This window comes from Schistocerca cancellata, chromosome 8 (genome assembly GCF_023864275.1).
Source record: "Schistocerca cancellata isolate TAMUIC-IGC-003103 chromosome 8, iqSchCanc2.1, whole genome shotgun sequence".
Lineage (NCBI taxonomy): Eukaryota > Metazoa > Arthropoda > Insecta > Orthoptera > Acrididae > Schistocerca > Schistocerca cancellata.
This window is the reverse complement of record NC_064633.1, coordinates 228,714,824-229,291,539: the sequence shown is the minus strand read 5'-3', so window position 1 is coordinate 229,291,539 and position 576,716 is coordinate 228,714,824. Positions and strand designations below refer to the sequence as shown.

The following is a 576,716-nucleotide window of genomic DNA, read 5'->3' as shown; positions in this document are numbered from 1 at the left end:
GCGAGGTCGACGTGTCAGTTCTGAGTCTACCAAAGAAGCGAGCAAAGAAAAAATCATTAAGTTCTCCTGAGAAGCACATGGTGCTTAATGTGTATAAAACGGAACTGTTACATCCAGAGCAGTCGATGAGTGACATTGTTTCGAAAACAGCTGCAGCTACCGGTGTTCGACATTCTTCAATGTATCGTGTGATGAGTGAGTACAAGGCCACACACTCTTTAAAGTCTCCCAAGAAAGGAAAATTACGACAGAAACTTTCTGAAAGTGTTGATGACTTCGATAGAAATGCGATACGAAGGAAAGTACACGATTTTTTTTTTAGTGAGGAATTGCCAAGAATTGACAAAGTGCTTACAGTCGTGAATGTAGATGCAGATCTGGGCAATTTTCGGAGAACTACATTTTATAAGTTATTGAGAGAAATTAATTTCAAATATGTCCGGCGTGGGCGCGATAGCATGCTTATAGACAGGGATGACATGATTTTATGGAGGCGGCGTTATCTTCGAACCATTAAACGGTTGAGAGATGAAGGCAGACCCATTTACTATTTGGACGACACGTGGGTGAGCGCAGGACATACCCGAAGTTACGTCTGGGTAGATGACATTATAAATTCCTCAAAACAAGCGTTTCTGTCCGCATTATCCACCGGAAGCAAGGGCCCATCAGGTAAAGGGAAACGTCTGATTATCGCACACATTGGCAGCAAAGCAGGGTTCGTTGAAGTATGTGTGTGGACTTTCGAATCCAAGAAAAGTGGAGATTATCACGAGGAGATGTGCGCCGAAACCTTCGAGAAGTGGTTTCAAGATGTTCTTCCTCGGCTTCAGGTAAAATGCGGTTATTGTTCTTGATAATGCGCCGTACCATTTTCGGAGAAAAGAAAAAGTTCCCAGTGCGAATTGCAATAACCACGAAATATCAGAGTGGCTAATATCTAAACCCATCGATTTCGAAGACGGTATGTTGAAGAAAGAACTTTTAGATATAGTTAAAAATCACAGAACAGCGTACAACGAATATGCAATAGATGAAATGGCGAAGAATGCAGGGAAAACTGTTCTCAGAATTCCTCCGTACCACTGTGAATTAAACGCCATCGAGTTAGTGTGGACATAATCAAAGGCTATGTTGCAGCGAAAAACAAAACATGCAAAATGCCGGAAGTTAAAGTACTGCTAGAAGAAGCAGTAAGAACAGTGACTGCAGAGAATTGAAGCAAGTGCGTCCTCCATGTCGTAGAAAAAGTGGAAACTCAAACGTGGAAATTAGACTGCATTATAGAGGAGAGAGAGGAGCGGTTTGTTATAAACCTCAATGAAAACAGTTCGACAGAGTGAACCTTGTTTCGTCCTTTATCATTATTATTACTGGTATTGTTATTAAAATTAACAATTAATTGTGTTTGAATGGAGCGTTTTGTTAGCAACCTGAATGACAACAAAACTGCTTCGACATAATGAACTCAGTTTAACATTATTTTTAAATTTATTTCGTACATTGTTGCTTAGGTTTCTCACGGTCTGCTGTGACAGCTCGGCAGCCAGCCGAACGCCGCCAGCTGCAAAGCGTGCGCCAAGGATTTTCCACACCCCTACGTATCACGTGAACACCGAATGCTTTCTGTGGAAACGAGGGTAGTCGCTCACGTGACACTGTATATGTTTCGTCCCAGCTCTCGGTGAATAGACTATAGTAAGAGCAGAGGCTGTGTTGGTTGGGTGTCTTCGGAGACTTAATAAACGATAATTGAGAACCATCCTTGGGCTGGGTTGTAGCATATGATCACCCCTGCCCATACCCATGTTCAAATGTGTCGTCACCGCTGAAATCTTTTTCACACAGCAACTGGTCTATTTAGCGTTGACTGTGCTTGCCCTTTAATCTGCCAATGATATTACCATGTACAGTGTCATCTCAACGTAATCATTGTGTCGCAGTGCTTCCCTATAACTGCAATACTGGGTCTTAAATTTGCACAACATGTAGTCAGTACCTTTCCACTTACAGTATGGGGCAGACACACAGAAAGTTATGCTATTGCCGTATCATTTACGTTACGTGTTTCCGAATTGTCCTGTCGCATTTTACCCAACACAGATGCTGTCGTGGCATTTTTTCGCGAATTCAGAATGAAATTTTCACTCTGCAGCGGAGTGTGCGCTGATATAAAACTTCCTGGCTGATGAAAACTGTGTGCCAGACCGAGACTCGAACTCGTGAATTTGTAAGATCACTCAACTAATGAACATGACTGTAGGAAAATGTCCGTTAGAATTTGAAACAGGCGCAGTGTTCCAACTATTACAGTTACTGTTGAGGCACATATCATACTTTCATATAGATATATCAGCAAGCGTAATTCATGTTCAGATATAACTATAACTGACGAAACACTAATTTGAGTCTGATATTTTAAGATTGTAAAATAAAGAACAACCGCATTCGGTCACAAGCATGATTTTATTTCAATGCACGATGCATTTCGAGCCATTGAGGCTCATCTTCAGATGCTTTGACGATCTGCATCATTTTTTTCCCCAATTTTAGGATAATTCTGGTCCTGGAAAAATTACTTCGGTCAAAGTGGCACAATGTAAAGATACAAAAATTTAGTTGTGTAATAATCTGATAACATACAACCACATTTGACATATTCACAAATATTTGTTTTATAAATGATTTCCACGTATAATTACCGGTTTCTATCATCTATTTTTCTCCCTTCATACTATTACCAAACATAACCTAAATTTAGAGCAAAAACAAATCGATGTAGACTGTCAAAGCACCTAAAGAGGAGCCCCCATGGTTCGAAATATGTCGTGCATTGAAATAAAATCACGATTACAGTTGAAGAAAATAAATAGCGACAGCCGTAATTTTATTATTTATTTTATTTTACTACCAGTTTCGGTGTGTCATTGGCACCATCTTCAGGCTCCTATACACGTGGCTAGATAAGTCATCCAAACGTTCACGCTACTATAGGTATCACTAACATCAAATGGCTTCTGTAGATTTTTGAAGTTTCTCTGTAGACGTGGACTCTCCACACCTCTAACAACAACGACGAGTTTCTCACTTGTTTCTCCTGAGGTAATGATTTGCCATTTGATAATGGATTCAAGTAAACACGCTATCTCAGCTTCCACCTAACCGCCATGCAGAGATGAGATACAGAACTGTATCTAATTGACTTCAAAGGACACCAGAGAGCGCACCTCCCGCCTATAGAACGTATAAACGACACGCTGCATGTGTTAAAACTGGCGTCGTTGTTGCCTCTTAATGCTCTTCATGATCTGTATACGCGTGGCAGCTGCCTGCAAGAGCTATGTGTGGCTATCGAGAATTGCGTTCAAAAACTCCCAGCCCAACGACACAAAACGTGCTATTTACTGGGATACCTTTGTCTTCGTTAATAATATACTCTGAAAATCTAATTTCAATGTATTTCTTAAGGACAAAGGTCCAATAAAGAGAATCAGCGACGACCATCTTTATCCAGTCAAATTTCGTTCCAAATCCCACGCTCCGGCGGAGTTCTTGAGTTGTTGTAACCTTGTGTGACGACTATGTTGCCGACATCATCCTAGAAAATGTGGGTAATAAGCATCTCTTACGTTGTTCCTGAGTAACAGCTATCAAAAAACTAGAATAAAAGTTTTTACGTAAAAACAGTCTAGGGTCGCATGTACGTTATTAAAATTTAAAATTTATTAAACAGGTAATCGGTTTCGACCGTTGTGCGATCATCATCAGACCATTGAAACTGCATGATGTCGGCTGAAGGTAGCGGCGAGGAGCAGCCCGCTGTGTAGCGATGACAAAAACCGCTTACTGTCGCTACAAAGCGGGCTGCTCCTCACCGTTCTCTCTACCCTACTTCATGGACTTTTACAGGTCAGATGATGACCGCAGCACGGTCGAAACCGTTAAATTTTAAATTTTAACAACTTAAATGCGGTCCTAGACTGCTTCTAAATAAAAAAATTTATTTTAATGCAAATAAAGTTGATAAAATTATACAAGCCGTACTTCCTAAGCCTCAAGCTCTAAGAGAGCCGAAGTGTGCATTTATCTTCGGGCTGGACGAGGCACAAACTTAACACGGAATTTCTACAGGGTCTACTCTAGCGCAAGAAAGGAACACTACATATCTAAATTAATCATCTGGTGCTTCCGCTGAAGGAACAAACATCGATACTCGGTGGGTGTGCTACTCAAAACATCCATTCTGTTCCAACATAGACTTCAGTTCCTAAATCTTTTGTGTTAGATTATCAGTGTTAGAGAAGACAAACGATCTTACTACACATATTTCAATGATCACAGTGCGTTGGAACGGCAGATGACAGTTCGTCGCGTCCAGATTCAGATCAGTAAGTGTGCCTTTGCGATAGGGGCTATGTCCCAAGTATTTATTTTTAAACGAATATACACCTGATATAATATATGAACTAGTAAATCAATTATGTATATTAAGAAAGATTTCCATTACTTTGAAGTTTTATAGTAAACTTAATGCTAGGATGAAGAGGTCTGCATTGTTCCAAGAGAAGATTAAAACATTCGAACCATATGGGTAGATCATCTACACAAAAAGGAGGTTGGTTAAGAGCGGCTATCTTCAGGGGTCTGTATTCAAAATCTTCTATTAACAAGTTTGCAACTAGCTACTCCGTTCGCCCCGAATTACCCTCTTGTGCCAATCTCTTTATCTCAGAGTAACACTTACCCAACGTCCTCAATTATTCCTTGTATATACACTCTAAGACAGAAAAACCATGCACCAGGGAGGAATCATCCGAATGGGACGGAAACCGGTATATGTGATTTACATACACAGACAAACAAATTATTACAATTTCAGAAAATCGGATGATTCATTAAAGGGAAAGAGTTTCAAAAGCTGAGCAAGTCAATAACCCATTGGTCCACCCCTGGCCCTTATGTAAGCAGTTATTCGGCTTGGCATTGATGTCTGGATGTCCTCCTGAAGGATATCGTGCCGAATTCTGTCCAATTGGCGCGTTAGATTGTCAAAATCCCGAGCTGATTTGAGGACGATACCCATAATCCGCCATACCTTCTCAACTGGTGAAAGATCCGGCGACCTTGCTGGCCAAGGTAGTGTTTGGAAAGCACGAAGACAAGCAGTAGAAAATCTCGTCGTATACCGGCGAGCATTACCTTGCTAAAATGTAAGCCCAAGAATGGCTTACCATGAAAGGCAGCAAAACGTGGCGTAGTATATTGTCGATGGGCCGCTCTGCTGTAAGTACGCCGCGGAGGTAAACCAAAGGAGTCCAGCTATAAAAAGAAATGGCAACCAGACTATCACTCCTGGTTGTCAGGCTGTATGGTGGGCGACCGTCAGGTTGATACCCTGTCTGTGGTGTCTCCAGAAAAGTCTTCGGCGTGGAATCTCATCGACAGGATCAGAATTGTCTTCCCTGATGAGTCCCGCTTCGAAATGAGCTCCGACGATCAGCGAAGACGTGTCTGGCGACGTTCTGGACAGCGGTGAGATACGAATCTATCGCCTGTCATACGGGCCATCAACCAGGAGTTATGGTCTGGGGTGCCATTTCTTCTCATGGGAGGACGCCTTCAAATGGTTCAAATGGCTCTAAGCACTATGGGACTTAACATCTGAGGTCATCAGTCCCCTAGACTTGGAACTATTTAAACCTAACTAACCTAAGGACTTCACACATATCCATGCCCGAGACAGGATTCGAACCTGCGACCGTAGCAGCAGCGCGGTTACGGACTCAAGCGCCTAGAACCGCGTGGTCACAGAGGCCGGCAGGACGCCTTCGGTTGGCATCCGCGGCACCCTTATAGCGACATTCTACCCTCCGTTTTGTTGACCTCCATGCTAAGTCATCCTGGACTTGCATTTCACCAAGATAATGCCCACTCCCACACGACGAGAGTTTCTACTGCTTGTCTTCGTGCTTGCTAAACTCTATCTTCGCCAGAAAGGCAAGGTCGCCGGATCTCTCCCCAACTGAGAACGTTTGGAGCATTGTGGAGCGGGTCCTCCAACCAGCTCAGGCTTTTGACGACCTGACGTGTCAATTGTACAGAATTTGGCACGACATCCCGCAGGAGGGCATCCAACAAATCAATCAATGCCAAACCAAATACCTGCTTGCACGCAGGGCATAGGTGGACCAACGCTAAATTTGTGAAGCTCCTTCACATGAATAAGTTATCCGATTTTTCTGAAATTGTAATCACTTATTTGTCTGAACATTCAAATTGCAACTACCGATTTCTGTCCCATTCGGATAATTTCTTCGTGGTGCGTCGGTTCTATTTTGTCTTATGTTTTATTCCAAACTCCGCCTTTCCCTACAGTTTTCACCCTCTACAGGTCCCTCAAGAACAAGGAATTTAATTCCTGATGTCTTAACACATCTCCTATCATGCTGTCTTTTCCTCTTGTCAGTGGTTTCCACACCTAATTTCCTTTTTGATTCTGCAGATAACGTCCTTACTCCTTGCCTTAACAGTCCACTTAATATTCATTATCCTTCTATAGCACCACAGCTAAAGGCTTCGATTCTATTTTTTCCGGGTTTGCCACAGTCTAAGATTCACTTACACTCTGCTTCACAAGAATATTGTCAAAAATTTCTTCTTAAGCTAGGATGTACGTTTGATCTAGAAGACTTCTTTTAGCGAGGATTGCTCTCTCTCCCCATGCTAATCTGCTTCTCATATTCTTATTGGCCCGTCCATCACCTTTACTTAGCAAAGGCAAGTCGCAAGTCACTCCCGATTGTATACCAATTGGACTATCATATACAAGCGCTACCCCCTCTTCCCCCCCCCCCCCTCCCGAACCATGGACCTTGCCGTTGGTGGAGGGGCTTGCGTGCCTCAGCGATACAGATAACCGTACCATAGGATAGGTGCAACCACAACGGAAGGGTATCTGTTGAGAGGCCAGAAGAGGGCCTGAAGAGGGGCAGCAGCATTTTCAGTAGTTGCAGGGGCAACAGCCTTGAAGCACTAATCAAAACGGCCTTGCTGTGCTGGTACTGCGAACGGCTGAAAATAAGGGGAAACTACAGCCGTAATTTTTTCCCCAGCGCATGCAGCTTTACTGTATGGTTAAATGATGATGGCATCCTCTTGGGTAAAATATTCTGGAGGTAAAATAGTCCCCCATTTGGATCTCCGGGCGGGGACTACTCAGGAGGGCGTCGTTATCAGGAGAAAGAAAACTGGCGTTCTATGGATCGGAGCGTAAATGTCAGATCCCTTCACCTGGCAGGTAGGTAAGAAAATTTAAAAAGGGAAATGGATAGGTTAAAGTTAGATATAGTGGGAATTAGCGAAGTTCGATGGCAGGAGGAACAAGACTTTTGCTCAGGTGAATACAGGGTTATAAATACAAAATCAAATAGGAGTAATGCAGGAGTAGGTTTAATAATGAATAAAAAAATAGGAGTGCGGGTAAGCTACTACAAACAGCATAGTGAACGCATTATTGTGGCCAAGATAGACACGAAGTTCACGCCTACTACAGTAGTGCAAGTTTATATGCCAACTAACTCCGCACATGACGAAGAGAGTGATGAAATGTATGATGAGATAAAAGAAATTATTCAGATAGTGAAGGGGGACGAAAATTTAATAGTTATGGGTGACTAGAATTCGATAGTAGGAGAAGGGATGGAAGGAAACATAGCAGGTGAATATGGATTGGGGCTAAGAAATGAAAGGGGAAGCCGCCTGGTAGAAATTTGCACAGAGCATAACTTAATCATAGCTAACACTTGGTTCAAGAATCATGAAAGAAGGTTGTATACATGGAAGAACCCTGGAGATACTAAAAGGTTTCAGATAGATTATATAATGGGAAGACATAGATTCAGCAAACAAATTTTAAATTGTAAGGCATTTCCAGGGGCAGATGTGGACTCAGACCACAATATACGGGTTACGAACTGAAGATTAAAACTGAAGAAACTGCAAAAAGGTGGGAATTTGAGGAGATGGGACATGGATAATCAGAAACAACCAAAGGTTGTAGAGAGTTTCAGGGAGAGCATTAGGGAACGACTGACAATAATGGGGGAAAGAAATACAGTAGAAGAAGAATGGGTAGCTTTGAGAGATGAAATAGTGAAGGCAGCAGAGGAACAAGTAGGTAAAAAGACGAGGGCTAATAGAAATTCTTGCGTAACAGAAGAGATATTGAATTTAACTGATGAACTAATGAAAGGATGATGATGTTCAGATGTGTGTGAAATCTGATGGGACTTAACTGCTAAGGTCATCAGTCCCTAAGCTTACACACTACTTAACCTAAATTATCCTAAGGACAAACACACACACCCATGCCCGAGGGAGGACTCGAACCTCCGCCGGGACTAGCCGCACAGTCCATGACTGCAGCGCCTCAGACCGCTCGGCTAATCCCACGCGGCAACTGATGAAAGGAGAAAATACAAAAATGCAGTAAATGAAGCAGGCAAAAAGCAATACAAACGCCTCAAAAATGAGATCGACAGAAAGTGCAAAATGGCTAAGCAGGGATGGCTAGAGGGCAAATGTAAGGATGTAGAGGCGCATGTCACTAGGGGTAAGATAGATACTGCCTACAAGAAAATTAAAGAGATGTTGTTGTTGTGGTCTTCAGTCCTGAGGCTGGTTTGATGCAGCTCTCCATGATACTCTATCCTCTTCATCTCCCAGTACCTACTGCAGCCTACATCCTTCTGAATCTGCTTAGTGTATTCATCTCTTGGTCTCCCTCTACGATTTTTACCCTCCACGCTGCCCTCCAATACTAAATTGGTGATCCCTTGATGCCTCAGAACATGTCCTACCAACCGATCTCTTTTTCTAGTCAAGTTGTGCCACAAATTTCTCTTCTCCCCAATCCTATTCAATACCTCCTCATTGGTTATGTGATCTACCCATCTAATCTTCAGCATCATAAAGAGATATTTGGAGAAAAGAGAACCACTTGTATGGATATCAAGAGCTCAGATGGAAAACCAGTTCTAAGCAAAGAAGGGAAAGCAGAACGATGGAAGGAGTATATAGAGGGACTATACAAGGGCAATGTTCTTGAGGACAGTATTATGGAAATGGAAGAGAATGTAGATGAAGATGAAATAGGAGATATGATACTGCGTGAAGAGTTTGACAGAGCACTGAAAGTCTTAAGTCGAAACAAGGCCCTGGGAGTAGACAACATTCCATTAGATCTACTGACAGCCTTGGGAGAGCCAGGCCTAACAAAGCTCTACTATCTAGTGAGCAAGATGCATGAGACAGGCGAAATACCCTCAGACTTCAAAAATAATATAATAATTCCAATCCCATAGAAACCAGGTGTTGACAGATGTGAAAGTTACCGAATTATCAGTTTAAAAAGCCACGGCTGCAAATTACTAACACGAATTCCTTACAGACGAATGGAAAAACTGGTAGAAGCCGACCTTGGGGAAGATCAGTTTGGATTCCGTAGAAATGTTGGAACACGTGAGGCAATACTGACCCTATGACTTATCTTAGAAGATAGATTAAGGAAAGGCAAACCTACGTTTCTAGCATTTGTAGACTTAGAGAAAGCTTTTGACAATGTTGACTGGAATACTCTCTTTCAAATTGTGAAGGTGGCAAGGGTAAAATACAGGGAGCGAAAGGCTGTTTACAATTTGTACAGAAACCAGATGGCAGTTATAAGAGTCGAGGGGCGTGAAAGGGAAGCAGTGGTTGGGAATGGAGTGAGACAGGGTTGTAGCCTCTCCCCGATACTATTTAATCTGTATATTGAGCAAGCAGTAATGGAAAAAAAAAGAAAATTCGGAGTAGGAATTCAAATCCACGGAGAAGAAATAAAAACGTTGAGGTTCGCCGATGACATTGTAATTCTGTCAGAGACAGCAAAGGACCTGGAAGAGCAGTTGAACGGAATGGACAGTGTCTTGAAAGGAGGATATAAGATGAACATCAACAAAAGCAAAACGAGGATAATGGAATGTAGTCAAATTAAGTCGGGTGATGCTGAGGGAATTAGATTAGGAAATGAGTCACTTAAAGTAGTAAAGGAGTTTTGCTATTTAGGGAGTAAAATAACCGATGATGGTCGAAGTAGAGAGGATATAAAATGTAGACTGGCAATGGCAAGGAAAGCGTTTCTGAAGAAGAGAAATTTGTTAACATCGACTACATATTTAAGTGTCAGGAAGCCGTTTCTAAAAGTATTTGTATGGAGTGTAGCCATGTATGGAAGTGAAACGTAGACGATAAATAGTTTAGACAAGAAGAGAATAGAAGCTTTTGAAAGGTGGTGCTACACAAGAATGCTGAAGACTAGCTGGGTAGATCACATAGCTAATGAGATAGTATTGAACAGAATTGAAGGGAAGAGAAATTTGTGGGACAACTTGACTAGAAGAAGGGATCGGTTGGTAGGGCATATTCTGAGGCATCAAGGTACCACCAATTTATTATTGGAGGTCAGCGTGGAGGGTAAAAGTCGTAGAGGGAGACCAAGAGATGAATACACGAAGCAAATTCAGAAGGATGTAGGTTGCAGTAGGTACTGGGAGATGAAGAAGCTTGCACAGCATAGAGTAGCATGGAGAGCTGCATCAAGCCAGACTCTGGACTGAGGACCACAACAACAACAATACAACCGCTCTTTCGGCAAAAGGACTGGAAAGTCGCACAACTCACACTGATGTTCAAGAAATGAAACAGGAGTAATCCGCTGTATACAGAGCCATATAACTGTCGTCGATGTGCAGAAGGATTTTGGAACCTGTTCGAACATTACGAATTATCTCGAAGAAAACGGTCTATTGACAGACAGTCAGCACGAATACAGGAAATACTGTTCTTCTGAAATACAAGAGGGCTTTTATGGTTCAGATGGCTCTGAGCACTATGGGACTTAACTTCTGAGGTCATCAGTCCCCTAGAACTTAGAACTACTTAAACCTAACTAACCTAAGGACATCACACACATCCATGTCAGAGGCAGGATTCGAACGTGCGACCGTAGCGGTCGCGCGGTTCCAGACTGTAGCGCCTACAACCGCTCGGCCAAGAGGGCTTTTATTCACACTAAGTAATGGCTGATATCGACAGGGGATCTCAGACAGATCCCATATTTCTAGATTTGCAGAAAGCTTTTGACACTGTTCCTCGCAAGTGGTTTCTAATCAGATTGCGTGCCTGTTGAGTATCGTCGCAGTTATGCATCATGAGTCGTTATTTCCCGTCAGAAGAGTCGCAGTTCATAGCAACAGACGAAACGTGATCGAGTAAAATAGAAATAATATGTGGTTTTCCTCAAGGACCTGTTGTAGACCTTCTGCTGTCCTAATCTATACAAACGATTTAGTAGACAATCTGAGTAGCCCTCTATGATTGATTGCAGATTATGTGGTCCTGTGACGTGTAGTTAACTCATGAGAAGTTCAAAAGAAATTGAAAAATAATTTAGGAAAGATATCCATGTGGTGGGAAAAGTGGCGGTTTACTCTAAACAATAAACAGTGTGAAATCATCCACATGAATACTAAAAGGAAACCGTTAAACTGCGGTTGCACGATAAATAACACAAATTTAAAGGCTGTCAGTTCAACTATATATGTAGGGATTAGAATTACGAAAATTTTAAGTTTGAACGGTCACACAGAAAATGTTATGGAAAAGATGAACTAAGGCCGCGCGGGGTAGCCGAGCGGCCTCAGGCGCCTTGTCACGGTCCGCGCGGCTCCACCCGTCGAAGGTTCGAGTCCGCCCTTGAGCATGGGTGTGTGTGTTGTCCTTAGGGTAAGTTAGCTGAAGTTAGATTAAGTAGTGAGTAAGCTTAGGGGCCGATGACCTCAGCAGTTTGGTCCCATAAGACCTTACCACAAATTTCCAATTTCCAGATGAACCAAGGACTGCCTTCTGATGTCATGACACTTAAAAGATGCAACAAATGTGCGAAAGAGACTGATATAAGTTCATAGGCATCCACAGTCAGTGCCATTTTGAACAAACTAGTTTTGGGTATTAGGCTGCGTCATTATAAAAAAATTTTCTTCGAGTTGTCAAGGCTGTACGCCGGTTGGTTAGGAAGGAGCTGAAATTTGTGATGTCTGAAGATGGGTGTAATCCCGAAACGCGTAACATGTTCTAATAAAAGAGTCAATTGAACATCTCGTGACTTTATTGCGATTGTACAGCACTGGTTGCCAATTATTAACATAAAAATGATCGCAGGCCTCAGACGGGATTTTATGTCCTGTATATCACCTGCCCAGTCAAATTACATTAGTCATGTTTCAGTCAGATTGCATTTGTTAATAAATTACATGTGTCAGAACTTTGCCTATGTTAGGGCATCACTTTTCCTATTCGGTGCATGTTGGTATTACTTGCACTGGTAAACCGGTTTATCGTGAGGATAGTTTAGACGCCAAAGGCGACGGCGCATTTATTGCAGTACAGAATTCGATAACATCAACAGAGGTTGTCATGGATTCCGAATGTGAATTAATCTGGGTGAACTTAAGCATCGAAGGCAGGTCAAAAGAGTAATCGGATGCTTTTATAGAGCGCCTGCCTCAAGGGCTGTAGGGGTAGAGCGATTCAGAGAGAAGCTGCAAAATTTCGCGAGTTAATTTCCTGATAATGTTATTGTAATAGGGGATGACTACAACTTGCCAAGTATAGAATAGCAGACTCATGCGATCAAACCTGGTGCTAAAGACGAGAGTCGTGTGACATTAATGTGAATGTCTTGTCCGAAAATTACTCCGAACAGATAAAGTTAACGTCTTCGACATCCTAGCAGCAAACAGACAAGAACTTTTCGAAGCAGATGACGTAGAGGATGGTATCAATGACCACAAGAGAGTGAAAGCATATATGACAAGGGATATTACAAGGAACGTTAAGAAAGGCAGGAAAATATTTTTGCTTAGAAGCAATGGCAGGATAGAATTTGCTGAGTATCTGAATTGTCATCATGAAATATTCAGTGTTGAGGACAAAATGTAGATCACAAATATAAAAAATTCGAAAACATCGTTCAGTACGCCTTAGACAAGATGTTCCAAGCAAGTTCTTAAGGGATGGGAAAGACCTCGTCATTTAATGACGGTGTTAGAATACTGCTGCGTAAACAAAGAGAACATCACAACTTCAAGAGCAGCAAAACCTAGCTGAAAAACAAAAGCTAAAAGAAGCGATAAATAGGGTAAGGAGAGCAATGAAAGAAGTCTTCAGTGACTTTGTAAGTGCAATATTACCGACCTCTCTGACTAGAAACGCTAAGAAGTCTTATTTGAAGTCCCTAAGCGGATCGAGGTTGTCTGTTCAGTCACTCAGATAGCGTAGCGGTATCGAAACGGAAGATGACAGATAAAAGGCCGAAATACTGAATTCGGTTTTCCGATATTGTTCCACCGCGGTCGCTCCTTTGAATCATCGTACGAACATCGAAATGGCAGACATTTCGATAGCTCATCGCGGGATAGAAAAGAAAGGACAATCCCTTAGAAGGGGAAAGGTGTTAGGACCAGATGAGATGCCTCTAAGATTCTACAGAGATTACGCGAAATATCTTCTTCCCCTATTGGCAGCACTTTATTGTAGGTCACTACACAGCAACGAAGGGTACCTAGCGACTGGAAAAAGGCGCAGGACATTACCGTTTTCAAGAAGGGTCGTAGGACAGATGTATATAATTTTTGGCCTATATCGATGACGTCAGCCTGTTTTAGAGTTATAGAACATGTTTTATTCTGAAGTACGATGACGTTGTGGAGGATGAAAATCTCCTCCGTAAAAATCAACATGGATTCCGCAGCCAGTTCGCTCTGTTCCTTCAGGGATCGAAAGTGCTATAGACATCAGTGCTTAGGTTGATGCCGTGTTCCTAGACTTCAGGAAGGCATTTGGCACCGCGCCTCTTAGTGAAAAAAATGCGAACTTACCGCTTCCTCACAGATAGAACCCAACACGTCGCTCTTAACAAAAAGATAAAAAAATCGCCACATGTAAAGGTAATTCCAGAAGTACCCCACGGAAGTGTAGTAGGACCGTTACTGTTTACAGTATATACTGATCAGCCAGAACATTGTGACCAACTACCTAATAGCCGGTATGTCCACATCTGGCACGGATAACAACGACGATGCGCCGTTGCATGGAAGCAGTGAGGCCTTGCTAGTTCGCCGGAGGGAGTTGGCACCACATCTGTACACTCATCTCACCTAATTTCCGTACATTCCGGAGAGGGGGCCGATGAGCTCTGACGCCACGTTCAATCACATCCCAGATATGTTCCATCGGATTCAGATCTGGCGAGCTGGAGGGCCAGCGGATTAATTGGAATTCGTCTCTGTGTTCCTCGAACCTCTCCATTACACCCCCCGCCTTGTGACACGGCGCATTATCTTGTTGAAAAATGTCACTACTGTCAGGAAACATGTCGTCATCAAGGTCTGTACGTGATATGCAACAAGTGTACGATACTCCTTGTCCGTCATGATGCCTAGCACGAGCTCCACAGAACCCATGGATGTCCATGTGACTGTTCCCCGGAGCACAGTGGAATCGCCGCCTGACTGACTCCGTCACACAGCACAGATGTCAAGGAGCTGTTTCCCTTCAAATGACGGATTCGTGCTCCTCCATTGGCATGATGAAGATGGTATCGGAATTCATCAGACCGCGCAACGCTCTGGCAGTGCGCCAACGTCCAGTGCCAATGGTCACGTGCCCTTTTCAGTCGTAGTTGACGCTGTCGTGGTATTAACGTTGGCACGTGCATTAGTCGTCGACTGCGGAGGCCCATCGTTAGGAGTGTTCGGTGTACCGTGTGTTGAGACACATTTGTACTCTGTCCAGCTTTTAAATCTGATGTCAGTTCCGTCACAGATCGCTGCCTGTCCTGTTTTAGCAGTACGCGCAGCCTAAGGCTAAAGTATCAGCAATGAGAAGTGGCTGCCTAAACCCACGACGTCTGGACGTGGTTTCACTTCGGTTTGGTTGAAGACACCATAGCAATTCTCGAACATCCGACAAGTCGTGCAGTTTCCGAAATACCATCCTCCGGGCCATCATAATCTGCCCTCGGTCAAACTCAGACAGATCGTGCGACTTCCCCATCCTACACATGGAAAGCACTCTCACTGATATTATATGCACCGTTCTTGCGTCTAACTAGCAGTCGCCTCTTGCCAGGCGACGTTGCTATCGCCTGGACGAGTTTATATCGATAGTAGGTCGGTGGTCATAAATGGTCTGGCTGATGAGTGTATGTAAAACATCTAGTAGAAAATGTCGCTCTGGAAGTCTATTTGCACATGATGTGGTTGTCTGAAAGATGACAACAACGTCAGAAAACTGCAGCGATTTGCAAAATGCGTCTGCAGAGAACTGCCGAATGGTCCAGGGATTAGCAGTTGCCCCTGAACGTGAATAAATGTAATAGAACGCGCATACATGGGAAAATAAATCCACTGCCATACAAGCACGCTATTGATGACAAATTGCTGGAAGTGTATATGATGTAAAATATATGAGAGTAACCACCACGATCTTTATTGGAATGACAACATTCAACCAATTATAGCAAAACCAGATGCTAGGCAGATTCATAGGAGGTATCTTAAGGAAATGTAGCTCATCCACGAAATAAGTCGATTATAATTCACTTGTTCGACCAATTCCTGAGTATTGATCGTCATTCTGGGATCCTTACCATGTTGGACTAATAGAAGTAGAAAAGATCCAACGAAGACCACTGCATTTTGTGACAGAATAGTTTAGGGGGTGTGAGAGCGATACAGATATGCTCAATGAAATTCAATTGCAGACGCTACAAGTGAGGCGTTGTGCGTCAAGGAGTTCTTTTCTATTAAAATTCCGAGAGAATACTTTCCGGGAAGAGTTAGGTAACATGTTACTTAGAGGAAACGAACTGTCTTGGTTGCAGGACGGTCAACGCCGAGGTTATCAGCGTACAGAGTTGTAATTATTATTTATTTACCAATGTAACTTGAAGTGCACTCACGTTTACATATTATTTATTATCCACAGAGTTGCTTTGTACTTTCGAGATTACAGGTCGCCCACTACTGATAGCACTTCGCCCACGTATTCTTTCATAGACAAATTTTTTGATACTTAAGAAGTGTTTCTACATTTCTTTTTCTAAGGAGGATATTACGATCCTTGTGCATCTCACTTAATTTTTTTAGGCCTCTAATAACTAACACTCCAATTTTATTTCAGTTTTAAGCTTTTTAATTTTTACGTGTTCTAGTATTTGTACTACCAGTTACCTTTCACATCCATTCTTGACATTACCAGTTAAGGGTCTATAATGCGTTTTCACCTCTCAGCACTGCAGCGCGCAATTTTATTTATTACTTTCTGTCTTGCTACTTAGGCGCACTATCTGTAAATAGATTTCCCACAATTTTCAAAAGATTAGTTTCATATCAGTTTTATATACGACCTGTAATACCTTCCACGGTTTGTTATTTAACCCTTGCCTATATTTGGCAGTTAAGTAATACTTCGCAACTCAAAGCTCACTGACGCCATGTGCTGTGAGTTAAGGACAGCGGGCGGACGCGTCTGTGTGGCAACTACACCCCCACCATGTTTGCAAGACGACAGATCCATGTAGACCTGATCCTCTTTTGTATTCTTCGCTCCACGTTTATGCGTCAACAAGTTAATCTGTTGTTTTATTTCTCCTTTTTTTTTGCGGTGTGTAATACATACTTTTATGACAAAGTTGGTCATCGGGTATTAACCGTTCGGCTACGTTCCGTTATTTTTATTTACAGGACACAGGGCAACGTTTCCGAATACCTGAGGAGGGTAGTTATTGCTGGGACGTTTTTTATGATCAGTATCCCATGTGCTTAACACCATATAACATCCTTAAGTGCCGGCCGTTGTGGCCAAGCGGTTCTAGGCGCTTCAGTCCGGAACCGCGCGACTGCTACGGTCGCAGGTTCGAATCCTGCCTCGGGCATGGATGTGTATGATGTCCTTAGGTTAGTTAGGCTTAAGTAGTTCTAAGTTCTAGGGGACTGATGACCTCAGATGTTAAGTCCCATAATGCTCAGAGCCATTTGCCATTTTATCCTTAAGTTTTGTTACAATTTCTTGCCAATAACTCAAAATTTGCAAAATTGAGTCATGCCATTTCTAACAAAATTTTTTGCGTAGGCCAATCTGAAGACGCCTGAATCTGCCGAGACACGTTCTGGTAAATAAATAATAATTGCAACCCTACAACCAGGACTGTTTGTGTCTTCATCTTATATTACTGGTTGCTGCACCATCCTCATTACCAGTTGGAAAAAGTTTTAAACTTATTGCTTCTTCCCACATATGTCTCGCGAAATTAGAGCTGATACAGAATTTTACCGACAGTCATTTTTTCCCACGTGCCAATCGCGAATGGTACAGGGAAGGGGGGATCAGATAGTGGAACCAGATGTACCCTCCAACACACACAGTCAGCTGGATTGAGGAGTATTGACACAGATGTAGATTTCAAATATGGGAGAATGCTTAAAATTTCAGCTGTTCTTCATCGTTACTGAAGTCAGAATTACTGTCTCGCCATGATGTAATCCTCCAACTAAGGAAAAGATTCTGTTGTGTTTGCCACGAGGAAGGACAGAAGTTCTGTCGGCGTTAATAGTCGTCCTTCCACAGCACAGTCCTTGAAAGCCATTGCAGACCTGGTTGCCGAGATGACTTCCGACAGAATATCGTGGAAGAGTCAACAAGTCGGCCGGCCAAGGTTGCCACGATCTCAAACGCCGGCTCGGCCGGACTTGCCTCGGCGCGGCGCGGCGCAACGGTCCCGGATCACGTGCCAGTCCGCGAGCCCAATGGAAGACAAATGCGAGGTGTCGGAGGTTAAGCATTAGCATGCCGTCTGCATAGCGGATGAGCCGCTGTCTGCCTTCCCGAAGCGGACACCGATTGTGGGCCGCCGCTCCCACTGTATGCAAATCTGCTGCGCCTTCTTTCCAGAATTCCGCTCAGACCAAACTGCGACGGCAAGAAGCGCTTCTCCAGGCGGATTCCCTCCGGCTGTTGAGAGAATTTATCTCTTAACACAATGCCTCGTTGTCCTAAAGTGCATGTTTCTGCTTCGATTCGCTACGAATGCTGCCGAGCGAGGTGCTGAAGCGGTTAAGGCAATGTATTCGTATTTCGCAGGAGAACCAGCCATACAGTTGTAGGTTTTCCCCCGTTCTCCCAAACCATTACTCAAATCCAGGGCCGTTTTCCTTGCATTTCATGCACGAACGAACTTGTGCTCTATCTCCAGTCACCCCCGTGACGACCATCCGTAGGCCACTTTCATCCTCGAAAAAAAAAGGCGAACTAGCTCACACCCACACAGGAAAAAAAGGTCTTTCATCATATATCAACATTCTTAAACGGCTAAAACGCTCACCAGGTTTCGTTTGTTGGTTTCTATGTAATAGTTTCCCAGGACAAAAATTAGTTTCTCAACATGTCACATAATTATGGACTAAATTTAAAAATTTTGAATATTGCTATAATCTACTCTTACGATCTATGACCTTACTGAGACGCCCTGCTAATCCCACAGGACAGGACAGATAGTATAAATTGTGAAAAGGGGCCAAAACAAGGGCTCTCAGTTACACTCGAACATACAACTTTATTATTTGATTAGACATTATAAGATCGCAAAAAAAAAAAAATTAAAAAAAAAAAAAACCAGCTTCAATACTTGGTACTCAATTAGCAGCTGAAAAGCCACTTCAATTTAAAAACGGATGAAGGCCAATAACTTAAAACGCAAGTATAATCAGAAATTGAACATTGCAAGCCTTAGCCTATCTTAAAACAGTTCTTTAGTTAGGCTGAAGTAAACAAGTTAAATTCAAATCAGCTGAAAGCCTAACACTTAAAACTCCATAACATTAATTTTATTTTAAAATACCGAAGGCCTTATGTGAAACAGTTCTTTAATTTAGGCTGAAGGCCTTAAGAGCAAAAGAACTCAAACTCAAAATCGGCTGTAGGCCAAGACTTAAAATTCAACAACATTAAAAATTTTAAACTAACGAAGGGCTTACGTGAAACAGTACATTAAACTAGGCTGAAGGCCTTAAGAGGAAAACAACGCTAATTTAAAAAAAAGGCTAGAAGCCATACAACTACAAACAACAAGAACAAAAAATAGTAGGGCAGTACACCTAAGGGCGCTCAGATGTTCGAGGGTGTGCCTGTTATTCAATCACTAATGCTCGCTTAGGTGAGACAGGCAGTCGGGACAACCATTCACGATCCCACGACAACCCAACCGACCGACAGTCAACGGACCCACCGACAACATAACTTCCACTTCACACGACCAAGGCACAACAGGGAGTTCAACGGAACAACGTAGAAAATATTGGTGCCCACAACCAATCATACATAGAACTGTAAACTACACACCGTGCTGGACAGCAACAACACCACGAGGAAACTACACTGCCTGAAATTTACGCCAACGCCCAGGGCAGGTAACCGGAATGTTAACTGCCACAATGCAGAAGATTCCACTGGTGCAATTAAGTTCAAATAACCAAATACAGTGAAACTCCACCGGAAGGTGTGTAGAATTTTCCAACTTGAAAACCACATTGTTGCTAGTGGGAATATCCCAACACCTGACAACGAACTCCAAACAACACAATGTGAACAGTCTTGACTTGCTGGTAGGTTAAATCAAAACTCATCCTTTCGTGTCCAGGGTCGGTGAGCCACGGACCTTGTAGCAACCTTGTAGCAATATGAACAGCGCCACACTCTCCGACAACACGTAGAGACCGCCAGTGGGCCCGGCCGAACAACGCCCCGCAAAGAATTCCTTGCTGCTCCATGCCAATCGACCGACTCCTCAGACCCAGTACGCCGACAACATTTAAAATAACTTGTCAATCAAAATCACACAAAATACACACAGTTTCACGAACACGTGCACGAAGAACCAGATTATGCTAACTGCAGTGACTGTACAATAACAGGGACGAATCACGAGTCGGCACACACAGCCAACCCATAAGCGATCGCCGGCCAAATATACGTCGTCCGGCAAGACGACAGACCGACGACCAACCAAAGTCGTTGCCACTCCAATCATGTGTGTCGGCAGCCGTCAGGCGAGTCGTACCGCACTGCTGCCGTGCCCCGACTGAACTTGTGTGTGCCGCATTCCAACTCAAACACTGCCAGGTACGAACTAACTGCTGGTACGTTCCAACAGACTGGTCGAAACACGACGACCGGGAAGTAACAGCAGTCCAGCAAAGATAATACGGCAGGGCTTACATCGATAAGCGCTGCTACTGACGCTCACAGACAGGCAAAGCAGCAACTCAGTGACATAAGTAATTGAAACTAACATAACGAAGTGGCAGTACAGCAAAAACAGGATGTTAAATAAGAGACAGCACAAACATGAGCCACGCACGGCTCACTTACGATAACGGTTTAACACAATTAGTTCAACAGTTACACTTCGCAACACACTTAAAGGAGAGTTTTTCAAAATTCCGTAATTATTTCCCATTACGACGTATAAATTTGCAATTTGTCTCAATGGTGGCTACAACATTCCTCTGTAAAGGTGAAAAAGTGCGGCACCCTGCAACATCACCACTCGGCGACGCTTGAGACATCAAGACCAGAACTCAGAATTTCATATGAGGTGAAAGCTATGTTAATGATGTCACCTTCTCAACAAATTTCTCCACTATTCTGCTATAAGCCACCGTGGACGTGTCACACCATGGGATGATCGTCACACACTCTCTTATCAACATTTCACCTCTTCTTTTGGTGCCTCTGTGATGGAGATTGGAACGGTGACGCCCAGAGGTGAAACCACGCCATTTTCTTGTGTGTGGCCGCGGAAAACATTTAAGGCACGCCTCAGCTCGGAATCGACGCGAAAAAGCCTCGGCGAGCGGTTTAAAGGGCGTCAGTGAAACCACCTCTTCCACTGGGCTACTGATAACCACACGTTTTGCGGTCGAAAACGACAGTTGGCAACACGTTCTCAACTATCTTCGGCACTGCTGCCACCCCACAGACGCTTCAACCCTTCCCTAAGGACACTGTGGACCAGTAACCCTGATGAACATGATCGTTACGCTTTGGAATGCAGTTTGACTGCAGTTTTTGATCTGGTGTACAATGTGGAACCACTAAGGACCGTTCAGAACTATTCGACGCAAACTGAGCGTCATCAGAAGTAGCAAAGGGTGCTTATGCTTCTTCGGGCCTCCTGTTTTTCACTGTACTGCGGCGTGATCACACGGGGATGTGACATTCACATATGCATTAAACAGTAAACGGTCCCCCTAATACCCCTCAGTTCCTCAACACTGTTAGTGCCACCTGCTCACATTTTTTGAGCACTTTCAAGATGTACCTGTTCAGAAAAAACCTGTGCCGTAGGTCCTTGGCTCCTGCAGGTAGGCAACCACTTGACACTTTATCTGTCTTGCACACCTACTGCAGGCTGCAACGACACTTGTCAAGGGTTTTCTCTGTAAAGGTACAGTTTTAAAGTGCTCAACAGACGTGATCAGGTGCCACTGACAGTGTAGCCGAAATGTGGGTCTCTGTAGGACCCTTCACCTTCTTATTCCAGCATGTCTCAATGTCGCACCCATCTGTGATCACGCCTAACGAGAGCAAAACACAGAAGGGCTGAAAAAGCATACGTACCGTTTGCTGATTTCAATCGCATTCGAATTTCGTAGAAAGGTTTTTAATGGCCCCTAGTTGTCCCAAAACGTACAACATAGCAAAAAATTACAGTCACACAGCATTCCAAAGGGACACGATCACCTTCAGTGGGGCTACTGGCCTACGATGTGCTTAGAGAAGGGTTTAAGCATCAGTGGCGTGTCAGGAGTGTCACAGACGGTCGAGAATGTCCTGTTGCTCATCGTACTGGGAACTGTCATTTTGTACCGCAAATGTGTGGGTATCAATACCTCAAGATGAGAGGTGGTTTCATTGACGCCCTGTAAGCCACTCGCTGAGGCTTTTCCGTTTCGATTCCTAGCGGCGACGTGTCTGAAATGTTTTCTTCAGCCACATACAAGAAAACTGCGTGATTTCAACTCTGGGGGTCGCGGAGGCATCATAAGAAGGGTTGAAATGTAAGAGGATGTGCAATGACCTTCCTACCGTGTGACATGTACAGGATAGCGTAGAGAAAAGAGTAGTGAAAATAAGTGCCAATGCGACATCATTAACCCAGCTTTCACTCCACATGAAATTCTGAGCTCTGGCCACTTTTTCGCCTGTGTTGACACTGCTGTTTGGAGCTTCACTGAGCCCGAGGGTGACGTCGCACGGCGCCACGCTTTTGAACAATTACAGAGGAAGGTTGGTGGCACCTTTGAGCCCAAATTTAGAAGTTATACATCGCAATGGGAAATAACTGCGGGGTTTCGAAAAAGTATTCCTTAATTGCGCTGCCCAGTGTAGAAACTGTGTATATCAGTTGTCTTGAGGCAGTGAAACTCACGGCGCTCAAATTACCCAGACTATATTCATCCAGTATTTGAGAATTAGAGGAACCAACAACATTTACACATAATTTCAAAAATTTAGATATTTTTTCTCTGTTATCTCGGCACTCTCATTCGCACACACACACACACACACACACACACACACACACAGATATATATATATATATATATATATATATATATATATATATATATATATATATATATTGAAAAAGTTTGTCGTTTACTACATTTGCGCCGGCCGTATAGTAAAACATGAGCATTATTCAGGCGATAAACTCACTGGACAGATAACTGATCACGCCAGTGCAGACACACAGAGACGAATCTGTAAGCCTTTACAGACCGCGAAGGGATCGAGTCATGTGCTCAACCGCGTGCGTACTGCCTCTACGTGATCATAAGTAAGTAATGATCAGACATGTACATTCCAAGCGGACATTGAGGGTAAACATGGGTAAATGTAAGGACGTGACAGAGTGGCAAAACTTAGATTTTTTTTTTAGTTTCGCTGTGGAATGTTCAACGCGTGTGCAAGCAGTGGTGCAAAAGACGTAGCCACGAAACTCGGCGTCAGAATTGTGGTCAGAAGAAGATTCTGATTGAGAGGGGTCGGAGACACTTTTCACGGTTTGTGAATCAAAATCGTGTCCAAACCCGGCAGTAATTGCTGCAGCAGTCTTACCGGGTTCGGCCACTGCAGATTTGCTGTGCTGCCCCAGACGAATGTAGCATTGATGTTTCCGTGTGCGCGTTGCTATCGGCCTGCCGGTCTCCCCGATGCATGCTTCTCCAAACTGATATTCGAATTTGAACACATTTGCAGTGTTTGAAGCATCTATAATATCTGTAGTTAAAATCTTCTGGGTTATTAGGTAGCGTATATTTCTACTAAAATGATCGACGTTTTGACCCTTCTGCTGGGACCTTCCTCAGGATCTTCTGGTGTCCACTACCGCTAGAACGCTGTCAGAGACGAGGGGAGTTTTCTCTCTATCGGGCTGGAGAAATGATAGTATTGGATAAAACTCATGTAGCTACCATTGTTGGGCCATAGTCATAGGGTAATATTCACGCTCTGATGCAGAAAAAGAGGCGTTGTTGGCTAATCTCCTGTGGATACCATTGGCGGCCCATCGTTATTGGATAGACGACGGAAAACGGATGCACCTGATTGCCTCCACAGCGCAGGCGTCTATCAAGTCACATGTGTCTGCGGCAAAGTGTGTACAGGCGAAATGGGAAGAACTGTTGAGGAACGCATTAAAGAACACGAAAGGCACATGCGGCTGTGACAAAGCGCTAAATCGGCAGTAGTCAGATATACGTACAGTGTTTAACAATCATTTACTGATCATTGCTGGTGAATTAAATAAAAATTTATTTTCCACAGGGAATCATGTAACTCAAATGGCTCTGAGCACCATGGGACTTAACTTCTGAGGTCATCAGTCCCCTAGAACTTAGAACTACTTAAACCTAACTAACCTAAGGACATCACACACGTCCATGCCCGAGGCAGGATTCGAACCTGTGACCGTAGCGGTCATATAACTCTCTTGTTGTCTGAAATACTCCTCTGTGATATAGACAAGGGGGAGATTGAGTCAATAATTAATTCACTGAAGACTAAGGACTCTCTTGGAATTTTTCCTTTAGGAATGGTCAGTTTCCTGAACGATTTAAGTACTCAGTAGTAAAGCCGCTTTATAAAAAGGGAGAAAGGGATAACATAGACAATTTTAGACCTATTTCTATGCCATCAGTGTTTGCTAACGTTATTGAAAAGGCTTTAAGTGTAAGGATAATTGATCATTTTAGATCAAACGATTTCCTATCAAATGTACAGTTCGGATTTAGAAGTCGTTTAACAACTGAAAATGCTATAGTCTCTTTTCTGTGTGCGGTACTGAGATTAAACAAAAGGTTTCGAACGCTAGGCATATTTTTTGATCTAACTAAGGCGTTTGATTGTGTTGATCACAAAATATTGCTCCAGAAGTTGGACCATTATGGAATATGGGGAGTAGCTCACAATAGGTTCACCTCTTACATTAGCAAGAGATGGCAAAAGCACATTATTCACAGCGTTTGAATGGCTGTGATGTGGGGTCTGAGTGGGGTACAGTCAACTGGGGGGTGCCCCATGGATCAGTGTTGGGGCCACCACTGTTTCTTATTTATACACTATTGGCCATTAAAATTGCTACACCAAGAAGAATTGCAGATGATAAACGGGTATTCATTGGACAAAGGTATTACACTAGAACTGACATGTGATTACATTTTCACGCAATTTGGATGCATACATCCTGAGAAATCAGTACCCAAATCAACCACCTATGGCCGTAATAACGGCCTTGATACGCCTGAGCATTGAGTCAAACAGAGCTTGGATGGCGTGTACGGGTACGGCTCCCCACGCAGCTTCAACACGATACCACAGTTCATCAAGAGTCGTGATTGGCGTATTGTGACGAGCCAGTTGCTCGGCCACCATTGACCAGACGTTTTCAATTGGTGAGAGATCTGGAGAATGTGCTGGCCAGGGCAGCAGTTGAACATTTTCTGTATCCAGAAAGGCCCGTACAGGACATGCAACATGCGGTCGTGCATTATCCTGCTGAAATGTAGGGTTTCGCAAGGATCGAATGAAGGGTAGAGCCAAGGGTCGTAACACATCTGAAATGTAACGTCCACTGTTCAAAGTGCCATCAGTGTGAACAAGAGGTGACCGAGACGTGTAACCAATGGCACCCCATACCATCACGCCGTGTGATACGCCAGTATGGCGATGACAAATACACGCTTCCAATGTGCGTTCACTGCGATGCCGCCAAACACAGATGCGACCATCATGACGCTGTAAACAGAACCTGGATTCATCCGAAAAAATGACGTTTTGCCATTCGTGCACCCAGGTTCGTCGTTGAGTAAACCATCGCAAGCGCTCCTGTCTGTAATGCAGCGTCAAGGGTAACCGCAGCCATGGTCTCCGAGCTGATAGTCCATGCTGCTGCAAACGTCGTCGAACTGTTCGTGCAGATGGTTGTTGTCTTGCAAACGTCCCCATCTGTTGACTCAGGGATCGAGACGTGGCTACACGATCCGTTACAAATGGTTCAAATGGCTCTGAGCACGATGGGACTCAACTGCTGTGGTCATCAGTCCCCTAGAACTTAGAACTACGTAAACCTAACTAACGTAAGGACATCACACACACCCATGCCCGAGACAGGATTCGAACCTGCGACCGTAGCAGCAGCGCGTCTCCGGACTGGAGCGCCTAGAACCGCACGGCCACCGCGGCCGGCGATCCGTTACAGCCATGCGGATAAGATACCTGTCATCTCGACTGCTAGTGATTGAGGCCGTTGGGATCCAGCACGGTATTGCCCTCCTGAACCCACCGATTCCATATTCTGCTAACAGTCATTGGATCTCGGCCAACGCAAGCAGCAGTGTCGCGATACGATAAACCGCAATCGCGATAGGCTACAATCCGACCTTTATCAAAGTCGGAAACGTGATGGTACGCATTTATCCTCCTCACACGAGGCATCACAACAACGTTTCACCAGGCAACGCCGGTCAACTGCTGTTTGTGTATGAGAAATCGGTTGGAAACTTTCCTCATGTCAGCACGTTGTAGGAGTCGCCACCGGCCCCAACCTTGTGTGAATGCTCTGAAAAGCTAATCATTTGCACATCACAGCATCTTCTTCCCGTTGGTTAAATTCGCGTCTGTCGCACGTCATCTTCGTGGTGTAGCAATTTTAATGGCCAGTAGTGTATAAGTGATATGTCCTCTAGTATTAGGGGTAACTCTAAAATATGTCTGTTTGCTGATGACACTAGCCTGCTAGTAAAGGATGTTGTGTGCAACATTGACTCGGTTTCAAACAGTGCAGTTTATAACATAAGTACATGGGTTGTAGAAAATAAACTAACGGATTTCTAAAACGATGTTTTTGGCTCGGAAATGGGCGGTTGGCAATAAGTGAGGTAATTTCACGAACTTCCTGTCGACCCCTGTGTAGGAGTCTGGGTATTTTTACACTGGCCTCTCAATAAATATATATATATATATATATATATATATATATATATATATATATATATATATATATATATTCCTTACTGTCATTTCTTGTTAACAAAACTAGCTTATTCCCAAGAAAAGTAGCTTTGACTCAGTTGAGACTCGACAGAAATCAAACCTGCTTTCGAATCGGACTTCACTAACGTTTCTGCAGAAATGTGTGCAATACACTGCTGCATCCATTTTCAGTAAGCTACGACTAGAATTCAAAAATCTGAGCAGTAATCCTCGCACTTTCAAATCGAAACTGAAGTGTTTCGTCTTGTATCACTCCTGCTATTCTGTCGAGAAGTCTCTTGGAAAATTAAGCTGATTCTTGTTGTATTGTTGACTGCGTTTACTTCTAACTTATGGCTTGACTTTTTTTTGTTCATAAACACTTTATTTTTATCTGTTATTACTTTCATGTTGTACTTTCGTGTACTGACACCTTCCATGATCTTGGAGATTTGCTCATCAATTTGGTCCTACGGAACTTGACGTGTAAATAAAATAAATAAGTGCAGTATTTGTCATAATGCGGAAACGGATGATTTATCTGACGTCCAAACGGGCATGGCCACTGGCTTTCGGGCCAAGGGTCGAAGCATTTATGAAATGGCTGTTTGTAAAATGTTCGCGTGCTTCCGTGGTTAAAATATACCGTGCATGGCAAAATGACGCATTCCAAACCAAGTGATGAGGCAACTGTGGTGTACCACGGAACAATCGATGACACGGGTAAACGACGGCTGAGGAGTTGTGTACGGACGAATAGATGTCCAATTGTGGAGCAACTGACCGCCAAGATGAGCCAAGGGACTATCAGCAGTGCCTCCTCGCGAACGCTCAGCGAAAGTTTTTGCGTATGGTCCTCTGCAGTGGGCGCCTGGTTCATGCACCCATGATCGCCGACGAAGACAGAAATTTGCGCGCCATTAGCGCATCTAGACGTCCACGGACTTAGCTTTTCAGATGAATCACTCCAACATAAAAGCAAACTCCATGCTACAATCGTCGTAAGGATCCAGGACGGAAGAGGTAGCATTATAATCTGGGCAATGTTTTCGTGGCATTCCCTGGGTGATCTCATTATTCTGAAAGGCACAGTGGATCAACTGATACATCTACCCTTGGGGACCATGTCCGTCCCTACATGCAGTTTTTTTTTTCCTTGGCACGATCGCATCTACCAGCAGGCAATGCAATGTGTCACACAGACCGCTGTGTACGCGAGTGGTTTGAAGAGCATCAGGATAGATTTACCGTACTCCCCTGCCCACCAAAATCCCAGAATTTGAACTCAACCAAGACTCTACGGGACAACATCTATCGGGCTGCACACGCCATTGGTCCTCAGCCTACCGAGCGAGGTGGCGCAGTGGTTAGCACGCTGGACTCGCGTTCGGGAGGACGACGGTTCCATCCCACTTCCGGCCATCCTGATTTAGGTTTTCCGTGATTTCCCTAAATCTCTTCGGCAAATGCCGGGATGGTTCCTTTGAAAAGGGCGCGGCCGACTTCCTTCCCTAATCCGATGAGACCGATGACCTCGCTGTTTGGTCTCCCGCAAAACAACCCAACCCAACTCCTCAACCTAGCGCAACTGGCCACGACATTGTAGTCGGCATGGCTCCACACCCCTGTCGGTACCTTCCAGAACATGATTGACTTTTCCTGTACGTCTCGCAGCGGTTCGCGCAGCAAAAGGTGCTTAATCTGGCTTTTGACAGGTGGTCGCATTGACGTGTGTGGACATTGTGTGACACACAATCAGCTGATTGCGCCCATTGCGTTACCGCACCGCCTTACAAAGATTATCTAAGTTTCTAGAAAGGAGCTTCCAGCATTACTGGGATAGGTTCTTTTGGCTAAATAGATGGATATGATCTTGTAGCACGAGGGGTTCCTCAGATGCTGATCGTCAAGTGACACATGTTCACTCCTAAACGTTGCGGAAGATGGACTGTCACACACAGTCACATTTATTGGCCGCCTGTGTCTCCGTACCTCATCTCTTTAGATTTTTGCTTGTTGAGAATGTTCGGAAGATGACGTTTACAAAGAAAAAGGAAACATGGGAGATGACCATTAGGATTATGAATAACGCTGCCCTAATAAAAGAACAGCAACGACCTAGGAATAATTTCACATTGTGCTGTCAGAGAATTCGAAACTGCATTGAAGTCACTGGCGGAACCTATGAAAACAAAATTCGAAAAAATCATTAGCTATTTCTTAACACCATCTATAAGTATGCTTAGGTTACATTATAACAGTTGTACTTTCGTAACCAATAAAAATTGGACAAGTGTTTTATGGAATGCTTTATTGGAATTGGTCTTTTATATCACCTCCTGTAGCACCATGCATATGGGTCTCACGCTTCTCCATTCGGGGATATTGTGTGCTAGATTCTACTAGTATCTCGATGCGCAAAATTGAAGTCTATCGAGACATTTGATGTTTTACGTATTTTAATGGTGATTCAATACTGAGTTGAACATGTTGCTACACTCTATGACAAAAAAAGGAAACAACGCACTGCGAAGGCTCTAGATACCGGCTCCCAGGTTGATGCCATATTTCTAGATTTTCGAGAGGCGTTCGACTCAGTTCTGCAATGTTGCTTGCTCCAAAAAGTGCGCGTTTACGGTCTATCCGATGACATGTGCGGTTGGCTAGAAAGTTTTCTAACAGACAGGCAGCAGTATGTCATCCTGAATGAGGTGACTTCAACAGAAACAAGCGTAACTTCAGGTGTGCCCCAGGCCATTGTAGTAGGTCCGCTGATTTTTACGATTTACATAAACGATCTGGTTGATGATACTGACAGCGGCATTAGACTGTTCGCCGATGATGCTGTAGCCTACAGGAAAGTAGTATCACACGAAAGTCGTGAACTAATCAGTGAGCATTTGCAGAAAATAAATGCGTGGTGTAATGACTGACAGTTATCTCTCAATATTAGTAAGTGTAACCTACTGCGTATTACAAGGCGAAAATCCCCATTAATGTACGAGTACAAAATAAATGCCCAGTCTTTGGAAGCCCTTAAATCCGTCAAGTATCTGGGAGTGACTGTTCGAAATGTTCTCAAATGGAATGATCAGTTTACACAAGTAACGGGCAAGGCGAACTCTAGATTACATTAGCTCGTCCAGTCTTAGAGTTTTGTTCATTTGTATGGGACCGTTACCAGTTGGGTCTGATTCAAGAGACTGAGAAGGTCCAAAGAAGAGCGGCAAGATTCGTGACTGATACATTTAGCCATCGCGAGAACGTTATAAATCTCACAGAAAGTTTGAAGTGGGATACACTTGCAGATGGACGACGCGGTAAACGGAAGGGGCTGCTCACTAAATTCCGAAATCCGATCTTCACCGAGGATGTAGAGCATATATTATTACCACCAACATTCAAAGATAAGGGAAATTAGAGCTCGTACTGAGGCGTTCAGACAGTCGTTTTACCCTCGCGCGATCCGCGAGTGGAACAGAGGGAGGGAAATGTGACTTTGGCGCGAATTGTGCCCTCCGCCGTACGCCGATTGGTGGCTAGCGGAGTATATATGTAGATGTAGATGAAGAAATTATCCGCAGTGAGCGAAAATAGTAGATGTGATGTTCATTTACAAACGATCAAATTATTAAATTTTCAGAAAAATTGTATGACGCATTCAAGAGAAAGAGCCTCATAAATTGAGCAAGTCAACAACGCGTTGGTTTACCTCTGACGCTTATGCAAGCGGGTTCGGCTTAACATTGATTGATAGACTTGTTGGGTGCCCTCCTAAGGGCTATCGTTCAAACTCTGTCGAATTGGCACGTTATATCGTGAAAATCCGTACCATAATGCTCGAAACGTTCTCAACTGGGGAGGTATCGGCGACTTATCTGGCCAAGGCAGCGTTTTGCAAGCAAGAAGAGAAGCAGCAAAAATTTTCGCCGTGTGCGGGAGGGCATTGTTTTGCTGAAATGTAAGCTCAGAATGGCATACCATAAAGCTCGGGATTCTGATGATCTATCGCGCCACTTGGACAGAAATTGGCACTATATCTCACAGGAGGACGTCCATCACCTCCACCAGTCAATGCCAAACCGAAGAACTGCTCGCATCAGGGTCAGAGGTAGAACGACTCGTTATTGAGTTGTCCAATCTGTTAGGCTCTTTCTCTTGAATAAATCATCCATTTTTTCTGAAATTGTTATCATTCGTTTGTCTGTAAATGTGCACCACATCTACCGATTTCCTTCCCATTCGGAAAATAACATCGCAGTGAATCGTTCATTTGCCTTAAGAATGTGTTTTATGCTATGTTTATGATGGATGTTTTGAAAATAGCCGTGTGGTGAAAACTATTAGTGGTTTTTATTTATAGATTTACTTAACCTGTTAAGATTAAGACCGTCAGAAAACCTAACCCGGTATTCTACACATTTTCCATAACATTCATTGCTATAACCGTGTTTTAAGTAACATCTAATACGTAACTGGCTAATCGTTACGAAATACTGGACTAAGGTAGTCAAGAATAAAGCAGCTTAGTTTTAAGTGGAAATGGTTTTATTTATTAAATATTTGAATCATTTTTCTATAATACATACCTTGTAAGCTGCATTTTGTGAGTTAAATTCTGAGAGCATGTGACGATGTCTGCACAATATTGCCTTGTTTGAATTGCTCTCACAGAATGTGAAAGTTTTCAGCCGCGAAATTTTGTTAAAGGCTATATGACTATATATGGAAAATAAATGTACTGGGGGAACATGTGAATGAACTTTGATGATCAAATGTGCTATCACCAAGTTCATGATATGACTTTTGAAAGGTGTAAATGCCTTGTCTCCTATAAAAGATTATGAGCAATGAGCATACATGACTCGGATTCCTATCTTAACATTTTTTCATAGAAAGACTGAACTTACTGGAACTTACGGCAATAAACACTGAATGGAGCAAGACATGTCTGTGGCTGCTACGAAGTTCTTGATATATCTTACCTTCAAATACCGGAAAGAGCTACAATTAATCATGCTGCTGAAAAATATATGCTGACTGTTAAAGCAGCTCGTATTAGTAAACACGTTTGCTGAAGGCAAACAATCGTATCAGGACTTCTGTAACAGTTAGTTGCAAAGTACAAGATCCCGTGGCAAGTTACATAGAACTGTTATGTTTCAACTATCAGTTCAACAGTGACAAGGACCTGTAAATAATTAAATAAAATAAATAAAATTCTAGGAGATCTTATTGAAATTTATGTTTTTAGTTGAACTAACTTGTTCAGCTCAAAACACAACTCATAGTACAAGGAAGAATAAGATTTTTCGTACATGAGCCGCGTGGAGTACTACGGCATCGCATAATAAAGAATCGACCCACAAATATTTCAAGGATCCTACGAAAATATCGGCAGTTGGTCCTTGCACGTCAGTGTTTGGTAGCAACACGTTCCAAAAGAGTAGTGCGCGAAAATGTTATTTTCACGGAGTCATATCTCGGGTTCTGCAGATCACAGAGATAAGGGGTCAACATTACGTACTGCCTCAGGCAGCTTGAGCAAATCGGTTGGTTCTTTTGCAGTAGGGGTGGTCAAGGATGGACGTTAGGCGATTTATAAAAGCGCCATTTGTTCATGGGCGGTTCCTGAGAAAACTTCGAAAAACCATGATTTTTGGTTTCGAAAAATGCCAGTTGTGTGGATGGTCACTTCTATAATTCCTACTCACAGCATATCGTCGAAATTTTGGCCATATGTTCTTAAGAAGTTAGAAAGGTTTTTCAAAATCAGGTTCAAAGTTACAGTACTTATGCAGAAAACTGCAAAAAACTGGTTTTTAGCAGTTTAATATGTACATTCTTTAGACTCTCTTGTAGAAGCGCCTTTTCCCTTTCTCGAAAATCTGTATCTGTTATCAAGGTACACCCGGAAAACGATATTTTTCACTATCAAAAGTACCTTTTGGGTTGACGGCCACTTCTGTAATCTCTGTTCATAGCAAATATCGAAATTTTTACAACGTGTGTTTAAGACGTTGTTCTTGGAGGAGCTTGAAACACTGTTTTTCGATATTACTATCCGTCCCAGAGATCCAGCAATTCAAACCTATTGTACTTATGAACTCAAAGTATGCACGTAATATCCAGTCTGAGGCGTGAATGTAGTTTTAACTGACGTAGTGAACGCATGGCAAGGGTTACAGGGTCATCGCAAGGGTTTTAGGGTCATCGTAAGAGTTCTGAGGTTGCCAAACTATGTTTTTAGTCAGCATTATTTCACCAATAAAACTCTATGACGCACTGTCTGTATAAAAGACACTGCACGGCTGTTCAATATGCCCAGAGTGGTAATGTACTGATAAAAAATGCGCTAACAGGGATGCAAACATGCCCAAAATGAATTTAAAATTAAGAAAAAAATAATGTTAAAATGGAAAAACTGCAAATTCAGTAAACAAATTCTAATAACATTTTTACTGTTACAAGAAACAAATCATAAGCCGGGCCCTTTTGATCAATTGCGATTGATGAGCAAAATACCCATAAAAATCTAAAGCAAACGATTTTGTGTTGATCTTATATTCTACGTGATTATTTGTTGTTTGTATGTGTCGAAGTATATAAATAAACTGACAAAACTTTATTGACCTACAGAATTCCTTTCATATAAGCAGCAAAGCCTGTTGCAACAGGGGAAAGAAGGGAACCAGCTGTAAAGGGCAAATATGTTCCTCTTTAATAGCATCTGACAGAAGAGTGGGAAAATAAGCTGCCTCAATCCTCATACAGCTTCCTCACCAAAAATGTTGGCATGCGAACATATTCGCGCTTTGTGCTGAAAGAGAGTAGCAGAGAGACATTGACGGTGGAAGAGAGTGGACAAACTGCCAGTGGGAGAGAAAGAATGAGGAGACAGTGAGGGTGAAAGAGAAAGGGGGGAAGGGTAGGAAGAGAGAGAGGGAGAGAGAGAGGGAGAGAGAGAGAGAGAGAGATGTACTGAAAGAGAAAACGAGGTGGATGGAGACGATAGCAGTGGGAGCCAAAGAAAGGGAATATATTTATGGTCAGTGAGAGAAAGTGTCAACAAAAGAGAAACAGAGTTGGGTAGAGATAGAACCAGTGAGAGCGAAAGAGAATAAACAGTGGAAATGAAAAATAGAGATGAGTACAGACCTTACGTACGCTTGTGGGGGTCCAGACACTCACATAGCAGCGAACTTTAATACGTAAATATAGGAGAGGACGTAATTTGGACCGCAATTTGAAACCCATAGGTATAGAGGGAAATATAAATTGGCCTGCCGGAATTTCTGAGCTGTCAGGTTATGGTGAAGCCTGTGGCAGTGGGAAATACAGAAAAAATGGAGATGGGGTGAAAGAGGAGACAGTGGCAGTGGGATTATTGTAAATCAATGGGATAAAAAGGAGACAGTTTGAGAAAGACATATACAGGGCGTTGAGAAACAGTCTGAAAACTTGTAAGGGTGTTTCAGGGAAGCCTGTGCTGAGAAATAACAGTTAAGAAAAAAATTCGATTCGTTGCGCCGATTCCCTGTTAATTAGCGTTGACGTTAGTCAGTGAAGCCGTTGAGCATGCAAATTCAAGCGGCTCTCTAGAGACGATGTCACCAAAAGTGTTCTTCGTTTGGTTTCCTAAAGCCGAACAAGAGAAGGATACAAAAATTGGTAGTGGGACGGTAGTAAGGTTCCAACTAGGGCCAAAGGCTGAGCAGTCCCGTTCGCTACCATCTATGCTATGAGAACAACTGACACCAATTGTATCTGGCGAGCTGCTTAAATTTGCGCGCGCAACGACCTGATTAACTCGGAAACGGCGCAACATACCGAATTTTTTCTTAACACTTATTTCTCTGCACAGGCTACCGTGCAACATCCTTACAAGTTTTTCAGACTGTTTCTAACCACACTGTATAGACTGTAGCAATGAATAGGAGAGGTTGAGAACGAAGGCTTAGCTACAGAGAGAGACTGGGCAAAACAATTTATAATGTTCGATGCTAAAAGAGTCCACCGCTCATGGTCTCGCGGTAGCGTTCCCGCTTCCCGAGCACGGGATCCTGGGTTCGATTCCCGCCGGGGTCAGGGTTTTTCACCTAACCCCAGATGACTGTGTTGTTATGTCTTCGTCATCGTCATTCATCCTCATTACGGTCGGAGGAAGGCAACGGCAAACCACCTCCATTAGGAACTTGCCTAGTACGGGGATGCGGGTTTCCCGCATCGTTCCCCTACGCTCTGTCAAGAATCATGGGACTTCATTGCCATTTTCCATACTAAAACAGAGCGAATATGGTCGCCAAAAGTTTTGATGATGAATGCCGAATGACTGAGACAGGTGATTCCTCAGTTTACTGTCAGGTTCTCTTAAAGAGAAATATATTCGCTTTTATCCGCTGGTCGTTACATGAATGAGAATGAGGTTTATTTAGTTCACCTGTGATTCGGATGTAATATTGAGAAACCGATTTTAGTCCTACCTGAATGGATAATGAGTATCTCAGATTTACGAATCATGTTAAATCCTAAATTCATAATGACTCGTTACAGACCTTAAATCCTTGCACTGAATTAGTATGCTAATCTCTTCGAATTTATTTATATTTTCTTGCCGCTATTAAATTGACTGTCGAAACATAAAAATTCTACGTAGCTTGCTATGGGATTTTGTACTCTCATCTGTGTCTTCCACTGTCCGATTCGAACGTTGTCAAAGCGTCATCGGCACATGGTCGCACTTAGATCTGACTAACCGAGACACTGTTCGTCAAAGAACGTCGCCCAGACTACCTAATGGTTCAAATGGCTCTGAGCACTATGGGACTTAACATCTGAAGTCATCAGTCCCCTAGAACTTAGAACTACTTAAACCTAACTAACCTAAGGACATCACACACATCCATGCCCGAGCCAGGATTCGAACCTGAGACTGAAGCGCCTAGAATCGCTCGGCCACACCGGTCGGCCCCAGACTACCCTTTACAATTGCCCAAATACTTTCCTCACATCAGACATCTATTACTGGGCACGGAATATGTTAACAGTGTGCTCTCGAATTATCGAATGTGGAAAATAACAAATGCTGGGAGCTAACACTTGTGACGAGCAACTTTCAAAATTTACTTTGCTGCGTAATCTTTGCGAGACCCTATTGAAGAAATATTCCTTAATTAGCTTAAATTTTGGTCATTTATGTGGAATTTTTGCGATTTGTCCATGAGCTGATTTTGGATACGCGTGACTTCCTGTGAACAAATAAGTGTGTGTTTGAGCATGTGGGTGATTATTGGAGGGGAAGGAAACGGAGAAAGTGACGAATGTTTTTAAAATGGAATTCAACTATTAACGTAAAATATGTTTTTGCTGTTAGTTATCTAGCTGCGTAGCGGCAGGTCGCTAGCTCCAAGAGTTTTCCCGAAGATGCTAAAAGAAATGCGAAAATAATGCGTAGCAGTCTTATGTAACAGAGACCTTAAAGATGACGAGAAATGCCTCAGTATTTGAGCTGTCAGCAAAGATGACACTGATGACATTGGCAGAGAAACAAAAGCAAATACGTGAGAGATCTGATAACGGCCAACGAGCGCTAATTTGAGAACGCAGTCGGCTCCATTGGCGCCGGTCAACGTGATTAATTTACGCCAACTGCTGAAGTCTTGGACGAGCGCCGCCACTTGCACAACAGAGAACACGAATCTTTCATACGCGCCCTGACATCTCGCGAGAGTCCTTGCCAAGTCTTGCTGGTAAGTTAGCCCTGAAGGACAGAAGCAGTATCAGAGTCTTGCACTACAAGACTAATAACAGTGATCAGAACAGTACAGTGGCCAAAAATAACTAAATGGTAGGATCACGTGTTCCGACACTTGGTGAGCACGGTGTTTGTTTCCAAAATATATCTTATTAAGTTGTTTTACCTTCCTCCATACTCTACATACGTACATTTGGTATCATCAACTCCCTATAGGGCCTAACATTAGGTTTCTTGGCCGACTTGAGCCCAAAATCATATTTCAAAAGACGCTGGGAGCAATTACACAACTTACGAGGGCGTGCTGAAAAGCAATGCTTCCGAATTTTTTAAATCTGTTCTCGGTTTTGGTTGAGGTATTACATGTCATGCGTAATACTCGGTCGATTTTCCCACTTCGCTGATGCAACCCTCTACAACTACATCTACATCTACATGATTACTCTGCAATTCACATTTAAGTGCTTGGCAGAGGGTTCATCGAACCACAATCATGCTATCTCTCTACCATTCCACTCCCGAACAGGGTGCGGGAAAAACGAACACCTAAACCTGCCGCTAGAGGGCATCGAATTGTAGCGTCATTTACGGCGGTGAACTGGAAATGGCAGTATAAACAGGTGAGGGGCTAAATTATGACTAGTAGCTCTTTTCTTTTCAATTCTATCGTCAGCTTGGCTATTTGATTAAGGTAACCTCTCTTTTCGTCTATCGCTTACAACTTCATTTATTAATTGTCTATGACTGCAAAACCTAAAATGGCTCCTCAGTAATTTCACCACAAACAAACGGCATAATACAATTTGCTAGTACGACCATTTATAAGGCGCTCATGGAGGCCACGTGGCAGATCTTCTGTTTACTACAACCACACATTGTCAGCAGCGACCCTCGTGATCAAGGACCTCAGTTCAAGGTGGCCTCTCGATGTGATAGCCTCATACTGTTTCTTATCAAAGCATTTTTGACATGTTTTTCCTGTATGATGCGAGAGTAAGCTAATTACTTGTAACGTATAAATAGACGCAGACAGTTTAGAATAAAAAGAAACTGAACATAACAGCCAAAACATTACTCCCAGATTTCTTCATTAGTGCTTTATTTGACGGGTCGTGCAATGAACGAAAAAAAAAAGAATAGAGAGACTGTGTACATCTCACTTGAATCCGTAACTCATGTTTCATTGCTTTTTATGTGCACATAACTAAACAGAACGTAGCCTCGACATTTTGGACATCATGTAACGAAGTACTGTCTCAAAATGTCTGCACAAATATTCATTGAGAAGAATGGCAACTTGCTTAAATGTTCAGAAATGTAAAATTGTAGACTTTCGGAAAGGCAAAGAAGTACGATCCTGTGACTACAATATCAATGAGTAACAACTGGTATCAAGCAACTCCTACGAATACCTGATCGTAATAATTTGTGCCGATATGAAATGTAATTATCACATAGGCTCAGTCGTAGGTAAAGCAGTTGGTAAACTTTGGTTCGTTGGTATGATAGTGGGAAAATGCAATCAATCTGCAAGATATAGTGAGTATCAAAAAAGAGTCAACCGATTTGGCACGTCTATATTTCTGAAAGTAATTAACATATACAATGAATTTTGTTTTTTGGTGAGCAATATGCCCCCCCCCCCCTTGAGATACACGGAGTATGTCAATGAGGTATTGAAATTGTTCCCATACTGCAGCGAGCATGTCTTGAGTTACAGCTTCCATAGCTGCTCAGTTCCTTCATTGTTGTTAGTAACGGAGGCACATAAACAGAGTCTTTTATAAACCCCCACAAGAAATAATCACATACACTCAAATCCGGTGATCTTGGAGGCCAGTAATGTAAGGTTGAATCATTTGGTCGAGTGCCACCGTCTATCTTTCAGTAGTGCTTTGATTTAAATATTCCTGCACTCCCAGATGACAATGTGGCGGTACCCCATCCTGTTGGTAAATGAAGTCGTTCGAATTATTCTCCAACTGTGGGAAAAGAAAGTTCTCAAGCATATCTAGATATGTGCTTCCTGTAACACTGTTCTCGGCAAAGAAAAATGGACCATACACCTTTTCATGTGAAACTGCACAAAACACATTAAATTTTGGAGAGTCATGTGGTTGTTCCGTACCCCATACTCAGACATTATGACGGTTCATCTTTCCATTTAAAAGGAAAGTTGCCTCATCACTAAACACTGAACACTAAGCATCCTCCATCTTGCCAATAACAAAATTACAGAACTTCACACGTTGTTGTTTGTCATATTCACGACGAGCTTGCAGTAGCTAAATTTTGTATGGTTTCATGTGTAAACGTCGACGCAACACACGCCAGACGGACATAGGAGGCATGTTGAGCTGTCGAGCTGCACGGCAAACAACCTGATTCTCGAAATTGTTCATGCCATCGTCTAATGCTCTGTGCTGTAGAAGGATCCACACCATACCTAGTACGAAAATCACGCTGAACGTTTATTACTGACCTGCACTGCACAAAACGTAGAACACAAAATGCTTTCTGTTGTGCCGAAACCATTTTTACTAGAACTGAAGTGGGCGCACACTGCTGCTACCTAGCGGGAACCATGTAAAACTCGAGGGTTTGCTCTTTCCAACAGTACGTCGTTCACGCACATATCTCAAATAACATAATAGTTATGATTTTTTAAAATCTGTTGATTCTTTTTGGTGCACTCTGTAGTCTACTGCTTGTAAAACACTTATGCGAGTTGTCCTACAATATTGCTGATGTATATGATTACCGTTCCAAACAGCATTAACAGGCGATAGTGAAAGTCTACAACAATGCCAGCACAAATGGTCGCAGGTTTGTTTCATTCATGGAAGAGTAACATACGACGCTGAAAACCCTAAACTGGCTTGAAGATAGACGCCAGCTTTTCCGCGATAAACTGGTTACAGAGTTTCAAGAGACAGTATGAAGTGAGTAATATCTAGAGTGGATAGGCAAAATAATGTGAACAGTGGTAGTAATGGGATGCCTATGTTTGACGGTCAACAACGCAGTTAAAACACGTATCGCGCTGGACTGTGCATGTTCAATAAGGACTAGGCATCAGTGCAGGTTGTTAAGAATAGTGCAGTATTTGCATTCAGAGGCAGAGGACGACGTGTAATGTAAGACCTAACAGAGTCCCAAAGATAGCAGATTGTAGGGAACCGAATAGTTGGAGCATCAGAAATTAAGGCAGCCAGTTTATTGAATGTTTCAAGAGCAACTGTTTCAAACAGTCATGACAGCCTACACAAAACACGGAAAGAAATCATCGTGTAAACGTAATAGGGGGCGCAAATCAAAACAAAATGAAAGATCGTCGTACGCTAACACGAACAGTGTCAAAAACAACACAAAACTACGACGGCTACAGTGACTGCAGAGCCCAATACCCATCTTCAAGACCACGTACCTATCGACACTATCCGCCGAGAACTCCATAAACGGAATATTCATGGGCGAGCTGCTATACCGAAACCATTAGCGAAGATAACCAACTCAAAAAAGCGTAAAATATGGTGTCAGGGGCATAAATCCTGAACGGCTGACCAGTGGAAGCACGTCACATGGTCCGACGAGTCTATGTTTTCCTTATTTCCAACATTGGTTTACGTCTAGAGAACGCCAAAAGAAGCCTACAACCCTGATTGCCTGATTCCAACGGTTAAGCATGAAGGTGGAAATGTGATGGTGTGGGCAGCCATATCATGGTATTCTGCTGGTCCCATCTTTACTCTCAAAGGCCAGCCAACGACTATGTGAACATTTTAGGTGATCAGGTGCACCCCATGATTCAAATGTTGTTCCCCAACAATGATGCCATAATGCAGGACGATAATGCACCCATAAAAACAGCCAGGACAGTACAATCGTGGTATGAGGAGCCAGCACAGCCCCAAGACTTGAACGTTATCGAACCCTTGTGGGCGGTATTGGAGCGAAGACTCCAGAGTAGATTTCCGCCTCCCTCGTCACTACAGGAGTTAGATGAGGTTCTGATCGAAGAGTGGCATAACATTCCACTGGAGACTCTACAACCATTATATGCCAGTATTCAAAGAAGAATCGTAGCTGTATTACGGGCAAATGGGGGGTCCAACCCCTTATTAATAAACCATTCCTAAGTAAGTACAGTTGTTCACATTATTTTGCATATCCCCTGTATATATGAAAGAAAATGTCCTCATTGACTGAGTGACTCATCATCGCCCAATCGAAACCGCTAAGGATAGAAACTTGAAATTTGAAGAATGTGTTTATCTTACACTGTTGGCATCATCTAAGAAGGAGTTTTTCAAAATTCCACCCCAAAGGCAGTGAAATAGGAGATGAAACATTTTTTGAAAGTATGTCTCTATTAAGACAACTTTGAAGGTAGAACTACATAAAATTGTATTTGGTTTCTCGGTCAGAAATTTAAAAAAATGAGTGTTTCAGAGTTTTTGGAAATTCATCTCCTAATGGTGTGAAATTGTGGGTGAAAGATTTTTTTAAAAATAAATTATTATTAATAAGCTATTACGGTATTTTTAAAACTACATTATGAAAATTGGTTTTAGACTTCTCGGTTAGAAATAAAAATACGTGTTCCGATTTTTTTTTTGCAAATTAAGCCCCTAAGGGGGCCCCCAAGTGGAGGATGAAAAGATTTATGAAAATATTTCATTATGGGAGCAACTTTAAAGCTAAATTTGTGAAAATTTATATTTGGTTTCTAGGCTGCCGCGCGGGATTGGCCGAGCGGTTTAAGGCGCTTCAGTCATGGACTGTGCGGCTGGTCCCGGCGGAGGTTCGAGTCCTCCCTCGGGCATGGGTGTGTGTGTTTGTCCTTAGGATAATTTAGGTTAAGTAGTGTGTAAGCTTAGGGACTGATGGCCTTAGCAGTTAAGTCCCATAAGATTTCAGACACATATGAACATTTTTCTTTGTTTCTAGGTTAGAAATAAACAAACATATGTTAGGGGTTGGAAGTTTCTACAGAAGTTTCAACACAAGAATTCAAAAGGTAGGATTAACCAAAACCTCCGATTCCAGCTACCAGAATCACTCAGAAGTATATTAAAAAAAAAACCATGCTTCTGTGGATTTAGTTAGCGTGAAAAGTATAGGTGTTGCAATTTGTGTATTAAATCAAATAAATCTATTTAACATTCGCCACGACATATGGATGATCTTTAATATATCAATTTTGTAGTAGGCATAATATATGTTTATAAATTTTTGTTGTTGTAATTACTATGCAAACTAATCATTACTGACGACAAAATGTATACCACGTTTAAATGCGATTACATGTAGAGGAATATCTGTTTGAAATGAGAGAATTGTGTACCGGGTGTAGGATTGGTGCTAATAACTATTAAATCTTAATACCCGGTCTGCAGCTTAGTTAGCGTAGAATAGGTAAACTGTTTGGACAATAGATTTACTCATGAGTAATGGGCATAACAACAATGAAGCGCGATTGAAGAAAAACAAAAAAGATTTGTGTAGACCATACGGCATACAGTCTACGCGAGGGAAGCAGTAGGCGCTAAGCTAGTCTACTAATATACTACAACTCTCTAAATATCCCTCGCGTAGGGATCGTGGAGACGATATCAGACAAACTACTGCGTCCATAGAAGCATATAAACAATGATTCTTTCCGCACTTCATATGCAGATGGAACGGGAAGAAACTGTACATGGTACGTTAGGAAGCTCTCTCTGCCATGCACTTCGCGGTGGACTCCAAAATATGTATGTGGGTATATCTAACTAGTAGTCATAACATCTGTGCCCTTACAACTGAAGATAAGACGCTGAAATTGTATGTGGGTTGCAAATCCTCGTCTAGTGCTCACGTTTTCGATTTTACATGGTTCCCCGGGCGTGTTACAATACCATTGCAGAAGAAGGCAGCGACAGTTTTCTTCCTTGTCCAGCCGAACTAGTGACGGCGATCGTACGAGGATCATAGGGAAATTAACTAAAACAACGCAGTAAATAGTATGATTTGCAGAATCTTAAGTTCATTTCTAAACATGACCTTCACTGATCTCAGAGCATTTGAGTAGTAACATTCCATATTTTCGCCAAAAAATAATTCTTTTCTACAGCTTTGCATAATAATCTTCTAACGTATAACGATATAGTTTTGCCTAATTATCTTTCACGATCGGGAGACAGGAAAAAAGGTTTCTGGAACCAAATGTGGCTAATAGGTTGGGAAGAGATAAACTGTTTATTACAATAAGAGTCCAATTACAAATTCTATTTGGTATCCTCGTGAAGAGAAAAATTATAGAATTCGTTTAGGTGCGTAACGTATGGACCAACGGATTCAGGGTTCGATTCTCGACGGCTGGGGTGTGTGTCATAGTTTGTTCGTGATTTAGAATGAGTTTCAAAAAATGTTTTTTCATCGGGCTCTCTGTTAGGTCGTTCAAAAGAAGGGGGAAGGAGGGGGGGAGGATAAGATTGACACCTCCACCTCCTTCGGACTTTTTTCCAATATACAGGACATTTTCATTGCAGGTTTACCACGCTCAAATTTAATGTACCACTTCCTACTCCCCAACAAATAAAACTCGCTATCGTCCCCCATTTCCTGCGAGGACCGCAGGGTGACACAGGTTGTGGAGGTTATCGTACACTGTCCGGCGGAATGCGGTCGGTTCCTATGGTCGTGATCTGCCGTGCAGTACGTCGCAGTAGACCTTGCCAGTTTCACCCGGAATGTCGACCAGTTGCAATTTTAGAAAAGTTTTGTCGTCGAGTAATATTTCTCATAGTTCAGGGTCTTCTTGCTGCGCAACTTCTAGCTCTGTCATGTTCAATAGTTATCAGACACCAGATGCTCTGGATAAGCAGTCGGCCACCACGTTGGTCAATCCGGAAATGTGTCGCAAGTCCGTAGTGCATTGGCTTATAAACTCGAGTCGAGGGTACTGACGTGGTGAGCACTTGTCACCTTTCTTACTGAATGCGTATACCAACGGTTTGCGATCGGTATAAACTGCGAAATCCCGTGCCCTGACCTGTGGTCTGAAGTTCTTGATCTATTAGTAGATGGCCAACAGCTCCCTATCATACGTGCTCCAGCGCTGCTGTGAAGGCGTCAATTTATGTGAAAAAAATGCCAGCGGCTGCCATCCACCGTCTACCCATCGTTGTAAAGCCGAGCCGATGGCAAACTGACTGGCGTCAACCACTAAGGCGAGCGGAGCATCAAGTTTTGGGTGAGGGAGTAGGGTGGTAGTGGTGCAGAACTAGAGCACGATTGCGGTGGGCCAGAAATTCAACTGCAGGCTGGCTAAGAACGCATTTCGCAGTGTTTAAAACTACGCCATACTTCTCCAGTCGTCTAAAAACGTCACGTAGGTGACTGTGGTGCTGTTGTCTGGTTTCCGAATAGACCAAAACGTCGTCCAGGTATGCGAAGCAGAAAGGTAGCCCACGCAAGATGGAATTTATAAACCGTTGCCAGGTCTGTGTAGCATTCCGCAACCCAGATGTCATAAACTTCGGCTCGAACAATCCGTAGGGTGTAATTATAGCCGTCTTGGGAATGCCCTCTGGAGCGACCGGGATCTGCATGTAGGCTTTCGCACAATCAATGACGCTTAATGTTGTTGAGCCATGAAGAGCGTGATTGTAGTCACGTAATAATGGCACTGGGTAGCGGTCGGGAATAGTCCTGGCATCCAACGCTCGATTACCCCCGCATGGACGCTAGGCTCCACCTTTTTTTAGGTACTAGTGTAATGCTGATGTCTACGGACTGGATGATGGGCGAATAATTCTCTCCTTCAATATAAGATCAAACTCTGCCTTTGCTATTGCGAGGTGTCAGGGCGCTAATCTTCGTGGGCGACATGTCACAGGTGGTCCAACGATAGTTTTGCTGTAGTGGTTAGTATCGTGCAACTCCTGTTGTGGCGGTCCCGGTAGTGTAGCTGAGGCCGGAAAATCTTGCAGAACTGCGCGGTGCTCTTCATCTGCTAGTTGCACTAACACTGGAAGGAACAGTAGCGCGGTGATATCCGGCGGTTGCCAGACCAGTAAGGCTGCCCGCAAGGCAGGCGTTAGATACATCAGACAAAATTTTGAAAGATGCGAAGAAGTCAGCACCTATTACTGCCTCAGCGACATCCGCTACTGTGAAATTCCATGTAAATTGTCTACACAGGCCTAGATTCACATCCTCACGCCGTGTACCGTAAGTTGACTGGCGTGCGTGGCCTGCATCAGTGGAGTAACTTCGTCGGTAAATTACTCAAATCAGATCCAGTATCAATCTTCCTGAGGTGTTGTAATAGCCGGTGGCGCCTACTGAAGGTCGCCGTTCCCATTTGGGAATGTGCATGGGCTTTTACACTTTTCCGCCTGCTCGCCGTATCTGCGGTGGTACCAGCAAACTGTGGAGCCAAAGTCTGATGCGGGATGCGAAGTCGATCGACTCCTTGAACGTCGTCGGCTACGCCCTCTACGGCGGCTCGTATTACCGCGTGAAAGCAAATCTGTCATCTGTGCACTTAGGAGATCCACCTTGGCGGCCAGGGCATCGTAATCGGCATACGACACCGTAGGGGTTATGGACGTAACACTGGAAGGAACAGTTACTCTACTGACCTGCGAGCACGGCGTAATGGCATCTTGAATCCAGTCAGCAAGATTTTTCAAATCTACATCTACATTTATACTCCGCAAGCCACCCTAAGGCTTGTGGCGGAGGGCACTTTACGTGCCACTGTCATTACCTCCCTTTTTTGTTCCAGTTGCGTATGGTTCGCGGGAAGAACGACTGACGGAAAGCCTCCGCGCGCACTCGAATCTCTCTCATTTTACATTCGTGATCTCCTCGGGAGGTATAAGTAAGGGGAAGCAATATATTCGATACCTCATCCGGAAACGCACCCTCTCGAAAACTGAACAGCAAGCTACACCGCGATGCAGAGCGCCTCTATTGCAGAGTCTGCCACTCGAGTTTGCTAAACATCTCCGTAACGCTATCACGCTTACCAAATAACCCTGTGACGAGACGCGCCGTTCTTCTTTGGATCTTCTCCATCTCCTCTGTCAACCCGACCTGGTACGGATCCCACACTGATGAGCAATACTCAAGTATAGGTCGAACGAGTGTTTTGTAAGCCACCTCCTTTGTTGATGGACTAAATTTTCTAAGGACTTCCCAATGAATCTCAACCTGGCACCCGCCTTACCAACAATTAATTTTATATGATCATTCCTCTTCAAATCGTTCCGCACGCATACTCCCAGATATTTTACAGAAGTAACTGCTACAGAAGAATGCTGAAGATTAGATGGGTAGATCACATAACTAATGAGGAAGTATTGTATAGGATTGGGGAGAAGAGAAGTTTGTGGCACAACTTGACTCGAAGAAGGGATCGGTTGGTAGGACATGTGTTGAGGCATCAAGGGATCACAAATTTAGTATTGGAGGGCAGCGTGGAGGGTAAAAATCGAAGAGGGAGGCCAAGAGATGAATACATTAAGCAGATTCAGAAGGATGTTGGTTGCAGTAGATACTGGGAGATGAAGAAGCTTCCACAGGATAGAGTAGCATGGAGAGCTGCATCAAACCAGTCTCAGGACTGAAGACCACAACAACAACAACAACTGCTACCAGTGTTTGTTCCGCTATCATATAATCATACAATAAAGGATCCTTCTTTGTATGTCTTAGCAATACATTACATTTGTCTATGTTAAGGGTCAGTTGCCACTCCCTGCACCAAGTGCCTATCCGCTGCAGATGTTCCTGCATTTCGCTGCAATTTTTCTAATGCTGAAACTTATCTGTATACTACATCAACATCCGCGAAAAGCCTCATGGAACTTCCGACACTATCTACTAGTTCATTTATATATATTGTGAAAAGCAATGGTCCCATAACACTCACCTGTGGCACGTCAGAGGTTACTTTAACGTCTGAAGACGTCTCTCCATTGAGAACAACGTGCTGTGTTCTGTTTGCTAAAAACTCTTCAATCCAGCCACACAGCTGGTCTGATATTCCGTAGGCTCTTACTGTGTTTATCAGGCGACAGTGCGGAAAAGTATCGAACGCCTTCCCGAAGTCAAGGAAAATGGCATCTACCTGGGAGCCCGTATCTAACATTTTCTGGGTCTCATGAACAAACAAAGCGAGTTGGGTCTCACACGATGTCTGTTTCCGGAACCCATGTTGATTCCTACAGAGTAGATTCTGGGTTTCTAGAAATGACATGATACGCGAGCAAAAAACATATTCTAAAATTCCAGTGACATGTTCGACTGCGTAGCAATGATGGCTTTTACCTGGGCCGGCAATCGGTTGGTCCAAATCGTGCGCAGGAGGTTGTCAGGAACGTTACTGATGTCCACTTTGTTGCGAAGATGGCGACAGTATTTTGAGGGTTTTCTGTCGCCCATTTCTTCTTGAGCCAATACCTGGCGAATGCGACCTTCCTGTGAAACCGCTATACGACGTATGAGCTCTGCTTTTAATCTGTCGTAGGCGTTTTCCGTCGGAGGAGCTGTTATTATGTCCTGGACCTCTGTGGCATATCGCTGGTCGAGCTAGCTTACGACCAAAGAAAATTTTGTGTTTTCGGCGGTTATTCCGGCGTAGGAAAAGCTGGCCTCCACTTGAGCAAACCACAATACGGGATTTTGGGGGCCAAAAGGGCGGGATGTGCACTGCCAGGCGTGATGCAGTAGCGGTTCCATCGATTTTTGCTAATTCCGTAAGGCAAAAATCACATCGGGGTCACCACTGAGGGGAGGTATAACTATGTGAGAAAGTCCCGCACTTCAACGTCCGTACAATCAAAGACGAGATGGAACTTCCATCAGATTTATTAACTCTCCAAATTCGCAACTGAGTACAATCGTTACAAGAGTCACAGAACATCTACAAAAAACAAAAAGTAAAACTCGGTAGTTGCTCTGCTATTCTACGAGCAAATGTGGTGCGTCTCTGCAGGCGAATCACCGCGCCCCTAGTGACGAAAACTCTCAGCTTAAGGACGGCATTCCACGGCCTTCATTTCACAATCGTGCGCGAACTTCACGCGAGTGACTATGGCACTCGCCGACTGCGGTGTCAGTGTACAGTAGTAGCTACAAGCCTCTTGGTAATCTCGTAATAATTGCATGAATAACAGTCTCATTGACCTGGTGAATATGTAACGAGGCTAGTTCAGTACGACTTCGGATATCTTGAGAAATTACTGTGACGCATCTGATGCAACGCCACTGGTAGGAGGCAGACCACTACTGCGGAACGTAATTTTATCGGAAATAGTGCTGTCCAAAAACTTATTGCCAGAAGTCGTCATGATCTTCAGAAATTTGTGGATAAATTCAAGAACGAGGAGACCCAAAAGAAGAGGCCACGGAACGGTCGACGAAACTCTGGGTTCTTCAGTACAGTTCCTTCTTTTTTTAGTATTATATGAACTGTACTCGGAAAACTTTTATGTCAAGATGGGAAGAACTAAAAACTAGGAGACAAAGAGACACATCCATAATTTGAGACGGAAGAGAAATGTTGTGCTGCGTTTGAAAAGATAGCCATTAGAGAAATGCCAAAACTGACTGTAGTCAATGCGCCCAAGGTCGGAGAAGGCAATTCCCGTGAATAATGTTCATAAGATGTAGAGGGACTAACCTTAAGTGCTGCAAAGTGGGCTATTTGATGTTATATGTTATGATCCTAATATCAGTGCCAGTGAGATGAATAGAGTTTGCTCACCATTCCGAATAGTTTCTTTGTTCCTACGAAAGGATTACATATCGGAATCGCAACGGCTCACTCACATCTCAATTCGCACCCTGTGATGGCCAGTTTCCTTTATTTCGAATTCTTGTCGACATTGTAGGTTGAAAGGCGGAATGGTACCTAGATTTTACTTAAGTCTAGTTTCCATTACCGAGTGCAACGTCAGAACTACCTCTCTGGTTTCTTCATGTTTCCTACAGCAAAAGGATTGGGGGGGGGGGGAGGATATAATAAGTGGCTCACGGAATAGCATCTGGGTTTTTGAGAGACTTACTGCCACTTTGTTGTACGGTAGCCCACTTCACCTTGATGCATGTGTATGGTTTAAACATAATGGAGTCCTCCCTCGTGTGATCGTGTAGCGTCTCTTGCTTGCGAAGCCTTGAATTAGACGACGTGATGGAATTACTTACAGTTTTATCTGGTTCCATAGGATCACTCCTAGTACACAAATCACTGTTCTTTATCGTTTCAGATTTCCGAAACATTACTCTACAAGTTTCGCTGCTGAACAGATGATAACGCTCCTAAAAGTCACTGATAAACGTTAACTTTTCCTGTCTTTGCAATGGACGTGAACAATAATTATAATTTAAGTTAACTTGGAATTGCTTCTGAATACATCCTTCTTGGGACACTTTATTTTTCTCAAATGCGAGTGAACCTGTAACATATTTAAATGAATCCCGTACAGCGAATAATACGGAAATAAGACAAGCTGTTGGTTCAACGATTAAGAAGTTCTACATCAAATGATTATTGAATCCCTTAACATAAAGTGTAAGGAATAGCAGAAGCTAATGCATTCTCTCTTCTTCTGCCACTCTTTCGCTAGACGTAGGATCCGTTCCGGTCTCACCATCTCATCCTCGGTCTTCCCACACCTCTGTTGCCACTGTCATAGCCCATTGCTATTTTAGAAAGTCTTTGTAGTGACTTATGACGTACATGTTCTCTCGATTTTTCTTTGTATTGGAGTGTCTTCTGGGTTATTGGTTGCATCCCTAATTCTTCTTGTGTTACTTAGTTTCTAATTTTGTCTTCTTTAGTGCACTCAACATTTCACAGCTCTCAGAAATTCCATTTCTAATACTTCTAGTTATCGTAATTCTTTTTTCTCAGCATCCAGCTTTCCGCCCCACATAATAAAGTGGAAACAGTTACGACTTTCTAAAATTTTAGCTGTGTCTCTTTCCTTGATTTACCCTTAAGTGTTCTCCCTATTATGCCACATATACGCTGGTAAGTTTTAGTTTTTTTTCTGTGCTACGTTACTGCCTAAATATTTACTTAAAATTTGCTACATATTCTATCTGTTTATTATTGGGGACTTTTTCTGTTCGTACTGGGAGAATAGGTAGGTTTTAGTTTTATTCATAGGAACAGTCATATCTTACAAGGGAACCTCCCCATCGCACTCCCCTCAGATTTGGTTACACGTTGGCACAGTGGATAGGCCTTGAAAAACTGAACACAGATCAATTGAGAAAACAGGAAGAAGTTGTGTGGAACTATGAAAAAAATAAGCAAAATATACAACCGAGTAGTCCATGCGCAAAATAGGCATTAAGGTGGCATGTGCTGAGGAGCGCCGTGGTCCCGTGGTTAGCGTGAGTAGCTACGGAACGAGAAGTCTTTCGTTCAAGCCTTCCCTCGAGTCAAAAATTTAATTTTCATCCAATTATTATCTGTCCGTCCGTCCGTCCGATGCGAGATAACTGCGCCGTAGTATGGGGATGCTACACCTAAACAAACATCGAAACACAGTTTTTTGGGAGTGATTATCACATCCACAAGAAAACCTAAATCGGGCAAGGTATAAGAATCTTTTTACCCATTCGCCAAGTGCACAAGTTAGGTGGGTAGACAACATATTCCTGTCATGTGACGCACATGTCGTCACCAGTGTCGTATAGAATATATCAGACGTGTTTTCCTGTCGAGCAATCGGTTGACCTATGACCTTGCGATCAAATGTTTTCGGTTCCCATTGGAGAGGCACGCCCTTCCGTCTACTAATCGCACGGTTTTGCGGTGCGGTCGCAAAACAAAGACACTAAACTTATTACAGTGAACAGACGTCAATGAACGAACGGACAGATCATAACTTTGCGAAAATAAAGTAAGTAAACTTTCCGCTCGAGGGAAGTCTTGAACCAAGGACCTCTCGTTCCGCAGCTGCTCACGCTAACCACGGGACCACGGCGCTCCTGAGCTCATACTATCCTTGATGTTGCCTATCTGCGTATGGACTACTCAGTTTGTATATTTTGCTTATTTTTTCATAGTTCCACACAACTTCTTCCTGTTTTCTCGATTGACCTGTGTTCAGTTTTTCAAGGGCTATCCACTGTCCAACTTATAACTAAATCTGAGGGGGGTGCGATGGGGAGGTTCCATTGTTAGCTTGCACTTATCTTATATAATGTATATAGAGCCATTTATAATTTATCTTCGCTCTCTTATATGATAACATTCACATTCGCGAATAACATAGTGTTAATATGCTTATCCTGCCCGATGATGTTCTGTCTCTTTCCCATTCTCTGATCATGGCGCTGATATAGATACAGAATAATGCTGGGACAAGCTCCACACTTGTTTTTCTCCTTGATTTGTTTGTATTTCAGGTGTTTTCTCTTTAGCTGTGTCAATTCTAGTCCTGGTGTTATTTTTTTGCCTTGGATAAGACGTTTAGGGATTCCTCTTTTTTCCATTATTGCCCGTAGCTTCTCGCAGTGAATTCTGTCAAATGTTTTTTCTTAATCGTCTAATGCGAAGTGAGCGCCGGATTAAATTCTTGTCTCTTTTGATCTTTCTGTTTCAGTGTATGACCTTGCCTTTTGAAAACCTGCTTGGTAGTCCATTAAAATTGCATCTGAGACACTTCGCAGCCATTCATTTATTATCTTTGTTGTGCATTTTTAAGAAAAATTTAGAATACTTATACCTCTATAGTCGGATGTATTACTTCTTTCACCTTTCTTATATACTGAAATGATCGTCGCTATTTTCCATTCCTCTATGAGTTCGTATCTTGCGCAGCACATGTAAAAGGGATTTCTAAAAGAATTCCTCTGTGTATAATCAATTCTGTATTTATTCGGTCTAGTTCTGGTGATTTTCGGCTTTTCATTCTTTTTTTTAGGTTACACACCTCACTTAGTAAAAAAAAGGAACATTTATGGGATCACTCTTCTGTCTGTATGTCTGGCTATTAAGAACACTTTTTCTCGGGAACGGGCAGGTGTATCAAGTTCAATTTATGCCACATACAAAGGTTCATAATTTCTTGGCGCTGCAAACAAATAAACCGTTAAAGTCAATACAATCAAAAGTTACAGTCATTTATGTAATATATTTTTACATTCACAAACTCATCAAAACGTGTGGGGTTCTTCCTATTAACCTAGAATCATAAAATTTCGAAAAACGCCACGTCTTACAGTAAAAGTAAGGGAAACAAATCCGGAAATTGCTTATTTGTTATTATATGTCACGAAAATTTTTTGTCATTTATCTGACTTAAAACTAAAATATTCTCGAAATCCTTGGAATTCCCAGGACCGATATTTTGCCAGTATCGCTATCGATAACTGGCAAAAATCGTCGAGGTTTTTTGTTCCTGGGATGAATTTACTGTCTATATACATAAAAAGTTTGTACACAACCCTCGGAAGGCGAGTCCAACTCGCACTTCGCCAATTTCATTTTAAACCGTCTTCTGTTGCATCAGTTCTATATGATCTATTTCTTGCAGATGTTCTTTATTATCTGTTTCTTTGATGTCTGAGTTGTACCACAGTTCTTTATAATATGTAATCCAGACAGATCATTGTATTACATTTAGATTTACGGTATTTCTTCTTCTTTGTTCAGGGGTTTCATTAATTTGTGTGCTATTTCTTATCTCCCAGGGGAATCATGTTCAACCTTAGTAATAAACGCATCCCACCATGTAGTATGTACTGATCTTACTATTGCTTTCGCTTCATTAATTTTACGATGGTATTGGTCTTCCCATAATCTCTTCTGTAAGTATTCATTACATCCTTTCTGTTTATCGTTTGTGGCTTTTTGTATCTGTACGACCAAAATTTTGAAACCGCTCCTCTGGTTTGTCGTATGTCTTCTACCTAGCACTTTACCTGCGGTATGTTTACACCGTTTTTAATATTACACCATTCTTCGTTTATGTCTTCACTAGAAAGTATTTCAGTGAGCTGTCGTTTGAGTCTGTTCTGATACAGACTTCTATAGCTGTCTTCTGGCAACAGATGTACTTCAAATCTTTTGTTTAAATTGTTCTCACCTTTATTTCTATGTTTTATTGACTTCTTTTTCCATCTTGACCACAGCCGGAATTTTTATTGTGCCATGTAGTGGTCTATATTTATTGCACATACTTGAGTTTCTATTATCCTTGGAATTAACTGAAACTAATGCACTGATGTGTTCCAGAATTAGTTGAAGTGGGAGCGGACAACACGACCCAGAGCGAAAGAAAAAGTTGAATATTCTTCGCCAGGACTGACTTAGTCTATAGCTTCTCAGGTTCCATCCATGAAAATGAATCGCAACGAAATTACCAACGTTTGATCAGCCTTCAGAACGAAGAAATATCAGCGAAATCGTATCATTTAGTTCCTATGCACCATATCAGCGATCTCACCGTTCAGAGTGACCTTGGGATGTCGAGCACGCAGACAATACCGAGGATGTCACTGAGACGAAGACCAGAGGCGGATCGTCGACAGCGATAGATGATGAGAGTAAACATGAAGAGGATTACGAAGGGCCAGTGACTAGTTCAGGGACCAAAATGGCGTACTGGCGGTAGTACTTATTTTTCCCCACGAGGAAGAGAGCTCAAGGACAGCCTTGGAGATTCTAACAGCAGAGAGATGCGATTAGATCCACATGTAACACACAAGTCTCAGCCTCGTTACGTCAAGATCTTTATACTGCGCTGACATCTGAAGTAGAAAAGGGAGACAAGGGTTTAATGGCCCTGAGCACTATGGGACTTAACATGTGTGGTCGTCAGTCCCTAGAAATTAGAACTACTTAAACCTAACTAACCTAAGGACATTACACACATCCATGCCCGAGTCAGGATTCGAACCTGCGACCGCAGCGGTTACGCGGTTCCAGACTGAAGCGCCTAGAACCGCACGGCCACACCGGCCGGCTAAGGGTTTAATGTTGCGCCGACGAAGAGGTCGTAGGAGGACGAGGAACGATGAGGAAGGAATGGCGATTTGTTCTCAGAATACCAGTTTAGTGTAATAACCACTGCGCCACGCCACGCAGTGTGAGAGAAACGGAGAACTCTGCGCAGACGGAAAAAGGAGCCGCATCTAGAACGTTTCGAGGTCGCCATTACTCACCGCCCTACAGAAGAAATACAGGTTTATTAGGAACGATGACCCGTGGGAGAGCAACACATGACAAAACTATTCCGGTCAGTGTTCAAGATATACTATGTGATCAAAAGTACCAGGACACCTGGCTGAAAATAACTTACAAGTTAGTGGCGCCCTCCATCGATAATGCTGGAATTCAATATAGTGTTGGCCCACCGTTAGCCTTGACGACAGCTTCCACTCATACGTTCAGTCAGGTGCTGGAAGGTTTCTTGGGTAATGGCAGCCTATTCTTCACGAAGTGCTGCACTGAGGAAAGGTATCGATGTCGGTAGGTGAGGCCTGGCACGAATTCGGCGATCCAAAACATCCCAGCCGGCCGCGGTGGTCTAGCGGTTCAGGCGCTCAGTCCGGAACCACGCGACTGCTACGGTCGCAGGTTCGAATCCTGCCTCGGGCATGGATATGTGTGATGTCCTTAGGTTAGTTAGGTTTAAGTAGTTTTAAGTTCTAGGGGACTGATGACCACAGATGTTAAGTCCCATAGTGCTCAGAACCATTTTTGAACCAAAACATCCCAAAGGTGTTCTATAGGATTCCGGTCACGATACTGTGCAGGACAGTTCACTACAGGAACGTTATTGTCGTGTAACCACACCGCCATAGGTCCTGCATTATCAACAGGTACTCGATCGCTCTGAAAGATGCAATCGCTATCCCCGAATCGCTCTTCAACAGTGGGAAACAAGAAGGTGTTTAAAACATTAATGTAGGCCTGTGCTGTGATAGTGCCACTCATAACAATAAGGGTGCAAGCACACTCCACGAAAAACACGACCACACCACAACACCATCGCCTCCGCTGGCTAATGTTGTTCACCGGGCATTCGCCTTATCCACACCCTGCCATCGGATCGCCACATTGTGTACCGTGATTCGTCACTCCACACAATGTTTTTCCACTGTTCAATAGTCCAATGTTCACGCTCCTTACACCGACCGAGGCGTCGTTTGGCATTTTCCGGCGTGACGTGTGGCTCGTGAGCCACTCGGCATGAAATAGAAGTTTTCTCACCTTCCACCTAACTGTTATTGTACTTGCAGTGGATCCTGATGCAACTTGGAATTCCTGCGTGATGGACTGGATACATGTCTGCCTATTACACATTACGACCGTCTTCAACTGTCGGCGGTCTCTGTCAGTCAACAGGCGAGGTCGGCCTATACGCTTTCTTGTGCTGTACGTGTCCCTTCACGTTTGCACTTCACTACCACATCGGAAGCAATAGATCTAGGGAGGTTTAGGAGTTTGGAAACCTGCCGTACAGACGTATGACACAAGTGAACAAGTGACACCCACTCACCTGACCACGTTCGAAATCCGTGAGTTCTGCGGAGCGCCCGATTCTGCTCTCCCACGCTGTCTAACGACTACTAAGATCGCTGATCCGGAGTACCTGGCAGTAGGTGGCATCAAAATGCACCTAATAAGAACAACGTATGTTTCTGGGGGTGTCCGGATCCTTTTGATCACATAGTGTACCAGGCGTTACAGTTAATGTGCGGCTACTGACAGAGATACAGTGTGGGCTGTAATTATCGCACTGCAGCGAAACATGCTAGATATTCAGACGTATTAATGTGGAACCGATTTACACTGAAAAAAAAAGGTCCAATTTTGACCACCAAGTGCAAATCTGGCCCTGTGATTGTGCGAAACACTGTAGAAATGTTTCCATAGGTAATGGATTAGGAACGGTACGTGGGCAGAGAAGGTCAAATAAGGGAGGAAGGCATAATGTTGATTTTATTGTCAACCGCCACTTACACAGTTCGTTCTATATGAGTGCAGGAGACGTCGACGAGATGCTGTTCAGCGCCAGTTTTGCACCTGGTGGCCAGAATTGGAACTAATTCTTTTTCAGCATTAACAGCTTCCGCATTAACGCATTAACACATCTACCAAGTTTCGTTGCCGTACGGCAATTACAGCCCACACTGGACCTCCATGAGTACTGCACTTTAATTATAACTACCCAGTAAACAAGACAGGCGAAATACCGATAGACTTCAAATTGTAGGATTTGAGGTCCCCCAGATATGGAAAACATCTGGCGAACCTCACATCCTACAATTTTAACTGCAAACACGGTCAACACAAGGTGTTGCAAATCCAAATGATGGATAGACTTCAAGAAGAACGGAATTCCAATTCCAAAGAAAACTGGCTCTGACATGTGTGAATATTACCGCACTATTGGTTTAGTAAATCATAGTTTCAAAATACTGGCACGAATTATTTACAGCAGAATGGAAAGAGTGGTGGATACCGACCTCGGTGGGGATCAGTTTCGATTCCGGAGACTTGCAGGAACATGCGGGACTATACTGATCCTACGGTTTATCTTAGTAATTGTGTTGAAGAAAGGCAAATCTTCGTTTATGTTATTTATAAATTTGGAAAAAGCATTTGACATTGTTGGTTGACTATACTTTGGCGACTCCTTTTTCTAAATAATTGAAATAACCATTGCAACATGAAATCTAAGTTTATCTTCCCGTTTCTTTCTTTTTTTATTTTTTTACCGTTTCTGATTGATTCTCCATTTCAGAGAAGCGCTCACACCCTACGACCTCAGTTATTTGTGGGATACACTCCAATCTCTGTCATCCTCCGCAATTTGTAACCTCTGCAGTTCCCTCTAGTACCATGGATGTTCCCCACTCATGCCCTAACACATGTCCTATCGTTCTGACCCTTTTTATTGTCGCTGTTTTCCGTAGGTTCCTTTCCTCGTAGATTCTGCGGAGACCCTCCTCATTCCCTATCTTATCAATGCACCTGATTTTCAGCATTCTTCTGTAACACCACATCTGAAACGCTTCGGTACTCCTCTTTTCTGGTTTTCCACCTGATCATGATTTACTGCCATACAATGCTGAGTTCCAAACGAACGTTCTCAGAAATTTCCTCCTCAAACTAAGTCTCATGCTTCATACCTGTAGACTTCGTCTGGACAGGAACACCTTCTTCGCCTGTGCTAGTCTGCTTTTGATGCCCTCCTTGCTTCGCCCATCACGGATTATTTCGCTTCCGAGATAGAAGAATTCCTTAATTTCGTCTACTTTGTGACCACCAATTTTGATGTTAAGTTGCACGCTGATGTCATTTCTGTTACATCTCAACTGTCTTTTTCCGGTTTACTCTCAATCCGTTCTCTGTACGCATATGACTGTTCAATACATTCAACATATCCTGTAATTCTTCTTTATTTTCACTGAGAATAGCAAACTCATCAGCAAATCTTATCACTGAGCTCGCATCACCCTGAATCTTAATCCTGTTACTGAACCTTTCTTTTAATTCCGTCGTTGCTTCTTCAATATATAGAATGAACAATAGTGGCGAAAGGCTGCTTCCATGTCTTACTCCTTTTTTAATCCGAGCTCTTCGTTCTTGAGTTTGAAGTCTTATTGCCCCTTTTGGTTCTTGTAGATATTGCATATCACCCGTCCTTCCCTGTAACTTACTCCAATTTTTCACAGAATTTCGAACATCGTGCACGAGATCACACTGCCGAACACTTTTTCTCCTAGTCTTTTTCTCAAATGCTATGGTCGTATCTTGATTTTTCTCCAATCTTGCTTCCATTATCAATCGCAAAGTTAGAACTGCATCTCTGGTGCCTGTACCATTCCTAAAGCCAACCTGACGGTCATCTAACAGAACCTCAGTTTTCTTTTCCATTCTCTGTATAGTAGTCTGGTGAACCACTTGGATCTATGAGATGTTACGCTGTTTGTGCGATAGTCTCACACCTGTCTGTCGTTGCTGTCTTCGAAATTGTTTGGATGACCTTTTCTTTCGGAAGTCTGACGCTATGTCGCCAGTCTCATAGATTTTACTCACTGACTTGAGTAACTGATTCATTCCCACTTCCCCCTATGATTTTAGAAATTCCCTTCTCCTTTATTCGATCTCAAGTCTTCCTGAGATCTTTTATATTATGACTGTTACTGGATCCCCTATGTCTTCCATATGGACTTCAATTTCTTATTCCATCTCGTATCGGACAAGTCCTCCTCTCATAAAGGCCTTTAATGTACCCTTTCCACCATTCTGCTCTTTCCTCTGCACTTACGAGTGGAATTCCCATTGCATCCTTAATATTACCACTCTTTATTTCGCCGATTGTTGTTTTGACTTTTCTATATTCTGAGTCAGTTCTCCCGACGATCAAATATTTTGGAATTTCCTCATATTTTTCCTACAGCCCTTTCGCCTTGATTGTCATTCACTTCCTATTTATTTAATTCCTAATTGATTTATTTTACTGTATTCCTGCCATTCGTCGAACATTTTTGTACTCCCTTCTTTCGTCGATCAGTTCAAGTACACCTTCTGTTACCCAAGGTACATTCGCAGTTACCTTCTTTGTACCTATGCTCGTCTCTCCAACATCTGCGATAGCTCTCATTCATTCAACATTCACTCCTCTTACTCTGACCTGCCTACTACGGTTTTCTTGTCGCAATACCCAAATCCTTAGCGAACTTCGAATCCTTCTCAATATTCTTCAGTACTTCAGTATCCCACTTCCTTCCACACTGATTGTTCCGGACGATTCTCTTGTACTTCAGTATATTCATCGTTACTAAATTGTGGTGTGAGTCTATATCGGCACCCTTGTATGCATTACAATATCTAATTTCGAAATTTATTTCTGAACACGACGCAGTCCAGCAAAAACATCCCGCGTCTCTGGATCTTTTCCACATACCTCCTCCTCTTATGATTCTTGAACAGAGCATCCGCTATTACCATTTGAAATTTATGGAAGAAATCAATTAATCTTTCTCCTCGCTCACTCTTCTTGCCTAGACCATATTCTTCCTTAACCCTTTCTTCTATTCCTTTCCCTACGATAGCGTTCCGATCTCGCAGTCATAGACTGCGCAGCTGGTCCCGGAGGAGGTTCGAGTCCTCCCTCGGGCATGGGTGCGTGTGTTTGTCCTTAGGATAATTTAGGTTAAGTAGTGTGTAAGCTTAGGGACTGATGACCTCAGCAGTTAAGTCCCATAAGATTTCACACACATTTTAACATTTTTTTTCCGATCTCGCTCCGTTCGACGCCTTGAGCGCGCTGCAGCTAGTCCTGAAGTTGTGGAATCACGGCGTCAACAGTAGCACTGGACTTTAGTCGACGAACTCGCACCTAGTCCATGTCAACTGCCGGTCGCCCTGGGCCGCATTAAACCAGCGCTATCACACATCAGACTTTTCATTCTGGAATACACTTACGTCCATGAAATCTTTCCTGTCACAAGGGCTTCCCCTACGCGAGTTATTTATCACCTCTTAACGCGGACTCACCCCAGGATCCATTTTTGGGCGTTTTTGCTAACAGGACATCACATAATGAGACGACACGTTAAATATCGGTCCAATATTGCTAAATATCTAGGGAGAATTTTTTTCCAACCCGCCAGCAGTTGGAACTCCCTGATGAGCGGCGTTGAGAGGTGAACCTGTATTCTCATGACCATTGAAGGCTCGGCGTTCGCTTTCCGAAGGCATGTCCCCAACCGGCGTCCTTCCGCCACCAGAAGCATCTTTGAGTTTCTTTTCCTGTTTCCTATGTTAAATAAATGAGTTTTCTGTTCTTATTTTTACCCTGTATAACTGAAAAAGACGCACACAAAATTATTTCCTTAGCGTTCTGTATTCTGTAGTTTCTAGTCAATGGGTAAAAGTCAATTTTAGAGTAAGCGTTGTTTCATGTAAGAAATATGATTATTATGTTCATATATATAAATTTGTTTTGTTATCAGCATTCGTAACTGAAATATTGTATTTTGTAACGCTGGAAAACCGTTCTTTTAAAATTAATAGAAAATTTAAAAAATAATTAAAAAGCTAGGCGTAGCCTTAAGAGAACAAAAAATATTGTTAAGGCTATACAAACTTTTAAAAAAATGTTAAGGCGACCGCTCGCGGTAAGCGGAAAGACCGGGTTCGAATCCCGTTCCGATACAAATCTTCGCCTTCGTCGTTCCATTATACAACTGATGGTTGTGCATATTCGCAACTGCGAATACATTGCATGTACTTCACGTATTTTTTTGATTAACGCTAAAAGACGCTACCCCTAGACCATGGATTCCACTACTAGGGACATAAATTAAAGATACTCTAGAAACACTAATGTATCAGCACAAAAATCATGACTGGAGCCCTAGAATACTCATCTGATCACCACAATAACGTTTCGCCGCTATAGTCGTGGCTAATCTCCAAAAAATACTAAGCGATAAAATATGGAATGTTTTAATTACACACAGCAGTTAATAAGAGAACTGCATACCCTGAAAACTGACTGAAAATAAAATCATCTGCCTTTCACATCATTTAGTTTTTAAAGGAAGCGACGAGTTGGTGAGAACAACAAATGCTACATTCTTTAACGTACATTGCAGGCTCTGCACCTCATTGTAAATAAGTCCTAAAAAATTTAAATCAATTAATTATACTAGCAGTAGCTCTAACGTGACAAAACCATAAACATATCAGTACAGAATGGGCGCTAAACTACCACTGACGAATACAAAGTCCGAATACAGAGTCCAAATAAACTCTTCTTTTATTGTGTCTGTGCTAGGTTGCCGCCTCTTAGGTGACTGTTCCAGGCCTACCCCACTTTCGGATGCATCAGGGTACTGCGTTCCAAGGAACACAACGCCTGTTGCCGACGCTGAAATAATTTTCATGAAATATATTTTTTCCAGAAATGTTAATAAAGAAATATTCCCTACTTGCCACATTCCTCCCATTATTCAGCAACAATTTGGAATTAATAGTTTTCCTCTTGAAATTAATATTTTAACGGGAAGTTACAAAACTGGGTGTAACTATTTGAAATTCTGTAGGCAGCAGGTATAAAAAAACAGGGAGTGAAAGGTTATTTACGTCGTGTTCAGAAACTAGACTGTAGTTCCAAGTGTCAAACGACATGAAAGGGAAGCAGTGGTTGAGAAGAACGTGGTAGAAAATTGTAGCCTATCCCCAGTATCATTCAATCTGTTCGTTGAACAGGGAGTAAAGGACACCAAGAAGAAATTTGGAAAGGGAATTAAAGATCAGGAAGAAGAAAATTAACTTAGAGATTTGTAGATCACATTGTAATTCTCTCAGAGACGGCAAAGGAAGTGAAAGAGCAGTTGAACGAAATTGGCAGTGTCTTATTTTTACTAGTTGCGCAGCAAATTAAATGACGATCACTGAAGCAGAGAGGATATTAACTGCAAACTGGAAATATCAAGTAAAGCATTTCTAACATGAATTTAAGCGTCGGATAGTCGTTTCTGGAGGCATTTGTCGGGAGTATAGCCTTGTCCGGAAATGAAACGTTCAGACAAGAAGAGAAATTTGGCGTCACAGAAGAATGCTGAAGATTAGATGGGCAGATCGAATAACTGTTGAGGAGATATTGAATCGAATTAGGGAAAAAGAAAATTTGTGTAACAACTTGACTAAAGGAATATCTATATATATGTGTGTGTGTGTGTGTGTGTGTGTGTGTGAGAGAGAGAGAGAGAGAGGGAGAGAGAGAGAGAGAGAGAGAGTAAATGGAGAGGAATAAATTATCAGGAACACTTCAACATGAATGCAATAACCTGGTACAAATGAATCTAAGTTACTGTATTTATTGAAAGAAGAGTGTAGCACAATACAGATTAGCGTGCAATGCTGCATAAAAGCAGTCTTCGGACATTTTAAGAATTTCGTTGAAGTAGTAGTTACACTGGTGTATGGAATAAGGGAACCAATCAACTTACTTTCACTAGAACTAAATATCAGCTTTCATTACAGAAACCGACTCTGCTTTTCTTTAAAACAAAACATTCTTCTCAATATCTTGGACCAAAGTGACTGCAGTATTCTGGCATCTGTGGCCCCATAATTTTAGCACGAATTTGAACAGTAAAGTGATGACTGAAAAGTAGGCAAAGTTTTTTGTTATTGTTATGGTGATATTTATTTGCCACCTTAGTGGTTTATTTGACCTACGTTCATTCCTTCCGGGTGGGGAATTTGTCACCTCAACAAATTTCTTTCTTAAAATCTAAGTAAAAACACAACACTAACAACAACAAAAACGGACCTTTAAAACAATGTGCTCAGACCTGTTTCATCAATGAAACTGGAAAGTATCTATTTTTTGCAAAAACTAGTGGAACACATTCGATGACTTTCTCAGAAAAACTTGCATAGCGCTCTCATGAGTCTTAAAATACATCTGATCATATTTTTTACCGAGTTGTTCGCGCGGATCCACGTCTTTTTAAGACACCGGTACAGATACACTCTAGGATTTTTATAATTTATAATATAACTATCAGTATTTGGATTGATGTGCATTTTGTGTATTTGGATATGATATGCATTTTGTGCCACAGTATCATTGTGTTCACTTAGAGAACAGTTCTGATTCTTTTTTAAATCAAGTAGGAAATAATTTTCACAAAATGCTTGGTTTCTTTGTTTCCAACAAAACTAATTTGTTGCTGTGTTTTTGTAGTGTCAGTATTTCTTTCTAAATATATCAGTGTTACAGCAACTTACGAATAGTAATGCTCTTGTCTTCGTTGTAAATTGTATTGTATTGGGTCTACGAGTAATTATTCTTTCTTTTTGGGAGAAATGATCGGCAGTTGATATATCTCACCTCGTTAGCATCCGCGCATGATCTTTCACACGTAATCCTGTGAAATCAGATGGTTATTTGGGACACATTGTACCCTTGGGAGTAGGTATTAGATGAGAGTTAACCATTTCCTTGAATCAGAACTTTATCACATTTTGAACAGCTTGACGGACATGAGGAATCTTTACATACGCGATCCACACCATATTCTCAAGCTATAACGTGCAAACAAGTCTTTGTTGCCAACCTGTGTGGCTTGCACGACAAGTGCTCTAACTTTCTGTCCATGGCGTGAAATTTCTTACATTTATAATGACTCCTGTTTCGGAACTTTTCGCTGTCCGTTCATAATTCTGGTGGGTATAAATATCGCAAAACAGGGAAGTGCAATGAGACTCAGGACTCCCTATCTAATACGAAAAATATTTCTAGTATGTCGAGTCCTCCATAAACGATAATCAATAACACGCAGACAAACTTCATAATTGTTTAGAAGTTAGTCTTCAGCTAATATTGAAGGTTGCTCTTTGACATGTTATCAGAGTCGGGCATCAAAAGTAAAATCTGTTACGTATCCCTCCCCGAGGTCAGACAGGGTTGTTTAAGGAGTGAGTAACTTTCTAGTATGTCGAGTCCTCCATAAACGATAATCAATAACACGCAGACAAACTTCATAATTGTTTAGAAGTTAGTCTGCAGCTAATATTGAAGGTTGCTCTTTGACATGTTATCAGAGTCGGGCATCAAAAGTAAAATCTGTTACGTATCCCTCACCGAGGTCAGACAGGGTTGTTTAAGGAGTGAGTAACTTGCCAGCAGAGGTTAAACCAGACCTCCTTCAGCAGGCGCCCAAGAGAGGAAACGAACTATTCGACATCGAGCAATTATGCAAAAATTCTGTAAAACCCTCCGAAGTGCTTTGTTCACGTTCGATAAACATAAAATGCTGCGGAAGTAAATTGGCTATGATTGAAGTACGAAACGTAGTTGATTAATTGGATGATAATATTTGTAGAGTCTATTTGCAAGGACCATACTGTAGAAACAATACGCTCCTTCATTTTTATACGGATACATTAACTATTATGGACCACGACGACGCGATAACTGCCATTCTCACTACAAGTAGGAAGAGATACGGTCTTCGTGACAAGCACATGTTCACAATAAAAGTGAAGGACGCGCAGACAAAATGGGCTATATTAAGGATATACATGTAGTATTCTCATCCTGTAGGACCTTTTGTAGTTAAGCTAAGGGCAGTAGCTCTCTACGGACGGGTGCGTGGCTTGCGTATCTGCTTGTGACAACAGATGTGAAAGCAAAATGCTCTCTGTGGCAGAGTAGGCAAACTGACGAACGAGGCGAGATGCTAGAGGATGTAAGACAGGAACCGGATATAATTTTTTTTTTTTTGAATCTAGAGGGCCATCTGAATACTTTCTTGGGGCGAAATGCTATTGCCACTAATACAGATTTCACTTTAGCAAATCGGATGACAGCAGCTAATATTAGTAGCTTGCAACTGCTCTAATACCACTGATAATAATGGAACTGTCATCAAAAGGGAAAGTGACAACAATAGAGGGAGACATGGAGAGGAAAGTATCATGATGATGATTGGGATGGCTTAATTTTCTACACTGCAGCATTTTCAGTACATCGTTTCCGTTACAAGCAGAGTTAGACTTGTATGCCCAGTTACTAACTTAACTCTTGCAAATAGCAGAGGACATTTATATTCCAAAGAAAAAGATAAGTAATAAGTTTGCGATCCCGTGGAGCCCAGAACTTTCCATGTTGAGTCGAAGGGTACGATCAAGAAGAGCTTGTCAATGCGTAAGGCTTCATGAATACAGCACAATGGAGATGCGCTACAAGAATTTTACCTCACAAAGGTAGACAGGGAGAAGTGTCTTCGAAATCAGCTGAAATTTGATTTACAGTATGGGGAAGACTGTATGAGGTGTTGACTGAAAAGTGTAAGGGACCTACTGTCACATCCACGATTCGTAGGGAGGATGGCGCTATGATGGCTCGCTGGAGGGAGTCAGCAGAATTACTGTTAGCCGTCCCACTTCCTGGCGATAACACAAACACAGATACTGAAATACATGCACAACTACCAAGCTAATTAGATAGCGAATATGCCATTCAGATGTTGGTGTTACCTTTTGTCCAGGAAGAGGATGCTGTAGCAATTTTCTAGCTCAAAACTGGGAAGACACCAGGTCCGGATGGCGTCTACTCTGAGATCGAGCGGATAATGAGTCAACTAATAATGCCTTATTAGACAGAATTAATAAACGAGGCTCTGTAAATGGGTAGGATTCAGGTGATCTGGAAAACATCTAGAGCATTAGTAATAAAAACGGAAAGGATAAAGAACGCCATCACCGAAAAACGACATACCTATTTCAGAATGAGATTTTCACTCTGCAGCGGAGTGTGCGCTGATATGAAACTTCCTGGCAGATTAAAACTGTGTGCCCGACCGAGACTCGAACTCGGGACCTTTGCCTTTCGCGGGCAAGTGCTCTACCATCTGAGCTACTGAAGCACGACTCACGCTCGGTCTCACAGATATTGGCAGAAGTAAAGCTGTGAGACCGGGCGTGAGTCGTGCTTCGGTAGCTCAGATGGTAGAGCACTTGCCCGCGAAAGGCAAAGGTCCCGAGTTCGAGTCTCAGTCGGGCACACAGTTTTAATCTGCCAGGAAGTTTGACATACCTATTTGTTTATTAAACGTATTGGCTCATGTTCAGGAGCGTCTGCTTTGTGAGCGTTTGCAGGTGTACATGGAACTCCTGAATCTGAAACAGTACCGAAATGAATACAGAAAAGGGACGTTTGTAAATGATGCGTTTCAAGGAGATCTTCTAACTGTAGGTAACTCGACTTAGAAATAGGTAATTTCACTCGTGATTGTCATCGCAGGCGCGTCTGACACTGGTGGCCTGTGATGTTCGCACCCATGCAATATCTCATGGCCATCAAATATGTATATAGTTTTGTCGATTGCTGTACTGGACGTAATGTTCAATGGCTTGTGCCGCAGGGCAAGATAATCAAAACAATTGCGAAGGACGGTTCCCAAGGCTCTATAAGTGGTTCATTGTTGTGGAATTTGATATTGAACCAGTGGTATCGTCCAAAGATTGTGGCGCCACACCATAATTGGCAACATGCTTTGACAGCCCAGACATTAGCGATGTCTCGCTGCAATTCTCAGCGACGAATGGAAGAGACTAAGGAAGACATACCCTCTCTCTCTCAGCCCAGCAGCGCCCTCGCACGGAGGTCGGTACAGAGGTGAGCCTGGAAGTGCTCTGCCCCAGTTCGTGACCTCAGCTGAAGTAGTTAACATCCTCGAGCAGGATAAGTATTATTCACAGTCTCAGATGGACTTGTACTTTTGTAAACGTAGAGCATTGTACTTCAAGAGAACAGTTTGTTATTTAGTGCATCAAGTGGTGCTTTAATAGTCAGTGCCAGTTGTAAATTATCAAACACTCCTGTGCAAAAGATTGTATCAAGTTACGTAATTTCTTTTTATCACTCATGTAATATAGTCAACAAATATTTCTTCTGAAACTTCCTGTCAGATTAAAACTGTGTGCCGGACCGAGACTCGAACTCGGGACCTTTGCCTTTCGCGGGCAAGTGCTCTACCAACTGAGCTACCCAAGCACGACTCACGCCCCGTCGTCACAGCTTTACTTCTGCCAGTACCTCGACTCCTACCTTCCAAACTTAACAGAAGCTCTCCTGCGAACCTTGCAGAACCAGCACTCCTGAAAGAAAGGATATTGCGGTGACATGGCTTAGCCACAGCCTGGAAGGTAAGAGACGAGGTACTGGCAGAAGTAATGCTGTGCTTGGGTGGCTCAGTTGGTAGAGCACTTGCCCGCGAAAGGCAAAGGTTCCGAGTTCGAGTCTCGGTCCGCCACACAGTTTTAATCTGCCAGGAAGTTTCATATCAGCGCACACTCCGCTGCAGAGTGAAAATCTCATTCTGGAAATATTTCTTCTGTTGTAGTTCCGATGAGTCATCCTCCAGGGCAGTTGAACAACCCACAGACGACATTAGTTATAATCTGGTCATAACAGAAGGCTTATTACATCATACAGGGCAGATACTATTGAAGGTGGTGTGCATGTGCGGAAGCCATTCTAATAGTTGTGTCTGAGGACTCCACGGCGACGCCTGAGGAAAAAACGAATGGTGTATTTGTTTAGATGCAGCGGTGGAGCACGGCCAGCAAACTGGCGATACCTGTCCATAAAACGAAATACATTCTTCTCAAGGGAAGACTTTCTCTCACCAGAAATCCTTCCCTAAGACTGGACGTAATCTCTACAAAATGCAGCACCGTTTACAGTTGTCTACACATTCTTCTAGACCAAAAAAGGAACTGTTTAGAACATGTATAAAGGCACGAAATATGTATACGCCGCTTTGGGATAACGTAATGCGACGTCTAGAGATGCGAATGTAGTACCTGGCAAAAGCATGCGTCAGTACCTTCCTCTAAAAATTCAAAGCTGTTCTCTCAGCAGGCAAGACGATGCCCGCCGTCTATTTCTACGTTCGAAGTCCCATACTCATCAAATTGCTCGAGCACGGAATAACCATTAACAACGACGAGTACAATGAGACACTCCGTAGTCTACGCAAGTCCACCAAGAGCAGACAGGCAGGGCTGCTCACGGAGGGAGTGATTCTGCTACACGATAACGCACATCCACAAGCGTCTGTGAAACACAATCACTTTATAAACACGTGTTTCAGCTGCATTACTCACTCAGTGGCTCTTTACCGTCTGAAATATTCTTCTCCGAGAGTTGATTTCTTATCCTTGACGGTTCTAGGCGCTTCAGTCCGGAACCGCGCGACTGCTACGGTTGCAGGTTCGAATCCTGCCTCGGGCGTGGATGTGTGTGATGTCCTTAGGTTAGTTAGGTTTAATTAGTTCTAAGTTCTAGGGTACTGACGCTCTCAGATGTTAAGTCCCATAGTGCTCAGAGCCTTATCCTCGAATAGTCAGGACACTCCGCGCCTTCTGTGTAAATTTCACCCTTAAGTCTTGACACACATACTGTACACAACATTTCGCCAAATGTCTCCAGCCATCCCACTAAACAAAAAAAAAAAAATACTGAATATCAGATCCAGATGTCGTGGAAACAACAGGCTTTTTTCCTCACACCGGAAACATGTTTCAGCGCCACACTGGGTAATTTATGCAGTTCTTCATTTTTCTACAATGTTGAGTTCTGTTGGGACTCAAAATAAATTTCTATATATTGGTAGCTTCTAGTTTCAAAATATCCGTTTTCATCTGCATTCTCATCTGTTGTGAAGATTTACACACCACCATAATGCATATTTATGAGGTATTTCTCGCAAGTTATAGTTTTTCACATCGCTCCTGTTCAGCAAAAGTGTGTATTATGCTTCTATGTGTACCTACACAAGAGGTGAGAATGCGTATGAGAAAGGATATTTCGAAACTATGACACACATCTCTATACAGCAACGTAAAGAGAGTCCAACAAAACTCAACAACGTAGAAAAATTAAGAAGTGAATAAAGAACCTAGTGAGAATGGCATGCAGGTGCTGAAACATCTTTGGGTTCATAAAAAAAGTAATTGTTATTTTCACAACAGATGGACCCGAAATACAATAAAGTCTTCAACCTGGGCTATCGCTGGCTTCAAAACGAGATAATGAATAACACTACTGGACATGCTCTGGATGATACAGGCGCATGTACATGCAGACTCAGTGCGATAAAACAAATGTGTGTTTTAAGTTGAAATGAAGTATCACAGATAAATGAATGAGCCCGGATAGCATACATTTACAGGAGCCTTCATAATGGGCATTCCACTACAGACTTTCGCCAGATCATTAGTGGAATGAAGTATGATTTCGAGGTCTGTCTGTCTGTTCGCCTGTACGACTGTTACAAACCCTTTTTCTCAGAAAAGGATAGGGGTATGTAGTTGGAATCCAAGTCGCAAACTAAGGTCTACAGTTATTTGGCGGTGTAAAAAATGTAAGCTTCTAAGTCACTGCAGTCAAAAGATACAGCCATTTACGTCACATATATTGACACTAGCAGTCTCACGCATCAATACTTCTCGTTGACTTACAATCATGAAATTTGGCTAGAAGTAAGGTTGCACAGTACAAGAAAAGGAAACAATCCGAAAATTGTTAATTTTTAATTATAACACACGAAAAATACATTTTTTGTTATTTGTTACCTGTATGTCTGTCCTGTTAAGATCAATTTTACTCAGGAATTGGTGGACGTATCAAATTCACATTTCTGTCACGTACTAAGGTCTACGGCTCCTTGGCGGTTTAAAAAATTTAATCTTCTAAGTCAATGGCAATGAAAAGATGCAGTCATTTTTATCAAACATTTTGATACTTGAAAACTCACCCATCAAAACATTTGGGTACTATCCGCCGACGTAGAATCATGGAAATTGGAAAGAAAAAAGGTTTTACAGTACAACTAAAGGAAAAAATTTCAAAAATCGTCAATTTGTTATTATACCATGCAAAGGATCTGGAAGAGCAGCTGAACGGAATGGGCAGTGTCTTGAAAGAAGGATAGAAGATGAACATAAACAAAAGCAAAACGAGGCTAATGTAATGTAGTCGAATTAAATCGGGTGATGCTGAGGGCATTGGATTAGGAAATGAGACGCTTAAAGTAGTAAAGGAGTTTTGCAATTTGTGGAGCAAAATAACTGATGATGGTCGAAGTAAAGAGGATATAAAATGTAGACTGGCAATGGCAAGGAAAGCGTTTCTGAAGAAGAGAAATTTGTTAAGATCGAGTATAGATTTAAGTGTCAGGAAGTCGTTTCTGAAAGTATTTGTATGGAGTGTAGCCCTGTATGGAAGTGAAACGTGGACGATAAATAGTTTAGACAAAAAGAGCATAGAAGCTTTCGAAATGTGGTGCTATAGAAGAATGCTGAAGATTAGATGGGTAGAACACATAACTAATGAGGAGGTACTGAGTAGAATTGGGGAGAAGAGAAATTTGTGGTACACCTTGACTAGAAGAAGCCGGCTAGTGTCGCCGAGCGGTTCTAGGCGCTTCAGTCTAGAACAGCGCGACCGCTACGGCCTCGGGCATGGATGTGTGTGATGTCTTTAGGTTAGTTAGGTTTCAGTAGTTCTAAGTTCTAGGGGACTGATGACCTCAGATGTTAAGTCCCATAGTGCTCAGAGCCATTTGAACCAAGCCAATTTGACTAGAAGAAGGGGTCGGTTGGTGGGACACATTCTGAGGCATCAAGGGATCACCAATTTAGTACTGGAAGGCAGCGCAGAGGGTAAAAATCGTAGAGGGAGAACAAGAGATGAATACATTAAACAGATTCAGAAGGATGCGGGCTGCAGTAGGTACTGGGAGATAAAGAAGCTTGCACATTATAGATGGAGAGCTGCATCAAACCAGTCCGGGACTGAAGACCACAACAACAACAACCATGCGAAAACAATTTTTTGGCATGCGTTATAAGACGGTCTCTGTTAAGCCCCCTTTTTCTTAGGAATCCCTAGACGTATATCTTGTTTGTATCGATATCGATAACAGTCAAAATTCGTCGTGATTCTGGATTCGTCGGATGGATTAATCATCTATGTACATAATTAAGTTTGTATGGAACCCACTTATCCGAATTTTTTTTCATGATAAGTTGAGATTTAATGGGAATATTGTCCTCTAGTTAGTGAATTTTTAGTCGTAGTTTACTGAACAGAAGCAATCATTATTCTGAACTGCCCCTTATACTTAGTAGTCTCTAATGCGATTCCCTTACCTCAAGTATTGTGAAACTTTTATCGTTGCTTTGCTTTGAGGCCACTTTGCGCATCTCTTGCGTAGCTGAGGATCCTAACGTTACGATCACACGCAGTATAATGCTATACGAGGAATGCTCTATTGCGGACTCACCACTTACTACCAAACATAAATTTGTTTGAAGATTTTTGTTGTTTCTCTCGTCATGAACGCCTTCTGCAAGTTTTTTGTACTTGATATTTATCATGCATAATATTTAGCAATGTGTAACCTATTTTCCACAACAGTGTAAATGTCACGTGACTTCAGTTATCTTTTGTTGTACCACATCCAGAACGTATGCCCTTTCAAACTACGCAGCGAACGGTTAGCTGAAGCGATAATTTTAGTTCCGCTTGGAGATCAAAATTTTCCCGCGATTCTCCGTGTCTAATTAGTGATGCTATTTGTAGCGCGCGCGCGGCGCCCGGTGTCAGTCAGCACATTTTATAGTTCCCCGTCTCACTGTGACCCGAATCGCACCCGTCAATTATCCTCTTTCGTGAAACTGATACACAAGGCTGCCTGCCTTGAGTTCACTGCCATCTGCACGGCGCCTGAGTGTCGAAATTTGGGAAAGGGTAAGGGTCGCCAGTTACGAACAAAGGCTTCTCTCGACTTCAAGCTGCGCTCTAAGCGCGCGAGAAATACTCAACAGTGGTAGAAAGTCCACTGGTGGTTTCCGTCCTAATTGTGGCAACACTCCTTCCTAATGACCCTCCACATTTTTTATGATCGTCCTTCCTACTTGGTTGATGCAGCCAGCCACAAATTCTTCTCTTTTGCCATCGTCTCCATCTCAAAGTAGCACTTGCGCTCAATGTCCTCAATTATTTGCTGGATGCTTTCCAGTCTCTGTCTTCCCTAAACCTTTTACCCTCCACAGCTCCTTAAAGTACCATGAATGTTATTCCTTCACGCCTCAACACATGTGGCATGTCCTATCATCCTGACCCTTCTTCGTGCCAACGCTTTTCACATCTTTCTGTCCTTACCGATTCTGTGACGAACCTTCTAACCTGTTATTTTATCAGTCCACCTAATCTTCAATCTTCTTTCACAGTAGCACGTTTCAGATGCTTCGATTGTCTTTTTTTTTTTTTTTTTCAACTTTCACATAGACAACGCTTCACCTCCATACAACGTTAAGTGTCAGAAATTTCTTCCTCAAACAAAAGCCGATGTTAGATACTAACAGACTTCTGTTATGGTAGTGAATCATGAAATGTAACATCGGAAGTGAATCGGAGCCATAGAGCTGTGGTGCCGTAGAGGGATATTGGAAAATATGAGGACTTTTGGCACCATGGCTCCGATTTTCTTCCGATGAGGAGGTTTTCAACAGAATCGGAGACTGTCGAGAAGAATGGACAGGATGATAGGACATTTGTTCAGACTTCAGGGAATAATTTCTGTGGTACTGTGGAAGGTAAAAATTGTCGGAGATTGGATATGTACAAAAATGATTCAGGATGCAGGATGAAAAAGTTGTTGCTTTAGAGGAGTTCGTAATAGGCTACATCAGACCATTTTTTTTTAACTTTTTGTTATGGAATCCTCTCGTTGCCTGTGCAACTCTACCTTTAACGTGTTTGCTTCGATCGTTGTATGTTATTTTACAAATTAGCAAAATTCTGTCACGTCGTCTACTTCGTGGTCCCCAATTTTAATGCTAAGTTTATCGTAGCTCATCTGCAGAAACCAGCACTGTTTTAGGAAACAGCGGGCATGGGAGACACAGCTTTGTGCATGATATACAACAGGCTCTAGATACCGGCTCCCAGGTTGATGCCATATTTCTCGACTTTCGAAAGGCGTTCGACTCAGTTCTGCACTATCGCTTGCTCCAAGAAGGGCGCACTTACGGTCTATCCGATGAATATGCGCTTGGACAGAAAATTTCCTAACAGACAGGGAGCAATATGTTGTCCTGAACGGGGTGACTTCAACAGAAACAAACGTTACTTCAGGGCAGCGTAATAGGTCCGCTGTTTTTTACGATTTACACAAACGATCTGGTTGATGCAACTTCCTGGCAGATTAAAACTATGTAGCGGACGCAGACTCGAACTCGGGACCTTTGCAGGAGAACTTCTGTGAAGTTTGGAAGGTAGGAGACGAGGGACTGGCGCCGGCCGGAGTGGCCTTGCGGTTCTAGGCGATACAGTCTGGAGCCGAGCGACCGCTACGGTCGCAGGTTCGAATCCTGCCTCGGGCATGGATGTGTGTGATGTCCTTAGCTTAGTTAGGTTTAATTAGTTCTAAGTTCTAGTTCTAGTTCTAGTTTAAGTGTCAGGAAGTCGTTTCTGAAAGTATTTGTATGGAGTGTAGCCATGTATGGAAGTGAAACATGGACGATAACTACACTCCTGGAAATGGAAAAAAGAACACATTGACACCGGTGTGTCAGACCCACCATACTTGCTCCGGACACTGCGAGAGGGCTGTACAAGCAATGATCACACGCACGGCACAGCGGACACACCAGGAACCGCGGTGTTGGCCGTCGAATGGCGCTAGCTGCGCAGCATTTGTGCACCGCCGCCGTCAGTGTCAGCCAGTTTGCCGTGGCATACGGAGCTCCATCGCAGTCTTTAACACTGGTAGCATGCCGCGACAGCGTGGACGTGAACCGTATGTGCAGTTGACGGACTTTGAGCGAGGGCGTATAGTGGGCTTGCGGGAGGCCGGGTGGACGTACCGCCGAATTGCTCAACACGTGGGGCGTGAGGTCTCCACAGTACATCGATGTTGTTGCCAGTGGTCGGCGGAAGGTGCACGTGCCCGTCGACCTGGGACCGGACCGCAGCGACGCACGGATGCACGCCAAGACCGTAGGATCCTACGCAGTGCCGTAGGGGACCGCACCGCCACTTCCCAGCAAATTAGGGACACTGTTGCTCCTGGGGTATCGGCGAGGACCATTCGCAACCGTCTCCATGAAGCTGGGCTACGGTCCCGCACACCGTTAGGCCGTCTTCCGCTCACGCCCCAACATCGTGCAGCCCGCCTCCAGTGGTGTCGCGACAGGCGTGAATGGAGGGACGAATGGAGACGTGTCGTCTTCAGCGATGAGAGTCGCTTCTGCCTTGGTGCCAATGATGGTCGTATGCGTGTTTGGCGCCGTGCAGGTGAGCGCCACAATCAGGAATGCATACGACCGAGGCACACAGGGCCAACACCCGGCATCATGGTGTGGGGAGCGATCTCCTACACTGGCCGTACACCACTGGTGATCGTCGAGGGGACACTGAATAGTGCACGGTACATCCAAACCGTCATCGAACCCATCGTTCTACCATTCCTAGACCGGCAAGGGAACTTGCTATTCCAACAGGACAATGCACGTCCGCATGTATCCCGTGCCACCCAACGTGCTCTAGAAGTTGTAAGTCAACTACCCTGGCCAGCAAGATCTCCGGATCTGTCCCCCATTGAGCATGTTTGGGACTGGATGAAGCGTCGTCTCACGCGGTCTGCACGTCCAGCACGAACGCTGGTCCAACTGAGGCGCCAGGTGGAAATGGCATGGCAAGCCGTTCCACAGGACTACATCCAGCATCTCTACGATCGTCTCCATGGGAGATAGCAGCCTGCATTGCTGCGAAAGGTGGATATACACTGTACTAGTGCCGACATTGTGCATGCTCTGTTGCCTGTGTCTATGTGCCTGTGGTTCTGTCAGTGTGATCATGTGATGTATCTGACACCAGGAATGTGTCAATAAAGTTTCCCCTTCCTGGGACAATGAATTCACGGTGTTCTTATTTCAATTTCCAGGAGTGTAGTTTGGACAAGAAGAGAATAGAAGCTTTCGAAATGTGGTGCTACAGAAGAATGCTGAAGATAAGGTGGGTAGATCACGTAACTAATGAGGAGGTATTGAATAGGATTGGGGAGAAGAGAAGTTTGTGGCACAACTTGACTAGAAGAAGGGATCGGTTGGTAGGACATGTTTTGAGGCATCAAGGAATCACAAATTTAGCATTGGAGGGCAGTGTGGAGGGTAAAAATCGTAGAGGGAGACCAAGAGATGAATACACTAAGCAGATTCAGAAGGATGTAGGTTGCAGTAGATACTGGGAGATGAAGAAGCTTGCACAGGATAGAGTAGCATGGAAAGCTGCATCAAACCAGTCTCAGGACTGAAGACCACAACAACAACAAGTTCTAGGCGACTGATGACCTCAGAAGTTAAGTCGCATAGTGCTCAGAACCATTTGAACCATTTTTTTGAGGTACTGGCGGAAGTTTTTGTGAGGACGGGTCGTGAGTCGTGCTTGGGTAGCTCACTTGCTAGAGCACTTGCCTGCGAAAGGCAACGGTCCCGAGTTCCAGTCTCGGTCCGGCACACAGTTTTAATCTGCCAGGAAGTTTCAAAATCAGCGCACACTCCACTGCAGAGTGAAAATTTCATTCTGGATCTGGTTGATGGTATTGACGAGGGCATTAGACTTTCTCCCGATGATGCTGTAGTCTACAGGAAAGTATTATCACACGAAAGTTATGAACAAATTTGCTGAAAATAAATGCGTGGTGTAATGGTTCAAATGGCTCTGAGCACTATGGGACTTAACATCTGTGGTCATCAGTCCCCTACAACTTAGAACTATTTAAACCTAACTAACCTAAGGACATCACATACATCCATGCCCGAGGCAGGATTCGAACCTGCGACCGTAGCAGTCGCGCGGTTCCGGACTGAGCGCCTAGAACCGCTAGACTACTGCGGCCGGTGTGGTGTAATGACTGGCACTTATCTCTCAATATTAGTAAGTGTAACCTACTGCGTATAACTAGGTGAACATCGCCATTAATGTACGAGTACATCCGTCAAGTAGCTGGGTGTGACTGTTCGAAATGATGCCAAATGGAATGATCAGATTACACAAGTAACGAGTGGGGCGAACTCTAGCTTGCGGTTTATTGGTAGAATCCTGAAGCGATGCAGTCCTTCAACAAAGGAAATAGCTTACAATACGTTAGTTCGTCCAGTCTTGGAGTATTGTTCGTCTGTATGGGACCCTTACCAGTTCGGTCTGATTCAAGAGATTGAGAAGGTCCAAAGAAGAGCGGCAAGATTCGTGACTGGTACATTTAGCCATCGCGAGAGCGTTATAAATCTCATAGAAAGTTTGTAGTGGGACACACTTGCAGATAGACGGCGCGCTAAACGGAAGAGGCTGCTTACTAAATTCCGAAACCCGATCTTTACCGAGGATGTAGAGCATATATTATTACCACCAACTTTCAAATCGCGTAGTGATCACCAGTCAAAGATAAGGGAAATTAGAGATCGTACTGAGACATTCAGATAGTCGTTTTTACCTCGCACGATCCGTGAGTGAAACAGAGGGGAGGAAATATGACTTTGGCGCTAATTGAGCCCTCCACCACACACCGCTGGTGGCTAGCGGAGTATAGGTGTAGATGTAGATGTTAACCTCATTTCTGCCACTTCTGATTACTTTCGTCTTTCTTCTGTGTACTCAATCTTTAATTTATGCCTATTCGACTGTTTAATCCATTCGACAATTCTGCCTCATTTTTAATGAGCCAGCCGGAGTGTCTGTGCGGTTCTAGGCGCTAAAGTCTGGAGCCGAGCGACCACTACGGTCGTAGGTTCGAGTCCTGGCTCGGGCATGGATGTGTGTGATGTCCTGAGGTTAGTTATGTTTAATTAGTTCTAAGTTCTAGGCGACTGATGACCTCAGAAGTTAAGTCGCATAGTGCTCAGAGCCATTTGAACCATTTTTAATGAGGATACCAATGTCAGTCTCGAATCTGTCATTTTTCTCTGAGTTTTAATCCCATCCCTGAAACTTTCTTCTATGTCATTGCTTCTTCGGTGAAGAGAGTGAACAGTAGGGGCGAAAGCCTACCTCCTAATACTCTTTCTATTCCGAGAACTTCGCGCTTCATCTTCCATTCATATTTTGCCCTCTTTGCTCTTGCAAATATTTTAAGCAAATAAAGGCTTCAATGCTTCGCAACTGGTAAATATGTATGGGAACTGGATGTACATCGTAATCTCTTTCTCCCTCCTCACTCCGTGTAGCACCTCCTGCCTCATCTTCCTCCTCATCTCCTCCTCCCACTCCCTCTCTCTCCATCGTTCCCCTCTTTGTGCCCTCCATTTCCTCCCCCTACATTCTGACCAAATTCTCTTCCCCCGTCTCCCTCTCTGAGTGTGAACCTTCTTCATGGATGTTTCAATCGAAACCTTGAATGATAACTGAAGTCGCCTAACGTGAATGGGTAAATGTTGGCATCTTTGGTATACGGGGTATGAGAGAGAGATTTCTCCGGGTGCTGGATCTGTAAGGAAAGTAGCTTCAATGACAGTATTTCGCTTGGCTTTAATCTGCGAGCAGACAGGTTTACAGACTTTCGGACGATTCAGATTCCGTAATAGTATACTAATCATAAGCCGATAAGCCATAAATACAATTTTCCTGTTTTCTGTTAAAACAGACTAAAGGAGGGAAACAAAACAGCAAATTGTTGCGTATAGACATTTTGTTTAGAATTGTGTATAATAAGAAAGAATATACATGGATGAAACAGTTTGTCTAATCGTTTAAATGCCCTGCTATCGTAGTTAATATTGACTGTGGGAAAGAAAATGAAACTGCACATTTTCAGACTTTAACATAGCACAGCATTTTCTTTCTCGCATTTAAAAATAAAACCTGTACGGTACATTATTGTTTAAAAATATGTACCCATGTCATTCTGAATGTTCAGGCCGCTATTAGACTGTCATATTTGTCAAAGTTAATATGTCAAATACACTCCTGGAAATTGAAATAAGAACACCGTGAATTCATTGTCCTAGGAAGGGGAAACTTTATTGACACATTCCTGGGGTCAGATACATCACATGATCACACTGACAGAACCACAGGCACATAGACACAGGCAACAGAGCATGCACAATGTCGGCACTAGTACAGTGTATATCCACCTTTCGCAGCAATGCAGGCTGCTATTCTCCCATGGAGACGATCGTAGAGATGCTGGATGTAGTCCTGTGGAACGGCTTGCCATGCCATTTCCACCTGGCGCCTCAGTTGGACCAGCGTTCGTGCTGGACGTGCAGACCGCGTGAGACGACGCTTCATCCAGTCCCAAACATGCTCAATGGGGGACAGATCCGGAGATCTTGCTGGCCAGGGTAGTTGACTTACACCTTCTAGAGCACGTTGGGTGGCACGGGATACATGCGGACGTGCATTGTCCTGTTGGAACAGCAAGTTCCCTTGCCGGTCTAGGAATGGTAGAACGATGGGTTCGATGACGGTTTGGATGTACCGTGCACTATTCAGTGTCCCCTCGACGATCACCAGTGGTGTACGGCCAGTGTAGGAGATCGCTCCCCACACCATGATGCCGGGTGTTGGCCCTGTGTGCCTCGGTCGTATGCAGTCCTGATTGTGGCGCTCACCTGCACGGCGCCAAACACGCATACGACCATCATTGGCACCAAGGCAGAAGCGACTCTCATCGCTGAAGACGACACGTCTCCATTCGTCCCTCCATTCACGCCTGTCGCGACACCACTGGAGGCGGGCTGCACGATGTTGGGGCGTGAGCGGAAGACGGCCTAACGGTGTGCGGGACCGTAGCCCAGCTTCATGGAGACGGTTGCGAATGGTCCTCGCCGATACCCCAGGAGCAACAGTGTCCCTAATTTGCTGGGAAGTGGCGGTGCGGTCCCCTACGGCACTGCGTAGGATCCTACGGTCTTGGCGTGCATCCGTGGGTCGCTGCGGTCCGGTCCCAGGTCGACGGGCACGTGCACCTTCCGCCGACCACTGGCGACAACATCGATGTACTGTGGAGACCTCACGCCCCACGTGTTGAGCAATTCGGCGGTACGTCCACCCGGCCTCCCGCATGCCCACTATACGCCCTCGCTCAAAGTCCGTCAACTGCACATACGGTTCACGTCCACGCTGTCGCGGCATGCTACCAGTGTTAAAGACTGCGATGGAGCTCCGTATGCCACGGCAAACTGGCTGACACTGACGGCGGCGGTGCACGAATGCTGCGCAGCTAGCGCCATTCGACGGCCAACACCGCGGTTCCTGGTGTGTCCGCTGTGCCGTGCGTGTGATCATTGCTTGTACAGCCCTCTCGCAGTGTCCGGAGCAAGTATGGTGGGTCTGACACACCGGTGTCAATGTGTTCTTTTTTCCATTTCCAGGAGTGTATTTCTGTCAAAGAAAACTGATGGTGTAATAGGAAACATTTTTGTTTTAATTTGTGGTAACGTTCTATGGGACCAAACTGCTGAGTTCATCGGTCCCTGAACTCTGTCAAATCTCGACTGTCGTCAAATAAATATGATCAAATCTAGGCCCTCGCCGTAGATTTCATCATAAAAATCTTTCGTCTTTTGTTCGGTGCAAAGTGAAATGAAACCGCTAGCAGCGCTGGCGTCGCTACAGCTATTTGACGTCTAGTGTTTGGAACATTGCTTCAAAGCTGGTGTGTTCCTTCGACTCTTTTTTTTTTAAATAAAAAAATGGTTCAAATAGCTTTGAGCACTATGGGACTTAACATCTATGGTCATCAGTCCCCTAGAACTTAGAACTACTTAAACCTTCTAACCTAAAGACATCACACAACACCCAGTCATCACGAGGCAGAGAAAATCCCTGACCCCGCCGGGAATCGAACCCGGGAACCCGGGCGCGGGAAGCGAGAACGCTACCGCACGACCACGAGCTGTGGACGTTTTAAATAAACTTGCGTCGACTATGGGAGGGGCACATCGCATGATATTAATTGTGTGTTAATGGGCAGGTGGAATATGCTACAGGTGACATATGTCCAGAATCACAGATACTGCCATCCACCTCTACATCTGGAATCATCCAGGTAGATTTTCAGCAAGCCGGAATAGAGGATGTAGTCACACACTAAAATAAAAAAATTCTTTCTTAGCTTTTGCTTTCTACTTTGCCTATTTTTGAACTCTGGATGCCAGAAGTTAAAAAGCGCTTCATCTGTTTCGTACTTTTTGTTAATTTTGTAGTTGTTTGAACACTGATTCCATTAATTAAATTATTTAAAAAATAGTTCTTATTGTCCTTATAGTGTATTTAACATTTACTTACCCTTACCTATCCCTCTTCACAGCTTTATACATTGCTTCACACGGTTCTGAAAGTATTTTGGTTAATGTGTAATATTATATCCGAGTGTTGTGTACTGTAAACTAGAGTAGCTCTCTCCTTTATCAAGAAATCCCAGTATCACAGTTTGCCTGTCTTCTGCATGTACAGCATTTCTCAAGAGAATATTCTGTTTTGTAATATGAGAAGCCACTTTACTGAGCAAATACTGAAACACACACTTATCCATTCGTAAGTAATTTATATATATAAAACTTGACGTCCTCTACTTGCAGCTCTCGTAACAAAGTTTGCTGAATTATCTCCGCGTAATACCTACGGCTTCATCCAAGTATGTTTCCTTTCTTACCGCCGCTTTTCTTCCAAATACACACACAATGTAGTTGGGGTACTAGTAATTGCAGCGCATAATAACACGTTGTAATCCACCATATTGAAATTTGACGAAAAGTGTGTCTACAGTGTAATGCCACTTTTTAGCGCCACGTCAGAGATCTTTGTCAAAGAAATTTGACGAATATTTGATCATATTTCTTTGTCAAAGAAATATGATAGTGTAATATCGGCCTTATTAGAGTATTGCGCAAAAATTTGAAGTAAATCGGCCAAGAACTTTTCGAGATTTTTGGTAACAGTGTTAAACAATTTCTTCCTATATGCGTTATATAGATTATACCCCTTTCGTTTCCGTAAAACGTAACGTCAAATTCGATTTAAAAATAAACACTAAATTATTTTTAAAATTTACAAAAAGTGTCATACATACGTTTTTCACGTCTTATGATGTATTTACAATGCAATGACAGCAAGAAAATGGCCTTAGATCTGAATGAATTGAGTGGATTGACTTCCAAATAAATTCACCTACTTTACGTTATCTACATAATGCTCACCGTAATGGTAACTCATTAGCCTTGCAATGTCGTTTACATCTATCGACTTGACTGAATGAAGACATCAAGTCATGCTCCGTTCATTAGCTGCCGTATGTTTAGAAGCAAACGATAGGCCAATCACGTACCACCTTTGGACTGATTTAAAAACAGTTGACGAATGCTAGTTGGGATTATAGCGTACATATACGCTTTGTCTTCTGCCTTTTTGACGCACATTTTATTTGGCAGATATTGGTTGGTCTGAGAATGGGCATGCCGGCCGGAGTGGCCGTGCGGTTCTAGGCGCTACAGTCTGGTGCCGAGCGACCGCTACGGTCGCAGGTTCGAATCCTGCCTCGGGCATGGATGTGTGTGATGTTTTTAACTTAGTTAGGTTTAATTAGTTCTAAGTTCTAGGCGACTGATGACCTCAGAAGTTAAGTCGCATAGTGCTCAGAGCCATTTGAGAATGGGCGTAGCCAGGAAACGGTCACGACTAAATAAACATGTATTTTAGTTGCGTCTCTGGTTGTCTGTTTTTGCATCAGAATAATCCTTTCATTAAATGTTGTTTACTAAGAAATACATAATACTTTTTATTGAATTAATGACCCGTCTTATATTTTCGAAGAAAAATAATTATTCAAGTTTTTTTTAATTTTCATTTTGCCCCCTGGTCAAAACCATGTTGCCCCACTACTGGTGTAACCTCCCCACAGAAAAATTAATGAATAATTAATGTGATTCTTATTTAGTGTAACCTCTCTACAGAAATTCTTTTTCATTTAACCTCCACACAAAATACTTTTCTCATTTAATGAAAGCTCGAAACAGAAAAATTCCTAAACCTCGTAATAAAAAATAAATTCAGTAACCTGGCAAAATTTGGACGACAGCAGTGCTGCGTCATGGCCCTGTAAGATCATTCTGAAGAAAAAAGGCAAAAATTCTTACCTCAATAAAAACGGCGAATATATCTGCTCTTACCTAAAAATTTTTCGGCACTGCTCTGTGCAGTGCTGGCCTATACGTTTGTTACTTATGAAAGGAAGCAAATGATTTTTCTTTTGCAACAATCGGAATCATCATGCATTAAAAAAATATTAAATTCCTTAAATTGAAATGAATGCTTGTTATTATTAGGACATTTTCAAAAGATTTACATGTAAGTTTACATAATATTACTAGATATACTCGAGGCTGCTTTTTTACCTTATACAATAATACTCAGGCTCCGGCATCGCTGCACCGCGACCGGCCCAGCCAACATGATACACCAAACAGGACTGACAAGTGCAGACAGGTGACTGCTCGCTAGCAACAACTTACTGCTACGACTACACAGTTCGTACTGCAGTCAACACTGCTCTTTGGTCTCAGATTCTCTTATAGCTTACATATCTCAGGTAGCGCATACTTCTTACATAACCCTCCACTGGGGGGGGGGGGGGGGGGGCAAAAATTTGGCAGCGATGGTGAGTCAATTGGACTTGCCATGAGCAACAAATTTTCTAAAATCTACTTAATTAACTAATTTGACAGTCACAGAGTATATAAATATATATAAGTACAGAACTTAAAATGAAATAGAGTGCACAGGCACTGAGTACAGAACATATCAAGCAATGACAAAATGTATACGCAATGAGTACAAATCATACTAACAAATGACATAAAGTGCATACGCACTGTAGTACAGAACATATCAAGCAATGACAAAATGTATATCCATTGAGTACAAAACATATTAAAAAATGACATAAAGTGCACACGCACTGTAGTATTTTTTTTTTTTTACCATTTTACAAGAACTAGGATAGGAAAGGGAAGGATTGCATCATGGTTGTAGCACAGTAGGTTGCACGTGGCTGCACTGAAAGTCCATATCTTTCTACAGAAGCATAACACCAAGTGAGACAATCTGAAGTTCTCTTCCCTGAAGAATTAATCAGTGTAGCCAAGACACTGAAATGTCTCATTAATATTCAATGTTATCATTTTGGTAGTACATTAGGTACACCAAACAGTGGGACCATAATAACATCTCCATCGCTCAAGGTGGTGGACAGCATGTTGTGTCAACACCACGTTCTTGTAAGGTACACCAACGTAGAATTAGTGCAAAAACCAAATATAGTGCTCCATGATCATGAGGATAGACAGGACAAACGGATATTGCAGTAATTCCTGGTAATCAGGTCAGAAGGTGAAGGACGTTCTTACACCAGTCATCATTGAGAATTACTCTAGTCTATCAACCGATTTGACTAATTGTGGGCACTCATCGCCTAGTTACTGAACACTTCTGTACTATGTATGAAGTATTACAGAATATTGTTCGTAAATCATCCGATTACAGTGAACATTGGCACTCATTGGCCAGTTACAAACCATCAGAAGTCATCATTCAAATCAGGAGCTAATGAATGGCATAGTATTAACATGATTCACCTAGTTATAGTAATCATTCGCACTCATTGGCCAGTTACGAACCATCAGAAGTCGCCATTCAAAACAGGAGCTAATGAATGGCATAGTATTAACATAATTCACCTAGTTATAGTAATCATTGGCACTCATTGGCCAGTGACTAAACGTATAGCAAGTATTGAATATTACAAATCATTTTTCACCATTCAAGTGACATATGACATATTTAAAATAATTATTGGCACTCATTGGCCAGTTACAAAGTATTCTTATACTTTTATAAAACCTTATTCAGTATTATTCAGAAGTTATCATTCAAAATGAGAGTTAATTATTGGCATAGCATTTATAGAGTATAACAAAAATATTATTTACAGAAATTATTGGCATAGTATTTATGCATTATTACAAAGCATCAATCAGTATTACTCAGAACTGATCATTCCAGTGACATAGGACATATTGAAAATGTAACATACTGTAACTATTATTCAAGGTCTGTGACTAGAAAACATTTCTCAGAATTCTCTTAAACTGGTAGCATTATTTGGGACCGGTAATACATTTTTTTTTGTGCTAGCAATGCATTGCGTTGGGATCGATAATTAATTGTTGGGGCATAAAAATATTTGTTTTTGACTTATTGCTGCAAATAAAGATTATTAACGTCATTGGTCATGAGTCAGCTGTAGCAAGGTTATGAAACAAGTACAGTATATGTGATCACATTCATGAATGACACACACAAATGGGTAAAAAAAATGCAAGTACTACAACAGGTTTAATGATTAACTGCTTATAGCATATTAATTTCGTGAATAGCTTCTCTGAGAAAAAATACAAAATGGATTATTAAGCTGAAAGAAGAAACGCATATTATGCTGAAAAGTAGTGAACTTCGAATTAACAGGTAATGAAATGTGTATTCAATATATATGTACTCTAGCTGTCCTTTCCAAAACCTTCAGTCATTATACCATGCGACATAAGACATACTGTCAAAACGAACTGCAACAAATACTTAAATAACTACATAGCATTTCTTAACTAACAGTAAATATATAAAGTTCATCATTATTCTCATCTGCAAAAAAAAAAAAAAAAAAAAAAAAAAAAAAAAAAAAAAAAAAAAAAAAAAAAACCTTAAAAGTGGTGCGTTTAGAGGCCATATAAAATTTATCACTATCATCACCTGTAAACAAAAACTTCATTATTCATATCACCATAACTTCATTACTATCATCACCTGCAAAGAAAAACTTCATTATTCATGTTACCATATTCTTCATCACTATTCATCATCATTCGTTATCATCTGCAAAAGACACTTCATTATTCATATTACCATTTACTTCATACAACTCTTCATAGTATAGAGTTCCTTATTTCTAGCATATTTCATCACTAAAACTAAGACGTGTAGTGCTGTCTGACAGCCTGCATCAATCGCCCCGTATTCTGAAAGAAAAAATTAGTTAAGACTGCTATCATACGATGTGTACAGTATATTCATGTTAATGTTTGTTAATTCTGATCCATTTACTCTTCGTGACGAGGTATTACATCTTCTTTCCTTCATTCCGAAGGTGAAATTCCCATTTCATAGTAATCCACTGTGGTTTGTTTAATTTATTTCTTTTACACGTTATTGCTTTCTGAAAATGATGAACAATGATTAATGTCTTGCATTTAAATCATACACTCATTAAATAAAAACTGGTTTCTAGTGATATAATTAAGCATACAGCATAACATGACAGAGAACGTAATATGTCAAAAACACAGACAGTGTGCAGGTGCAAAAATGTACACAGAGTATCATAATGTAGTAGCAAAAAAAAAAAAAAGTTAAATAGTCACGATGTTGAGATATCATAAGGCAAAAATGTCAAAGTCAACTGGTGTTTGTTATATCTTAAAGATTTCATAGTGCATACAAAGAAACAGGAAAACAATCATACATACATAAAAAATGGAAAATGTGCACGGTCTGATATATAACGACAAGAAATGACTTTCTTTGTGTTCAGCTTGTATGTTGTGTAGTTGATAGAGGCGAGAGTTGAAGACTTTAATGGAGAGAGAATTTGATAAAATTAATATGTCACTAGATAGAATTGCATAATTGTTCATAAAATATGTAAGTTTATCTGGAAAAATGTGCACGGTCTTATGTGTAACGACAAGAAAAGCGACCTGCTAACCTTACCTTGCTGGGCACTTGCCAAGAAAAAATATGATAATCATCAGTAAGTGTTCATATAAATATAATTGTATAAGTGGTCATATAAAAATCAAGAAATGGCATTACAGTGTGATAAATTATAAAGTATGTTCATTCAATAAAGGGTTTAATATTGGAGACATGGTGATTGCCTTTACTTTTTCTGGTTCTCAGAGTTTCGACGTGTACTACATTGGGGTGAGGAAGGCTGCGAATTCTATATGGACCTGCGTATAGAAGCTCAAATTTACTACATCTACTCTTTCCTCTGTTAGATAAATAGTGTGTATGCACTAATATCTTCTGTCCAATGTCAAAGTCACGGCGTATACAAACCTGTTTTTTTGCTGTCTTCTCCGGCGCTCTGCGGCACGTTTGATGTTGTTCAGCGCAATGTCAATTATTTCATGGTATCGTAGTCGACGAGATGTAGGAAAGGATACTAATTCTGTAATTTTGTTAGGTGGTTCAACATTTTTCAGTATAACAGTCGGAGATAGCATAGTAGATTCATTTGGTATCGAGTTAATTACATCCTGGAATGAGAGTATTTGTGTGTCCCAATCAATATGTCTTTTATGGCAGTATTTTACACAGTTTACCAATTTCTTTCATTAATCGTTCACAAGGGTTCGAAGAAGCATGATACTTGGATATATAGATCGGAGAACTGTTTCTTGTTCGTAACATACGTGTCCATATAGCAGATCGAAATTGTGGTCCATTGTCGGAAATTAATTTCAATACGTGCCCTACATGAAATAGAAAATGTTTTACAAATGCTTTCGAAACAGTTTTAGCAGTAGCTTTGCGTAACGGAGTGAAGGTAACAAATTTTGAAGTGAGTTCAACAGCGACAAAGATGTAGCAAAAACCTGTATTAGTTTTGGGAATCGGACCAAAAATGTCTAATAAATAGCAGTACCATGAAATTTCTGTAGAAGTTCTTCTAGTGTCTGTGGGCGATCTGTTTCATTAATAATAATGTCATTAACGTGACGCGAATCAAGTACGAGGCGAAGTGAACCATCCTTTTTCTTAACAATATGGAGTGGGTTTATGTACAGACTAACTGCCGGTTCAATAATTCCTTGGTCAAGCATAGCTTGCAATTCTTTCTTAACTTGTTCTCTGTGAATACACGGAATGGATAATGTTTGGCTTTAAATGTGTCGTGCTGTTTAACTTGAAATTCATACATAAAAACCGACATAGTACCCGGGACGTTGTCAAAAACTGGAGCTTGCTGTAAAAGAATTTTGCGTAGTTGTGTGCGTTCGTCGTCTGTATTTGCACTGCTCTGTTTAACTTTATCAGAAATCATTTGTATAACGTCATAGTCGGCTTCGTCTGGAGTATTATAGTTGTGTACGTACGTATCTGTGAACAATGTGAAATGACAGTCTATGTTACGCGATGCGGAAATGACCTCTGTACGGTTAATTGTTTGTTCTTCTGCAGATAAAGAGTGCTGAAATTCTAAAGCCAGTTGTACATTTTCATCCTTTAACATTAAATAGGAGTTTTGAAAGTCAATAACTGCGTCGTGTTGTACCAGAAAATTCGTACCTAAAATAACGTCTGTTGTCAATAAGGGAACAATCCAAAAATTTGAGTGAAATGTATGACCTGCAATACAAAATGATAAATGTGTCTGTAATTTTACATCCACTCCTTTACCAGATACTGCTCCTTTTACTTTAGTTTTGCCTAATGGTAACGTAGGATAGGTATTCTCTTTGTTACATTTGTTGAAAGTTTCCTCATTTATAACTGACATAGGTGATCCAGAATCGATTACTGCTGAAAATTTAGATGATCCAATCTTTACTTCAATGACAGGGAGTGAAATGGTTTTTTGAATAACTGGTTTTTCCTGCCAAAGAGTGTCTCGGATGTCGTCAAAAGTAATAACATTTTCGTGAACAAGATTCTGCGTATCTGAAGTATTGCTGGCGTTGCTGGAAGATGCAACCTGTACTGTATCTAGTCAAATTCTATCTGACGTGCTATTATTTTCGGGAGGATGCTGTGGCATTTACACTATTTGTGCTGTTCTGCTATTTCTTCCTGACGTATTACGTTCGGGATGATATCTACTGTCTGGTTCATTCATGATAATATGTTGTTGCGGATGATTCTGCTGCTGGTAAGACCGACTGTTATAAAACGTACGCTGAAAATTGTGCTCATTACTTTTACGTCTGTCATGATAGTCTTTGCTATATGGCGCGTTGCCATAGGAATTAAAATGATGTGTTTTCTGTACGTAGTTATTTCCTTGTTGCGGTGCGCTGCTTTTTGGTGGAGCCGACGCTATACGTGTAGGCGGCGAAACATTAAAGCTTGGTTGACCTGGCAGACTACATTGTTGGTTAGCTATGCTAACCGGCTGGCTTTGATGCTGTTGCGGGGAAAACCCTCTATTGTTACCAAAATTCGTTCGCTGTTGCTGATAATTTTACACATACTGATGATTAAAATTTTATTTGTTATTAAAATTACACTGGTATTTCTTGTCATCTCGGAAGTGTCTAATGAAAACTGTCACTTTCAGGTAAAACTCGTCATATCAGGTTATCTTTACTCATTCCTAATTATAGATAGGTCGATAGTTGAAGCGCTGTTTTGATAGATATAAAGGATAGTAGAAGAGAAGGCAGCAGTGCGGAAAACTAAAGATGAAATAGCACTACTACGGCTCGGGGCCCTGTGCACGCTACGGCACATATTCATCGAAGTGTAATTAATCCCCTGAGGTGTATTACGCGCTACAAATAAATGTTAGTTTCTGCGTTACAGGCAATGCCGGTGAAAATTCAAAAGCAAATTGTCGTATCCAATCCAGTTCTAGTTTCTGCGTTGCAGCCCAAGCTGATGAAAATACAAAAGCAAATTGTCGTATCCTGTCCAAAGCGTGAATCTGTGTTCTGTCATTATTAAGTACCTTAAAATTTTTTATGGATAAAAATTGCTTATGATCAACGTTATCGTCTCTGAACGTGTGAACAGGTTCAGGATTGCGTGAGAATCTATTTATCTGTGTCCTTTCGGATTCTAAGTTGCGTGGTCTCTGTAAATTTCTTAAGTTATACTGGCTGTGTGAGTGTGACAAATGTTCGGAATGTGGCGTATGCTGTGACGTGTTAGAGACTGAAACATTTTTTCATTTCTGTTACTTTAATACGTTCGTCAATTTGGCTGATTTGTTGCTCAAATTTCTTATCGACTTCCGTATCCAGAGTGCGTGAAACTTCTGCTGACACTAATTTAAACTTGTCGCGTATCTGTGTTGCGTTTTCTGAACATTGTTCAGTGACTGCATTAATTTCATCTCTAAATGCTTCTGTTGTGACTGCATGTGTATTATTTAATTCTTGTGCAACAGTTCTAATTTCTTCATACTGTTCCTAGCACAAGCCTCAATTTCCTCACGTAATTGTTCTTTAGTATCACGACGTTGCACGGTAACGGCTGTAATCTGTTCACTAAGTTGTTTGTTCTGTTCATTAAGGTTGTCGTGTTTTTCGTTCGACTGTCTGAAACTTTCATTAACTTGTTTGCACGATTCAATAAGTTGTTTATAATTATTGTCTAGTTTTTCATTAAGTTGTTTGAAATGGTTGTCGGATTTTTCATTACGTTGTTTGTACGATTCATTAATTCGTTTGAGATTTTCATTAAGTTGTTTGTGCTCATTGTCTAGTTTTTCATTGAGTTGTAGCAATAATGCCATAACCTGATCCCAGTCAAAATTACCTACTCTATTCTCTGTGCTGTTTAATGGTGTATCTGCTTTTGTCGCGTTTTGTGTAACCATTTGGTCATTCTGTCATTCTCGAAAAGGTTTGCCAATCGTGTGTGCACTGTGGGTCACTACTTCGGAATCAAGTAAATCTGATGTACTTTGAGTACATTGTTCACCTTCGTTAGAAACATTTATCTGTTCACAATTCAAATTTTGCAAACCGGGTGTGTCAAACTGAGCAGCGTTCATTGAAATGGAACGTGCCGCGTCATCAATTGTTACATTTACTCTGTACATAATTGCATTTGTTCGCTCATCATTAGCATTAAAATCATTATTAGTGGTCGGTACGCACTGATTGTCCGTAAATGGAGAATTATCATTATTATTACACAGAGTGTCGCAAGTATTATCGGTCAAATTATTCGAGTCGGCTATTTCACTCATTACACATCGCGATGTACTGTTAACAGTTTTTCGCGGCATTTTCCACAAATCGAAATTAAGCACAAAATGAAACAAAGACAAAGCAAAAATGGAACAAACACAATTACAACAAAGAGCAACAAATTGCCGATGATCTTGAAAGAAAGAGTGACAAATTAGTAAATGCGTTGCGCCAGATGCAAACTACATTTAAGTAAATAAGAGCAGATATATGACTACTTCTCAGAGATTCACAAAGAAATACGATCCTGGCCGGTTGTCGCCAAGTGTAACCTCCCCACAGAAAATAATAATATAAATATTATTTGGTTAATTATTCTAATTTAAGTGTAACGTCCCCACAAAATTCATTCCTTTCACATTTGTAACCTCCCTACAGAAATTCATTCACATTTAACCTGCACACAAGATTTGTTTCCCATTTAATGTAAAGTTCGAAACAGAAAAATTCCTAAACCTCGTAATAAAAAATAAATTCAGTAACCTGGTAGTGGACGACAGCAGCGCTGCGTCATGGCCCTGTAAGATCATTCTGAATAAAAAAAGGAAAAATTCTTACCTCAATAAAAACGGCGAATATATCTGCTCTTACCTAAAATTTTTTTTGGCACAGCTCTGTGCAATGCTGGCCTATACATTTGTTATATATGAAAGGAAATAAATGATTTTTCTCTTGCAACAATTGGAATGATCATGCATAAAAAAATTAAATTCTTTAAATTGAAATGAATACTTGTTATTATTAGGACATTTTTAAAAGATTTACATGTGAGTTTACATAATATTACTAGATATGCGCGAGGCTGCTTTTTTACCTTATACAATAATACTCAGGCTCCGGCATCGCTGCACCGCGACCGGCCCAGCCAACATGATACACCAAACAGGACTGAGAAGCGCAGACAGGTGACTGCTCGCTAGCAGCAACTTACTGCTACTACTACACAGTTCGTACTGCAGTCAACACTGCTCTTTGGTCTCAGATTCTCTTATAGCTTACATATCTGAGGTAGCGCATACTTCTTACACTGGGGCAAGATAACACGTTTTCATTTACTTTTCAAGTTGGCAAATGTTTTTGATTGAATTAAAATAAAAGCTTTTTGAGTTGGGTACAATACAGTAAAAAGCCTTTGTGTTAATACATGCAGAAAATAACGGACCATCTCCAAAAAGGAATTTAGTAAATGCGATTAACCGCTAACATAGTCAACTTGGTCCACTCACTCCTGTACGAACAGGACTGATATTAAACCAGGAAAAGTATTTCGTAAGTATCAGATGGCGTTACACAACTAGTCGAAAATAACACATGTAGGAAAAGCCAACATTAAAGAAGAACTGTTAGCAGAACTGTTCCCAGATACACTCTATACGAGTCACATCCCGAGATCGCGCTGTGTTGTCTATATGGACGAAATCGTCATCTGCCAGAAATTCACACACCAAAAAGCTGGTTGGGACAGGCGTTGTCACGAAGCGGAATCTGTGTCACCTGCACCTCTGGAAATTCACACGTGTGCTTGCAGTACCACAAGCCCAGCCATTATCAGGATTGTTTCTACCAACAGTATTTGTAGATACCAAAATCCGCCTTTCCAACAATCCTAGTCATCACTTCGCACCACGATCACACCACACCATAACTCAGGGGCGGGCAGGAATTCTGCACGTGTGCGGAGCACGGTGCACATGCACGTGTGCAGTTAACAGGTGTTCTGCGTGCACACAGGGGCAAGCTGGCCACCCGCTTCTCACCCCTCCCCTCCATACCGTCTCACCGCTTCTTGCCCTGTAATGCGTTTTGTTTCCTGGCCTGCTTTATTAAATGAAGGAATAAGGTTAGTAGGAGTCTTTGAAAGTAATCATGGTTTGAAAGAGTACTTATTACCTACGATACGTTTTGTTTAATTATCACAGGTGGAGTTTACAATACGTTTAATGTCTGGAACAAAATTTCTACATACAGACAAACTCAAACAGTTACGTAAATTTTCATTACTGATGTTTGCTCTTAACCGAGACTTATTAATTTTCATAACAGAAAAAAATCTCTCACAAAAGTATGTCGAGCACTGTAGATCTATTAATTCCATTAGCAAACTGAGATGAATGTCATCTACAGAAACCAGATTCTCTCGAGAACTATTCAAAACCTTGGGATAAGTAAGATATATCCCCAAATCGCTTGAAAAATTCCACTTTTATTGCACTAAGAACGGCAGCATACTGAAATTTATTGTAATGGCGTTCAATATTAAACTTCCGCTCACCAGCGAGAATACTGTCACATATTATACATTTCCAATTTTCACGTTTTTCCACAGAGAACAAATTATTCTCCCATTCCTTTTTAAAAGATAGCAGATCTCCAATTCTCCGTTTCCTTGATTCACTCTGAATTTCCGGTTATTGAAATACAACGTTCACTACGTAGTGGTCGCTTCGCTTCAACGTCCGCAGCTTAGCCTGGTACTACACTGCCGCAAGCTGCAGGCTGTCGGCACTGCCCCGTTCGACGCCTGCACGCGAGCAGCACACGTGCAGCGCTGTGTGCTCATGAGCCGCGTGCAGCGTTTGCCCGCCCCTGCCATAACTGTTACTCTGCACAATATTTTAGTGACGCTTCGATTACAATGTCGCTTCCAGATAAGAATAATCGAGTTAATTGGGAAAGAATTCACATGTAAAGAGTACAATCAAAGATATTTGTGGGGTCATCTTCACGTGTTTTATTCTGCAATAAGCGGTTCTGTCTCTGCACAACCATGACCGGAACACAGGCTGGCATACGAATGGCATACAGGGCTCTATGGTATCGGCTCTATGCTGCGGGAAGCGGAGGTCAGGGGTTCGAAAATGGAAGACTGGTAGAAATGCGGTCTTTGTTAAGTTACAGCGGACAACGAGACGAATCTTCTGGTACACAAATAAGTTTTAACATTTATAGCTACCGAATTATGACACCGAATTCGTTTCGTAACGGAGCACTGTGGTTTTTTCTGTGGTTTTGGGAAGACCCACACGTGTTATTTATGTGACAGTCAGTCCGTTCGTGACACGGTTTTTGTTTAGCAACACTGATTTGAGACATACTGAAATTGTGGTAGATGGCAGTCGATCGTCTGTTTTAGTTTTTGTTGCTAAATGAAAAATACACGTAGTATCGACAGTTTACGACTTATCGTATTCATTGGCCATACAATTAAAAACAAACTAAATTCGAAACGTGAAGAAAAACCAGGTGTTTGCGCATCTAAAGGAGATGATGATGAAAAGCATTTAAAAAATAATTACGATGGCGTGCTGAAAATTAATGTGTTGGGTTGTTTGGGGGAAGAGACCACACAGCGAGGTCATCGGTCTCATCGGATTAGGGAAGGATGGGGAAGGAAGTCGACCGTGCCCTTTCAAAGGAACCATCTCGGCATTTGCCTGGAGCGATTTAGGGAAATCACGGGAAACCTAAATCAGGATGGCCGGAAGCGGGATTGAACTGTCGCCCTCCCGAGAAAATTAATGCCTCTGAATTAAATAGAACAAACATTATTAACATTCTACATATTTATTCTTCACATCTACATATTTATTTCTTAACAAAGTCAACTTGACGAAGAGCTCATTTTTCCCAACGAGAGATCAGTTTGTTGATATCGTCACTGTAGAGTATTTGACTTGTTGATGGAGCCATAGCCTTATCTCTGCTTTCACGGTTTCATCTCTTTCAAAGGGAAGTCCTATGAGGTGTTCTGTAAGTTTTGGAAACAGATGAAAATCGGATTGGGCCAAGTCGGGACTGTGTGGGGGACGATCGATGGCAGTGGACCGAAGGCGTCGGATTGTTTGCAGATGCAGCGCTCAAGTGTGGTCTGTCATTGTCATGCTGAAGGCAAGGGTGCTTCATGTGTGGACGAGTCCTCCGAATTCGTGCTTTCAGTTTTCTTACGCTCTCGCATTACTTCATAGAGTTTATGGTTTTGCTTTTAGGGATAAATTCCAAATGCACCACACTTTTAACATTCCAGAACACTCTGAGCATTACTTTGCCTGCTCATGGTACGGTCTTGAGCTTTTTTAGCGACGGTGATCCTTCGTGGCGGAACTCTATTGATGCGCTCTTGTTGTGGTGTGTGCGGTAGCGTTCTCGCTTCCCACGCCCGGGTTCGATTCCCGGTGGGGTCAGGGATTTTCTCTGCCTCGTGATGACTGGGCGTTGTGTGATGTCCTTAGGTTAGTTAGGTTTAAGTAGTTCTAGGGGACTGATGACCATAGCTGTTAAGTCCCATAGTGCTCAGAGCCATTTGAACCATTTGTTGTGGGGTGAAAATGGTGAATGCAGATTTCATCATCTGTCACAATGTTGTTGTTGTACCCATCAACCTCACGGTCAAAACACTTTCATTCTTCCATGGATTTCAATTGGAGGCACGTTTTCTGCTCTTAGAAACTCGATTACAACATGTCGTTTCTCACGCAACGATATAGTTACTTCACATCCCGCCATGTTACACACTACAATTCGAAGCCCTGTAGCGGGAGAAGTTGCAACTTGAGTCAGCGAAGTGGGAAATTCGACCGAATAATATGCATGACATGTAATCCTGAAGTGCTACTGAGAACAGTCGCTGCGCGGGGGAAGCCGCTTGGTCTTAGGCGTCTTGTCACGGTCCGCGCGGCTTCCTCCGTCGGAGGTTCGAGTCCTCCCTCGGGCATGGGTGTGTGTGTTGTCCTTAGTGCAAGTTAGTTTAAGGTAGATTAAGTAGTGCGTAAGCTTAGGGATCGATGGCCACAGCAGTTTGGTCCCATAAGACCTTACCGTGTGTGTGTTGTCCTTAGTGCAAGTTAGTTTAAGGTAGATTAAGTAGTGCGTAAGCTTAGGGATCGATGGCCACAGCAGTTTGGTCCCATAAGACCTTACCGTGTGTGTGTTGTCCTTAGTGCAAGTTAGTTTAAGGTAGATTAAGTAGTGCGTAAGCTTAGGGATCGATGGCCACAGCAGTTTGGTCCCATAAGACCTTACCACAAATTTCCAATTTCCATTGAGAACAGTCTAAAACATTCGGAGGCACTACTTTCCAGCATGCCCTCGTATTATACACACAAGACTGGCGATTTTGTCGACCTGCATCCGAGTTTTTACATTCATGGTGTCCTGTAAGCATGACAATAAACAATAAACATTCGATATGTCGCACAGTAGACACCAAACGGATGATGCAGTAAAGGTAGTTTTTATTCACACGGTGTAGTGTTACTGCTGCGTTATTTTCGTGCAGTTGGCACGAGGCCCAAGAGAAAGATCGTGGCGGTATGTCTTTTGGTAGCAAGTAACTATTTCAAATGCGTTTAATAATTTTGACTGCAAGTATAAATGTATGCATGCTCTCGATAGCACACTACACATTTATCATATATAGTGGGTATCTTTTCAGTTACGTATCGATTTCCATTAGGCCCTGCATGGAAGCGAGCGTTCGCGAAGTATGGAGGACAAGCAGACCAGTGTGACGTCACAGGTCCGTTGCGGGGCCCATATTTCTCGTGGGGCCCGTACTCCTCGAGGGCCTCCAGCTAGTAATTGCCACGCCAGTGTAACGACTATTTCACGTCTTTCATTGAATATGATATTTTGGAGCAAATATCTTGTTGGCGATTTATCTGGGTCTAAATATGCATGCCCTCGTATTATACACACAAGACTGGCGATTTTGTCGACCTGCATCCGACGTTTTACATTCATGGTGTCCCTGTAAGCATGACAATAAACAATAAACATTCGATATGTCGCACAGTAGACACCAAACGGATGATGCAGTAAAGGTAGTTTTTATTCACACGGTGTAGTGTTACTGCTACGTTATTTTCGTGCAGTTGGCACGAGGCCCAAGAGAAAGACAGATCGTGGCGGTATGTCATTTGGTAGCAAGTAACTATTTCAAATGCGTTTAATAATTTTTGACTGCAAGTATAAATGTATGCATGCTCTCGATAGCACACTACACATTTATCATATATAGTGGGGATCTTTTCAGTTACGTATCGATTTCCATTAGGCCCTGCATGGAGGCGAGCGTTCGCGAAGTATGGAGGACAAGCAGACCAGTGTGACGTCACAGGTCCGTTGCGGGGCCCATATTTCTCGTGGGGCCCGTACTCCTCGAGGGCCTCCAGCTAGTAATTGCCACGCCAGTGTAACGACTATTTCACGTCTTTCATTGAATATGATGAGATATTTTGGAGCAAATATCTTGTTGGCGATTTATCTGGGTCTAAATATGCAACCAGTCGCTTTTTTGGATTTTAGATACGATTTATTGTACCACAAGCTAGTTTTCGAACCAATGGACGCTCATGATAAGATGGAGGTCTTACAGGAACATTATTTGGTGGACCAAGTGTAACTACAAGCTGTGATGATAGGGCTGGCGAAAATAACTGCAAATGGTGGGTGTTCAGGCTTTTGACAGTTGGTCACTTAATGTGAAACTACACTGTGATACGAATTTCATAGTTTGGTAGCAGTCATTGCACTGTTTAGTATCTATCTCTCACTCTCTTCCTTCATTTACAACTGCAGGTTTTATGACAATGTAGCCTCTCTTTTCAATCTCGTAATGCCTGTGCTCAGTACAATGGCTAGTTGTGATTGGAAGAACTTTCCTGATAACGTTATTACATTTCTGGTGTTTTTGTGATTGAGGAACATTTTGTGACTAAAAGATTAATGATTTTGTAAAAAAGTATACTTATCATACCTTCAAGTTGGTAATCAAGATAAGACGTAGGCGCTTCATAACTTATGGTTCCTGTGTGTTGAGGATCTCAGAAAACTGAAATAAAAACCCATTAAGTTTGGTATTCCACTAGTAAGAAGAAAGCCAAGAAGCCATTTAATTGACTTTACCTTTTTAGTATTATTGTTACTAGTTGTGGTCTTCAGTCCAGAGACTGATTTGATGCAGCTCTCCATGCTACTCTATCCTGTCCAAGCTTCTTCACCTCCCAGTGCCTAATGCAACCTACATCCTTCTGAATCTGTTTAGTGTATTCATCTCTTGGTCTCCCTCTTCGATTTTTACCCTCCACGCTGCCCTCCAATACTAAATTGGTGATCCCTTGATGCCTCAGAATATGTCCTACCAAGCGATTATTTCTCTTCTCCCCAATTCCGTTCAATACCTCCTCATTAGCTGTGTAGTCTACCCATGTAATCTTCAGCATTCTTCTGTAGCACCACATTTCTCTTCTTGTCCAAACTATTTATCGTCCACGTTTCACTTCCATACATGGCTACACTCCATACAAATACTTTCAGAAACGACTTCCTGACACTTAAATCTATATTCGATGTTAACAAATTTCTCTTCTTCAGAAATGCTTTCCTTGCCATTGCCAGTCTACATTTTTTATCCTCTCTACTTCGACCATCATCAGTTATTTTGCTCCCCAAATAGCAAAACTCCTTTACTACTTTAAGTGTCTCATTTCCTAATCTAATTCCCTCAGCATCACCCGACTTAATTCGACTACATTCCGTTATCCTTGTTTTGCTTTTGTTATGTTCATCTTATACCCTCCTTTCAACACGCTGTCCATTCCGTTCAGCTGCTCTTCCAGGTCCTTTGCTTTCTCTGACAGAATTACAACGCTATCGGCGAATCTCAAAGCTTTTATTTCTTCTCCATGGATTTTAATTCCTACTCCGAATTTTTAGTTACTAATTACAAGTCGAAAGATTAAAAAGTAAAAATCCATACAGATTCTGGTTGTATGTAAAGTATGATAACGGTAAGACACCGTCAATGCCTTCTCCGCGCGATGGCAATGGAAATACTATCGATGATAGTGCTGTTAAAAAAAAGAGTTGCAGAACAGAGCCTTCCGAAATTCCTTCATCAAAGAAGACGAAGTAAATATTCCACAATTCGAATCAACAACAGCTGCGAAAATGAGTAACTTAGATGTAGGTATCCTCGGAGTTGTGAAGCAACTTAAATCACTAAATAAACGCAAGTCTTCTGGTCCAGACTGTATACCAATTAGATTTATTTCAGAATATACTTAACAATCATACAAAACCGCTCCCTCGACGAAAGATCCGTACCCAAAGACTGGAAAACTGCACAGATCACGCCAGTATTCATGAAAGGCAAGAAAAGGAATCCACTAAATTACATGCCCATATCATTAATGTCGATACGAAACAAGATTTTGGAACGTATATTATATTCGAACATTATCAATTACCTCGAAGTGAACGGTCTCTTAACACACAGTCAATTCGGATTTAGAAAACATCGTTCTTGTGAAACACAACTAACTCATTACTCTCACGAAGTGTTGAGTGCTATCAATAAAGGATTTCAAAATGATTCCGAATTTCTAGCTTTCCAGGAGGCTTTCGACAGCGTACCTCACAACCGGCTTGTAATAAAATTGCGTGCTTAGGACTATCGTCTCAGTTATGCGACTGGTTTCGTGATTTCCTGACAGAGAGGTCACAGTTCGTAGTATTTGACGGAAACTCATCGTGCAAAACAAAAGTGATTTCTGGCGTTCCCCGGGGTGGTATCATAGACTATAACTGCTATTAGTTATCTATATAAACAATTTAGGGGACAATATGAACGGCAGTCTTAGGCTGTTGTAGATGACTCTGTCGTTTACCGCCTAGTAATATCATCAGACTATCAAAACAAATTGTAAAATGATTTAGAAAACATATATGTATGGTGCTAAAATTGACAGTTGTCCCTAAATAATGAAAAATGTGGGGTCATCCACATGAGTGCTAAAAGGAAACCGTTAAACTTCGGTTACACGATAAATCAATAATTCTAAAGGCTGTAAATTCAACTAAATACCTATGGATTAAAGTTACAAACAATTCAAATTGGAAGGAACAAATGGAAAATGTAGTGGAGAAGGCGAACCAAAGATTGCGTTTTATTGGCAGATCACTTAGAAGGTGCAACACATCTACTAAAGGGACTGCCTACACTACGCTTCTCCGTCCTTTTTTGAAGTACTGCTGCTCGGTGTGGGATCCTTACCAGATAGGGTTAACGGAGTGCACCGAGAAAGTTCAAAGAAGGGCAGAACATATTGTGTTATCGAAAAATAGGGGAGAGAGTAACGCTGAGATGATGCAGGATTTAGAGTGGTAATCATTAAAACAAAGGCTTTTTCTTTGCGGCGGGATCTCCTCAAGAAATTTCAATCACTAACGTTCTCCTCTGGATGGAAAAAAATATTTTTTTGACGCCAGCCTACATAGGGAGAAACGATCATCATAATAAAGCAAGGGAAATCAGAGCTCTCACGGAAAGATATAGATGTTCGTTTTTTCAGCGCGCCTTTCGAGAGTGGAATAATAGTGAATTATTGTGAAGATGGTTCGATGATTCCTCTGCCAGGCACTTAAGTGTGATTTGCAGAGTATCCATGTAGATGTAGATGCAGATGTAATGAGGTACTCTCACCTTCTGTCTGACTTTCGGGGTCGAGGTACAGATCTTCGTGTTCATACAGCACCAAAAGTTTTTGATGACTTTGAACATAGCTGCTAAGGTTCAGTGACCGTGTCAGAATTACATTGTAACAAATAAGCCCTCGGACACAAATATTAAGTGAAAATTGACCTGGTTTCGACGCTACTATGAGCGTCGTCTTCAGAATTAGACAAACTGTACTAAAACATTAGGTATATAGTACATTAATAAAATTAAAGTTTGTACTGATTCGAATAGATGCAGTACTTACAAGTCACATATTAAAAAAGATCTAAGCCGGAAAGGCGACATCATGAACACTTGTGAGATGGCGAGCCGCCAAGGGCTGCTCGTACTGTGAACAAGGGTCCCCCCTTCCATTCCGCTCAAGTAACGACGGATCCTCTTTCCTGAACGGTCGTTCAGGAAAAGCAAAATGATCTGCACACTACTTTTTTCTGTGGCGTAAATTAAACAGGAAGTCTGTTAGGAAACACCGATGATCCCGAAGGCATGAAATGCCTTACAATACGGGCTTATTTTTTTGTTAACTCTAGAAGGTATTCAACGTGCAGTGTTGTTTTTTTTTTCCTCCAGAATAACTTTATAACGTGTAGCAACAATCGTCAAGGTCAACATTTCGAACACTTGGTACATCAGCCGTGATAAACACACGAACTGTACGTAAGTTACATGTCTGTTCACATTTAGTACAATAGGGTGGACTTTTCTGGAACCTCTTCTCCTCATGGCAGGACAACGGTTTGCGGCACTGCGCTATTATCTTGATACTATTTGATGAAATCCCACACATATTATGTCGCTGAAGTTCTCTTAGAAAGTTCTTTGAAATTTCACAGGAAAAAGTATATAGAGCCACTAAAAAAATGAAGGTGTCGTAATTCGGCGACTATAAACGATAAAAAGTACTTGTGAACGTCAGGAAATTCACGATATTGCCCGCTATAACTTACTGAAAGCCGCACCTCGATATATTTATTCATTCTGGATATATTTTGGATGACCGGTCACAGATGCCTTACCCAGTGTATACGGTGGCCCTGGAGGAACGGTCAGTATTCAGGGATACGGCAGGGACGACCATTTGAAGCAAAATACTTCTTATGGACAAACGCCCTTTTCCCGATGGTTTCCGAGACAAAACACATGTAATGTACTTGTTATTTTCTGCGTTATTCAACACATTGTCAGGTTTACACATGTACAACATATTTTTAACACATTCGCCTCTAAGCATTGTCGTACACCTCACATTACAGCTGTTTTACAATTCACAAAGAATTTTTGAATATCCCCCCATCAGCTTCAGTGCATTTGTGCAGTCTTCGTGGAACACGTTGTGTTGTTTGTATGAGTGCCAATACACGTTCTCTGCTTAGGGTATCAGCGTCCATGATATGATGAGACTGTTCGTTTGTAAACCTAGACTTTATCCAACCCTATTAACAAATATCTAATGGTGTAAAGTTTGGCGATCGTGGTATCCAACTAACTGTGCTACCACAACCAAACCAGCGATTAGGGTTACTATAGTTGATATGTCCACTGATACGTCTGGTAGAATGTAGTTCGAGTGGCCAATGGAACGTCCTCAAGATGTTCCAAAAAATGCAAGTAATTCTGTTGTATCATTCACATTCCTAACATGGATGGATTTACACTCCTGGAAATTGAAATAAGAACACCGTGAATTCATTGTCCCAGGAAGGGGAAACTTTATTGACACATTCCTGGGGTCAGATACATCACATGATCACACTGACAGAACCACAGGCACATAGACACAGGCAACAGAGCATGCACAATGTCGGCACTAGTACAGTGTATATCCACCTTTCGCAGCAATGCAGGCTGCTATTCTCCCATGGAGACGATCGTAGAGATGCTGGATGTAGTCCTGTGGAACGGCTTGCCATGCCATTTCCACCTGGCGCCTCAGTTGGACCAGCGTTCGTGCTGGACGTGCAAACCGCGTGAGACGACGCTTCATCCAGTCCCAAACATGCTCAATGGGGGACAGATCCGGAGATCTTGCTGGCCAGGGTAATTGACTTACACCTTCTAGAGCACGTTGGGTGGCACGGGATACATGCGGACGTGCATTGTCCTGTTGGAACAGCAAGTTCCCTTGCCGGTCTAGGAATGGTAGAACGATGGGTTCGATGACGGTTTGGATGTACCGTGCACTATTCAGTGTCCCCTCGACGATGACCAGTGGTGTACGGCCAGTGTAGGAGATCGCTCCCCACACCATGATGCCGGGTGTTGGTCCTGTGTGCCTCGGTCGTATGCAGTCCTGATTGTGGCGCTCACCTGCACGGCGCCAAACACGCATACGACCATCATTGGCACCAAGGCAGAAGCGACTCTCATCGCTGAACACGACACGTCTCCATTCGTCCCTCCATTCACGCCTGTCGCGACACCACTGGAGGCGGGCTGCACGATGTTGGGGCGTGAGCGGAAGACGGCCTAACGGTGTGCGGGACCGTAGGCCAGCTTCATGGAGACGGTTGCGAATGGTCCTCGCCGATACCCCAGGAGCAACAGTGTCCCTAATTTGCTGGGAAGTGGCGGTGTGGTCCCCTACGGCACTGCGTAGGATCCTACGGTCTTGGCGTGCATCCGTGCGTCGCTGCGGTCCGGTCCCAGGTCGACTGGCACGTGCACCTTCCGCCGACCACTGGCGACAACATCGATGTACTGTGGAGACCTCACGCCCCACGTGTTGAACAATTCGGCGGTACGTCCACCCGGCCTCCCGCATGCCCACTATACGCCCTCGCTCAAAGTCCGTCAACTGCACATACGGTTCACGTCCACGCTGTCGCGGCATGCTACCAGTGTTAAAGACTGCGATGGAGCTCCGTATGCCACGGCAAACTGGCTGACACTGACGGCGGCGGTGCACAAACGCTGCGCAGCTAGCGCCATTCGACGGCCAACACCGCGGTTCCTGGTGTGTCCGCTGTGCCGTGCGTGTGATCATTGCTTGTACAGCCCTCTCGCAGTGTCCGGAGCAAGTATGGTGGGTCTGACACACCGGTGTCAATGTGTTCTTTTTTCCATTTCCAGGAGTGTATTAATATATTACCGATCATAACGCACCAAACATCTGACGAGTGCAGAAAGTGGCCGTGCACTGATAGTAGGACTAGGCTACACCATTTCGCAACAATGTGTTGCTGTCCCTGCAAAGGTTGTTGAACTACACCATCAGAAGAAAAATGGGAAGTTGGAAGAATACCTGTTGCACGCAACGTGCTGGAAACTGGTGAACACTCTAGGATCAGGAATTCGCTTATCGGAAAGGTCCGACGCATACTGAAGTTAAGTCCCATAGTGCTCAGAGCCATTTGAACCATTCACAATGGATACAACAGACGAAAAAGTGGATATCGTTTACGAGGAATGTCGCCATACTATCGGAGCAACGTTGAGGTTGTGTACTGAAGTGTGTCCAGATCGTGCCAAGCACGTACTGTCTGTCTTTGCAACCATTATGAAAGAAGTTCAGGGGGCTAATTTAATGTCAGAAAGACGTCCCGCCCAAAGAGGTTGAACTAGAACAAACTGTTAAAGAGGTTGGGTGGGTAAGACCCATACGTGCGCTCCTAGTCCAAAAACAAATGTACATGACCTGTGTTCTATCTCGGTGGAATTCCCACGCCTATATGTTATTCAAAATACTATTCACGAGAGCATTGTATGTGGAATGTGACTGAAATTTGATCCTATTCTCGTAATACTAATAAAAAGGTCTTCATCGTTACTAAAATAATAAATAATTATTGTCAACGACATAATTTAATATTTTGTAAAAAAATTGTATCTCAGTCAATAGCCATGCAAAAAGATGATGAAAATCTTAATCTTTTGTTTTCTATGATTTTGTAGAAAAATCCTGCTTCTTCTTGTTCGAACTATTGTACTCACGTGATGTGACTGATGTGTCGTAAGACAGAGGTCTGTAAAAAACGATACTAAAATATTGTTATGTTGTTAACCGATATTTGAAATAAGAGTTTGTGTGTTATTGAAATGAATCTTCTTTGTTTGGAGTTTTATTTCATTGTAATTCTCGTCCTATATAAATGTTAAGTTTCCTGCTCAGCTACCAAAGAGCGCAGCAATTAGCGCTATTGATCTACAGCGCAGTTTATTGGTAAATGGTGGATAGTAGTGTGTCTTGTAACATTGAGAAATATTTTCAAATGTTAATGCATATAGTGAGGGTGAGAAAAGATTTAATATATATTATTTAATACGAATAGTCTGGAGCAAAATGGATAAGTGATTGTCTTTATGTTACCCGCCATGTTAGTGAAATATTGCACAAAGAGTTTTAAATTGATTTTCTATACAGACTTAAATGTTGTTGGTCATAACTGCAAAAATGACTGTGTACTAGTGGCCGAAGACCCACTCTGAGGTAATAAATTCCAGTTACACTGTGAATACATCGGACTATGAATGCAAGCAACAACTTGAGTGATATAAATTCTTATCTGCTGATGTATGAAGCCTGGTAATTTCGTAACAACTTTTATGAAATATTTTGACAGGAAAATACATTAGTGTCGTGTACGTACGGTATTGCGTGATAAAACTGTTCATTTTGCTTAAAGAAAAGTGTTGCCACCTCGAGATAACAGTAGCGTCAATTTAGATAAACGATCTGCAACTAGCAAAGAGTCTTTTAAACACCTGCACTGAAATTACTAAAAATCACTAATCTTGTTTAGTTCAGATTACGTGTCATACATTTGGCTTGTTTGTTGGTTATAAATAATTGCTTTTGAACTTAGTGACATTTATGCTGCTTGAGAGACAACATTGCTACACGTTGCAAGGTGAAGATTTCTTTAACAAATTAACGTTCATTAGCCGGGAAAAGCAGTGATTAAATAAAACCTCATGTTAAATTAATAATAAGTCACTAATTTAATTGTAATATTGCTGAACGTGTACAACGCAACACACGCACAACTACACCACACGTCACATCGGACACCTTTCGAAACAGGGAATATGCCCATATGAAATTTTGTGCTTCGAATGAACTTTCCTGTCGTATGCCTGAATATCGACCATTCCTCTTGGTCGACCCCGTATTTTGTTCAATTAGACCGAAAACCAATTTAAATGGCCGGCCAGAGTGGCCGAGCGGTTCTAGGCGCTACAGTCTGGAACCGCGCGACCGCTACGGTCGCAGGTTCGAATCCTGCCTCGGGCATGGATGTGTGTGATGTCCTTAGGTTGGTTAGGTTTAAATAGTTCTAGGGGACTGATGTCCTCAGAAGCTAAGACCCATAGCGCTCAGAGCCACTTGAACCAATTTAAATGTTTGGTGCAGTGATTCACAACAAAAGCACATTGTACCTCACAGAATGTCGATTCTACTCGTATGTACATCAACTTTACAACATGTTCACTGAAGTGAGGTGACCTGAGAAGTAACTCTGCAAAAAACATTGAACACATTATCGGGATAAAAGTTGAATGGAATGCATTTGACCCAGAGAACACTGGAATTACCATTTATCTAAGCAACTTATATGAAATGCTTTTCGGTCTATGTTTTAATATATACTACATCTACATACATAGTCCGCAAACCGCCGTATGGTGCGTGGCACAGGGTATCATGTATCACTACTAGTCATTTCCTTTGCTGTTGCAAAAAAACGACAGTCTATATGCCTCTGTAGAAGCCCTAATCTCTCTAATTTTATCTTCATGGTCCTTACGCGAAACGTGCGTGGGTGGCAGTAAAATCGTTCTGCACTCAGCGTCATATGTCAGTTTTCTAAATTTTCTCAATAGTACTCCTTCCCTGCAGTGATTCGCATTTGAGTTCCCAAAGCATCTCCGTAATACTTGTTTGTTGTTCGAACTTACCGGTAATACATCTAACAGTCCACCTCTGAATTGCTTCGATGTCTTCCTTTAATCCAAGCTGGTACGAAACCCAAACACTCGAACAGTACTCCACAATGGATCGCACTAGTGTCCTATACTCCGTCTCCTTTACATATGAACCATACTTCCCCAAAAACTCTCCCAATAGGCCAAAGTCGTCCATTCGCCTTCTTTACTACAATCCTTACATGCTCTTTTCACTTCATATTGCTTTGAAACGTTAAGCCTAGCTATTTAATCGATGTGATTGTGTCAGGCAGCACACTACTAATCTGTACTCGAACATTATAGACTTGCTTTTCTTACCCATCTGCAGTAATTTGTATTTCTCTACATTTAGAGCCTGCTGCCATTCATCATACTAACTAGAGATTTTCTCTACTGCAGTCTATAAAAATTTGTGGTGCTGATAAGTTGCTACGGGACCAAATTGCTGAGGTCATTGGTCCCTAGGCTTACACACACTTAATCTAACTTAAACTAACTTACGCTAAGGATAACACACACACACACACACACACACACCCATGCCCGAGGGAGGACTCGAACCTCCGACGGGGGAAGCCACGCAATCCGTGGCAAGGCGCCTCACACCGCGCGGGTACCCTGAGCGGCTGTGTTCTATATCCGACACCTTTCGCAAACGGTAATATCGTGGCATGAAATACTTCAAATGAGCGTTCCTGTTGTATCCCTGAATGTTGACCTTTCCTCAAAAATGGTTCAAATGGCTCTGAGCACTATGGAACTTAACATCTGAGGTCATCAGTCCCCTAGAACTTAGAACTACTTAAACCTAACTAACCTAAGGACGTCACACACATCCATGCCCGAGGCAGGATTCGAACCTGCGACCGTAGCGGTCGCGCGGTTCCAGACTGTAGCGCCTAGAAGCGCTTGGCCACTCCGGCCGGCGACCTTTCCTCCTCTGACACACTGTATACTGTTGAATTAGATCGAAGACCAATTTAAATGTTTGTTACAATGTAAAACATATTGTCTGGGACCCAAGGCGTCCGATTCGAGGTATTTTGATCCCCTACTTCGATTAAGACAGCTCAATTATTTCGAAAGGCTATTTCTAAAAGTTTGTCTCCTAACATAGATTTGGTGCAATTAGCTCATGGAGGCAGACTCCCTCAAAAGCTGCGAATGAACAGAAATTCTGACTCTCAATAAATTTTCTCAACGTTAGGCATTAGCTCTAATTACATAGATTTGGTGAAATTAGCACAAGGTAAACTGTTTTATAATCCGGGAAACAGCAGCTCCTCATGGTACATCATTCCACGAAAAGTTGCAAATAAAAGGTAGTTCTACACGTAGGCTTCCTCAGCTATTGTCACATTCAATAAATTTTTTCCTGAATTTGTGACCGCATTGTCAATGTATTGAAAAGGTAGTTCTTATTGTCAGTAAATTTGATCAACCTTAGATGTAAACTCTAAATAGGAAACCAAAAAGAAAGCTCGAGTCATAAGATGTCAACTGTTCGAGTAGAATATTTGATACGAAATGAAACAGAAAATTTCTAACAATCTTGTATTGTAATCGAAATTTCAGCCCACGCTACAACAGTACCAACTTTAAATACATGAAAAATTATGTTAGATAGTCGAAGAGATATTGCTCAGAAGTGATCGGTCAGGTATCCATAAAGTACTTGCTAACGACACTTGAATACTGACAACAGTGACTTCATGAAAACTGTATCAGGACTTCTGAATTAAGACCTCTTCCAGACTTCCCTCATCGTGCTTCGTTTCCATGTTTTCGTACATACCTGGTAAACATTCTGCTCAGCTATCTACTGGCCACTAAATGTTTCGAAAACTATTCACAGACTGCAAATCCCGAAGCTGTTGATGTGCTCCTTCTTGTATTTTCTGTTGCATCAAATGCAAAATTATGGAGCGCTGATCACTCACAGAAGGAATTTAATTTGGGGCTCAGTAATGCAATGCTGTCCTCAATAGTTATTTTGCAGCCCTAGAACTATCTTTCACGTTTGTTTCGTCATTTTGTGTCGTATTTCCTGCCGTGGCCTTCGAATTTTATGTAGGCGGACGGTGTTTTGTTCTGATGTAAGACATTCTGCTGGTACGTAGTAATCTTACTAATGTCAAACTGTTATTGGGATAAATAGTGATTTCCAGGAAATTATATTTCCATACACTTCTATTTTCAGCGTCTGTATCATATCTCCGACTGTTTTCATGCTGGTCGACCCGTTGACCAAAAGCTGTAAATCCCAAGGCGGGATGTTAGGTCGGCTGGGTCAGAAGCACGAAGAACACACGTCTGTCACACGCAGACTCCGATCGTAAACAGGAAACTGGTAAACAGCTGATTTACGTAACAGACACTAGCACATGATTTTTGGTTCCAAGTGGCTCCAGACGAAAAGAATGTAAAATAGTTGTTGCTATAAAGTAAATCTTTTTTTCAATAGTAACGCCTCCCAAAAAGTTGATACTGTATTGATATTAAACGTACGAAGAAATACGATTTTCGTTATTTCTGATAAGCTTCAACGGTTTTTAAAGGAGCATATGGTTAATGCAAGGTGTCCCAAACTTCCATTGGCGTTTGAACTAAGTATGATTCTGAAGCTGCTTGATATAAACGCTTTGTGGTATTCTAAGTTATACCACTTGAAGACTTACTTATTCACGTGAAACAGTGCGTAGTTTTGCGATTAATTATGAACACGTTTTATGCAAAAGAATTATGACGTTTTGGGAGAACGAAAATTTCCTTCATGGATTCCGCAAACAGAGACTTTGAGAAACTCAGCTCGTTGTGTCCCTCCATGAGATCCACGACGTTGTAGACAACGGCGTTCAGGTTGATGCCGTGTCCGTTGACTTCAGGAAGGCATTTGGCATCATCCCACACTACCGGTTACTGAAAAAAGAAAGAGCTTACTGAAAAAGTACGAGCTACCGAGTATCGATCCAAGACTTCCTTGCGGATGGAACTCAACATGGGGCCATAAACACATCAAGATCGAGTGATGTAAAGGTAATATGGATAGTATCCCAAGTAAGTGTGACAGGACTGTTACTATTTACATTGTATATAAATGACTAGTACAAAGTTTCACGACCCCTTTAAGATTGTTCGCACATGATGCTGTTGTCTATAGGAAAGTAGAAACGCCGGAGGACGGCATCGATTTGCAGAATGACCTCCAGGGAATTGATGAACTGTGCAGACCCTGGCACTTGACTCTCAATGTGAATTAATTCAACAAACAAGCGATAGGCAAAATAATGTGAACACAGGTACTTATTTGGGAATGCTTTATTAATAAGGGATTGGACCCTCATTTGCCCGTAGTACAGCTGCGATTCTTCTGAATACTGGAATGTAATGAACGTATAGTCTCCAGTGGACTGTTATGCCACTCTTCGATCACAACCTCTTCTAACTCCTGTAGCGGCGAGGGAGGCGGAAATCTGCTCCGGAGTCTGCACTCCAATACCGCCCACAAGGATTCGATAATGTCCCAGTCCGAGGACTGTGCTGGGCAGGGAAGACGCTGCAGTTCAGTTGCATACTCCTCATGCCACATTTGTACTGTCCTAGCCGTGTGAATGAGTGCATTGTCGTCCTGGCATCATTGTTGGGGAACAACATTTGAATCGTGGGGTGCACCTGATCACCTAAATTGTTCACATAATCGTTGGCTGTAACACGGCTTTTGAGAGTAATGATGGGACCAGTAGAATACCATGATATGGCTGCCAACACCATCACACTTCCACCTCCATGCTTAACCGTTGGATCAGGCAATCAGGATTGTAGGCTTCTTTTGGCGTTCTCCAGACGTAAACCAGGCCCGATGTTGGAAATAACGAAAACGTTGACTCGTCGGACCATATGACGTGTTTACACTGATCAGCCGTCCAGGATTTAAGCTCCTGACACCATTTTTTACGCTTCTTTGCTTTGCGTTGGCTGTCGACGCTAATGGTTTCGATATAGCAGCTCGTCCATGAATATTCGCTTTATGGAGTTCCCAGCGGAAAAGTGTCGTTAGATAGTCACTTTAGCCGCTGTATTTTTGTGTTACTTTGACACAATTCGTGTTAGTGTACGAAGATCTCTATCATTTAATTTTTATTTGCGCCCACTGTTACGTTTACACGATGATGTCTTCCCATGTTTTGTGTAGGCTGTCATGACTGTTGAAACAGTTCCTCTAGAAACAGCCAATAATTTGGGTGTCTTGGTTACTGGGGCTCCAGCAAATCGGGCCCACGCAATCTGCCCTGTTCAGAACTCTGTTAGGTCTTTCATTGCACGTCGATCTCGGCCTCTGAATGAAAATACGAAGTGTGCACTTCTCGTAAACAACCTGCACTGACGCGGTTAGTCCGTACTGAACACGCAGAGCACAGCACGACACGTGCCTCACTTCACTGTTGACCGTCAAACACGACCATCCCATTGCTACGACTATTCACATTATTGTGCCTATCCCCTCTATTGCGCATACATAGGAAAAGAAAATCACTACTGCACTACTACACCATTGTTATTAACTGCTGGAAACAGTATGTACCGTAAAATATCTGGGATTAACTGTCCAGAGCGACCTTAAAATTGGAACGATTACATAAAAGAAATAGCAGAAAAGCAGATGCCAGACTCAGGTTCATAGGAAGAATCGTTAAGGCAATGTAACTCCTCCAGGAAGTGGCTTATGAGGCGCTTGTTCGACCGATGTAGGGTGCTTACCACGTAGGGCTGATAGAAGAGACAGAGAATATTCATCGAAGAGCGGCGCATTTCGTCACGGGATCTTTTTGTCCGCCGGAGAACGTTACAGAGGTGCTCAATAAAATCCAGTCGCAGTCGTTACAAGAGAGAGACGTTGCGCATCAAAGAGCTGTTTACTGTTAAGAGAACACTTTCCGGGAAGAGTCGGATAAGATATTTCTTCCTCCCACATACATCTCACGGAATGACCACGACGAGAAATTTCTAGAAGTTATGGCAAATACAGAGGCGTAAGGACAGTTATTCTTCCATACGCCTTTCGCGAGTATGGAGGTTTAATGTTATACTTAAACTCGTGTTCGTAAGTTCCAAGTTGGTCCCCGAGAAACGTGTAAAACATATTTTCATACCGAAATGTGTAAATCTCGTAGGGCAACAGAAATGTGTGAAAATTTAATTTTGAACTGTAGTATGTGGATCACACGCTACGCGATGCGAAATCCAGACCAGCCGCTGCATCACACAATTCGTCTGCGAGAAAGCAATCCGTTTCCAAAGAAATTTACATATTCATCTCACTGCAAAACAAATGACTCAGATTAAAACGTTAGCCTTGAATACACCTAATCTTTATCTGTAGTCTTGCAAGCAGTCACTGTACCAGAACTGTTGCCGGCCGCTGTGGCCGAGAGGTTCTAGGCACTTCAGTCCGGAACCGCGCTGCTGCTACGGTCGCAGGTTCGAATCCAGTCTCGGGCTTGTATATCTGTGATGTCCTTAGGTTAGTTAGGTTTAAGTAGTTCTAAGTCTAGGGGACTGATGACCTCAGATGTAAAGTCCCATAGTGCTCAGAGCCATTTGAACCATTTGAACCAGAACTGTTATTGTAACTACACAGAAAATGAACATATAAATTAACGCATCTGACTTTCTGATAAAACTGTTTGAAAATTCACAAGATAGCACTTTACTGAGATCTTCTACTGATGTTAAGCCTCTGAATTGACACGGTATTATTTTCACAAATACACTCTGACAATCACTGTGCCTTACGGTGATCGTGAACTTTGACGGTAATTAAATTTATTGGCCTACCTGTGCGCACCTGCTCACCAACCTGTACTATTAGGATAATGCAAAAATCGAATTTCATTTTCTGTACTTGCGATGTGCAATGCAAGACGGTATCTTGCCAATTTTCATAAAATGCTTCTCAGTTCACAACTCGCGACGTGTAATGCGAGCATGTAAAAAGAATTGTGAAAATGAAAAATGAGGAAGTAAACTTAACGATTGATAAATGAGAAAAAAATCTCTAAATATAACTACGATTCGTTAAACTATGGCAACAGTACACCTTCTCATAAAGTTCTCACACCTAGACAAATTAGCAAAAATATTTCTTAGTAACTCTCTTGTGTACAGTTGCCTTCCTTGACACTTGTTTCAAGTGTCCGACAAGTCCATATGCTTCAGTATAAAATTTCTACAGCAAACTTTAATCATACACAACAATAAGAAACTATACAGTTAAAAATATTAACAAAAACTGAATTATCTTAAAAGCTGACTTTTATCATTCTTCCATTGATATACTCTCATCTATATTACAGGCCAAAGAAAATTTTTTTTAAAAACCCTTTTTTGCTTTGATAGCTGATCTTATAGATTTTTATGAGCTGTATCCAAATCTATCCTTGGTTTTTTTGTATCACTCATAGTTTTTGAGCAATATGCTTTTCATTATATAGTATAAAATTCTATGCTACACGGTAAACGGGGAAGTTAATGAAACGCTTTGTTACAACATAAGCATGGTTTGTACTAGCTACTTAAAACAATGATATGTATTAATAGAGTTTTCACTTGTCAGCTGGAATTGGTTTTTATTTTCTTTCTATTTTTTCTTTAAAGCTTCTTGTGTAGCTTTTTCTACGATGAGTCTCTTGCTGAATTTCTCGGTGAAGTGACCAACAGTAGTCCGCCATCATGTTGGTGGTCCAGCGGCCTTGGTAGCGTTTTCCTATCACTTTAATGTCCTGGTGAAAACGCTCTCCTTGCTCTTCACTAACATCTCCCATATTATCCGGAAAGTAATCAAGGTGACTGTTCAAAAAGTGACTTTCAGGCTCATTAAACATCCTAAAGTCTTAAACTTCTTTAACATTGTAGCTATAACAGAAACATATTCTGGGTCTTTTTAATGTCTTAAGAACTTTGTAACGCCTTGCTTGAATGATACCCATGCTTCTTGCTCATTTAAGGTCATTGCGGGTTCAAATTTAACATCAAACATCAATTTTCTAAAGTCAGGTCCGACAAATACGCCTTCTTTTAGTTTAGCTTCTGAAAGGTGAGGAAACTTTTGCAGAGATACATGGTCCATCTTTAGGCAATGCCTTTACAAACTGTTTCATTAGGCCTAACTTTATATGTAGAAGTGGCAGGAGTATGTTTTTTGTATCTACAAGGTTTTTGCGTAGAATGTTCTTCTCACCAGGTTTTAAAGACTTCCTCACTTCTTTCTGCACCAGTGTTGATCCCTAGCCCTACTGTCCCATCCACACAAGAAACATGGAAATTTGGTAAAGCCACCTTGCTGACCAAGGAGCATGCATGTTACTTTTTTAGTCGCCACATATCATCCAACCATGAGCAGAGTAGCCTATTTTATTTAACACTATTTCTAGGTTTTCATAGCTTTCTTTCATATGTACAGAATATCGAACAGATATAGATGCATACATATTACCATTGTGTAATAAAAGAGCCTTTAAACTAGTTTTGGATGAATCAATAAACAGTTTCCAGTCTTCCTTTTTGTATTCAATACCAAACTCATTCATCAGGCCTGCAATGTCTGAGCAGTACACTAAATCACCTTCTTGTTGAAAAAACTTGGAAAATTGCTGCTCTCTCTTTCTATACATGTATATGCTGGTTCCAACTGCCAATAAGCTCTTTTATTTTTTAATCTAGAGCCAAGCAATTCAGCTTTTTCTTTCGTTAAGCCCAAATCCCTAACCAAATAGTTAATCTCGGTCTGAGTAAACAATTTGGGCTTTAGACTTTTTGTGTTGTAGTGGAATTCATCATCATTTGGTTCATCTAAATCATATTGTACATCAGAAAATTTAAATTATCTGGTGGTCCAGATTTAAGTCATCTGGACACCATGTCCTAGTGGTCAGATGGCAGACAGAAGGTTAGAGTAGCTTATTACCTTCTTGTTCTTCGAATTATGACCAGTAATATCAACACTGCATAAGTAGCAATCATCGGAATAATTTCTTGGCTTTTTTCTACTTTTTGTACCATTTTCTCATATCTTCAACACACACATAACTTACCTCATGCGGTGCCCAAGATTTATCTTGATCACCAAATTTAGATCCAAAGTATGATACATAAACCTTTTTCACAAAGTCTGTAATGTTTCTTTTGTGTTTGTAATCACAAATTCACCACAAATATAACAAAAACTGTCAGTAGAGTTTTTACAACCACGATTAGACATTGCACTGAGCACATGTACAGGAAATGGGAAAGTGAGGTTAGGTTGACAGTAAAAAAAACACCATCTGTTAACACAAAAATAGAGTCGACCTTTTTTTGCCAGCAAATGTTTTTCAGCACTGCTACCAATGTCATCTATATTCCTTACACCTCCTTTTTACGTTATTTAAACTACACTACTCGCCATTAAAATTGCTAACCCAAGAAGAAATGCAGATAATGGGTATTCATTGGACAAATATATTATACTAGAAATGACATGTGATTACATTTTCACGCTGTTTGGGTGCACAGATCTTGAGAAATCAGTACCCAGAACAACCACATCTGGCCGTAACAACGGCCTTGATACGCCTGGGCATTGAGTCAAACAGAGCTTGGGTGGCGTGTACAGGTACAGCTGCCCATGCAGTTACCACAGTTTAGCAAGAGTATTGTGAAGAGCCAGTTGCTCGGCCACCATTGACCAGACGTTTTCAATTGGTGAGAGATCTGCAGAATGTGCTGCCCGGGGCAGCAGTCGAACATTTTCTGTATCCAGAAATGCCCGTTCAGGACGTGCAACATGCGTCGTGCATTATCCTGCTGAAATGTAGGGTTTCACAGGGATCGAATGAAGGGTAGAGCCACGGGTCGTAACACATCTGAAATCTAACGTCCATTGTTGAAAGTGCCGTCAATGCGAACAAGAGATGACCGAGTCGTGTAACCAATGGCACCCCATACCATCACGCCGGATGATACGCCAGTATGGCGATGACGAATACACGCTTCCAATGTGCGTTCACCGCGATGCCGCCAAACACGGATGCGACCATCATGATGCTGTAAACAGAACCTTGATTCATCCGAAAAAATGACGTTTAGCCATTCGTGCACCCAGGTTCGTCGTTGAGTGCACCATCGCAGGCGCTACTGTCTGTGATGCAGCGTCAGGGGTAACCGCAGCCATGGTTTTCGAGCTGATAGTCCATGCTGCTGGAAACGTCGTCGAACTGTTCGTGCAGATGGTTGTTGTCTTGCAAACGTCCCCATCTGTTCACTCAGGGATCGAGACGTGGCTGCACGACCCGTTGCAGCCATGCGGATAAGATGCCTGTCATCTCGACTGCTCGTGATACGAGGCCGTTGGGATCCAGCACGGCGTTTCGTATTACCCTCGTGAACCCACCGATTCCATATTCTGCTAACAGTCATTGGATCTCGACCAACGCGAGCAGCAATGTCGCGATACGATAAACCGCAATTGCGATAGGCTACAATCCGAACTTTATGAAAGTCGGAAACGTGATGGTACGCATTTCTCCTCCTTACACGAGGCATCACAACAACGTTTCACCAGGCAACGCCGGTCAACTTCTGTTTGTGTATGAGAAATTGATTGGAAGCTTTCCTCATGTCAGCGCGTTGTAGGTGTCGCCACCGGCGCCAACCTAGTGTGAATGCTCTGAAAAGCTAATCATTTGCATACCACAGCATCTTCTTCCTGTCGGTTAAATTTTACGTCTGTAGCACGCCATCTTCGTGGTGTAGCAATTTTAATGGGCAGTAGTGTATATAAAACCGTTGAATTCTTTAAAAAATCGCTTAATTTAATAAATTTAAGTGTAAAATGTGAAGAAATGGTGGGTGATACAGTTTTTTAAGTATCATATTTGGATTTCCCACCCTAAAAAACATAAGAATAAGGTATTTTCAGCAAAAAAGGTTTTCCATCGTTAGCCTGTGTATCTTTCCTCGAAGCATGTTATTACAAAATACTTTTTAAATAACGCTGCCTCCACAACACGCCTCTCCAGCTTCGATGCTTTACAAACGAAGTCATTGCCTGACTGTCCACCACACATAGACACTGCTACTCACTGACGTACTCCGCCCAACATCTCTGGTCTCAAACACAGTCTTACAAAGAAGTTGAGTACCTTTATCAAATTCGCAACTTCATTTACATTTATGGGCAAAAGTTCTTGAAAATCATCGTGGCAAATTGGACAACCCGCATCTAAGTTGAACATGGAAAGGGAGATCAGTTGGTGGTACCAGAATTGTCCACCACCACACGCCGTAAGGTATCTTGCGGAGTGTGATCTAGAAGTAATTTCAAAACACAGATATTGTCATGGTATCATACATTTACCCACATATTTCACTGACTGAGCACTAACATTCTTGAGTAGTGGGTACTTAATTTATCTTCCACCAACGTGTAGCTAGATCCAATCTACGTTGTTGTTAGGCACACACAATGATTGCTGCTCCTCTAAGGAATATCCATCTTCGTAAAATTGGATGCTTATATTGTACAGCATCTATGCAGAGGTGTTCCGTCAAACTGGGAAAATTATGGTTGGCTGGTCATTTTCTGTTTGGGTAAATACTTCGGTGACTGCAGTTCCAGTGAAATAGCAGTAAGAATTATGTCTTATATAAAAATAAATAGATTTATCATCTTGTAATACACTGAAGGAAAAAAATCGCAACACCAAGGAGATGTTGTGCGACATAAGCGAAAGTTGGTAGGCGTGTTTCTACATCCCAAAGATGATGTCTATTCAAATTTCTCGCCAGTCGCATAATACTGGCGCTCAGTGAATCTGAACGAGGATGTGCGATGCGACAAAAAGACTTGGCAGAAATGTAGCCACTGTACGTGACTGATGGCAACGATGATCACGAGAATGGACAGTCGCAAGAAGACCGATCTCCGGACGGCCACGTGACACTACCAAGAGGGAAGACCATCGTGTTCGGATTATGGCTCTGGCGCATACTACTGCAACTGAAGCAGCAATTTGAGCAGCAGGCGGCACCAGAATGACACAACGAACTGTTACAAAGCTACACTCCTGGAAATTGAAATAAGAACACCGTGAATTCATTGTCCCAGGAAGGGGGAACTTTATTGACACATTCCTGGGGTCAGATACATCACATGATCACACTGACAGAACCACAGGCACATAGACACAGGCAACAGAGCATGCACAATGTCGGCACTAGTACAGTGTATATCCACCTTTCGCAGCAATGCAGGCTGCTGTTCTCCCATGGAGACGATCGTAGAGATGCTGGATGTAGTCCTGTGGAACGGCTTGCCATGCCATTTCCACCTGGCGCCTCAGTTGGACCAGCGTTCGTGCTGGACGTGCAGACCGCGTGAGACGACGCTTCATCCAGTCCCAAACATGCTCAATGGGGGACAGATCCGGAGATCTTGCTGGCCAGGGTAGTTGACTTACACCTTCTACAGCACGTTGGGTGGCACGGGATACATGCGGACGTGCATTGTCCTGTTGGAACAGCAAGTTCCCTTGCCGGTCTAGGAATGGTAGAACGATGGGTTCGATGACGGTTTGGATGTACCGTGCACTATTCAGTGTCCCCTCGACGATCACCAGTGGTGTACGGCCAGTGTAGGAGATCGCTCCCCACACCATGATGCCGGGTGTTGGCCCTGTGTGCCTCGGTCGTATGCAGTCCTGATTGTGGCGCTCACCTGCACGGCGCCAAACACGCATACGGCCATCATTGGCACCAAGGCAGAAGCGACTCTCATCGCTGAAGACGACACGTCTCCATTCGTCCCTCCATTCACGCCTGTCGCGACACCACTGGAGGCGGGCTGCACGATGTTGGGGCGTGAGCGGAAGACGGCCTAACGGTGTGCGGGACCGTAGCCCAGCTTCATGGAGACGATTGCGAATGGTCCTCGCCGATACTCCAGGAGCAACAGTGTCCCTAATTTGCTGGGAATTGGCGGTGCGGTCCCCTACGGCACTGCGTAGGATCCTACGGTCTTGGTGTGCATCCGTGCGTCGTTGCGGTCCGGTCCCAGGTCGACGGGCACGTGCACCTTCCGCCGACCACTGGCGACAACATCGATGTACTGTGGAGACCTCACGCCCTACGTGTTGAGCAATTCGGCGGTACGTCCACCCGGCCTCCCGCATGCCCACTATACGCCCTCGCTCAAAGTCCGTCAACTGCACATACGGTTCACGTCCACGCTGTCGCGGCATGCTACCAGTGTTAAAGACTGCGATGGAGCTCCGTATGCCACGGCAAACTGGCTGACACTGACGGCGGCGGTGCACAAATGCTGCGCAGCTAGCGCCATTCGACGGTCAACACCGCGGTTCCTGGTGTGTCCGCTGTGCCGTGCGTGTGATCATTGCTTGTACAGCCCTCCCGCAGTGTCCGGAGCAAGTATGGTGGGTCTGACACACCGGTGTCAATGTGTTCTTTTTTCCATTTCCAGGAGTGTATTACGTCATGGCCAACTCCGAGCCGGACGCCCTGCAGCGTACATTCCACTGCCCCACACCACCGCCGTTGGGGATTTCAGTGGTGTCAAGTGATAGCTCTCTGGGAGACAGGATGGATATCTCTTGTGGTTTCTTTGAAACTTGGTTCTGCCTCGGTGCCAGCTGTGGCTGTGTGTTAGTTAAAAAGAGGTTAGTTGAGGACCTGCAACCAACCTGTCTGTGTACTAGACACGCGGGATCTGGTGTGCGATTTTGTACCACAGCAGGAGTACCCTGATTGCAAATCTGTACGCCAGTCTGGTGATTTGACCTGTTGTGTTGCCATTTATAAACAGCATTCCAGGGGGTGTTTTCAACAGGGTAACGCGCGCCCTCAAAGCGCTGTTGTAACGCAACTTGGTCTACAGAGTATAGAGATGTTGCCTTGGCCTACTCGACCACCAGATCTGTCTCCAATCGAGCGCAGAAAGGACATCATCGGACGGTCAACTGCAGCGTCATCCACAAACAATTTTAGCTGTCCCTGTATACAAAGAACAAATGTGACAAGCATGGAACTCAAGTGCAACAGGGATGGAACTCCATCCCACACACTGACATCCGTCATCTGTACAGCACGATGCATGTCAGTCTTCATGCGTGCATTCAACGTTCTGGCGGCTACACCGGTTATTAACGTACCAGCATTTCACTTTTGGAATAGGTTATCTCGCACTTACCTTAACATGTGATCTTGCAATGTAAGTAACTTAAATATGTTACCTAGACAGATGACCCGAATATTGACACTGATTTCCAAAAAAACATGACATTCTGTAGGTGCCAGTGTGTATTGGGATAAACGTAGCCGACCGGGGTGGCCGAGCGGTTCTAGGCGCTACAGTCTGGACGACCGCTACGGTCGCAGGTTCGAATCCTGCCTCGGGCATGGATGTGTGTGATGTCCTTAGGTGAGTTAGGGTTAAGAAGTTCTAAGTTCTAGGGGACTGATGACCTCAGAAGTTACGTCCCATAGCGCTCAGAGCCATTTGAACCATTTTGGATAAACGTACACAGGAATCCAAAGGGTCGCATTTCTGTTCATGATAAGAATGATTTGATCTTATATGAATAAATGCCTATCCACTTATGCTGAATCTTATGGAAATGTTCATTTTCTTTACACTATCATCGTGTTGTTCGACAAAATGACATGTAAAAGCTGTGTCAGAAAAACAACTTGAATACTGAAGGCAGCTTCTTGACATACAGTTGATTACACAATTTAGAAAATATACACTTTGCCATTGACTGTGAAATTGTTGCTGGAAGAGTGCTGAAGATCTAAACTCAGAATATTACACCACACACTTCGATTTTTTATGACGTCACGCAGTACAATAATATATCAATATCATGAACGTTAAATAAAGACGTTTAAGGACTGAAGGACTGAGTATCGACTGTTGCTTCGGATTTTTTATTGATTCAAACGACAAAATATTTTTGGGACACCGACAGATTGTTGCACCAAAAGCCTGTTGCTTTGGAAGTTTCGTATGTTACATTCCTGGGAATTCGTAATAGAAACATTTCATTTAAGTGTAAGCAAGGAAGAGATGTACAAATTATGTAATTTAACAAGTCCAAAATATTCGTACACTTACTAATGATTGTGGCGACAATACGAAAATATTAAATTTATCTCTTACTAAATCCCTAGACATGCAAGATCAGCTTAGTGTTACTTTTTGGATTCTACAATGGTCGCACAAACAGCTAGAAAGCTATACGACAGGACAACTAAGATAGATGAACTCCAGTGTCCAATTACTAGATTGTTTGCGAACTTTTCTTTCTCATTACATTAAATGAGGCAAACGTGTAAAATCTGTAGTACGGAAGACCAAAGGATCGCTCAGATTTGTTGGAAGGGTTCTGGGACAGTTCCGAGCATCAGTAAAGAAAACAGCATGAAGGCGCCAGTCTGACAAATTCTACAGTACCGGTCCGGGTTTAGAAGCCGTTATTAAGTAGTTATAACGGCACACGTCATATGAATCCGAATAAGCGTACTGGTACCGTAACAGGTCGGCGCAGCTCAAGGAAAAGTTTGACAGAGTAGCACAGATGACGTAAAAGGAGTTTTGCTAAGAGGGCGACGTCGTTCTCTGTTAGCCTTCCAGAGTAAATTTGAGGACACGATACTTAGGGATGAATGTGGAATAATTCTGCTAAGTCCATATTATCTTTTGTGTAATTATTAGTGCCGAGACGTCTACGAATGGAGCCATTTTTTAAGTCGCTCTGTAAGCCAAAGGAAACCGCTAACACAGGTATGAAGTATCCTCTTCTATCCACTGCCCAGTGGCTTGTGGGATGTGTTCGTAAATGTATTCGTGTGGATTGTAGTTCAAATGCTTTTACAATTCTCCTTAATTACGATTTCTATTCGCCCCAAGCAGAAGCCGGAGTGGTTTAATAGGCATGGAAATCACAGCTTTCTTCAGAAAGTGGGTTAGTAAGCGTGATAAATTTCTACGAAATAACCGAGTATATTTTGTTGGTTGGTACTCCCCTACATCAGTGTGATTCATGTAACAGTTTCATCCCAACTTCTAGATGCAGTGCATACACTGATCAGCCAGAAAATTATGACCAACTACATAATAGCCTGTACGTCCACCGCTGGCACGGATAACAGCGGCGACGCGTCGAGGCATGATAGCAATGAGGCCTTGATAGGTCGCTGGAGGGAGTTAGCACCACATCTGCACACACAAGTCACCTAATTCCCGTAAATTGTGCGAAGGGGTGGCGATGATCTCTGACGCCATGTTCAATTACATCCCAGATGTGTTCCATCGGATTCAGATCTGGCAGGTAAGGGGCCAGCACAGTAAGTGGAACTCGCCACTCCATCACACTCCTGGCCTTGTGATATGACGCATTATCTTGCTGAAAAACGCCACTGTCATTGGGAAACATGATCGTGGTAAAGTGGTGTAGGAGGTCTGCAACCAGTGTACCATACTCCTTGGCCGTCATAGTGACTTGACGATCTGGACCCATGGATGCAAATTTGAATGTTCCCCAGAGCGGCGCACTACAGGCGTCAAGGATCTGTTCCCTTGGAAGACGACGGATTCGCGCAGTCCCATTGGCATGATGAAGAAGGTATCGGGATTCATCAGACCTTGCAACGCTCCGCCACTGAGCCAACGTCCAGTGCCGATGGTAACATGTATACTGCAGGCGTAGTTGCCGATGTGGTGGTGTTAACATTGACATATGCATGAGTCGTCGGCTACGGAGGCCCATCTTTAGGAGCATTCGGTGCATTGTGTGATCAGACATACGTGTCCTCTGCTCAGCTCTAAAGTCCGATGTTAGTTCCGCGACAGTCCGCCACCTGTCCTGTTTTACCAGTCTGCCCAGCCTGTCTGTAATGAGGGGTAGCCGCCCAACCCCACGACGTCTGGACGTGGTTCCACCATGGTTTCCCCACGTTTTGAAGACCTCAAACACCCGACAAGTCGCACTGTTTCCGAAAAACTAGTGCCGAACCTCCGGCCATCTGTCCAACTCAGATAGAGCACGCGCACACTCTATTCTACGCACGGACAGCACGCTCACTGATACTACATGCACCATGCATGTTTCTGTCTCATAGTCATTCCTCGCCAGGTGACGATGCTATCACCTGGACGGGTTAATATCGATAGCAGGTAGCAGGTTGGTGGTTATAATGTTCCGGCTGATCAGTGTAGTATTTTATTAGTGCCTTTCTTAATCGATCGACATTAAATTACCATTGAAATGCATGAATACCAGTCTCATACTAAGTTAAAAAGTTTTAATAATAGTTGCTCTCTCATACTAAACTAAAAATTTTTAATAATAATTAGTCCTATGAAACTCGTAAATTGCAATAGGATAAAGGTCGTATTGAAAAGGCAGCAACCGAGCAAATTTGTTATGACGAATATTTTTATTTAAACCATTATCAACATTGAGCATTTTCTGCTGAAATTCAGATGGTTTATGGTGTTCACATAATTTTCTTTTCAGGTGGTGCATACTTTGTCCAGGGATCTCATTAGGACAACTTGGATCAGGAAGTGTGCACCCTATGCTTAGATCACTATATAACCTACCGAATATGAGCAGGAAGTGCTCTAGACCTACAATGGTTTAAATAAAGAAAGAATTTTATTTGAAAAGTGGCCCCTGACATAGATACATGCTTAAGTGTTGGAAGTTAATGCGGATGGGGGAGGGGAGAGGGCTTCGCGTAAGCATTGAAGACCGTTTATTACCGGTATAATAAATAAACAAGATTGTTTGAGCACTGAAGCTTTTGCACTTTCCGGAACCCCGACTGATACACTATTGGGAATTCCAATTGCTACACCACGAAGATGACTTGCTAAAGACGCAAAATTTAACCGACAGGAAGAAGATGCTGTGATATGCAAATGATTAGCTTTTCAGAGCATTCACACAAGATTGGCGCTGGTGGCGACACCTGCAAGGTGCTGAGATGAGGAAAGTTTCCAACCGATTTCTCATACACAAACAGCAGTTGACCAGCGTTGCCTGGTTAAACGTTGTTGTGATGCCTCGTGTAAGGAGGAGAAATGCGTACCACCACGTTTCCGACTTTGATTAAGGTCGGATTGTAGCCTATCGCGATTGCGGTTTATCGTATCGCGACATTGCTGCTCGCGTTGGTCGAGATCCAATGACTGTTAGCAGAATATGGAATCGGTGGGTTTAGGAAGGTAATACGGAACGCCGTGCTGGATCCCAACGACCTCGTATCACTAGCAGTCGAGATGACAGGCATCTTATCTGCATAGCTGTAACGGATCGTACAGCCACGTCTCGATCCCTGAGTCAACAGATGAGGACGTTTGCAAGACAAGAACCATCTGCACGAACAGTTCGACGACGTTTCCAGCAGCATGGACTATCAGCTGGGAGACCATGGCTGCGGTTACCTCTGACGCTGCATCACAGACAGTAGCACCTGCGGTGGTGTACTCAACGACGAACCTGGGTTCACGAATGGCAAATCGTCATTTTTTCGGATGAATCCAGGTTCTGTTTACAGCATCATCATGGTCGCATCGGTGTTTGGCGACATCGCGGTGAACGAACATTGGAAGCGTGTATACGTCATCGCCATACTGGCGTATCACCCGGCGTGATGGTATGGGGTGCCATTGGTTACACGTCTCGGTCACCTCTTGTTGGCATTCACGGCACTTTCAACAGTGGACGTTACATTTCAGATTTGTTACGATCCGTGGCTCTACCCTTCATTCGATCCCTGTGAAATCCTACATTTCAGCAGGATAATGCACGACCGCATGTTGCAGGTCCTGTACGGGCCTTTCTGGATACAGTAAATGTTCGAGTGCTGCCCTGGCCAGCACATTCTCCAGATCTCTCAGCAATTGAAAACGTCTGGTCAATGGTGGCCGAGCAACTGGCTCGTCACAATACGCCAGTCACTACTCTTGATGAACTGTGGTATCGTGCTGAAGCTGCATGGGCAGCTGTACCTGTACACGCCATCTAAGCTCTTTTTGACTCAATGTCCAGGCGTATCAATGCCGTTATTACGGCCAGAGGTGGTTGTTCTGGGTACTGATTTCTCAGGATCTATGCACCCAAATTGCGTGAAAATATAATAACGTGTCATTTTTAATATAATATATTTGTCCAATGAACACCCGTTTATCATCTGCATTTCTTCTTGGTGTAGCAATTTTAATAGCCAGTGGTGTGTTTCATATCAGGAAATCACTGACAAACTTCGTAGTTTCGTAAATGAAAATATTAGCGATAATGGTGTTGAAAGATAGTTATTTCGTATGAAGGGGTGTATATCCTGAACTTCTGCGTAAGAAGACGCAATATATAAATGGTTCTAAGCTCTATGGGACTTAACATCTGAGATCGTCAGTCCCCTAGACTTAGAATTACTTAAACCTAACTAACCTAAGGACATCACACACATCCATGCCCGAGGCAGAATTCGAACCTGCGACCGTAGCAGCATCGCGGTTCCGGACTGAAGCGACTAGAACCGCTCGGTCACAGTGGCCGGCTGCAATACACAGTATTTGATGAAACGTATTCGGACATCTATGAGTAGACATAAATTTGGGGTGGGTCACCCTTCGCCTTTAGCACTGCTTGAACTCTGTTGAGAGATGTCAGCCTGTTCTTCCTCAGGAGTTGAAATCAGAGTTGGTAGTGATGTTGGACATTGGAGTCTGGAGAGAGGTCGACGTTCTGACTCATTCACTGGTTTCAGTTTTCGATTTTCAGCAGGCCAGTGCATTCCAGGAATATTACTGTCCAAAACTCACTGCTTCACAGATGCTGTTTATGTCATACAGAAACAAACAGTCATGCTCTCCAACTGTTCCGTCCGTCGCTCGTGGTCTAGTGGCTAGCGTTGCTGTCTCTGGATCACGGGGTCCCTGGTTCGATTCCTCACCGGGTTGGGTATTTTCTCTGCCTGAGGACTGGGTATTTGTGTTGTTCTCATCATTTCATTATCACCATTCGTGACAGGGGAGTAAAAATTTGAATTGTGTAAAAATTGGGACTTCGTACGGGTGCTGATGACCATGCAGTTGAGCGCCCAGCAGCCAAATATCATCCAATTGTTCCTCTAATTTACGCAGTACACAATGCTATAAAATGTGTTCATATCCTTCCGCATTTGCCGTTTTCTTAGGCGCAATAAAGGGACCACACCCTAACCTCGAAAGACATCGCCCGAATCCTAACGCCACCTGCGCCGTATTTAAATGTCAGCGCTGCAGATGATAACAGCTGCCGTTCCCCGGCATCCACCTAACTCAGTACCTACATTGGACTCCACAATGCACTACAAATCACTCTTTTACTCGTATATTCACTGTACAGTGATGTCACTCTTTACATCATCTCGGGAGTCTCGTATCACTGAGTACAGAAATGTGTGGGTTATGAGGAGCTGCTCGACCAACTTCCTACGCTCAGTCATAGTGCTAACTGGACTTCTGGGGCCACTTTGGAACTCACGAGTGATTGTTTCTACTGGTTTCATACGATCTTTTACAACCAACCTGCGCAATGATCGACGGTTCTTGCCCATCATTACACGAAGTGTTCCTGCTCTTCGTTTCCACATTACTATCATATCACCAAGAGTCGACCGGGGCAGCTTTAGAATGTTTAAATGTTCCTGATGGCTTTGTTACCCAGGTGACATCCAATGACTAGACGTCCGTAGTCACTGAGGTCTCCTGACTGAACCATTCTGCTTCTGGTTGACAACACTACACCCTGCAGTACTGCTCTGTGTTACACTGAAACGCCAAAGAAACAGGTTTCAGGCACGCGTATTCACATACAGAGATATTTAAACAGAATACGACGATGAGGTCGACAATGCCTATATAAGACAGCGCGTCTGTTGCAGTTGTTAGATCGGTTACTGCTGCTACAACGGCGGGTTATCGAGATTTGAGTTTGAACGAGGTGTTGTAGTCGGAGCATGAGGAATAGGACAAGCATTTTCGAGGTAGCGATGAAGTGGAGATTTTCCCGTGCTACTATTTTACGAGTGTACTGTGAGTGCCGAAACGATCTGTGGCCTTTGATTAATAATCAAAACTTCTTCGATGACGGGTTCGAATCCCACTGCTGCTTAAATTTTGATTAATAATCAGCATTTGAGGCCGAAGACTTGCGGCATAAGAAGTCACCCTCATTCTGCCAACGGCCTTGGCAAAGATGGCGGAGGAGCGGACAGAGGTTCAGGGCACTCTCTTGTCCTAGAGTGGGAAACTGCCCCTAAAGGTGGAAGAATCGGTAATGATCAAGGCATGAGGATGCAGAAGGAAATGAAAATCAATGCATTAAAGACACGTAACGTATATCCACACGACATGTGGCCTGTAATTGAAGAAGTGTCATGATGGTCTCCCCATTGGCAAAAGAATCCATAATAGTCCCCCATTCGGATCTCCGGGAGAGGACTGCCGAGGGGTAGGTTCCCATGAGACAAAAGACTGAATAATTAGCCGAAGGATAACGTTCTACGAGTCGGGGCGCGTAATGCCAGAAGCGTGAACGTGGTCGGGAAACTAGAGAATCTGAAAAGGGAAATGCAGAGGTTCAATCTAGATGTAGGCGGGGTCAGTGAAGTCCATACTGGATGAGAAGTTGTGGTTGTGAATGTCAATGTTAAAAAATATATCGGCTCAACCACCTGTTTATAGTGTAAAACACTAAGATTGACGCATTTCGTAAGTCAAGCTTCCATCATCAGAATAATAAAAAGTAAAAGAACCTGTTAAAACTCGCTAAAATGGAACATGCACCAGGCACAATAAATTTGATAATAAAATTAAAACAAAGTGGCTACTTCCCTTGATGCAGCCGTGTCTTCTAAGGTGCATCTCCATATAGTCGTCAAAAATATAAAAAACTCTAAAATGGCGTCACCTATGATGTTCAACATCTAACCACATGGCTCTCTCCTCTATCGTCGTAAACCGCCCGTGCGTCTTCGTTGATACCACACGCCACGTAGCCAAACACGACACTGAAATGCGAGTGAGCTCACGCGCAAGTAAACAAGGAAGTCATAGAGATGTCTATACAAACAGGTAACGTATACATGTTCCAAGGACCTCATGAAATGAAGGTATCCTGCCAATTGCTAAAAATGTAGTTTCTAAAAGAAGTCAGTGAAATGTTTGAAAAAGTTATTTGTATCACCAGTTAGCTGTTCATTCAGTGTGTTCTGATTATTCACGCTATGTATCGTAATTTCCAGCTGTTCTAGTACATCCAGCTTTTTGCCTTTGTCCTGTCTATGTAAAATAACGAGATCATGATCCATTCCCAACATGGGGTGTCCCGTTTCCCAAATATGCGTGGGTACAGCTGACTTTTCGTAATTATTAAGCCGGAAAGAATCGCTATGTTCTTTGTAACGTACTTTAAAGAACCTACCAGTTTGGCCTACATAGCTTCCCTTGCACGTGTTACACTGAATTTTATAGACCCCAGCTCTCTCACATTTATCGCTTTCCTGCTGTAAATTATTTCTTAGTTTAAATCGCAGCGTATTATTGGTCTGAAAAGCGGTACCAACTTTGAAAGGTTTGAAAATGTTAGCAACTTTTTGCGAAATTTCACCAAAGTATGGTATTGTGACTCTCGTAATATTATTTGCGGTATTCTTCCTTGCATTTGCGCGCTGTTTCTGTCGTATTAATTTATTGACAACGTTTTGGTGATATCTGTTAGCTCTGGCTAGTTGTTTCACGATGTTCAGCTGTCATTCTGTCTTCTTCATTCATAGGGACTGTAAAGGCTCTATATATCAAAGATCTAAAAGCAGCAGGTTTATGGCTATTAGGATGGCAGGAATTATTTTGTATTAATACATCAGTTGTGGTTGGTTTCCTAAATATTTTAAAAACATGCCTACTATTTCGTTTCCTAATACTTAGGTCTAGAAATCGTAGTTCACCATTTTTCTTTTCTTCCACAGTGAATTCAATTTTACCGTGTAACTCGTTAAATTTATTTACTATTTCTGCAACTTCTTTTTTCTTGTCCATCAATAAGAAGCAGCGTATCATCTACATAGCGTTTGTAATATACAACTTTATCCACGGGATGTTGACGGTTAACGAGGAGTCTTTTTTCCAAATGATCTATAAAGATGTCTGCTATGGTTCCAGATATACTGGAATCCATAGCCAGTCCATCTTTTTGCATATAAAATTTATTGTTAAACGAAAAATAATTATATTTCAGAACGACTTGTAACAGTTCGATGAATTCGACTATTTCTTGCTGAGACAGTGTTTTGTACTGAAGCAAATTTTCTTTGATGACCTTAACGGCCTCACTTACAGGCACATTGGCATAAAGGTTTTTAATGTCTAGAGATACTAGGCGGGCCTTGTCAGCGATAGGCTTATCCTTAATTTCATTTATCAAAGCTGAATTATTAGTGATTGAAAACTTATCCTCGAACACGAAAGATTCTTTTAAAATTTTATCGAGCATTTTAGTAATTTTGCATAAAGGACTGTTTCTAGATTTCACAATTACTCTAGCAGGACAATTTTCCTTATGTACCTTAAACTGGGATCTAAGTCGTGGAGCTTTCGGATTCATGACGGAGCAGTGTATTTTTTCGTTTTCTGTGAAGAGGAAGAAAGTCCTCTTCAATAGCTTTTTTAACTCGGCTTGTACCTTTGTGTTAAATCCATACCGATTTCTGTAATATCGTTTTCCGAAAAGAACTGCAATGTTTTATTAATGTACTGCTCTTCACTAACAATAACAATAGAATTTGATTTGTCCGCTTTGGTAACGATTGCGTTATTTGAAACAAGATTTACGTTAATAGAAGTAACAGTTTTGTAATCTTTACTATGACTGTAAGCTTTATTCGAATTTAGTATCTTGCCTGCTTTTTATTTTTACGGATTCGTTCTGTAGCCCCTCGTCTCTTTCGGCTTTAACATTGTCCCATGTCGCACTGGATACCGCATTCGCCGCTTCTAAGTGGGCCCTAAGTATTCGTAAAAATAAAAAGCAGGCAAGATACTAAATTAGAGAGATTACGACAACAGTAATTTTTTTCATCGGTGGTCGTATGACAGTTGAGAGGTAATATACTGAAAAAAACCACGTGTATTTGCATGAAACTTCAATTCATGTTTTCCAGGTCTGTATGACAAATACCATCCTGCACCGTGTGATGTCGAGAGTACATCCGACGAATAATTGTGTATTACTCTTGTAGTCTGTCACACTGTGACGTACTACATTATGATTGTGAATAACGTCATTCGTATCACTTTTTTTTACGTGGTTTGACTTGGGCTTTCCAGGACTGTTCCTCGTCCTAGAAAATTTAATAACAAGTAGTAAATAATCTTATAAAATATGGAATTCACTGCAACTTCATGAAAATTCACATGGTTTTTTTCCCATTACATTACCTCTCAAATGTCTTATAAATTAAATAATGTGGCCAGCGGTGAAAAGATATAAATTTCAAAAAGTAAGTAGTAGCAGGATTCTCCCCGTCGCTTCATTCACGACCGTGTTGCAAAGCGCGCACGCTATTCGCTTGGCCACGATGGCTTCTTACTAACAGTACCTTCGCACAGATACATCAGGTGTATAACAGAGGCGTAAAACTTCTCTTGCGATTTTCTCGGAACAGCCAGAGTAGTCCATCTTACTACTTGCACATTATGTTGTTTCAATGGCCAACTGAAGGCGTACAAAGCTTGAAGTAAATCCTTGATCCCAACGTCGTGGCCTCCCCTTGTAAGTCATCTTGTATCATTCTACAGTCATTCATCTTCGACGCGTTTCGTACACCACAACATCATCAGCAAACAACCGTAGATTGATGCTCATCCTGTCCGACAGATAGTTTGTGTGTATTGGAAATAATAACAGTCCCATCACACTTCCCTGTGGCACTCCTGACGACCCCCTTATCTCTGATGGACAGACTCCGTCGAGAACAACATTGTGGGTTCTATTACTTAAGAAGTCTTCAAGCCACTCACATATCTGGGAACCTAAACCGTACGCTCGTACCTTCGTTAACAATCTGCATTGACCTATAAGCCCCTTCTAAGGCAGCAATTACAATATTCTAAGACGGAAGGAAGAAACGCCCCGTTCAGGATGACAGCATTTGAGATGAACTACAACAGGCAATTCGACAATGACGAGGTAGGAAATAGACCGTGTCCTTTTCAATGGCTCGCCTAACCGATTAAAAAAGAAAAACAAAATTCTCAAACGTGAGTGGCCAGAGCCACATTTGAACTCTAGCCTTCCCTAACGTGAATCCACTTCCTGACGTGCAAGACTGGCCAGGCGCTTCCACCTGAAAGCTACAGGCGCTCTTCAGACGATGAGATTATGGGTACCAACTGACGCTAGTCTTAACTCATGTTCTTTTTATTTCTTACACGTACATAAACAGATACACACGATAGCGTAGTTCAGTGTAGCTTACTTTTCAACAGAAAATAGTTTCTGCTCAAACCTATACGCTTTCATTCAAAGACTTCTTTTACTTGTATTTAATGTCAGTCAAAATTCTTTGCCGTATTTCTCTTGCTCTCAATGCTTCAAATTTTTTAATTCCACTGTAATTGATCATGTGTTCACTGAGAATCGTCTTGTAGAGTGCTTTTTATTACCGAAGACTGTGAAAGACTAAGCGCACGCGCGCGGCGAGAGAGAAAGAGACATCTTAGAAAAAATATACGAGTCGCTGAAGTCACTTTCTGTAGACAAGTTCTTGGGGGTAGTACCATGGTGATGTCATAGGTATGAAAAGTAACTACGAAAATTGCACAAGTAATCTGATCCGATTCTAATTAAATCACCTGAAACAGTAAATTTCAATACAAACTCATCATAAAAATAATGACTGGATCTCATACTTAAGGCTCAGCACTTTTTACGTATGTCGAGTCAAGTGTTCGTAAGTTTTTATATGCTACTCTGAAGAGACCTATGGCCGCTTTTTTGAAAGAATCAGCGGGTAAGGAAGCCCACGAAAAACCTTTAATCATAAGGACCGGGCGAGAATCTGAATCCAGTTTCTTCTGGATACTAGTCCATTTTCTCAAACCACTGCATGATTTTGCTCGCGTACTTTGCTCCTCACTATATGACAGTTTATTTCGTAAGGTATTTTGCAGCGTATCCTACGGAAATTGTTTAAATTTCGCAGTGTCCAAATTAATTACGTACATTGCGAAAGTAATTCTCACATGTGAAAGTCCGTGAGCCTGTAGGCTTATCGCCAGACTTATGAACATTCCACCCTGACCCATTTAACCTTACCTCTCGAGCCTTGAATCTGTTGACAAACAGGGACACATCACATTGGCAAACGCGCGAGTTATTTTTGCAGCCTCTGTGAGGACGGGCGCGATTACAGTCCAGATCTCGACAGCACGTTAGTGACTTGTCAGTGGTAAACAAATGAAACAAGGCGTTCTATCTATAGCGATGAAACGTCTTTCTAGTTAAGAAAGTCCCACATTGTTCGGTTCGTGCAGGTGTTCTTCCATTGTCTTCGTCAGACATGCAGCTGATATGCTGCACACCACGAACTAGTATCCCTGACGTATGGATGTAAATAATGCTTGCTTGTATAAGGTAGGTTAATGTTTGTTACTGATGAATGCAAAGGATAAAGGAAGGTTCAAAATGGTTCAAATGGCTCTGAGCACTATGGGACTTAACATCTGAGGTCATCAGTCCCGTAGAACTTAGAACTACTTAAACCTAACTAACCTAAGGACATCACACACATCCATGCCCGAGGCAGGATTCGAACCTGCGACCGTAGCAATCGTGCGGTTCAGGACTGAAGCGCCTAGAACCGCTCGGCCATCGCGACCGGCAAAAAGGAAGGAGAAATAGATAGTAACGACCTGTTGACGACAAGGTCTTAAGCGTTAGCACAAGCTAGGAATGACGTAGGACAGCTGTCGTTCCCTTTCAGAGGAACCACCCAGCGTACGCCTGAGTAATTCCTGGAAATCAGGGAAAGCCAAAAATCTGGATGACTGGACGAGGATTCGAACTACAGTGGCCTCTTTGCTCGGTATGGGTGACTGCGCCAGTGAAAGCAAGGAGAGGGCAGAACCCGGTGTCAGCTACAGAAACTACTCCTTCCGATATTTTAGAAAGGACAATTAGCGCCCGGCAAGTTTTTAAATGTATTTATTCACTGCGATCGCGGTTTGACAGTTCAAATGTCACGTCTTGTGTAAGCAAGATGGAAATTACGTGCGCGAACGACACGGCTTCGAAAGCGATTATTACATAAAATGTCACTTTCTTTTCTAGATGGTATTTCAAAAATGGAAGTCACAATTTCACGTAGTTCCTTTGTATTCCCCATATCTCGAGAACAATAAAAAATCATTACATGTGTCTGTAAATCCTTGGTTCCCAAGTTATGACCTTCAGTAAAGTGATATTACTTTGCGCCAGTTACACCGAAGCAAGACTTCTCGATATTCGTAGTGACATCATGGGTTCGAAGGATGGTGAGCAAAATTCTCAGTACTTGATTATGCCCACCCAAGAGTTTTCAGCAATTAAGATGTCATCCACGTACCATGACACTTGCTGGCCCAACGACTTGTGTAATACACTGTCTAGCCCACGAGTAAATGCGGCGGAGGGCAGGTTAAACCCTAAAAAAAGTGAATTAGATTCTTCATTATACCGCCTAACTTCGGCGAAAAAACAGACACGTTGGAGCTCAAAATTTCGCACAATTCTCTTTTCGTTCATCCCGGCATCTCTAATCATTTCTGCCTTCTTCTGGATTTTCCGTTTGTTTTCGTCTTCCATTGTGGTCTGAATAATTGAAGGGCGCTCAACTCTATTTTCGTTATGTCTTCCTTATTCAGTCTTCCACTCTTCTGAGTCTTACATACTTTTAAGCAGTTCGCGAGATTTGTTCGTGGGGCACCTGTTCGTCAGATCGTATATTTATCGGGTTGTCTTTCTGTAAGATGAATTCTCCATCCCCTCAGACAAGAACTGTCTGATTCTCTCCTGAAAAGACCAGCAACATTGCTAAATTTTGACGCAACCAAAAAGTTCCACTCCATCTTGTTTTCCTGGCACCAAAACTCAAGCCGAACTATCTGGCGCATCTCCCTGCTCTTCCCTGCTAGTGCTCCCTGAACTTACTTTTTTGTGGGCTTAGGTTGGCCATTTGTTATCTGCCACTCATCTCTAAAAAATATATTTTGAAATTGCTGACTGTTGACTTTCACTATCTAATACAGCGTCCAGCCCCGCTCCTATCAATGCAGTAACGATTGGGTGCAGATTTTGGTGTGGTCTCATTCTTTTTCTTCTAATAAAACTTCTCTTACGTCTTTGTATTCTATAATGTTTATTCAACTTGTTCCGAGGTCTTAAATGGGGTCCTCTGTGAAGATCCTCGTCGTTGATGTGATGATGGGCCAGCAACTGGATTCGATAGAGGATCAGGGGATCGGACCTCAACTAGCTGGACTACTTGTGATGACATTGTTGTTTTACCTGCAAGTGAGCAGGATCATTCGCCCCTTTTCACAAATTCCATTTCTTCTAGCAAGCCCTTTTTAGGCTTCGATGTGTTTGCCACAAAGTCTGGCAAGAATCTGCTGATAGCAGACAATTTCTGATAGCAAACACAAATGAGTCTGGAAGGACTGTGTGGAATGTCCAAGAAATGATTTTTCTTTAACATGTCCCCTAGGAATTTCACTAGGCTCCATACTCCAGATCCCTCCAGGTCACGACCACTATGCTATTTCCCACTTTTGCTCTCTCCTGTCTGGCCTTTGACCAACTGTTCCCTTGGAAATATCTGAACTCCTTATAGGACGTACACTGCAGTGCAACCAGACGCATCCTTGCTTGAAGAACGCTGCATATAAACTCTAAACGGTGCATCAGTGAACAAAAAAGCGGGAAACAACGGTCAATTTTCTCCAACCAAGCCTTAGGATGCAATGTTTCCGGCATCCTTGAACATTTGAAACTTGTGTACTGATAGGTAATATAGGCAAATTGTTCCATATCAGCTGATATCGTTTGCCTGTTGGTACCCATTTATTAGCCTATACCACTTGTCAGTGAAGTTGAAGATCCTGACCTCTCATTTCTTAATTCCTGGACATTGTATCCGATCCCACACGCACTGACTCTGCTGAGTGGTGTGAAATTATTTGTTCTGACGATGACTCCAATCCAGACCAACACTTTCACTACTTTCGTCTCAAGCCCATCATAATCCCTTTCTAAGTGCTCAAACTTTCTCTGTTGCTGTTGGCCCAAGCTGTCTTGTTGCTCGTTGAACCCAAGAAGTGCTTACACTTCCAGTGCTTCTTCTACCTGTGTGTTCTTTATTTCTTCCCGAATAATATTGCAGTTGGTAATTGTAAGCCGATCTGTGGGTTGACAGAGATGTTGTTTGATTTCTTCAGCTGTTTAATTAATTCTGTCTTTGATCATGTTAACACATATTTCAACCTCTCCGATGTGGTATCCTTGTTCATCTTGCCGATGCTCGACGTTCTTAACCTGTTGTTTTAGTATCAGAATTTGCTACAACTTCGTCGCCGTTTCATTAATCAACATTACCAGTTTCACCAGGTCCTCAGTGTTTTCTTCATTTCCGCCTGTGGTTTTTTCCCGTGCTTCAGACATGTCTTGCCTCGTTTCTTTCTTTGCTGAATCTTCTTTCCCTTCGGTTAGTAGATCCAGCTCTTACGCGCCCTGATACATTTTTTTTCTTTTTTTTAGGAATTAAAGCATCCCAATCTGTGCATTCTGTGTTTCAGAGAGTGCCGGTGAGGATGGTATAGGCGAACTCAGTTGAGCGTTTCCTGAAGAGGTACTATGCATTTCTACAAAGAAAAAACAAATGCTCAAATGTGTGTGAAATCTTATGGGACTTAACTGCTAAGGTCATCAGTCCCTAAGCTTACACACTACTTAACCTAAATTATCCTAAGGACAAACACACACACCCATGCCCGAGGGAGGATTCGAACCTCCGCCGGGACGAGCCGCACAGTCCATGACTGCAGCGCCTTAGACCGATCGGCTAACCCCACGCGGGGCATTTCTACATTATCTTCTACTTGCAGCTGTGAGTCGTCGTGATTGCCCCTACAGGATGTGATTCTATCGTGTCCGCTTGTTCATTAACATTCCCTCTCACTCCTTGTAATTCCAAATTACGTGTTGGGTCCATGTCAGTTTCTTTATCGCCTCGATCCACCTACTTTGTGGGAACATCGCCCACTCTGCGGTTACTGCCATTTCCTTCCTATCGTGTCTTCCATTTCGTCCCTATCGTGTTCTGCCTCAATATTTCCCAACCGATTATTTTCTTCTAGAGCTCCTTCTGACATGGCCTAACACCTAGTTCACATCCGACACTGGTTAGCTACGAATGTACGAAATTCTCGACGCAGCTGTTCTACTTTGATGCACGACATAAATTCCACCTACTCCAGATACAACACCTAAAAGAAACCTGTCAAAAATATGACACTGGAACAATGCTAATTAGACGATTAACCTCCCCCCTATCTTTCCTAGTATCCACATAGTGTTAACTATTCTTTTGACTCCAGTCTCCTTATTATCTTACATGTGAAGGACAAACCCACGATCAAAATTGTCTTTGATGCAACCATCACGAGGGGGAGGGGGAGGTGAGGAGGGGGGAATAAAGAGAAGATAAATGAACAGACATTAGTTTTCAGCATAAACTTCTTAAGGTTGGCAACATGTACGTAAACAAACCAGACAGGAAGAGACATAATATTAACACACAGTAGTTACCACTTTAAATCACAGTTTTCCGTAAAACATCTACAACTAGTGACAGCAATTAGCGCGAAGAATATGAAAATTGCGAAGAACAATGTTCGTAGCTTGAAAATGTGTTTATGTTTGGTTAGTGAAGTTATAGTTCCAGCTTCAGCATGTGACAAGGTGACAGGAAATGTAGACGTCTGCCAGAAACTCGAATAACTGCACGTAATCATTTATTTACGTAAAAAACTAGACCTGAACTGTTTTATAATCCACAAATATCGCATATCGAAACAAAACTGTGCCACTCTAGATTACACAGAAGATGTCTTAAAGTAGACGCCGGAACGCGTGTAGAACAAATAAAATACACTGCAGCAAGAAAAAAGGCGGTTTTTATTTAGAAATTTAACTAGATTAGTTGTTGATGAATTAGGCAGTTCAGAACACCAAACAGTAATAATTAAACAGCTACAAAACAGAAGTACGTCGAAAATAACTAAGAGCAAGAAAGCTATACAGAAAGAATTGTTTCGGTATTTGCTTCAAATTGTGAATAAAGCGGAATCTGATGAGGACTTCGAAATTATTAACAAAACAGTACGACCCCTGGCACCAGTGATTGAGCCCAAAAATCCTCGACGATTTTAACAAAAAAATTAAGTCTGGACCTCAAAGAAGTTTTGTGTCAACGAAAAAACCACGGAAGAGAACATCTGTGCCGACTACGAAGCCCACTGCCACTGAACAGAAAGGCATTACAACCAAACTGTTGATTAAGAAACACGATGAGGAAGGGACAGATGTGTATGTTTCTTAGTGTTCCCTTACCAACGCAGGCTACAGACTTTCGAGACGGCGGTAAGCGAAAAGCTGTTCGTCCTGCAGCAAGTACATACGGTTTTCGAAAACTTCACTATTGTACCTAAGTTTCTAGCACAGATTAATGACGCTGTACGATATATTCAGTGTTGTGTTTGCTGCTGATTGCCAATACCGATCTAGTTCAAATAAAGTAATTATTCATTGTCCCATGCGTTATGTCGCGATTTTTTTGCGGTCTGATTGCTTTTCATCGCTTCTGTAAATTCCTTAATTTTCATCGGGGCGCTGCCATCACCAAGCGAGGGGGCGCAGTGGTTAGCACACTGGACTCGCATTCTGGAGGAAAATGCCGGGATGGTTCCTTTGAAAGGGCAAAGCCGACTCCCTTCCCCATCATTCCTTAATCAGATGTGACCGATGACCTCGCTGTTTGGTCCCTTCCCCCAAATCAAACAACCAATCATCGGGTCGATTCTCTGGGAAGTGGTGGTGGAATGTATTTGTTGCTATAATGTTCTGTTAGCTGAACAGACTGTATGAAAGAAATTTAAAGAATATCTTACACTACTGGCCATTAAAACTGCTACACCACGAAGATGACGTGCTACAGATGTGAAATTTAACCGACAGGAAGAAGATGCTGTGATATGCAAATTCACACAAGGTTGGCGCCGGTGGTGATACCTACACCGTGCTGACATGAGGAAAGTTTCCAACCGATTTCTCATACACAAACAGCAGTTGACCGACGTTGCCTGGTGAAACGTTGTTGTGATACCTCGTGTAAGAAGGATGAATGCGTACCATCACGTTTCCGACTTCGATAGCGGTCGGATTGTAGCCTATCGCGATTGCGGTTTATAGTATCGCGACATTGCTGCTCGCGTTGGTCGAGATCCAATGACTGTTAGCAGAGCCGGCCGGAGTGGCCGTGCGGTTCTAGGCGCTACAGCCTGGAACCGCGTGACCGCTACGGTCGCACGTTCGAGTCCTGCCTCGGGCATGGATGTGTGTGATGTCCTTAGGTTAGTTAGGTTTAAGTAGTTCTGAGGTCTAGGGGACTGATGATCTCAGAAGTTGAGTCCCATAGTGCTCAGAGCCATTTGAGATATTTTTAAACTTTAGCAGAATATGGAATCGGTGGGTTCAGGAGGGTAATTTGGAACGCCGCGCTGGATCCCAACGGCCTCGTATCACTAGCAGTCGAGATGACAGGCATCATATCCGCATGGCTGTAACGGATCGTGCAGCCACGTCTAGATCCCTGAGTCAACAGATGGGGACGTTTGCAAGACAACAACCATCTGCACGAATAGTTCGACGAATTTTGCAGCAGCATCGACTATCAGCTCGGAGTCCATGGCTGCCGTTACCCTTGACGCTGCATCACAGACAGGAGCGCTTACGGTGGTGTACTCAACGATGAACCCTGGTGCACGAATGGCAAAACGTCATTTTTTCGGATGAATCCAGTTTCTGTTTACAGCATCGTGATGGTGTCATCCGTGTTTGGCGACATCGCGGTGAACGCACATTTGAAGCGTGTAATCGTCATCGCCATACTGGCGCATCACCCGGCGTGATGGTATGGGGTGCTATGGGTTACTCGTCTCGGTCATCTCTTGTTGGCATTGACGGCACTTTGAATAGTGGACGTTACATTTCAGATGTGTTACGACTCGTGGCTCTACCCTTCATTCGAACCCTGCGAAACGCTACATTTCAGCAGGATATTGCACGACCGCATGTTGCAGGTCCTGTACGGGCCTTCTGCATACAGAAAATGTTCGGCTGCTGCCCTGGCCAGCACATTCTCCAGATCTCTCACCAACTGAAAGCGTCTGGGCAATGGTGGCCGAGCAACTGGCTCGTCACAGTACGCCAGTCACTACTCTTGATGAAGTGTGGTATCGTGTTGAAGTTGCATGGACAGCTGTACCTGTACACGCCATCCAAACCCTGTTTGACTCAATGCCCAGGCGTATCAAGGCCGTTATTACGGCCAGGGGTGGTTGTTCTGGGTACTGATTTCTCAGGATCTATCCACCCAAACTGCGTGAAAATGTAATCATATGTCAGTTCTAGTGTAATATATTTGTCCAATGCATACCCGTTCATCATCTGCATTTCTTCTTGGTGTAGCAATTTTAATCGCCAGTAGTGCATTTAACTTGAAAAGGAAGTGATAGTACACAGAATTATACGCTATATTGACAATGTTGCTATTAACATTCATAATTTTCAGAGACATGCAGGTCGGAAGAATAGACGGCTTATGTGTGCTAACGTTATTTGTGAATAACGCGTTTTCAACAGTATGTACTCCATTGTGATGATGATATAAGAGATTCACAAAGTTCGTTTCTGTTGAGCGTACTACAATAAATTTATTGGTAACACAAAAAACTTTTGCGAATTATCTGTGATTTGATACATTTAACCACTGCAGAATCGACCATGAAGACGTTCGTTTGAGTGGCTTCTCCTTGTTGAGACATAAAAAAAAAAAATTTTAATATAACTAAATATTTTCTAAAAAATTTTCGTCCCCAATTTCATCCTCAAAGGGGTTGAACAAAAACAGTGAAACACATACTTTTTTAATTTCTAACAGAGAAGTCAAATACAAATTTTCGTAGCTTTAGCTTTGAAAATGTTTTCATAATGATTTAAGTCCATAAAACGTTTCATCCGCTATTTCACTGCCTCAGGGAACACTGAAACATATAATTTTTTTCATTTCTAAACGAGAAGTCAAATACGGCTTTTCGTTGACGTGACTTTGAAGTGCTTTAGTTCAATAACGATTTATTTCCAAAAAACTTTCACCTTTTATATTACTCCCTTAATGGTTGAATTTCGAAAAAACTGAAACGTGTATCTTCTGTTTCTGACAGAAACCCAACACCAGTTTTCGTAGTTTTATCTTTAAAATTGACTTAATAGCGATATATTTTTAGAAAATATTTCATACCCTATTTCACCCCCTAATGAGTGGAATTTCGAATAATTCGTTCTTAAACGATGCCTACAGTTGTACGCACTCTCCAGATTTCAAGCTTGTATCCTTAGCAGTTTCGGCTGGGCAATGATGAGTTGATGAATCAGTCTGGCGTTGTTTCACCCCCTTACGGGTTGAATTTCCAAATAGACTGAAACAAGCCCTATTTTTTATGTGTAACGGAGAAGTCAAAGACCAGTTTTCATAGATGTAGTTTCAAAAATATTTTAGTAGTTCTTCAATAATGATTAAATTTTTAAAAAAAATTCACTCACTGTTTCACCGTCACAGGGGCTAAATTTCCAAAAATACTGAAACGCATATTTATTTATTTCTGACGGAGAGACCAAATACCAATTTTCGTAGGTTTGGCTTCAAAATTACCATAATAGCGGCACATTTTCGTAAAATGTCTTCTTAAACGACACTTGAGTCAGTGAGTCGGGACACTGCTTTTTATATATAGAGGTTAGGAAATGATGGATTCGAAACATGCGTCATTTGTAAACATTGATAGCTAGACTATGTATCATTGCATTTCAACGTCTACTACAAAACGATCCTTCTTTTTTCTCTCTGGGGACTTATCACTTGAAATCGAGTCACTCAGAGTTTAACATCGTTAACAGGCTTGTAATAGAATGTTACATAAAATCATTCAAGTGTACCGGGTTTACAACCGAGAACCGGAGTGGAGCGCTGCTGAGCAGAGTGCGTCTGTCCTGCGGGTAATTTGAGTGCATCGCCATGTACCGCTCAGCCGAGCGCTCCCGAGAGAACCCGAGGACGGTCGAAGCTACTCCTCATTTGACTGCCCAGGGACACAAGTGCAGCCTACCTCTGCTTCTGGGGCCGGGGAAGCTGTCTAGTGCCTCTCGGCACGGCTCCTAGAGCTCGAAAAATATTGTCCCTATGGCTTTCACCATCAGGCTCACAGGACGTCCGTTGGTTCATTGGCTTGCCGAGACGTCTAATTTCCCAGCCTAGTATTACAAGTAGACCCAGTTCACATTTAATCGGAATTATGTTATGAGAGGGATATTACGACCTCATCAGTAGTCTATGCCGAATCAACTGTCGCATGAGTGAAAGATCATAATTTGAGAACGGCTAGACCAATTTGGCAGATTGTGTGTGTGTGTGTGTTCGCAATTGTCAGGACCAGGTTAATATGAAAGAAAATTTCTGCAGAGTCCACCGGAAAAGTAGGAGATTTTAATGGTATTTTTGTGTGAATATCTAAATGAAAGAAATATGACAGTGGGTTTGACAATTCTGCTGTCACATGTTTTCATAATAAAAACAAATTCCTCATTGAATACTGATATTTTGCTAAAAAGAATACAATTGCAATCGATATTTCAGTATGTTATCGATGGTGATCATATCTTTGGCGTGTTGCGAAGACTGAATTGATGTCAATTCGTGGTAATTTGGTGTGTTACAAGCATTCAATTAATTTCAGTCCGTGGTTGATTTCTTCGGAAAAACGTCACTAGTGAGACTTAAAAAAATAAGTCGGCGCACTCGCAATGGGGGCCAACTACATGACCGTCTAGTCCAGTGTTTCCCAACCTTTCTGAGACTATTACCCCTCAGTGCCATCAAGTATTTAGTTTTTGCGAGTGTTATATTAAATCACGAACTAACGAGTGAATGAGTTAGTTGGTATTGCTTATTTCTAACAACCTTTTTATATAGAATGATAAAGCTATTCTCTGTGCATCACAAGTGCTACCTACAACCCCTACCCAGAAAAGAAAGCTAACTATCCATATTAAGGGTAGATACGTGATACGAAACATTCTTTCTCTGCACTTCTCTCCCTAGCGATACTTGTTTCACTCGCACCCTGCACCACCATTTAATAGAAACCAAGCTAAAATATGTGCACTACACTTACTGTCTGTAATCACTTGACTGCTGGAATCCTTACTTCTGAAATGCTAGAACTTGGAAGACTTCAGGCTGCCAATGCTTTGTATCTTACCACAACCGATAATAACAATAATAATAATAGTCCTGTGTGGACGCTACAGTAGGTAGCAGCCATTGAATCACTATTTTCGTTGTGCTGTCAATTAGTTCGTTTATTACTGCGAAGCGAGTAATGAAATAATTTATGGTGTATATACCTACAACTCGTAGAGGACATTTTCCTGAGATATTTAAACATAAGTGATAAGTATGTCTCAATTTAGGCCCGCCCGGTTGGCCGTGCGGTCTAACGCACAGCTTTCCGCCCGGAAAGCTGTGCGTTAGACCGTACGGCCAACCGGGCGGGAAGGTCCCCGGCACGAATCCGCCCGGCGGATTTGTGTCGAGGTCCGGTGAACCGGCCAGTCTGTGGATGGTTTTTAGGCGGTTTTCCATCTGCCTCGACGAATACGGGGCTGGTTCTCCTTATTCCCCCTCAGTTACACTATGTCGGCGATTGCTACGCAAACAAGTTTTCCACGTACGCGTACACCACCAACACCTTACCACGTAAACGTAGGGGTTACACTCGTCTTGTGTGAGACGTTCCCCGGGGGGTCCACCGGGGGCCGAACCCTGGGTTCGGTGTGGGGCGGCGGAGGGGTGAAGTGGACAGCCGTAGTCGTCGTGGGGTTGTGGACCACTGCGGCTGCGGCGAGGACGGAGCCTCTCCGTCGTTTCTAGACCCCCGGTTAACATACAATACAATACAATGTCTCAATTTTGCAGTCATAGATACATGGTCGAAAGTTCAAAGGATGTGTGTAACGGATGGACTATGTAGGGAAGATGTTCATACATTCGTTTCACGAACTGTAGTCTCCACCACAGGTCTCACCCGTTAATCCTAAGAATTGAAATTTTAGAAAAAAGTAATTACTGGTATCACATGTAATCAGTATTACAATCCACGAAATCTTTTAAAAATTATGTAGTTTCGTCACGGAACACAATGGACCCTTTTCATTTTACCTCTCACAAAATTACATTTTACCTCTCAAAGGATAATTACCCCCAGATTGGGAACCACTGTTGTTGTCAATGTGACAGGCGAAGAGCGTAAACTGCGTTTTCATGCAGGTCGCGTTACAATTATACAATACATACTTTCTGTTAAACCGGCTGCAACATTGTAAGCTGTGGTGTGAAAATGTGTGGTTTTGTTTTTCGCAGTCATTTGTATCAGAGAATTGAATAAAACTCTGTTAAGTATGGACCTCTAACACAATAGGTTCCTCCTGAGAATGAGTGGCGTCTCTTTGTCTCCGCTAAGACTGCATTGGCAGGGGTCGGTATCACGGCCCAAACTGAGTGAGGTGGCGCAGTGGTTAGCACACTGGACTCGCATTCGGGAGGACGACGGTTCAATCCCGTCTCCGGCCATCCTGATTTAGGTTTTCCGTGATTTCCCTAAATCGTTTCAAGCAAATGCCGGGATGGTTCCTTTGAAAGGGCACGGCCGATTTCCTTCCCAATCCTTCCCTAACCCGAGCTTGCGATCCGTCTCTAATGACCTCGTTGTCAACGGGACGTTAAACAATAACCACCACCACCACCATCACGGCCCAAATCGATGTCTTACGACACGATACAGACTTCTATCTTGTGTAGCATTTAGTCAGGGTCCCTACTATAGAATATGCTTCTATAAACCACTGTCGATCATATACAGCCACTTCAATAGCACGTAAAACATCAAATTCCCGCCATATATTGAGCTCAGGACATGTAGATAAAATCTATAGGGGCAGACAGAGATCAGAATACATCCAAAAATCAACTGAGAACTTAAAATTAATACTGCGCGCTGGACCGGGATGAGAACCTGGCAGCTTCCCCTTTCGCGTGCAAGTGCTCTACCGAATGAACTATCCAAACACGACTCGTGACCCGCCCGACGGCATTACATCCACCTTAGGGAAAATTCATTTCTGGAAACAATCCCCGACACTATGGATAAGCCATGTCTCCGCAGTATCCTTTATTCCAGAAGTTTTAGTCCCGAAAAATGTGCGGGAGAGCTTCGGTGAAGTTTGGAAGGTAGGAGGTGAAATTGCCAAGCAAAGTCTGCTCGCCAAAATTATGAAGTGTCCCATCGTGACGGTGCGTGAGTTTCTGAAGCAGAAGTCAAAAAATGAGAGAACGCAATCACTGCGAGTAATATTGTACAAAGGGTGTTCGATAAGTAATGCAACACTTTTTTCTCGGCCTGTTATGTTTGAAAAAATGGCAAATTGTTGTGGGACATCGTGAAATATTCCCGCTTCAGATCCTACAATTTCATGAAGTTTCGATAGGTGGCGGCGCTATACGTGCCCTCCGAAACAGTGCCTGTGACGGAGGTCCGTTCCAAGCTGAGAGCTGTTACTGAGTTTCTTTTGGTGGAAAACCAGAGCACCGCAGATATTCGTATGCGCTTGCAGAATGTTTGCGGAGTCACGTATTATGTTCGAGTACAATGACTTCTCTGGAGACTAGAAATCTACTCTCTAGGAATCAGCATGGGTTTCGAAAAAGACGATCGTGTGAAACCCAGCTCGCGCTATTCGTCCACGAGACTCAGAGGGCCATAGACACGGGTTCCCAGGTAGATGCCGTGTTTCTTGACTTCCGCAAGGCGTTCGATACAGTTCCCCACAGTCGTTTAATGAACAAAGTAAGAGCATATGGACTATCAGGCCAACTGTGTCATTGGATTGAAGAGTTCCTAGATAACAGAACGCAGAATGTCATTCTCAATGGAGAGAAGTCTTCCGAAGTAAGAATGATTTCAGGTGTGCCGCAGGGAAGTGTCATAGGACCGTTGCCATTGACAATATACATAGATGACCTTGTGGATAACATCGGAAGTTCACTGAGGCTTTTTGCGGATGATGCTGTGGTATACTGAGAGGTTGTAACAATGGAAAATTGTATTGAAATGCAGGAGAATCTGCAACGAATTGACGCATGGTGCAGGGAATGGCAATTGAATCTCAATGTAGACAAGTGTAATGTGCTGCGAATACATATAGAGAAAGATTCTTTATCATTTAGCTACAATATAGCAGGTCAGCAACTGGAAGCAGTTAATTCCATAAATTATCTGGGAGTAGGCATTAGGAGTGATTTAAAATGGAATGACCATATAAAATTAATCGTCGGTAAAGCAGATGCCAGACTGAGATTCATTCGAAGAATCCTAAGGAAATAGAGTCCGAAAACAAAGGAAGTAGGTTACAGTACAATTGTTCGCCCACTACTTGAATACTGGTCACCGGTGTGGGATCCGTACCAGATACGGTTGATAGAATAAATAGAGAAGATCCAACTGAGAGCAGCGCGCTTCGTTACAGGATCATTTAGTAATCGCGAAAGCGTTACGGAGATGATAAACTCTAGTGGAAGGCTCTGCAGGAGAGACGCTCAGTAGCTCGGTACGGGCTTTTGTTGAAGTTTCGAGAACATACCTTCACGCGAGGAGTCAAGCAGTATATTGCTCCGTCCTACGGATATTTCGCGAAGAGACCATAATGATAAAATCAGAGATATTAGAACTCACACAGAGGCATACCGACAATCTTTCTTTCCACGAACAATACGAGACTGTAATAGAAGAGAGAACCGATAGAGGTACTCAAGGTACCATCCGCTACAAACCGTCAGGTGCGAAGTGTGGATGTAGATGTAGATGTAGACATGACCTTAAACGAAACTACAGTGAATCCCCGGGCGAGGCCCTGACATCATCCCAACAAGGTTGTGGAAATCTTTCCGATCTCTCACGTGCCGACCGGCCCCACACTGCTGTGACTGCTGCAGTGTTGGAACTTGCGGACACACTTATTCGAGGTGACCGGTGGATCAGAATCACATACCTCACCGCTCAACTAGACGTCACTGTTAGTAGTGCTGACACTCTCGTCCACCAGTTGGGTACTCAAAGGTGTGTGCACCCTGGGTTCCTCACCTGCTAACAGAAGACCGTAAAGAACAACGAAGGGCCATCTGTGAGGAATTGCTTGCGCCTTAAGCGGCCGATCGTGACAGTGTTTGTAGAACATGGTCACAGGCGATGAAACACGGGTCAATCGCTTCCAGTCAGAAACAAAACGGAAATCCATGCAGTTGCGCCACAGCGCCACTCCTCAGGAGAAAAAATTCAAAGACGCGCCCTCAGCCGGTCTTCTGGGACTCTGAAGCGATTTTCTACTTGATGTCTTCCCTCATGGTGCAACTACACTGAAGTGCCAAAGAAACTGGTATAGGCACGGATATTCAAATACAGAGAGATGTAAACAGGCAGAATACGGCACTGCGGTCGTCAAAGCCTGTATTAGACAAATGTCCGGCGCAGTTGCTAGATCGGTTAATGCTGCTACAATGGCCCGGTTATCAAGATATAAGTGAATCTCAATGTGTGTTATGGTCGGCGCACAAGCGACGGGACACAACACCTCCGAGGTAGTGATGAAGTGGGGATTTTCCGTACAAGCATTTCAGGAATGTACCGTGAATTTCCGGAAGCGTGCGAACTATTCAACGAAACGTCATCGATACAGGCCTTCGGAGCCGAAGGCCCACTTGTGTACCGTTGATGACTGCACGACACAAAACTTCACGCCCCGCCTAGGCCCGTCAACACCGACATGGGGCTATTGATGACTGAAAACATATTGCTTGGTCGGATCAGTCTCGTTTCAAATTGTATAGAGCGGAAGGAGTATGGAGACAACCTTATGAATCCATGGACCCTGCATGTCAGCCAGAGGATGTTCAAGCTTCAGGAGACTCTGCAACGGGCGTGTGCAGTTGGAGTGATATGGGACCTCTGATACGTCTAGATATGACTTTGAAAGGTAACACGTACGTAAACATCCTGTCTGATCACATGCATCCATTCACGTACATTATGCATTCCGGCGGACTTGGACAATTCCAGCAAGACAACGCGACACACCAGACGTCCAGAATTTCTAGAGCTGCAGGAACACCCTTCTGAGCTTAAAAATTTCCACTGGCCACCAAACTCATCAGACATGATCATTATTGACCATATCTGGGATGCCTTGCAACGTGCTGTTCAGTAGAGATCTACACCCCACTCGTTATGGATTTACGAACAGGCCTGCTGGATTCATAGTGTCAATTCTCTCCAGCACTACTTCAGACATTAGTCGAGTCCATGCCACGTCGTGTTGCTGCACGTCTGAGTAGTCGCGGGGCCGTACACGATGTTAGGCAGGTGTACCAATTTCCTTGGCTCTTCATTGTACCAACTCAGAAGTGTAATATTCAACTCTCAGGAAATTAAAGAACCAGAGTGTTCCTCACCACAAAAATGCAAACGAAGTTCTCCTTCTCCATGACAACGCGTGACCTCACACAAGTCTGCATACCCAAGAGGAGCTCACAGCAACTGGACTGTTCATCATAATTGACCTTACAGCCGAAATCTCGCACCTTCCGATTACCACCTGTTTTGCCCACTTAAGGATGCACTCCGCAAGAAGCAATACGTGGGTAATGTGGACGATATTCATGCAGCAAGACGTTGGCTCTGACGTGAACCATTAGAGTGGTACCATGCGGGCATACAAGCCCTCCCCGTAACGTAGCGTACGGCCATCGTGTTGAACGGAGATTATGTCGAAAAATAGAGTATTGTAGCCAGAAGGAGCGCCGGTGTTGTCTCAGCTCAGAGGGCCTGGCAGTCGTTCGACCGACCTTTGGACTGCATCGGTCGCTGTTGCTGCTGCTGTCGGACAACAGCGGAACGTGTAGTGCCAACCTCTGTACCCCTGTGTGGTATATACAGGTTGCGTAGCCACAGGAGGAGAGGTACTGCCAGAAGTAAAGCTTTGAGTGCGGATGGTGAGTCGTGCTCGGATAGCTCAGTCGGCAGAGCACTTGTCCGCCAAGGGCGAAGATCCGAGGTTGGAGTTCAGGTCGGGCGCACAGTTTTAATCTGTCAGGAAGTTTCAAGTCAGCGCACATTCCACTGTAGACTGAAACTTCACTCAGGAAATTGAAGATAGAGGGTGCAAGCACTACTCTGAGAAGAAAAGACTGGCACAGGACAGCAGTTCGTGGCGGATCGCATGAAACCGATGAGTATACTGATGATCGAAGAAATAAAGGAACGATTTAGGAGGGCCATATACGACGAGGGACGCTCTTTGCGTGGAGTCTCCGAGGAGAACCAATGTCGCAAGATTGCCTTCGTCGCGAACACAGGGAGCCAGCACCACTCAATCACCTCTTCGCGGATGATTTTGACAGCAGCCGTTACAATTCTGACGTGTTAAGCCAGATCGCTGTGCCCTGTTTTCGAAGTCTCCGCGACTCTTTATCTTTCAAGCAATTTGCCTGTGCTGTCGTGACTATCTCGATATCGAAGATATTCGACAGTTCCCCTGGCTATCACGTTCTGCAGATCGCTCACCCATGGAAACATTTGATCATGGGTCCTCGAGAGGAAGGCATCTCACCACTCTACAACCACTACACCGGAAAAAATCTGGTATAGAGCTGAAGTAACGTGGTGTGGCTGCCCGTATTTGTCATCTGCACTCAGTTCGATTCGATGGCCAGCCGGGTTAGCGCCATTCTTGCTGCAGAATGATAACTCCGCGAGCTGAGTAAAGCATACTGTATATCCACAAATCATTTACAAATTTAATTGTTTCTGCTGTACTGTACATGCACAGTTGGTAAAACTTCGTTGTTTGGTATCCTTTCTGGCTTTGAAATTTTACAAAGGGCACTCAAAAAGTTTTGCAGAGTCGTCTCGATTTTTTTTATTTTTTGCAGGAGGAGAATGAAATTTTTTGTGAACATACTTGGAACATTTAGCTATATATTGATCCTACTCAATGTAGCTTCCATCAGCTGTGACGCATCTGGCCCAACGTTCTTTCCATAAGGTAAAAGCACTTTGGTAAAATTCTGGGGATTGACTTTACACCATCGCTTGACACAGGAAATAAGGTTATTGATTGGTGACTCCATGGAGTGCTGTGTGCACACCGACCATATATGTGAAATTAAAAGGAAGCTCAGCGTTGGCCGTAATATTGATGGTTTATTGATAGCAAAATCGATTTTCAATCACATAGTGATCATCTTCAGTGCTGTGGTGTACACATTAAACTTATGGGCACTGGTATCAAGTTATTATCAGTGACCAAAGCTGAGAAACGATCACAATAACTGAAACAATTTTCTAACCCATTTTCCTGATTTTCTCCTGCGTCATAAGGGCTTTATGGTGTTTGATATTGACATGGTGTAGTTATTGTGATCGTTTCTAAGCTTTGGTTACTGATAATAACTTGATACCAATGCCTATGAGTTTAATTTGTATACCACAGCACTGAAGATGATCACTATGTGATTGAAAATCGATTTTGCTATCAATAAACCATCAATATTACGACCAACGCTAACATTCCTTTTAATTAAAGAAATCAGGTGTTTCTCACTATCAAATGTTCTACCGCGCAGGTGGGCCTTCAGACGACAATAGAGGTAAAAATCAGATGGAGGCAAGTCCGGACTGTAGGGAGGATGAGGAACAATTTTCTAACCCATTTTCCTGATTTTCTCCTGCGTCATAAGGGCTTAATGGGGTTTGGCATTGTCATGGTGTAGTCCTACGAGCTGACCCTTAAGCTGTGGTCTGTGGGTCTTGATGGCACGTCACAGCTTGTCCAATGACAAACAGTAACGGTCCCGGTCAATTCTGGAGCCAGGTTCCAAACAGTCAATGAAAATGACACTACATTGATCCCAGAAGAAGGAGCCCATCACCTTTCCATCTGCTTTACGTGAAAGTCTTGGTTTCTTCTTCCGAAGGGAACTCGGATGACGCCATTCCATGGATTGGGTTTAGTTCTCAGGTTCGGACAAAACACCCATGTTTCATCCTGAGTGATGACGCCTTCAAAACACTGTTTCCACTCTTCAGTAAAAGTCTTCATGAGACCCTCCCACACGTTTTTCCTCAACGTTTTCATTTCCCTTGTCAATAATATAGGCACCCAACGTGCACAGATTTATCTGTAGCCTAGTGACTGTACCAGTGATACCACACTACCCAATGACAAACGATTCACTTCAGAAAGCTGTCGTGTCGTCACAAATGTGTCATTTTGGATGATTTGATGAATGGTCTCCTTATTCACATCACTCACTGCTGTCGATGGTCTACCGCATCGTGGATTTCCCAGTAGAGAGAAATCACCTTCTTTAAACCTCTGCAACCACCGCTGGATACTGCTGCCATCCACTGCGTCCTGCCCATAAACAGGGAGCAATTTCCTGTAAATAGATGTGGCAGAGTCATCGCCAGTCTTGAAGAGGAATTCCATCACCGACCGTTGTCGCAACCTGACATCTACCTCACGGTCCCTTATGGCTCACCTGTAAACAAAAGAAAATATTTTTATACATCAACTTATAGCTAAATGTTCCAGGTATGTGTGGTGTCACCGCCAGACACCACACTTGCTGGGTGGTAGCCTTTAAATCGGCCGCGGTCCGTAGTATACGTCGGACCCGCGTGTCGCCACTATCAGTGATTGCAGACCGAGCGCCGCCACACGGCAGGTCTAGAAAGACGTACTAGCACTCGCCCCAGTTGTACAGCCGACTTTGCTAGCGATGGTTCACTGACAAATTACGCTCTCATTTGCCGAGACGATAGTTAGCATAACCTTCAGCTTCGTCATTTGCTACGACCTAGCAAGGCGCCATTACCAGTTACTATTGATGCTGTAAAACATGTACCGTCAAGAGCGATGTTCACCTATTATGGATTAAAGTTAAGTATTCTACCAGTTACCTCCTTTTTTCTGAAGTCTAAAATCCGTGTCCTGTTCCAGACCTCACGCCAGCCTGCGTGAGCTTAAACGCGTGCCTTTCGGCTTCCTCATAGTGGATTGGCTGTCTTGCCAATCCACAACAGTATGTTCACAAAAAATTTCATTCTCGTCCTGCAAAAAAAAAAAAAAAAAAAAAAAAAAATGGAGAGAAATGTGAAAAACTTTTTGAACGCCCTTTGTAAGAGCCAGCAGTGTGTACACACTTTCTGATCGAAAGTTGCCGGACATGCCTATGTAATGCGGAATTTATCACTATATGTCACGGACCGGCCAGTTTAAAAGGAGGTGGGGAGTATTTGTTTGTCAGTAGAAATACAGTAACAGCGGAATGGTTCCGTCAGAAGAGCTCAGTGATTTCGAACGTGGACTAGTCGTTGGATGTCACCAGAGTAACACATGTTTCAGAGACATTTCAACCTTCCTAAGGCTAGCCAAATCGACTTTGGTAATTAATTGTGAAGTAGAAACACGGAGGAACAACCATACGTAAACCAAGAGCTGGAAAATCTGTTGTACTGACGGACAGGAACCGTAAATCATAGAGGCGGGTGGCTGTAAAAAATAGCATGAAATCAGCGACAGGATTCACTTGTGAGTTTTTAAATGCTACCAGCAGTCTCGCTAGCACGCAGACTCTGCGTAGGAATGGGATACAGTGGTCGAGCAGCTCCTCATAAGAGATGCATTTCTGTAGTCAGTGGTTAGTGACGCTAGAGGAAGTGTGAAGCGCGACGCCATTGGACGATGAGTGAATGGAAACGAATGATTTGGAGTGATGAATCTCGCTATACCCCGTGACGATCCGAGGGAAGTATGCAGGTTCGGTGAACGTTTGGGGAACGTTACCTTGCGTGGAGAATGTTTGGGGAACGTTACCTTGCGTCACGTGTAGTACTTGTACTGAAGTGTGGGGGAGGTGGTGTTTTCCGTGGTTAGGGTGCGGTTTCCTGATTGCGGATAGGAAAACGGTTAATGCGAACGGATATGAACACATTTCATTGCACTGTGTACTGCGAACAGTACAGAACTAGTTGTCTGTGAGACAATAAAAAATGTCGTGTGACGAGGGCCTCGCATCGGGTAGACTGTTCGCCAGGTGCAAATCTTTCGATTTGACGCCACTTCGGCGACTTGCGCGTCAATGGGGATGAAACGATGATGATTAGAACAACACAACACCCAGTCCCTGAGCTGAGAAAATCTCCGACCCAGCCGGGAATCGAACCCGGACCCTTAGGATTGACAGTCTGTCGCGCTGATCACTCAGCTTCCGGGGGCGGACTGTGAGACAATAACATTCCTGAAATGGACTGATACGCCCAGAGCGTCACGACCTGACGCCAATCTAACACCTACAGGATGAGTTTGAACGTCGGCTTCGCTCCAGACCCCAGTGTCCAAAATCATTACCTAATTTGGTTGCGGCTCTTGAGGAAGAATGAGCTGCCATTCCACCTCAGACATTCAGACACGCCATTGAAAGTATCCCCGGCAGAGTTCACCCCTTCATGAAGGCGAAAGGTGAACACACCCCACATTAATGTCCACTAATGTGTGTCCAGATACTTTTTATACGGTAGTGTATGCAGATACCATCGACTTACATGAAAGCGATATCATCTGATACAGAAGCTTCTACATTTCATATTATGATGTTAAATATACTCTTCTTCCGAAAAAAACTGTAAAAGTTTAACCAATTTTTCCTGAACGGCCTCGCCGCAGTGTTAACATCCGTTCCCGTCAGATTACCGAAGTTAAGCGCTGTCGGGCTTGGCTAGCATTTGGCTGGGTCTCCATCTGGGTCTACCGAACGCTGTTGACAAACGGAGTGTACTCAGCCCTTATGAGGCCAATTGAGGAGATAGTTTATCTAGAAGTAGTGGCACCGGTCACGAAAACTGACGACTGCCATGAAAGCAGTGGGGTGACCACACACCCCTCCTTATCCGCATCCGGTGACGCCTAAGGCCTGAGGATGACACGTCGGCCAGTCGGTACCGTTGGCTCTGTTGTTTTTTGTCTTCTGTATGCTATGAACGTTGGTGTGTAGAATATATGAGTCTGGCGATATACCATCTGACTTTCGGAAAAGCATCATCCACACAATTCCGAAGACGGCAAGAGCTGACAAGTGCGAGAATTATCGCACAATCAGCTTAACAGCTCATGCATCGAAGCTGCTTACAAGAATAATATACAGAAGAATGGAAAAGAAAATTGAGAATGCGCTAGGTGACGATCAGTTTGGCTTTAGGAAAAGTAAAGGGACGAGAGAGGCAATTCTGACGTTACGGCTAATAATGGAAGCAAGGCTAAAGAAAAATCAAGACACTTTCATAGGATTTGTCGACCTGGAAAAAGCGTTCGACAATATAAAATGGTGCAAGCTGTTCGAGATTCTGAAAAAAAGTAGGAGTAAGCTATAGGGAGAGACGGGTCATATACAATATGTACAACAACCAAGAGGGAATAATAAGAGTGGACGACCAAGAACGAAGTGCTCGTATTAAGAAGGGTGTAAGACAAGGCTGTAGCCTTTCGCCCCTACTCTTCAATCTGTACATCGAGGAAGCAATGATGGAAATAAAAGAAAGGTTCAGGACTGGAGTTAAAATAGAAGGTGAAAGGATACCAATGATACGATTCGCTGATGACATTGCTATCCTGAGTGAAAGTGAAGAATTTAATGATCTGCTGAACGGAATGAACAGTCTAATGAGTACACAGTATGGTTTGAGAGTAAATCGGAGAAAGACGAAGGTAATGAGAAGTAGTAGAAATGAGAATAGCGAGAAACTTAACATCAGGATTGATGGTCACGAATGAAGTTAAGGAATTCTGCTACCTAGGCAGTAAAATAACCAATGACGGACGGAGCAAGGACATCAAAAGCTGACTCGCTATGGCAAAAAAGGCATTTCTGGCCAAGAGAAGTCTACTAATATCAAATACCGGCCTTAATTTGAGGAATAAATTTCTGAGGATGTACGTCTGGAGTACAGCATTGTATGGTAGTGAAACATGGACTGGGGGAAAACCGAACAGAAGAGAATCGAAGCATTTGAGATGTGGTGCTATAGACGAATGTTGAAAATTAGGTCGACTGATAAGGTAAGGAATGAGGAGGTTCTACGCAGAATCGGAGAGGAAAGGAATATGTGGAAAACACTGATAAGGAGAAGGGACAGGATGATAGGACATCTGCTAAGACATGAGGGAATGACTTCCATGGTACAAGAGGGAGCTGTAGAGGGCAAAAACTGTAGAGGAAGACAGAGATTGGAATACGTCAAGCAAATAATTGAGGACGTAGGTTGCAAGTGCTACTCTGAGATGAAGAGATTAGCACGGAAAAGGAATTCGTGGCGGGCCGCATCAAACCAGTCAGTAGACTGATGACCAAAAAAAATGCTATGAACTGAACTCACTTTAACGGGGTTTGGGGGACTGTCTTCAAGGACATAGCCAAAGGAGGGGGGGGGGGGGTTCCAGAGGGTCCGGACCCCTTATCACCTAAACGAAGTTGACACGACGTAGTTGTCTTGTAATGAAATTCAAATATATATTTTGATTTCGATCATACGTCAACAAGGCCGTCGATAGCTTTAAATTGTCGATCTATCAGCTATTGTCAATCCATACTTCAGCCAAGTTCAACTAGTGCAAATTATTGGCTCTACTAGGGCTCAGTTGTTGTTTTATTAATAAGTTCAGTTCTTATTCGCAGTAGAATTTAATGTAAGTGCTGTCGTTTATTGCTTTTATTCTGTGTGATGTGATGTTTTCTCATTACAGGTAAGTTTGTAACATGAACGAACAGGAAAACCAATTTTGATTCGTCCACTAGCGCTAGGGTGAGTTAAAAATGCTTTCGTGCTACTACAATAGCCTAATTACCTATTTGTAGCAGTTTAATGTTAGCATCGAAGTCATTATTTGGAGACTGGTGAAACTTTGGAGTCGCATTATTCCAGTATTTGATAAGGCAGATGATCGCTAAAGATAACTACAAATAGCATAAACTAAAACCAATACATAAAAATATATTGGATTTGCCCGTGTCTCCCAAAAATCGCGTTGATCAATAAAAAAATCACCCAAACGTCGATGGTTGCATTTCTTTAAAATGTTTGCTTACATTATGCCGTTAGTGGCCCAAATGAGAAAATATCGCCCAATCCGGTCACCCGGGCAGTAATCAGTGATGTAAACCAGTGCCGATACGGAATGGCGACACGGGGTTTGTGGAGAGCGGAAAGACTATGTGCTGACATCACATTTTATAGTTCGTTTCTAAACGATTTTTTCAGCGAGACGCTTGAATTCGGCCGAGCCGACTGCGCTCTGCATCCCCGCCCTCATTCTCCCCTCCCCTTCCGTTTATAATCTGTTCGCTCTCTTGTAAGACTATAATAACTGAGGCATTATCAGACGTTCTGTGATTATCTTCAAACTGTAATGTTTTTAAGTTGTAGAAACAATTATAGAACAAATAAGTTTTTCGTTACCTTTGTAACAGTACTTATTTTGACGCGGGGAACAGCTATTCATTTCTAGGGCAGACAGTATTTAACTCTAATGGCTGTTTGCGTAAGATTTCGACAATATTCGTAGTTCCGCAATATTTGCATCTGAAGACAGCTAGCGATCGTCATTTTGTACTATGCATCTGTACAAAAGGATGGCTCGCTTATGGAACAGCGATATATCATGTATTCAGATTCGTACAATTACGAGTGGAAGTCGCGAAGTTAATTATAGTCTCGGAAAAAATCGAGGTGCGTTCATGAAACTTGGTGAGCGTGTTAGAGCTTCTCGTTCTATTCATCCTTAAATGTATCACTTCTTTTTTTAGCGATGGCTTGCCGAAGACCTGAGTGAAGAACTCTACTTTTTACCTGTTCAGCACTTCGTAAATCATCTCGCCGTCACATGGGAAACTCCTGCCAAGCAATTGCTTCTGCATCCGAGGGGACAGGGAGGACAAAGAATCTGGGTGTGTCAAGATAACTCGGCAAATTCTGGGAACTGTCTTTTATTTGTATTTTAAGAGAGTGCACAAAACCACAAGACTAAAAAAGGAACGTTATAATAAACAGCAATGAACAAAGATTAATGCGCGCACTTTATTTTGTTTACTTCGACCTTGAAAAGCTCAACGGCGTGCCATGTTGGAAGAATGCAGGATGGGGTAGGGGAGAGCGTGAGACAAAATTATACAGCCAAAATTAGCAACTTATGTGGGAGCGTCCTGTGCAGGAACAGTGGGGGTGTGGTCGTGGACCACCTTCTGCAATCTCGTAAGGAGATTTTGGTAATACGCTACTGCTTTTAGAGTAGATGATCTACTGTGAAATATCTCATTCGTAATATCCTTGCAACAGTCAGTCCAGCCGTCACAATTCTCACGTGTTTGTAAATAAACTTCAGATAAGGCACGATGAATGTTGTACGTCACACAGGAGTTTATTAGCATCAGAGACTGTATAACCATATTATCTTGGATAAATGCAAACTCATTTGTGTGGTCGCATACATTACAAGTCTAGTTGAAATCAATGGCTGAATCAGTGTTAAGATCCTAAAACTGAAGCTCCTATATGTGTATTCGATTTTGTTTTATAAATAAATTTGGTTGCTATGGTTTGAAATTGAATGTTGAAATAATAATTTAAAAATACGTTCTTGATCACTTAAGGAAACTGAAGAACTTTAATGAGATGTAAGATACTTTAATAAAATTTGAGACTAAATTGAGGCATCTGAAATGCTTTGATGTGCTGAAGGAATTGTGACTTGGCTTCAGATAAGACGGAAATTTAAATATAACACTGTAGTAGGAGAAAGACAGATATTTTCCAAAGAGGTTTGAACCGTTTAACATTATAAGTTATTCAACCAAATATTCTTCCGCTCTGCCTTATATTAGAAGACTGAGCTGTGTTCTGTTAGCGGAAACGCAATACATCACATTAGAATTTTAATTCGCTTGGTGATAAAGGTAAGTTATCTTATTGCCGAACAAAAAAATATTTATAAGAAAAGTTCATCTTGCTTAATTTCATGGACCAGATACTATTTGTATGAAGGCCTCCCAAAAGCAAATTATGTACATAAAATTAAAAACAAATAAATTTGTTTTCAGAATGAAATAATAAAAATATGAGACTTTTTAAAATCCTCTTTACCCAAATCGGATTCCTCCCCCCCCCCCCCCCCCCCCCCCCGCTCCAATGACTAAATCCTGGCTAATTCCTTGTTGTCATTGTTAATTTATTTCTTAAATCCTTATTTGTTTCTAAAGTTTCCAGAAGTTTCATACTTCTGCTGTTCTTCGCTGCATGAAAAATTCATAATGTACATCAAATGAATGGTTTTTATTAGCGAATATATGGCGAAGGTTGAATCTGTCTTGTAGTTTCCAGATTTAAACACACAGCATCGCGATTGCACCGTTCGACCAGAAAAGGATAAGTTGGCTTGAAAACTCGGAAGCTAGTAACAACATTTAGCCTCCGTCGCTTTAAACATCCAGATTTATTATTGCTTTTGATATTTTCTCCTAATTCATGGAAAGCAGTGATGAACCGCATTTGCATCGAGCTATTATCGTTAGCAATTTCACAGCCGAAAGCGGCTGCATGTGAGTGACGACCAGGTATTACCCGGAGCTATTATGCATGAGGGTGCGAGGTCAACTGCGTGGGCAGAAGGCGCCTGCGCGCAGCGACACAAATCGGAGCTGAAGCATAATTAAGGGCCAGGTAGACGGATGCTGGCTCGCGTTATTAACGCCCTGCCGCCCCCGCGCCTCTGTGTCTCGTTTTTAATTATGCACAGGTGTCTGCTCGCACCAAATACAGAACACCGCTAGTGCGCAAACAGGGTACCTCCTGAAGCGAAAATGTCAGTAATCCAGTCCGTAGCATAGGACTAATTCGAGAATACGTCCTATATTTCCGCAGCAACCATTATCTCTTAAGCATGGACGGGGATGTACATCATTTGATCCGTCATCATCTGTGAATGATGGTGTAGTATAGTGTGCACCACATTATGTTATTACAGTGACGATTCAGGAAATTACTGCTTTTTATTCGTTTTGTCATCACTTTCCTCCTACCGGGGGCGCGTCGGCTGTAATAGAGTGGATGTTCTTCAACCACACAGATGTGTTTAGTACAAGGTAGTATAAAACATCATCTGTCTACACATTCATACACTGAAGTGCCAAAGAAACTGATATTGGCGCGCGTATTCAAATACAGAGATATGTAAGATCGACACGCCTATATAAGACAACAGGTGTCTGGCGCAGTTGTTAGATCGGTTACTGCTCCTACAATGGCAGGTTATCAAGATTTAACTGATAAGAACGGGACCAACGACGGCTGAAGCGCAACCCTTCGGAAAATTGCTGCAAATTTCAATGTTGGGCCATCAACAAGTGTCATCGTGCGAACCATTCAACGAAACATCATCGATATGGGCTTTACGCCTCCCCTGGCCCGTCAACACTGACATTGGACTGTTGATTACTGGTAACGTGTTGCCTGGTCGGACGAGTCTCGTTTCAAATTGTATCGAGCGGATGGACGTGTACGGGTATGGAGACAACCTCATGAATCTGTGGACCCTGCATGTCTGTAGGGAACTGCTCAAGCTGGTGGAAGCTCTGTAATGGTGTGAGACATTTGCAATTGGAGTGATGTAGGATACCTGATACGTCTAAATACGCCTCTGATAGGTGACACATACGTAAGCATCATGTCTGGTCACCTGCATCCATTCATGTCCATTGTGCATTCCGACGGACTTGGGCAATTCCAGCAGGACAATGCGACACCCTCCATGTCTAGAATTGCTACAGACTGCCTCCAGGAACACTCTTCTGAGTTTAAACACTTCCGCTGGCCACCTAACTCCCCAGACATGAACATCATTGAGCATGTCTGGGATACCCTGCAAGGTGCTGTTCAGAAAACCCCCTCGTACTCTTATGTATTTACGGACAGCTCTGCAGTATTCATGATGTCAGTTCTCTCCAGCACTACTTCAGACATTTGTCGAGTCCATGCCACGTCTTTTTTCGGCATTTCCACGTGCTCGCGCACGGCTTTCATGATACTAGGCAGGTGTACCAGTTTCTTTGGCTCTTCAGTGTAGAAATCACTGTATGTCTGTATGTATATATGCATGTATGCTCCATATCTCTTCTTAAAACACTGGAACAGTTTCAAGCAAAATTGCTACAGGTATCTGTTACTACTGCCACCAAAGACACGCTGAAGGAACTACCTAGCTCCCATAGGAGTGATAGTGGGAGAGGGAGGGGGTTAAAAGGGGTGAAATAAAACATAACTAAGGAGCGCCTGGAGCAATTTCAAGCAAATTTTGTATATACAGGACTCACTATTTACTTAAAAATACTGTTGGCGTAACATATCCCTAACCCTCTGGGAATGGGGGCGAGGGTGTGAAGTCCAGATACGTAGAAATATTCGATAATGAGCGATATTGGTATCGATTCCATAACTTTCGGCGTAGGTAGTATCGTTGGTGACAGTTCCAATGAGCTTTCATCCTAGAGGTAGGGAGGGGTACAAAGACACCGATATCAGCGTATCTCAATCACTATGGATGGGGGTGAAAATGAAAAGGGGTGACGTAAAAGCAAAACTAAGGAATTTCTCAATAAATTCCAACTAAAAGTGGTGGGTATATGACGTTATTTGTATTATTTGTATAATTGTTCGTATAAAAATAGTATGGGAGTAAGACAACCGCCGGCCGGAGTGGCAGAGCGGTTCTACGCGCTCCAGTCTGGAACCGCGAGACCGCTACGGTCGCAGGTTCGAATACTGCTTAGGGCATGGATGTGTGTGATGTCCTTAGGTTAGTTAGGTTTAAGTAGTTCTAAGTTCTAGGGGACTGATGACCACAGCAGTTAAGTCCCATAGTGCTCAGAGCCATTTGCACCAATTTTTGAGTAAGACAACCCTACTATCACTAAGTGTGGGGTTGGGAATTAGAAGGTGTGACATTTAAAAATGACGGAAGACGATAATCCTGTATTGGTCCTCTATTTGGTTGACTTGGAGTTTATTTGTTACAGTAATAAAACCTGCCTTATGCGTGTCTAAAGCAGATCGCGCATTACGTCAGTGCACTGAAAATTCTCTACGTAATAGTATACGTTTCTTCTTAATCTAATAATGCAATATAGAGATACTACTGTATAGAATAAAGCTCAACAGGAAGTATATATGTAAAGGAAACATAAGTAAGTGGAAGAAAATAAAAAGTGAGTAATGAAATAAAAACGCAAGAAAAAAATTATATTACTTGTTATGTAAACTTCTCTAGCTTCCATCACTTTGCGGCTACTTCGATACATCTTCCAGTTTTGCCTTTGTTGAGTGGGAAAATAGCCCACACTTCAGTCGCTTGTTCAACTCCTAAAATTTTGTAATAACAATAAATTGCGTAATTGTTTAGCAAGTCGCCAAAATGTCGAAGCAGCACAATTATTTGTTAATTACGATTTCAGTTATTACTGATTGGTTTGGAATGCTTTAATAGTAGGAAATGCACTCTGCCTCTTATTTCTGTTTTGGTTGATTCCTTCAGAGAAGGAGACAGCAACCAGCACCTACTAATAATGACATAAAATACAGAAAAAGCGCCGGCCGGAGTGGCCGAGCGGTTTTAGGCGCTTCAGTCTGGAACCGCGCGACCGCTACGGTCGCAGGTTCGAATCCTGCCTCGGGCATGGATGTGTGTGATGTCCTTAGCTTAGTTAGGTTTAAGTAGTTCTAAGTTCTAGGGGACTGATGACCTCAGAAGTTAAGTCCCATAGTGCTCAGAGCCATTTGAACCATTGGCACCATACAGAAACAGCGCCGTAACCGATTCCGAACCGACAGGTTCATCTTCAGGCGGCTCTTCACGTTAATATGGACATTTGTTGAAGTTAACATAAGTTTTGGCTCTTTATTCCCCCTTGTGGTGATAGATTCTTGGGATAGTAGTGCATTACAGAAAAAAATCAGAAGTTAGAAACGACCTGTTTAAAAGTAACTATCTTTATTAACGATCGAACCCAGTGTAAACAAATCTTCAAGAGATTCACGGTCTCGAAATGTCTGTTTTCGACGAAACAGTCTTTCTTGCCCTGTACGGCAACCACATCACGAGAATGAACACAGCAGTAAACCAGTAATTTTTACAGTGTGTTTCGAGGCCAAAGATCATGCCACACGGCTGAATACCACAGATGCATTTAACGTCCTCTCTGGAGTTAGAAACTAGCGGATAATCTGACGGTTTCTTCAGTATACAGGCGACACAACAATTATAGATGAAATATGTGTAGAAGTATGTGTGAAATGTGTAAAATATTCACGAAATGTATACGTGTGTGAAATGTATGTGGCATGCGTTCACGTGGTTAGTCACAGGCAAAATATTTAAAAATTGCAGATGCTTAAACCTTCGGTTAGGTTGACTTGTCTGATGGTGTTAATGGCGATGATTTGTTTTCGATGACAATGTTGATTCTGGTGTTGATATGGGCATAATGAAGGCAATTGCTAAGGCTTGACGAACAGTTGCAGATAGAATAGTGGTGAAGATTGTAGGTTGAGATGTCGCTTTAAGGACAATCAGCTTTGTAATGGAGGGCTGTGTGAGAGTCCTAACAGTGTTGTAGATAAGACATGTCCAGGGATTGTGTATCTGGGATTGGGAGCAGGAATGTTCAGTGTGGTTTCTACAATGATGAGTGGGGATTCAATGGTTGATCATGGTGATTCAAAAAAGATTTGGACAAGGAATATGAGGACAAATTTACTGAAAATTCAAAGGACTTTCTCGTATTTGGATGCCAAAGTTGGAATTGAATTACGACTCCATCACGTCGATGGTGACCTCTGTCAACCTCTGTCAACAGCAGCCTGAGTCAGCGAAGGTGGCGGGCCGCTTAGTAGGGTTGCTGGTAGGTATCTGAATGGTGCAGCTACTGTGCTCTCTTGTTCATTACCCAATGCGTGTCGAATCAAGGTGTCAACAATGCAGCCAAAACGGCGTTTCGTTTTTGCAGTTCAGCTGGTGCAGTTCAGTCACATCTGTGTGGAGTGCATAAGATGTGTATAGATCTCGCACTGCATCATTGGCCTCTAAATGGCCTGATGTCATGCATGGTATGTGAATTTTTTGTCGGGGAGGGGGGGGAGACGAGGGGGATGAGGTTTGTGAAAGACTACCACTATGTGCCTCCCATTCCAACAACTTCGGGTGAACTGCTGTGACTCTGCATAGCCACAGCACCAAATGTTGCAATTCCAGACGTGTTCGCAGAAGTGTAGGACGAGTTTTTGTCTGGATGTTTGTTGTGCATGTGTGCGTACGTGGAAGAGACATTGAACATTTGTGAAAGGTAAATGAAAACTTCAATCCTAAAAGTAATTGTAAAATGTAGCCCAAGGTAGTATGTGTATGAATATATAGGATGCATTTATTTATTGCTTGTTTTCTCTGACCAGTTTAGAGCCTTTAAGTCCTTCCTTATATCTGTCCAGGAACAACACATACAAAAAATATTAGAAAAAAATCACGATAATAATAATTTGAATTATTAATAAAAATAATAATTGGAAAAAATAACAATAATAATAACACTAATAACAATAATAAAATAATGGAGTCATTAAGAAGCTTACTGATTAGTTCAGCACTTTTGAAGCTTTGTTTGGTATTAGAAGAAGACTGAACCGACAGAGACAATGGCTGCTGGGAAGAGAGAGAATTTCGATAGAGAACACTGTAGACAAGGGTGTGTGTGTGTGGGGGGGGGGGGGGGGTGAAGGGATGATTAGAATGAGCCGCAGAAGATAGAGCTACTGTGGTAAGAAGTTGGGCCATTAGCTTTCTTTTGAAGTTTGAAAGGATTTTAATTTCCCTACTATTATGAGAAAGATAGTTCCAAAGACGGGTTCCTGATACAGAAAATGATTTAGAGGAAATGGCAGTGTTGTGTAGTTGTACATAGAGATTTTACTTCATTGAGGACGAGTATTTCCACGTTATTGCTCTGATAGTAGTGTAAGGGTTGACGGTAAATAGAAAGGGAAGCAGTGATTGAGAAGACGAGACAGCAGACATATAGTATGATACTATCGGCATGTAGCCATGACAATTGTTCATACGTTGGAATGATATGGTAGAAATAGCGTAAATCACAAATGTATCGCACATAAGCATTCGTGAGCTTTCATACGAACAGGATCAGCATGTTCAAGGATGGGCAGTATTAGTGACTCCACGAGTATCTTTTTAAGCTCGAGAAGAAATACTTTTTTATATTTCTATAGTAAATGAAGTGATGGCGACACTTTAATTCAGACTGCCGCTGTGTGTTCAGTCCAGTCTAACTGATGATCCAGAATTATCTTCAGATTCTTTGCAGGGGAAGAAATAAGTATTTCTCTGCTGTTTCGAATTGAGGGTGGAAGAGATTCTCTGAACTCAGGAATAATAGTCTTTTGTGAACGACGAAGATTGCTTGCGCCTTGGAAGGTTTAATTTTTCAGACATATGTTCTGCACCAATTCTGATAAAGAAAATCAGCACTTACGTTCTAGATGGTTGTCCACAGAATCGTTGGGCTGTAAAGTCGGATTCTTCTTTTAAAAATAAAAATTTTGAAGTGCTGTGCGTAAGCCATTCACTCTGATTTTCTTTCTTCACTCGCTTAGAAAATATATTGTGAAATAGGATGAACCTTTTTTAATTATTCTATACTTCAGCCTCAACATACCACTCCAGTTGGGAACTCGAAGGTACGGTTGGACTAATTACAGTGGTTACAGACGCATCTATGCAGTTCTACTTCCTGCGCTTCATCTCCAGATGGAATAGGAAGAAACCCTAATATATGTTATTGAATTAATTCATTTTGAGAGTACTGAAGGCGAAACCTCTTTTACTTGCTAAACAAACATTCAACCGCCTAGGTCGCATAAAATATTTCTTTTATTTAAGACAACCGGTTTTAACAGGTTCTGCTGTCATCTTCAGGTCTTAAAAATCTTGTAAAACGTGTTCATTTTACGTTGAAATCTCATGCGACGTTATCAAGTGGATAAAAATCAGCACATTATAAAATGTTTGTCATAAGTAGAATGTTTAAAAACATAAAGTATGTTGTGCAAAAGGGCCATTTCCATACGCCCATATGTGTTTTGCGATATAACAAGCATATATATATATATATATATATATATATATATATATATATATATATATATATATATATCTCTTTTCAGATATTTTAGTTGGGACAAACCTTTCATAATGTGCTCATTTTTATCCACTTGACAGCTCTGGGTGACGTTTCAACTTAAAATGAACACGTTTTACAATAAACTGAAGATCCCAGCAAAGTCCGTCGAAATCGGTTGCCTTAAACAAAGAAATATTTTATGCGATCGAGGCTGTTGAATGTTTTTCAACTAATACGTGTTATAGTGTAATAAGGAATGCACTTCACTGTAGTTTACAGAGTATATTTACATTTGTAAAGGTAACAAGGATGAGTGGGGGCCAAAGATTAGAGACAATAAATTTACGCATTGGGAAAGATTAGAAATATGTATGTGACGAATTGACGGTTAAAGAATATTTTGTGGGTATGCTTTGGGATGAGTTTATGCTAACGGTATAATTTTTTATTTCGAATGATAAGGTTTTGAGATTTAAAAATTTAGGATTATGGTGGAACTGTAACACAGTGACGTTCTCGAGACTCTCCACATGTCGTAGCATGTTCATGTCTATCCGCGCATGGTCTTCAACGAAGAGAGAGACACTAATTAATAATCCGTCCATATAAATGCAAATAGTGAACTCTTTTCTAATGAATTCGTTTTACAACTGTCTTATTTATTCCAAGCTTCCTTAACCAAAAATTTCAAAGTAAGCCGTTAACCATGAGCTGACCGTAGTAAACAATTTCCTGAAGTGATGAACACAAATTCAAAACGGAATTTCGGTTGCAGTCATTTTGAGAAGAGTTAATAACTTGTTCAAGATGGCAGCAACCGTTCATTACAGTCAAAAATTCAAACGGCTCTTCCTTCTTCCTCATGAAGGTGCAGGGATAGAATGATGGCCGTTTTTAGACTGTTGGAGCGGAGGGCAGAAAGGTCGGTACCATTCAGTTCACAGGACTTGAGGCACACTTAACGTCGTTTTGGCGTCACAAGCTGCATCGAAGACCGCAGGAAATGCTATCAAAAATGGTTCAAATGGCTCTGAGCACTATGGGACTTAACTTCTGCGGTCATCAGTCTCCTAGAACTGAGAGCTACTTAAACCTAACTAACCTAAGGACATCACACACATCCATACCCGAGGCAGGATTCGAACCTGCGACCGTAGCGGTCGCGCGGTTCCAGACTGTAGCGCCTAGAACCTCTCGGCCACTACGGCCGACAGGAAATGCTATCGCCTTTCGTTAGCGTTCGATGTGAGGTACTTGGGAGACTCCATTTTGTATTTCGTAGTAGATAGCTTTCGAATCGCAACTTGCATTCATCAAAGTATGCTGTTTGAAGCGAACGGCACGTTGACACTTTATAAAGAACACGTCATTATTGACACAATTTGTTACAATAGAACGTCACATAACTGCGTATCAGTGGCTAAAGCCTTCATAAAATTTAAATTTTAGCACAAAGTCTGAAGTTCTGCGTCGTGGTGTAATGGTTGTTGGCGTGGATTTGTAAATGTAAAGTAATTGGTTAACTTCCTGCCATTTCTGCTTTTTCTTTTCGCCTTCGCATTTCTACTAGATTCTGGCACTTGTTTATTATTTTTTAAACAAGGCATGTTAACTTTGCTGTATTGAATTTTATATATTTATTGCGACCGATTTCGTTTTTCAACCATCATCCAAGGAAACGCAAAAACGACTTTAACATTTCATATGGCATGCTACAGACTAATGCCATATTGCAGGGCATGTTACACTGAAGCGCCAAAGAAACTGGTTTAGGCAAGCATATTCAAAAACAGAGGTACATATACAGGCAGAATACGGCTCTGCGATCGGCAACGCCTGTATAAGACAAGTGTCTGACGCAGTTGTTAGGTTAGTGCTGCTACAATGACAGGTTATCAAGATTTAAGTAAGTTTGAACGTGGTGTTTTAGTCGGCGCACGAGCGATAGGACACAGCATTTCCGAGGTAGCAATGAATGGGAATTTTCCTGTACGACCATTTCACGAGTGTACCGTGAATATCAAAAATCCGGTAAAACATCAAATCTTTGACATCGGCACGGCCAGTGAAAGATCCTGCAAGCACAGGACCTATGACGTCTGAAGAGAATCGTTCAACGTGACACAAGTGCAACCCTTCCGCAAACTGCTGCAGATTTCAGTGCTGGACCATCAAAAAGTGTCAGCGTGCGAACCATTCAGCGCAACATGACAGGTATGGGCTTTCGGAGCTGAAGACCCACTCGTGTACCCTTGACGGTTGCACGACACAAAGCTTAACGCCTCGCCTAGGCCCGTCAACACTTACATTGGACTGTTGACTGGAAACATTTTGCCTGGTCAGACGAGTCTCGTTTCAAGTTGTATCGAGCGGATGGACGTGTACGGGTATGGAGACAACCTCATGAATCTATAGACCCTGCACTTCAGCAGGGGCTGTTCAAGCTGGTGGAGGCTCTGTAATGGTGTGGGGCGTGTGCAGTTGGAGTGATATGGGAACCCTGGTAAGTCTCGATAGGACTCTGACAAGTTACACGTACCTAAACATCCTGTCTGATCACCTCCATCCATTCATGTCCATCGTGCATTCTAACGGTCAATTCAAGAAGGACCTTGCGACCCCCCCCCCCCCACCCCTCCCCCCCTCCATGTCCAGAATTGCTACAGCGTGGCCCCAGCAACACTATTCTGAATGTAAACGCTTTCGCTGCCCACCAACCTAAATAAAAATGGTTCAAATGGCTCTGAGCATTAGGGGACTTAACATCTGAGGTCCCCTAGAACTTAAAACTACTTAAACCTAACTAACCTAAGGACATCACACACATCCATGCCCGAGGCAGGATTGGAACCTGCGACCGTAGCGGCCGCACGGTTCCAGACTGAAGCGCCTAGAACCGCTCGGCCACAGCGGTCGGCGCCCACCAAACTCTCCAGACTTACTGAGCATACCTGGGATACCTTGCAACATGTTATTCAGAAAAGACCTCCACCGATTTGTGGACATCCCTGCAGGATTCATAGTGTCAATTACCTCAAGTACTACTTCAGACATTAGTCGAGTCCATGGCACGTCATGTTGCGGTACTTCTGTGTGCTCGCGGGGAGGGACTATACTACGTAAGGCAAGCATACCAGTTCTGGTTTCTTTGGCTCTTCAGTGTATGACGTATGACACACACCAACAAGTACCAGTGAAATTTTGTGAGTCACAGTACGGAAATGACTGACACATTTCCAAAAAAATAAAAAATAAAAAGATAACTTGGTCTCAGCCATCTATAAAGTACAAAAGATAATTTACAAACTAGTTCATTTGGGACATTTATTTTCCAGATGAGAACTTCGGTTAAAGCATATCTTTAGTCACCAATATGATGTTTTTCCGCCATTTTTACAAGTAACTCTACCAATTCCGACACGTTTTCGAGAGATCTTTAATGTGCTGATGTTTTGAAATAGTATTCATTCATAGAACATAAGTCAAATAAGCTGCTGCTTTAATTCGTCTTCTAAAATGGCTGTCCACCCTTTCTAATTGTATACCAGCTCGGGTAGCAAATTTAATAGTATCTAAAAGTAAACCTATATTGTTGAGACACCATTATGAACACTGCTGATTACTTACGTTTTTCGATTGAATGCAGGCTGACTTCAGCTTGTTTTTTCCTTGAAAAACAGCAAATCGTCTCATTTTCGGGGTTGATGGCATCTTATGAAAAAGAAGTTACGCTTTTTCGGGACCTATAGGAATTAATTCTTGCAAACACTCAATTTTTCCCTTATGCACAGCCCGGTCCACATGAATACAAAGCTTCACACATTTGTAAACAACGTAACGTAGCCTGCATAAAGTAAAAGCGTAACCCCAAATTTTCTCTAATTGAGGCGAATGTTATTGTTTTGAACGTCTTCCTCGCTTCGTGTGTTATGAACCGAACGATCAGTGAAGCCGACGGACAGCTCTTTCCCACTTCGATACGTCATGTGACGTGGAAAGTCATCGCGTGTATCTCAAGTCTCGTGAACGGTTACCCTCAAAAGACATGGTTAGTTCCTTATGTCCTTGGGCACTTCCCTACTTGGAAACTTAGCTTACTGGAATGCATTCACTCCAAGGCTACAAAAAGCCCAGAGAACAGCTGTCTCAGACTGTTCTGTTTACCTTCCATCCGAGCAGACGACTGCCGACATTAACGCGAACCCTCTTTACTCTTAACACTTGTCACACGTATGATAGTCATAGTGGGGTCTATTCCTTACTTTGAGCAGATCCTCGTAACGTAACTTACGTGCAGCTGTCACCATTATTACTCGTCGTGCGTAAGTACCTCACACTTCGGTCGAAACCGTCATCGCGACGGACGCGGTAACAAGTAGCCGCAACTACCCCCTTTGTCACCTCAGTCGTTATATCGTCGCTTTAGTATTCTCTCTATAGCGTGATAGGATTTCCTTAAGCATTCTTTCAAAGTACATTGGTCAGCAGTAGGGTTGGGCTTGGGTAATAAATACACTCCTGGAAATGGAAAAAAGAACACATTGACACCGGTGTGTCAGACCCACCATACTTGCTCCGGACACTGCGAGAGGGCTGTACAAGCAATGATCACACGCACGGCACAGTGGACACACCAGGAACCGCGGTGTTGGCTGTCGAATGGCGCTAGCTGCGCAGCATTTGTGCACCGCCGCCGTCAGTGTCAGCCAGTTTGCCGTGGCATACGGAGCTCCATCGCAGTCTTTAACACTGGTAGCATGCCGCGACAGTGTGGACGTGAACCGTATGTGCAGTTGACGGACTTTGAGCGAGGGCGTATAGTGGGCATGCGGGAGGCCGGGTGGACGTACCGCCGAATTGCTCAACACGTGAGGCGTGAGGTCTCCACAGTACATCGATGTTGTCGCCAGTGGTCGGCGGAAGGTGCACGTGCCCGTCGACCTGGGACCAGACCGCAGCGAAGCAACGGATGCACGCCAAGACCGTAGGATCCTACGCAGTGCCGTAGGGGACCGCACCGCCACTTCCCAGCAAATTAGGGACACTGTTGCTCCTGGGGTATCGGCGAGGACCATTCGCAACCGTCTCCATGAAGCTGGGCTGCGGTCCCGCACACCGTTAGGCCGTCTTCCGCTCACGCCCCAACATCGTGCAGCCCGCCTCCAGTGGTGTCGCGACAGGCGTGAATGGAGGGACGAATGGAGACGTGTCGTCTTCAGCGATGAGAGTCGCTTCTGCCTTGGTGCCAATGATGGTCGTATGCGTGTTTGGCGCCGTGCAGGTGAGCGCCACAATCAGGACTGCATATGACCGAGGCACACAGGGCCAACACCCGGCATCATGGTGTGGGGAGCGATCTCCTACACTGGCCGTACACCACTGGTGATCGTTGAGGGGACACTGAATAGTTCACGGTACATCCAAACCGTCATCGAACCCATCGTTCTACCATTCCTAGACCGGCAAGGGAACTTCCTGTTCCAACAGGACAATTCACGTCCGCATGTATCCCGTGCCACCCAACGTGCTCTAGAAGGTGTAAGTCAACTACCCTGGCCAGCAAGATCTCCGGATCTGTCCCCCATTGAGCATGTTTGGGACTGGATGAAGCGTCGGCTCACGCGGTCTGCACGTCCAGCACGAACGCTGGTCCAACTGAGGCGCCAGGTGGAAATGGCATGGCAAGCCGTTCCACAGGACTACATCCTGCATCTCTACGATCGTCTCCATGGGAGAATAGCAGCCTGCATTGCTGCGAAAGGTGGATATACACTGTACTAGTGCCGACATTGTGCATGCTCTGTTGCCTGTGTCTATGTGCCTGTGGTTCTGTCAGTGTGATCATGTGATGTATCTGACCCCAGGAATGTGTCAATAAAGTTTCCCCTTCCTGGGATAATGAATTCACGGTGTTCTTATTTCAATTTCCAGGAGTGTATTATTGAGTCCTATTACGTCGATTATACACGGTCCGGTCATATTAAAGTGACCACCGCCTATGTTCGACGTCAACATGCAGTGACCACTCACAGATGGCACGTGGCAGCACTAGCAGTGGAGGGTATGTATACCTGCAGTAACAAAAGTCATGGGATAGCGATATGCACATATACGGATGGCGGTAGTATCGCATGCACAAGATATTAAAGGGCAATGGATTGGCGGAGCTGTCATATGAACTCAGGTGAGTCATGTGAAGAGGTTTCTGATGTGATTACGGCCGGACGACGGGAATTAACCGACTTTGAACACGGAACGGTAGCTAGACCTAGACGCGAGGGACATTACGTTTGAGAAATCGTTAGAGAATACACAGCGTCAAGAGTGTGCCGAAAGTACCCACCTTCAGGCATTACTTCTCACCACGGACAGAGCAGTGGACGACGGCCTACATATATCTACATCTACACCTACATCCATACTCTGAAAGCCACCTGACGGTGTGTGGCGGAGGGTACCTTGAGTACCTCTATCGGTTCTCCCTTCTATTCCAGTCTCGTATTGTTCGTGGAAAGAAAGATTGTCGGTATGCCTCTGTGTGGCTCTAATCTGAGTTTATCCTCATGGTCTCTTCGCGAGATATACGTAGGAGGGAGCAATATACTGCTTGACTGCTCGGTGAAGGTATGTTCTCGAAACTTCAACAAAAGCCCGTACCGAGCTACTGAGCGTCTCTCTTGCAGAGTCTTCCACTGGAGTTTATCTGTCATCGCCGTAACGCTTTCGCGATTACTAAATGATCCTGTAAAGAAGCGCGCTGCTCTCCGTTGGATCGTCTCTATCTCTTCTATCAATCCTATCTGGTACGGATCCCACACTGCTGAGCAGTATTCAAGCAGTGGGCGAACAAGCGTACTGTAACCTACTTCCTTTGTTTTCGGATTGCATTTCCTTAGGATTCTTCCAATGAATCTCAGTCTGGCATCTGCTTTACCGACGATCAACTTTATATGATCATTCCATTTTAAATCACTCCTAATGCGTACTCCCAGATAATTTATGGAATTAACTGCTTCCAGTTGCTGACTTGCTACATTGTAGCTAAATGATAAAGAATCTTTCTCTATATGTATTCGCAGCACATTACACTTGTCTTCATTGGGATTCAATTGTCATTCCCTGCACCTTGCGTCAATTCGTTGCAGATACTCCTGCATTTCAGAACAATTTTCCATTGTTACACCCTCTCGATATACTACAGCATCATCTACAAAAAGCCTCAGTGAACTTCCGATGTCATCCACAAGGTCATTTATGTATATTGTGAATAGCAACGGTCCTACGACACTCCCCTGCGGCACACCTGAAACCGCTCTTACTTCGGAAGACTTCACTCGATTGAGAATGACATGCTGCGTTCTGTTATCTAGGAACTGTTCAATCTAATCACACAATTGGTCTGATAGTCCATATGTTCTTACTTTGTTCATTAAACGACTGTGGGGAACTGTTTCAAACGCCTTGCAGAAGTCAAGAAACACGGCATCTACCTGGGAACCCGTGTCTATAGCTCTCTGTGTCTCGTGGACGAATAGCGCGAGCTGGGTTTCACAGGACCGTCTTTTTCGAAACTCATGCTGATTCCTACTGAGTAGATTTCTAGTCTCCAGAAAAGTCATTATACTCGAACACAATACGTGTTCCAAAATTCTACAATGATCGACGTTAGAGATATATGTCTATAGTTCTACACATCTGTTCGACGTCCCTTCTTGAAAACGGGGATGACCTGTGCCCTTTTCCAATCCTTTGGAAAGTTACGCTCTTCTAGAGACTTACGGTATACCGCTGCAAGAAGGGGGGCAAGTTCCTTCGCGAACTCTGTGTAAAATCGAAGCCGGCCGCTGTGACCGAGCGATTCTAGGCGCTTCAGTGCGGAACCGCGCTGCCGCTACAGTCGCAGGTTCGAATCCTGCCTCGGGCATGGGGGTGTGTCTTGTCCTTAGGTTCGTTAGGTTTAAGTAGTTCTAAGTATAGGGGACTGATGAACTCTGACGTTAAGTCCCATAGTGCTTAGAGCCATTTGAACCATTTGCAAAATCGAACTGCTATCGCATCAGGTCCAGCGGCCTTTCCTCTTTTGAGCGATTTTAATTGTTTTTCTATTCCTCTGTCATCTATTTCAATATCTACCATTTTGTCATCTGTGTGACAATCTAGAGAAGAACTGCAGTGCAGTCTTCCTCTGTGAAACGGCTTTGGAAAAAGACATTTAATATTTCGTCCTTTAGTCTGTCAACTTCTGTTTCAGTACCATTTTGGTCACAGAGTGTCCTGACATTTTGTTTTGATCCACCTACCGGTTTGACACAAGACCAAAATTTCTTAGAATTTTCTGCCATGTCAGTACATAGAATTTTACTTTCGAATTTGTTGAACGCCTCTCGCATAGCCCTCGTCAGACTACATTTCGTTTCGTGTAATATAACTACCGAGAACAGCGGCAAGTGCGTAGAGTTGTCAGTGCTAACAGACAAGTGACGCTGTGTGAAATAACCTATCCGTTAGGTTAGTGTGGCGAAGTTTGGAGTTTATGAACTATAGAAGCAGAGGACAGTTCCGAGTCCCTTCGCTGACAGTACGATATCACTTGCAGTGTCTCTCCTGGGCACGTGACCATATCGGTTGGACAGTATACGATTCGAAAATCGTGGTCTGGTCAAAAAAAAAAAAAAAAAAAAATTGTTCAAATGGCTCTGAGCACTGTGCGACTTAACTTCTGAGGTCATCAGTCGCGTAGAACTTAGAACTAATTAAACGTAGCTAACCTAAAGACATCACACACATCCACACCCGAGGCAGGATTCGAACCTGCGACCGTAGCGGTCGCTCGGCTCCAGACTGTAGCGCCCAGAACCGCACGGCCGTGGTCTGGTCAGCCGAGTGCCGATTTCAGTTGGCAAGAGCTGACTGTAGGGTTCGAGATTGGCGCAGACCCCACGAAGCCATCGACCCAAGTTCAACGAGGCAATGTGTAAGCCGGTGGGAGCTCTGTAATGGTGTGGGTTGTGTTTATATGAAATGGACTGGGACGTGGTTATGTTCGGCTATTTGGGGGCCGTTAGCAGCTATTCATGGACTTCATGTTCCCAAACAACGATGGAATTTTTATGGATGGCAATGCGCTGTATTACTGGGCTGCTATTGTTCGCAGTTGGTTTAAAGAACATTATGGACAACTCGAGCGAATGATTTGCCCACCCAGATCGCCCTACATGAATGCCATAAAAATTTATGGGACTTAATCGGGAGGTCAGCTCGTGCACATAATTCCGCACATTATGACGTATATATAGGCTGTATGGCTCAATATTTGTGCAGGGGGCTGACAACGGCTTGTTGAGTCCATACTATGTCGAGGTGCTGCACTACCCAGGGCTAAAGAAGGTCCGTCACGATGTTAGGAAGTATCCCATGACTTTTGTCATCTCAGTGTAAAGTGTGTCTGGTTATCACGGAATACAGTGCACTCGTTGTCGTAATTTGAAAATGGAGCTAATTATCTGACAGCCAAAAAGGGTATGATCATTGGCTTTCAGGACAAGGGTGAAAGAAAATACGGTTCAAACGGCTCTGGGCACTATGGGACTCAACATCTTAGGTCATAAGTCCCCTAGAACTTAGAACTACTTAAACCTAACTATCCTAAGGACATCACACACACCCATGCCCGAGGCAGGATTCAAAACTGCGACCGTAGCAGTCCCGCGGTTTCGGACTGCAGCGCCAGAACCGCACGGCCACCCAAGGGTGAAAGAATTTTCGAAATGGCTAACAGTGTAAAATGTTCGCGTGGTTAAAATTTACCGCTTATGGCAAAACGGACGCTATCCAGAACCGACGCTGAGGCCTGCGGTGCATCACGGGTAGTAGATGCAAAGATGTGTATGCGTGAATAGACGTACAACTGTTGAGCAACTGACCGTCCAGATAAACCAAGGGGCAACCAAACGTTGCTGCGCATGGGCCTCCCCAGCAGGCGCCTAGTTCATACACCCATCCTGACTGCTGTTAAGTCTGGAATTCGCACGCCAGTACCGCAACTGGATGTCCTTTGACTGGCGAGAGGTGGCTGTTTCAGATGAATCACGTTTTATGCTCCATCGGACAGATGGCCATTAGCGTGTACGGCATGAAACGTCTAAAAGCAAACACTATTCAAAATTCGTCGGAGCGCTGTGGTATGGGGAGTATTTTCGTGGCATTCTGTTGTGTACATAGTTCCGCGTAGTCAGCGCGTTCACAACTTTCCCACTGGAGCGCGCCCCGCTAAGCACAACAGCGCAGGCGCAGCGCTCGTCTGTCTCCGCACTACGGGATGGCGCTGCCATAAAGACGGACCAAATTCTGCTTCCGCCGATCCGCGTATTAATATGTAAGGCAGCCAGTGAGACTGCTGCTAACGTAGAACCTTTTCTCCTCGCGGATTACACTCGCACAGTGATACATGAACGCGCGAGGTATTATAATGAGTGTACAGACCTCCAATTAATCAGTCTGTACCAGTCTGCATTAGTCTATAGTCAAGTTTCAGTATGCGCCTAATAAGATTATCATATTCCTGTACATAGCCATGAAGAGAAATGTATAGACACTTTGTCAAGTATCAGAGACATGTGAGAATAAGATTAATGTACCAAGACCAAAGAAACTTCAGATTGTCAATTGTAAACAGCATCCAGAATCAAGTTACGTAATGTCTATACTTCTTATTATTTTAATAAATATGTGTGAAAATCAATCAAGTTCTGTTTAAAATTGGTCACCGTCAATCTGCTACTCTAAGCGAGCAAGTGGCATTTTTATCGTCTGACCTAACGGCAGAAGACAAACACGCCACGATAACACCACGAGACATATTGCTGACACTCGCCTACTTCGCTAGAGCGACAAGTCAAATAATCTGATGGTGTGTGTACCGAAGGTCTTACAGTACGCACACCACACATTCCCAGCATGATTTCGTCATTCCGGAAGGCATAATAGATCAACACAAGAATGCGTCAATCCTTCGGGATCATGCCGTCTCTATATGCGGTTCCTTTTCCTCAGCACAATGGCGTCTTCCAACAGGACAGTGCAACATGTCACTCAGTTATCAGTGTACGTACGTCGTTCGAAGAGCACCAGGATGAATTTGCAGTACTCCCCTGGCCACCAAACTCCTCAAACTTAAACGCAATCAATAATCTTTGGGCCCACCCCGAGGGGGCTATTCGTTCCATGGATCCTCAACCGAGAAACATAGCGCAGCTGGCCACAGCACGGAAGTCAGCATGGCCCCACATCTCTGTCGATAATTATCAGAACCTCATTGACTCTCTTCCTATACGTCTCGCACTGCAAAAGGAGGTTTCGAGGTTTTTGACAGGTGGTGACGTTCATGTGACTGGACATTTTTTTTTTCTTTATTGTAATTTTTATCACCGTACACAAGGCGGGCTGTCAGCAGCTGAGTACGCCCCTCTTCAGCCTTGAGATTTACAATAAGTAATAAATAGAGAGGACACAGAGAATACAATCAAAAAACGTGGGCAAAACAATGTAGACACCAAAAAACACGGAGCCGTTCACGCCTGACGAGAAAACATCACTGACACTAGTGGACACGGCGCACAAAACAGGGATGATGGCGATGGTACACGTGAACAGTGGCGGCGTTTCGGCGAACAAACACTAAACACAAACGAAGGCACACACACGAGACACTAATGGCGATGACCTCCGGCGCGCGAATGTTCACTCAGCGTGTGCGAGTCCGGGGACCTGCCAAGAGAGGAGGAGGAGAAAGGGGAGTGGGAGAGGGAGAGGGGAGAGCAGAGATGCCATGGGCAGGGGAGAGTGGGGGAGGGAGGAAGGGGGAGGGGAAGCCCAGGGGAAGAGGGGTGGAGGACGGGGGACGGGGGAAAAAGGAAAGAGAAGGGAGGGAGGGTGCCTAAAGGAAAGGAAACAGGGAGTGGGGGGGGAGGATCAAAGTTGATAGGAGGGGTAAATGGAAGGGAGGAGGACATCATCAGGGAGGGGGAGCTGGCGGAAGCCACCTTGGGAGAGGGTAAGGAGGGTGGAGAGATGGAGACCGGGTGGGACATGGGAATACAGGCGCGGCAGCGGGCGGGGGTGTGAGAGGATCGGGGAGACGAGCGGGTGAGGAGGATCGAGTTTACGGGAGGTGTACAGGATCCGTATCCTTTCAAGGAAAAGGAGAAGGTGGGGGAAGGGGATGAGATCGTAGCGGATCCGCGTGGGGGAGGGGAGACGGATGCGATAGGCGAGACGGAGAGCATGGCGTTCAAGGATTAGGAGGGATTTGTAAAAGGTAGGGGGGGCGGAGATCCAAGCCGGATGGGCATGACAAAGGATAGGGCGGATGAGGGATTTATAGGTGTGGAGGATGGTGGAGGGGTCCAGACCCCACGTACGGCCGGAGAGGAGCTTGAGGAGACTGAGGCGGGAGCGTGCCTTGGCTTGGATTGTCCGGAGATGGGGAGTCCAGGAGAGGCGACGGTCGAGGGTGACGCCAAGCTACTTAAGGGTGGGAGTGAGGGCGATAGGACGGCCATAGATGGTGAGATAGAAATCAAGGAGGCGGAAGGAAGGGGTGGTTTTGCCTACAATGACCGCCTGGGTTTTGGAGGGATGTGACTGGACATAATATCTTAATGTCTTTATCAATGTAGTCCGTGTTTTTCTGTATTGAGAAAACGACAGTGAATGCTGCTCCAGCTTATGATTGCGATCTCTTTTCATCAGAATATACACTACTGGCCATTAAAATTCCTACACCATGAAGACGACGTGCTACAGACGCGAAATGTAACCGACAGGAAGAAGATGCTGTGATATGCAAATTATTAGCTTTTCAGAGCATTCACAGAAGGTTGGCGCCGGTGGCGACACCTACAACGTGCTGTCATGAGGAAAGTTTCCAACCGATTTCTCATACACAAACAGCAGTTGACCGGCGTTGTCTGGTGAAACGTTGTTGTGATGCCTCGTGGAAGGAGGAGAAATGCGTACCATCACATTTCCGACTTTGATAAAGGTCGGATTGTAGCCTATCGCGAATGCGGTTTATCGTATCGCGACATTGCTGCTCGCGTTGGTCGAGATCCAATGACTCTTAGCAGAATATTGAATCGGTGGGTTCAGGAGGGTAATACGGAACGCCGTGCAGGATCCCTCGTATCACTAGCAGTCGAGATGACAGGCATCTTATCCGCATGGCTGTAACGGATCGTGCAGCCATGTCTCGATCCCTGAGTCAACAGATGGGGATGTTTGCAAGACAACAACCATATTCACGAACAGTTCCATGCAGCAGCATGGACTATCAGCTCGGAGAGCATGCCTGCGGTTACCCTTGACGCTGCATCACAGGCAGGAGCGCCTGCGATGGTGTACTCAACGACGAACCTGGGTGTACGAATGGCAAAACGTCATTTTTCGGATGAATCCAGAATCTGTTTACAGCATCATGATGGTCGCATCCGTGTTTGGCGACATCGCGGTGAACGCACATTGGAAGCGCGTATTCGTCATCGCCATACTGGCGTATCACCCGGCGTGATGGTAGGGGGTGCCATTGGTTACACGTCTCGGTCACCTCTTCTTCGCATTGACGGCACTTTGAACAGTGGACGTTACATTTCAGATGTGTTACGACCCGTGGCTCTACCCTTCATTCGATCCCTGCGAAACCCTACATTTCAGCAGGATAATGCACGACCGCATGTTGCAGGTCCTGTACGGGCCTTTCTGGATACAGAAAATGTTCGACTGCTGCCCTGGCCAGCACATTCTCCAGATCTCTCACCAATTTAAAACGTCTGGACAATGGTGGCCAAGCAACTGGCTCGTCACAATACGCCAGTCACTACTCTTGATGAACTGTGGTATCGTCTTAAAGCTGCATGGCCAACTGTACCTGTACACGCCATCCAAGCTCTGTTTGACTCAATGCCCAGGCGTATCAAGTCCGTTATTACGGCCAGAGGTGGTTGATCTGGGTACTGATTTCTCAGGACCTATGCACCCAAATGGCGTGAAAATGTAATAACATGTTAGTTCTAGTATAATATATTTGTCCAATGAATACCCGTTTATCATCTGCATTTTTTCTTGGTGTAGCAATTTTAATGGCCAGTAGTGTATCTCGCTGTGTATCACTAATCTGGTTACTTTCTCTAAACTAGAATTGGATCCCACATTCATCTTCCTCAGTCTCTTAATTAATCAGGGACTCCCTCTAAGCATGAACGAAGTCAATGCCTTCCACGGTTGGGACTGTGCAGGAAGTTAACTTAAATCCAAGAGGCTTGTTAATTTTACTTCCTCTATGAGCCGAGGCAAGATCTTCAGAGACTGCTCCCTGAGGTGTGGATGTTACAAGTATGGGGGGGGGGGGGGGGGTTTGAACAGAATATGTCGAAGGGTTGTGCAAGATGATCAGTGTTTTTTTGTGCTTACATTTTTTGGGTGCATGTGAGTCATTCGTAGGAATGTTTTGCGAGAGGTTTTTGTGAGAATGATATCTTGTAAGCCAGATGCGATTTTTAGAAGCTGATGCTAATGTCACTACAGGCAAAAAAATGAAATGGTCATGTGGTATTGATGGCCGGGTGCAAGTCTTATTTCAGGTGACGCCACATTGGGCGACATGCGCGTCGCTTATGACGAAGTTATGCTAAGGACAGCACAACATCCACTTGACGAACGAAGAAAATTTCTAACCCGTCGGGGAATCGAACCGGCGCCCGCTCCATGGTAGGCAAGCACATTACCACTTTTTTTACACTCATTTTGTTCGTCATCGTTCGTTGCATTTGTTCGGTGCGGACGTCCCATGAGACCTGTTCAAGTTCGTCGTTGATCCAGTCACTCAGTTTTTATTACTAAGGGAAACTAACACTCTGACCGAACATGCTAAGCTACCGCGTCGGCAGCTCAGCTAAGCAACCGGACGTTGATACAGGTAAATCTGATGCTTGATGTCTGATATAGTTGACGCTTTTCTTTTTTTCCGTCATAGGTTTCTCAATGTGTAGATTGAAAAGTAGGTGTGAAAGACTGCACCCCTGTTTTACACTGCTTTGTTCGCACACTTCTTTCTTGGTCTTCCAGTCTTGTTGTTCCCTCCTAGTTCTTTTACATGTTGTATATTATCCCTTATATTTTCCTAAGAATTTCATCATCTTGCACCATTTTACACTACAGAACACTTTTTCTATGTCAACATGTGGCGTGGCGGATTTGTTTATGATTACTGGTTGTATGGTATGTATGCCGTCTTTGTCACGCGAGCCTGGCAACTAATTTTGTGGTCAGCCAGAAAGCGATGGAGAACATACTGACCTTAGTTTCCAGTCTGCACAGCTACATTTTGGTCTAGCCCGCTGAAAGAAATGTTGCTATTCCCTTTCTATTTAGCGGGATCAGGACTATGGTTATAAACGAAGGTATAAAGTTCTAGTTCAAACATATATTGAGTAAAGTATCTCGCGTACACTACTATGAAAGTCACTAGGTTCAATTGACAGTAAATCCTTCTATCTTAAACAACACTATTATCACTTCAGAGGCGACTAAATACTCAGTACAAAAGTGGAAATAATATTCACCACTTGCCAAGCGGATTTGTAATTATCACGGACAACACACTAACAGTTACTTGGCGAAATCTAAGCAATCCAGGACGGTGTATAGTCCTCGCGAGTTCACTATGCGTTATTACAGAAAATACGAGTTTTGTCACAGCCCGTCTCTGACGTCATCCGAGGCAGAGCGTAATCCAACGTTTAACAGACGCGGATGTTACAGTAGCTGAGTGCGAAGTGAATCTTTTTCCTGCCTCTCGGGCTGTATTTATACACTCCTGGAAACGGAAAAAAGAACACATTGACACCGGTGTGTCAGACCCACCATACTTGCTCCGGACACTGCGAGAGGGCTGTACAAGCAATGATCACACGCACGGCACAGCGGACACACCAGGAACCGCGGTGTTGGCCGTCGAATGGCGCTAGCTGCGCAGCATTTGTGCACCGCCGCCGTCAGTGTCAGCCAGTTTGCCGTGCCATACGGAGCTCCATCGCAGTCTTTAACACTGGTAGCATGCCGCGACAGCGTGGACGTGAACCGTATGTGCAGTTGACGGACTTTGAGCGAGGGCGTATAGTGGGCATGCGGGAGGCCGGGTGGACGTACCGCCGAATTGCTCAACACGTGGGGCGTGAGGTCTCCACAGTACATCGATGTTGTCGCCAGTGGTCGGCGGAAGGTGCACGTGCCCGTCGACCTGGGACCGGACCGCAGCGACGCACGGATGCACGCCAAGACCGTAGGATCCTACGCAGTGCCGTAGGGAACCGCACCGCCACTTCCCAGCAAATTAGGAACACTGTTGCTCCTGGGGTATCGGCGAGGACCATTCGCAACCGTCTCCATGAAGCTGGGCTACGGTCCCGCACACCGTTAGGCCGTCTTCCGCTCACGCCCCAACATCGTGCAGCCCGCCTCCAGTGGTGTCGCGACAGGCGCGAATGGAGGGACGAATGGAGACGTGTCGTCTTCAGCGATGAGAGTCGCTTCTGCCTTGGTGCCAATGATGGTCGTATGCGTGTTTGGCGCCGTGCAGGTGAGCGCCACAATCAGGACTGCATACGACCGAAGCACACAGGGCCAACACCCGGCATCATGGTGTGGGGAGCGATCTCCTACACTCGCCGTACACCACTGGTGATCGTCGAGGGGACACTGAATAGTGCACGGTACATCCAAACCGTCATCGAACCCATCGTTCTACCATTCCTAGACAGGCAAGCGAACTTGCTGTTCCAACAGGACAATGCACGTCCGCATGTATCCCGTGCCACCCAACGTGCTCTAGAAGGTGTAAGTCAACTACCCTGGCCAGCAAGATCTCCGGATCTGTCCCCCATTGAGCATGTTGGGAGTGGATGAAGCGTCGTCTCATGCGGTCTGCACGTCCAGCACGAACGCTGGTCCAACTGTGGCGCCAGGTGGAAATGGCATGGCAAGCCGTTCCACAGGACTACATCCAGCATCTCTACGATCGTCTCCATGGGAGAATAGCAGCCTGCATTGCTGCGAAAGGTGGATATACACTGTACTAGTGCCGACATTGTGCATGCTCTGTTGCCTGTGTCTATGTGCCTGTGGTTCTGTCAGTGTGATCATGTGATGTATCTGACCCCAGGAATGTGTCAATAAAGTTTCCCCTTCCTGGGACAATGAATTCACGGTGTTCTTATTTCAATTTCCAGGAGTGTATATGTGCCGTAGCGGACGGCCGAGGTAACATCTGTTGTCATCTGCCTTATACAGGGTGAGTCACCTAACGTTACCGCTGGATGTATTTCGTAAACCACATCAAATACTGACGAACCGATTCCACAGACCGAACGTGAGGAGAGGGGCTAGTGTAATTGTTTAATACAAACCATACAAAAATGCACGGAAGTATGTTTTTTAACACAAACCTACGTTTTTTTAAATGGAACCCCGTTAGTTTTGTTAGCACATCTGAACATACATGTATAAACAAATACGCAATCAGTGCCGTTTGTTGCATTGTAAAATGTTAATTACATCCGGAGATATTGTAACCTAAAGTTGACGCTTGAGTACCACTCCTCCGCTGTTCGATCGTGTGTATCGGAGAGCATTGCAACATACGTTGCGTTTCTGCAGAATGATCTGCCAACGTTGCTCGAAAATGTCCCACCGGAAACGCGTCGACGTATGTGGTATCAGCATGATGGTGCACCTGCACATTCCGCAATTAACACTAGGCTGACCCTTGACAGGATGTTCGACGGGCGTTTCATAGGACGTGGAGGACGCATAAATTGGCCAGCCCGTTCTCCTGATCTTACACCTCTGGACTTCTTTCTGTGGGGTACGTTAAAGGAGAATGTGTAACGTGATGTGCCTACAACCCCAGAGGATATGAAACAACGTATTGTGGCAGCCTGTGGCGACATTACACCAGATGTACTGCGGCGTGTACGACATTCATTACGCCAGAGATTGCAATTGTGTGCAGCAAATGATGGCCACCACATTGAACATCTATTGGGCTGACATGTCGGGACACACTCTATTCCACTGCGTAAGTGAAAGCGGAAACCTCGTGTGTACGTGTACCTCACCCCTCATGGTAATGTACATGTGCGTCAGAGAGAAAGACCAATAAAAAGGTGTTAGCATGTGGACGTAATGTGCTGTTCCAGTCTCTTCTGTACCTAAGGTCCATTACCGTTCCCTTTGGATCCCTACGTAATTCGGTGCTCTCCGATACACACGATCGAACAGCGGAGGAGTGGTACTCAAGCGTCAACTTTAGGTTACAATATCTCCGGATGTAATTAACATTTTACAATGCAACAAACGGTACTGATTGCGTATTTGCTTATATGTTCAGATGTGCTAACAAAACTAACGGGGTTCCATTTAAAAAAACGTAGGTTTGTGTTAAAAAACATACTTCCGTGCATTTTTGTATGGTTTGTATTAAACAATTACACTAGCCCCTCTCCTCACGTTCGGTCTGTGGAATCGGTTCGTCAGTATTTGATGTGGTTTACGAAATATATCCAGCGGAAACGTTAGGAGACTCACCCTGTATATACGGCAGCAGCCTCTTAACGACCGCTTTCTCGGACACATACTCTTTACTAACAAAGTTATGAATTAATTTAGAATTTTCTTTATTTTTACATGTATTTCGGTAAGTTGTTTGAAAGCACAAAAAAAGTTTCAGCTCGCTTGAGTAAAAACTTTGCCTTCTAGAATTTGTAAAGTTTGAGTCGCTTGTGAGCTCTGCAACATCCATGTACTAATTTACATTTACATGACAAACCCTATTTTCAGGGCTATATTTTAATTTGGACAAATGGATCTATGCAGATATTTTAAAAACGACGATGATACATCAGTCCATACTAATGTAAAATTGCCACCTTCTGAAGAAGTCAAATTTAAATTTGTTGAAACCTAGGTAAAGATTTCTTTATCCATTGCAACTGGTCGGCTGTTTATAATTTTACTACGTAGAACCGTTACTGTTGTGCAGCTATGTTTAAAATACTGACTTGGCGGTACTAGCAGTGAACTGTGGTAAGTCGCGGCACATTCGCTCGCCTCTGCATATCACGCACGATACAGCGCTTGTTTCGCTTCAGACATATCCACTGAATGCGTCTTGATTTTTCTTCGGTCTTGCTTCCATTAACAAGTGCAATGTCAGAACTGTATCTCTGATGCATTTACCTTTCCTAAAGCAAAACTGATAGTTGTGTGACAGATCCTCGATTTCCTTGTCCACTCTTCTGTGTATTATGCTTGACACCAGTTTGGATGCATGGGCGATTTAGCTGATGCCGAGATACCTGCTCTTGCATCATTAGAAATGTGCGGATGGTATTTTTCCGTCAAATCTCCAGTCTCATAGATTCTAGTCGTTTGGTCGCCACTTGCCCCATTGATGGTAGAAATTCCAATGGGGAATGTTGCCTACTGCATCTGACTTATTTCCAGAGCCCTTTCTGACTCTGATAAAGTCCTCCACCTCAGAGACGCCTTCAGTGTACTTTTCCACCTACCTGCTCTCACCTCTGCATTTAACAATGGAATTCCCGTTGTACTCTTAATGTTACCATCCTTACTTTTAATTTCACTGAACACCTGACTTTTCTGTATGCTCAGTCACTCCTCCCCACCATCATTTACTTTTCGATTTCTTCGCAGCAGCTGAATACCTGTACACGATAGGAATCTTTGCTAGTATTCCGTTTCTGAATTTTCATGGAGATAGAGTGAACCTTGGGCCCTCCATTCTGCTATTAGAGCCAAACAATATTAGATGACGAGGAACTGAATTGACTAAATACCCGCATGTGTGTATGATTTTTTTCTATTTTCCATTTTCTGTATTTATTTGAGATAGTTTGATTTTCACATCCCACATCACCATGATTCCCGAATTCCGCTATTTCGTATCTGTACATCCGGTCGTCGTCTCGTACGGCACACTATACCGAGCGAAATGATCACCTATTCATATGGAAAATTTCTTTCAGTCGCTGATTTAATTGTTTCTATTCTCAATTGGGTCTTGATTGTGTAAATACCTCCCCTAGGCCGATGCACATTATTGACATTACTGAAAGCTGTCTGGTAGTTGGAATAAGGATACATGGCAAGGCCACTATTGTTGGTTTTCTGCATGTGGATATACACAAATAAACTGAGTACTTCTTGTTTTGTTTCCCTAACATAGCTTCCAATTTCCAAAAGCCTGACTGTGGTAGCTTGTGTGTGCTCATTTGTTTTGCCAATTTATTTGATTCAAGTGTTCATTTACAGAAGCAGTTACGAAAGTTTAACTCTAGAGTACAGGTGTTTACCGAATGATGTTTCCTGTGAACCCCATCAATGTATAATGATAATGCTTAGAGAGATGGCCGGCCATTGTGGCCGAGCGGTTCTAGGCACTTCAGTCTGGAACCGCGCGACCGCTACGGTCGCAGGTTCGAATCCTGCCTCGGACATGGATGTGTGTGATGTCCTTAAGTTAATTAGGTTTAAGTAGTTCTAAGTTCTAGGTGATTGATGACCTCAGATGTTAAGTCCCATAGTGCTCAGAGTCATTTGAACCATTTGAACCTTAGAGAGATGGATTGTCTTTCTAAATTAATATTTTGATTTTTGAACCTCAAGTTATGCAATAGTACTCCCAAATTGCGCCTCCTCAGTCGATAATCCATTTCATAAGATGGTCAGATGCACTGATGTACACAACGCTTAATGGATTCCTGAAATTAAGAGAGAGAGTAAATGATAATGAAGCAAATTAGTATATGCATAAGCAGATGCTGTCGGTACACCTGCCTTCTCTTCCCTCACATGGCTGTCGTGAAATAAATCCTTTCCATCCTTCAATTAATCGGCGAGTTCAATTGTTCGAAACTATATTAATTTTGATGGGCACGCTGGGCTGGAATCTGACTTAGACACTCACATAAAAAATCGCAGATGATCCAGGTCAGGATACAGTCTCCTGATAACTGGTATTTACGGTCTAACTCCAAACGAAGATGTTTAATCGAAAGAACAAGCAAAGCTTTTTAAACAACCCCCCCCCCCTTTCAAGTGCTGAACACCCCTACACAGTAACTGCTTTTGACAATGGATAGTAAGTAGATATTCCGGTCGGTCCATAAAGAAATTGTGGCAATATTACTGCAACTGTGGCTACAAGACTATATGGTTTGTACTTATATGGATATGGTGTCTGTTCTTTCGGCCATAATCTTCTTCTTCTGCATATGCACACATATTCCCCGAACTCTTACGGGACTTGGTAAGAATGTCTTCCACGAGTAATGAGTGTGTTGGCGTGGGACACTACGAATGTAGTGTGTGGTGGACATACAAGGTGAGAATGTGGGTCTCGCGGGAGGCACGCCGGCACGGCTGCTCAGCGTGTTCGGTCAGAGGGCTGCGAGCTCTCTGTAACAAAAAAAACTAAGTCAAGGAATCAACTATCAACTTGAACGGATGTCTTGTGACGTCCGCCCAGACCAAACGCAACGAACTACATCGAAGAAGTAGAAAAAAAATTGAATAGAGCGTCTGCCATGTAAGCAGGAGATCCCGCGTTCGAGGCCCGGTTGGGGCAAGCATTTTCACCTGTCCCCGTTGGTATATATCAACGCCCGTCAGCAGCTGAAGTTATTAATATAATTCTATTTTAGTTATATGATTTGTTGTGTTTCGCACGAATCAAAGTTTATGTTCCAGTATTATTATTGTTCTTCGTGCTTAACGTTAGACAATGATCAATTTTTGTTTACAGTTCTGGCGGTTATGGTATTATGAGCCCCTTTGGTAATAGAAACATAAGCCCACGATGTAAAGGGACTGAAGTTGCAATAACTACACAATTTTGTTTCAGTTTCGTTTAAAATATGCGTCGGAAAAGGTTTACGCCTAGAATAAAAGATAAGGAGATAAGAAAGTTATATTGACAGGTAGTATCAGAGACAAGAATGGGCTCAAATGACGCAGACAGTTTGTTTTGTGCCCCTACAAAGCTTTTTCTGTCTTGATTTGCCTCTCGATAAATAATTTTAACTATAGAAATGGTCTTCGTGAAGTTTTCTACAATCTCATAATTATTTTTGATTTAATAAAAGCATCCTTCTTTTAGTTTTTAGACGCATTTTTCAAATTTATCCCTTGGGAATAGTACTGCAAAAACAATATCTTTCTAGCAGATTTTGTAAAATGAATGTATTTTTTGCCTCACGAATATATCTCAAAAGTTGCATGAGAACTAAGTAAAAGACGTGTTTTCAAATAGACAGATCCGAAATTGAAACAGTAAAATACAAAATGGGGTCAATATAGGTGTTTAGCCTATTCCTATGTTAGTATAGTATCTTTGTTGATTAAGTTCTATCTTTTACTAATCGGTAAGCATGAGACAGTACGTTCACCAATATGTTCCAAAACGCCGCGCATAAATAGGAGATTTTCCGGTGCTCATATCATAGGTTCTGTTGGAGATAACTAGGTAGGATCAAATGTTTTGGATAGTCCTTGAGCCAGGGGCAATTTGTATACCCAGCAGAAGGACCCTCTTAGTGTCACTAGCCTACAGCACAGGGTCAAAATATGAATATTACACACTTCCTCCTGCTTTGGAAAATGGTGCAAATCTGTTGTTTTTTTTAGCATCTGACGTTGTCTACGGTGGACTTGATGGGACTTATGGAGGAACCATTAGTCCATGGGCCGTTCCTCGGAAAAAAATTAGAAAAAAAGGTTTTTTACTATATTTTCGCCGTCATCAGCGACCAAAACCCAGCCGAGGATTCCAGGATGGCTATACACAGCAAATTGCTGAAAATACCTCGATCTCGAACAACCTTGAAAAATTTCTTGATATTTCACCCTTCTCGTACACGTAAAATATGCACGTAAAAATTAATTTGATTGACTGCTGACGGATATACCAGTGATAAACCTGTGATTTAATTAAACTGACGGATATAACTGTGAATGAATGAATGAATGCATTTGAGTCGGCCGGAGTGGCCGAGCGGTTAAAGGCGCTACAGTCTGGAACCGCACGACCGCTACGGTCGCAGGTTCGAATCCTGCCTCTGGCATGGATGTGTGTGATGTCCTTAGGTTAGTTAGGTTTAAGTAGTTCTAAGTTCTAGGGGACTGATGACCACAGCAGTCATAGTGCTCAGAGCCAATGAATGCATTTGCGTAAATTCATGGTGGCTACTGAGAAAACCCCCAAAAAAGTGATTTTCACCATATTTTCGCAATGAGCAGCGGACAAATCCCCGGCTGCAGATTCCAAGACGGTTATACACAGCAAATGGCTGTAATTTTTACGATGTATACTTAAGATCTCGATCTCTAACAGTCTTGAAAATTTTCTTGACTTCTTTATCCGTTTCCAAGACAAAGAAGTTCAAAGTTACACTACTTGTATAAGTAAAACAGCACGTAAAAATTATTAAATAAAGTTATTGATGGTTGATGATGACGGACATACCCATGACATCCCCTCATTTAAATTAAGGGGTATATCCGTCACGAACGAATGGATGATGCATTTGCATAAATTCAGTGTTTGTCAAAATTGTATTACCTGTAGACTTAAAAATTGTTGAAAACCTGATTTTTTGGTACCAAATCCCAGCCGTTGATTCTAAGACAACTATGCACAGCAAGTTTTCTAGATACCTTTATCTGTTTCCGAGATACATAGGTTCAAAGTTACTCTTCTTGTGCACATAAAATAAGCAAGTAAGATGCGGTGAAAAGCGTAAACGTAGTTCATAAAGTGACGTAACAGGAAGAAATGTGATGTAAAATGTCCCTGTTATCTTCAGAAGGGTTCTGGGTACTGCACGTTGTGGTACTGAAGCACATGCAGAATTTTTATGAGGTATATAATTAGTTTTGCGTTATTTCAGTTTTACATAAGTAAACTATCAAAATTTTACTATTCCATCAAGTTCTTCTCGTATGAGTGACATGCCCTGCTGTGTCAGGGAAAAGAAGGGAACCAACGGGAAAATGCTCCCATCGGAGCACAAAAAAGGCACATATGCTCCTCTTTATTAAAATATTCGGACTGAAGTACCAGCTGCATCATTATACCTTTTTGACCCCCTTTAAAATTTTTCGCAAAAATGTTCGCATGCGAACACATTCGCGCTTTTGTATGCAGAGAATAGAGACAGTGGCAGCAGGAAAGAGACGGGGAAGTAATAAGTACTGGAAGGTAGTAGGAGTATACAGTGAGAGAACAGTTCTAGGAAAAGGGTGAAGGAGACGGTTCCAATAGCAGAGGAATAAAGAGAAGGCAGAGTGGAAGTGGGTGAGAGTCGGTGATAATGAGAGACAGAGTCTATGACAACGACAACGAGGAAGAGAGAAATAGTGACAGTGGGAAGAATTGCAGCAGTTGTAAAGTATAAATGAGATAGTAGCAGCAAGACAGACAAAGGGGAAGACAGTGCCAGTGAGAGGTGACAATAGTAGTAAGACAGAAGGAAGGTGACTGCAGTTGTGAGACAGGAGACAGTGTCAGTTGGAGTGTCACGAAGAGATAATGGCAATGAGTTGGGCCGAATGACTGAGTGAGAATGGGCAACTGGGAGTGGATGGGCGTGAGAGACTTAAAGCGATGGACTAGTGTGAGTCAGCGAGTTACAGTCAGGGCAGCATGTGGCAGTGGGGGACGAATTGCATGTTAAAAAGAACGCGAATATGTTTGCATACCAATATTTTTGCGAAAGTTTTTAAAGGTGCTGGGGAAGGTGAGGAACGTGGAATGAGGCAGCTGATACCCCACTTTTCAGTCAGAGTCTTTTAATAAAGAGATGCGTATTAGCTATTTTTTGTTCTCTGGTAGCAGGATTTTTACGCTGGTATCGATATTTGCATAAAAGGCATCTGACTTGTAATTATGAGCTAACTAGCTGATCCCGGCGGTGTTACCGTCGGTTAACAATTATTTATAAAGAAATGTCAATGCCGAAACTCACTATCGAAGCGTATGCGCTATCATATTTCTTGGATGTATTGAGGAGAGAGCCATTTATGGCCCAACAAACTGCGCGACTTGAAAAAAAAGAAAAATAAATTTGAGATGGTAGGAGAAGATGACAGAATACAGGTCGCTCACAACTCAGCTTCCACAATCCAAGTTCTCAGTATCAATTATTCTAAACTAGAAGCCAACCAAATCGACAAACAAATTATAAAGCATTCATATAAAAACAGAAAAGCCAAGTCAGTGTCTAAGAATCCCGATAATAACAGAAATCAATACATTTCCAAAACATTCTACGTGCTCCGAAATATTTTCGTGCGCATACGCTACATTTTTACGAAGTTGAGTGACGATTTTCTCCTATAGGAGTAATTCTGCTGTCCTAGTTTTATTTACATACTTATTTTATCTGCAAAACAGCTAAAAACTAATCTCTACGTTAAACTTAATTCATCCATTTGATAGTTAACTTCAATGGAAGACGCATTACACATCCCAAGGGAACAGTAGTCACGTTGACCATTATACGGAGGGTGATTTTTTCTTGAATAAAAGGTAGCCTCTGCGTTAATGTTGGATATGGGCTATCTCCAAAATTCATCCAAATCCGACCAGCCGATTCGGCGTGAAGGAGTAACAAATATACTAACTCGACGAAGAAAGAAAATAAGTAATTTCCAGCTCGGTGCAGCGTAAATTTTACAATATTTGTACGTGCAACAACGCCGTCTGTCCTCTCGTGAGTGCCTGTTACCAGCTGATGCGTTCGCATATCATAATCTAATCCAGCCTCACTAAAGGCCTATCAAATTTTGTATGTAAAGGCACGACGTCTCTCTGTCGTACAGTACATAAATCACACCGCCGTCGTGAGTCTTTAAGCATCTTGGAAGCTGTAAGATACGCCTGACGTTCAGCAGCTAAAATGCAATAGGCTTGTATGGAAGTATGGATTAAACACTTTGAGAATTGTATTCATTACGATAAATAGTATTATGTAGGACGTACACTGAAGAGGCAAAGAAACTGGTACGCTTGCGTAAGATCGTCTAGGGTCCCGCGAGCACGCAGAAATGCCACAAAATGACGTAGCATGAACTCGATTAATGTCTAAAGTAGTGCTGGAGGAAAGTGACGCCATGGATCTTGCAGGGCTGTCCATAAAACCGTAAGAATACGAGGGGGTGGAAATCTCTCCCGAACAGCACGTTGCAGTACATCCCAAATGCTCAATAATGTTCATATAAGGGGAGTCTGGTGGCCAGCGGAAGTGTTTAACCTCAAAAGAGTGTTCCTGGAGCCACTCTGTAGCAATTCTGGACTTGTGGGCTGTCGCATTGTCCTGCTGGAATTGCGCAAGTCCTTCGGAATGCACAATGGACATGAATGGATGCAGGTGATCAGACAGGGTACTTACGTACGTGTCACCTATCAGAGTGGTATCTAGACGTATCAGAAGTCACTCCAACTGCATACGCCCCACCTCATTACAGTACCTCCACCAACATGAAGAATCCCCTGCTGACATGTAGGGCCCATAGATTCATGAGGTTGTCTCCATACCCGTACATGTCCATCCGCTCTATACAATTTGAAACGAGACTCGTCCGACCAGGCAACATGTTTCCAGTCGTCAACAGTCTAATGTCAGCGTTGACGGGCGCAGACGAGGCGTAAAGCTTTGTGTCTTGCAGTCATCAGGGGTACACGAGTGGGCCTTCGGATCCAAAAGCCCATATCGACGATGTTTCGTTGAATGATTTGCACGCTGCCATTTGTTGATGGTCCAGCAACGCAATCTGCGGAAGGGTTGCACGTTTGTCACGTTGAACGATTCTCTTCAGTCGTCATTCGTCCCGTTCTTGCAGGATCTTTTTCCTACCGCAACGATGTCGGAGACTTGATGTTTTACCTATTTTCTGAAATTCACGGTACATTCGTGAAACGGTGGTACAGGAAAATCCAGTACGTCACCGCTACCTCGGAGATGATTTGTCCCATCGCTTGTGTGCCGACTTCAACATCACGTTTAAACTCAGTTCTTTACTGTAGCAGCAGTAGCCGATCTAACAACTGTGCAAGATACTTGTTTCATATAGGCGTAGCCGACCTCTGCGCTGTATTCTGCCTGTTTACATATCACTGTATTTGAATACGCATGCCTATACCAATTTCTTTGGCGCTTCAGTGTATTAATCAAATAACATTTCGCGTTATATTCTGCGAATCAATTAATATCTTGTACTACATAGTTTTAAAGTTAGCCTAGATATTAATTCAGAGAATAAGCTAATTCCATTCCAAATTCCTTCCAAATCTGTCCATCTATTTCAGTGTGAATGAGTGACAAACATACTCACACACAAAATTTCACATTTACGACACGTACGGGGTACAGGTATTGATGTCCTGTCCAGTGTGGTTCAAATGGCTCTGAGCACTATGGGACTTAACATCTGAGGTCATCAGTCCCTTAGAACTTAGAACTACTTAAACCTAACTAACCTAAGGACACCACACACATCCATGCCCAAGGCAGGATACGAACCTGCGACCGTAGCAGTCTCGCGGTTCCGGACTGTAGCGCCTAGATCCGCACGGCCACCGCGGCCGGCTGTCCAGTGTGTTTCGGACGTGTAACAGTGATGCTGTTCTAACAGTTTACAAGGCTCTTGGGTTTGGATGAAGTGTGCTACAATGTTATTGACATTTTTTGAATTATTTCGTGATGCCTTCCGCTTCGATTCTCTTTATTTCATGTATGTTTGTATAATTTCGGCCTTAGGCCATTTTCAGGTATCTAAAACGGAAGCATTGTACAATAAATACATTAGTGACACTTGTGATTTTTACATAGCGGAAACCCTCTCTAATTTACTTTAACAACACTAAATACATGGCATAATATACTACTAAATAATCATTCATAAAATACTTGAAAATGGCCTAAGAGGGAAATGATACAATCGTACACGAAATAAAGAGAGTGGCAGCTGCAGGTATCATGAAATAATTCAAGAAATGTCAGCTGCAGATCCTATCGCATTGAAAAATATTGACATATTTTATCTAGTAAACAATATTTAAATTCCACGTACTGAGTTTTGTTGTCCATTTCTTGTTTCTTGCCTCATATAGGCGAGTTGGAATGCCATATATGCATAGACAAATTCCAGTAACTGTAAACTTCTTTTTAATATATTATTTGGTTTTATAATAATGTACAGTTTTTGTCCCTGATAATTTTACTAATGTTTGTTAATGTATGTATCCAGGTGCTTGGTGTCGATTAGTATCAATAGAAACTAGCAGTGATGCTAACAAAATTTCGTAGCATCCGACGGTGGTGTAACATGCTTTTCGATAATACAAATACTGATTTCTAGAGTTTCTTCTTTTGCTCTCTGGGTCTAATAAAAAATATTCTCTGAATGAGTTTCCGCTAAATTCGCTGCGTTCTTTTTCATTTTCTTGTGACTGTACGTGGAGTAAATTTTCCGTGTCTCATAATGCATTAAATTTAGCACTTTAATTTCGTTGACGATGGAGCTATTCGTGCTGTTTGCTAATCCTTCATGTCATGCTACGAAACAGAAATGTGGAACACGCAAAAAAATCGCGCCGCACGACAGCTGTGCGGAAGTCCAGAATGACACAAGGCTTTTTGCTGAGCGTCTATTATGTGTCCAAACTAAACATAGGATGATGAATTATTCTCCTGACGGCAAACGAGGACACATCTGCTTCAGGAGGCGCGATGTGACCTTACTTTTTTAGACACAGTAACGGCCTAAGCATGTCACCACCGTGAAGGCGTTATCTTACAGGCATTAAGTAGGTGAGGAACTTTAAATTTCGTTCTTAGAAGCGGACGTCTTGATTAAATAATAAATCTCTCATCTCGGACTACAGTTACTTTTCTCTGTGGATGTCGAACTTAATAGTGTTAATTTGTGACGCTCTAGTTTGAGAGACTGGAAGGTGAGCTAAACCCGGAAGTAGCGTATACGCGAAGGAACCTTGATGTACGCCGGCCAGCCTATCTGTGAGTTCTGACCAATTTCACACTCGTGAAAGCATGTTCAGTTTCTTTCTCGAATTTCGCTTTACAAGCAGATGCAACACGATGAGACGCAGAAAGACGTTTTCACGATTCATAGAGCTCCTACCGTCAGGTAACTGATGATCTCTGCTTTCGTGAAGAGTATACAGATGTTCAAATGGCTCTAAGAAAATGTTCAAATGTGTGTGACATCTTATGGGACTTAACTGCTATGGTCATCAGTCCCTAAGCTTACACACTACTTAACCTAAACTATCCTAAGGACAAACACACACACCCATGCCCGAGGGAGGTTTCCAACATCCGCTGGGACCAACCGCACAGTCCATGACTGCAGCGCGGCTCTAAGCACTATGGAACTTAACATCTGAGGTCATCGGTCCCCTAAGACTTAGAACTACTTAAACCTAACTAACCTAAGGACATCACACACATCCATGCCCGAGGCAGGATTCGAACCTGCGACCATAGCAGCAGCGCGGTTCCGGACTGAAGAGTCTAGAAGCGCTCGGCCACATCGGCCGGCGCGAAGAGCATACGCAGACAGAAATAACATAACTGTGTAATTGTAAATGCATGTTATTGGCAGATTTTGCCTCTGTGGGATAACCACATGAGAAAAGAAGGCGTTCATTGCATGCATTTGTGTGTGTGTGTGTGTGTGTGTGTGTGTGTGTGTGTGTATGTGTGTGCAGAGAAAGTTAACAATTTATGACATGACAACCGCATCAAACTTACTACTACAAATTGCGCTTTATGTTGTTGTTGTTATTGTTGTTGTGGTCTTCAGTCCTGAGACTGGTTTGATGCAGCTCTCCATGCTACTCTATCCTGTGCAAGCTTCTTCATATCCCAGTACCTTCTGCAACCTACATCCTTCTAAATCTGCTTAGCGTATTCACCTCTTGGTCTCCCTCTACGATTTTTACCCTCCACGCTGCCCTCCAATACTAAATTGATGATCCCTTGATGCCTCAGAACATGTCCTACCAAGCGATCCCTTCTTCTAGTCAGAGTTGTGCCACAAACTCCTCTTCTCCCCAGTTCTATTCAATACCTCCTCATTAGTTATGTGGTCCATCCACCTAATCTTCAGCATTATTCTGTGGCAACTCATTTCAAAACCTTCTATTCTCTTCTTGTCTAAACTACTTATCGTCCACGTTTCACTTCCATACATGGCTACACTCCATACAAATACTTTCAGAAACGACTTCCTGACACTTAAATCTATAATCGATGTTAACAAATTTCTCTTCTTCAGAAACGCTTTCGTTGCCGTTGCCAGTCTACATTTTGTATCCTCTCTACTTCGACCATCATCAGTTATTTTGCTCCCCAAATAGCAAAACTCCTTTACTACTTTAAGTGGCTCATTTCCTAATCTAATTCCCTCAGCATCACCACACCATACTTAATTCGACTACATTCCATTATCCTCGTTTTGCTTTTGTTGATGTTCATCTTATATCCTCCTTATATCCTCCGTCAGCTGCTCTTCCAGGTCCTTTGCTGTCTCTGACAGAATTACAAAGTCATCGGCGAACCTCAGAGTTTTAATTTCTTCTCAATGGATTTTAATTCCTCCTCCGAATTTTTCTTTTGTTTCCTTTACTTCTTGCTCAATATACAGATTGAATAACATTGGGGATAGGGTACAACCTTGTCTCACTCCCTTCCCAACCACTGCTTCCCTTTCATGCCCCTCCACTCTTATAACTTACATCTGGTTTCTGTACAAATTGTAAATAGCCTTTCGCTCCCTGTAATTTACCCCTGCCACCTTCAGAATTTGAAAGAGAGTATTCCAGTCAAAATTGTCAAAAGCTTTCTCTAAGTCTAAAAATGCTAGAAACATAGGTTTGCCCTTCCTTAATCTATCTTATAAGGTAAGTCGTAGTGTGAGTATTGCCTCACGTGTTCCAACATTTCTACGGAATCCAAACTGATCTTCCCCGAGGTGGGCCTCTACCAGTTTTTCTATTCGGCTGCAAAGAATTCGTGTTCACATTTTGCAGCCGTGGCTTATTAAACTGATAGTTCGGTAATTTTCACATCTGTCAACTCCTGCTTTCTTTGGGATTGGAATTATTATATTCTTTTTAAGTCTGAGGGCATTTCGCCTGTCTTATACATCTTGCTCACCAGATGGTAGAGTTTCGTCAGGGCTGGCTCTCCCAAGGCTAACCGTAGTTCTCATGGAATGCTGTCTACTCCCTGGGCCTTGGTTCGACTTAGGTCTTTCAGTACTCTGTCAAACTCTTCACGCAGTATCATATCTCCCATTTCATCTTCATCTACATCCTCTTCCATTTCCATAACATTGTCCTCAAGTACATCGCCCTTGTATAGATGCTCTATATACTCCTTCCACCTTTCTGCTTTCCCTTCTTTGCTTAGAATTGCGTTTCCATCTGAGCTCTTGATATTCATGCAAGTGGCTCTCTTTTTTCCAAAGATCTCTTTAATTTTCCTGTGGGCAGTATCTATCTTACCCCTAGTGAGATAAGCCTTTACATCCTTACATTTGTCCTATAGCCATCCCTGCTTAGCCATTTTGCACTTCCTGTCGATCTCATTTTTGAGACGTTTGTATTCCTTTTTGCCTACTTCATTTATTGCATTTTTATATTTTCTGTTTTCATCAATTAAATTCAATATTTCTTCTGTTACCCAAGGATTTCTATCAGCCCGCGTCTTTTTTCCTACTTGATTCTTTGCTGCCTTCTCTGCTTCATCCCTCAAAGCTACCCATTCTTCTTCTACTGTATTTCTTTCACATATTCTTGTTAATCGTTCCCTAATGCTCTCCCTGAAACTCTCTACAACCTCTGGTTCTGTCAGTTTATCCAGGTCCCATCTCTTTAAATTCCCACCTTTTTGCAGTTTCTTTAGTTTGAATCTACAGTTCATAGCCAATAGATTGTGGTCAGAGTCCACATCTGCTATTGGAAGTGTTTTACAATTTAAAACCTGGTTCCTAAATCTCTGTCTGATCATTATATAATATATCTGAAACCTGTCAGTATCTCCAGGCTTCTTCTATGTATACAACTTTCTTTTATGATTCTTGAACCAAGTGTTAGCTATGATTAAGTTATGCTCTGTGCATAATTCTACTGGGTGGCTTCCTCTTTCATTCCGCACCCCCATTCCATATTCACCTACTACGTTTCCTTCTCTCCCTTTTCCTACTATCGAATTCCAGTCACCCATGACTATTAAATGTTCGTCTCCCTTCACTACCTGAATAATTTCTTTTATCTCATCATACATTTCATCAATCTCTTTATCATCTGCGGAGCTTGTCGCCATATTAACTTGTACTACTGTGGTAGGCGTGGGTTTCGTATCTATCTTGGCCACAATTATGTGTTCACTATGCTGTTTGTAGTAGCTTACCCGCATTCCTATTTTTTTTGTTCATTATTAAACCTACTCCTGCATTACCCCTATTTGATTTTGTATTTATAACCCCGTATTCACCTGACCAGAAGTCTTGTTCCTCCTTCCACCGAACTTCGCTAATTCCAAAGAGATCTACAAATCAAGGAGATCTACAAATCACATTATCATTTGTTGATGGGAGTTTTGCATAACTTGCCCCCAATTCTGCTGATGGCTGGAGCGTTGCTAGAACTCCGCTGCAGGCCCCCGTGGCCGAGCGGTTCTAGGCGCTGCAGTCGGGAGCCAGGCGGCTGCTACGGTCGCAGGTTCGAATCCTGCCTCGGGCGTGGCTGTGTATGATGTCCTTAAATTAGTTAGTTTTACGTAGTTCTAAGTCTAGGTGACTGATGACCTCAGATGTTAAGTCCCATAGTGCTTCGAGCTATTTGAACCAATATAACTCCGCAGTTTCTATTCACTGGCGCTGCCCTGGCGCAGTGTTTGATTATTCCTGTTATCTGCCGGTTTGGGGAAAGTATTCATTCCATTGACAAATATGGGTATGCTCACAGCAAGGTATGAAGAAAAATCGTAATTTTTTTCAGTTTTCATCACTTACACAAAATCAATTTATCATGGTCATACATACCTAACAACACGTTAATAACGCCCTTATTTCCCATGAGGCCTCATGAACTTGTGGACCTTGCCGTGTTGGGGTGCACTGCGTGCCTTAGCGACACAGATGGCAGAGGCAAACACAGTGGTGTGCTATCTGTGGAGAGGCCAGACTACCCATGGTTCCTAAAGAGGAGCAGCAACCTTTTCAGTAGTAGCGGGGGCAACAGTCTGCTGAGTGACTGATCTGGTCGTTAGCTAACATGGTATCACTGCTCTCATACTGCGAACGGCTGAAAGCAAAGGGAAACTACAGCCATTATTTTCATTAAAAACATACAGCTGTAATTTCTGGTTAAATGATAAAGATATTCTCGAGGGTAAAATATTCCGGGGGTAAAACTGTGCCCCCAACTAATCTTCAGGAGAGGACTACTCAGTAGGATGCATATATACAGACTGAAGCGACGAATGACAATTTTTACCATGGCCGGGATTCAAACCCAGGTCTCCTGCTTACTAGGCAGATGCGCTAACCACTACGCCACCCTGGCACAGTGGCTTTGCACAACTACCCCTAACTACCCTAGCACGCCTACCTCCTCAATCCAAATTCCCATTTACTCCTTAGCCCTTCTGGAATTCCCCATAAACTCAAACAGCATTGCAGAGGCCCTCCATCTGTATTGGAATAGCACCTCAGCATCGAACGAAACGGGGGTTCCAGTCTGAAATTCAGACATAGGTACTTTAATAAAATTAACTCTATGGGTCATCTACATCGACATCTACATCTACATTTATACTCCACAAGCCACCCAACGGTGTGTGGCGGAGGGCACTTTACGTGCCACTGTCATTATCTCCCTTTCCTGTTCCAGTCGCGTATGGTTCGCGGGAAGAACGACTGTCTGAAAGCCTCTGTGCGCGCTCTAATCTCTCTAATTTTACATTCGTGATCTCCTCGGGAGGTATAAATAGGGGGAAGCAATATATTCGACACCTCATCCAGAAACGCACCCACTCGAAACCTGGACAGCAAGCTACACCGCGATGCAGAGCGCCTCTCTTGCAGAGTCTGCCACTTGGGTTTCCTAAACATCTCCGTAACGCTATCACGGTTACCAAATAACCCTGTGACGAAACGCGCCGCTCTTCTTTGGATCTTCTCTATCTCCTCCGTCAACCCGATCTGGTACGGATCCCACACTGATGAGCAATACTCAAGTATAGGTCGAACGAGTGTTTTGTAAGCCACCTCCTTTGTTGATGGACTACATTTTCTAAGGACTCTCCCAATGAATCTCAACCTGGTACCCGCCTTACCAACAATTAATTTTATATGATCATTCCACTTCAAATCGTTCCGCACGCATACTCCCAGATATTTTACAGAAGTAACTGCTACCAGTGTTTTTTCCGCTATCATATAATCATACAATAAAGGATCCTTCTTTCTATGTATTCGCAATACATTACATTTGTCTATGTTAAGGGTCAGTTGCCACTCCCTGCACCAAGTGCCTATCCGCTGCAGATCTTCCTGCATTTCGCTACAATTTTCTAATGCTGCAACTTCTCCGTATACTACAGCATCAACCGCGAAAATCCGCATGGAACTTCCGACACTATCTACTAGGTCATTTATATATATTGTGAAAAGCAATGGTCCCATAACACTCCCCTGTGGCACGCCAGAGGTTACTTTAATGTCTGTAGACGTCTCTCCGTTGATAACAACATGCTGTGTTCTGTTTGCTAAAACCTCTTCAATCCAGCCACACAGCTGGTCTGATATTCCGTAGGCTCTTACTTTGTTTATCAGGCGACAGTGCGGAACTGTATCGAACGCCTTCCGGAAGTCAAGAAAAATAGCATCTACCTGGGAGCCTGTATCTAATATTTTCTGGGTCTCAGGAACAAATAAAGCGAGTTGGGTTTCACACTATCGCTGTTTCCGGAATCCATGTTGATTCCTACATAGTAGATTCTGAATTTCCAAAAACGACATGATACTCGAGCAAAACACATGTTCTAAAATTCTACAACAGATCGACGTCAGAGATATAGGTCTATAGTTTTGCGCATCTGCTCGACGACCCTTCTTGAAGACTGGGACTACCTGTGCTCTTTCCCAATCATTTGGAACCTTCTGTTCCTCTAGAGACTTGCGGTACACGGCTGTTAGAAGGGGGTCCAGAGACGATTTCAAGTCTCAAACATCTACGATGTGTATATGCAGACTGAATTTGGGTTGAGGATGGAGGCATGCTAGGGTAATCGGTACAGTTAATTCAGAGCCACTGTGCTAGGGTGGCGCAGTGGTTACCACATCCATCTAGTGAACAGGAGACGTGGGTTCGAATGCTGGCCTGTAATTATACATAATAGATGTCTGAGACTTTAGAAGTTCTCTGCAGCCACACAGTTTCATTTGATTCAGTGGTATATCACTATTAGGAAAAGCAAAACTGACATTCTACGGGTCGAGGTTGGAATTTTAGGTCCCTTAATCGGGTAAGTTTGTTACGGAATTTGCAAAGGGAAAGTGATAGGCTGAAGTTAGATACAGCTAGAGTCTGCTAAGCGTGGTGGTAGGAAGATCAGGCAACAAACACTAAATAAGATAGGAGTAAAGCGGGAGTGTCTCTAGTAATGAATAAGGAAACAGGAACGCTAGTAAGCTGCTACGAACAGTGAACGAAGTCAGCACCCACTAAATTAGTTCAAGTTTATTTGCCATCTGCAAATGATGAAGAGAGAGAAAATGGACAGGAAGAAAGGATTGAAAGAGAACGACGCCTGGTAGAATTTTGCGCAGAGTATGACACATAGTTTAAGAATAAGAATGTTCTATAAACGGAAGAGAACTGGGTTTTAGATTGATTATGTAATGATAAGACTACGAGGCCAGATCTTAACTTTTAAGACATTTCCAGGGACATATGTAGATTCTGGCCATAATTTTAATGATAATTAATTGCAGATTAAAGCTGAAGAAACTGCAGAAAGGGAGGAAATTAAGGAGATGAGACTTGCAAAATAGAAAAAAAACAGAGTTTATTCAGAGTTTCAGAGGGAGCGTTAGGCAGCGATCGACTTACCAGGGAAGGGGAACACAAGAGAAATGAGACACTGAGACAGTGAAGTCAGTACCGGATCAAATAGGTAAAAACTCAAGACCCAGTGGAAATCCATGGATAAAACGAGAGATACTGGATTTAACCGACGAAAGAAGAAAATGTACAAATGCAGTAAATGAGACAGTCGAAAGGGAATAGAGACATATAAAACATGAGATAAACAGAAATTGGAACATTGTGGAGCAGTAATGGCTAGAGGGCACATGCAAGATTGTAGAATCATGTATAAATAGGGAAAAGATAGATGACAACTACAGAAAAATTAAAAAGACCTATACATAAAACAGAAGCTCCTGTATGAATATCAAAAGCTCAGACGGAAAATCATCTACATCTACATATATATTCCGCAAGCGCGTGCGTGGCGGAGGGGATCCTATGCCACTGTTGGTCATTTCCTTTCCCGTTGCGCTCGCAAATAGAGCAAGGGCAAAACTACTGTCTGTTTGCCTCCGTATGAGCAATAATTTCTCTCATATTATCTTCATGGTCTTTACGTGAGGCCGAGCGGTTTTAGGCGCTTCAGTCCGGAACCGCGCTGCTGCTACGGTCGCAGGTTCGATTCCTGCCTCGGGAATGGATGTGTGTGATGTCCTTAGGTTAGACAGGTTTAAGTAGTTCTAAGTCTAGGGGACTGATGACCTCAGATGTTAAGTCCCGTAGTGCTTAGAGCCATTTGAACCATTTTTGTCTTTACGCGAAATGTATGTTGGCGGCAACAGAATCTTTCTGCAATAAACTTCAAATAACGGTTTTCTAAATTTTCTCAATAGTATTCCTCGAAAGAACGTCACCTTCCCTCCAGGGATTCCCATTTGAATCTCCGAAGCATCTCCGTCATATTTCCCCTTTTTTCGAACCTACCTTAAAAAGTCTAGCAGCTCACAACTGAATTGCCTCGATGTCTGCCTTTAATCTGACATGGTACTGATCCCAAACATTCGAGCAGTGCTCAAGAATAGATCATACCAACGTGCTATATGTGGTACACACTCGTTCCATTTTATATCGCTTTGCAACGTTCCGCCCAGGTATACAAGCGACATGGCTGTGTCAAGAAGGATACTATTTTTGGTCATACGAACATTACTGGTTTATTTTTCCTACTCATCCGCAGTAACTTACATATTTCTACATTTAGAGCTAGCTGCCATTCATCGAACGAACTAGAAATTTTATTTAAGTCATCTTGTATCCTGCTACAGTCATCCAACTTCAACACCTTCCCGTAAACCACAGCATCATCAGCAAACAATCGCAGATTGGTATCTACACACTCGGCTAGATCATTTACGTACATAGAAAACAGTAGCTGTCCTGTCTCACTTACTTGGAAAACTATTGATGATACCCTTGTCTCTGATGAACAGTCGCTTTCGAGGACAACATACTTGCATCTGTTACTTAATAAATTTTCGACCGACTCACATAGCTGTCAGCCGGTGTGGCCGAGCGGTCCTAGGCGCTTCAGTCTGGAACTGCAAGACCGTTACGGTCGCAGGTTCGAATCCTGCCTCGGGCATGGATGTGTGTGATGTCCTTAGATTAGTTAGGTTTAAGTAGCTCTAAGTTCTAGGGGACTGATGACCTCAGGAGTTAAGTCCCATAGTGCTGAGAGCCATTTTTTGACTCACATAACTGGGAACCTATTCCAAATGATCGTACCTTCGTTAAGAGTGTGCAGTGGGACATAGTGTCAATACTTTCCAGAAATCTACAAACATGAAACCTGCCTGTTGCCCTTAATCCACAGTTCGCAGTATATCACGCAAAAAGAGGGTAAGCTGAGTTTCGTATGAGCGATGCTTTCTATCCGTAGATATAAGCTTCTCGGTCTACAGGAAATTTATTATATTCGAACTCACAATATGTTCAGGGATTCTATAGCAAACCGATGTTAGGGATATTGGTCTGTAATTTTGGGCGTCCGTTCTTTTAGCCTTCTTACATACAGGAGTCACTTGCGCTTTTTTCCAGTCGCTTGGGACTTCGCGCTAGCTACGGAGCCAGTGCTGTAGAGTGCTATTTGTAAAACTGAATTGGGATTCCATCCGGACCTGGCGACTTATTGGTTTCGCCAGGGATGCTTATTACTCTGCGCTCCATGCAAAGAGTCTGTTCCATGGTCTGGCGACGGTGTGTTTGCACGGTTCTTCTGCGTGAACTATTTATTAAAAGTGAAATTTGGAACTTCGGCTTTCGTTTTGCTGTCTTCATCTGCCACACCAGACTGGTCAACGACAGGTTGGATGGAGCCTTATACCCGCTTACCGATTTACATAGAATCAGTACTAAACAAACGTGGGGAAAACTCAAAGGTGGAAGGAATATGTAAAAGGGCATTACAAGAGAACTGAACCTAAAGACAAAAAAATGGTTGAAATGGCTCTGAGCACTATGGGACTTAACTTCTGAGGTCATCAGTCCCCTAGGACTTAGAACTACTTAAACCTAACTAACCTAAGGACATCACACACATCCATACCCGTGGCAGGATTCGAACCTGCGACCGTAGCGGTCGTGAGGTTCCAGACTGTAGCGCCTAGAACCGCTCGGCCACCCCGTCCGGCGAACCTAAAGACAGTATTATACAAACGGAAGAGGGAGTAGATGAAGATGAGATGGGATATGTGACGATGAGAGAAGAATTTGACAGCACTGAAACACCACAGTAGAACAAAAGGCACTGGATTGTGCGACTTTCCCAAAAAATAACTGAGGTTTTTGGGCGTGCTAGCCATGACAAAATTGCACAACCTGGTGTGAAAGATAGACGAGACAGGGGAAATACTCCCATACTTCAAGAAAACATAATAATTCCAGTTTCAAAGAAGGATCCAAAACGCCGGAAAAATTTCATGACATGGGGCAGTTGCTATGCGAACATCATAAGTGACTTCTCTGATTTGAATTCAGCGATCGTTCATAATCATTTATTTCACCTTTTCCACGTTTCATTTGACTGATGATGTCCTGGTACGTCCAGAGCGTTCGTAATCTTTAACGTCTTCGAAACTTCTATTCCTGTTGGTTGATTTTCTTTCGTTTTATTCATTAATATTTAAGAACAGTCGCGATGGGATGAAAACTCGTAAACCCTTGTTTTGTTCTATCAGATTCACATAGCGAAATGTCAGCCCTGGCGGCTTGCCGTGCTATATCGATATCGATACGCTCTTATATTTGGCTCCAAGATGTTGCTTAGCGAGCGCAACTCCCTCTGGCTTGGCCTGGAGGGTCGGCTTATCGGGCCTGCAAGGGCAGTATGACAGTTAGTATGATGATGGGAGTATCAGTGCAGCAACCAAGCGGAAAGGAGGCCTTTTGTCGCCATCTGCCTGTCTCTGGGGAAGGATATGCAGGAGTCATGTTTGCCTGTGTTCGGCTTCGAGTGCCAGGGATCCTCAGGAGTGGATTTCTAAAACCCGTCGAGCTGTCAGAGGCATGTTTACCGGAATTTCTTGATTCTTCAGTTCTGTTTACTGGCACTGAAGTCCGCGCCCTCATGGAACTCGAAGGCTGAATTGTATGAGCAAGAATTTGTGTTAAAAAGGTGTGTTAAATACTTTAATACTTTAATTAGACCTTTGTATATTGCATCTTATTCAAAGATCGATCTTTGAATTTCAAGTGTCCGTGGCGCCTTTAATTTGGGTTAGTGTCCGCCTCTATAAGGAAGCTTGTTGTGAAGTTCGTTGGCATTGTAGTGTTTGTGCCTATTAAAGTGTTTCTACCTGCTTGTTATTAACTCTCGCCTTCTTGAGGCAAATAATTTTCAGCTAACATTAGATTTGGCGCCAGGTATTGGTCGATGTTTAATGTTATCACAGATTGTCTATTCCTAGTGTGAAAGTCGATTACCGAGTTGCGCGAATGTTATCAGGGTCGTGTTAAGAAACGTGTGAATTATATGTAATTTGAACATTTTGGATAAATGCTGTGCTCAATTTGTATTTGTCCTCTGGCGGAACATTACCGTTTTCCTGGACTTGGCTCAAAATGGCTCTGAGTACTATGGGACTTAACATCTGAGGTCATCAGTCCCCTAGAACTTAGAACTACTTAAACCTAGCTAACCTAAGGACATCACACACATCCATGCCCGAGGCAGGATTCGAACCTGCGACCGTAGCGGTCGCGCGGTTCCAGACTGAAGCGTCTAGAACCGCTCGGCCACGACGGCCGGCAGGACGTGGCTCAACTGTGCCTTATTCATTGACGCTATTGTATTGCTTATTCCGCTTCAGGTGATGTATATCGTACATTTACTTTATTTAAGTGGTTTATGTGGAAATTTTAGTTTGTTTTAGGACACATTGCCCGTTCTGAGCTTGGCCTGGACTGTGTACGTGCCCAGGAGCAGTAGAATTTGAGGCTACTGGGACTGGCTCAGTCATTCGTTCCAGCAGGATTTGGTGTAAGCATTTAATTCTGAAATTTCCTTAAGCCAACTGTACGTAGGTCTTAAATTTTCTGCGAATTTCTTAGAAGACTGTTAAATTTCGAGTATTGCTGCTCAAGAAATTGCATTAACTATTGGAAACGTAATCATTATTTATTATAATCTTGGCCTTGACTTGTGCTTGCACTTATGGAATTTATTTTTGATGCAGCGAGTGTTGTTAAGACTGCTTGTGCTCTGACGTCGCTGCTATTTACCGACCCTTGTCAGGCCCACTCATTCTGGGCGCAGTCGTCTCTCACAGCCGCCTGTTTATGTGATTTTGTGCACAAGCCTTGGGCAGCGAAGGCTCGCGCCGTCCGTCATCTGCATGTAATTTCTCCCAAGCCCAGCCCTGGCCTTCAGTGCTTCCGTTTAAAGCTAAGATCAAATATTAGAATAATTCTGAGACAATCCAGTCGTTAATTAAAAGAGGCTCCCTTTTTATAAAGTTATTGCAGATAGTTGAGATCTCAACGGTTATTCTTATTCAATGTAAATTTTAATTATCTCAATGCTATTGTGGAACCCTGTAAGCATTGCTAACATGACTGTTTTATGCGGTTTTAAATCTTTTGTTCTCCTTCTGTGGTCGCTTTGCATTTTGGTAATTTTTTGGCAATGGCCTATTATGAAGCCCGTTCAGTGTTATTAAATTTTTTTATTGGTGTCTTCTGCTTATGAAGTTTGCGTCATTACTCTTTTATCTTATGGTCTGGCAAGCAGCTAGTACGGGCGAGTTATAATTCACATTTTCTGCCATCACTGATTATTGTTTAATATTTAAATTAATTGTTGTTTAATAAAATTATTAATTGGGTTTAATGTAATTCAGTCTCTTCAAAACAAATTTGTATGTTGTACCGATGAATGAACTGTGCCAGATCCCCACTGGTCTAGCCTTTCCTCGTTTTCCTTCCTGGCCAGATTAAGAGGTCGTATGTTCACATTTCATAATATTTGTTCCTGAGACAATGCTGAACTTTATTCATTTTTTGCAGAAAATTTAATATACACTGCTGAGGCAATGCAACGCCCTCAAGGACTGCGCTCAGTGGCACGAGGGAATAATATGTGCATAGTGAGGGGTTGTTGTGTTAGTGATTCATTTGTCACGATCATGGCAATCAGATGTCTCTCAGGAGACATGCCAGTGCACCCTCTGCTTTTACTCTGCAGCGAGTGACTGGATTGAGTTTAGAGGTGAACAGTGTAGCATTCATTCTAGCGTACAACAATGTCCCAGCGACGAATACACTCTCCTGCTGAACGACTTCAGCCATTTGGAAGGGGTCGCGCTGTGCGCCTGATAGAAGCTGGATGGACGTGTAGACAGATTGTTGTACATGTTGTCACAGCGTATCCGTGGTGTGTCATTGCTTTCAACAGCGTTCAGAAGAACCCTCTCACACCTGTAGACCAGGTTCTGGAGTCCACTTAGTACAGACGCACGTCAAGATCGACGCATTGTGTGAGCAGCGGTGGCTGACGAAACTTCATCCACGGACCAAATCTGGGAACATGTTGCACGTGCTTTGTCATCAGGAACCAAAAATGGCTCTGAGCACTATGGGACTTAACAGCTGTGGTCATCAGTCCCCTAGAACTTAGAACTACTTAAACCTAACTAACCTAAGGACAGAACACACATCCATGCCAGAGGCAGGATTCGAACCAGCGACCGTAGCACTCGCGCGGTTCCGGACTGCGCGCCTAGAACCGCGAGACCACCGCGGCCGGCATCAGGAACCATTGGGAACCGTCTGCTTGCAGCAGAATTAAGAATATATGACTCCGGACAGGTTACGAACGATACCACTGAAAGGTCTCTGTTGGATTCCTTTCATGTTAATTTCTTAAATCTGTTGTCATTTACGGCATAAATTCCTCTTCTAAATTTACTGTGGCGTTTCTGATTATCTGGGAGGAGACTGAGTAGTGGAACGTGTTACTTTTACACATAAACAAAAACGATCTGTCACACTGCTACACTTTAAAACACAGTTTATATGTAATTCATGTCACACAGTCTCATACGGAACCTACATCCGCTTTCTTTTATATACTGTATATGATAAGATACTGTCAAACCCCTTCCCTTCTGTGTGAGATGATGAATGAGCAAATGTATTTCTAGTTGCATGCCTCAGGGTAGCAGACAAGCCTGTCTGCTAGAGAACAGTAGGACCAACCTCGGAACAGGTAGCTACGCTTTCTAAAAGCAAAGAGGTTTCTATCCTTAGTATGGTCCTGTCTGTCCTTTGTCATGTTGGTATAGGAAGCTGCCTCTCTGGCCACTTCCGTTTGTATTTGTGAGCCACCCCTCAGGAAGGGATCACGTCAGTCTGTCCGTGGCAAGCGTCTGAAGTGGTAAGATCTCCGGCTAAGTGCGTGTCTGCTAAGTCCGTAGGACAATGGATTTCTTAAGGTTAGCCTAACTGAATATTTAATCACCTTTATTTCAGGTTTAGCTCTAAAATATATAATGTTATCTTAAATTGCAGCGCAGTGTAATTCTCGTGTGAAGTTCAGAATATATTCCGGTAGTTGCTTTGTCACTACTTTGTGAGTAAAGTGGAACCACGTGTTGATCAGTAACTGTAACAAAGTTCATCAATCTTAAATGCGAATGTGCGTGAGATTATAACGTCTCGTCTTGACAAAATTTTTCAATACAGCAACTTTTCTTTATGTTCAACCCACGTGGGGTGTACTTTGTGAAACCAGTACCACGTGCTTATACAATTGTTTGACCCATCAGGTTAATAGTAAGACGATAGTAACCAGTTAGAGGTTTTTCTTTTGTAAATTGCTTTTCGATCTAATTTATTTTAATTATCAAAATTATTGTGGAGTTACACTCTTTGTGTAAACCAAGTTGACCACGTGAAGCACGTGGTGTAATCATCAAAGTAGCCCTCAGCTATTCTTTTCGGGAAGATTTCACAAAGAGTTAATATGAATTTAGTATACCAGCGTGTGGTAATTACATGACGGACAGGATTGTTCTACGAACGTAACTTCTTTGGGTGAAAATTGAATCGGTTGGTAGTGGTTAATTATCTCTTGCATATGTTTCAACGTTCTTTGTGAGTTGTTTTATGAATGCAGTGTTGTATGCAGTCTCCCAATCTTGGCTCCATATTTGATGTGTTCCGTAAGATTACAATCTCACATATTCACAATCCTAAATAAGGCACCAGTTAATTTATGAATCAAATTTAATATGCTGAAATTTCAATGATCAATGTTAAAATAAATTTCCAAATACAAACTGATTTATTTCTTTTTATTTAAATTCTCTTCTTTTATATATTTTTCACCGGTTGTCGTATGACTATCAAAAGATTATAATTAATGTTAGTCTGGTTGAGAATTTGGTAAGCTAGACTGGATACCTGGTGAAACAGTTGCGCAGTAATGCAAGGTTAACTTCCCCAGACAGCTCACAGCTTTTAAACTGCTTTTATTGCCTATCAGCACCGCTTTCATAGCAAAATATAAGCAACAACGTTATACATGGCGACCCTGTTCTGTGATTCCGCTAGACTCTGGAATCTCTGAAACGTTAGATTGCGAGCGTTGTATAATCTTAATTTTTTTCCCTGCAGCGCTCAAACAACTTCTGCGTTGTTTCTGAGCAGACTTTCCAAAGATTCACGGCGTTGTTGAGCGGCGTTGTGTTGTTTGTCTTGTTTCATTTTCTATATTTGTGTGTTTTATATGTATGCGTTTTTTTTCTCACTTGTAAATTGCACTGACTTCGATCAAAGATATAAATTTGATGTGCATGTGAAAAAGTGCGTACTAAGTTGGGTACCTTTCGTGTGACTGTCGTAATTTTTGCGGGATACATTTATTCTGATTAGTGTGTTGCATACCTGGCCTAAATTGAACTAATGCAGACTCGTAACCAAGCTAAAAGTAGGCGGTCCAACAACTTGAGCAACATGGACCACGAACAGGCTCACATCAGAGCCAGAAATTAGTTTGCCTCCAACTAACCAAATTGATTTGGCAGAACTCATGAAAGCCTTATTTCAACAAAATAAAGAAAACGCAGAGAAATCTGAAAAATCGATCCGCGAGCTAGGCGAACAAATTGACGAAAAATTAATCCAGCAGACAAATAAAGTTGACAAGTCGATGCAGAGAGTGTCCGATGATATCTCACAAAGAATAAACCATCTGGCAAGTGAAATAAAAAGTGATATTATGAAAGAATTAGGCCGTACATTTGAACAAATCGATGATCGTCTGCAAGCCTTAGAACAGGGCAAGCGGAGTCACGATGCGGAATCCAAAGAGAGCGAAGAACAGCTACTTAGGAATTTCCAAGCGCTGAGAGAAGAATGCCAAAGAGAACACCAGCAGGTACTCTCGAGGGTCCAGGAGGCGGAAACGCAATGTCCAGCGTCCATTAGCAACACAGTAGCGGACAACAGTCAAGCGATTCACGCTCTCGAACAGCAAGTAGAACAATTGAAGCAGACTGGGGCGGAGGACAACAGACAAATACATGATAAGATTGCGGCATTAGCAGACATCGTTGGCACGATGAAGGTGACGGAAAGCGAGAACAATACTACACCGGTAGCGGTCGCAGAGACCGAAGAAGTGCGTTCGCTTCTTAGATTTCAGAAGGGACAGTTCGAAGTGAACAGGCGGCACAAAGATCTAACAGGCGAATTACAAGAACGCGTGGCGCATCTGGAATACCGCATGGCGTGTGATTCCGAACTCGCCAATAGCACTAAAAATAGTCGTACGAACAGTGCAGAGAGGGACTCCGGCCACGAGGGAGATTTTGACGAAAGGGAAGAATGTATTTTGAGGGGGAGACATGAGAAAAATAGAAACATTCAAGGGCCTCGCCGGGAGGAAACGCGGGGATTTGCTTTTCAAACATTTCCTTACGGTGAGAAAGTTTGAGATATTTCGAAATTCGCAAAAAGGAATACATCCACGAGCATGGCTCGAGCAATTTGAGTTTTGTCTTCCCCCCGACTGGGCAAGTTCACATAAGATAGAACATATGTGTGTCTATTTGGAAGGCGAACCGGCGATTCGCATGAGGTCGGCAGCGCGTCACTGCAACTCTACTCGGGAGTTTCGACAAGCCGTACTGTCCGCCTATTGGTCGGAAGCGGCACAAGATAGGGTCAAGCATGGCATAATTATGCTGCCGAATTTGAACCAGTCTGGTTTCGGCAGCCCAGCACGCCTATTCGACCACATGTTGCAGGCAAATCAATTTCTATACGACCCATACGGGCCTGCGGAACTCATTAGGATATGCATCACCAAATTGCCGATGCACTTGCGCCACGTCATTCTTGCGGGACGATGCAAAGAGGACGTGGAAACGTTTAAGACACTTCTCCAAGAGTTGGAATACAATACAGGAGAATGCCCGCCTAATCAGGCACAAAGTTATTACGGGGCACAGCAGTGCGATCGCAGTCGTGGCCGTAGTACTAATCAACGGCGTGACTGGTCGTCGCGAAGCGAACGGAACAATAATCGGGACCGGCCGTATAGAAATTGGGGTAACAGTCGCGAACAAAGGTGGAACAACGGAAATGATCGTGGACGTGGACAAGATCGTGAACGCTACAGGTACGGCAACCAGAATCGATACTTCGATGAATACGGTGGGAATAGGACTGTAGGTGGAGCACCTCATGATGTTGAAATTCGGCCGGCTAACCCTAGACATAATCCAGCAAATGGAAATGAACAAAACCGGCAATGACAAACGATCAGCGCAGAAGGCGCCCAATCGGAACAAGTGAGCGACATGGCAAATGAGTAGAAAGGACAGTGAGACGTAGAGAGGACGGTGAGAAGAAAGAATTGATTAGTTTAAATTTGTGACGTATGCATTTTGGATAATATGTTGGTAAAAATAATGATAAAGATGTTTCTATGTGATTGATTGAAGTGATGTTTTTAATTTTTTTTCCTTGTGCAATTAGGATTTAGGTTGGTTCAAATATGAAGATAAAAGGTTTCTTTGTGAACGAGTGAAATGCTTTTTATTGTTTTTTGGTGTAAATTGAAAAGAGTCGCTCCTGAGAGAAGCAAGATCTGTATTGAATTAAGGCAAAACTCAGGGGAATATCCGATCTGTGGGTATTATGGGTCTGGCAAACCCAGGCCCGAAGCTGTTAGTAGCCTTGTTTCCGATTTTCTGCTTTCAGTGCTACTATCTATCTATTACTATACTATATCTGTCAGTATAAATGAGGATCTCTTACTATAGTATGCGTGCTGTATGAATATTTTAAGATAGGAGAACTCTGAGAAAGGAATGAGTAAGTTTGGAATCTTGAAAACAGGATGCGGTAATACGATTGTTTAACAAATGGCTTCCCAATATACGCTAATATGTTAATATTGATGATATATCTTTTTTTTGTTATTTATAGCTGAGTATGTAAAGTGCTGTCTGTGGATTTCGTCAGTATATTGATTCCCTTCAAGGTGAAAGAAGAATTGTGGTTTGCGTAATTTACGTGGCCCTGAAATATTATTGTGGTAGTCAAATACGAGCAGTTTTTCAGCAAATGGAGAATGGAACAGAAATATGGATCCTTTCTGTAGTCTTGATTGATGTTGAGCCAGAGCCTGAAAAATTATTCTGCGTTAGTACTTGTCCTAGAAAAGAGACGTTTATGTGTTTTGCTGATGCTGTGAGCATTACAGCTCACTGTTTTCGCTGGTGCGGGATGCACTGCAGCCTATATGATTTGTACTGAGGAAATTTCCCTCTTGAACGTAGAGGAAGATTAAATAATTTTGATTATGGGACCGAAGGAAAGCTTGGTTTAAGGTAATAAGGATGAAGCAAAACATTTGTCATTCAAACTACAGGAGGATTCGGATCTTTTGTGTCTGTTGTAAGTTCAATATGTTAAGATGATACTGTTTCACAGAATAGAGATGACCACAATTTTGCCATTCATGAGAAATGAATCCAGAATGACCACCACAGGCGAGATAACTGATTTGGAAGCGAAAGGTAACTTACAGAAGGAACGAAATCGCAGCAAAATGGGTAAGAAAATGTAATATAAACTATTAAAAAAATTTTTTTTAACCTTCTCAGAGTCATCTGCGTGATTAACTCTTGTGATAACGTAATTTTAGATGAAATTGTCTTACTGTATTATGTGTGAATATATGAGTATGATAAATGTATAATTGCGAGTCTCTTATCAGGTGTGTCAACTGGTATAAATGTTTTGACGTGTAAATAACCATTGTTCTTTTTATTTTGTATGTTTAAGGAAAGTTTCTCCATATTTATCATGTGACAAGACATATGCCGCGAGCGTCAGGAAGAGGACGAATTAGAACAATGTTGTAGTGGTGTAAACACTTTGTTGAAGTAGCATTGAAATAGCTTGTTGGATTAACTAGTAGTGGATAGAAGTAGAATTTTGAGTAATACATGTTTATGGGTAGTTAGTTTGTAGTATAGACAACAGGTGTGCATGTGTGTGTGTGTGTGTGTGTGTGTGTGTAAATAACATGTGAACCCTATGCTGTCCTGACCTATACTGCCACAAGGCATAATCCTATTCATTTTAGTGAATTAATAAGTAGCATTTGATTTTTTAAAACGCAAGTGAACCACATTAGTGATGTGGATTTGGAAATTATATTGTCAGTTCATTTAATTTTTATTTTTATACTGTCAAGTCATTTCACTTTTACTTTTTATATTGTCAAGTCATTTAACTTTTATTTTTATATTGTCGATTCATCTAACTTTTTTTATTTAAAAAAAATTAAGTCTCACTTTTGTTGTTAAAAATTGTGAAAGACAATACTAAGTGGTATTATGTATGACATTTTGTAATCACATAACTATGATGAACAATTTCTGTGAATGCAGTTGACAACGTGAATGCGAACCGGCTAAACTCTTACGAGACAGCGGGAGCAGCGAGGAGGAGGGCTAGTTGTAAACTAGCGGGTTTCCCAGCAGGACACACTGTCAACCGGAACATTTCGGGAGCGCAGTCGACCACAAAAGAAGGGCATGCGGCAAACACTTTCCCTTGCAGCTGGAGCTAATGGCCGGCCGCACCAATGCGACCCTTCCTGGAGGCGATGACCTGAGATGTCCGAGCGGTCCACCGCAAGGAAATCCATCTGCTGGCAATGCACCATACGCACGCGACCGTGACGAGACGACTGCGGTGAAATGACAGAAGACAGGAGATAAAGTGGCGTGGAGCCTTTTGACAGGTACTGTCCAGAGAAACTTGCAGACGTCAACGACGCCTATCGACATTTCCTGACGGATGCCTATTGTCAAGCGACAGTAAATCATGGTTCGATGTTCTCTGGTCGCTAAGGGTGGCACAAATAAGAGCCATTAAGTGTCATCCTTGCCCTGGAATATCAAACTGGCGAGCCAATTGAGGATAACCCAAGAATGTAACAACGCAAGGGGCGTGGAGCCTTTTGACAGGTACTGTCCAGAGAAACTTGCAGACTTCAACGACGCCTATCAACATTTCCTGACGGATGACCACTGTCAAGCGACAGTAAATCATAGTTCGATGTTCTCTGGTAGCTAAGGGTGGCACAAAGAAGAGCCATTAAGTGTCATCCTTGCCCAGGAATATCAATCTGGCATGTCAAACAAGGATACCGCACGAATTTGACAACACAAACATGGAACCAAATCGAGATGTACGTGACATGGGCCACCAAGAGAAACTTCATGAGAGGGCAGAGACGGCGGGATTGCACGCAACAGATAGACAAAAAATCCCTACTGACAGCTGCGGCGACAAACCACCCCACCTTCCCCTTATATTGTGCCTCGGAACAGTGGAAGTACTGAGTGTGTCAGTGAACAGTAATTATACGGTTCTTAGTCCAGTGCATATACGTGTGTTTCTGTCACAGAAACTTTGACTTGTGTGTTTTGCAGGGGTTCGATTTATTGGTGTTTATTAGACTGACTCTTGTATTTTGCAGGTGTTCTATTTATTGTTGTTTTTTAGACTTTGACTCTTGTATTTTGCAGGTGTTTTATTTATTGTTTTTTTTTAGACATAGACTATTGTACTTTCAGAGCTGTTTTATTTATCAGTCTTTGTTTTTGTGTGATGTATTAGATTTGTGATATTTTCTTTCGTAAATTTATTGCTGTGGCATTGCTTCGTTTATCAGTCAGATAGCTTTTTATTCCCATTCAACTGTGATCGATTAGCCTTTGCATGGGGCATATTTATAGTGCAGAACCCCATAAGAGTAACAATCACACAATTAATTGTGATTTCAGTATAATGACACAATGATCATTGTTTGCTAATTAACTGAAATATAGTAGAGTGAATAAATTAGTGCCACAAAGCTATTTTAATTCTACAAATTATTAGTTTTATAAGATATAGAAGTTTTTTGGGATAACCACTTTGTATAACATGTTTTTTTCTATGATCACTTTTTTTGCTTTTACAGATTGTGCATTGTAATGTTCTGCTTTATAATACTGATGTTATTTTCATGTTCTTTTTTAATTGCTGTGGCACCTTTGCTATTTTCATAAAGTTTTGCTTGTTAATAAACAGTCATAAATTTTCCTGTGATCAGTTGGCTCTTGCAATGAGCAAATACTGGTGAACTCCATAAGGGTAACAACCAGAAATTGTTTTCGTATTAATGACACAGGAACCATTGTTTTTACTTGCTGACCGAATTATGTCTACACTGTCTTTTAAATAGGTCTCACAGATTGTGTTCTTTTTCTGTTTGAAATTGGTAGATTTTAAAGATTTGTTGAAATTATTGTGTTTTAGCAAGTAGCTAGTGACCTTTTGCCTTTTCTTTACACTTTTGGTTTAAGTAGGGTGTAAGAAGCCTGCTTGGGAATGTCCTAGCATGGCCAGAAAATTCCCTGCACAGTCTTTTCTCGGAGTGTTGGGGTTATGAAAGGTCTCTGTTGGATTCCTTTCATGTTAATTTCTTAACTCTGTTGTCATTTACGGCATAAGTTCCTCTTCTAAATTTACTGTGGCGTTTCTGATTATCTGGGAGGAGACTGAGTAGTGGAACGTGTTACTTTTACACATAAACAAAAACGATCTGTCATACTACTACACTTTAAAACACAGTTTATATGTAATTCATGTCACACAGTCTCATACGGAACCTACATCCGCTTTCTTTTATATACTGTATATGATAAGATACTGTCAAACCCCTTCCCTTCTGTGTGAGATGATGAATGAGCAAATGTATTTCTTGTTGCATGCCTCAGGGTAGCAGACAAGCCTGTCTGCTAGAGAACAGTAGGACCAACCCCGGAACAGGTAGCTACGCTTTCTAAAAGCAAAGAGGTTTCTATCCTTAGTATGGTCCTGTCTGTCCTTTGTCATGTTGGTATAGGAAGCTGCCTCTCTGGCCACTTCCGTTTGTATTTGTGAGCCACCCCTCAGGAAGGGATCACGTCAGTCTGTCTGTGGCAAGCGTCTGAAGTGGTAAGATCTCCGGCTAAGTGCATGTCTGCTAAGTCCGTAGGACAATGGATTTCTTAAGGTTAGCCTAACTGAATATTTAATCACCTTTATTTCAGGTTTAGCTCTAAAATATATAATGTTATCTTAAATTGCAGCGCAGTGTAATTCTCTTGTGAAGTTCAGAATATATTCCGGTAGTTGCTTTATCACTACTTTGTGAGTAAAGTGGAACCACGTGTTGATCAGTAACTGTAACAAAGTTCATCAATCTTAAATGCGAATGTGCGTGAGATTATAACGTCTCGTCTTGACAAAATTTTTCAATACAGCAACTTTTCTTTATGTTCAACCCACGTGGGGTGTACTTTGTGAAACCAGTACCACGTGCTTATACAATTGTTTGACCCATCAGGTTAATAGTAAGACGATAGTAACCAGTTAGAGGTTTTTCTTTTGTAAATTGCTTTTCGATCTAATTTATTTTAATTATCAAAATTATTGTGGAGTTACACTCTTTGTGTAAACCAAGTTGACCACGTGAAGCACGTGGTGTAATCATCAAAGTAGCCCTCAGCTATTCTTTTCGGGAAGATTTCACAAAGAGTTAATATGAATTTAGTATACCAGTGTGTGGTAATTACATGACGGACAGGATTGTTCTACGAACGTAACTTCTTTGGGTGAAAATTGAATCGGTTGGTAGTGGTTAATTATCTCTTGCATATGTTTCAACGTTCTTTGTGTGTTGTTTTATGAATGCAGTGTTGTATGCAGTCTCCCAATCTTGGCTCCATATTTGATGTGTTCCGTAAGATTACAATCTCACATTTTCACTATCCTAAATAAGGCACCAGTTTATTTATGAATCAAATTTAATATGCTGAAATTTCAATGATCAATGTTAAAATAAATTTCCAAATACAAACTAATTTATTTCTTTTTATTTAAATTCTCTTTTTTTATATATACACTCCTGGAAATTGAAATAAGAACACCGTGAATTCATTGTCCCAGGAAGGGGATACTTTATTGACACATTCCTGGGGTCAGATACATCACATGATCACACTGACAGAACCACAGGCACATAGCCACAGGCAACAGAGCATGCACAATGTCGGCACTAGTACAGTGTATATCCACCTTTCGCAGCAATGCAGGCTGCTATTCTCCCATGGAGACGATCGTAGAGATGCTGGATGTAGTCCTGTGGAACGGCTTGCCATGCCATTTCCACCTGGCGCCTCAGTTGGACCAGCGTTCGTGCTGGACGTGCAGACCGCGTGAGACGACGCTTCATCCAGTCCCAAACATGCTCAATGGGGGACAGATCCGGAGATCTTGCTGGCCAGGATAGTTGACTTACACCTTTTAGAGCACGTTGGGTGGCACGGGATACATGCGGACGTGCATTGTCCTGTTGGAACAGCAAGTTCCCTTGCCGGTCTAGGAATGGTAGAACGATGGGTTCGATGACGGTTTGGATGTACCGTGCACTATTCAGTGTCCCCTCGACGATCACCAGTGGTGTATGGCCAGTGTAGGAGATCGCTCCCCACACCATGATGCCGGGTGTTGGCCCTGTGTGCCTCGGTCGTATGCAGTCCTGATTGTGGCGCTCACCTGCACGGCGACAAACACGCATACGACCATCATTGGCACCAAGGCAGAAGCGACTCTCATCGCTGAAGACGACACGTCTCCATTCGTCCCTCCATTCACGCCTGTCGCGACACCACTGGAGGCGGGCTGCACGATGTTGGGGCGTGAGCGGAAGACGGCCTAACGGTGTGCGGGACCGTAGCCCAGTTTCATGGAGACGGTTGCGAATGGTCCTCGCCGATACCCGAGGAGCAACAGTGTCCCTAATTTGCTGGGAAGTGGCGGTGCGGTCCCCTACGGCACTGCGTAGGATCCTACGGTCTTGGCGTGCATCCGTGCGTCGCTGCGGTCCGGTCCCAGGTCGACGGGCACGTGCACCTTCCGCCGACCACTGGCGACAACATCGATGTACTGTGGAGACCTCACGCCCCACGTGTTGAGCAATTCGGCGGTACGTCCACCCGGCCTCCCGCATGCCCACTATACGCCCTCGCTCAAAGTCCGTTAACTGCACATACGATTCACGTCTATGCTGTCGCGGCATGCTACCAGTGTTAAAGACTGCGATGGAGCTCCGTATGCCACGGCAAACTGGCTGACACTGACGGCGGCGGTGCACAAATGCTGCGCAGCTAGCGCCATTCGACGGCCAACACCGCGGTTCCTGGTGTGTCCGCTGTGCCGTGCGTGTGATCATTGCTTGTACAGCCCTCTCGCAGTGTCCGGAGCAAGTATGGTGGGTCTGACACACCGGTGTCAATGTGTTCTTTTTTCCATTTCCAGGAGTGTATATCACCGGTTGTCATATGACTATCAAAAGATTATAATTAATGTTAGTCTGGTTGGGAATTTGGTAAGCTGGACTGGATACCTGGTGAAACAGTTGCGCAGTAATGCAAGGTTAACTTCCCTAGACAGCTCACAGCTTTTAAACCGCTTTTATTGTGTATCAGCACCGCTTTCATAGCAAAATATAAGCAACAACGTTATACCACTACACAGCCACTACGGTGTCGTGAATTACTGGACGAGAGTATGTGAGTGATGGAGGTACACGTGTATGGCGCAAACCTGGTGAACTGCTTATTATCCCAGAGTACAGTAGCCTACGACGCACAGGTTCTATCCCCAGACTTCATGCCGGCCTCGGTGACCGTGCGGTTCTAGGCGCTCCAGTCCGGAGTCGCGCTGCTGCTACGGTCGCAGGTTTGAATCCTGCCTCGGGTATTGGTGTGTGTGATGTCCTTAGGTTAGTTAGGTTTAAGTAGTTCTAAGTTCTAGGGGAGTGATGACCACAGCAGTTGAGTCCCATAGTGCTCAGAGCCATTTGAACCATTTTTGAACCCAGACTTCATGGTGTGGGCAGGGAGGCGGCATCAGCTGCACTCGCTGAAACGCCCTGCTAAACCCGCAGGACAGGACAGATAGAATAAATTGTGGAAAGGGGCCAAAATAAGGGTCGTCAGTTACACTCGAACATACAACTTTATTGTTTGATCAAACATTACAAGAGACCAAGAAATTTTTTTAAACACACAGCTTTAATCTTTGGGTCTTAATTACCAGCTGAAAGCCACATTAATTTAAAAACGGGTGAAGGCCAATAACTTAAAACGCAAGCATAATCAGAAATTTAAAAGGCCAGCCTTATCTTAAAACAGTTCTTTAGTTAGGCTGAAGTAAACAAGTTAAGTTCAAATCGGCTGAAGGCCAAACACTTAAAATTCCAAGACATTAATTTTTTTAAAAACCAAAGTCCTTACTTGGAACAGTTCTTTAATTTAGGCTGAAGGCCTTGAGATCATACAACTGAAACTCAAACCGGCTGAAGGCTGAAGACTTAAGAATTCAGTTTTTTTTTAATGCCAAAGGGCTTACGTGAAACACTAACCTAGGTTGAAGGCCTAGAGAGTAAAACAACTCTAATTTAAAACACAAAAGCTGCTAGAAGTCATACAATTACCAACAACAAGAACAAATTTTAAAAAATAAGGCAGTACACACAACGGCGCCCAGATGTTCAAGGGTCGGCCTGTAATCCAAACACTTACGCTCGCTTAGGTGAGACAGGCAGTCGGGCCAACCATTCACGATCCGACGACAACCCAACCGACCGACAGTCAGCGGACCCACCGACAAGATAACTTCCACTTCACCCGACCAGGGCACAACAGGGAATTCAACGGAACAATGTAGAAGATATTGGCGCCGACAACCAATCATATACGGATCTGTCAAACTACATACCGTGCTGGACAACAACAACACGATGAGGAAACTACACTGCCTGAAATTTACGTCAACGCCCAGGACAAGTAACCGGAACGTTGACGGCCACAAGGCAGAAGATTCCGCTGGTGCACTTCAATTCAAATAACCGAATACAGGGAAACTCCACTGGAGGGCGGCTAGAATTTTCCAACTTGAGAACCTCGTTGTTGCTCGCGGGAATATCCAAACAGCCGACAACGAAGTCATAACAACACAATGTGAACAGTCTTGACTGGCTGGTAGGTTAAATCAAAACTCAACTTTCTTGTCCATGGTCGGTGAGCCACGGACGTCGTAGCAATGGGAACAGCGCCACACTCTCCGACACCGCGTAGAGACCGCCAGCGGGCCCCGGCCAAACTACGAGCCGCCGAGAATTCCTCACTGCTCCACGTCAACCGACAGACCCCTCGCACACCGTCCAGCCGGAATCTGTAAGTGCCAAGTCGAAGATAGTCCAAGGTGCGAATATCGATACACACCGCTGCTGCCACCCGCGGAAGGAGAGGATAACAGCATAATCGCGATAACCGGGAGAGACTAAAGACAGAATCGCAGTGAAGGTTTAATGCAGCGCATAGCATGAGCCAGCCACGGCTCACTCGCGGTGACATTCGGCGTCTTTGCTGTCTAAAGTGACCACTGCGCGCTACATTGCAGTATGTTATCCCGGTGCTTCTGTCAATTTCTCGATAGGCACGTGATGTGCTTCTTCAGCAAGACAGTGCACGTCCACATATGGCTGCTGGGACTGAACATGCTCCTCGCAGTTAAAACAATTCCCCTGGCCAGCAAGATCATCAGATCTCTTGCCATCTGAACACGTATGGACGTGATGAAGCAGGAACTAACCCGTTCTCCAGGCTCCGCAAGAACCACTGCCGATTGCAACAAAAGGCGCAAAACGCTTGGGACAGTCTATCCAGCGCGCCGTTCGGCACCTTTATGATCGTTTGCACGCGAGGTACACGCCTGCTTTCCGGCCAGAGAGACCTGAAATGTGTATTGATGCAACTGTTTGGGTGCCATTTACTGTGACTTACTCTTTACCTGTCACATGTTTGTCGATAAAGTGACCTTTGCCCTTGAGGGTGTTGCAGCTTTTTTTTCTAGCAGTACAAATTCCCTCATCCATTTTTACGTGAATAGTCGTCAATACTACCAACACAAGTGTAACCTTTTTGACACTGACCACAAACTGACAAGGGGAGGCCACGACGTTGGGATCACAGATTTACTTCAAACTTTGTACACCTTTCGTAGGCCATTAAAGCAACATTGTGCAAGTACGAGGGTTTCCCATAAAGTAATGCACCGCATTTTTTTTCCTTCGGCAATTCTTTATTGAACAAAATGAGAATTACACACGCGAAAGAATGGTGGTTTACCTACACACCCTATTTTTTCACGTAATCTCCATCCCTTTCTATGGCCTTCCTCCAGCGCAAAACAAGGGCGTGTATGACCTGTCAGTACCAATCCTTGTCCTGATGGCGGCGCCAGTACTTCACTGTGTGAATCATCTACTCATCGTCCTCAAAATGTCTTCCACGAATGCGTCTGTCCTCGCGAATGACAACATCAACTCGCTGCAACATGTCAGGTGTGACAGCCGGGGATGGTGTCCCCGATTGTTGCAAATCGTGCAGCTCCGCCTTCTGATGACCTCACCCTCCGTTCTCGGCGACTAACTGTACTTCTGTCGACAGCAGGTGTTCCATAGACCTTGCACAAGCGTTTGTGAATATTCCGCCAGAGAAATTCAATGACGACATGTTGCTTGTAACGTACATCACCTTTCGAAACTGTCCTGCAGCTACGCTATCTGTCGGAAATGACGGAAACTTGGTGCGCTCACTCAGAAGGCTTCAAATAACGCATACGTAACGTTTCGCATTCGCAGCATTGTTTTCGGCTGACAAAAAAAAAATGCGGTGCTTTACCTTCTGGGCAACCTTCGTAGTAAGGTGCACTACTCTGACAATTCCGGGAATATCGCAAGAGAAGTTTTACGCCTCTGTTATGTCACTGATGTATCTGTGCGTAGGTGCTGGACGTTACAGGTCATGTGATAAAGCGGGTAGCGTTCAGGTATGCCGATGCCGAGACGATAGCTCAGAGTGTTCGGTCAGAGGGTTTAACTACCCTCTGTAATTAAAAAAAAATTACTGAGTGAACGGATCAACGAAGAACCTGAATGGGTGTCATCGGACGTCCGCCACGAACAAATTCAACGAACAATGTAGAACAAAAAAAAAAAAAACCAGCACGGTAGCTCAGCGTGTTCGGTCAGAGGTTTTAGCTGCCCTCTGTAATAAAAAATTGAGTTAATGGGTGAACGATGAACTTTAACATGCATCATGGGGACGTCCACCTCGACCAAATACAACGAACGCTAACGAACAAAAGCCGGCCGCGGTGGCCGTGCGGTTCTGGCGCTGCAGTCCGGAACCGCGGGACTGCTGCGGTCGCAGGTTCGAATCCTGCCTCGTGAATGGGTGTGTGTGATGTCCTTGGGTTAGTTAGGTTTAAGTAGTTCTAAGTTCTAGGGGACTTATGACCTAAGATGTTGAGTCCATAGTGCTCAGAGCCATTTTTGAACGAACAAAACGAGATATAAAAAAAAGAGTATTGAAAGCTAAACATGTATGAAGAGCCGGTTCAACTCCCGCGTTAACTTAATTTTTAATCTATATTTTTTTCATCACTGGTCACGTTATTTAATTTATATGAAACTTGAGGGGTAATATAATTTAAAGAAACCACATGTATTTGCATGAAGTTTTAGCGAATTTTTAATTAAATTTAATTGTTAGAACAAAAATATTTATAATTTCGACAAATGAATGAAGAAATGCATAGAGTTTTCCTGAAAATGTATGCCTGTCGTGATTTGCGAAATCCTTATACGTGCCATCCGGTAAGGTACCCGGAACTACAGTACTTTACACCTCGGCGCTTCGAACTGCGGACACAGAGGTAGGCCACACGTGGCAGTTGATCTGCGTAGCGGTGAGACGTGAGAACGAATAGTATTGGCTTAGTTTTTTGTGTATCACGGAACTTACTCGTCTTATACACATACAGATATCCTTCAGACATGTTTACGAACACAACAACGAAAAAATCGGACGGATCGCACTAACACAACACGCGAAGTTATAAAATTTCCCTCACTTTTTGATTCCACTTCGAAGATAATTAAAAAAAATTTTGGCGCTGAAATTGTACACATTTATGTTCGAAACTAAGTATTGGTTTGTTACGGCACCATGGTCTGGGCGTATGTCTTTCCGAATAGTGGCAATAGCGTAAATGCAAACGATCGCAGTTGCATGAAGCTTAACCGAAGTTTCTCAACCTGCAGTGATATCGTGCGGTTGCTGTCCCCGACGTCCAAGACAGTTCCGTTATCTAAATGTAAATGATGAATTATACAGTAATTGTTTCGGCTAATGAAGCGTCTCTCAAATATCGCTGTTGCTTTGTATAAAGGATGTCCAAAGCCACTATTCGTAATGAAGAGGAGGAGATTAGTTTTAATGTCCCGTCGACAGCGAGGTCATTAGGTCGTCCAAACTGCCACAGGCAGCCTACCGCGTCATCATGGGACGTAAACAAACGACTGAAACGGGTATTTGAGTCCTCAGGCTGTTGAGAGCTGTCTGCAGAGTGTCGAAAGCGCAAACAAAACGGCCATCATGAAAAACTATGTAGCAAGTGTTATATAGATACGTCCTTTGTCTCTCCATAGAGGGCTGGAAATTCTCTAGCGAAATTTTTCTTAGCTGCTTCGTAACGTAGTCCTGATTCTTCTCGACACCGTCGGATCTGCATGTCAGCTACGGAAATAATAATCCACTCCCTAGTAGATTGGACTGCTTGGGGTAGAGTCGGGTAGAACTGTAAAAGAATTAAATGCCCCCCCCCCCCACCCCTTATTGAATCAATGCTGCGCCGAGCGAGTGCACACGTTTTATCAGAACAGATATTTGTTGACATCCAGTTTCTCATATAACTAAACCGACGTACGTAGTTGAATGGACTGTTCGTCTTTCAAGAATGAATTCCTGATGAACTGTGATGTTTAATAATAGAAACAATAAATATTCATATGTTATACGGGTAATCTCGGGAAAGTGACCCTTTTTAGCGCCAGCCTGGGTGGCCGAGCGGTTCTAGGCGCTACAGTCTGGCACCGCGCGACCGCTACGGTCGCAGGTTCGAATCCTGCCTCGGGCATAGATGTGTGTGATGCCCTTAGGATAGTTAGCTTTCAGTAGTTCTAAGTTCTAGGGGACTGATGACCTCAGATGTTAAGTCCCATAGTGCTCAGAGCCATTTGAACCATTTTTTTCTTTTTAGCGTATACTCACGTTAAATGTGTCTCCGACGTAGCTGGGACCAGACGTGCAAGGCGAGCGCTACACGTGGGCAGCATCTCCACGTGTTAGCAAATTTAGCCACCTCGTCATGTTCACACTAAAGTTGTAAAACTGCCGCAGGCAGTGGTAGACCATAATGAGTAGGCGTAGATTACTGTAGTTTTTCTAGTAGTCTTGGCGAGTTAGTACCCGCGTTAACTCTACCTTAGGTGTGTTTCAAAATCTTTCGGGCTTTATCTCATATCCATCGGTTTCTTTATGTATGTGATCAGTGTCTTACTAGATTCCCCCAGAAACCGGATGCGGTGAACAGTCTAGAAACTTAGTGAAGACATGTAGAGGACTGCATAACCTACGGAACATTTTTATTCTACGTAGTAATCCTTCAGTTTGTTTCTTAAAAATAAACAGTCTTTATAAGAAAATTAAAGCTGTCAATGTTTAGTTCAGGTTTTAGTTGAAAATTGCTGATTTGTAACATGAATCATAGGGGTGTTATAGGAAAAATAAAAAAACAGTACCGATTCATCATACAGCACTAGAAAAAGCAATTTCTCAAAAATGAAAAGATTAAAAAAAACGCAAAACAAAAATATATCAATCATCGCTGCAAATACTTCTTTGAACCTATGTGAAACATGATCCTGTGATAAAAAACTTCCGCATTTATCAACAATAACAGGAAAATCTTGCTTTTGATCATGATAAAGAACAGTCTGATGATGCAGTCCCATACTCCTTGACAGAGTGTAGGGGAACGACGCGGGTGACCCGCACTGCCGTACTAGGCAAGGTCCTCGTGGAGGTGGTTTGCCATTGCCTTCCGGCCGGCCGGAGTGGCCGTGCGGTTCTAGGCGCTACAGTCTGGAACCGCGTGACCGCTACGGTCGCAGGTTCGAATCCTGCCTCGGGCATGGATGTATGTGATGTCCTTAGGTTAGTTAGGTTTAAGTAGTTCTTAGTTCTAGGGGACTGATGACCACAGCAGATAAGTCCCATAGTGCTCAGAGCCATTTGAACCATTGCCTTCCTCTGACCGTAATGGGGATGAATAATGATAATGAAGACGACACAACAACACCCAGCCATCTCGAGGGATGGAAAATCCATGACCCCGCCGGGAATCTAGCCCGGGACCTCGTGCTCGGGAAGCGAGAACTCGACCGCGAGACCATGAGCTGCGGACGAAAAACAGTCTATGAGTGTGAAATAGCAACAATAAGAATGAAGATTTTTTATGTTCGTGTATGTAAATTGTACATGCATCAAAAGTAATTGCTTAGGTTATATAAAAGAGCAGAAATAACGCGATCAGCTAGTTTTTATTAGTTATAAAATGCAATTTATAACCTGTAAGCATATAAAATACACAATAGACTAACACTGAATGATGTGCGGTTAGAAGCATGAGAAAAACAAACAACCAAGCAAACAAAAAAGAGAAGTAAGAAGTCATCGGCCCCAATTCCTCTCTTACACATCCATTTATGTTTCTTTTCCTACCAATGCTACCAATAGTCCCGGTAACCCCACCATTTACTACGTCATTTATGTTCTGCACCAAAACTAACGAAAAAACTTTTGGTAGAGCACCACTCTACTTCACAGTATCTGCATGCAGCTATTATCATTGGTTCAATTAAAGCAATGTATTTCTAACTAATGCAGTTAAAATACAAAACGTCTGTTTGGTCGAACCGCTTTAACAACCGTAGATACTTGCGAAGGTACTTACCCGTGTTCCTATGTGGAAAGAAGGAGAGCCGGCACCCAGGTATCTGTTTCCCGTTTAGGGGAATCCCCGTAGCTTCTCGTCCTATGCATTTTACTGATAAGATTTCGTTCTCCACGCAATTATTTCGAGTTATTCGCACGCTATACACGTCGCATATTGACCATTAATTGCTTATTGATACGAACTATTCAATCTACTCTGATGAAACTTGTTTTTCAGTGCCGGTACTTAATTCTTTTCCAGCTACTTAATTAACGTCATAAACATATTGTCAGTGATTGTCTTATAAAATACAGATGGAGAATGAAGCATAAAAGTGGTAAGTAGAGTTTTCTTTCTTTAATTCTGCTAACTGATAATACTCATTAGTTGCTGTTTTAACACATTACCTGTTGTTATCAATACCTACATAATCCAGTATTCTTCTTTACATTAAGCCTCAGCCGAGGCCGGCCGCGGTGGTCGTGCGGTTCTAGGCGCTGCAGTCCGGAACCGCTGGACTGCTACGGTCGCAGGTTCGAATCCTGCCTCGGGCATGGATGTGTGTGATGTCATTAGGTTAGTTAGGTTTAAGTAGTTCTAAGTTCTAGGGGACTGATGACCTAAGATGTTAAGTCCCATAGTGCTCAGAGCCATTTGAACCTCAGCCGAGCACAATACATATTCCAACACGTTCGTGTGCATCTCACGTGTGAGATTAACAATTACCTTTGGCTTAAGCTTAAGAGAAACCTTCTTTGACTTAACTCATCACTCGAAAAATCTTATATTTTCTTTTCTAAATACCGGGTGATCAAAAAGTCAGTATGAATTTGAAAACTTAATAAACCACGGAATAATGTAGATAGAATAAAATTTGACACACATGCTTGGAATGACATGGGGTTTTATTGGAACAAAAAAAAAAAAAAAAAAAAAAAAAAAAAAAAAAAAAAAAAAAAAAAAAAAAAAAAGTTCGCAAAATGTCCGACATATGGCGCTGGACAGCAAAACTACTACCGTGACGGGTGAGAGGTTCGCCGATATGTAACAGAATCGCATCATCCCCAGCCTGGCTGATAAACTCCTGCTGGAACGAACGATGTTTATGCAGGATGGCGCGTCATCCTATATTGCTAGACGCGTGAAAGATCTCTTGCGCGCGTTGTTTGGTGATGATCGTGTGCTCAGCCGCCACTTTCGTCATGCTTGGCCTCCCAGGTCCCCAGACCTCAGTCCGTGCGATTATTGGCTTTGGGGTTACCTGGAGTCGCAAGTGTATCGTGATCGGCCGACATCTCTAGGGATGCTGAAAGACAACATCCGACGCCAATGCCTCACCATAACTCCGGACATGCTTTACAGTGTTGTTCACAACATTATTCCTCGACTACAGCTATTGTTGAGGAATGATGATGTGCATATTGAGCATTTCCTGTAAAGAACATCATCTTTGCTTTGTTTTACTTTGTTATGCTGATTATTGCTATTCTGATCAGATGAAGCGCCATCTGTCGGACATTTTTTGAACTTTTGTATTTTTTTGGTTCTAATAAAACACAATGTCATTCCAAGCATGTGTGTCAATTTGTATTTCTCTATCTACATTATTCCGTGATTTATTCAGTTTTCAAATTTATACTGACTTTTTGATCACTTGGTATCTTCTCGCAGTGATAATATCTGTAAATTCGATGCTAACTGGGATACGACATTTACGCCCCAATAAGTCATGTAAGAAGGACTAACGTTTCTGCCAGTACCTGTCCAATGTTTGTTCCAAACTAATATATTGAAGTTCGTAGTCGAAAATGTAACCCAGAATTCCCGAAATTTGAATTCGTTATCAGCCCATAAAATGGACGTGCATCCAATCCGATATGATTGAACCAAGTGTTATCGTGATGACAGGTGTTGAATAGAAAAGGAAAGTTTTTGAAGATCAGTAGCAGGGCATATCTGTAATATGAAAAATATTTTACTCAGGGTCATTATCGGGTGCAAATCATCTCACAGATTTTATCTTCAGGAATTCAATTCGTCTCATATATATTTTATATAAAAAATAATGTCCATACATCCATCTAAAGGCTGAAACATATGTATGCAAACGATTGTAAGTACCATTTGTGAAAAAGAGATGCCGGGAAAATTTTTCTAAATTGAAGAATCGTCAACACTGAGGCTACTAGATGACGTTCCTCTTTCACGGACACACAGATATATGCGCACGACCTTACATAATAATAATGAGAGTAGTAATAATAATCCCACATATTAGCTGTGTGTGACAGAATTTTGATAAAAAATGTAGTGTATCTATTTACTACCCTTTCGTGGCTCGAAAACATAACTCATTCTCTCTATTAGGTCTCTTGCAGTATTGCTTACGTACACTGATTAGCCAGACCATTATGACCACTGCCCACCGCTCTGTTGCATGCCGCCTGATGGCGTTGCAAGCACGTGACGCAGTAACAAAAGTATACATATAAGCGGAGCGGGCACGGACGCGCCATCCATAATGCCAAATCCCACACCTTCTACCCCTCTGCAAGTGTGCCCCAGGGCTCTGTCCTCTCCCCTCTCCTCTACCTTCTGTACACGGCAGAAGTAAGAGTGATTTCAGGTGTGCCGCATGGGAGTGTCATAGGACCGTTGCTATTCACAATATACATAAATGACCTGGTGGATGACATCGGAAGTTCACTGAGGCTTTTTGCAGATGATGCTGTGGTGTATCGAGAGGTTGTAACAATGGAAAATTGTACTGAAATGCAGGAGGATCTGCAGCGAATTGACACATGGTGCAGAGAATGGCAATTGAATCTCAATATAGACAAATGTAATGTGCTGCGAATACACAGAAAGATAGATCCTTTATCATTTAGCTACAAAATAGCAGGTCAGCAACTGGAAGCGGTTAATACCATAAATTATCTGGGAGTACGCATTAGGAGTGATTTAAAATGGAATGATCATATAATGTTCATCGTCGGTAAAGCAGATGCCAGACTGAGATTCATTGGAAGAATCCTAAGGAAATGCAATCCGAAAACAAAGGAAGTAGGTTACAGTACGCTTGTTCGCCCACTGCTTGAATACTGCTCAGCAGTGTGGGATCCGTACCAGATAGTGTTGATAGAAGATATAGAGAAGATCCAACGGAGAGCAGCGCGCTTCGTTACAGGATCATTTAGTAATCGCGAAAGCGTTACGGAGATGACAGATAAACTCCAGTGGAATACTCTGCAGGAGAGACGCTCAGTAGCTCGGTACGGGCTTTTGTCAAAGTTTCGAAAACATACCTTCACCGAAGAGTCAAGCAGTATATTGCTCCCTCCTACGTATATCTCGCGAAGAGACCAGGAGGATAAAATCAGAGAGATTAGAGCCCACACAGAGGCATACCGACAATCCTTCTTTCCACGAACAATACGAGACTGGAATAGAAGGGAGAACCGATAGACGTACTCAAGGTACCCTCCGCCACACACCGTCAGGTGGCTTGCGGATTATGGATGTAGATGTAGATGTAGAACCCCCCCTCCAGTACTCCTCTTGCAATATGCTGATGACACCACATTCCTCGCCCTCGCTCCTACCCTCCAACGGTCCCAACGCTTCTCCAGAATCACCTTGACCTTTTTGCTGCATGGTGTAGCCAGTGGCTCCTGAAAATCAATCCTTCCAAGACCCAGGCAATCATCGTAGGTCATACCACTCGCTCCTTCCGGCTCCTGGATTTCTCCCTTATTGTCTGCGCCCGTCCTGTCCGCCTCACCCCCACCCTCACCTACCTTGGCCTCACCATTGATCGTCACCTCACCTGGATCCCTCATCTCCGCTCCATCCAATCCAAAGCCCACAACCGCCTCCGACTCCTCAAACTCCTCTCTGGCCGGACATGGGGGTTGCAACCCTCTACCATCCTCCACACCTACAAATCCTTAATCTGTCCCATCCTCTGTTATGCCAGTCCTGCCTGGATATCTGCCCCCCCCCCCAAATTCTATAAGTCCCTCCAGATCCTTGAGCGTCATGCACTCCGCCTCGCCTTCCGTATATGCCTCCCGCCCCCCACGTGGATCCTCTATGACCTCATTCCTTTCCACCATCTGCTCCTATTCCTCGAACATATCCGCATCCTCTACACCTCCCGCCGCCTTGATGCCCCTCACTCCCCGGTTGCTTCTCTCCTCTGCCATCACCGCCCCCTGCCACGTCTTCACTGTTGTGTCCCCCCTACCCTCCCCTCCATCTCTACACCCTCCATCTCCTTTCCCAAGGTGGCTTCCATCCACTCCCCCTCCCGGATGATGCCCTCTCTCCCTCCATTTATCCCTCCTATCAACTCTGATCCTCACTGCCCCTCCTTTCCTCTGTCCTTTTCCCAGGCTCCCTCTCTCCCCCTTCCATCCTCTTTCTTCCTCAGCTCCCCTCTCTTTGCCCCCTTCTCTCCCCCGAGTCCTTTTGCATTTCCCTCCTCTGCCTCCTCTCATTCCCTCTCGCGTCTGCCCTGCCCCTCTCCCCCTTTATTAGTCCTCTCACTCCTTGGTTCCTCCCTTTTCGTTTTTTTTCCTTCCTCCCTCCTTGTTCTTCCCCCTCCTCCAGGTCCCCCCCCCTCCCCATCTGCCTTTGGCTCGGGAGTGTCATCTTTGTGCCGCCCTTTTCGTGCAGTGTTTTACAGTGAGTGTTCCGTGTTGTGTTTTTTGGGAAGTGTTGCAAACGGCCATCATACTGTCGCTGGGTGTGCTTTTTATCTCTTGCGAACAGAAACCGGACTGTCGCCGTGTTTTTTAATTGTGTGTGTTCTATGTTACTTGTCTGATTCCTGTGTCTTTTATTACCATTGCCAACCCCTTTTTCTTTCTGTTTTAACTTTCCTCATTTTTCCGCCATTTTACACTTGACGTCACCGTTTTATCACCTGTTTTACTTGTTTCTTTTCTTCTTCCGTTTTTTAAAATAAAAGTCTGTAGGCTGTAGAGCAGCGTACTAAGCTGCTGCCAGCCCGCCCCCTTCGGGGGGAATTGAAAATCAATAAAGGAAAAAAGAATGGACGCACTATCACTCTAGCGAAGATATAGGGTGCAATTGGGGAAATCCATTGAGATAAACGGCTTTGACAAACGCCAGATTATTATTGCGCAGAGTCTGTGAACGGGTATCTCGAAAATGGCGAAGCTCATTGAATGTTCACGTGCTACTCTCGTGAGCATCTACGGAAAGAGGTAGGACAGTGAAGCTACTACCAGGCGCTAAATGGTCGGACGTCCACGAATCTTCACAGAACGTGGCTTTCGGAGGCTTGTCTGCTCTGTAAAGCAGCACAGATGGTGATCTGTGGCATCTCTGTTGAAAGAGCACAATGATGGTGCACGCATAAGTGTTTCGGAGCACACCGTTCATCATACATTGATGAACATGGCGCTCCGGAGGAAACCACTCCAGCCGGCCGGTGTGGCCGTGCGGTCTAGGCGCTTCAGTCTGGAACCTCGTGACCGATCCGGTCGGAGGTTCGAATCCTGCCTCGGGCACGGATGTGTGTGATGTCCTTAGGTTAGTTAGTCATCACGAGGCAGAGAAAATCCCTGACCCCGCCGGGAATCGAACCCGGGAACCCGGGCGTGGGAAGAGAGAACGCTACCGCACGACCACGTGTGTAACAAAAGTCACTGTTAACCGTTAATTCATTCAAAAATTAAACAAATGAAACACATACATTCTTCTGCCCTGTAGCACTTTATTTTGTGTTACTAGTATAACACGAGTATGTGGAGCAAAAAAAATTGTTAAATTGAGAGCAGACTGACACTACGGTGCAGGGGAAGATGCAGCGTTCCAAACTTAAAGCCAACTGAGGTGAGTCAATTCGCCCAGCGCTTAGAACCAGAGCATGTCTACTGCTCATCTGCCACCTCATATATGCGATCTTATAAAATGTGCAGTAGAAGCGGGATGGGAAAGTGAGCGTTTAAATATGGCTTAGCTGTTTTGTAGTTATAGCCCACGTTGTTATAAACAGGGGTAATTAAGTAAATCGAAGAAAGACGAAGGTAATGAGAAGTATTAGAAATGAGAACAGCGAGAAACTTTGTAAGATTGTAACTTGAATTTGGTATGCTGAAATCGGTTCTAATAGACAATAAAAGCTGGGTTAAAAGCCGTGATCTGTCTGGGGACGTTAACCGTGGATTACTGGGCAACTGTTTCATCAGATATTTAGTCTAGGTTTACCAAGCAGACTAACATTAATGATAATCTTTTAATAGTCATACAAAACCGGTAATATATATATATATATATAAAGGAGAGTTTAAATAAAAAGAAAGAAATCAGTTTATATTTGGAAATTTATTTTAAGATTGTTCATTGAAATTTCAGCATATTATACGTGAGTTATGACTGAGCTGGCGCCTTATTTACGATTGAAAAAAAATGTGAGATTGTAATCTTACGGAACACATAAAATATGGAGCCAAGATTGGGAGACTGCATACCACACTGCATTCATAAAATAACACACGAAGAACATTGAAACATAAGCAAGAAGAAATTAACCACAACCAACAGATTCAGTTTTCACCCAAAGAAATTACGTTCATAGCACAATCCTGTCCGTCATGTAATTACCACACACTGGTATACTAAATTCATATTAACTCTTTGTGAAATCTTCCCAAAAAGAATAGCTGAAGGCTACCTTGATGATTACACCGCATGCTTCACGTGGTCAACTTGGTTTACACAAAGCGTATAACTCCACAGTAATTTTGGTAATTAAAATAAATTCGATCGAAAAGCAGTTACTAACGTCTTACTATTAACCTGATGGGTCAAACAGTTATATAAGCACGTGGTACTGGTCTCGCAAAGTACACCCCACGTGGGTTGGACATAAAGAAAAGTATAAAGAAAAGTTGCTATATTAAAAAAATATTCTCAAGACGAGACATTATAATCTCACGCACATTCGGATTTAAGATTGATGAACGTAGTTAGAGTTACTGATCAACACGTGGTTCCACTTTACTCACAAAGTAGTAACAAAGCAACTACCGGAAAATAATCTGAACTTCACACGATAATTACACTGCACTGCAATTTAAGATAACATCGGATATTTTAGACCTAAACCCGAAATAAAAGTGATTAAATTTTCAGTTAGGCTGAACTTAAGAAATCCATTGTCCTACGGACTTAACAGACACGTGCTTAGCCGGAGATCTTACCACTTCAGACGCTCGCCACGGCCACACTGCAACTGCCCTACTGTCGAGCGTGCTTCCTGAGGGTGGCTCACAAAGACCAACGGAAGTGGCCAGAGGGGCAGCTTCCTATACCAACATGACAACGGACGGACAGGACCATACTAAGGATAGAAACCTCTTTGCTTTTAGGAAGCGTAGCTACCTGTTCCGACGTTGGTCCTACTGTTCTCTAGCAGACAGCCTTGTCTGCTACCCTCAAGCATGCAACTAGAAATACATATGCTCATTCATCCTCTCACACAAAAGGGAAGGGGGATGACAGTATCTTATCATATACAGTATATAAAAGAAAGCGGATGTATGTTCCGTATGAGACTGTGTGACATGAATTACATATAAGAATTACATATAAACTGTGCTTTAAAGTGTAGTAGTGTGACAGATCGTTCTTGTTTATGTGTAAAAGTAACACGTTCCACTGCTCAGTCTCCTCCCAGATAGTCGGAAACGCCACAGTACATTTAGAAGAGGAATTTATTCCATAAATGGCAACAGATTTAAGAAATTAAACATGAAAGGAATCCAACAGAGACCTTTCATAACCCCAACGCTCCGGGAAAAGACTGTGCAGGGAATTTTCTGGCCATGCTAGGACATTCCCAAGCAGGCTTCTCACACCCTACTTAAACCAAAAGTGTAAAAGAAAAGGCAAAAGGACACCAGCTACTTGCTAAAATACAATAATTTCAACACATCTTTAGAATCTACCAATTTCAAACAGAAAAAAAAGAACACAATCTGTGACACCTATTTAAAAGGTAGTGTAGACCTAATTCGGTCAGCAAGTAAAAACAATGGTTCCTGTGTCATTGATATGAAAACAATTTCTGGTTGTTACCCTTATGGAGTTCACCAGTATTTGCTCATTGCAAGAGCCAACAGATCACAGGAAAATTTATGACTGTTTATTAACAAGCAAAATTTATGAAAATAGCAAAGGTGCCACAGCAATTAAAAAAAAAAGAACATCAAATAACATCGGTATTAAAAAGCAGAACATAACAATGCACAATCTGCAAAAGCAACAAAATGATAAGAGAAAAAAACATGTTTTACAAAGTGGTTATCGCAAAAAAATTCTATATCGTATAAAACTAATAATTTGTAGAATTAAAATAACTATGTGGCACTCATTTAATCACTCTACTATATTTCAATTAGCTAGTAAACAATGAGCACTGTGTCATTATACTGAAACTACAATGATTATGTGATTGTTACCCTTAAGGGGTTCCTCACAGTAAATATGCCCCATGGAAAGGCTAATCGATCACAGTTCAATGAGAATAAAAAGCTATCTGACTGATAAACGAAGCAATGCCACAGCAATGAATTTACGAAACAAAATATCACAAATCTAATACATCACACAAAAACAAACATTGATAAATAAAACAGTACAATAGTCAACATCTAAAACAAAAAAACACCTATAAATAAAACACCTGCAAAATACAAGAGTCAAAGTCTAAAAAAGATAAATAGAACACCTGCAAAATACAAGAGTCAGTCTAATAAACACCAATAAATCGAACTCCTGCAAAACACATGAGTCAGAGTTTCTCTGACAGAAACACACGTATATGCACTGGACTAAGAACCGTATAATTACTGTTCACTGACACACTCAGTACTTCCACTGTTCCGAGGCACAATATAGGGGAAAGAGGGGGGGTTCGTCGCCGCAGCTGTCAGTAGGGATTTTTTTTTTGTCCATCTGTTGCGTGCGATCCCGCCGTCTCTGCCCTCTCATGAAGTTTCTCCCGTGTCACGTCATCTCGATTTGGTTCCATGTTTGTGTGGTCAAATTCGTGCGGTATCCTCGTTTGACACGCCAAGTTGATATTCCTGGGCAAGGATGACACTTAATGGCTCTTCTTTTATGCCACCCTTAGCGACCAGAGAACATCGAACCATGATTTACTGTCGCTTGACAGTAGGCATCCATCAGGAAATGTCGATAGGCGTCGTTGACGTCTGCAAGTTTCTCTGGGCAGTACCTGTCAAAAGGCTCCACGCCCCTTGTGTTGTTTCACCGCGGCCGTCTCGTCACGGTCGCGTGCATGTGGTGCGTTGCCAGCAGATGGATTTCCACGCGGTGGACCGCTCGCCCATCTCAGGTCATCGCCTCGAGGAAGGGTCGCCCGGGGCGGCCGCCCATTAGCTCCAGGTGCAAGGGAAAGTGTTTGCCGCGTACCTTCTTTTGTTGTCGGCCGCGCTCCCAAAGTGGCCTGGCTGACAGCGTGTCCTGCTGGGAAACCCGCCAGTTTACAACTAGTCCGGCTGCTCCCGCTGTCTCTTAAGAGTTTTGCCGGTTCGCTTTCACATTCTCAACTGCATTCACAGAAATTTTTCATCATCCTTATGTGATTACACAATGTCATACATAATACCACTTAGTATTGTCTTTCACAATTTTTAAGAACAAAGTGAGACTTAATATTTTTTTTAAATAAAAAAATTAGATGAATCGACAATATAAAATAAAATTTAAATGACTTGACAAAGAAAAAAAAAATAAAAGTGAAATGACTTGACAGTATAAAAATAAAAATTGAAATGAACTGACAATATAATATTTAAATCCACATCACTAATGTGGTTCACTTACGTTTTAATAAATCAAATGCTATTTATTAATTCACTAAAATGAATAGGATTATGCCTTGTGCAAGTATAGGTCAGGACAGCGTAGGGTTCACATGTTATTTACACACACATACATGCACACCTGTTGTCTATTCTACAAACTAACTACCCATAAACATGCATTACTCAATATTCTACTTCTATCCACTACTAGTTAAGCCAATAAGCTACTTCAATGCTATTTCAACACCGTGTATATACCACTACAACATTGTTCTAATTCGTCCTCTTCTTGACACTTGCGGCATACGTCTTGTCACATGATAAATATGGAGAACTTTCCTTAAACATACACATTAAAAAGAACAATGGTTATTTACACGCCAAAACATTTATACCAGTTCGCACACCTGAAAAGAGACTCGCAATTATACATTTATCATACTCATATATTCACACATAAAACAGTAAGAAAATTTCACCTAAAATTACGTTATCACAACAATTAATCACGCAGATGACTCTGAGAGGTTAAAAATATTTGCATTATACAGGTTATATTACATTTTCTTACCCATTTTGCTGCGATTTCGTTCCTTCTTTACGTTACCTTTCGCTTCCAAATCAGTTATTTCGCCTGTGGTGATTATTCTGGATTCATTTCTCATGAATGGCAAAATTGTGGTCACCTCAATTCTGTAAAACAGTATCATCTTAACATATTGAACTTACAACAGACACAAAAGATCCGAATCCTCCTGTAGTTTAAATGACAAATGTTTTGCTTTATCCTTATTACCTTAAACCAAGCTTTCCTTCGTTCCCATAATCAAAATTATTTAATCATCCTCTACCAAAAAATGGTTCAAATGGCTCTGAGCACTATGGGACTCAACATCTTAGGTCATAAGTCCCCTAGAACTTAGAACTACTTAAACCTAACTAACCTAAGGACATCACACACACCCATGCCCGAGGCAGGATTCGAACCTGCGACCGTAGCAGTCCCGCGGTTCCGGACTGCAGCGCCAGAACCGCTAGACCACCGCGGCCGGCATCCTCTACCTTCAAGAGGGAAATTTCCTCAGTACAAATCATATAGGCTGCAGTGCATCCCACACCAGCGAAAACAGTAAGCTGTAATGCTCACAGCATCAGCAAAACACATAAACGTCGCTTTTCTAGGACAAGTATTAGCGCAGAATAATTTTTTAGGCTTTGGCTCAACATCAATCAAGACTACAAAAAGGATCCATATTTCCGTTCCATTCTCCATTTGCTGAAAAGCTGCTCGTATTTGACTACCACAATAATATTTCAGAGCCACGTAAATTACACAAACCACAATTCTTCTTTCACCTTGAAGGGAATCAATATACTTACGAAATCCACAGACAGCACTTTACGTACTCAGCTATAAAGAACAAAAAAGACATATCATCAATATTAACATATCATCGCATATTGGAAGCCAATGGTTCAACAATCGTATTATCGCATCCTGTTTTCAAGATTCCAAACTTACTCATTCCTTTCTCAGAGTTCTCCTATCTTAAAATATTCATACAGCACGCATACTATAGTAAGAGATCCTCATTTATACTGACAGATATAGAATAGTAATAGATAGATAGTAGCACTGAAAGCAGAAAATCGGAAACAAGGCTACTAACAACTGGGGACCTGGGTTTGCCAGACCCATAATACCCACAGATCGGATATTCCCCTGAGTTTATGCACTAATTCGGCAACGATCTTGCTTTCCTCAGGAGCGACTCTTTTCAATTTACACACAAAAATAAACATAAACAGCATTTTCCTCGTTCACAAAGAAACCTTTTATCTTCACGTTTGAATCAAACTAAATCCTAATTGCACAAGGAGAGAAAAAAATTAAAACATCACTTCAATACATCACACAGAAACATCTTTATCATTAATTTTTACCAACATATTATTCAAAATGCATTCGTCACAAATTTAAACTAATCAATTCTTTCTCCTCACCGTCCTCTCTACTTCTCACTGTCCTTTCTAGTCATTTGCCATGTCGCTCATTTGTTCCGATTGGGCGCCTTCTGCGCTGATCGTTTGTCATTGCCGGTTTCGTTCATTTCCATTTGCTGGATTATGTCTAGGGTTAGCCGGCCGAATTTCAACATCATGAGGTGCTCCGCCTACAGTCCTATTCCCACCGTATTCACCGTGATATCGATTCTGGTTGCCGTAACTGTTCCGTTCACGATCTTGTCCACGTCCTCGATCATTTCTGTCGTTCCACCTGTGTTCGCGACTGTCACCCCAGTTTCTATACGGCCTGTCCCGATTATTGTTCCGTTCGCGTCGCGACGACCAGTCACGCCGTTCATTAGTAATACGGCCACGACTGCGGTCGCGCTGCTGTGCCCCGTAATAACTTAGTGCCTGATTAGGCGGGCATTCTCCTGTATTGTATTCCAACTCTTGGAGAAGCGTCTTAAACGTTTCCACGTCCTCTTTGCATCGTCCCGCAAGAATGACGTGCCGCAAGTGCATCGGCAATTTGGTGATACATATCCTAATTAGTTCCGCAGGCCCGTATGGGTCGTATAGGAATTGATTTGCCTGCAGCATGTGGTCGAATAGGCGTGCAGGGCTGCCGAAACCAGACTGGTTCAAATTTGGCAGCATAATTATGCCATGTTTGACCCTATCTTGTGCCGCTTCCGACCAATAGGCGGACAGAAAGGCTTGTCGAAACTCCCGAGTGGAGTTGCAGTGACGCGCTGCCGACCTCATGCGAATCGCCGGTTCGCCTTCCAAATAGCCACACATATATTCTATCTTATGTGAACTTGCCCAGTCGGGAGGAAGACAGAACTCAAATTGCTCGAGCCATGCTCGTGGATGTATTCCTTTTTGCGAATTTCGGAATATCTCAAACTTTCTCACCGTAAGGAAATGTTTGAAATCAAATCCCCGCATTTCCTCCTGGCGAGGCCCTTGAATGTTTCTATTATTCTCATGTCTGCCCTTCAAATTACATTCTTCCCTGTCGTCAAAATCTCCCTCGTGGCCGGAGTCCCTCTCTGCACTGTTCGTACGGCTATTTTTAGTGCTATTGGCGAGTTCGGAATCACACGCCATGCGGTTTTCCAGATGCGCCACGCGTTCTTGTAATTCGCCTGTTACAGCTTTGTGTTGTCTGTTCACTTCAAACTGTCCCTTCTGAAATCTAAGAAGCGAACGCACTTCTTCGGTCTCTGCGGCCGCTACCGGTGTAGTATTGTTCTCACTTTCCGTCAGCTTCATCGTGCCTACAGTGTCCGCTAATGCCGCAATCTTATCATCAATTTGTCTCTTGTCCTCCGCCCCAGTCTGCTTCAATTGTTCTATTTGCTGTTCCAATGCGTGGATCGCTAAACTGTTGTCCGCTATTGTGTTGCTAACGGACGTGGGACAATGCGTTTCCGCCTCTTGGACCCTCGAGATTACCTGCTGGTGTTCCCTTTGGCATTCTTCCCTCAGCTCTTGGAAATTCCTAAGTAGCCGTTCTTCGCTTTCTTTAGATTCGGTATCGCCCCTCCGCTTGCTCTGTTCTAAAGCTTGCAGACGATCATCGATTTGTTCAAATGTACGGCCTAATTATTTCATAATATCACTTTTTATCTCACTTGCCAGATTGTTTATTCTTTGTGAGATATCATCGGACACTCTCTGCATCGACTTGTCGACTTTATTTGTCTGCTGGATTAGTTTTTCGTCTATTTGTTCGCCTAGCTCCCGGATCGATTTTTCAGATTTCTGCATCATTTGTTCCCCTAGCTCTCGGATCGATTTTTCAGATTTATGCGTCATTTGTTCGCCTAGCTCGCGGATCGATTTTTCGGATGATTCTTTTTGTTCTCGGAACGATTTTTCTGATGATTCTTTTTGTTCTCGGAACGATTTTTCAAATGATTCTTTATTTTGTTGCAATAAGGCTTTCATGAGTTCTGCCAAATCAATTTGATTAGTTGGAGGCAAATTAATTTGTGGCTCTGATGTGAGCCCGTTCGTCCTGTCTTGCATTTCGTCTGAAGTATTCCCCATTGCATTTTCGGAACCGCCCGACGCGTTAACATTCGAAATTAAATTATCCCCTTGGTCCATGTTGGTTAGGTTGTCGGACAGCTTACTTTTAGTTTGGTTACGTGTCTGCATTAGTGCAATTTATAACCGGTATGCGACACACTAATCAAAATAAATGTGTCCCACAAAAATTACGACAGTCACACGAAAGATACCCAACCTACTTTTTCACACGCAAAACAAATTTTTATCTTAGATCGAAACAGTGGAATTTACAAGCGAGAATAAAAAAACACACAGACATATAAAACACACAAATATAAAAAAACACAACAAGACAAACAACGCAACGCCGATCAACAACGCCGTGAATCTTTTGAAAGTCTGCTCGGAAACAACGCAGAAGTTGTTTGAGCGCTGTAGGGAAAAAAAAAATTAAGATTATAACACGCTCGCAATCTAACGTTTCAGAGATTCCAGAGTCTAGCGGAATCACAGAACAGCGTCGCCATGTGTAATGTTGCTACTTTAATTTTGTATGCTGAATGTGTAACGTTGTAACTTTAATTTTGGTATGCTGAAATCGGTACTAATAGACAATAAAAGCTGGGTTAAAAGCCGTGATCTGTCTGGGGACGTTACCCGTGGATTACTGGGCAACTGTTTCATCAGATATTTAGTCTAGGTTTACCAAGCAGACTAACATTAATGATAATCTTTTAATAGTCATACAAAACCGGTAATATATATATATAAAAAGGAGAGTTTAAATAAAAAGAAAGAAATCAGTTTATATTTGGAAATTTATTTTAAGATTGTTCATTGAAATTTCAGCATATTATACGTTAGTTATAACTGAGCTGGTGCCTTATTTACGATTGAAAAAAAATGTGAGATTGTAATCTTACGGAACACAAAATATGGAGCCAAGATTGGGAGACTGCATACCACACTGCATTCATAAAATAACACACGAAGCACATTGAAACATAAGCAAGAAGAAATTAACCACAACCAACAGATTCAGTTTTCACCCAAAGAAATTACGTTCATAGCACAATCCTGTCCGTCATGTAATTATCACACACTGGTATACTAAATTCATATTAACTCTTTGTGAAATCTTCCCAAAAAGAATAGCTGAAGGCTACCTTGATGATTACACCGCATGCTTCACATGGTCAACTTGGTTTACACAAAGCGTATAACTCCACAGTAATTTTGGTAATTAAAATAAATTCGATCGAAAAGCAATTGACAAAAGAAAAACCTTGAACTGGTTACTAACGTCTTACTATTAACCTGATGGGTCAAACAGTTATATAAGCATGTGGTACTGGTCTCGCAAAGTACACCCCACGTGGGTTGAACATAAAGAAAAGTATAAAGAAAAGTTGCTATATTAAAAAAATATTCTCAAGACGAGACGTTATAATCTCACGCACATTCGGATTTAAGATTGATGAACTTAGTTAGAGTTACTGATCAACACGTGGTTCCACTTTACTCACAAAGTAGTAACAAAGCAACTACCGGAAAATAATCTGAATTTCACACGATAATTACACTGCGCTGCAATTTAAGATAACATCGGATATTTTAGACCTAAACCCGAAATAAAAGTGATTAAATTTTCAGTTAGGCTGAACTTAAGAAATCCATTGTCCTACGGACTTAACAGACACGCGCTTAGCTGGAGATCTTACCACTTCAGACGCTCGCCACGGCCACACTGCAACTGCCCTACTGTCGAGCGTGCTTCCTGAGGGTGGCTCACAAAGACCAACGGAAGTGGCCAGAGGGGCAGCTTCCTATACCAACATGACAACGGACGGACAGGACCATACTAAGGATAGAAACCTCTTTGCTTTTAGGAAGCGTAGCTACCTGTTCCGACGTTGGTCCTACTGTTCTCTAGCAGACAGCCTTGTCTGCTACCCTCAAGCATGCAACTAGAAATACATATGCTCATTCATCCTCTCACACAAAAGGGAAGGGGGATGACAGTATCTTATCATATACAGTATATAAAAGAAAGCGGATGTATGTTCCGTATGAGACTGTGTGACATGAATTACATATAAGAATTACATATAAACTGTGCTTTAAAGTGTAGTAGTGTGACAGATCGTTCTTGTTTATGTGTAAAAGTAACACGTTCCACTGCTCAGTCTCCTCCCAGATAGTCGGAAACGCCACAGTACATTTAGAAGAGGAATTTATTCCATAAATGGCAACAGATTTAAGAAATTAAACATGAAAGGAATCCAACAGAGACCTTTCAACTTAATATCAGGACTGATGGTCAAGAAGAATTTTGGCCAGCAGGTGCAAATCTGGCACTGTGAAAGCAAGAAAGACATTTGCATAGAACGGTTTCCTTACGTAGTACATTAGTAACGTCAAACAAGTGAGAAGGGAATAACGTTGATTTTATGATTAACCGCCACTTACACAATTTGTTCAATATCGGCAGCGGAGACGTCGACTAGATGCTTCTTCCGTGAAACGACGTGATCAACAATTGCTCGCAGTAGTTCCGGTGGAATCTGAGCAACGTGTTTCTGTATGCTGGTCTTCACGTAAGATAGAGACGAAAACGTCCCTGGTAAACGCGTTCTTTTAGATATCCCCCAGAGCCAAAAGTCAAATGGATTCAGTTCAGGTGATTTTGCGGGCCATGTATCTGGGAAACCTCTGAGGCTAACACGTCCGTGGAAGGTTGTATTGCCGCGCGGGATTAGCCGAGCGGTCTAAGGCGCTGCAGTCATAGACTGTGCGGCTGGTCCCGACGGAGGTTCGAGTCCTCCCTCGGGCATGGGTGTGTGTGTTTGTCCTTAGGATAATTTAGGTTAAGTAGTGTGTAAGCTTAGGAACTGAGGACCTAGCAGTTAAGTCCCATAAGATCTCACACACATTTTTGAATGTTGCATTAAGCAGATCTTTCACTGGGCGAGCGACATGAGGTGTTGCCTCACCTTGTATGAAAACAGCGGTCTCCACACAGTTGCGCTCTCCCAAAGCAGGAATCAGTTGGTGTACAAGAAGGTCTCTAAAACTTGCAGACGACACAGCGCAACCGACAGGCCCTCTGGGAGTACTGTCTTCAAAGAAGAACGGACCGAGAATAAGGATACTTGTAAATCCACACCATACAGTCAGATATGGCTAGTGCAATGGTTTTCGTGCACAACACGCGGTTTAACAGCACCCATAATTTGACGATTCTGTGTATTCACTGCACCCTGTGGTGTGAAACGTCGCTGATAACTCCACGGAATATTGCCCAGCCAAATGCCATCAACTTCGAACCGTGTCAGAAACCGAAGAGTAAATTCAGAACATTGGTGCGGATTATGAGGTTTCAGTTGCTTAACCGCCTGTATCTTGTACGGGTAACCAGTGTAAAATAGAGCGCAATATTTTCCATACTGTTGACCACAGGGTGGAGAATTCTCATACCACTGCACGAGCTCTTGCACAACTCAGAGGACTCGCTGCATGGTCAGTTACAGCAACAACAGCCTCGTCAATGACTTCCACCGGGATAGGACTCTTCCCCTTTCAGGGGCCACGCCAGGCTCCTTTGTCTTTTCGAATTTCGTTAGAATTTTCCTTAAACTATTTAATGACATCGGGTCTCTCTTCAGACGTTTCAGTAGGCTATACTCTCTCGATGCAGCAATGTAATTGCTATCGTTCACATAAAACAGTTTCACTAAAAGCGATTTGCCTCTGTTCTCGATAGCCATACTGTTCAGTCACGCTATGGCTTGTAAAATGACAGCGTGGATGCCATACCATTATACAAACAGCGTACAGTGCCAGATTTGCACCTGGTTGCTACAACTGGAAATAATGTTTTCTTCAGGGTAAATGGGTTCCGCAGTAATGCACTAGCCTATCTGCCAAGTTTCGCTGCCATACGATAATTACAGATCTCACCGGATCATTGAGAGTACCTGTACTTTCATTATAACCACCCTGTACTATAATCGCTCGTATTACACTCCTACTGGGATCATGAAGACAAGATTAAAGTAACTACAGCATGCTCGCAAAGGCGATTAAGTAATAATTCTTCCCGCGCTCCGAACGTTACTGCTATGTGAAAAGGCCCTAGTAACTGATACAATGGGAAGTACCTTCTGCTACGGACTTCACAGCGGTTTTCAGAGTGATGATGCAGTTGTAGATACAGATATGGATGTGTGGGCTTCCGGTGACGCATGAGTGCCTACACGTGTCGAATTGCGGCAGCCTGGCAGTGAAGAATGCGCTCACGCGACGCCACTGGGAGTCCCTTCCCATCTGTGGGCGCTGCGGCGTCGGTCCCACACAGCCGCCAGTGGGGGTGACCCGTAGAGCCGATACGGATCGCTAACGCGCGCGCATTCCGCTTCATTCCCGCCAGACTCGGAGGCTCGTCTTTAACCACGTGCCCTCCTTTTTTCTCTCTCTAGCCTAGTGGCATCAGCTGCAATTGGACGGAGCGTAACTGACCCGGGAAGATGCGTGTTACTGCGTCGTCTTGTAAATTGCGCAGAACGACAGCAAGCGGCGAATTAAAAATGGAATCGAGAACTTGTAGCTTACCAACACACATCTCTCCAACGTATATTCCTCTCTCTCTCTCTCTCTCTCTCTCTCTCTCTCTCTCTCTCTTTCGCCGGCCGAAGTGGCCGTGCGGTTAAAGGCGCTGCAGTCTGGAACCGCAAGACCGCTACGGTCGCAGGTTCGAATCCTGCCTCGGGCATGGATGTTTGTGATGTCCTTAGGTTAGTTAGGTTTAACTAGTTCTAAGTTCTAGGGGACTAATGACCTCAGCAGTTGAGTCCCATAGTGCTCAGAGCCATTTGAACCATTTTTTTCTCTCTCTCTCTCTCTCTTTGAAGAGCCAAAGAAATTGATACACCTGCCTAATATCCCGAAGGGCCCCCGCCAGCACACACAAGTACCGCAACACGATATGGCATGGACTCGACTAATGTATGAAGTAATGCTGGTGGGAACTGACACCATGAATCCTACAAAGCTGTCCATAAATCCGTTAAGAGTACGAGTAGGCAGAGGTCTCTTCTGCAGAGTACATTGCAAGGCATCCCAGATATGCTCAATGAGGTTCATGTCTGGCGAGTTTAATGGCCGGTTGAAGTATTTGTAAGTAGGCTGTTTAGGTTTTCTTAATGGTAACGCCACTTTGCGCTCTGTATGAAAATCACTGGCTGTGCTGTGTGCAGTCTGTGGCTAGTTTGCATTGTTGTCTGCCATTGTAGTGTTGGGCAGCTGGATGTTAATAGCGCGTAGTGTTGCGCAGTTGGAGGTGAGCTGTTGCCGACCGATCGATCGATAATGCTTCCCTGTTCACTATTTGTTTCACTGTCTACGACATTATTTGCTGCCAGCTCCATTTCCCTATGCACGATTACCAAATTACTACTTCGAATGTCTGTTAATTCATTACACAGTGGTGGCGATACGCTACGCTCGTCGTCACTATTATTTCTCAGTTTACTTTGGAGCCTAGTATTACGTTTTTCACACGCCATTATTGTCACAATATTTCACACGACAACACAGAAAAGCACAATTTGAAGAGCAAAATAAGAAAACACATTAACATAGCACTGAAAATAATATCTAGTTAATTGCAAGCGCAGCTGCGAAATACTTGGTGCAAATTTACATGCGTGCCACACCTGTTTTACTGTACAACAATGAAAGACTGCTACTACAAAGGAGATTCTCTCTATGATTACGCGCTAGCAATAAACAATAGCTACACTAAGTACAGAAAATACAAGAAAAAATCAGAAGATTCCAGTGAGGTATCCTCGGCTAAGGGTCGACATATGAAACGTCCCCTTAGAAAAATTATATAAGACTGTGCTTAAACTGACACACAATATTTTTAGCGCAACGCAATCTGACTTTCAAAAATCCCTGCAAAAGAATGGCCCTGACTAACATTAACCTATACGTTTCACAAATCACTTACCCTACAAAAATCTTCGTTACTCGAACTACTGCAATACAGCGCGCGCCACTACTGCCAGCTAAATAAAAGATTCAAACTACTGAAGGCACTAACTACTCATAGGCGCAGTTAACAAAGAAAGATTTTGATAGAGAACAAACAATGTATTTACCTTAATATTGTTCAAATGTCATATTCTATATATATATCAGTTCATGACATCCAGTCTTACAAATGTACTGTCTCTGATGGACACACGTCCAGATCATCCGCTCTCAAAAATCCGCCATCTCATTTCCCCACATCCACCACTGCTGGCAGCTCACCCCCAACTGCGCAACACTACGCGCTGCGCTGTTAACATCCAGCTGCCCAACACTACAATGGCAGACAACAATGCAAACTAGCCACAGACTGCACACAGCACAGCCAGTGATTTTCATACAGAGCGCTACGTGGCGTTACCAATAAGAAAACCTAAACAGCCTACTTACATGTTTACACCGAGAAGAGTGTTCCTGGATCCACCCTATAGCAATTCTGCACGTGTGTGGGGTGTCGCATTGTGCTGCTGTAACTGCCCAAGTCCGTCGGAATGCACAACGGACATGAATGGATGCTTACGTAAGTGTCACCTGCCAGAGTCGTATCTAGACGTATCGAGGGTCCAATATCACTCCAACTGCACACGCCCCACACCGTTACAGAGCCTCCATCAGCATGAACAGTCCCCTGCTGACAAGCAGGGTTCATGAATACATGTGGTTGTCTCCATACCTGTAGACGTCCATTCGCTCGATACAATTTGAAACGACACTCGTTTGATCGGGCAACATGTTTCCAGTCATCAAGTCCTATGACGGTGTTGACGGACCCAGGCGAGGTGTAAGGCTGTGTCGTGCAGTCATCAAGGGTACACGAGTGGGGCTTCGGCTCCGAAAGCCCATATCGATTATGCTTCCTAGAGTGGTTCCCAGGCTGACACTTGTTGATGGCGCAGCACTGAAATCTGCAGCAATTTGCGGTAGGGTTGCACTTGTGTCACGTTGAATGATTCTTTTCAGTCGTTGGTGATCCCGTGCTTGCAGTATCTTTTTCTGGCCGTGCCGATGTCGGAGATTTGATGTTTTCCCGGATTCCTGATATTCACTCATGAAATGGTAGTATGGAAAAATCCTCACTTCATCGCTACCTCGGAGATGCTGTGTCCCATCGCTCGTGCGCCGACTATAACACCACATTCAAACTCACTTAAATCTTGATAACCTGCCGTTGTAGCAGCAGTAACCATACTAACAATTGCACCAGACACTTGTCTTGTATAGGCTTGCCAACTGCAGCGCCGTATTCAGCCTGTTTACAAATCTCTGTATTTGCATATCGATGCCTATACCAGTTCCTTTGACGCTTCAGCGTGTATATAACAGGGTGGTGAGAAACATTGTGAAAAGCTTGTAAGAATGTTGCAAAAGAGGTCGTGCTGAGAAATAATTGTTTCGAAAAAGATTCGAAAGGTTACCCCACTTTCGAGTTATTTAGCATTGTAGTTAGCCAGTCAGGTCATTCCGCGCGCAATTTCAAGCACTTGCAAGCGAAAAAAAGTCACAAACGTGTGTGGGTCAGTGAGGTACCACGTGTTGAAATGCTCATTCCAGTTGAAATGTGCATCTATCAGAAGTGATAAATTTAAGCTAGGTGATAAAAATATATGTTTGTTTGATTCGAGGAAACGCGACGACGTGGCTGGCTAATTTCAATGCTAAATAGTTCGGAAACGGTGCAACGTATCGAATCTCCTTAATAATCATTTCTCAGCACAACCTCCCCTACAACACGCTTACAACATTTTGAGACTGTTTCTGACCGCCTTGTATACATACAAGGGGTCTCTTCAAGAGCTGTGAGGTGCATTTTCTCTGGTATTTCGGCTGATGTTTGGAATTTCATTTTTACAATGTGTAGCTGCAGTCAGCCTAAACACGTCTTTCATGCGACACCCCGTTACAAAAAGAGTTATTTTTAAAGCTGAATTTTACGTGCCTATTTGATAATTGGTTCTAAGTTAATCTATTGCAATATTCCTTTTTTCATATTTGTTAACAGGAACAGTGAAACACGAAGAATAACCAGTTCCCCAACAGTGACAGCACCGCATTGACTGCTACCGCCGTACAGCAGCACTGCTTACGTATAAGTAGCTCCTGCAGCACTGGCTATTCTTCGTGTATTATTCCTGTCAAAACATATCGATTACACGAATATCGCGCTAGAGTGACTTGGTACCGTTGTAACGGAAAACAAACCAACGCTGTCCGTTTGTCAACATGCGTCGCATGAGAGACATGCTAAGTGTCATTTGTTTGGGCTGACTCGAGCTCTACATTGCAAAAATGAAATTGCAAATATCTTCCCAAACACCAGACAAAGACGACTCTTGGAAGCGACAGCACACATACACAGACACACCTACACACACGTACAGACAAACACACACACACACACACACACGTATATATATATATATATATATATATATATATATATATATATATATGTGTGTGTGTGTGTGTGTGTGTGTGTGTGTGTGTGGTGTTTGTATATATCAAAACTTAAGAACGATAGTAACTTTCTTATGAAGTATCAAAAACAAATGGTTTAAATGGCTCTGAGCACTATGGGACTTAATATCTGAGGTCATCAGTCCCCTAGAACTTAGAACTACTTAAACCTAACTAACCTAAGGACATCACACACACCCATGCCCGAGGCAGGATTCGAACCTGCGACCGTAGCGGTCGCGCGGTTCCAGACTGAAGCGCCTAGAAATGCTCGGCCACACAGGTAGGCTTGTAGTGTATCACTGCCAAATAACATAACTCTATGAGACTTTGTTACATTGTAGTACAGTATGTAACCGGAAAAAGTGCGCAATGAGACGAACAGAAATTACAGTTTTATTGAAACACAATAATTACATTGAAATTGCCGCTATTTGTGGTGGTCCCCTGGACATTACAAAAGGCAGGATATGTTCCTTAATAAGGTGTATGATCACCATGGACGGCAGTGCATGCTCTCCAAAATGCTCCCGTGCTGTCCATAAGGATAGTAAGAGGTCCTTGTGGTGGGCGTTCCATTCCTCCACCAGCGCGGTTGACAACTGCTGGAATGTCATTGGTCCATGTGGACGCGCAGCAACACGTCACCGAAACGCGTCCCACTCGTCCTCGTTGGGGTTTAAGTCGGGGGAACGGGCAGGCCAGTCCATGCGCCGAACGTTTTCTTCTTCAACCTAACCTAACCTAACCTAACAGCGCCTCCTCCCATCCGTCGCCATATGATTGTAAGTTATGCACCGGGGAACATTCTCGTACGTTATCTTTTTGCTGGTCCAGGTGTTATCGTGTGGGGAGGCGTAATGTATGGGCATACTGATCTCCAAAGCTTTAAACTCTGTACACTCAATTTTATTGTGACACTGTACTCGTTCCAAACAATTGGTTCATTGAAGCATAGAAATGCACAGGTGGAGGAACTCTTGGAGAGAGAACATATTAGGCGAATGGAGTGGCCTGCCCCTTCCCCTGAGTTACATCGCATGGACCACGTATTTAAGGGATGTTGTTAGAACAGGTATTGCAGCACTTCCACATGTATCAACGACCGTCCGCAGCTCGTGGTCGTGCGGTAGCGTTCTCGCTTCCCGCGCCCGAGTTCCCGGGTTCGATTCCCGGCGGGGTCAGGGATTTTCTCTGCCTCGTGATGACTGGGTGTTGTGTGATGTCCTTAGGTTAGTTAGGTTTAAGTAGTTCTAAGTTCTAGGGGACTGATGACCATAGATGTTAAGTCCCATAGTGCTCAGAGCCATTTGAACCATTTTTTTTATCAAGACAGTTCTCAACAGCACTAGTGAAGGAATGGAACGCTCCACCGCAAAACCCCTTACCAACCTTCTGGCTAGCATGGGAGCACGTTAGAGCATGCATTGCCTCCGTGGTGATCATACAGCCTATGAAGAACGATGCCCCTCTATTTGTAATGTCCAGGTGTCCATAACAGCTCACGATAACTTCAGTGCGATTACTGTTTTTAAATAAAAGTGTCATTTCTGTTCGTCTCATTGCGAATTTCTTTGAGCTACATTCTGTAACATAATGTAACAGTTGTTCCTACGTATGGTCTCAGTCACTTCGAGTTATGTTACTCGGCAGTGACACAACGTCCGAAAACTACGTTCCTCCTTTAGTCTTGGTGTGTGGCTGATTTATTTTGGTAGCCACAGGACTCACTTAATGTAATCAGAACAAAAACAAAATCTGCTGTCAACACATCCCTAACCTACATCAAATTTGCACGTACATATTTCAGAAGCAACGAAAGAAATATATTTGAGAGCTGAACAAAACAAAAGTCGTCTTCTTGCACAAAGTGTACCTCTTTAATTCATTATTAGATTGCTAAATCATTCTCACTTCCTGATGTCGCCCATGAATCTGCAAACTCTGCCTCTGGTTTGGCAATAAATTCTCTTGCTAGTCAGCTGTCCGTTATTTGTTCGTTGTTTTGGTTTTATCCGTTAAATACTTGCTCTACCTGCCCTGTACAGACGCACTACACATGGCAATCAATAAAAATAATCGTTATTCCAAAAGGAGGACTCTATCCGTAGTCCCCCTTTGATGACACTGACTTCCCTATTTTAAATACATGGCTACTGCCCCACACAAATGACTTTGTTGCTTTCGCTTTTCTGGTATAAAATGTTGGATCCACGACTGATGATGCTAAATAATCTGGACAATAAATGGAAGAGTTAGGATCCTTTTAAATGCTCCTAATATTCCCTGCTTCTTAATTATTCATACAAAATGTACTGTATTCATTTTTATTTTATGCTTATGACGATTGCTACTACATATAGCTTTTTTGCCAATCGCCTACAACCATATTTCTCACATTATCACTGTTGAGTTTTGTGACTTATTTGGACCAAGAAACGGAATTCATACTCAAACTCTACAAAAAAAAAAAAAAAAAAAAAAAAAAACTTTAGACCGAGTTACGAAATTGATGCTTGAATCCGTTTCACTTTTTAAAATAAAAGAAATGACTCCTTATAAACATTCAGCAACTGCAAAAACAAAATTAATTTGTGATAAAACTTCCAAAACAAATGATTTCAGAAGTGTATCCATTTCAAAGAAAATATTCTAAATTACTACTTTTAGACTTACTGCGCAACATATTCATTAATCTGAATGACATCACTACTTTACCCTAACTCCTCGTATTCGACAACTCTGGAGAATTTACCATTTTTGTGTTGCTACTTTACATATTTTTATGGTGCTAAAGTTGTAAAACTGGGACATTCGTCAAAAAAAATAATTGAGAGAAATTAGCTAACATTTCTTACATTCTGCAGTGACATAGCGCTCAATTTTCAGTATAATTGCTCCGGCAGTTCGACATTTACATCCAAATCCTAGTGCATGTTTGCGTCATATAATTAGCGAATAATCCACTTAGTAATATGCTGTAATATGTATTTGGGGACTGGAAAGTAATGTCGTTACATTCAAACAGATAAACTGTTAAGAAGTTTTTAGTTTTAATCAATGTGTAATCACCCTCGTTATCGACAACCTTTTGCCATCAAGTGTGCAAATTTTCTGCCGGGTCGATAAAAATCAGTCGATTTTTTTGCTAAATTCTGGAATGGAATACTTGACATTACACACATTTTCACATTTTTGCCACTTAGAGAATATTGTAGGGATCGGAGTAAATGGAAATCCGATGAGCAATATCGGGCGAGTATAATAGGTGAGGCAATTCACGGTAATTTTCTTCAGTGATCGTCTTGCACAATGCGGTCTTGCATTATCGTGTCGGAGAAAAACATCTTTTCTGTTAACGGTCACTGGGTACTTTTCAATTAAATATTGACTTACTCGATCCAATTATTCATAGTAAAGGTCTGCCTTAACAGGTCGTCCAGATTTCAGCACTTTAAAATGGACGACCCCGCGATTACTCCACTAAACACAGAAAAACGCCTCTTTGGGGTGTAAACCTGGCTTAGTTGTACTTCGTCAACATTCATTCGCAGAGAACGTCTGCTTTTTGCGTATTGGGTTATCGTAGAGGGTCTATTTTTCATCTTCAGTGATCAAGAGATGAAAAGACGCTTCTGCACCATGCCCCTGGAGTAATAAGTTACATGTGGTGGATCGCTCAGCTTCGTCTTTACCAACCTGCTGCAAATGTTCTTGTATGGCCTATCACTGTTGGTTAAGAATGTTTGACAATTCCTTGAGTGTCTGACAAGGATTTGCCTCCGCATCTGGCCTTAACATGTCACTGTCTAAAGTTGTTGGTCTCCTTGACCGAAACGAGTCGTAAAGATTAAAATTACCCGATTTGAACTTAGAACATAGTCTTTGGCATCAACGAACGTGTAATGCACTTGGATAAATATCGCAAATATTTATAGTAGCAGCTATTGCGTTCCTACCCTTGCGAAATGAAAAAGCATACAATAACGGATACATAAAAAAAATGGTTCAAATGGCTCTAAGCACTATGGGACTTAATGTCTGAGGTCATCAGTCCCCTAGAACTTAGAACTACTTAAACCTAACTAACCTAAGGACATCACACACATCCATGCCCGAAGCAGGATTCGAACCTGCGACCGTAGCTGTCGCGCGGTTCCAGACTGTAGCGCCTAAAACCGCTCGGCCACACCGATATATAACTCTTCTGGTATTTGGCTCGCCATTTCATCATAAACTATAAAAAAATTAACATTTAATTATTTTTACGAGTAAACAAGTTACTCTAACCTTAAAATTCCTTTTATGCGACTTTGAAGTAAGCTCTACAATGAGTAGATTAATGACAAGCGAATATCGACATACGTGGAAATGACATTAGTTTCTGGTCCCCCTAATAATGTGTCGGGAACCTACTCATATAATTTAATGTGCAGTTTCCAGCTTGCAAAACAGGAGGTAAGGCAATCTCGGATCGAGTCTGTACGACGAATTAACGGTGGTTGGTTTAGTACAACAGCCACTCAGAGCGAGGGTTTTAGATGGTTTTCTAAGCGCAATTTCGTAAATGCTAGGCTAATCTCAAATTTCCGCCACACAGAAAATACAATACTCAAACAATCAAAATACGGTTGACACCGAGCGAGGTGGCGCAGTGGTTAGCACACTGGACTCGCATTCGGGAGGACGACGGTTCAATCCCGTCTCCGGCCATTCTGATTTAGGTTTTCCGTGATTTCCCTAAATCGTTTCAGGCAAATGCCGGGATGGTTCCTTTGAAAGGGCACGGCCGATTTCCTTCCCAATCCTTCCCTAACCCGAGCTTGCGCTCCGTCTTTAATGACCTCGTTGTCGACGGGACGTTAAACACTAACCACCACCACTACGGTTGACACAGAGTAAAGATTATATAATCCACAGACAGGTGGCATACACGACTTCCCTCCCCTAGGTTTAGTGGAGACTGTGGCGGAGGCAGGACCATCCAAGCAAGAAGTGAACATAAAAGTATCTTCTTAAAAATCAGGTTCGTCAAGATCACTTGCAAATCTTTTTACTAATTAACGGTTTCGATAGATCTGTGCTGTCATTAACGGATCTTGTAACATATTAACATATGTTCATGATCTTCACAAGCTTGCAAGCCACTTAGTGATGTTGCGTCATTTTACAAAAAGAGGTGGCAAAGAACATCAGCATGGCAAACATAAAATGACACAAATATAAAACACAAATCATGGTCTGCTGGTGTCCTAGGGCACTCATGCTGATGTTCCTTGTTATATTTTATTGTGAAATGAGAATGTCATTATGTGGCTTTGGTCCGCCAATAGCTGACTCTATGTCAAACAAATATATAAAAATACGGATGAGGCGAAACATTGAGATCACATCCACAGCTATATTGAATGAGTGCAGGAGTGCAAGCATGCGGGCCAGAGATGAATGGGAAACAATTCTACTGACGACACGGGTCGCAAATGGAATAATTCACTGACAAGGAATTTTGACAAAGAGCAGATTGTTATGGCCCAGTGTCTGAGAACGAGCATCTCTGAATTGGCGAAGCCGGTCGGCTGTTCATGTGCTACAGTCATGACCATCTTTGGAAAGTGGTGGAAGGACGGTGAAGCCGTTAGTAGGCGACAAGTTATTTGCCGTGACACCACATCACATAACTAGGAGGTGGGAGGCTTGCACATTCTGTAAACCAAGGTAGATGGCAATCTATAGCAGACTTGATGACAGAGTTCAGTGTCGATGCAGGCACAAGTGTTTCGGACCATACGATTCAGTGCACACGGCTGAACCAGGGACTCTGCAGCAGACGACCACTACGTGTTCTAATGTAAACGTAATGACGCCGTAAATTACAACTGCAGTGGGCATGGGACATCGAGGCTGGATCGTATATAGATGGGATGGGCACCAGGTCAGATGAACCATATTGCTTGTTACACCAGGGTTAGTCGTGTCCCGATACACCGTCATACAGGCGGGCAACTGCTCAAAACATATACCGCCTAACAGGCACAGGTTGGTAGGGAGAGAGTTTTAGGGAGGGTGTGCGGCATTCGCCTTGGTTTCCATGAGACCTGGGGTAGTAATCAAAGGCAAAATGACAACTGTGCGCATGTTAATATTATACACTCCTGGAAATTGAAATAAGAACACCGTGAATTCATTGTCCCAGGAAGGGGAAACTTTATTGACACATTCCTGGGGTCAGATACATCACATGATCACACTGACAGAACCACAGGCACATAGACACAGGCAACAGAGCATGCACAATGTCGGCACTAGTACAGTGTATATCCACCTTTCGCAGCAATGCAGGCTGCTATTCTCCCATGGAGACGATCGTACAGATGCTGGATGTAGTCCTGTGGAACGGCTTGCCATGCCATTTCCACCTGGCGCCTCAGTTGGACCAGCGTTCGTGCTGGACGTGCAGACCGCGTGAGACGACGCTTCATCCAGTCCCAAACATGCTCAATGGGGGACAGATCCGGAGATCTTGCTGGCCAGGGTAGTTGACTTACACCTTCTAGAGCACGTTGGGTGGCACGGGATACATGCGGACGTGCATTGTCCTGTTGGAACAGCAAGTGCCCTTGCCGGTCTAGGAATGGTAGAACGATGGGTTCGATGACGGTTTGGATGTACCGTGCACTATTCAGTGTCCCCTCGACGATCACCAGTGGTGTACGGCCAGTGTAGGAAATCGCTCCCCACACCATGATGCCGGGTGTTGGCCCTGTGTGCCTCGGTCGTATGCAGTCCTTATTGTGGCGCTCACCTGCACGGCGCCAAACACGCATACGACCATCATTGGCACCAAGGCAGAAGCGACTCTCATCGCTGAAGACGACACGTCTCCATTCGTCCCTCCATTCACGCCTGTCGCGACACCACTGGAGGCGGGCTGCACGATGTTGGGGCGTGAGCGGAAGACGGCCTAACGGTGTGTGGGACCGTAGCCCAGCTTCATGGAGACGGTTGCGAATGGTCCTCGCCGATACCCCAGGAGCAACAGTGACCCTAATTTGCTGGGAAGTGGCGGTGCGGTCCCCTACGGCACTGCGTAGGATCCTACGGTCTTGGCGTGCATCCGTGCGTCGCTGCGGTCCGGTCCCAGGTCGACGGGCACGTGCACCTTCCGCCGACCACTGGCGACAACATCGATGTACTGTGGAGACCTCACGCCCCACGTGTTGATCAATTCGGCGGTACGTCCACCCGGCCTCCCGCATGCCCACTATACGCCCTCGCTCAAAGTCCGTCAACTGCACATACGGTTCACGTCCTCGCTGTCGCGGCATGCTACCAGTGTTAAAGACTGCGATGGAGCTCCGTATGTCACGGCAAACTGGCTGACACTGACGGCGGCGGTGCACAAATGCTGCGCAGCTAGCGCCATTCGACGGCCAACACCGCGGTTCCTGGTGTGTCCGCTGTGCCGTGCGTGTGATCATTGCTTGTACAGCCCTCTCGCAGTGTCCGGAGCAAGTATGGTGGGTCTGACACACCGGTGTCAATGTGTTCTTTTTTCCATTTCCAGGAGTGTAGTACATCACCTGCATGCATTCATGCTCGATGTCTTTGTTGACAGTCTTCCAGCAGGATAACTGTCCATATCACACCACAAGAATTGTTCTACAGCGAACTTATAAAAACCGCCTAGACTGCACAAGTCTGATTTATTAGTGATCGGTTTCAGTCCAAAGGCGGATCACCTTCAGATCGTGCTCCAAAGTTGATGTGTGCGATCCACGGTCTAACGTAAAGGCGATTCATACACACGCTCCTCACAACGTGGCACACAAGGATTGCTCTGAGTGTCTGTAGAAGTATTTATGTTCTGGTCCTGCCAGGTGGGGAGCACGAATCGCCGAATTGGTTAGACATCAGAGGAACGGTTATTTGTGGATTTCTGAAAGAGCTTCTCTACCAAGCAGTTTAATTTAATGACAGTAGGTAGCCTATTTTTAGGACGAACAACCCGTTCCCTGTACTATTATATTGTTTTTATTATCATGTTGTTTGCAGAACGATTCAGAATCGAAATGGTTCACTGATAATTAAATTTTTAAAAAAGGGCACGTGAATCTTCATACAAGTATCACATACTTACAGATGACAATACTTTGCTACTCGGTAAGTTAAAAGAAAGTACAGGTGTAAAATCTGCATAAATGGATTCTGCAAAAAATGGATTCTGCAATATACAATACTTAATCGAAGTTAATTAACGTAGATGAACAACAACTGACGTTCAACATTGCGATCTTTCTTGGCCGAACACAACATGAAGGAGGGTTTAGTATACTATTCATATTACTCCAAACTATACTCTGAGCTGGGCGAAGAGGCGCGCTTGTGACAATTTCATGTGCAACGTACTCCCTGAGCGATTGCAATGTGTCATTTACCTTTGCTGCACAGTGTGTCATTGGATGTGCGCGACGCTGCCTATCAACCTATACAACTGCTTATTCTTGACTGAAGTGTCAGTCATACACTCTTACCGACTTCTTCTGTTAAGCAGGCCGGCCGTTCTATCCGAGCGGTTCTAGGCGCTTCAGTCCGCAACCGCGCTGCTGCTACGGTCGCAGGTTCGAATCCTGCCTCGGGCATGGATGTGTGGATGTCCTTAGGTTAGTAAGGTTTAAGTAGTTCTAAGTCTAGGGAACTGATGACCTCAGATGTTAAGTCCCATAGTGCCTAGAGCCATTTGAACCATCTGTGAAGCAGAAGAATGTTTACCTCTAGTCTATCTATGATGGCTGTGTATACTCGCCTGGTTGGTGAGCTGACATGTACAGTGGTGTCCTCACAGTTCTCACAAGAACGTATAAACTAAAACGACACTTCTCGATCTCTCCACTAGGAGAATATACCCGACTCAGTTTATTTAAATATACTTTATTTAGAGTCCATTGTGATCAAGGTGGCCACAGAACAAATCTCTCTACATGCTCCACGGAGCGTTAAGCACTCCCTTTGTCAACACAACAATTCGGTGAGGGAGAGCTCTTTCTTGTCTGCATATTGCATACATCGATTTGCCTCTCCCCTCTCTGTGAAGAACATTGCCTCCCTCCGATACTGGAGTCTGCCAACCAAACTGCTGAGTGCAGGAATTATTTCTCCCTCTCTTAAAATATTACTTTCAGTCGCCCTATCAGCTAATTTCACCTCCGTGAAGAAATGACGTAAAGGTTGCTTTCTCTCTTCCATCGAAATTTTCAAACTCCCCTCCTCTCAGTTTCAGGTTTGCGTTGCTACCAAAGCGTATGTACATGAAAATGGGAAAAGAGATTATTTAGTGTCTTATTCCTATCAGCCAAGTATATGTTCCTTATCATTTGATAAGCAAATTAAGTTTGTTACGCCCAAAGTATGGCATGTGACATATCATTTCAAACGTCTCACCGAGCGAGATGGCGCATTGGTTAGCACACTGAACTCGTATTCGGGAGGACGACGGCTCAAACTGTCTCTAGCCATCCTGATTGAGGTTTTCATGATTTGCCTAAATCGCTTCAGGCATATGTCGGGTTGGTTCCTTTGAAAGGGCACGACCGATTTCCTTCCCAATCCTTCCCTAATCCGAGCTTGTGCTCCGTCTCTAATGACCTCGTTGTCGACGGGACATTAAACACTAATCTCCTCCTCCTTCCCTCGAATCGTCTCGTTGATGAGGTGCCCATGGAAGGTGGTAAGATGACAGTCACCTTATCTGTTGTCCATGGAAGGTGGTAAAAAATGGACTGCCACCTTACAATAGAGCAGAAATTGAAGAAGTTTTCAGACGATGTCAACTGCAACTGTTGTGAAACTGAGCGCTGTTTTCCCAAAATGTTTTCTAAAATTCGTTCTGCAGTGGTTTAAAGAGCATGTTGGGGATATCACATATATGTCTCCGCCAGCACATTCTTCTCATCTGAACCCAGTGGAACACATCTGCGACGCTATCAAGCCTAAACTGCGTGTTTACAAACCATCTGCCCATACATTACTCGAAGTGCCTGACCTACGCCTAGACATCTGGTGCCACGTACCTCCAGAAACCCAAGAAACCATACCATGAGGAATCGTAACCGTATTGTATTCCAAAAGTGAACAAACTAGCTATTAGTCAGGTGAGCACAATGTTTCATTTCATATCATTTTTGGCCAAATCTTGAGAACAGTAAATCAGTACGATAGAATAAACGCCAGTGCAGACAGAGATGTAATACCTCGAGACAGAAAACTTCTGGCCAGTGGGCTTCTACTCGCATTCAGTCAAATTTAGCCCTGACGATGTTGCATCCTCTTGCGCAAATGGATAAGCGGCGGTGTTCTTTAGCTTCACGGCTGATTTAAGGCGCACTTCTTTCTCATTATCTGTGAATTGTAATTATCAGGCTGAACGTTTCACAGAAGAAACTCCGCAGTGTCTTCTGGACGAAATTACCATCAGTTCTGCGCACACGTTACGCACTGTGATTTCAACTTCTTTTCTTTTTCTTATCCTTCCGCTCAGAAGATTGTATGGCTTACTCCAGATATCACGCAACATTAGCTTCAGTTTTTCACTCTTTAACAGCAATAATTTGTATGCGCCCTCTCACTGTCTGTATCTTTTTTAGCCTCATTCACAAACCGCTGATGTCAGTAATTAGTACTGAAGTATTTTGGTGATTCGATTGTTTTACACCGAAATTTCATATGCTCTGGTGACGAGGGTGACTGATAAGACAGGTTGTTAGTTTTTGTAGACTGTGTGTCAAAATTAAGAAGCTTAATTAGTTTCGTGAGTGCGTGTGCCAATACTCCTAATGACTCTGAACCTGATTTGTTTAGAAAAAACAAGAGGTGCAGCCTACAAAAGCTGGTGCAGCACACCAGGAATGAACACCAGGCAACAGCGACAATTCAAACTCGGTGACAGCAAATATCGTTCTACTAATCAATCTCCTACCCACAAAGAATTAAGAGTAATTAGGATTCATCGTTCTGTCTATGATGAGGTGATTGGAGTTGGACCATAAGCTCGTCATAGGAAATGATGGGAGATAAACCGTCGTCCTTTCCGGTTCCCAGGCACCGTCCTGACGTATCCCTTAATCAGTTGAGGTAAACGATGGAAAACCTAAACCAGAATGGTTTGAAAGGCCTTACTCTGCAAATGAGCCCATTGTCTTAACAATGAGCTCGCTCGGTGCTAGCACACACGTTCATAGATAACTGTAGCTGGTGATCTAAGTCAGTGCAGACAATCGCTATTGGGGAATTGAAAACATAATCACGATTTAAAAAGGCTTCATCTTTGAACTGTTGCCTCTTCAGCACTGCGGAAATGCTCTGGTGAATCTATTACCAAAATTTAGCTCTGGGTTCAAATTCATTTGTCGCCACGGCTTATACAAGTTGTTTGTGATAACGGTGTAGTTGTTGCTCAACAGTACTTTCCACGTTGCATTCTGAGAAGCGTGAATTGCACGTGTATGTTGACAGGAGCTCATTTGATCCAACACTATTTCCTTCAGATTTTACTATACGAATTCGTTGTCGAACGTTTTGGCCAGCTCTCTGTGGTTTGAACGACCGACTTTCTCATGTTTCTGTCTAGGCGATAAATTTCTTTCTTGCGAAACGTTTCTCAGCACATTGGTTCGGCTATATCTTGCTGCACCACACATTAAATGCTTCTCTGATAAATGCTGTACTAAGTAATGCGCCAAAGTTCATAACCACTAGATGAACTATAACATGTGGTAAACACCACTGTGGACACATCGCAGATATGCACACATGTTCAGAAAAAAAACAGAACACCTAGAACGAGTAGAGTATGACGTTCATATTCACAGGGCATGCACATATGTTTACTCACCAGAAATGGTTACTATTTCAGTCACCTCAGTTCAGCATGTCTCCTGTTGCATAACAGGCACAGGGTACACCCTGGGCCCTGATAACTTATTCCATGCGTGATCGCATCGTCGTGTACAATGCGCGGATTGCGTCTTGTGGTATAGCCATCCATGCTGCAGTCAACTGGTTCCCAAGTCCGTGTGTAGTGGTTGGCACTGTGTCACAGCGCTGCACCCGTCGTTTTTCCATATCCCACACATTTTCGATTGGCGACAAGTCTGGTGATCTGGTAGGATAGGACAAAAGGCTGACATCCAGTGACACCAAGAAGGCACGCGTTCGTGCAGCAACACGTCGTGCATTGTCTTGCTGAAAAATGGCGTCTGGGGTGTTGTGCAGGAAGGATTTAGCTACGGATCGCAGGATGTCATTCACGCAGGAGAAACTGGTCACAGTGCCCTCAACTTGTACCAGCTGTGATTTGTGGTTGTATGCAACACAACCCCACACCAAAAGGCCTTGAGTTGGCACTGCATGTCTACTGCGAAGCAGTCATTGTGAAGCCGCTTCTTCCGTGTGCAGCGAACCAAAATGCAGCCATCATTTCGAACAAACAGAACCTGGATTCGTCCGAAAACACTATTTGTTGCCATCCCTGTCCCCAATGCCATCTAGCGTGTTTCTATGCATTCGAAAAAGGTAGGCGGAGAGATGGACGGTGCGCATGCTACCCATGCCGTAATAAACGGCGACGGAGTGTCACCCTTGACAGTGTACGATGTGTTACACTGTTCCACTGTTCCCCGTAGCCGAGGAGGACGCAAACCTGCCCTGCAATACCATTCGGATGAGGTGTCAGTCTTTTCGGAAGGCTTGTCTGGGTGGTTCGACATGACCCATCTCGCCGTGTTCTACGACTTCCGTGAACCATTCTGCACTCGCCCGTTGCACTGCCGAAACACGTCGTCCCATACGAGCAGCAGTTTTCCGGATGGATGCATCACGTTCTCTCATACCAATAATGCGCCCTCTTTCAAACTGATGTGGCGGTACGATTCGCGTGTATGCCTGTGAGGCATCCTGCGCATTTGCTCAAGTCACACTGATCCATTGCCTTCGGGTTATAGCGACAACGAAAGCCACAGACACATTTTACCGATAGGTGGTGTTGCGTCATAATATCGATGTTCACCTCGAACCGAAGGGCCGCCATGTTTCAAACGCTAATCATTTCTGCAGAACATCCTAATGTACATGTCCTGTAAATATTAACGTCCTATCTGTAGTCGTTCAAGGTGTTTTGTTTCTTCTGAGCATGAGTGTAATTTATTCCCATTAGCGCCACTAACATCAATACTTAACTTAGTTAAATACCCCAAGTAAAGACTTGGAAGCAGTGTGTTAACAGCAGTTCACTTACATGACGTGTCACACAATGCGTTTCTGTACACTCTCTGAACAAAATTATCCGTACAGCTAGTAATGGATGTTAATACGAGTTGTGCCTACCTTCGCATTTATGAAGGTATTCCAGTGGTTTCAGGCCAATCAATTTGGGGATATCGTTGTCTACAAAGCATTGCCTCACATGGGCTGTTTTTCGTCAGAGTGCGCTGCCACATAGAAACAAACAGTCATTGTCTTCGAACTTTTCCTCTATTTTACACACCACACAGTGCTGTAAAATATGTACATATCTTCCGCATGTATACTTTTCTTAAGCGCTGTGAGGGACCATATCCTAACCACGGAAAACACCTCCACACAGTCTTTCACTGTAGCCACTACATATGACGACAGGTAACTTTCTCAAGGCATTCGCCAAAGCGAAGCACTTCCATCACTTGCCACAGCGCATAGCGACTCATCACTCGAGATCACTCGTTTTCAGTTATCAACTGTTCAGCGGCGCCGCTGTTTACATCACCTCAAGGTTTGTTTAGTACAGTGGCTTTTGAGGAGATGTTCGAAGATTCTTTTTCACTCCCTACTCACAGATACTGCGCTAGTTGCGCTTCTGGTGGCATTTGTGAACTCACAAGTGATTCCTTGAGCTGATTTCATGCTGTTTTTTACACTCATGCTCATAAATTAAGGATAATGCTGATACATGGTGAAACAACGCTCTGGTGGGCGGTTTGCGGGTTTAAATCACCTCGGGGTATGACCTTGCGGTGAATTTGACCTGTGGTCGTCGCACGGTGGCGCTGACAGCAGTCCACATACGCAGAGGAGCGTTGGTGCATGTCACAGTACGGTGCAGCGAGTAAGTGTGCAGACGTTTTCAGACGTGCTAATGGTGACTGTGTGTTGAAAATGGCAACTGATGACATTATGAGGGGTAGAATACTAGGGCGACAGGAGGCTGGTCAAACACAGCAAAAAAAAAAAAATGGTTCAAATGGCTCTGAGCACTATGGGACTTAACATGTATGGTCATCAGTCCCCTAGAACTTAGAACTACTTAAACCTAACTAACCTAAGGACAGCACACAACACCCAGCCATCCCGAGGCAGAGAAAATCCCTGACCCCGCCGGTAATCGAACCCGGGAACCCGGGCAGGGGAAGCGAGAACGCTACCGCACGACCACGAGATGCGGGCCAAACACAGCAGGTAGTAGCACGGGCCCTCCGTGTGCAACAATGTGTGATCTCAAGATTATGGCAACAATTCCAGCAGACAGGAGATGTGTCCAGGCGCTACAGTACGGGAAGTCCACAGTGTACAACACCACAAGAAGACCGATATCTCACTATCAGTGCTCGCAGACGGCCACAGAGTACTGCAGGTAGCCTTACTCGGGACCTTATCGCAGCCACTGGAACAGCTGTCTCCAGACACACAGTCTACAGACGACTGAACAGACACGGTTTGTTCGCCCGGAGACCTGCAAGGCGCATTTAAAAAAAATGGTTCAAATGGCTCTGAGCACTATGCGACTTATCTTCTGAGGTCATCAGTCGCCTAGAACTTAGAACTAATTAAACCTAACTAACCTAAGTATATCACACACATCCATGCCCGAGGCAGGATTCGAACCTGGGACCGTAGCGGTCGCTCGGTTCCAGACTGTAGCGCCTAGAACCGAACGGCCACGCCGGCCGGCGGTGCATTTCACTGACCCCTGGTCACAGGAGAGCCTGTAAAGCCTGGTGTCAATAATACAGTACATGGTCATTGGAACAGTGGTCCGAGGTTATGTTTATGGACGAGTCCAGGTACAGTCTGAACAGTGATTGTCGCCGGGTTTTCATCTGGCGTGAACCAGGAACCAGATACTAACCCCTTAATGTCCTTGAAACGGACCTGTATGGATGTCGTGGTCTGATGGTGTGGTGTGGGATTATAATTGGTGCACGTACACCCCTCACGTCTTTGACAGAGGAACTGTAAGAGGTCAGGTGTGGCGGGACGTCATTTTGCACCAGTATGTCCGCCTTTTCAGGGGTACAGTGGGCCCCACCTTCCTCCTGAAGGATGATAACGCGCGGCACCACCGAGTTTCCATCTTGGAGGAATACCCTGAAACAGAAGATATCAGGTGAATGGAGCGACCTACCTGTTCTTAGACCTAAACCCCATCGAGCACGTCTGGGATGCTCTCGGTCGACGTATCGCTGCACGTCTTCAGACACCTAGGACACTTCAGGAGCTCCGACAGTCACAGGTGCAGGAATGGGAGGCTATACCCCAGCAGCTGCTCGACCACCTGATCCAGAGTATGCCAACCCGTTGTGCGGCCTGTGTACGTGTGCAAGGTGATCATATCCTATATTGATGTCGGGGTACATGCACAGGAAACAGTGGCGTTTTGTAGCACAAGTGTTTCGGGACGGTTTTCTCATCACCAAAGCCGTGGATCTGTGTCGTGTGTGTTACCTATGTACCTATGCTATTAGCGGCAGTTTTGGGTAGTGCCACGTTGTGTAGCACCACATTCTGCAGTTATCCTTACTTTATGAGCATGAGTGTATAATCATTCTCCGCAACGCTGTCTGTCAGCACATCCCTGATGTTGGTTTAGCTGTGGCTGTTCCTCCGCGTTTACACTTCACGGTCACATTAACAACAGTCGATTTGGACACATTTATAAGACTTGAAATGTCCTTGATGGATTTGTTGTTCCGGTGACATGCAATGACTAGTCCACGTCACTGAGTTCTGCTGACCGATGGACTGTGCTGTTGCTGCTTTTCTACTGGCAATACAATACTCCCTGCCTCCTTTTATAATGGATGGCTCGCCTCTCGTGACATCTGGTGGTCAATTCCGCAAATCATAAGGACGACTGGTTACTTTTGATGAGCTAGTATAAGCAGTACGTGATGCCAAGAAGACATATGTAGATTTTCGATGTGTGTGAGAGAGAACTGTTCATACGTAGCGCTAACAAGGGAAACTACCCATCGCAGTCCCCCTCAGATGTAGTGGTAAGACAGCCCAGCGGATAGCCCGACAAAAACCGAACACAAATGAAACACGAAAACAGGAAGAAGGTGTTCTGAACTACGAAAAAAAAAAGCAAAATAGATACATTGAATGGTCCAAGGAAAAGAAGTACAATACAGAGCAGCTTGAAAGAGCAACGGCATCGTGGTTAAGTGGCCTGCCACACGGATGAGCTGTGTTCGAACCTGCCTTGATTCAATACAGTTATTTCTTTTTTTTTCCCTATATTCAGATTTGTGTGTGTGTCGTGGTATAACGTTCATTTGCAACGGCGACGTGTAAGGAACGGACCTGACAGTTGATTATGCACAACTACTCTATTAGCAGGTGAAAGGAAGTGGCTTTCGAGTGGGAACCGCAAACGTTTGCTGAAGACAACCGAATCCTCCACCAAAAACATGTGTGGTGTGTCATACACGGTATTAGCGACAGTACGTGTGTCACATGACAGGAATCTCTTACCGAGGCACCTGATTTCTACGCCTGATAAAGTGAGTGTGAGATATGCCTCCTTTTCAGATTTAGGTGCTCGTATGAATGGAAATGTGATTACTCACAAGGAAATGATGAAAAAATTACAGTTTGTCACATAAGCTGCAACAAATGAACGCAACAGTCTCACGTTCACACGGTTTCTATGTGCTCTGTTAAAACATATGTATTTAAAGCGTTCGAAGCTGCTTTCCAGTTTGGAACCTTTGACTCTTGAATTCCTTTGTTGTAGCATAGTTCACACCTATTTATTTGTTTTTTTCCATTTCTGTGTGGTGTCTCGCCTGATCTCACTATTCATCCCGTTTCCTTCATTTCAATGACGGGACGGACAGTTCATGATGTGAAGAAAGAAAAAATGGCACGAGGGAGTTCTGAACGTGCCTCAGCCACTTTTTTTGTTGATCTCATTTCGTTCGTTATTGGTCGTTGCATTTGTTCGAGGCAGACGTCCCACGACGCTTGATCAAGTTCATCGTTGATCCATTTATTTAGTTTTTTTTTATTATTTCAGAGGACAGCTAACCCTCCGACCGAACGCGCTGAAATACCATGCCGGATTAACCAGGACACCGCAGATGTTCATCGTCCCTCAATATTGCACTTAAACTTGGACCGTTCAGTGTTTCTATTTTGCTTTTGCTTTCACAGTTCAGTAAACCTTCCCCCCGTTTTCACGTCTGGTGTGTCTTTTGACGGGCTATCCACTGAGCCATCTTACCACTAAACACGACGCGGATGCGATGTGGAATTTTCCTTGTAAGTAGTTTTTAAATATGACACGAATTGCATTGACGCAACTACATTTGCAAATGGTCATAGGTCGGAACTGGCTGGTAATACAATACACGATGCAATAAAATTTATCTTTGTAAAAGATTGACGGCCTGCGAAGGACATTTAAAATGGTTTTAGCATTCAGAAATTGAGTCTTAACGTAGTTGCTTGTAATGAAATATAAGTAGCTTACAAATATGCCTTACATCCACATGAAAGATCTCGTACATCCTCAGATGTTCATTACTCACCAATTGTCTTTAATGATGGGCTTTACGGTTTTCAGCCTAGTTTGTGGTTACATTTCGCTGAACGATATTTTGACGACAGCAGAGTGAGTCGTCAGCTTCAGACGTGCACTCGCATGATAACGCAGTTCGTTCAACTTGAAGACAAAGAATGCGGCCATCGTAAGAAAAAAAAAAAAAAAAAAAAAAAAAAAAAAATGGAATCAACAACTGAGCTGAACTTCCAAAATCACACCATTAACCCTAGTAGGGTACACCTTTGAAATTGTCACACGAACTGTATACATCGGTCACAATGACCCTCAATTATTTGCTAGATAAGCTGCCTGAATATGGAATATTTTATAACGAAATTGGGCTCTGATATGCTAAAGGCGTTTTATTTCATCTGTACCAATTAATTTTTAAATCAATATTAGTTCTGATGCATCCTAAATTCGAGATTAGGTAAAAACTGTCATGGAAGCTTTTCAACCACGAAACTTAAAAGTGATCGGATCTAAAGACTTGCAGTTCCATTACATGAAGATGCTGTACATTTAATGTAATGCACATATTATACAAAAGTTTTGAGATGTTTTGATCACAAAGCCTTTCATTCATTTTTCCACACTCTTGAAATAAGGACTAACTGTTATCCGCAACTGGTCCGCCTCTTTTAATAGGGACAGATGTTTTCCAACAATGACCATTCTTACTGTGGACGACCGTATTTTGTTCATCGCTGCCTGAAGATTCGGCAGACTGATCAGTTTCGTCGTTGCCCATAATTGCTGTAGGTGCCTCCGCTTCAGAGTCACTTTCATCAGGAAAGTCACTTACGTCACTTTCACGATTGAATTCTTCTAGCTATGTTTCCCGTATAGCATCTTCCACTAGTAAAATGTCAGTTCAATGTGCCGTTTTCACATAAATGTATTTCGCACTCTGAACGGTTACACAATGTTTACTCCAGCGTCACAGTGACCCTTCAAAAAATATTTCTGTCGAATTAATTAAACAACCTTGTCTCGCAACTTCGAACGTCCGTCCTCTACTAGATCTCCTTAAATGGTGAATTTATATTGGTGGCTGCGGTTTGTGCATCTGTGGTGGCGCAGGCGCAGAAACAAACAAATGCTCCAGGGTCAGTCTGAGAGATCACATTTGTTCTTTGTCTTAAAATATTCAGGTTAAACCCTCTACCGTCTGAATAGTTTGATCTTAAGGACTTACGACGACCAGAATTTTCTTGTCGCGCGTTTCTGAGCCACGTCTGAGAGCTTCTCCCATTAAGCGACACAGATAACGCAGACATTAAGAAGCAAATTGTTCACTCACGCAATAATATTTACAATCGATGTACTCTTTTATGGAAAACGTTGTGCGATCGCTCTTGGAAAAAGAAACAAGGTCAGCCTCTGATGATTACATGTCACACTGCCAAAAACGCTGATGCTTCAACTGACCTTTCTAAATTACGTAACAAACATCATGAGGCTCTCAGTCTGATACAATCCTTTGAAAAGCTGGTGTTCGTACTTGATTTCGACGGGCGGTTACGACCCAGTATGTATCCTATTTTGGAATGGTTACTCTTGTACACTCTTGTACCGCCGTATGACAGGCTTTCCCTGTGCCTGTAAACTACCGCCAGAGCAACGAAGGAAACTTTCTGGAACACTTCAGCACATCATTAATTGTACGCCTGTGAACTGATTCTCTTGGCTGTTGTAAACACCAGAGCCGGTTTGCACTGTCTAGAGGATGGAGGCTGTGTCTAGTCTAGAGATGGTGGGTTGGACTTCCTGTAATACTTATTGGCTTATGGGTGGGGTCTACGCTGGCATGAAAGCGAGAGACTTTCCTGGCCGGGGCTTCGTGGCACCTGCTGGAAATAACTTTTGAAAAACTGTGGCAGGAAGCAGTACATTGCAGAGGAGTGGTATTGATGGTTGCAGGAAAAGCCAGTGATACTGCTTGCGTTCTTCTCTCGCGTGTGACTGACTGAAAACCTGGAAGTAAAGTAGATTCGTGGAACTACTTTGTACTCATGAAACTGACGAATCAACTGGCTGTCCTCGGGTATGTACAAAGTAAATCATGAGTCCAATGGGGTTGGCGTGATATTTTAACAGTGTTGTTCCTAGAAGCCGGGACTGACTGCTCCGTCAGCGCACAAAAAAAAATTATTCTCCTAGTATGGAAAACCCAAACGAATTCAAAAGTTATGACCAAACTTCCAGGAAACATTCCTCGCATGTAGCGGAAGAAAATACGTTATATGGACACGAGTTCCCAAATTTCCGCTTTAGATCTCAGTTTCTACGCCTCTTCAACACATTAATCGTCTCTTTTGAAATGGACCCTCCTCCGCGAACAATACTTTTGCACGAAAATAAGTATTGACACATAGCTGAATGAATCACTTGCAGAAGTGTACAAAATGGTTCAAATGGCCCTGAGCACTGTGGAACTTCTGAGATCATCAGTCCCCCTAGACTTAGAACTACTTAAACCTGACTAACCTAAGGACAGCACACTTATCCAAGCCCGAGGCAGGATTCGAACCTGCGACCGTAGCAGCAGCACGGTTCCGGACTGAAGCGCCTGGAACCGCTCGACCAGAGCGGCCGGCCAGAAGTGTACCAGGGGTAGCAAATCATCTGTTGATAATGCCAGCACACGCTGTACATGGCACGGGTACAGAAGGTTCTCGTGTATCACTCTTCTGTCATGTGATCAACATTACTCCTTGTTGCAGGTAACTGGCTTCCGCTGACATTAGGGTTGTTAACTGCAGGAAGACTGACGTTCTGAAAATCTCTCAGACACAAACGTTAAGCATCACGACCATTAGTATATGCTAATTCGTACAGCAAATGAGCATCTGATAACTTCGCATCTGAGTGCCCTATACCGGAACCAAGTGCTTGATGAACACTAAACTGCTAATGCTATGTGCTTGATGCTAGTAGAGCAATGAAGTTAGTCGCATGTCCACAAACGCAACGAAGAGAATCACGCGTCAACATTACCTTAGATCAATTAGAACAACATACATTAGTGGTCACTCTAAGAACTAAAACCTACATTACAGTCCAACCAAACATAACCAAGAGAGTAATTTGAACATTACGTGTAAGAAAACATTTTATGCAATGCTGGTACCTTTCTGAACCCATGTTCATAAAACACATTTTATTGTTCTATGAGTCAGAAATGTCCCCTGATAGTTTTCCCATGCCTCTTTGTTACACTCTGCACTTCTTTTTGGTGAATGGGTAGTAATAATGCGTAAATGATTGTGCTGACATGGTTGGTAGGAATGAAATGAAATGAGTGTGTGGCATTTGTGGCCTGCCCTACTGGGGGATTCGGTCGCCTGCTGCAAGTCTTTTCATTTGACGTCACTTCGGCGACTTGCACGTCGATGATGATGAAATGATGATGAGGACCACACACATACCCAGTCCTGAGAGGAGAAAACCTCCGACCCGGCCGAGAATCGAACCCGGTTCCCCGAGATCGAAAGTTAGCACGATAACCACAAGATCATGAGTTATCAACATGGTTGGGCGAGATTATGCATTTCAATCAAGTTTCAGCTGTCGAAATGCTACTTGCGTTGCTGTGTAATTGGCGTGATTGAAACTGCGTCACTATTATTGTCTTCTTTGTGTGAGAAAGTACCTATTGTCAGAACATGTAGGTTTTGTCAAAGTTTATCAAAATTAGTAGGGGAATATTTTGTTTAGGTCCATTGCGTGCTAAATAAAATGGATTGATGGATGAAAATGAGGTCGCCCCACAGCAGAATACAAAAAAGTGACTGATCTCTCATCACTGCTCTCTCTCTCCCTCTCTCCCCCTCCGTCTCTCCCTCCCTCTCTCTCTCTCTCTCTCTCTCTCTCTCTCTCTCCCTCTCTCTGTCTCTCTCTCTCTCTCCCTCTCTCCCTCCCCCCCTCTGTCACTCTCTCTCTCTCTCTCTCTCTCTCTCTCTCTCTCTCTCTCCCTCTCTCTCTCTCTCTCTCTCCCTCTCTCTCTCTCCCTCGCGCTCTCTCTCTCTCTCTCCCTCTCGCGCTCTCTCTCTCTCTGTCGTGTGGTGGTTGGCCCATGGGGGCAAGTCTTATTATGTGACACCATTTAGACAATGATGATGTCCATCGTACAACACACAGCTCCGAGCGGAGAAAATCTCCAACCAGGCCGGGAATCGAACCCGAGTCTCTTCGGTTGACATTCAACCGAGTTCATCCCGCAGCTACCAAGTCGGACATCACTGCTTTCTACGTGATCACTCATTGGTCATTCCTCTGCTGTCTGATCCTCCTGAGTTTTCTGTCACGAAATGTGGGAAATGTGGAAAAGAACACACTCGAAGTGCTGTAGAAGAATGTTGAAAATTAGTTTGACTGATAAGATAAGAAATGAGGAGGTTCTCTGCACAACCGGCGAGGAGAGGAAAGCGTAGAAAACATTCACAAGAAGAAGGGACAGGATGATGGGACATCCAGGGAATAACTACCATGGTTCTAGACGGACTTACTGAGAGAAAAAGCTGTAGGAAAAGACAGAAAAATGGAATACATCCAGCAAATTTCGACGATTTGGGTGCAAGTCTGCAGGTTAGCACCTGAAATGAAGAGGCTGGCAAGGGAGTGAAAGTTGTAGCGGACCACACAAAATCAGTAACAAGACCGATGAAAAAAAATGAAAAAAAAAATGTTTTAATCCGTAATTTGAAGATGTTGCTTGACCGGAAATAATTGTCTGAGGATACATATGACTTGACCGGAACTAGTTGTCTGGGAATACATAATCATTACAGCAGCTGTTGGTGGTTTCACGATGTGGGAGCCGATATTTACGTGCGGTCACTGGCGTGTGCCGCTGATCACGCAATGGCCAGCTGGTCTCCCGGCTTGCAGATCACCGCGGACGGACGGGAGACGTAGCGGCGCAGAACGGCGACGCGACGCCACGATAAGAGCCGCCAGCTGCGCAGACGGGCCGCGCCGGGTCCCGACCTCGGGACGCGACCAAACGTGACCCGCCGTCATCGTAGCCGCTGCCGCTGCAGCGTGCCGTAGTCCCAGCTGCGCTTGTGGTAGCCTTCAAGAGATACAAACTTCTGTGGCGTCATTCGTAGTGCGTCGGTTTTATCGACATTTCGGCATAATAATTTTCCCCTACAAACGTTCCCAGTGCGTCCATTACACTTGTCCCATCCGTGCTGAAAATGAAACCCGAGTGACGATTGGAATTGGATCTTAACTCCTCAGAAGAGATCTCATAGATCTGGAAACAGTACTGAGCTCATCCCTTCACTCCTGGTAGTCGTCCCAGCCCAGTGAAAAGTATGTATTGTTGTACGAATGCAGAGTCTCGCGAAGATAACATTGAATAAAATGTTCTCGGGTTTCCAACAGCGTCAGTTGGTTAAAACTACACGAGCTTTCGGCCAAGCACTCCTTGGCCATTGTCAAGTGTTATGACTGCCAGTTGGCTGTTGGTGCGCCCTTATATAGGCTAGCTGCCGGCTGTGACGTCACTGGTGCCCGTGATGTTGCCATATATGGGCATGTTTGAGTCGGCGTTCGATGTGCCCTCGTCAACCGCGCGATCGCTGGATGCCACGCAGCGCTGAGCTGTAAGCCACTGTCTCTATTCAGGGTGTTTGTGGTAATTTTTATTTCAATAGCTTCCTTTATTAAACTGTCGCAGAAGAAGGCACACTCTTACGTCATCCTGCTTCGTGTACAACGGCCAGTATTGCGATCAGACAGACGGCGTAGCAATGGGTAGCCCGTTGGCTCCAACTGTTGCAAAACCTTTTCATGGAGAATTTTGAGGATATTGCCATTGATACTGCGCCACTGAAGCCGAAGTGTTTGTTTCGATACGTTGACGACACGTTCGTCATTTGGCCACATAGACGCGAGAAATTAGACGAGTTTTTGGAACACCTCAGTGGCATCGACAGTAATATCCAGTTCACCATGGAGGTGGAAAAAGATAATGCATTGAACTTCCTCGACGTCCTTGTCCAGCGTAAACGAAATGGGTGCCTTGGTCACAGCGTCTACAGAAAACCCACCCACACAGACCTGTACCTGCACGCCACAAGCCATCACCATTCAGCACAGAACTGCACAGTATTGCAAACATTGGTGCATCGTGCAAGAGTAATATCAGACGACGACAACCTGCCCCACGAACTGAGCCACCTACGCAAGGTTTTCAGGAATAACGTCTACAGCACCCATCAAGTGAAAGAAGTGATTTCTGGGAAATATGAGAATAAGACCACCGACAAAGAGCAGGAAAAGAAACTTGCTTTGCTGCCATTCTGTGGCACTGTGTCGGGCAAGATTAGCCGCCTGTTGAAAAGACACAAGATCAAATCAATCTTCACGCCTCCAACGAAAATCTGTCAATTACTGAGACCAGTTAAAGACGCTGTAGGTCTCAGAACACCTGGAGTCTACGAAATACCTTGTGAGTGTGGCCAGAAGTACATCGGACAAACAGTGCGCACTGTGGAACAACGCAGGAAAGATCATGAGAGGTATTATCGCCTACGCTATCCAGAGAAATCTGCGCTAGATGAGCATGCGTTAGAAAACGGTCACCACATAAAATTTGGCGATACCTCTGACGTGGCTCGCACTAACGGCTTCTGGGACAGTTTAAGAAAGGAAGCTATTGAAATAAAAATTACCACGAACACCCTGAATAGAGACGGTGTCTTACAGCTCGGCGCTGCGTGGGATCCAGCGATCGCGAGGTTGAAGATGGCACATCGAACGTCGACTCAAAACATGCCCATATATAGCAATGTCACGGGCACCAGTGACGTCACAGCCGGCAGCTAGCGTATATGAAGGCGCACCGACAGCCCACTGGCAGTCATAACACTTGACAATGGCTAAGGAGTGCTTGGCCGAAAGCTTGTGTAGTTTTAACCAGTTGACGCGGTTGGAAACCCGAGAACATTTTTTCGTATGTATTGTTGGATGAAGTAACCTACCGAACTATGGTACCGTGTGCAGATCGATACGTGCAGCGTTTCTTGGTCACATACTTCGATCAGTACTTTCTAATAATGGTGACTCCGATATTCAGGCTCAGGCATACTACTAAGTGACGAAGTCGGAATTTCAAAAGGGGTGACAATTTCATTCACTACGTTACTAAAGAGAAAACCACAGTTGTCACAAAGTCGATTGTTCACATAGATAGGCGATCTACAAACCTACGCACAAAATAATCCACGCTGCAATAAATAGACTTTTCATACAAAAACGAACAACCTACAAACCTGTCCCAAAATACGTTTAGTGTGAATTGCTTAGAGTCTGATGACACGAAATACACCTTTACTGGTTACCACTTAGTCCGCGAATACTCAACTTCACTGGCTGCCGGTAAAACTCCCCTCACTGCCAGCTGAATCACCCAATTGAGGCATCATCCATGATGACACACGAAATGATCCAGGCTGCACATAGCTTCTCTTGCGTTTCAAATGTTATTGTCACATTTTCATTAGTACTTCCTAATGCCTGCGTAAATAAGATCATAGAATGAAGGCTTTCATGACCGGATGTCATAGCTACTGGTAAACCTTTCGGGATATGAGGTCGTGGTCCAAGAAACTCTTCTGTTCCTGACGTATCGTCCAGGACTGCGCTGGACATCCTCAGAGGCGCTCCTCCTCTTAGTCTTGCCGACTGACTGGTCGGACGACCGAGAGCGACATAAATACTATAGGAAAGGAGGCGTGATCAAAGTAACACGTGATGAGTAGAGATAAATAAATCTTGTCAGAGATAAAACTTAACCATCGATTGTCAAAGATAAAGCCGTCTAGCAATTCTGCAGAGCTATTGTCCATATGTCGCTAAGTTTCATTGTCTCCTCATTCCTATTGAAATTATCCTGATGCTTATAAATTTCAATACCTCGTCTACACTGTCGTGGATAATAATTTGACGTTGTAGGTAAAATTTCTGTTTCAGAAAACTTCGCTTCGTGGTTTCTGACTGAAGAGCATGCTCTTCCACAGCTGATTTCTGTATTTTTCCTCGTCGGCAAAGACATTTCTGCTCTCTTAGCCGTGTATATACGCTCCTCTTGGTAGTTCCAATATAAACTTTATCGCACGTACACAGAATTTTGTATACACAACATGTCGACAGAGGGGGCCGTTTATCCTTCACATATCAGAGTACCTGACTTATTTTCTTTGTTGGTCTAAGGAACGGTCTGATGTCATGTTTCTGCAAAACATCTCGCGCAGAACATGGAGTCGTAGGTAGCACACCGCGCCTCGTACACGTCCACCGCGGTGCTCGGGGGTCACAGCACCAAGTTGCGACACCTGAAGATGGGCGTATAAGAGCCCGAAACCGCTGGTATGATAATAAAAGAACTTTACAACTGTATTTTCAACCTCTGGTAGTAGATGTACGCTTATTGAAAAGTGCCATTGACTTAGTCAGATACAATTTAGTACAACTAAAAACCAGCCAAAGTTGCAAATTTTACTTTTTTTTATTCACTATATGACCAGTTTTTGGCCACGACTCATTTTCAAATCATAGTTACATAGTCAAAAATTGTATTTCCGAAAATGATATCAATGATTTTTCCATTTTCTGAAATAGCGTTATTGACTCTGTTACGATCATCTGAAAATGGATCCTGGCCCGAAACTAGTGATCGAGTGAGTAAGAAAAACTGAAATTTTCAACTCTGGCTAGTTTTTCGTTGTACTGATCCACAGAAGTTGCTGATCTGCAATCGCCGGCCGCTGTGACTGAGCGGTTCTAGGCGCTTCAGTCCGGAACCGCGCTGCTGCTACGGTCGCAGGTTCCAATCCTGCCTCGGGCATGGATGTGTGTGATGTCATTAGGTTAGTTAGGTTTAAGTAGTTCTGTTCTAGGGGACTGATGACCTCAGAAGTTGAGTCCCATAGTGCTCAGAGCCATTTGAACCATTTGATCTGCAATTATTCCAGCGAGCTGGTAGTTCGTAAATAGAATTTACACTACGTAAATTTAGTTTGGATCAATCTGTTGCTAGATACGATCGACTTTTCTTCAGTAATCGATAATCGATTATTTAAATTATATCTCAAGGTGTGAGAACACTGTATACAGTTTAGCTGTATAGTGAAATCTGTCATTCTGGAACTACAAAAACTCTATAATTCAATTAAAAACTGAATAATTGATGTCTACATCTTGTGTAATGTCCCCACCAAACATTTAGCACAACTTTATCTCCCACTCTATAAAAGTCTACGTATTAAAAAAACTATGTATCCATAAACCGTTATCCAAGTCGTATGCTAACCTTTAATTAAACAGAACCTAATTTGAGCTGAATTGTAACTGATCCGAATGCAACTTGTCTTTATACTAAATGCACAACTCAGGTAAAACAATTATCTGGTCCTAATCAAAATTTCCACTTACCTCGTGTTTTGACAACATTGTTGCAGATTTCTCTAAAGCACAACAGCAATCAGCAAGTAGGCAGCGGCTAAGATAGATTTCTATTTCTAAATAAAATTTCCAATGCATACCACATGTGAAAATGCGTAATGATAAACGGTGGGGTGGGGACAGTAACTGTTCCTATGAAATGATATTCCAAGGCTACAATTTTAGAATGAAGTATATATTCAAAAAGATTTAGTAAAACTTCGTACGATCTTCACACATAACATAGGTCTGAACAATACTATGCTTAACAGAGTGAACAATGATTTCAAGAGGGTACAATGTTAACAGAGAATTTCCATAAAAATAGACAGCTCAATCAGTCGATATATTAATGCATGACTCAGGGAAGTGGGGCGGTCTTCCTCTCAGCTCCGAACAAGTGAACCAAGTTGACTAGCTCTCAATAATCAATCCTACAAACTAGGTGCGCATTGCTGCAGTCTTACCTCAAACTTCTTCTCTTCAAAAAAAGTAACGTTATACATCGTATTCATCCTTGCTGTCCTTTACATCAAATCCTTCTTCATCTAAAAGATGTAATCACAAGTCAACAAAGCACTACAGAAGACGTCCATACCTACCGCACTTTACTACGAATATATCAGACTGGGCAGAAGCAAGGACTGTGCCACGACAAGATCAAAGATTGTTTAGCATTAACACAACTTGCTCGCTCTCTGACATGCACATCTATAGCATACAAAAACCAAAATGGCATGACCACCTTATTCTTGTTGGTTTACAACACTACTAAAACATTCATTATTTCCCCTTTGGCCGGCCGGAGTGGCCTTGCGGTTCTAGGCGCTACAGTCTGGAACCGAGCGACCGCTACGGTCGCAGGTTCGAATCCTGCCTCGGCCATGGATGTGTGTGATGTCCTTAGGTTAGTTAGGTTTAATTAGTTCTAAGTTCTAAGCGACTGATGACCTCAGAAGTTAAGTCGCATAGTGCTCAGAGCCATTTGAACCATTTGAGCCAGTTCCCCTTTGTTTGTGTGAAAATGCATTACTGCTATACTGAAAATGTTGACTAGACTAAACTCTTTGATATTATGAAGCTGTTAGGGATAAAATACATGGATTGATAGGCTATTACAACCAGTGTAGGAACATGCCTGCTGTTGTAAGAGTCGAGTAACACGAAAGGGAATCAGAATGTGTAAAGGGTGTGAGACAGAGCTCTAGCCTATCCTCGATGTTATTGAATTTGTACACTGAGAAAGCCCTGAAGGAACCAAAGAGAAATCTGATAAGGGAATAAAAATTCATAGAAAAGAAAAAAGAAACTTGTACGCTTGGCTATCAAGTGAAATTACATCAGAGACTGCAAATATTTGCAAGAACAGTTGAACAGGATGTGATGCAACTATTATGTTTTAGTTGGAAACTGTATAACTTTTAAATTCCGATTACAGATTCTGCTCTAGAATAGCTTTCACTATCCCACTTTTAAGCACGAAGATGTTTGTGCAAATAACTTTTGATGTTCGTGACATCAGTAAATCTAAACTGTATCTGACTATCTGTAAATGAGAGGGAATATAGATGATGATTATCCATAAAGCACTGAACCGCTGTCTCATGAAAGAATCTCACACAATGGATAACTGTTAGGTATTTAAAAAATGCGCCCTGTTAGAGAAACTCATCTACTGAATTTATGTAAATTTTTCAAATGGAAACTGTTCCTCCTTTCGTCTCACAAGACTCGTTTAGACCCTACAGTAATTTCTTGACTTGCGATGGATAACTCGGCTCATCTCTGTCTGCACACTGGCAAAGATGTGAAGGATCTATACAATAAATCGTTGCACAGAAAATTGCCTTATTTTATTTTATTTTCAGGAGGTTGTGCCCCACAGCTCATATACTGGCGCACCAAAGAAACTGGTATAGGCATGCATATTCAAAAACAGAGATATGTAGACAGGCAGAATAAGTCGCTGAGGTTGGCAACGCCTGTATAAGACAACAAGTGTGCGGCGTAGTTCAATAAAGCCCTCCAAATTCTTGAACGCCATGCACTCTGCCTCACTTCCCGTATCCCGTCCCCTACGAGGATCCCCAACGACCTCAGCCCCTTCCCAAATTCCTCCTTTTCGTCGAAAACATCCGTATCCTCTACACCAACAGTCACCTCAATGCCCCTCACCCCTTGGTGTCTCCATTCCTCTCCACTCCCCGTCTGCTGCCATGCCTTTACCGATGTGGTCATCCTCACTCCATTTCCACACCCTCCACCTCCTCTTCCAAAAGAACTTCCACTGTCTCCTCATCCCGGATGATGCACTTTGCCCCGATATTTATCCTTCCTTCCAACTCTGACACTCCTCTACCCCTCCATCCTCCCCTGGGCTCCCTCTCCTTCCCCCTCCCCCCTCCCCTCTGCTGTTTCCTCCTTCCAACCCCTGTGTCCTTCTAACTTCTTCTTTCCCAGTCCTTGCACTCCCTCCCCATTCCTGCCCCTTGGTGTGCTATCGACTCCACCACTTCCTCCCCTTCCTGTCCCCCTTCTCTGTCAACCCCTATCTCTCTTTCCTCTCTCCCTCGTCACAGACCTCCCCTCCATTAGCAGGCCCTTCAAATGTTACTGCAGTGACTTTGGTGTGTTTTGGGGCTCGCTGTGTATGTAACATCAGTGCAGTGAGCATTCAGTGTCATCGTCCCATACTGTGATCGCCATTTTAACTGTGCTGTTCGTGCCGCCAGTGTTAACGCACCTCATCTTCATTGAGTGTCATTTTAACTGTATGCGGAATTATGTAAACGTACCTTGTCAAACTGCCTCTTTTTTGTATATTTTTACTCCAATTGCATCCCCCTTCTCATAAGTACATTTCATCTTTTGTCTTCGTATTTTGTATATGTAATGATTAGTATTTTATGTAATCTCTTGGCTGAAGAGCGGCGAACTCTGCCGCTGCCTGCCCACTCCTGCCCCTGTGGGGCAGGAGACTGAAATGACAATAAAGGGGAAAAAATGGCGCAGTTGTTAAATCGGCTACTTCCGCTACAATGGAAGGTTATCAAGATTTAAGTGAGTTTGGACGTGTTGTTATAGTCTGCACACGAGCGATAGATATTACACAGAATATGCGAGGCAGCTATGAAATGGGGATTTTCCTATATGACCTTTTCACGAGTGTACCGTGACTATCAGGAATCCCATAAAACATCAAATCTCTGACATCGCTGAAGCCAGAAGGAGATCCTTCAAGAATGGGACCAACGACAACTGAAGAGACTCATTCAGTGTGACAGAAGTGCAACCGTTCCGTAAATTGCGGCAGATTTCAATGCTGGAACATCAACAAGTGTCAGCGTATGCAACGATTCAACGAAACATCATCGAAATGGGCTTTCGGAGCTGAAGGTACACTTGTATACCCTTGATGATGCCGCACCTGAGCCTGTCAACATCGACATTGGACTCTTGATGACTGGAAACATGTTGCCTGGTCGGACGAGTCTCGTTTCAAATTGTATGGAGCAGATGGATGTTTACTGGTATGGGACAACCTCATGAATCCATGGACCCTGCATATTTTCAAGGGCTGTTCAAGCTGTTGGAGGATCTGAAATGGTGTGGGGCGTGTGCAGTTAGAGTGATATGAGACACCTGATACGTCTATACGTCTAGATACAACTCTCACAGATCACACGTACGTAAGCATCCTTTCTGATCACTTGCATCCATTCATGTCCACTGTGCATTCTGACAGGCAATTCCAGCAGGACAATGCGACACTCTACACGTCCAGAAATGATACAGAGTGGCTTCAGCAACATTTTTCTGAATTTAAACACTACCACTAGCCACCATACTCCCCAGATATAAACATTATTGAGTATATCTGGGATGCCTTGCAATGTGCTGTTCAGAAGAGGTCTCTACCCTCTCGTGCTCTTACGAGTTTATGGGCAACCCTGCACCATTCATGGTGTCAATTCCATCCAGCATTACTTCAGACATTAGTAGAGTCCATACCAAGTTGTGTTGCGGCACTTCTGCGTGCTCGTGGGGGCCCTACACGATATTAGGCAGGTGTACCAGTTTCTTTGGCTCTTCAGTATACAACACAGTGACGTGACCAGAAAGACGTAAATGGGTCATACATGTACAGAGTTACCTGTCACCATATCGCATCGTCAGTCTATTAAAACTGTGCTAGGGAGTGTACACATTCATGTCAAAACTGCAATCGGTGTTTACGCTGTGAACAGATTCATACGGTGCAAATGCGCCTGAACAGCTGATCACTGTTTACTGTTCGAGTCAAAGATGGTCATAAATGCATGTGATAGTCATAATAGGTGTTGCATATGTTACATCCAACAGCAATTTGCGCTTGTTATAATCACAGTAGCGGTGACAGGAAACAAAATGCATGGAGGAAATGGGGTACATGTACTCATAGGCACTAGTGTGAGAATAGCTATAGTCACATTCATTGTATTCAATGTCCACGTAGACTAATTGTCTAAAGATATACAACATAACAGATGTAAGATATATAATTATTTGTCCATGAAATTGAGGGTATTACATGGTGAGCATTAATATAACCGAAAAACTGCAGGGACGGATTCCTGATTGGAAATGGAGGGAAAAATTCCTGACTGGAAATGGAGAAAAAAGGTCCTACGAACATAAGTCCGGAAGCGCATTATTGCCACAGTACATGACGTTGACGATTGACAGTTCCTCTTGCCACTTGCCGTGTGTTCCTTGTGGCTGCGCGACTGTCGCAGCGTACTGCAAGCAGCAATATGATCCGGCATTCATGTCGGGAACAAGCCGAGATGCTGTTTGTATATGGCCAAGCAGACGCAAATGGTCGAGAGGCAGCACGACTATGCAAAAACAAGTGCCCTAACATACACCAACCACATCACACAACATTTCAAGTCATTTTTGGGCTAATGGCTCCTTTCAGACAGGTGAACGTGCAGGGAGGCAGCGGACTGTGCATACACCAGATCTGGACGACAGGGTTCTACAGGATACTGAGACGAATCCTAGTATAAGCTGCAGGCAAGTGGCCCGTCAACATGGCGTACGCCGAAGTACGATTACGTGTATCCTGCATGATAACTGCTACTATCCCTGTCATCTGCAACACACAAAACCGAGCGTGGTGGCGCAGTGGTTAGCACACTGGACTCGCATTCGGGAGGACGACGGTTCAATCCCGTCTCCGGCCATCCTGATTTAGGTTTTCCGTGATTTCCCTAAATCGCTTCAGGCAAATGCCGGGATGGTTCCTTTGAAAGGGCACGGCCGATTTTCTTCCCCAGCCCTCACCCGAGCTTGCGCTCCATCTCTAATGACCTCGTTGTCGACGGGACGTTAAACACTAATTTCCTCCTCCTCCTCCTGCAACACACAAAGAATAACGGGATGTGGTCAGAGGAACTATCATTCCTCAACGCTATCCATCGTGGCAATGATGCATTTCCAGACACATGTTCATAGGACCTATTTTTCCTCTATTTCCAGTCAGGAATCTGTCCCTGCAGTTTGTCGGTTTTATTAATGTTCACTTTGTGTATATATTTAGACCGGTTAGGCATAGGCCTACATTGTGTGTATTTGTACGACCTGTCCCACAATAGTTAATCTACGATGGTTTTTTTTTCTTTATTGTTATTTAAACACCTTACATAAGGTGGGCTGGCAGCAGCATACTACGCTGCTCTTCAGCCACAAGTTTTACAACGAAAATACAAAGGAGACACAGAAGATACTGGACCAAGTGGGGGGCCAAAAACAGTAGACACAGAAACAAATAACACGAAGCCGTTCACACTCGACGAAAAAACAGTAAAAACTGTCGGCACTGCGCACAAACACTGACGACTTAGACGGTACAGGTGAACGAAGGAGCGTGACGGCGAAGAACACGACGACACTCACGAGCAACTGATGGCGATGATATCCGGCGCTCGAATGTCCACTTAACGAGTGCGAGTTCGGGGACCTGCCAAGAGGGGAAGAAGGGGTGGGGGAGGGAGAGGAGAGAGCAAAGATGCCAATGGCAGAGGAGATGGTAGGAGGAATGAAGGTATGGAGGTCTACGATGGAAACAGTATACATATTAATGTACTCGTTTCACACTAATACCTATGAGTACACATGTAATCCATTAGTTCCTAACGTTTTGTTTTCTGTCGTTGTAATACACCCAAATTGCTATTGCATGCAACATATAAAACGCCTATTATGACTGTTACATGTACTTATCGCAGCAGACGACGCACAGATAGTAATCGTAAGATTCTAGTCACTATCGACGTATGTAGACCTCTTTGACCATCTTTGACTCTACCAGTAAACATTGATCAGCTGTTCAGTCGCTCTACGTGTTATGAATCTGTCCATAGCGTTAACGCCGATTAGAGTGTTAACATGAATGTGCACACTCCCTAGCACAGTTTTAATAGATTGACGACGTAATTCCTTGTGATATGATGACAGGTAACTCTGCACCTGTGTGGACCATTTACGTTTTCTGGTATGTGGTTTTCGCAATGAGTCACATCACTGTGTTATGGTATGCTTTTATTTTCACAGTGTATTATTCACGGTTTTATCACCTGACGAGAAGGATTTTACATTTCTCTTAACATGATGCATGAATACTTTTATGTGAGTATGTGACATTCCATTACGTGTGTGTTGGTGTTAACACTTACGTAAGTTAATAGTTTCATGACAGTTTAGGCCTGTAATATTAGTAATATACTATTTTATTTCGTATACAGGAACCTGATAATGGTCAGACGACTGGAGCTGGTTGTTTATACATGAACCACTCAAGGCGGTAACGTATTTTTCAAATATTTTATTTTATTTTCGCAAATAAAACTTCTGTTATCCTTCTGAAAATACGATTCATTGTCCATGCAGAACTGCAAGGCGTAACTGTGCAGGTTTTGCCCAATCTATCTTTCACTTACTGTGCGTGGATAAGCTTCATTAAATGCTTATAAATCACGAAAGGAAAGTATTCTGCAGTTATATTGAATCCTTTTAATGAAACAGAAAGGAAACTTGAACTATCTTGAACAGTAACTTTCTCACATCATCGTCATACAGCAAAAAAATTTTTTTAGGATAAATTTCAGTCATCAGTTGCAAATAAGTTTATTATCTTTACGGGTTTTGTCAAATTAATTTGTCACTTTCAGAAGTCTTCAAAATTAGAGATATTATAAATCTTTGGACATTGACTATACATTTATGTGAAGTATAAATACGTGGTATATTACACAAACTTACTTTGTTTAGCAGACAGTCAATATTTTCTTCATAGAAGAATAATGCTATGGTATGTTCAAAAATTTACAAATTGTATGTGATTATTTTAGACACTTTGACAATGTACAATAACTGAGTCACATCTATGTATCAGTTCTGCTAGCAGCAAGAAACATCTATTAAAGCATATACAAAAATATAAGCAAGGCATATAAAGAAGTTATATACAACAAATTTGGAAAAAGAATGACACATAATTCTAATATATGATATGCAGGCAAAATAGTGTCTGTTTTTTAATGCAAATCTTCTGAATCCAGGCGAGAATGTTTATATACCGGTATACATAGGTATTTCAAATTGTTCTAAAAGGTTCATTTTGTATAATAATAATGACACATACAATATGTAAATTTCTGAACAAACCGCGGCATTATCCTTCTATGAAGAAGATATTGACTGTCTGCTAAACTAAGTAAGTTTCGATAATATACCTTTTATTCTTTACAGAATTATATAGCCAAGGTCTAAATATTTATGGTATCCATAATTTTGTAGGCTTCTGAAGATTACAGATGATTTTGTCAAAATTAGTAAATACAATAAATTTATTTGCAGCTATTGATAGAAATTTTTCCTGAAAAAAGAACACTACAGTTGCTGAAAATTACAGCCATGAATAAAACAATAAAAATAACGCACAATATCTAAATTATGTAAAATTACCCTTTGCCCTTTTAAATGAAATGCTTTTAAGTAACAAGGGTGGGAGGAAACTAATTAGTATATTGAACACATGACTGATCATTCACCCTGGATACCATCACATAGACATTATTAAACACAATGAACTTTTTGCGCTTCAATAATAACTTGGTTAGCGTTTCAATGCAAACTACCTTTTTTCCAAATGAGCTGGCTCTCCATCCAATCCTCTTAAAAATAATCTACCCTCATCTACACATCAGGGAGCATCTCAAACAAAATTCCAAATCGCCTCACTCTACCATCACACAACAGAATTTCTTCCTCTGGCCGACAACTGCTTCCCTCGCTCGCCCGAACTCTGCGAAGTAGTACAGGGCGTTTCCAAAAGAAGATATACAAAGTACTGTGTCGTCAAAACTATAGATTACTGCACCACGTCTGTCATTGTATGGTCTATATTCATTGCAACTGTTTGCTTGCCTACAATCACGTATTGCAAAATGGCTACTCCGCAGCAGAAATCATTTTGTGTTCTCGAGTTTGCGATGTGCAATTCCATGGTTACAGTGTAAAGACGTTTCAGTCTTGGGTACCAAACTGATCCTTCGAATGGCTGGAACATTCGCAGACGGTGTCGACAGTTTGTAGACACAGGATGTGTATATAGAGGATAGTCTATTCCGCCCGTGTGTTTCAGGCGGAAATGTTGCAGAAATTCAAACTGCTTTCCAGTGGAGTCCTTCAAAATCAATGGGGAGCTACAACCGCTTACAACAACAATCTGGCATCTGTTGAGACGTCTGTTGGTTATGAAGCGGTACAAGTGACAACCGTGTCGGGTTCTGCCTCATGACGACAAACGCAAATGTATGTCATGCTCTGACGAGCTTCAGAATGCTGTAATGATAACACTTCCGCACAACGCATCGTGTTCAGCGATGAAGCGACTTTCCAACTTGGTAGGAAAGTAAACAAAGACAGTGTTCAAACTTGGGGCCTACAGACCCCACACGCACACGCTTAACATGTACGGGATTCACTGAAAGTAAATGTGTTTTGTGTGATATCCTACACACCTGTTAACGGCCAACAGTCTCTTGCTACGTTACAAAATTGATTGTTTCAGAGGCTTAACAAGGACAACATTTTTTCAACAAGACGGTACACCCACTCACTGGAGTCGCCAAGTGCGTGAATATCTGAATGAAACTCTACCGAACCGTTGGACTTGTCACACAGCAGGCGACTTAGCATTTCTTTGCTGGCCTCCACGGTTACCGCATGTGACGCTCTGTGACTTCTCCCTGTGGGATTTCGTTAAGGACAACGTTTATGTGGCAATACTACCACAGAACCTAGTAGAGTTGAAAAACCGGATCCGTGCTGGCGTAACATCAGTGACAATGAACACGCTTACCACAGTATGGGTGGAATTCGGATATCAATGTGATATTGTTCGTGTCGCAGGTGGAGGTCACATTGAGCATCCGTAATCTTAACTTCAGATATTCGTTAACATTTGTGCCAAGTTCCATAGTCGTATGTCTTACACTGTAATAAATAGATGAGTTCGAAATACTATTCGTTTTCAAACGCCCTTTACTGTAGCTTCTGGTAGGCAAAGAATACGCATCACTTATGTGTTCAGACATGCACATAAACAGACAACCATGGTTTATCATTCTGTGGTAAGTGTGTCTTTTTAATTATGATTTTTATTCTTGACTCATGGAACACAAACATTTCATTTGCCGAGAGCACAGTTGCCGAAATTTTGAAGTTGTTATGCGATTTCATGTAAGTACACGTTTCTGAATTTGGTTGATAATTTTCACATATGTATCTATTTTATGTATATTATTTATATCTTACATATTTTTCTCGGTAACTTTTACCATTCTCATGAATTCGTAGAAGTATCGAAACCTGGTTAATGTGTTTCTAAAAAAAAAATTGTGTGTAACCGCTTGGCTGACTATTACATTGTATGTAATTTATACAACAGTCCAATATACCAAACAAACCGTCATTTCTCATAATGTATACATCTTTCATAACCATTTCTCCTAACAAGTACCTCTTTCAAGTGCCTTGAAAAGAGGTTGCAAGATGAATATCAGCGAAAGTAAAACAATCTTAGAGGAATGCAGTCAAATTAAATCAGGCGATGCTGAAGGATCTATATTAGGAAATGAAAACTAAAAATAGTACTTTAGTTTTGCGATTTAGATACTAAAATAACTGGTGGTGGCCAAAGTAGAGAGGATATAAAATGCAGACTGGTAATTACACTAAGATTGTTTCCAAAAGACAGACAGTTCTTAAAATCAAATTTGGTTTAAACGTTAGGAAGTTTTTATGAAGCTATTGTCCTTTAACCTCGTACGGAAGTGAAACGAGGACGATAAGCAGTTCAGTCAAGAAGAGAATATAAGCTTTTGAAACTTAGTGATATAGGAGAATGCCGAAGATTAGATCAGTAGATCTAATAACTAATAAAGAGGTTCTGAATCGAAAGAAATATATGGCACAACTTGGCTAACAGAAAATATAATAAGGTACAAAAGGAGCGTCAAATTAAAAATTTGGGTAAGAGTGGAGGTTGAAATGGTGTAGGCTGAAGTTGCTACATAGAGATGCAGGGGCTTACAGAGGATAGACTATCGTAGAGCTGCATCAAACCAGTCTTCGCAGAGAAGCGTGTCAGAAATATTTCAGATAAAAAACTCTTATGTCTCATTCTCTGTACACAATCGTAAAGCCATTAACTTAATTTTAAATTATTTAAAAATATTCCTCCATTTTTAAACATTATGCCGTCGAATTGCCCTTCGCATTCTTTGCTGTCCCGCTATTAGAATACTGCTGATATTTCTTGGCGCAGATCCAGCCACTATCATTCTTCTCCCAGAGCACGGATGTCACGGCCAAGGTGCACACGTGACGAAGTTAGATGTATTTTAAATTGGCCATAATTTAAAATACGCCTCGGTGCCAGAGGTCGTTAAATCTCAGCAATGTGGTGGACCTCGGCTTGTAGGTAGCTAATTTGAAAGCTTTTAGAATAGTGCCGCGCGGTGTGGGATCCTTACCAGATAGGACTGACGGAGTATATCGCAAAAGGAAGGTAGCACGTTTTGTATTATCGCGAAATATGGGAGAGAGTGTCACAGAAATGATATAGGATTTGGGCTGGAATCATTAAAAGAAAGGCGTTTTTCGTTGCGACAGAATCTTCTCACGAAATTCCAATCACCAACTTTCTCCTCCGAATGCTAAAATATCTTGTTGACACCGACCTACATAGGGAGGAACGATCACCGCGATAAAATAAGGCAAATCAGAGCTCGTACGGAAAGATATAGGTGCTCATTCTTTTCGCACGCTATATGAGATTGGAATGTAAGTCGGCTATTTAGGTTTTTATATTGGTAACGCCACGTAGCGCACTGTATGAAAATCACCGGCTGTGCTGTGTGCAGTCTGTGGCTGGGTGGCATTGTTGTAATACTCGCCATTGTAGCGTTGGGCAGTTGGCTGTTAACAGTGCGTAGCGTTGCGCAGTTGGAGGTGAGCCGCCAGCAGTGGTGGATGTGGGGAGAGAAATGACGGAATTTTTAAATTTGTAAGACTGGATGTCATGAACTGCTATATATATTATGACTCTTGATGAATATTAAGGTAAATACATTGTTTGTTCTCTATTAAAATCTTTCATTTGCTAACTATGCCTATCAGTAGTTAGTGCCTTCAGTAGTTTGAATCTTTTATTTAGCTGGCAGTAGTGGCGCTCGCTGTATTGCAGTAGTTCGAGTAACCAAGATTTTTGTGAGGTAAGTGATTCGTGAAACGTATAGGTTAATGTTAATCAGGGCCATTCTTTTGTAGGGATTTTTGAAAGTCAGATTGCGTTGCGCTAAAAATATTGTGTGTCAGTTTAGTGTTGATCAGAATAGGTAAAGAGCGAAATGTCTGAGTGCGTTCAGTTCTGCTCAGCTGTTTGAAAATCAAATAACGTAAGGGATTTACCAGCACAGTAATTCACTAACTTTTCTAAGGGGACGTTTCAGGAATAACAGAGAATTGTGAAGATGGTTAGATGAACCCTCTGCCAGGCACTTAAATGTGATTTGCAGAGTACCCATGTAGATGTAGAAAAATGTTATCCTCAGAATTTGGGCAACAAGGAGAGGAGAGATCATATCATTGCACTAAGTGAGAAGCAAATTTCGTGCGAAACTTGTGAATCAAATTCAAACATTCCTAAGTGTTCTATGAAACCATAATTTAATATATCGGTAATAATTTTAATATCTTTTTCTGTATGAGGACGTGTGTCCAAGCGTAATGCTTGGATCGATATTAAGTGATAAGGAAACGTATATTAGTTGTAGGAAGGGAAAATTAATCAGTTTATTTGGACAAGTATGCAAAACGTCTACCTAAATGCAGAGACTTTAGAGTACAAAGCACTCGGCAACAATCGAATCTGTTAGATGAATAAAAAGTTGGATTAAGAATTTAGAGGCTTGGTAGCGTTTCAGCTCGTTATTTCAGTCGTTACGAGAGAGACGCTCAGGCATTTTCCATAAAAATCTTTGGAAGAATTAAGACAGGTACAGAGTTATTTTTTCACTCATGCAGGGAGAAACAGGAAAAATAGAGAAGACAGGTACTAGCACGAAGAACTTCTTCGTTAACTCTATAGTTACAGGAGTTTGCGCGTGGATTCAGAAATAGAAACTACCCAAAAGAAGGAATATTAGAAATTAATGTACAGTTGATGCCTAGAGTATCAAAGACAGAGCAAAACCTCTCCTGTAGAAGGCTGCAGGAGAAAGCTCGTGGGGGGCTGTCCATATGTTACCAACGTTGTTTCAACTACGCAGCTGAAATTTCGTTACGAAGGCCTTACTCATCCTCCATACACTCCCAATCTCTCCCTTACGATTTCCGTACTTTTGAAGCCCAAATGAAAGACATCCGTGGTGTATATTTGCTTCCGAAGAAAAGATGCAAGCCTGAGGACATTCATGTTTCCATAGGCAACCACAAAACATTTTTTCCATGAAGGCATTGACCTTCCTGTCTCACAGTGGGTTAAATTTATGTACAGTTACGGTGATTACTTTTGAAATTTTAAACAGTTTACTTCCTTTTTTCCCACGTCTTTCGTTTTGATTGACCCTTAGAGGCAACAAACATCGAATATTCCAGAGTACGCAAACATAAGAAATTTCGAGAACTTTCTACGCATGGCAAACATTAAATAACAAAAATTACTTGTGGTAGAGTTTTAACTGGCTACCCGCCGCACACCAGCCATCGACACTAGAGATGGGGGATGCGCTCATGAACTAATTCATAGAGTTGAATCTTTCAAAGGAGTGAACAATCAGTGATTCAGAAAAAAAGAACGCTAGCTCCAAACGTTTCCCACGGCAGAGAGAGAGAGAGAGAGAGAGAGAGACGGAGCATATCAGCAGCGCCTCTGCTGGTCACAGCACAGTGCACGCCACACAACACAGCCAGCGCCGGCCTCTGCTCTGCTTCTACCTTGGCTGCCTACATTGTGCAGTGCCCCATTGGATTTTGTGTTTCACATATGCCGTGCCGTCTCTGTGCGTCGTCTGCCGTGTGCAGTGTCTGGCGCAGCTTAACTTCGCATCGCACTCTGTCGGCGATCGTTTCAGTCGCACGTCCTGCCCTCTGGGCAGTTGATGCGAGCAACAGGACAGAGAGCCACCTAGCGGATAACATAGGAACTACTTGCAACAACCTGCTCGCAAGGGAACGGACGATTTGTCTCGGAGCGGGTGAGTTCACCGCTCCCCCCACCCTCGGAACTCGCCTGCTCAATGCTCACCCCACCGTTCTCTACTCTAGCCAGAGCGTTGAGCAAAGCAACTCAGGTGTCACTCTGGTCTCTGCGGTCTCAGCTCATGCAGTAATACAGCTCGCGGCTCGACCTGCTCGACTCAGTGCTTCTGCATCAGAGTTCGTCTCTACTGGATATTGTTCTTCGTAGTAATACCGCTATGTATATTACATTATTATGTTATGTATACATCATTTGTTTTTATTTTATTTTTATTTGTTTAAACTGATCAGTTTAGGTCCCTGATGACTCCTCTTACTATAGGATTTTTATTATGGACACTCGAATTTACGCTTTAATTACGAGCGAACCGATAAACGTATCGCAAAATGTGATACACCAATATTTTCCTTGTTTTATTCTGCGTAAGGCTATATGCAGCACTTTCGTTTTACAGTCAAATTTATATTTTTTTTCTTATTCTGGTACGGATTTTGCGATTTTAGGCGTCTTCGGAAGGAAACGTTCACTTTAAAAATATATGGCTTGCGATGTATTTGTATGAGGTTAATGAAATTTTAATACATTATAGCCAAATATATTGTTAATGTAAATCTCAAGTTACAACATTTTCCGATCACCCAAAAAACCACGATAGTGCAAAATAAATCAATAATCAAAAACTTTGTCATATCGTGGAAATTTCAATAAACAATACAAAATTCTTACTCACTATCTGTGTTACTTCAAAATAGGATTAAATAAGATCAAAATACAGGTATAGTACTGGAATAAACCAAGTTTAAAGGGCAATGTGCCTTCCATTTATTTTCTATTGTAAATGAGTGGTGAGTCATGAAAATGAGCTAATTCATTTCAGGGAGTGAACAGTTCTGATCCGATCTCTGAAAAGAACAGTTTTGCCCATCTCTAATCGACACTGCCCCCTACGGCCCCTCCACTCAGCACTCATCGCGCCAATATTAAATGTTTTATTGTTGAAGTTAAGATATTCTGATTTTGTTTTAAATGTACTGTTTGGTTTCAGAATTTTTTTCTAATCACTATTTGAGACAATGTTGTCTTGCGTTTATGGATTAGCTTGCATCATTCCTCCTACGTGTGTTTTCATAAGAGAGGATCTATCTTTTATTAAGTCCATTAATATCTTACTGCGTTGTGATCACTGGTTCTCTTGTTATTACACGGATAGTAAGCAATGAAAAGCGTTTTGTTGTGGTTTGTCGCGATACTACACACACAGGAATGACCTATGTCAGTGACTGCATTCCCTGCAAAAGAAGGTTCTTTTTACATCAGTGAAACACATACAAAGAAAACGAAATTTCGATAAAATGTGTGTGTTCAGTATGAAAGATTACAAAATTGCCGCCATTCATTCAAAGACAACATCGCACCAACAACATCTATCCTACGCTTGTCCAAACCGAGCGTGTAATCCGCCTCTAATGAACTAGAAATCACCTGGAGGTTAAATGCTAATCTGCTTTCGTTATCAAAGACATCAGAAGAGCAGGACATCCTCAATCGGTCAAACGAGAAGATGATTTAGGCCTTATGTAGTTCACTTTGCAACTATGGAGGGAAAAAAGGAGGTACAGAGTTTAATTGCTTGACGGGATGAAAATCATTAGAAACTGACTGCAAGCTGTTTTGGAGAATGACACGAAGGGGAATATGAGACGGTCGCGGCATTGTCGAAGGAATCACGCAGCCATTTTCCTCAAAAGACTTCTATGTCATTGAAAACTTAAAATAAAGCAGATAAGTATGTGTACGACTCGCCTGCGAATACGAAAAATAATATTTGGGTTTGTTGTCAGTCGTCCTGCGAGCTCATGCCTTAACAACTGCGCCAATTCACTCGATCGGTCTGCGACAATACGAAGGGGAGAAGAAGCGTGTAGCAAATACATCATTAAGGAGAATCTGAGCAAAAGTGCTGGCAACACCCTCGCATTCGCCTGTTTCGACTGTACTCACACTAGTACATTTATCTCTCATCACAAAGATCAATATGACCACGAGGAAATTCCAATACATTCAGCGTATTCTGGCACATAATTTGAAAATAATTGTAACAGACTGTTTAGAAAAGATTTTCAGTGACTGAACTGTCAGTGGACGACATCACAGCACTGGATTTTCAGTTCAAACCTTCTCAGCACTGGGTTTCATCCTTTTCCTTCACCGTCAGAGACCTGCATAACACTACCAACCGGAAAGCCTCAAATCATCTGCTGTAAAAGAAATACGAAAACACAACGCTTATAGACACACTGAAACGAAATGACGGCTGCGAAGGAAGAAACTGATCAATTGCGCTCTTACGATCTTCCATGAAAAATTTTGGTAAGTGGTTGACCCGTGGTAAAAATTGCTGTTTTGAAGAGCGCGCCGCAGCGCGTAGTGTGAAGCAGTCGCCCTCCGTTTCTGGCGGTGGCGCCGCTGTGGCAATCGCAGCTTTTGTGTCTCCCTCTGGTGGGAAAGGGGAAAGGTTGACTGTTCACATGCATTTAAAGGGCGCTGTGAGCTCGCCAGTCGGTCAGTCTGGGTCAGTCTCTCGTTCGCATTTGTTAGGCAGTTAGTGTCTGTCGTTCGTATCAACCTTTAAAGCCAGCAAAATGAGAGTCTTTCCACTCCGTCAGTAAGAGAACTCAGCGAGTGGTCGCCCGGTAGGGGCTTAGTTCCTGCATCTGAGTCTGCGCGTTAGGCCGCCAGTCTGCTCGAGTTTGCTCAGGCAATGGTCATTGGCGGTTGGATCTATCGGTTGGTCGGTGGCGCACTGAAACACAAGATGACTTGTCCGTCTTGAGCGTCGGCGCATGTGAGGTCGCCACGTGAGTCCAGTGGGCCGCGGCGTATAGCGAATGGTAGTGACTTCGCGGTCGACACGAGAGCAACAGGAGTCAACCCACGACATGGGTCTGGCCGGTGCGAGCTGCGACGCCGTGAGACTGGAGATAGGCGCGCCTTCCTGCGTCCGTTGAAGCGGCTGGCAGCGGACGGTTCGGGAGAGCGATTTGGGGGTGCTGCACCAGGTCTTCTCGAGAAATCGCAGTTTATTAGAAGCTAAGTGATTGGTGATATGTTGTTTGATTTACTCTTGTTAAATTCTACTTGTTTTCTTGTTGAGGTAAAATGGTTCAAATGGCTCTCAGCACTATGGGACTTAACATCTGAGGTTCATCAATCCCCTAGAACTTAAAACTACTTAAACCTAACTAACCTAAGGACATCACACACATCCATACGTGAGGCAGGATTCGAACCTGTGACTGTAGCAGTCGCGCGGTTTCGGACTGAAGCGCCTAGAACCGCTCGGACACCGCGGCCGGCTGGTGAAGTCACCAGCCATTTTGCTTTGGGGTCGTCGCACCATTCTTCTCCGTTTGCCCACCCGCGGGAAGTTGGTCGACCATCCGGTCTGCCGAGCGCTGTTGGCAAGTGGGGTGCACTCAGTCCTTGTGAGGCAAACTGACGAACTACTTGAATGAGAGGCAGCGGCTCCGGTCTCGTAAACTGAAATACTGCTGGGAGAGGGGTGTGCTGACCACATGCCACTCCATATCAGCATCTAGCGACGCATGTCGCTGGGAATGACACGGTGAATAGACGGTACTGTTGGGTCTTCATGACCTGTTCGGGCGGAGTATAGTTTTAGTTTAGACATCAACGTGGTTTCACTATCATGTTCCTCAAACCTCTGTAGCACGGTTCTGGCTCCGAGACACGGACAGTTATACTGCTCAAAAATGACATCGTAGTCGGGGAAGAGATCAAGCATGTGGTTCGCAGCTGTCAACAAGTCTTCGATTACTGCCACAGATCCAAACCAAGAGCAGGATAATGTCTCCCACAGCATAATACTGCTCCCACCAGCCTGCGTTCGTGTGCGCTGCATGTTTCGAGCTGCCGTTCACCTCGATGACGGCTTTTATGGAGACGACCACCGACCACATGTAGCAAAAATGTGATTCACCCGAAGAACCGGCAGTTTTCCATTGATCGACGTTGGAATCCCGATAGTCCCGTGCCCATTGCAATCGTAATTGACGATTTAGTTGAGTCCACAAGTGAACACGTAGAAGGTGATATGTTGCAAATCTCTGTGTTCAGCAATGTACGATGAACGGTGTGCTCCAAAACACTTGTGCGTGAGCCAGCATTGTGATCTTCCGGTAGAGATCCCAAAGATCACCGTCTTACTTTGCAGAGCAGACAAGCCTCCGAACCCCACCTTCTGTGAAGAGTCGTGGACGTCCAACCGTGTAGTGCCTACTGGTAGTTTCACTGTCCTTGTACCTCTTTCCGTAGATGCTCACGACGGTAGCACCTAAACATTCAACCAGATTCGTCGTTTTCGAGGTACTCGTTCTCAGGCTCTGCGCAATAATAATTTCCCCTTTGTCATAGTCGATTGTCTCATAGGATTTTCCCATTTACACCCGATTTGTTTGCTAAGGTGATCCCCCTTCTGTCTCTCCTCCGCTTAGATACATCTGTTATCGTGTCAGGTGCCGGAAGCGCCACCGACCGTATCCAGTGTCGTGGTGGGCAGTGCTCATAATCTTTTGACTTATCAAAGTAAGTGTCTGTTGACTGTGCTATGGTGTCAGCGATAAATTACGCATGGAAACTCAAGGTCTCAGCATCTTTTTCTGGCGTTTCGTGGTGACACTGCCAGTAACCTTTGTCTGAATTTCAACTATCGTCACCCGCCTATTCGTCTTAGGTAGTTAAATAATAGTACGGTCTTCCCGTGACGTAGTACTTTTGGAAGGACCTGTACCTACTCTCCTTACTACTCTGTTGTCCTGAGCCCATCTTGTCACCACTCTTGACATCTGGAGACATTGCACTTCGGCCAGCTGTCTGTGTAATCTGTCGGTATGGTGCTCCCATCTCTCATGTCCAAGATTCGACCTCTTTCAAAATTCAAAAGACGCGCGATACAATTTTCATGCGTGTCTTCCTTTAATGATGCGTTTCGATTTGTATCTGAAACGCGACAGAAACGTTAGACACACACACAATAGTTATCATGAACTCACACCACTGCTCAGACCATTCTTCATCTGTACTGAAAATACTGAAAGTCAGCCGGCTGGTGTGAGCGTGCGGTTCTAGGCGCTTCAGTCCGGAACCGCACTGCTGCTACGGTCGCAGGTTCGAATCCTGCCTCGGGCATGAATGTGTGTGATGTCCTTAGGTTAGCTAGGTTTAAGTAGTTCTAAGTCTAGGGAACTTATGACCTCAGACGTTAAGTCCCATAGTGCTTAGAGCCATTTGAACCATTTGAATTAAAATTCAGCACGCCTAAGGATAAAATTTTAATCAACAGTATCCCACAGAGATGTAAGTGTTGGAGTAAGAGTCTGGTAGTGTTTCGTAGTGGTGTTCATGCTGTAATGCTTTCCATTTACACTTTAAAATAAAAAAAAATTAAAAAAAAAAAACAATCCACCACGAAGGAATTATCCGAATGGGACGGGAATCGGTAGATATGATTACAGTTACAGAAAAATTGGATGATTTGTTCAAGAGAAAGAATTTCACAAACTGAGCCAGTCAATAACGCGTTGGTCCACATCTGGCCATTATGCAAGCAGTTATTCTGGTTGGAATTGATTGGTAGAGTTGTTGGTTGTTCTCCTGGAGGATACCGTGCCCAAATCTTTCCAACTGACGAGTTTGATCGTCAAAATCCCGAGATGGATCGAGGCCCTGCCCATAATGTTCCAAAAGCTCTCAGTTGGGGAGAGTCCCAACGACCTTGTTGGCCAAGACAGGGCTTGGCAAGCACGAAGACAAGCGGTAGAAACTCTCGTCATGTGCGGGTGGACATTGTGTTGCTAAAATATAAGACCAGGATGGCGTGCCATGAAGGGGAACAAAACAGGGCGTAGAATATCGCTGACTTACCGCTGTGGTGTGTGTGTCGCGGATGAGAACCAAATGGCTTCTGCTATGAAAAGATATGGCACCCCAGACCATCACTCATGTTTGTGTGACCGTAAGGCTGGGGACGGTCAGGTTGGTATCCCACTGCTCTATGGGGCGTCTCTATACACTTCTTCTACCAGGATTCTCATTGACTGGAGAAATCTTCAGTAATAAGTCCCGCTTCGAACTGAGCCCTGTTGACTAGCGAAAGCGTGCTTGGGAACGCCACGAACAGTGGTGGGATACCAATTTGACTGTCGCACGTGATACGACCCAACAAGCAGGAGTGATGGGCTGGGATACCACCTTGTTTCACAGCAGGACCTCTTTGGTTGTCACTCGCGACACCCTTACAACACAGCTGTACATCGGCGATATTTTACGCCCCCTTTCGTTGCCCTTCACGGCATGCCTTCCTGGTCTTATATTTTGGCAAACACTATGTCCACCCGCATACGGGAAGAGTTTATATAGCTTGTCTTCGTGCTTGCAAAACCCTTCCTTGGCCAGCAAGGTCGTCGGAACTCTTCACAAATGAGGTCATTTGGAGCATTATGGGCGAGGTCCTACAACTATCTGGGGGTTTTACAATCTAAAGTGTCAACTGGACAGAATTTGACACGATATCCTTCAGAAAGACAGCCAACAACTCTGTTGGTCAATGTCAAACTGAATAACTGCTTTCATAATTGCCAGAGCTGAATCAACGCGTTACGGTTTGTGAAGTTCTTTCTCTTGAATAAATCATTCAGTTTTTCTGAAACTGTAACCTTTTGTTTGTCTGTAAATGTACATCGCATCTACCGATTTCCGTCCCACTCGGCCACTCGGATACCCTTATTGGTGCGTCTTTTTTATTTTTATTTTTATTTTTTTTTGTCTTAGAGTGCAACTAGCTGCTTATAAAACCCCACTTTCAAATTAAATGTTCAGAAACTACTGATGTACGGTTCTGAAAACACTAATACAACGAGTGGAGAAATGCTCTTCTCGGAGCACATGCTCCTGTTCACTAAAAGATTGTGACTGCAAAGTGGGGTACCACCTGCCTCACTCTATCTACCTAAGCACCTGTAAAATTTTTCCAAAAAATTTGGCATGCGAATATATTCGCGCTTCTTTTGACATGCAGCTGACCTCTCACTCCCACAAGCTCCCCTAACTACAACTCGCTCACACTCGGTAGCTCATCGCTGAATGCTGCTTATACCCGTCCACTCGCCGGCCGCGGTGGCCGTGCGGTTCTAGGTGCTGCAGTCCGGAACCGCGGGACTGCTACGGTCGCAGGTTCGAATCCTGCCTCGGGCATGGATGTGTGTGATGTCCTTAGGTTAGTTAGGTTTAAGTAGTTCTAAGTTCTAGGGGACTGATGACCTAAGATGTTAAGTCCCATAGTGCTCAGAGCCATTTGAACCATTTTTTTGAACCGGTCCACTCGTACTTCCTTTTGTCACTCACTCATTCAACCCAACTCATTGTCATTATCCCTTTGTGTCTTTTTAACTTTCACTGTCACAGTCTCTTTCGTTCTGTCGTACTGCCTCATCTTATTGTCCCTGTTCTTGCTCTTTCTTACTGCTCTTACCTCATTCATTCATTTTTTCCCTTTGCTGCAGTCTCTTCTCTCTGGCACTATCTCTTTCTCACAGCATATTTCTCAGTGCTACTTCACTTTATAAACTACACCTTCTCCTAAAACCCGACTTTACCTGCGTATTTTTTGTGTGCAGGTATACTAACTTTGAATCTCTGTACATCGGAAACGAATATAGATATCAACAAAATTTTCAAAGTTGTTCGAGATCAGGATCTTATGAAAATATCGTACACACATCCATGCCCGAGGCAGAATTCGAACCTGCGACCGTAGCGGTCGCGCGGCTCCAGACTGTAGCGCCTAGAACCGCTCGGCCACTCCGACCGGCTAGTATTGGTACATTGATCGTGTGACATTAAGACGATCCTCCTATTGCGTATAAAAATGTCCCTAGCCCAAGAGCTGTTCTGAACTCTTGATGCTACCTTTCTAACGCCAACAGAATCCGAGGTATAAGACCAGCAAGAATTCTATTTTAATGAGCGGCGTTTTGGAACATGTTACGTAATGCATGCGTACTGATTGTCGGTTAACTTGGGAGTTCCTTCGCAATATTTTGGAGCGGGAGTCTAAGATTTATGTTGCCTGCACGTTTCTCATCAGTTTCACACCATATATCATTTTAATCCTAAACAGAAACTGAAGTTAATACCGATTAAAAATAAGGTCTAAGAATAACATAGATCCAAAATGTTTAAGAACCTATTACGTAAAAGAAGGATCATAGATCTAAAGTTAAAAAAGAACAGACAGGTGGCCACTATCTGAACTGCAGAAACAGAATAAGAAGAAACTAAAGTTAGTTTCCAGTCATCCCTGGATGTCTCAGGAATTGCAAGTGATAATACCAAAGCAAATGCAGAAGTGCTAAATTCCGTTCTCCACTGTTTCTTTGCAAAGGAAATGTCAGAAGCACCCTCTCGTACTATACCAGACATGAATCAGGGGCGGTGAGAAACGGCTGAAATCTCTTAATTTGAATATAGCTTCAAGACTCGATGGAATTCTTGTCATATTTTATATAGATTTTGTAGCTAAGTCAGCTCCTCATTCAAGCGTAATATAACTGTTGATCCTTCTAACAAAAGGTTGAATAATAATTGAAAAAAATATACGCACATCATACCCAACAACAAGAAATAATCCACAAAATTCCACAATGAAATTTTCACTCAGCAGCGTAGTGTGGGCTGGTATGAAACTTCCTGGCAGAGTGAAACTGTGTACCTGACCGAGACTCGAAGTTGGGACATTTGCCTTTCGCGGGCAAGTGCGCTACCGTCTGTGCTACCCAAGCACGACTCACGACCCGTCCTCACAGCTTTAATTCCGCCAGTACCTCGTCTCCTACCTTCCAGACTTCAGAGAAGCTCTCCTGCGAACCTAGCAGAACTAGCGCTCCTGGGATAAAGGATGTTGCGGAGACATGGCTTAGCCACAGCCCGGGGTATGTTTCCAGAATGAAATTTCACTCTGTGAAAGGCAGAAGTCTCGAGTTCGTGTCTCGGTCCGACACACAGTTTTAATCTGACTGGAAGTTTCAATCCACAAAATTATCGCCAATATTTTTGACAATCATCGAGCCTTGAAACATAAAACAGTAATCGAATCTCAAAATTAATTAGGTATCTCGAATACAGGGCTATTACAAATGATTGAAGCGATTTCATAAATTCACTGTAGCTCCATTCATTGACATATGGTCACGACACACTACAGATACGTAGAAAAACTCATAAAGTTTTGTTCGGCTGAAGCCGCACTTCAGGTTTCTTCCGCCAGAGCGCTCGAGAGCGCAGTGAGACAAAATGGCGACAGGAGCAGAGAAAGCGTATGTCGTGCTTGAAATGCACTCACATCAGTCAGTCATAACAGTGCAACAACACTTCCGGACGAAGTTCAACAAAGATCCACCAACTGCTAACTCCATTCGGCGATGGTATGCGCAGTTTAAAGCTTCTGGATGCCTCTGTAAGGGGAAATCAACGGGTCGGCCTGCAGTGAGCGAAGAAACGGTTGAACGTGTGCGGGAAAGTTTCACGCGTAGCCCGCGGAAGTCGACGCATAAAGCAAGCAGGGAGCTAAACGTACCACAGCCGACGGTTTGGAAAATCTTACGGAAAAGGCTAAAGCAGAAGCCTTACCGTTTACAACTGCTACAAGCCCTGACACCCGATGACAAAGTCAAACGCTTTGAATTTTCGGCACGGTTGCAACAGCTCATGGAAGAGGATGCGTTCAGTGCGAAACTTTTTTTCAGTGATGAAGCAACATTTTTTCTTAATGGTGAAGTGAACAGACACAATGTGCGACTCTGGGCGGTAGAGAATCCTCACGCATTCGTGCAGCAAATTTGCAATTCACCAAAAGTTAACGTGTTTTGTGTAATCTCACGGTTGAAAGTTTACGGCCCCTTTTTCTTCTGCGGAAAAAACGTTACAGGACACGTGTATCTGGACATGCTGGAAAATAGGCTCATGCCACAACTGGAGACCGACAGCGCCGACTTCAACAGGATGGTGCTCCACCGCACTTCCATCATGATGTTTGGCATTTCTTAAACAGGAGATTGGATAACCGATGGATCGGTCGTGGTGGAGATCATGATCAGCAATTCATGTCATGGCCTTCACACTCTCCCGACTTAACCCCATGCGATTTCTTTCTGTGGGGTTATGTGAAAGATTCAGTGTTTAAACCTCCTCTACCACGAAACGTGCCAGAACTGCGAGCTCGCATCAACGATGCTTTCGAACTCATTGATGGGGACATGCTGCGCCGAGTGTGGGAGGAACTTGATTATCGGCTTGGTGTCTGCCGAATCACTAAAGGGGCACATATCGAACATTTGTGAATGCCTAAAAAAACTTTTTGAGTTTTTGTATGTGTGTGCAAAGCATTGTGAAAATATCTCAAATAATAACGTTATTGTAGAGCTGTGAAAACGCTTCAATCATTTGTAATAACCCTGTACAATTCTCTTCAGTATGCCAGCCAGTATCAAATCCTCAAATATATCATTGTCGCAGGAACTGCGGAGACTTGGCAACACATGAGGTAGAAAAGTGATCGGATAGCGATATGACATACACAGATGGCGCTAGTATCACTTACAGAATGTATGAAGGAGCAGTGCATTTTCGGAGCTGTCATTTGTATTCAAGTGATTCATGTGAAAAGGTTTCAGACGTGTCTATGGCAGCACCAAGGGAATTAGACTCTGCATGCAGGCTGGTAGTTGGAGCTAGACTCGTAGCACATTCCATTTCGGAAACCGTAAAGGAATTCAGTATTCCGGGATCCTCAGTGTCAAGAGTGTACCGAGGATACCAAATTTCAGGCATCATCTCTCACCATTGACGGCTGACGGCCTTCACTTAATGACCAAGAGCAGCGACATTTACGTAGAGTTGTCAGTGCTAACAAACAAGCGACACTGCGAGAAAAAAACCAGAAATCAGTGTGGGATGTACAAGGTGCATTCAAGTTCTAAGGCCTCCGATTTTTTTTCTCCGGACTGGAAAGAGATAGAAACATGCACATTGTTTTAAAATGAGGCCGCATTCATTGTCAATACGTCCCAGAGATGGCAGCACCGTATGGCAGATGGAATTTTACTGCCAGCGGCGAGAATGAGAACTGTTTTAAATACTTAAAATGGCGACGTTTTCCTTACTTGAACAGCGTGGAATCATTCGTTTTCTGAATTTGCGTGGTGTGAAACCAATTGAAATTCATCGACAGTTGAAGGAGACATGTGGTGATGGAGTTACGGATGTGTCGAAACTGCGTTTGTGGGTGCGACAGTTTAATGAAGGCAGAACATTGTGTGACAACAAACTGAAACAACCTCGGGCTCGCACAAGCCAGTCTGACGACATGATCGAGAAAGTGGAGAGAATTGTTTTGGGGGATCGCCGAATGACTGTTGAACAGATCGCCTCCAGAGTTCGTATTTATGTGGGTTCTGTGCACACAGTCCTGCATGACGACCTGAAAATGCGAAAAGTGTCATCCAGGTGGGTGCCACGAATGCTGACGGACGACCACATGGCTGCCCTTGTGGCATGTTGCCAAGCAATGTTGACGCGCAACGACAGCATGAATGGGACTTTCTTTTCGTCGGTTGTGACAATGGATGAGACGTGGATGCCATTTTTCAATCCAGAAGCAAAGCGCCAGTCAGCTCAATGGAAGCACACAGATTCACCGCCACCAAAAAAATTTCGGGTAACCGCCAGTGCTGAAAAAATGATGGTGTCCATGTTCTGGGACAGCGAAGGCGTAATCCTTACCCATTGCGTTCCAAAGGGCACTACGGTAACAGGTGCATCCTACGAAAATGTTTTGAAGAACAAATTCCTTCCAGCACTGCAACAAAAACGTCCGGGAAGGGCTGCACGTGTGCTGTTTCACCAAGACAACGCACCCGCACATCGAGCTAACGTTACGCAACAGTTTCTTCGTGATAACAACATTGAAGTGATTCCTCATGCTCCCTACTCACCTGACCTGGCTCCTAGTGACTTTTGGCTTTTTCCAACAATGAAAGACACTCTCTGTGGCCGCACATTCACCAGCCGTGCTGCTATTGCCTCAGCGATTTTCCAGTGGCCATGGAATCATGGCGTCAGCGTTGTGAAAAATGTGTACGTCTGCAGGGCGATTACGTCGAGAAGTAACGCCAGTTTCATCGATTTCGGGCGCGTAGTTCATTAGAAAAAAAATCGGAGGCCTTAGAACTTGAATGCACCTCGTATAACGAACGTATCCGTTAGGACAGTGCGGCGAAATTTGGCGTTAATGAGCTATGGCAGCAGACGACCGACGTGAGTGCCTTTGCTAACAGCACAACATCGCCTACTCCGTGCCTCCTGGAATCGTGACTATATTGGTTGGACCCTACAAGACTGGAAAACTGCGGCCTGGTCAGATGAGTCACGATTTCATTTGGTAAGAGGTGATGGTACGGTTCGAGTATGGTGCTTACTCCACGAATCCATGGACCCAAATTGTCAACAAGACACTGTGCAAGCTGCTGATGACTCCATAATACTATGAGCCAGCTGATCCTATTATTGACTAGAAATGATTAAAATCGGCTGCTTGGAGACTATTTGCGGCCGCGCGGGATTAGCCGAGAGATGCCGGCACGGTAGCTCAGGGTGTTCGGTCAGAGGGTTAGCTCCCTCTGTAATAAAAAAAAAAAAAACTGAGTTAATCGATCAACAACGAATTTAAACGGATGTCTTACGACGACCGCCCCGAGCAGATGCAACGAACAAAACCGAACAAAATGAGCTTGCCGGCACGGTAGCTCAGCGTGTTCGGTCAGAGGGCTGCGTGCTCTCTGTAATAAAAAAAACTAAGTCAAAGAATCAGCGATCAACTTCAACGGATGTCTCGTGACGTCCGCCCAGACCAAACGCAACGAACAATATCGAACAAAATGAATAATAAAAAAAAAAAGAGGTCTAAGGCGCTGCACTCATGGACTGTGCGGCTGGTCTCGGCTGAGGTTCGAGTCCTCCCTCGGGCATGGGTGTGTGTATGTGTGTGTGTGTGTTTGTCCTTAGGATAATTTAGGTTGTGTGTAAGCTTATGGACTGATGACCTTAGCAGTTAAGTCCCATAATATTTCACAAACATTTGAACTTTTTTTTTTTTGAGACTATTTGCAGCCATTAAGTACCGACCTATTGCATCAGCATACTCTGAAAGGAATCTAATTGGTATACAGTCTGGGCCAGAAGACTTGCTTTTATTAAGTGATTTAAGTTGCTTCAATACTCCGAGGTTATCTACTTCTGTGTCACTCGTGTTGCCAGCTGTTCTTGATTCGAATCTATATTTACTTCGTGTTCTTTGGTGAAGGCATTTCGGAAGGCTGTGTTCAGTAACTCTGTTTTGGCAGTACTATCTTCGATAGTATCTCCATTGTTGTATCTTGCCACTAGCATACTTCACTTACGACAAAAATCTCTTTGGATTTTCGCCCAGGTTCCGAGACAAAGTTTCGTTGTGGAAACTTTTACAACCATCTCGCATTGAAGTCCACGCTAAATTTCGAGCTTCTGTAAAATATCGCCAATCTTGGATATTTTGCGTCTTTTTAAATTTGGCATGTTTCTTTCGTTGTTTCTGCAACAGTGTTCTGACCCGTTTTGTGTACCATGGGGGGTCAGCTCCGTCGTTTGTCAATTTATTTGGCATAAATCTCTCAGCTGCTGCCGGTACTATTTCTTTGAATTCATGCCACATCTGGTCTACACTTACATAGTTAATTTGGAAAGACTAGAGATTGTCTATCAGGAAGGCGTCAAGTGAATTTTTATCTGATTTTTTTAAAAAGGTATATTTTTCGCTTATTTTTGGAGGATTTGGGGATTCCAGTGTTCAGTCTCGCTACGACAATCCCGTGTTCACTAATCCCTGTATCCGTTTCAATGCTCGTTATTGACTTAGGATTATTTGTTGTTTTCAAAACCGTTTACTATTCGCATGCGTTCATGAACAAACTGCTCGAAATAATTTTCAGAGAATGCTTTTAGGACAATTTCGGATGATGTTTTATGCATACCCCGGAATTAAACATATATTTTCGCCAACATATCGAGGGTAAATTAGTCACCACCAACTATAATTGTGTGAGTCGGGTACGTGTTTGCAATCAAACTCAAGTTTTCTTTCAACCATTCAGCAACCATATCACCTGAATTGGGAGGCCGGTAAAAAGATCCAATTATTATTTCATTCCGGTTGCTAAGATTGACCTCTGCCAATAATAACTCACAGGAACTATCTACTTCAATTTCTCGACAAGATAAACTACTTTTAACATTTAGTGAGATCATCGTGAACAACGTGCTGGGGACATATTGTCTGCTACGACCCTTGTGTGTTGAGGAACAGATCGTCTGAAGACAGCACAATTTTTGTGTACGTGGTGAATAAAATCATTGTTATAGGGTAAGTGCCAACATAACGTTTTATTTATGGGTAAATATACAGGGTAGTTATCAATGAAGTTCAATTATAATCACCCTGTACATGAAAAAAAATGTTAGTTATCAGACAGTCATGAATTTCTTTTCGTTGTGGTTCGTTTGTAGGAAACAGTCAAAAAGAGAATGGCGATGTTGCCTATAATGTACCGCTCTAAAGTGCCGATGTTTCACCGGTACAATTTAAGAAACTTGCTTGTATAGTGAGCTTTTAACATTGCGTTTTAGCGCTATTAGGGCAACATAATGCTTAGAAATGATGTGAATTTTCTAATGTGTTCTTTATGCTGAGTTATGAATTAAATAATTGTGTTATAGTATAACAACAAAACTGCATTACGGAAATGGAGCACAGAGAGTTATATTTAGATGTAACAGTATAGTTAAATGGGGATCATGGATTAAATGAAGGGGCGTGCTTATAAAATGTGCCTCAGCCAACAATTAAAAGGGATGCTGAAAATAAAATGGAAAATACAAACTGGGTTTCCCTAAATCGCTTCAGGAAAATGCCGGGATGGTTCCTTTGAAGGGCACGGACGACTTCCTTCCCCCAATCCTTTCCTAATCCGATGGGACCGATGACCTCGCTGGTTGGTCCCCACCCCCCAAATCAACCAAACAACCAAGAAACTGAAAAATGGTTCAAATGGCTCTGAGCACTATGGGGCTTCACTTCTGAGGTCATCAGTCCCCTAGAACTTAGAACTACTTAAACCTAACTAACCTAAGAACATCACACACATCCATGCCCGAGGCAGGATTCGAACCTGCGACCGTAGTTGTCACGCGGTTCCAGACTGAAGCGCCTAGAACCGCTCGGCCACACGGGCCGGCAAGAAACTGATGTAAAAGTATTTGACCACAGCAAATTGTTTTCCAATGAAACTGGAAATGATTAGGAAGAACATAGTCTTACATTTGAAAAGATGGTATTCAGTTTAAGCGTGTCGGAAATAAGAGAACTTGCGTTCGACATCGCAGAAGGATACGGATTGCTCCATAAATTCAATGCAGAAGTTATGAGAGGCAAAATGTGGGCCAAAGGTGTCCATTCAAGATATATCGCTGAATCCGAGGGAAACGATGAAAGCTCCAAACACAATATCCAAAGCGTAGTTAAGGTGCCAGTGAGCTGAGAAGTAAAGAAAGTGTTTTCGAGACTCTGCGGGGAACCGTCACAGAAACTCACTCGTAAAACGGAGAAGTGGAATTGCTATTTGCGTGAGGAAGATCGAATGGAAAAAAAAATGAACGGGTGCGAGTAGTAACTGCGCTCTGAGCGTTCCGTTCAAACTTAATTATGTGTGCAGACAGTCCATCCATCACGGAAAACGAAAATCTCGCCGATTTTTACCAGTTCTCGATACTGATGCTGGCAAGATATCGGTACCGGCATTTCCAAGATTTCCGAGAGTATTTTAATTTTAATTTTGAAGTCGGATAGCAAATGACAAAAGAAATATTTTTGATATTTCACTATAAAAATACAGCAACCAGCCACTTTTTAATGCGTTTTATTTATGCCAATATGCATTTCGGGTTTGCACCCATCTTCAGCTGGCAAATTACATGTATCTTCAATGGTACAATCTCGACAGCAGTTTGGATGTTGCACCTGCCCTGTGCAAAAGCAACGATTCCAATCATTTACTTCAATTTCGCGAGTTTAAAGTTACGCACTACCAGTTGTTCATTTTACTTACATTCTCCTCTCCTTGTTTTTTCTTGGCTTTTCTTCTTTTTTGCAACAACACAAACACTTTCTGTCACGTATTTTACACAGGCGCACTGCGTTATCCGCTATGTTGTCGACTGACAGTTTTTGTCCACATACAAGCAGTTTATCTATGGACACAGTTATATTTTACGAAAGTTTTGAGGTTCTAAGATAAGCTACTGTTTTCTAAACATTGACTTGGGTGATAGGAGTATTCTAAGTACAATGTATACAATTTTTTTGTCAGTATTGAAGATAATAAACTAACATAACACATTTATACAAAGCAGTAATTCATACATTTACAATATAACAAAGATAGAAATAAGATTTTTATGTTGTATATTATTACATGCATTTGTTGGCTTTATATTAGATTATGTTATTTCTTGATTGTGCTTAGCAAGTGGTTTGATAAGTAGAGTGTGGAAGTTTTTCAGAAATATTCGGTTTGGTAGCTCTGTTTGGTCGTTAAGTATGTCAGAAGGGGATGCATGTTTATGTGAGTAAATTTCGATTTCTTCTAGGAGGTTCATTCTTTTTCCTTTGTTGGCTGGGTGGAGAACTTGTAGGTTATGGGATATGTCCGTTACTTGATGTTCTTCTCCTACTACATGTTGGGCGAATGTGGATTTATTTAAGTTTTTTAAACGAAGAGCATCTATGTGTTCTCGAAAGCGTATGTTGAAGTTTCTCCCTGTTTGGCCTATGTATGTTTTTGGACATGAGTTGCAGTTAAGTTTGTATATTCCTGATTGATTGTACAGTTTTGTATTATTTTTAATGTTATGGACAGCTTTGTCCTTTATTTTGTTATTTGTATTGTAGCTGATTTTGATATCTGTTCCTCGGATCAGGTTTGCTATTTTATATGACAGCTTTCCTACAAATGGCAAGCTTACATATTTTTCTTTTGGCTGTGTTGTGGTATTCTTTAATGATGTTTTGTTATTGTATTTGGCTATGTGGGGATTTATCTTAGAGTTTAGTTCATCTATTAACTTTGGATTGTAACCATTATTGTAAGCAATTGCTTTGATGGTGTTCAGTTCTTCTATTTGGTCAGCTGGTTCTAGTGGTATTTTGCGCATTCTGTTTAGCATTGCTCTGTATGAAGCCATCTTATGTTTATCCAGGTGGCAGGATGATTTATTAATTGTGTTATCTGTGTATGTTGGTTTCCTGTATACTTGAAATTTGTGTTTGTTGTTGGAGCTACTTATGCAGAGATCCAGAAAATTTAAACCTACTTCTGTTTGGTGTTCTACAGTGAAGATGATGATCTGATGCATTTTATTCATTGCTTTTACAAGGTTATCAGTTTCTTCTGCTGTGCCATCAAATAAGATTATTATATCATCAACATACCTTTTGTAATAAATTATCTTGTTTACTATCTGGGGGTTTCCTTTAAAAAATTTACATTCTAAGTTATTGATGAAAATATCTGCAAGCAAACTGGCAAGGCAGCTACCCATAGCCAGGCCCTCTTTCTGCTGGTACATTTTGTTATTAAAAGAAAAATAGTTGTGTGATAGTACTAGTGTTAATAGATCAATGAATTCATATATTTCTGGTAATGCCAAATTTTTATGTTCAAGTAAATTGTTTTTAATTTTTTCTATTGTTTCTTTGACCGGTATGTTTGTGTAGAGGTTTGTGATGTCAAGTGATGCAAACCTAGCAGTATCAGGAATCTGAATTTCCTTTAGACAATAAGTTTATAACTGTTCTTTACTGAGTATGTCTCTTCAAATTTGAATGTGTTGCTAAGGATCTCATTCAGTTTCCTGCTGATTTTATAAGTTGGGCTGCTCCGAGAATTAACAATTGGACGTATGGGACAGTTAACTTTATGGGTCTTAGGTTGTGCTTGTAGATGTGGTGCATAAGGGTTCATAACAGTGCATTCATGTATATCTTCTGCATTTAAGAGGAAATCACTTTTTTTCATCATATTTTTAAGTTTATTCTGTAACTTAAGAGTGGGATCAGACTGAATTTCTACTATATTATTGTTACTGAAAAATTCAATGGTTTTGCTTACATATTCACTTTCATACGTTACAACAATAGCATTGCTTTTATCTGCTTTCACTACTAATGCTTTATTGTCACTTAGTTTCTTGTTAACACTTTTAAGTATTGTACTGTCATGGTGCTTTATACTATTATTATTATTATTTGCTTTCTCTATTTGTTTGGTGATAAAATTGTTAACTTTGTGGCCTATGGCAATCTGATCATTCTGAGTTAGTTTTGCAGTATCACAGGCTATTTTGGTCCCTACTATTAATTTTTTAATATTATTTTCAGTCAGAGATGGGGTGATATTATGTTGAAGCCCTTTATTCAGTAAACTTACTTCTTTATCACTGAAGATGATGTTAGTTGAATTTAATAGATGTTTGGAGAATTTATGCTTAGTGGAAGGTACATTGTCATTCACCTTTGGAATTTGTGACATAAGCTTTTTCAACTTATTGTTATGCCTACATCTGACTTTATGCTGTTCTTTCATAGCAATTATACTGACAAAATGTAATGCATGGTTGAAATGCGTGGGAGTAAGTTGTTTACCTAGCTCTAAATGCAATCTATATAACTGGTGGTTTAAAAACTGCTTCTTTCTGTGAGGGTTTCGGATTTCAGATTGGAGCCATATAATTTCACTTCTTTCTTTAGCTATTTTCGCTGCTTTGCTTTGACTGTTGATGTTCACTTTGACATATTTTGGAGTTACATTCGCACTTAAACACTTTTTATTGAACTTGATACTAAGAATTGTTCTTTCTAACTTAATTTTGTACTTTCTGAAGGCATGTAAAGCTCTTGGTACCTGGCTAGGTAGTGTCAATAACGATTTGTCCATTTTATTTAGACTATTGAGCTCCGTGGCCGTGGATAATGATATTTTACTATAAAAATATAAAAATATTTTTTCGTGTGATATAATTACAAACAAACAATTCTCTCATTTTTTCCATTTATCTGTGCTGTGAAACCTAGCTTCTTGCCAAATTTTATGGTTCTAGTTCAACGGGAAGGACTGTATAGGTTTAAATTACAGAGTTTGCGAGAATCAAAAAATGTGACATTAACGGCTGTGTCTTCTGATGGCGTCGAGTTAGAAGTTTAACTTTTTCTCACGATCGTGCAACCATAGACCTAGTATGTAACATAAATTTTAATACGTTCAACATTGCAGCACAGTCAGAAATCGTGATAATCTACTGTATATAAGAAACTATCAGCCTCGATTGCGGTAAATTGAGGCTGATAGTTTCTTATACATAAATTAAAACTTGATACGCCTACCCGTTGCGAGAAAAAGGCGTCTTAAAGATAGTCAGATAATAAATGACAAAAAGTTGCTCGTACGATACAACTACAAACTAAAAATCTTCGAACATTTTTCCTTTACTTCTGCTGTGAAACCTTGCTTCTTGCATAATTTAATGTTTCTAGGCCAACGGGAAGTATCCTCTAGGCTTTAATGAGTAAGTTTACGAGTATCAAAATATGTGATATACGTGGCTGTATCTTTTCATTCCGTTGACTTTGATGCTTACATTTATGGCACTTCCAAGGACTACAGATCTTAGTATGTGACCCAAATTTTAACTTGATTCCCGTGATCTGGGGACAGTGTCTTCGGCCGGTAATTAAAACGTCCACGGTTCCCGGTTGAAACCCCGCCACAGCTTAAATTTGGAATAAAAAGCTCCAGAGAAGGCGGCCGAAGACTTCCAGTGTAAGAAATCACGCTGACTCGCCCAAAGGTCTTATCAAAAAGGGCAGAGGACCGGACAGAGGTTCAGGACACTTTCTTGTCCTTGAAGTGGGAAACAGCCCCTAAAGGCGGAAGAATCACCAGTGATCAACGGCATGAGGATTCAGAAGGCAATTGAAGCAACGGATTTGAAGACACATAATGTGTAGCCACAGGACATGTGACCTGTAACTGAAATAGTGTCACGGTGATCTCTTCACTGGCAAAAGATTCCGGACTAATCCCTCATTGGGATCTCCGGGAGAGGGCAGCCAAGGAGGATGTGACCATGAGGAAAAGACTGAATAACCAAGAAAAGGATAACGTTCTACGGGGCGTAGCGTGGAAGTCAGGAGTTTGAAAGTGGCAAGACAGTTAGGAAGTCTGAAAAGGGAAGTGGTAAGACTCAATCTATAGAGAGGGTCAGTGAAGCGAAATGGGAAGAAGACAACAATTTCTGGTCAGACGAATTTAGGGTAATACCAACAGCAGCAGGAAATGGTGTAATGAGAGTAGTATTCGCTATGAAGAGCAAGGCAGGGCAAAGAATAAGTTAGTGTGAACAGTTCAGCGACAGGATTATCATCAGAATTGACAGCAAACCAACGTCAACAACAACACTTCAGGTATACATAGTGACGTTGCAAGACGTTGCAAGACGTTGCAAGACGAAGAAGTATATGAGGATACTGAACGAGTAATACAATTCCGGTGCGTAAAGGGAGATGAAAATCTAATACAAATGCGGTTGTAGGGGAAGGAGTAGAAGGAAGGGTTACAGGAAAATATGGGCTTGGTATTAGAAATAAGAGAGTAGAAAAACTAATTGAATTCTGCAGTAACGTTCAGCTAGTAATAGCGAATACTCAGTTTAAGAATCACGAGAGAGGGAAGTATACTTGGAAAAGGCCGGAAGACACAGGAAAACTTCATTTATATTACACCATGGTCAGGCAGAAACTCCGAAGCCGGATTGTAAGACGTACCCAAGAGTATATACGGACTCATATCACAGTTTAGTAATGATGAAGAATAGGCTGAATTTTAAGAGACTAGTTACGAAGAATCAGTGCGCGGAATACAGCAGTACTAAGGAATGAACAGAGACGTGTGAAGTTCTCTGGGGGTAGATAGTGCGATAAGGGGTAGCTCAGTAGGCAGTTAAGTTGAAAAGGAATGGACATCTTTAAATGGGCGATCACAGAAGCTGAAAGGAAAACATAGGTACAAAGAAGGTAACTACAAAGAAACCAAGGGTAATACTTCAGTTGGTTTACGAAAGAACGAAGCACAAGAATGATCAGGAAAATTCAGGAATACAGAAGTACAAGTCACTTAGGAATAAAATAAATGTGAAGTGCAGGGAAGCTAAGGACAAATGGCTGCATGAAGAATATGTAGAATTCGAAAAAGAAATGGTTGTAGGAAGAACTGACCCGGTTTATAGAAGGGTCTAAGCAACCTAGGGTGAAATTAAAATCAAGGGCGGTAACATTAAAAGTGCCATGGGATTCCACTGTGAAATGCAGAGGAGGGATCGGAAGGATGGAAAGAGTGCGTTGAAGGCTTGTATGAGGGGGAAGATTGTCTGATGTCGTGATAGAAGAAGAAACAGGATTCGAAATAGAACAGATGAGGAATCCACTATTAGAATTTAAAAGGGCTTTGGACGACTTACGATCGAATAAGACAGAAGGCATGAATATCATTCCATCAGAATTTCTAGAACCATTCGGTGAAGTGGCAACAAAATGACGTTGGAGTGTAGACTGTATGAGTCTGGCGATATACCATCTCACTTACGGAAAAACATCATCCACACAATTCCGAATATTTCAAGAGCCGACAAGTGCGAGAATTATAGTACAATCAGCTTAACAGCTTTTGCATCCAAGTTGATGACAAGAATCATATACAGAAGAATGGGAAAGAAAATTGAGGATGTGTTTGATGATCAGTTTGGCTTTAGAAAATGTAGAGGCATCAGAGAGGCAGTTATGACATTGCGGTTGACAATGGAAGCAACACTAAAGAAAAATCAAGATACATTCAAAGGATTTGTCGACCTGGAAAAAGCGTTCGACAGTGTAAAATAGAGCAGGATATTCGAAATTCCGGAAAAAATGGGGTAAGATATAGGGAAAGATGGGTGATATAATATGCACAAGAGCCAACAGAGAGAGCAATAAGAGCGGGAGACCAAGAACAAAGTGCTTGCATTAAAAAGGGTGGAAGACAGGGAAGTAGTTTTTCGCCCCTACTGTTCAATTGATACATCGAAGAAGCAATGACGGAAATAAAAGAAATGTTCAAGAGTGGTATTAAAATTCAAGGTGAGAGAATACCAATGACTGGTTGGTTGATTTGGGGGAGAGGTCACCGGTCCCATTGGATTAGAGAAGGAAGCCGGCCGTTCCCTTTCAAAGGAACCATTCCGGTATTTGCCTGAAGCGATTCAGGGAAATCACGGAAAACAAATCAGGATGGCCGGACGCGGGTTTGAATCGTCATTCTCCCGAATGCGAGTCCAGTGTGCTAACCACTGCGCTACCTCGCTCCGTGATGATAGTATTCGCTGATGACATTCTATTCTCAGTGAAAATACAGCAGAATTACTGTATTCATGATCGAAATGAACAGTCTAATGAGTATAAAGTATGGACTGAGAGTAAATTGAAGAAAGGTGAAAGTAATGAGAAGTAGCAGAAACAGCGAGAAACTTAACATCAGGACTGATGAAGTTAACGAAGCAAAATAACCAGTAATGGACAGAGCAAGGAGGAAATCAGAGGAAGATTAACAATGGGAAAAAGGGCATTCCTGACCAAGAGAAGTCTAGTAGTATCAAACATGGCCTTTAACTTGAGGAAGAAGATTCAGAGAAAGTACGTTTCGAGCACAGCATTGTATGGTAGTGAAACATGGACTTCGGGAAAACCGGAACGGAAGAAACTCGAAGCATTTGAGATATGATGCTGCAGAAAATTAGGTGATGAATGATGAGGTTCTCCGAAGAATCGGCGAGGAAAGAAATATATGGAAAATACTGACAAGAAGAAGAGACATGATGGTAGATCATCTATTAAGACATCACGGAATTACTTCCATGGCACTAACGGTTCCATTTCTACCGACTGAGGTACGGAATCGTAAAAATGAACATAATCATGGAATGCAAAACGTGGATTCATGCAAGGCGTTCGAGGATGGGGGAAATGAGTGAAAAAGTAAAAACTGCGTTGTCTGCAGATAGTAATGTAAGAATTAAGATGTTAAACCTTTGCTGAAACTTAGACTGTTTACATGTCCTTAAGTTCAAAAATCTAAATTTTGTAAATTTGTGGTAAGGTCTTATGGGACCAAACTGCTGAGGTCATCGGTCCCTAAGCCTACACGCTACTTAATCTAACTTACTCACGCTATGGACAACACACATACCTATGCCCGAGGGAGACTCGAATCTCCGACGGGGTCCTTAAGCTCAAGGATATAGTTTATAAGGGTTGTACAACACACACACCCGCTGTTACAAATTAGGGAACCAGATACCTAATTTTTACCTTTGCAGATGTTTAGAAAATTAAGCGTAGTGTGTTCATTTTTGACAGAAATCCAATACTTAAGTTATATATCAGCAACAAAACTCTGCAATCGGGGATGCATTTGTAAATAATTTTATAACTTAGTGTTTAGGCTATAATAACTAAAATCTGACAAATGGTACAGTTCAGTCAACTCTCCGGGAATCTACCAATAACTTGTCGCATTCGTGTCACGGAGAGCCGATGCTGTTACGTGTTCCAAAAGTCAACCAAAAAAACAAGAAAAAAAGCCGACGCCCCACGAAGGAATAAACCGAATGGAACGGAAATTGGTAGACATCATGTACATGTAAAGACAAACAAATTTTTATTATATTTAAGAAGAACTGGATGATTTATTCAAGAGAAAGAGCACCACAAATTGCGCAAGTCAACAACACGTTGGTCCACCTCTGACCCTTACGCAAGCAGCTATTCTGTTTGGCATTAATTGATAGAGTTGTCGGATGTTCTCCTGAGAGATATCTGGCCAAATTCCGCCCAATTGGCGGCAAAATCCCGAGGTGATTGGAAGGCCCTGCCCATGCCCATAATGCACCAAAGGTTCTCATTTGAGGAGAGATCGGATAACCGAGCTGGCCAATGTATGATTGGGTAAGCACGAAGAGAAGCAGTAGAAACTCCCCTGTGTGTGGGCAGGCATTATCTTGCTGAAATGTAAGCCCAGGATGGCTTACCATGAAGGTCAACAAAACGGGGTGTATAATATCGTCGACGTACAGCTGTGGGCAGGTGCCGCGGATGGCAACCAATTGCGTCCTGCTACGAACAGAAATGGCACCCCAGAACATCACTCCTAGTTGTCGGGCCTCACGGCGGGCGAAAGCCAGACTGATATTCCACCGCTATCTTGAGCGTCTCCAGGCACTCTTCGGTCTATAATGTCATTGACCTGGGTCGAACTGTCTTCAGTGATGAGCAACTGAACCCCGATGACCAACTAAGACGTGTCCAGAGACGCCCCGGGTAGCGGTAGGACACCAACCAGACTGTCTACATCTACATCTACGTGATTACTCTGCTATTCACAATAAAGTGCCTGGCAGAGGATTCAATGAACCACCTTCAAGCTGTCTCTCTACCGTTCCACTCTCTAACGGCACGTGGGAAAAACGAGCACTTAATTTTTTTGTGCGTGCCCTGATTTCTCTTATATTATCGTGATGATCATTTCTGCCTATGTAGGTGGGTGCCAACAGAATGTTTTCGTAATTGGAGGAGAAAACTGGTGATTGAAATTTCATGAGAAGATCCCGTCGCAACGAAAAACGCCTTTGTTTTAATGATGGCCACTCCAATTCACGTATCATGTCTGTGACACTATCTCCCCTATTTCGCGATAATACAAAACGATCTGCCCTTCTTTGTACTTTTTCGATGTCATCCGTCAGTCCCACCTGATGCAGATCCCACACCGCACAGCAATACTCCAGAATAGGGCGGACAATCGTGGTGTAAGCAGTCTCTGTAGTTGACCTATTGCACCTTCTAAGTGTTCTACCAATGAATCACAGTCTTTGGTTTGTCGTCCGCCATATGGCCCATAAACAGAAGTGATGGTCTGGGGTGCCATTTCATTTCATAGATGCTCCCCTTTGGCTGTGGTCCTCTGCACACTTACAGCACAGCGTTACGTCGAGGACATTCTAAAAAAAAAAAAAAAAATAAATAAAAAAAAAAGTTCAAAAGTTCAAATGGCTCTGAGCATTATGGGACTTAACTTCTGAGGTCATCAGTCCCCTAGAACTTAGAACTACTTAAACCTAACTAACCTGAGGACATCACACACATTAATGCCCGAGGTAGAATTCGAACCTGCGACCGTAGCGGTCACGCGGTTCCAGTCTGTAGCGCCTAGAACCACTCGGCCACTCTGGCCGGCGAGGACATTCTACGTCACGTTTTGTTCTCCTTCGTGGCAAGCCGTCCTGGGCCTACATTTCAGCAAGATAATGTTCGCCCGCACACGGTAAGGGTTTCTACTGCTTTGGCTAAATCCTACCCTGGCCAACAAGATCGCCAGAGCTCTTCCGAATTGAGAAAGTTTCGGAGGATTACGGGCAGGTCTCTCCAACCATCTCGGTATGTTGACGATGTAACGCACCATGTGGCATAAATCTGGCACGATATCCCTTAATAGGACATCTAACAACCATACCTGCCAATGCCAAGGTGAATAACTGCTTGAATAATGACCGGGGATGCGACCAACGCGTTATTGAACTGCTCAGTTTGTGAAGTTCTGTCTCTGGAACAAATTATCCAATTTTTCTGAAATTGTAATGAATTGTTTGTCTATACACGTGTATCACATCTACCGATTTCCGTCCCAATCGGAAATTTCTTCATTGTGAGTCGTTTCTCTCTTTCTCTCTCTTTGACTGTCTCTGTCTCTCTCTCTCTCTCTCTCTCTCTCTCTCTCTCTCTCTCAGGTTCGGCTCTTCGGTGTAGGCGTATGTGTAGAAACTTTTAAACTTGTAGATCGCAGCTAAAATGTATTCAAATGTACGACCGTCTATGTTCTTCTTCGACAATGGATCTGTAATGAGGGCGTGGCTGGGCCGTTGCGGTCCCACTAGCAGCGCACTTACCTGCAGGACAGGTGGGCGTGGGAGGGGATGCTGTAGGCGCTACGCTGCCGTGTTGTGACAGGTGCGCTGGGCTGGCGCCGTCCCCTCGCGTATAAAGGGCCGACGCCGCCGCCCGTCGCCTCAGACGCCGCTGCGCCCCTCCAGAAGTCTGCTCGCCAGTCACCGCCCACCACCGCAGACAGAGGTGAGCAACTCTTCGCTGGCTGCCCAACTCACCTGTACTTGTACCGTACGTGGGCCGAACCAATAAATATTAACACACACCTCTGACGCTCTAGGGCAAGGCTGTTTCAGCGTACAGCGGTTCGAAAAACCTGAAGTACACATGTAACGCTTACCAGCATACTTAAGTAGGTTATAGTGTGCGTGCTTTCCATTAACTCTGACGCAGAGTAGCAATATTAAAAGTTTTGGCTGGTTTCGTTGTCTAGGGGCTGGGATACGTAGTTGCCGCATTACAGTCCAAATACTGCTGATACAGAATACGATAATAATACACACAAGAATCGAATGGTCGAAGGTTGCTATCACTCGGCAATTGCGAATTATGAATGTAACATATAAATTTATAAATGAATGTGTAAACTTATTTCTCCGTCGCTGACATAGAAGACTGCAAACCTTGTTTCCTTCCCGTCTGGGAAGCTGTGCAGTGACTAGAGTACATGTAAAGCTTACTGGGACAGAGTAAATGCTAGCTACAGTGAAATCGATAATTCGATTGTAGTATTGGCATCTTAATTTGATATTCCCCACAAATGACAAAATTTTAAAAAAAGTTAATTTCTTTGTCCACCTACAAACTCCTGAGAATGGCACATTAACAATTTGCAATTACGCGCCCCTATTACCGGCAGCTACGTTGAAGAATACTCGGCACCCACCTCGCAAGAATAACTACCAGATCAAGAACATTAGGTACGTTGTTGGAAGTGGTTGAGCGTTGGGGAAAATCTCGCTCCTAAGCACACAAAGAGCTCTAACCGCAGAACTCTGCACGGAACACGCGTTGGTGCAGTGCTGCGATACAGACAGTATATCTCCCTTCGAAGACGATGGCCAAGACGCCGTCTCCAAGTCCGTACCGCTCGATGGCTGAAGGCGAAGTCCTCTGTCTCTCTCTCCACAATTCTCCTGTCCTCCACACGTACGAAAACGCGGCGGAAGAATACTCAGTTTCGGCCGATGTCGAACGCTCTATCATAGCCGAAATCCCTCCAGCGGCATTTCTGAGATCTACCCAATGATCGAGTAGGTCATAACGCCCCTAGGCAAACGAAATTCCCGTCTTCACCACGTGTTGCCCAGCAAATGTGGCTCCGGATGCCGGGCCATCCCCAAAAGCGCCGTATTGTCCCGCGTTTCCGGTGACCGAGCTACGGCCATCTGCAGACTTTACATTCCACAATTCTCAACTTCCGACGCTTTTTACCAACGCTTTAAGTTTGTGGCTCAATCATGCAGACATGGAGGGAGTACTGCTCGAGAGTGCCTCATATTTATCATAATTCAATAGAGTCATAATCTGATGCCCTGGCCAGTCCCTTTATTATTAATACTAATGTTGGTAAGCTAACGTGTAAGCGCCCATGTCCTGGCATCTCACAAAAGATTGCAGTTAAATAAAATCTGCAGGTATTAACTTAACGACTTTAAATGATGAGTACGATAGTTGAAGTGGTTTTGAGAATGCGGTATATTTCTGCAAAACACTTATTGGTGTCGATGGTCCAGCAATTAAATAAAATATAAGTTGAATAACAGGGAAACAATAGATTCCTACTGCACGTAATTAGTTATGAACAACAACATAGCTCGCGAGATATTCACTTCTAAACGCACACTACGTCTTCACTGCAGAAGCCACGGAAATCTCAAAAGTACACAAGTCGGCACTCCGAAGTAACTGCTCCACTGTCCAAGTCTTACCGTGACACTGCGTCCTCCCCAACCTCCATACGTCTCTCTTAGTAACGAGCGCTGTGATTGGCTAGAGCACTCCCTCCACGTCTCCAAGCTGACGTACACACACAAACATAAAACACTTTCGAAGTACTGGGTTTACATTTAAACAACTTGAAATATATATATACTCTATGCTGATGTACCGACGAGGACCATTTTCGCAGATAAACATGCAAGTACGTAATGGATGTTCAGTTTCTCATAGTTCGTCGCACTCACACATTATACATCCGCTGTAAGAACAATTTCATGCATTTACATTTTTGGTGTCCCACAATATTGGTTGGCTAAATATTATGACGATACGTTGCATATATATATATATATATATATATATATATATATATATATATATATATATATATATATATATTCCTACGGCTGGACCATAAACACGCTCTAACGCACATTATTAGATACATAAACAAATTAAATAAACATATATCAAAGGAATAGAACAAAAGGTACGTCAGTAGCCTAATGTTTCTGTGTTTTCTACACTCCTGGAAATGGAAAAAAGAACACATTGACACCGGTGTGTCAGACCCACCATACTTGCTCCGGACACTGCGAGAGGGCTGTACAAGCAATGATCACACGCACGGCACAGCGGACACACCAGGAACCGCGGTGTTGGCCGTCGAATGGCGCTAGCTGCGCAGCATTTGTGCACCGCCGCCGTCAGTGTCAGCCAGTTTGCCGTGGCATACGGAGCTCCATCGCATTCTTTAACACTGGTAGCATGCCGCGACAGCGTGGACGTGAACCGTATGTGCAGTTGACGGACTTTGAGCGAGGGCGTATAGTGGGCATGCGGGAGGCCGGGTGGACGCACCGCCGAATTGCTCAACACGTCTCCACAGTACATCGATGTTGTCGCCAGTGGTCGGCGGAAGGTGCACGTGCTCGTCGACCTGGGACCGGACCGCAGCGACGCACGGATGCACGCCAAGACCGTAGGATCCTACGCAGTGCCGTAGGGGACCGCAGCGCCACTTCCCAGCAAATTAGGGACACTGTTGCTCCTGGGGTATTGGCGAGGACCATTCGCAACCGTCTCCATGAAGCTGGGCTACGGTCCCGCACACCGATAGGCCGTCTTCCGCTCACGCCCCAACATCGTGCAGCCCGCCTCCAGTGGTGTCGCGACAGGCGTGAATGGAGGGACGAATGGAGACGTGTCGTCTTCAGCGATGACAGTCGCTGAAACGTCCCCTTAGAACAATTTATACACGACTGTGCTTAACCTGACACACAATATTATTTAGCGCAACGCAATCTGACTATCAAAGATCCCTGCAAAAGAATGGCCCTGAGTAACATTAAACTATACCTTTCACAAATAACTTACCTCACAAAAATCTTCATTACTCGAACTACTGCAATACAGCGAGCGCCACTACTGCCAACTAAATAACAGATTCAAACTACGGAAGGCACTAACTACTGATAGGGATAGTTAGCAAATGAAAGATATTAATAGAGAACAAACAATGTATTTACCTTAATAGTCATAATATATCCAGTATTACAAATTATCAAAACACCGCCATCTCCTTCCACACATCCACCACTGCTGGCGGCTCATCTCTAACTGCGCAACGCTACGCGCTGTTAACATCTAGCTACCCCTCTACAATGGCAGACAACAATGCAAACTAGCCACAGACTGCACACAGCACAGCCAGTGATTTTCATACAGAGCGCTACGTGGCATTACCAATATAAAAATCTAAACAGCCTATAATCTATGTCAGTAGGCTGTTTGTTCTCTATTAGTATCTTTCATTTGCTAACTATCCCTATCAGTAGTTAGTGCCTTCCGTAGTTTGAATCTGTTATTTAGTTGGCAGTAGTGGCGCTCGCTGTATTGCAGTAGTTCGAGTAATGAAGATTTTTGTGAGGTAAGTTATTTGTGAAAGGTATAGTTTAATGTTACTCAGGGCCATTCTTTTGCAGGGATCTTTGATAGTCAGATTGCGTTGCGCTAAATAATATTGTGTGTCAGGTTAAGCACAGTCGTGTATAAATTGTTCTAAGGGGACGTTTCATCGCTTCTGCCTTGGTGCCAATGATGGTCGTATGCGTGTTTGGCGCCGTGCAGGTGAGCGCCACAATCAGGACTGCATACGACCGAGGCACACAGGGCCAACACCCGGCATCATGGTGTGGGGAGCGATCTCCTACACTGGCCGTACACCACTGGTGATCGTCGAGGGGACACTGAATAGTGCACGGTATATCCAAACCGTCATCGAACCCATCGTTCTATCATTCCTAGACCGGCAAGGGAACTTGCTGTTCCAACAGGACAATGCACGTCCGCATGTATCCCGTGCCACCCAACGAGCTCTAGAAGGTGTAAGTCAACTACCCTGGCCAGCAAGATCTCCGGATCTGTCCCCCATTGAGCATGTTTGGGACTGGATGAAGCGTCGTCTCACGCGGTCTGCACGTCCAGCACGAACGCTGGTCCAACTGAGGCGCCAGGTGGAAATGGCATGGCAAGCCGTTCCACAGGACTACATCCAGCATCTCTACGATCGTCTCCATGGGAGAATAGCAGCCTGCATTGCTGCGAAAGGTGGATATACACTGTACTAGTGCCGACATTGTGCATGCTCTGTTGCCTGTGTCTATGTGCCTGTGGTTCTGTCAGTGTGATCATGTGATGTATCTGACCCCAGAAATGTGTCAATAAAGTTTCCCCTTCCTGGGACAATGAATTCACGGTGTTCTTATTTCAATTTCCAGGAGTGTATAACACAGTGAATATTTAACCAATTTCTTCATGAATAGTATATATCGGATTTAAACAAAGACATACTTATAAGCATGATGCTACGGTTTTTTCGTGTAACTGTGGAGTACTTATGGCCTGACGCCATCGATAGCAATTGGCCACTTTGATCTTGTAACCGCTCAATGTCATTCAATACGATCACGACGACACCCCTCGATCGACGTTAACACTCGTTGTGTCACTCGCCTTCATACATGGCAGTGGACGTTTGAAAATTCGTGACGCTAGCTCAATGGTCGTCAATTGATTTAAATGTATTTCCCGGCTGACTCTTAATTCAATTACTGCCACGGGGGTGACGAGAAAGAACACATCCTGGTGGTACTAGCATTATGCATATTTAGATGTTCGATTAATCTGAATGGTTTGCAATGTTCCAGCGATTCTATTCGAACTCTATGCTGATGTACCGACAAGGACCACTTTCGCAGATAAACATGCAAGTACGTAATGGATGTTCAGTTTCTCATTAGAGTTCGTTGCACTCACACATTATACATCCGCTGTAAGAACAATTTCATGCATTTACATTTTTGGTGTCCCACAATATTGGTTGGCTAAATATTATGACGATCCGTTGCATACAACTTCCACAGATATTGTTTATCATGTAGTCAAGACTACGTAATGAAGCCAAAATCGTGGATAAAATTGAAATGTAGTTTGTTTATTAACACTTTTCTTTTCACTAATTAAATGTGAAATATCAATCGTGATTGTAGGTGATGATCCTATCCTTCTTTTTTAGTATTTTAGGTCCCCGTTAATTAATATCTGGTAGTTAATAGGCGAACTATTTTTTATGCTGGCGCTTTGTTTGTATCAGTAACCCCTGCAACCATCCAAGAATAAGATTCTATTAATGTTCCGCGCACACGCGTTTCACCATTTTATAAAATGCAGAATTACGTAAACTATAGCTTTCCGTTGCGCAAAACTTTCGTGGGTTCCAGAACCATAATAGTTTCCCAAGAGTATTTTTCCCACGTAACACCAAGTTCGAATTATGTGGTCGGATTCATTTTCACTTCACCCGACAATAAACGTCTCTGATCACTTCGTCACACGTAATGTATTTTAAACGTGCTTGAAGAGTCCTTAAATAATCTCCGTAACTAATTTCGCACTCGCGTACCACTTTTTCATCCACTAGCCCGATCGCGATAACTGAAGGTAGAGAGCTCAATAATGTGTTACATGTTCTTTTATATGTATTAAAAAACAAACGCGCCCCTATATCTTTCTGTCCCGCTTGGTCTTTGCTGCTTCGCTTTTTATTACTTTTCATTATATTGCTTCTTAGTAATACTGTGCAGTTATTAGAGTTTAGTATTGCTTTCCCCTTTTTAATTCTACCAAAATAAAGTCTATTTATCCCCGATTTTAATTAATATGATGCTAATTGACACGCCTGCCCGCAAAGTACTGTTATAATCTCCAATAACTCATGTACTATTCACGTTAAATGACTGTAATTTATACCAATTTAGGTTTACACTAATAGTTTTCTAAAGACACGTCGATCGACGGAATCGGATGAAGCGCTTAAATTTTGGAAAAACTCGTTGCTGGGTGTTACTTGTATAATTTACTGTCAGATACTAAATTTTAAGCTAATAAAGATATTGAAAATCTGATTACACCATCAGAATAGTCGTGCAAATAATAGTAATGTGCATGTTTCTTTCTGAGGTATCATGATTCATCTGGCTACTATTAATTTCTATACGAACTGTGAAGTGTCTGCCATTATGTTTTTACAAAGTCCGCCATCTTTGGCCCTCCTGGTGTACAGTGTCAACATGGAATTCCCAGCCACGTGCTCGATGGACCACGTGCTCCGGCCGTTGTGGGGCACCACGCGGATGCTAACAGGCTCGGTGGCCGCCAACTCTGAACTTAGAATATTTCCAGGACGCCGCAACTCGCCAGCTACCTCACAAGTGCTATGCTTACACATTTTGTAGCTTTTACAAAATTGGGACATATTGTCCATCGTAACAGTCGTCAAACAATCAGAGAAAGTATTTGCTTTTGTCTACAGCTTTTTTTTCCGCCTAGTGGCTACCGATATCGTTACCGAGTACCACCATCAGGTGCCGGCCGCGGTGGTCTAGCGGTTCTGGCGCTGCAGTCCGGAACCACGGGTCTGCTACGGTCGCAGGTTCGAATCCTGCCTCGGGCATGGGTGTGTGTGATGTCCGTAGGTTAGTTAGGTTTAAGTAGTTCTAAGTTCTAGGGGACTTATGACCTAAGATGTTGAGTCCCATAGTGCTCAGAGCCATTTGAACCATTTGAACCACCATCAGGCCTTCCCCATGCGAGCAGGCGCAGCTCGCTTCCCGAGCAGGTGTTAAGGAGGACGGTTTTATTTAGGATTGCAATGCACAGTATTATTCCCCACTCTTTTGACTACAAGATCGAATTTTTCAGTATAATCTTCGTTCAAACGCGACGGCCTTACGCCACCTTACTGGGAGGGCCTGGGTGATACCACTCCATTGGTAGACGTTGGAGCCAGCCTCTTGCTGCATCAATCACCTCCCTACCATCCGCGTACTGCATCCTGCGGATCGCATCCTTCATTGGGCCAAACAGATGGGAGTCGGCAGGCGCGACATCGTTTGTGGGATCGATGAGGAAGAAAAGCTCATGGCGATTTGTGAGCTCCCCTCGGGTGCGCAGACTTGTCTGACGAATCGTGTTGTCATGGAGAAGGAACAGTTCGTTTGTATTTTTGTGGCGACGAACACGACGAAGTTCAGAATGAGCTTTTCACTCTGCAGCGGAGTGTGCGCTGATATAAAACTTCCTGGCAGATTAAAACTGTGTGCCGGACCGAGACTCGAGCTCGGGACCATTGCCTTTCGCGGGCAAGTGCTCCACCAGCTGAACATCCAAGCACGACTCACGCCCCATCCTCACAGCTTTACTTCTGCCAGTACCTCGTTTCCTACCTTCCAAACTTTACAGAAGCTCTCCTGCTTAGTATGTGTCTGCCTCAGCAGCAGCCTGGTCAGAGCGACGGATTGCCAAGTTAGGGGGCCCGGGTGCGATTCCTGGCCGGGCCGTATATTTTCTTGAGTCGCGGCTGGGTATTGTGTTCTTCTTACGTTCGCATCGTCATAATTGACATTCAACTATTGGGATGACTGAATGGGCACGTTTAGAAGGAGGAGGAGGAGATTACTGTTTAACGTCCCGTCGACAACGAGGTCATTAGAGACGGAGCGCAAGCTCGGAGTGAGGGAAGGATGGGGAAGGAAATCGGCTGTGCCCTTTCAAAGGAACCATCCCGGCATGTGCCTGAAGCAATTTAGGGAAATCACGGAAAACCTAAATCAGGATGGCCGGAGACGGGATTGAACCGTCGTCCTCCCGAATGCGAGTCCGGGCACGTTTAGAAAGCCAATAAATTAAAACAAAGGTGTTTCATGGAAAATTGAAAGGGAATTTTGTATGCTATGTGTGCTGACCTCTAGCTCGAGAGGAATAGGAAATGGAAAGAAGGGTGTTATAATGGCGACCAGTCTTGACGAGAAAGCAGTCTTCTGTTCGACACAGACTGTGCAATCAAGATAAGCTCCTGAAGCATAGTGCCTCTGCCATTGTAGTAACTGCATGTGATGATAGGTCGTCCAATGAATACAGGATACAGCTAGCGTAATTCTAGGCGTGTCTGAGCTTTATCTGTGTGTAATAAAATCTCCATTTTAAAGAAACTATAATGATGCCGGATTTGTAGACTCTCCTTGATGTAAAATACTTTTTCTGATGAACCAAAAACGTTTCGCTCAAGTTTTATCTTTGGTTGTGGGTTTTTATTCCCGGAAATATGGGATATCTACAGCAAGGATACAACAACGTATGGAAAAAACACAATTTTTAATCATTTGTTTAATCAATTAATTATTTTTGCGTCTTAGGTTTCGAATTATTGGCCCGTTGACTAAAATAACTGACAAAGATGTTGGCATAATAGTATGAACATAAAAACGTATTGCGTATCAAGTTTCACAGTTTCACTTCAGCCAGAGCCGTTCCCACTTTGGCAGCAATGGTGTGTAGCATTAGTAGTAGACGTAGTAGTAGTAGTAGTAGTAGTAGCAGTAGCAGTAGCAAAATCCCGTGTGTAAGCGACTTTAACTGAATCAGAATTAATTGTGCATCAGGCAAACCCTGAGTCTCACTGCTGAATTTGATGTACGTAACGGATTTACCAACACTATAAATTATTTAGGCCCGAGCAGCGAATACTAATGTGGAGAACTCACGTCAAGCTTTAAATGCACTCTGTGGTTTACTACAAAAAGCATTTGGAATCATAAGGTATTCAAAACAATTATAAAATCATCAACATTACAGCGACAAACTTCCTCATGAGAATTGCAAAATTAAGATAATCAGTTGACAAAGTCACTCGATGGGGTGGAGTTGCTTAATAATCTCTCAACAGATTCTGTGACATGTGTCGCAGCGTGACTATAATTAGATTACAATGACTGCTTATCTCAATAAAGAATCGAAGAATCCCAAAAGTGTGAGGATGCACTGACGAACGTGAGGCAGTGAAACCTATCGCGAATCTGCACTACAAACTTTTGCTCCTCCTTATATACCAGGGATGTAAGCAACGTCCACCATAATCTTCAGTATGATAAGGGCAAAATGGAGGCACCTCGCCACGCTGCCGCAAAGTTCGGCGCAGCGAACAGTCGGCTTTCTTCCAGCTGAGGGCTCGGCCTGCAGAGCGTCGATCTGTTCACCTCCAGACCTCGCGACGAATTCCGAACCTTCCAAGTCCGTAAAAAGCTGCTTTCTCCCAGCTTCCTGCCAACAAAAACGCGACTAACATGTCTCTCGAAAGTTACTACAGCGCGACAATGGCGTGATTGAAACTTCCTGGCAGATTAAAACTGTGTGCCCGACCGAGACTCGAACTCGGGACCTTTGCCTTTCGCGGGCAAGTGCTCTACCATCTGAGCTACCGAAGCACGACTCACGCCCGGTACTCACAGCTTTACTTCTGCCAGTATCTCGTCTCCTACCTTCCAAACTTTACAGAAGCTCTCCTGCGAACCTTGCAGAACTAGCACTCCTGAAAGAAAGGGTACTGCGGAGACATGGCTTAGCCACAGCCTGGGGATTGTTTCCAGAATGTTTATTCTGCCAGCAAGTTCCATATCAGCGCACACTCCGCTGCAGAGTGAAAATCTCATTCTGGAATGGCGTGATTGTTTCTTTACTAAAATATCCCGCCAAGAGAGGCAAAACGTCAAGAAGCCAATGAACTGGATTTCCTCCCCTCTTCTCTATAAAAGCCAACGGCTTTGTCGTAGTGGTAATACCAATTCTCGTCAGGTCGATGAAGTAACGCGTTGTCGGGTTTGGCTAGCACTTGGATGGGCGACCATTCGGGTCTACTGAGAACTCTTGGTAAGCTGGGTACAGTCGGCCCGTGTGAGGCCAAGTGAGGAGCTACTTGACCGAAGAGTAGCGGCTCCGGTCACGAAAGCTGACAACGACTGGGAGAGCGGTGTGCTGCCCACATGCCCTGTCTACATCCGCATCTGGTGGTGGCTTCCGCTGAGGATAACACAGCGGTCATCAGTACCGTTGGACCTTCCGAGGACTATTCAGACGAAGAGTTTCTATAGAAAACTTCGTGCTAAGTGTTCTGTCCTTCTCACGTCACCTCTATTATACCAATCGGTGCTCTCACAGCCACCGGCTAGCCTCGTATGACAGGTGCTGAGAGATGTTAAAAAACTGTCCACAAGGCTAGTAGCTGACTCTCTTGCAACTTCTGAACCTTTAGTAGGTCAAAGCTGTTTTGCCATCTCTTTGGAAAGCTGAGAGATGTTTGTTTGCTGAAGTATTTCTCTTAACATGATCCTTGCACCTACCAACCCCCGACAGAATTCATCCTCCAGCACGAATGCTTTCATCTCGACCTTCCGCAATGGATCCTTGCTATAAACTGCACAACAGCCCCTACACCAAATCATCGTTTGGTTAAGTGACTTTACCCTCGACCAAGCGAGGGCTTCCTCTAGTTCTATGAAAGTCTGTCTGCCCTCAGCTCCCGGGTGATCATTTCGCCAAACTTCGCAAAACGTTACTCGTCTCATACTCACACTTCCAACGTATCTAAGCAGTCTTTCATGGTATAGAATATATTGCTTAACAAGGTCACCTACACTGGTTCCTGTAAACAATAAAATCACAAAAATAAGAATAATTCAAAGCATTTGATGGGATTTAATCAAAGTGTACAACACACTACACAGTAAAAATAAAACGGACACCAGAAAAAAGATATTATGTCGGAAATTAACACATGTTCGTAATTTAGAAATGCCTTGTGAGTTTAATGCATAAAATAGTCGTTATTGTAAGTAATTATCCCAAGTAGCAAGGAAGTATATAAAGCCACAGGTGACGCTTGTAATGATAGTGTCTGCGAACCCCTTGGCAAGCGAAAGTCATTCTTCTTGGCAAGCTGAAAGCTCCATGACGGCGTGGACAGCAGTACTGTAACAGCTCCACTCCAGGGAGGATTGTAGGTATGGCCTGTGGAGTTGTGTTGGGAGATCGAATTGACCCTCCGCTCTCTGGGATTTTTCATGAGTGGCACAGCGCCGTCCTCCTGCAGGATGAAATCGTAAAATACTCTATCGTGCCGGCCGAAGTGGCCGCGCGGTTCTGGCGCTGCAGTCTGGAACCGCGAGACCGCTACGGTCGCAGGTTCGAGTCCTGCCTCGGGCATGGATGTGTGTGATGTCCTTGGGTTAGTTAGTTTTAACTAGTTCTAAGTTCTAGGGGACTAATGACCTCAGCAGTTGAGTCCCATAGTGCTCAGAGCCATTTGAACCAACTCTATCGTAATAAGAACGTGCGTGAACAACGAAGGTGTAACCTTTCGAGACAAGTACAGCTATAGTTCCAATGGAGAGTTGAACGTCAAACTAAAAATACGCAACCTCGTACGATGATATATATTTCAAAAGTAATTGGCTGTGCCCTTTTCCCATCCATCCAGTTCATGACACACTCCAGAGTCACATTATTATGAACATTCCTAGACGCGCCATTTAGAATGTATACCTTATGACGTGTCGCGTGTTTTGGACTCGCGAGTGAAGTGTGTGTAAGAGCTGCCAAGCTGAACAATTTCGTTTACCTGGAGCAGATCCCAAACACTCGAGCAGTATCCGAGAATTGGTAGCACTAGTGTCCTATGTGTAGTCTCCTTTACAGATGAACCACACTCTCCTAAAATTCTCCTAATAAATTATTAATTTCACATTAACAATAGCCTCAGTTGCAATGTTTACCTAGATTTATCTAGATTTCAGTTGAGATAGCCCACCCTTCTTCAGCATAAAAGAAACTACGATTTGTCCATAATAGTTTTTGACGTTGTCCATTATGGACAAATCGCAGTTCCTTTCATTCTGAAGAAGGTTGGGTTATCCCAACTGAAACCTAGGTAAACATTGCAACTGAGGCTGTTGTTAATTTAAAATTAACACTTATACAGTTGCTGATAGGGCCGCTAAATGTTGGAAACATTAAATCTCCCAATAAACCAAAGCCGACATTTCACCTTCCTTACTATTATCCTTACATGCTTGTTCCAGTTTATATAACTTTTGAACGTTACGCCTAGATATTTAATCGACTTGACTGTTCAAGCAGCAGCCTACTAATCCTTTATTCGAACATTAAGGGTTTATTTTTCCTACTCATCTGCATTAACTTATATTTTCCTACATTTAGATCAAGCTGCCATTCATCACACCAACCAGATATTTTAGGTACGTCGTCTTGTATCCCCTAACAGTCACTCAACGACGATGCCTTGTCGTATGTCATAGCATCAGCAGCAGACAGCCGCAGATTGCTGCTCGTCATGTCCACCAGATCATTTATTTATGTATGCAGAAAACCACAGCAGACCTATCACACTTCCCTGGGGCACTCCTGATGATACCCTTGTTTCTGAAGAACACTTGCCTTCGAGGACAAGGTACTGAGTCCTGTTGTCTAAGATGTCTCCGAGCCACTCAGTATGTGGGAACCTATTCCGTATGCTCTTTCCTTCGGTAACCGTCTGCAGTGGAAAAAAAAATGGTTCAAATGGCTCTGAGCACTATGGGACTTAACATCTGACGTCATCAGTCCCCTAGAACTTAGAACTACTTAAACCTAACTAACCTAAGGACATCACACACATCCATGCCCGAGGCAGGATTCGAACCTGCGACCGTAGTAGTCGCGCGGTTCCGGACTGATGCGCCTAGAATCGCTCGGCCACCGCGACCGGCCGTCTGCAGTGGAGCACCGTGCCAAATGCTTTCCGGAAATTTAGGAATCTGGCTGTTGCGCTTCACCCATAGTTCGCAGGATATCATGTAAGAATAGGGAAAGTTGAGTTTCGCACGAGCTATGCTTTCTAAAACAGTGTTGTTTCATGGACAGAAGCTTTTCTGTCTCAAGGAAATTTATTATATTCGAACTGAGAATATGTTCAAGAACTCTTGACAGCTTATCGACGGGTATATTGGTGACAGCTTGACAAAGGTGAGCCAGGGTCCTAGGACGATCGTTGTAAACAAGTGACTTTAGACAGCCCCGCGAAAAATAGTCACAGGGGGTTAAGTGAGGCGACCGCGCAGGTCAGTGCAGGTCGCCTCTCAGATGAAGAGTGCTGGGAGCCGTTGCCGCAAAACAGTCCCTAACATACGCGCTGTGTGTGCCGCGCCATTATCCTGCTGGCGCCATACGTACCCCAGATCCGTCTCATTGAGTATTGACAGGAAAAACTACAGAGTCATGAGCACATAACGGTCAGAAGTCAACGAAACTACCCCTTTGTTTTCTTCAAAACGCCATGGATTAGTTATTCCAACTCATGACAGCGGCACCAAACAGATACGCGTTGTGTATGTAGGGGACGCTGATGAAATTGTTTGGGAGTATTACGGTTCCAGTACCACGTGTTATGCTTATTTACAGATCCAGAATGATGAAAATGAGCCTCTTCACTGAAGAAAACAAGTGTGTCCAGAAATAAGCCAAGAAGTGCCTTCTCGAGGAACAGAATCGCGTGGATTTGGTTTCTGCATCAACTACAGGAATTCTAGCGGTAAAATTTTAGTTCTTCATGAACTATTCGCCTCACAGAACGAGCAGACAACCGAACAGCAACTACATGGTCAAGGGCAGAGCGTTGAGGAGGTCGCAAAAGCCGGCCGGTGTGGCCGAGCGGTTCTAGGTTCGAATACTGCCTCGGGCATGGATGTTGTGATGGCCTTAGGTTAGTTAGGTTTAAGTAGTTCTAAGTTCTAGGGGACTGGTGACCTAAGATGTTAAGTCCCCTAGTTCTCAGAGCCATTTGAACCATTTTTGAAGATCGCAAAACAGGAAGCCTTGTGTTGTCAATGTTAAAGGGTGACCTTGCTGTTCGTGGCCGCACATTTTTTTTTCTTCACATCACATGTTTCCCTGAAGTTGTTTACCCACGAAAAAATCGTCTGGCGGCCAGCAACACGACTATTGGACGCAATACTGAAGTGGGTGCGAAATGCACCTTGTGTGTTGATTGATAGGCCGTTAGAAAAGTATGCTTCGACAGCGAATCCGTGCTCCAAGTTCGTCCACTCCATGATGCCAGTTAAAGGAAGCGGTCCAATAACTTTAAGCCCCACTCTCCCGAATGTTGCATACCCCCACCCTCCTCGAAGCAACCATTGCTCCATGGCGCCAAATTCAAATACGCACGTTGCTTTGTCTCACCATGTTTATGAAGATGAGAACAAGTGTGGTCCCATCATACTTCACAGAGTTAAAGCTGACGACAGAAGTCCACGCAGAATACCGTGGCCGGTAAATGCACAGTCGGCAGGGAAAACGTGGCGAGAGCGGTAGTGGTGGGGGTCATGGGCAGACGCTGTATGGGAAATGCCGTGGGCTGGAAGGGAAGTGCTGTTCTAAACTGAAGCCTACGCTCAGGTTTTTGTAAATATTAAGTGTAGCCCCTCCACACCCACACTTGCATAGTGACAATTCAAGAAGATCTGCCATCCCCGCTTCGGTTAGTACCTAAAAAGAATTTCTCTGAAAATGCAGCGATTTATTTTTGCTTGGTTTGTTAACTATTTGTAACAAGCGTCACAAATGGCGAATTTTGAGTGAAACCTACACACTTCTCTTGGTGCTATATTACAATTCGCTTCTTTTGCCAAAACACAGCGGAGTTTACAAAAAAAATGTTCAAATGTGTGTTAATTCTTGAGGTACCAAACTGCTGAGGTCATCGGTCCCTAGGCTTACACGCTACTTAAACTAACTTAAGCTAAGAACAACACACACACCCACGCCCAAGGGAGGACTGGAACCTCCGACAGAAGGGACCGCGCAATCCGTGACGTGGCGCCTCAAACCAGGCGACAGAGTTTACACGGTGTCACCTTAGTAGCATGTTGTGCAGACGCAATTGCGAGAGAATTCTGAAACAGTGGATTGTTCAGTTTATTAAGCGAGGAACTGAGGGCTAGTAAGATCAGTAGCTTATGAAAAAGCATATCGTCGATACAAAATAAGCATGTAAAGACTTCACTCATGTTGTTACAAAACCCATAGCATTTCTCGTTTCACCAGCTACCATTCGCTCCTAAAAGTCTAGTTGGTGGAATAACACTGCATATAATAAATTTTTGCATAATAACCATGTGGCACAATACTCTCCTCCTTGCGTGCTATCATTTGTCAAAATCTCGTTTGGATATCTCAAACGATTTATTAAATATGAGGAATGTTGTGGATATTTCATTCTGGCTTTATCACTGGCGCGGCGTGATCCCAAATGAGTGTGCTCCATCAGATTAGTTTTCTCGAGATTGGTGACAAATAGAGACATCCACCCAAGTCATAAGAAAAATTCTATATCTTAACTAAATGTCATACGCAGTAATATATTGTGTGATATACACAAAACGCAAAATTATAGCGATCCTTATTTCATTGCAAACTTTTTTCCAATTTCACGCAGTGTGTTTACTTCCAGGTAAATATCACAATAACAGTGACCACCAAGCTACAAATAAAGCAAAAATTAAATTTTTTCCTAATAGTTTATGTAAAATCGAATGAGGAGGACTGCAGAACGTGTGCCTCGATCCTTTCATCACCGACCGGCCGGAAGGTGACAAACACTGTTGGCCCTTCCGAACAAACTAGTGAACTCGCCCAGCACTTTGGACGAAAATCTGTCAATCCGCACCGGACGTTGTATCCTGCGCGGGCACCTCTGTCTCCGATGAACACTCGCTGTCAATGACAAAGTACTGTGTTCCATTACTTAAAAAGTCTTCGAGCCACTCACATATCTGAGAATCTATTCCGTAAACTCACTCTCTTGTTGACGTGGCACTTTGACAAACGCGTTCCGAAAATCTAAGAATATTCACTTTGCCCGTTGTCCTTCATCCGTGGTTCGCAGGATGTCAGGTGAGAAAAGACGAGCTGAGTTTCGCACGTGCGATGGTTTCTAAATTCTTGCTTCCCGCTGGAAAGGTAAACGTAACTACATGACATGGCAGAAAAATGGGAGGATATGGATATGCAAAAGGAGGCCGAGGATTTTCAATAACAACAATGAATTCCTTGCGTAGTGCCATTTGGTCCATCTTGTCGTATAGGTGGCCACCATTGTTACGGTGGCAAACACTCTGCGATGTAAATAGCTCGTGGCACGTTCACGCATCCGTGTAAGAATATTTCTGCACGAATGGTGCATTTCATTTCCGAAATTATGTGTAGACATCTAGCACGTTTTAGGAACCTCCAAAAGAAGAAATAACAGACCGGTAAGTTGGTAAACTTGGGAGGCCACAAAATGTCCCCATTCCTTGAAAAGACGTTATTATCAGACACTCTGTGCCTTGAAATTTGAGCACAATGAGACGTAGCATCATCTTGCTGAAACCAACGCTCCTTTGCAGGAAACTGTTCAAGTTCAGGTGCGGGGAACGTGTCAGCCATGGCAGCCTACCGCCGAGATGTGACTGTGGTTGCTCGTCCACGTTCATCCTAAAAAATAAAGGGTCGGTTATTCCCACTGAAGAGACAGCTCACCACACTGTGACTTCCCGGCTGTGTGAGGGGCGTTGCTGGAGTTCGTGAGGATTTTCTTTGTTTCTTGACGTAACCAATGAGATGAACATGTCCCTCGTCACTGACCTGTGCCTAATAAGATTATTATATTCTTGTACATAGCCATGAAGATAAATGTATAGACACTTTGTCAAGTATCAGAGATATGTGAGAATAAGATTAACGTACCAAGACCAATATTGCCGGTCGGTGTGGCCGAGCGGTTCTAGGCGCGTCAGTGTGGAACCGCGCGACCGCTACGCTCGCAGGTTCGAATCCTGCCTCGGGCATGGATGTGTGTGATGTCCTTAGGTTTTTTTTTTTTTTTGTGGTTTTAGGGCGCACAACTTCAATGGTCATTAGCGCCCTGACTACTCTAAAAATGCACCGCGAGGCACAAGTTGACAACAACTAAAAGGGAAAACACGCTAAAAGAGACTGACAGGCATAGGATTAAAAAACAACATCAAATGTCCTTAGCGAGGTTTGTCAAATTGATAAAACATAGAACACGAGCAGCTGCTCGTGGGTCATCCGCTAAAACGGCATCGAAAGTATGAGGCAGGTTAAGATCGAGGCGCAGTTGGTTAAGATCGGGACAGGACATTAAAATGTGTCTAACCGTCAGCAAGTGCCCACATGGGCAGAACGGCGCCGGCGCAGCCGTCAGCAGATGGCGATGGCTGAACCGGCAGTGTCCAATCCTTAACCTTGCTAAAACGACCTCCTCCCGCCGAGAAGGGCGTGAGGAGGACGTCCAAGCCACGGGAAGAGGTTTTAAGGCCCGAAGCTTGTTGTCGGTAAGTGCAGCCCAATCGGCATGCCACAGCGACACAACGCGCCGACAAATGACCCTGCTAAAATCGGACGAAGGGACACAACAAGAAGCTGTTCGAGGCTGGAGGACCGCAGCCTTGGCCGCGGCATCTGCAGCTTCGTTCCCAGGGATACCGACATGGCCAGGAACCCACATAAAGCTAACTGGCGGACTGACGTCCACCAGCCGCTGAAGAGAGCGTTGGATCCGGTGTACGAAAGGGTGAACCGGGTACGGATCACTGAGGCTCTGGATGGCGCTCAGGGAATCTGAGCAGATGACATAAGCAGAATGTCGGTGGCGGCAGATGTAAAGAACAGCCTGGTAGAGGGCAAAGAGCTCAGCTGTGAAGACCGAACAATGATCATGTAGCCGGTATTGGAAACTTTGTGCCCCGACTATAAAGGAACACCCGACCCCGTCATTGGTCTTAGAGCCATCTGTATAAATGAAAGTCACGTTGATGAACTTCGAACGAAGTTCCAAAAAACGGGAGTGGTAGACCGAACTGGCGGTGACCTCTTTTGGGAGCGAGCTGAGGTCAAGGTGAACGCGGACCTGAGCCTGGAGCCAAGGTGGCGTGTGGCTCTCGCCCACTCGAAAGGTTGCAGGGAGTGAAAAATGAAGGTGTTGAAGGAGGCGACGAAAGCGAACTCCAGGGGGTAGCAGGGCAGAGACATACAATCCGTATTGACGGTCGAGAGAGTCGTCAAAAAAGGAACGATAAGACGGATGGTCGGGCATTGACAGTAGCCGACAGGCATACCGACAAAGCAGTATATCGCGCCGGTAAGTGAGCGGCAATTCGCCAGCGTCAGCATGAAGACTCTCTACGGGACTGGTATAAAATGCTCCGATCGCAAGTCGTAAACCCCGATGTTGTATGGAGTTGAGGCGGCGTAAGATGGATGGCCGTGCAGAGGAGTATACGAAGCTCCCATAATCCAGCTTGGAGCGGACGATCGACCGATATAGACGAAGTAGGACGGTTCGATCCGCTCCCCACGACATACCACTGAGAACACGGAGGACATTTAAAGAACGGGTACAACGGGCGGCCAAATATGACACATGTGGAGACCAGCTAAGTTTCCTGTCAAAGGTAAGGCCTAAAAATTTGGTTGTCTCCACGATTGGGAGAGCAACGGGACCAAGTCGTAAGGACGGTGGGAGAAACTCTTTGTAGCGCCAGAAGTTAATACAGACCGTCTTCTCGGCAGAAAAACGGAAGCCATTGGCGACACTCCAGGAGTAAAGACGGTCAAGAGAACGCTGAAGACAGCGCTCCAGGACACGTGTACGCTACGCGCTGCAATAGATGGTAAAATCGTCTACAAAAAGGGAGCCTGATACATCAGCTGGGAGGCAATCCATTATTGGATTGATCGCGATGGCGAACAGAGCGACGCTCAAAACTGAGCCCTGTGGCACCCCATTCTCCTGGCGAAAGGTGTCGGACAGGACAGAACCCACACGTACCCTGAACTGTCGATCCATTAAAAAGGAACGAATAAAAAGAGGGAGGCGACCGCGAAGGCCCCATGTATGCATGGTGCGGAGAATGCCCGCCCTCCAACAGGTGTCGTAAGCCTTCTACAAATCAAAGAACACAGCCGCGGTCGGGCGCTTCCGCAAGAAGTTATTCATAATGAAGGTCGACAAGGTAACCAGATGGTCAACAGCAGAGCGGCGCCTACGAAATCCACATTGTACATTTGTAAGTAGGCGTCGAGACTCAAGCAGCCAAACCAATCGAGAGTTAACCATTCGCTCCATCACTTTACAGACACAGCTGGTAAGTGAGATAGGTCGATAACTGGAAGGCAAGTGCTTGTCCTTCCCCGGCTTAGGAATCGGGACAACAACAGACTCGCGCCAGCATGCGGGAACATGTCCCTCAATCCAGATGCGATTGTATGTACGAAGAAGAAAACCTTTACCCGCAGGAGAAAGGTTCTTCAGCATCTGAATATGAATAGAATCAGGCCCTGGAGCGGAGGACCGTGATCGGCCAAGTGCGGTTTCGAGTTCCCGCATGGTGAATGGGGCATTATAACTTTCACAATTCGAGGAGCAAAAGTCAGGTGGCCTAGCCTCCTCTGCCTGTTTGCGGGGGAGGAAGGCAGGGTGGTAATGAGCGAAGCTCGAAACCTCGGCGAAAAAGCGGCCGAAGGCATTGGAGACAGCCTCAGGGGCCACAAGGACTGCATTCGCGACCTTCAAGCCAGAAACTGGGGAGTGGACCTTAGTGCCAGATAGCCGGCGCAGGCTACCCCAGACAACAGAAGAAGGAGTAAAACTGTTGAAGGTGCTTGTGAAAGCAGCCCAGCTGGCTTTCTTGCTTTCGTTAATAATACGACGACACTGAGCACGTAATCGTTTATAATTAATACAATTCGCCACTGTAGGGTGGCGTTTAAAGGTGCGTAAAGCACGTCGACGAGCACGTAAAGCGTCTCTACATGCTGCGGTCCACCAGGGGACCGGTACGCGACGTGGAGAAGAAGTAGGGTGAGGGATGGAATATTCAGCAGCAGCGAGAATGACTTCCGTGAGGTGTGCGACCTGACGATCGCAGCTTGTGAAGGTTTGATCCTGAAAGGTCGTCCTGGAAGAAAAGAGCCCCCAGTCTGCCTTGGAGATGGTCCAACTAGAGGAGCACGGAGAGGGAGTATGCTGCAGGAGATGGATAACACACGGGAAGTGGTCGCTCGAATATGTATCAGCAAGTGCATACCACTCAAACCGGCGTGCAAGTTGGGGAGTACATATAGAGAGGTCTAAATGGGAATAGGTATGAGATGTGTCCGAAAGAAAAGTAGGGGCGCCAGTATTAAGGCAGACAAGATTGAGCTGGTTGAAAAGGTCTGCTAACAAAGAGCCCCTCGGGCAGGAGGCTGGAGAACCCCAAAGGGGATGGTGGGCATTGAAGTCTCCAGTTAACAAAAACGGTGCAGGTAGCTGAGCAATAAGTTGCATCATGTCTGCCCTGGTAACGGCAGATGACGAGGGAGTGTAAGCGGTACAAAAGGAAAACGTAAAAGTGGGGAGAGTAATGCGGATGGCGACTGCCTGCAGGCCGGTGTGCAACGTGATGGGATCGTAGTAAATATCATCCCGGACCAGCAACATAACCCCTCCATGAGCTGGGATTCCTACCATAGGGGGTAGGTCAAAACGCACAGAGGTGTAGTGTGCCAAGGCAATGTGATCGCATGGGCGTAGCTTCGTTTCCTGGAGGGCTACGACGAGCGGACGATGCAAGCGGAGCAGCAACTTCAAGTCCTCTCGGTTGGAGCGAATGCTGCGAATATTCCAGTGAATAAGTGCCATCGTAAGAAAAGGAAGATGAGAGAAGGGGTCACCTCGAAGGCCGCTTAGGGCCTGGCTTCGAGCGAGCACTTCCGCCGCTATCAGTAGGCGGACAGTCATCGTCCATGGGGTCTATAGGGTCATCGGCCATCTCGGGAGGATGGCCGGGAGGGGGAGCTTCCTCCGCCGGTGAACGGCCAGATGTACGGCTACCGGCGGTGCGGCCAGGCGAAACGGATGACGGCCTGGGGCGGCAACCGCTGGGTGGCGCAGGAGAAGAGATGCGCCGTGGCGGAGAAGGAGAACTGTGCTTCCTATGCGCCTTTTTGGAAGGACGTTTGGTGGAAGTATCGGTCGAAGGCTGGGAGGTCGAGGGACGGAGGAAGTCTGCACGGGATGGTTCCTTCTTGAAGGACCGTGCATCTGACTTCGGTGTCTTCGACTTAGCAGAAGCTGAGGAAGTGGCTGGTGTCTGTGGTGTGATGGGAGGAAGAGGAGACGTCGACCGCGCGATCTTAGCACTGGCCGAACGGACGACCGTGGTGCTGAAGGTCAGATCGCATGTCTGGGTTGCGACCTCCTGGGTAGTCCGAGGAGAGGCGAGGACAGTACTATATTTCCCCGCTGGGAGCAGCGTGGGCTTCCTACTAGCCAATAGCTTGCGAGCAGCCGAGGTGGACACTTTCTCTTTGACACGAATTTCTTGGATGCAACGTTCGTCCTTATAGACAGGACAGTCGCGGGAGGATGCGGCATGGTCACCCTGACAGTTCACACAATGAGGAGACGGAGGTGGACAGTCACCCTCATGGGCATCCCTGCCACAAGTGACACATTTAGCCGCATTGGAACAAGACTGTCGAGTGTGATTGAAACGCTGACACTGGTAGCAGCGCGTAGGTGTCGGGACATAGGGGCGAACAGAAATAACCTCGTAGCCCGCCTTGATGCGCGATGGCAGCTTAACACTATCGAAGGTCAAGAAGAGTGTCCGGGTCGGTACAAGGTCGTTGTTGACCTTTTTCATGACCCGATGGACAGCCGTCACGCCCTGCTCAGCGAGGAAAGATTGAAGCTCCTCGTCAGTCAATCCGTCGAGGGAGCTAGTATACACTACACCACGAGACGAATTCAAAGTTCGGTGGGCCTCCACCCGGACAGGGAACGTGTACAGGAGGGTGGCCCGAAGCAGTTTTTGTGCCTGAAAGGCATTCTCAGTTTCTAGTAATAAGGTGCCGTTACGCAACCTGGTACAAGATTTGACAGATCCGGCTATGGCATCAACGCCCTTCTGAATAACAAAAGGGTTGACAGAGGAAAAATCCTTTCCGTCCTCAGTGCGAGAAACTACGAGGAACTGTGGGGCAGGCGGTAGTACTTTTGTCACTGTTGGCTGGTCACGTTTCCGTTTTTGGGTCGAAGTCGAAAGCGATGGAGTAGAATCCATTGCGGAGGAATCCCCCATGATTGCCAGCGTCTCCGATGGCGCGCTCCTTCCTTGTGGGGACCCTCTCAGAGGGCACTCCCGCCTTAGGTGAATGTTTACACCTCAGGTCACACCTCCCGAGAAACAGACGGAGGGACCAATCGGCATGGTCAGAAGGTATCAGCTCAGGCAATCACCCCTCCCCGGGCCTGGCCTTTACCAGGGGGTACGCGCGTGCCTTACATGTCTACCCAGGGCGGGGACTTACGCGTTACCCCGTCACCGGCTACGCGTGCGAACGCGTGGGTCGGCCTTCAGACACGCACAGGGAGGAAGGAAGAAGAGGAAAAAGAAGAGAGAGAGGGAGAAAGAGGACAGACTGTCTCAAACGCCGAGGCGGAGACCAGAGAAGGCAAGGAGAAGAAGGCAATGAGAAGGCAAGGAGAAAAAGGCAATGAGAAGGCAAGGAGAAAAAGGCAATGAGAAGGCAAGGAGAAAAAGGCAATGAGAAGGCAAGGAGAAAAAGGCAATGAGAAGGCAAGGAGAAAAAGGCAATGAGAAGGCAAGGAGAAAAAGGCAATGAGAAGGCAAGGAGAAAAAGGCAATGAGAAGGCAAGGAGAAAAAGGCAATGAGAAGGCAAGGAGAAAAAGGCAATGAGAAGGCAAGGAGAAAAAGGCAATGAGAAGGCAAGGAGAAGTCAAGGGAAAGAGTAAGGAAGACAGTGAGGTGGAGAAGAGCAAAGAAAGGGACCAACAAAAGGAAGGAAGAAACGAGAAGTTTAAAACCAAAAAGACCACGATTATAGGTCGTGAAACCGTCCGTCTCCGGACGCAGGCGCTAACTACCCCCGTGAGGGGGATGGACTCCTTTTAGTCACCTCTTACGACAGGCAGGAATACCTCGGGCCTATTCTAATCCCCGGACCCGCAGGGGGGATGTCCTTAGGTGAGTTAGGTTTAAGTAGGTCTACGTTTTAGGGGACTAATGACCTTAGGAGTTGAGTCCCATAGTGCTCAGTGCCATTTTTTTGTCCTTAATTTCAATAAAGAGTTCAACAGACAGCGTCATTCGCTTCTCACAACCACATTTCATTTAACTGGTGCACAACCCGTGTCTTGTATGGTTGCAATTTTAAATCATTTCGTACAATTCTGTACAGACTACAACAGTGCGTTCCCACTACAGCCGCAGTATGTCTCAAAGAACGCTTTGGACTGTTGGTTACAGCATTTTGCACCTACTCTATTCGTTCCTGTGAGCCGTAGCTTTTGCGCCTTCCTGGCGATTTCAGCTGAAGGAAAGTTCCTGTTGTTTAGAAATTTATCTTCAATAACCTGACTGCATGCGCCGATTGTACAGGAACGTTCCGTCTCAGGTTGAAATGACGACGGCATTTCCTTCTAGCAACCAGAAACACAGCCACCTTTTTTGTAGAAGGCCTTCACAGCCAGAGCACGTTCAGCCCCGCTCCAGCGCCCCGTCTCAGTAAATGCCAACTTGCCTGAAATATACCGAGTGGTTATAATAAAAGCGCAGCTACTCAAAGAGGTCCAGTGTGGCTGTAATAATCATGCAGCACCGAAACTTTGTAGATATGCTAATGCGTCAATGCGGAACCGATTTACACTAGAAAACAATTAATTCCAGTCTTGGCCACCATGTGCGAATCTGGAGCTGTAGACTGTTTGTACGACGTTATCATTTGACAAGCCGTGACTGATGAATTTGGGGTACCGTTAATCTGTGTATGTGACTGTTCAAATGGTTCAAATGGCTCTAAGGACATCACACACATCCATGCCCGAGGCAGGATTCGAACCTGCGACCGTAGCAGCAGCGCGGTTCCAAACTGAAGCGCCTAGAACCGCTCGCCCACAAAGGTCGGCTATGTGACTGTGTGTGGCGTGGATTCACAACCACCTTCCGTTCTTGTTAGAGTAGAATACACCGGAGGACCTGCCGGGTGTACCGTGATGCCCGCACGTCATCGAGACATCCTTGTACAGCATGTGATTCCTGGTTTGGAAGAGCGCAACTGTGTGGAAACCACCATTTTCGTGCAAGATGGCCAACACTTCATTTCGCTCGCCCAGTGAAAGGTCTGCTCAATGTAACCTTTCACGAACGTTTTCCAGGCGCATAGCTTTCAAGATCACCTGATCTGAATCCTTAAGACTTTTTGCTCTGGTGATATCTAAAAGAACGCGTTTGCCAGGGACACTTTCGCTCTATCTGGTCTGAAAGCTAGTAAACAAGGGTCACCTTGCTCAACTTCCACCGCCACCGCTGCGACCAATTGTTGATCATGTCATTCTACGGATGCAGCACGTCGACGTCCCCGGTGCTTACAATGAATGAACGGTGTAATCGGTGGTTTATAATAAAATCAAAAAATTGTTCAAATATGTGTGAATTCCTATGGGACCAAACTGCTGAGGTCATCGGTCAATCACTGACATGGCGCCTCTAACAACGCGGCCACTCCGCGCGGAAATAAAATCAACATTATGCCTTTCTCACTTGTTTCACCTTTTCTGCCCACGATTCGTCTTTAATCCATTACACGTGGAAACAATTCTATGTCTTATTTTCATTCACGGCGCCAGATTTGTACCCGGCGTCCGAAATTGAAACGACTTTTTTTTTTAATGCATTACACTATCTACGATAATTACAGCCGACACTAGACCTCTGTCGCACTAACGCATTAGCGTATCTACGACAAACTGTGAGTAACTGCACGTTAAATATAGCCACCCGGTAGTACACGTATTCAGTGTCGTCAAATCCACTTTTAGAGACTGTGAAACGTCCCCTTAGAAAAATTAATGAATGACTGTGCTGGTAAACCTCTTACATTATTTGATTTTCAAACGGCTGAGCAGAACTGAACGTACTCAGACATTTCGCTCTTTACCTATTCTGATCAACAATAAACTGACACACAATATTTTTAGCGCAACGCAATCTGACTTTCATTAATCCCTACAAAGGAATGGCCCTGACTAACGTTAACTTATACCTTTCACAGATCACTTACCTCACAAAAATCTTCGTTACTCGAACTACTGCAATACAGCGAGTGCCACTACTGCCAGCTAAATAAAAGATTCTAACTACTTAAGGCACTAACTACTGATGGACATAGTTAGCAAATGAAAGATTTTGATAGAGAACAAACAATGTATTTACCTTAGTAGTGTTCAAAAGTCATAATATATATAGCAGTTCATGACATCCAGTCTTACAAATTTACTGTCTCTGATGAACACACGTCCAGATCATCCGCTCTCAAAACTCCGCCATTTCTCTCCCCACATCCACCACTGCTGGCGGCTCACCTCCAACTGCGCAACGCTACGCGCTGTTAACAGCCAACTGCCCAACACTACAATAGCATATACTCCAACAATGCAAACCAACCACAGCCTTCACACAGCACAGTCAGTGATTTTCATATAGAGCGCTACGTGGCCTTACCAACATAAAAACCTAAACAGCCTACTTACAACTGATTAAAACAGCCCGTTTTTCTGTCACAGCCTGTATTTGTCCTCTTTTTCTAAATTTGACGCGCAGCTGTTGGCTTAGAACGCAGTATTCCGGGGTATTGCTGGCCATCATATAACACACACTCTTATAACATCAGTGCCTCCGCAGAACTAAACAGAAAGCAGGAACAGAAACATTTAACGGCGTCTCGGACCGTTTACGGGAGACGGCGTCGTTTGAGAGCGAGGCCGTTTGACCCGTGGCACAAATAAGATCGGTCGCGGCGGCGGAGTCTCAGAAGGCGGTAGGTTTGGGCGCGGCGTTCACGTTGACGTCCGCGCCGAGTGACGAGCGGGCACGGCCGGCGATGCTCACAGGCCTCGCAGCCACACACAGAGGCCGCCGACATGTTTTGTTACAGCGAGCTGCGCCGTTCTAAATTTAAGCCCGGCGCGGCGGCGGCGGCGACGCTAAACACAGCGTCATCGCGCTGCACCCAGCTCACGCAATGCGCCACGCGCGTCGGCGTGGCCGGCGGCCAGCCACGTGGCTTTACTGCCGCTGCACGGCTGTCCGCTGCACCGCCCAGTGCGTTTCCTAACAGCCGTCTGCTAGACATAAACACACTGGCGGCCATAACTCAAGGGGACATTGCAAAGATAACGACAGCTCAGGAAGTTACGAGGCAAACGTGACGAAACTGAGCCTCTGCATAGGACATACGAAGAGTGGAAATGTCAAACGTTCGAAGTGCAATTTCTTCACAAAACGCGTTTTCAGGGCTGTTTTGCAAAGCACAGGGCTATAGATAGACAATGGATGAAACGCGGTTAGCAGTCAAGAGAGCAATGCGTGAAGCCTTCTATGACTATGTCGAAAGATCTTTCACAATACTCAAAGAATTCTGGTCGTATACAAAGACTGGTAGTGGCTGCCGGCACGGTAGCGGACAAGGCAAGAGCCGGCTGCAGTGGCCGAGCGGTTCTAGGCGCTTCAGTCTGGAACCACGCGATAGCTACGGTCGCACGTTCGAATCCTGCCTCAGGCGTGGATGTGTGTGTCGTCCTTAGGTTAGTTAGGTTTAAGTAGTTCTAAGTTCTAGGGGACTGATGACCTCACATGTTAAGTCCCATAGAGGCATTTGAACCATTTTGAACAAGGCAAGAACTGAAACTGAGAGTAGCACAGTAAAATCAGAAATACTTAACTCTCATTTCAAATGTTCCTTTACAAAGGAGTCTTGCACCAATTTAATCCTCGTACTACTGTAAATACGAAATAGATATTAGTGTCAGTGGCGTTAAAACTGAACAAAGCCCCAGCGTCTGATGGAATCCTTATAGTCAATACCGAATTTGCGGCTGAGTTAGCCCCTCTATTAACTATAATATGTTATAGATACATCGCACAAAAAGCAGTGCCCAGCAGCAGGTACAAAGCTCAGGTCATACGTCTCTACGAGAAGCGTAGCAGAGGTGATCAACAAAACTACCGTCCAGTATCCTTAACATCCATTTCTCTTAAAATCATAGAACATATTCTGAACTCAGTGAGGCATCTCGAACAGAAGCACCTCCACCGTGCCAACGAGCATGGGGTTCGGAAACGTATGTGGCTCAAATGGTTCAAATGGCTCTGAGCACTATGGGACTCAAGATCTTAGGTCATAAGTCCCCTAGAACTTAGAACTACTTAAACCTAACTAACCTAAGGACATCACACACACCCATGCCCGAGGCAGGATTCGAACCTGCGGCCGTAGCAGTCCCGCGGTTCCGGACTGCAACGCCAGAACCGCTAGACCACCGCGGCCGGCTGGAAACGTATGTGAGCCGCGTAGAGTGGCCGCGTGGTTTGAGGCGCCATGTCACGGCCTACGCGGCCCATTCCGCCGCATCGGAGGTTCGAGTCCTCCCGCTGACAAGGGTGTGTATGTTGTTCTTTCCATAAGTTAGTTCAAGTAGTGTAAAAGTCTAGGGACCGATGACCACAGCAGTTTTGTCTCTTAGGAATTCACACACATTTGAACATAGATGATGTGAAACTCATCTCGCACTTTTCTCACATGACATCCTGAAAACCATGGATCAAAGCAGTTAGGTAGATGTAGTATTTCTCGATTTCCGAAATGTATTTGACTCAGTACCACACATACGCTTAGTGTCAACAATACGATCGTACTGGGTATCAGGCGAAATTTGTGGCTTGGATTGAGGATTTCTTGATAGGGACGACGCAGTATTTTATCTTGGATGAGCGACGTCAAGTAACTTCGGGTGTACGCAGGGACGTGTGTTGTGGACAGTATAAATAGTGACCTCAGACTTTTTCGCAGATGATGCAGTTATCTACAATGAAGTACAGACCGGACGAAGCTGCACAAATATTCAGACAGACTTTGATAAGATTTCAAAGTGGTGGGAAGACTGGCAACTTCCTTTAAAGGTCCAGAAATGTAAAATTGTACACTTCACAAAACGAAAATATATAGTAAATTAAGAATACAATATCAGAGAGTCACAGCTGGAATCGGTAAACTCATATAAACATCTAGATGTCATACTTAATATAGACATGAAATGGAACGATCACATAGACACAGCTGTGCGTAAAGCAGATAAAAAAAACTTCAGTTTATTGGTAGAATACCAGGGAAATGCAACCAGTCTTCAGAAGACACGGGTTACAAATCACTCGTGCGAACCATCCTACAATATTGATCAAGTGTGTGTGTCCCGCACTAAATAGGACTAGTAGGAGATATACAGAGAAAGGCTGCGCGAAATGTCATAAGTTTGCTTGAACCGCAGGAGAGTGCCACAGAGATGCTGAAACAGCTTAACTGGTGGGCCCTTGAAAGTAGACAGAAACTATCCCAAGAAAGTCTACTAATAAAATTTCAAGAACCGTCTTTAAATGGTGGCTCTAGGATTATGCTGCAACTCCCTGCAAATCGCTCCCATGCGGAAAGTGAGGACAAAGTTATAGTAACTACAGCATGTAAAGAAGCATTTAAATAATCATTCTTCATGCGCTCCATATGTGAATGAAACGTCAAAAAGCCCTAATAACAGATACAGTGGGACCTTACCATGTGCCATGCATTTCATAGTGGTCTGCACAGTATAGCTGTAGATCACTGAGCAAATGTTTCAAATATTCGTTATTAGATGGTGCATGGTAGAAGAAAGGTAAGATTTACGCAAGATTGTTGAGTCAACTAATGCTATGAAATCAGTCAATGTAATGCCAATCTATGCAACTGATATAACTGATTTTAAAGACGCTGCAGAAATGTTGTCCTCAATGCAGGCGTTGTGTAAGAAATAGAAGACAATACTGAGAGATATTTTTTCTTGCGTTTAACTTTGTTACTCTCCTGAAAATTTTAAATATGTGGGAAATGACTTGTTATCTACAGTTCCGCTAATTAAAACATTACTGCTGTACTTCTCTACCTGCATTATTACAAATAAAACTTAATGTTTTAATATAAATATCATTTGAAACAAAAACTGTCTTGTTGGCACTTAGAACCGCTCAGTTCCGTGATAGTATACTTAGATCTTTCTTAAGAAATTATTTATTTTCTAATTTGTCTCAGTTTTTTCACTGATGACGTTAGCAGCATAACGCTATGGTATCGGAATACCTTATAAGTTTTTTGGATACAAATAAGTTAGATACAAAAAGAGATACATTGCTTCCAAAAACAACTGCAAGCAGTTGCGATGCTTCAATTTTTATTAGTATGTCCGATTTTGAATCGCCTAGAGACTCATCATCAAATGGTACACACTTCGATGAATATTTGGAGCTTTGTGTAGGCCGTGTAACAGTGGGAAAATAGAAAAACGAAACAAATAAACACGGACTGTGGTAAGATTTATTTACAACATAAGATTGACTTAAAGGCAAAACTTGCAGCTGTTAGTATCCACGTGTGTATTATTTGTGTACACATTGCTCTGTGAAATATAATTTTGTTTTTCATTTACTTTAAATTTATAGCACTACATAAACTGTGCGACAGATACACTTACGAGCTTCACAGAATGTAGCCAAATATTGGAGTATGACTAAAGGTAATATTCAAAGAATTATTGCTGGAGCAGAGATTTTCTTTCGTCAACACACACATTATCGAAACTACACATTAATATATATATATATATATATATATATATATATATATATATATATGTGTGTGTGTGTGTGTACGATTTTTCAAAGACTATATTATTTTGTTGGGCGTTATGAAAAAGCAACTCACTGTTTAACGATGAACAAATATTATTGTTATGGTGAAATGTTTTATGCATTTTATAGTAACCAAACAATTTATTATTATTATTATTTTATTTAAACATTTTACCCGCTCAGGCAGCCGAGCGCTTTAATGCACCGCTTTCAGGAGCTGGAGAGGCAAGCCTGTCCCAGGTCGCTTCCGCTTCTCTGAGTAAGGACAGAGGCTGGCGAGTTAGCCCCTCTGTATGTAGATTTTAGGGAGTTTCTCACATCAAACGAGGTGAATACCTGGCTGGTATCCACGTAGCTCAGTTACAAGCTATACAAACATTTAGAAAACATGCTCTTACTTGAATATGACATCTGCTCCAAACGCATACAGCTGGGCTTCACACATTCTGTAGTGGTGGCGTCAGGAAGGACATCCACAGACTGACACTAACATTTGCCAAAACCCACATAACAATGCTGTGCTTCCTCCTCGCACCCGATCCTGGATCCTTGCTCGCAGGATCACACTCGGTGCCCAGTGGCAGCAGTTTCTCTGCCATATGTGGTATAGATGCTGATGGGATCATCACACAGCTTTCCGAGTGAGCCGCTACTTCTTGTTCAAGTAACCTCCTTCACTGACCTCACCCCGCACCTTGAGCACACCCCATTCCTGTCCTCCTACAATTGGGTCCTCCACAATGCAAATAGGCACGTTGACCGCTCAACTATGGAGGCTGACAAGAATTGCTTTAAAGTGTATGAACTACTATGTCAGTTTACTACAGAGAAAGTAATGTCAATCTTCGTCATTTCGTTGTTGACTTCAAGAAATCAGCCTCTAGCTTGATCCGATTTCAGTCTATCCAATTCTCCGTGACCTTCCGGGGTCTCGTTTTTTTTTTTTTTTTTTTTTTTTTTTTTTTTTTTTTTTTTTTTTTTTTTTTTTTGTCGTTTGGTACTTCAATATCGTGCATGTTTTGTTAGTCTTTCTTCCGGCTTCCTGTCGATATGCGCTAAATATTTTACTGTATGTGACCCTATGAAACGAGAAGGAATCCCGATAACACTACTATCGCTTGGTCCAGTAACGGAAGAGTGAAGGGAGGTGGCCACAAGCTTACCTAAGAAGACTCGAAGAGTCAGTGAAATATGATACGCTCTGATGCGCCACCATGCTGTCTGGAGGCAGGAAAATACAGGGAGTATCAGCTACTGCAAGCTCTTCGTGAAGGTGACAAACAACAACGTGTGTAGTTCTGTAATTTCGTTCTTGGCAACATTAAGGATGACAGTTTTCTCCCACACTTAGTGTTTAGTGACGAGGCAACATTTCATTTAAATGGAAAAGTGAATCGTCATAATGTGAGAATATGGGGTACGCAACATTCACATGAAGTTCTACAACACCAGAAGGACTCTCTAAAATTTAATGTGTTTTGTAAAGTTTCACGGGAAAAGCTGTATAGATTTTTTTTGGCTAGAATACTGTTGCAGCAAGTACATATCTCGATATGCTTGGGAATTTCTTTTCCCACAGTTGCCAGTTGCCGACCGTGATGGCCGAGCGGTTCTAGGCGCTAGAGTCTGGAACCGCGTGACCACTACGGTCGCAGGTTCGAATCCTGCCTCTGGCATGAATGTGTGTGACGTCCTTAGGTTAGTTAGGTTTAAGCAGTTTAGGGGACTGATGACCACAGATATTAAGTCCCATAGTGCTCAGAGCCATTTGAACCATTTTTTTCCCCCACAGCTGGAGACTGATTCGAACGACTTCATTTACCAACAGGATCGGGCACTACCATACTGGAAGAGCTGGAATTTTTAAATCAAAGGATTATTGAATGATGGATCAGCCATACTGGACCAAATGATTGAGCCTTACATTACTGGCCTCCAAGGTCGCCGGACCTGACTTATGTGATTATTTCTTGTGTTTCTGATTATTTGTCTCCGATACTAACAATAACGAACGAACTGAGACATTGCATAGCAGCAACTGTGGAAGCTGTTACTCAAGACATGCTTGCTGCAATGTGGGGACTTTTCCCTGCCTTGCTTCCCGACTTAGCAAGTGACTTTACAAATTGAATACCGCATTGACTTATGCCGTGCATCTCAAGGGCGGCAAACTGAACACCCATGGAAAGGTATGAAAAAAACTTTGAGTTTTCCGTTCATCAAAAAACAAAATTCACTCTATATGTTTATTACTTTCAGAAATATAGGCGTGCCAAATCTGTGGGAGGTGGTGGGGGGGGGGGGGGGGGCAAACCGGGGTATCTGCCCCTGGCGGCAATTTCAGAGGCCGCCAAAATCATGCTTTTGGAGAAAAAAACCTTGTTTCGCAAAGCGCCTAGCACCCAGCGCACGTTGGTCTATCGATTATTCATGTGATTTTGAAACGCATCCCTGTCGGTTTTTTGATATTTTTGAACACATTCTAAGCTGATTTCTGTACGAATCATATGTTGCTTTTTGAATGCGTGCATATTGTACGTGATGTCTCTGCCAGGGGAATTCCCATCGCATCTATAAATAAAAAAACTTTCCCGCAGACAAAAGAAGATTGAGCTATACGAGATGAGCTGAATAAACCCGAACGGGTGAATGTTTAAGTGGATGATTCGGTGTGCGAATGATAAGCGTTGTTATAATTATTAGCGAAATCCATAGATTTAGACTGCCAGAAAAATAAACGATTAATGGAGAATAACAGCTAAGAAGCATTACATAGGAGTATTATCTTCTCGGGGTACCCAAGAAAATGAAATTTTAACAGAAAATTTTTGCCAGATCGCTACACTACTAAGGGCCACTTGTACAGTCCCCAGTTAATCTGTTCTCGGAATAGCGCGGAACACGCGTTACATGAACACATAACAACGCCTAACCGGAACATAAACGCGGAATAACTGAGCGGTGATTCTGGCACGGTTAGCGAAGTTAACCAAAGAATAAGTTTTGACAATGACAGGGACAGTTACAGAATTAGTGATGACAAGATTGTTTGTTAGAACTAGGAAGGAGAAGAAACGGGGACATCGCAGAAACTATGTGGAAGACTATGACGATTCCAAATTTGTGTAAAAATTTCGTACTACTACTACTACTTTTGGATCTCATGCTTAAGAAACTGGAGCTTATGAATGAAACGTGAAACTATTTCCTAACATTATTGGTTTTGCTTGTAGTAGGCATTTGATAATGGCACTTCGTGAAGCATATTCTGTCGTTTATTTATGTAAATGAGGTAGATAGAAATGACAATTGTGCCAAAATAGTCTCCGTTATTTGGCCTGTGTTACAACTACTGGAATATTGGAAAGGCCTATTTCGTTTTGTCTAGCAGACAGCGACAAAATAGATATGATCAAATCGAGAAACCACACCAGTCTTGGATACTATTCGTATTAATAGCTTTTGGAGTATTAGGCAACGACATTTTGATTTTTCATGCAGCAAAACGCTTGACGAACTTCGACAAGGTAATAGATTCTTTCGCAAAAAAGAAAGCACGCCGTATAGAGGTGTAGCAAGATTAGAGAGAGAAAAAAAATGCTAGGACCTAAGAATCGAAGAAATGTGTACTGTCTCACTTGTCTCTGGCCTTTGCTGGTTTTATGTTTCCTATACTTAATGTTATGTCACACAAAAGAGAAAGTTATTAGCTAATAGGCAATAAAGAGTACAAGTTTTCTGAAGAGTTCTCGTTCTCCCAGCCACAAATAATCCCACCCAGTATTAGCGCCTCTTTTTTTTTTTTTTTTTTTTTTTTTTCAAATCGGCTAGCTGCGAGAAGGAAAGGCATCACAGGACATCATATTTTCTACTGTCCTGATTATAGGTTTGGTGGCTACAAAATACACACGTTTGAATTCCAAGGAGTGAAACACAATGCCGTGCGATAAAAAGAGTGCTGTCCGAAGAGGCGTGACACTCCACTTTGCCACACTTAAACCAAATAACATGTCTTACAATTCCTCAAACATATACGTTTTATACATCAAAGTCTTCAGAAAGCTGTAAGCTACAAAATGAACATATTTTTGAAAAATCGATTTTTTAAAGTTTTTGATGTCCTATCTCAAACGCTCGGGAGGGATGGAGGGGGGGGGGGGGGAGAGCACTATCAAGTTTTCGCCCCGGTTCGGAAATATCGTAGATCCGGGACTGCCTACAGGGGAGACAGGCCTGGGTGTCTTGCTGGCCACGGGACTGCCTCAACGTCAGCAGATACTTCATAGAAACACGTGCCATTTATTTATTTCAAGTTTCTGCTACCAGTCACTTTTTATTTTATGCTTAATCTAACATAATGGAACGCGTTTCGAACATGTTTTGTTCATCTTCAGGCATTTATACATACATACATACATAGAGAAATGTTACTTAAAAGTAAACAGTCTTAAACTGGATTAATTTAGAACACTTTGTCCTTTGTTTTTTACTGTGGCTGCTGGTGTGGCATTTGAGTGGAAGGAAGGGGGCAGTGTATGGCTAGAAATCGGAATCGGTGATGTCTTCTGCTAGTTTTCTTCTTTGTGGTTGACTATGTATATCACAGCCTGTATAGGATGCAGACAGATTTGCATCAGTTATGTGTTACGAAAATAGTGTGAAAGGCTTTTATATTACAGTTGATCACTTAAAATTTCATAATCTTGCTGCTTCACTAGCATTACTGGTGTAATGGCGGAGCTGTTGATTGACATTACACTATTGCACATTATAATTATGTCACTGATTGCCAACGTAATTCACTACACAAATTGCTTCGATGTCATCACACACAACACAAGATGGCGGACTGTAGCATGTGAGTCTGTATCGATTATCGAGGTTTTGTATCGATATTCTTGGTACTGACAGATTTGTAGTCAATTATTTACATTGACATATCTTGAATCTATTGAGCTAGAACTGGCTTAAGATTGTTGAAGAATTTTGAGTTTTGAATTCGGTTATTTCATTAAGAATGTTATCTCCACGCTTTGTGTTAAGTATGAAATTTCCATTTCTTCCATGATATCCATTCTTTTACTTTTTCCTATTTTGTGTAAAATTTCGAGGTTGTCTTCGATTTTCAAAGGGTGGCCTGTGCCTTTAATGTGAGTTGCTACTGCTAATTTGTTACATTTATCGAGCCTGTAGCAGTCTAAATGTTATTTGAATCGGGTTCTGAAATTTCTGCCTGTTTGGCCGATATAATATTTATTACATTGGCTCCAGGTAATTTTGTAAATGCCAGATGCATCAAGACTTGTATCTGGTGGTTTTATATTGTGAATAAGCTTCCTACTTAGGTTGTTGTTGGTGCTGAAGCTGATTTTTACTTCTGTGTTTTTGAATAGTCTTGCTAATTTGTCAGATACTATTCCAAGATAGGGCAGTGTTACATATTTGACTGCTGGGCACTGTCAGTTGTGAGCCCTTCCATCCAAATGCCACACCAGCAGCTACAGTAAAAACCAATGGAAAAAGTGTTCTAGATTAATCTAGTTTAACACTGTTAAAAAATTAAGTAACATTTCTCTATGTATGTGTGTATGTACGTATAAACACCTGAAGATGAACAAAACATGTTCGAAACGCGTTGCATTATGTTAAATTAAGCATAAAATAAAAAGTGACTGGTATCAGAAACTTGAAATAATTATCCCACACAGTCATGGTTCACAAACATAGCCATTATGGCTGAAAATAATCACGTGCCATTTGTTGACGGGCATTGTTCTGTTGAAATAGGTTCCAGGATACTGTCACGTGAGAGGTAGCACATGAGCAAGTACGGTGTCCGTGACATACCGTTGTGCCGGCAGTCTTCCATCGGAGACTACCTAATCATTCACGGGTCCGCTGATGCCGTTTCCGTTTACGAGTACGAAGTTACACTAACATCCGCCCTTCCCTTCTTGGTGTTGAACTTTAGTTGTTAAGCAATTTATTTTATTTCCACTACGTTATTCTGTGAATTATACATATACCTTCACATGGATTTACGTCAATTAATAAGCCAAAGGTGCATGTTATGTATCTCTTTCGGTTGCACTGTGGCCGCTCAAGGGCTCTTTTTCCTGTCGTTTTCCCTTCATATACTATGCACTAAATTAGTGTCGATTAGCAGCTTCTCGTTGTCCCTTGAGCCTGGTTGCAAAGCAAAGAGTTACGTTCACTCTGTTGCGTATTTCCTCTCTGCAGACGTATTTGTAGATCCATAGCTGATTTTCTGTGTCAGCTGCCCAGCTGTGAAGGGAAGATTTTAACCGTGTATGTGACTGGGGGTACGTCCCCGTTTCCTTATCTCCGACCTGCATCGAGTGTGCTAGAGGCCTAACCCTCCTGGCCTCGTAGCACCGCAGACCTTCATAGTACAGACGTGACGTCATCAACTATTGAACCCATGATCTATTTTCTTCCCAGTTATGGCGCTAAAATCCGTCCCCGTTTCTTCTTATCGCGACTCACTTTCTCTTCTTCTACGACGCATTGTTGAGTCTAGTAAATTTCTCCAGCCGTGTAGGAAATGTTTATTAGCCTGGAAGAGTGATGTTAAGCTTATTCCAGTTAGTTACAAGCCACTATATAGCTGTAAAAGCGTGGTTTATTGCTAGCAGCTGTTTGAATTCATTGGTGTCTCACGACCCGCAGGAACAGATGAAGACGTATACTGTGCAGTGACAAAATATATTTATTTAAAAGAGTCGACTAAGGCTCCTACACAAATTGAGTTATTGGGTGTTCAAGAGGACAGTCGTGTTCTGGGACAGATGAATTTATAGGTGATTCTACGAGAACTGCAGATATGTCGCTCTCCATGTTACCGGTTACTGACAAAATTCATAATACCCGGATAGAATGCCATCATGTTGTAACACTAGAGGTGTTAAGCACCTCATATAAATTGATGCATAACATCCTGAAAGAACTCCTGCATAGGATGAAGAAAGCTTCACGATCGGTTCCGCAATTGGCCCATGCGAGAAATGCTGGTGGTTGTAAATTTCAAAATGGTGGTTAGAAAAATTAAGAACTATGGAGACATGGGAGCGTAGATGAAGCGTGACTCCACCGATACACACCAGGGACATAGTCGTAATGAATGTGGTAATGAATCGTACAACGCGAAAACTATTTTGTCGACAGGAAATTTGATGGTGGAATTGTGTGTGTGTGTGTGTGTGTGTGGTTGGTTCATAATGGCTCTGAGCACTATGGGACTCAACTGCTGCGGTCATCAGTCCCCTAGAACTTAGAACTACTTAAACCTAACTAAGGACATCACACACACCCATGCCCAAGGCAGGATTCGAACCTGCGACCGTAGCAGCAGCGCGGCTCCGGGCTGGAGCGCCTAGAACTGGGCTTCGAAATAGTTCCTCACATTGAGATTTTCTTGTTTCTTAACCTACAAGTACTGGGTTTAAATTTATATCCAATTTATATCATAAGATGTCGTGATTACATCATATTTTAAAAGCTATTTGAGTCAACTTCAACCATCACGCTTATAATACTGTACGCGTTCCTTGAAATCGTTCCCCCATTAACAGATAAACTTCAGTCCATAATCCTAGAACTTTGTATGGAATTTTTACGATGTTCTACGAATCTTGTACGTGGTTTGCCTGCTTGTAGCTGCACGATATCCACAAAACACGGGCAGGCCAGTTCATACCTTCTCCTTCCAAGTGCTACACATTCTGCGCTTTTCGATGGCGCCGCGCATTGGCATCCATAAAAATGAAGTCCGGGTACATAGGAAATGAGTGCTGTGCCACAATAACGTTGACCTATCAGTGTACCGTGTTCAAAAATTTGCAGGCTGGTGCGCCAACACTGTAATATCTGGACCATCCAAACGATCATGCTCGGCACTTTTCCTGTGTGCGTGTGTTTCCACCTCTTACCATATAAGAGTACGTCCAGAATCGTTACTCAGACTGAAAAAAATGGTTCAAATGGTTCTGAGCACTATGGGACTTAACATCTGAGGTCAACAGTCCCCTATAACTTAGAACTACTTCAAACCTAACTAACCTAAGGACATCACACACATCCATGCCCGTAGCGGTCGCGCGGTTCCAGACTGAAGCGCCTAGAACCGCTCGGCCACTTCGGCAGGCTACTCAGACTGAATCTGCTGTCGTACCAGAAGAGCAAGTGACCCAACTCCTCGTTGTGGCCGGCCGGAGTGGCCGTGCGGTTCTGGGCGCTACAGTCCGGAGCCGAGCGACCGCTACGGTCGCAGGTTCGAATCCTGCCTCGGGCATGGATGTGTGTGATGTCCTTAGGTTAGTTAGGTTTAATTAGTTCTAAGTTCTAGGCGACTGCTGACCTCAGAAGTTAAGTCGCATAGTGCTCAGAGCCATTTGAACCATTTTTTCCTCGTTGTGCCAGTCCCCACACCCGTGACACCATCGCTAACAATACCGCCTATGCGCACAACACAATTTACTGGTCGTCACGCAAAGAGACCGCCTCCATACAGTCGCCTTGCGTCTGTGGAGCGCGAGATTTCTTGCCTTGCAGTCCTGTTAAAACGTGCTTGAAATTGCACTCTCTGTTTGACGTTGGTCCCTTCCTGCATGTTACACAATGTCTCGGTGATTTGCTGCAGTAGTTGAGCGTGGTCGATCACATCCCATCCTCCTGGCCGCAGTGCCTGTACTTCGGAACGCTCTCCATGTATATGAAACAATGCTGTGAATAGTACCAAACTCGTCACACTTCATCCATATTCCTGTTTCCCGATGATTCTTCTCCGTATGAATCGTCCAAATGTCATCTCCAGGCCGTTTTGTAATGAAGACCACCATCACAGTACACCGAAATTACTCGCTGATTGACATATTTTCTCATTCCTCCGACTGTCTCGTGTTACGGACTCAGCCCCATTGAGCCCTCTACTAACGCTGCCCTGCGAGTCCGCCTTTCTGTGGGAGAGCTCTCACAAGATGCTTCCGCACTTTAATTCATTTCCACCGAGTTGTTAATACACTACTGGCGATTAAAATTGCTAAACCGCGAAGATGACGTGCTACAGACGCGAAATTTAACCGACAGGAAGAAGATGCTGTGATATGCAAATGATTAGCTTCCCAGAGCATTAACACAAGGTTGGCGCCGGTGGTGACACCTACAACATGCTGACATGAGGAAAGTTTCCAACCGATTTCTCATACACAAACCCGCGTTGCCTTGTGAAACGTTGTTGTGATGCCTCGTGTAAGGAGGAGAAATGCGTACCATCACGTTTACGACTTTGATAAAGGTCGGATTGGAGCCTATCGCGATTGCGATTTATCGTATCGCGACATCGCTGTTCGCGTTGGTCGAGATCCAATGACTGTTAGCAGAATATGAAATCGGTGGGTTGAGGAGGGTAATACGGAACGCCGTGCTGGGTCCCAACGGCCTCGTATCACTAGCAGTCGAGATGACAGGCATCTTATCCGATGGCTGTAACGGATCGTGCAGCCACGTCTCGATCCCTGAGTCAACAGATGGGGACGTTTGCGAAACAACAACTATCTGCGCGAATAGTTCGACGACGTTTCCAGCAGCATGGACTATCAGCTCGGAGACCATGGCTGCGGTTACCCTTGACGCTGCATCACAGACAGGAGCGCCGGCCGCGGTGGTCTCGCGGTTCTAGGCGCGCAGTCCGGAACCGTGCGACTGCTACAGTCGCAGGTTCGAATCCTGCCTCGGGCATGGATGTGTGTGATGTCCTTAGGTTAGTTAGGTTTAAGTAGTTCTAAGTTCTAGGGGACTGATGACCACAGCTGTTAAGTCCCATAGTGCTCAGAGCCATTTTTCTTTTAACAGACAGGAGCGCCTGCGATGGTGTACTCAACGACGAACGTGGGTGCACGAATGGCAAAACGTCATTTTTTCGGATGAATCCAGGTTCTGTTTACAGCATCATGATGGTCGCATTCGTGTTTGGCGTCATCGCGGTGAACACACATTGGAAGTGTGTACTCGTCATCGCCATATTGGCATATCACCTGTTTTGATGGTATGGGGTGCCACTGGTTACACGTCTCGGAACCTCTTGTTCACATTGCCGGCACTTTGAACAGTTGACGTTACATTTCAGATGTGTTACGACCCGTGGCTCTACCCTTCATTCGATCCCTGCGAAACCCTACATTTCAGCAGGATAATGCACGACCGCATGTTGCAGGTCCTGTACGGTCCTTTCTGGATACAGAAAATGTGAGACGGCTGCCCTGGCCAGCACATTCTCCAGATCTCTCACCAACTGAAAACGTCTGGTCAATGGTGGCCGAGCAACTGGCTCGTTACAATACGCCAGTCACTACTCTTGATGAACTGTGGTATCGCGTTGAAGCTGCATGGGCAGCTGTACCTGTACACGCCATCCAAGCTCTGTTTGACTCAATGCCCATGCGTATCAAGGCCGTTATTACGGCCAGAGGTGGTTGTTCAGGATACTGATTTCTCAGGATCTATGCACCCAAATTGCGTGAAAATTTAATCACATGTCAGTTCTAGTATAATATATTTGTCCAATAAATATCCGTTTATCATCTACATTTCTTCTTAGTGTAGCAATTTTAATGGCCAGTAGTGTACGTTATGTTACTTTATCTGTACCTTCCATAGTTATTACAGAGCAGTGTATTTAAGAAGATTTGAGGCGCTCTAGGTGTCCACCAGTCCACTTTATCGAATACTATCGGCTTCTTTCTCTTTTTTGTGGGCATTTAAATAGATCTGACATTCCAGAATGAATCTTATACGCTATAGTTTAGTGCGCTTCCTTTTGTACCTTTCTATTAGATTCAAGCTGCTTCCAGTTCCGGGATTAGAATCCATAACGTTGCCTTTCGTGGCAAAGCTCATCCCGCCAGAGGATATCAGGTACCAATCACAGTTCCTTCAGGGCCTTTCCGACACACGGTTCAAATTTTTCAGGAAGTCTGAAAACACCCCACACTCCGCTGAAGACCGGAATATTCTTTCTAGAAACAACACATAGGCTGTGACAGCCATTTCTCCGGAATATGCTTTCTCCCAGGTGTGCTACGCCAGCTAGTTCTGAAAGCAATGGCGAAACAGCAGCTGCTCTTACATCATTTACATAATGTAGTCGGTAAGAGCGGTGCCCGTGAACAGTAAAGTTACGTTTAACTCCGTCAAGAGGTTTCAGAGTTGCCATTCATTACACGGTAATTTTACCCAAGTCTTTCTATATTTCACAAGCTGCAACATAGTTGCGGATTAAAACAGTGATCGAGGAAATATAGAGCAAATCTATTTTATTTCCGTCAATGGTCATTGAACGTTTGGTCGTAAGACTACCGGTTTCGGTCAGTAATGAAGATCTTCAGATATGTTTTGCAACATATACGACTTAGATCTGACAGAAACAGGTAGTATATGAACCAAAAGTTCTATGATCATTGACGGAAATAAAATAAATGTATTCTTTCTGTTTTCTTTAGCGTTGGAGTACTGCTCCTGTGCGTGGCGTACTCATCAAACAGGCCTGGAACCAGTGACAGTGTAGCTCCAGAGACATCCTGCTCGGATTGGAACTGCTCAATGTCACCGGTACGATAACGTCTCCGAGATGTACAAAGAACTTGTGTGAGACTTCCTGGCAGATTAAAATTGTGTGCCGGACCGAGACTCGAACTCGGGACCTTTGCCTTTCGCGGGCAAGTGCTCTACCAACTGAGCTACCCAAGCACGACTCAGGCCCCCTCCTCACAGCTTTACTTCCGCCAGTACCTCGTCTCCTACCTTCCAAACTTAACAGAAGCTCTCCTGCGAACCTTGCAGAACTAGCACTGCTTCTCCTACCTTCCAAACTTCACAGAAGGTTTCTTGCAAACCTGGAGACGAGGTACTGGCAGAAGTAAAGCTGTGAGGGCGGGGCCTGAGTCGTGCTTGGATAGCTCAGTTGGTAGAGCACTTGTCCGCGAAAGGCAAAGGTCACGAGTTCGAGTCTCGGTCCGGCACACAGTTTTAATCTGCCAGGAAGTTTCATATCGGCGGACACTCCGCTGGAGAGTGAAAATCTCATTCTGGAAACTTGTGTGAGGTTTGTGAGAAAAAGGGCGCCACCGTGCTGGAGAGACGTCGTTAGTTTGGTTTAGAGAACCAATATTCCAAGTCAGTTGTGAAGTAGCTGTTCTGGAATAACCTATTTAGAATGATTTCCAGTGCGACAAGCAAACGTGTAGTACCACTCGTCTCCTTAACAATCGGTGCAACTGGAACACATTAATGAATATTGCGACTAATGTTGGTCAAAGTTTCAGAGACAAACGTATAGTATATGAACTGTATGAAAACCAAAGAGGCGTCGTCTACATAAGGTGACGTACAAGAGGCTTACAGACACGCGCCCGGGTTCCCGGGTTCGATTCCCGGCGGGGTCAGGGATTTTCTCTGCTTCGTGATGACTGGGTGTTGTGTGATGTCCTTAGGTTAGTTAGGTTTAAGTAGTTCTAAGTTCTAGGGGACTGATGACCATAGATGTTAAGTCCCATAGTGCTCGGAGCCATTTTGAAGCTTACAGACAAAAAGGGATGTAAACTGTCAACAGTATTGTTACGTTGATGACAGCATTGGGAATACAAAGAGGTTACGGAAGAGAATGGAGTGAAAATGAGAATGGTAAGATTTATATGAGTAGTATCTATTCTTTTGGACATATCCGAAAGAACAGACACCATTTCTGTGTTTGATCGCACGGCCGGACGCAAAATATGTTCAGAAAGCAGAAATTCCGTTCTCTGCCGTATACGGGCAGTGAAAGAATTGATTGGCTCCTGAGCTGTGAATGGAAATTTGGACTGAGGAGAGGGGTGTGCTAAGGTAGTCCATACAAATGTGCAAAGCCACAGTATCATGACAGTGTAGTGGTTAGCGCATATGCCTACATACTAGGAAATCCCGGTTCGAATCCCGTCCTTGGTACAGATTTCCTTTTCTCACCAATGTATTCTTTCAATCCACGAATACAGCAGAGATCGGAATTTCTCCTTCCTGAACGTATTCTACATTCGGCCGCAGCGCGTTTTGGCCCGACCTCGTGCGGAGCTTCTCGTGATGCGACGAGCAAACAGAGGAAAAAGGACCAGGGGACGCTGCTTTGCTAGGGTGCACCAAATGGAAATTTGGATTAATAGGGTAGACGTGCTTGGGTATTCTGAGCAGTTGCGTCTAATCACTGTGCCAAGGTGGTGTACATGTTTAACGTATCTATCTAGTAAGCAGGAGGCCTGAGTCCGGTAAAAATTATCACTTGTCTCCATGAATTCTTTCATCGCCAGAATGCGGCAGAGATCGGAATTTCTCTTTTCTGAACGTATGGTGAGATTTGTTCTCGACATCGCTGTTATTGAAGACAACGAAAAACTGCGGAAAACAAGATTATAAACAGAAGTCTAACAAGAAAATCAGTGCAAAGGAGACTTAAATTATGCTATGCAACCACTAATGTATCACAGTATACATTAGTGTTAATGATATGCCACTTAGAGAAGCAAATACCTTTAAGTGCTCGAGAACAACTAGTAAAATTATCTAAGATAGTAAAGGCACGGACGACAAAATGAGCAGAAATGCGCAGGCAAGAGCAGCCTCTTACAGATAAAAAAGGGTGCCGTTTACGTAAAGAAACCTAAGTGCTGGAAACCAAGGCGGGTTTACTAAGAGCTTTGCGTGGAGTGTGGCCTTTTGTGTTTAGGAAATGTAGACAACCGGTGCGTGCGACAATAGACGTCTGCATATACTTGAAATGTGGTGCTGGAAGAGGTTGGAAAAGATCTAGAAGACAATGGTCGTCAGAAATGAAGAGATTATTAGAAGAATGGGCGAAAAAAGATTTCTGCGATCCGTAGTATGGAAGAGAAGATATCTACATCTACATCATACTCCGCAAGCCACCTAATAGTGTGTGGCGGAGGGTACTTTCGATACCACTGTCTGATCCCTCCAACCTTGTTCCACTCGCGAATAGTGCGTGGGAAGAATGATTGTCGGTAAGCCTCTGTATTAGTTCTAATCTCTCGAATTTTCTCCTCGTGGTCAATACGTGGGGGGAATTAATATGTTGTCTGACTCCTCCTGAAAAATGCTGTCCCGAAATTTCAGTAGTAAATCCCTTCGTGATGCACAACGCCTCTCTTGTAACGTCTGCCAGTGGTATTAGTTTAGGGTCTCCGTAACGCTCCCTCGCCAGATAAATGATCCCGTGACGAAAAGCGCCACTCTTAGTTGGATCTTCTCTGTCTCCTCTATCAGTCCTACCTGATAGGGATCCCAGATAGATGAATAATACTCAAGAATAGGGCGAACAAGCGCCTTATAAGCCACTTCTTTCGTGGATGAGTTACATTTCCTTAAGTTTCTTCCGATGAATCTGAGTCTGGTATCTGCTTTTCCGACTGTTTTATATGGTCACTCCACTTAAGGCCGCACTGGATAGTTACGCCTAGATATTTTACGGCAGACGCTGTCTCCAGCTGTTTGTCATCAGTAGTGTAGCTGTACAGTATTGGATTTCTTTTCCTACGTATGCGCAATATGTTACATTTATTTACGTTCAGGATCAACTGCCAGAGTCTGCAGCATTCATCATTTCTCTGCAGGTCGGTCTGCAAATTCTTACTATCCTGTGGCGTTGCTATTTTGGTACAGACAATTGCAACATCTGCGAATAGCCTTAAAGAGCATCCGACGCTTTCTACTAGATCATTTATATATATTGTAAACAGCAACTGTCCTATCATACTTCTCTACGATACTCCGGATATTACCTTTACCTCTGTCGATTTAATTCCGTTAAGAGCGACATGTTGAGTTCTACCCGCAAGAAAGTCTTGAATTCAATAACAGCTCTGCTCCGATACTCCGTAAGCTCGTATTTTTTCCACTAAACGGCAATTCGAGACGGTGTGAAATGCCTTACTGAAATCAAGGAACACGGCATCAACCTGAGCACCGTTGTCCACTGCGCTGTGGATCTCATGGAGGAACAGAGCGAGCTGAGTTTCGAAGGATCTCTGTTTGCGGAATCCATGTTGATTTTTATAGAGGAGATGTTCATTTTCCAAGAAACAGCAACTTCTTAAGCATAAAACATGTTTCATAATTCTACAACAGATTTACGTCAACGATATAGGTCTACAATTGTGTGGATCTGTCTTACGGCCTTTCTTAAAAACGGGAATGAACTGCGCTTTTTTCCAGTCGTTAGGTAGTTTTCGTTGCTCAAACGATCTACGATAAATTACTGCTACAAGGGAAACAAGTTCTTTCGCATAATTTTTATATAATCTTATAGGTATCTCATCTGGTCCTGAAGCCTTTCCACCAGTAAGCGATTGTAGCTGCTTTTCAGTTCCGCGATTGGCTATCTCAACATCTGCCATTTCGATGTTCGTACGGTGATTGAAAGGAGGGACAGTGTTACGATCTTCCGCGGTGAAACAGCTTCGGAAGACCGAATTCAGTATTTCGGCCTTCTCTCTGTTATCTTCCGTTTCAGTGCCCGTGTGCTCGCTGAGAGAATTAATAGATGGTTTTGACCATCTTACTGATATTACATACGACCAAAGTCTCTTACGGTTTTTACTCAGGTCGGTTAACAACGTCTTACATTCGAAATCATGGAACGATTCTCTCATTGCTCTCCTTACGCCCATTAATCGACCCTCTCTTTCGACACAATGTGAAGTACAGTTATAAAATTGGAACTATCGCCTCGGAAATTAAAGTCACTTAATTAATATTTTGACTGCTTGCAGGCACAGGTTTGCAGTCCTCGTACACAGTGAAATCCCAGCACCGCAGTACCGCAACACACCACTGAATCAGTCAAAACAAAATGGTTCACACTTCTCATAAAATATTCAGGGTGATTCGGTAAAGATGGTACGGACTTCCAGGTATGATGGAGAAAGGTAAATATATCAGTTTGGAATTAAGGGTCCCTGTACCGGAAACGGCCGTGACGCAAATTATAAGCGAAAATCGTTCTGATACCTATGACACTGGAATACATATACCGGTACTGTCGTTGATAAGATTATAGCGTACGCAACTTATAGAAGTACATGTAAGGCACAACCATCAGCCGTATAATGGAATGACGACAATGAAAATCTTTATCAGACCGGGACTCAAACTCGGACTACCTGCTCATCGCGATCGGTCGCCCGCAGGTAGGCTACCCGAGCGCGGTTCACAGTCAGACCCAAACTTCCATATGTCGTCAACCATACGTCTACAACCTGCTCTCGTACATCCGTTATGTATATTCTAGTGCAGGGGAGTGTACATTTCACGTAATTTATAACGGTTGTAGTCGCCGTAGTGCCTGTTCCTTTGGAGATGCATGCATATCTCAGTGAACACTGCATCGTAATTCTGAACAACACAGGTACTGCAATATCGTACATACAGAGCTGATAGAATCGACCAAAACAAGAAAAACGTACTTGCTCCACTCCATTTTGGCTAGCTGATGCAGCAGCAGGTTATGAATGTTTCAGGCAGCCAGAAACGTTTGCGCCGTATATGGAGACAATACCATTGGACACAGAACAGCAAGAAAATGGATGTCTCGTTTTAAGGAGGATCGTTTTGACGTTAGTTACAGTCCACGTTCTAGAAGACCGGGGTCTGAAGAACGTTTAAACGCATTAATCCATAACGATCCACGTCAGAGTGCTCGGGAACTGGCAGATGTGATGAACTGTGATCATTCCACCATCGTAAGACATCTGCATGCAACAGGGAACATTCAAATATCGGATGGGTGGATACTGCATGATCTGAGTGAAAACCACAAAAAGATGGTGGCCGTATGTACATCTCTGCTCGCTCGTCGTCAAAATCTCGTAAACAACACTGACCATTTCTGTGCTTTACTGTCACTGGTAACAAGAAATGGTGACTGAGCGGACGATTTGGATGGGATTCGGCTAATGAAAAGGGGACATACAACTCAAGGTTTATTTCCCCAAAACAATTAATTAATTGTAATAAATTACACTGTGGCTTACAAATTACAGTGACTCAAACAAATCAAGCTGCTTACAATATGAGGTAATAAAAATGTTATATGCCACAGGTGAACAGAGAAACTTATTTGTGTCGTTTGAATCACTGCCAAACAAAACTGTTTACAATTTGATACATTAACAAATAATCATTGTGCATTAAACTACATACTTTCACCTAATACAGTTAAACTTTATAATGTGAAGCACAAATGTATAATTTACAATTAAATTTTCAGTCGAAGTTATACCTTCCTATACCTTCTTTAAAAGAGTGATAAAATTTCCAAAAGGTATTTCAATTGAAAATGCCCTAAAACCCTTACACAACAGCACGTACATGACTAGCTCAAATAATAAATATATGTACGGCAAAGCCCAACATTTGCTTCCTTATAGAAAGTTTGCTGATTTCAACAGCGCAGACCACATTCAAACTCTAGCCAACATGGGCCGCTTGCCGGTCAAAACATGTTACGACTGCGGCAGCGGGGAAACTTACATAGGTAATAAAAGAACACAGGCCACCTAGCAATCTTACCAAAATCAGTTTACACGAAGGAGGAAGATGGGGGGGGGGGCATAATAAATACCATACGCAAGTGCACTTGCCAAACCTACTACTAAAAATACAGTATAAAAGGATCTCAATTAATGACAAAATACGGGATAGGCCCGGCAATATTGCACCTGAGCGCTAGTAGCCAAAATAAGGTTGACAGATACCAAGGTCTGACATCATCTTAGGGCTAACTGGCACAGCAAATAAATAAGAGTAAAAGAACAAGCAAATGGTAATGCCCAAGAATTTAAATAGGAGTAAGTACACACGAGGCTAAAATCAATTGCTAGCACCTTGGACATCGTCTTAGGCTTAATTAGCACTACAAAAAAATAAAGGTAAAAGAACAGGCAAATGACAATGCCCAGCAATTTAAATAAAAATAAGTAAGCACAAGGCTAAAAGCAATTGCTATGAACTTAACAAGCACACATAAAAAAATCAGACTGCTGCCACATCACAAAACGGAACAGGCGCGCGCGCAGTCCCCAGCAAGCCAGAAAACCAACAACACACACTCCAGCAACCGAGCCAGCCTGACCACCGTAATTTCAACTCAGAATCAGGGCGCGTGAGCACACCGGGTCCACGCAAAACGCACACTGCCAAATAATTCCCACCAACAGATACGGCTGCCCCCCGGGCGGGAAAACGGGGGCGACGACCGGGTACACACCATCACAAAACTCGACACCTAGACTCCGGCCAAAACGGAATCGAGCAGAAAATATAAATAACAGCTGAAGTAAGGTGAAACGAACCCCGCCACGCAGACCGGACAGAGAAAACACACACAAAGCCTGCCCTGCAGTCCTTACAACTCCTGGGCGCGGAAACCCAAGCGATATCGTGGCACCCTTTTCAGAGGCGGAGAACCTCGAGCGATCGCGTGCGGGGATCCATCAGTTGTCCACTACAGCACGTCACCAACACGCCACACCGCCCAACGGCCAAATCAACGAGGCCCGCCAACAACGAGACTACACCTCAGTGCCGGGGCGGAAGGCAAAATACCGCCAGCTCGGTGCGAATCCAACTGCCGAACCGAGCGCGCGCGAACCCCTGCGAAAAAAGCTTCAGAGGGCAGCAGCCGCCTCGGCGCCTACGCAGGCCGAATCAGACGGAAACAGAAATACAAGTCGCTATTGATAGTGCCGGATACGCAACGCGCCAGAGAAATGGCACAATGACTTTATGCTAACGTAAGAAAAATGGCCTCGTTCTGCCATCGGCCTTGTCAAAAAGGGCGGAGGGGCGGACAGAGTTTAAGGGGACTCTCTTGTTCTTGGGGTGGGAAACTGCCCCTAAAGGCGGAAGAATCAGCACTGATCAACGGCATGAGGATGCAGAAGGCAATGGAAACAACTGCATTAAAGACACGTAACGTTTATTCAAAGAACACGTCGCCTGTAATTGAAAAACTGCCATGGTCATCTGTCCACTGACAAAAGATTACGGAATAGTCCCCCATTCGGATCTCTGAGAGGTGACTGCCAAGATGGAAGTGACCACGAGAAACATGAATGACCAATGAAACTATAACGTTCTACGATCCGGGGCGTGGAATGTCAGAAGCTTAAATGTGGTAGGGAAGCCAGAAAATTTGAAAAGGGAAATACAAAGGCTCATTATAACTATAGCAGGGGTCAGTGATATGAAATGGAAAGAAGACAAGAATTTCTGGTCAGATGAGTATAGAGTAATATGGCATAACGGGCGTAGCACTCTTTATGAATAGGAAGTCAAGGCCGGCCGCGGTGGCCGAGTCGTTCTAGGCGCTTCAGTCCGGAGCCGTGTGATTGCTACGGTCGCAGATTCGAATCCTGCCTCGGGCATGGATGTGTATGATGTCCTTACGTTAGTTAGGTTTAAGTAGTTCTAAGTTCTAGGGGACTGATAGCCTCAGAAGTTAAGTCCCATAGTGCTCAGAGCCATTTGAACCATTAGTTGTGGATCAGTTTGCAACACCTTGTTCGATATTTTGAATACGACGAAAGTCGCTGCAAACTGGATACGACTGCTACACCAATTCAAAAACCGTGCCGAAGCGAGGCAGCAGCGGAAGTGGGGCGGGCCATTCAAGATGACTTATATTCTCGCCCAGTCACCGTAGTCGAGTCCTGGATGTCGTCATTTTGCTCTACAGACAAGAGCAGAGCAAGCAGTGTAATAATGTGGAACTGCCACCACCAAAACAGGTATCGGACAAGGTTATTCTGAGTGTTTGTCAGGACTGTCGTTGTATGAGCATAACATATTTTGCTGGCAACGGGCAAATCTCCTACGAGTTATGACTGCCTGTGACAACGAAGTGTCTTGAAAAACTATCCGCCACAACGACCAACCCATTCAGCACAGGACATGCAGCTTCTTTGGTCTATCAGATTTCGCCTTACCTCTTATTCTTCTAACGTGACTCCCATTAAATTATTCCTCTTCACTCATATGAAGATACCATCGTTTAGCAGAGCCATTCTTCGTTATGAAAAATGTGTTGCATTAAGAGGTGAATAGGGAGAGCAGGTCTGGCACCAAGTTTCGTGCTCAGAGTTTGATTTTTTACGAGGTGATTTAGTTACGACTACCGCCCGTAGCTCTCTACACAGTCACATTAAAGTGACCACCATCTATTATTATTATTATTATTATTATTATTGTGCACTGTTCTGTCTAGTGGCACGTCCGTGTCTTCTTGCAGAGAATTTCTGACGCCAATTTTCGCTGTCCCCTCTTTCTTCTTTTCTTCCATCTTTCACGTCATCCAGATGCTGAATTCTTCTTTTTCCTCGACCTGTCATTCCTTTAATCTTTCCTTTGATGACATCGTATATGAGCGCTTCATCCCTATGTGTCAGATCCAGGTGTTCTTTCTCTGGAGAACTGTATTCAGAACAGTTTTCTTCTCTCCTACTCTTCTCAGTACATCGCCATCCCCATCTGTGCACTTGATCTTGTCTATTCTTCTACAACACCACATTTTAAAACTTTCCAGGTATTTTTTTCTCCATTTTCCTCACAGTCCACGTCTCTGCTCCTTATGGTGCAATGCTCCAGATGTAGTACTTCACCATTTTCTTCCTTCGTTCCAAGCTCAACTTCCCACTCAGCAGAGTCCTCTTCTTGATGAATGTTGCTTTGGCCATGGCGATTCTTGCTCGAATTCGTTTGTGCAATGGGTATCTTTTGTCAGCAAGCTTCCCAAATACTTGGACTGCAACATATTCTACAGTTCTTGACTGTCGACAGTTATCCTCAAAGTTATCTCCCGTTTCAATATCCGCAGCACTTTTGATTTCTCAATGTTGATTTCCATGCCGCATTTCCTTCCAGTTTCCACTAAGCTGTTTATCGTGTGTTCCAGTTGTCTTTGATTTTTGGCGACCACTACCAGATCATCTGCTTGATGGTGTTGATAAATCGTCTCGTATGCTGAAGTTTCTGCATCCTTTCAAAGCTTCTCTCGCCAGCCATTCCCCATAGAGGTCGAAGAAATTCGGAGACAGACAGAATCCTCGTCTGACTCCTCTTCCCGTTTCCACGCTGTCTTGTTTCTCCATAGTTCAGTCGCACCTTTACTCCTTGTCCCAGGTACAAGTTCAGAATTAGTCCCCAGTCTCTTCAGTTGATCGCTGTCTCCTTGAGGACGTATGTTCGACGTCAGTGTGCAATAACCACTCACACAGGGCAGGTGGCAGCACTAGCAGTGGATGGTATTAGGATGCTGTCGTTTACAAACTATAAAATGATTTGGACAAGGTACCTGTATGGCACTAAAAGTGGTAATTTATCCTAAATAATGAAAAGTGTGTGTGTGTGATCATTCACTTAAGTACTAAAAGGAATCCGTTAAATTTCGGTTAATGATAATGACGCAAATCCAGTTCAACCAATACCGAGAGTTTACAATTACGAGCAACTTAAATTCGAGCGATCACATAGACTATGTGGTGAGTAAGGTGAACGAAAGACTGTATTTTATTGGTAGAATACTTAGAAACTGCAATAAATCCACTAAACACGCTGTGTACACTACGCTTGTCTGCCCTCTACTAGAGTGCTGGTATACGACACGCATTACTTACCACGCAGGATTGACGAAGGGCATTGAAAAAGTTCGGAGAAGGCGGCTCGATTTGTACACACATTTTGCATCACACCGGTTTTTCAGACCTCCTGAAGATAGACGTTGACTGTGGATATTGTGTCTCAGACACAGGTCCTTTGACTCTTCAGAGATGTCACTAAACCCGCCCAAAAGATGTAAACAACCATGCATGAGCAGCGCCTATTAGACGGAGTGGATTCGACAGCCAATCAATTCCAGTCATTCCACCAGGAAGGAGGTACATGGCTCGTGTTGTCTGTAGTTCAACCATGCCTAGACGGTCAATACCGAGGTTCGATCGCGTCCGCATTGTTACTTTGTGCCAGGAAGGGCTCTCAACAAGGGAAATGTCCAGGCGTCTCGGAGTGGACCAAAGCGATGTTGTTCGGACAGGGAGGAGATACAGAGAGACAAGAATTGTCGATGACATGCCTCGCTCAGGCCGCCCAAGGGCTACTACTGCAGTGGATGACAGCTACCTACGGATTATAGCTCGGAGGAACCCTGACAGCAACGCCACCATGTTGAATAATGCCTTTCGTGCAGCCACAGGACGTCGTGTTTCGTCTTAAATTGTGGGCAGTAGGCTGCATGATGCGCAACTTCACTCCCCAAGTCCATGGCTATGTTCATCTTTGCAATCACGACACCATGCAGCGCGGTACAGATGGGCCCAACGACATGCCGAATGGACCGCTCAGGATTGGCATCACGTTCTCTTCACCGATGAGTGTCGCATATGTCTTGAACCAGACAATAGTCGGACACCTTTTTTGAGGCATCCCGGTCAGGCTGAACTCCTTATTCACACTGTCCAGCGAGTGCAGCAAGGTGGAGGTTCCCCGCCGTTTTGGGGTGGCATTGTGTGGGGCCGACGTATGCCGCTGGTGGTCATGGAAGGTATGATACGTTAATGCCATGCGCCGACCGATAGTGCAACCATATCGGTAGCACACTGTCGAGGCATTCGTCTTCATGGGCGACGATTCGTGCCCCCATCGTGCACATCTTGTGAATGACTTCCTTCAGGATAACGACATCGCTCGACTAGAGTGGCCAGCATGTTCTCCAGACATGAACCCTATCGAACATGGCTAGGATATATTGAAAAGGGCTGTTTATGGGCGACGTGACCCACCAACCACTCTGAGGGATCTACGCTGAATCGCCGTTGAGGAGGGGGGCAATCTGGACTAACAGTGCCTTGATGAACTTATGGATAGTATGCCACGACGAATACAGGCATGCATCAATGCAAGAGGACGTGCTACTGGGTATTAGAGCTACCGGTGTGTGCAGCAACCTGGACCACCACCTGTGTAGGTCTCGCTGTATGGTGGTACAAGATGCAATGTGTGGTTTGCATGAGCAATAAAAAGGGCGGAAACGATGTTTATGTTGATCACTATTCCAATTTTCTTTACAGGTTCCGGAACTCTCGGAACCGAGGTGATGCAAAACTTGTGTGTGTACTATAGCGAGATATGGGAAGATTGTCAGGGGTATGGTACGCGAAGTGGTTCAAAATGGCTCTGAGCACTATGGGACTCAACATCTTAGGTCATAAGTCCCCTAGAACTTAGAACTACTTAAACCTAACTAAGGACGTCACACACACCCATGCCCGAGGCAGGATTCGAACCTGCGACCGTAGCAGTCCCGCGGTTCCGGAGTGCAGCGCCAGAACCGCTAGACCACCGCGGCCGGCACGCGAAGTGGGGTGGCAATTTTAGAACAAATGCGTTTTTCGTTGCGGCAGGATCTGTTCACGAAATTTCAATCACCAGCCTTCTCGTATGAATGCGAAAGTATTTTGTTGGCGCACACCTACATGAGGAGAAAGGATCATCGTAATGAATAAGAGAAAGCAGAACTTCCACAGATAAATTTACGTGTTCGTTCTTCTCGCGCGCTTTTCGTGAGTGGAACGGTAGAGGAACAGTCCGAAAGTAGTTCGATGAACCCTGTGGCAGGCAGTTAAGCGTGAATTGCGCAGTACTCATGTAGATGTACATGTAAAAAAAGTGTAACTGTTGGTAACTTGTGTAATCAGTATTACAGTGTTACTAAATAGCGATCTTTTAAAAATAATTTAGTTTCGTGACCGAAACACAATCAAACCCTTTTATTTTTACCTCTCATAAATTTCATTTTATCCCTCAGCGGTTAATTATCCCCAGGTTGGGAAACACCGTTCTAGGTAGATCAGAGATGATCTGGAAACAGGCTCGTACGGGGAAATGAATACACTAACGGAGGAGGGGGGAGGGGGGAGGGACTGATACTGACCACTCTTCTCCGCAAGACCCCAGGTACCGACCGGCCGCCGTGTCATCCAGTGCCACTAGTCGTCACTGGATGTGGATATGGAGGGGCTTGTAGTCAGCACACAGGTCTCCCGGCCACTGTCAGTTTTCGTGACCAGAGTCGCTACTTATCAATCAAGTAGCTCCTCAATTGGCCTCACAAGTTCTAAGTGCACCCTGCTTGCCAACAACGCTCGGCATACCCGGATGGTGACTAGGGATCGGAAAAACTGATCGGTTAAAACCGATACCGGTATTTTAGTTCTGAAGAACCGGCATTTGCCGTAATTTGTTTGGTCTCGGTTATAACAGGTGTTATTTTTTATTTTTTACTAATAACCGAGTAAAATAACCGAAATATCAAGTAGCCATAATAAGCATGCTAAAATTTTTCGTTTTTAAATAAATATTTAAAAAAAGGAGTAACATTTATTCGTAAAATCTGTATTGGTTTGAAATATTGTGCTATTACATAAAATGGGAAAAGCGATCAGTGCTATTTTAATAACACTCCGGACAGGAACAAGCAACAAACACATGCCACAAGAATTGGTACTGCATTGCTGAGACAATGCTAATCCTGTTGCCACGTCTAGTGGCTTAAGGTACGCGTGTACGTGCAACGTGCGAAAGTTGCCCCCACCTGGTCCGTATGGTAGTTTCTCGCTGTCGTTGCGGGCCATCCGTTGTGTTGCAGAATGGCACCAACCCTAGCCGTGAAATATTTTTACGAAGTGACGTAGCAATGAAATGCTAAGCTTCATTTGCTTTAAAACATTAAAGATTCATCGGTCATTTCCATGAAATAATAAAAGAGAAAGGAAATTATGGTAACAATAATAAGCTATAAACTTAACAATTCATTCCAAGTATGCAATGAAAAAAGAAAGTAGGTGATCTGCTGCTTGATCGTATATAATATGCGTTGAAAAAGGGCAAATTAACCCAAAAACAGTTCTTCAACCTCAGTTTTCACCCTTTAGCGCTGACTGTTCGTACTGCGCATTAATGATATTATCCCTGATTACGGTAGTATTTTTGAGCAGAGTTTCAAATAATTGGAATCAATAAGGTAATACTGTTTCTTTTTTTTTAGTATTCAGCCATTTATCACGTTTCGAGAAAACCAGCGAATGGTGGTTTAAATGGTTCAAATGGCTCTGAGCAGTATGGGATTTAACATCTGAGGTCATCAGTACCCTAGAACCTAAAACTACTTAAACCTAACTAACCTAAGGACATCACACACATCCATTCCCGAGGCAGGATTCGAACTTGCGACCGTAACGGTCGCGCGGTTCCAGACTGAAGCGCTTAGAACCGCTCGGTCACAGCTGCCGGCCGAATGGTGGGCGGACAAGGTTTTCTTTTACATGCCTGTTTAATTTAATATTTTGAGTCTATCTGTCTCCAAGCTAAGAGACAAATTTTTTTCAGTTTTTGTTCCATTCCTTCGCCTATTAGAGGAAATAACAGGAATAAAAAACCGAAAAGCGGTTATTTCAGAGACGGTCAGGTTAAGCAAGCGTGGCCAAAACCTATAACCAGTTCCTAGAATGAAATTTTCACTCTACAGCGGAGTGTGCGCTCATATGAAACTTCCTGGCAGATTAAAACTGTGTGCCGGACCGAGACTCGAACTCAGGACTTTTGCCTTTCGCACGCAAGTGCTCTACCAACTGAGCTACCCAAGCACGACTCAGGCCCCGTCCACACGGGTTTAATTCCGCCAGTGCCTCGTCTCCTACCTTCCAAACTTCACAGAAGCTCTCCCGCGAACATGGAGACGAGGTACTGGCGGAATTAAAGCTGTGAGGATGGGGCGTGAGTCGTGCTTGGGTAGCACAGTTGGTAGAGCACTTGCCCGCGAAAGGCAAAGATCCCGAGTTCGAGTCTCGGTCCGGCACACAGTTTTAATCTGCCAGGAAGTTTCATATCAGCGCACACTCAGCTGTAGAGTCAAAATTTCATTCTAGAAACATCCCCCAGGCTGTGGCTAAGCCATGTCTCCGCAATATGCATTCTTCCAGGAGTGCTAGTTCTGCTAGGTTCGCAGGAGAGCTTCATTGAAGTTTGGATGGTAGGAGACGAGGTACTGGCGGAATTAAAGCTGTGAGGACGGGGCGTGAGTCGTGCTTGGGTAGCTCATGTACATCTACATCTACATCATACTCCGCAAGCCATCTGTGTGTGGTGGAGGGTACCTTGAGTACCACTATCGGTTCTCCTTCCTATTCCAGTCTCGTATTGTTCGTGGAAAGAAAGATTGTAGGTATGCCCCCGTGTGAGCTCTAATATCTCTGATTTTATCCTCATGGTTTCTTCGCGAGATTTACGTAGGAGGGAGCGATATACTGCTTGACTCTTCGGTGAAGGTATGTTCTCGAAACTTTAACAAAAGCCCGTACCGAGCTACTGAGCGTCTCTCCTGCGGAGTCTTCCACTGGAGTTTATCTATCATCTCCGTAACGCTTTCGCGATTACTAAATGATCCTGCAACGAAGCGCGCTGCTCTCCGTTGGATCTTCTCTATCTCTTCTATCAACCCTATCTGGTACGGATCCCACACTGTTTAGCAGTATTCAAACAGTGGGCGAACAAGCGTACTGTAACCTACTTCCTTTGTTTTCAGTTCGCATTTCCTTAGGATTCTTCCAATGAATCTCAGTCTGGCATCTGCTTTACCGACGATCAACTTTATATGATCATTCCATTTTAAATCACTCCTAATGCGTTCTCGCAGATAATTTATGGAATTAACTGGTTCCAGTTGCTGACCTGCTATTTTGTAGCTAAATGATAAAGGATCTATCTTTCTAGTAGGTAGAGCACTTGCCCGCGAAAGGCAATGCTCCCGAGTTCGAGTCTCCGGCACACAGTTTTAATCTGCCAGGAAGTTACCTATAACCATTTTTTTCGGCAATAAATGCCGTCCCTAATGGTGATGCATTCATGTGGTAACCAAGCCCAACAACGCATATTTTCGGTGATCTGAGGGGAACAGGTGTTGCCACTGCGGCAAGGCCGTGTGCGAACACACTTCAGACTGAAAATTGAGGAGAGGTGTATGCAGCAGAGTCATGGAAAACCACGGCTGCCGCCCGCGCGCGGCTCGGTGTATGTGGGTTAGCGCCCCCGCCGCCCGCCGCTGCGCCCGCCCCCGCTGTTGCGCCAGCCACGAGCCGCCGGCCGCGCCGCGCGGCTTCAGCGGCGCCGCCGTATCTGTGGCCGGCGACCCCTGCTGCCCCTGCGCTATTTCTGGCCTCCCGCCGCGCCGCGTCCTCCGCCTCCGCCGCCCCCAGCAGGGGCCGGTCCACGGTCAGCCCCCGTGACCCCGCGGCCGGCGCGCACCGCACTTCTCCGCCGCCGTCTTCCCGCGCCCATTCCAGAGCCGCTCCAGCTGACTCATTAAGGGAACTTCCATTAATTGCGCGAGCTCAAAGTGAACGGGCCAGGGGGTGGGGGGAGGGAGGGGTCCGGCAAAATCTCACCAAATCTCATTTAAAAGGGGCAATGAAAATCTCACATCAAGTTTTTAATGCAGATACCAAACTTTATTAAGTAAGCTTGCTATATAATTTATCTACACTGCTGGCAACCCAAAATACACACCCTGAAAGAAGCATCCAAATGAGATAAAATTTCTAGCATACGTGTGATGTGCGTGCTGTAAGACCTTCGGTACACACACCATCAGATTATTTGACTTGCTCTAACGAAGTAGGCGAGTGTCATCAATATGTCTCGTGGTCTTATCGTGGCGTGTTTATCTTCTGCCGTTAGGTCAGACGATAGAAATGCCACTTGCACGCTTAGAGTAGCAGATTGACGGTGACCAACTTTAAACAGAACTTGATTAATTTTCACACACATTTATTAAGATAATAAAAATCATAAACCTTACTTAACTTGATTCTGGATGCTATTTACAATTGACAATCTGAAGTTCCTTTGGTCTTGGTTAAAAAAAAATGGGTCAAATGGCTCTGAGCATTATGGGACTTAACGTCTGAGGTCATCAGTACCCTATAACTTAGAACTACTTAAACCTAACTAACCTAAGGACATCACACACATCCATGCCCGAGGCAGGATTCGAACCTGCGACCGTAGCGGTCGCGCGGTTCCACACTGACGTGCCTAGAACCGCTCGGCCACACCGGCCGGCAATATTGGTCTTGGTACATTAATCTTTTTCTCACATATCTCTGATACTTGACAAAGTGTCTATACATTTATCTTCATGGCTATGTACAGGAATATGATAATCTTATTAGACACAGACTGAAACTTGACTATAGACTGGTACAGACTAATGCAGACTGGTACAGACTGGTGCAGACTAATGCAGAGTGACTCATCGGAGGTCTGTACACTCGTTATAATACCTTGCGCATTCAGGTATCACTGCGCGAGTGTGATCCACAAGGAGGAAAGGTTCTACATTAGCAGCAATCTCATTGGCTGCGTTACATATTAATACGCGGATCGGCGGAAGCAGAATTTGGTCCGTCTCTAAGGCAGCGCCATCTCGTAGTGTGGAGACGGACGAGCGCTGCACCTGCGCTGTTGTGCTTAGCAGGGCGCGGTATAGTGGGAAAGTTGTGTACGCGCTGACTACTCGGAACTATGTACACAACAATACGTTTACAGCGACGAGAGAGGCATGTAATTAGCATTTCAGCACAGGTGCACATCACAGACGTTAATTAATACCACCTGCAAGCACTACGTATATAAAGGGGGAAAAGATGCCCGTCTGGACGTACTGGAACTATTCTTTGGTGAGGTTTTTTCTCGTATGCAGCTTCAGTATGTCTCACACAGGACAATGAGCGTCTTTCGAGCTCGTTTGGGAGTTCGGCCGAGGAAGTATAGTTGCCTACAGGGACTGCGAATTATCCTTCAGAGAAACCGGTGATCTCAGAATACGAAGAACTGAACTATTTAGCCACACTCTTCTATCATCCCAGGGAATGGTATAAAAATTTCACAATGTCTACTGACGTTTCCTATCTGATTGCATCAACGTGGTCCTCATCGGTCAAAATATTCACTGATGGCTCCAAAACCAGAAAGGGCACACTGGTTTTGTTTACTTCTGCGGAGAGCCACTATCTTGGGCTGTTTGAGCAAGCGACGGAAGTCAGCGTCTTCATTGCCAAGTTCTTCCAATTAAGGAATCCCCTCAATATGCAGTAAACCGTTTCGACCACATCGTTATTGTCACTGATTTGAGGAGTACACTGGAAAACTTGGAAAAGCAGCAGTGGGGCTCCAACACTAACCGCCATGTACTCGATGTAATTAAGTTAATCTGTCAGTGTGAAACTCAACATAAACTTGTCCAGTTATTATGGATCAAGGAACACTGGTAACTCATGTTATGAGATAGCGGACCACCTGTCTAAACAAAGTGTGATTGATGGCCAACCTTATTACTCTTGCCTTACACACAGAGATTTTGCTGCTGGCGTAAAGAAAAAGGTCCATCAAGAACGGTCACAGATATCCCAACAGTCCAAAGAAACACATTATGACGCAATAAGCAAAAACATAGAAGTAGATATCCTCGGTGTAACAAACCAGCTTAAATTACTTAATAAAGCCAAGGCCTCCGGTCCAGACTGTATGCAAGTCAGGTTCCTCTCAGAGAATGCTGATAAAATAGCTCCATATGTAGCAATTATATACAACCACTCGCTCACAGAAAGATCCGTACCTAAATACTGGAAAATTGCTCAAGTCACACCAAAATCCGAAATGGAAGTAGGAGTAATCCGCTGAATTGCAGGCTTATCTCACTAACGTCAATTTGCAGTAGGATTTTGGGACATGTACTGTATTCGAACATTATAAGTACCTCGAAGAAAACGATTTATTGACACATAGTCCACACGGATTCAGAAAATATCGTTCTTGTGAAACACAACTATCTCTTTATACTCATGAGGTAATAAGTGCTATCAATAGCGGATGTCAAATTGATTCCATATTTTTAGATTTCCAGATGGATTTCGACACCGTTCCTCACAAGCGTCTTCTAACCAAACTGTGTGCCTGCGGAGTATCGCCTGAGTTGTGCGACTGGATTCCTGATTTCCTGTCAGAAAGGTCACAGCGCGTAGTAATAGACGGAAAGTCATCGAGTAATATCCGGCGTTCCCCAAGGAAGTGTTATAGGCCCTCTATTGTTCCTGATCTATATTAACGACATAGGAGACAATCTGAGTAGCCGTCTTAGATTGTTTGCAGATGATGCTGTCATTTACCGTCTTGTAAAGTCATCAGATGATCAAAACGACTTGCAAAATGATTTAGATATGATATATGTATGGTGCGAAAAGTGGCAATTGACCCTGAATAAAGAAAAGTGCGAAGTTATTCATATGAGCACTAAAAGAAATCAGCTAAATTTCGATTACGCGATAAGTCACACAAATCTGAAGGCTGTAAATTTAGCTAAATACTTAGGGATTACCATTACAAATAACCTAAATTGGAACGATCACATAGATAATATTGTGGGTAGAGCAAATTAAAGACTACAATTCATTGGCACAACACTTAGAAGGTGCAACAGATCTACTAAAGAGACTGCTTACACCACGGTTGTTCGCCCTATTCTGGAGTATTGCTATGCGGTGTGGGATCCGCATCAGGTGGGACTGACGGATGACATCAGAAAAGTACAAAGGAGGGCAGATCGTTTTGCATTGTCGCGAAATAGGGGAGACAGTGTCACAGACATGATACGTGAATTGGAGTGGCAATCATTAAAACAAAGGCGTTTCTCGTTGCGACGGGATCTTCTCATGAAATTTCAATCACCAGTTTTCTCCTCCGATTGCGAAAACATTCTGTTGGCACCCACCTACATAGGGAGAAATGATCATCACGATAAAATAAGATAAATCAGGGCTCGCACAGAGAAATATAAGTGCTCGTTTTTCCCGCGTGCCGTTCGAGAGTGGAACGGTAGAGAGACAGCTCTCTACCCTCTGCCAGGCGCTTTATTGTGAATAGCAGAGTAATCACGTAGATGTAGATGAGAATAAAGCCGCGTATTTCCCGAGCAACCTGGTTCCCTCGCATCAAGCTATCTCTAGACCTCATACCACTCCGGATGGGTCACAGCTGTTATCCTTCACAGCTTTATATGATGCTTCCATTTTGCGAAGTTCACCCAGATGAGATTGAAGACCTCAGCCACGTTATATTAGAATGTTATATTAGAATGTTCACGCTATGAGAGACAACGCCGCAAGTTTCATAAGGCCTTAACCAACCTACATCTGTGACGGACCTGTTTCGACAGCTGACTACAACGGTCTATGTCAGTATTTCCCGATTCCTACAAGAAGCAAATATCCAGTTATTAGTCAAACACAAAGAGTCCAGCGTAAGAAGTCTTGATGTATGGACTGTTGAGTGTATGAATGTATCAAATGTTCCATTATGTTTAACTGAAATTTCTATGCTGTATATATCGTATTGTGTACCAAATCTGTATTTACATACTTCTCTGGCTAAATGGTTAATGCCAAAGGCCAAAAAACTTTTGAAAAATGTCGGTGATCGTGTCGAACGGAACCAAGCAACTGTGATCCCTGTCAGAGCTGGATGCAGAAGGGAACGATGAACCGACGGGACGATCGTACCCAGCTCGTTGCCCCATTACGCGTGGTGACAGGCGTGCTGTGCGCGTGGCAGTGATGGATCGCCCTGCCACATCATGGACCGTATCACAACAAATTCGGTCTGTTGCGCAACAAGCTGTGTCAGCACGTGTCATTCGATGTCGTGTGCAGCAGAGTGGACTGTTCGCAAGGCATCTGTTGCTGTGTTTGCCACTGAGTCAAGGCCGCATGCGTTGGCGTCGGCTATGGTGGCACACAATGGACATGGTCAACCGAATGAAACGACATTGTTTTAACCAAGGAATCCCGTTTCTGCCCGTACCATCACGATGGTCCAAGTCGCGTCTGGAGACACCGTGGTGAGAGACTGTTGAACTGTTGGCTGCACGCGGTATTATGGTTTTGGGAGATACTGGATTCCACTCCCGCACCCTCTTACTAATCACTGCCGGTACACTAAACAGCCAGCGTTACGTCTCTGAAGTGTTGGAGCCTGTTGTCTCCCCATATCCTCGGAGCTTGCCGACGACCGCGTTGCAGCAGGACACTGCGCGACCACACGTGGCACGCAATGGTCAAGACTTCTTCGTCGCCCATCGGATTACATTGCTGACTTCGCCTCCCTGTTCTCCCGATCTCTCGCCTATTGAAAACATCTGGTCGATGTTTGCAGAACGACTGGCCCATGCTACACAAGAGCGCTTTTGGCAATATGTGGAAGCAGTATGGACTGCTATACCCCAACAACACATTCAGAGCCTCTTTGATTCAATGCCGAGGCGTGGAGCAGTTGTTATACCCAGCAATGAATGGTGGCTATACTGAATACTGATTTCATCATCTTTCTCACTTCACAGGTGGCTATATTTTCAATCACATGATCTTTATACAACGTCTTACCTGCCAATTCATTTTGGCTGTGATATTTCCTGTCCTTCTTGATGTTGCACTTTGGATGGCCAGCAGTGTATATATGAAACACTCAGTACTCTCTTTCAAAAACTCCCTCCTCGTGTAACGTGTTCTTAAGACATCACATTAAACTGCTGAGCAGCACATAGTGCTGGTTGGCCCTGTATTGCGCTGGTGAACAGTGTCGCGAAACGTAACTTTAATTTTAGTGAAATTCTGAATTTGAAATAATGAAAGCGAATCTATCTAAATCCCAAAAGAAACTAATAGTGTACTCAGAGAAAACTATTTAACTGAAACTCAGTACTGAAGTACGTTATGAAAGTTATGTAACATGAAGTGCAATATTTGACTCTAAATAATCACAATATAAAATACTGCGCAACTCAGAAGATAATAACTGTTTAAAATAACTTTCATAATTCACTGTAAATTAATGTGCTTACTTAGCACAACAACTTACCTCTTACTTAGCAACCTGTTTTGTGTCTGGTATACTGACATTCGCGAAAGCAAGTTGAAATCAGCAGATGCAGCAGCATATATATATATATATATATATATATATATATATATATATATATATATATATAAGTAAATAAATAAAGTAAAATAAAATGATCTATTCACTACTAATTTTTTCTGCTTGTCAGAATCAATCTGTGGTAATCTATTCACCACTCATTTTTTTTTCTGCTTGTCAGAAACAATCTGTGGCTAAGTGTGACCTAAGGTGCTATGCACACACTAGAAAGTATTTAAAATTTTACTGAAAATGATGGAGGAGGCTTCCACTTTAAAATAAAAAAGCGTTCTTGAAAAATTAAAAAACTCTTTGCCAAACAAGACTAAGAGATAAGAAGGCTAAAAATTACAAAATTTCCTCATTACAAAAATTACAGACGTTTAAATCAGTTGCGTTATTTGCGACATAATGAAGGCAAAGAGATCAAATTAACATTAATCATGAATATTATTAGTTATCTAAGGGCTAAGGTTTCATTCAGTTAATAGTTCTGACAAGCAAATATTTCATTCTAGCGCGAGCATTGGTTACCTTGAAATATTCCTCCAAAAATCTTCTCCATCCATACAGTCAAGAAAATATCTTTTCAAATAAGTTTTCATCTCAATAATGAAGTATTCCAGATACTCTCTCCCAGATTCACAAACATAAATTCTCGTTCTGTAAGGTTCAACTGACAGCTAATACGCCTCTAATAAGAAAGTCTTAACACTGCACGGCTGACTTGCGACCAAGCGCTCCTCATATTACATTAAAGCTATCGTTAACAGCCGGCCACGGTGGCCGTGCGGTTCTAGGCGCTGCAGTCCGCAACCGCGGGACTGCTACGGTCGCAGATTCGAATCCTGCCTCGGGCATGGATATGTGCGATGTCCTTAGGTTAGTTAGGTTTAAGTAGTTCTAAGTTATAGGGGACTGATGACCTAAGATGTTAAGTCCCATAGTGCTCAGAGCCATTTTTTTATCGTTAACAATCTTTTCCACTACTCGTGCAGCGCGCTTATGTATTATTTTCCCAGTACAGTAAAGATAACATATTTACAATGACAGAAAACAAATGAGAACCTTAGAGTTATAACGGATAACATATTGTTTTACGTAATTAATGCCGTTATTAGACGATATTAAAATGCCCACCAGTCTTTATTGCCCTTCCGAACTGAACAGCAAGCTCTACACGTGTCCATGTGCGAGACTTCCGATTTGGAACAAGTACCGCACAAGTTTTAGATTTCATTCAGGGTGTTCCCTGACTGTGTGTCAGTCAGTGAGTCAGCCGTGATGGCCTGTGATGCACATACAGCCGATGTTTTTGTGGTCAACGTGAATTTTATTGAAAACTTTTATACTGCGTATGTTAAGCAGCATGCCGGCCAGTCTAAACAGACGTGCGAGCAGGAGGTTAATCGTTCGTCTAAGGATGCTAAGCTGAAGTTCACCGACAAGAGTTCTCTTACTGATCACATAAATCAAGAGACTGAAACGCTACATAATCATAGGCTTCAAAGGAAGGTACAAGCAATGTTGTCATCGATCTGCAAAATAAGTGAAATCACATTGACACTTAATATATACAGGGTGTTTCAAAAATGACCGGTATATTTGAAACGGCAATAAAAACTAAACGAGCAGCGATGGAAATACACCGTTTGTTGCAATATGCTTGGGACAACAGTACATTTTCAGGCAGACAAACTTTCGAAATTACAGTAGTTACAATTTTCAACAACAGATGGCTCTGCGGTCTGGGAAACTCTATAGTACGATATTTTCCACATATCCACCATGCGTAGCAATAATATGGCGTAGTCTCTGAATGAAATTACCCGAAACCTTTGACAACCTGTCTGGCGGAATGGCTTCACATGCAGATGAGATGTACTGCTTCAGCTGTTCAATTGTTTCTGGATTCTGGCGGTACACCTGGTCTTTCAAGTGTCCCCACAGAAAGAAGTCACAGGGGTTCATGTCTGGCGAATAGGGAGGCCAATCCACGCCGCCTCCTGTATGTTTCGGATAGCCCAAAGCAATCACACGATCATCGAAATATTCATTCAGGAAATTAAAGACGTCGGCCGTGCGATGTGGCCGGGCACCATCTTGCATAAACCACGAGGTGTTCGCAGTGTCGTCTAAGGCAGTTTGTACCGCCACAAATTCACGAAGAATGTCCAGATAGCGTGATGCAGTAATCGTTTCGGATCTGAAAAATGGGCCAATGATTCCTTTGGAAGAAATGGCGGCCCAGACCAGTACTTTTTGAGGATGCAGGGACGATGGGACTGCAACATGGGGCTTTTCGGTTCCCCATATGCGCCAGTTCTGTTTATTGACGAAGCCGTCCAGGTAAAAATAAGCTTCGTCAGTAAACCAAATGCTGCCCACATGCATATCGCCGTCATCAATCCTGTGCACTATATCGTTAGCGAATGTCTCTCGTGCAGCAATGGTAGCGGCGCTGAGGGGTTGCCGCGTTTGAATTTTGTATGGATAGAGGTGTAAACTCTGGCGCATGAGACGATACGTGGACGTTGGCGTCATTTGGACCGCAGCTGCAACACGGCGAACGGAAACCCGAGGCCGCTGTTGGATCACCTGCTGCACTAGCTGCGCGTTGCCCTCTGTGGTTGCCGTACGCGGTCGCCCTACCTTTCCAGCACGTTCATCCGTCACGTTCCCAGTCCGTTGAAATTTTTCAAACAGATCCTTTATTGTATCGCTTTTCGGTCCTTTGGTTACATTAAACCTCCGTTGAAAACTTCGTCTTGTTGCAACAACACTGTGTTCTAGGCGGTGGAATTCCAACACCAGAAAAGTCCTCTGTTCTAAGGAATAAACCATGTTTTCTACAGCACACTTGCACGTTGTGAACAGCACACGCTTACAGCAGAAAGACGACGTACAGAATGGCGCACCCACAGACTGGGTTGTCTTCTATATCTTTCACATCACTTGCAGCGCCATCTGTTGTTGAAAATTGTAACTACTGTAATTTCGAAAGTTTGTCCGCCTGAAAATGTACTGTTGTCCCAAGCATATTGCAATAAACGGTGTATTTCTATCGCTGCTCGTTTAGTTTTTATTGCCGTTTCAAATATACCGGTCATTTTTGAAACACCCTGTACATGGTGAACATTAAAAAAACTGACAAACCGCAGGGACGGATTCCTCATTGGAAATGGATAAAAAGAGGTCCTACGAACAGTGTGTCACCAGCCTCTGTGGTCGAGCAGTTCTAGGCCCTTCAGTCCGGAACCGCGCTGCTGCTACGGTCGCAGGTTGGAATCCTGCCTCGGGCATGGATGTGTGTGATGTCCTTAGGTTAGTTAGGTTTAAGTAGTTCTAAGTCTAGGGGACTGATGACCTCAGATATTAAGTCCCATAGTGCTTAGAGCCATTTGAACCATTTTGAACAGTGTGTCGAGAAACGGTGTGCGTGCAATGACAGCAAATCGTTGTGAAACGCAAATCAGAGCTGCATCGCATCCACGCCACGACAGATGTTCAAAGTGCGTCGCATGGGACGCAGTGGACGCGTTCACACATCGTATCATGTACTGCCGCACTCCTTCCCACGTTCCGGCATCTCTCCGTAAAGCGTCACAGGCGTCGTAAACATGCTGCACGCCAGGAAATCGTTCGTCATACACGATGCTTTTCAGATGCCTCCAGAGGTAGAAATCCAGGCAGGGGGTTAGGTCGGGTGATCTACCAGGCCAGCTACAGGACCTCCGCGTTCTATTTAACGTCCGGGGAAGATGTTGTTCAGGTGTCGGCGAACTCTAATGCGGAAATGGGATCGTGCTTCGTCATGCAGAAACTACATAACCTATCGTGTTGCGAAAGGCACTTTCTCAAGCAGCAGTGGCAGAGTATTTCGCAGGAAGTCCAGGTACGTTCCTCCGTCGAGGCGTTGTGGAATAATAGCCGGTCCAAATATGTGGTCGCCATGGATCCCTGCCCACAGACTGATGTTGAATCATTCCCCGAGAGTTGCTTGTAGCCAACAGATGACAATTATTCAGACTGCTGATGCCAGTTCTGATAAAGGTTGCCGGCCAGTGTGGCCGTGCGGTTCTAGGCGCTTCAGTCTGGAACCGCGTGACCGCTACGGTCGCAGGTTCGAATCCTTCCTCGGGCATAGATGTGTGTGATGTCTTTAGGTTAGTTAGGTTTAAGTAGTTCTAAGTTCTAGGGGACTGATGACCACAGATGTTAAGTCCCATAGTGCTCAGAGCCATTTGAACCATTTAATAAAGGTTGCTTCGCAGGTAAGCAGGACTCATGACAGAAATCCCCTAATTGTGATGGTCTGGTGTAAAAACCGTCGTCAGAATAATTTCTGTAGAGGGGAATCCGATGCTGATAATTTTTATTAAAGTGTTTTAATCAATGTTTAAAATGAATGAAAAAGTTTATTTTTGCGTATTTTTATTTAACTACGCACTAAACGTCAAAACTTTAGATGAGGGGGGTGGCCCACCGCATCTCGAAAAATCTCACCAAGGGGCGGAGAGGGATCGAAATTTTAAATGAAACTCCTCACGAAGCTAATGGACGTCCCCTAAAGCTGTTGTCACCCGCGATGAGGCTGGCCGACATTGAGGTAGACTTGAACAGGAAATCCAGCGTCATGAGAGATAGCGCTGTCGTCACGTGAAACGGGCGGGTTGACATGATTTTGCACACTCAGCGCTCTCCAGGGGCAGTCGTCGGCTTTATTAGGCTCGCATACGACGCAGCTTGTTAACGAAAATGGTTGCGCAGTAAATTCCTGTGTTACAGGTAGTTCTATTAAAACGTAAATTCCCTCCTGTGTCCCTGTGCTACTAATAAATAAAAACGTCAGTATTCATGAAAATGTTATAAGACAAAAAGAAAAGATACGTATCCAGTAAGTACGGCTTATGCGGACATCACAAAATCAAACAAACTAATTCCTGACATCAAATGTCACAGAAAGTAAAGAACAGCAACATTCGGAAACAACTGTGATTTTACTTCAATGCACTATGTATTTCGAACCCTGGTGGCTCATCTTCAAGTGCTTTGACAGTCTACATCCATTTCCCTCCAAATTAATTATGGGCCTGGTAAGGGTACACCTACAATATAAGTTTATAAAACCAACACACATCCAAAAACAACTCCCCATTTCTAGTAGTGGACACGTGGTTATGAAGTACAGTATGAAAAGATGTATATACACTTTCCATTATACAGCACATCTGTAAACGCTACTCAAAGAATTTCAAATGTGAAGCTGCTGCATTCCTATAAATACACAGACGTCAGTATTTCAAAGAAGATACGAAGCTATTGTATTGTTAATTATACATATATAGCATTTATAAAACAAATATTTGTGAATTTATCAAATGTGGCTCTATGTTATCAAATAGTTGCACTATTAAATATTTGTTTACTTAGGAGAAAGTAAACTTTTAAAATTATTGAAAAACTGTGGCTTTTAAAACATGTTTTGTTTATTCAACATGTTTTCAGATTTTTCTCGCTTAACATTATTTTTAATTTTCTAGTAGGTCAAGTACTTTTACGTGTTGAATGACCAAACGGAGTTTAGCATATTTTCTGTGAAACCGATAGAGATGACCGTCCTTCAGAAGACACGACCTCCCTTTCGTTATTATTAGTTCCATTACTCACGGTATACAGATTTCATGTACTTGACAGTTGACGGTTGGAGAGACAATATCACTATTACATGTAGTCTGCGAAAACCAGTTACAGACGTTGGTCACTAACGAATCGTGTGTACGAATAATATTAATCCCATCAGCATCAGTTAACGCCTGAAGATGGTGCACTGCAGCACCGAAACTGGTAGCCATATAATAAATAACATAGTAAGGACAGCTGTAGGTGCTCCATTTTATTACATTCCACTATATTTCGTCTGGGCATCTGTCAGTCACCGTCAGGTGAGCCAACAACGACTGACGAAGGCGTCCCCCATGACGCAGTTTATCGGCATGCTTTGAGTATTCCGCGAATTCGTCAAGACCACACCTCCCGTCGTGCAGCGGTCTCAGTGGTAGAAGTACCAGACTCAACTGAGAAATACCAGACTCAACTGTTCTCAGGGTTGCCGTTCGGTGTGGCCATCATCGACGGCTCGTAAAACTATGAACCAAGGCTTCTCGATAACAACTGAGAAGCGCATCGCACTAGAACAGCATTTGTTCAATATAAGTATGTTCTACAAACGTGGGAAAGATGAGGTAAAATCGGTGACCCACTGGGTGCATGTTCCCCTTGCCAGTCCAAGGTTCTTTTACATGCTGCATCTATGTACGAAATGGTACGGGGACGATTTTTTGTCAAGAGAAGAAAAAATCGATCTCAACTTTTTAAACCCATGAACGTGGGTGCGAGATGCTATCTACGAGGGTCGTTCAATAATTAAAGAGACAAACTGGTCTGGGGAAAAAACTGTTAGTAGGGCAGTTTGGCTCTTTTATGGCTTTAAATTGGCATCACTGGGATGAGCCCTGATCAGCTGATGTGTCAACATTGTTTTGTTTATAACCTCAAAAATGCACTTCAAGATGGCGAGTCCGCTTGAAACGTCCACATTGGTTGAACAATGTTCTGTTATTAGTTTTTCGTTTGCTGAAGGCGAGAAACCAGTGAATATATACTGTAGATCGTCTAAAGTTTATCGTGAAGGTTGTACGAATCGTGAAAATTTATCAAAGTGGGTAGAGCAGTTCAAAAATGGTCGCGACTCATTGACTGACGAACACCGTTCTGGCCGACCAGTTGCAGTTCCAACTCCCTCACTTGAAAGTCGAATTGATGACATTATTCGTGCCCACCACCGTGTAACTGTGGACACGATACTTGATAAGTACTGTACTGGTACAGTTCCTAACATTACGTGTAACAAGCTGAAGTACCGCAAAACGAGAGAAAGGAGTAGACGAGACTACACAAGGAAACAGGGTTGAGAATGTGCACAGAGCTAAAGGAACGTTATGAAAGAGAAGGTGAGCACTTCCTCAACAAAATTTTAACTTGAGATGAACCTTGGGTTCACTATTATGAGCCAGAATCAAAAAGACGAAGCATGGAGTGGAAGCACACCAACTCACCTGTCAAGAAAAAAATTCAAAACCCAAGCATCAACAGGAAAAGTCGTGTTGACGGTGTTTTGGGATGCTGAAGGTCGGTTTTTTGCGATTATCTCGAACAGCAGCATACAACGAACAGCCAATACTACTTGGATTTGCTTTTAAACAAGGTGAAGTCAGGCATAAGTGCGAGAGAAGTCTTGGATCTTAGAGGAGAAGTGTGATTCTCCAGCAAGACAACGCACGTCCTGATATTGCTCAACTATCCGTGAAACCATCAACAAAATGGGCTCGGAAGTATTACCTCGTCCCCTTTACAGGCCTAATTTAGCACCTAGTGATTTCCATTTGTTTGGTGCACTGAAGGAGGCATTACGTGGGAAGAGGTTCCAGGAAAACGAGTACGTAAAAAAGTTTGTGGGAAATTGGTTCAAACATCAAGATAAAGAGTTCTTTGCAGCCGGAATAAAAAAATCTTGAACCCCGTTGGAACAAGTGCATAAATGTTGAAAAGTAAGAATAATTACTGAATGGCCCTCGTACATGTCCACCAGTGCAGGCAATCACAAAAGCAATGATGATATAATTATAGAAACTAACAACTTATTCTAGGCACTGAACGAATTTTGAATTATAATGTAAAATAAAGAAAGGAAAAATATTAAAAACCTTTTATAAAATGCATTTTACCCATTAGCTGTTTATTGTCCCATTAGTAATTTACCGGTTTCGATTATTAACCATCATCCTGGATGTGGGGTACAACAAAAATGGTTCAAATGGCTCTGAGCACTATGGGACTTAACTTCTGAGGTTATCAGTCCTCTGTAACTTAGAACTACTTAAACCTAACTAACCTAAGGACATCACACACATCCATGCCCGAGGCAGGATTCGAACCTGCGACCGTAGCGGTCGCGCGATTCCAGACTGTAGCGCCTAGAACCGGGGGTACAACAGATCAGTGAAAAACATCCAATATTATTTTAAGCTGAATCATGTCGGAAATATCCATAACTATATAACCAATTTGTCTTAGAATACTGACAGTCGTATTTTATGTCAAACATACAGACATCACAGGTGATCTGATGTCTGTATGTTTGACATAAAATATGACTGTCAGTCGCCTTGGACCAATGCAGTATAGTGAGATATTACTTGTCAGTTCAAAAACGGAAAGCACATTCAACGAAATAAGGACGATAGGTTGCTGCAATGTAGCCTATAGCCATGGTACATTCCCTCAAATTTGTCCTTCATTTTAAGATATTGTTAACACACACTGGAAAACCAAACGGGGTTTCATGAATGCATGAATAAGTTTTGTTTCCGATTAGTTTGAAATAAATTGCTGAAAACAGATTTTCTAAAAGCAAATCGAATGTCGCCTATTTTTGTAATTTTTACGAAAACATTAAGTTTGAACTGATTTTTTTAGAAATTTCGAAAGCAGAACATAAATTATATTTTGTGTTGACACCCTTATGTTGTTAAGCTGCTGAGTCCAAAGTTCCGTGTTTATCATGCGTTTAGTCAACGAGGTAGAAGAAGCCAAAGTTAAGACTTTACTCGCAGTGGGATTTTCCGGCTACTTGCCTCCATTTATGTAGCACTGATAGCCCATATTGGAAATTACACCCACTGTTAAGGGGGGGGGCGGTTAAAACACATTGTTTCGAATGAGACTTGTTCGAAGCTTTAATATACAACGACATTTGTAAAAGAAGTGTCGAATATACCCTACTGCTAACTTCCTCAACAAATTTGTAGAGTACGGGCGCCGATTTTTTCGAGCGTCGTTGTCTAACATTTTCTGGCTTGATATGGCTCGTAAAATCCTTATGACAATTATTCTTAAGAGAACGCAAAGAGTTGTACAAGATGGCCAAATTTAATTTCCTTCAACAAAATATTCCTCGAAGTGTAACAGCTCACAGTCGCCAGAAATTCAAGCTCGCTCTGCGCGAAGTCACGCATGGAGTGAAACAAGTGACCATGTCTCGGCCAGGAATGCTTCAACAATCGTTAAACTTAACCAATGTTCATTGGGGACATAGGCGAATATTTACATAAAATTTCATCGTAATCTGAGATATTCCTTCTTTGGGATATTGTTCAACTCGCGCGTCTCATTGGCTTGAATGTCAAAACGTTGCCCTTCACGTGATTTTTGCACATTATCGTTTCGTAGTAGGTTCATATTATAACAACAATTCTCGTCACCCTTGATATTTTTTTTTCAGGAAAAAACTGTCTGCGTTTTGCATTTCAGTCAAGTCGCGGCAGGCGTCCAAGTGTCGTTGGTTTTCGTCGGACGTCAAGTTGTGCAGGGTAAACTCAGCACATAATTTTCTCTTCTTCAAAGCACTTGAACACTTGATTTAAGGACGTTGCTCCATTGCGATTTGCGTCACAACAACGCTGACATACTGCAGCCGCACGTCCACTCCGTCGTATTTGCAACTGGCTGGTGGAATGCGCATCTGTTGTTTACAGCAGTTAGTTCAAACAGTCGCCGAAGTTAACTGCGCTGACATCGCTTATACACCGGTGAGAAAATCAGTCCCGGGGACTTTCAGGACAATATAAATTCCCGTGAACCTCGTATACTAGAAAAGCGTCCTTGTCTGAGGTATTGAAAGGAAAAGCAGGCTATTGACTCTCAGACAAGATAAAAATATCACAAACATTTTCTACAGTTACGTAAACCTCGCTGAAATTAGTGAAGATATCGATATCACAACTGTACATAAGCGTATAACTACAGCAAAATGAAGGAAGAAGGAAAAGCTGCGTAATATAATTAAAACAAAGCTAAATATAATATATCGTTATCCATTACGATTCATGAACATAAATCCGATTATGGCTTCCTTTGGTTTCCTCCGTGAGCAAGCTGAAGTAGTAGGGGACGTACCTATATTACTAAAACGCTGTCCCGGTACCGCACCTGCAATTCGGTACCAGTTGCAGCGTAGGGCAACAAAAATTCGATTCAATGTCACTGAACGAATCAAAAATGGTTCAAATGGCTCTGAGCACTATGCGACTTAACTTCTGAGGTCATCAGTCGCCTAGAACTTAGAACTAATTAAACCTAACTAACCTAAGGACATCACACACATCCATGCCCGACGCAGGATTCGAACCTGCAACCGCAGCAGTCGCTCGGTTCCAGACTGCAGCGCCTAGAACTGCACGGCCACTCCGGCCGGCTTTGAACGAATCCAAAAGTTTTAAATACTTTCATAATCTATTCATTAACACATATAATCTAATGTTAAAATGTTAATACTGAAAGGCAGTACAGTTAGGAACTGTAAGCAGCAAAATTGACGGCACGCCAACTTCCAACAAACATTACACACAATTTTAAACCTTTACGAAACTTTTTCACTATAGCACCCTTCACAAAATGATGACAAAAAAAGTTCATCGCTTATTACATTTTCGTTTTAAATCAAACTTCAGCATCAGGTATGACGTTTTAATTTTATTACTTCTGCATGGAGAGCTGCATCAAACCAGTCTCAGGACTGAAGACCACAACAACAAACATACTTCTTTACTACTAACTACTCGCAAAGAAATTTTCAGATGTGTCCACATATATCACAGAATGTACTTGCACAATTACGCGACACATAACTCAGGAGAAATTACGTCATAATCATTTAGGTGCGTCAAAAAACGATTCGCCGGCCGCTATGGCCGAGCGGTTCAGGGCACTTCAGTCGGGAACCGCGCTGCTGTTACGGTCGTAGATTCGAATCCCGCCTCGGGCATGGATGTGTGTGATGTCCTTAAGTTAGTTAGGATTATGTAGTTCTAAGTCTAGGGGACTGATGACCTCAGACGTTAAGTCCCATAGTGCTTAGAGCCATTTGAACCGTGTTTGAAAAAATGGTTCAGCTTAAGTTGATGCGTAATAAAAGTTCTACGTCAGGGATGATGTTTTAAATTAGTATTTCTTAACTACTGATTTTACTCGCAACGCACTTTGCAAACAGTACCTACATCCATCACTGAATGTAACTGCAAAATTACATCAGTCTACGAGACATAGTTCATGGAATATGAGTCGTAAACACGGAGATGCGAGAGAAACTAGCTTTTGCTTTAAATGAAGCACAAGTTCCCAGACCGCATTCATCCAGTGTCTCATAATGAGAGCACTTAGCGACTTCCAACAAACTTTTAGCATAATTACAGACATTCAAATTCAAGTGGCTCTGAGCAATATGGGACTTAACATCTGAGGTCATCAGTCCCCTACAACTTAGAACTACTTAAACCTAACTAACCTAAGGACATCACACACATCCATGCCCGAGGCAGGATTCGAACCTGCGACCGTAGCGGTCACGCAGCTCCAGACTGAAGCGCTTAGAACCGCTCGGCCACCACGGCCGGCTACAGACATTACCCAAACATTTTCTCACTGACTTGTTTAAAGCAAACGTTTAGAATGTTAGCTCATTTGTAAAATAATTAGCTGTTTTATCGAGGGAATCCGATTCATTAAAGAATCGGCAATACTGGTTGTACCTAAACTGAAGCGCCAAAGAAACTGGCATAGGCATGCGTATTCAAATACAGAGACATGTAGACAGGTCTGCGGTCGGCAACGCCTATTCAGGGTGTTACAAAAAGGTACGGACAAACTTTCAGGAAACATTCCTCACACACAAAGAAAGAAAAGATGTTATGTGGGCATGTGTCCGGAAACACTTAATTTCCATGTTAGAGCGCATTTTAGTTTCGTCAGTATGTACTGTACTTCCTCGAATCACCGCCATGATTTCATACGGGATACTCTACCTGTGCTGCTAGAATATGTGCCTTTACAAGTACGACACAATATGTGGTTCATGCACGATGGAGTTCCTGCACATTTTAGTCGAAGTGTTGGTACACTTCTCAACAACAGATTCGGTGTCCGATGGATTGGTAGAGGCGGACTAATTCCATGGCCTCCACGCTCTCCTGACCTCAACCCTCTTGACTTTCATTTATGGGGGCATTTGAAAGCTCTTGTCTACTACGCAACCCCGGTACCAAATATAGAGACTCTTCGTGCTCGTATTGTGGACGGCTGTGATACAATACGCCATTCTCCAGGGCTGCATCAGCGCATCAGGGATTCCATGCGACGGAGGGTGGATGCATGTATCCTCGCTAACGGAGGACATTTTGATCATTTCCTGTAACAAAGTGTTTGAAGTCACGCTGGTACGTTCTGTTGCTGTGTGTTTCCATTCCATGATTAATATGATTTGAAGAGAAGTAATAAAATGAGCTCTAAGATGGAAAGTAAGCGTTTCCGGACACATGTCCACATAACATATTTTCTTTCTTTGTGTGTGAGGAATGTTTCCTGAAAGTTCGGCCGTACCTTTTTGTAACACCCTGTATAAGACAAGTGTCTGAAGCAGTTGTTAGATCGGTTACTGCTGCTACAATGGAAGGTTGTCAAGATCTAAGTGAGTTTGAACGTGGTGTTATAGTCAGTGCACGACCGATGGGGCACAGCATCTCCGAGGTGGCGATGAAGTGGCGAGCTTCCCGTACGACCATTTCACGAGTAGACCGTGACTATCCGGCAAAACATCAAATCTACATCTACATCTACATCTACATCTACATCTCCGCCATCGCTGCGGCCGGAAAAGAGATCCTGCAAGAACGGCACCAACGACGACGGAAGAGAATCGCTTAACGTGACAAAAGTGCAACCCTTCCGCAAATTGCTTCATATTTCAATATTGGGCCATCAGCAAGTGTCAGCGTGCGAACCATTCAACGAAATATTATCGATATAGGCTTTCGGAGCCGAAGGCCCATTTGTGTACCCTTGCTGACTGCACGACACAAAACTTTAAGCCCCGCCTGGGCCCGTCAACACCTACATTGGACTGTTGATGCCTGGAAACATGTTGCCTGTTCGAACGAGTCTCGTTTCAGATTGTATTGAGCGGATGGCCGTGTACGGGTATGTGAACAACCTCATGAATCCATGGAAATTTGTGGTAAGACCTTATGGGACCAAAGTGCTGAGGTCATCGGTCCCTAAGTTTACACACTACTTAATGTAACTTAAACTAACTTACGCTAAGGACAACACAAACACCCATGCCCCAGGGAGGACTCGAACCTCCGATGGGGGGAGCAACGCGGACTGTGACAAGACGCCAAAGACCCCGCGGTTAGCCCACGCGGCCGACGAACTCATGGACCCTGCATACGACTCTGACAGGTGACACGTATGTAAGCATCCTGTCTGATGACGTGCAACCATTCATGCCCATTGTGCATTCCGACGGACTTCGGCAATTCCAGAAGCGCAGTGCGTCACCCCACACGCTCAGGATTGCTACAGAGTGCCTCCAGGAATACTATTTTGAGCTTAAACACTTCCTCTGGCCACCAAACTCCCCAGACATGAACATTATTGAGCACGTCTGGGACGCCTGGCGACATGCTGTTCAGAAGATAGCTCCACTTCTTGGTACTCTTACTGATATATGGAGCGCCCTGCAGAACTCATGGTGTCAGTTCCCTCTAGCACTACTTCAGACATTAGTGGAGTCTATGTCACGTCACGTTGCGGCACTTCTGTGTGCTCGGAGAGGCCCTACACGATATTAGGCAGGTGTACCAGTTCTTTTCATACTTTAGTGGTAAGTTCACAGGAAGGATTTGGTGTGCAGTGGACCACTGTCGGATGACAGATGAGCGGAAGTAAAATGGTTCAAATAGCTCTGAGCACTATGGGACTTAACATCTGAGGTCATCAGTCTCCTGTACTTAGAACTACTTAAACCTGACTAACCTAAGGACATCACACACATTCATGCCCGAGGCAGGATTCGAACCTGCGACCGTAGCAGCAGCGCGGTTCCGAACTGAAGCGCGTAGAATGGCTCGGCCACAACGACCAGCGAGTGGAAGTATCAAGACTCATTTAGGGAGCACTAAAGGAGATAAAGGAAGATTAAGGATAACTCTGCGTCGTCGGAGAGCACATTACAGACCGAGCAGTCCATGCTTTCCGATGACGATGCCCCTCCCAACGCAATCGTTTTCATTGTACTGCTAATAGCAGCCTACGCATGAGATTGGAAATCTTTAGTCTGGTTGGTTGGTTGGTTTTGGGGAGGGAACCAAACAAGATGGTCATCAGTCCCGTCGGAATAGGGAAGGATACAGAAGGAAGTCGGCCGTGCCCTTTCTAAGGGAGCCTCCCGGCATTTGCCTGAAGATATTTAGGGAAACCACGGAAAATCCAACTCAGGATGGCCGGACGCGGGTTTGAACCGTCGTCCTCCCGAATGCGAGTTCAGTGTGCTAACAGCTGCGCCACCTAGCCCGATCGCTAGTCTGATTGCTGTTACTCTCTAAGCACGGTGCAGGAGACACATAACATTACGAGGAGTTCATTACTTGGTCTCAGGTGGCGGGCGCAGAAGTGAAGGGTTTAGGAGGCGCTTTGTGCACGACACAGCCTTCCTCCCTTGTGCTGATCAGACGTGGCCGTTCGGAATCTTGACGACGAGCATACTCGTACCTGCCCTTGCGTTCCCAGGCAACATCTTTTGGCCAGTGTCACCTCAGAATGTTCCACAAATCTGCAAACTAAACGATTCGGCCGGTCGGCCAAATGGAGATCTAATCTCTGTCATACGATGACGCTGTCTCACATGAAAATGCGGCATCTCCGTGTCCATCATCCATGATCACTTAACATCTGACGTTGTTCACGCTCCATGTATACCCTGTCATTTACCTATTCGCCGATGTTATGTACGTGGTCGACGTTACAATGACACTCGATTATGTATTGTGGGTGTTCCAGCTCTTTGTCAGGTAGTGTAATTATCTTCTTTCCAGGAGCTTACAGGTCTTCGTTTCGTGTCATTAAAGTGAAAAATGATGCAGTAGAGATATTTTGTAGTATACGTTGTTCAAAACAGCGACATTATAGTAATAAAGGAAATAAAGCCAATTACTAAACAATTTCCGAAGAGGAATCATATGCCTGATAATAACTTCGTAGTGACAGAGATTAGCAGCGAAGAACTTATTATTTACTTGTTTACCCAGAGAAACGCACATTGACATAATGGTGTGTAAGCTGTCAGGCAAATCCAACACCTTCCATGAAAACCATGACATGATAAGCAAATCCAGTAGTATGTCACATAGCTCCGAATAAATCGTGACATTAAATTAACCAAAGTAATACGAGTAACGAATGAGCAAATGGAATACCACAGACTAACACAAAATGCATGTCATACCTTCCCACCGAGAGACAGACGCAGTTCCGAGAGGAGAAACGAGAACAGAAGCCGAGAGCAGAACCGTGTTAAGCTGGAAGGCCCTACGATAAGGGACGGACACCCACGTCGCCAGCTAACCGCTAGGACCACCCCCCAGCCCATGTTAAAAGCTAGAGTTCTCCAGAAGAACAGTATAGATCTTACGATAATACTAAAAGGGCCACCCCAGCTGCAAGTTTTAGCGTGAGACTTTTTCGCGTCTCTGTTACGTTGCAAACTTTAAAAACATTGCCCCACCATGAAAAGTATAATGTTTCTCATTGGATAGACAGAATTTTTGTAGGCAGAGCTTAAGGTTAACATTGAGACCCTGATTGGTCGGATGAAAACACAGCCAGATAGTTTTTTTAAACCAACTTCGGTAAACTGTAGTAAGGAGAAGTTAGGAGAGAGTTGCTTCCGAGACGGCGAGGTGAGCGGAGCTGTGCTGTTCGCCGCCCCCTGACGAACACCGACAAGGTAATGAACGCACGCGATGCCGCATAACAGCGCATAAAGCTTCACTCAGAACTGCAGAAGTCTCATCTGTTACACCCCCGTTTTGCGTAATACTAGTGTCGATCGTCAATTAAAGCTCATGGTGTTCACATTTGCCACTTGTAAAAATCTGAAACGCGATGATTTTTCTGTTATATAGTTATTGAGAAGCCACATCAGCCACTGTAATTTACGACAAGTTAGATAAGCAATTAAAGATAATTGAGGGTCACTGTAGACCATTTTGATAGTTTTCTCTTTTGTGAAACTTAATTTAAACCTAGATAATAGATGTGATATGGCATAGGTCATCCTTCGATCCATTGGAGAACTTGGAAACCTATTCAGGGAATATTCGTTCACATTTTTGTTGAACGCAGTTGGTTTTTACCATCCTGTATTAAAACATTTCCTTTTATCAATAGTGCAATTTATAAACAATGTTTTGTGAGTACAATAAAATTTCCAATGGTAAACTTAACTGCTTTTTCGACGTTATTTTACCAGCTAACTAAAAATAGGAAAGCCTTGAATCCCTTCCACTAAATTTAGTTAGTATTGAGATTCTTTTACAGGGAGTGCAGTGGAGCTGACGCTGAAATCATTAAGTATTTGGTTATATCATCGCTAGTCTCACTGAACTCTTCTGAACTCTACATGTCATGTGTGGTCTGGCGTCTCCTTACCAGCAACAGGTCCCAGGTTCAAACTAGTCAATTCCCTAAAAAAAACACGCTCAGAGCGTCGTTGCGCGAAAGTGGTAGGCAGACACGATATAGAACAAACAGACACCACGCAGAATGTTAGAGGTGGTTAGAAACAGTCTGAAAATATCGTAACGGTGTTGCAAGGTAGGTTGCGCAGAGAAATAATTGTTAAGAAAAAATTCGATTTGCGCCATTTCCGAGTTGAAGTTTCCAATCAGGCAGTTGCGAGCGCAAATTCAAGAGGCGCACCAGATACATTTAGTGTTAATTGTTCTCGTAGCGTAGTTGATAGCAGACGAGACTGCTCAGCCTTTGTCTCGGATTCGATCCTTACTGCATCCCACATTCAATTTTTCTAACGTTGTTTTGTTCTGTTTCAGGAAACCAAACGCAAATCACGTTTGGTGGCCCCGTCTCTGGCAGTCCACTTAAATTTTCTCGCGCAACTGATTAATTTCAATGCTAATTTGTTCGGAAACGGTGCAACGGACCGAATATTTTTATTAATAATTATTTGTCAATACAACATGGCCAACAACATCCTTACAAGCTTTTCAGATTGTATGTGACCACCTGTATAAGCACCGGGATGAAAGCAATGGCTTTCGAGTGGAAACTTTTCTATCGGCCCTTGTATAACAACAAAATACAATCTAACGCAGCAGTATTCTGAGCTCCAAAAGATGGTGCGTTCCGAAGCTTCGACATGTCGTTTGCTTATAACTGCATAATTTCTTTTTCGTCTTGGTTAAGTGATTATGTATACTACCCGGACAAAACTATCGCGCTGTTGTTTGTAATGTAATTGTCGTATTTACGGACCAGGATGTGTCATAGTTGATGAAAGATCTTACTAAATATGTTAGATATTAAATTCACCTCACACACTAAGAATATCTGAGTTTCTTAATCTAACTGAGTGACGTGCACTTGAATATTCGAAGTCACGTTTTTCTAGCTGTGCATCAAGGACTCGTAGAATCCATGTCACCATTTGTGTTAACAATTTCGACATTCATAATTGCGGTAACGAACTAATATTTGCAGGAGGTTGTGCATAATGTTCTTTCCAAAGATTACAGACCTTCGAATGTGTCTCGGGGAAATGTAATAAAATTGCCGCTTCACACAGAAATCAATTCTCAGTTATATCGGTAGAACCCAATAGACAACTGCAGCTGGTGTCGTAGGCTTACTGACCGTGCGTCGACCCTCGAGGTCAAAATGGTGTTTCCGACCAAAAATATTTTAGCCCTGTGTTGTCCGACCGTCAAGGAAAGTTACAACAGTTAGGCAGAGCATGCAGACCGTTTTATGGTAACAAAACCACATCTGCCTGAAATTATTTAGGAAACCCATGGAAAAAGGTAAATCAGAATTGCTGATTAATAAGTCAGTTTCTTAAAACTGCGTTGCCTCATTCGGTTGGTTCCTATAGTATAGCACAATGTTCTTTACATCACACGCAATTTTCACCAGATAACTTACAATATAAGGCACAGTTAGTTTTGCACTGGACAATTGAACACCTTGCGAACACCCCCTCGCGAGTCCAGGACCACGAACAAGTACGTCTCCATGTACTCCCTTCAAGTCATCTGGAAAACTGAGTCAGCAACACCCTAACCAGTGAGATATGGAGCTCAGAAGAATGACAAGACGTTGCTATCAGGCACTATAGATCTTGGTACATTCGTTAGTATACGCATTATATTGTGGTGATGTATTGTAATGATGTATGTGATAGGGTACTGTACTTGGTCCCTTTCGTTCCTAAAGCCTGCTCCAAGTCCAATAAGTTATCTTTAATTGCGTGTTATGCATTACTTACGCAGTATGTTTGAGTTGTCTATTGAAACAGATTATTTTAACAATCTTTTTCATCTCCTTGAGAACATTATTATTTAGTGTTATATTGTTTTAAGTTATTTGTTTGTCTTTCCTTCGTGAATAAAATGGCTGTATGTCGATGATTATTATAGAATTATTAGCGAAACAGATACTAATGATTTTCCTGATATGCAGACCCGATTCGTAGATGAAATCACTTGGTGCAGTACATGTTTTGTGCCTTTGATCCTCAAAAAGTATCTCATTGCTAAGAACAGAGTGTGTGTAGTAGCTACTGAACCTGGTAGTGCTTCGCAAATGCTAAATATGTATGGAAACTGGATATACGTCCTAATCTCTTCGTCTCCCGTCTCTCTCCACCTCCTCTCTCCCTCTCTCTTTGGCCATTTTCTTCTCCCCACTCTCTCTTGGTCCATCATCTCTTTTCTCCTCTCCTTGTCCATTTCCTTACCCCCCCCCCCCCCCTCTTTTCTCTGTCAGTTCCTCTATCTGACTTGGAACCTTAATTATTGTTGTTGCCAACGATGCCCTTGATTGGGAAATGAAGTCGCTTAACATGAAAAGGTAAATCGGATGGAATCATTAGTATTCAGGGTAAGAGTGACCGTTCCTGCTTTTGGATCTGTGAGGATAGTAGCTGACTGTACTCCGCAAAGTTTTAATCTGCAGACGTTTAGGATTATGCAGTTCAGGACGATTCAGACTCCGTAGTATTATTCTACTCACAAGCCAGTAAACCATAAATGAAATTTTCCTGTTTTCTGTTAAAACCGACTGCGAGGAAGAAAAGAAAACAGCACATTGTGGTGTATACAACTTTTGCATGTAATTATGTAGAAGGGAACAAATAAACAGGGTGATTCACGAATCTATGCAAATATTTTAATTGTTGTTCTACAAGTAAAACTAAAGAAAAAAGTTCATATAAACATAGGTCCGCAGATGTTTAGTTACGGAGTTAGGCTAATAAAAGATTTTGCCTGAAATTTAGCAACTTCGCTAACATGAATCCATAGCAAAACTGTACAAGGTTAAAGGAAAGCACGATTTCCATTAATTTCGTTGTTACTGATCTGCAGAATCTAAAAGAAACATGTCCCGGACGTATATCTGCACTAGTTTTCTAGAACGTCCAGAGAATTAAACAAGTAATTTCGTAAAATTTTTAATTTATTAACTACTTGGTCCAATTTGTTTTTTAAATTAGCCAATTGCACAAAGTTTTCAACAGAAGTTGTAGAGAATTTAATTTTGGAAAAATGATGGTAATAACGTTAACTGAAACTGTATAATGTGTCAGATAATCTGATTTTATTAATACCATAGCACACGTGAATTCATGTTAAACCGGAAAAAACAAAGCTCTTTCACTGAACAATACAGAAAACTAACTCGTTTGAAGGTTAGGAAACGACTGAAACAACTCACTAACGTTCTCCAACAATGACATAAACGTTTCTACATTCTTAATGGAAAGTAAACAAATTTACTTGTATAATAATCTTTGCTTCTTTAGATGTTCTGGAAAACTACTGCAGATACACGTCTGGGACATGTTTTATTAGATTCACCAGATCAATAACAACAAAATAAATGGAAATGGTGCTTTACTGTAACCTCGTACAGTTTTGCGATAGCTTCGTATTAGGGAAGTTACTAAATTTCTGGCAAAATCTTTTATTAGCCGTAACTCCGTAACTAAACATTTGTGGACCTATGTTTATATGAACTTTTTCCTTTAGTTTTACTTGTAGAATAACATAGTAAAACATTTGCATATCTTCGTGTATCATCCTGCACATAGGAGACACAATTTGTCTGAGTTTAAATGTCCGGCAACCGTCGTTAAAACTGACTGCGAGAAAGAAAACGAAATCGCATATTTTCACAGTACAGCACTGTCTTTCTCGCAGTTCGTTTTAACAGAAAACCTGTACAGTATTACTTAAAAAAATGTACCGAATCCTATGTTCGTCTGAATGTCTAGTAGAGTATCGTATAAATATTTAAAGTAAGTCGGTCAAGAACTTTTCGAGATTTTTGCTAATATTTCCCTTTACATATAAATTTTTATATTACAAACATATTTATAAAGTATATGTATTAAAAATGTATAGCTTACGTCCGTTCAAACATCTATTACTGCATCGTGTAAACATGTAAATATTTGAAATAAATCATATATTTCAAATATATATAGCCCTCCGTACGTTCACCAGAGTAATGTGTAATAATTTGGAACAAATCTGTCAACAACTTTTCTATATTTTTAGTAACAACTTAACGACTCTTCTTTATACAGCTGTGTTTATATAGATTATGCTATATATCCTACACAATTGTTACATTGCTGGCTAGTATTACATATAGTAGAAATAAATGGCACGAATTTATCTGAAGAGTTCTGGGTATGTCAGGGCACCTGCAAAGGATATCTCGTAATAGTTTCTTCTGCAATCTACTCTTGAATACTGCTCTAGCGTTTGGTGCTATCAGTATTGTAGAAAAAGAATCCAGGTTTCGGCGTAGACTGTAAAACGATTCTTCTACTTGTACGCTATATCTCAAGGATCGAAGTCAAGAACACGAAGTGTCAGGTTAAGGATGAATTCATTCATTACTGGAATACGGCAGAGAGCAATAAACAAGAATTATATTGCACGACGCGCTGGACAACACCCTGTGTAGCATCATGTAAATGCAGGGTGGATGGCTACGTGGCTAAGTGGGTAAACGAGAAGCTGAAGAACAGTTAGCCCAAGAAGTTTTGAACGATGCAGTACGAATACATGTGAGGAAGATATATTTCGAACTAAACACATCAGATGGGCAGAGGGCACGGGCACCGATATCAAGAATTTAAGAAAAGTGGAAAAATGAGGCATGGGACGGTCCAGAACGTCACAACAAAACGACAAGTTTTTCGCAGTTGGTAAGCGTGCAACGTATGACAAACAAACACGAACGGCGGCGCTATAAGGGCGCACAGGATCAGCCTTTACAGGTGCATGCAGGGACGAAAACAAGTTTACGCCGTGAAGCTGCAGCAGACGAAGCCGCTAATGAGGCCAGTTGAAAGGCGCTAGACAATGCCACTTGTCTGCAGCCGAACCCCTATAGAGATTCTGACAACAGAAAGGAAGGCTGCTGAAAGCTGTCTAGCACTAATAGTCAGTGTTTGTAAACAAGAAGCGCGCGCTTCTTGCAAAATAAATAACGCAGAGACAGACTCTCCGAATGGGACTTTCATATGTGTACGTTTGCGAAACGAAACCGAAGCACACGCGAATTGCTGTGTTCCTGCAATCAAAAGTCAGAATCCACAACAAATAATGTATTCGGTATGTCGAAATATTTTCTCCGACGGATGCGTCCGATAAGCTTGCTGTATTAAATTATGAAACTGTTAATAATCCAAAAAGGCTCTCTTAGGTAAAGGAGCAGAAATAACGAAGACCGACAAGGTTTGGAAATATACTCAACAAAGCAATGACTCAAAGCGTTAAGCACGTTGTCTTGAAGCGAATGGTGAGAAATATTGGCTGAGAATTGTGAGAAATTTCAAAGAACGCACTGTTCATTTTCCCGTATCACCCCCGATTCCAGCAAGTGGCAGGAAGTCGCCAGATAACTTAAGAGCGTTAATAGTGAAGTCTAGACACAGTGGCGTTCATCTGTCGTTACGTCCCATAAACAAACGTTGGACGCACGCCAATTGCTTCTGCGCAGAAACGACTTGTGTTCAGCTGCACATGGGGTTATCATTCACTCCATCCCAGTGAGTAATATCGGTAACTTCAAACGGTGTCGGCTAGAAACTTGTATTCATGGTTCGTTACCATCAGTCAAGGACTACAAAATCATTAAGTAACTGCCACTGCAGACAGATGCTAGTTCACGGCTTCCGCGTGCTTACGTTCAAAACTGTGTGTTTGTGTGTGTTTTGTACACTACGTGCATTCAGCACACAGTTTCCTGAAGCGCTGTTCGCTGTGTTGTGATGTAACCTTAGGATTAGCCTAAATGAAGAATCAGCAACATCGTCATCCACTTTTTGCTTATAGGGAATAGGAAGCAGACTGCTTGGTATTAGTCGGCTGGTAGTCAGTCGAAAAAGGTCCCCAGTTCGAACAAGTAGTGGTCCAATAGTAATAAAATTGTTTATATCTGCGTCGAAACAATCGTTGTTACTCAGATTTTCTGAGCAGCAACGTAAACCCATTACAACAGCTTGGGATTATTGGCGTGGGGGAACTGTTTTATAACTCTAGTAAATTTATCCAAAATGCTGACAAATTTTACTAAGCGCCAAATGATATCCTTGTAACGGTCTTTTGCAAACTTGATGCATCACATTGTTCTTCGTTGACAAGTGCCTTAAGCGACTGGTGTCATTCACTCCCTTAGGAAGAATTAAAACGAGTGCCAAACTTCTGTCTAAGAAATATGTTAAATGGCTTCATCACGTTCAAAGTGCCTAACTGTTTTCGTTTATGTATATGTATGAAGTTCTTCACTTGATTAAAAGTATCTGAAGCGGCCGAAACCTGTAATATGAATATATTTACATATCTAAGCGACAGTAACGTAATAAACTTCTATACCAGTACACCTTTAACTCCATGGCAGGACGCAGGCAATACCTTCACTGCGCTATAAGAACGGTAAAGTAACTGATGACAGTGCCACTGAAGCAGAGCTATTAAACAAGGTTTTCCGAAACTCCTTCACCGAAGAAGACGAAGTAAATAATCCTGAATTCCAATCAAGAACACCTGACAAGATGAGAAACATAGAGGTAGAAATCCTCGGTGTAGCAAAGTAGGTTATATCACTTAATAAAGCCAGGGCCTCCGGTCCAGATTGTATACCAGTCAGGTTCCTCTCAGAGTATACTGATAAAATAGCTCCATATTTAGCAATTCTATACAACCATTCGCTCACAGAAAGATCCGTACCTAAAGACTGGAAAATTTGCTTAAGTTACACCAATACCCAAAACCGGAAGTAGGAGTAATCCGCTGAATTACAGGCCTATATCAATAACGTCGATTTGCAATAGGGTTTTAGAACATATACTGTATTTGAAAATTATGAAGTACCTCGAAGAAAGCGATTTATTGACGTACATTCAGCACGGATTCAGAAAATATCGTTCTTGTGAAACACAACTAGCTCTTTATACTCATGAAGTAAAAAGTGCTATCGACAGGGGATGTCAAATTGATCCATATTTTTAGATTTCCAGAAGGCTTTCAACACCGTTCCTCACAAGCGTCTTCTAACCAAACTGTGTGCCTACGGAGCATCGCCTCAGTTGTGCTGCTGGATTCTTGATTTCCTGTCAGAATTGTCACATTTAGTATTAATAGACGGAAAGTCATCGACTAAACAGAAGTAATATCCGACGTTCCACAAGGAAGTGTTATAGGCCCTTCTATTGTCCCTGATCTATATTAACGACATAGGGGACAATCTGAGTAGCTGTCATAGATTGTTTTCAGATGATGCTGTCATTTTCCGTCTTGTAAAGTCATCAGATGATCAAATCGACTTGCAAAATGATTTAGATAAGATATCTGTATGGTGCGAAAAGTGGTAATTGATCCTGAATAAGGAAAAGTGTGAAGTTATTCAAATGAGTACTAAAATAAATCAGCTAAAATTTTCATTACGCCGTAAGTCACACAAATCTAAGGGCTGTAAATTCAACTAATTACTTAGGGATTACAATTACAAATAACCTAAATTGGAACGATCACATAGATAATATTGTTAAGTAGAGCAAACCAAAGACTGCGATTCATTGGCACAACACTTAGAAGGTGCAACAGATCTACTAAAGAGACTGCTTACACCACGCTTGTTCGCCCTATTCTGGAGTATTGCTATGCGGTGTGGGATCTGCATCACGTGGGACTGACGGATGACATCGAAAAAGTACGAAGAAGGGCAGCTCGTTTTGTATTATCGCGAAATAGGGGAGATAGTGTCACAGACATGATACGTGAATTGGAGTGGCAATCATTAAAACAAAGGCGTTTTTCGTTGCGAAGGGATCTTCTCATGAAATTTCAATCACCAGTTTTCTCCTCCAATTGCGAAAAATTCTGTTGGCACCCGCCTACATAGGGAGAAATGATCATCACGATGAAATAAGAGAAATCAGGGCTCGCACACAAAAATTTAAATGCTCGTTTTACCCGCTTGCCGTTCGAGAGTGGAACGGTAGAGAGACAGCATGAAGGTGGTTCATTGAACCCTCTGCTACGCACTTTATTGTGAATAGAAGAGTAATCACGTAGATGTAGGTGTAGACGTTTAGGTTGGCCATCCAGGCAACCACTTGTGTGCTACACATGATGGATATAGATCACCTATAAATGCCGCATACTAGCTGCAAACTGAGCGCTGAAGCTTTTTGTGAAGCTTCAGTTGCGGCTCGGTGCGTTGTCTACTAACAGCTTTTCCAGATTCGCTTCCCCCTGCGGGTTCGGGGGTAAGTATAGGCCCGCGGTATTCCTGCCTGTCGTAAGAGGCGACTAAAAGGAGTCTCAAACGTTTCGGCCTTAATTTGATGGTCCCCTAAGGGGTTTGACCACTACCTTGCAAAATTTTCTGTTAGTGCGTACCATTTCGGGAAAGACGCCTTACGTGGTGTATTATCTTCCCCTAAGATCTGGCACACCCGATATTGTCATGGAGTTGGACTTCCATCGAGCTTCCGGCCACATCGGCTGCAGTGTGTTCCGGGTAGCATACATTCCCTCCATTGTGCACTTCCATCTTTGCCCTCGTGATGTACATGGATATTTCGACACCCGACATCCAGCACGGTAGCCAGTCCATTGTGGTGGGGTTGTCATGTACCCTCTTGGTGGTAGCCCCCTGACTACACTGGGATGGCACTGCTGATGCCTGAGCTGCTATCTCCCCACGTATGCCGAGGAGTAGATGCCTATCCCTATGGGGCATCGGGACTCCCGGCAAAGGCCATCCTGCCAGGTGGTCTTTGCTGCGGCTGGGTGGCGCCCGTGGGGAGAGCCCCTTGTCGGAGTGTGTGGCATCAGGGCGGATGACCCGCAATGAAGCGTGGTACATCATCTCTCGCTGGTGGGCCTCCACCAGCAGTCTCTAAGCGATCGAGGTCTAACCTCAACAGGAAGAAATACGATCCGAGATCATTTCCCTCCCTGGCCACTACATGGGAGGAACGCATGGCAAAAGACAGCAGTGGAGATTATTCACCCCGGTACCTTGTCTGTACGCGGGTTGATGGTGAATCTTTTACGCCAACCAAGCCTCAGTTTTTTGTGGAGCATTTAGAGGACAAGTTCTGGGAGGTGGATGGCTTGTCCAAAATGCGCTCTGGGTCAGTTCTCATCAAAACAGCATCCTCTGCCCAGTCACGGAGGTTGCTCACTTGCGACAAGTTGAGGGATGTTTCTGTCACCATCACTCCCCATAAAAGTTTAAACATGGTCCAGGGTATTATCTTCCACAGGAATCTTCTTCTACAGTCCGACGATGAACTACGCGCCAACCTAGAACGACAAGGTGTTCACTTCGTCCGGCGCGTCCATCGGGGTCCGAGGGATAATCAGGTGGCCACCGGTGCCTTCATCTTGGCCTTTGAGGGTGATGTCTTACCCGAAAAGGTCAAGGTGATGGTTTACCGCTGTGATATGAAACCATATATCCCTCCTCCGATGCGGTGTTTTAAATGCTGGAAGTTTGGACACATGTCATCCTGCTGTACTTCCAGCATCACGTGTAGAGATTGTGGACGTCCTTCGCATCCCAATACTCCATGTGCCCCGCCTCCTATCTGTGTTAACTGCGGAGAACACCATTCCCCTTGCTCGCCGGACTGTAGGATATTCCAGAAAGAAAGGAAGATAATGGAATATAAGACCCTGGACCGCCTGACCTACCCTGAGGCTAGGCGGATGAGTGGTTACATCCTGTGCCAATGACATCCACCTATGCTGCGGCTGCAACACTGGTTCGAACCTCTACCATGTCGTCCCTTACAGTTCGACCTCAGCTCTGTCAGAATTCACCGGCCCCCTTGGTTGTGGGGGGCACTTCACTCCCTGTTGCTCCTGCTCCATCTACTTCAGGAGCAACACCCCCCAAACCACCGGGGACATCAGTTCCCCCTTCCCAGCCGGAGAAGCGTAAGACTTCTTTGGCTTCTCTCACCAGGAAGGGGTCCCTTGGGGACCTCCCTTCGCAAGTTCCGACCGGTTTAAAAGCGGACACCCGCAAATGGCTCAAACAACCCCCGGTCGCTGGTCGTAGGGCCTCACGGTCGTCGTCCGTCCCTGAGACTGAACCAGGGAAGCCCTCCCAGCCTGAACCACCGAAGGCACAGAGAGAGACACAGAAAAAGAAAAAGGTTCGTAAAAATCACGACAGTGCGGTGGCACCCATCCCACCGCTTCCTGCAAGCTCCGCGTCTGAGGACGAGGTGGAGGTTCTGGCGTCCACTGGAGACCTCGATCTCGCCGGTCCCTCAGACATCATCGATAGCACTAGCACAGGTGCTCAATCGGAGGCAGCAGGTGACCCAGCGGCGTAATCTGCCTTCCCAGTCCCGTCACGCCTTTCTCAGACATGGCCAATACCATCCTCCAGTGGAACTGCAGCGGTTTCTTCCACCATCTAGCTGAGCTCCGCCAACTTATCAGCCTTCATCCTTTCTTCTGCATTGCTCTTCAGGAAACTTGGTTTCCAGCAATGCGAACCCCTGCCCTCCGTGGCTATCGGGGTTATTATAAGAACCGGGCAGCTTATGAAAGGGTGTTTGGTGGCGTCTGCATCTATGTCTTTCACTCCCTTCACAGCGAGTCTGTCCCTCTACAAACAGCTTTAGAGGCTGTCGCTGTTCGGGTGTGGATGCCACAGGCTGTTACCATCTGCAGCCTTTACCTACCACCGGATGGTGATGTCACGCAGCATGTCCTGGCTGCGCTGATAGCCCAATTGCCGCCACCTTTCTTGTTACTGGGCGACTTCAACGCCCATAACCCTCTGTGGGGTGGGTCAGTGGCAACAGGTCGAGGCGCCACCGTTGAGCATTTATTGTCGCAGCTCGATCTCTCGATTTTAAATGATGGTGCCTTCACACACTTCAGTGTGGCGCATGGCACATACTCCGCCATTGACCTTTCGATCTGTAGCCCTAGCCTCTTACCGTCTGTCCAATGGAGTGTGCATGACGACCTGTGTGGTAGTGACCACTTTCCGATCTTTCTCTCACTGCCACGGCGTCACTCTTCTGGGCGCCCCAGCAGATGGGCTATGAATAAGGCTGACTGGGACTTGTTTTCCTCCACTGCCGCTATTGAGCCTCTCTCTAATGCCGGCATTGATGCGGTGGTTCACTCCGTCACCACCGTCATCGTTACTGCCGCAGAATCTTCCATTCCCCGTTCTTCTGGGTCCCCTCGGTGGAGGACTGTGCCTTGGTGGTCGCCTGAGATTGCTGAGGCGATTAAAGATCGCCGGCGGGCGCTACAGCGTCACAAGCGACATCCCTGCATTGAACACCTCATCACCTTCAAACGGCTGCGTGCGCGGGCCCGCCGCCTTATCCGCCAAAGCAAGCAGGAGTGCTGGGAGCGGTATGTGTCCACCATTGGCCTCCATGTCTCTCCATCGCAGGTCTGGGCCAAGATCCGACGCCTCTATGGCTATCGGACCCCTGTCAGCATCCCTGCGCTCTCATTGAATGGAGCAGTTTGTACAGACACCGACGAAATTGCCAACAGCTTGGCAGAGCATTTTGCTCTGAGTTCCGCTTCTTCCAATTACCCACTGGCCTTCCGCTCCATTAAAGAGCGGATGGAATGTCGGAGCCTTTCTTTTCGCACCCACCATCTTACAATGTTCCATTCAGTGAGTGGGAATTTCACAGCGCCCTCGCCACTTGTCCTGATACCGCTCCTCGGCCAGATAGCGTCCACTGTCAGATGCTGAAACACCTTTCAGTGGACTACCAGCGACGGCTCCTCGACCTTTACAATCGCATTTGGGTAGAGGGTGAGTTTCCGTCGCAATGGCTGGAAAGTATTGTTATCCCCATTCTGAAACCTGGGAAGAACCCTTTGGAGGTGGACAGCTACCGTCCCATTTGCCTCACCAACGTTCTTTGCAAGTTGCTTGAACGGATGGTGAGCCGGCGCTTGAACTGGGTACTGGAGTCACGGGGCCTTCTGGCTCCGTCTCAGGGTGGGTTCCGTAAAGGCCGCTCCGCCGCCGACAATCTGGTGAGCCTGGGGTCGGCCATCCATACTGCCTTTGCCCGCCGTCAGCACCTGGTCGCTGTCTTTTTCGACATGAGGAAGGCGTACGATACGACATGGCGTCATCACATCCTTTCTACGCTTCATGGATGGGGTCTTTGGGGCCCTCTGCCGATCTTTATCCGCAATTTTTGTCGTATCGTACCTTCCGCGTGTAAGTCGCGGCCTCCCATAGTTTCTCCCGAGTCCAGGAGAACGGGGTACCACAGGGATCTGTCCTCAGTGTCTGCCTGTTTTTAATTGCAATAAACGGGCTCGCTGCAGCGGTGGAAAATTCTGTCTCCGCATCCCTTATGCTGATGACTTCTGCCTTTACTACAGCTCTATTGGCATTGCAGCTGCTGAACGTCAGCTACAGGGCGCTATCCGTAAGGCACAGTCTTGGGCTGTAGCTCATGGGTTCCAGTTTTCGGCAGCCAATACCTGCGTTATGCATTTCTGCCGGCGACGCACTGTTCACCCGGAGCCGCGGCTTTATCTTGACGGCGAACTTCTTGCTGTGGTGGAGACACACAGGTTTTTGGGTGTAGTTTTTGATGCTCGGTTGACTTGGCTGCCTCATATTCGGCAGCTTAAACAGACGTGTTGGCGGCATCTAAATGCTCTGAGATGCTTGAGCCACACCAGCTGGGGCGCCGACCGATCTACCCTGTTACGGATCTACCAGGCGTTAATCCAGTCCCGTGTGGATTATGGGAACCTGGCTTATGGCTCAGCTTCCCCATCTGCGTTGCGGGTGCTGGACCCAATACTACACAGCGGGATACGACTTGCCACTGGTGCCTTCCGCACCAGCCCTGTGGACAGCATACTTGTGGAGGCAGGTGTCCCTCCACTGCGATTGAGGCGCCAACATTTACTGGCCGCTTATGATGCCCATGTTTGTAGCTTGCCCGGGCATCCTAACTATCGTCTACTATTCCCAGAGTCGCAGGTCCATCTTCCAGAATGTCGACCCAGGGCTAGATGTACGATTGCGGTCCGCGTCCGAGAGCTTCTCTCCAGGTTTGGGGCTTTACCTCTTCCGCCTCCTTTAAGGGCATCTCTGCGTACACGCCCGTGGTGTGTGCCTCGCCCTCGCCTTCAGCTGGAATTGGCACAGGGCCCGAAGGACTCAGTGCCTCCGGAGGCCTTCCGCCGCCGCTTTCTTTCCCTCCTCGCAACGTATCAGGGCTCTGGCATTGTTTACACTGACGGCTTGATGGTTGCTGGTCGTGTCGGTTATGCGCTAACTCTAGGGGACCATTCCGAGCAACGTTCATTGCCAGCTGGCTGCAGCGTTTACACCCCTGAGCTGGTCGCCATCTTTCGTACCCTAGAGTATATCCGCTCCTGCTCAGGTGAATCCGTCGTCATCTGTAGCGATTAACCTGAGCGGTTTACGAGCTCTCGACCAGTGTTTCCCTCGTTCTCGTCTGGTGATGGCTATCCAGGAGTCCCTGCATACTGTTGCCCGTTGCGGCCGCTCTGTGGTCTTTGTGTGGACCCCCAGTCATGTCGGTATCCCGAGCAATGGACATGTTGACCGCCTGGCGAAAGAGGCCACGAGTAAACCATCTGTGGACGTTGGCCTCCCAGAGACTGATATGAGGGCAGCCTTACGCCGCAAAGTTTTTGCGCTATGGGACGTTGAATGGCGCATACTGACCATGCATAATAAACTCCGTGCTGTCAAGGAGACGACAGCTGCGTGGCGGTCATCCCTGCGAGCCACTTGCAGGGACTCAGTAGTCCTTTGCCGGCTCCGCATTGGCCACTCCCGGCTGACAAACAGTTATTTACTGCGGCGGGAGGACCCTCCTCTATGTCGCTGCGGGGCGGCTTTGACAGTGGCCCACATTTTGTTGGCCTGCCCCCTTTTAGCTGTGGTCAGGCAGACATTTGCGCTGCCTGATACGCTCCCTGCCCTTTTATCTGATGACCCTGCTATAGCTGGCTTAGTTTTTCGTTTTATTCGGGCAGGGGGTTTTTATCGTTTAATCTGAGTGTTTTTTATGTCCTTTTGTGTTGGTTCTGGCCATTGGCCTACGATTTTAATCTGTGTTTTTAATGGGTTTCTCGGTGGTTGGCTTTTCCTTTTTTGTTTGTATGGTCGGCCAACCACCGTCACACTCTGTGTGATTTTGGTTCGTCTTGTCTGGTCTTTGTCTAAGTTTCTTTTGTTCTGTGTCGTCTGTGATCTATTCTGTTACTCGTTTTTATTCTCTGTGGGTGTTTTTAGTATTTGGAAAAAGGGACCGATGACCGTAGCAGTCTGGTCCCTTTAATCCCACAAACCAACCAACCAACCATCCAGATTCGCTTTCTCTAGTAGTGGAGAACATCATGTGAGCTTGGTGGAACTTAAATTTATCAGTGATGAACCTTACCATTACGTCATACGGCACCGCCTAGCCGTAGAAAGGGAGTAGTGGAAGGGGTAACTTCACCAAATGTTTTGAAACATCCCGTGTAACCAACGTCTCCTGCCTCCTACGAGAGCTGACCGAAGTTGTGTAGCCTTTAGACACTTTACTGGTACTTGTGACGCGACGGTCCAAATTACCATCCAGCCATCTGGCTTTCCGTAATTTCCCTTCCTTTGAAGGGACACGTTAGGTTTCATTTCCCGTCCTTCCTCACAGCGAGCCTATGCTCCGCCTTAAACCTAAATCCGCCTTTCTTCCTCTCACGGGAGAGTACTGACTACATCGTGTCTCTCTCTCTGTGTCTTTTTTGTTTTTGTTTTTTAGAAGTATCAGCTTGTTATGTTTGGAATCGTGGATGAAAATCTTTATAAGTCGTGACGTCGCGTATATTTCGCATGCTCGTAGTAGCGGCTATAATATCCAGTAACAATCATCAATTTTGCTACATAAGCAAATAATTCTCAGTAAACGTTCGAGGTTGGGTTGTAACAATTTACTCATGTTGTCAACACACACGGCTAGCTCAAAAATACGCGTGGTTTGTTTAAAACTGTAGTATTTAATGGCCGATAAATAAATATTGTTGCAGAGAAAGACGCAACGTAATCACCGATGCAGCCGCGCTATTATTCTCAATGCTACGTAAATTCTTTGTTAAACACTGACCTTTTATAATGTTCATTGTGATCTGAATAATACCTGCGACAGCGAAAGCAAGATTTTTACCGGTCAGTGATTTACTCATAAGCAAGCCTGAGCCTCGTATAATTAATTATTTCCATATAATTACATTCACATGGAGGTAGCTGTATGAACTGAGATTACAACGACAAATACTTTTTATTCACGTATTCTGAAAAAATCTTACTGCAGTGAACAAAATCGTGCGTTCAGAAGCAACCACGTACAAAAGGGTCCAGTAGGTTCGAGAGCTGACAGCAGAGTGAAACTTCCTGGCAGATTAAAACTGTGTGCTGGACGGAGTCTCGAACTCGGACTTTGGAGTTCCGCGGGCAAGTGCGCTACAACTTTTTTTTCCTTTTTCCCTTTTTTTTTGCTCTGACCAATTTTTTTATGGAAAATGGATCAGGTCGTGGGGTGGCGGAGGCAAGGTGGGCAGGGGTCGAAACCTGAGGCCTGGCCACAATGTCTCCTCCCTCCCATTCCTGGAGATGTGGTACAAGGGATGCAATGGTGTTATTGTTTTAAATGTTTATTTCCATTTATTTTTATTTGGTTACTTTTTGTGTTATTTTATTTATTTAATTTTTTTAAGCAGTAAGTAACCGAAACTAATAAGTACACTCGTTGCGTCGAATTGGGGACGCACATAACTACTGGCCATTAAAATTGCTACACCAAGACGAAATGCAGATCATATACGGGTATTCATTAGACAAATATATTATACTAGAAATGACATGTCATTACATTTTCACGCAGTTTGGGTGCATAGATTCTGAGAAATCAGTACCCAGAACAACCACCTTTGTCCGTAATAACATATTGTTGGGCTGTCGGAGTTCTCTCTATCATTACCAGCAGTGACCTGATGTCATACCCAACGGTTCCCTACACCAAGATACCATCAATAATGCATGTGTGCCTCTCCAAAACATTGGAAGACTGGCACCTCTTTCCAGAACGCCGCTATATTCGACGACGATGGTCATCCGCGGTAGTATAAAACCGCGAATTATCGTTGAACACTATGCGACGGCAACCATCAGCAGTCCACGCCTTCTTGTCACAACAATCGTTTGTGTTGTGGTGTTAACGGCAGCCTACTCAACCTAGTTTCCTAGTCCGACATACAATCTTGCAAGGAGTCCATTACTTGTTCTCAGATGGTGGTCATAGATACGCAAGGATTACTATGTGCTTGCTGCATGATACCGTGACTCTCCCCTGTGGTGGTCGGATGTGGTCAGTCGAAATCTTGAGGTTCAATATGTCCGCCATCACTTTTCCGAGCAGTCCAATATCGATCCATTGTGACATTCGATTGCCCACAAATCTGGATAATGCACCACTCGACCAGCAGGTCATATTGAGACCCTTAATGAATCCCCTCTCCAACTCTGTCATCTAATGATAACGCTGTCTCGCACGATTACGCAGCATCACAATGATTATTCACCACTTGTTGCCTTTTATACGGGGTGAACCACCTGAAACTTGCACCGCAGATGTTGCGGAGATGGAAAGTGCTATTGATTAGGGTTCTCACAGAATGAATGGTAGTCAAGGACTCGTATTGTTAGCCAGTCAAAATATTGTAATAATACTTAGAAAGTGTATTTTAGCCCGCCCGGTTAGGGGTGCGGTCTAACGCACGGCTTTCTGGATTGGGAAGGAGCGTCTGGTCGCCGGCACGAAAACGCCCGACGGACTTGCGTCGAGGTCCGGTGAGCCGGCCAGTCTGTGGATGGTTTTTAGGTGGTTTTCCATCTGCCTCGGCAAATGTGGGCTGGTTCCCCTTATTCCGCCTCAGCTACATTATGTCGGCGATTGCTGCGCAAACAAGTTCTCCACGTACACGTACACCACCATTACTCTACCACGCAAACATAGGGGTTGCACTCGTCTGGTGTGAGACGTTCCTTGGGGGGTTCCACCGGGGGCCGAACCGCATACAATAACTCTGAAAGAGTGGTTCGGTGTGGGGCGGCGGAGAGGTGAAGTGTACTGCGGTGGTCGTCGTGGGGTTGTGGACCACTGCGGCTGCGGCGGGGACGGAGCCTCTCCGTCGTTTCTAGGCCCCCGGTTCACATACAATACAATACAATACAAGTGTATTTATGTGCAAACATACATTTGTCAAATAGAACAATGCCTGTTGACATGAACAAACTAGAAGTAGGGCAAATTACAATGTCAGTGGTGTTTATTGCAGGATTTTAGTGCGAGTCGTTTACGAGACAAAGTGTTTTGAAAAGTTCCCGTACCGACACCTCTTTGTATCACTTAACCTGCGTAGTTGCTAGGTACGACGTTGTTATGTTGGCATACGGTGTGCTTGTGTTTTCATGGAGTGCATTGCGACTTGCTAGTCTGTTGGTGTGTGACAGACCAAGCAGTGCGTCGTGAGTAGACGATGGGATTTACCAACGCAGAGCAAGCCGACATGGTTATGGTGTTTGGAATGTATTGGAAGAATGCACTTCGTTCTTGCATCGTGTGTGCGGCAAGATATCCCAATAGACATCACCCATCTCGGCAGTTATCTATTAATCTCTTCAACCAGTTATGTTAAAGTAGTAGTGTAACACCTAGACAACATACAGAAGGAAACAAGTGGTCACAGAAAAGAATTAAAGTTCTTGGTGTTGTTGAGTTGAACCGCACGTTAGCACCTCCGTAATCGCACGAGAAATTGGCATGAGTCAGGCAAATGTCCTAGGCATTCTCCATCGACATACACTCCTGGAAATTGAAATAAGAACACCGTGAATTCATTGTCCCAGGAAGGGGAAACTTTATTGACACATTCCTGGGGTCAGATACATCACATGATCACACTGACAGAACCACAGGCACATAGACACAGGCAACAGAGCATGCACAATGTCGGCACTAGTACAGTGTATATCCACCTTTCGCAGCAATGCAGGCTGCTATTCTCCCATGGAGACGATCGTAGAGATGCTGGATGTAGTCCTGTGGAACGGCTTGCCATGCCATTTCCATCTGGCGCCTCAGTTGGACCAGCGTTCGTGCTGGACGTGCAGACCGCGTGAGACCACGCTTCATCCAGTCCCAAACATGCTCAATGGGGGACAGATCCGTAGATCTTGCTGGCCAGGGTAGTTGACTTACACCTTCTAGAGCACGTTGGGTGGCACGGGATACATGCGGACGTGCATTGTCCTGTTGGAACAGCAAGTTCCCTTGCCGGTCTAGGAATGGTAGAACGATGGGTTCGATGACGGTTTGGATGTACCGTGCACTATTCAGTGTCCCCTCGACGATCACCAGTGGTGTACGGCCAGTGTAGGAGATCGCTCCCCACACCATGATGCCGGGTGTTGGCCCTGTGTGCCTCGGTCGTATGCAGTCCTGATTGTGGCGCTCACCTGCACGGCGCCAAACACGCATACGACCATCATTGGCAGCAAGGCAGAAGCGACTCTCATCGCTGAAGACGACACGTCTCCATTCGTCCCTCCATTCACGCCTGTCGCGACACCACTGGAGGCGGGCTGCACGATGTTGGGGCGTGAGCGGAAGACGGCCTAACGGTGTGCGGGACCGTAGCCCAGCTTCATGGAGACGGTTGCGAATGGTCCTCGCCGATACCCCAGGAGCAACAGTGTCCCTAATTTGCTGGGAAGTGGCGGTGCGGTCCCCTACGGCACTGCGTAGGATCCTACGGTCTTGGCGTGCATCCGTACGTCGCTGCGGTCCGGTCCCAGGTCGACGGGCACGTGCACCTTCCGCCGACCACTGGCGACAACATCGATGTACTGTGGAGACCTCACGCCCCACGTGTTGAGCAATTCGGCGGTACGTCCACCCGGCCTCTCGCATGCCCACTATACGCCCTCGCTCAAAGTCCGTCAACTGCATATACGGTTCACGTCCACGCTGTCGCGGCATGCTACCAGTGTTAAAGACTGCGATGGAGCTCCGTATGCCACGGCAAACTGGCTGACACTGACGGCGGCGGTGCACAAATGCTGCGCAGCTAGCGCCATTCGACGGCCAACACCGCGGTTCCTGGTGTGTCCGCTGTGCCGTGCGTGTGATCATTGCTTGTACAGCCCTCTCGCAGTGTCCGGAGCAAGTATGGTGGGTCTGACACACCGGTGTCAATGTGTTCTTTTTTCCATTTCCAGGAGTGTAGGTTCCATCCCTATCATATCTTTCTCCGTCAAGAGCTGCATGTAAACGATTATGAGAATCTTGTTAAGTTTTCCACATGGGCATTAAGGTAAGATACTCGTGTCACGTATCTTGTTTAGTGCTGAAGCAGATAAACCGCCGAAGCATGAACTGTTGATCTGCAGATAATCCCCGTTGGCTTCGTCAGGTGGAACGTCAGCGTCCATGGAGTGTAAACGTCTGGTGTGGGATAGTGAACCGCCAGCTCACAGGCCCTGTTTTATTGACGGAACACTAAACGCGCACGAGTATCGCAGCCTCGTAACAGAACATCTCCCAAGAATGCTAAGAAGACGTTCCTCAACAGCCTACAAGGAACCTGTGGTGCCAACATGATAGCTGTCCAGCCTATAGTGCGCGAACCACTTTAGCTAGTCTTCACGAATTGTTTCCAAATCGTTCGATTGGACGCATAGGACCTGTGCCTTGACCGGCTCGTTCCCCGTATTTGACCCCTGTAGACTTTTTTCTGAGGAGAAAACTGAAAGAGGCTGTCTGCAACGACATACCAACTACATCCAGTGATATGCAACGACATATTACTGCAGCCTGTTCGGATATCTCCGCTGAAATGCTAGTACGTGTGCAGCAGTCGTTCCAGTCCCGACTGGAAGCGGGTATTCCCGCTGCCGGCGGTCATTTTGAACACAACCTTTGATGGTCAATTGTCTCGTTACTGTCAGAATCCACATAACCAGTGTATGCACTGGCGTTGTTCTTTAGTATATGCTGCTACGGGCATTGTACTAGTGTCGGTGGGGGTTTTCAAAATACGATACTTAGTAAACGACTTGCACTGGCATTCTGCAACAAACAGCACTGACATTGTAACGTATCCTACTATTAGTTTTTTAAGTTCAATGGGCATTTTTGCATTTAAAAAAGTATATATTTGCACAAGAAACACCCTTTCTAAGTATTATTACAATCTGTTGGTTGGCTAACAATATGACCCCCTGACTACCAACTCATTCTGCGAAAAGCGCACATCAATAGCACTTTTAGGTGATACACCCTGTATACCCTACCAGAGATGCTAATGGCACTAAACACTAACAACACATGTACACTCTGGTGGTCGTCACAGTGAACTGGAGCTCTAATCACTTACATGCTCACCGATGTTGTGATATTGAGTACATGTACGAAGCTACACTGATATTCAACCATGTCTCCTTGGTGCTTCATTTTTTTTTGTCAAGCAGACTATGTATGAAAATATGAACATAGCCCAAATGATCATTCTGTATAACGACTGAGGTCATTTGCAACGAAATGCTCAAAAATTATCCCTGAACAATCTTTTAAACTTAGTCGATTTTGGGGTTCATCGTATATATACAAGGTGATTGCATGGTGTTACAAACTTTCAGATTGATGGGGTGGGATAAATGTATCAGTCTGAAGAAAGGTTCCCTGGTCCGACCCGAAGATAATAACTGAAAATCTTTATGATACCTCTGCAAGCTCTTTGCTTTCCCTAGTTTGGAAGGCAGTAGTATGGACCAAAACCAGAAAAAATATCCAATAAACACAGGCTGTAAAGCGCATACATTAAGAGCTATGAGCACGTTTTCGTCTTTGCTACGGTGAAACACATCTCTTCCACTCCGCAAATACTCGTAGCTCTTAAGGTACGCATTTTAGAGCTCATGTTTTTTTTTCTTATTTTTGTCCATACTGCCTCTTCCCAAGATATGGAAAGCAAAGAGCTTGCAGGTCCACTGTCAGAGGTGTTCGAAAGATTTTCACTATAACTTTAGATTCGATTGTTTTCGGACCAGGGTCCCTCAACTCAGGTTGATATATTTACCATTCGCCACCATCCCTGAATGTTTGTACCATCATCACAGAATCACTTTGTATATACTCGTAGGATCCTGAAACAGACCAGCAATAGCAATATATACTACTGGCCATTAAAATTGCTACACCAAGAGGAAATTCAGATGATAAACGGGTATTCATTGCACAAATATATTATACTAGAAATGACATATGATTACATTTTCACGCAATTTGGATGCATAAATCCTGAGAAATCACTACCCAGATCAACCACCTCTGGCCGTAATAACGGCCTTGATACGCCTGAGTCAAACAGAGCTTGGATGGCGTGTACAGGTACAGCTGCCCATGCAGCTTCAACACGATACCACAGTTCATCAACAGTAGTGACTGGCGTATTGTGACAAGCCAGTTTCTCGGCCATCATTGACCAGACGTTTTCAATTGGTGAGAGATCTGGAGAATGTGCTGGCCAGGGCAGCAGTCGAACATTTTCTGTATCCAGAAAGGCCCATACAGGACCTGCAACATGCAGTCGTGCAATATCCTGCTGAAATGTATGGTTTCGCAGGGATCCAATGAAGGGTAGAGTAACGGGTCGTAACACATCTGAAATGTAACGTCCACTGTTCAAAGTGCCGTCAATGTGAACAAGAGGTGATCGAGACGTGTAACCAATGGCACCCCATACTATCACGCCGGATGATACGCCAGTATGGCGATGACGAATACACGCTTCCAATGTGCGTTCACCGCGATGTCGCCAAACACGGATGCGACCATCATGATGCTGTAAACAGAACCTGAAGTCATCCGAAAAAATGACGTTTTGCCATTCGTGCACCCAGGTTCGTAGTTGAATACACCATCGCAGACGCTCCTGTCTGTGATGCAGCGTCAAGATGCCTGTCATCTCGACTGCTAGTGATACGAGGCCGTTAGAATCCAGCACGGCATTCCGTATTACCCTCCTGAACCCACCGATTCCATATTGTGCTAACAGTCATTGGATCTCGACCAACGCGAGCACCAATGTCGCGATACGATAAATCGCAATCGCGATAGGCTACATTCCGACCTTTATCAAAGTCGGAAACGTGATGGTACGTATTTCTTCTCCTTACACGAGGCATCACAACAACGTTTCGCCAGGCAACGCCGGTCAACTGCTGTTTGTATATGAGAAATCGGTTGGAAACTTTCCTCATGACAGCGCGTTGTAGATGTCGCCACCGGCGCCAATCTTGTGTGAATGCTCTGAAAGCTAATCATTTGCATATCACAAGCAATTTCGCTTCTGTTGCGCGTCATCTTCGTAGTGTAGCAATTTTAATGGCCAGCAGTGTAGATACATCCGTAAACAGAAGTAATATGCCCTATTTTCTGCTGATACATTCGCCGCTCGACATACTCTAGTTAAATTTGAGGGAAACGTGGCACATTCAAACGTAAACTTTGACGGGAATTCCGTCGAGCATGATGCCCTGTTCATTCATAGTAGACTTAATTCTTTTCCAGTACTGGGAGGTGCTTGTTTCAACATTTTTTTGTATGTATAGAGGTCAAACATCGATTCATTGTAGCTTCATTGTGAAAAAATCGTTCAATGTGGAGTTTGTTCTTTCGGCTTTTTTCCCCTTCTGTTTCAACACTTGACCCATAAGACATTTGTTTTTGTGGTCTTCAGTCCTGAGACTGGTTTGATGCAGTTTTCCACGCTACTCTATCCTGTGCAAGCTTCTTCATCTCCCTCCCAGTACGTACTGCAGCCTACATCCTTCTGAATCTGCTTAGTGTACTCATCTCTTGGTCTCCCTCTACGATTTATACCCTCCACACTGCCCTCCAATACTAAATTTGTGATCCCTTGATGCCTCAGAACATGTCCTACCAACCGATCCCTTCTTCTAGTAAAGTTGCGCCACAAACTCCTCTTCTCCCCAATCCTATTCAGTATCTCCTCACTAGTTATGTGATCTACCTTTTTAATCTTCAGCATTCATCTGTAGCACCACATTTCGAAAGCTTCCATTCTCTTCTTGTCCAAACTAGTTATCGTCCATGTTTCACTTCCATACATGGCTACACTCCATACATATACTTTTACAAACGACTTCCTGACACTTAAATCTATACTCGATGTTAACAAATTTCTCTCCTTCAGAAACGCTTTCCTTGCCATTGCCATTGCCTCTCTACTCCGACCATCATCAGTTATTTTGCTCCCCAAATAGCAGAGCTCCTTTACTACTTTAAGTGTCTCATTTCCTAATCAAATTCCCTCAGCATCACCCGACTTAATTCGACAACATTCCATTATCCTCGTTTTGCTTTTGTTGATGTTCATCTTATCTCCTCCTTTTAAGACACTGTCCATTCTGTTCAACTGCTCTTCCAAGTCCTTTGCTGTCTCTGACAGAATTACAATGTCATCGGCGAACCATAAAGTTTTTATTTCTTCTCCATGGATTTTAATACCTACTCCGAATTTTTCTTTTGTTTTCTTTACTGCTTGCTCAATATACAGATTGAACAACATTGGGGAGAGGCTACAACCCTGTCTCACTCCCTTTCCAACCACTGCTTCCCTTTCATGTCCCTCGACTCTTATAACTGCCATCTGGTTTCTGTACAAATTGTAAATAGGGTTCGCTCCCTGTATTTTACTCCTGCCACCTTCAGAATTTGAAAGAGAGTATTCCAGTCAACATTGTCAAAAGCTTTCTCTAAGTCAACAAATGCTAGAAACGTAGGTTTGCCTTTTCTTAATCTAGCTTCTAAAATGAGTCGTAAGGTCGGTATTGTCTCACGTGTTCCCATATTTCTACGGAATCCAAACTGATCTTCCCCAAGGTCGGCTTCTACCAGTTTTTCCATTCGTCTGTAAAGAATTCGCGTTAGTATTTTGCAGCCGTGACTTATTAAACTGATAGTTCGGAAATTTTCACATCTGTCATCGCCTGCTTTCTTTGGGACTGGAATTATTATATTCTTCTTGAAGTCTGAGGGTATTTCGCCTGTCTCATACATTTTGCTCACCAGATGGTAGAGTTTTGTCAGGACTGGCTCTCCCAAGGCTGTCAGTAGTTCTAATGGAATGTTGTCTACTCCCGGGGCCTTGTTTCGACTCAGGTCTTTCAGTTCTCTGTCAAACTCTTCACGCAGTATCATATCTCCCATTTCATCTTCATCTACATCCTCTTCCATTTCCATAATATTGTCCTCAAGAACATCGCCCTTGTATAGTCCCTCTATATACTCCTTCCACCTTTCTGCTTTCCCTTCTTTGCTTAGAACTGGATTTCCATCTGAGCTTTTGATATTCATACAAGTCGTTCTCTTTTCTTCAAAGGTCTCTTTAATTTTCCTGTAGGCAGTATCCATATTACCCCTAGTGAGATAAGCCTCTACATCCTCTAGCCATCCCTGCTTAGCCATTTTGCACTTCCTGTTGATCTCATTTTTGAGACGTTTGTATTCCTTTTTGCCTGCTTCATTTACTGCATTTTTATATTTTCTCCTTTCATCAATTAAATTCAATATTTCTTCTGTCACCCAATGATTTTTATTAGCCCTCGTCTTTTTACCTACTTGATCCTCTGCTGCCTTCACTACTCCATCCCTCAAAGCTACCCATTCTTCTTCTTTCCCCCATTCTTGTCAATTGCTCCCTTATGCTCTCCCTGAAACTCTGTACAACCTCTGGTTTAGTCAGTTCATCCATGTTCCATCTCCTTAAATCCCCACCATTTTGCAGTTTCTTCAGTTTTAATCTACAGTTCATAACCAATAGATTGTGGTGAGAGTCCACATCTGCTCCTGGAAATGTCTTACAATTTTAACCTGGTTCCTAAATCTCTGTCTTACCATTACCTTATACCTTTTAGTATCTCCGGGTTTCTTACTTGAATACAACCTTCTTTTATGATTCTTGAACCAAGTGTTAGCTATGATTACGTTATGCTCTGTGCAAAATTCCACCAAGGGTTTTCCTCTTTCATTTCTTACCCCCAATCCATATTCACCTACTACGTTTCCTTCTCTCCCTTTTCCTACTACCGAATGCCAGTCACCCATGACTATTAAATTTTCGTCTCCCTTCACTGTCTGAATAATTTCTTTTATTTCATCATACATTTCTTCAATTTCTTCGTCATCTGCAGAGCTAGTTGTCATATACACTTGTACTACTGTCGTAGGCGTGGGCTTTGTGTCTATCTTGGCCACAACAATGCGTTCGCTGTGCTGTTTGTAGTAGCTTACTCGCATTCCTATTGTTTTATTCATTATTAAACCTACTCCTGCATTACCCCTATTTGATTTTGTATTTATAACCCTGTATTCACCTGACCAAAAGTCTTGTTCCTCCTGCCACCGAACTTCACTAATTCCCTCTATATCCAACTTTAACCTATCCATTTCCCTTTTTAAATTTTCTAACCTACCTGCACGATTAAGGGATCTGACATTCCACGCTCCGATCCGTAGAACGCCAGTTTTCTTTCTCCTGATAACGACGTCCTCTTGAGTAGTCCCCGCCCGGAGATCCGAATGGGGGACTATTTTACCTCCGGAAAATTTTACCCAAGAGGACGCCATCATCATTTATCCATACAGTAAAGCTGCATGCCCTCGGGAAAACTTACGGCCGTAGTTTCCCCATGCTTTCAGCCGTTCGCAGTACCAGCACAGCAAGGCCGTTTTGGTTAGTGTTACAAGGCCAGATCAGTCAATCATCCAGACTGTTGCCCCTACAACTACTGAAAAGGCTGCTGCCCCTCTTCAGGAACCATACGTTTGTCTGGCCTCTCAACAGATACCCCTCCGTTGTGGTTGCACCTACGGTACGGCTATCTGTAACGCTGGGGCACGCAAGCCTCCCCACCAACGGCAAGGTCTATGGTTCATGGGGGGAGGGGGGGCGGCATAAGACATTGGATGGATGATTTGGATCCGTTGACCGACTGTACATATCAACGGGCCTTTTAGGATTTTCTGATAGATTTTTCCCTAGGATCTGACTTTCGAAATTGTTATAGGCTTCACGCACACCGCTCGCAGGATGCAGGGCTCACGTGTTCGAGATATATTGGATTACGTTGTTTCAGCTGTAACCCGCATTTTGTGGTCTGTGTTATGAATATACCGTCAGGTATTTTAAAGCGCCGTTCCGAAAACGCGAGATTTTTTATTGCCTTTTTTATAAGAACATGGCCGGGGACGATATTTTGGTGTTAAAGACTTTTACTATTGTAACTTTCGTGTTATGAAAATACGACGTTCAAGCCACCGCCGCATTGTAATTTGACGTAGAATTTATTATAATTAAATGCCGGTTAATAACATAACGATGCGTTAAGGAAAGCATAAGATAAAACACACAGACTCGGACTGGCAACTGTAATGCAGTGGACATAGGCGCAACTGAAAATCTAGTTTTCTATCATCATTGACACATTAGTCGCACAATGTGGCATCACTCGAAACAAGAGTTGCATCTCGGCGGCCGAACTTTCCCGCTTGGGACCTCGCGGCCATCAATGCCACGTACATACGAGTATTGGAACTTAAATAGTGGCACATCTTTATTCACAACCGATAAAAAAGAGTTACAATTTTTGCACCTGTTACTGTACTTACAAGTAGTCACTAGCATTGCACAGAACCCGTTGCTAGCGATGTGGAAGGAGTAGTATACCGTTAGCAGAGCCTGTTCTGTTGATGGCGCGAATGGAGCGGTCTACTGCGCGTCGATTCTCTGGAACAGTTCTGAAGCGAATGCCACGAAGTGGTTCCTTCATCTTCGGAATCAAATCAAAGTCACAAGAACTTAAGTCCGGGGAGTATGTGTGGGTGGTACAGTACCTCCCAGTCGCATCAACCGAACAAAGCAGTCACAGCTTGCGCTGTATGCGCCCGCGCCTTGTCGAGCAAAATGATGGGTGGGTTGCGTTCCTCCACGGCAGACAGCAGAGTATTACTGTTCATTTTTTGGAGCATCACCTGCTACCAGCTTTGCGAAAGAAGAGGCGACACTTTCTGCACAGCCCACCCATCATTTTGCACAACAATGTGAGGGCGTATACAGTGCAAGCTGTGGCTGCTCTGTTCGGTCCATGGGACTGGGAAGTACTGTACCATCCACCATACTCCCCGAACATAAGTCCTTGTGACTTTGATTTGATTGCGAAGGTGAAGGAACCACTACGTGGCATTCGTTCAGAACTGTTCCAGAGATCCGACAGGCAGTAGACCGCTCTATTCGCACCATCAACAGAACAGGCTCTGCTAACGGTATACTACACCTTCCACATCCCTGGCAACAGATTCTCCACAACGCTGGTGGCTACTTTGAAGGACAATATGAATAAATAGTTGCCACTATTTAAGTTCCAACCCTCGTATAAGAGAACTGTCCGTCCAGGAGTCAGTTTGTTCGATATTGCGAAAGTGCCAGAGAATGGACCAAAGAACTACAGGATTGTTGTCTACGCTACCCCCTGATTCTCTCATAAAGTATTTATTTACTTATTTATTCATCCAAAAAATTTTCAGACGGTAATAAATTTGTGTATGAATGTGTGTACACACAAACACACACACACACACCACACACACACGCACACGCACACACACACACCTGTGTGTCCCAGATGTCTTACTGACTGGACATGAAACTTTTCTTTTTGGTCTTATATCATTTTTATTGATATTAAAGTCCTTATTGATGTATACCACAGACAGAACAGCAAGCAGCAAGGGAGAAAATGTGGGCTTCAATAGAGCTAACGTAACAATTTTAGGCCCGTCCGTTTTCGTAAACAAACTATATAGCAGAGAACTGGCGCAAGAGGGCGCCACGGTCGCGAATTATGATGAGGAGCACGTTCCGTGTGATGCTATAGCTCGTTTCTGAGCGCGCACTAACGACGGCGGAAACCACGTTTGATATGCTTCGCTATGAGAAACACGTCCCTGCGAGGACAGATTTGAGGTGAAGACCACGGCAGCGAGCAGCTGTAGATCTGCGGAAGTGGAGCCCTCAGCTTCCGCCTCGGCTCGGAGGTGCGGACACGCGAGCAGGCAGGGCAGGGCAGGGCGCACGTGCGCTGTTCCGCCCTCCGCTAACCCCACGGAGGGTCAAACATCCATTTGCCCCCCGGCGCTGCCCGCAGCGGGCTCCGGGTTCCCACACCGCCATCAGCGCCTCCTGCTGGCCGCGAGCTCGGCGTTTCCGGGTCCCCCGCCCGCCCGCAGGAGCGTGTTGCTGCCAACGGGAAGGCAACGTCGACCAATTAAAGCCACGTTTCTTCAAGCAGCGAATGCTTGCACGTGTATCCTCACCATTGTCTCCCTGGGAATACAGTGCTTCCACATGCGAAAACTGTTTTTTTTTTTTCTTTTTCTATCACTTTATTCAAGACGCCGCCAGCTGAAATAATTCGTGCAAGTCGTGCAGGCGTAAATTTAGTTGTGCAGATTTTAATTGAATAGCTCACAGACGTGTGAATAAAACTGTTGTAGAAAGGAAATGGAGTGTCATTTGGAAATTAAATGAGTGAGTGAAACTATTTTTGAATTCCTTTGGAACTTCCTTGTTCAAAGGTGAAGTGGTTTCTATAAGAAGGCAGTAGCGCCAGACGACAGTAGCTCCTCGTGTTTACAGAAGGCCCTACGGACGACTGATGGAAGGTGCAGCGAGTGGCAGTTGACCCTGAACGTAAAAGTTTAGAGCAAAATACCCCCTCTTCAAAGATATTTTCATTTCTGTCAATCCACTGCTCCCCTGTGTCCGTAAATCTTAGAAAGCGGCTTACCATCTCCCATTCCAATTAAGTTCCTTGCCAAGTTTTTAGTGCAACGCAATCTGACTTTCAATAATCCCTACAAAAGAATGGCCCTGACTAACAATAACCGATACCTTTCATGAATCACTTACCTCACAAAAATCTTCATTACTCGAACTACTGCAATACAGCGAGCGCCAATACTGCCAGCTAAGTAAAAGATTCTAACTACTGAAGGCACTAACTACTGATAGGCATAATTAGCAAATGAAAGATTTTGGTAGAGAACAATGTATTTACCTTAATAGTGTTCAAAAGTCATAATATATATATAAATATCAGTTCATGACATCCAGTCTTACAAATTTCCTTTTTCTGACGGACACACGTCCAGATCGTCCGCTCTCAAAACTCTGCCATCTCTCTCCCCAGATCCACCACTGCTGGCGGCTCACCTCCAACTGCCCAACTCTACGCTCTGTTCACATCCAACTGCCGAACACTACAATAGCGAATATTCCAACAATGCCAACCAGCCACAGATTGCACACAGCACAGTCAGTGATTTTCATACAGAGTGCTACGTGGCGTTACCAACATAAAAGCCTGAACAGCCTACTTACAACATCAGAGGTCGTTCACCCTGCTTGGAGAAGGAGTTCAAATGGCTGCACCTCATCTCCACAAAAGGAGAAAAGAAATTCTAAAACAATTTCAACCATTTCTTGTATGCATGTCTGAAAGAACAGACTCTGTTGACGATCCACAGTTGTGCGAAATATTTCGAATTTGCAGACAACCTTGTAGGTGGGGCAATCACAGCTAAGGGTATTCATTTTGGGTATTAATAACCGCTTCAGCGGTATTTAGTCCTTTATTACTGGATCACACCCGGTGTCGTGGCACTAGAAGCCTAGAAGTGTCGTGGCGCTTCAGGTTAACACATGTTTAAAACATCAGTGCGCATGTGGGGATTTGGGTCGGACCACGAAGTCTGCACGGATTGCTGAAGTGGTTAAGGCGACAGCACATGTAATTGGGAAATCTGTTCCAGCCCCAACCACGCACAAATTAGCATGTGTCACTATTTGGTTGTTGATACGGCTGACGTCAAGGTAATCTCATTCAGCGTATTAATTTCGAATTATCAACATTTTCTATCTCCATGAGAAGGACAGAGATCTTTTTCTACGAGTGGCGTCTCACTTTCCTCCTTGACGGCTTAATCGTTGCTCATAATCAGTACTGACATTTTGTCGGTACAAGAATGTCTCAGATGCGAAACGTGCTGCTCACTGTGGCTCAGTTCGAAGCGGGACTCATCACTAAGAACAATTCTACTCCCGTCAGTGAGATACCAGGACGAAGATTTGTCTGGAGAAGTGGATACCAGCCTGACTGTCGTCTGCCTTATGGTCCGAAAACTAGCAGTGATGGTCTGGGGTCCCATTTCTTTTCATAGCAGGATCTCTTTGGTTGTCATCAGCGGCACCCTTACAGCATAGAGGTATATGTACGACATTCAGTGCCCCCTTCCGTTGTCCGTAATGGCAAGCCATCCTGAGGTTACATTTCAGGAAGTTAAATCTGGTTTTTCAGTACAGAGCGGATCAGGTTGTTGAAAGGGGGCCAATATCAGTTACTGTTAAGTCACCCAAGAACACACAACTTTATTCCTCGAAATCCAATGCACAGTTTTCTCTTTAAAACCACAAGGATCAATTCACGGCTGAGGCCCAAGTAACTTCTCAGTAATATTGCTTAAATAATTCCTTTTAAAACACAAGGATTTAGATAAACGGCTGAAGGCCTTACTTAAGTAAAATTAAAATATCTTCTCGGCTAAAGGCCCAAATAATATTTCAGATCGGCAAAGGAAATTCTTGAAAGGCAAGCATTTACAAATTTCGGCTAAAAGCCATATTAAGGAAAACGTAAATTAATCCCTCGGCTGAAAGTCCAATAATATTTCCACATAATAAATGGGAACGTTTAAAGACAGGCATTTACACAATGCAACAGAAAACCATCTTAAGAAAACTTGAAATATCTTGACGGCTGAAGGCCCAAACAGTTATTCAAAATAATTAAAGACAAACCTTAAGCATTTACACAGTACGGCTGAAGGCCATTTTAATATTTCAAGATAATTAAACAGAAACCTTACAGACAGGAATTTACACATTACGGGCTGAAAGCCACAGAGTTTAATACAAACGCGGCTGAAGGCCTATACACAGAGTAAACAAGAATTTTAAATAAAACACGGCTGAAGGTCTAATCTTAAAATACTTCACCGGGTCGGCCTAGGGAGGAAACTATAACAATGGTTTAGGTGAGACAGGCGTAATATTAACCAATCGGACGGCAACCCGATCCATGGACGGCTGAAGGACCGACCAACAACCTACTCAATTCCCTTCCGCCGACCAACGGCACGACAACGCAAAATGTCAGCGAGGGCAAAGAAACCAACAGCACTATGTCTTCAACTATTGGCGTCTAAGTACAGCCAAGGCACAATAACCACTGAAAAATATGAACAGGCACAAAGGCTTTGGAACTACACGCCGGGCCGGACAGCATCAACACGGCGACGAAACACACACTCGCTGCTCTGTCGCAAGCGACCGAGTGGCTACTCCAGTACGCAGACAACATTCGTCTGATCAGTGGAAATCACAGAAGCTTCTCACCGTTCCACGTAAACACTTTCACCAAGAACTCCGACAATAGTAAAACCAATCACCGTGGAACAACAAGGAGAAATGACAAGTCACACACACACAGAGTTTCCATATGCGGACGGCGACCGAATACACGTCGTCCGAAGAGACGACCGACCGAAGGACCAACCAAGGTCGTCCCCAGTCAAGTTATGAGTGTCGGCAACGGTCGGGCGAGTCTTGGTTGTCCGTAGCTCAGTGGAGCTCCAACCCGACTCAGCTCCATGTCCGTTCGGAACTCGGAGACACGGCGACCCGGGCACACTGGCTCGAACCCACCCTTGCAGAGGTAAAAAATGGTTCAAATGGCTCTGAGCACTATGGGACTTAACTGCTCAGGTCATCAGTCCCCTAGAACTTAGAACTACTTAAACCTAACTAACCTAAGGACATCACACACATCCATGCCCGAGGCAGGATTCGAACCTGCGACCGTAGCGGTCGCACGGTTCCAGACTGTAGCGCCTAGAACCACTCGTCCACTCCGGCCGGCTTTGCAGAGGTAACTCTTGCCCATCGGCGACGACATTTCTGCACGAGGAAGGAACCGACCCACGTCCGGCAAGACGAAATACACGTCGCCCAATGAGACGACCAACCGAACGACCAACGGCGGTCGTCCCCGCTCCAATCTCCTTCCGTCGGACAGTTCACGTGTGTGGCCAGCGGTCGGCAAGTACTGGCTGTCCGCGCCTCATTGGTGCTCCATCCCCGACTGAACTCTAGACACACGACGACGCGGTAATACTAGCGGTCGCTCCAGAGGTACTTATAGATAAGCGCTGCTACTGTCACTCACGAGCAAGCAAACGAGCAACATAGTGGCACCAGTAAATCGAATTAAAATAAAACGAGGTGACACAACCATAAAAACAAGACGACGATCAATAAATGGCACGACCGCGAGCCGCGAACGGCTCATACCCGCCTGCACAAATCGTGAGTTTCTAGTGTTTGTCTACGTGCTTGCCAAGCTCTACCTTGGCCAGGAAGGTCGCCAGCTGAGAATGTTTGGTAGGGCCCCCCAGCCAGCTCGAGACTTCGACGATCCAACGCGCCAGTTGGGCAGCATTTGGCACGATATCCCTCAGGAGAAAATCACGTCTATCAACCAAAGCCAAAGCGAATAATTGGTTGTATAAGGGCGAGAAGTGGACCGAAGCTCAGTTAGTGAAGCTCTTTCTCATGTATAAATCATTCAGTTTTCTGAAATTGCAATCATTTGTTTGTTTGTACATGTACATCACATCGCCGGCCGGAGTGTCCGAGCGGTTCTAGGCGCTACAGTGTGGAACCGCGCGACCGCTACGGTCGCAGGCTCGAATCCTGCCTCGGGCATGGATGTGTGTTATGTCCTTAGGTGAGTTAGGTTGAAGTAGTTCTAAGTTATACGGGACTGATGACCTCAGATGTTAAGTCCCATAGTGCTCAGAGCCATTTGAACCAAAATTACTGTTTAAATTTGCTGATTAAGGCAGAATGAGACCCCTGGCACGACACTTTTCACTCATTCTGAGCTTTTCCGCTGGTTACCTACTTTTACTTCCTGCAGCAGGCCATGTCACTCATACGGAAAGAACTTTATTTGGCAGTAAAATTGTGATGGTTTAAGTAGTTCTAAGTTCTAGGGGACTGATGACCTCATATGTTAAGTCCCATAGTACTCAGAGCCATAAGCCTACACATTGTGCCTTATACATGCCAGAAAGTCGTCCTTCACGATGGCAACTGCAGAACAGTGTTAATGGACGACTTTGCGTTCAGTTCCAGCAGTCGCTAAGTAGTTAACATTTAACAATGGTGTTCTGCGCTGTATGCCAGACAAGGCGCAACGTGGGAGAATTGGAGCGATGCTGCTGAACCAAGCGGCTTAATCAGCCGGGCAGCGCTCCAGCAGGGAATCTTAAGCGGCGGCAAGGCCAGGGTCGCGCCACGGTGGCTGCTTTGTGACTTTTTGACCCTCGTTTATTTCCTATGATGTAGCTAGGCTGGATGTGTCACGCGTCTACTCTTCGCAGAAATGTCTTGAACAGGTCTCTGGTGCTGTGAGAAGGAGACACGTGCGAAGGTCTTTGAAACTTACTTGTTTCGTGATCTTATTCTATTTAAAGCACATCAGATTTTAAATTATATAGCCATCCCTTTTCTAGGTAAAGGAGCAGATTCGCAATATTTTCAGAGTCATAAAATTTCCTACATTTGATGTCGACACGTGTTATAAATGGAATCCCCCCCCCCCCCCCAGCCGCGTTGCCGGCTGCCGTGGCCGAGCGGTTCTAGGCGCTTCAGTCCGGAACCGCGCTGCTGCTACGGTCGCAGGTTCGAATCCTGCCTCGGGCTTGGATGTGTGTGATGTCCTTAGGTTAGTTAGGTTTGAGTAGTTCTAAGTCTAGGGGACTGATGACCTCAGATGTTAAGTCCCATAGTGCTTGGAGCCATTTCAACCACTTGAACCAGTCGCGTTTTCCTGTCTGTTAAGGCAAATCTCAGGAACTACTATTGAGATTTTCATATGGCTTTCGCTAACAGACTAATTCACATGGAAGGTTTCTGTGTATAGTTTATAATTATAGTAATAATGAGAGGCTATTGTAATCTGTTCCACATTTAATTGGCGTTAGGAGTGACATCTCGTGAAAATCTACAAGCTGGTCAGCTACAGAGGAGGCAGTATCTGGTGAGACAAGCAGTAAATTAACAGCTACCACACCTCCAGAGAGATCAGCGAAGTTTGACCAGAATCTATACATATCTTATTTATACGCCTGCCTCGTTCGTCTGCCTATTTATGAAGTCCAATCTCAGGAAATACTGCAGGAATTTTGAAACGGTTTCCATCAATAGATACACTGATGCATGAGGATGGTTTGTGTGTGTAATTTAGCACAACTACGCAACACTATAGATACTTAGTGCTACCCTGAGAAGGCTAGGTGGGTCGCTAGTGTTTCTATGTACATTCAAGCACTTTAGAGGACAGCTATATTACTCTTTAAAATACAAGAATCTTTATGGCGTTTCAGCACCTTTAAAAATTTTCCCATTAATTTTGGCTTGACAACATATTCGCGCTCTTTTTACCAAACAACTCACATCTCACTCCATAAACTCCCCTAACTGTAACTCGCTCACACCACCCAGTCCATCGCTGAACATGGCTCATAGTCACCCACTCCCGCTTGCCCATTCCCACTCACTCAATCAGCCCAACTCATTGTCATTAGCTCTTGGTGTTTCTAACTGTCACTGTCTGCTGTCTCACAGACACAGTCTCCTCCGGTCTGAGCTACTACCGTCTCTTCTAACTGTCATTCTCTCTCTTCCTCGTCGTCACTGTCATATAATCTGTCTCTCGTTATCACTTCCTCTCAGCCCCTTCCACTTTCTCGTTCTCTTTATTCTCCCCCTGGCACTGTCTCCTTCACCTTTTCCTTGGCACTGTTCTGTCACTGTCAACTATGTTCCACTGCCACTCTGTCCCTATCTTTTTCTCCTACTGCCATAGTTTCCGTCTCTCTCTCTATGCCACAACCACTGTATACTATTTGTAGACATTTTTACTTTCCCCTTTCCCACTGCCATTGTCTCCTCTCTCAGCATAAAATGCGCGAAGAATATGTTCGTATGCCAAAATTACTATCCGGCCACTGTGGCCGAGCGGTTCGAGGCGCTTCAGTCGGGAACCGCGCGACGCGGTCGCAGGTTCGAATCCTGCCTCGGACATGGATGTGTGTGATGTCCTTAGCTTAGTTAGGTTTAAGTAGTTCTAAGTTCTACGGGACTGATGACCTCAGAAGTTAAGTCCCATAGTGCTCAGAGCCATTTGAACCATTTGAACCAAAATTACTGTTTAAATTTTCTGATTAAGGCAGGACGAGACAGCTGGCACGACACTTTTCACTCAGAGCTTTTCAGCTGGTTCCCTAATTTTATTTCCTGCAGGAGGCCATGTCACTCGTACGAAAATAACTTCATTTGTCAGTAAAATTATGATGGTTTACTTACGACAATTGCCCAGAAAGTAATGCATCGCATTTTTTTCTCAGCCGAAAACAATGCTACGAATGCGAAACGTTGCGTATGTATTATTTGATGTCTCCTGAGTGAGCACGCAAAGTTTCCGTCTCTTCCGTAGCTGCAGGACAGTTTCAAAATGGCGTCCGTACGTGATGTACGTTACAAGCAAAGTACCGTCACTGAATTCCTGAAGAGAAAAAACCGTGGGAATATTCACAAACGCTTGTGCAAAATCTATGGAGCATCTGCTGTCGACAGAAGTACAGTTAGTCGCTGTGCATGGGGGTGAGGTCATCAGAAGGTGGTTCGGCGGAGCGATCGGGCAGACCATCTACGGCTGCCACACCTGACAGCCCTGAGCTAGCCCCCCTCGGACTTCCAGTTTTTGGGGCCATTAAAGGATGCCACTTGTGGAAGACATTTTGAGGACGATGAAGAGGTGATACACACAGTGAAGAACTGTCTCCGCCATCGCAACAAAGATTAGTACCGACAGGGCACACACACCCTCGTATCGCGCTGGAGGAAGGCCATAGTTCGGGATGGAGATAACGTGGAAAAATAGGGTGTGTAGATAAAACACCATTCTTTCCTGTGTGCAGTTCCCATTATGTTCAACAAGGAAAGGTTAAAAAAAAATTTGGTGCACTACTATCTGGGCAACCCTCGTATGTGACACTGAAATAGCGCAAAACTAATTTTACACCTTAGACCGAATTTTACGTGCACAATAATTTTGCATGTGCTGCAGTACAGCATATTTCTCCGTGCTGCGTCACTTTATAAACTACATTTTCGCCTCGCAGCGGATGTTACGTTCCTATTTTTCATATACAAGTGTGATAACTTTGGATCTCTATGTCTCAGAAACGGATAAACATATGAAGAATTTTTTCAATGTTGTTCGAGATCGTGATCTTAGGAATACTTCGCAAAAGCTACAGCCATTTTCTGCTTATAACGCTCTTGGAATCCACGGCTCAGTTTTGGTACCCAAGAAACAAGTTTTTCGGGTTTTCTCAGGAGCCACCGTGAAGTAAATGTGGTATCGATAGCTACGATGCCACGGCGTAGGTGCAAGTTCTTAAGTTGGCGCCGCGCGGGATTGGCCGAGCGGTCTCAGTGCTGTAGTAATGGACTGTGCGGCAGGTCCCGGCGGAGGTTCGAGTCCTCCCTCCGGCATGGGTGTGTGCGTGTTTGTCCTTAGGATAATGTAGGTTAAGTAGTGTGTGAGCTTAGGGACTGCTGACCTTAGCAGTTAAGTTCCATAAGATTTCACAAACATTTGAACATCTTAAGTTGGCACTACGACAGACATCGACGACAGCGCCCTCTAGCCGGCGCTGTGGATCTCTACGAACTCCGCTCCAGATTCAGCCCATTTTATCAAGAGCAGATGGCCGGGACACTTAGCTTCAGCTTCGTTTCATATAGAGACTTTGCACTACTTACGACGGGTCTAAGACTTCGCACCTACGTGCTCATCATTGCAAAGTTATGTAACCATTTATTAACTTGGTTTTTGTCTATAGTAAACATCTCTTATTTTACACGCAGTACCGAAGTGTTTTTCCTCTCCTGTTCCTACTCGCTTCCGTCATTCGGCCAACCTATCAGTTTTCAGGAGCAGATCCACGCGCCGCCTTCCAGGCGGGATACAAAACTAAATGATGCCTCCATAAGCCCCTTAAGGTGCACCGTAGATAAAATATAACGTAGAAAGTTTTGTGTTAGCAGAAGAGCCAACACCGTGTTACGAGTGGAGGCCGGAATGCACGCGTTTTAACTCACGCAGGCTGGCGTGAGGAGGCAAGAACTATACTGACGTGAGGTCTGGAACATGACAAGGAATGAGAATTCAGAAAGCGGACATATTAGTTTGATACTTAACTTTAATCCATTAATGATGAACGTGCTCTTGACGGTACATGATTCATAATATTATCTGTTCAGAATACATTCTTGAAGTAATTATAGTAACTGAATATGGCGCCTTGCTAGGTCGTAGCAAATGACGTAGCTGAAGGCTATGCTAAACTGTCGTCTCTGCAAATGAGAGCGTATGTAGACAGTGAACCATCGCTAGCAAAGTCGGCTGTACAACTGGGGCGAGTGCTAGGGAGTCTCTCTAGACTAGACCGGCCGTGTGGCGGCGCTCGGTCTGCAATCACTGATAGTGGCGACACGCGGGTCTGACGTATACTAACGGACCGTGGCCGATTTAAAGGCTACCACCTAGCAAGAGTGGTGTCTGGCGGTGACACCACAGAAAGAACCAACCGGTTTGCTCCATTTGCCTAAGCTGGAGGAAGTGTGTAATATTCAGACTTTGACCCTGTACTGTAAGATAGTTCCAGTAAGGCGATCCTTCTGTTGGGTATACAAATGACAGATGATCCCTAAACCGAGAGCTATCCAAAACACTTGACCCCACCATCCTATTACCAATAGAATTCGAAGTACAAACCCCGAAAAGTCCCATTTTATGCGAGGCGTACAGATAACTTGTAGGACAGACATATTTCGGTTAGAATCAAAGGGGAAAAAGAACAAAAGTTGGTTACACGCTGTGAAAATGCAGCTGGTTGAGCGAACTTCAAAATAAATAACATAACATCGAGAATTTCTTTGACAGCTGTGATGTAGCGAACCACTGATTTTGCATGTTCCATAAACAAGATTCTCTGGTTCTTGTCTACAGGAAACCGCTATGGCTTCCGTTTAATCCTGTAGGCCCCTCAAATGGTTCAAATGGCTCTGAGCAGTATGGGACATAACATCTGAGGTCATCAGACCCCTAGAACTTAGAACTACTTAAACCTAACTGACCTAAGGACATCACACACATCCATGCCCGAGGCAGGATTCGAACCTGCGACCGTAGCGGTCGCGCAGTTCCAGACTGAAGCGCCCAGAACTGCTCGGCCACACTGGCCGGATGTAGGCCCCTTTGTACAACTGTTCTTCAACAGGGGTTTCTCACGACGCTCGTCCGTCTGGCCTTATACTGAAACACCCACATATCTTTGAAATTTTACGATTACCTTGAATATCCTGCCGGCCGCGGTGGTCTAGCGGTTCTGGCGCTGCAGTCCGGAACCGCGGGACTGCTACGGTCGCAGGTTCGAATCCTGCCTCGGGCATGGATGTGTGTGTTGTCCTTAGGTTAGTTAGGTTTAAGTAGTTCTAAGTTCTAGGGGACTTATGACATAAGATGTTGAGTCCCATAGTGCTCAGAGCCATTTTTTTTTTACCTTGAATATTTTTAAATCTTCTTTAACTTAAAAAGAAGCGAACGTCGTTTTCTCTTGTGGACACCTAAAAGCAATAATGCACTCTATCTCCACAGTCACATTGTGGATGTCTTGTATACCAGTTCAGTATAAGTGCTGTCCGAAAAAGCTGTTGTTACACTTTATCCGAGTAATAATTGTAAGTGATATATTTCAAAGACACCTCCTCCTGTCCCAGCGGTCCACAGGTACTTCCATCGTACTCTGTTAAAGAGACTCTTACACTTCTCTTAAAAAGAGTGGCTTGAGGAAGTTTTGAGCGCATATAATGATGTACAGCTTACGCAACAAGACTGTGAGCTGAGAAACCATAATCGACAGACGGTCATGTGGCCGACAGAAAGACAAGGCCTGGTTTACAGGGCGTTCACTGAAGCGTCTCAGAGACGGAGCCGATAAAGAAAGATGTATACCACTTCTTTTAAAATCATTTTTTGCGTAACAAGTGGGTGAAGCAAGCTAAGAACAGTGGAATATTTCACTGTATAACATGACTCTTACGAACGGCTTCATTTCCCTTACATCGACGGCTAGAGAAATGACATCACGGAGAACTTAAATTTCTAATTGAAATGTGAGATTTACGAGTAGTTGTTGCTGTCTCAACGAAAAATATTGAAAAAAAACCTTGAGTTCCTCTTAAGAAGATATGAAAAATTAGCTACCAAATCTGTTAACAGCTTGTGTTACTACAGCGACCTCTTGAAAGTGTGGAAGAATTAGATGATTCGTGTTAATGGCGTAACGTTAGTTTTAAAGATGCGTCGTGTGTGCAAATGAGTGGAAAATTCTTGTGAATCTATTAAATAAATTTCGCCTCTGTTACTTTGACTGATAGTTGCCTGGATCCCTCAGATGTTGGTTGGTTGATTTGGGGGAGCGGTCCAAACGGCGAGGTCATCGGATTAGAAAAGGAAATAGGCCGTGCCCTTTCAAAGGAGCCATACCAGCATTTGCCTGAAGCGATTTTGGGAAATCGCGGAAAACCTGAATATGGCCGGACGTGGATTTGGACCGGCATCCTCCCGAATGCGAGTCTAGCGTGCTAACGACTGCGCCACCTCGCTCCCTCCCTTATGTGTAGCTCGAGAGTGTTGCACACTCCTAGGAATGTGGGTGCGAGACATGGACATTGAGGAAGACAGAGCAGAAACTATCAAGACTGTTTGAAATGTAATGTTACAGGGGACAGTTGAATATCATACGGATTCCTCGAGCAAGAAATGAAAACACCCTGCCATTATTCAAAGAGAAATAATGCCAAATATGGGAGATAATGAGTCGAAGAGATAAAATGTTTCTAGAATGAATATTCACTCTGCAGCGGCGTTTGTGCTGCTTTGAAACGTCCGGCAGATGAAAACAGTGCCAGACCGAAACTCGAGCGTGAGACCTTTCAGACAAAATGATTCGTTACGTATTACGAGATGAGTAATTCGTAAAGACTTTTGGTGAAGTGCTGGTGGAAGACAAGAAGCAGAAGTGTAAGTCAAGAAATGTTTCTATGACGGATTGTTGTATACAAGGTGTCCCATTTATCTTGACCACGCTATTTATCCAGATGCAAATTATAAAATTTTTCAAGCAAATATACTTTAGTCGTTAGGGTGACATAATCAGCTTGATTTCCTTCGCTATAGATTTGTTTTTTACAAATATACGAAGAGCGGCATAACTTGTTTAAATGGCACCCTGTATTTTTTATTCGGTAGTTCATTTCCTCTCCTAAAGCCCTATTCAAAAATATATCACAGTGTACATTCACTGAAACACAACGTTATTAATTACATAACACAACATTGACGTTGACGCTCCCAGCGCTTAGTGTAGGTACTCGGGGTACTGGAACACATCCACGTGCTGACGTTGACAGAGGACAAATGTAAACATAAGTAGAATGGGTGGGGATGTAAGTTAGCAGAGCAGTAATTGCAATACTGTTTTCTTATGTACGGGTACATTTAGTACAGTAATTTAGTCCTTTTAAATACTGTTGTGTTGAGTAGGAATGCAGTAAAAGGCTGCCCTTTCTACAAACTGCATCGACATAACGTTTCTTTTATTGTTGTTGTTGTTGTTGTTGTTGTTGTTGAAAGTAGGCGAAATGCTGCACAGGCAGCGGAACGGTACAGAGAGCGATATCTTGACAAGAATCCACCTTCCCGACGGATGTTTTCTCGTCTTGTTGCGACGCATCAAGAAACAGGAAGTTTCAACCCACGACATCACAATTAATTGTCTTAGTACTCGCACAGACACAGCTGCTGAAGTTGCTGTTTCGCTTCCGTTGCTAAGAATGCACATGTGGACACACGACAACTTGAACACGAGACTGGCGTTCCTAAAACCAGTGTACATAGTATTCCTACACGTCACAGGTTCCATCTTTACCGTGTACACCTACATACATCAAGAATTGCATGGGAATGATTTCCAGAATCGTGTACTTCCTCAGACGAATTCTTCCTCCTCTTCTGGATGAAGTGCCGCTAAGAACCAGAATGCTTATGTGGTACCACACGATGGATGCGTGCACATCGTGTTCTGAACCGAAGGTATCCTACCAGATGGATTGGTCGAGGAGGAACAGTTACTTGGCCTGCTAGGTTTCCTGATTTAAATCCTTGGACTTTTTTCTTTGGGGATACATTAAAGACGTTTTCTATCGCGATATTCCAACAGCTCCAGAGGACACGCAGGAACATATCGTGCTTGCTTGTAATTCTCGTAAGCAAGCAACACTGGAAGCAGTAAATAATTCTTTCATTCAACAAGTGCACCAGTGTATCGGAGTCCAGGGTCACCACTTTGAGTACCTTTGATTGTTCTCTTCCTGGGCACTGGTACAGGAGAGTCAAAGTCAATTTTGTGTTATGTTTTTACTTGGTTTTCATTTGCTTTCTGATAACTCCAGAAAGTGGACGAGTTTGTGATATCCAGTTCAAAGTCAATGTTGTGGTATGTAATTAATAACGTCGTCTTTCAGTGAATGGTATATTGTGATACATTTTGGAATAGGTCTTTAGGAGAGGAAATTAATTACAGGAATAAAAAAATACAGGGTACCATTTAAAAAAGTCATACCGCTGTTCATATCTTTTTAAAAACCAAAGCTACAATGAAGGCAATCACGCTGATTGATGTCCCCCTGACGGCTAAAGAACATTTGCTTGAAACGTTTTGTAATTTGCATCTGGACAAATAGTTATTTAGGGTGGTCAAGATAAATGGGACACTCTGTATGTAACACGCTGCAGTGAAGCTGAAATGAAGGTGATTGCTGATAGGTGAAAGCTTCGAATTGAAGCACGATAAAGAACTCCTACGTCGACTAAGACAAAAAAAAACGAAGTAACACGAAGAAAATATGCAAACCAGTCACCAATTGATATTCATACAGTTATCGACACAAAATGCAAAATTATAAACTCTGGCGGCCGATGGATGAATATGAGACGCTGCAGCGGGCTACTGGCAATGATAGTAAACAGGGCACATGTCGATACCAGGACATAAAGTCTCCGCGAATTTCATTCCGTGCACTTCCGGAAAGGCACGTGAACAGTATACGTAGATACTAGCATTTGAGAGAGCAGTTGCGTCCAAAGAAGCCGGTTGGAAAAATCGGCGAATCGCCCAACATTAGAACAGCGTCAAGAAAGAAGCGGAAGACCTAGAGAGGGGACAGAAAGTGAAAACCGATCAAGCGCCCGGACTCATCATTATCACCGATCAGCTGTGGAACTGGTGCTTCAGTTACCACAAGGCCCATTAATAAGTGGCTCACAGAAAGGGGGCTGCGTTGATGGAGCCCCTAGCGCTGACTACCGTTGACTCTGTACACCGAAAAGCCCGGTTGCAGTGGTTTCGGGCGCATTCGTCCTGACATCTTATTGAATGGAGTAGAATTGTCTTCAGATATGTGCAGTGAAGGCGAGTCTGGAGACGCCCTGGGCAGAGGTGGGATACCAATATGACAGTTGCCCGCCATAAGAGCCGACAGCCAAGACTGACGGTCTGGGGTGCCGTTTCATTTCATGGCAGGACCCCTTTGGTTGTCATCGGCGGCGCCCTTGAAGCACAGAGATATGTCGACAAAATTTTTTTGTTACACTTCATGGCAAGGAAGCCTGGGCTTCGATCTCAGAAGGATAATCCCCACCTGCACACGGCGAGAGTTTCAATTGCTTGTCTTTGTGCTTGCTAAACCTTACCTTAGCCAGCAAGATAGCCGGATCTCTCACCCATTGAGAACGTTTGGAGCATTACGGGTAGGACCCCCCAAACAGCTCGGAATTTTGTCGACCTAAAGTGCCAATTGGACAGAGTTTCGGACATATTCCTCAGGAGGATATCCAGCAACTCTGTCAATCAATGCCAAGCCGAATAACTGCTTGCATAAGGGCCAGAGGTGGATCAAAGCGTTATTGACTTTCCCAATTTGTGAAGCTCGTTCTCTTGAATGAATCCATTTTTCTGAAATTACAATCATTTGTTTGTCTGCACACGTACAACAAATCTACCGATTTTCGTCCCATCTGGATACGTGCGTAGTCTCTCTTTTTTTTCTTTTCTTTTTAGTGTTTATCATGTAAGAATTTCTAAGAGTCGCAGCCCAAGCATGTTGTATCTCAACGCAGGGAGACCTGCTGACAATCTGAGTTTGGTTCTCGGGTCATTTGTTAAGCAAAAATATTTTCTTACCTTTCTTAACATTACCTGTAATAACTATAGTCATAGATGCTATTACAGCCTTACGATAACTCCTCTACTTTAAATGATTCGTTAAGTTCAGATATACTTGTTGCTAGGATGTCTAAGATGTTGCCTTCACAATTTGGTTCTCCAACTGCCTGCTCGAAGTAATTTTCGGAGAAGAAATTCAAAATAATCTCACACAAGTCTCTCACTATGATACCAATTTTGATAGCACGACTCTCCAGTCTATATCTGGTATTCTGATACCACTCCTCGTTCCTGAGAAAAAGGGATCACCACCGACGGACAACAAATGGCGAAAGAAATATTTTTTATGCGACATAAGTTGCAAATTAACAATTTTCGGACTCTGTTTCCGTTACTTGTATTATGGAATCTTGTTTCTTACCCAGTTCCATGGTTCTATGTCAACGGGAAGTGCCGTATAGATTTTACTGAGTGAGTTTGCGAGTATCTTACATAAAATTACTTGTCTCACCGTCATCTACGTCGCTTCGGGTTTTTTTTTTAAACATTTATAAGAACCACCTCGTATGTGACATAAATGACTTCTAACTTAGAAGCGTCGGCCGGAGTGACCGAGCGGTTCTAGGAGCTTCAGTCTGGAACCGCGCGACCGCTACGGTCGCAGGTTCGACTCCTGCCTCGGACATGGATGTGTGTGATATCCTTAGTTAGGTTTAAGTAGTTTTAAGTTCTAGGGGACTGATGCCCTCAGATCTTGAGTCCCATAGTGCTAAGAGCCATTTGAACCTTTTTTTTTTTTTAACTTAGAAGCTTTAATTTTTACTCTGAGGCATAAATTTCAACTTCATACCTGCACCCATTTCTCAGAAAAAGGGGTCTTTACAGGCGGACAGACGGATGGACGACGAAGTTATCCTGTAAGGGCACCGTTTTTAAAGGTTAAGGTACGGAACCCTAAAAACAGTGCCCTTACAGTTCCCCTTTCGCATGTAATAACCTTTCTCTCTTCTAAAGTTACTAGGCCGAGGACGTAGGCGAGTCCCTCGACACAGTACTCGGGAAGTGTAATGCAGGATGTACACTGAGGCACCAAAAGTGATGGGATACTTTCTAATATTGTGTCGGACCTCCCTTTGTCGACGTAGTGCAGCATCTCGAAGTGGCATGGACTCGAGACATCCTTGGAAGCCCTTGCAGAAATATTAAGTCATGCTGAGTCTATAGCCGTCAATAGTTGTGGAAGTGTTGCCGGTGCAGAATTTGTGTCGATTATGTCCCACAAGCGTTCGATGACATCCATATCGGACGATCTGCGTTGCCGAATCATTAGCTCGAAATGTCCAGACCGTTCTTCAAACCAATAACGAACAACTGTGGTCCAGTGATATGACGCATTGCCGTCCGTTAAAAACTCTATAATTTCTTGGGAATATGAAGTCCATAAATGCCTGCAAATGATCTCCAAGTAGCTGAACATAACCATTTCAAGTCAACGATCGGTTCGGTTGGACCAGAGGACCTAACTTTTCCATGTAAACACAGCCGACTTCACTACGGAGCCACCGCCATCTTGCACAGTGCCTTGTAGACAAGTTGGGTCCATGGCTTCGTGTGGTCTGCGTCACACTCGAACCCTACCATCAGCTCTTACACTCTGAAATCGGAACTCATCTGACCAGGCTACGGTCCTCCTGTCGTCTAGGGTCCAATCGATGGGGTCACGAGCCCAGGAGAGGCGCTGCAGAAACGTCGGGCTGTTAGCAAAGCCGCTCGCGCCGATCGTATGCTGCCATTCGTCGCTCTGTGATAACGGATATGTTCGGCATACATCTCATACTGATTTCTGCAGATATTTCGCGCAGTGTTGTTTACCTGTTAGCACTGACAACTGTACCCAAATCCCGCTGTTCTCAGTCTTTAAGTGAAGGCCGTTGGCTTCTGTATTGTCCGCGGTGAGAGGTTGTGTCTGAAATTTAGTATTCTTGGCACACTCTTGACTCTGTGGATCTCGGAATATTCAATTTCCGAAAACGAATGTGCTGTTTGTCCAGCTCCAACTGCCATTTCGCGTTCAAAGTCCACTTATTCCCTTTGTCCGGTGTTAATTAGGTGGGGAAGCTTTTTGCTTGAATCACGTGAGCGCATATGACTGCTTTGCCACCGCACTGCCCTTTCATGGCGGGCGTTCTCAATATTGCCGCCATCTGTATATCTGCGTATCGCTATCCCACGACCTTTGTTACATTACTGTGGTACATTTTCACTTTATTGATACATACAGGGCTATTACAAATGATTGAAGCGATTTCATAAATTCACTGTAGCTCCATTCATTGACATATGGTCACGACACACTACAGATACGTAGAAGATCTCATCAAGTTTTGTTCGGCTGAAGCCACACTTCAGGTTTCTGCCACAAGAGCGCTCGAGAGCGCAGTGAGACAAAATGGCGACAGGAGCCGAGAAAGCGTATGTCGTGCTTGAAATGCACTCACATCAGTCAGTGATAACAGTGCAACGACACTTCAGGACGAAGTTCAACAAAGATCCACCAACTGCTAACTCCATTCGGCGATTGTATGCGCAGTTTAAAGCTTCTGGATGCCTCTGTAAGGGGAAATCAACGGGTCGGCCTGCAGTGAGCGAAGAAACGGTTGAACGCGTGCGGGCAAGTTTCACGGTAGCCCGCGGAAAATTGGCTCATGCCACAACTGGAGACCGACAGCGCCGACTTCATCTTTCAATAGGATGGTGCTCCACCGCACTTCCATCATGATGTTCCGCATTTCTTAAACAGGAGATTGGAAAACCGATGGATCGGTCGTGGTGGAGATCATGATCAGCAATTCATGTCATGGCCTCCACGCTCTCCCTACTTAACCCCATGCGATTTTTTTCTGTGGAGTTATGTGAAAGATTCTGTGTTTAAACCTCCTCTACCAAGAAACGTGCCAGAACTGCGAGCTCGCATCAACGATGCTTTCGAACTCATTGATGGGGACATGCTGCGCCGAGTGTGAGAGGAACTTGATTATCGGCTTGATGTCTGCCGAATCACTAAAGGGGCACATATTGAACATTTGTGAATGCCTAAAAAAACTTTTTGAGTTTTTGTATGTGTGTGCAAAGCATTGTGAAAATATGTCAAATAATAAAGTTATTGTAGAGCTGTGAAATCGCTTCAATCATTTGTAATAACCCTGTACATATAGCCACTTCCAAACACTTTTGAGTGGGTGTATTTACACGAAACTTTGCTATTAGTTTTACAAAAGTGGTTTATTAATATGACCACACTTCCAAGCAAATAAACAAAAGTACAGTATGTATCAATGAACTGCCTCTTAGCCTCTCTGGAATCCTCCCAGAGAGTTGCCCGTCCCTAACCACGGGGAGGCGGGCCGCTACTACTAGAAAAAAACCACTATAATTATAACATTCTTTTATTCCCTCCACCACCATATTGAAATAACTACAACTACAAGCTACTACAAGTCAGAAACTTAAATAAACAATATATTTACATATTTACATTTGCGCAGTAGATCTTGAGTGTACATACGCTTTTAACCTCTCTTGGAAGATAGGCTCGCTGAGCCTCCCTTGAGATTTTGTTTATCAATTTTGCGAAATTGTTGAACAATTCGCCATTCGTCAATATTTCGTCAACATTCCTCGTTTGTAGAAGCTGCCTCTCAAATGAAACAGTCTGTTCGTATATTGGACAGTTGAACGCTGTATGTTCAGGTGATCCCTCGTGGGTACCACAGTCACACACTGGTGTCGGCCTTTTCCCTATTCGATGTAGGTACGTGGGATAGGGACCATGACCTGTAAGGAAGTGAACTAGGCCCTGCGAGGGCTTCATTACCTTGTTCTTTAGTCTTTCCCTAGCCGTAGGTAGAAACCTATGGGCTCTACGGCCCGTATTAGACCTATCCCATTCTTACTGCCAAATGTCAAGCATTTTTTATTTAATAGCTTTAACACTTATCAGAGGAGTGCCCATAATATTTTGCACTTTGTCAATGTTCTGTTTATGCAGCCAATAGAAGGCTGCTTGCTGCCTTATTATCACGTCTAGTGGACATAGACCCATGATTACCAATAGTGCATCAGTGGGACTAGTGTTGAATGCCTCAACACATCTCATCAAAACATTCCTCTGTATTCGCCTTACAGCAGTGGCAGGGCGCACCAGAACTAACCTGTGGGCCCACACACTGGATGCGTGCCCTACTATTGGAGCCAATATACAGTTACGATAAATACTGATTGCCTTTGACGGCAAATGGAATCTTCTTTGTCCGATTGATACTAATTTGTTGAACATAGCTAAGGGTTTAGTCGTCATTTGCTCGATACGCGAAATGAAACTCCATGTCTCACCTAGATATACCCCTAAATAACGGTCATATCTCTGTCGCGATACTATCTGGCCATTAATTCTGACTATTGGGTCCCTATTTAACTTGCTTTTCAAGAGCATATACAGGGTGTTACAAAAAGGTACGGCCAAACTTTCAGGAAACATTCCTCACACACAAATAAAGAAAAGATGTTATGTGGACATGTGTCCGGAAACGCTTAATTTCCATGTCAGATCTCATTTTAGTTTCGTCAGTATGTACTGTACTTCCTGCCCGCATCTCGTGGTCGTGCGGTAGCGTTCTCCCTTCCCACGCCCGGGTTCCCGGGTTCGATTCCCGGCGGGGTCAGGGATTTTCTCTGCCTCGTGATGGCTGGGTGTTGTGTGCTGTCCTTAGGTTAGTTAGGTTTAAGTAGTTCTAAGTTCTAGGGGACTGATAACCATAGATGTTAAGTCCCATAGTGCTCAGAGCCATTTGAACCATTTTTTGAACTGTACTTCCTCGATTCACCTCCAGTTGGCCCAATTGAAGGAAGGTAATGTTGACTTCGGTGCTTGTGTTGACATGCGACTCATTGCTCTACAGTACTAGCATCAAGCACATCAGTACGTAGCATCAACAGGCTAGTGTTCATCACGAACGTGGTTTTGCAGTCAGTGCAATGTTTACAAATGCGGAGTTGGCAGATGCCCATTTGATGTATGGATTAGCACGGGGCAATTGCCGTGGCGCGGTACGTTTGTATCGAGACAGATTACCAGAACGATGGTGTCCCGACAGGAATACGTTCGAAGCAATTGATCGGCGTCTTAGGGAGCACGGGAAATTTCAGCCTATGACTCGCGACTGGGGAAGACCTAGAACGACGAGGACACCTGCAATGGACGAGGCAATTCTTTGCGCAGTTGACGATAACCCTAATGTCAGCGTCACAGAAGTTGCTGCTGTACAAGGTAACGTTGACCACGTCACTATATGGAGAGTGCTACGGGAGAACCAGTTGATTCCGTACCATGTACAGCGTGTGCAGGCACTATCAGCAGCTGATTGGCCTCCACGGGTACACTTCGGCGATTGGTTCATCCAACAATGTGTCAATCCTCATTTCAGTGCAAATGTTCTCTTTACGGATGAGGCTTCATTCCAACGTGATCAAATTGTAAATTTTCACAATCAACATGTGTGGGCTGACGAGAATCCGCATGCAATTGTGCAATCACGTCATCAACATAGATTTTTCTGTGAACGTTTGGGCAGGCATTGTTAGTGATGTCTCGATTGGGCCCCATGTTCTTCCACCTACGCTCAATGCAGCACATTATCATGATTTCATATGGGATACTCTACCTGTGCTGGTAGAACATGTGCCTTTACAAGTACGACGGAACATGTGGTTCATGCACGATGGAGCTCTTGCACATTTCAGTCGAAGTGTTCGTAAGCTTCTCAACAACAGATTCGGTGACCGATGGATTGGTAGAGGCGGCCCAATTCCACGGCCTCCACGCTCTCCTGACCTCAACCCTCATGACTTTCATTTATGGGGGCATTTGAAAGTCCTTGTCTACGCAACCCCGGTACCAAATGTAGAGACTCTTCGTGCTCGTATTGTGGACGGCTGTGATACAATACGCCATTCTCCAGGGCTGCATCAGCGCATCAGGGATTCCATGCAACGGAGGGTGGATGCATGTATCCTCGATAACGGAGGACATTTTGAACATTTCCTGTAACAAAGTGTTTGAAGTCACGCTGGTACGTTCTGTTGCTGTGTGTTTCCATTCCACGATTAATGTGATTCGAAGAGAAGTAATAAAATGAGCTCTAAGATGGAAAGTAAGCGTTTCCGGACAGATGTCCACATAACATATTTTCTTTCTTTGTGTGTGAGGAATGTTTCCTGAAAGTTTGGCCGTACCTTATTGTAACACCCTGTATAGTGATTTCTGTGGCGCAGTAGACATTCTAGTCTTCTGACACCGATCTGTTAACAGACCAATAGCCAGCCGTGAGCGATCCGCAGTCACATTGCGAGTGTCAGCGTCTACCAGAATTACGAGATCATCCGCAGAAGCGACGACGCCCAGAACTGCAGTATCTCCCTGCAAGACATTCAGCAGTGTTTCCATGCCGGTACAGTAGTTCCTGAAGCGGGCAGAAGGTGGTCAGCCCAGGGGCGACGGCGGTGGGAACTGTCGGAGGCGGCGCCGCCGCCGAGCGCGGCACTGACCTCGATGAACCGCGGCCACGTGACTCGCCGCGCCGCTCGCGGGCGCCCGCGCCGCCGGCAGACCGCCGCGCCGCGCAATAATGCGGCCAGCCTTGACATTACGCGGGCGCGGGCACGGCCACTGCCCCAAAAGGCGCCGGCCAGGCCTCGCCCCCTGCGTTCGCTCCCCCTCAAGTGGCCACCACTTGCCGCTCAATGAGGCGGGCAGCACCAGGAAGCGGCCGCCACAGCCGCCTCCACCGAGCCGCTAGGCCGCAACTCCCCCCACCTACCGTCGCTTTTGGACACTGACAGAGGCGCCTGAAACCGTCCTGTCACAGGACGTGAACACCCACGTGGACGAAGTGCTGGTGACGACACAGCTACGTTACAATGCGTGAAATGAAGATTCTTTTTTTTTTTTTTTTCCTTCATTGATTTTCAATTCCCCCCAAAGGGGGCGGGCTGGCAGCAGCTTACAAGGGAACCTCCCCATCGCACCCCCCTCAGATTTAGTTAGAAGTTGGCACAGTGGATAGGCCTTGAACAACTGAACACAGATCAATCGAGAAAACAGGAAGAAGTTGTGTGGAACTATGAAAAAAATAAGCAAAATATACAAACTGAGTAGTCCATGCGCAAGATATGCAACATCAAGGAGAATATGAGTTGAGGAGCGGCGTGGTCCCGTGGTCAGCGTGAGCAGCTGTGGAACGAGAGGTCCTTGGTTCAAGTCTTCCCTCGATTGAAAAGCTGATTTTTTTTATTTTCAGATAATTATTATCTGTCCGTCCGTCCGTCCGATGCGAGGTAACTGCGCCGTAGTATGGGGACGTTGTATGAAAACGTTAAAAACATGTTTTGATAGAGCACAGGGAAAACTGTGCGACTGTGAAACTGTTGCATTGATTTGTTGCAGTTTATGTGACAAACTATTATGTTTTCATTACATTTTTGGGAGTGATTATCATATCCACAAGAAAACCTAAATCGGGCAAGGTAGAAGAATCTTTTTACCCATTCGCCAAGTGTACAAGTTAGGTGGGTCGACAACATATTCCTGTCATGTGACGCACATGCCGTCACCAGTATCGTATAGAATATATCAGACGTATTTGCAGGAATCGGTTGACCTATGACCTTGCGATCAAATGTTTTCAGTTCCCATTGGAGAGGCACGTCCTTTCGTCTAATAATCGCACGGTTTTGCGGTGCGGTAGCAAAACACAGACACTAAACTTATTACAGTGAACAGAGACGTCAATGAACGAACGGACAGATCATAACTTTGCAAAAATAAAGAAGGTAAATTTTTCACTCGAGGCAAGGCTCGAAACAAGGTCCTCTCGTGCCGCAGTTTCTCACGCTAACCACGGGACCACGACGCTCCTGAGCTCACATTATCCTTGATGTTGCATATCTTGCGCATGGACTACTCAGTTTGTATATTTTGCTTATTTTTTTCATAGTTCCACACAATTTCTTCCTGTTTTCTCACTTGACCTATGTTCAGTTTTTCAAGGCCTATCCACTGTGCCAACTTATAACTAAATCTGAGGGGGTTGTGATGGGGAGGTTCCCTTGTTAGTACGCTGATCTACAGCCTACACACTTTTTTAAAAACGGAAGAAGAAAAGAAACAAGAAAAACAGGCGATAAAACGGTGACTTAAAGTGTAAAATGGCGGAAAAATGCGGAAAGTTAAAACAGAAAGCAAAGGGGTTGGCAATGTTAATAAAAGACACAGGAATCAGACAAGTAACATAGTAGACACACAGTTAAAAAAAACATGGCGACAGTCTGGTTTCTGTTCGCAAGAGATAAAAAGGTCACACCCAGCGACAGTAAGATGGCCGTTCGCAACACTTTCCAAAAGACACACAACACGGAACACTCACTGGAAAACACTCACTGTAAAACACTGCACGAAAATGACGGCACAAAGATGACACCCCTGAACCAAGGGCAGATGGGGGGGGGGGGACCTGGTGGAGGGGGAAAAACAAGGAGGGAGGAGAGGAAAAAACGAAAAAGGGAGGAACCAAGGAGGGAGAGGACTCATAAGGGGGGAGAGGGGCAGGGCAGACGCGAGAGGGAATGAGAAAAGGCAGAGGAGGGAAATGCGAAAGGACTCGGGGGAGAGAAGGGGGCAGAGAGAGGGGAGGTGGGGAAAAAAGAGGATGGAAGGCGGCGGGCATGAAGATTCTGCCATGTCAGAGTTTTGTCTCCGGGAGAGGAAAGTCGCCAATGAGGTGCTGTTTCGGTTTTAAGTCACAAGCAGAATTTAGGTGAAGCCATATTGTATGGAGTTTAACTCTTTACTTTTTTTTAATTGTAAGTACTTTGTATTAATACAGAGTGGTCCATTGATAGTGATCGGGCCAAACATCTCACGAAATAAGAATCAAACGCAAAAACTACGAAGAACGAAACTCGTCTAGCTTCAAGGGGGAAACGAGATGGCGCTATGACTGGCCCGCTAGATGGCGCTGCCATAGGTCAAACGGATATCAACTGCGTTTTTTAAAATAGGAACCCCTATTTTTTTTATTACATATTCGTGTAGTACGTAAAGAAATATGAATGTTTTAGTTGGACCACTTTTTTCGCTTTGTGATAGATGGCGCTGTAATAATCACAAACGTGTGGCTCACAATTTTAGACGAACAGTTGGTAACAAGTAGGTTTTTTAAATTAAAGTACAGAACGTAGGTAAGTTTACACATTTTATTTCGATTGTTCCAATGTGATACATGTACCTTTCTGAACTTATCATTTCTGAGAACGCATGCTGTTAAGCGTGATTACCTGTAAATACCACATTAATGCAATAAATACAATAAAAATAAATAATGCAATAAATACTTGGAGGCAATCAGCAGCCATTCATGGACTTCATGTTCACAAACAACGATGGAATTTCTATGGGTAATAATGTACTATGTCATCAGGCCATAATTGTAAGCGGTTAATTTGAAGAACATTCTGGACAATTCGACCGAATGATATGGCCACTCAGATCGCCCATCGAACATTTATGAGACATACATGAGATATCAGTTCGCGCACAAAATCCTGCACCGGCAACACTTCCGGAGTTATGGTCGGCTGCAGAGCCAGCATGGCTTAAGATTTCTGCAGTAGACTTCCAGCGACTTCTGGAGTCTATGACGCGTCGAGTTGCTGCACAACGCCGAGAAAAAGGACATCCGACACGATATTAGGAGGTATGCCATGACTTTTGTTACCTCAGTGTAAACAGAAACGTAGTGGGTTCGTGTCTAGCTACCTCCAAATTTCCTTTAAAAAAAAAAAAAAAAGATTTTGGGTATCTTTCATTAATGTAATTGCTGCAATTCTTGTTAGAAATGCCGATGACTGGAACACTTCCCCAGTGGCCAGAAACCCTATTGTAAACTCCAGTTTAGGTCAGAAAGTAAATACATCTCACACACTTGAAGTTTTTGCTATTTTAAAACTTTGCGTAAGATATATATACCCATATCTTGATTTTATGGACTTCGTCATGTTTGTATTTTGCCGCTAAAAATCTTTTTCAATGATAGTAAACAGCTTCGCAAAAAATATCCCGTTCCACTTGAATGAAACTACGAAACGACTCCCATTCTTGAAACCTATGTGACGAAGTATGTAACTTCAGACTGACGGTAGTCAATACAGTATCGAGATTAGAGATGTTGGACATGCTCAGACACATTAACCACTATACTTTAACTTTATTCAATTTAAAAAAGAAAATGAGATGGAGATTCAGTTGAGTCAACCAAAAAGTTCTACGGACAAATACTTCGGATCGTTGTACATCACTATGTGATGTTCCTATAGCAGCAACTCGCTGTTGAAGCCATCGAACAGTCTATAATCTTCTGCATGATTTTCTCCACTCTTCTTCGACAGCGGCTAACAGAGGTAACGCAGCAATTTCACGTGCGTCCATTCTCGTAATGGGACTGTGTGTTCTGCGCTCTATATGCTGCAGGGAACTGCCGTAGAAGAGTGCTGCGTTCGCAAATTACGATGAAGAGCACGTCCCGTAAGGTCCAGCAGGTCGTTTCAAACCGCAGCAACCACGACGAACACCACGTCTTTTCTTCACGAAGAGAGACACGTCTTGTGCGAAGATGGCTTTTTTACGGACTGGAGCTCATCGACTGTCTTCATAGGATTGAAGACCAATACCTAGCTATCAGTTCCCTATAGCCTGTTTTACACGAGTGTCTCTTTGGCCGAAATTGACTACTTGTTGGGTTGCGCGGTATGTTCTTGCGTGTAAATTAGCAGCCATCCACGCCGCGTGTCGGACAATGATGTCAGTGCGCCGATTTGTGAGTTCTAAAATCTCGTATTCTCTTCTTGTATATACTGTTAATGTCCACATTTCAGTCCACATTTCAGTGCCCTACAAAGTGTACCCGTGGTCTAGGGGGCCGGCACGGTAGCTCAGCGTGTTCGGTCAGAGGGTTAGCAGCCCTCTGTAATAAAAAAAAAACTGAGCTATTCGATCAACGACTAACTTAAACGGATGTCTTACGACGTCCGCCCCGAGCATATTCATCGAACGAAAACGAACAAAATGAGATTTAAAAAAAAAAAAAAAAGGGGTAGCGTCTTTGATTCATAATCAAATCGTTTTCGGTCCCGGGTTCGATCCCCGCCACTGCCTAAATTTTGATAAATAATCAGCATTGGCGGCCGAAGACTTCCGGCATAAGAAGTCAGCCTCATTCTGCCAACGGTCTTGTCAAAGAGGGCGGAGGAGCGGATAGAGGTTCAGGGCACTCTCTAATCCTAGGGGTGGGAAATTGCTCCTAAAGGCGGAAGAATCAGCAATGATCAACGACATGAGGATGCAGAAGGCAATGGAAACCATTGCATTAAAGACACGTAACGTGTATCCACAGGACATGTGGCCTGTATTTGAAGAAGTGTCATGATGATCTCTCTGTTGGCAAAAGATTCCGGAATAGTCCCCCATTCGGATCTCTAGGAGGGGACTGCCAAGGGGGAGGTTACCATGAGAAAAAGATTGAATAATCAACGAAAGGATAACGTTCTACGAGTCGGGGCGTGGAATGTCAGAAGCTTGAACGTGGTAGGGAAACTAGAAAATCTGAAAAGGGAAATGCAAAGGTTCAATCTAGATATAGTAGGGGTCAGTGAAGTGAAGTGGAAGGAAGACAAGGATTTCTGGTCAGATGAGTATCGGGTAATATCAACAGCAGCAGAAAATGGTATAACAGGTGTAGGCTTCGTTATGAATAGGAAGGTAGGGCAGAGGGTGTGTTACTGTGAACAGTTCAGTGACCGGGTTGTTCTAATCAGAATCGACAGCAGACCAACACCGACACGATAGTTCAGGTATACATGCCGACGTCGCAAGCTGAAGATGAGCAGATAGAGAAAGTGTATGAGGATATTGAAAGGGTAATGCAGTATGTAAAGGGGGACGAAAATCTAATAGTCATGGGCGACTGGAATGCAGTTGTAGGGGAAGGAGTAGAAGAAAAGGTTACAGGAGAATATGGGCTTGGGACAAGGAATGAAAGAGGAGAAAGACTAATTGAGTTCTGTAACAAGTTTCAGCTAGTAATAGCGAATACCCTGTTCAAGAATCACAAGAGGAGGAGGTATACTTGGAAAAGGCCGGGAGATACGGGAAGATTTCAATTAGATTACATCATGGTCAGACAGAGATTCCGAAATCAGATACTGGATTGTAAGGCGTACCCAGGAGCAGATATAGACTCAGATCACAATATAGTAGTGATGAAGAGTAGGCTGAAGTTCAAGACATTAGTCAGGAAGAATCAGTACGCAAAGAAGTGGGATACGGAAGTACTAAGGAATGACGAGATACGTTTGAAGTTCTCTAACGCTATAGATACAGCAATAAGGAATAGCGCAGTAGGCAGTACAGTTGAAGAGGAAGGTACATCTCTAAAAAGGGCCATCACAGAAGTTGGGAAGGAAAACATAGGTACAAAGAAGGTAGCTGCGAAGAAACCATGGGTAACAGAAGTAATACTTCAGTTGATTGATGAAAGGAGGAAGTACAAACATGTTCCTGGAAAATCAGGAATACAGAAATACAAGTCGCTGAGGAATGAAATAAATAGGAAGTGCAGGGAAACTAAGACGAAATGGCTGCAGGAAAAATGTGAAGACATCGAAAAAGATATGATTGTCGGAAGGACAGACTCAGCGTACAGGAAAGTCAAAACAACCTTTGGTGACATTAAAAGCAACAGTGGTAACATTAAGAGTGCAACGGGAATTCCACTGTTAAATGCAGAGGAGAGAGCAGATAGGTGGAAAGAATACATTGAAAGCCTCTATGAGGGTGAAGATTTGTCTGATGTGATAGAAGAAGAAACAAGAGTCGATTTAGAAGACATAGGGGATCCAGTATTAGAATCGGAATTTAAAAGTGCTTTGGAGGACTTACGGTCAAATAAGGCAGAAGGGATAGATAACATTCTATCAGAATTTCTAAAATCACTGGGGGAAGTGGCAACAAAACGACTATTCACGTTGGTGTGTAGAATATATGAGTCTGGCGATATACCATCTGACTTTCGGAAAAGCATCATCCACACAATTCCGAAGACGGCAAGAGCGGACAAGTGCGAGAATTATCGCACAATCAGCTTAACAGCTCATGCATCGAAGCTGCTTACAAGAATAATATACAGAAGAATGGAAAAGAAAATTGAGAATGCGCTAGGTGACGATCAGTGTGGCTTTAGGAAAAGGGACGAGAGAGGTAATTCTGACATTACGGCTAATAATGGAAGCAAGGCTAAAGAAAAATCAAGACACTTTCATAGGATTTGTCGACCTGGAAAAAGCGTTCGACAATATAAAATGGTGCAAGCTGTTCGAGATTCTGAAAAAAGTAGGGGTAAGCTATAGGGAGAGACGGGTCATATACAATATGTACAACAACCAAGAGGGAATAATAAGAGTGGACGATCAAGAACGAAGTGCTCGTATTAAGAAGGGTGTAAGACAAGGCTGTAGTCTTTCGCCCCTACTCTTCAATCTGTACATCGAGGAAGCAATGATGGAAATAAAAGAAAGGTTCAGGAGTGGAATTAAAATACAAGGTGAAAGGATATCAATGATACGATTCGCTAATGACATTGCTATCCTGAGTGAAAGTGAAGAAGAATTAAATGATCTGCTGAACGGAATGAACAGTCTAATGAGTACACAGTATGGTTTGAGAGTAAATCGGAGAAAGACGAAGGTAATGAGAAGTAGTAGAAATCAGAACAGCGAGAAACTTAACATCAGGATTGATGGTCACGAAGTCAATGAAGTTAAGGAATTCTGCTACCTAGGCAGTAAAATAACCAATGACGGACGATGCAAGGAGGACATCAAAAGTAGACTCGCTATGGCAAAAAAGGCATTTCTGGCCAAGAGAAGTGTACTAATATCAAATACCGGCCTTAATTTGAGGAAGAAATTTCTGAGGATGTACGTCTGGAGTACAGCATTGTATGGTAGTGAAACATGGACTGTGGGAAAACCGGAACAGAAGAGAATCGAAGCATTTGAGATGTGGTGCTATAGACGAATGTTGAAAATTAAGTGGACTGATAAGGTAAGGAATGAGGAGGTTCTACGCAGAATCGGAGAGGAAAGGAATATGTGGAAAACACTGATACGGAGAAGGGACAGGATGATAGGACATCTGCTAAGACACGAGGGAATGACTTCCATGGTACTAGAGGGAGCTGTAGAGGGCAAAAACTGTAGAGGAAGACAGAGATTGGAATACGTCAAGCAAATAATTGAGGACGTAGGTTGCAAGTGCTACTCTGAGATGAAGGGGTAAGCACAGGAAAGGAACTCGTGGCGGGCCGCATCAAACCAGTCAGTAGACTGATGACCAAACGAAAAAAAAAAACTAAGTTACACCCAAATTCTTTCTAGATCGACAGTGCGAGGGAAGGGTTGCACTGGGAAAGGTCGTCTTCAGAACCGCCCGTGGCAACAAGCCAGTTTGCCGAAATATCGCACCATTTGGATGATGCCACTCTGCTGAATACCCGAGACCATATTACGCCGAAAAAGTTTGAAATGACGCGCCCTTAGTAACACCTAAACGTTTTTTTCAGAACCACTTTTCTTGCTACTGCAAGTCCACATGTAGGATCCTCTTTAGTTCTGCAGTTTTTTGCTGTCCTAACGGCAAAATTAGTGTATTACTTCGAGCATCTCATTTTCAGTTCCAGTATTCTCATCGTTGTCTGGCTTAATTCAACTACAATCGATGTTACACTCCTGGAAATGGAAAAAAGAACACATTGACACCGGTGTGTCAGACCCACCATACTTGCTCCGGACACTGCGAGAGGGCTGTACAAGCAATGATCACACGCACGGCACAGCGGACACACCAGGAACCGCGGTGTTGGCCGTCGAATGGCGCTAGCTGCGCAGCATTTGTGCACCGCCGCCGTCAGTGTCAGCCAGTTTGCCGTGGCATACGGAGCTCCATCGCAGTCTTTAACACTGGTAGCATGTCGCGACAGCGTGGACGTGAACCGTATGTGCAGTTGACGGACTTTGAGCGAGGGCGTATAGTAGGCATGCGGGAGGCCGGGTGGACGTACCGCCGAATTGCTCAACACGTGGGGCGTGAGGTCTCCACAGTACATCGATGTTGTCACCAGTGGTCGGCGGAAGGTGCACGTGCCCGTCGACCTGGGACCGGACCGCAGCGACGCACGGATGCACGCCAAGACCGTAGGATCCTACGCAGTGCCGTAGGGGACCGCACCGCCACTTCCCAGCAAATTAGGGACACTGTTGCTCCTGGGGTATCGGCGCGGACCATTCGCAACCGTCTCCATGAAGCTGGGCTACGGTCCCGCACACCGTTAGGCCGTCTTCCGCTCACGCCCCAACATCGTGCAGCCCGCCTCCAGTGGTGTCGCGACAGGCGTGAATGGAGGGACGAATGGAGACGTGTCGTCTTCAGCGATGAGAGTCGCTTCTGCCTTGGTGCCAATGATGGTCGTATGCGTGTTTGGCGCCGTGCAGGTGAGCGCCACAATCAGGACTGCATACGACCGAGGCACACAGGGCCAACACCCGGCATCATGGTGTGGGGAGCGATCTCCTACACTGGCCGTACACCACTGGTGATCGTCGAGGGGACACTGAATAGTGCACGGTACATCCAAACCGTCATCGAACCCATCGTTCTACCATTCCTAGACCGGCAAGGGAACTTGCTGTTCCAACAGGACAATGCACGTCCGCATGTATCCCGTGCCACCCAACGTGCTCTAGAAGGTGTAAGTCAACTACCCTGGCCAGCAAGATCTCCGGATCTGTCCCCCATTGAGCATGTTTGGGACTGGATGAAGCGTCGTCTCACGCGGTCTGCACGTCCAGCACGAACGCTGGTCCAACTGAGGCGCCAGGTGGAAATGGCATGGCAAGCCGTTCCACAGGACTACATCCAGCATCTCTACGATCGTCTCCATGGGAGAATAGCAGCCTGCATTGCTGCGAAAGGTGGATATACACTGTACTAGTGCCGACATTGTGCATGCTCTGTTGCCTGTGTCTATGTGCCTGTGGTTCTGTCAGTGTGATCATGTGATGTATCTGACCCCAGGAATGTGTCAATAAAGTTTCCCCTTCCTGGGACAATGAATTCACGATGTTCTTATTTCAATTTCCAGGAGTGTATATTTACTCATGTTCGCTCTGTAACAGCTTTCCAAGGTACTAACGATCCATCTACATGTACATCATACGCAAAAGCCATCTAACGGACTGCATCGGAGGGTATTTCTGATATCGCTAACTTATCCCCCTACCTTGTTCTACTCGTGAATGAAGCGTGGGAAGAATGAATTTTCAGTAAACCTTTGCACTAGCTCTCTCATTTCTCGTATTTTCAAGTGCTCTCTCGAAGTTTTCAATAGTAAACTTTCCCGTGATGCACAGAGTCTCTCCTGTAGCGTCGGCTGCTGGAGTTTGTTAAGTATCTCTGTACCGCTCTCGCGCCAACTAAAAGATCCCATTCTATCAATCCTACCTGGAAGAGGTCACTTTTGATGAACACTACTCAAGATTCCGTCGATCAAGGGCACATGAATCTCAATCTGGCATCTGATTTTCCTGCTATTTGTTCTCATGGTCATTCCATTTAAGAACTAAACTCCTCCCGAACAGGCCATGAAGGCCCAACGGTACCGACCGGCCACCGTGTCATCCACAGCCCACAGCCGTCACTGGATGCGGATACGAAGGAGCATGTGGTCAGCACACCGCTCTCCCGGCCGTTTGTCAGAGTCAGAGACCGCAGCCGCTACTTCTCAATCAAGTAGCTCCTCAGTTTGCCTCACAAACGCTAAGTGCACCCCACTTGCCAACAGCGCTCGGCAGACCGAGTGGTCACCCTTCCAAGTGCTTGCCCAGCCCGACAGCGCTTAAGGCCATTGGCCATTTCATTTAAGGCCACTCTGAATAATCACTCCTAGATATTTTACTCTGGATGCCGTTTTCAACAGTTTGTCATCAATAGTGTAGCTGTACACTAGTGGATTTCTTTTCTTATGTACGCGCAATATGTTACATTTATTTACGTTCAGGGTCAACCGCCACTGCCTGTACCATTCATCGATCCACGGCTGCTGTCTCACAGATAACCGCATCATCTGCGAACCATCTTAAACAGCTTCCGACGCTATCTACTAAATCAATATACATTGTCAACCGCAACGAGTCTATGAGCTTCCTTGGGGTACTCTGGAAATTACCTTTACATCTGTCGATTTTCTTCCATTAAGAGAGACACGTTAAGTTCTATCTTCAAGGAAATCTTGAATACAGTGGCAGATTTGATCCAATACCGGATAATCTCGTATTTGTTTTCACTAACTGATACTGCGGGACGGTTAAAATGCTCTCCTAAAGTCGAGGAACACGGCATGAACCTGAGCGCTGTTGTCTACAGCGCAATGGATCTCATGGAGAAACAGAGCGAGCTGGGTTTCGCAAGGTGTCTGTTTGCAGAATCCATATTGATCTTTATAGAGCTGATTTTCGTTCTCCAGGAACGTCGTAGTTCTTGAGCACAGAACATGTTCCATAATTCTACAGCAGATTGGTGTCAATGATATAGGCCTACAATTAAATTCCGTTCAATTGATTTTACATACATTTTTCCTCACTGGTAGAATTACAATGTTCGTGGCAAAACATGAAGCTGTATTTCTTTCTCGAGCTTTAAATCCCTTCCCAAATTTCTCCTTATTTTCCTTTACTAGTTCCATGTACAGATTGAATAACGCGGGGAATAGGCTTACAAATCCCTGTCAATTGTTTACCATGTTTACCATGTTTCATGTTCTTTGACTTTTGAATTTGCAGTCTGTACGTGTTGTAAATATTCTTCCGCTCAACCTATTTTATGCCTGATGAAAGTTACGGGCGATATTATTGAAAGCGCTTCTTTAAAAGTACCAAAGCTGAAGGTATGGGTTCACTGTCTTGCGTGTTCCGAGAAGAGAGGGCGGTGTCGTAGAATAACCCTTTGCGGCAGCGTGTGCAAAGGTGTGCCACAAGCAGAATGGCAAAGTCAGGGAACTGCAAATCTTCACAGGATAAGCAATTACTGTTCATTTCCTGCTGAGGGACTCTCAGTGCGAATTGATCATGCATGATCGATCGTTTCTTGTCATAAGTGGAACATACTTCATCAGTGGCTTTAACAACCAACTACTACATTTATTTATTGCTTACTTAATCTTACCAGGTTAGGCCCTCTCTTACACCTGGCCAGGAAAAACACATACAAAATATTACATAAATATAACAATAATAATAATTTGCATTATTAATAAAAATAAAAATTGACAATAATAATAAAAATAATAATACTAATAATGACTATAAAATAATTGAGGAATTAAGAATGACATCGATTAGTTATTAGATAGCAAACTCAATAATAATAATTTGCATTATTAATAATAAGCATTAATTTACGATAATAATAATAATAACACTTATAATAATAATAAAATAACAGAGGCATTAAGAATGATATTGATTAGTTTAGCACTTTTGAAGCTTTGTTTACAGTTAGAAGAAGTCGAAGGGATGCTGCAAGAGTAGAGGATTGAAATGTAAGTGACAATAGCTTATAGGAAAGTAGAGAATTTCGGCAGAGAACTTTAGGTAAGGGAACGGAAAGCAGGTGAGTCAGGAAGGGCTTATGAGAGTGAGCTACAGAAGAGATAGCCATTAGCTGTCTTTCGGATATTGAAAGTATTTTCATTTTCCAGAGATTGTTCTGAAGTCAGATTCCTGATAAAAAAAATACGAATTTGAGAGTATGCTAGTGTTGTGTAGTGATTTGTTGAGAATGAGTTGTTCTTGCAGTGTTGTTCGGATAGTACCGGTAGTGTAAGGGTCCAAGACGATACAGCAAACACAGGATATGATAATCCCTACGCTTATCGGCACGTAGCCATGATAATTGTCCAGATACTGCACCTTCCTGCTTCCATCTGTTTGGCCCAATGAAAGATACACGCCACGGGAAGCAGTACGTGGATGATGGAGAGGTTATTGATGCAGCAAGACGCTGGCTCCGACGTCAATCGTAGGGTGGTAACATGTAGGCATACAGGCTTTCCCAGTAAGGTTGTGTAAGGCCGTCTCATTGAAAGGAGATAATGTTGAAAACTAGGATTTTGTAGCCAAAAGAGTGGAGAACAATGTGGTTTATTGAAATCCTGAGTAAAACCAACCTGCTTCCAGAAAAAAATTGTGATGCCTCTTCTACATCTACTAGTGCGAATAGTTTATTAAGGTACTATCGGTCGTGAAATGAAAAGTACAGTGAAAATCCGATGAAGTTTTGCTCAGATGAATAGTGTCTGTAGTGTGGCTTTTTTCAATTCTGAGCGCACAGTGAGCACATAAAGGCGCCTAGAAAACAGTGTCTTCCGCCAAGTATGAGTGCCTGCTGACAGATTTCGCCTGATTTCACGTATCCCATCATGACGTAGCTGTCACGCATTTCCTTCTCATAACAGTTCTCCGCCGCTAGTTGCAAGGTTCTTGAAGCGTTCAACCGAGGAACTATCTGACCACCCCTCATACAGACCGGACTTGGCTCCCTCTGAGTTTCGTCTCTGTTCATTTTTACTGCTGGCTAAGAAGACAACGTTTTGATGCAGATAACGATCTCAGACCAGTGTAGATAATTTGCGGAAACCACAGCCCTCTGGCTCCCACAGTGAAGCGTCAAAGAAACTGGTATAGGCATGAGTATTCAAATACAGAGACATGTAAACAGGCAGAATATGGCCCTGTGGTCGGCAACGTCTATGGAAGACAACAAGTTGTTAGATCGGTTACTGTTGCTACAATGGCAGGTTGTCAAGATTTAAGTGAGTTTCAACGCGGTTTTATAGTCGGCGCACGAGAGACAGGACACAGCATCTCCGAGGTAGCGATGAAGTGGGGATTTTCCCGTGCGACCATTTCACTAGTGTACCGTGAACATCAGGAATCCGGTGAAACACCAAACTCCGACATCGCTGCGGCCGAAAAAAGATCCTGCAAGAACTGGATGAACCACGACTGAAGAGACTAGTTCAACATGACAGAAATGCAATCCTTCTGCAAATTGCTGCAGATTTCAATGCTGGGCCATCAACAAGTGTCAGCGTGCGAACAATTCAACGAAACATCGTCGATACGGGCTTTCGAAACCGAAGGCTTTCACGTGTGCCCTTGATGACTGCACGACACAAACCGTTACACCTCGCCTGGGCCTATCAGCACCGGCATTGGACTGTTGATGACTGGAAACATGGTGCCTGGTCGGACGAGTCTCGTTTCACATTGTATCGAGCGGCTGTACGTGTACGGGTATGGAGACAACCTCATAAATCCGTGAACCCTGCATGTCAGCAGGGGACTGTTCAAGCTGACGGAAGCTCTGTAATGGCGTGGGGCGTGTGCAGTTGGAGTGATATGGGACCCCTGATACGTCCAGATATGACTCTGACAGATGACACGTACGTAAGCATCCTGTCTGATCACCTTCATCCATTCATGTCTATCGTGCATTCTGACGGACTTGGGCAATTTCAGCAGGACAATGCGACACCCCACACGTCCGTAATAGCTACAGAGTGGCTCCAGGAACACTCATCCGAGTTTAAACACTTCCGCTGGCCACCAGACTCTCCAGATATGAGTATTACTGAGCATATCTGGGATGCCTTGAAACGTTCTGTTCAGAAGAGATCTCCACCCCCTCGCACTCTTATGGATTTATGGACAAGACTGCAGGATTCGTGGTGTCAGTTCCTTCCAACACTACTCCAGACATTAGTCGAGTTCATGCCACTTCGTGTTGCGGCACTTCTGCCTGCTAGCGGAGGCCCTACACGATATTAGGCAGGTGTACCAGTTTCTCTGGCTCTTCAGTGTATGACGAGGGTATTGGAAATTTGGTACAATGCTGTGACGAAAGTTTAACTCGGAGCGGAGACTATGTAGAGGAGTACCTGGAAGGTGTAGCTGTTGCGAATAAAACAGTTTTGATTTTCACCGTGGTTTTGTTTAGAGACCTATCGGAAATTAATAAACGAGTAACCTCTGTAAACACATAGACCGCCAATCAACATATGATGCATAGTAGAGGGTACCATGAACCACAAACATTTTCCTTTCCTGTCCCACTCGCAAGCAGAGCGAGGGAACAACGACTGTCTGTATGCCTCCGTACAAGCCCTAATTTCTATTACTTTCGTGATCTTCACGCGAAATGTACGTTAGCGGCAGCAGAATCGTTCTTCAGTCGGCTTCAAAAGCCATTTTCTAAATTTGCGCAATGGTGTTTCACGAAAAGAACGTCATCTATGCTCCACCGACCACCTAATAACCGCGTTTTGATCGAACCTACCGGTAATAAATCTCGCGGCTCGTCTCTTAATTGGTTCCTTTAATACGACTGGCTGTGGATCCCAAACACCCGAGCAGTACTCAAGTAACAGTCGCCCTAGTATTCTATATGCGGTTTCCTCGATAAGGTAAGTTTTCGTAAAATTTTCCAAACATATTGAAACCGAGCATTCGCCTCTCTACTACCGCTCTTACGTGCTCGTTCCATTTCAGTTCTCTTTGCAATGTTGTGTCTACGTATTTAACCCAAGCAGCACACAACCAATGCTGTATTCGAACATTACGATACTGTTTTTTCCTATTCATCTGCATTAACTTACATTTTTATACGTTTAGAGTAAGCTGCCATTCAACACACCAATTAGAATTTTTTTTTTTCTAAGTCATATTGTAATCCCCTACAGTCACTCAAGGATGACACATTCAGTGCAACACAGCGTCATCAGCAAACAGCCGCAAGATTGCTGCTCATACTCTGCGTCCGACCATTTTTGTGTATAGACAATGTAGCGCCCCATCAGATTTCCCTGGGGCACTCCTGATGATACTCTTGTCTCTGATGAACACCCGCCGCCGAGGACAACGTACTGGGTTCAACCACTTAAGAAGTCTTCGACCCATTCACATACCTGGGAACCCAGTCCGCATGCACGGATCTTCGTTAATGGTTTCCAGTGGGTCATCGCATCAAACCTATCCGGAAATCTACGAATATGGAATCTGCCTGTTTCCCTTCATCCACAGTTCGCAGGATATCATGCGAGTTCCGCACGAGGGATGTTTTCTAAATCAGTCCCGATTTGTGGACAGAAACTTTTCAGTCTTAAGGAAATTTATTATGTTCTAACTGAGAATGTGTCTAAGAATTCTGCAGCAAATCAATATTGAGGATATTGGTCTGTAATTTTGCTGGTCTGTTCTTTTACCCTTCCTATATGCAGGAATCATCTGCCCTTTTTTCCAGTCGATGGAGACTTTGGGCTGGGAGAGAAATTCGCGATATATGCAACCTAAGTAAGGGCTCAGTGTCATTGAGTACCCCCTGTAACACCGAACTGACATTCCATCCGGACCTGATGACTTATCTATTTTCAGCTCTTTCAGTTGTTTCTCTACGTCAGTGATGCCTGTTAGTACGTCCTCCAAACTGGCATGTGTGCGACGGTCAAACGACGGAATGTTTTTACGATCCTCCTGCGTGAATGATTTCTTCAACGCGAAATTTAAAACTTTAGCTTTCCTTTCGCTGTCTACTATTACTACAGCAGACGGTCAATGCGAGACTGGATAGAGGCCTTCGAGCCGCTTACCGATTTTACGTATGAGCAGAATTTTCTCAAGTTCTCGACAAGATTTTTGGCTAGGGTATGATGGTGAAAGTTGTTGTATGCTTCTAGCAACGAACTTTTCTACAGACACACGAATGTCTGCTAACTCTTGCTTGTCGCCATCTGCACGTTCTTCATGATGACAATGCTGTGGCATTCCTGTCTTCCGAGATAAGTGCCACGTTTCACAAAGCTGTACGCATACCTTCTTGTTTGACGAACACTCATTCTATCGCCCCTCCACTGGCCCAATATGTTGTCTGACCTTAATCTCACAGAAAATGTCCATGACTACTTGGAACAGCGGGAGGAACGTTGCAATTAACATCCTCGCATTTTGGGAGCTCTGCAAGATACAAACATCCCTGGATGGTTTTAGTTGAATTTGTATACCTGAAAAAGAAACGTGTGGATGCTCTTCCTCAGAGATCTGATGCCATTATCAAGGTAAGGGACGGCGTTACCTTTACGTCTCCATGAAGTGACTAATTTTTTGTCCAGTGCGATTACATACAAGGGGTGCACAATAAGTAATGCAATACAGTTTTTTCTTCTGCCAATGCCGGTTTAAAAAATGTGTAATTTGTTATGGAACATCGTGGAATATTCCCGCTACAGCCCGAATAGTTTCATGAGGTTCCGATAGGTGCGGTGCCATATGCAGCCTTTAAAACGGCGTCTGTAACGGACAAGAGTTTCAAGCAGAGAGCTGTCACTGAGTTTCCTTGGAGGAAAACCAGATATCCATAGGTGCTTGTAGAATGTCTATGGAGACCTGGAATAGAACAACAATAGCACGGAGAATCGTTAGGCGAGGTGTCTGTTATCATGGCAACAAGGACACACAAACCTGCCAGATTTCCAACGTGCCGGCTGGCCGCACTCAGCTGTGACTCCTGCAGTGTTGGAACGTGCGGACACACTCATTTCATGTGATCGACGGATCACAATCAAACACCTCGCTGCATAACTGAGCATCTGTGTCGGTAAAAAATGGAAATGAGCGTTTGGCGTCATTGACCGGAAGGCCCCTTACGGGTCAGGTCCTGCCGCCTTGGTGCAGGTCTTATTACATTCGACGCCACATTGAGCGACCTGCGCGCCGGATGGGGATGAAATGATGATGAAGACAACACCCAATTCCTTAGCGGACAAAATCCCCGACCCAGCCGGGAATCGAACCCGGGTCCGTAGGACAGCAATCTGTCACTCTGACCACTTTTTTTTCGTTATATGAGGTGCATTCAAGTTCTAAGGCCTCCGATTTTTTTTCTCCGGACTGGAAAGAGATAGAAACATGTGCATTGTTTTAAAATGAGGCCGCGTTCATTGTCAATACGTCCCAGAGATGGCAGCACCGTACGGCAGATGGAATGAGAACTGTTTTAAATACTTAAAATGGCGACGTTTTCCTTACTCGAACAGCGTGCAATCATTCGTTTTCTGAATTTGCGTAGTGTGAAACCAATTGAAATTCATCGACAGTTGAAGGAGACATGTGGTGATGGAGTTATGGATGTGTCGAAAGTGCGTTCATGGGTGCGACAGTTTAATGAAGGCAGAACATCGTGTGACAACAAACCGAAACAAGCCGGTCTGACGACATGATCGAGAAAGTGGAGAGAATTGTTTTGGGGGATCGCCGAATGACTGTTGAACAGATCGCCTCCAGAGTTGGCATTTCTGTGGGTTCTGTGCATACAATCCTGCATGACGACCTGAAAATGCGAAAAGTGTCATCCAGGTAGGTGCCACGAATGCTGACAGACGACCACATGGCTGCCCGTGTGGCATGTTGCCAAGCAATGTTGATGTGCAACGACAGCATGAATGGGACTTTCTTCTCGTCGGTTGTGACAATGGATGAGACGTGGATGCCATTTTTAATCCAGAAACAAAGCGCCAGTCAGCTCAATGGAAGCACACAGATTCACCACCACCAAAAAGTGTCGGGTAACCGCCAGTGCTGAAAAAATGATGGTGTCCATGTTCTGGGACAGCGAGGGCGTAATCCTTACCCATTGCGTTCCAAAGGGCACTACGGTAACAGGTGCATCCTACGAAAATGTTTTGAAGAACAAATTCCTTCCTGCACTGCAACAAAACCGCCCGGAAGAGCTGCGCGTGTGCTGTTTCACCAAGACAACGCACCCGCACATCGAGCTAACGTTACGCAACAGTTCCTTCGTGATAACATCTTTGAAGTGATTCCTCATGCTCCCTACTCACCTGACCTGGCTCCTAGTGACTTTTGGCTTTTTCCAACAATGAAAGACACTCTCCGTGGCCGCACATTCACCAGCCGTGCTGCTATTGCCTCAGCGATTTTCCAGTGGTCAAAACAGACTCCTAAAGAAGCCTTCGCCGCTGCCATGGAATCATGGCGTTAGCGTTGTGAAAAATGTGTACGTCTGCAGCGCGATTACGTGAAGAAGTAACGCCAGTTTCATCGATTTCGGGTGAGTAGTTAATTAGAAAAAAAATCGGAGGCCTTAGAACTTCAATGCACCTCGTAGTTCGTTGTATTTCGTCGTAGCGGAAGTCACATGACATCCGTTTAAGTTCGTTGTTGATCTTTCCACTCAGTTTTTTTTATGTTTTTTTTATTAGAGAGTCCAGACAGCTTGCTCACAGACCACGCTGAGCTACCGTGCCGGCACCACTCAGCTGTCGGGTTGGTAGTAGTGACACACTCATCCACCAGTTGGCGGACTCAGATGTGTGTACCTGCTGGGTTCCTCACGGCCTAACAGAAGACCATAAACAGCAAGAAGGACCATACGTGCGGAACTGCTCGCGCTTTACGAAGCTGATCGTGACAATTTTTTGTCGAACGTCGTCACAGGCGATGCAACAAGGGTTCATCACTTCGAAACCGGTAACAAAACGGCAATCCATCGAGTGGCACCAGACCACTTCTCCTCCGAAGAAAAGGTACAAAACGGCACTCTCAGCAGATAAAGTCATGACGGTGGTCTCCTGGGACTCTGAAGAGGCTGTGCTATTTGATGCCTTCCTCATGATGCAACGATAAACTCTGCAGTGAATTATGCTAACATCAAGAAATCGAAGAAACGTCTCCTTAACCATGACAACGGAAAGCCTCTCACAGGCCTGTGCACCCGGGAGGAGGTCACAAAACTTCATTGGGTTGTTCTTCCTCATCCACCCTACAGCTCTGCTCTCGCACTATCCGACTCCCACCTGATTGGCCCACTGAAGGATGTATTCTGCGGGAGGTGCTACGCAACACATTGGCTTCGACGTCAACCAGTAGAGTGGTATCAGGCGAGCATGCGGGTCCTCTCAGTAAGGTGGCGTAAGACAGTGGTATTGAACGGAGATTACGTTGAAGAAATAGTGTTCTGTAGGAAAAAGAGTGGGGAACAATATGGTGTATTGGAATCCTGTATAAAACCAACCAGCTTTCAGAAAAAAAAGTGTTTCTTACTGGACGCCCCTCGTAGAAATACGACTGACATGACATCTCACTTACATCTCCTGGTAAATTCATAAATCGTCTTTCTTGCTTTTTTTTCTTTTTTGGTAATATTTTGCTCCCCCACTGTGCCGCGTCATTGGCGCAGGCATATCTCATCATGGGGATCGGTACCGTATTGTGCCTGCATTCCAACGACAATGATTGGAGTCCAGGCAGCGGAACTCACAGCAGAAGATCTCGCAGCGCCTGAAGAAGACGGATATGTCTGTGTATAAATGGAAGCAGCAACTAGGAAGAGCACCCGAAAACGTATCAGTTCTATTACGCTTCCTTGGGGTACATCCGATGTCACTCTCATTTCTTACTACTGGCTTTTACGCGTCACCAATTCTTCTAGCTAATTATACATTTGAGAAGAAAGTACGTATGATCGTATCTACGTTAATAGTGTCATGCACTATGATGCTTCCAGGAGTGTAGGAACCGGAATCTAGTTGTTCAGTTACGTTTAGTATTCGCAGTATAACGCGTGAGACAATCGTGGGTTTCATACGAATTTAATTCCTTGACCCCCTACTGATTCTTTCTGAGAAACTTCTCTTCCTTGTGTAACTCCATAATTTTCGAGGTTATAATACGAAGTATGGACCTTCAACAGACAAACGTTAAGAATATTTTTCTGTAAATCTGTGCCTCCGTTCTTTTAGTTTCTTATGAACCGTAGTGACGTCTGCTCTTTTCCTGCCACGCTGCATTGAGGGCTTTGCGATTGTTGTGGGTCAGGGAAGAGGTTAATTCTGCAGAGTATTCAGTGCGATATCTAAAACGAATTTCCTCAAGAGCTGTGTCTTTTTGGCTCCTTGACACCAGGCATGCTGACTTCAATGTCACCCATTTGCTAGTGTGTGTACAGCTATCAAACGGTGATACAGTGCTCATACGTGAATGCATTTATGAAAGCATATTTCTGTTTAGGTTTGAAATTCCTTCTGCGTTAGTTCTGATGGCAACGAGGCCTTTGTTTACAACAACACTAGCAGGCGAACCCGGCACCGCCGTGGTATTCATTTTGCCAGTTTTCTCTTAGAAACGAAGACCAAAAAGTGAGCTGTGTTTATAGTATAATATCGAAAAAAATTATTTCCATGTATTCGTGAAAAGTCTTTGAAATTATGAAATAGTCGTACAAAGAAATATGGATACTGTACAAATGCGCAAGTAAAGTATCCAAATTAAGAAACATAATATGCAAATACGAGCACAAATTCTTGATTGTAAACAATATTTCTAGTTACATGTCCAGAAGCAAAAAAAGTTATAAATTTAAACATCATGTATGATGCGGCAATTTTTCACGCAGCTCAGTGTTTATGAGGTCATATGTCCTGAACTATGGTAGGTAGGTTGTTTTTACCCCGTATCGACTGTTACCTGACTGTAAGGAATATTCGTACCAAGTTTGGTTGAAATCGGTGCAGTGGTTTAGGAGGAGTTGTGGAACATACATACATGTATCCATTTTTATAATAATTACTTATATCATTGCAGTGATGTACCAGAAGAAAGCAAATAAATACTAATGTAACTGAAGATAGCAAAGATAAACGCATCTGGCACTCGTTGCCAAAAGCTACAACTCGCACAATCTACAGTTAACATTTCCGGATTAAAACTCGGTCAGGAGCTCACATAGTGCGCATAATAATTCCAGATGGCAACTGTATCGTTATCGTACAGTTAGTCAGAGTCAGAGTTAGAGTCATTTGTTCACTATACATCTTTATTTTTATTTTTTTTGCCAGCCCTGACTTGCCACGGTTTCCTATCATTCGCCAACCTTTTCATCTTAGAGTAGCACGCCCTCAGTAACTTGTTGGATATATTACAGCCTCTGTCTTCCTCTGCAGATTTTACCCTCTACAGCTCCCTCTAATATCATGGAAGTTAGTATCTGCAGTCTTAACGCATTTCCTACCACCCTGTCCCTTCTTGCCAGAGTTTTCCACAAATTTGTTTCCCCGTTGATTCTGCGGAGAACGTCATTTTTTTTATCTTATCAGTCCCTCTAATTTCAACATCTGTCTATGGCACCACATCTCACAAGCTCTAATTCCCTTCTTTCCTGGTTTACCCGTAGTCCACGACTGCGCATCCATAAACACTGTACTCTAGACGCACATCTTCAGGAACCTTTTCTTCGAAATAAGACAGTAGTAGACTTCTTTTGACCAGGAATCCCCTATTCAGCTGTGCAGTACTAATTTCTATCTCGCTTGCATCGCACATCAGGCGTTACTTTGCTACCCAACTTCATCGACTTTGTGCTCCACAATTTTGATACTAAGTTTCTCACCAGTCTCATTCGTCCTGCTCCTCACTGATTTCGCCTTTCTTCGGCGTACTTTCAATCCATATTCTGTGCTCAGTAAATTGTTCATTTCATTATTTCTTACTTTCACTGAAGGTACCGATGTCATCAGCGCGAATCATCCTGGATACTCTTCCACCTTGACTTTCAACCACCCGCCCCCCCCCCCCCTCTCCCCCGGACCTGTCTCATTTTCGTCATTGCTTCTTCCATGTATGGACTGAACAGCAGAGGAGAAAGACTGCATCTCTGACACCCTTTACAAAACCGAGTTCTTCGTCCTTGGTCTTTGATTCTTATTGTTTCTTCTTTGCTCTTACACACATTGTATACTGTTCGTCTTTCCCTATAGCTTACATGTACTTTTCTGAGAGTTTCGAACATATTTTCACCAATTTACCAAATTATCAAACGCTTTCTGAAAGTCGACAAATTCTATGTAGGTCTCTCAATTTTTCTTTAATAATGCTTTCTTTATCAATTAGGACGCGAAAACTGCCACTCTTGTGCCTTTACTTTTCCTAAAGCCAAGCTGGTCTTCACGTAAGAGAGCCTCAATTTTCTTTCCCATTACACAATGTTGTTGTTGTTTTGGTCTTCAGTCCAAAGACTGGATGGATGCAGCTCTCCATGCTACTCTATCCTACTCTATCCTGTGCAAACCCTACACCTCCGAGTAACTACAGCAACCTACATCCTTCTGAATCTCATAATAAATTTACGTAGTTACACTGAGGTCGATCATGGGTTTGGCATTTACTACTTAATCTATTCTAGAAATCCTCCTTGACATTGTGCGAAATACCCAGGAGTAGCAGTTGTGAATAAGTCGTTCTCTGACAGGTGTGCTACATCCGTCTGTTTATTACCAGAGAGATTTGTCGATGTGTACTCTTTTTTGTGCTGAATTATGATTCACTAAAATGTACTGTAGACCAATTTTTCTTTTAGTACTATAGTTGCAACATCTTTACTGCTCTTTAACGCAATGACATTCGTGAGAAAGAATTTCATTGGTGATTAAAGACGGACATAACTCGAATCATTTGCTGTTGAGTAATTGTTGTAAAACTGAGGAGCCACCGCAAAATTGTACGATCGTAAGATGACAGTGAATGAGAATAAGAAAAATATTTTAGTACCGGTCTTTATGTCCGCAAAGGTGCCAATTACTATTACGGCAAAGCAGCATAAACTAAACAGTAGGTTAAGATTGTCTATACTCTTTCCCTCGTTTAAGCGTGGTGACAACGTGATACACTCCTCACTTAGGAAAATCCTATTGAAAGTGGTTTGCCATTATCTTCGATCCGTTCGATTCCCGGAGGGGTCAGGGATTTTCACTGCCTCGTGATGACTGGGTGTTGTGTGATGTCCTTAAGCCTAACTAGGCTTAAGTAGTTCTAAGTTCTAGGGGACTGATGACCATAGATGTTAAGTCCCATAGTGCTCAGAGCCATTTGAACCATTTTTTTTTATCTTCGATCCAGTGGTGTGCCAGAAGTTTGTGACATCTACATTTACATCTACACTCTGCAAACAGTTTTACGCTGTGCAGTGGTGAATACTCTGTGTACCACCTTCACTTCCTCCCCCCTCTCCCCCCGCCTTCTCCTGCACATCGCAAACATTGATGCTGTTACTGGTGTAGTAAACGGCAAATTTACCGATCAACTTTCGAGGACATCAGTCCGATCACCACATGCTGGCGGTCCCCCCTCCCACGCTTCCTGCACCAGTCGTAAACGTTGATGCCTACTGGTTCAATAAACGACAAATTTGTCGATCTATAGGATTAGAAGTGGCTACTTTCGAGGTCATCAGTCCGCATCACCACACGTTGGCGGCTGCGACTCGGACGTGGGTATACTAGATAGAAGCCACTCCATTCGGTTTGTGGCGGAGTATTATGAGGTCGCTCCTCTATTATGGGGCAGTCAAGCATTACATCACCGCTGAGACGGGCCACCACTGATGAAAACACAGTTCCATGCACCAGTTCCAGCGGCATTAGAAGAATGAGCTTAAGAGCCAGTGCTGTGTTCGGCTACGATACGCGCATAGGAAGGGCATTTGGTTTTTGTTTATATTTGGATGCACGGCACTGACGTCATTAGCACCTACGGTCGTCCACATATCAGCTGGAGATGAAGATTGCCTTCTAGTTCTTAATTAAGAGGAATAAACAGATGCGTAATTCTCAAAACGTGAGTGTCGTTTCAATGTACGACTGATCAGTCACAGTTGAGCAAATACCTACGAGTAATCATAAGTGCAGATATAAAGGAAATCATCATGTACATTATGAATGAAACGAATGGCAGGCTACGATCCATTGCCAGAACAGTGGGAAACCAGTTTTCTGTCTGTTGTGTTCACCAAACAAGTTTGATGTCCAACATAAAGGTAGCAGGAAGCTAACCCCTACCACAGAATTGGAATGCTGTATAAAGATGGCATGCTTGCACACAGCAGCTGCAACATCATAGGGTGACTTAGCACTAAAACAAAACCAATGTCGGCAGCACAATGAGAACACAATGAGTAACAATTATCTATCATTTATAAAAGCTTTAGAGTGATGTTGGAAAGACGTGTCACTGAAGTTCTAACTCACTGAACGATGACTAACTTATCTAACAGTTTCCTAAAAGGAACACACAGCCATTTGACTGTTTTATTGTTTATTTAAGTCCAACCCAGGTTTCAGCCTTTTATGCCAATAAAATCAATTACTTGAAAATGGCATAAAAGGCCTAAGCCTGGGTTGTACTTAAATAACCAATAAAACAGTCGAATGGCGGTGTGTTCCTTTAAAAAATATCGTTTGACTGTTGCTCAGCAACCTCAGAACCTGTTTATCTAATAGTAGTTGCAGCCTGACTCTACAGTCGGTGACAGTAAGTCTTTCTGTGTTACTAATATACATTGTGACACTCGACGCCTATTGTAAAATGTGCTGTGAATGCGGCATCTGAGAGAACTGGCAACTGCGAGAATTGGCCGGTTGCTGCTGCTGCAGATGATGGCGATAGCTTCATCCTCGTCTGACGGAGGAGTTGAAACACGACGGTCATGCCTCCAGTCTCAAGTGTTTGGAGTACTTAGACAATCTGAAGTACGGGATTCCTGGCTTGTGTAATTAGGCCATATCCCTGGCTAGCTGGCAATTCGCGCCACACGCAGTAGGTGTGGCCATCGTGTAGCGTTCAGCCGCTGCACCCTGTGTCCTAGAGCGCGGATGTGTCTGCTGGGTAACAGCGCAGTTTGTGCGTAACACACGTGCGCAGCCTGGCCAAACCTTTCACAAAGATGAGGCGCGTCTGAGAGGTATATGAAAAGTCCTATGGGAGATGCAACGCGAGATGAAGAGCGCTGTTCTGGAGTTGCTAGGGACAAATTCAAATGACTCTGAGCACTATGAGACTTAACGTCTGAGGTCATCAGTACCCTAGACCTTAGAACTACTTAAACCTAACTAACCTAAGGACATCACAAACATCCATGCCCGAGGCAGGATTCGAACCTGCGACCATAGCGGTAGCGCGGTTCCAGACTGTAGCGCCTAGAACCGCTCGGCCACTCAAGGCCGGCTGCTAGGGACATTTGATATGCACCTCCACTGCTTTGCCAAAGAGCAGACTGAGGTAGGGAGCCACTCCAAGGTGCAGCGACAAGTTCAACGTTGAATTTAGGAGTGGGTAGAGTAGTGTCAGGCAAATTCTGGTTTCCCTGACGACGGCGTCCTCGAGCTGTTTTCAGGTATCTCCTTTCTAGGGCAACTCCCACGTATCGGGCAGCGCTGCCCCACTGAACAGTAGCTCCACTGCAGGTGTCTGTGGTAGATCTGTTGTAACAGGTCATCTGGCTATCATGATTGATTGTATCTTGAAGCTACGTCGCCACTTTGTTGCCTTCTCAGTGAGGACATCTGATGCTCCCTGCAGTCGATGGTCGAGATGGACGGCGATCATGCTCCTGGAAAAGAGCACTGTGTCATCGGCATAGAGGGCTAAGTGCGCCCGTTCTATGTGCGGCGTGTTCACTGTGTAAGGGGTAAGGGGTTTACTTCAGTGAGTCGAGGACAGAGCCAGGACATAGCCTTGGGACATTCCCATTGCATACAACGAATGGAAGACAGTCCCTCTGTGTGGACAAGGAAGCTCCGACCTTCCAAGCAAGACTTCTGGAGGCGTACATGATGCAGATGTACCCCCATGACCAAGAGTTTATAGAAAAGTGCCTCGTGGCGTACAGAGTCGAATCCCCTCGAGAGAAAGTACTCCCTATGTTAAAGGGCATCTAGTGCTTCTTCAACAAGACGGAGAGTGTGGTTCATCGTGGCATGTCCCTTGCGGATTCAGCATTGTTCATATTGGAGCAAGTGTTCAGCTTGGGTATGTTGCAGAAGCCAACAGATAAATCAAGTCGAAGACCTGCTTAATATTGGAAGAAAACTGATGGGAAGATGCGCTCCACACATAAACTGGGCACCACAGTTTTCGTATACTAGGTGGCCTGAATGAAAAGAGCTTGTCCCAGTTAGCCAGCGAGACAAACATCAATAGACCATCGGGATATCATGTTATTATTCTACCCAATATTAGACCGTGGTAAGGCATGGAATACGATCCTACTTGCAGGGAGACACTGATTTGAATGGACACAAATAAATGTTTCAAATGGTTCTGACCACTATGGGACTTAACGTCTGAGGTCATCAGTCCCCTAGAACTTAGAACTACTTAAACCTAACTAATCTAAGGACATCACACACACCCATGCCCGAGGCGGGATTCGAACCTGCGACCGTAGCGGTCGCGCAGTTCCAGACTGAAGCGCCTAGAACCGCTCGGCCACACCGACCGGCTGAGTGGACACAGGGGGTAGGTGGTAGAAATCGCAACACAATCAAAAGATTTAGAAATTAACATAAAGAAATATATTCTAAAATGAGCATAGAACGACGAACAACCGAGGGCAGCTCCAGTGACGTAGACCGTTCGGACGACGAGATATAGAAACAGCATTCACCAATAACTACACGAGTTTATCTGAGAACATTTCAGAGAGAGAACCCTAAACCAAGAGAACTAGGAGGGTGGGAATGGGGGGGGGGGAGAGTGGCCTGGCAGAATGTGGCGGATGTTGCAGGTCTCCCGTAATGTCCGAAATACTCGCGATCGCTAAACGAACGAAACGGCGATCGAATCCGAGCATCACTAAGTGACGACAGTTAAACTTTACAGTAGCATGTCGGAGCGTACCTACGAACAAGAGGTGGTCGTGGGCGTGGCGGCAGATGGTAGATCTTTCAGGAAGGCGTCGCAGAATGGAGCAGAGCAGCAGTGCTCACGGGTTTCCTTAGGTGGTCGGCACCTCACACTAGTATGCCTACGGTTGAAAACAGTAGTTCTGGTGCCAACTTGCTGATTGGCCAAGCGGCTACCTGTCGCCTGCTTGGCGATAGGACTTGCCGCTTCCTTTTTGCACCAGAGGTTTCCTAACCTGGCGCAGCCTCTTCGTGCGCCTCAAGACCAAGAAGACGCTGTGTTTAAACCTGAATTTTTTTAACGGCCGTCACCATACTGAACTATTTATTAACTCCTCTCAAAATGACAGCAGTCGAAATCTGCTCACATATTTAGATTCATCTTTTTGTAGGGAAATACTATTACAAGGTTTCTTTCATTTCTGTAATTATTTAGGTGCTTTAATTCGCGGATGAATCCTTTAGATACTTCGAAATAAAATCGATACGGAAATTGTGGACAGGGGAGCTGTTTGTTCCTCATCAGAAGGTCCCGAATGTGTCACCTGATATCATATTTATTAATGGCTTCTCGACTCATCCTATGTCTCTGGCCTTACACGGGCGCCTAAGCGATCGTCACTGCACGTGGCGTTTTTGAGAGCATTCGAAACAGGATGTGCTATTAAGATAAAGCAGAAAATAAGACAATCGGCCGTGAATCCTTCATTGTATGAGGGTGAGAAGAGTAACGATACCGAGCAAGATTTATCAACACAAAAGTCACTGGGGACGGAATACTTAAGCAGCTTATGCCGGATCTGGGAATGGAACTGGCATTAGGATTCCCAAAGTAGTTATCGTGGAACTAGCAGGAAGCTCTCTGTGTGAGGCACCTCTGGGTGTGGGTCCCCCCTCCCCCCCCCCCCCCCTATGTCTGATGTCCGTGTTTTGCTGGTGAATCAGTTGCTGGATAACTTGAGATGGGTCACTGCCTGTGACCCAATAGGTTTCTTTTTTGCGTTCATGTTAACGCGGGGCTCTAGTAATATTATATAGAGGGCTTTCCTAACAGGCGTTGAAGTCTCCAAAATCACAAAATGAGATAATATCACCATCTTAGAGATACGAAAGCGAGAATCAAATACATACCTATAACAATATAGTTTAAATTAAATTAGAGCTACGCAACTGCAATGGAGTGTTTTGCTGTGCATAAGGAGTGTGTTAAACATGTTCTTTAGTGTTGTAGCCACCTCTGGGGCCCTCTGGGATGCTCTCCGGGTCTTTGCACTCTGGTATGCTCTCTGGGCTCTCTCTCTCTCACACACATGACAGCAAAAAAGAAACCTATTGGGTCACGGGTAGTGACCCATCCCAAGTCATCCAGCAAATGATTCACCAGCAAAACACGGACATCAGAAATGGGGGGGGAGGGAGCCACAGCCATGTGGGGGGGTACTCCCCCTCTGCTTTGTATATACATTGCTGCAGCACATGAAGTATGTGTGATATATATCTTCGATATGTTATATATATATTTAGTATACTAAGTTATGTTCCATATGACCTAACTGTCGTTAAAGAGGGGGCGCCCTGCGGCGCGGGGCTCCTAGATTTTACTAGAGCCCCGCCGCTCTAAAATCAAGTAGGGCCTTTAGTTATATGTTTTTTGTTATTTTAGTGCTTTATTTTTAATTTAAACTATATTGTTATAGGTATGTATTTGATTCTCTCTTTCTTATTGTGTGTGTAGAGCCACGTACCCAATACATTAAACGATTTTTCAGCTACTGCTGCAGTGGGCTTCCTCTGGGTCTACTAATGGAGAAATGCTTACATTAGCGTGAAGGACTCTGGAAAAGTGCAGTGCACCAAGATCAGTACTGTCAGATTGGAAGCGCCATCTGCTGAGAGTGGGTTAAAAGGCTTGAGCACTGCACCCTCACGTTAGCTGGCTTCTCTTCTCCACCAGTGTGTAGGTGTGTGAGCAGCACAGTCTGCACTAACCAGCGTGCAGGACTGGATAGCGCGGCTAAGGCGGTGAAAGGCATACTATCCGGGTGGCAGCCGAAGCCGTCCTAACGTGTTTTGTCTGTCTCTCGGAATACGGCGTACACAATTGGCGAGACCGGAAGAGGATGATTTAAGACGATTACAGAAATTGCATAAGTACCGGTCGGCGCGCTTTCCATCTTCATCTGCTTGCGAGGCGCGTCCAGGCACGCTGGCGAGAAACACTCGCCTTCTAGCCGATAGGTCCTGCACACACGCTACCACTCTACCACTGAACTGGCTTCGGCTGAGTACACGCATCTACATGACTACTCTGCCATTCATACTTACGTGGTTGGAAGGGGCTTGGTTTGGTTCAAATGGCTCTGCGCACTATGGGACTTAACTTCTGAGCTCTTCAGTCCCCTAGAACTTAGAACTACTTAAACCTAACTAACCTAAGGACATCACACACATCCATGCCCGAGGCAGGATTCGAATCTGCGACAGTTGCGGTCTCGCGGCTCCAGACTGTAGCGCCTGGAACCGCTCGGCCACCCCAACAGGTGGAAGGGGCTCCCACACCCGGATAGCACAACAGAGAAACGAACACCTAAATCTTTCCGTGTGACGTAAGATTTCTCTTCTTTTATTACTATTGTCATTTCTCCGTATGTAGGAATGAGTTAAAAATATAATCATATTCGGAGAAGAAAGTTGATAACTGAAATTTCGTTGAAAGATCTCGCGGCGAGGAAACTACCTTTGTCTTTATTACTGCCACACCAGTTCACGTATAACATCCGTGACATTCTTCTCCTACTCGTATTTTCTGATAATACAAAACGACCTGTTCCTTTTTTTTTTTTTTTCGTTGTCTTCCTATCTGTCACCGCGCAGCAGTATTCCCGAAGAGGACGAACAAGCATAATGTAGGTAACCTCTTTCGCATATTTGTTGCATCTTCTAACTGTTCAGCCAATGAGGCATACTCTTTGCTTCGCCCTTCCCACAACGTTTTCCATGTGGTGGTTGCAGTTAAAGTTGTTCCTAATTTTAACCCTTAGGCATTTAGTTGAATCGAAAGCCTCTAAATTTGTGTGGCTATTCGTGTTGCAGAAGTTTAACAGATTTTTTTGGTACTCTTGTGGAGGACCTCACATTTTATTGTTTATTTCGAACGCCACTTTTCGCACCATGCAGATATCTTGTCTGAATCATTTTACAATTCATTTTGATATTTTTATGACTTTATTGGACGGTAAACGACGTCAACATTTGCAAACAATCTGCGAGATCCCCTCATATTCCTTCCTAAATCGTTTATATAGAATAGGAACTGCAGAGGACCTACAGTGCTTTCTTCGGGAACTCCAGATATCACCTCTTGTTTCATTCGACGACTTCCCGCGAGTTACTCCGAACTGTAGTCTCTCTGTCAGGAACACCGAATCTAGTAGCACAACTGTGAGGATAATCCACAGGCACCGAGAATTCGAACGACGGGCCTGTTCGCACGACCTGTCTGTTCCATACCGTTACTATGTGTGAAACACGGACGCCGTAGGCCTTACATAAGTGCTTACTGTAGCCGAAGAATTCAAACAAATGCTGAGGAACCTGAACAGAAATGCAAAGCAAAACGGATTATGGTAAAGAACGAAGGGAGTAAGCAGCAATTAAGGAATAAACCCTGTTTAGACAGATTTAAACTAGTTAACAGGAAGTCTATGAGTAAAATTTCCATACCGTTTTTTTTTCTTTTTTCCCTGAGAGACGGTTATTTTTCTTTAAACGACAACATAATGATACCTTATGCCAATCGTTTATAAGTTTTTCAGCTATTGTTTACATACTCGTAACGACAGAAGCTCGTGACCTACATATCTGCCACATGGGTTACACATTTCCGCGTTTATAAGAGAGATATACATTTGTTCCACGAAAAACTTAACTTGGAGTCTTAATTTAGACTTGCTGTCTACAGCTGTCTAAAAAGCAGTAAACTGAACCATTATACGCGGTTAATACAGAAAAATTGTAGGTCACGAAGGAAGGAAGGCGATACTTAATGGACCGCAATCTGATACCATCGCTACATAAAAGTCCACCAGACCGTTAGAGTTACAGGAGACCAACAACAAACACTACTTCATATGACTGTGGAGAAATCCCATAACAGTAGAATTAATATCCATGCATTGCAACATTTCAAAGATATACACTGTAAGCTGTTATTGACTGAAAATAATCATAACTTCTTTAAATTAAATGAGAAATGTTTGTTCATAAAACATATAACTAACCCAGGCCATTTGCTAATATTCCTATTGGTACGGAAAGGAGTCAGCCAAATAGGCACAGATGTTTCAACAGCCTGTCACAGCATATTGATAATCATGTAGAATTAAAGCATTTTCTGCTGGACAACTTCTTCTACCCAATGAGAAGTATCCTCACACACATACTTAAATTTAATGTTTGAGGTAATTTTACAATCAGAATTAGCACTGAATACACTAGTCTTTCGAAATATTAAGTCTTTTCATCATATTTGTGTTGCACCGATCTTCAGAAACACTTTAATAGGAGTAAAGCTTTCACTTTTACTGTATCCTAACAGTACGTACTTTTAAAAAAATTCAGTTTTCTGTTCTTGTTCGTCAGATTACGGAATTCCCTGTTTGTCTATCATGTAATGCATCCCCATGTCCTGTGATTTCCTGTTCTTAGACTCCGTGTAGCTACTGTTCCATAATCACTGCATGTCTTTGTAATGTTCATTGTGTATCATTAAGTTGATTTTGTCACTTTTCTCCATATCATAGCTACTGCCATTCTGAAAGAATTCCAATGCAGCTTGACAATAAATTTTGGTACGCGACGAAACCACTCGCAAGATTTACGGAAAGATATAACCGCCACTTGACTCTATGATACGCATATCACACAGTCAAACGGTGGTTATATCTTTCCGTAAGTTTTATATGACTGCGGCCCCACAAGAATAAAAAATTATCGATTACTCGCAAGTCGATTTTGACTCACGGGGCAATGGTGGGTTTAAACGTGCTAAGCAGCGTGGGGTGCGTATTGAGAATCGACCCTGCCAGCTTAGTAGAAGAATATAATCCGTGTTTAAGATCACAACGGCCGACGCCGACGAAAGATAATTTTCTAAAGCTAACAAGTGCGGAGGCTCGCTGATGGACTGAGTGCTGCAGGCACAAGGAGGAACTTTTATCCTTTTGCTTCTGAAGAAAGAACGCGAATTACGGAATTGTCGAATACAGTCGACACAAAAAAGGACACAAAAACAGAACTATCTGTTTGGGGAGCTGAGTTGCAGAGAAATTATCGAATTTCATTAATATGCATTGCTGAAGCATCAGCAGATGAGCAGATGAGTTTCGCGAAACCTAAATATTCGACAAACAATATATTATTTTCACGGCAAGATATCGACAGAACAAAACAGATTTATACAGGCTTAGTATGCAAAATACTGATTTTTTGATTAATTTTTTTCTGTTACAAAACGATACTTGACCTTTCTGGTTTCCTTTTTTTTAAAGCAACTGTGAAGCCTGCGGAATAAAATAGGCACTCAGTCAGCACAATTTAAAACCACGTTTGATGTTCAAAACAGGGTCCTCTTGAAGAATGGCGCTTATGAATCTTGAAATTTGGGGAGTTGTATACGTCACTGTCCCAGGAACACAGGAATATTTCAACTGAATTACATCATTGTCAGGTAGAGATTCTGAAATCAGATATTGGCATCCGCAGGAACAGATATACATCACCATCACACTCTTACTAATTATGAACAGTAGATTGAAGTTGAATAGAATCGTACGCAAAAACGAATATGGAAAGAAAGGGGTTACTGCAGTACCGATCAATGATGATATACGTTTGAAGTTATCTAAAGCAGCAGACACAATGATAATTAATACCATCGTAGGGAGTTCACTTGAAGAGGAATGGGCACCTATCTGTGGGGCAATCACAGAAGTTGGACGGACAACCATAAGTTCAAGGAGAGTAATTGCGAAGAAACGTTGGGTAACAGAAGACTACTTCAACTGACAGGCGAGAGAAGGAAGCACAAAAATGTTGAGGGATGCAGAGAAATATAGCGACATAACTCACTTATGAATGAAATACATAGGAAGTGCAGATAACCCAAGGCTGTTGGATAAATGTGAAGAAATCTAAAACGAAATGATCATCGGAATGACTGATTCAGGACATAGAAAAGTCAAAACAACTGAAAGCGAGGACGTCAACATTAAGAGTGTGATGGGAATTACGCTGTTATACGCAGAGATTGAAAGAGTACACTTAAGAGAGGAATTGTCTGATGACATGATCGAAGAAGAAATGGGACTGGATATGGTAGACATAGGTAAGATCAAATAAGACAGAGGGGACAGATAACATCCCTTCCGAATTTCTAATATCATTACAGGAAATGGCAATCAAAAGACTGTTCAAGTTGATATGTGGAATCTAGGAAGTACATCACCAGGCTTTCGGAAAAGTGTCATCCACACAATTATTTAGATAGCAAGACAGGTAAGTGCGAGAACTATCGCAGAATCAGTTCAAAACCTCATGTAGCCAAGCTGCTATCAAATATAATATACAGAAGAACGGAAAAGAAACGTAAAGATCCTTTAAATGGTGCTCAGAAGGCTTTAGAAAAGTTAAAAATACCAGAGAGGAAGGTCTGACGTTGCGCTTGATAATGAAAGCCCGACTTAAGAAATATCAATTCGTAGGATTTGTCGACATAGAAAAAGGATCCGACAATGTAAAATGGAGGAAGATGTTCATAACTCAGAAAAATAGGATTAAGCTGTAGGCAAATGTAGCAGGATCTAAAAAAATGTAATTACATTACAAAAAATGGGTAATGAACAGAAGTTACTTGGTTGTATAAATGAGGTTATACGTCTATATTTAAATGTATTGAATTGGAAATTGTAATACCTGTGGATGCAATCCTACAATACCATCATTTAGTTCCCAATCGCAGCTAATTAAACTGGCTCCCTACAGGGTATTTTTATACATACGGAACGGTTCTCTATTGTTATAAGATTTGATAATCAGTTACAACAGTAACTTATCTTATTTTGTCTAAGAGGCGATATATAAATGTAAATGTCGTGTTACTAGGGCCTCCCGTCGGGTAGACCGTTCGCTGAGTGCAAGTCTTTCGATTTGACGCCACTTCGGCGACTTGCGCGTCGATGCAGAAAAAATGATGATGATTACGACAACACAACACCCAGTCCCTGAGCGGAGAAAATCTCGGCCCAGCCGGGAATCGGACCCGGGCCCTTAGGATTGACATTCTGTCGCGCTGACCATTCGGCTACCGGGGACGGAGTAAGAGCCGATGTCGTATGAACTGTTCGTCGCATGCTGTGTAGAAGTTCGGTCACCGTGCAGTTATATGGACTTCATTCCCTTGTTGCAGAATTCTTTTTCTGTAAGGCTCTTTTGGGTCACAACTTGAAATAATTTCTGATACTTCTTTTTCTCTTTTGTAACTCATTATTTCATTTCATGGAAGTACACACTTTTAACATTAACTTCAGAACAGAACGCACAATTGCAATTACACATAATACGAGGCGATATTCTCTCCAATCTCCATACTCCATACTGCACAGATGACACGACTGACAGTCCGTGACGTCTGCCTGGGCTCAACAACAACAAGAAGAAGAGCTCAGCTCAGGGCTATTTTATTGAAAGATTATTCGTAACTTGTTCTTAATCCGTGACAGTACCGTTTTCTCTAGCGTACTCACGCTCAGGTTGAATATATCTATACACTATTTCAGATTATTTGATTTAACTACATTTAATTCAGAAAATAAAAGTAATTAAAGAAAGAACGGCGTTGATAATTTGTCCTTCAGATCGAGATAAATATTTCTTATCACTGCGGCCTAAAGTACTACTTCAGAAGGACGAGTAATACACAACGTGTACAAGAGCCAAGACGGAACAATAAGAAACGAAGAACAAGAAAAAAGTGCTTGGGTTACAAAGGGTACAAGACATCGATCTACTCTTTCGTCCCTACTGTTTAATCTGCACATCGATGATGCAATGACGAAAATAAAAGAAACATTCAAGAGTGGGATTAAACTGGAGGGAGAAAAGATGTCAATAAGATTCTCGTACGACATTGTTATTCTCGGTAATCGTGATGAAGAATTACAGCACTTGATAAATGGAATAAACAGGCTAAGGAGTACAGAATACAGATTGAGAATAAATCGAGGAAAAACGAAAGTAATCAGGAGCAGCAAAAATGAGATTTGCAATAAACTTTACGTCAGAGTTTGTGACATCTACATCATACATCTACACCATACTCCGCAAGCCACTTAATGTGTGTGGTGGAGGGTACTTTCGGTAGCACTATCTGAGCCCTCCAGCCCTGTTGCACTCACAACGCTACGGTCGCAGGTTCGAATCCTGCCTCGGGCATGGATGTGTGTGATGTCCTTAGGTTAGTTAGGTTTAAGTAGTTCTAAGTTCTAGGGGACTGATGACCTCAGAAGTTAAGTCCCATAGTGCTCAGAGCCATTTGAACATTTTTACACTCACGAAGTCAGCCCCCGGTAGCTGAGTGGTCAGCGCGACAGACTGTCAATCCTAAGGGCTCGGGTTCCATTCCCGGCTGGGTCGGAGATTTTCTCCGCTCAGGGACTGGGTGTTGTGTTGTCCCAATCATCATCATTTCATCCCCATCGACGCACACGTCGCCGAAGTCGCGTCAAATCGTTAGACTTGCACCAGGCTAGCGTTCTACCCGACGGGAGGCCCTCGTCACACGACATTATTACACTAACGAATAGTGCGTGGGAAGAATGATTGTCGGTAAGCCTCTGTATTGGCTCTAATTTCTCGAATTTTTTCCTCGTGGTCAATAAACGAGATGTATGGGGGGGGGGGGGGGGGGGGAAGCCATATGTTGTCCGACTCCTCCTGAAAAGTGCTGTACCGAAATGGCAATAGTAAATCTGTCAATGGTTCACGAAGCCCATCCTGTATCGTCTGCCAGTGGAGTTTGTTTAGCATCTCCGTTACGCTCTCTCGCCAGCTAAACGATTCTGTGATCACAAAGTAAACGAAGTTAAGGAATTTTGCTACCTCGGAAGCAAAATAACCCATAATGGACGAAGCAAGGAGGATATAAACAGTAGACTATCAAAGGTAAAGAGAGCATTCCTAGCCAAGACAAGTCTACTGGTATCAAACGTAGGCCTTAATTTGAGGAATGACATCTGGTCTGTTGGAAAGCAGGTATAGTGCAGGTATACAACCAGCAGGCAGCTCAGGTGAACTTGAGTAGCTTGTAGGGCGCCCCTGACGCGAATGTAGATTTGGAGCACAGCACTGTATGGTAGTGAATCATGAACAGTCGGAAAACCAGAGCAAAAGAGAATCGAAGCGTTTGAGGTGTGGTGTTATATTGAAATGTCGAAAATTAGGTTCATTGATAAGATAAAAAAAATGTTGAGGTTCTCCGCAGAAATGGCAAGAAATGATCAACTGTGGCACTCTGACAAGTACCATGGGTTTAGAGACCAAAGAAAATCTTTCATGGTACTAGGGAGCGCTAAGGTCGACGCCAAGGAAGATGCATTACTTCAAGATCATCTCAATAGTTTCGAAGACAACTGTGTGAGCAGGGTCATTATCGTCTAGGAAACAAAATCACTTGTAAAGAGCAACTCGTGTGCACTTGTACACTCCTGGAAATGGAAAAAAGAACACATTGACACCGGTGTGTCAGACCCACCATACTTGCTCCGGACACTCCGAGAGGGCTGTACAAGCAATGATCACACGCACGGCACAGCGGACACACCAGGAACCGCGGTGTTGGCCGTCGAATGGCGCTAGCTGCGCAGCATTTGTGCCCCGCCGCCGTCAGTGTCAGCCAGTTTGCCGTGGCATACGGAGCTCCATCGCAGTCTTTAACACTGGTAGCATGCCGCGACAGCGTGGACGTGAACCGTATGTGCAGTTGACGGACTTTGAGCGAGGGCGTATAGTGGGCATGCGGGAGACCAGGTGGACGTACCGCCGAATTGCTCAACACGTGGGGCGTGAGGTCTCCACAGTACATCGATGTTGTCGCCAGTGGTCGGCGGAAGGTGCACGTGCCCGTCGACCTGGGACCGGACCGCAGCGACGCACGGATGCACGCCAAGACCGTAGGATCCTACGCAGTGCCGTAGGGGACCGCACCGCCATTTCCCAGCAAATTAGGGACACTGTTGCTCCTGGGGTATCGGCGAGGACCATTCGCAACCGTCTCCATGAAGCTGGGCTACGGTCCCGCACACCGTTAGGCCGTCTTCCGCTCACTCCCCAACATCGTGCAGCCCGCCTCCATTGGTGTCGCGACAGGCGTGAATGGAGGGACGAATGGAGACGTGTCGTCTTCAGCGATGAGAGTCGCTTCTGCCTTGGTGCCAATGATGGCCGTATGCGTGTTTGGCGCCGTGCAGGTGAGCGCCACAATCAGGACTGCATACGACCGAGGCACACAGGGCCAACACCCGGCATCATGGTGTGGGGAGCGATCTCCTACACTGGCCGTACACCACTGGTGATCGTCGAGGGGACACTGAATAGTGCACGGTACATCCAAACCGTCATCGAACCCATCGTTCTACCATTCCTAGACCGGCAAGGGAACTTGCTGTTCCAACAGGACAATGCACGTCCGCATGTATCCCGTGCCACCCAACGTGCTCTAGAAGGTGTAAGTCAGCTACCCTGGCCAGCAAGATCTCCGGATCTGTCCCCCATTGAGCATGTTTGGGACTGGATGAAGCGTCGTCTCACGCGGTCTGCACGTCCAGCACGAACGCTGGTCCAACTGAGGCGCCAGGTGGAAATGGCATGGCAAGCCGTTCCACAGGACTACATCCAGCATCTCTACGATCGTCTCCATAGCAGCCTGCATTGCTGCGAAAGGTGGATATACACTGTACTAGTGCCGACATTGTGCATGCTCTGTTGCCTGTGTCTATGTGCCTGTGGTTCTGTCAGTGTGATCATGTGATGTATCTGACCCCAGGAATGTGTCAATAAAGTTTCCCCGTCCTGGGACAATGAATTCACGGTGTTCTTATTTCAATTTCCAGGAGTGTATATATTCTTAATTCCTTTCATAGATGTCACCCCTAACTTTTTATATCAGCTTGGTCACAGAATACACCGAAATTTATCTGCTAAACCTTTACAGAAGCTCCTCTACGCTTCACCGCTGGAAGAAGACCATTCCCGCTGGTGCTTTCCAAACGCAATCACTCCACGCGCAGGGAACTATCTAAAAGAAGACTCTCCAGACAAAGTCAGTTGATTCCATTGTCTAGTGGTATCTACTTGTTTTGTGCTGTTTATAGCCCTCTTGCTCTTCCTTGCAGGCCGGCCGGAGTGGCCGAGCGGTTAAAGGCGCTACAGTCTGGAACCGCATGACCGCTACGGTCGAAGGTTCGATTCCTGCCTCGGGCATGGGTGTGTGTGATGTCCTTAGGTTAGTTAGGTTTAAGTAGTTCTAAGTTCTAGGGGACTTATGACCACAGCAGTTGAGTCCCATAGTGCTCAGAGCCATTTGAACCATTTTTTTCTTCCTTGCATTCGCCAGGATTACAAGACTTTTTGCGCTAACAACTTTACTGTGACTGTTTCTTTTGCAGATTCTGCCGCAGAGGCTTTGTGGGCATTGTATTATATGGACGAAATTCACCAGTTAATTTTGTGGCTGCGGTCATCTAATTATATTCCAGAATGCTTTCAGTACCCTCCTGTCTCTGACTATAATTTCGTTTTCCACGAATGTACTTTATAGACCAAGTCTTTCCACAACCTCTTAATGATGTAATAACGCTGGATACAACAGCTGTAGAGACCCCTAGTAGGTTTTCAGTTGTTTACACGGAAATATCTGTTAAGCGGGCATTCGACAATTTTCTCTTGTTACAAATCGTTAAGACGCTGCACGGCGGTAGATGAACACGATATTACAACCAAGAAAATGGTAGTGGGGTTTCATAATTCTTCTGTGACAGTGCGAGGCAATAGCGAAATTGTAGCTAAGACAGTTAAGAGAGAAAACAAGCTGCAAAAGAAAGTGTTTTCTCGAGGGTGCAGTTCTTTTGTCGAACCTCTATACGTTTTATGTACATACTTACTACGCAAGGTGAAGATGATGGTGACGGGTTTGGATCGCTTGACGTAGCGGTCTTTAGTGCCCCAGCACAAAACAGTTGATGATTAATATCCTATGAAGAATGAGTTACGTACTACAGAACGGGTGTTACTCTGTCAAGCATTGCGCATTAAAAACAGCTTTAGTAAAAGTGGGGAACGTCTCGTCCACAGCGGTTAAAGGAGGGCGCTGTTGTACTGGACTGCATAAAATTACATCTGGTCTGTTGGAAAGCAGGTATAGTGCAGGTATACAACCAGCAGGCAGCTCAGGTGAACTTGAATAGCTTGTAGGGCGCCCCTGACGTGAATAATCTGCTTTGCTCTCAACCAGAAACCCCTTCCGGTAACCATCTCTCCCCTTCTTAACCGGTGAAAGAGAAAGAATGAATCGTCGCGAGACCCGGCAGCATTTAACGTCTGTCTGTGATACCTTCCAGTTACCATCATGGGAATATCTGAGACTCTCCAAGGAACAAAAAATTGTTGTGGAAAAGAGGAGGGTTGACGTGACCAGCGGACGGCGTGTGATGGATCACAGAGCTCGGCGGCACGGGTTACACTCGCCAGAGCCGCCCCGGGGTAGCTGTTACGCTCCAGTTCGTTTATAAGCGATGCCACACTTCACTGGAGTGAGAGTACATGAGGGCTGGGCGGCAAAATCTGTATCTTGTATGTGTAAGTTCACGCTTGAGAAATAGTATGACTTGAAACCTCATGCATCGACGTTGACTCTGAATTTGGCTCTCATAAAGGCATGTATGCTCTCAGATCGCCTGGCACCGCATAACACGCAGTGGACTATCTTGACAGACAGGGAGCTGACCCAGATGCGTATCGAATGAGAGCGGTGGATTAACGACCGTGGGCTGATACACCAGCCAATCTGAGTGTGGTTTTTAGGCGGTTTCCCAAGCTCATTTACGTCATTGCTCTGTTAGTCCTCAAACTCCGCCTCAGAAAATACGACACACAAACTACTGTAATACCCGGATTTACGTTATAGGTGGGACCGAGTGATAACAAAGTAAGAATAATTTTGTATATAAATACATACAAATTATGTTCGATTGGGACCAGAGACTAAAAAAACAATGTAATTTGGAAGAAAAATGTTCAATAAAATGTTCAACAACACACCAAATTATATTGCATTAAAGTATTTTGCATTGCAACGATGTAAACCGAAGTTATTGTCACGCAGAAGGTTTCATTTACTCTTGTGATTAAACTGGGTCTAAAGAATCAGGTTGTTCAATGTTTAGCTCTTACTTACGCATTTCTATACTGAAGAGCCAGAGAAACTGGTACTCCTGCCTAATGTCGTGTAGGGCCCCCGCTAGCACACAAAATGTCTCAACACGACGTGGCATGAACTCGACTAATGTCTGAAGTAGTCTTGGAGGGAATTGACACCATGAATCCTGCAGGGCAGTCCATAAATCCGTAAAAGTATGAGGGGGTGGAGATCTCTTCTGAACAGCACGTTGCAAGGCATCCCAGATATGCTCAGTAATGTTCATGTCTGTTGAGTTTGGTGGCCAGCGGAATTGTTTAAACTCAGAAGAGTTTTCCTGGAGCCACTCTGTAGCAATTCTGGACGTGTGGGGTGGCGCACTGGCTTGCTGGAATTGCCCAAGTCCGGCGGAATGCACAATGGACATGAATGGATGCAGGTGATCAGACAGGATGCTTAAGAACGTGCCACCTGTCTGATGTATCTAGACGTATCAGGGGTCCCATATCACTCCAACTGCACGCGCCCACACCGTTACAGAACCTCCAACATCTTGAACAGTCCCCTACTGACATGCAGGGTCCATGGATTCATGAGGTTGTCTCCATACCCGTACGTCCAGCTGCTCGATACAATTTGAAACGACACTCTTCTGGCAAGGCAACATGTTTCCAGTCATCAACAATCCACTATCGGTGTTGACAGGCCTAGGCGAGCCGTAAAGCTTTGTGTCGTGCACTCATCAAGGGTACACGAGCAGGCCTTCAGATCCGAAAGCCCATATGTGGTGTTTCATTGAATGGTTCACACGCTGACACTTGTTAATGGCCCAGCATTGAAATCTGCAGCAATTTGTGGAATGATTGCACTTCTGTCACGTTGAACGATTCTCTTCAGTCGTCGTTGGTCCCGTTGTTGCAGGACCTTTTTCCGGCCGCAGCGATGTCGGAGATTTGTTGTTTTACCGGATTCCTTGTATTCACAGCACACTCGTAAAATGTCGTACGGGAAAGTCCCCACTTCATCGGTACCTCTGAGATCATGTGTCCCATCGCTCGTGCGCATTCTGTAACACCACGTTCATGCTCACTTCAATCTTGATAACCTGCCATTGTAGCAGCAGGAAGCCATGTAATAACTGCGTTAGACACTTGTTGTCTTATGTAGGCGTTGCTGACCGCATACCCGTATTCTGCCTGTTTACATATCTCTGTAATTGAATACGCATGCCTATACCAGTTTCTTTGGCGCTTCAGTGTATCAGCTCATCAATTGTCAGTCAGCCACTGACTGTAAATCCAGCAGTTCTTGAACGTCATCACCATCCACATCGAAATTTGTCTGGCAAGATCGACAACTTCTTTAATAACATTACCAGTTTGATCAGGAACTGGTGGTTATTCCCCCTGGGTTTCGGTGGTGAAAAAAAAAAATGGACACAGTTTTCTCCAGACACGATTTAAAGTTTTTTTGTAAAATGTCATCCCAAGATAGTTGAATAATTTTCTCGACATCTAAAGCATTGAATTGCTTCCAAAAGCCTTTAACAGAGAGCTCGTTATTTTGTACCATAGTTTCGTGTAGATGCGCAAACAATCGTCTCGTGTAATATGCGCTAAATGTTTTCATGACTTCCTGGTCCATCGGTTGAAGCAAGCTGCTTGTATTCGGTGGCAAAAGTGCAGCCTTCACACGTAGATCGAAATTAATTATTAGAGGAAGAGGAGGATGGCCTGGTGTGTTCTCGATTAATAGTACCACTTTAAATGGCATTCGTTTTAATTGGAAATAACGTTCGACTTCAGGTATGAAGTGATGCGCAAACAAGTCCTCGAAAACGGAAGCTGTCACCCAAGCTTTAGCATTCGACTTACATATCACGGGTACCCAGCCTGCCAGCTGCATTCGCGCCAATCATCAAAGTCAATCGATTTTTGGCGGGTTTACAACCTGGAAACATTTCCTCTTCACGCACAATAAAAGTTCTTTTGGGCATCTTCTTCCAGATCAGGCCAGTTTCATCTACGTTGGATATGGTTTGGCTGTTACAGCTACCTCCTTCTACTCGTATCATTGCTTTGAGTTTCTCTGGGTAGCGAGACGTAGTTTTTAGCAGCGCTTGCGGCTCTCCAGATCCTGTGATGCTTCGCCAATTACAACGATTTTTGAATCGGCTAAACCAACCGCTACTACCTTTAAACATTTCACCTTTCGCCGCCTTCACTGCTTCTTCTTTCAGTCTCTCTAAAATCAGCTTAGCTTGAGGTCACACACTGTTCTGATCGACAGGACAATTTTTCACTCTTACTGGATTATGACACCCTAATTGCAATATTGTTTCCGTCAGAGCGATGATACCAAGACGTTTATAATGATTCTTGCCTTCAAAGACGATCATTCTTCACAGCTCCTAGAATTGTTTTTAATCTTTTGTAATTGTTCTGTCCGTTGATTTCGGTAGACCACAGCTCTTTACCAACTCACAAAATTTAATTTTTGCATCGAAGTCTTTGATAATGTTGATTTTACCCTGCAAAAATAATAGTTTTCTTCTCTTGTTTGGATGATTTAGTTATTATGTGTCAATCAAGCCAGCTCCGTGGATGAAACGATTACGCAGGAAACAGATCAGATCCTGTCGTAATCCGAACACTGTGTGTGCGGAGAGGGGGAACAGCGGTGCGCAGCGTCCAGACACACGAGTCGTATAATTCTGGACTTGGTAAAACGGGGTAGCAGTAAGTAGGGATATTACTGTATTAAAATACCATATCACAGAAAACAGTTTCCATGATTTCCATACAGATTGCGCATACGAGATCCTCAGCTTACTTTGGCGAATGTGGCCTCAGGACGAGCCACAAAATTAAACAATTAAAATTTGCCAAATCTTGAGAAAGCGGACTCCGTACTAGACGCTATAAAGGCTGCTAAAAAGATGCAGAATATGTATAATGTCAAAAATAGTGCTATGGAAAGACGAATCAACAAAATTTACCTTGTTAGTATTTTCTGAGACCCTGAAAGGTCACTGATTTTATAGATGAAAAAATTCACATCAGAAATGAAAATATTTTCATAACAGACATGTATAGCACACCAGCGGCAAAACAAAATCAATACATTCACTGCGCAATAGCACTGGTAAACAATATATCTGTATGGTGCGACAAGTGTCATTGACTCTTAAATAATGAAAAGTGTGAGGTCATCTTCATGACTACTGAAAGGAGTCCGTTAAATTTCGGTTGACGATAACACACACAAATTAGAAGGCTGTCTGTTCAACTAAATACGTAGGATCACAATTACGAACAACTTAAACTGGGACGATCACATAGGTAATGTTGTGGCGAAGGCGAAGTGAAATCCGCGTTTTACTCGCAGAACACTTTACAGGATGCAACAGTTTTACCAAAGAGACTGCCTACACTATGCCTGTCAGTCCTCTTCTGGAGTACTGTTGCGCGGTGTGGGATTCGTACCGGATACGATTGACGGATGACATCGAAAAAGTTCAAAGAAGGACAGCTCGTTTTGTATAATCGCGAAAATGGAGGCGAGAGAGTATCACGGATGTAATATGCAAGTTGGGGTTGCAGTCATTAAAACAGAAAGGTTTTTTTTTTTTGTTGCGGCGAATAGGGATATATGATCATCGTAAGAGAAATTCAAGAAATCAGAGCTCACATGGAAAGATTTGTGTTCATTTTTCCCGCGCGCTGTTCGGGAGTGGACTAGTGCAGAAATAGTCTGAAGTTGGTGCGATGGATCCTCTGCAAGGCTCATAAGAGTGAACTGCAAAGTCGTCATGTAGATGTAGACGAACAAATTGTCAAAATGCACCTTAGCGGTAATAGCAAATTTGTAATATGGAAACATAAAATGTAATGGTTCTACACATTGCCTGAGCCTACATAAATTACCTTTCAGTGACTTTAAAACATTAACGAAAAGTTATAATTTTTTGTAATGACATATATTAATGAAGGGGCAGACTGAGCAAGATCAGATTATAGCCAGACAGGCTATGATTGGTTCATAGCAAACAGTTCGAGTGTTAATGTCTCGAAGATGCATAATTTGGATTTTCAAAACAATGAAAATAATTTAACGGCATTAGGGATTACACAGTAAATGAAACACTGTATTTAAAATTCCATTCGGTTCTGGTGGATAACGAGCTAAGCTGGAGCGAACATTTACAGCAGTTACGCAATTCATGTTTTAGGTTCTGTAACTCCGCTGGAGATGAAATTTTATCCTGGTGTGATGTAGGTAAAATAAATGAAGCATTCATTCAGAAAAAGCAACCAGCTAGATTATAGTGTAAAGGGGACTTCAAACGTCTTGTGGAGCCCTTTTCAAAGATTTCGGTATTTTAGACTAATTTCCCGTTACGTTTGTAGCTTAATAGTTCTTACGACTAATAAACATTAGTGTTCGATGAACTTCGAATTACGCTACTACAGTAAAAGACATACAATAATATCATGGAGCCACAGTTTCAATATTTAGAGTTGATAAGGGGCTTTCATTCTCTGTTTGAAAGCATTCAGTAAAATGCCAGCAGATATAAAACAAGATACTGGTACCCATTAAAAGTTAAAAGAAAAAACTTATCTTGATAGCTGCTTTGCTAGAAATTAGCTGATTATCCACATTCAAAATTGCTACCTTTTTCTCGAACCAGTATGTCAAGTCACATTGTCCATTGACAGAGGCCTATGTAAGGAGTGTTCAAAAGGAAAGGTACGAAACGCCGCAATAACCAGACCGGTTAAAATCTGCATTTATGACTACGTGATAACTTAGTGAGATCTCTAGGAATACGAATGCAATGTCGTCACCGCCCACTAAGAAATTCGACGTCCGTGAGTTTGGTCCACTAAAAAAGGAACCATGCCAACAATTGACTTAAGTGATTTTCGGTAATCGCGGAAAATCTCAGTCTGGATAACGGAGATTTCAACTGAGCGTTTCGGAAAATAAGAGATAAACAATGACAAAATGAAGCTCTGCGTAAATCGGTGACGCACTCTTGGCTAATTCAGGTTGTAGGATAATGCCGCCAATCTAAATATCTGGGATGCATTAAGACCACAGACATTTTTAATACGGCATTTATAAAATTAATATCCACACAAATGGACCACTAACCCTCCAAGAGAAAAGTGTTGCTAGATCAAATCTGTCCGGCTATCACAAATTTCTTTGCCGAAAGATTTGTTTACTTTCAAAGAGACTGAAATTTTCACAGTGATGGCACGAACCTTCTCGACCTCAAGCTTCTAAGGACGTAGATGGGACGTAAGAGGATTTACAACACACTCCTTAACAACTTAGCTAATGCCCGTCAACTGTTACCACTTGAGCCGCGCGGGATTAGCCGAGCGGTCTTGGGCGCTGCAGTCATGGACTGTGCGGCTGGTCCCGGCGGAGGTTCGAGTCCTCCCTCGGGCATGCGTGTGTGTGTTTGTCCTTAGGATAATTTAGGTTACGTAGTGTGTAAGCTTAAGGACTGATGATCTTAGTAGTTAAGTCCCATAAGATTTCACACACATTTGAACATTTGTTACCACTTGAATGTGCACTCTAAGATAAAAAAAAAGGCACACCACGAAGCAATTATCTGAAGGGGACGTAAATCGGTAGACTTCCGGACTTTTGTTACTAACAATAAATTACTTTTCTCAGCGTCATCTAAGTAGTATCGGGTGCTTTTTTAAACGTTACCAACAATCACCCTGGCAAACTCAATCAGCAAAATCTATACGGCATTTCCCGTTGACCTAGAATCATGAAACTGGATAAGAAGCAAGGTTTCATAGTAAAAGAAAACGAAAAAATGCCGAAAAAAATGGTTCAAATGGCTCTGAGCACTATGGGACTCAACATCTTAGGTCATAAGTCCCCTAGAACTTAGAACTACTTAAACCTAACTAACCTAAGGACATCACACACACCCATGCCCGAGGCAGGATTCGAACCTGCGACCGTAGCAGTCCCACGGTTCCGGAATGCAGCGCCAGAACCGCTAGACCACCGCGGCCGGCAAAATGCCGAAAATTGTTAATTTGTAATTGTATCACATAAAAAATATTTCTTTCGCCATTCGTTATCCGTCAGTTGTTGTTGTTGATGTGGTCTTCAGTCTTGAGACTAGTTTGATGCAGCTCTCCATGCTACTCCATCCTGTGCAAGCTTCTTCATCTCTGAGTAGCTACTGCAACCTACATCCTTCTGAATCTGCTTAGTGTATTCATCTCTTGGTCTCCCTCTACGATTTTTACCCTCCACGCTGCCCTCCAATACTAAATTGGCGATCCCTTGATGCCTCAGAACATGTCCTACCAACCGATCCCTTCTTCTAGACAAGTTGTGCCACAAACTTCTCTTTTCCCCAATTCTATTCAGTACCTCCTCATTAGTTGTGTGATCTACACATCTATTCTTCAGCATTCTTCTGTAGCACCACATTTAGAAAGCTTCTATTCTCTTCTTCTCCAAACTATTTACCGTCCATGTTTCACTTCCATACATGGCTACACTCCATACGACTTCCTGACACTTAAATCTATACTCGATGATAACAAATTTCTCTTCTTCAGAAACGTTTTCCTTGCCATTGCCAGTCTACATTTTATATCCTCTCTACTTCGACCATCATCAGTTATTTTGTTCCACAAATAGCAAAACTCCTTTACTACTTTAAGTGTCTCATTTCCTAATCTAATTCCCTCAGCATCACCCGATTTAATTCGACTACATCCCATTATCCTCGTTTTGCTTTCGTTGATGTTCATCTCATATCCTCCTTTCAAGACACTGTCCATTCCATTCAACTGCTCTTTCAAGTCCTTTGCTGTCTCTGACAGTGAACCCTTTTCCTCAGGAACGGGGAGTGGTATCAGGTTGCCAGGTATAGATTCGGAGAGTGTACTATCAAAACTGCTATCATAGTCATAGATTTGTGAGACATTATCCTGAATTTCTTCTTCTTCGACAATTATTTCGAGCAGATAGTTGGAGAACCAACTCCTGAAGGTAACGTTTCAGGCCTCCTAGCAACACATATATCTGAACTCCTCTACAGTAGAGGAGTAGAGAGTGTAATAGCATCCTATGAGTGCCAGTATTAAAATGAATGTTAAGAAAGGTAGGGAGGTTTTTACTTAACAAATGAGCCTAGGACCAAACTCAGATTGTCAGCAGGTCTCCCTGCGTTTAGATGAGATATTCTTGGGTTGCGACTCATGAAACTTCTTACACGATAATACTAAACAAATGAAATAAAATAAAGGCTAAACATCTATCCGAATGGGACGAAAATCAGTAGATTTGATGTATCTGTACAGGCAAACAAATGATTACAATTCCAGAAAAATGTATTTATTCAAGAGAAAAAGCTTCACAAATTGAGCAAGTCAATAACACCTTGTCCTCCTCTGATGTTGATGCAAGCAGTTATTCGGCTTGGTGTCGACTGATAGGTTGTTGGGTGCCCTACTGAGGGATAAAGTGCCAAATTCTGTCCAGTTGGTGCGTTACATCGTCAATGCCCACAATTCTCCAAGCGTTCTCAATTGAGGAGAGATAGGGTCACCTTGCTGGCCAAGGCAGTGTGTGGCAAGAACGAAGACAAACAGCAGAAACTGTCGCCGTGTGAGAGCGGACATTATCTTGCTGAAATGTAAACCTAGAATAACTTGCCATGAGGGACAACAAAAAAGGGCGTAGAAAACTGTCCACTTACCGCTGTGCTACAAGGGAGCCGACATGTCCGTCAAAGGGGTGCTGCTATCAAAGGAAATGACACCCCAGACTATCACACCTTGAAGCCGGGCCGTATGGTGGGCGACAGCCAGGTTGGTATCCCACCGCTGTCTGGGTCGTTTCGGCCTAGAATCTCATTGACTGGAGTAGAATTGTCTTCAGTGATGAGTCCCGCTTCGGACTGAGCTCCGAGGACCAGCGAAGGCGAGCTCAGGGCGCCCCGAACAGAGGTGGGATAGAGGTGGGATAGCTATACGGCCCAACAACCGTGAGCGACGATCTGGGGAGCCACTTCAGCTAACTTTTGGTCCTTAGTTTTGAAGCTGTCTCGATCAGATTGCTTTCAGATTGTCAGAACTGCTTAAATTAAATACACTACTGGCCATTAAAATTGCTACACCAAGAAGAAATGCAGATGATAAACAGGTATTCATTGGACAAATATATTATACAGGAACTGACATGTGATTACATTTCCACGCAATTTGGATGCATAGATCCTGAGAAATCAATACCCTGAACAATCACCTCTTGCCGTAATAACGGCCTTGATACGTCTGGGCATTGAGTCAAACAGAGCTTGAATGGCGTGTACAGCTACAGCTGCCCATGCAGCTTCAACACTATACCACACTTCATCAAGAGTAGTGACTGGCGTATTGTGACGAGCCAGTTGCTCGGTCACCGTTGACCAGACGTTTTCAATTGGTCAGATATTTGGAGAATGTGCTGGCCAGGGCAGCAGTCAAACATTTTCTGTATCCAGGAAGCCCCGTACAGGACCTCCAACATGCGGTCGTGCATTATCCTGCTGAAATGCAGAGTTTCGCAGGGATCGAATGAAGTGTAGAGCCATCATCTGAAATGTAACGTCCATTGTTCAAAGTGCCGTCAATGCGAACAAGAGGTGACCGAGACGTGTAACCAATGGCACCCCATACCATCACTCAGGGTGATACGCCAGTACGGCGATGACGAATACACGCTTCTAATGTGCGTTCACCGAGATGTCGCCAAACACGGATGCGACCATCATGATGCTTTAAACAGAACCTGGATTCATCCGAAAAAATTACGTTTTGCCAGTCGTGCACCCAGGTTCGTCGTTGAGTACACTACCGCAAGCGCTCGTGTCTGTGATGCAGCGTCAAGGGTAACCGCAGCCATGGTCTCCGAGTTGATAGTCCATGCTGCTGCAAACGTCGTCGAATTGTTGGTGCAGATGGTTGTTGTCTTGCAAACATCCCCATCTGCTGACTGAGGGATTGAGACGTGGCTGTACGATCCGTTGCAGCCATGCGGATAAGATGCCTTTCATCTCGACTGCTAGTCATACGAGGCCGTTGGCATCCAGCATGGCGTTCCGTATTACCCTCCTGAACCCACCTATTCCATATTCTGCTAATTCTGCTAACAGTCATTGGATCTCGACCAACGCGAGCAGCAATGTCGCGATACGTTAAACTGCAATCGCGACAGGCTACAATCCGACCTTTATCAAAGTCGGAAACGTGATGGTATGCATTTCTCCTCCTTACACGAGGCATCACAACAACGTTTCACCAGGCAACGCCGGTCAACTGCTGTTTGTGTATTAGAAACCGGTTGGAAACTTTCCTCATGTCAGCACGTTGTAGGTGTCGCCACCGGCGCCAGCCTTGTGTGAATGCTCTGAAAAGTTAATCATTTGCATATCACAGCATCTTCTACCTGTCGGTTAAATTTTGCGTCTGTCACATGTCATCTTCGTGGTGTAGCAATTTTTATGGCCAGTAGTGTAGTTACAAAATGAAACATCCAAATTTCAATTGACAGCAGGCGCAGGCAGTGTACATGGGCACTGGGAACAAGTATGGACGTAAAGGAGAGGTTCAGTAAGAACGCCATACGAACGTTGGGAGACAGTGTACCTTTAATAACACAGCGATAAATTACTTATGTGAGTATTGTTGACCTACCTTTCTGGTTTAATTATCTTATTTTTAACCATTATTATACTTTCTAATTCTCATTATATTTCTCATAGATGCATACACCTGAGGACACGATTAAATCATTGTGAAACCGCTCTTGCATAATCCTACATCAAAGGATCTGTTAACAGCTAATGTGGCTACTAGAAGTTTTTTTAGATGATTTTAATAATTTTTTATTTTTTTAATATTTCTATTATATAAAATACGAAATTCATGAATAGGACGAGGAGAATGGATGTAAATTGCCTGGCATATGTCACGTCCCCTCAGGAGACGCTCGAGAGAGAGGTAGACCGTTACACCGGAGCAGGACAGATGACGTAACCCTTAAGGGTGACGATGACGATTATGGTTGACGCCGACGTTGGAGTATTGTTCAAAAATAGTTCAAATAGCTCTGAGAACTATGGGACTTAACATCTGCGGTCATCAGTCCCCTAGAACTTAGAACTATTTAAACCTAACTAACCTAAGGACATCACAGACATCCATGCCCGAGGCAGTATTCGAACCTGCGACCGTAGCAGTCGCGCGGTTCCGAACTGAAACGCCTAGAACCGCTCGGCCACCACGGCCGGCAGGCAGGATTCGAAAAATGGCTCTAAGCACTATAGGACTTGACATCTGAGGTCATCAGTCCCCTAGACTTAGAACTACGTAAACCTAACTAACCTAAGGACATCACACATATCCATGCACGAGGCAGAATTCGAACCTGCGACCGTAGCAGCAGCGCGGTTCCAGACTGAAGCGCCTAGAACCGCTCTGTCACAGCGGCCGTTTTGCAGTATTGTGCCTATTCTGACATGCCGTCAGACACCTAGCCAGAACCCGCACAGGGAGCATTTGTTTGGGCATTCATTTATCCAGACTAGGAAGGTAGGGGCAGAATTGGAACTCCGGTGTTTCTAAACAGAAATTCGGTTTCCTAGCTACCTCGCCGACTCACCCTGCAGTTTTATCTCAGCAGACGTAAGAAGGACACGCGCTTTGCCCCGTAACGTCTGATACACTCGTCCCACAAACCCGCGTTTACATTGAGCGATGTGGCGCAGGCGTCTGTCTCGACCCCAACAAAAACACGACCGCGGAACACACCAGTCTGGTGAGTCTTCCATATTAACCGTGACGACATCCTGTGTCTACACAGCCGCCATATCGCCGCCTTTGGCTCCTTATCCTTCACAGACGCCGCTGCATCGCGCTATGATTGCAACGACCACACTGCAGGCTATTGCCCTACGAGAGCGACTGTAACCCAGAGTAGAATGGAGCCCTCCTTACCGCGATGATGCACGTGTTTCGTACTACAAAACTTCAAAATCGTAGCATAAGCATACCAGTCATTTTGTTTGAAAATTTCCTGGTACAGTTTCATTTGAGCGTCAGAGATGAATGGGAGTTTTCCCTGAAATGTTACTTACTGCGCAGTTTGTGAAGTTATGATTGTTTACCATTAAAAGTGGAATACACTTTTGCATCGGTGGTGGTATCTACCGGGTGGTTATAATTAATGTGCAGTTACTTAGAGATATCCAGCGCGGTTTGTAATTATTGTGTGACAGCGAAATTTGGTAGATATTCTAATACGTTGATGTGGAACCGATTTACGCTGGAAAAATTAGTTCCAATTTTGACCACCAGGTGCATATCTCGCGCTGCGAATATAAGAAAGCCGTACATAAATGTTTCTATATGTAATGGATTAGAAAAGGGATGTGGGCAGAAAATGTCAAACAAATGGGAAAGGCATAAATTTGATTTTATTGTTAATCGTCGCTTAGACAGTTTGTTCAATATGAGTATCGGAGAATTCTACGAGATGCCGTATAGATAATATGAAAAGTTTTATTCAGATTGAAAACAAGCATAATCTTTTTGTTTCACAACACAGTGTCAAAAGGGTAACACCAAGCAGCAAAGGGACTTTGTTTTGAATTTCCGCGCCAATTGTTACAATAATAAATACCGATTACTTTACGTTTCTGCAGTGTTAACTTCGCGCAACTTTCATGCATTATTCAATTTTTTATATAGCATTTACTACGAGGGATCGAAAATAAACGGTAGTTTTGTTCTTGAACATCAACAGTTGGTAGGACTGGCCCCGCGCTTCAGTTATGCTTAGGCGCGACCGTTAGAAGTGAGGAGAGCGTGCTGTTAGATATTTCCCGCCGTTTCGTCAGTAACGTTCACGATGTCTGAGCAACAGGTGCAGCCCTCCATTGAGCAACGCATAATTATCAAATTGCTTGCTCGTGAAGGAGTTACAGCGGCGGTAATTTGCCAAAGATTGACTGCACAGTTCGGTAATAAAACATTATCAAGGACGAGTGTGTTTTTCTGAAATAAAAAGTTCAAAGAAGGACAAGAACATGCGGAAAATTAGTAACACGATCGCCGTCCTCGGACCAGCATCACAGACAAAAACATTCGTGCGGTTAAAGACATTATTGACGACGATCGACGGGCGATGGTATCAGAAATTGCACAAAAAGTCGGAATCAGTTATGGGAGCTGTCAAACAATCATCACAAACGATCTACAATTCGGTAAAGTGTGTTCCACATGGATCCCTAAACTTTTGACCGAAAATCTGAAGTTGAGACGTTTGGAGGTCTGTCAGAGGCTTACAGCGAGCTTTGCGAAAGGAGGTGGTGCATTTTTGAGTCGGATCGTCACCTGCGACGAAACATGGGATCACCACTACACTCCACAATCCAAAAAAGCCAGTAAGGAGGGGCGGAGGGATGGGGAGGCGGCACCAGTGAAAGCTAAGACTCGACTATCAGCTGGCAAGGTCCTTTCAACCGCTTATTTTTTTCGATCAACGAGGCATTTTGCTGATTGATTTTTTGCATGAGTGACGCACAGTCAGTGATTATTACTACTGCGAACTGTTGAACAAGGCGAGAGTTGCATATCGCCGCAAAAGACGAGACAAATCGATTCGACAGGTCATTCTCCTCCACGACAATGCTCGACCCCATACTGCTGCTGTAACTGCCTCCGAGCTACAGGAAGTGCACTGGTCTACACTTGATCGTCCTCCTTACAGGCCAGACTTATCGCCCTGCGATTTCCATTTATTCGGAACGCTTAAAGAATTTCTAGGAGGGCGACGATTTGAAGACGACGAGACTGTGGAAGACTTCGTACGCAACTGGCTGGTGACACGATCCAGTTCTTTTTATGATGAGGGCATCAAAAAGCTGCCCATATGCTGGAACAAAAATGTACTCCCAAAGCAGGAGACTATGTGGAAAAATAAATCATAATTGCCTCGAGTTTTTCAATAAATGAATTTAAGTAAAAAATAAAATGTCGTTTATATTTGATCCGCCCTCGTGCTTGTTATTCTTTCCGCGTTTGATACTGACCTCCAATCCGAACTTCTGTATCTTTAGCCAGTAATAACCCCGCCGTCGACGAGACGCCAAATCCTAATCCTCCTCTCTTCTTTAACTTCCTACGGAAACAAACAGTTTATACGCAGCCGGCCGGGGTGGCCGAGCGGTTCTAGTCGCTACAGTCTGGAACCGCGCGACCGCTACGGTCGCAGGTTCGAATCCTGCCGCGGGCATGGATGTGTGTGATGTCCTTAGGTTAGTTAGGTTTAAGTAGTTCTAAGTTCTAGGGGACTGATGACCTTAGAAGTTAAGTCCCATAGTGCTCAGAGCCATTTTTTTAGTTTATACGCAACCAAACTAACTTCGCTGTGTATTGTTTCAACCTACGTCTGCTCCAGCAGATCCATTCCTAAACAAAGCTCCACTCCAAAAGAAAGCTGCCATCGAACAATAGCTGGGACTAAATCACTGTGCACACAAATTCGAAAGTCGAAATCGCAGGTATTAGCAACAGCCGCCGCTGTATCGCGAGCAGCTGCGCTAAAAAGACAACGTCTGTATACTAACACGGAACTTGCGACACTGCACGTCTAGACGCCGCTGGACCAGAGTTCTTCCTACCACGAGACTCCGCGTCCAAAGCCGGTCATGCTAGCCCATTATCATTCTCATCGGTTCTGCCCCTTCTATAGTTCGTAACACGCTGCCACCTAGCAGACCCACATTCGTAACAACATTTATTGACGATTATACATTATTCTCGGATTTTAGGTATGCACCTCCCTCCCCGGCCTCCTAAGACAGTCAGCCCGCACCTCGTGGTCGTGCGGTAGCGTTCTCGCTTCCCACGCCCGGGTTCCCGGGTTCGATTGCCGGCGGGGTCAGGGATTTTCTCTGCCTCGTGATGGCTGGGTGTTGTGTGATGTCCTTAGGTTAGTTAGGTTTAAGTAGTTCTAAGTTCTAGGGGACTGATGACCATAGATGTTAAGTCCCATAGTGCTCAGAGCCATTTGAACCATTCCTAAGTCAGTCGACACAGGGAATATCAGCTCCGTGCAGGTCTTCTGTAACTCCTGCTGAAAGGAAGGATAATTTGGGTTTAACATTCGGTTCACAACGAGATCATCAAGAGACGCAGCACATTATCGGATTGGGGAAGAAGTCAGCGTGCCTTTCATAAGAACCATCCCGGTATTTGCCTTTAGCGAGTCAAGGAAATCACGGAAGACTCCAATCAGGATGGTGAGATTGCGATTTGAACTGGTGTCCTCCCGAAACGAATACAGTGTCTTCTTAAAACTGTGTTACATTCCTACATATCATAAAATTGGATGCATATACGTTCCACGTCTGCCGGCCGAAGTGGTCGTGCGGTTATAGGCGCTGCAGTCTGGAACCGCGAGACCGCTACGGTCGCAGGTTCGAATCCTGCCTCGGGCATGGATGTGTGTGATATGTTGCCAGATACACCTACAAATTTATGTCACGGTACCACACATATTTTAGAAGATATGACGCCATAAACACTGAGATGCGTGAAAAAATGCGCATGACGTATGAAGTCTTAATGCCTTTACTTTTTACTACTAAGACACTCCCACAGTCGAGACAACTGAAGAAAATCCGTGGCACATGGCAGCCCTTTTCATAGCTTTCAGCGCCGAAGCACTAAAGGCTGTAGGCGAAAACTGTAGCCGTGTATAGAGCTATGAGGAGGTGTTGCCATAGAAACGTTTACAAAACCGCATTGTAGAGAGATGAAGCAGCTGCCCCAGCGTACAGAAACTGTTTTATAATTTCAAAGATGTTTTCACGAATACATGGAAATGAAAGTTTTTCTATATTACTTACAAACGTGTTTCATTTTTTGTTTTGGTTTCTAACAGAAAATTGGCAAACTGAATACCTGGTCAATGCCACGTTTGTCAGCTAGTAACTTTCATAAAAAAATTTGTTGCACCAAACCACAAAAATTGTCTTAATTAATCTGCAGCTACTTCCAACCCTCGGCAGAACTTCTAAAAATTTTCATGTTCAAAATACCATGTCTACAATTTTCAGATGTCTACATATACCCCTATAAATAAAGAAAAGTGTCCGTTTGTTTGTTTGTAGTTCATACAAATCTACAGTTTTATTCCGATCTTCATGACATTTTGCACACTTTACCTTCGAGACCAGAGGAAGATCACTGTCTACAGGGTAATTTTTTCCACCGTGTAAAATCTCTGGGGATTGATCGGTCAGAGGATACGGAACAAAAAAGGTCTAACGAACTTATGTCCGGAAATGCAATGTTTCCATGCAAGAGACCATTTATTCAATCATACTTTGTAACAGAGACTGCGGTCTAATACGCGCTGTATCATGCACCCACAGTCACACTATGCATAGTTTCCTCCTAGAGGGTGCTATTGTTCCTCGTACGCCAGGCACTAGCTCCTCATGCAATAACAGTTGGTAATGTTGTGTCGGATACGCAATACACCGGGCGGGGTGGCGCAGTGGTTAGACACTGGACTCGCATTCGGGAGGACGACGGTTCAATCCCGCGTCCGGCCATCCTGATTTAGGTTTTCCGTGATTTCCCTAAATCACTCCAGGCAAATGCCAGGATGGTTCCTCTGAAAGGACACGGCCGACTTCCTTCCCAATCCTTCCCTAATCCGACGAGACCGATGACCACGCTGTCTGGTCTCCTTCCCCAAACCAACCAACCAACAATGTTGTGTCCGATTCACTTCTCTTGCTGACTCAAAATCAAATGGCTCTGAGCACTATGGGACTTAACATCTGAGGTCATCAGTCCCCTAGAACTTAGAACTACTTAAACCTAACTAACCTAAGGACATCACACACATCCATGCCCGAGGCAGGATTCGAACCTGCGACCGTAGCGGTCTTTCGGTTCCAGACTGAAGCGCCTAGAACCACTCGGCCACACCGGCCGGCTTCTTGCTAACTCACCTTGTACACAATGGTTCCGTATTCGAATGGAGAGCTTGCCGACATGGTGTTTACTTACGGAAAGTCAAATGGCAACGGGCGGCGGGCAGCATGGTTGTATCAGGAGACATATCCCAGCAACCACAGCATTCAGTGTTTGCAACAGTGCTTCGCCGTTGTCTGAGACAGGGTCGTTTCAGGAAGCAGGAAATCATGAAGGACGTATCCGGAATGTTCGGACACCAGACTTGGAGGAAAACGTGATTAACTCTGTGGAAAGTGATCGCCGTGTCCGCACCTGGTAGTTGGCCCGCCAGTGTAGGGTAAGCCAAACGAACGTGTGGGGCATTCTCCATGGCAACTGTTACTACACTTATTACTTACAGCGTGTGCAGGGCTTACTAGTGGAGACTTTCCACGTCGGGAGAAGTTTTATCACTCTTTTCTTCACCAGGCTACCACGATTCCGGGATTTGTGTCATCGATCTACTAACTCACAGATGAGGCCACCCATATGCGGAGTGGTATCTTCAACTTTCATAACAGTGTTCTGTGGGATAGTATGCAGAACCACAAGGTATGGTGACAGCGAATCATCAGCATCGCTGCAGCTGGAATGTGTGAGCCGGGATAACTCGCGACCGTACTTTGGAACCAGTCTTCCTTCCACGTCGCCTGACAGGCCAGAAACATCGGCATTTCTTGCGGATGACTTTGCCTCCCCTGCTGATAGAAGTGCCGTTGATGATTCGAAAGGTTATGTGGCTGCTGCATGATGGTGCTCCAGCCCACTTCGCCGTCAGCGTCCCGACGTATCTCAACCGTGTCTTCCTTGGTCGATGGATCGGACGAAGGAGTCCATTTGCGTGGCCTGCTCGTTCTCCGGATGTCAGCCCATGTGATTACTGATTATGGGGCCAAATCAAAAGTATAGTGAATGCAGAGCCCATTCCAGGAGCGGAGACACTGGATCAGTTTATTCATGCTACCTGTGACAGTGTTCGGATGCAGTCTGGCCGATGTGGATGTGTAAGACAGAACATGCTATGGCACCTATACGCATGCGTTGAGGCACATGGAAACCATTTTCAACACATGATGCAACTGTGGCTCCATGGTACAGCGCGTATTAGAGCGCAGTCTCTGTAACAATGTATGATTGAATAAAGGGTCTCTAGCATGAAAACCATGCATTTCCGGGCATAAGTTCATTAGAACTTTTTTGTTCCGTATCCTCTCATCGATCAATTCCTAGAGTTTGTACACTGTGGAAAAAAATCGCCCTATATGTAAGATTTCGTAATCTGACTTGAAACATATGTGTGTGTAATATATAAAGGGGAAAGGTTGTTACCAAAAGTCTCTTTACGATCACCTAATAAACTTTTGGTCCGGCGTAGGCTATACGTTCTTTTTTTTTTTTTTTTTTTAATACACACTATGCGTATATGCATATACAGGTTGTTACAAAAAGGTACGGCCAAACATTCAGGAAACATTCCTCACACACATGTTATGTGGACATGTGTCCGGAAACGCTTAATTTCCATGTTAGAGCTCATTTTAGTTTCGTCAGTATGTACTGTACTTCCTCGACTCACCGCCAGTTGGCCCAATTGAAGGAAGATAATGTTGACTTCGGTGCTCGTGTTGACATGCGACTCATTGCTCTACAGTACTAGCATCAAGCACATCAGTACGTAGCATCAACAGGTTAGTGTTCATCACGAACGTGGTTTTGCAGTCAGTGCAATGTTTACAAATACGGAGTTGGCAGATGCCCACTTGATGTATGGATTAGCACGGGCCAATAGCCGTGGCGCCGTACGTTTGTATCGAGACAGATTTCCAGAACGAAGGTGTCCCGACATGAAGACGTTCGAAGCAATTGATCGGCGCCTTAGGGAGCACGGAACATTCCAGCCTATGACTCGCGACTGGGGAAGACCTACAGTAGAACGATGAGGACACCTGCAATGGACGAGGCAATTCTTCGTGCAGTTGACGATAACCCTAATGTCAGCGTCAGAGAAGTTGCTGCTGTACAAGGTAACGTTGACCACGTCACTATATGGAGAGTGCTACGGCAGAACCAGTTGATTCCGTACCATGTACAGCGTGTGCAGCACTATCAGCAGCTGACTGGCCTCCACGGGTACACTTCGGCGATTGGTTCATCCAACAATGTGTCAATCCTCATTTCAGTGCAAATGTTCTCTTTACGGATGAGGCTTCATTCCAACGTGATCAAATTGTAAATTTTCACAATCAACATGTGTGGGCTGACGAGAATCCGCACGCAATTGTGCAATCACGTCATCAACACAGATTTTCTGTGAACGTTTGAGCGCGCATTGTTGCTGATGTCTTGATTGGGTCCCATGTTCTTCCATCTACGCTCAATGGAGCACGTTATCATGATTTCATACGGGATACTCTACCTGTGCTGCTAGAACATATGCCTTTACAAGTACGACACAACATATGGTTCATGCACTATGGAGCTCCTGCACGTTTCAGTCGAAGTGTTCGTACGTTTCTCAACAACAGATTCGGTGACCGATGGATTGGTATAGGAGGACCAATTCCATGGCCTCCACGCTCTCCTGACCTCAACCCTCTTGACTTTCATTTATGGGGGCATTTGAAAGCTCTTGTCTACGCAACCCCGGTACCAAATGTAGAGACTCTTCGTGGTCGTATTGTGGACGGCTGTGATACAATACGCCATTCTCCAGGGCTGCATCAGCGCATCAGGGATTCCATGCGACGGAGGGTGGATGCATGTATCCTCGATAACGGAGGACATTTTGAACATTTCCTGTAACAAAGTGTTTGAAGTCACGCTGGTAAAATCTGTTGCTGTATGTTTCCATTCCATGATTAATGTGATTTGAAGAGAAGTAATAAAATGAACTCTAAGATGGAAAGTAAGCGTTTCCGGACACATGTCCACATAACATATTTTCTTTCTTTGTGTGTGAGGAATGTTTCCTGAAAGTTTGGCCGTACCTTTTTGTAACACCCTGTATATTCAAACATCTCGAAAAGTGCTTGTCCGATTTTCTTCAAACTCCTTGATCGACATGCTTCAAATTTTTTAAGTTCTGATTAAATAATGAAAAACCTGAATGAAGAATTACATCCTCAACAAACGAAATATATCGTAGTAAACGAACCGTAGTTACTCCTGTCGCGAGAATAAACTACATCAGGACTACCCGTCTTGGAAATAGTACCACAAGATCGCGGGATGAGCGAAAGATCATAATTTGACAGAAACATTATTTCAAACTCTTATTCTGATTAGTTGCCGCTTTTACACACGACATATACAGTAGAATATATTTCATTCTATGTTTCAGAGTTATTTTTACTATTCAAATCCACTGTGCCACACAAACGCTCTGGCAGGTCGTGGGTACAGTACCAAAAATAGTTGCTAGAGTGCGGGCCGATCAAAAGACCGAACAGAACCCGAGGTTTCCCGAACTGTGACGTAAACTGTTCTAACAGTTCGAGTCGCAAAAACAAACATAATGTCTGACGGGATACCGCAATCACTGGTTATACAATTATACTTATAATCCGTCCTGATTGCAAAAATGTTTATTCACATGACCGGTTTCGGTTCCTCTCGAACCGTCTTCAGATCTGCAATTTCGGTTACAGGAGTAACCCGTCCACACACAGCAACCTTCACATGCTGCGTCACATGTGAGTTCGAGTCGCGCTAAAACACAGCCATACTTGAAACAGCAAAAACTGAGCTGAAACAATGGAAGGCGAAGTCTCCAAAAACACAATCAGATATTGGTCGCAAAATGTAACAACAGCTGGCGCAAATAATCATTTTTTGATACAGATGAAGATCTATTGATTCGTAGCATTCCGTTGACACCCAGTTATCCAAATATGCCATTCAATTTAAAGCGACTGCAGTTTACATGGGGACTGCATTCGCTACGAGTGTCATCAAGGCACTGGGCCAATCTAAACATCTCCGGCAAAGTCGGACACTGCAACTTTTAATCTACCGGGTGATCAAAAAGTCAGCATAAATTTGAAAACTGAATAAATCACGGAAAAATGTAGATAAAGAGGTACAAATTGACACACATGCTTGGAATGACTTGGGGTTTTATTAGAACCAAAAAAATACAAACGGTCAAAAAATGTCCGACAGATGGCGCTTCATCTGATCAGAATAGTAATAATTAGCATAACAAAGTAAGACAAAGCAAAGATAACGTTCTTTACAGGAAATGCTCAATATGTCCAACATCATTCCTCAACAATAGCTGTAGTCAAGGAATAATGTTGTGAACAGCACTGTAAGGCATGTCCGGAGTTATGGTGAAGCATTAGCGTAGGATGTTGTCTTTCAGCATCCGTAGAGATGTCGGTCGATCACGATACACTTGCGACTTCAGGTAACCCCAAAGCCAATAATCGCGCGGACTGAGGTCTGGGGACCTGGGAGGCCAAGCAAGACGAAAGTGGCGGCTGAGCACACGATCATCACCAAACGACGCGCAAGAGATCTTTCACGCGTCATTTGTCGGACATTTTGTGAACTTTGTTTTTATTTTTTTTTTTGTTCTACTAAAACCCCATGTCATTCCAAGCATGTGCGTCGATTTTTACTTCTCTATCTACAATCTGTATATTGAGCAAGCAGTAAAGGAAACAAAAGAAAAATTCGGAGTAGGTATTAAAATCCATGGAGAAGAAATAAAAACTTTAAGGTTGCCGATGACATTGTAATTCTGTCAGAGACAGCGGAGGACTTGGAAGAGCAGTTGAACGGAATGGACAGTGTCTTGAAAGAAGGATATAAGATGAACAGCATCAAAAGCAAAACGAGGACAATGGAATGTAGTCGAATTAAGTCGGGTGATGCTGAGGGAATTAGATTAGGAAATGAGACACTTAAAGTAGTAAAGGGGTTTTGCTATTTGGGGAGCAAAATAACTGATCATGGTCGAAGTAGAGAGGCAATGGCAATGGCAAGGAAAGCGTTTCTGAAGAAGAGAAATTTGTTAACATCGAGTATAGATTTAAGTGCCAGGAAGTCGTTTCTGAAAGTATTTGTATGGAGTGTAGCCATGTATGGAAGTGAAACATGGACGATAAATAGTTTGGGCAAGAAGAGAATAGAAGCTTTCGAAATGTGGTGCTACAGAAGAATGCTGAAGATTAGATGGGTAGATCACATAACTAATGAGGAGGTACTGAATAGGATCGGGGAGAAGAGGAGTTTGTGGCACAACTTGACTAGAAGAAGGGATCGGTTGGTAGGACATGTTCTGAGGCATCAAGGGATCACCAATTTAGTATTGGAGGGCAGTGTGGAGGGTAAAAAAAGTAGCGGGAGACCAAGAGATGAATATACTCAGCAGATTCATCAGGATGTAGGCTGCAGTAGGTACTGGGAGATGAAGAAGCTTGCACAGGATAGAGTAGCATGGAGAGCTGCATCAAACCAGTCCCAGGACTGAAGACCACAACAACAACAACATCTACATTATTCCGTGGTTTATTATGTTTTCAAATTTATAGTGACTCTTTGATCACCCAGTATATTTAACACCGTGAATATAAGTGGTCCTGGCGTATGGCCCTTCAACAAGTTTGGAATAGAAAGGACGCCAGCACGCAATGGACAGGAACGGAGGAAGGAATCCGGCCGTGACCAGTTCAAGGAAAACATCCCAGCATTCGCTTCAGCTATGCAGAGAAACAAATCAGGACGGCGGGGCGGAGAAGTCCGCCCCTGAAGAGTACGGGTCCAGTCTGGCATCCACTGGGCCGCCTCGTCCTGCCGACACTCGGTGAGTGAGTGAGTGGAGGGGCCCCGAGGCAGCGCAGTGCATGCGCCCGCGGCGTGCTGTGGTCCCCACGCGAGCTGCTGCCTGCCCGTGCCCAGAAGAGATGGTGGGGTGCGTGCGCCGGAGGGGGGAGGATTTGGCGACGTAGGAGGGGCTGAGGACCATGTCTAGCGGCCGTCTGGCGGAGCAGCCAGTCCGCGGGTTGGTCGGCCAGGCGGCACTCGGCACTCCTGCAAGCTGTGACAGCTCCTCACCTCACCACACCTCTCACCCGCAGCCTCTGCAGACGCCAGACATGGTGAGCGGCCGGCCTCGCTCTCGGGACAGCCCGGCTGCAAGGCGCAGCTTGGCGGTGCGCAGCACCTTGCAGCTGGGTGCCCGGAGCCTCATAAGCATGCTTTGTCAGTCGTGGGGATGGAGAGCGTCCAAAGCTTTTAATGGCTGTAAACTAGCGTAAGGTTGTACTTCTCAATTCCACATTTAAATTTACATTTGTAGTTCGAAGTTAGCTGTGTATCTTGGAGGAAAAGAACCCAATAGTGCGTGATATGACTACTGGTGAACATCTTGAGCACATCACATAGATACTCAGGGGTAAATAGTGAAAAGGTACACGAAATGGCACGATTGTGTAAAATCAGTGGTGGGAAAAGCAGATGGAACACATAGATTCGTTAGAAGGGTTCTGGGAAAATGTAATGCATCTGTAAAGGAAACCGCGTACAAGTTACTAGCATGGCCTATTCTAGAATGCTGTTCCCGTGTTTGTAGTATTTTTAAATACAAATGACAAGAGATATTGAACAAATTTCGAGCAGCGCTGCTAGGATCGTAACAGGTTGGTGTAACCAATGCGAAACTGTAACAATAATGTTCGGGGAACTTAAATGGGATTCATCAAGTTACCTTCCATTCAGAAGGCTGTCGCACTCAGCGTCTGTTATTGATTGACGTGTAAATAACAGATTTCAGCTATCAGTCGTCCTTTCTAAATTTTATTGGCAGATCTGCCAATAAAATTGAAAAAGGACGACTGATAGCTGAAATCTGTTATTTACAGGTTAAATGGGATTTTTGGAAGAAAGACGACATAGTTCTCGCCAAATTCTGTTCACTAAAATTTGCGAACCCGTATTATAAGGACGTCCGCCTCCGTAGCTGACATGGGGAGCATACGAACTTCCCCTCATCGATCTGATTCGTGTTGACAGCGTATGTAGGGCACGACTGGGACTGCGAAATACGTGAACAGGAAGACGCAACTCTCAACCGTTTTCAAGAAAATCTTTGTATGTGGTCTCTCCTAGCCAGGGAGTCCGTAGGCCAGCGTGTAGGAGCCAAGTTTCACAAGCTCTAGATTTCTGTATCGGAACTTGCTTCTTTCATTCCCATGTGTTTCCAACAACATATATGCATGGTACGCCAGGAGACTGTGTGATTATGAAGAACCGTTTATGGATAAAAATCAAATTTTTTTCGCGATAGATATACTGAAAAAACCATGCACCTCCAAAAATTCGGCGCCGATTACACGTGTTGTTCATCGCAATAATGATTGTTTTCAATATTTTTATGATTAGCATACACATGATTTTTGCAGTGCTCCGTAGAATACACATTACACTTGTCACAAATTCGAGCCCGAGACCTGGCGCTTGTGAAACCGAGCCCTTACACACTCACCTACGCACTCCTTGGTTAGGAGCGGCCATACAAAGTAAATGAGCACGCCTGAAATTTTCGAAGTCGACTTTCTCGAAAACGATTTAGCGTTGAATCTTCTTGTTTAGCTATGTTGAAGTCTTAGTCTTTACGTACACATCTTACCAGACCGAATCAAATAGGTGCGCAGAGGTTCGTGCGGTCCCCTTATGAGAGGTCAGCGAGTGTGTCTGCCAGGCGGAGGACACAGGTTCAATTCCTGGCACCTCCTGGGATTTTATCGTGGTTGGAGACTGGAACGGGACGCTTTCGACCTAATTCTGCCTACTGAACAGGCGCCACGTGGCACAAGATGATAGGGCAGCCGGTCGGCATCGCACGGCTCTGGGCCTGATCGCAAAATTTAGTTTTTTTTTCTGTTACTAGAAGAGTATTACGCTGCCAACATCGTCAGTATATCTTGCGTAGAGATCATGACAACAAAATAAAAATAATTATGACGTGCAGGGAGTCATATAGACAATTTTACCATCGTTCAAAACGCAAACGGAATAGAAAAGAAAATCGATGACATTGGTATGATTTACCCTCCGCCATACCCTGTCCAGTGGCTCTCGAAGTACATACGCAGATGTAGGTCAATGTATAAGTAGATTTAAGCAACGGAATGACAATTTCACTCAGTAGCGGAGTGTATTTTTCTTAAGAAATTGCCTGGAAGATGAGTACCATGTTGCGGACGTTTCATGGACAATGTTTTCTCCACCTGCGCTTAGTTGTACGACCATTGACCACAGACAGCAATGTTATGGGTTCGAGTCCCGGTCGAGAACAATTTTTTAATCTATCTGGAGATTTCTAGAGTTGAACCATAAGTAGGACAGTGAAGCGTGATTGGGTAGCTAATCTGATGCGCTCAGCTCCTACGAAAGCGTTTGGATTCGGCCCCGAGTTCGTTACACAGCTTTAATGTCATGAAGACTGAAAAAACGCTTTCCGACCTATTGGTACCCAGTAAGTTATCTTACAGATGGGTAAATATAGAACCGCCACTGTTTTCCCCATTTGCCACCCCATTCGCAGATATTACGCTGGGAGAGCAATAGCCGCAATTCTTCCATACACGCCCGAAATGTTTCTAATCGTCCTGCAGAGAGCATTATGCGAGGCGCATGTGGTATGAGACGCTTAGACAGGTACGCGACCACACCGGGGAGTTGTTGACACGCAGAGCGCGATTCATTATCCTGTTACACTGCACGGTGAGTCATTCAAACACACGAAAGGAATTTCGGGAGTGCCTCAGGGAAAAGCGAGAAGATCACAATAGTTGACGCAGTATGATAATGGCGCATTGGAAAGTATTATTAGCAGTGGCAGACATTCGGAGCTGGCGCTGTTGTACAAATAGATGCTAAACGCCAAACATTATAATAATACTTGTTCAGGAGTGTGTCACAGCCTTACTTCGTGATGTAGCTCACAGTAAATTATTGCTTTTCACTAAACCTAAAAATGTTGATTCCGCCCACCGTTCAATAAATCACTCGCAAAACGAGGAAGGAGGGAGGCTACATTTAATGAGTGCTAGACTATTTGGAGTAGGCAAGCGAACGATATTGGCCTGTTTTAGGGAATTCGCTACAGTTGATTCAGGTATGCCTCGAGTACCGAAATCAGTATGGCAGAGCAGAAGTTGAACTCAGTTACACTAGGATACTAATCTTATGTCTTATCGCCTGCGGCACTACGCTCTGTAAATGTTTGGGAGAACTGTTTTATCCGAACTAGATGGGACCGTCGATCACCCGTACAAATGCAAATCTGCATAATCTTGAAATCCAGAAAAAAATAAAATGATATGTCTTAAATACCACATACGTTATTTTTATTTTCAAGTAAAGACAAAAATTACACATTTTTTTCATATAAATGTAGACCAGACATTGAAAAAAGCAGTGAGTATTATATATATTAAAATAATCAGAAAGTTTCTTTTGAGTTAGATTCATGTGTCATTTAGGCAGCTATTTCACAAGCAATACAGAGTACTTCGGCCGTAGGTTTCCCGCCTGGCATTTCAAATTAACCAGCTGCGTTGTTACCTTTTTGTCATAACCCCTTCAGAGCGAGCGCCAATTTCATCAGCTAATCCATCATTACTAATATCATTGTCTACAGTCGAACGAACGGCGATAATTTCGTCATCAGAAATCATACCGTAGCCAGTGTCATTATCATTTTACAGTCTACGTCTATAAAACCTATGCCTGAACTTCCGTAAATCTTAGGAGTGCTTCAACGCTAAATTCAATAGCAAAGTATTTCAACAATTCTCTTTTAGCCATCGTATGCAGTACATCTAACTTTTGGTCAATGGAATCCACTACCTTCACTTTTTCTGGTGTCATTTTACACCTGCAACACACTGTACAATCCAGTGTGAACTTGTTAGCTGACACCTTACTATACTCTGTGTATGCCAGTTAGTTTGATTTAAATTTACCGATTTTCGCCGTAGGTTCTTGATTCTATTATCTTCTGAGTATCAACAATTGTACCGTCACTGTACTAAAATACAATAAAAGATGCGCATGAACGGAAATCTAGATAGGACCAGATAAACGAAGTTCCATTATACCAATTCCTCAAGACTCACACGCAGACAACGCAAATGATAGACTTGCTCCTTTACCCTAAAACAGGAATAGTCCGGTCTCCTTTCCAGATACTTCTTTCAAAATTTTGAACAGCAAGCAGATGCTCAAGTTTGCAGGACTCGTAATGTTGGACTGAGAGCAGCAAGCGTTTATTAAGAGAGGTAGAGCAAATGGTCACAAGCTTGCTTGGTGGGAGAATTTAAGTTTCGCTGTAAAACTTGAAACGTCAAATTTGATGAAAAACATACAGTGTTTCGTGACGACTTCCAAGGAAGGGTGCTCAGACTTGTCTACAACTAGTCTTCAGATAGCTAAATGTCCCTTTTATGTAGATTATGTAGCAAAAATTTATAAAAAAAGATAGCTCACGCAGTGACACACAAGCAATTCCCAAATTTTCATCCTTGTATTAAAGATATGTTAACCTACTGTACCACGAAAAGTATCCTCTTCCGTGGAGATTCAGTGCTCTGTACAGATACATAGGAAGTAAAACGCTTCTGTACTAGAATTTCCTTCGGGGTATTAAGAGAAGTCCATCCCGTGATGCTTAGTGTGCTTCTCGCAACTTTTTACACTGGTGGCTTTTCAGCATTTGCGTGACGCTGATTAAACACTCGTGTGATGTTTCGAGCAGCTACTCTTTGGATGTCGTCTTGATAAGTCAAGTTTGTTTTGGGTTTTACGCAGAAGAAAAGTTCTCAAGAATTGGTCTGAATGATGATTTTGTGAGCGACAGCCTTTGTCGGTTAGTTCCTATTTCTTTACGGCATAGATGGCTTTCTTGGAAGCCTCTTTGTGTTTCACTCCCGTAGCAGATCCCTGTGGTTGATCAACAATGGAGGGCACGAGCAGTTTCGGATCTTTTCTTCTATTTACATCCTTTACGTTAAATTTACTTGCTCTGAAATTGCAGATAAGAGTGTTTACACCAAGATCGATCGCCTGCACGTCGTTCCGTTTTTGTAGCCCTGTGACTACTCTACATAGCTCCGCGTCCTTAGCGAATAACAACAAAGACTCTCCAAAGCTATAAATCATTCATTTGTCTTACATTAAACATTGTTCTATTAACGGAAGGAACGCCCGTGGTGTAACTGGCATTAGGCGTTTGTGCGATATGCTATTAATAATCATCATACAAGTGGCATTGCGTGTCTGCAGAGATCCCCGATATTTACGACAAACAGGTTATTTTTAGTACTATGTCCATCCCCAGCAACTGTAAGAGTATTTATTGGAAAAATCAGCGAGCGTCAAAAATAAACAGGAGTATGCAACGTACTACTGGACAAATATGGTATTTGTACATGCACTTTTATCCATATGGCTACAGCAATGTGCTGCATACACTTGTTTATTTTGGACGCTCGCTAATGAAACGACAGTGCTAATCTTCTGATGAGAAATGAAATATCTTTTATGCAGCTGGTTGCTGATTTATTCAACAAAATAGGTTATTGTTTATTTCTAGGCTTAACACATTCAATATTTCTGCTGTTTTTCTTCTGGTGCCAAACAACTGAGATTGGCGAGCATTTTTGTCGCAAATCACGTACGTCGCGTAGATCTGTGAATCATTTGTGCCCTCCTTTCTTTGTAAAATTTCGATACCTCATGTTTATCGTGTTGGTAGTGTCACACATTCGTGCAGAATTCTAGCAAACATTTTATTCCAAATAATTCTAGGTAGCAGTGGTCTATAAAAATTTTTATAACGTATTTAATAATCACTATTAGTCTGTATACAGTATGTAGTGTCCATTTGCAGTATTTTTCGAGGTAAACATACTACTTTTTGTTGTAATTACAGTAAATTCACTTCAGACTTATGTTTCATACATTCTAACTTCTAACAATTGGCTTCGTGCCATATATAAGATTCCTAAAAGCGAGTCTTACACCAACAGACTTCACTGACAAAGAAAAAAAGAGTGCATTACATGATATCTCCTACGTACAGTAAGATGAAACTGATTATTAGTTGTAAATTTCACTTTAGCTGTAGCATATTCCTTGATTTACACTCTTCATTTCTGCAATCTCACAGCTAATTCATTGCTTAATTCATTGCTTCGTGTAGAAATTATGTTGTTATGGTTAATGATGAACGGTTAAAAAGACTGTCTTACTAATTTTCCAGCGACTTCTGATTTTAGTATTTTTCAGAGTGCTATACCTGCATGTTGCCGTCCTTAACGATGATGACATGTTTACTGATGATGGCCTTGTGAGCCGGAAAACGGTTAACAAGATAAATAAATTCAGTTAAAAATCCTCACTTTGTTTTGTACTTAAATATGAATTTCATCTTACCACGCCGCGCGGGGTAGCCGAGCGGTTGGGCGCCTTGTCACGGTTCGCGCGGCTCCCCTCGTCGGAGGTTCGGGTCCTCCCTCGGGCATGGGTGTGTGTGTTGTCCTTAGTGTAAGCTATTTTAAGTTAGATTAAGTAGTGTGTAAGCTTAGGGACCGATGACCTCGGCAGTTTGGTCCCACAAAACCTTACCATAAATTTCCAAATTTTGATCTTCCTAACAACAGAAGAATTCATTAATGCATCAACTTCGTCTGTGAAACACTAACTATACTTGAAACAATTACGACGAAACATGTTTGGCTGACAGTGTAATCAAAGATTTTAATACGTAATTTTTAATATGTAGTATTCCAGTCATACTTCTTCTTTCTTCGTTTCGACCAACTAGGACCACGTCATTTCGAATGTGTCTCTTTCTGAGCTTTGACTACCGCCCGTTGATGCAGCATTCGTTCCGGCGTTGTTCTTTTTCCTCTCAGGTCCACGCCTTCCCTGTCTTCAACTTTTCCTGGAAGCCTGGATATATTTAGAAGAAATTTCCAATTCTCGCAGATCTTTTTTAACTTCAGTCTACCATGCCTATTTGGTTTTCTTATTTTCAAAGTAGGTTAAGATTCTTTTAGATACCCTTCCTGAGTACATTCGTGTCACATAGCCATAAAGGCAGTCCTTCTTTTCCGAACTGTGTCACTCATCTTTTCGAGATGCTTAACGGGGTGAAGTCTTTCCCCGGTAGCTGAGTGGTCAGCGCGACAGAATGTCAATCCTAAGGGACCGGTTTCGATTCCCGGTTGGGTAGGGGATTTTCTCCGCTCAGGGACTGGGTGTTGTGGTGCCCTAATCATCATCATTTCATCCCCATCTACGCACAAGTCACCGAAGTGGCGTCAGATCGAAAGACTTGCACCCGGCGAACAGTCTACCCGACAGGAGGCCCTAGTCGCATATTTACATTTTAACGAGGAGAACAATAAAAAAACTGACGAATTGCATGGACGGGTCCCTGACTGGAAATGGACGAAACGAGGTCATACGAACATGTGTCCGGAAATGCATCGTTGCCACGGTAGATGGCGCTGACGAATGACAGTTCCTCTGACCACGTGCCGTGTGTTCCTTTTGTCCTGCAGGCTGTGTGACTGACGCGTCGTACTGGAAGCCGCAGAATGGTCCGGTATTCGTGTCGGGAGCAAGCCGAGATGGTGTATGTGTACGGCCAGATAGATGGAACCGATCGAGAGGCAGCACTGCTGTACCAAAACAAGTACCCTCACTGACACCAACCACATCACAATATTTCAAGACCTTTTTGGGCGTTTTTGTGAGCCGTGGGTCCTTTCAGACAGACGAATATGCAGGGAGGCGGAGGACTGTTCGTACACCACAGTTGGGGGGCCGGGTTCTACAGGATGTTGAGACGAACGCTAGTAGAATTTCCAGGCAAGTGACCCACCAAAATGGCGTAAGCGAAAGTACGGTTATGTGTATCCTGAATGACAGCTGCTACTATCTCTGTCACCTACAATCCCATGAAGGCCACTTTGATCAGACGGTCTGTTGGAAAGTGGATGCGATGCAGCTCTGTACTGCGTTCCGGGACAATCTGATATCGTTGAACGCACACCGTCCATTTCCGAACACGTATTCATAGAGCCTTTTTTCGTCCATTTCCAGTCAGTAATCTGGCCCTGCACTTTGTTGGTTTTATCATTGTTCACCATGTATAATTCGTGGATATACGAGCTATTTTCTTTGATGGGACCCAATATCATGATCGCGGTGACTTTAGTACAATTATTGGCATTGAAGAAAAGTGAAATTTTTGTTCTCTCGTCGTATATTTCTTTCAATTAAATTCTGTTCTATACTTTGGTTGTTCTTTCTACGTATGGTGCAAGTTTCATCGAGATATGTTACTTCTCAGTGACCTATGACACGGGAGTTACTTTTGTCATTAAGTTTTGCTTGCTTGTGTACCTGGAAGCACTTTGTATATCAAAAGTAAAAATTACAAAAGGGCGACCAAAATTAGAATACCAAATCAGTCTACGTTAAGTCATATCAATAATGTGGCAATACATACGTTAAATAAATAAACTGTTTGGATAATCACAACCCCTCAATTTTGTTTCTTTTTAGTGTTAAATTTCTAGCGTGCAACGAGCCGAGCGACAGCAAATTAAAAAATATATCTCACTGGTATAAGCACAGCTCTGGAATTTCGTACGTGAGTAACGATCTAGCATTACTCCCCTGTGGAAACATACTCGTACATAAATCCCACGATGGAAGAACATGTAGGAAAACATCGCAAAACACGAAATATATGCGTCCACTGCAGAGTAAGCACAGTCTACCATAAGCACAGACAAGGGTCCACGCAGGAGCTGCTTGATGAACATACTATGTAAACTGAAGGTGGAGGGGGAAGGCCGGAGGGAGGAAAGAAAGGAAAGAAACTGTTGATGTCAGCTGCGTCGAGACTTTATATAGAACCAGCGGCGATGAGTGAAAATGTGTGCCGGCCGGTGTGGCCGAGCGGTTCTAGGCGCTTCAGTCTGGAACCGCGCGACCGCTACGTTCGCAGGTTCGAATCCTGCCTCGGGCATGGATGTGTGTGATGTCCTTAGGTTTTTTTTAGGTTTAAGTAGTTCTATGTTCTAGGGGACCGATGACCTCAGATGTTAAGTGCTCAGAGCCATTTGAACAACTTTTTTTGAAAATGTGTGCCGGACTAGAATTTGAACCCAATCTCCTGCTTTCCAAGCAGTTGCATCAGTCACTGCGCCACCTGGACACAGCTTTTATTGCATTTGCGCGGACTCTCCTCTCAGACGACCTACATTCCCACCTAGCGCCACTTATCCATGTCCTCCGTGCTCGCTACTTTGATTCCCGCATGAGGTCGAACATCATTGTGCATCCGTGCTGATTGTTGTGGATTCATGCTTCATCAAGGTGTATCAGTTACACGTATGCGTGGTGTTAGTTCTTTCGGACATTTCCGGGAGAACAGACACCAAGCTTTCATATAATTGTGGATGAACGCTTCGTACACGCCGATACTTGGAGCAAGCAGTGTGGGAGCAGTGTTTGTTGGTCGGGTTGGATTCTGCCCGCACTCCATGCGGCGCTGGTCCCCGCTATTTGGAGCAGCATATGAGCTGGCCGGGGCGCCTACGGACGGCCAGATGCCTCCGTTAATAGCCATCAAGGCACCACTTTCATTGTGCACTCGGCCGGGACCACTGACCTCGTCCACCAGCAGTTTGGCCAGTTCAGTCGCCTCCAGCGCCACCGTGCTGTCCGATTCTCTGCTCTGCAACATACGCTGACGTGACCAAAGTCATGGATTTGCGACATGCACATGTACAGTTGGCGGCAGCAGCGCGGACACAAGGTATTAGAGGACAGTTTCCTGGCGGAGCTGTATTTGTGCTCAGGTGATTCATGTGAAAAGGTTTCCGACGTCGTTATGGCCGCATGACGGGAATTAATAGACTTTGAAGGCGGTATGGTAGTTGGTGCTAAAAGCGTGGGACATTCAGTTTCGAAAATCGTTTGGGAATTCGACATTCCGAGACCCACAGTGTCCAGAGTGTGCCGAGAATACCAAAGATCAGGCATTACCTCTCACAACGGACAACGCAGTGACCGACGGGTTTCAGTTAACGTCCGAGAGCACTGGCGTTTGCGTAGAGCTGTCAGTGCTGACAGACTAGCAAATCTGCGTGAAATAACCGTTAGGACGGTGCTGCGAAATTTGGCATTAACGGGCTATGGCAGCAGACGACCAACGCGAGTGCCTTTGCTAACAGCACGACGTCGCCAGAAGCGCCTCTTCCGGGTTCGTGACCACATCGGCTGCACCCTACACAACAGGAAAACCGTGGCCTGGTCAGATGAGTGCCGATTTCTGTTGGTAAGAGCTGATAGTAGGGTTCGAGGGTGGCGCAGATCCCACGAAGCCATGGGCACCAGTTGTCAACAAAGCACTGTTAAAACTGGTGGTGGCTCCATAATGGTGTGGACTGTGTTTACATGGAATGGACTGCGTTCTCTGATTCAACTGAACCGATCATTGACCGGAAATAGCTATTTTCGGCTACTCTGAGACCATTTGCAGCCAGTCAAGGACTTCATTTTTATGGATGCCAATGTGCCATGTCATAGGGCCACAATTGTTCGCGATTGGATTGAAGAACATTCTGGACAATTCGAGTGAATGATGTAGCCACCCAGATAGCCCGTACTCAACCCCATCGAACATCTATGGAACATAATCGAGAGGTCAGTTGGTGCAAGAAAAAAATGGCTCAAATGGCTCTGAGCACTATGGGACTTAACTACTGAGGTCATCAGTTCCTTAGAACTTAGAACTACTTAAACCTAATTAACCTAAGGACATCACACACATCCATGCCCGAGGCAGGATTCGAACCTGCGACCGTAGCGGTCACGCGGTTCCAAACTGACGCGCTTAGAACCGCACGGCCACACTGGCCGGCAGTTGGTGCAAGAAATCTTGCACCGAAAACATTTTCGCAATTATACAGGCAGTATGGCTCAGTATTTCTGCAGATGACTTCTAACGAATTGAGTCCATGCCACGTCGGGTTGCTGCTCTACATCGGGCAAAAGTAGGTCCGACACGATATTACGAGGTATCCCATGACCTCAGTGTACACCTACTGCCCAAATGTCGAATGGTATCAAATTTCAGACGTAGCGCGTCAACATAATTTGTGTGTTTCTTCTCAGAATTAGTCAACCGAGAAAAGTGAATAAGTCCAGGCAGCAATTTCGCTCACTCTTTCAGAAAGATTTCGCAGGAGCTATATGAATACCGGGTAGAATACATAGTAACTATACGGGTACAATGAAGTTTTTGACTACCGGTTGTTTTAGTCGCCGGTGAATCTTTTGGGTTGTATGGTCGTAGTCCATAAAACTTTTTTCTTCCTAACGATTCGTCCAGAGCCGCTTTGGACACCCTCAGAGGTGTTCCTGGTTCCGTTGATTATAGCCGACGAGTCAAACGTCGGAGAGCGACATAAATGCCGTGAGAATAGGATGTGATCGGCAGATATAATCCTTGTCACAGATAGAACTTAGATATTGAAATCAGTCTGTCAAAACTTATCCATCGACTCTGTAGAGCTACTGTCCACACATCATTAAGTTTCATAGCCTCTGTATGTCCCCGTCTGTCGATGGTTTCCTCATAAAGCCATGGATAACAGTTCGTCATTGGGGAAAAAATTCTGCTTTCGGAACACTTCATGTCGTGGTTTTCGGATTGAAGAGCACGCTCTACCACACCCCATTTTTCTACCTCCCCTAGTCGTGTTCCTTTACATGTGTATTAACTTTCCTGTTTGTAATTTCAGTTTAGACCTTACCACACGTACATGGAATCTCACATACACTATAGGCCGACAGAGGAGGGCATTTAGCCGCTAAACATCTGAGGGCTTGTCAAATTTTCTTTGTTGGTCTACAAACTGGTCTTACGCTTCAGTAAAATAGATTAACTTTTAACGAGAGGAAGTTACAGATTGACGTTAGAAGTACAAATAACACAGAGAATCATATGCAAGTAGTCGATAAATTGTGCTGAATCGATCACTTTGTCTGGGAAGCAGAAATTTTGAGTAAGCTTTTGCTTCAGTTTGTGTAAGATCTTCTCTGTCAGCCCTTGAGAAACAAGACATCGATTTAACCTATGTGAGCATACTGAACATTAGAAATATCAACTGTCTGAGTGTCCAGAGTTGCCCAGGTGTGTATTAATCCATCTCCTCTATACCTCTCTCTCTATCCACCTCTTCCTCCTCCATGCCTCTCTGCTTCTCCTCCTCTTTCCTTTTTCTTTCCATTTGCTCCTCTTCTATCTGTCCATCTCCTCCTCCATCCTCTGTCGACCACCTGCTCCTCCTGTCTCTCCCCTTCAACCACCTTAAGACAATCCCCTTCCTATCCCCCCCCCCCGCCTCGTCCATCTCCTCCTTTCCCCTACCTCTGTTCTACTCGTCTTCCTCCCTTTCCCTGTCCATTTCATTATTCCCCCCTCTCGCCCTCCCGGTCCCCCTCTTCCTCTCCCCTCTCTCTTTCTACTCCTCCTCTAATGTTTTTGTCAGTTTCCCCCTCCGCCTCAGTCCATCTCCCCTCCCTCCTATCTGTGTCCATCTCCTCCTTGTTGTCGATTTTCGCCTCCCCCCTTCTCTCACCACGTTATCATCCCAAAGTATTTCTTCCCAGATAGTGTGTAATATTAGTACCAAGTTTGGTTGAAATCGGTCCTCTGGTTTAGGAGGAGCTTTTTACCTGCGTCTCTGCCCACGTACTTACATGTCAAGTATAATTCACGTATGTTTAACACATTTGTACACATGTTTCACCTCTGTCTCTAGCGAATATTTCCCTGCAATTTCGTTTCCATGCACCTCAAAATTTATGAAGTCATATCTCTTGAACTGTGTGTCATACAGCGATGTATTTTTGCAAGTATGGGAATACTGTCTGCAAAATGTGTTGCAAATGGAGTTAGTGATAAAGAAGTAATAAATTAAAAGACCATGCCCGATGCGGCTGTTTCACTGCATGAACAGCGAAAATGTGGTAAGTGATAACCTGTTCTTTCATCGTTTTGGAAGGGTGGGGGGGGGGGGGAGGTGTAAAGTTGGTTGCAAGTCACTAAGTGCTCTCCTTGTCAAACACTGGAAGAATATAGTCTGGGTAGTGCGCGTCGGGAGGCACACTTCTTTTTCACCCCTACCACTTTGAGAGGTAGGTGAGTCCCTACCCACAGCGGTTCTTCCCAGACAGTAACTGGTATGTGTACCAAGTTTTGTTAACATCGATCAGTGGTTTAGGAGGAAATGTTGAACATACAGGGTGTTTCAAAAATGACCGGTATATTTGAAACGGCAATAAAAACTAAACGAGCAGCGATAGAAATACACCGTTTGTTGCAATATGCTTGGGACAACAGTACATTTTCAGGCGGACAAACTTTCGAAATTACAGTAGTTACAATTTTCAACAACAGATGGCGCTGCAAGTGATGTGAAAGATATAGAAGACAACGCAGTCTGTGGGTGCGCCATTCTGTACGTCGTCTTTCTGCTGTAAGCGTGTGCTGTTCACAACGTGCAAGTGTGCTGTAGACAACATGGTTTATTCCTTAGAACAGAGAATTTTTCTGGTGTTGGAATTCCACCGCCTAGAACACAGTGTTGTTGCAACAAGACGAAGTTTTCAACGGAGGTTTAATGTAACCAAAGGACCGAAAAGCGATACAATAAAGGATCTGTTTGAAAAATTTCAACGGACTGGGAACGTGACGGATTAACGTGCTGGAAAGGTAGGGCGACCGCGTACGGCAACCACAGAGGGCAACGCGCAGCTAGTGCAGCAGGTGATCCAACAGCGGCCTCGGGTTTCCGTTCGCCGTGTTGCAGCTGCGGTCCAAATGACGCCAACGTCCACGTATCGTCTCATGCGCCAGAGATTACTCCTCTATCCATACAAAATTCAAATGCGGCAGCCCCTCAGCGCCGCTACCATTGCTGCACGAGAGACATTCGCTAACGATATAGTGCACAGGATTGATGACGGCGATATGCATGTGGGCAGCATTTGGTTTACTGACGAAGCTTATTTTTACCTGGACGGCTTCGTCAATAAACAGAACTGGCGCATATGGGGAACCGAAAAGCCCCATGTTGCTGTCCCATCGTCCCTGCATCCTCAAAAAGTACTGGTCTGGGCCGCCATTTCTTCCAAAGGTATCATTGGCCCATTTTTCAGATCCGAAACGATTACTGCATCACGCTATCTGGACATTCTTCGTGAATTTGTGGCGGTACAAACTGCCTTAGACGACACTGCGAACACCTCGTGGTTTATGCAAGATGGTGCCCGGCCACATCGCACGGCCGACGTCTTTAATTTCCCGAATGAATATTTCGATGATCGTGTGATTGCTTTGGGCTATCCGAAACATACAGGAGGCGGCGTGGATTGGCCTCCCTATTCGCCAGACATGAACCCCTGTGACTTCTTTCTGTGGGGACACTTGAAAGACCAGGTGTACCGCCAGAATCCAGAAACAATTGAACAGCTGAAGCAGTACATCTCATATGCATGTGATGCCATTCCGCCAGACACGTTGTCAAAGGTTTCGGGTAATTTCATTCAGAGACTACGCCATATTATTGCTACGCATGGTGGATATGTGGAAAATATCGTACTATAGAGTTTCCCAGACCGCAGTGCCATCTGTTGTTGAAAATTGTAACTACTGTAATTTCGAAAGTTTGTCTGCCTGAAAATGTACTGTTGTCCCAAGCATATTGCAACAAACGGTGTATTTCTATCGCTGCTCGTTTAGTTTTTATTGCCGTTTCAAATATACCGGTCATTTTTGAAACACCCTGTATATACACTTTTATAATTCTCGTATGTATGGAAGCATATATTTTATGTTAAGAGTTTTTTCCATTTCATTTATTTATTTACGTATTTTAAATCGGGTATTGCAGTCACAACTGCAGTTCTGAAACTAACAGAGCAACAATTGCAGTTCTGAAACTAGCTTTACGAGATGTGGCGTGTAAAATACATTCTCAAATTATTTCCTTGCCATACTTGAGTACAAACTTCGGCTTTCAACGATTTCCACTGCTGGCATCATCAGTAACAACGATAAAGGTCGTGGAAGCTGTCGAAAACTTGGATTTTTCTCAGACACGAGACGAGCGATGACATTTTCTACAATTCATGCTTTCGGTTTTTGAGCGGGAAAGCGAATCTGAAATTTTTGACCCCGTTTGTAACAGAGAAGGAGACAGTTGTGTTGCCCGGTGCAACCCAAGTGCAGTGCGGGGAACGAAAGACGGCAGGAAACGGTAACAGCTGACGGTCATGCATCATTGAGTTGCCAGACGTTCTGTAATGATGATACATACCCCGCGGCGGTTCCCGCCGTTGATTGACCTTGGCTGGAGATAACTAAGCCTGAGAAGCCAACGGCCTGGGTTATCACCGATACTGCTATCAAGTGTTATGTGATCCTCAGAGCTAAGTGTCTGAGGGCTCCTTTGCATTTATTTAAGCATTTCATGTGGAACACTCTCTCTATAGGGCTTAGATGTTGGAACTTCTTGTGAATTTTGCTTGTGAGAAATGTGTTTCGGAAGTATGTGAACTTATGGTGGTACTGACTACTCTCTTCATCTTCTTCGTCATCATTATCGTCATCATCATCTACCGGATAAGCTCCAGTTCTGGGACAGCATAAACTATACGATGCATATTCCAAAACTATCCAAGGTGGATTTTCAGTACTTTATAATGTAACCTCACTGCCGTAGAAAAAGTGTGATGCCACTTGGACCGACACGTTTGGCCGTTGTTTATCAATTCTTCTACGTACAGAGAAGTTTTGCTTTTCCTAGTGTGCTGGTACGAAAGAGCCTAGCCTCCTCACTGACAACTTTGCATGCTTTTTGAAGAATATCAGCGGTAATTATGGTGTGGGGAGGGAATATTGAGGCTAATCGAGCTGTCCCAACAGGAAAGCTTGTGGGATTATTCATGTCACCCGTTTTACCTCGTTATGGACCGGCAATCCATATTAGGGACAGATGAATAAAAGTATAACTGGCTGCTCTCAGGCGGATTTATTTGATAGTATGAACATTAACTACGGAATAATGGATTCGTTATTATCTAGATGTCTTTATTGATAGATCGTAGATATACTTGAAATTCAAGTAATCACACGTGCAGTTTTATGGAATCACAAACGGAAAAAATAGACAGGACTAAAGAGGATGTGAGTGGAGAGGCAGAAGAAAGCAGGAAATGAATGTAGTTTTCAAGATATGCGAACAACTGCTATAGGTCGTGAGTGGAATATTGGGACCAATATTGGTCCTGTAAACAGTTACTGTATCCCTTGTGTGCATTCAGTCCTCAAACATTATCCCCTTTCTCGTATCGGCGGAACAGGCCAGTTTGTATGGGATCTGCAGCTGTGGTATACGATCGAGGTACGGAAACATTAGGAAACAATGCTACAAATACTATATTCGTCCAAGGTATTGCGAATATGTACGCGCGTAGAATGTGTTGGACCATGAGTTCAAAGATAGAAGACGGACATATTTCTTCTTAAGACTTTTGCGAAAGGCGGCCCAAACCTTAAAGGTTACAACTATAAAAGTGACAGATGACCTAATGTAAGTAAAACTTACTTTGTTGTAAGGAACTAGTGACTGGAAACGAATATTTTGTTATTTAATGACATAAACAAGTTACTTGAAATAGCAATAAGTTTTCCTCATAGTACCTATTCGAAGATACACATGGTAGCCTTCATGCATGTATTACAATGTAATCCTTTGGCAGAACGAAAGTCTGTTGTGTTCAAACAAAATTATCCCCCCCCCCCTCTCCCAGTGCTAGCACACGTTGTTGCTCCACGAATATCCATCGCGTAGTATTCTTCCAAATGCGTATTTAAGGTGTCCATTGATGAATCTCCTCGCCCACAAGAATGAACACGACCCCCTTAAAATTTAGTGAACGAACAATTCTTCGGCGACTATTTTGTCAGCTCACTGTGGCTTGAACGACCCAGATTACAGAAAGTTTCTACCGGCTAAGATCAATTTCTTCCAATTAGGACGACTCCTCTTGCAAAACTTCCCTCTCTTCATCCGTTCGGCTTTCCGGACACTGAATCTTGCTGCATCATACATTAAACGCATGTCTCTAATATCCTGAGACGAGTCGCTAGCTGTAAACAGTGGCAGCTTCCACCGGGGACACATTACAGACGATTATACATTGTTTTTGGGATAGCGCTACCAACGTCTGTGCGATAAGAAATTATTTCTTATAAAAAATGAGAAGTTTACGTACAATTATCACTCATCCACCGCTCATTCGAAACATCTACTGTGTGAAATATAAACATTAATTTCCAGCCATTGGTTCGCTACTTCAAAATAACGAACAACACGTTTGACGATCCCGTTTTTGGCTTGCTGCTTCAATCTGTGCGCGCTACGGCCTGATTAGCTAACTCCAATGCCAATTAACTCGGAAACTGCACAACGTACCGAACTTTTTTCTTAATATTAACCTACCCTGCAACACCCTCACAATCTTTTATATATATACACATATATAGGCCTATATTACAGGGAAAAATTTTCGATCACCCATGATAAAACTAAATACTTTTTTTAGTGTACAAACACATCATACCGACTAAACAGAGTAGCGAAATACTTATTCTCTCTCTATCCTTAGCCTCTTCAAAGGAAGCACCCTTTGTCCCCAGAACAGCTGCACAAACTCTTGGCGATATGGAGATAAGATTTTGTAGTGCTTTTGCAAATACCTCAGTCCAACACGTCTGTAAATTATTCCATAGATCTTCAACATTAGGTGACCTCAGCCTCCTGACCTCCTTATCATCCAGTAAGAGTTCAGTTACAATAGCTTCAAATATGTTAGTGCACCCCTGGTACATGACATACAAGAGAATATCCTCTTCAATCGTAGGTCTTCCACAAAGCCTCTCCCAGTTCCGTTGTCCTCTGCGAGTGTCTTTCTGCCAGACCTAGGATTGAAGAGGATATCCTCTTGCAAGTCATGTGCCAGAGATGCACTATGTTAACATATTTTAACCTATTGTAACATGTAACCAAATGGGACACCTACTTTATATGACTATCAGTTGCGGTGCTTCAGCATACCATCTTTAGATCTTAACTGACGCTGAGGATGTTAACTCCAATTGTATAAACGATTCATCAGTGGCCAACATCCACGAACTGGTTTTCGCAGACTACCTGTAACAACAATTTTGTATCTCCAACCATCAGCTGCCAACTGTAAGCTGATGGTTGGAGACACACCATTGTTGTTAGAAGTAGTCTGCGAAAACCAGTTCGTGGATGTTGGCCACTGATGAATCGTTTATACGACTGGAGCTAACCCCCTCAGCGTCAGTTAAGGCCTGAAGATGGTGTAGTGAAGGACTGAAACTGGTAGCCATATAATAAATAACATCGTAAGGACGGCTGTCGGTGTTCCATTTTGTTACATAAGTGAACTGCCGACGTCCGTAAAATCTCCAATCAGAAGGATGGATATACAAATACGTATTGTAATCATAGTTATGCATCCTCTGTGGACTCATATTTTAATATGTAGTTGAAGATGGGACAAAGTCCTGAAACAAATGGTTCAAATGGCTCTGAGCACTATGGGACTCAACATCTTAGGTCATAAGTCCCCTAGAACTTAGAACTACTTAAACCTAACTAACCTAAGGACATCACACACGCCCATGTCCGAGGCAGGATTCGAACCTGCGACCGTAGCAGTCCCGCGGTTCCGGACTGCAGCGCCAGAACCGCACGGCCGCCGCGGCCGGCTCCTGAAACAGGGTAGTCTTTTTTTTTTTAAGAACTGTAGCGTATTTTATCATTCACAATGACTGTTGCAGGAGTCGCATGGCATTTTTTTGTGATGCGATGCTTCTCGTGGGACATCGTCACCTTCTACAAAACAAAGGAATGTAAGACTTTAACATCTTGCAGATATCGACGGCGTTAGAAATTTGCTGAGGAGGGCAACGAGACGAACATAATCCTAAGGTCTCGTTGAGAAGCACGGTTAACGGAGACCAAGTCGTTCCTAAATCGGTTTTTGCAGACGCGGATTGGAACCGCTCTGCTGCCGGAAACGACAGCGGCACCTCTGTCCGTATGCCTTTACCGCGGCGTTGCAGAACGCTCTGGAAAGTCTCGGGGCAGTCTGCCGGAGTGCGATAAGAACGGAGCTGCCTGTGTGTATGTAGCTCATTCGCCCTGGCCACGTGCCGCGGTTTTTGCATCGCTGCTGCCTTGTCGGCAGCAGACATCGCGTAATGACCATGTTCTTGTGACTGCACGGGCCGTCGCTGTGTGCCACAGACGGAGTCGGGCAGCTAGCGACCTGGCGACTGCCGCGACGTCGACATCGCCTGTCGTCACTGTTATCACACTTTACTGATATTAGTCGAGTTAACCGACGGTGCTGATGTAAACGAAAAGTCGTGGTCACTCGACTAGGCACCGCCAGGATCCAATATAAAGTGGTGCGCTTTGTCCTCCCGCAGTGGAAATCTGAGTTCGGATTTTGGAAAATTTACTTTAGGGTCAAAATTACACAGCATCCTGAACTGGGTATTTCGAGAAAAGGAACCCAAGAGCTATGTTTCTGATGGTACGGCGTCTTGAATGAGCAATTCGTATGAGACATGTGTTTCTAACCTGCTGCTTAAGAAGCAACTGCCTGCAACAACATCGTTGGTGGTGCTACCTTGGAAAACGATACACAGTAATCTCTGGTGTGTCCAAGTTCAAGTTTACGGTTCACAATGCGTTTACCAATGAGAAAGGACAAATCCCGGAGTATCTTCAAATATCAGTCCTTGAACGAATATCCGAGGAGATAATTTCAGACAAATGTGATGATTATCGTAGACTAACTTTGCTAACCCATACCTCCACAATATTGATAAATATCATAAGCAAAAGAGTTGTTGTTGTTGTGGTCTTCAGACCTGAGACTGGTTTGAAGCAGCTGTCCATGCTACTCTATCCTGTGCAAGCTCCTTCATCTCCCAGTACCTACTGCAACCTACATCCTTCTGAATCTGTTTAGTGTATTCATCTCTTGGTCTCCCTCTACGACTTTTACCCTCCACGCTGCCCTCCAAAACTAAATTGGTGATCCCTAGATGACTCAGAACATGTCCTACCAACCGATTCCTTCTTCTAGTTAAGTTGTGCCACAAACTTCTCTTCTCCCCAAGCCTATTCAATACCTCCTCATTAGTTATATGATGTACACATCTAATCTTCATCATTCTTCTGTAGCACCACATTTCGAAAGCTTCTATTCTCTTCTTGTCCAAACTAGTTATCGTCCATGTTTCACTCCCATACATGGCTACACTCCATACAAATACTTTCAGAAACGACTTCCTGACACTTGAATCTATTCTCGATGTTAACAAATTTCTCTTCTTCAGAAACGCTTTCCTTGCCATTGCCAGTCTACATTTTATATCCTCTCTACTTCGATCATCATCAGTTATTTTGTTCCACAAATAGCAAAACTCCTTTACTACTTTAAGTGTCTCATTTCCTAATCTAATTCCCTCAGCATCACTCGACTTAATTCGACTACATTCCATTATCCTCGTTTTGCTTTTGTTGATGTTCATCTTATATCCTCCCTTCAAGACACCATCCATTCCGTTCAACTGCTCTTCCAAGTCATTTGCTGTCTCTGATAGAATTGCAATGTCATCGGCGAACCTCAAAGTTTTTATTTCTTCTCCATGGATTTTAATACCTACTCCGAATTTTTCTTTTGTTTCCTTCACTGCTTGCTCAATATACAGATTGAATAACATCGGGGAGAGACCACAACCATGTCTCACCCCCTTCCCAACCACTGCTTCCCTTTCATGTCCCTCGACTCTTATAACTGCCATCTGGTTTCTGTAAATAGCCTTTCGCTCCCTGTATTTTACCCCTGCCACCTTCAGAATTTGAAAGAGAGTATTCCAGTCAACATTGTCAAAAGCTTTCTCTAAGTCTACAAATGCTAGAAACGTAGGTTTGCCCTTCCTTAATCTAGCTTCTAAGATAACTCGTAGGGTCAGTATTGCCTCACGTGTTCCAACATTTCTACGGAATCGAAACTGATCTTCCCCGAGGTCGGCTTCTACTAGTTTTTCCATTCGTCTGTAAAGAATTCACGTTAGTATTTTGCAGCTGTGACTTATTAAACTGATAGTTCAGTAATTTTCACATCTGTCAACACCTGCTTTCTTTGGGATTGGAATTATTATATTCTTCTTGAAGTCTGACGGTATTTCGCCTGTTTCATACACCTTGCTCACCAGATGGCAGAGTTTTGTCAGGACTGGCTCTCCCAGGGCAGTCAGTAGTTCCAATGGAACGTTGTCTACTCCGAGTATCAAAAATAATTAATAAAAACCTTGCTGAAGCAGTTTGGTTTTAGAAAAAAGCAGAGAAAATCTAAAAACAAAGGAAGATTTTATGGAGATAATGTTGTACAGCTTTAATGAATGTAAAGAACTGCATTATGCAATACACAGCTGTAACGGTATATTTCATTAGAGACGATCGATTTCGGTCTGCGATCAGACCATCATCGGGTCAAAAACCATCTCAGCTATGCACTTGCGTAATTGCAATAACAGTTACCTATTCACATTGTTCCACAATTGATATTGGCTGTAAATACATAATATTATGTCCATTTACCCTCAGAGAAGTATTTTTGTATGATATACCAAGTTACGAAATTATCAGATGTGCATTGTTCCATTATTGATATTAGCTGTAAATACGTAAAATTATGTTTATGTCACCTTTTTTCCGTTTAATCGTTTAAGTGGACAAAAAGTTACGTATATACAGCCAGTATCAATGATGGAACAATGTACATCTATAACTGTTGTTCCAGTTACGCAAATGCATGGGTGAGATGGTTTTTGGACCCGATAGTGGTCTAATCCTAGACAGTAATTTGTCGCATATAATTAAATATACCGTTACAGATGTGTATTGGATAATGCAGTTCATAACAATGCAAGGGCAGCTTAAGAATACTGTGTGAAAAGATCTCAGAATTAATAAGCCAGTGTTGTGGTCTCTCTCGATGTAGAAAAGGCTTTCGACGATATAGACTTGTCTAAACTGATACAAATTTTAATGTTCATAAAGTAGGATCGCGTAGATAGGAAAACAACACAGCAGCTTTACAGGAACCAGGCAGCAGTTGCCAAACTATACGATACTAATACAAATTTTTCACGAGCAAATAGCGTTTGGTATGGATCCGACCTTCATCATTACTCTTCAACGTACACAATGTGGATGCAATAAACGGATATAAAGGTATGTTCTAGGAACAGTTATCATGGAGAAAACATAAAAACGCCTACATTTGCAGATGATATATCATTATCGTCCGGAATGTTCTTCAAACCAATGGCGAGTAACTGTAGCCCGGTGACATGGTGCATTGTTATTCACAGAAATTTCTTCGTTGCTTGGGAACAAATGGCTCCGAAGTAACCGAACATAACCATTTCCTGTCAGCGATCGGTTCTGCTGGACCAGAGGACCCAGTCCATTCCATGTAAACAGATCCCACACCATTATGGAGCCAGCATCACCTTGCGCACAGCCTCGTTGACAGCTTGAGTTCATCGCTTCCTGTGGTCTGCGCCACACTAGAACTCTACAATCAGCTCTTACACACTGAAATCGAGATTCATCTAACCAGGCCACGGTTTTCCAGTCGTCGAGGGGCCAACCGATATGGTCACGAGCCCAGCAGAGGCGCTACAGGCGATGTCATGCGGTTAGCAAAGGCAGTCGCGTCGGTCATCTGCTGGCACAGCCCATTCACGCCAGATTTCGCCGCACTAACCTGACGGATGCGTTCGCCGTACGCTTCACAGTGATTTCTGCTGTTATTTCACGCATTGTTGCTTGTCTACAACAATTCTACATAAACGCCGCTGCTCTCGGTAGCCCTGCGTTGTCCTCGGTGGTGCCTCAAATCTGGTTTTCTTGGCACACCTCTTGACGCAGTGGATCTCGGAATATTGGACCCCCTAACGATTTCTGAAATGGAATGTCAAATGCGTCTAGCTCCAACTGCCATTCTGTCTGTTAATTCCCGTCGTGCGGACATAATCACATCGGACATCTTTTCACATGGGCCGGCCTGTGTGGCCGAGCGGTTCTAGGCGCTTCAGTCTGGAATCGCGCGACCGCTACGGTCCCAGGTTCGAATCCTACCTCGAGCAAGGACGTGTGTGATGTCCTTAGGTTAGTTAGGTTTAAGTAGTTCTAAGTTCTAGGGGACTGATGACCTAAGATGTTAAGTTCCATAGTGCTCAGAGCCATTTGAACTATTTTTTTCTTTTCGCATGAATCAGCTGAGTATAAATGACAGCTCCGCGAATGCACTGCCGTTTTATACGTAGTGGACGCGGCGCTACCGCTATCCGTGTATGAGCGTATAGCTATCCCCCGAATCTTGCCATCTCAGTGAGTATTAAGAATAGAACGTGCTCTAATACGATCCCTAAGGAACAAATATTTTAATATGTTGTGGATCTGATAATTTTTTACACTTAAGATTTGTGAAAATCTGATTTGTAAGCTTCCTTTTCCTGCCTGTTCTCAGGCAGGACTGGAACCACTCATTAGCTATTCTTTTTATGCCTAGTGCTTCTAGTTTCTTTAGTAGATACGGGTTCACGAAAATAAGTGCTGCCAAAACGGCAGTGTACGAGCAGTGTTGCAAGATGGCAGTGGAGATCGACGTGCAGTTGTTGCTAGACGTTCAGCGGGCCACAGTTGTCCGCCGTGTATGCATTCACTGTCTCGATTTCGGGCATAAACACTCCACTGTTTCCACTATTACGGGAATTCAGTTGACTTTGCTGGGTAAACAGCCGGTAGGCAAATGCCCCGAGCCTCACTGACAGTGAGTGAGCAGAACTTTCCACTCTGGCCGCACACGCTGCCAAGTACCTAATGGCGCCGCTTAAAACGGCCCCAAGGTCAAGTATACGCTGCAGCTTGCAATTACACGGCTGTCCGTCTCATCTCTCTTCCGTCTGCGAGTTCGCGAAGCCAGTTCAGCTTTGTTACTGCGATGTAAGCAAGAACCAGTTCGCCCGCTCAGCCGCTAGACACTTACTGTAGACTTTCTCTACTCGTTTCCCGCCGCGACCAGTCTTCACACGGTGAAAAGGTGCAGTAATTATTAACAGTTAGAGTACTAAAGCCTCGTAAAATTTACGATTGCCGTGGTATTGCCAGTATAGGGTGTAGAACAGAACAATTTGTACCAGTTTTGTTTGTGACATACCCTAGGATACCTTATAATTGTAATTCCCTACTGCATAAAAAATAAATGATGTCTTCTTTTGAATAAAATGTGTAGTAGCAAGATTTACGGTGGTTTAGTAACAATGTAACATTTTCCCCCTTTAGAGTGCTAAGATTAATCAGGTTAATGTGGTACCAAGTCCAAATTAGCATCTACGTGCATACCCATGAAGGTACAAGCGCTTGATGCAAGTTGGTACTTTTTTTTTACCTACTTATCATTTTAAGTCGGCGATGTGGAGCGGGAGGAACACGGAAGTCAGTAGCAGGGAATGTATATGGAAGTTTATTGGAAGGATTTTGGATAAATCGGCTGCATCTGTTAGGGAAATTTCAAATGCTTGCGGTCCTTATTAAATTGGTTTGACGGAGTGCATCGTAGAAGTTCAAGTACACTCTACTCTCCTCGTAATACAGAGATGCACAGCAAAATGGGTGGTCCGTCCTCAGAGCACAGATCACGTCGAGCACTGCTCAGAGTTTATTCTTCGTGAGAAGATTAAGACAGAGTCCACTCGATCTAGTGAGGTCAACTGAGGACATACCTGAAGGAGACATCGCTGCTCCGGTTTCGTAAGCCGAGTTACTTCCGTGTTGTGCTGCCTAGGTGGACGCTGGTCCTACGCTGTCATCAGTTTGTTTAACGTGAGCGTGATCTCCATGACCGAAAGACCCGACCGCCACATATTTATGTTTGTACAGTTATTTGGTGGCGCCTCAAGACGAAGCTTTAGGCTACTAAACCGGTCCTGGAATGGATTAAGAAATTTCTGGCAACTGAAGCGGACAGTTTATCCTATAAATATGTTCCTCAACTACACATGTTGGCTTGATCAAATATTTTGTCCGATATTAAAGGCCAGTAAAACAGCGGACTATTCACACACAATTTCATGTCGTCTAGTGACCTTAGCGATCGCTCGTTAGCTTCGCACGGAATTCGGATTCTAATCACTTAGTGTATTTTTTCTTGTTGTGTTAGGCCATAGAGCCAGTTCACTAATATCCATTATACTGCCGTCTTTGTATATAAACATCGCACATTTCTATTACAAATTTTAATTGTTTCTATTCATATGCCTCATAGTTCCATTTGCAGTCATTACACTCCAGTTCGGATCCTGAAACTAGTACAGATCACACACACTGTAACTGCACGTACAAAATAAAAGAAACACGACCGGGTCGGTACTGGAACCAGCGACTTCTGCTGAACGTGAGCCGGTCGGTGTGGCCGAGCGGTTCTAGGCGCTACGGTCGCAGGTTCGAATCCTGCCCCGGACATGGATGTGTGTAGTTCTAAGTTCTAGGGTACTGACGACGATGACCTCAGAATTTAAATCCCACAGAGCTCACAGCCGTTTGAACCTTTTTTTTGTGCTAAACGAGAGAACGATACCGCCGTAAGACAACGGACGGCAGCAGATCGCGCAGTTACGGTATTTGATTTGTTACATCGCCGACGGCGACGTAATCGATCATGGCTGCATTTGACGGTATAGTGGGAGGCATTTCTGTAAACCACAAGCATTCAGATAGCAAAAGGAAAATCTCCTCTGATCTGTCAATGACACATCCAACTAAGGATCAACCACATGCCGTAAAAAAGGGAAAGAAATATAATTGAAAAAGGAAGTGACTGAACACTTTACTTCCCTCACGATCTCACGTCTTTTGGTGGTAAAGATCACAACGAAAAACTGAGAGGCCGAGTGTGGATTGGATTGTATCAGTGGGCGAGTGTCACGCTACAACTCGTGGATGGGGAGTTCGATACTCTGTCCGACGTAGGATTTCATAATTTTTTAGCGCATAATTTGTTTTCCATCTCTGGTAATATGGAGAAGTTCAAAAATGGTTCAAATGGCTCTGAGCACTATGGGACTTAACATCTGTGGTCATCAGTCCCCTAGAACTTAGAACTACTTAAACCTAACTAACCTAAGGACATCACACACATCCATGCCCGAGGCAGGATTCGAACCTGCGACCGTAGCAGTCGCGCGGTTCCGGACTGAGCGCCTAGAACCGCGAAACCACCGCGGCCGGCTATGGAGAAGTTCACCTACCCGTTAAACTGTAGTTCACATACAAATTGGTGAGTCAGTCGGTTATCAAGTCTAAGGAAGACAACGTACCATGCATACTGAAACCAACCGAGAACCTTTACCTTCGTTTTGAAAGCCCAACATCCCTGAATCGAGTGGGAAAAAAAGACAAACAGTTCTGATGCCAGCACGCGCCCCATAACTTACACTGTCTCCTCCAGTTTGATATAGATGTTTATCTATGTTGCTTTTACCATCTTTATTATTTACAGGGTAGCACTCACTTTAATGTGTACATGTGAAATACATTTCTAAGACAAATGAGTCATGGACAAGAGCTGTGCGAGGTGGAAGACAAATCTTGTAATTATTACCGTTGCTTTTGCGTTTTCCTCTGCCTCACACTGCTGTAAGTTGTGGTTTTACAAATACTATAAATATATAGAATCTCGCTATTTTCCTAGCCTTCGCTATTTGACCCGGAAGTGTTTGCTGAAAGGACATTGACTTCCGTAACAAGGACGTTACCGCCGCCAGATAGGAAGCGTATTTATAGTGCAGCGAGCTGCTGGGAAAGGCCGCTTCCGAGCCTGCCCTTTGCCCCTTGGCCCTCGAAGGAAGAGGGCTCCACTCTCCACTCGATAAGGCGTCTCCCTCTGATACGGCCTAACTATTGAATCACACATCATTCCAGTGTTAGAATCGCTACTGTATGTTCATGCTTCAAATGCTCTGATCTCCCGCACTGAGTCAGTGGCTAGGAAGTAGGTGCGACAAGTGAACACACAGACTTGACGGAAGAAGTGGCTTCTACAGGAGGCGGCTTACGTAGGGGAACAGGCCTACTAGGGGTAATAGGAACTACATTTCGCATATGGCAGGTGTAGAAGGTGGTTACAGGAGGAACGGCCAATATTCAGGGAAACGACAGGAACGTTCATTCGTAACAAAAAAAATGTGTAGTAAACATGGGCTCTAAATGCATACCTCAAGTGTTATGAGCACTTCTCCATCTTCGATACTGTGAAATACATCTCCCCTACTGAACAAGTGCTCTTACCTCTTAAGCTTATGCTTTTCAGAGCCCGTGTTTACTAAACAACAAACTTGTTTTGGTCCACTCTACCTCCTTCCAACATATGGAAAGCAAAGACCTTGCAGTAGAAGAGATGTTTCACAGTATCGAAAATGAAAAACTGCTCATAGCGCCTAAGGTCTGCATTTTCGAGCTCATGTTTACTAGGATTTTTTGCTTCGAATGATCGTTCTTGTCATATCCCTGGATACTGACCATTCCTCCTGGGAAACCTGTATTAGTATGAAGGATCTGCGTGTGTGTGTGTGTGTGTGTGTGTGTGTGTGTGTGTGTGTGTGTGTGAGAGCGCGTGGCCTTTTATGTTTAAGAATATGCTAGACACAAATTATTTCGCACCTATTCTTTTTCTTTCAAGCACACATTCCGTTGCTCACAAATTGGCTGGTGAAGGAACAAGAACGTGTACGCCCTGCTTCTAATACAGGTGAAAGCTGTTTTGCACAATCACTATGGGATGATGTAGCATAAAGCTGAAAATAAGTAACAGAAGTAGTTACAAATTACTAAACACTGCTTCGTCTGAAAATTGGATGTGACTTCGTCACTTGAATAATAGACAGTTGAACAGTCTTTTAATAAATCTAAATAAGAAAAAGAGTCACGTGAGCTTCACACAGAGGAAAGTAAACTGCAACATAAATATAACATGAATCTCTGTCAAACAAATCTTTATGTTTGAAAGAGCCAACAGAAGACGATTATTTGGAACTGCCAGGCATAGTGGCCTCCAGTTGCATTCTCAATGACTTGCAAGTATGAAAATGGATTTGAATGTCTTACGACCTGTCTGCTGAGTACTAAAGCAGTACGTCAAAGGCAGACTGCTTATTAAGCATACATTTTGTCTTCAATCGATGACCGTGCCCACGTAAAAAGAACACTGTCAGCTGTTCTTACTGTACCTCACTCTGCGAGCGAGACTTTTATTTGCAATACAGGTTTCACTCCGCTCATCTCTTGAATGCCCACTGGAATAATTAACCTATAATTCAGCAGACAGTTTAAAACCACAACAGTAAAACAGCTTTTCACAAGAAATAAAATGTTCAAATGTGTGTGAAATCTTATGGGACTTAACTGCTAAGTTCATCAGTCCCTAAGCTTACACATTACTTAACCTAAATTATCCGAAGGCCAAACACACACTCCCATGCCTGAGGGAGAACTCGAACTTCCGCCGAAACCCACAAGAAATGCTTTAATTATTTAATACTTACTGAAGTACATGATCTGTACATCATCTTATTTACTTAGAACAACTAAACAATAGTACACTTACAATAATGGTACAGCACCGTCAAAGATTTGCAGTATTTAGTACTTACACGACGGCCTATGATATGAGTTCTCTTCAACCACCGCCAATCATTGTGGTATAGCTTCGACACGAAATGAATGCCACCAAAAAAACCCAGTGTCCAGCTAACTAGACAAGCGATTCCCTACGTAAAGAAAAGAAAGACGGAAGGAAGATAGCGTCCCGTCGACACCGAGGTCAATTAGGGACGGAGCACAAGCTCGGATTGTGTCAGTAAGGAGATCGGCCGTTCCCTTTCAAAGGAATCATCCCGGCATTTGCCTGGAACTATTTAGGGAAATCACGGAAAATCTAAATCTGGAGGGCGGGACACAGGTTTGAACCGTCGTCCTCCCGAATTCGAGATCAGTGTGCTAACCATTGCGCCACCTCGCTCGGTCCTCCGGAAACAATTATATATCATTCTGCCATAATAAAAGTCAATAAATAAGTCACAGGTGCCATAAGATAACTCGGAATAACCTTTCTCTTAAAAAAGGACGTTAGCGAAACCCTGCAATAGGCCACCCCATTCCCTCAAACGGCAGGAAAGAAACGTACACTAAAAAGAAATGAAAAAAGTCGTTGCTGCGTATAGGAGATGTCAGCGTATCAAAGATTGTCATGAGCGTCTTCATGATACTCATCGCACTGCAAACTTTCCTCTCCGACCGTGAAACGCGTCAGAACGCACTTTCCAGGGCAAGGATTGTTTAATTGACACCCTTAATGCCACCCCCTGAAGCCTTTTAGCATCGATTCTGAGCGGTGGTGTACCTGAAATGATTTCCTCGTATAAGAAAACCCCGTGATTTCAACGTTAGGTGCCGCGGTTCTGCAGAGGCGTGACTTGAAGGAGCGAAATGTTAGTAAGAAGGCGTGTGACACGTCCACAATGGCGGTGGGCAGAACTGTGGTGAAATTTGGTGCCAGTGTGACATCATTAATCCGCCTAACACCTGACACGAATTTCTTAGCTCTGGTCTGTTTTTCGCATGGGTTGACACTTCGCTGGTTCAAGCGCGCATTTCGATCCAAGTACAATTATTATTGCTACTCAAAGTCATTCACAAATATATTAAAGCGAACAGTATTTCACTACAGAACTATAGTCCCATACCTGTCAGATCGCTGAGGTTGGCAGCAATCTGAAACAGAGGACAGTCGACACGACGTGTTCCGAAAGGCATTCAACTTGTCGCGCCCTTGATATAGCTAATCTTTTGGCGGTTCGTAACATTCTAATTTATGTAGGTCGCCAGCTAATAATAAGATCGGTAGACATGGGTCCTGAGGTGCCACCACAATGTGTCAATATTGGGTCTTGAGCCAAAACGTTTGACGGAAACTGCTCTACACCTACTTGCTCGTCGGGATTGCGTACTGTATAATCTTAGAAACATTAGTACAGTACATGTATTCCACTGTCAAAAGTAGCAGAACGACTGTCGTTCATAACCTTCGACTCGGACATTCCCGCACAATATTCTCTTACTTCTAACCAATACTAATGGTTCAAATGGCTCTGAGTACTATGGGACTTAACATCAGAGGTGATCTGTCCCCTAGAACTTAGAACTAATTAAACCTAACTAACCGAAGGACACCACACACATCCATGCCTGAAGCAGGATTCGAACCTGCGACCGTAGCAACAGCGCAGTTCCAGACTGAAGCGCCTAGAACCGCTCGACCACACCGCCCGCTGTAACCTATACACTTACCCTTCTCCGTCATCCGAAATTACCTTTACATCTGTCGGTTTTGTTTTGATAAGAACGATAAGTTCTGTCTTCAAGAAAGTCCTGAAGCCCATTACAAATTTGGCCCGACATTTGGTAAGCTCCGATTTTATTCACTGAGTGACGGGAACTGTATCGGACACCTTATGGAAGATCACGGTATCAACTATAATGTTTCCTTACTTTAAACTACATACGATGAGAATTTAACATTAATTATTTTCATTGCGTAGGTAAGACCATTATAAGCTGAATACTTTGTAGGAGGCCAAATAAATGTTTGATTTTATTTTAGATGAGCGCCAGGCTCCCTACGTTCATAATTTCACGAAATGAAGTCCAGGCCAGATTTCACATATCTGCCCCAAAAGGTATCGCTGAAAATATCTGCCCTCTCGCAAATTTGAATTACTAAAATACTCAAACTAAAGTTAAATAAGGATTTGAAATGATTTCGTAGCCTCTGCTGTGAATGAAAATTGCAAAATAACATAATATTTAAATTTGTCGCGTAATGGCGGCCAATTGTTGCCAGTCAGCGATAACGGCTTTTGGGCGTCGTAGCAGCTGAATAATACCAATTAATCTCTCTCTTCAAGTGAAACATTAAGATTAGATGCTTGCATTATCGTGAAATAATAATATCAGCTATTTTTATACAAGTATTTTAAGCAATAATTTACATACACACCCTAACATCGTCTAGAAGAGAAAATAATAATATCTGCAAGCGTTAAGCGCTACACACGATCTCCATATAACAAAGGAAGCAGAAGAAGATCGATTTGTTTTGTTCATCTTATATATAGTTACACAAAGATATAAATATTTTATTTCAATATATTTTTACTGCGATATTAATTATAAGCGGTAAGGTCTTTTTCTCATCAGAGTATTTACGTTACAATTTTTTGTAAATAATAATTGTACATTTCTTCGTAAATGTCTCTTAAGTCTTGTTTGTTTTATTTTATTCACGTTTTCTATATGCACTGCACACGCACTGTCCACAAAAATCGCCTGAGCGACACTACACAACCTGAGCGCCTTTGTCTACCGCGCTGTATATGTGACTAACGAACAGAAAGAGCTGCATTTCGTAAGATCTTTATTTGCGGGATCAAAGTTCAGTTTTATAGCGGAGATTTTCGTTCTCAAAATAAGTTACAGGAGGGGTACCCAAAAAAGGGATCTATTTTTTAAAAGCTATGTATTTTCAATGTTTTTTACAATACAACCTAAAACCTTTCAAAATACTCTCCATTACAACTAATACATTTGTCGCTCCGGTGCTTCCACTGTTAGAAACATATTTTTCAGTCATCTTCATAAATAGCTGACAGCTCCTCCCTCGTTTTGTTCTTAACTTCTTCAATAGTGTCAAATCGGTATTCTTTCATGCCCCATTTCGTGCGTAGAAACAAGAAAAAGTCACACGGACCAGCTTAGGCGAGTAAGGTGCGTGGGGTAGCGAACCATGCCAGTTTTAGCCACAAACTGTCTAAAAGAGTTGGCTGTAAAATTACCAAATAAGCAGCAACCAGTCGCAAATTCATGGTTTCTTTATTTACTTTTGCAAATCGATTTCAACTGATTAACAGCCATCATCTGTGCTTTCAACGAATATGTGCCCTGAGTAGTAAAGCAGAGGTCAAAGATAAAGTTATGTTTGACCTCTGCTTAAGACAGTGTTACTACTCAGGGCACATATTCGTTGAAAGCACCGATGATGGCTGTAAATCAGTTGAAATCGACTTGCAAAAGTAAATAAAAAAACCATGATTTTTGCGACTGGTTGCTGCTTATTTGGTAATTTTATGGTTTACGGTCGCTGCACAACTTGGGAACCACATGGGAGTCCACCATTCAGAGTTGGCTGTGTGTGCAGGTGTGTTGTCGCGTTGGAATAACAAGTCTACTGTCTGCCACAAATCTGGTCTCTTTTGACAAACACAGCTGCACAATCTTCTTGAAACTTATTAAAATGGTCTGTGAGCACAAGCTTTCGAATTTCTTCAATATTTTCTTCGATTCGGACAGTTGATGGGCGCCCAGAATGAGGTTTATCATCAATCGATATGTCGCCATTTTTAAACTGAGGAAACCATTCGTACACTTGAGTTTTATCCATAGCGTGATCTTGGTAAACTGCACCTTGTGCGCTTAAACTTGCCATCATAAAAAAACGAAACAAGAACAAACCAGCGCTAGCAAAAACAATCACTGCAGATGAACATAATAAGCCAGGTCGGCAACGCAGGCGGCATTGAACTGGCAATGAGTTGCGCTATGCACACCTAGCGGTAGAAACGTGTACTACACAAGCTCCGCCCCCGGCAATGTCAACTTTTTTTTTTTTTTTCGTGCCCCTTCGTAATGTGGATAACGAAAGAAGACGTTGGTGCATTACTGTGAGCCAGGAAACAAACTCCAGGAATGATGTGCTTGTAACAGAGTAATTGTCTTCTTTGCCTAAACTCCTACGTGAACCGTTGTCTTATAATCGCGGAGGTTGCAGCTCTGGGCTGCTCGTGAGCGGAGGCAGTCGTACGGCTGTCTGCGGGACGCCGCTCCGCAGCAATGGGAGCAGAGGAGCCGCGCGAACTCTTGAACCCGCGACCTATTTCTGCGTCGGCCGACCACACGGAGGCGGCTGCCGCGGGACCAACGTCGGCCGAAAACCGCAGGGATGACAGCTGCAGCGCCCGCCTGTGCTGCCGCCAAACGCTGTCGCACACCACACTGTTTTGGAAACGGCGTCCCTCACCACAAATATTCTACATCCGAATACACAGGATGCTCTAATTCTCGAGGGCCGAAATTGTACAGTCTGTAGAGTTCTATAAACAGAATATTTTGAGATGAGAAACCAGTCATCAGTTATGAATATTTCCGGCAGAACGATGTCTCGAATGGGCAATGTGTGCTATTTTCTAGCTTGTAAACTGTCTATATTTCGTAGCAAGCAGTTGTCTGCCGCGTCTACGTTAGTGGTGTTAGTTTGGGGAAAAAAATACGGGAAAATCTCCGACCCAGTCGGGAGTCGAACACGGGCCCTTACGATTGACATTCTGCCGTGCTGACCTCTCAGCTACCGGGGGAGTACTGTACTCAGGTAATTCATGTGAAAAGCTTTCCGAGAGTACTATGGTTGCACGACGAGAGTTAACAGACTTTGAATGCGGAATGGTAGTTGGAGCTTGACGCATGGGAAATTGTTGTTGTTGTTGTTGTGGTCTTCAGTCCTGAGACTGGTTTGATGCAGCTCTCCATGCTACTCTATCCTGTGCAAGCTTCTTCATCTCCCAGTACTTACTGCAACCTACGTCCTTCTGAATCTGCTTAAGTGTATTCATCTCATGGTCTCCCTCTACGATTTTTATCCTCCACGCTGCCCTCCAATGCTAAATTTGTGATCCCCTGATGCCTCAGAACATGTCCTACCAACCGGTCCCTTCTTCTTGTCAAGTTGTGCCACAAACTCCTCTTCTCCCCAATTCTATTCAATACCTCCTCATTAGCTATATGATCTACCCATCTAATCTTCAGCATTCTTCTGTAGCACCACATTTCGAAAGCTTCTATTCTCTTCTTGTCCAAACTATTTATGGTCCATGTTTCACTTCCCTACATGGCTACACTCCACACAAATACTTTCAGAAACGACTTCCTGACACTTAACCGTACAGTAAAGCTGCATGCCCTCGGGAAAAATTTCGGCTGTAGTTTCCCCTTGCTTTCAGCCGTTCACAGTACCAGCACAGCAAGGCCGTTTTGGTTAGTGTTACAAGGCCAGATCAGTCAATCATCCAGACTCTTGCCCCTGCAACTACTGAAAAGGCTGCTGCCCCTCTTCAGGAACCACACGTTTGTCTGGCCTCTCAACAGATACCCCTGCGTTGTGGTTGCACCTACGGTACGGCCATCTGTATCGCTGAGGCACGCAAGCCTCCCCACCAACGGCAAGGTCCATGGTTGGAAATTAGATTTCGGAAATCGTTAGAGAATTCAATATTCCGAGATGCACAGTGTCAAAGAGTGTGCCGAGAATTTCAGACTTTACCTCTCACCACGGACAACGCAGTGGCCGACGCCCTTCACTTAAAGACCGACAGCAGCTTAACGATCAAGAGCAGCGGCGTTTACGTAGAGTTGGCTCTGCTAACACACAAGAGACGCTGCATGAAATAACTACAGAAATCAGTACTGGATATACGACGAACGGATCTTTTAGTACAGAGCGGCGAAATTTGGCGTTAATGGGCTATAGCAGCAGACGACTGGAGAGAGCACCTTTGCCAACAGCACGACATTGCCTGCAGCGCCTCTCAGCTCATGGCCATATCGGTTAGATCCTAGACGACTGGAAAACTTGTTATGGTCAGATACATCCCGATTTCAGTTGGTAAGAGCTGCTGGTAGCGTTCGAGTGTTCCGCAGACCCCATGAACTCATGAACCCATGTTGTCAAAAAGGTACTGCGCAAACTGGAGGTGGCTCCATAATGGTGTGGGCCGTGTTGACATGGACTGGACCGGATCCGCTGGTCCAACTGAACCGTTAACCGACTAGAAATTATGTTCGCCTACATTGTGACCATTTCCCGCCATCCAAGGACTTCATGATCCCAAACAACGATGGAAGTTTTATAGATGACAATCCGCAATGCCACCGGGCCACAATTGTTCGCGTTAGGTTTGAAGAACATTCTGGACAATTCGAGCGAACGATTTGGACACCCGGATCGGCCGTTGTGAATCAAAATGGCTCTGAGCACTATGGGACTTAACATCTTAGGTCATCAGTCCCCTAGAACTTAGAACTACTTAAATCTAACTAACCTATGGACAGCACACATCCATGCCCGAGGCAGGATTCGAACCTGCGATCGTAGCAGTCGTGCGGTTCCGAACTGAAGCGCCTAGAACCGCTTGGCTACCGCGGCCGGCCGTTGTGAATCCTATCAAACATTTATGGGACATGTTAGAGAGATCAGTTGGTGAAAAAAATCCTGCACCGCCAACGCTTTCGCAATTATAGATGCAGCATGGCTCTGTATTTCTACAGGGGACTTCCAGCGACTTGTTTAGTCCATGCCACGTCGAACTGCTGCCGGGCAAAAGGAGGTCCGATACGAAATTTGGTGGTATCCCATGACTTTTGTACCACAGTATAACGTATGGTGCAGCAGGATATTATGCCCGGAAAACCGAATGAATTTACTGATATACGTTTAGTCATAATAATAATTTTCATCCTAATCGGCAGAAATTTGCCGCCGTCGGTAGATGGAAACAGGGTCATTCATTCAAGTCATACCGGGACAGCCAACGTTTTCAAGAAACAACTGCTTACCCACTTGAATTTTAGGGGATAAGAAGATTGACCATCAAATGTACACCTTAATGAATACAGAGTGCAGTTTGCTGATGGATCTGCTGTTATATTCATGTAACAATAAATTGCGCAAGTAACTGTACAAGAAAAAAACAAATAGTAGTTCTCTCAACAGGTTACGTTATAATGCATGCACAGAAAGTGGTTGTCGCCAATGTGCATCGACTCTATAAATATAATTTGTTGCTATAAGGTGTAACTTGCATGTGTCACTTTAAACCTAAGTGTTCATGATTTTTTATTTGCTCCCGGCGTATTAGTTTATTGAACAGTGAATGGGTGTGCCGACTGCTTTGTGCTCATTGAAAAGTACTAACCGTCAGTATATCGGTGGACTGTAATTTTTGACAAATATAACTCCCTATAGGAATACGTGACACTCTTTTAAAAACATTGTAAATGTAAATTCGACCGCAAAGGCTTTTAGTACACTGTATTTTGACACGATTTCTCCGGAGACATTTGGAGCGAATAACAGGCGGGTGTCTCAAGAAAGCCTTTGGCAGAATGGGTAGAGGAATCAAATTGAAATTTATGTAAAATACTAAGTTCCGATAGCGGTGTAAATATTTTAAGCTTCTAAGTCAATGTGATCAAATGATATGACCATATATGGCTCTTTTTTATACTCGGGTGCGCGGAAATGGAGATGTCGCGGGATCGACTCCCGGAGGGATTACTTACTTTTGAGTCTTATCATTTATCGTTATTATCAGCTCTTGGTGATGGAACTATGACGTTTCTTCAACGATGCATGAACTGATAACGGAGAGCTTTCTGTGTCAAGAGTGGACATCGAAAAGAGTCACGTGAGGACGCCGTTGCTCCCATAGCCATTGTGCAGAGTAGACGTCCCCGGTAATCGGGTCAGCGGTGGCCATCCGTGCAGAACATCCTCACGGACACTTTCACATGAGCGTGCTCTGCGTGACTTCCATTCGAATCTCGGCGCTCTGCCACAACCTGGATCGACTGGCACGTGTTCTTTGCAGTTTTCACTGCGCCTGTCTTCCCTTTCACTTCTAGCGAGTATGTAGGGCGCTGCGTAATCATGGACCATGCGTCGATGTCATCGGAGGTCTTCCTTAAGCGTTGCCGATATTTCGCATAGTACTGAATCAGACCAGATTGTATAGACTAAACCACAAAAAAGAAGGTAAGGGAATAGTTCACGATCCCGAGGATTACGAGGTCGTTGGGGCAAGAGCTCAGGTTACAAAGGACGGGGAAAGAAATCAGTCATGTTCTTTTCAAAGGAACGCTTCTGTCATTCGTCTTAGATTACATAAGCGTGCAAGCCCAGATGTGGTGGATTGAGGCACTTCTTCTGCTTAATAAAGGCAAATCCTTCGGTCCAGACTGTACGCCAATTAGGTTCCTTTCAGAGTATGCTGATGCAATAGCTCCATACTTAATAATCATACACAACTGCGCGTTCGACGAAACATCCGTACCCAAAGACTGGAAAATTGGATAGATCACACCAATGTTCAAGCAGTAGGAGTAATCCACAAAATTACGGGCCCATAACATTAACTCGATATGCAGCAGGATTTCGGAAGATGTGTTGTGTTCGAATATTATGAATTACCTCGAAGAGAACAGTCTATTGACAAACAGTCAACACCTATTTAGAAAACATTGTTCTTGTGAAACACAACTAGCTCTTTACTCACACGAAGTGTTGAGTTCTATCAGTAAGGAATTCAAACTGATTCCGTATTTCCAGATTTCCATTAGGCTTTTGACACTGTACCACACAAGCGTGATTATGGAATATCGTCTCACTTATGTGACTAGATACGTGACTTCCTGTCAGAAAGGTCACAGTTCGTAGTAACTGATGGGAAAGTCACTGAGTAAAACAAGAGTTATTTCTGGCGTTCTCCAAGACAGTGTTATAGGCCCTCTGCTGTTCCTTACCTATATAAACAGTTTAGGAGACAATCTGAGCAGCCGTCTCAGGTTGTTTGCAGATGACGCTGTCGTTTATCGTCTAGTAGAGTCACCAACAAAATAAAATCGCAAAACAATTTAGAAAAGATATCTGTATGGTGCGAAAATTGACAATTGACAATAATGAAAACGTGAGGTCATCGACATTAGTACTAAAATGAATCCGTTACACTTCGGTTACACGATAAATCAGTCAATTGTAACTGCCGTAAATGCAACTAAATACATAGGAATTACAATTACGAACAATTTAATTGGAAATAACACATAGAAAGTGTTTCGGGGACGGCGAACCAAAGACTGCTATTCATTGGCAGTACACTTTAGAAGATGCAACAAATCTGCTAAAGAGACTGGCTACACTACTCTTCTCCGTCCTTTGGAGATCCTTAGCAGACAGTATTAACGGAGTACATCAAGAAAGTTTAAAAAGAGCAGCACGTTTTGCATTATCGAGAAATAGGGGAGACAGTGTCACTGACTCGATACAAAGTCGTCTTTCGTTGCGGCGGAATCTTCTCGTGAAATCTCAATATCCAACTTTCTCCTCCAAATGCGAAAATATTTTGCTGATAGCGACCTGCATAGGTAGAAACGATCATCATTAAAAAATAAGGGAAATAGGAGCTCGCACGGAAAGATGTTCAAAATTCAAATGGCTCTGAGCACTATGGGACTTAACTTCTGAGGTCATCAGTCTTCTAGAACTTAGAGAACTACTTAAACCTAACTAACCTAAGGACGTCACACACATCCATGCCCAAGGCAGAGTTCTAACCTGCGACCGTAGTGGTCGTGCGGTTCCAGACTGTAGCGCCTAGAACTGCTCGGCCACGTCGGCCGGCCGGAAAGATGTCGGTTTGCGTTTTCTCCACGTGCTGTTCAAGACTGGAGTAATACAGAATTATTGTGAAGGTGGTTCGATGAACCCACTGCCAGGCACTTAAGCGTGATTTGCAGAGTATCCATGTAGATGTGGATGCAGAACATTAACTGAACTTTCCGTCAGTGCTTAACAGAACCGGATAACAATATTAAGTGGAGGAACATTTTACTAATGTTCGCAAAATATTTATTTGATTACGAAGTGACTTTGGGCTTCTTAGGGGATCGTCAAGTGCCAACCGTATGTCGCAGCCAAAGGTACAATGACGTGCGACTAGACATGTATTACTTATCTACACCTACATACATAGTCCGCAAGCCACCGTTTCGGTGGATGGTGGAGGCTGCCCTATACCACTACTAGTCCTTTACTTTCCTAGCTGCGCTGTCAGCGAGGCGGATTTCTGAATGAAATGAAGGGGACCGGGTTCGATTCCTGGCCGGCTTGCAGATTTCGTCTGCTCTAAGACTGAGTGGTGTATTGTCCTTACGTTCATACCGTCATAATTCATATTCCAATATTGTTACGTGTTCCATTCGCAAACAGAGTGAGTGAAAAACGACTATGTGCCTCCGTGCCAGTCCTAAAGTCTATTACCTTCGTTCTCCTTCGTCGAATTCTGCGTTGGCGGTAGTAGAATCCGTTCTTCAATCAGCTTCAAGTACCGTTTCTTTAAATTTTCGCAATAATGTTCTTCGAAAAGAACGTCGCCCTCCAGGAATTCTCATTTGAGTTCCCGAAGCATCTCCGCAATATTTGCGTTTGTTCGACGCTACAGGTAACAAGTCTAGCGGCCAGACTCTGAATTTCTTTGATGTCTTCCTTTAATACTATCTGGTGCTGACTCCAAACACTCGGGCAGTACTCAACAATGGTTCGCACTAGTTCCCTATATATGGTTTTCTTTACAGATCAACCACACTTTCCTAAAATTCTCCCAATAAACCGAAGTCGACAATTCACCTTCCCTATTAAAATCCTTACATGCTCGTTCAGTTTCATATCACTTTGCAACGTTACGGCTAGATATTTAATCGTAGTGACTGTGTCAACCAGAACACTATTAATGCTTAATTCGAACATTACCGGTTGGTTTTTCCTACTCATGTGCATTAACTTACATTTTTCTACATTTAGAGCTAGCTGCCATTCATCGCACCAACTAGAAATTTTTTCTAAACAATCTTGTATCCTCCTACAGTTACTCAACGAGAACACCTTCCAGTACAGCGCAGCATCATCAACAAACAGTCGTTGATTGCTGCTCACCCAGTACTCCAGATGATTTATGTAGCCTATACAGAAAATAATAGCGGTCATTTCACATTTCCCTTGGGTACCCTGATGATACACTTGTCTCTGATATTTCTGATACACTCATGTACAGAAGATTATTGAAAGGGAAGGTAAAGGCACACAACACATATGACTGAACAAGGAACGTAGCTCCAACCCAGTCTTTTTTATGTAGTACTTCCTCCTTCTTCAAGTGTTCGTATTTACTTTTTATATCCTCTTGCTCGATGCCCCAATTGTCTGTGGTTAGTTTCTACTTGATATCTCCACCTCTCTCTTAACCTTTCGATCTTACCAATGTTGATAATTCATTATTATTTTGGGCTTTCTATTTTCATTCATTCTTGTGACATCGTCTCTCCATTTATTTCTAAACTCCTTTGTGCTTTTATGGCCTAGTTCTTGTGTGATTGTTGTATTCGTTATTATATCAGATATCCTGCACACAGCTACTTTTTCAAAAAGCCTCATTCAATAGATTGTGATGTTTGTTGGTTTCCGGTTGTTATTGTCCAAATGTCACAGCTGTAATCTACAATTAGTACTGCCACTCCTTTGTAGAACTTATTAGAGTTTCTTTCCTCACTTTTTTATCCAGTGTTCTCTATATGGCCCCAGTAATGCAACTGAATCTTTCAGTTTTTTTCGGGACGTCTTTTTCATCTGGGAAGCAGACGATATTTCCCAATAAGCTGAATTCATTCTCTCTTCCTATTTTCTGGTCGTTTATTAAAATTTCGCTTAGGTCTAGGTCTCGGCATTTAATATCTATGTTCACGATATTTTGAGAAAACGGCTAAAAAAATAGATCTTCACCATGATTTTAACCTATGAAATCACCTAACAACAACATTCATTGCTAATGGCCAACTTCCCGTAGCTAACAGAGAAAACGAAGTCCAATTATAAATCATGTATAAAATGTGCTGTTTGTGTTGTAGTCTTCAGTCCAGAGACTGGTTTGATGCAGCTCTTCATGCTACTCTATCCTGCGCAAGCTTCTTCATCTCCCAGTAACTATTGCAACCTACATCCTTCTGAATCTGCTCAGTGTATTCATATCTTGGCCTCGCTCTACAGTTTTTACCCTCCAGTACTAAATTGGTGATCCCTTGATGCCTCAGAACATGTCCTACCAACCGATCCCTTCTTCTAGTTAAGTTGTACCACAAATTCCTCTTCTGCTCAATTCTGTTCAGTACCTCCTCATTAGATACGTGATCCACCCATCTAATCTTCAGCATTCTTCTGCAGAACCGCACTTCGAAAGCTTCTATTCTCTTCTTGTCTAAACTAGTTATCGTCCATGTTTCACATCCAGACATGACTACACTCCATACAAATAATGTATAAGATAAAGCTTCATAATGTTTAGTTTTTCCAATATTGTCGTTCATGAGGGTAACTCTTTTCCGCGATTTCAAATCGAAGCTATAGCTCTGGCTGACTATTAATTACAGAGAAACTTACAGTTTGGTTAAATCAAAAATTGTGGGTTTTGTCCGACAAAATAGGGTAAAGCCTCGCAGTGCATCTCTTTGCCTAATTTAAGATAAACGTGGATAAAAATTGGAGACTGCACAATAAAAACATTTGAACTAACGCTATTTAAAACAGTTGAACTGTAGCCAAGTTACCCAACACAATACTGAACTGAAATGCCTCGTAAATTTGAACATAATGCTTCAAAAGACTTACACAAGAATAATACATTCTTCTTCACAAAAGGAGGATTAGTAGGGTAACCCGAAAAAGTTGAATTACTGAGACTAAGCTATCTAGGTACGTAGCAAATAGTGTACCTTGTTAGTCCTCTGATTCTTCTTGAAAACCCAGGCACTTCTTCTTCTTCGTCTTGTTCGGGTACTTATTCGCTAAACATGAAGTAATCTGAGCTACTGTCATGATATAAGCGGCGTGAATCTGTCTCTGAAGAATAATCAACTGTCTGTTTGACCCCTTTCTTCATTTTTTAGGACCGATATAATGAAATCTTGCTTGCGTCATTTTGTTTCTATAACACGCACTTTTCTTTGTTTGGCACGTCTTTTCTTCCCAGTACAATCTTTTCGTTTCCTATGCACACTTCTCCCATTCGATCTCTATTGGGTGTCGATATTAGTAGCACAGATTTCAATGATTTGGCTAAATATTTCCCATAAATCTTTATTTTAGACAGTGGAATTCAGGTGAGATAACCTCTCACACTGTGTGTTGAATGTCATCCGTTACGAGGGATATCACAGAAAAACTGTCGTCACATTGTTGGAGCCGTGGGGATTTAGTTCAAAAAACTTGCGGGAATTTGCCTCCTTTCGCCATTTTCTGAGTAATGCGCCATTGTTGATTTTGGGGACCAACTGGAACAATTGTTTCCACGCTTAAATGCAGTACAGTCAACGAGCTATTCGTTGATTCTTCTTTCCAACCCATACACTGTACAACTTTCAAATAAAAATATCAGAAAAGTTATGTGTAAATAGTAAAAAACAAACTTAAGCGACCTGCCGGGATGAACTTTCATGGAACAGTAAGTTACTTCAAGACAAATCTGTCACATGATGGTCATCTGCTAATCGATGACAGTCAGTTAAAAAACTCTGTGTGGGTTTTTACCCCACATGAGGCTTACCCCACCTACCTTAATATCTAAATAGTCGCGCGTCATTTTATTTGTGATTGCTAAATTCATTTGTCGCCTGACAGTGAACTAAGAATCCAATAGCCGGTTCGTGATCATAGAAATAATGTTTTGCAGAAGATCGGGAACTGTTCCCTTTTTGATATGTTGTTCTTGTTGCTGTGGTCTTCAGTCCAGAGACTGCTTTGATTCAGCTCTCCATGCTACTCTCTCCTGTGCAAGCGTCTTCGTCTCCCAGTACCTACTACAACCTACATCCTTCTGAATAAGTTTAATGTATTCATCTCTTGGTCTCCCTCTACGATTTTTACCCTCCACGCTGCCCTCCAATACTAAATTGGTGATCCCTTGATGCCTCAGAATATGCCCTACCAACCGATCCCTTCTTCTAGTCAAGTTGTGCCACAAATTTCTCTTCTCTCCAATTCTCATTAGTTATGTGATCTACCCATCTAATCTTCAGCATTCTTCTGTAGCACCACATTTAGAAAAATTCTATTCTCTTCTTCTTTAAACTATTTATCGTCCACGTTTCACTTCCATACATGGCTATACTCCATACAAATACTTTCAGAAATGACTTCCTGACACCCGCCCGGTGTGGCCGAGTGGTTTGGCCGGCACAATAGCTCAGCGTGTTCGGTCAGAGGGTTACCTGTCGTCTGTAATAAAAAGAATGAGTGACTGGATCAATAACGAACTTCAACGGGCTTACGGTGACGTCCGCCACGAACAACTGAAACGAACAAAATGAGATTAAAAAAAGAAAGAAAGAGAGAAAGCGGTTCTAGGCACTTCAGTCTGGAACCGCGCGACCGCTACGGTCGAAGGTTCGAATCCTGCCTCGGGCAAGGATATGTGTAATGTCCTTAGGTTAGGTAGGTTTAATTAGTTCTAAGTTATAGGGGACTAATGACCTAAGATGTTAAGTGCCATAGGGCTCAGAGCCATCTGAACCTTTTTGAACTTCCTGACACTTAAATCTATACTCGATGTTAACAAATTTCTCTTCTTTAGAAACGCTTTCCTTGCCATTGCCAGTCCACATTTTATATCCTCTCTACTTCGACCATCGTCAGTTATTTTGCTCCCCAAATAGCAAAACTCATTTACTACTTTAAGTGTCTCATTTCCTAATCTAATTCCCTCAGCATCACTCGACTTAATTAGACTACATTCCATTATCCTCGTTTTGCTTTTGTTGATGTTCATCTTATACCGTCCTTTCAAGACATTGTCCATTCCGTTCAACTGCTCTTCCAAGTCCTTTGCTGTCCTTGACAGAATTACAATGTCATCGGCGAACCTCAAAGTTTTTATTTCTGCTCCATGGATTTTAATTCCTACTCCGAATTTTTCTTTTGTTTCCTTTACTGCTTGCTCGATATACAGATTGAATAACATCGGGGAGAGGCTACAACCCTGTCTCACTCCCTTCCCAACCGCTGCTTCCCTTTCATGCCCCTCGACTCTTATAACTGCCATCTGGTTTCTGTACAAATTGTAAATAGCCTTTCGCTCCCTGTATTTTACCCCTGCCACCTTCAGAATTTGAAAGAGAGTATTCCAGTCAACATTGTCAAAAGCTTTCTCTAAGTCTACAAATGCTAGAAATGTAGGTTTGCCTTTCCTTAGTCTTTCTTCTAAGATAAGTCGTAAGGTCAGTATTGCCTCACGTGTTCCAATATTTCTACGGAATCCAAACTGATCTTCCCCGGGGTCAGCTTCTATCAGTTTTTCTATTCGTCTGTAAATAATTAGTGTTAGTTTTTGATATTACCCTTCTTAATTCTGTGAGTATTCTTTTATTTTAACATGATATCGGCACTGCTGGATGGTGCGGTATCACAGTAGTCCGAATTTCTGAAGACAAAGAGAGGCCGGCGTGGTCACACAAAGGAACGGCGAAAGTCTGACGTCAGAGGGGGGCCAGCGGCTGAAGCATTCCGCGAACGGGCAATTGGCGCAGTTGTCGGAAATGAGCGGTGCAAGGTGAGGCGTGTGGCGGCGCGTGGTGCTGGTTAGAGCCCCCGCCACGTGGTCCCCCTGCAGGCAATTACGGCGACCTTCGGAGGCACTTCGGGAGACGCCGCGGCACGGGGGACCCGCCAGAGCCCCTCGAAGCGCCCGCCGTCGCCCCTGCAGTCTGCAAACGGGTCTTCTACATCTGTGACCATTAACGTAGCAACACCGTGCAGGCGCCATGCAAAAAAACATCCGATGGGAACAAATTACCATTTTAGAGCAACCGCAAAGAAAAAAGTAGCTCCATCTGCTTTCTGTACGTGAAGTTCCGATCAAGAACAACTGCCAAGATGAGAAACATAGAAGTAGATATCCCCGGTGTAACAAAGCAGCTTAAATCACTTAATAAAGGCAAGGCCTCCGGTCCAGATTGTATACCAGTCAGGTTCTTCTCAGAGTATGCTGATAAAATAGCTCCATATCTAGCAATTATATACAACTACTCGCTCACACAAAGATCCGTACCTAAAGACTGGAAAATTGCTCAAGTCACGCCAATACCCAAAACGGGAAGTAGGAGTAATCCCGCTGAATTACAGGCCTATGTCACTAACGTCGATTTGCAGTAGGGTTTTTGAACATATACTGTATTCGAACATTATGAAGTACCTCGAATAATAATAATAATGAGCGTACGGCATTGGTGGCCGGGAGACACCTCGCGGGGCGGTTCTTTAAGGCCACTACGGCGACTTGCGAGAGAATGAGGATGAAATGATGATGAAAGACACGCAGCACCCAGTCATCTCGAGGCAGAGAAAATCCTTAACCCCGCCGGGAATCGAGAACCCTACCGCAAGACCACGAGCTGCGGAGAAGTACCTCGAAGAAAACGGGTTATTGAGTCGTAGTCAGCACGGATTAAGAAAATATCGTTCTTGTGAAACACAACTAGCTCTTTATACTCATGAAGTCATAAGTGCCATCGACAGGGGATATCAAATTGATTCCATATTTTTAGATTTCCAGAAGGATTTTGACACTGTACCTCAGAAGCATCTTTTAACCAAACTGCATGCCTACGCAGTATCGCCTCAGTTGTGCGACTGGATTCGTTATTTCCTGCCAGAAAGGTCACAGTTCGTGGTAATAGACGGAAAGGCATCGAGTAAAACAGAAGTAATATCCGGCGTTCCCCAAGGAAGTGGTATAGGCCTTCTTTTGTTCCTGATCTATATTGACATAGGAGACAATCTGAGTAGCCGTCTTAGATTGTTTGCAGATGATGCTGTCGTTTACCGTCTTGTAAAGTCATCAGATGATCGAAACGACATGCAAAATGATTAATTTGATAAGATATCTGTACGGTGCGAAAAGTGGCAATTGACCCTGAATAAAGAAAAGTGTGAAGTTATTCACATGACTACTAAAAGAAATCAGCTAAATTTCGATTACTCGATACGTCACACAAATCTGAGGGCTGTAAATTCAACTACATACTTAGGGACTTGAGAAACTATGCCGTGGCATCGTTGCTATCGACAGCACAATTACAATTACAAATAACCTAAATTGGAACGCTCACATAGATAATATTGTGGGCATAGCGAACCAAAGACTGCGATTCATTGGCAGAACACTTAGAAGATGCAACAGGTCTACCAAAGAGACTGCTTACACTACACTCGACCGCCCTATTCTGGAGTATTGCTGTGCGGTGTGGGATCCGCATCATGTGGGACTGACGGATGACTTCGAAACAGTACAAAGAAGGGCAGCTCGTTTTGTATTATCGCGAAACAGGGGAGATAGTATCACAGACATGATACGTGAATTGGAGTCGCAATCATTAAAACACAGGCGTTTTTCATTGCGACGGTATCTTCTCATGAAATTTCAACCACCAGTTTTCTCCTCCGATTGCGGAAACATTCTGTTGGCACCCACCTACATAGGGAGAAATGATCATCACGATAAAACAAGATAAATCAGGGCTCGCATAGAAAAAATTAAGTGCTCGTTTTTCCCGCGTGCCGTTCGAGAGTGGAACGGCAGAGAGACAGCATGAAGGTGGTTCATTGAACCCTCTGCCAGGCACTTTATTGTGAGTAACAGAGTAATCACGTAGATGTAGATGTAGAAAGAAAAATTGCGCATCGGATTTTTTGTCATTCAGGAATGGTATTTGGATTTTGTTGTTTGGAAGAAGATCGATCGTCATAAGCCGCTATTGTACGGCACACCTATCGAATACAAGTATGCACCAGCGCCCCAAGCGTACAAGTCTGGAACTGCCAACTTTCTCGTTAGCCGTATTACACAATACACCTAACATGTAAGTCTGCACCAGCGCCGCAAGGGTACACATTCGGAACTGCAGTCTTGGTTAACGTCGTAGAGCGTGAAAGTCGATATTTTTCTAAAGCTACTATTTGCACGTATTGAAACGTCTGGGTCCAGGTCCGCATTCGTCAAGCAGTTACTGTTATCTTTTGTAGCTAGGATGAAATTACGTTATGGTTATGCAGAATTATGGGCTGAAGTGTTCGTTTTATGTCATGCTGGTACAAGCAGGAGATTATCTACGTTTACGTTTCAAATGGTTCAAATGGCTTTGAGCACTATGGGACTTAACAGCTGAGGACATCAGTCCCCTAGAACTTACTACTTAAACCTAACTAACCTAAGGACATCACACACATCCATGTCCGAGGCAGTATTCGAACCTGCGACCGTAGTGGTCGCGAGATTCCAGACTGTAGCGCCTAGAACCTCTCGGCCACCGTGGCTGGCTCCACCAGTGGATTCCTCCATCTGATTTTAAGCGATATTTTGCAGCGACCCACAGCGATGCTCGACGTTTCCTGTCCGTCAGTACACGTCGTCTGCCTGGTGATTTAGTTGTGGATGTTCCTTCACGATTTCACTTCACAATCATATCACCAACAGTCGATTTGGGCAGCATTAGAAGAGCAGAAATATCCTTGATGAATTTGTTACTCAGGCGGCATCCAATGAGAAGTCCACGTTCGAAGTCAGTAAGCTCCACTGATTCACCGGCTCAGCTGTTACTGCTCATCTGCTGACAATACAATACTCCCTGCTTGCTTTCATACTGGCCGATCCTTCTCTCGAGACGCCTAGTTTGCGGTGTCCGGGTGTTTTTGATCAGACAGTCTACAAGCTGAATAAAAGTCGGCTGAGGACTGATCCTTGTGGAAGGCCATACTTTAGTTTTGTTGTGGAGCAGATGTCGACTGCTATGTATACTTGGAACACTTGGTCGTTTAACACACTCTCGATTAGGTGAGTGATTGGTGTGTGAGGAACTACACGAAGAAACTTGTATATCGTGCTTTCTCTCCACACTGTATTGCACACTACTGATAAGACAATAAAATGAGGTGCCACTTCAAGTTTTCTCTGAAATTTTCGGAAGTTTTAGATAATTCGCCCTGAAGATATGACAGGTAGCCCTCACTGCCACAGATGAAGTGGACCTCTTGTGGAAGCTCAACGCTTCAGCTATAGCCAACCCAAGACTCTGCTACACTGGTTGCCACTCTTTGTCCACCAATGTCCGTACAGGATTTCTCTGCACGTATCTACCGATACTGGTTCTGAGTAAGGGTTTGAGGAGACCACACAGCTAAGGCCATCAGTCTCGTATTCACCCTCCAGTACAGAAGCTCTGTACCCTTTCTGTCCGCGTGTAGAGTAAATTCTGCGCGCAAGTGTGGGATATTGTTCTAAATGTTTGCATAGCATGTATCTGAGGCGGAATGTGGGAACCAGCCTGGTATTCACCTAGTGGGATGTGGGAAACCACCTAAAAACCACATCCAGGCCGGCCAGCGCAGCGAACCCTCGCCTTCAATCAGCCGGGCTGATTCGCTCTGCGGGTCGCGTACCTCCCCGCCCCGGAAGCCGTCGCGTTAACGTGCGCGGCTACCCGGGCGGGTGCTTATCTAGCTGCAGCATTTGTCAGCTACCTCTCAGCGCTCTGCGACCGCGGACGGCGAGTAACGCGCGGGCGCGCCTGTGTGTTGCAGATGTGGAAGCTGTGCCTCCGACTGCTCGCCGTGCTGGCGGTGTGCCTGTGCACGGCCACGCAGGCGCAGTCCGACCTGTTCCTCCTGTCGCCCAAGCGCAGCGGCGCGCCGCAGCCGGTGGCCCGCTACTGCGGCGAGAAGCTCTCCAACGCGCTCAAGATCGTCTGCCGTGGCAACTACAACCCCATGTTCAAGAAGGCTTCCCAAGGTGAGCACCTGCCAGCACTCCCACACAGCCCGGGGTGAATGGCCTCTTTCCTCAACGTGTGTCGCAGTTGTGTCTAAAGAGGGGATGCTACCGAAATTGTAAACATTTCGATAAAACACGCTTCTAGCCACAGTTAATAATGCTGAAATTTCTCTTACATATGCAAAACAAAGCGTTGTATTTTAATGCAAAAATATAGTAAAAGAGCCTGGAGGGGTAGTTTGCTACAAATACTGATTTTTAAATTTTTCAGTGCCTTTTTATAAAAAGCCGTAACTGAATGTCTAACAATGTAATCAATTTAAAAATATTACTGTCGAGTCCTAAGAGGGTCGGAAACGGAAATATTGCACGATGTCCCACAACAAATTCCACGTTTTCTTCAACCGAAATCGACCGAGAAAAAAAAGTGTTCCTTTACTTATTGGACGCTCCTCGCAGTATAGTAGTTACCTTATTTGAAATCTGCTCCCTACCTCTTCTTTCTCTGTCTCCCATTTGATGGTTATTTTGCCAATTTGGGTATTATTTTTTTCACATTCGGCGTCATTCTTTTACTAAATTCAGTTTTTTTTTGTTTTTTGCCTGATTCGATGTTGTATTATTACCAAATTCAGTGCTTTTTTGTCATATTTGGCACTTTTTTTACCAAATGCGATATCGTTCTCTTGCCAAATTCCCTGTTGCATTTCGCCATAGTCAGTGGTTTTTCGTCGTATTCGCCTGTATTTGGCAGATTCGATGTGGTTTTTTTTCCAGTTTCAGTGTTATTTTGGTCGTCACATCGAAGTTCATTAACCGGGAACTGAACTGTAATTTTAAAATTATAGACGAACAGAATTCAAAATGCAATTCTCTTTTTTTTTTTATTGGGTTTCGGATCGCTCCCATTCAGCTATCTCAGTAGCGAAAAGAATATTTTCTTGTCAGTTACGAAGATACGAACGCGAGAGCAACATAACACCCAGTTCTCGAGCGGAGAAAATCTACGACCCGGCCAGGAGTAGAACCCTTCCGGTTGGCAAGTAGCTGCACTGACCCCACAGCTACCAAATCGGACAAAATCCACTCGTGACATTCAACAACTTTCAGTTGTCAATATCAGTAAACTGTCGTCCTCAGATTTAAATATTTTTACATGGCAAAATTATACACTATTGGCCATTAAAATTGCTACCCCACGAAGATGAGGTGCTACAGACGCGAAATTTAACCGACTTGAAGAAGATGCTGTGATATGGAAATGATTAGCTTTTCAGAGCATTCACACAAGGTTGGCGCCGGTGGCGACACCTACAACGTGCTGACATGAGGAAAGTTTCCAACCGATTTCTCATACACAAACAGCAGTTGACCGGCGTTGCCTGGTGAAACGTTGCTGTGATGCCTCGTGTAAGGAGGAGAAATGCGTACCATCACGTTTCCGACTTTGATAAAGGTGGGATTGTAGTCTATCGCAATTACGGTTTATCGTATCGCGACATTGCTGCTCGCGTCGGTAGAGATCCAATGACTGTTAGCAGAATATGGAATCGGTGGCTTCAGGAGGGTAATACGGAACGCCGTACTGGATCCCAACGGCCTCGTATCACTAGCAGTCGAGATGACAGGCATCTTATCCGCATGGCTGTAATGGATTGTGCAGCAACTTCTCGATTCCTGAGTCAACAGATGGGGACGTTTGCAAGACAACAACGATCTGCACGAACAGTTCGTCGACGTTTGCAGCAGCGTGGACTATCAGCTCGGAGACCACGGCTGTGGTTACCCTTGACGCTGCATCACAGACAGGAGTGCCAGCGATGGTGTACTCAACGACGTACTTGGGTGCACGAGTGGCAAAACGTCCTTTTTTCGGATGAATCCAGGTTCTGTTTACAGCATCAAGATGGTCGCGTCCGTGTTTGGCGACATCGCGGTGAACGTGGTTGTTCTGGGTATTGATTTCTCAGGATCTATGCACCCAAATTGCGTGAAAATGTAATCACGTATCAGTTCTAGTATAATATATTTATTTGTCCAATGAATAGCCGTTATCATCTGCATTTCTTCTTGGTGTAGCAGTTTTAATGGCCAGTAGTGTAGGTACCTCACTTGAAATATCCTCCCTACACTTTCTTTTCCTGTCTCCCATTTGGTGGTTATTTTGCCATATTGGGCGTTTTTTTTCCAAATTGGGCATTATTTCTTTTACTAAATTCAGTATTTTTAGCTGATTCGATGTTGTATTTTTACCAAATTCAATGCTTTTTGCTAGATTTGGTGTTTTTTTTTTTTACCAAATTCGATATCGTTCTGTTGCCAAGTTCCTTGTTGCATTTTGCCATAGTCAGTGGTTTTTTGTCGTATTCGCTGTTATTTGGCAGATTCGATGTGTTTTTTTTTTCACTTTCGGTGCTATTTTCGTCGTCAGATCGAAGTTCATTAACTGGGAATTGAACTGTCATTTTAAGATTATACACGAACAGAATTCAAAATGCAATTCTCTCTTTTTTTTTATCTGGGTTTCGGGTCGCTCCAATCAGCTATCTCAGTAACGAAAAGACGATATGATAGTATACTAGAGACGATTTTCTTGTCAGTTACGACGATAGGAACGTGAGAACAACAGAACACCCAGTTCTCGAGCTGAGAAAATCTGAGACGCGGCCAGGAGTAGAACCCTTTCGATTGGCAAGTAGCTGCGCTGACCCCGCAGCTAGCAAATCGGACAATATCCACTCGTGACATTCAACAGCTGTTGTGAATATCAGTAAACTGTCGTCCTCAGATTTAAAACATTTTTACACTTCAAAATTATAGATTGCACGATTCCTCGTAAAGATTCGCCTTATTTCGCTAAAAACCGCTAATCTCGCGTAATCATTTCCGCGAAATTTTCTTGTTCCTCGCTGTAAGCGTAGGCACTAGATGGACAGAGGTTATTATGATGGTGACGCGGTCATGTTGCAGATGTGTCAGACGCGGAGTCTGAAGACAACTACTGGAGCGGCCAGTCGGCCGACGAGGAGGTGGAGGCGCCGGCGCTGCCGCCGTACCCCGTGCTGGCGCGGCCGAGCGCGGGGGGCCTGCTGACCGCCGCCGTCTTCCGGCGGCGCACGCGCGGCGTCTTCGACGAGTGCTGCCGCAAGAGCTGCAGCATCAGCGAGCTGCAGACCTACTGCGGCCGCCGGTAGTCGCCGCCACCGTCGCCGCCGCCGCCGCCGCCGCTCCACCGCCGTGCCGTGCGCCACTTATTTATTGTCCCTGTACGCCGGGGCGGGCCGGACCGCGAGGCCAGCTCCCGGCGGCAGAGGGGCCGGCCGAAGCCGCGCTCGCCTCTCGTAAGCAACGCACGAGGGGGCGCCCGCGCTTCCGATCAGTATTATTCTTCTTATTTCGCATTTGATTTTACTGCAAATTGTATACGTTTCATGTGATTCGTAAGACGAAAGTTGGTACAAAAAAAGCGTTCAAAACTCGTGAAAATAAACTTACATGTGCACAATAAAAAAAAATTGTTCTGTATGTTTCTTACCTCTCCTGTTCCCTGACTTTCGTACAGCGTGATTTACACTTCTGTTTTGATATTGATTTCTCTGATTTTCCGTGAATAAATAAATAAATCTTCGCTGCCTCTCCGCTCTTAATACATGCGCTTGATTATGATGATGATGAAGTCCCATACATCTTTACAGAGCGAAGGGGAACGGCGCGCCTTACGAGGCAAGGTCCTAGTGGAGGTGGTTTGCCATTGCCTTCCTCCGACCGTAATGGGGATTAATGATGATGATGAAGACGACGCAACACCCAGTCATCTCGAGACAGAAAAACTCCCTGATCCCGCCGGGAATCGAATCCGGGAGCCCGTGCTCGGGAAGCGAGAACGCTACCGCGAGACCACGAGCTGCGGACAGTACGTGCACTTTCAGGGTGCCAATTATTGAACTATATGAAAAATCGTAAATTAGTTGCAATCTCTGGGGTGCACACACTTTATTCAACACGTAAACGTCACTACAGATATTCGGATTCAGGCTGTGACACGTTCGATATGCCTGCCAGCACTGGCGATTATGTGGCGCAGACGAAAGTGAAATTCTACATGGCCCGCTGAAGCGTCCGAACATCGACGCTGTAGATGACGTCCAGACCTGCTGAATGGCTTTTCTCAACTCAGCAATGGTTTTGGGGTTAATGCTCTACACTTTGTCTTTAATATAGCCCCATAAAAAGAAGCCGGCCGGTGTGGCCGAGCGGTTCTAGGTGCTTCAGTCTGGAACCGTGCGACTGCTACGGTCGCAGGTTCCAATCCTGCCTCGGGCATGGATACGTGTGATGTCCTTAGGTTTTTAGGTTTAAGTAGTTCTAAGTTCTAGGGGACTGATGACCTCAGATGTTAAGTCCCATAGTGCTCAGGGCCATAAAAAGGAGTCGCATGTGTTCTGATCCGGAGAATATGGCAGCCAATCGAGGCCCATGCCAGTGGCCTATGGATACCACACAGCCAGAATGCGGTCCGCAGAGTGCTCCTCCAGGGCATCAAACGCTGTCTTACTTCGATGGGGTCGAGCTCCGTCTTGCATGAACCACATCTTTTCGAAAGCAGCGTCACTTTGGATAACGGGGATGAACTCATCTTCCGAAACCTTCACGTGCTGTTCGATGGTCACCTTGCCATCAAGGATTATTACACCGATTATCCCGTGACAGGACACTCCACACCACACCGTCACCCATTCAGGGAGAAGAGACTTCTGGATCGCGAAATGCGGATTCTCAGTCCCCCAAATGCGCCAATTTTGCTTATTGACGAACCCACCCAAATGAAAGTGGGCTTCACTGCTAAATATATACTAAGATGGTATCTGTTCTTTCGGACATGTCCGAAAGAACAGATACCATCTTAGTATATATATATATATATATATATATATATATATATATATATATATATATATATATATATAGTTAAGGCTCACCGACCACTTGACCATCTTCTTCTTCTGTGCGAATGCACAAACAATGCCCGAACTCTTACGGGAATCGGCAACGCGCCGCGAGTAATGAGTATAATGGGCGGGAGCACTACGAATGTACTGCGGGACAATACGTTGAGAATGTGGGTTTGCGGGAGGGGTGCCAGAGATAAATCCCTGCAGTCGCGCTATCCTCTGTGTCCTCGGTGGCTCAGATGGGGCCGGCACGGTAGCTCAGCGTGTTCGGTCAGAGGGTTAGCTGCCCTCTGTAACAAAAAAACTGAGTTAATGGATCAACAACGAACTTAAACGGATGTCTTATGACGTCCGCCCCGAGCAGATGCAACGAACAAAAGCGAACAAAATGAGATTAAAAAAAAATGGATAGAGCGTCTGCTATGTAAGCAGGAGATCCCGGGTTCGAGTCTCGGTCGGGGCACACATTTTCATCTGTCCCCGTTGACGTCTGTCAACGCCTGAAAGCAGCTAAGGGTGTTCATTTCATTGTAATTTCACAGCTAAGCCAAAGTGCATGCGCATACTAATTCCCATCATACCCCGTGGCCAACCGTGCAGTTTGAACGTCCTAATGCAAACCATTCAGAAGTAATGACGATTTCATATCTTTCAATAATTGTCACTCTGTATTAAGCACTTTCTAAGAAAAACAGTTGCTTGGATCTAACGGTTGAATACTGCAACACAACTATTAAAGTAAATCTTGTGCAGTAGCTCTGCCTGAAACCACACTGTTAAAATACTCTGAGCGAACTCTATTCCCATTAACATGAATAAACTCCACAATGACTCATCAAAACATAGCACAAAGTCATGACATTGATGCAACTTATTTTTTTGTTCATTACAAAAACTGGGAGTGTAGCCAGAGTTTGTAAAGTACCAGCGACCCTCCTCCGCTACACATGGGTAGCACAAGGTATCCACAATTGGACACTTGATTATATGAATAATATGTAGTGATATACACAAAGTCTCCTCATGAATCAGTCTACCTATTAGTGAAACCTTTTCAAAATCACTACAGTAGTTCCTGGGATTAGCATTCACACACAGACACAAAAACGCGGCAGGGATCTTTAATTCATAGTATGTACAGAGTTTGGTCAAGCCTCGCTGCTCTCTGGAGTTGCGGCAGCTGTTTAGTTTACTGCTTTTCCGCCGGATACCGCCTCCTCTCGAGCTGAGCAGCTCGTATCTCCCATCATTAACACGAGAGGTCACTCCAATCGTCAACCAAATATGGAACATAGAATGTTTACAGGTAACCAATGTAAAAATAAAACATAATATTTACGCAAATAACCAAGAGAACACACTCATAATTACTACAGGCCATATAAATTACGTACACAAACCTTCCTCATGGATCACTATATCTGTTAATGAAAACAGTACCAGAATCCCTACAGCAGTTCATGAGATTAGCCAGAACATCAGAGAGACCAACGATTCAGGGGACTTTAATTTATAATGCGAATATATTTGCACTTTGTTGCACTCATTTTGAAGCGAGAAGCATCTGAACTGTTCGGGAACATCAGTTTCAATGTCTCTCCATAATTTGAACATGAATCCAATGCAAACTTACTGTTTACATCATTCAAAGCCCAAATTGCTACGGCTTTTGTAAAATTGACTCTTGTACGAAATGAGTGAACTATTCGTCGAGCAAGTTTTGGCATATAAGCACCAACTGTCTCAGTTCTTGCTTGAAATTTCAATTCTTGCTTCTATCTGACTGGTTGGTTGGGTTTCTATTTTACTTGTACTAGCAACTTTCATTTCTCTCTTTTGGGGACCTGTAAAGGCACAAAAAGTTTTTTAGCGAAAACTAGTCCTCTTTCATTTTAAGAAAACTCATATGAGCTTTTCTTCTAGAATGGTATGCTACAACTTGATGATGCATGTTGGATGAAACAATTTTTTTTTTATGTTGCAGTAAGCTTGCAGACTAGTATGTCATTTTCTAAACCAGCCAACAAATTTGAGGTTGATTTCAGACTCTAATCATCGTCCACTGAAAACGATTTTCTTTGATGATAGTTTCGTAACATATTTGAAGAATTTTGCTCTATTAGATGCGAAAGACAAGTCTAACCATATGGTAGCTGGTTCCCTCTGAAGTTTCTCTCAGGAAAGCTAGTGCTCTAACGATCTCATACGGTAAAGCGAATGATTTGTGGCCTTGGAGCCGAAACGAAACACATCTGTTGAAATTTTACTTTCCTATTCGCTGAGGTATTATGTTTTCAACCATATAAAATAAGAACTTCATACACTGCAAGACTTTGTCATAACTATGAAAACGATAACAATTGTGTTAGTAATTGATACAAAGCTTTAAAATATACTTCGTTTCACAAATTATAACAAATATAATGAAGATAAATGTACGAAAAACGAAAAATACAAAAATCCGCAAGCATAAGTTTCCTCCAAAGTGTCACTGGAAGGAAAGAGCATAGAATAGGTAAAATCTTTTCGACACTTGGGGACTTTAGCACTGGAAAACGGAAGCTGTGTCGAGGAAACAAGTAAGATGTCTATACGAAAAAAATATGACAAGTTTAATGACAGTGATTTTTCTGGAGTTTATTAATAATGGTAGTGCATTGCGGACTGTTTGTAAGAAAGATTAACAATTCTTGAATAGTTTTAAAATGAGATTGTGGTGTGAATTTTTTTTAATCGAAACAGAGTGACAGAATGCGAAGCTATCAATTACATCAAAAATGTGCCGGGAATAATAAGAATGGGGAAAACATCTTGAAGAAAATCTTGCTGCGTGGCATCGTCAAACGGAAGATTGCAAGAAAGAGAAATGAAGCAGTGGGCATAAATGTTTCATAAGATTAAACAATGAAGTTACAAGTAAATTAAATTAAATGGGAAACTTCCAAGCGATCTCCGCAGTAAAATCTGCTACAGAAGAAGAAGAAGAAAATAGATGGCAAAGGAAGGACGAAAGGAAGGTTTCTACCTTGGGCTTTTAGTAGCAATCATCTCAGCATTCATCTGGAGTAATTTGGAGAAGCTATGAAAAAGAATACCCAGGATTTCTTGAGGAAGTAAATAAACTGAAATTTGATTTCATTTGATACGTTAGAGCTGGAGGACTTCGTCACAATTTGAAGCTTTTAAAAGTATCTGCACAAACATTGAGAAAATGCGACGTTCCTGCGCGTATCAGAATCGGCCCGTTGCTTACCTCCGTGGATATCCATCGTTATGTTTCTGTACGTATCTGCAAGGGCGGGTCTTCATTTATGATGGTTATGTTAGTAATTATATTGTCAAATACTCTACCACTGAGTAATACCCCATCATACATACTCTGCTGGCCATCCAAAACGCAACCCCAAGAAGGACCAGAGATATTACAGACAAATTGAATTGGGAGATAACACTTTGTACAAAGACCACATGACTGGGAATACGGCCCCATGTGAAGTGAAGAAGATGATGAAACCACTGTTGAGTGTTGTCACCATTACTGGCTATAACTGCTGCTACACATCTCGGCATTGAATCAAAGAGTATCTGGAATGTTGTTGGGGTATAGCAGTCCATGCTGTTTCCACGTATTGCCAAAGTTGACGTGGTATAGAAGCAGGTAGTGTAACCCTGGCCAATCGTCGCAGATCATCGACCAGACGTTTTCGATAGGTCAGAGATCGGGAGAACGACGAGGCCAAGGCATCAATGCAATCCAGTGAGCGACGAAGTCTTAAATATTGCCTGCTACGTGTGGTCGCGCACTATTGTGTTACAATATGGCCGTCGGCTAGCTCAACACTTAAGAGATATAACGCTGGCTGGTTGGTCTACCGGCGATGCGTACTACGGACTGCGGGAGTGGAATCCCGTACCACACCAAACCGTCAAACCGCGTGCAGGACCACTAAGGAGTAGAACGACGAAGTGTAAGGCAACAGTTCAACAGTCTCTCACCGTGATGTCTCCAGACTCTAATCCGACCATCGTGGTGGTGCACGCACAGTCGGGATTCGTCGATAAAAAACAATGTCAACTGGGTCCCCTGTTTCAGGAACTTAAACAAATATTTTTGTAAACCACATTGAACAGATCATTTTCACAAAAATAGTAGCAAAAGAATACGACATATTATATGGGTTCAGGTATATGGATGACATCCTTTGCTTAATAGATGAACCACAAACAAAAACTGAAAAACTACATACTGACATCAACAAGATACACAAAATATAAAATTCACAATTGAAAGAGAACAGAACAACCAAATTAACTTTCTGACTATAACAATAAAAAACAAAGCAATAAGTATATGTTTGAAATTTACTATAAAACCACAGCAACGGACATTATCATTCCCCAATCAAAGAACCACCCACACGCACAAAAGCAAACAGCACTTCGACACATGCTCCATAGACTCAACACAGCACCACTCATCAAAGAAAGCTACCGAAAAGAACTGGACACAATAATGCAGCTAGAATAAAATAATAGTTACAATAATAGCACAGTCACAAAGCTAAACAACAAAATTAAAAGTAAAATAAAAGTAGAAAGCACCAAACCACAGACAATAACACAACAGAACCAAACACAAAATCACAGTCCCATAACGACTACACAGGATAGTCAGAAAAGGTGAAAGAAAACACAAGATGGTACACAATGACAGTCAAACACAAACTCATCCATAAAATCACCATCATTTTCAAAAGACAGGGAATAAACATAGCATACACAACAGACAATTCTGTACAAAAATACATCCCAAAACTGACAAAAACAGAGACATATACCAGAAAGCAGGTATATATCAACTACAGTGTAACACATGTGAAGGCAGATACATAGGTCAAACAGGTAGAACAAAAGAATGGCTCCAAGCACTATGGGACTTAACACCTGAGGTCATCAGTCCCCTAGACTTAGAACTACGTAAACCTAACTAACCCAAGGATATCACACACATCCATGCCCGAGGCAGAATTCGAACCTGCGACCGTAGCGGTCGCGCGGTTCCAGACTGTAGCGCCTAGAACCGCTCGGCTACCCCTGCTGGCAGGCACAAACGCTTGTAGCGTTGACCCAGTAGTAAACGCTGAAACGGATGCCTTGCGGACAGTCAACTCTGCTGCAAAAGAGTCCAATGGTACTTGCGGACATTCCTCGTTGCGCAGAAGACCGATTTTGTTGTGATATGGTTCGTGATGTAGCAGACCGATCCATCACAACCATGCGCACAATATGCCTGCGACCAGTTTGTGGTAGTTCCCCACTTGATAGACCACAAGTGTCTTATATCAAATTGCTTGTCTCGTTTCTCTACACCACCGTGATAAGTTGTAAACAAATATCGTTTACAATACGTACAGGGTGATATGTAACAATACTGACAAACTATGGGGGATTTTAGAGGGTATTTTGAGGAAGAAGCTGAGAATACGAACCCTTGTCTGGAAAAATCGTCCAATGACACTACAAAACGCCGTAGTTACAGACGTCGGTGCCTGCCACCTAGGCCACGCCTTAGGCAGCAAATGTGACTGTACACTGTCCGACCCTAAGTAGAACGTCTCACAATGTTGTTTGTTATTCAGTTACCGGTATCGCAACTGATATTCACGATCGCTAGTCGAAAAGATGGAGCTAGCTGCTGCGTAAACAGCCCTTATCGCCTATGAAAGCAATGCTGTGTTGCCTTGGTGTGTGATTCTTTCGGACATGGATTTCCATCCGAAATCTATTTTTCTCCTGCATGCTGAAATACACTTGAGATTGTAGAGGGTTCCAGGAGAAAAATAAACTGCGGATAAAAACCTGCATCCAAAACCGTCATCCACCGCCTATCCCTTTGATGCTCTGTAGCGTCATTGGATGACTTTTTTTGTCAAAGGTTCTTGTGGTCATTTTATTCCTCAAGACACCTTCCATAAGCCGCTGATGTTTGTCGGTATAATTTTGTAACATCCTGTATACAGGGTGGTCCACTGATAGTGACCGGGCCAAATATCTCACGAAATAAGCGTCAAACGAAAAAACTACAAAGAACGAAACTTGTCTAGCTCGAAGGGGGAAACCAAATGGCGCTATGGTTGGCATGCTAGATGGCGCTGCCATACGTCAAACGGATATCAACTGCGTTATTTTAAAAATAGGAACCCCCATTTTATTATTAAATATTCGTGTAGTACGTAAAGAAATATGTTTGTTTTAGTAGGACCACTTTTTTCACTTTGTGATAGATGATGCTGTAATAGTCACAAAGATATGGCTCACAATTTTAGACGAACCGTTGGTAACAGGTAGGTTTTTTTTAAATTAAAATATAGAACGTTGGTACGGTTGAACATTTTATTTCGGTTGTTCCAATGTGATACAAGTACCTTTGTGAATTTATCTTTTCTGAGAACGCATGCTGTTACAGCGTGATTACCTGTAAATACCACATTAATGCAATAAATGCTCAAAATGATGCCCGTCAATCTCAATGCATTTGGCAATTCCTCTCAACAGTGAGTAGTTCGCCTTCTGTAATGTTCGCACATGCATTGACAATGTGCTGACGCATGTTGTTACGCATTGCCGGTGGATCACGGTAGCAAATATCATTCAACTTTCCCCACAGAAAGAAATCCGGGGACGTCATCATTTGTTGCAGCTCGTGGTTGACATTTCACATGTGACTGAACACTTCGTGTTTCCTTAAATAACATAACTATCCGGCGAACGGTCCGGACACTTGGATGATGTCCAGGATACCAAGCAGCATACATAGCACACGCCCGTTGGGCATTTTGATCACAATAGCCATACATCAACACGATATCGACCTTTTCCGAAATTGGTAAACTGTCCATTTTAATACGGGTAATGTATCACGAAGCAAATACCGTCCGCAATGGTGGAGTGTTATGTGATACCACGTACTTATACGTTTGTGACTATTACAGCGCCATCTATCACAAAGCGAAAAAAGTGGTCCAACTAAAACATTCATATTTCTTTACGTACTACACGAATATGTAATAAAAAATGGGGGTTCCTATTTAAATAAACGCAGTTGATATCCGTTTGACGTATAGCAGCGCCATCTAGCAGGCCAACCATAACGCCATCTGGTTTCCCCCTTCAAGCTATACGAGTTTCGTTCTTTGTAGTTTTTTCGTTTGATGTTTATTTCGTGAGGTATTTGGCCCGGTCACTATCAATGGACCACCCTGTATACTGAGCAGATATCAACAGTTCTCAAACTTCCTAATTTCATTTATGGGGGAAATGTTTTTGCCCTACTGACAAGAAAACTTGCTGGCGCCCCTGGCCAGGTGTCAGACATGCACAATGCTAGTGGATATTCTGCTGTCTTATGGCGACCACAATAGCTTCACTCCCTTCAGGATTACCAGATTCTAATCTTGTTTGTCAAAGACGTGGCTCACTTCAAAGGTGCATCACCATGTACAATTTGAACAACTCTTCTTGACCTCTAGGCTCCATAGCTCTGAAGTGGTAGATTAGCAGACTTTAGGACATTATTTTTATTTGCCTGGCCACTACCAGACATTGATATCTGTCAACCTCGCATTCTACCCATAATGTAGTGAATTTTAGCTGTTGATTTGTTTCTTTATTTGTTTCAAAATGAGTGTTGCAGCAGTTCATGGACTCCTCTGAGAAGAATGTGACATAAATGGCCTGGTCTGCTAGTTAATTTCATACAGTTAACCAACTACTGGTATATTTTGTTCTCGTGCTTTATTTTGATCCAGAAAGTACATGTGACAAAATATTTGCATTGTAGAGGATGTGGTTTTTGCAATGAAGATCTGTGATGAAAACAATTGTACAGTATAAGCTTACATTTTGCCTACAGAATCATACACTGAATAAAATTACCACCACACCCATGTGTCAAAATTACCATGCCTTACACTGTTATGTGAAGGAGCCATTGTGTGTGAAGCAAGTATGTCTTTCCCATTAAGTGGTGTAAAAACCCATAGGGATATCCCAACCACCAAACACCTTACCACTCTTTCTTTACATACATCCAAAAACAGATTTCAGACGATTTTGCAAACATGTATTGAAACAGCAGGTCTTAAAACGCTTATGATTTACTTATAGATTCTCTTGGGAACATATCCATTATGGTATCAAATTACTTACATATTATAGCTGAGAGCTATAATGGAAGCAGAGACTTCTGTTATAGTATGGGGTTTTATTTGGCAACATAAATATTTATTTCTGGGTACATGCTGTTTTCATGTGCATTTGTGAACAAACCTATTGAACATCAAATTGCCCATATCCTTATTTTATTATAAAACTTATTAAGTCATCTTGGTACAGTGTATAAAGACAAGAACCATGGTTTTACAAAATTATACGATTAAAGTAAAATTTTAGCCACTAAATCCTGTTACTAAACACTGCACAAGTACAAAACCATTTGATTTGCTATAGAAACCATATCATGTAAATGAAAGTATAGTAACTGAAAGAAAATGAAACTTGTACATTATGACAATGGATAATACAGGGTGACATACATTTAAGCAGTGACAACTGTGTGAAATGTCATGAACAGCACAGAAGTTACAGGTGAACAGGTGACTTTCATCATTTATAATGAATTATCTTGAGATGAATATTGTGTTGTTAATGATGTGGATATTGAAAATATGTGTTATGATCAATAATGAATAAAAATAGTGTATACCTAAGAACAGTTTATGGTTTTTTAGATGAAACCTTGATTAAGTTCAGTTCTTGAGCAAGTAAAAAACCTTCCCCCAAATCTAAAGCACTCCCTGAATTATGTGGTGGAAACATTTCCAGTCAAAATCAAGTTAAGTAATGTTGTTTTTAGAGGATAATTTTAGATAAATTTAATAAAATAATTCTATTTGCATTTTTTAAAATATGTTTTCACAATACTTCTCTCTTCTTGAAGAACATGGTATGTGCATAACTCACATTCAGAGCAAGTGTGTGCAGTCAGTAAGTAAAGATTTTATTAACTTTCTGGAGGTCTTCTTGATGGTGTTCAGTGAATGCTTTCCTTTTATAACTATAAAAATCTAAGAGGGAATTATGGATAACGAAGACTATTCAGATTTCAAGCATGAGGAAAAGAGAATTTCATATGGAGACAAAAGCCAATCTAGACCCAGAATTCTTAAATTATGTAAGGCAATATAAAAAAAAAATCTTCGATAAAGTAGTCAGACAAGCCAAAAAATTGGCAAATAATAATTAAATTTCAAATGCTAAAAGTAAGTCTAAGGCATTAGGGTCCATTGTAAAGAATAAAATAGGTATCAAAAAAGGCAGAAAAACAGAACTCGAACTAGTAGTTGCAGGTGAAACTGTTTTGGAACCTACGCAGATCTATGAAGCTTTTAACAAGCACTTCACAAATCCATGTAAAACTGTATTCTCAGTAGAACCACCTGATATATATATATAGACACTTCAGTCTGGAACCGCGCGACCGCTACGGTCGCAGGTTCGAATCCTACCTCGGGCATGGGTGTGTGTGATGTCGTTAGGTTAGTTAGGTTTAAGTAGTTCTAAGCTCTAGTGGTCTGATGACCTCAGATGTTAAGTCCCATAGTGCTCAGAGCCATTTGAACCATTTTTGAAAGCAAAAATTAGGTTCCCAAAGGCTCTGTCTCAGGTCCACTATTTATCCTCATATATGTAAATGATCTTCCATCTAATATACAACAAGCAGAATTAGTTCTTTTAGCAGATGACAGTAGTTTTGCAATCAATTCAAACATACATTCAGCAACTGAAGAAATGGCAAACACTGTTCTTAAAAGTATCATTGACTGGTTTTCTGTGAGTCACCTCACCTCTCGATTTCTAAAAGACACAACATACTCTGTTTTGCATGTCAAGGGGCACCACACCAATAACACATGGTAAGAAAACAGTGAATAGGGTGGAAATGTCAAAATTCTTAGGTGTACATATTGTTGATAATTTAAACTGGGGAAACACATTTTGGATCTACTAAAACAACTTAGTTCAGCTACATTTAAACTTCAAATACTTACAAGTGTTGGGAAGAGACAAATCAGTAAGTGCACATATTTTGCATACACTCCTGGAAATTGAAATAAGAACACCGTGAATTCATTGTCCCAGGAAGGGGAAACTTTATTTACACATTCCTGGGGTCAGATACATCACATGATCACACTGACAGAACCACAGGCACATAGACACAGGCAACAGAGCATGCACAATGTCGGCACTAGTACAGTGTATATCCACCTTTCGCAGCAATGCAGGCTGCTATTCTCCCATGGAGACGATCGTAGAGATGCTGGATGTAGTCCTGTGGAACGGCTTGCCATGCCATTTCCACCTGGCACCTCAGTTGGACCAGCGTTCGTGCTGGACGTGCAGACCGCGTGAGACGACGCTTCATCCAGTCCCAAACATGCTCAATGGGGGACAGATCCGGAGATCTTGCTGGCCAGGGTAGTTGACTTACACCTTCTAGAGCACGTTGGGTGGCACGGGATACATGCGGACGTGCATTGTCCTGTTGGAACAGCAAGTTCCCTTGCCGGTCTAGGAATGGTAGAACGATGGGTTCGATGACGGTTTGGATGTACCGTGCACTATTCAGTGTCCCCTCGACGATCACCGGTGGTGTACGGCCAGTGTAGGAGATAGCTCCCCACACCATGATGCCGGGTGTTGGCCCTGTGTGCCTCGGTCGTATGCAGTCCTGATTGTGGCGCTCACCTGCACGGCGCCAAACTCGCATACGACCATCATTGGCACCAAGGCCGAAGCGACTCTCATCGCTGAAGACGACACGTCTCCATTCGTCCCTCCATTCACGCCTGTCGCGACACTACTGGAGGCGGGCTGCACGATGTTGGGGCGTGAGCGGAAGACGGCCTAACGGTGTGCGGGACCGTAGCCCAGCTTCATGGAGATGGTTGCGAATGGTCCTCGCCGATACCCCAGGAGCAACAGTGTCCCTAATTTGCTGGGAAGTGGCGGTGCGGTCCCCTATGGCACTGCGTAGGATCCTACGGTCTTGGCGTGCATCCGTGCGTCGCTGCGGTCCGGTCCCAGGTCGACGGACACGTGCACCTTCCGCCGACCACTGGCGACAACATCGATGTACTGTGGAGACCTCACGCCCCACGTGTTGAGCAATTCGGCGGTACTTCCACCCGGCCTCCCGCATGCCCACTATACGCCCTCGCTCAAAGTCCGTCAACTGCACATACGGTTCACGTCCACGCTGTCGCGGCATGCTACCAGTGTTAAAGACTGCGATGGAGCTCCGTATGCCACGGCAAACTGGCTGACACTGACGGCGGCGGTGCACAAATGCTGCGCAGCTAGCGCCATTCGACGGCCAACACCGCGGTTCCTGGTGTGTCCGCTGTGCCGTGCGTGTGATCATTGCTTGTACAGCCCTCTCGCAGTGTCCGGAGCAAGTATGGTGGGTCTTACACACCGGTGTCAATGTGTTCTTTTTTCCATTTCCAGGAGTGTATTTTCATTCAGTTAAGTCATTTGGAATAATTTTCTCTGGTAGATCATCTTTAAGAGTGCTTAGCAGAAATGGGGTACACAAAGCTGCAACCAAAATTTTTATCACTTACACAATGATATAAAATATCTTACAGACAGCAAAGTAATATTTGAAAATAAACTGAAAAAGTTTGCCCTCAATGACTCCTATTCCATAGAAAAATTTCTATTATTGTGATGTGTAAAAGTTGATGGGTACTAATTTTTATGTTAGCATACATTTCCATATAGGCTCTACCAGTATTTTAGTATCTTCATTAATTGATTCATAAGATCAAATAAAGTGCTCTTACAAGTCGTGTGAATACTGTGCTTCATAATTTTGCACAGCTTGTATAATACAGTACAGGTGTGTATTTCACAATGCAGTTCCTATCCAATAAACTCAATCTTTAAATCAAGTTAACATTCATCAATCATTTTCATCTTTGAACCCATCCATAATCTGCTATGAGATCATTGCATACGTAACCTGAAAGATAAAACATAGACTCAGCCGCACCCAGTGCTATTTAAGCAGTAATTTTCATTTTCTCCCATGACTAAATTACATTACTGAAATTATTTATGCATAAAAGTGAAATTGAAGCAACCTGTGTAGCGTACATAAAAAAAAATACCATACACATTTACACCATTACTTCGGCAGTCTGCTCTCAATGAAGAATGAAAACAACATTAAATTATGTATTGCAACTGTCATGCAGTAATTTTCATGTAAAACTATTTTATCAAAAGATAAAATATCTTAGATGCTAGCTCTCATTGAGCAATCCATAACTAAAGATTGACTTTAGGAATGGATAAGCATGCAAAGTTCCTCAAAACTGTCAGAAAATGCAGTCAGTGTGAGGAATGTCAACATTATCTTCACATGGGATGTTTTAATAATCCTATACAAGAATTTATTTTAGTAATTTCTGGAATGCTGTAAATATCACTACCATTACACTATATTGGAGAAAAGAGGTATTAATCTTGAAACTTGTAGCTAATTGGGCACTACCACAAGAAGACTTAGCAATTTTGCTATCCATAGTTTACCAGCTCTATGTTGTTCATGAGGTTTATTATAATGAATACTGGTACAATAATGCATGTATGATACAAAACTGGATACCTACTATATAACTTATTAAATTTAAGAAGTAGATTACAATAAACTTAACAATAATAACACAACAATAAAATCAGTATTAGAACACAGTGTAGTTAAAAAGCAGAGTTGCTGCTATTTTCATGGCACTGAGTTCCAGCTCAGAGAGACACTGTTCAATCACCAGAGAAGTATTCCTTAGTACTGTACAAAAGTAGCTCTTTTAATTTACCCAAAATTGTAGTTTTAAATTGCTCCACTAGTAATGAATGAATAGCCTTAAGTAAAGCATTAAAAAGACTTAAGGCCACTCTTGGAAAGCTCATACATCATGGCCTATCTGTATGAGACTCTGTTGTTGAACCTCATTTCTCCTTCCAGCCAGTTTCATCTCAGACCACACAGGTTAAGAGTGAATGCGTCACTTCAGTATTTCAAAGTTCGCTGAAAAAGATATATGTTGAAGCACACAGGCTGTTTATCAAAAAACAAAATATTTTCACTTTCTCTTAATTTGCTAAATCATTACAGACCTATCTAAATGATGATATTTGTGAAACTTTCTTAATCATCATCATCATCATCCTCCAAGACTGATTATGCCTTTCAGCATTCAGTCTGGAGCATAGTCCCCCTTATAAAATTCCTCCATGATCCCCTATTCAGTGCTAACATTGGTGCCTCTTCTGATGTTAAGCCTATTACTTCAAAATCATTCTTAACCGAATCCAGGTACCTTCTCCTTGGTCTACCCCGACTCCTCCTACCCTCTACTGCTGAGCCCATGAGTCTCTTGGGTAACCTTGATTCTCCCATGCGTGTAACATGACCCCACCATCTAAGCCTGTTCGCCCTGACTTTCTTAACAAAAGGGGAAAAATGCAGTTAAAAACAGATAGAAAGCTGAGATTATTTTTTATGAAAACCTTGGTCACTATACTACCAGGCATGATTAAGACATAAAACACTTCTGAGCCCCCCCGCCCCAAAAAAAAAAAAATCCCACCACGAGGCATGGACTTTACCATTGGCAGGGAGGCTTGCATGCCTCAGTGATACAGATAGCCATACCATAGGTGCAATCACAATGGAGGGCTATCTGTTGAGAGGCCAGACAAATGTGTGGTTCCTGAGGAGGGGCTGCAGCCTTTTCAGTAGTTGCAAGGGCAACAGTGTGGATGACTGACTGATCTGGCCTTGTAACATATACCAAAACAGCCTTGCTGCACTGGTACACCGAACGGCTGAAAGCAAAGGGAAACTACAGCTGTAGTTTTTCCCGAGGGCATGCAGATTTACTGTATGGTTAAATGATGATGTGTCCTCTTGGGTAAAACTTTCTGGGGGTAAAATAGTCCCCCATTTGGATCTCCGGGTGGGAACTACTCAGGAAAATGTCGTTTTCGGGAGCAACAAAACTGGAATTCTACAGATTAGAGTGTGGAATATCAGATCCCTTAATCAGGCAGGTAGGTTAGAAAATTTAAAAGGGGAAATGGATAGGTTAATGTTAGATATGGTGGGAATTAGTGAAGTTTGGTGGCAGAAGTAACAAGACTTCTGGTCAGGTGAATACAGGGTTATAAATACAAAATCAAATAAGGGTAATGCTGGAGTAGGTTTAATAACTAAAACAAACATAGGAATGTGGATAAGCTACTTTGAACTGTGTAGTGAATACATTATTGTAGCCAAGACAGACACAAATCCCACACCTACCATATAAGTATAAGTTTATATGTCAACTAGCTCCACAGATGATGAAGAAATTGAAGAAACATATGATGTGATAAAAGAAATTATTCAAATAGTCAAGGGAGATGAAAATTTAACAGTCATGGGGGACAGGAACTCAAGTGTAGGAAAAGGAAGAGAAGGAAAAGTAGTAGGTGAATATGGACTGGGAGTGAGGAATGAAAGAGGAAGCTGCCTGGTAGAACTTTGCACAGAGCATAACTTAATCATAGCTAACACTTGGTTTAAGAATCATGAAAGAAGGCTGTATACTTGGAAGAGGCCTGGAAACACTGGAAGGTTTCAGGTAGATTATATATTGGTAAGACAGTGATTTAGGAACCAGGTTTTAAATTGTAAGTCATTTCTAAGGGCAGATGTGGATTCTGATGACAATTTATTGGTTATGAACTGTAGAGTAAAACTGAAGAAACTGCAAAAAGGTAGGAATTTAAGCAGATGGGACCTGGATAAACTGATAGAACCAGAGGTTCTAGAGTTTCAGAGAGAGCATTAGGGAACAGTTGACAAGAATGGGGGAAAGAAATACAACAAAAGAAGAATGGATAACTTTGAGAGATGAAATAGTGAAGGCAGCAGAGGATCAAGTAGGTAAAAAGATGAGGGCTAGTAGAGATCCTTGGGTAAGAGAAGAGAGATTGAATTTAACTGATGAAAGACAAAAACATAAAAATGCAGTAAATGAAGCAGGCAAAAAGGAATACAAACACCTCAAAAATTAGATTCACAGGAAGTGCAAAATGGCTAAGCAGGGATGGCTAGAAGACAAACATAAGGCAGTAGAAGCATATATCACTAGGGGGTAACATAGATACTGCCTACAGGAAAATTAAAGAGACCTTTGGAATATCAAGTGCTCAGATGGAAAACCAGTCCTAAGCAAAGAAGTGAGAGCAGAAAGGTGGAAGTAGTATATGGAGGGTCTAGACAAGGCTGATGTACTTGAGAGCAATACAGGATGTTTATAAATGAATATCCGGGTTTTAACACTTTATAATATTTATTACATTAAACTTACAGTGATAAATGATATGTCAAATGAAAGAACAACTCAAACAGTTTTAGCAAGAACATTATAAATGTTCAATGTGAGCACCATTTGTCACATGACACACATCAAGTCTATAGCCAAGCACTGGGTAGGCCACAAGGGACCCAATGACAGGGCTTGCTTTGCATGACCTCCATGTTCACCTGAACTAAGACCATGCAATTTTTTCCTTTGGGGCTTCATCAAGGATTGTGTGTACATGCCTCTGCTACCACCACACCTCCCTAAATTAAGAAATGGGATTGAAGCAGCTGTTGCTACAATCACAGGAGACACACTTATCAACGTTTGGGAAGAACTTGGCTATAGACTTGATGTGTGCCATGTGGCAAACGGTGCTCACGTTGAACAATTATAAGGTTCTTGGTAAAAGCGTTTGAGCTGCTCTTTCATTTGATATATCATTTATAACTGTAAGTTTAATATAATAAATATTAGAAAGCATTAAAACCCCGATAGTCATTTATAAACACCCTGTATTATGGAAGTGGAAGGGGATGTAGATGAAATATGAAATGGAATATATAATACTGCAAGAAGAATTTGACAGAGCACTGAAACTAAGTTGAAACAAAGCCCCGGAAGTAAATAACATTCCATTAGAGCTACGGGTAGCCTTGTGAGAGGCAGCCATGACAAAACTCT

At 43.6% G+C, this 576,716-nt stretch overlaps 1 protein-coding gene and 1 non-coding gene across 3 annotated transcripts; one reads left to right on the top strand and one right to left on the bottom strand.

Moving 5' to 3' along the window:
• Positions 1-195,994: 195,994 nt before the first annotated feature.
• Trnat-agu (transfer RNA threonine (anticodon AGU)) lies at positions 195,995-196,066 on the bottom strand. The gene has a single exon. It is a non-coding gene; the product is annotated as a tRNA-Thr (tRNA).
• A 117,440-nt stretch (positions 196,067-313,506) lies between these two features.
• Positions 313,507-559,126, top strand: LOC126094721 (LIRP). Of its 2 annotated transcripts, none has more exons than XM_049909264.1 (3): positions 313,507-313,557; positions 555,412-555,619; positions 558,572-559,126. In XM_049909264.1, exons 2-3 carry the CDS (start codon positions 555,412-555,414, stop codon positions 558,793-558,795), a joined length of 432 nt encoding a protein of 143 aa, XP_049765221.1. In that variant the 5' UTR covers positions 313,507-313,557; the 3' UTR covers positions 558,796-559,126. The 2 variants fall into 2 exon arrangements, with proteins under 2 accessions (XP_049765221.1, XP_049765220.1); XM_049909263.1 differs by lacking the exon at positions 313,507-313,557 and adding an exon at positions 506,524-506,675 and having other exon boundaries at positions 558,572-559,124.
• Positions 559,127-576,716: the final 17,590 nt, after the last annotated feature.

Bases quoted from the DNA above. Each gene is read 5' to 3' on its own strand.
- LOC126094721 (XM_049909263.1), top strand. From the start codon at position 506,541: ATGTCTAGCGGCCGTCTGGCGGAGCAGCCAGTCCGCGGGTTGGTCGGC. The intron at 506,676-555,411 runs GTGAGCGGCCGG...TGTGTGTTGCAG, and splicing joins CTCTGCAGACGCCAGACATG to ATGTGGAAGCTGTGCCTCCG. The intron at 555,620-558,571 runs GTGAGCACCTGC...GTCATGTTGCAG, and splicing joins GTTCAAGAAGGCTTCCCAAG to ATGTGTCAGACGCGGAGTCT.